Source organism: Corvus moneduloides, chromosome 4, assembly GCF_009650955.1.
Source record: "Corvus moneduloides isolate bCorMon1 chromosome 4, bCorMon1.pri, whole genome shotgun sequence".
In the NCBI taxonomy this organism is placed as follows: Eukaryota; Metazoa; Chordata; class Aves; order Passeriformes; family Corvidae; genus Corvus; species Corvus moneduloides.
In genome coordinates this window covers 2,756,376-3,209,575 of record NC_045479.1, presented here as the reverse complement: position 1 = coordinate 3,209,575, position 453,200 = coordinate 2,756,376, and the positions used below count along the sequence as shown (strand labels likewise).

The 453,200-nt window shown below is 39.1% G+C and overlaps 5 protein-coding genes across 9 annotated transcripts; 2 read left to right on the top strand and 3 right to left on the bottom strand.

Moving 5' to 3' along the window:
- Positions 1-105,770: 105,770 nt before the first annotated feature.
- RERGL (RERG like) lies at positions 105,771-114,466 on the bottom strand. 2 transcript variants are annotated; one of them, XM_032107409.1, is made up of 5 exons: positions 114,121-114,464; positions 113,977-114,033; positions 111,645-111,718; positions 109,007-109,155; positions 105,771-107,924 (listed from the first exon to the last, which is right to left on the bottom strand). In XM_032107409.1, exons 1-5 carry the CDS (start codon positions 114,257-114,259, stop codon positions 107,642-107,644), a joined length of 702 nt encoding a protein of 233 aa, XP_031963300.1. In that variant the 5' UTR covers positions 114,260-114,464; the 3' UTR covers positions 105,771-107,641. The 2 variants fall into 2 exon arrangements, with proteins under 2 accessions (XP_031963300.1, XP_031963301.1); XM_032107410.1 differs by lacking the exon at positions 113,977-114,033 and having other exon boundaries at positions 114,121-114,466.
- Positions 114,467-186,557: 72,091 nt separating this feature from the next.
- Positions 186,558-374,858, top strand: PIK3C2G (phosphatidylinositol-4-phosphate 3-kinase catalytic subunit type 2 gamma). Of its 4 annotated transcripts, none has more exons than XM_032107350.1 (34): positions 186,558-186,657; positions 189,960-190,147; positions 192,762-193,489; positions 198,186-198,268; positions 202,087-202,244; positions 204,110-204,221; positions 210,550-210,652; positions 215,896-215,966; positions 219,456-219,519; positions 224,232-224,348; positions 229,657-229,690; positions 236,493-236,688; positions 239,718-239,840; positions 244,881-245,012; positions 252,672-252,786; positions 254,105-254,235; positions 260,195-260,383; positions 271,685-271,778; positions 272,857-272,951; positions 297,822-298,002; positions 299,577-299,684; positions 301,909-302,001; positions 304,172-304,301; positions 306,278-306,414; positions 308,457-308,626; positions 321,930-322,086; positions 325,793-325,902; positions 333,564-333,756; positions 334,332-334,453; positions 338,683-338,791; positions 346,847-346,922; positions 354,052-354,200; positions 369,035-369,160; positions 374,030-374,858. In XM_032107350.1, exons 3-34 carry the CDS (start codon positions 192,845-192,847, stop codon positions 374,180-374,182), a joined length of 4,476 nt encoding a protein of 1,491 aa, XP_031963241.1. In that variant the 5' UTR covers positions 186,558-186,657; positions 189,960-190,147; positions 192,762-192,844; the 3' UTR covers positions 374,183-374,858. The 4 variants fall into 4 exon arrangements, with proteins under 4 accessions (XP_031963241.1, XP_031963242.1, XP_031963240.1 ...); XM_032107349.1 differs by lacking the exon at positions 186,558-186,657 and adding an exon at positions 187,970-188,247; XM_032107352.1 differs by lacking the exon at positions 186,558-186,657 and adding an exon at positions 187,972-188,247 and having other exon boundaries at positions 354,106-354,200.
- LOC116443281 (E3 ubiquitin-protein ligase Topors-like) lies at positions 213,973-214,902 on the bottom strand. The gene is made up of 2 exons (XM_032107353.1): positions 214,684-214,902; positions 213,973-214,603 (listed from the first exon to the last, which is right to left on the bottom strand). The coding sequence occupies exon 2, from the start codon at positions 214,598-214,600 to the stop codon at positions 214,019-214,021; it is 582 nt and encodes a 193-aa protein (XP_031963244.1). The 5' UTR covers positions 214,601-214,603; positions 214,684-214,902; the 3' UTR covers positions 213,973-214,018.
- Positions 374,859-377,741: 2,883 nt separating the features above from the next.
- On the bottom strand, positions 377,742-423,225 carry PLCZ1 (phospholipase C zeta 1). The gene is made up of 13 exons (XM_032105635.1): positions 423,172-423,225; positions 422,659-422,826; positions 418,599-418,833; positions 411,814-412,015; positions 410,107-410,251; positions 408,130-408,285; positions 399,114-399,341; positions 396,812-396,968; positions 395,037-395,153; positions 385,936-386,108; positions 382,957-383,089; positions 381,250-381,399; positions 377,742-377,824 (listed from the first exon to the last, which is right to left on the bottom strand). The coding sequence occupies exons 1-13, from the start codon at positions 423,223-423,225 to the stop codon at positions 377,742-377,744; spliced, it is 2,001 nt and encodes a 666-aa protein (XP_031961526.1).
- A 145-nt stretch (positions 423,226-423,370) lies between these two features.
- Positions 423,371-424,537, top strand: CAPZA3 (capping actin protein of muscle Z-line subunit alpha 3). The gene is given in 6 exon segments (XM_032105634.1): positions 423,371-423,502; positions 423,697-424,036; positions 424,039-424,213; positions 424,215-424,333; positions 424,336-424,362; positions 424,365-424,537. Coding segments are annotated over 6 exon segments (966 nt in total).
- Positions 424,538-453,200: the final 28,663 nt, after the last annotated feature.

Sequence of the window (453,200 nt, the reverse complement as noted above, 5' to 3'; positions counted from 1 at the left end):
TCCTTTCCCTCCTGTTCCTTAACCTCTCCTTCTCTGCTCATCAGGCTGAAAAAGCAAAAGCCCTACCATGTCACCAGGTTTACCCCAACAATTTTACATGCCTTCTTCCTTTGTTCATAAATTATACTAAAAATTGCAATATACACACGAGTGTACAGAAATGATCAATGAAGTGTGTATAAATTGCGCCCACCAAATAGAGAGGGGAACCTTGCCTATTCGATGTTTCTGTATCAGGTTAAATTCACTTTTGCATAGGGATCAATAAATGAGAAAGTGAAAAAACAAATGTAAAATATTTATTGTAATAGGTTGGGAACCACATGGCACAGAACTATAATTACTGTTTTTTCAGTTCAATGAAAAAGTTTAAGGTAGTTTTTTCCCAAGATTTTAATAATTTTACAGGTGTTGAAAGGTGTTTTTGAAATAGCTTTCAAGCTATTTCATCTTCCTGCTAATTTGATTTTTCAATTGCTCATTATGCAATTTAATATGTATATATATATATTTATATAGGTGTGTGCCCATACATTGTAGGAAAAATATTAAACTAAACCTCATGTCTTTGGTTACATTGTTGGAATATGTTTTGGATCTGATTCTGCCCAGTAAAATCCCCTATTAGTTCCCTTATTAGCTCCTGGATTACATAAACGATGATAAAGATGATGTTGAATTCCCAAGGTGTTTTTTCTCTATTCTTCACTAAAAAGAAAAAACAGTCCAGTTCTCCACCACAAAGAAATGAGATTCATATAAGCAAAGAATAAATTAGAGATTAATTTGAAAAATATGGACTTTTTCTGTTATTTCTGGATGTGCTGAAATAATCTAGAGTGGCTGAATTGGAAAATGAGAGAATGATTGGAAATCTAGAATGCAGGAAATGGGGGAATGTAGTATCTGATATTTAAACAGGGGAGAATTGCAGATAAAGAAATTCTAGGCCAAATAGATAAGAAGCAATACTCAACTCACCTGTAAGCAAAGGATGTAAAAGTGATAAGTAACAACTGACAGATACATCAGACTAAGCTGTCAAACCAATCACTTTTCCTTCAATGGCAGGGTAACAGGATTCATGGAATGAAGTGGTTGTGAGTCACCATCTGATTCTGACATGATTTGGAAGATGTTACCATAAATAAACCGAGAAAATGCAAAATGGGCAAATGTAAGCACACCAAGTTAGAAAACAGAACTAAAAGAAAAAGAAAAAACTAGTTCTAAATGGGTTTCTGTTACACTGGGGCAATGCAGAAAAGGAGGAGTCACACTTTGACCTCTCCTGGGTTTGGTATTATTCCCCATTTTTAGTAATGAAGGGTGGAATTGAGCATGTTTATCAATTTTTGTGGATTATATCCAATCGGGACAAGTCTCAAGCACCCTGAAGATTAGAATTCAAAACAGTCTTAGCAAATCAGAATCATAGTCTGGAAAAATAAGAAGTGGTTAAATGATGCACAGGCCAAGCAGCTATGCCTAACTGTATTCTTTCTTACCAAACATGTGTCTTCTGCACAAATATAAGATGAGGGAGGGCACAGCAGATTTGCCAGAAATTATTTTGGGATTATAAAGGAAAATAATCTGTACATAAATTAATCATTTTAACCACTTGTGCCACCCTGTACAAAAAGAAGCGTCACATATAAATCACAGCAAGTAATATTTTCAATTTTCTGGTAAAACCCTCAGCTCTGATCTCCTCTTCAAGTTACTACATATTAAGAGAGATATGAAGAAAGCAGGAGCAGTCCACAGGAAAATGACAAGTATGATCAAAGTCCTATAGAAAAATGTCTTACAAGCAAATTTGAGAGGACTGGGCTTGTTTAGTCTGAAGATCAGAAAACTGAGGGGAGATGTAATAGTTTTCAAATTAGTTGATTCCTGGGAAGTGAATGGCAGTAAGTGAACTTCTATTTTCAGTGAAAATAGAAGGGGGAGGTTGCTGTGGGGTGTTATATGAAATAGGAGGGTCCCTTTCTGTCTGATTTTCCATCTCAGAAGAAGGAAAGAATTTCCTCTGCCTTTCTACCTCTGTCTTTCTAAATTAAAATTATTCCATAGATTTAAGTCCTGGAGCTTAAATCGGTATTTAGGCAAATGTTAAATGTAAGGCTTTTTTTTAAAAAAAAGGCAGTCTGGTCTCTGTTCATTAGAGATTTAAGCATATGGCTAAGTTTAAGCCATTCAAATACTTTAACTATGCAAGTGATTGAAGCTGGATGCTGTTTGTTCCACAGATCTGAAATTAATCTGAATTTAGACTAATATATGTGTACTTTGCCAACTTAGTTCCTCTATTACTTAGAAATTTATTCAAATTCAAATGGAAATTTGGTGCTGATGAGCCCAGGGCTCAAATTCCTGAACACATACGTTATAGACCTTCGTTTCTTCCCCTCTTTCCCTTGCTGGCTGGGGGTCTATACATCAAGAATTTGTGTTCTGACCTTATAGTTTGAAAGATATTGAGTGCTTTAGCCTCCAGTATCGAAATCATTGGATGTCTGCTGCTGACTCAGATGGAAACAAGGTTAAGCCTGTAAATAGTAACATTATTGAAAATCACTTTTTTAACTGCAATTTCCTAACACCCAGCCTCGTTTTATCCAACCTCTCCCCTAAAATCCTGCGTGAGGGCTTGTACACCTGCACAACTATTAACACGGGATTGGAAAAGCAGCGAGCTTTGCTTGCCCACATTTGGGGAGGACACTCCTGAACATGTAGCTATTAAAATAGTAATTTCTCTATTACTCTGCAGTTCAGGGAGGGACTGCAGACCTTCATTTGCACTGCACACCCGCGGGTTGTCACAGCGACTGGGTTTTCTGTGAAAAACCCCGCAGTTGTTAATTCAATCAACAGAAAGGGTGTTGATCTAAAACCCCGCTGTTGTTAATTCAATCCTCCATCAATGAGAAGGTGGTGTAAAAGGATCTCTGCATTCCAAGCATTAGGAAATGTGTGGAATATCTGGTCCTATAGAACCAGAGACAGGCTGATGGCCAAAAGGTGGCATCCGACCATGGACCATGAGGAGCTGAACTGTGTGAGTTTGGTGCATGAAGTTGTAGTTAGCCCCATAAATCCCTTTTGCTAATCAATCCCAAAGAGAACTGAGTAGAAATTTCTTGGAAGCCCCTTATAGTTAACACTTCTAATGGATAATTTTCTAATCTTTAGCTTTGTAAAACTTAATGCTAAATGACTACATATCCTAAATTCCAACACTGGGCTAAAATCTCATTCTCTACGTTAAGGTAAAAGATCATTCCTCCATTTAAAATAAAAATCTGTAAAAAAACCATAATATTGCCTTCTTATTTTTTTTTTATTTAATTTTTATTTAAATGTCTTTCTAATGATAATTCAAAATATTTTTGTTCTTTTCCCAGCTGAGGACTGTTTTTTAAGCACAAGCACACTGCGATGCTGTCAAACCAACAAAACATGAAACCTGTCCATGGTATAAAAGCACAGTATGTATTAATCAGCTAGTAGAAATTGTTGCTCTTTGCCATTTAAGCAAAATCAACTTTGCTGATGCAAACAAATATGGTGATGAATCCTGATTTGATCTGACTCAGCTTTGCTTCAGTTATTTCAAAAGAGTTACTGCAGTTTTCACCTTCGGAAGTCAGTAGCACATTGTCAGTAACAACTATGGGAAGCTACTTTTAAGAAGTCTGCGCTGCTCAATGTAATGTTATACAAAGACTCATGTTACATACATAAAACCACCTGAAATATACCCAACAAATAGGGAAAAAAAAAATCTCTCCCAGACTCTGTAGCTGTCAGAGCAAGTTGTGCAGTGTAAGGCTCAGGTGAAAACCTGGCTCTTGGGTTCCACCTGCCTGCAGTTGCCCAGCCCAAACTACTGCCCTGAGGTGTTACCTGCAACCACCTTTGGCTCTGGTTCTGCAGGGAACATTTTGGTGAAGTGTTGTGGAGGATGAAAGGTTGAAAGGAACACCTCAGTATGATGTCTGAGGATCTACCGTGAGTGTACCAGTCCTTCCTCTGCTCACCACTGTCTCTCATAGCCATGCACTTCACAGGCTCAGCTTACACATTCCTTTTCACACAGAATAGTATCAAAGAAGAATCATAATAAGGCATGCATGAGCATAATCTATTTGCAGACAGAACTATCCTCCTTTTCTTTTGGTCTTCTCTTTATTGTGCTGAATTTTCTCACTGGAGCAGGTGGTTCTGTTGGAAAAGAACATGAGTTTTATTTTTGCTTTTGTTTTCATTCCTTCTCTTTAAAAAAGTTCCTGTTAATCGGACTTTTTTTCCCCTTATCTAATCTGGTAAAACAGCTAAAGTCTGGAACTGAACATCAGGAAATCCAAACATAGTTATGAATAACTGGTGGTAGCATTGCACAGTGGTGGTTTCCCAAGGTATTCCATAGTAGAAACAAACATGCTCTTGAGTACAATATTAAGACATACAGCATTTCAGCACTTTCTGTGCTTCCAACAATTAAATTACAGTCTACCCTGTGCTGAGCTTCAGGAGGAGGAGCACAATTCTGTTCCCATATGACTCTGTAGAGTATTAAACCTAGTTATTTTATTAACTAAAGGCTCTCTTGGGAAAGCCAACTAAAATTATCATATCCTCTCACACACATAATGTAATTAAGGCCCCTATACAAAAAGGTACTTAAGCACATGCTTTACTTTAAGCACAAAGGTAGACGTCTTGATTCAATCAGGATTACTGCTGGGTTTAAAATTAAGTGCATGCGTAAGTGCTTTGTACTGAGGTTCCTATCATCAGAATAGCTAGAGAGCTATCAGGAGATAAGTTTTGCCTTGTTATCCAGAATTAAAATGGATGAGCTACAATAATTTTTCCCCTCAAGTTACTCTTGATGCCTACTCAGAACTTTTTTTGCACATCAAAACCTGCAGGAACTCTGAGGTCTCATCTCAATTAAAACAAAGCAAAACAAACAAACAAAAAGATATGTTTGGTTTTCTATGGACACCACATCCTTATTAACTTGTTTTAGGCCTTTGGTTGGAATGTCACTGGTCGCAAAGTCATGTAAATGATACTGTATGTTGTCACTGATTTTCTTAAATGACTGTCCTAAATGAGCAGTCATGGGAAGCTGTGGGAATAATTGCTTTGAGAGTGAGCTTCTCATTACTTTTTTTATTTTTTTTCATGAACATTGTATGGTCATCACTGAGCTGTGAGACTGGGAGTGGTACTGTCTCCCAGTAAAATTCTGTGTCTACATGCAGTGGTGTAGTGTTTCTACTCCAAACTTCAGCCACGTCCTAGAAATAAGAGACAAAACATCAAATCAAGACTAAAGAAGGTAAAAGGAATGGAGTAACTTCTCTAAGTTACCTGCTCCAGATTTGAACTGTCCTATTGCAAGGATAGTATTACCTATACTGGCATCGTCAGCCATGCTTTTATCGTCCTTGCAGCAGTGTAAAGAATGCACACCCACGCTCTCCTACAGCACACAGACCCAGATGCTCTAAACTTGTGAAGTGCTTGTGGTTGTGGCAGGGCTGGCATTCCTCTGATATGGTTACTTTTGACAAATTCAGGAAAATTAACTAACACATGATGTTAAGATCCTTAGCAAGTTTCTTTTATTTTTACTTTTTTTTAAAAGTTCATGGTGCACCTGCTGAGATAAGAGAGGAGAGGGCAGAAAGGCCAGCATATTGTGCCGGCCCTATGCTGCAAAGGAAAATTCTGGAGATTGAGTTAACATTAGCTAGGTATTGTTTTTTATATTTTATATAGATATAAATATGTTTATATTTGCTGTTTATATTTGCTATTTTTATTTGCTGTCAAATGCCATTAAATGCCTGTAATGCAGGCAACACTCCCTCCCTGAACACACCTATGAGTGTCCGAGGTGTATTGGTGTCTTGCCATTTCTGGTCATTCTCTGCTGGGTACCAGAAATTTGTATCCACTCAAATTTCTATCCACTCAAATCTCCTGATGGTGGTGAGCCAGGGATGCTGCTGCTCATGTTTCACTCTCCCTTGAGGCAAATCTTGGTTTGTTTGGGCTGTCAGAATCCTATCATTCCTGAGCACTAATTTCACATAGAATACATTGAACAACCAACCACGTTATCTTTTGTGCCTTTCCATCCACCTGCTTCTTCCCCCTTTACTCTTCCTTTCAGTCCTAAATGCATCTTTTCCTCTCCTGGCTGTCAAACATATCTTATACTTCAACTGAAGGAGAAAATCCCTTAAGCCACGATGCCACATGTTCAATGCAATCAAAAGGAGTTTGGCTTGTGCTAATCTAGGTGTGCTATATCGTATGCACCTGGGAGGAGCGTGTGGATGTGCCATATTGAGAGACCATACATTACTTATCTCTGAGCTGTAGCACAGAGAGATAAACAGCCATATGGCAAATGAACTTTGTTTTTTATTACTTTGTTCTATTTGTTTCGAAATAGCGCAGCCACAAAACCAGAATATTAACAATGCTCCATCTGGAATGCAGAAGCTTTTGCTGCTTTGCCATCCCAGTGTTTTAGCTCTCTTGAAAAACTTCAGTTGCTCTCCCTGCCTTGCACCTCAGGGATTTGCCGCAGCCAGAGAGGTCAGTGAGAACAGAGCATCTTTCTTTTGTCTTGGCTGGGCTCATTAAAGACTCAGATGCACAATGCAATATTTCTGATATGAAATAAAGGGAATCAATTAAACCTATAGTTTGATGATGTCCTTACTCCATGATTTCTCTTCCTCTTAAAAGAGAATGGAGTAATTTCTGGTTCTGTCACCCTTTGGCTGAAAGAACTGTTAGACAAAGACAGTGACCAGATCTATGTCTTTGTTATTCCAGTATAAAATTGAGGTAATTCCTACCACTGTAAATAAAAAGTAATTATTATTATTATGGTATGCAACTATCATTTGCCATTCAATATAGGAATTTCAATTCCTATATTGAAATGCATATATATAGCTATATAACCAGACCTTCAAGGAGCCCCTATGTATAATTTAACAACTTCTGGGCTACCATTCACTTTCCTGCTGCTTCTTTCCATATCAGAATAACTATTTGCCATCTAAATCACTTAAAATAAACTACTCTTAGCCTAGATTTGTAACATTATAGTTATATGTATTTACACGTGCCCATATTTTCAGGGTCTTTAGCTCTTTGCACCCTCTTCATTCCTCAAGCAACCAGAGGTGTGAGTGAGTATATTAAAAACCTCTACAATCATGAACAATGCAGTTCCAATTATAGGGAAATGCCATACTGTAGTCAATCTCTCAGCAGTTCTAATTATAAGACATCATCAGGTTAAATTAATAAATAATGAAAGTTAATTTAGAAGAACTTCTGCAAAAATGTAAATGACATTTTTACATACAAGTAGAATTTGTAGTTAAACTGAAAAACGTCATACAATAACTTCACAGTTGCACACACAAGTCTGTGAATTCTTTAGCTTTGATCTTTTCCCTCAGATGTACTGGAGGATCATGTAGGCTGTCAAATGGACATGCTAATTATGCATTTACAAAATTTTCTGTGCTCAGTAACAGATATAAACTCAAGTCAAACCATACTGCAATCTTTGAGACATGGACCGAAATGCTTTGTGCTTTACCTGTGTGCTTATTCTTCCTGGTCACCTCTTGACCACTTCAATTTTCTCTATTTTAAGACCGGTGTACCTTAATCATACAAAAGAGACTTAAAGTCTTCTCATAGTGAAGGCAGACCATTACAATATGAAAATTATCATGCATTTTCTCCAGCTCCCATGAAAGCTTAGACGGTTTTCTCTATTCGACTCATACTCTCCCAAAAATCAACATGTATTGTTTTATTTTATGTCTTTGTAATGCTTTTATAAAAGACAAAACACCTAATAGACAAGTAATAGATGTGTGATTAATTTTGTGATTTCATTTTCTTTTTATGGACTTTGCCTCCTACTAGACAGATTCCTGAATCCAGCTCCTAGAAGGGAAACATAAGATGTTCAAAAGTGACTAATGATCTAGGGAGTCTCTAATATTGCCTGTCAAACTTTATTTTGCAAAGTTCCTGTATTTATTTGATGTCTCTCAAACCAAGTATTCACGTCTCAAGTTTTTGGTCAAATGGGCAAAATATATCCCTATTTGTAGATCAGTGTTGAACAGGAGCCTTGCCTTTGATTTCATACAAGCAGGCATAAAAAAAACCATTTCACTTATAAAGGACACAAGACTTCAAGCTGCAAAAATTCCTCACTTCAATTTACTGCAGCTTTTCCTGGGATCCATACTGATACTATTACAGCTGTCAGCAGCACAGGATATGAGCTTGGAGTTGATCGCAGCCCCAGAAGTGTCCAATGGTTTAATATCAAAGCATTAAATGATAGGAATTTGTTCCTTATTTTTCTCCTTAAAAGTGATGAGAGGAATAATGGCGAAACAATTGGCAAAAAATAATTAAAGCACACCCTTGTCTTACTTGCTTAGCACTGGACAGTCTTGAAAAATAGGTGTCTGTTGAACGACTTTTTCTGAATATGGTGCTTTTTGTGCCTGAGAATTCCCGTGCTAATGACAGTGAAATGGAATAGCCATAAGGAAATAAGCACATTTATCTTCATCTCAACTTTATCTCCTCTTGTGTATCCCTAAAGCTCAGCATCTCAAATCATGACAGATAGACTCCGCAACTGTTTGCTGCTGTTGTCAACTCCATCACTACGGTGAGATCAAAGCGGTCTTTTAGTTCCATATAAACACTTACTGTTCTAACATATTTTACAGAGAGAGAAAAGAGACTCCACCACCAGCCTTACTTGGCTCTGCCAGGGCCTTCCCTCTCAAAGTCCTAACTGGTGTTTCCTGGAGGAATTTTTTTCAGCAAGCACCTTTTTGATTCCCACAGCTACCATGTCACACTTCTCCTTTCATTCTTACCACATGGTCCAACTCCTTCCAGAACATGACATTCAATTTAAGAACTTGGTGACCTCACTGGAAAATCTTTTGTCCCAGTTTTGAAAATAGGGGGTCTCAAATAGCAGCAGCTGAAAAAGAAAAGCTGAAGAACAATTTTTTACTACATTATGACTATGTTTTCCTAAACAATTCCACGATTTCCATGGGACCTAATTTATAGTTCCTCAATATTTTGAACTGACTGTAGTAAACAGCCAGCAATAAAAAATTCATTAATCACATACACTGGTAATTTGCATTAAAGGTGAAGGATGCCTCACTGACTCATTGTAAATTAACTGCAAGAGTATCAAAAAATTTGCTGGGTCTAAATTAATGCATAAACCAGGGTGGGGATGAGATGGAAGAGGAAACAGAGGATGGCAATTTTTTTTTTCCTTGAATAATTACCTATTATTATTGTTATTATTATTATTATTACTACTACTACATACTTTCACACTGAGATTTTCAAGACTTCAGCCTAGTCACTACCATTATATCTCTTCTGTAGATATAGACACCTATGTAAACATTTTCATGTGTCCATAGAGTTGTTAAGTGTTTTTAGAACTGGGGCCTTCATGAAAGATTTGAGTTCTACCTGTTCAGATACAATTTTAATTGAATAGCTTGACTTTCAGAATCATCCTGTAGGATTTCTTGGCGTCAGTTGTAAGTGTAGGTTTCTGAAGGTTAAGGTGGTTAGCTCTGAACTCTTGTCATCAGCTTTACTGAAGCCAAAAATGGACTGAACATTGTGCAACAAAAAGTTTGGTCCTAGCTTGCCAGCAGGCAACAGTTTTAGACCACAATTACCTTTCATGAAATTGTCTGAGATTAAAAAATAGGTTAATTTGATAGAAGACTGAAAAGTTAACAGTAAATTAAAGCAAAATTAAAATTTTGTAATTAAGTTTATTTCTACCTTACCACTTGGAATAATTTTACATTTCTCCTGCCCATACTGAATTCAAATTAATATTAATATCTACTTCTTTGAAAGTTTTACAAAATTACTTTAATACACATTAGGTATCAAGTGCATATATTTTTTTTCTTTTGATCTAATAATCATTGAAGACTAAAGCAGCGACAGCAAATACTAACATAGGTGCTAATTTATTTCTGGAGTGTGTGTGAGGGTATGTACACACATATGAAATGTAGCTTGTAATCTAAACCTGGCAGGGGGAGCTATTACACTTCAGTAACATTTCTAAGCCCAACTTGCTGAGAATTCAAGCCAGATATTTTCCTAGTCCTTTGAAAAACTAAGAGAGATGGTATAATCAAGGCAGACAATACCTAAATATACTTTTCTTACCTCATACATCTTCCCTTCATGCACTTAAAGGAAGGCTGCTCTCTCTGAATGGAAATTCTCATTTAATTTCTAGTCTTGTGGTTCAGCAAAATTAGAAGTGTGCTTTCCAGTGTTGGTTATATTCACACCTAACCTCAGAGCAGCAGGTAAAATCTCCTCTGTAATCTACTCTGTACATTGCCTGGTTTATTTCATTATTTCATTTGGAATAAACAGCTATAAAAAGCATAAGGTATTTGGAATATTTCCTTGTGTGCCAGGATGTAGATGTATATGAAAATTAGAAATTTAAAGGTATTGGTAAATATTATGGTTCTTCCAAACACTGGAAAATTTGGAATTTGAACTTTGGGAGCTAGGACTGCACTGACAGTAGTCCCTTGAACAGGAATATCTTGGAGAAAAGCTTTACAGAGTTTAACACACTTTATTCTTTTGTGCAGGAATTGGTGCTGAACTTACAAAGATGGAAACCCAGCACAATTTCACTGGTGTCACGATTTTGTGAGAATAAGTGAAGGTCACAAATAGCAAAATCAAACAAATATTTCAAATTTGTATCCTTGACTTCTGTTCTCATATTTTAAACCTTTTGTTTTAGAGAGGGATTCAAACAACAGAAACAAGAAGTGTTGGCTGGGTAAGGGGAAGCCCTGTTCTTACAAACTGAATAGGAAAATTCACACTTCTTCACTCTAGATGCTTAACAGTCAATACTATTCTGATTCAGATGGGCCATTCCAGGAAAACTCCATATAAACAAAAAATACATGAAGGTGTTTTCATTCTTCTTCCCACTGGTCATCTCCAGTCTTTGATTTCTGGCTTTTTTTTTTTTTTTTTACTAGCCAATCCTTGCAAAATTAACAATAATAGCAAGTTTGGCACATGTGACTGCTCACAAAGAATATTCTTTTCTTGTTCATAAATCATATTGCTTATAAAGAGCACCTGATCAGAGTGCCTATCAAATGACAGCCCAAAATCTTCTTCTTCCTCTTCCCAGCAACTGCTTAGGTTTAGAAAAGTGACTATTTCAGTCCCACTAGATTTGTGAGTGGATTGAAATTGCAAGACCAAAAACTGAACCATATCCTGTACACTGTTTGTCCAGTCCTCTCAGAGCAGGACAGCACTGGGAAGCTTTCTCACATGCAAGTGTGTTTTCACAACCTCTTAGGCTACAGAAACATCCTGCAATCCCACATACATTTCACCTGGCAAGAAAATCATGATATTGGAGCAAATCTTGGGGAGAACATGGGGTTGAGGCATTTTCATTCAGTTTACCTTTTGTCTGAAGAGGCAAACATGAATTTGCTCTGCCTATTCTTTACACCAGCAGAGCACAAGCAAACAGCTTTCCAAAAATCTTAATAGTAGGCAGCTCGAGCCCATACAGCTCCTCAGGAGTTACTAACAGCACTGTCACTGTGTGCTTTCTGCTTCAGAGCTGCTTTGGGTCTGGCTGCTCTGGAGCACAGGAAGAACTAGTCCATAGCCTGCCATGCACAGGCAATATTTTGAAGCATTTCCTCAAACTTGAAAAAGTTACTTTTATTTTAGAAGAAAGCAGAGATCAACACCTAATCCCTTGACCACAGGTGCCAGGACTTTAAGAAGAACAACAAATATCACAACAGTCCCAAAGAAAACAGTGAGAGCTGGCATTGCTGCTGTTGGCAATTTGAATTTGTGAACAAAGTTCAGGCTAACTGTTGGTTTCAGTCTCATTTTGCATTCACGGCAGTGTTGATTTTTGAGTACTTCTGTGGTGTGACCTAAATCGTTTTTATTCCACTAGTCAGGATGATTATACCTTTGATGCAGGTTGTAGCCTTTGTGCTTCTGTAGTCAGTTCAGTTTGATTCCCTAAGACTCAGGCAAGAGATTGGCATTTTCCAGTTATCAAAATTATCATTTGTGTACAACAAACACAGAATAATCTGCATGGTGCTATGTGATGGCTACAAAAAGCCAAAAATCTGACTACAGATTTGCATTCAGATGAGACACACACATTTTCGACTCGGTGCTGCTCTGTTTTCCAGCAACTTTGATTTAAAATAAAGCTGGGTCTGTATTAATAATGCCATACCAGAGATCAGAATTTGATGTTATTCCCAGTTCCAACATTGGCCCAAGAAGGAAATCTGTAGAAGTTATTTTATTCCTTGGTACCCTCTTCCTAGTCAAATTTTACTAGTTTAAAATGTAAATTGAAGATTATTGCTGACTCTAAGACAAGGATGTGCCTGTGGAGCTAAACCTAATAAACACAGTAACAGTAAATTAAGATGTGGGTGTGCAAGTGAAGCACTTGTACAACTGCCTACCAAATATCTATACACAGATGCCCATTTGAATTTGGGAATTCTGAGCCTAATTGACAGATACATATTTTACTGTAAGTCATTTTGTTTCTTGTAAACAAGAAGAATAGTGGGCTGTTGCTGTTGTTTGGGTAAAGTTTTCTGCATATTGGGGATCCTTTGAATAAAATGCTGGCTTGAAAAACATCAATATTGGTTTCTCTTGAAAATATAGAGGGTTTGGATGTGGGTATTTCTACACAGGATCCCTGTTGTGCAAGTTACCACAAAACACAAAATGTTGACTGGGAAATTATATAAAACAAAGAGCAACACTGCCAATAGAAGAGCTCAACAGTTTCTGTCATTTCACGCAGAGAAGTAACAGCTTCTTAAAAATGCATTTTTTAAGCCTGAATATTTCCTCAACTCCACCCCACTTTCAGGCTAAGCCTTAAATTTGGACCAGGGGGGCAACTGTAGCTTAAATAGTTCCTTAGCAGATGGGCTGTTGGTTCCTGTGCTCTTTTCACTCTTGTGAGTTCTCCATATTTTCTTGTTATTTCAGCTTTTTTATATCTAATGGGGAATATTTTCTCTCATAAGGGAAAAGATATGAAGTCAAATTTTCAAGAACTGTAGTGATTTTGAAGTGCAAGGCCCCTTGAAAGGCATTTCTGGGAGAGGAAAAAAGTTTCCTTTTGTGATGTTCATGTTGGAATGAAAAATTATGGATGAGGTTACATGGGACAGCTGCTAAGACTGAGAGTCAGTTGAAACTAATAATGAGGAAATAATGAGCAAAAAGTGGCATGAGTTCAAAACAGGACAGTTGTTTGTTTGCTGGGGAGGAGGGTGATGGTGTCACATTGAATTAACTCAAGCCAGATTTCTAAGGGAAGAAAATCTGTGCTGCTGAGAGTAGAGTCCCTTCCCAGGGTAGAACATAATTTATGCTCAGTAGCTCCAACACCTCAGGTCTGAAGAGCTGTGATTTAGTAAAACAGTAAAGGAAGCAACTGTGATATTCAAAAGTGGTTAGGATGGCACAGGATTGGAGGAGAGAAAAACTCAAGGGAGGGACAGATACAAACAGCTTTCTGGAGGTACCAATAGGCTTTTACATAGAGAAGCACCAACTTTTTTCTTTCCTTTTTGATTTTGTTGGCAGTTTCTTTGTTAATTTATCTTCTCACTTGAGGCCTCTGTGCTAATGGCATAGAAACCAAAGTTTTTTGGGAAGGAGTGTCAGCAGCTCAATAAGTTTAGCTAATTCTTGTCCTAAGCTGTTATGTGCTGTTGCAGAGTGCCCTATAACATGTACCACAGTCCCCTGAGAGACAATTGCATTGCAGTGATGGCTGCAGTGATGATTATCCACATACCTGGGAGATCTGGGTCATGTGTTTAGATTTTTGTGGAAAACTAAGTCTTCCTACATCTTTAATACTTTGTCAAAAGTACCTCTGAACACTCATGACAAACCTTTAAGTATCCTATTTTTAAATTTTTTTGTTGTTTGTAGATGCTAAAAGGCTGGCAGAGAAAATTTTCTCTGCCAGCCTTTTAACATCTACAGTTGTTGTTTTAGCAAGGCCCCAGATTTAAAATTGATTCCCTTTAATAGGGAACCTTCCTACCTTGCAGGAAGGTTAATGATTAGACTGGGATAACCACGGTGTTTGAGAATCAATAGTAACTAATTTACTATTATTAGCAATAAGGAACTTGCTGTTCCAGAAAAAGAGATGCTCAGCTGCACGTTTTAACATCTCTGCCTCATGCATGGAGGCCCCAAAGTATGGGATGTGAAAGCAAAGCGTGTTTGATTAATGATGACTGGGTCGAGTTCATCTGATGGCTCTCAAAGCTACAATCTCACTATTATCTCCTGATTAATGTCAGGCATCAAATTCACAGTTGCTAAGTATGACTGTTCATGCCAGACTTTATCTGTTCTCTGAGATGTCGGTCCCATTTAGGTTGTATCAGCCTGCAGTGAGAATTATTATACCAGCATGGGATCATTTTAGCAGCTGTTGTGGATATTCTGCGTGGCATGTCTAAAAGTTATGCACCCAAGTTTGAGCCACTCACCTCAGGCTCCCTTAATGCTCCCAGAAATATAATAGATACCTCCAGAGTGTGATTTTCTGACCTATTTTAGACACCCCCATCACAGGATAAGATAAATTGCTCTCTGGAGATACCTGTTTCTCTCTACTGATAATAAAGGGGACTGAGGGTACCTGCCTCAAACCCTGGGCAGATGGTGACTAAATTAGAGCAAATGAATCACACCTTTGCTATCATTCATGATGAGTAAAACAGGATTAGCCTCTTCATTTGTGTGGCAGGAGGGAAGGAAGTGAAGTAAGAACAGGTAATTAACACACCTCCATGTACAATGAAAGAGTTTCAATGCTGTCAGATAAAAAGCTGAGTGGTTTATTTCACTTAAGAGTATGGCTAAGATTTCCAAATCAGCACTAGCCTAATCAGAAGATGAAAAGTAGTAATTTAAGGCAGAAAAGGTAACAAAAGGTAGAATTATGCCCAAACACTTCATTTTCCTCCCAAAGCACTCATCAGTCATGTGTGAAGGGAGCCCCTTAACTTCTCTGATAACCAAAACTGATGATTGTAACTTTTTATACTTATCTGGTGTTCTTTGCACAAAACTTCTAAACCTCTTCAGAAATGGGGGTGAATATTGTTGTCCTCAATATAAAGAGGGTCAAACTAAGGCATGGTGTGGCTATAATGTGTCAGAGATTATATGATTAATCAGTACTGAAGCTGAAATGGCAGTTCAAATATTTGAATCCCTGTCATTAGATCTAAGCACCAACTCACGCTCCTTTTATCTTTCCTCTCTCTATATTGTCAGATGCATAATATGAACTTGCTCCTGTGGGTTTTTAAAGAGTATTTTGGAATGGATTCCAAACTTTTTAGAGGCTTGAGTTTGTTAGGGTTTATTTTTTTGTGAACGCCATGAAATAAATTCAGCTTTAATTGTCATAGGAGCTGCTAGAGAAGACAATGGAAGTATTATCGATTTTATACTGAGAAAGGAGTGTGCAACTGCTCTGAAGTGCAGCTGCATTGTGCACAGGGAGAAAAAGTTACAGAAAAATATATTTGGGTTATTTTATCTGCTGTTTCCTTTAAAAGAATAAATCTAGTGACATTTTATAAATATGACTTCCAAGATGCTTGCTGATATCCTTTTCTGTTTTTATTGCAATCAGGACACCTTAATAAATGTGATTCCGAGAGCTGATGGGAGAGACCACATCAAGACAAGGTACATAACCACCTGACTTTTGTAGCACTTGCACTGTGTTGGGGCTGTAGGAAAGTACTTAGAGGTATAACCACCCATAGCTCAAAATTCAGGGATGAAATGTGTTAGAAACATGAAATCAGGCTAGAAATATTGAATCTTAATTGAAATATAAATGTAATTAGAAGGGCAAGAACTTTTTAAAATTAAATTCAAGAACTGCAAGCACTGCTGTCTCAAACAAAATAATTCCAAACCCTAACTATGAAATTTGGTAGATCTGTCCAAAATTTTGAAGGGAACTCCGTATAAAGTGACACCTGATGACTGTTTCAGGGAAGCAGGATTTTTATGTGATAGTTAGTGCTACAGAAATAAAAATGAGCTAAATAGAATCCACTTCCAGTTCTAGTTTTAAAATGCCATGAAATGTGAGAGACACAGGTCCTGGACAGGGCCTGGGCAGCAATGCTCCACCAAGGGCTATGAAATGACTCTTGCAGAGCACCAGCGACTTTAATTGCTTGTACTGCAGGCTTAGGTGTCTGTCAATCAACAATTACACTGCAACATGGCAAGGCACCAGGACTCTAGGTCATCACAGGACAAGCCTTCATGCTCTGTGGTAATACAGGGATAGTCTGTGGTCTTGCTGCGATGTTTTGAAGGAACAGATGTCAAACCAAAGAGGGTTTTCTTTGAATCAGGGATATTTCCATTTTTTACAGCTCTTGAAGTCCCTGTTGAGTTGCTTTCTAAGCCAATGAACTGATTATCCCCAAATACATTAGTAGAAACAGCATTTTGTGTTCTGATTCCATGAGATCCTGACTTTATTTCCACTCCTGTTGAAATCATTAAATATGTTCAACATTTCCTTAAAAAGGATTAAGCCCTTTATTTTATTATTTTCTATTTTATTTTTAGTAGGCATTATCTTCATAGAGAGAATTCTTAAAAACATCATAGTTTCCCTTGTGATAGTGAGGAAAACTTTTTTAAAGAGTTTGATTTTCATTCTAAATTAAACATCAAAATGAGGAAAAAAGGGATCATGTTTTTATTTTTTTAAATAGACAGATGAAAGATTTTGTTATTAATAATTGACATGAAAGCCTTTCGTCTTGAACACTGGTGTATGTAAACCTCAATAAAATCCTAAAAGTGCTTTTGTAGAACAAGAACAGTCACAAAAATCTGAATAAAGCCACCTTTTCAAAGAACATGATGAGAAAGGGGAAAACTCTTAGATGTGCAGAGCAACACATTTTACATTCATGCCCTAGTTATTAGGAAGCTTTGAAGTATTCACTGTTATTGAATACAGTGTGTACTGTAATTCATTTGGTGCCTTCATGTGGAGCTGAAAAGTTCTAGCCAAAGTGCTTTGGCTATCTTGTGAGCATGAGAATTTGGATGCGGGCAGAAAAAGCTGTGTTCCAGTCTAAATCTCACTGAGTCCTGAAGGTCTGACCTTGGGAATTATCATAGCAAAGCTTACATGAAACTAAAATTATAAATTCTTGAAGAGTGGTGGGTCAGGAAAAGAGATTTTTTTCATCTTTGGATTATGTTCTTAGTTCTTTAATGCAAAGGATAATATGAAAACAGTTTACAGTGTTAAACTAGCTTTCAGAAGATGGTATAGATTGAAGACTGTCTGTCTACAGAATAAACAAAAATGGTCTTCTAATCCAGCAAAATTCCATTGGAACAAAACAAGTTACCTACCCTTGGAGCATTTTTAGGGGTAGATTCCAGACTATACCCAGACCATAAACCAGGACTGCCTTCCACTCAGTAAGACACAAAAGAGGTGGAATCTCTGAACTTCTTGATTAGTTGTTCCCACCTTCTTGGGAAGTGGGGGTGCTGCATTATCATATTTGAGCAAGCAACAGTAAGAAACTCATTACTGACCCAACCCTGTTCTTTTCAGGTTCATCTGTGAAATTATCCACTGGAACCTGGACACCATGGCGTAGCTGTCTATCAGTCGAACATTACTTGGAGTTGGGGTCTACCCTTAGCTGATAGCTTGGTTCCTCAAAACTCTTTCCACACATGATCTGCCTTAGGAACTGACAGCAGTATTTACTGCTCTGCCTCTTTTCATCTCTATCTCTGCAGAAGCCCTCTCCCTGCCTGGTGTTCCAGTGCTTGCCAATACAGGATTGATGTGCTCATGTGTTTGTGTGGATGCACTTTCTGAGATTATTGCATTTATTTTTTTCACTGAGTAAATGTCATGCTGTTGATTCTTGCTTGACTCCAACTGGTGCTCCCAAGTAGAAATGTGTGCAGGCCATAACAAGCCCTGCAGATCTTCTGGTGAGTATGGTGTCTGTTTTACTGAATTTCTTTCCTCCAGATTGCTTATGATTTATTTAATATCAGTGTCTGTGTAATGCTCTGTAAGCAGTGTCTGTGGAAGTGAGCCTACTGGAGCAACCATTCCTCTTTAGAGGACCTGCAAGTAGCAGTAGTTTAACCTGCAATGGGAATAGTTATCCTAAACATAAGATGGCAATTCTGTAGACTTGTGCTGTTTCTAACCTTCCCAAACACAGTCTCCCATTTCCTCTCATTCCTCAGAGAGAGCACGAAAACCCCTTTCTCCCAGATGCTTTGTCTCAAGCAGTGAAGAAAAAAAAGCAGCGTTTTCATTCCTCTAAATCTCTACCCTTGGACAAGACAGGAGGATTGGCTCACTTTTACCAGAATTCACTACAGCCATGTTCGAGCCCCTGTTGTACAAATGGCAACACACTGTTCCTTCACCCTGGGATTGCCCTAATTTTTTCAAAAATAGAGAACAGACAGCTCAGTTTTAGGGTGCAGGGACAGATTATTTCTTTTGGTAATTGGTTTACTACTGGATTCTTGCAGACATAATAAAATAGCTTCTTAGTCATTTCCTAGTTATTTCCCTAGTTATCCATAGCCATTTCTCAAGCAATGCCTTTGATTTGTTGCAAGCCTGGAGGGGAGGAAACTGACCCTTCAGCTTTGGCAATTATTTTTCCTGGGAAACTGGGATATATTTTTTTTCCCCTTCACTGTGGTCTTAAACATATTAAGCAACATGAAGCATGTATTTTTAAAGCTGTTTGAATGATTGTGATAAGTAACTGAAACAACCATATTTCTTTCTAAGAGCTCTGTGATTTCTAAACTGTTGGTTAGACTATAAGCATAGGGAGTAACTGAATGCTCCCACAATATTGTTACAAAGGCATTTTATCAGAAAAGCAAAAAAAGTTTCTTTAGCGTACCTTGCTCTACCTTTGGAAGCTGGAGCTTGCTACAAAGGCCCTTAGTTCTCAGGTGGCACTAAAGTGGGAAGAAATTTAAGAGAAAGAGATTGTTTGTAGAACTTCAGTCCAAATTTTTTATTTAGATGTTGAGCGCACATGGACATAACGCAATGCTTTATCAGTGAACTTATTTTGACCCTTCAATGGGCTGATCCTGCCGTGCTGACACAAGAGCTGGGAACGCCTTTATCCTTCTGATTTTTTTTTTTTTTCTCTTAATGATTTATTTTTATTTTATTTTTAAGGGCTTTTCTTTTTTTAAGGCTCGATCCCTCCACAGCAATATAGCAGGGCCAATTCAAATACCTGTATGTACACATCTGAGCACGTAAGGACTGACAGCACTGGACAACCAAAATTTCAGATGGGGTGGTGTCTGTGCCTTTCCTTACAATGAACTCCCAAACAACCAAATTATTTATTTCAAGTACAAGTAGAACAAACAGCTCTTTCATTTTAATAAAGATAAATCAGCTAGGTGAGATTTTGGCAAAAATATAAGGGTCAATACTCATTTGATCATTGTCAAACACAGTTTTAACTTGTGGGAGAGTGTGCCAAAAGAAGAAAGCTTGAGTGGATAGCTTTTTATATCTAGAAGAGGTAATCAATTCTAATGAGTAGGTGACTACCTTGCATGGTTTTTTTTTTCTTTTGTAGACTATATGTGCCTTCCAGATGGCAAATATTTTTAGTTCCTATTTTTGTCCTTATTTCAAAAGAGATTTGGAGATCTCAGAGGAAGCATGTTCATTTTCCATTATGCCAGTTTAAAGCCTCTAATGAAGTTTGAGAGCAGGATTTGGCCCATAAAACATATTTTTTTTTTATGTTACATATTGCACAACCCCCCAAGGAACTACAATAAATGCACTTATTGAACTACTGTAACACTAAAATATGCTGCCTGGCCCTTTGGTTTTTTCTATACTAGGAGGTTTCTGAGAATTGTTGTTTACATCAGCACTTGTACAAATGGGAAACAAATCATTAATTTATAAAATGGCATCTGGAAGTCTTAATTTCTGATTGATCTAGCTCCCTCTGGATTTTCCGTGTCATCCAGCACCATAGCTTTTGAGCATAATGTAGCTTAAGTAGGTTAATATTCCATGAATCAGAGAGGATTTCAGGGAGGTTTCCACCCTGACAAATTCTTCACTGAAGAATCAAAATGTTTCCTTCTTAAATAGCTTTCAAGCATACCTAAAAAACCAAAAAATTTAGCAGTAAATTTGAGTATTCATAATACTGGCTCTGGATGGATCTCCTTTTGCAGACTGACTCCAGGGACCCCAGATAAACACAAGCTCCTCCTGCCAATGGAGCTCAGAGACAAAGGCAGGGGAGCGGGGCTGGGGAGGCTGCCTATGCCGACCCCTTTTAATTCTGCACCACATTTAGCTGCCTTCCACTTCTTGTCTGCTCAGGCCTTTGATGGGGTAAGGCCACAGCAGCATTTTTTCACTTTGTCACTACATCTATGTTGCATTTTTTATGTTGGGAGGATGAGTGTGTGTTTTAACCCAGACTCTATTCCTGAGCTTTAGTGTGGGCTGTTGGCTACTCCCAGATGCCCAGACTGGGTCTCAGGTAGAAGGCAGCAGGCATCAGCCTCTCCAAACCAGGAAATTTCGCAAGCATCTACCTACTGAGGGGTAGAGGCAGTCCTGGACCCCTCTTCTTAGGGAAAATAATCTGAAAACAGAGTGTTTGCCCTCCTCAGCAGCACTTCAAGCAGACACCAGGAGGATGACCAGCTGTGGAGTGAAGTGAGGGGCAGCCCACTCGCGTGCCATGCTCCTGAGCAGCCCTGGGTGATTTCCCCTGTGTGTGAAGTAGAGCTGCCAAGCTCTGCACATGGGCAGTCAATGGGAAAAGCTGAGCCTCCTGCACCTCTGGCATCTGGCCCAGGAGGCTGGAGCAGCCAGCACTGCACCAGAGCAGTGGCAGTGCCCCTCTCCTCCCTCTTCTAAGAGGGCAAGTACTGGTCCCTGTTGGGCCAGGACTGCTGGGTGCATCCTGCCAGGAACTGAGCTGCTATTCACATTTCATTCCGTCCTGCTCGGAAGAGGCGGCTCAGATTTGCAGTGGGACAGAGAGGCTCTGAAACAGAGGATGTGGCGGCCCAAACATAGGAGATAAATTCAGGCAAGCCTAAGTGCAGGTGTGAGTTACTCTGGGCTGGTCTGCTCTAGTGTTCCCTCTCCTCACAGACACACTTAATGTATTACATTTCTGTTTCAAAATCATCTTCTGATGAAGCAGTAACCTCTTTTTCCCTCTGGCATTTCCAAATATGAAGGGCTTTTTCTTAATCTTAGATGTATGACCTGGAACTGTGTACATTACATATCTTTTCTGTGACTGAGGTCCTCGAGGATACCAGTGCTATACCTGCATCATCAAATAGCACAAGCAGTTCCACCCAGCAAATCTGCTCCTGTCTCACTGTGCTGGGGGCTCCTGTATTCCAAGCTTTTGGACAATGAAAGCAGAGAGGAACTCATTCTAGCCCTAGCCTGGTCCTGAGTAGCAAAGACCCCACCAAAACCAGGACTGACTCTTTCAAATGTTTGCTTACAGGGAGAGTAACTGCTCCAAATGAAAACACTAATGCAGATGTAGCCCTGCAGTGTTTGGATCCTCCTGTATATTGACAATATTTTCTGAAACACGTGATTCTTGGGAAATTTCACCAGGCCTCTTTACTATGTGTCAGGGTACTAAATGAAAATAAAGTTTGTTGCAGGGTCAGCCATTGAGAAAGTGTTTTCAGACATCCCTCTGGCTTGGCACTTAGACCTGCCAGTCCTGCTAACTCTTGTACCTGTGTAGGACTAGCTGTATAGCTACTAACTATGCAATTCTAATCCTCATGCCCTCCCTTTTAACTAGAAATGCCATGTGTAATGTAACACAAAATCCAGTGCTTTTCTCAATACCAAATAGATCTGCTGTGTTGCCCTTGTCTAGAAAATTGTATCAAAGTAGGATGTCAAGTTTGTCAACTCCTACCTTTAGCAAACCTGTGTTGCATTTTATCTTACTCTCTACTTATGTCACTATTTCCTTATTTTGCAATTCTCTTGTCAACACTTTCCATTGCGGATTTCTTTCCTGAAGCTTTCTGCACTAGTCAGGTCAGGTGATGCACTGAGGGAAAAGAGTTGCTCTCTTCTTCCCCAGTCTTTAAATGCAGGTATGACTCTAGAGTTGCAAACGGTGTATCATGCTTCCTTTGAAGCATCAAGAAATAATTTGTGACTTCCTGTCCTGGTTTTTTTTATATAGCACTTGGGCAGACATTAGCTGGTGTTTTAACATGAGTGCATCTAGCTCCTTTGTTTTTCTCCTGCTGCAGGTCTGTATAAGTTTACCACTTTTTTCCATTATTAGCTATCCCACCTTTGACACCAGGTTTGCCAACATGCCTCTTATTGAAAAACAAAGTTTAGCTTATGCAAAGTCACTACAGGTATTTTTTTCAGTTTCTGCTCCTCCTTCTTTACATAGCAGCAGCTTTTCCTTTTGGTTTCATGAGAGTGAAGAATCATTTACTATTTATTTTCATTACTTTGCAGTCTGTTGGACTCTGGTTGTTCTCACTTAATCCCTATTGTCAGCTATGAACATAGCTTTCTTTCCAATAAACACCTTCTTCCTCTCTGTGAAAGCTTTCTGCTTCTTTCTGGTGCTCTTAAAACACTGCTACTAATCCTGTTGTGCTTGGAGCCCTTCTCTGTAATTCTTCCCTTGTGCAAAATACAAATTCTACCCCATTTGTGTGCTTCTGGGGCTACTAGTACAGAAACCTTGGGCTCTCTGTAATTTCTTACCTTTTCACTCCAAATTTTGTTTACTAGTTCAACCTTCTCAATCTTTTGAAACCAGAAATCTTAATTATGGATCAGGGAGGGAGGGGCTTTTGCTTCTTCCATTCAATTTATGTTTAATCAGTTTATTATCACTCAAGACACACTTATTTTCTAAATCCTTTTGTAATTTATAAAAACAAAGTATAAATAGCATCACCTGCTGTTAGTTTTAGGGAATTTCTGGCTATCCAAGGTCTTCTGGAACTTTCTGTAATTAGCCCAACTTATTAAGTTAATCAGCACTATAATTTTGTATCTTTTAAGGAAAACTAGGAGGAGCAGCAGACCCTCAGAACCAACTGTTTTTTCTATCCCCCTGCTCAGTGTTTTTGTGACCTGAAATAATTTGTTGTTACTGGAGCAAATTTGCATAGATACATCCGCAGGAAATAAAAATAAAACTCAAGTTGTTCTGCCATTAGGAACAAATTATGTTTAAAACTTTCATGTGTTTGAGACCTGCAAAGTGGACCTAACAGGGGAAAAATATGTAAACTTGTTGAAATGCTGAAAACCTATTTTCAGTTCAGTTGTCACTTGATAATGAAAACAAAAGCTAGTTGAACTCTTTGATATTTGCAGCAGTCTACACAATAAGATGGAAAAAAGACCTCTGAAAAATTATACATGTACATAATAAACTATATTTCATCAGGTCTATAAGGGGTTCAAGAGATACACTTGTTGAGCAAGATAATTTTTTGTGCTTTAAACAGCATATGTCAAGTAATTATTAAAACCAAAACAGCTAAGTTTCTCAAAGAAGCACAGAAATAAGTGAAATGCAAACCCCAAGCGCCTAAGCCTCCTAGCTGTGTTCTAGAATCAGCTTTAAGAGACATATGTGCTCCCTGGCCTCTGATTTTCATTTGCACCTCAAAGATGCACTAACACTCCTCTGTCTAAGAGAGTGACCATTCAGCTCAGAGTCATACAATCAGAGGTTTTTTATTTTTCTTGAATTGTTTAAGAGGATGTATTTCAAAATCTGATTTTAGCCACGAGTTGTCTACAAAGAAACCAGAAAGGAGTGGTTTGGAAAAATGCAAACAAGCAAAGGTTACAGTTATTTATACTGATTTTTTTTCTATCTCCTTTTTCCTTTTTTTTTATTGCATAAAGACAGAGCAAGTTAAAAATATGGTGGGGAGTTATTGCATTGGCAGTGGTATGTGTATTTTCTAAAACAAACAATTTAAAGGCCCATTAAACAAACATCTCTCACTCTTGACATAAGATCACAGTGGTGCTATCTGCTTTTTAAAGCCTGATTTACAACAGAAGGTGCAGGGTGGAATAAAAATGTGCGAGAAGCTTCTGATTAGGGCAGTTGTAAACATCTCCCCTGCCAAAGAGGTTTTTTATCTAGAGGTAATGGGCAGAGCCATATTGTCTGGATATTCTTTCAGTGGCATTATTCTGTTCTGGCCAGGCTCAAGTTAGAAATCTAGATTTGTTCCATGGTTTTACAGTGATTACTGTGTGAATAAGCCTTGATACAGGTTTGCTCTCACAGGTAATATTGGCAATGATCTTATTTACGATGCAGGACGACAGAAATGGAATATATACACACACTTATGCTCTCTATTTATCTGTGACCCAGCTGATTGGTGATAGCAACACAGTAGTAGCTAAAGAGTGGCAGGCATTTATTTGTGAGTCTGGAATAAACTAATACTCCGTGATCCTGAATTTGTTCCTAGGGAAAAGGAATAAAGGGATAATTAGAACAGGCTTTTATCAACTGCTCTCCTGATAGTCTCTGATAAAAGGTATCACGCACTGAAAGTTTTCACTGGCAGAGTACCAGCAGGACAAGTCCTTGGGGTGTGGGAGCAGATGATTTGAAGGGTATGAAAAATGGGTAGCTACAAACATCCCCCCAATATCTTTCCTTTCACACCTGGGCAGCCACAGTGCCCTCCAGGAAGGGCATCCTCGGAGGGACTTTCTGGCCCAAGGAGAAGCCAAAATGAGCTCAGCACTGCAGAAGTTCAAGGATAAAAAGCAGGCATGGTTTAAGGGTTGCTTGCCTCACCCACCCAAAGGTTAGGCAGCTGTGTTCTCCAGACTCCTCTCTGGCCAAGGGAGGGCATGTTTACACTGAAGGTGAAGCTGAGACATTACTGGGTTTGAGGCCTGAACTTGCTTGACTATTGACTTTGTTAAAACCAGATTTGAGAGCTCCTTTGCTCTGAGATGTTCTGAAAATTGCTGTGCCCTGCAGGGTCAGCACAGTGAGGTGCCTATATGCAATGTAAATATACTTGGAAGGCTAGGCTTAGCCCTGCTCAGCCTGGAGAGCAGGAACCTTGGATCATTACTGCTTTTGAATTTTCCAATCCCCCCCCGTGCTGCTGTGAGAATCCTGGCCCCAACAGGAGCCGGCTCCCACTCCCTCGTTGTCAGATGACTGCTCAAGCACTAGAAAAACACAAAGTCCCTGTAAAGTTTTATTTATCAAGAGCAGGTAGCTATGCAAAGCACAGTAAGACATTAAGACAATTAATTGCCTTTTTAAAAAGATGGGGAAGAGAGACACTGTGGACTGGCCACAGTCACTGGGAGCTGTCATTAGTCATTAACAGAGAAAGGCAGCCCAACAGTGAAATTCCCTCACACTGCTGCAGCCATGCAGCTTCAACAAATTTGTCTTCGTGCTCTTCTGCTTCAGGAAGCCACCCCTGCAGCAGAGCCCTGGCAGAGGTAGGGAGATACCCACATATTAATTCCTAGATATCCATATTGGCTTTGCTACGTGGCATCTAATTGGACGCAGCGATTTGCTGTGTCTCTTTGGGTTGGAAAACGTGTATTGGTTTGTAGGAGCAGGTCCTGGTCAAGGTCACCACTGCAAAAGATGAAGGGGATTTCTGAGGTAATTTGGAGCGTGCCGTTAAGCTCCTGCCACAAGACTTCCCTTTTTTTCCTCTCTTTGCTTACTACAGAGGGGCTGGCAGTAGCCAGCTGATCAGTAAACAATGTCATTTTTAACATTCCTTACCTTGTGGGGTAATGCCAGCATGCAGAGGAGTCCTGACCTGCTCATCACAGTACTGTGTGCTTCATTCCCCACCTCTAAGGTGGAAGTTAAAAAAATTTAACCTCCATCTTCATGCAAGCAAGGGACTTTGTCTTGCCAATGTTGGGCTCTGTGTTGAAACAAATAAACTAACCTATGCTCTTTTTCCTTTAATTCAGAGAACTCCTGTACCAGGAACTATAAATGCACCATACAAGAATAGTTAAAGTTTATATCAGAGGCAGATCCTGTTCATGATGGTCTAAATTCAACCGTTAAGGCAGTCTGGATCAATTGTTAACAAATACTTGGCCTAATGCTTTTTCTTTCCTGATTTTTTTTTCCAGCCACAAATTTCAGTAACACTGTTCTAGTTAGGATCACACAAGATTTTAGGCCAATACTTATTTTCAGTTGCTGCAGGCTTACAGTGTAAGTTATCTAGGTTATGGTACTCTTTCCCTCTTCACCATTCCCCTTGTGCTTTTGGCCAGTCCAGTGCTTTCTCTAGTGTTACAACTTCTGCTCTTTCTTCACTTGTTCTAAATCAATATAATTCAAGGAAAAGAACTTCTTCCCATCTCTCATTCTAAGATGTCTTCCTGTCAGGAGTTTATATCCAATATTTATCTTCAGTGCACTTGTCTTAATGTGATCCCATTACTTACAGAGATAAGCCAAGCAGTCATTTCAATTTATTATTATTAGGAATAGGAGAATTTCAGTGATATTAGTAATTCCAGTCCTAGTTCAGGACTTCACTGTGCTAGAAATTATGCAACCACCCTCAATCCAGTCCTCTAATATTCATGTTACTTAAAAGAGCTTGAGTCTGTATAAAGAAAATGATGTTGTATTTTGCTACTGGGGGAGCAGGGGGATAGCAGAGGGAAAAAAATGATTGTTAAGGTTGTTTATAAGGGATTGATTAAAATGATCACTGTCAAAAAGGATAGCTAAGCAGCCAGGTATGTGTTCAAATCTGTGATTTTTAACTACCTTACTGTGCGATTTTATTATTATTGTTATGTTTTGAGGGAAAGGGTCAGGAGACTGTCTTGGTTTTGCTTTTTGCTCTGAGTAGGACTGCAGTGATAGGCAAGAAAAGGAAGGTACTCTTCGCTACATTTTCTATTAAAGTAAAAGCAACATTCAAGGTACATGTGGTTTGGGGGGTTTGGTTTTGTTTTTCCGGAGAAGGTTAAATTGTAGCACTTGAGATTTGCATTGACTGAGCTGAGTGGATGGGAAATGAGCAGATAGGGCTTGCTGTGGTCAGTCCAGAAGTGAGACTATCTCTTATGAAACCCTTCAATTTGTACATTTTTTTTCCCCAGCATGTAAAGTCAAACTTGTACTGATTTAAGTGTTCAGGCTTACTTTGCAGTGTACCACCACAGCTTTTTTTCTGGAAAAGTGCACAGGGAAATGGGGTAATGATCATTTCTTGTAATCTCAAAGAAAAGGAAAACTTGAGAGGGGTATACTTTTTGTTTTGTTTTGCAGCTTTTCCCCCATTTTACAAAGAATTTCCTAAATCTGAAGAGAAGAAGTAATTCTTCACTTCAAGGTGAAGACACCCATGGCAGTACAGCACAACATACAAGATCTAGGTTCTCCATGCTGATGGATTTACTTCCTTCCTAGCACTGTATCCCCACAGGCTCTGAACAACCAAGGTCCCTGTTTCTGAAGTGTTCATGGTTGTGGGGATATGGGTTCTCTTCATCAAGCAAATGGAAAAATCCAAGTGGAAAGGCACAGCAGGGTTTGCTCATAGCCGTTGTGATTCATTATTTTTTAAAGCATCTTTAATTTTTTTTATTTGTTTGAATGGAAAATTTTGCAGCTGTATCAGAGACCCTTGGCCAGCCCCTGGATTTCAGTTCTTAATTTGGTGAAATTGCCCAAAGGTCACACCTCTAATGAGGCTGCAGTGACTTTGAAACAGTCATGCCACTCACAAGGACAGCAGTAAGGAATGTCTTGAAAAGTGATTTAAACACACATTCACTTCTGATTTAAAAACCACGTCTGTCCTTTGAAGAACTGTGACTGGTGTGTCATGTTATAACACAGTGTCAACCCTTTATTCAAAGTAAGCATTACACAAGAGTGCTGTGTGATGACTTTCAGACAGCCAAATACATTTTTTGCTTTTTACTGAGTTGGTTCAAATTTCCAGAGCTATTAACAAAGCAAAGAGAATGGTTATATTTTTATATTGGAGCATAATTATGCTACCAGCTAGCTGTCTAACTTATCTTGCTGTCCCTGCTAGGTGACTATAAGAATGATTCTTATCATTGGGAATATATTTGATTTAAACCCAGAATATATGAAAACTTCACTTAAGTTTTCTTCCTCTGTGCAGTGTTAATAGAAGCAGTGTGCTTCCAGATTTTTAATGATTATTCATCTGAACATTACACCTTTTTGAGTCACTAGATATTCCAATGTGTTTATTTAAACATTCTTTTTAATGAAAAGTTGGAGGAAAAATCTTACCTTATGAAAGTTAAGTGCTGAACTTTGGTCTTTGTATATATTTTAACATAATTAATACATATAATATGAACGTAACAGTGATGTAATTCACCTAAACAGACTTTACCCATGATCTCTATCACAGCAAAAGGTGATCATCTTCTGTGCCTATGTATCTGTATCCTGAGCTTTACCTTTAGAACACAGTGATGAGTTTGAGGGTTTTGAGAGTTGAGTGCCTCTGAAGAGTTTGTCCTTCTGCTGTCTTTCTGACAATCTCATTTTAAATATGCTACATGTTAAGGCAAATAAATTGAATCATCTGTAAAAAGTTTCTTTAATCACTGATGCTTCACCACATGAAGAACAGAATAAATAGTAAGACATGAAAATGGAAAAGAATACAAGTTATTACATTTTTTTACTTATGTGTCTGAATTTTCTCTATCTGACTACAGGATCAGACCTTTACCTTCCCACACATCACAGTCCAGCTGGATCTCATTGTCAGGGAAGTTTCTTGTGAAGTTGAAGTGGAAGATGCTGGGGTTGGGGGGGAGGTAGAATTATACTTGTCCATAACATGTTTCTAACTACACACTGAAATACTTAGAGCAAAACTCCATGTGATGTTTTACAAAGATTTCTAGACATTTTTTTGTGATCCAGTAGTTTGAAATTCTTCACAAGGATAACCAATTGGCCTTCTGTTAAGCAGGGGCTGCACTGGACTACAAGTGTGTAGTCCATCATTTTCTAGGGCCTGTGCTGACTTCATTTCCACAGATGTGCATCTCAGTGGCATGTTTTGAAACTCAGGCCTTTTCTAGCAGGTGAATGTCAATCTCCTTGCTCTCATCACGCACAACATTGCTGTGAAAATGTCAAATCTGATCCTCTTGTGCCATGGTCTTTGTAGCCCTGCATCTGCAAGCACAGTCCCTGAAGAAGCTGAGCAAGGCTTTGAGTGTATTTTAGGCATACATCTGAGTATCTCAAGGTGTGTTGTCACTCAAGATTACCTCAATATCCATCAAAAAATGGGGTGGATATCAGGATAACCATGGTTGACAATGTAGCTGTTGTTCTGTGTGAGAACACTGGACATCTCACAATCCAAGCCTTTCTGTCCTGTGGTGTATTCATCACTCAACAAATATTCAACGAAGCAAGCTTGGCTCACAAATGAAAATGTTGCCTGTACATTGTTGGAAGACCCAACTTTCTGGCAAGCACTGTGAATCTGGAATTTGAGAGAGAATAATGTCTGAAACAACCCAAACACCTCCTTACTTGTCTTGTGCCACTCTCCTTTCTCATTTGCTATGAATGCAGATCCTTCCATTGCTGTAACAGCAGATGTCAAGCTGGCTAGGACAGGGCAGCTTGGTCTCCAATTCTTTGTCAGCTTCTGAAAACTTTTGGATACAAACAAGGCCCACTCCTTGCTCCTGGCCTCCTTGCTGTGTGACCTCAGGTAATTGAAAGCTGACCACTTTGCTTTTATGCACTATGTGTGAGGAAATGTCTTTCTAAATTCCTTTCAGCTGATGGTGAGGCTATTATGTTTGGCAGCATCCGTGTGGACATCAGAAGTTTAAAATCCAGTTTTTGTCTCCTAGTTTGAAGATCTGATTTCTGCTAAAAAAATAAGTCCCCCTGTTATGCTGAGTCTATAGACAATTACACTCAGTGTGGAACTGCTGCTATGTGTTCCTCCTCCCTCTGGGCATGGCTGTAAATTCTCCACTACAGCTGGAGGACCTAAAATTTCTGAGTTAGCCCTTTGCAGCCTACCCTGTTGAAACAGCGGGGATAGAAGTCCTGCCAAACCGCAGCAGTACCTTGATATTGTTGCTTCCTGAAGTGACTGAGCAAACCATGGGGTGAGGCAGTTCCCATTAACATGCAGTTGTCAGGCCATACCACGCTTCAGGGTGCATGCAGCTATTTATGTGACCTGATATCTGCGCATGGGAGGCCAACGTTCAGTGGCAGCACTTCTTCAGAGGTCCAGGTGATCGTGTGAGACTGGGACCAAAAACTGATTAAATTATGCATCTCTTTGGTCTCTGGTTCAGTTTCTATGCCATGGTCTACTCTATAGTTTGCCTTCTCACTGCTTATCTGGTTTTCTCTTTCCAGGCTGTATCTTTCACCAGCACCCAGCTCCTGCCCATCCCCAGATGGAAGGTGATTGCTCTGATATTTCTCAGTCAGTTCAAGGGCAGGGGGTTTGACAAGTTAACTTATGGTCCTGGGATGAAGAGCTAAGGCAGACGGTGGCCTGCAGCAAGAGACAGGCTGTTCTGAATATCTTCACTGCAGGTCTCTCTTGAAATATCTCTGTGAATGTAAATTGAGGAACCTCTTTCCTCTTCATCCTTCAAGGTACTGAAATCTATCAAGTAAGGACAGATTCTAATGGGCATCATGCACATTTTCCCAAAACATTTCTGGAGTGCCTTTTACCTGAAGGACAATATTTGCCTTCCTTGGTACTGCACCAGATTTATTTCAATTACTTTATTTATTTCAATTTCTTTAGTTCTCATACCAAAATCTACCAAAACCAATAAGTGCAAAGCCATGATCCCAAAATTCTCCCTCAATGAGGAGGAGAGCACAAGTTATCTTGTGGGACCAGGTGACAGGGGGTATATGTCCCCTTCAGCCTTGCCTGAAGTGTTCATGCACTTTCCCATTGATCTGCTCAAATGGCAGGAGGAAATCTTAGGGACTCCTTGGCAGAATGAAGAAGGGCCAGAGGCTTAACATAAATTCTTGTTGGCCACATTGCCTTTGACACAGGCTTTCTGAAAGTGTTTAGGACCCTTAGAAGGAAAATTAGGAGAATGGGAGGGAACCGTTTGATCTCTTCTGCATCCCAGAGTGCAGACTTCTCATTTAGTGGACTACTGCGTTTTATTTCTTGTCCTCATTGTGGAGGGTAAGAGGGTCTGAAGGAGAAAGGCTTGGCTGGTTGGTTTCTACTGCCCCTCAGCTGGCTTTGTAATCTATCACACACAAAATAAGAGAGGATCTTGTTATAGAGAAAGCCCAGGGAGGGGAAAAAAAAGCCACCACAGTATTTTCTTTGTTTGAAAACTGTAGCAGATGTCTGTGGCAATAAAAAGGCAATTATACTCGTATTATCATGAGAATTTCCAGCAGGAAATCTTGACAAACTCGAAGTTTACTTAACTGAGATAAATACAGTAGATAAATAGCAAACTGAATTTAGTTTACTCTTGTACACAGGTGTACTACACATTTCCTCAAGCCATGATTCACAGCCATAACCTTTCCTAATCACAGGCACAGCGAGATATGTCAGGAGTAGGAATGGGCTCATGTTATAAAATACAGCTATAGATCTGAACTTTCTTCAAAGTTTCGGTATATTTGGAGCTGATAAACAGGCTTGGATTCATATCTGTATCTCTAAAGGGGAGGAACCAGAGGGCCCAATTTGTTTTTTTACCCTAGACATTTAGTGCTGCTATGAGGATGCAACTTTTTTGATTGAAAATGTCTATGGGGTGTCCACCGCTGGCACAGAGCCAATGGCACAGCTAAGAATTGATTTCTTTCCCCTCTTATAGCAGCCTGGAAAGCAATTGCTCTCTGAGGCTGCTCTGATTTACACTGGGAGCAAGGTAGACCCTGGCAGCACTTAGAATCTGGGAGGCCCATAGATAGCACGCAGCGCAGTAATATAGATAAGGGGTAACATTCTGGGAATTTGGAGAGTTCTGATCTTGGAGTGAGGATGCCAAACAGTACTTCAAGTAAAATACTCTGTTTGCTATTGTTTCTGGGCAGGCAAACAAAAAACCCATGTAAAAGCCAGCTGTTCTCTGTTTTACGAGTCACTTTGACTAGAAAATCACTAGATATATCTGACAACACACCGCTTTCTTCTTTGTTGAATTAGTTCTTTTCACCCCAGTGAGATCCATTTGTATATCAAGGGTAGCCTTAGCTGGCAAAATCAAATTTGAAGGAGTCTACGAAGGGTTTCTGATTTTTTTTTAATTATTATTTTTTTTTAAATCAAACAGAAGCTCAGAAATGTGTGTGCTGTTTGTCTGGTTATGCTGCTTACCTGCATATCAGATTTAGCTTCTGCCTACACTAACAGCTGAAAATCCATTGGTCTTTGTGACCGCTGCTAAATTACTGTATAGTAGTTTTATTGTTATAATAACAAGCTTATTACAGTGGTAATTAAAAATTAACAGTAGATGGATGTCCAATCTTTTTGGCTATCTTCTGATAGATGAGGAGGTATTCAAAAAGCAAGAAAATTTCTGCTTACAAGGTTAAAATTCCCCAATACTTTATGATATCTTAAAAGCCATAGCACTTTAACTATTGGAAGATTTGTTTTGTCAACAACTTCATCTTGTTTGAAATATAGCACACTGTATCACTTCAAAAGACTACAAATGGATTGTTACTGTCACAATATATCACATTAGAAAGGAATATTAAGACTGTCATTCAACTTTCTTTTGTTGCTGTAGAGTATGTGTATCTGCAGCTCTTTTCCTAAGATCCTCAGACCTGCTGAACTGAACAACGATTTTAAGTCCCCTCAGTCTCTGCCCTCTTTTCAAGGGAGTTGGTTTGGTTGTTGAAAAAAGCAAAAATCAGAGCAATTTTTTCTGATGACTGCTGCTGTCTGCACGCTGTCCCTGTAATCAGGGGGTGCTGACCGTGCAGGCCTTCCTTCCCTACCCCATTTGGCATTTCTGCCTGTCCTGTACCACCACTAAGATGATATACCAGAGTGTCTTTTCATCACATTACACTTTCACTGCATGAGGAGATGCTCTAAAGGTCCATCTAAGGTAGCTTTTTGCTAACAGAGAAAATAGGCCTGGAAGCAACCTTGAAGTCTGATCAATATCCTAACCTGAGATGGAACCAACTGAGTATTGCCTGCTTGCCACAGCCTGGCAAGAAGGGATGGTATAACCAAACTCCTGAGACTGGATCACCTTGTTGAACACCAACCTTAATATTTAGTTCCTTTTCTTTGTTAGATATTGGTCTTTTCTCAGATTGTGGCCATCTTTAAACTGCTGTTCACTATGGATCCTGTAAAACTTCTCTCAAGGTACTCCGTAATAGGCAGGATACAACAATGAAGGGCTGAAATAAAAAAGGAAATTTCAAATTGAGCCTTGAGAGTATTTAATGCATTCAGTCCTGCAGAGCTCTACACTGAAGAGGTTGTAATAACATCTTGTGCTTACCAGCTTGGAGGAAAAATAGGTTATTTGTGTAACTGCCATATATGCAAGGAAACACAGATAGCCAGAGCAGTACAAGTAGTAATGTATACACCACAATTTTTATTAAAACACAACAATAGATTGAAAAGTGAATGTTAAACAAGCTCATGCAACAGACATTGTTTAGAAAATTGACATTTATTTATTGATGCGCTGTGTGTAATAAGGAAAGTATGTTTAACTCGTTATAGACACTCATGGAGGGAGATCTGCAAAAACAAAGAGCCACAAAACCCAAGCAGACCTTAACAAGTGTTGCTCCCTCTCAACTTGTATATGCTTGCTCCCACTGTTTTTCTTGGTGTCACAGCAGACTGGGTAACAAGTGTCAGTCCTGGGACTCGTGGTCAAAGCTCGCTTGGTTTCCACAAAACGGGTAAGAATTTGTTGAACTCACTATAAACTATGTGGAAAGGAGAGAGAGCAGAGAGACACATAGATGATGGTTTATGCTTTCCAAAGGAATGAGCAAGAGGCAAGCACTAGCCAGAAAAACAACCAAAAATACTAAAAAAAAAAAAAAAAAAAAATAAAAAATTGTGGTAAAGGCCACCATTTGGTTACCGAAGCAGGAAAGATCAAGGTCATTATCAATATTTTAATGGATAACAGTAGGCTCTGTCTCAGGCTAAAAAATGCAAACAAAACCTAATAGTAATAATAATAAAAAAACATTGAAAAACACCAGAACAACCTTTCTACAGCACCTACTATTATGATCTGAGAAGTAAAATTCCCTCTCCAGTCTTCAATTAGTGCAATGTGATATAGGAATGGTACTTACAAGCCAGGCACCTGAGAACTCCCTCAAGGGACATGGATGTCCCCTGTAATCCCTCCTCCTGCTGTAGCAACAGGACTTCAGCTGTGTCCCCATCCATTCATGGGGTCTGCTAGTGGGTGTGACAGCAGCCAAAGGAGTGATAAAACTACATCTGTTGTGCACAGCTTTATAAGGACGATGCTGGGAACATTGGATCAACTCCTTACCTACAGCACAGGGAGACACAGAGTTTAAGTTTTTTCTCCTGCTCTCTGAGTTTGAGTCCCTGGCAGTTCCCCAAGTCCCCAGTCTAGCCCAGAACAGCCTTAAAGCTGCTCCAGAGTAGTTTGGCTGCCTGTGAGATGCTACCACTGTGCAGCCTGCAGAACAGCATGGTTCTGGCATCCCTGCGCCGGGCTTAGGAAGCGGCTGCCGCGGGTTCGGCTTTATGAGGTAACCACTGAGGACTGGATTTATGGGATCTGTACTCCACACAAACATGGCATGGACCAAAGTGTGCTGCAGAATTTGCACCTGAATTCAGCCAGTGTTACAACAATGAAGCATCTCCTCCCTGCCTTCCCAGCTCTGGAGCCCAGCGGTGCTCATAAGATGGGTGCACAGGTGTATTGCCTAAAGATCAAAACATGGCCCCATATTTTTGTTAGTGTGAGGCAAAACAGAAGGAAAGGCAGGAAAATTGTCAGGGAACAGATTGTAAAAGCATGTTTAATTTTGTTTGCTAGAGAAATAATCGGTACTAGCTAAAACCCTGTGAGTTGTAATTTCTAGTACATTACTGCTAATTAGTCAATGTATTACGGCCTAATTTGATCTCTCAGAGAAGGCACTTTTTAGGAAGATGATATTTCTATGAAGTGATCAAGTAGGGAGGATGCCATTGTCAGGTTGGGGTTTTTTTTCTTCTTTTTGCTGCTGAAGAGCAATACTCATATTTTACATCTGTTACTTCCCTTTTTCTTAGACCTTTCCAGTTTCTGTACTCTTTCAGGAAAAGTTCTCTGCTCTTCATCTGCTGGTCCTACCACTGTGAAAATAGCACATGCTATCTATCAGAGAGTGCAATGGACGCTACACCAGGGAGAGAAGGAACTCTGAGCCACGGTGGAAGTGCATATTCCCAGTTTTATTGCACTGTACCAGCCATTAATTTTCCCACATGGTTTGTAGGACTTTGCTGAATGGTGACCAAGTTGGTGTTTGTACTTGTCTTCTTCCCATACTGGTTTTCCGCTACAGCTGCCTCAGGGAGGTCACTCTCCACACAAGTCATACACTTGTGTATCTTAATTTATAGCCCCACAAAATTCGTGCTTCACAATCCAGTGCTGTTAATGTGGTCTCACTGAGTGACTTCTCTACCTCAAAGTTTTGCAAGCCTCTTTTGTCCCGAATTGTGTAAGTAAAAGGGTTCTAAGGGAGAGAGATTTCTTTGGTGTTTTAGAAATGATGTTTTTGATCAGGCAGCTGTTAAAGATGTTTTCCAGAGGCTCCATTTTTAGTGCTGCCTTTTGGTGGAGACAAACCCCTATCAATAAGTGCTTTTTATGCTTTGGAAAGCATGTTTTTCCTTGTTTCTCCCTTGAGTGATTCTATCTGCACTTAAAACATACAAATGCATGCATGTTGGGACACAGACAGCCCCAAGAAAAGCAAGAACCAAGACCAGTACAGAAACTATTTATTACTGCATCTATATTTCATTAGGAGAAGGTATTGGATAACCTCTTATTTGTGGTTCAAATATTTTTATTTCAACTGGGTTACTCACAAATGTGATGGAAGCTTTTGTGGGTTTGGATCTCTAGATCTGCTTTAATTCAGTTTTTCCTGTGTAGAATACTACTTAATATTTTAAAGTATGCTGCAAACTAATATATCATAAAAAATAATTCTGCCTAATAGCATCATTCTTAATTAGTCTCTTTTTTTTTGTTGTTTGTGTTTTTTAGTGCTATTGATTTATCTGCTAAAAGACTTCCTCTGATTTTAGAAACAACTGAAATCAAATCCCTCAGGCTTTAACTGTGAAGCTGGAGAAGCTTATTAGGATTTTTAACATTCCAAGTTACTTTCTGAACAGATTGCACCAGCTAGTTGATGAAACTTGAGCTAATTACTCTAATGTTGACAAATGCACTAACACAAAAAAAGTCACATTTGAAAAAAATTAAAAATTGCACCTCTTCAGGAAATGCTAAGTAGATTCAGTGATTTGTGGGTGTAAGAGAGAGATGTTTGCAGAGGCTTCTTTAGGAAGAGAAGAAAGAAAAGAAAAAGAAACAACAAAAATACTATATATAAACAATGAAAAATGCTTTTGCTTTTAGAAAGTTGAAATTAATCAGTTTGACAGTTGGTAGGGTGAGAAACTGCTTTCACAGTCTTGCTGTGTTAGGGGTACAGAGAATTCCTACAGAACCTTTTCATCTATAGCATCACACCCAGCAGAATTGGGTCACAGTTGCTGAGGGTAGCCAGTATCACCACAGGACTTTCCTCTGAGCCGAGTTAAAGCCAGACTAAAAAAAACTCTATTAAAATCTAGAGGGGTCCACAACCCTGAAATAAGAATACATTTGGTTTGTACTCATCTTTTTTTTTTTTTTTTTTTTTTTTGTAATTTGTTCTTTTCTACGTAGAAGCAGACACGAATTAAGGGAAAGAAATTAATAAGACTATCATACTATGATCATGAATATTATCATAGAGAGGCTTGGGTTGAAAGAGACCTTAAAGGTCATCCCATTCCAACCCCCTGTCATGGGCAGGGACACCTTCCACTATCCCAGGTTGCTCAGAGCCTCATGCAACCTGGCTTTGACCACTTCCAGGGATGGGGCAGCCACAGCTTCTCTGGGCAGCCTGTGCCAGGGCCTCACCACCCTCAGTAAATAATTTAATTGAAACATCCAATCTAAATCTCTCCTCTTTCAGTTTAACAATGTTCCTCCTTGTCTTATCACTATCTGTCCATGTAAATATGCATTCAAGGAAATCCAAACAAGCTTAACCCTGCTCAAATTTTCCTTGTCAAAGAACATGCAAAAATACTTAACTAAGTGCTGATATTTCAGTTCAATACTCTTTAAGCTTAAATGGAAGCAGTGTGACTATGACATGAAGGTTTCCTGCCATGTAAACTTACTATGCCTCAGAGAGAAATATACTGTCTTGTCTTTTTTTTTTTTTTACTATTTACTTAATAGTTTTGACCTTTCAGCCAATTGTCCTTATCCGTCATTACAGTGTATGATCAATCATTTCATGCCTTGTCATCTATAAAATACCAGCAGGAGGGAAATGTTTTATGTTATATTGCTTTTCTTCAGGGTTGTTTTTTTTTTTTTTTTTTTATATCATAGTGTCTTCCTGTTTGTTGCAAAGAAAGAAAAAAAAAGCTTCAAGTCTCACTGGTTTAATCAACTTCATGGATTTCATGGGTGTAAATAAGTAGATGGAGGGAGGGTAGTGAGGTACAGGATGCCCAGAGAAGCTGCGGATGCCCAATCCCTGGCAGTGTTCAAGGCCAGGCTCTGAGCAATCTGGTGTAGTGGAAGGCGTCCCTACCCATGGCAGAGAGTTGGAACAAGGTGAGCTTTAAGGTCCCTTCCAACCCAAACCATTCTATGATTCTAAAACTCACTGCAAGCTTATTATTTTAATTTTGGTATTTAATAATGGTCAGTACTTTAAAATGCACCAAACAAGCCATTCCTTTTTGTCTCTAACTTCCTTCTGAATTTTTGAGCTATAAGCAGGGGCAGAAGTAGCCAGTGACATTAAATACCTGTGCAAAGCTCCACATGTGCACACTTAGGTATGAACATGGTCTATCTGAGGATGGTCCTTCAGTTAGGACAGGGTTTCAGGTTACTGGAGATTCAGGTACCCTTCATTGCAAAAAAACTTGTACAAAGGTAAAATTTTCAGCAATACTCCCATTGCTGGAGCCTAAATGACATTTACAAACTAAGAGCATCACTTAACAGGGCTTACCTGAAGCAGAAAGCCAGAGAGGTGCAAGGATCATGAGCTACCAGGAAAGCTGTGACACTGTGCAAACATTTCAAATTGAGTCCTGAAAACAGTCTGCTGTTCTCAAAAAGGTCTCTCTGGTTTAGGTGTAATGACAAGTAAACATGTCTAATGATTCCTTCTCCAAAAGCAGCATGTAGGCTGCTCCCAGAGGGGCACTGTGCCATGCTCCAGGGAGCAGCACAGAAAAGGCTGCTGGCTTAGCCACACTCCTCCCGGAGCACAGCACAATATTGCTCGTAATGAGGGTTAAGTGACTTAGGATCTGAAGTACTTTTGGAAACCACGCTTTTTGCTTCTCTTGTCTTCATTTTCCTAATTATAAACCAGAGATAATAGCACTTCTTGTCTTCCCGTGGGGTATTAGGAAGATGAGTACATGAAAGATTGAGAAAGCTGTAGCTACTACATGGTGACCCAGTAATGGGGGCACCTAAAGTGCCTTTGGGTAAACAACTTCAGCACAAACATCCAGTTGCATTGCTAAACTCAAAAATGTCAAGTGCATGTTTAAAAACTTCTCAAGTGGTTGGCATGATGTTGTTTCTTTTAGGGTGGGGAGTCCTTTTGTGTCATTATTTCAGGGAGGCAGAGTAGTCATGCAAATGATTTGGAGAGAATTAGAAAACTTGGGGGAATACAGATCAGACAGAGTAAAAAGGAAGGAGACCAAGCATGTGACAAACTTCAAGCATGTATTATTTGTGCAATTATTTGGCATTCCTTCTTAGCTGAAAGAAGTTAGTCTCCCCTGCGCCTGTGAGACACCAAGGACATCATTTATTATCTGAACCTTTAAAGTATCTTGGTTTTATTTGGGATAATTGGAGTTGTTCTATCAACAGATTTTCTGTGATCCTAACACAGAGCATGAAAAGGATAATATAAAGAAAGGTGAAGATACAAACACACTACTAAGGTTTGGGGCTTGTAAGGCAAGTTTTGCACAGCTCCAGCTGTAATTCTTTAAAATATACATATGTCCCTTTGATGTTGTATGGAATTAGAAGTCAGATATAATACTCCCAACCTAGTTGCTCTTCACTGCTGAAGCCAATGAGCAGTAGAGAAACAGGGGAGTGTGCTTTGAAGTGCTTGGCATTACACAAAAAATAAGCACTTCAATGAGAATGTGCCATATACAAGAGGCTGCCACTGAGATGCACTTTAAAGTCAAAATAAGGAGAGAATCCAGAAAGGTCAACTTCAGGTTATTATCTGAACCTTGTTGTGGGGATATTTATACCCTCAACCAATGCAACAAATAGAAAGGAGCAAAACTTGAAGTTGAGGTCCCAATCAAAACTTTCATGGATGATGGGTCTGTGTTTGCAGCTCCAGTCTCGTTTTGATCTCTAATACCTTGGCTTGTCAGTGGCTTTTCAGCAGTACAGTTCAAAGGGCTCTGTGAAAACAGAGGAGAGAGCAGTATAATTAACTGGATTTTGCAGAGCAGGATCTGAGGCAGAAAGCAACATCCCAGAAGGGCTGCTTGTGCATGGTCCTGCATCTCTGTAGTGGCACAGGTAGGACTGCATCCCTCCTGTTCTACCCAGAGTATTGCTAAAGCCATTGTTTCTTGGTGGGGTTAGTTCTCTTCATAGGCTATAGAGTTCATAGGATTTATCTTAAAGAACCAAAAGTATGTACTGAGCACAGCAAAGAATTACTGTAATGAATGCACAGTGTCCATTGCCCAGTGACCCAAAAATCAAACACATTTTTATTTTCTTAATATTGGATTCTTCCTCCTTCAAAGAGGGTCAGCCTTTGTAGCACTGTTCTAGTCTTTGATTAATATTTCTGAACTCAATTGTCTGATTCTCTTTATTGTATTGTATTTTCTACTGTTTTAATTACCTAATAAGTACATCTTTCAAAAAATGGTACAAGAGGCTTTTGTGGGGTTTTCACATGGCATTTCCTACAACTTTGTGCTGAGGAAGGTCTGAAAAACTTGATGTCCCTCTGTTTGGGAGTGAGGGAGTCCATTAAAGAGTCTCTGTGTTATTAAACAAACATGGCTCTTGAAGATGCTTTCTCACTTTCCACTTCCCCCCAGCCACAAGCAGTATGACTTCATAGCATCTGGGAGCTGGACACAAACTTGCTAACTTGTGCCTGTTTTCTTACAATCCACATATGTGACACCAGGAACTGTACATGAGTGTTTGGGAATCTCATTATTAGTGAAAAATGGAGGCTCCCTCTGGCCCTTGCTGTTGTGTCCCCCATTTTGCCCTCCCAGCTGATTTCAGTCTTTGGGAGCCTGAGATTGTGCAGCTTTCATTTAATAACCCCAAGTGACAGTGACCAAAAAAAAAAAAAAAAATTAGAAAGGTTACATAAATCAAGGTAAGGTGAAGAGGGGAAAAGAGCCAAACAAACCACAACCCAAAGTCTTTGCCTTCTCTCTGCCACTCTTCCTTTATGAAGAATCCCCTTGAATTGAACCTATGCAACTTTAGCTATGCCTTATTGCCCTCCTGTCCTGACTTTTTTAAAATTCTGTTATACAGTATCATGACAATATTTTCTGGTTTGCTTACTGTTCCTCTACTACTCATTCCTTAACATTGTCTGCTTGTTTGATCACTTTAGCATATTTACAGAACTAGCTAAAATAGCTCCAAGATCCTGTTCCTTAATGATAATAACTAGTATATAATCACACTGTCAGCTGAGGGGAGGGCTTATTTTCACTGTGTGCACTGAACTTAATTTATTTTATTATATTTATATGCTACTATTATGAAATTCTTCCACAAATGTTTACAATTAATTTTGGTTTTGCTACCTCCCTATTCATCAAAAACATGACTTGCTGGCAGTACCGAACACTCTTTGCCACGCCAGTTTACCCCCACATTCAATTCTCTCATGCACATGGCAAACAGCCAGACCTGCATCGTCTGTGGTGAGCCCCCTACTCATCCTGTCTGTCTGCAGCTGAACTGAAACTGTGGCACAGGGTGAAAAATCCTAAAAATACAATTTAGTTGAACTCTGAATCACAGAAACTTGAAACAAATGAGTTTATGCCGCTGTGTTTCAATGGAACTGATTGAAAAGGGAGAAGAATAACCTGGCCATGAGGAGCTCGTTCCACCATCGTGCTGTGCAATTAATCTTTTGTCATACTAGAATGTTCTGAAACAATATACCTGTGCAGAACCACAGCAGGGCTTTTGCTTTGTCTCTATTCCCTTAAAGACCTTTTGAACCTCTATCCTTAGTCTGAAACTTTCAGTAATAGGAGTTTTCCTGGAGTGGTGGTGTTTGGGGGTGGATGGTTATTTTTGTTGTTGGCTAGTGGGTTCATTGGTTGTTTTCTTTTTGGAGTTTGGTTTTTTTGAAGGGAGTTCAAAATTACTTCAGCTGCCTGAAAACCTAACTCTTCATTGGGACTTAATTTTAGTGTAAAGCTGTTGATACAGTGCAGAGATGAGCCTGAGTGGAAAAAGGAAAATAATCTGGTCATGCAGATGAGCAATTTGTAAGAGGGAAAAATAAATTAAAAAATCTGTGACAGAAAGATTTGAATGGCACACCTGAATTATGCCTTCTTGGCACAGGTGAAGGAGTTGAAAATAATTCCTTTCCCTGATTAGCAATAGCACAGTTCGCTGTTACAAGGAGGAAAACTTTAACTCCTTAGAGGTACAAACTGTGCACTTTGGGTTCCTTCTGAGTTTTCCTACCCACTGAGCTAGAATTTGAACCACGAAACAACTTTCACGAAATGTGGCCCAGCTGTTGGATACAATCACAGACTTTCTGGCCTTTGCTGGTTCCTGTTTTCATTGGGAACACCTATTCCTGCTCACTCACTCTGAATAGTCATAACAGAGTTAACTTACATTTTAGCACAAATGAAAGGATGGACATTTCTAATAGGAGAGTGGGAAACAATAAAGATTTAATTTTTCTGATCAATTACTACTTGTGCTTAGAAAGCAAAATACACATCTCTAGTTAGGAAGGATTAGTTCTTTCTTTCCTTGCTAAGTTGTTTTGTTTTCATGCACCAGCAAAATGCTGTAGTGTTTGGTTTGCAAAACCTTATGGAGAAATGTATTTCCGAATATATCCAGTGCAGGCAGTTCTTTTGAGGAAGGAAAAAAAATAATAATAAAGGCAAGCAGCAGATCTTGGGTTTGAAAGGGTTTCTTGTGGGACTGATTTACAATTCTATTTCTTAATCTGTTTAAGTAATACACACAGATGGTGGGAAAACTGTACAAAGATAAACTATCAAGGGGGGCTGTTTTAAAAGAAAAGCCAACCTTACCATTTCTATCTAATCGATATTGAAGTTATAAGTCAGCTAAGCCTTATGTCCCTAACCAAATGACTGAGCATAAGTGTATTTTTAGATGGCTCTTTAATGTTAAGTGACAAGGAAAGGCAGCCACTTAAAAGTATTTGACATTCATAAGCATCCAAAAGACTTTCTGTCACCTTCTATTTATTCATTCACTAGACTAGACAAAGCTATATTGCTTTGTTTTTCCCCTTCCTTTCAGGGCAGCAGTCAATGCATCTGTGTCAAACCTTAGCTCTTCTCATCTATGCTCCATGGTGTCCATATCCCTGGCTTCTCTTTCTCTTTGCTGTCACTGAACAGCTTTTGAGTGCCCATTAACAGCGAGGAGTGCTGCATCTGGAATTCCTGACTCCAGCCTGAAAGGATTAAAGCGACACCAAGTGTACCCCTGCTGCTCCCGAAGTCAGCAGCCTCTTCCAGCAGCAGCAGTATTGGTCTGAGTGCTAACTGAGAACTGTCTGGAAAAAAATGCCCAACTCATTTTAAGTGACTTCCTTTTAAGAGTATTTTGGGTGCATTTCTCACAGAACACAGAGAGCTTTTAGTCCAAAAAATATTGGCAGTGTTCTTTCACACCTTGTATTTTAGCTGGTGTGCACTTACCTTGTATATTCAGCTTCTCATGTAGAATATTCACTCATTAAGAGTATAGAATGCTTCTTTTTAAATAAAGGAAAAGGTCCTCTTTCTTAAAAATGTTTCATGTAATCACTTCTGATGTTTAATTAAATTTGTCCAAGGGTTTTTAGGCCACTAAATTCCTAAGATAATTGCATTGGGAAGATTGGAAGATCTTGCCACGAGGAAATAAATATATATTTTGAAAAATAGATCTTAAAAAATGCTTTCAGAGAAAACTCCAGAAAACTTTCTGAGGTGTTCTAAGCAGCATAACAGGCAAACTAAACAAAAAACCCAAATACAGATGCTTCTGACAGTTGATATATCTTGACCCTGTTTAAGTTGACCTTCTGAAAAACTTGAGCTTTTGAATTCCCATTTGTCTGTCTGACCCTGTTAACAACAATTGAATACATTGCCTAATTTTAACCATGTTGCAAAGGAACAGTTTTATGAGCACTTTTTATCCTACAAATTTCAAGAAAGTAGACAGAGCCCCACAAGTGTCCCTCCCATGAGAAGCCCACAGTGGGGACTTGAGGTTTATTAGTCCCTAGAGAATTAATACCTAAAAGTGTTGGAGGAATGAGCCAACCACAGGAGAAAGACTAAAACTTCTTTGTGCCTTACTGGAGGAGCAAACCCAAACATAGCACACAAAACCACAGAAGATGGAGCTCTGCAAGGTCTGCCTTGTGCTGCTGCATTTGTGAGGGGTGTTTTAGGATTTGGGGAATATATATCAGCAATTTGCTAGCTGGCACTAGAGAAAGCAAGGTCAAATGTCATGTGTTCTCTAGTGAGGGATTTTTCTCTTTTCTGTCAGAAGAAGAGAAAATTGAAGTTCTGTGGGATGCAAGATTCCTTAGTCTGTGTCTGTGGAAAACTGTGATGCTGTCCCACTTTTCTTGGTGTTCCTTACAAGGTATCATAACAGGAATCTCCTGTTTTTCTTGGGGAAAAAAAGAGAAGGCACAGTGAGGGCTGTTGAATTGCAGGTTTGCACAAGCAGGCAAATACAGGTGATGCTGATCAGGGATGCAGGGTGCAGGGATATTCAGGAAATCTGTGTGTATCTCCTGTCACAGCAACAGTTTCAGGGTCTTGGGAATTGCTGTGAAATAATCTCTGAGTGCCTCTCTCACGAGATGGACAGCAGCTGACGCTTTGAGAGAAAGAAAAGGGAAAACCAATAGATGATCTTCCTAAAAAGAAGGAAAGAGAAGTGGGAAAAATTCCTAAGTATAATGATGCTTCCTTGGGAATGACTCAGATTAATGTTTCAACTTTGAGGTTGAGTTGATATTACAACCTACGAGCAGCCAGAGTCACACTTTCTTACCAACCTCTTCATTCCAGTGTTTTCTGTGTGTGACACCCCCATTTGTAGCACACAAAGCACAATTTAGCAACCTGCAGCAGCTTAGTTAAGACCCACCTAACAAAATGGTGTGAGCAGACACAGTTTGTTTATCTGGCAAACACTGTGCATGCTTGCAGCTACATTCTGCCTTGTAGATTTAATTTTAGCCTCAGTCTAAACACACTGCTTTGGACCTCGCAAAAACAGGAGCTTAACAATGGAAGTGCTACTGATGACACTGCTGCAAGTTGCAAATGATGCCATTTTAGTACTTAGCTGGTATTCAGGAGCTTTCAGTCTTGGGTTGAAGAGATCTGATTGAAAATCAGACACAGGCATATATGGAGAATTCCAGGTTCCCTAGTTGCCTTGAAGTTAAGTGGAGTGGGCACTTGATTATTATGAAGGCTAGGATTGGATTGAAGAATCATACTTAATGGTGTAATAGAGCTCAGAAAGTGTCAGACCTTGGAAGTACCTAGCCCTTGATTGTAGCAGCTGGAAGTGATTTAACAAGTACTTGAGGTGACAGAATCAAATGCTTTATGTGATGAATGGGCTGTTTCAATATAGCAAATGATTTTGCTCTTTAAAAATCAGAATTAAACAGTTTGTTTTTTGTGAGGTGTGAGATCGTGGAGCAATGAAGTATATGTGTGCACGTGCCCAGAGATATAGAATAGCTTGTTAATCTTGTCTTTATTATAATGTGTTCATTTATTTTGGAATTTACTGCTGTGCACTGGCCCTTCTGGGGGAGGGGAGGAGTCAGTGTGTATTTTATGCATGAGGGTGTCCTAAGAAGCTGAAATAGCATGACCAAAGTAGAACCAGTTCTTCACCTTAGTGACTTATAAGGTGAAAAATATATTCACTAAATAATGTTATCAGTCAAATTCAAGAGGAAAATAACTTTAAATTTCTGTCACATTTGTCATATTTGGCAGCTGGGCATTCAGGTATGCATATATACAGGGCTGGCTGCAGAGCTGGGAGGAGATTCCTCAGATTCATAAAGTGGTGGTTTTGTCCAAGTAGTGTCTTAGATCTTAGATTCAGTGGTATGGCCTGCTTAACACTTATTATTCAGGTGTCCTGTCTTGAAGTTTCCCCCCACCTGACACACTTACAACATGATAGAAATATTTTTTTAAATTTTTTTTCCCCTTTCACTGTGGCCAAGACTTCAGTTCTTGTCTTCTTTATTACTGAGAAAAATAAAATCCCCCACAACCAAGCCACCCTTAAAAATTAAGTCAAACTTTAACCTGATCCTATAGCTCTTCAGTGAGCAGAATAGTTAATTATATTAAGTTCTCTTGCCTTTTTGTAGAGAAAAGGAAAAGCACAGAAATGAAATGTAATGTTGACTTTTTTTCATATTTGCACTAATCAGAATTGCTTGGGCTGCTCCTGAGGTTCAATTTTGAATGTGCTGAGCAATGAACACAGCCAGTCTCAAGTGACAAACAGAATAGAAATTTTATTTTAAGGATCAATGCTTTAACATAACTCCAGGAACACCTTTGGATGCCAAGGTGTGTTGAAATGGAACCATAGGTGCATGATTTGTTCACTGGCCCTTATGATTTGTGATATGATGTGGGATCTAAGGGGGTTGCAGAACGGGGGGTTCCCAGAGGGCAAATTAGTATGATTGCTTTAGTGAAAACAAGTTGGAAGTAAAGTATCTTAAGGCCTCCTTTTGCTTCTCCTCGCTAACGAGATAGACCCTGACCTCTGAGCTCCAGAATTTGGATGGATCCAGCCTGGGCTCACAAAGGCTTGATGTTGTCCCTCTCACTTGCATCTCTTGCATTGTGTAGTGACTGCTGACCTGAGCATCACAACGCAGAGACAGCAAATCTTTGCAGATTCAAGGTTTTCAGAGTTGGAACTGAAATGCTTCTGACTTGACTAGCTCTCAAACCAAGTGTGTGGAGACACAATATTTGTCTTTAAATCATGCAATACCTCTTGGTCTCATGTGTGCCATGCCCAGAACCCTCCAGTGCTTTCTTCTCTTGCACATGACTCAGAACCACATCTGTGCACAGAGCAGGAGGAGTCTGGTACATCAGACCTTCCTCTTTCTCCAAAAGAACCTCTGCTTCTCTTTTTTGTTTGACTTCACATCTCTAACATGCCTGGCACCTGCAGAAAGACAGGTAAAGACACGTAAAGACATGTCAATGTAAAGACATTTATAAGCAGAAAGCCAATACAGCTCCCCAAACTGAAGATTCAAACACAGCAGAGTATCTCCTAAGCCATGAGCTATCACAGAACAACCATGGATAGAAGGAATTTCAGCAGATTCAACCCCACCCTGGGAGAGAGTGAACTCCTGCATTAGGCCAAAGTCATATTCAGGTACAAAAAAAGATGGGGCCACGCTGCTGCGAGGAAGCTGTTCAGTTTAAGCTAATGACATGTTGTTAGTGGTGGAACCACCTCTCAGCATCTGAAAAACATATGCTGTTACACTTCCCCCAGAACTAAAAAACAGATTTGAAAAGAACCTTTTTATTTTTTCTTCACAGATATTTGCATAATTACACAGAGTGTGAGTGTTAATGAAGAGCTAGTAATAAAACTGGATGAATTAGCATGACTGAGTGACTTAACGCAATCCTGTTGATCATACAGTTAGGGCTGGCTTGCATTTTGCCAGACTTTTTTTTTTTTTAAGCTATCTCTTGCAATTGCACATTTGAATATGAACTTTCATTAATTATAGCTTTATTTCATGAACACGAAATTTCATTGACTTAAGTGTTTACATCAGTAGAACACACCTATTCTGAAATATGTGCACCTGACAAAATTCTTAATGAACAGCTCGCCAGCACCCCCAACACTGAGTACATTTTTGAGTCATTCCAGGGAAGGATTTGTTCTTTTTTAAAATATTAGGATGCTTTTACATTGCAGGCTAAATTCCTGGGGTTTTTTCTTTCAAAGTTAGAAATAACACAGTGTGTATTGGCATGAAGATAAAAACAGATGTAGAAGCAGGATATTCCTTCAATAACATCATGATCCCTCTTAACATTATGCCTCTTCCATCTCCTTGTTTCCTTGCCCTGTTTGCGGCTGGTGTGCAGTTGAGTTGGTCATCTCACCTCTGATACATCGAGGAAGGTGAGGTGCACAAGGACATGTAAGAACATCTGCGAAAGATAAATCGTAGCTAAAGCAAATCACTTTGCACAGAAGAGGAGCAGTTGTGGGGTTTGTGCTTCTGTCTCTGTTGGGAGAGGTAATCACTAGAAGGCAGTAGATTCCAGATTTAGGGAGAAGTGATGTATTAATCTCAACAGGAGTATAGCTTTGAAATCATTTGGTTGTTACATACACTTCAGCCCCGTTGTTGCCAGTGAAGCTTGACCACAGGGCCCATAAAGTCACCAAAAGTCAATGTTGTGTCCCTTTGCCTGCTTAAACATCCCTGAAAATATAACAAAGCATCAGCATGTGCAGTTAAGTGACAGAAAAACTGAGGTTTCCCTTCCTCCCCTTTGGGCACTCTCAAAAAATTTACCCTTAAGCTAACAATGGCAACTGAAACCAGGAAAAAAGGTCCTGTTATATGTTTGAAATTTCTGCTGTCATCATCTTTTTTTTTGGCAGGGAATTGTTAAAAGCTTCAATATCAAGTTTGCATCAGGGACATCTTTGCTCAGAAACTTTGCACATGTTATTTCAGCCAGAAATGGGAGGTTTGGATAAATTGTCTCACTCTACATTGAGATTCCTCATATTGTCCCACTTACAGGACTGTAGTACTGAGATCATCAGTCCCTGAAGCTAACTGCTAAATATTGTAGCACAAAGAAAAATGCTGAAATTCACCAGTGAAAGCACTCCTTCCCTCTTCCAGTTCTGCCTCCAAAGGTGAAACAGGCAGGGAGTTATAAATGAGCTTTGGCTTTCATTAAATTGTCAGTGATAGTTAAAGCCTGGATATACTTATAAAATATATAATATTCTATGATACGAAGTAACTATATACAAATATATACTTAATTATTTAGTGGAACAAAAGATGGAGATTTTAGTAAACAATATGGCCCAGCACAAGATTTCAATATAAGATAAGCTTATAGCTCATGGTTCATCCAAAGTGAAAATCATCACAGGTGTATAGGAAGAAAGTTAGAATTGCATTCAGGAGTCGAACAACCAGAAATATGGGTATTACAGTACATACAGCCTGTGAGGTTAATACTGTCAGAAAGTCACATGCAAGGGTGAAGCAAGTTTAAAGTCAAGTTGAAATAAAGTTGGCAGGTCATTTTTTTTTTAACAGAAAAAATAAATAAAACATTTTGTATGGTTAATGCGCTGTAAAAAAGCTGAGCCCATACTGAACACCAGGAATGAAGAGATTCCCTTCTACCTAGTCAAAGGTGTCTGAGCACTCATGAAGTGTTATTTGTAGAAACAGATGAGCCAAGTTGGTTTAGGAACACTCTGGTCTCTAAGAAAACAGCTGAAGTGCATCCCAGTTCAAAGCAGGGCATCTTCACTTACAGCTCTGCTAATCAACCACACAGGCAGAATTCTGCCCTGAAGAAGACACGGTGCTCTCTACATTAAACCCCAGGATTTTTCCAGTGTTTTCTTCTGGGTTTTTGAGCCAAACTGCACGTCTTTGCTCATGAGTTTTACATATACGCCAATAAATTAACAAAATATTGCAATTCTTGAAGATGCGTGTGTCAAATATGGAAAGAAGAGCTTTCTTCTTTCCATATTTGACAGAACAGAGAGAGAAGAGAGAAAGAAACATGGGATTTCAGTTTAGGAATTTATCCAGGGAGCATATGTCTGTACTAGTGTCTCCAAGGTTTACCATTTCTCTTTTCCCCTTGTAAATCTGTGCCTATCTTGAGTTTATAACTTATTTCTCCAAAATAATTTTTGATAGTTGACACTTAGATATAGCCACCTGAGACCAGGTCAGCTTGTAAAGCATTGTTGATATATCTGGGAAAAAAACTACAAAAATACTGAAAAAGAGGTCTTTTGGTATGGGAATATGATAGCCCATAATTGGCAACAATTGAAAATGGTAAATTTTAGAGGATGAACAGGCCTTGTGCACTGAACAGATTTGGCAGAGAGGTTCACATATGAATTTCATCACAGCTTCATGAAATTCAGGCTGAGAGTTTCAGTTCAGACACATCTATGGAGAAGTGCTCATCTGAAAGCAATACATTGCAGGTCCCCTCATTTCTTCTGTGCATAGAAAAACTCCTTTGCTACTTAGAGCTTTGGCATAAAAGCATCTCAATCGCTTAACCTTTGAATCCAGTCTTTCCAATTGTCTTCCACAGGCCAAGCTCTGGCCTTTCTGCTGGAAAGGATGCTATAGAGCAGTCAGCTGTCTCCTGCAGGTAGGTGTATGCAGTGTGGCAGTAGCACAGAGGGAAATGGATCTCTGAAGCCTGGTGCCCCCAGGGATGTTGAGAGAGGTGGGTTAAGAGCTGCTGTGATTATCTGTGCAAAAATGGTGTGCTCTTATCTCTCACACTTGCAGCTTTGATCTTGCTTATTGGCCTGCGAACGAAGCACACTAAGCTCCTCCAATGCTCCTCTCTCCTGTTGTGTTCCCTGATATTTGCCTTGAAGTAGTTGCCTCGTGCTGATTTGAAAATTCCCTGTCTCTCTTTGACATATCCAGGGACAGCCCTGTTTTATGGCATCCCGACTTCTGCTTTTCCATTTGAGAATTTGGCAGCCGTCACCTTTGGTTTTCCCCCTCTGAAAAAACCAACATTGATCTTGCAGATCATGCACGCTGCACTTTCAGACAAGACAGATAATGACTTGAACTGCAGCAAATGGGACTATATGACATCACACTTTTGTGAGCAGACAAATCTGTAATCTTATTTAGCTTGACAGGTATAAAGGGCATTTCAAAAACTGATTATATCTGCTGTGATTTTAAGAAGGTCTGGGATATGGCTGGAAAATCTTCACCCAAAATACTCCCCAGGGAACAAACTCCTCAAAAGAATAATGCAATGCTACTTATTTGGGGCATTAAAACATACTTTAATCATTTTTTCTACCTTGTGGAAAATACATAATATCACCCCTGTGAAGACTCCAAGGGTGCAAGCAAGGTGCTGCTGCTGAATCTCCATCAAGTCTGGAGAGTTGGGTCTGCAATCAAGCTTTGCAGATTAATGTGAAAGAAAAAGCTGAACGTGAAGAACATCTGAATTGTTTAATGAAAATGTGGATCTGTGCTGATTTTGCAGATCCATTTCCTATTGTGAAAGCCCCACCACCAGCTGGGGATAAGATTCATAAGCATTTCTTGAAGTTTCCATTTATAGTTCTGTTAAAACCACCTATGACAGACTTGTGGTGCAGCATCAGTCAAGATCCATATGTGTAACAGAACCTGCTTGTTGGGTCCCACCTTTAGGAATGGGATGTACAGACCTCTCTTAGGTGGATTCTTATCTTGTAGTGGAAGGTTTTTGGTTGCACCTGGATTGACATGACTGCTCAGTTGCACCAGGGGAAAGGCTGGTGAAAGGAAACACTGAAATCCTAATTTATTCTCCTGAAACTTGGATGCCTCTGTAGAACCCACGGTTAGCAGCTGTGGGGCTGGGATTCTCAAAGCCAGTTCTGAAATTAGATGTGGAAACAGCCTCTTCATGTGTGGATATCACATTCATTTTTAATTCTTTTAAAATATAGCTGGCATAGGTGCCCATCACTGACACAGGGACCACTGCCCTTATCCCACAAAGTGCCCTGATTAACCGGCCTTGGGCACCTCTCCTCCTCTCTCTGGAGCTGTGCCACTGACAAGGAGACTGAAGTAAAGGTAGGCAAGTAGAAGGAATGGTTCTGGAGGAACTTTTCTTTTGGAGAGATGTGCAAAGGATGAGGGACGCATAGGGACTGTCCTCAGACACTCAGAAGTTTTACAGTTTGGGCAGGAATTGAGGCTGATCTCAATCCTGCTCCTTAATCCTGTCGCTGAGGCACCAAAGCAGGTTTCTTTTTGCCCAGCCCAAAGGTGCTAGGAGAAGGTCCTCTGTACAAAAATGAAAGTCTTATTTCTCCATAAGCATCATAACATATTTTTCTGAAGAGCAAAACTGAGACAAACTCTTGATGACCTAAGTGTGGCTTTACATGTTTCACCCTAGCTCTGTGAGACTTTGGTCATGGGTAAGTGATTTACTCTGCACATCATCTCTGATGCCAAAGGAGAGTATTTCTGCATAATCCAAAGAAAATGCATTAAAAAATGTTTTTACTAAGTCATAGACCATTAGAAACTCTCGCAAACCTGATAATTTTCCATTTGTGTCTCTGTGGCTGAAATTAAAATCTTTTAATCTGTGGTTTCCAGTCTAATCTTTACAAAGGCAATTCTGTGGTAAATATTTCTGTCAATTCTTCCCTCCTGGAATTTGGTACTAGCTATGTGCCCAGTTCTGCTTTCACTAAGGCTGATGGAAGTATTTTATGGATGATCTCGGTGAGGACAGACCTGTGGGGGGATCTGGTTTCCTCTTACGTCCTGTTGGGCACAATTCTGTCTAGTGTGAATATTAGTAAAATGATAAACTACCTGTAGAAGAGATACTTCTTGTCTATATAATAAATACACCTTGAAGCAGTCATGCAGGTTGAAATTAGGTTTGGTTTCACAGCAATTTGGGTTGTGTTCCACAGGGCTCTTCCTTCTACTTCTCCTCTTGGTTTGTGCAGCAGGGAGGTCCCTTAGGTGGGTCAGGCCCATATCTTTAAACATATTGCACTGAAAATCACTGTCACTTAGCAGCCACTCCTCATCTGAACAGCCTGGAAGCAAAGCAAAAGTAGAGTGAGTGTCACCTCTCTGCTGAAAAAGAACAGTCCTGAGTGCTGATGCAAGATGTCTCCAACAGAAGGGGGAGATTCAGCCGCTGACAGCAACAATCTTGACAAACAAGCTCTTAAGTCTGCCTGGATGTATGACAGGGATTGAAATATCAGTTCTCAAAGAGATGGGCACATATTTCACTGGCCCACTGCTCATTGGTGCATGTTAAAATTGCTTTTAGCTGAGGAGAAGGTATAAAAAAACCCAACCAAACAAAATCCACCAAAAAAACCCCCACAAAATACCATGAAGATTATGTATCTTCAAGAAACCTCTACTGTGGAAAAAACCCCTCTTTATTACTGAAAGCCATTACCTGCAGCTTCACTCTTATCCTCATTATTTTGTAAGCTCAGAACAAGGGGCAGCTTTGAATGCAAAATCATAACACACTTGCTAGATATCTTGAGATATTCTCCATCACTTGGTAGTTTTCAGAGGACAAAGAACAGATTGGAAGTAGAAAATCCCATTTCACTACTACCAGGAACCTTTAGTGACTGCATTCATTCTGGATATAAAAGATATTATACAGGTGAAAAATAAGAATCTCTTTTCTTTCCTCTAAGAAAACAAAAATCTCAAATTAAAAAAAAAAAAAAAAGAAAAGAAAATGCAACATTGTGTGTTGTTCCAAAAGAGAATCTTTAAAATGGCCACGGAAAATCAAATCACAAAATAATCTTGAACATTTCTAGTGTCCCTTTTTGTGGGGAAAATAACCTATTGTGTGAATACTACCAATTAATAATCAGGTTAACATCCATATTAATTCACATTCTTATTCCCCTTATTCTGGCAAAAGCCTCTTGATTACAATAAAAAATTTTATTTGAAAAGCAATTTAAGCACAATCAACTATTTTATATTATCATTTCATAGGTATCACAGATAGGCAGAAGAAGAGAGAAAAAATTGCCTTGTGTCTGGGTGTGAATGAAACTCAATAATGTTTTCTAGCACTCATGCATTATGTGCAATTTATTTCAGACAGTGAAATAAAGACATTTGAACCAGACAGTACAAGTTCTTTAAAACTTAATCTTTAAATTCCACAATAAGATTTCTAAATAATTTCTTCATTTCTTTTTAAATTAACAAAGGCCTAAATAATTCCTCTTCTTTCCTTTTTTGTTCTCCCATGGGGTTTTTGTTATTAATTGTTATTATTTTTAAGCAAATCTGATCTACTACATAAAATTTCAAGTCAAAATATTCTGGTTTTTACTTAGATATCCAGTGGCTTCCCAGCCAAAGTTCATGGCCAGTGGCTAAATCCTGATCAGCAGCCACAATATTAGTCTTTGTAGATAAGAGGTTAATGTATTAACTGATTATTTATGCTGCAGCAGGGTAGTCCTTGTGCCGTACAAGTGTGTAACTGATGGGCTCAGCTTCTAAAAGAACTTTCTGACCCGTGTTTGGGGTGGGGTTTTTTGGTTGTTTTTTTCTTTTGTTTTGTCTTTTAAGAAAAATACCAACCCAAACATTATGTGTAACGCATGCCTTGGGCAACCTCTCAGCCCAGCCTATTTTACCTTTTAGCAAAATTACCTTGGTTTTCCAGAGCATTCCTGGAAGGGACTGAAATGCTATCGAGGACTGTTAAATTCCCTCACAGCCTGTCAAGTGACACACAGTGTGACAACAGTACTTTTTGCTTCTGTGCCTCTTCTTTCCAAGTGTTAATGAAATACTCCCCCTGAGAAAGTCTTAGTTAACAGGCTCACAATGAGAAGATTTTAACATAAGTCTGTAGTCAAGCATGAATTTTTTTAAGTGTACAAACATTTTGATCTAAAATAAGACAAACAACTGCCTTACTTGTCTCATTTTCCCCATCATTTCCTTCGTTCAGAAAATGTAAAGTAATTGCTTTTCAGATTTACAAATTGTTTTGCACGACAACAGGCCTAGCAACTGCCTAATTCTACAGAAGAGGGGCTGTTTCTGGTTCTAGGGAGGGATTAACACAGTAAAAGTGTGCAGATCTGTAATATAATGGGTTTAAACTCTTTCCTCTGAAGCCCTTAATGCAAAACCATGGCCAGCTTCTGATTTTCCCTCTCTGAATGATACCAGACCCTTGCAATAATTCTCCATCTTTGAATAGAAAGCCACATGGCAATCGACCAACATGTGCTTAATCTTGCACCATGTACAGAGTTATGGCAATCATTTGCCCAAACCTGCACAAAAATTGGGCCACGAAAGGAAAGATTCCTTAAAAAATTAAGGATGAGGGAAGAAAAGCAGAATGCTAGAGAAAGAAAAGAAAAAGGTTTGAGTTAAACTCCCTAGAAGCTTGGTCTGATATTCCTTACTTGGTCGAAAAGAAAGGAAAACAAAAGTTCTGTCTTTCATTGAAGGTGATGAGGACAGTGAAAGTTACTTCACAGAGCACTTTCCAACTTGTCTTCTGCACAAGTCTTTTCAAGTCTCTTTGGAGCACCTGTCTGTTGTGAAAATAATTCATTTTGTCATGCCCAGTAGCACACTGGTAGTCGTTTTATGAAAGCTTGTGTAGCAGTTTCACCTCTAGCTTTACCCTCTGTTATACTACATCACAAACTCATTTAAATAGTAATATTAATGTTTTTAGAGATCACTACAAATGGTTGGCAGCATCATTGCAGTTAATGTCTCATGGGAGCTGTACAAGGGAATTTTATCAGCTTGAGGCTGAGGTATTTGATGAAGTAATAACAAACTAGCTTTGAATTGTCTTTCATTACCCTTTATCTCTCCTAGAGAGAATATAATCTTATTCAAATTATAATGGCCTCTGTTATCAATGTGGTTTACTATTTATTTACCTGCACATGGGCATGCAAATGTACATGCATTCTCCTCTTTTTACCGTACCTGTAATGAAATTCCTTCAGTATCAGAATCATGCATGATCACAAATTACAAACTAGTTACTTGGAAGTGTAATTTCCTTAACATTAAAGGCATTAAAAAGAAAATTAAAATCCAACTTTTTTTTAGGAAAAATAAAAGTACCTTGATAAGGAGTAAAATCCAATCATTAGACTTTAAATACACCTTCATTTATCTTTAAGAAAAACATGATATTCTACCTCAGGAATAGGTAGGCTGCCTCCTGCCTGCGCAGAGAAAGAGATGGGAAGAAATGTTTAAGTAGTTCTGTAGGGGGAGGAAATTCCTGGGGCTGAAGCAAAGAAAGAGATCCAAATGGCAGAACTTTGGATCTCCCTGATAAAATCACGTCAACATTTCTGAGGCCAGGCTTTTGTCAGTCTAACAGAAATGTGAGAGGTGCATAACATCTGTTCTGTTATTTCTTATTAATTACATGGTGGTTGTCAAAGACTCATTAGAGAAAAGGAATGTATAAGTGCAGAGGTAGGGCATGGCTGTGGAGACAGATACAAGAAAAATATATATTTGTTAAATGACCAGGCAGCAAAACAATTGACTATGTGCTGCCACATATCTGCTCTGTTTAGCTGATCATACTGGAAAACCCCAAATCCTACAAGTTTGCTCCAGTGGCTCTACAGCTGCAAATCGGACAGTTGATAGCAAAATATTTTACTTGTTCTTCTTCTGAAAGGCTTCTAAGAGAGAAACAGGAGGGTGGAGTGTTATAATTGCCTTTTTCTCTGTTATCAGTTTGGCTCATTGCCATGCTGAATCAGGGCCTTTTCCCCTTTTTTTGAGTGTTACAGGACCCAAATTGCTCCCTTGCAGACCCAGGCCTCACTCTTTGGGCTGATCTAGATCGAGCCTGGATTTTAATCTGCCATTAGTTAGCCATAAGGCCATTGATTCTGATCAATTTCTAGTCAGTGTTTGCTTACTGTCACTTTAACTAAAACCAGGCAAGGGGAAGTGATTATTTAAGCCTGCCTTATCAGAGCAGCGCTCACACTGAGGACAAACACTCTTCTGCAAATGACAGATATTTTTTACCATGTAGTCTTCAGGCTTATGTCATGGGCAAGTGTTAAATATGATTTCTACTCATTCTTTTCAACAGAACTAGATAGAAACCAGGCATGTAACTATAAACAACACCCAATAATATTTATAGTAGTATCTATTTTAAGGGTTTTTTTATAACATGAATAATTCGTTGCTGCAATGTATCTGAAACAACCAGGTATACATAAACACTGCATAGACAAGGGGGATATTCAATCCTGAACAGATAAAAGGCTAACAGAGCTAAGTGGAACCAGAATTTAAGAGCAATACACATACATTTAAGTAGATTTAAAATAAGAAATGCAGTTTGAAGTTTGCTGAATGACAGAAAAGCAAAGATGATCAGCAAAATGTATAGAAACATCAAATGTATAAAAGCTGGTCAAACGATTTTTTTACTTAAAACTCAAACTGGTACAAAAACAACTCAAAGTGTTCCCTTTTAGTATATTAAACAAAAACCTGATGTCTCTCCTTTTGCTTCTGCTTTATAAATTTTCCTTAATATTTTCAGAATAAGGATTTTAGCATTTCCAAAGCAATGCTATGTAATTCTGTTTAATCACCACTCTGCTCTAAGTTAGATCTGACATCACAATTTCTGTCCTGTTCTAAGTTGTTGGGAACTGTTTCTGTGTGTGCTAAAGTACCCTCAGTATTACACTTGCCACTGAAATTATAAGTCCTGTGCAAAGACTATAAAACAGCTTAGTAAATTTGTTAAACACTATCCTCAAAAAGCATTTTGGAATTACTTTCTCTCTTGAGTTACTTAAAGTTTGGATCCCAAGCCAAAGTGTTTTGGCTTGAGTCTTTCCTGTAACCATCCAAAGTTTGTAAGTACCGCTCACATTGTGGATATAAAGAACTTAAACTCTTACTTAACAGGAATAATATTCCTAATTTGATATTCATGTTTGTAGTTTCAGCATTTTCAAACTGCAGGCAGCGGGCAAGAAGAAGACAAACCTACTCCCTGGAACTTATATTCCCTTCAGGCAGAAAAAAATCCGAGTCTGTTGACCTTTCAAGATTACATAGAGGCTTAGGAATATACTCAGGACTTTTGATGGTTAAAGAATATAGGATTTTGTCTTTTAGCATCTCCTGGCATTTGTGAATTCTGAATATTGAGTGTACTCTTTTACAAAATGCTTACCTACTTACACATTTAACTAGAAATGTCTCCCATAAATCAAGAGAGGGAGCAAATAAATTCTTAAGAATATGTAGGGACAACAAGGGGATTGGAGTCATGGTTTGTCATCTGCCCTGCCAAAAGGCATTAATGAACAGTCTCTACCTAGGTGGATGGCCACCCTTAACCTGGTAAAGGAGCACGTATAATTTTACATATGCTCAGTAAATAGCCATAGCATGAATGAATTCCAGGCCTTATGTCCCTAAGACCAGTGTTTTTCCAAAAAAAAAAATAAAGTCTCCTAGTTCATCCTTCTAAGTCATCAAAGGTATTTTTATATTTGTTTCTAAATGTCATTTTTTGTTCTCCAAGGGAAAAGGAGGACTTTTTTCCCTGGCTATAACAAATTTGAAGGATGGTTCATAATATACACCCAGTCTTTAACTGGAGTGCTCTCTCCAGTGGGAGTTACCAGCCCTCTCTTAGCTCTGTCAGTACACCTCTCAATGACAGATAGATTTCACAGATACTACAAATGTTCCTAATCATTGTGACAATGTTGGTATTGTCAAATAATTTGATGCAGAAATGCATCTGGATGTAGATCAAGTGTAGGCTTAACATATAAAGGTCAAAAATTAATTCAAATATGAAATTTTCTGGAGCGTGTAGGATATAAAAGCAAGAATTTAGGTTGGATTTTAGCAGAGATAACATCCAGTCAGAAAGTTTTCTGTTTATAAGGACATAAAACGTCCAGGTTTTGTGATGGACAATAAGAAAGGATTTTATCTGGCATAGGTGCATAGTCTGTTTCCAGTGAGGAGGTACTGACCACTTCTTCCCCAACAAATTAGAGAGAACTCCTTAGCTAGTTAGGGACTGGCAAAAATCTCTTGTTTCAACAGGCACTATGTTGTGAACAATGAAAAATAACTGATCAATAACTGATCATGTTGAGAATTGGCTAAAGTTTCAGTCCTTTTCTTCCAGACATAATTGCCTCCCAAAACCCCTCCTTGTGGACTTTTATCTTTAAAAATTTTTTTTAAAAAATCTGTCCCTATGTGTGTAACGTGGTCAGTGAGCTCTTGCTCAAAACAACACACAGGGCACTGGGGTTCAGTGCTGAACTTCAGTGAAGGGTCTCAGCAAAAGTAGGTCAGAATTGTTTCATTTTCTCCTGCATCTGCTCATCTGATAACACTGGACCTCCTCTGCTCCCCAGTTTTTAGATCTTTGGAAAACCTAGCCTGTGACAGCTCAGCGATGTTATCTCCTGAAAAAGCAATTCAGTTCTAGCTCATCTTATGAAGAATGCAAGGAAAATCGGTTTGGCCTCAGCTAATCTGGAATCTTCATGGCCAATGTGCATGCTCTGCTTCCCCTTCATGTGAAGCTGGTTCTCTGTGACCAACCTCGTTAGGTGAAGGTTATGGGAACTCCACTTTTTCCACCTATCTGGGCCAAAACCTTTCCACAAGTCCCAGTGTACGCAAAGACTGTAACCCTTCTCACCAGGTTGTCTTCTCCATTCCAGCCCCTTAACTGAGGTCTTTGGAAGGAGGAAACAACCCTCTGGGGATGGCTGCTGTCCTCATATTTCCTCTGGTGTCATTAAAATCCCCCACCTGAACGGTAGGTGCAGCTTTCACTTTGAGCCTTCCAACAATAGCACCTCACAGTACCAGATATTTTTTGAAGCGGGTTATTGTACGTGACATTACAGAATTCAGCAGTGATGCAGCATGAGCCAGATACCTTGTGGCAGATGCTTCATATCAAAGCCAGAATATTCTGGCATTTTCTGTGCCCACCTAATTCCAGTCAGTCAGTCCTGCGGGATATTTGCTAAGAAAGGTGTGATGTCTGTGCAGCGTCTGCAGGAGTAACTTGTGAAACTTCCCACGTTAACAATGTGGTTTAATTGTGTGACAAAGGCAGGCACCACATCTCTGCTCAAGCTGTTAAGAACAGGAATTACTATTATGTTTAAATTCTTCCAATGTCTGAGCCCAGTTTCTGCTGTAAGATGGACTTTTTCCTTCTTTTTTTTGCTCAAAAGGAAGAGAGTTGGGAGCATGTGTCTGTTTGGCCATCCAGCTCACCCCATTTCTAGGGAAAGGGACACTTCAGAGTACTTCAGTGAAGTGCCTTGAAGGGTCAGTGAAGCAATTATACTTGAATTTGTAATCTAACACTGCAAATTTTCTAGTCATCCCCACTAGAGTTTCTGGGATATTTGAATGTGTCCTGGAATACATCAGAATTGAACCAATAGGATCAAAAATCAATAGCTTCCATTTTAGACCTCACAGATGAGAAAAAAAAACAACCTGAGGTTTTATGTGGATTGGGACAATATAACAGTCTGATCCTAAAGTGAGTAAAGAGCCATTTGGTTCTATTGTGAGCAAAATTGAATCACTTCCAAAAGACCCTTTTCTTTCCAACTCTTTTAAAAAAGCCTGAAAGTTGCCCATACAATTCTAAGCAACAAAAAACCCCACTCTACAAAGCTGATCTATATTTCAGCTTTGTAAAGAAACCACAAACATAAAACACAGCTCTTCCTCTTTGTGTCTGGGGACACTCTTGCTTATTTTAATGACATTAAAAAATGTTTAATGCTATTGTCCCATCAGAATCTATTTACCTAGGGAGAGAGCATGAGGTAGCATTGTTTCTTTTTCCTCTTTGTCAACAGAAAATTGATTATTAATTTTCAATCAATTGTCACCTGGAAAACTGGTCTGGTTATGGTATTATATTTAAAAAATTGATACACAAAATATTATTTTGTCAGCAGAAATTTTACTATTTGTGTTGCTAGTTGTGACTATTAATATTTAGGAATAGTGAGCCCTAATATTTAAGAATTTACTTTATATATTAAGTAGGACCTTTTATGTACTCCAGACAAACTGCTTCTTTAAAGGACAAGTGTACATGCTAAACACAAAGTTATTCTACACTGACCTCAGTTGTGATTTGGCAAACTCTATTTCCAGTGATGTTTTTTATAGACAGTATTTATAACGTGCCCCATTTCAAAACAGGAGGGTCATTGTATGATCCAACCTAACCACCAGCACAGCACAGGTACCAAGCCTCCATCAGGAATTCCTGCATCAAACCCATAATTGCTGGGTGTCAACAGAAAGTCAGTATTTCTCACATTTGGGGGGAACACTGCAGTGAAATACAAAAAGTTTGAGAAATATTTTACAGTACGGTTCAATGAATATTGCATGGTGACAAATCAAGTGCTCAGTGACAGCAGATAGGGCTTGTGTTACTGAGCAGTTTAGTGTTCAAAGCCCTAAAAAAACCCACTTTTTTCTTCTCAACAAGAACAAGAACAGAATGCAGTCTCCTGGGTGCCCAAAGTCAACAGGATTTCACTTGTGATGCTAAATGAGACAGGCCCCTTCTTGCCCTTGACCAGCATTAGTAAATTTATCCCTACTGCCACTGCAAAAAGGTACTGGAAACAGTGATTATCACTGGGAAATCTGATGTTTAAAAAACCTAAAAAAACAGCATTAGTAGAGTGTGAAATACCCTGAATCTGTCAGTTATTAAAAAAGACATCTATTCAGCTCCTTACTTATTTTAATACTTGCTTCAATACACACTTCACTGGAATCCTTGGCTTTCCAGTGCTCCTGGAGAGTGCCAATGTATGACAGAGTTTAGTTTTGAACTCTTTAGGATCCTCGGGCCTTAAAGCGTGAATGTGTTCAGACTATTCTGTGTTTCCTCAACCAGGATCCCACTGAAACACCAAAGCAAGAATTCCTGAGTGCAGAGCTGTCTTCAGGATCGAGGCTTTTCCCGTTAATCTTTCCAAAGGTCTGGAGAATACTTGTAAGACAAGGGTGGAGTGCTGGAAGAAGAATTGTTTGCTGTTGTTACTGATATTATTTGATAAAATACAACCAGACACAGTCTTTATTGATCACCCCCCCATCCTGTAGCGAGCTATCAGCCCAGCAATCAGATAATGGAGATGGTCTTGCATGCAAATGAGAATCATTTAATGACACAGAGAAAAACAATGAGAGCCATTGTTTCCAGATAATTTATACAGCTATTGAAGCATTCTTTTTCTTTTTTTATGAATTGAATTCACAGGAGATTTGTGAAAGTTGCCTGTTAGGTCAAAGGCTAGTGCTTTATCCACTTAATCATTCATCCTTGCTTGATTAATAGACTTTTTAAACAGAATCATATATTAATAATGTAGGCTTTAACTGGGCATCTCGATCAAAGAGCAGATTTTAGAAGTTGATTGGTTTGTATCCTCTAGGCCTGTGATAAATGTCTAGAGATTTCTAGTAGCCGTTTTTTCTTGTCATTTTTTCATTCTGATATTCATTTCTCTCTTCAACGTTGTCACATGAATATTTAAAACAAGAAATATAATCAGCTCAGTGCTTTTTCTCCAGTGCTGAGATCATAAAGAGAAAAACTGTCATTCAGTACAAAATCTCTTTATTACAATATTTAAGCATTGTCTGTTTTACCTTGCTTGGTGGGAAGCATGATCTGAAAATCTTATATACATCAATCAGATTATGAATGGAAAGTTATTCTTCAGATTTGGGGTTAAATGGGATTAAGGATAAGAAAAAAGAAAACTCCTCAAAGATAAAAAGACTGTGGAGTTAATAATTAGAGGGGGTTAGAAAAATTTCATCAAAACAGTTAGTTGGAAAATGCTGTCTCATCCTCTGGTGAGACTGAAATGTTTTGTGGGAATAGGAGATGTTTAGGAAATTCAGATATATTCAGTTAAATTAAACAAAACCTCAGTCTTCTTTGTTTTGAGATTCCTTTCTATTTCCAAACCTTATTTTCTTCAAAAATTGTAATTTGAGGTGGGATGACCACAGCTGGAGGGAAATAGTGTTACTGAGATAAATCATAGAATCGTGTGCTGACTTGGGTTGGAAGGGACCTTAAAGGTCATCTAATTTTCATCACAGGGACACCTTCCACTGGACCAGGTTGCTCCAGGGCCTGTCCAACCTGGCCTTGAACACTTCCAGGGATGGGGCATCCACAGCCCCTCTAGGCAACTGTTCCAGTGTTTTACCACCTTCACAGTAAAGAATTTCTTCTGTGTATCTAACCTAGATTTCCCCTCTTTCAGTTTGTACCCATTACTCCTTTCCCTGTTGCTACAGTTCCTGGTGAAGAGCCCCTCTCCAGCTGCCCCGTAGGCCTCCTTCAGATACTGGAATGATACTATGAGGTCTCCTCCAGGCTGAACCCCCTCCTTTTTCAGCCTATTTTTGAAAATGTTTTATGAACATTTTCATTCCTTTTAATTTTTGTTACAGCTTGGAACAAAATCAGGTCTCGGAGTGAAAGAGTAATCCCTGTTTCAAGCTCCCTGTAACATTCCTCTTAGCAACAGTAACACTCTCACTTAGGATGTGAAAATCCACACCTTAAGAAAGGCCTAAACAGAAGAGGTCACTTTCCTGAGGCCCTTATGTTCAAAGATCAGGGAAAGCTTCCACTGTGGAGCAAAGAGCTGGTTCACCTGATATTAGACCCATGTGAATGATCTCCTCTCATTTCTAATTTGTACTGTGTGTCTCTGCCACCAGTTCTGTGCTTGTGTACCGGTTTGGCCAAATTTAGAAATATATCCTCTGAGAGAAGGCTCAACCACCCCTCCCCCACCAGGTTCAGGGAAAATAAGTTTTCCTCAAAGGAAAGTGAAAGAGATAAAAGCTATTTATTTAACAAACACAAAGGAAAATAATGCTAAATAAGAAAATCTCTTTCTGTGGAAAAAAACCTGGGAAAGTGCTAGAGTCCCTTTGGTCTCCTCGGAGCTGGGGCTTGGCCCAGGGCCAGGCCCTCTGTGCCTGGTGGAAAGTCCTCCCGATGTGCTCTGATATTGAAGCAGTCCAGTGGAAAAGGGAGAAAATTCAAAATTCCAGGGAAGGGAAAAAAGTTCAACTCTCAGTCTCTCTCTGGAGAAAAAGAAGCTGAACAACTGGCCAAAAACTGACTGGGAAGCAGCAAGCCGGGTGCTTCCTCCCTCCGCTGCTGCAGATGAAAAAAAAACTCCCTATCTCTATGTGACCTTGAACAAGCTGCAAACTGCTTTGAGAAAGTTTTGCTCAGTTTTTTCCTTCCCCCTCTCAGGCTCAGTTTAGAGGCATAGAAAGGCACAAGAATTAATTTCTGGGCATAGGCAGGGATATGGGATACACATCACAAAGTCACCCCAAGACAACTTGTCACACCCATAAATGTTCCAATGATTCCAGAAACATTTCCAAGCAATTTTCTCCCACACAGACATGGATTTAGAGAGCTCACTATACCTTGCTTTGCACATTGTTTTTTCCAGTCCAGCCATGCATCCATGTGCACCAGGTGCTGCTGATGGCCCAGATGTCCAGCTTCAGCCTCCTGGATAAAATGGGATCTTGCTTCTGACTGTTCCACAATGTGAGAGACATATGATGCAGAAAGGATCCTCAAATTTAGCTTAGTGAAACTGGGAGGTTTTGATGCACATACAAAATACTGTCCCAGGTATCATAGTGTCACTGCTCTCAGCAGGGGAGAGATGTTGGAATCAGCCTGAACATCCTCTTTTCCTCATTCACTCTTTGCTGGCTGGCCAGTGCAGGTTCTGAGGTGTGTGGGTCCCTGAAGGGCCATGGTATCTGAGGCTTTTGGTGTAAAAGTGTACTGCTCTAAGGCCTGTAAAAAAGTTCTGCACAGCTGAGAAGCAGGAGAGTCCCTCTCAGGAGCGCAGCACTCTGCAGAGTGGGTTAAGAGCCCTCAACTGTGACACATTACAGATGGGAATAAGGTACTCCAGGCTAAAACAGCATCATGGATTGCACCCTGGAAGTGCTAAAAGCCTCATCTAAATATTGTCAGTCTCTATTCCTGCAGTATGGTGCTTCTCTCCTGTGCAGAAATGGGAGAAAGAGAACAGTCCTGTTCTTCAAAGCATTCATGTGGTGATGGTAAATAAGGGCTGCTGATAGCTGATCCAAACCTCCTGCAGATAAGCTGTGCCATCTGAATTGTTCCGGTCTTGTCATACTGGATTCTGCTGTTCACGTGGTATTGGTGGGGAGATCAGATGAAAAACTGATCCTTAGTGTCATTGACTCAAGTGGGCAAATTTTAAGACCTCTGTGATTTTCTGTTTTGGAAGCCCTCTTCACAGGCTGGAAATGCTCAGAGTATATGGGTATAGATATATAAAAATATTATATAGTGATGTTGAGATTTGCAGCTCTTCAGGAAGGGTAGGCCCAAGTTTACTGTGGCTTAATTTGGGCCTGGATATCTACACATTGATATTAATGACAGCTTCCTTATACTATCAAAGTGTAACCACCATGAATATGGATTGACTACATTCCTTCCTGGCTTCTTTTTCAACTTTAATTCATCAAACATAGTGTTGCAGGGTTGCAGTTGTTCCACTTAATATCAGTAACTTGTAAACATCATTATGTCCACAAAGTTATCCGTTCCTTTTCTGTGTACCCCCACAGATTTCTGGTATGATCCTTCATCTGAATGCTGCAGGGTTCTGTTTGTTTAACTGCTTCTGAGGGTTCAGTTATTTTAATGACTTGGTTTGTACTTAATGAAAATTAATTTGTGGGATTAAACAAAGAGCTCTTTTCCTTATTTAACAGTCATAATGACAATAATAAGGTAATATATTTTACAATTCCGTTATTTTTGTGATTAACAGGTTTCCAAATAGAGAAGTAATTTTCAGTTGTCCTTCAGGTTTTCTTTTCTCCTCTTCTTCTTTTCCCTTCCTTTTGGCTGCCGGAAAATAGATTTTTCACCTCTCCTTACACAAATAAATGTTTTTCCTTTTCACCTTCAATGTTTTCTCCAGTCTTATGCCACATCAAGGACTGCCCTTTCTGTCCCATGCTGAGAAGATCTTGGGGAGCACTGCACTGCCTGTCTGTTTCATGAGATCTTTTATGTCCCATTAAAATTATCTTCCCCTAAGTTAGCTCTGGTTGGCAACTGCGCTGTGAGAAACACATAAGCCATTAAGATGGATGGTATTGACATCTTCTGCTTTCTTTGGGGATTGCAGCAAACCTACCTTTCAATGATCCATACCCAGCTTTGGTTTGTCTCCTAATGCAATCCTGTGTGGCTGAGAGTGCCACAGGCACAGACAGTGGAGAGCTGAGTTTTGAAAGCCAAGGGGGCCAAAACAGAGCTTATCCCTGCTACAGTGTGTGCTTCTGCCAGAGGAAAAACTGAGGAAAATACTAACTGGAGTCCCATGAGTCCTATCAAGTCCACAAAGTGTACAGTAATAGTGAGAAGGGAGCCTGGGGCGAGGTGTGAGACAGCACACAAAACACTGGCCACTGCCCATTTGGGCTTATTGGCTACCAGTGCTGCTGAAGTTGCTGCTGATGTGGCAGCATCAGAATTTCTTTCAGATTCTGCTGGAAGCAAGAGAGTTGACTTGTTAACTTTCTCAGTGGAACAGCACTGGCTGCCAAACCACAGTTTCTGCTGGAGCTGTGGATGGTGGGTAACCTGCTGTACTCGAAACTTTGACAAACAATATCCAAGGTGATATCACAGCTAAAATATCTTTTAGCTTCATTTTTTGTCACATTAAAAAACCCTCACATGACTGTGTGAGTGGGTGCATATACGTGTGAGAGATAGAAAGACTTGTTTTCAATTTTGCTTCTGGTCTGACTAGATCAGAAAGAGCAGACTTAATGTGACTCTATCAAACCATTTGGGATTCCCCACGCACCAAAAGTCAGAACAGAGTGTGAGAATGTTCTCTTTCACAGGGAGCCTTTTGGTTGAAATCACCTTTGAGGGTTTTTTGCAGATGATGTAATGGCAGAATGAGCAGATGATGTGGGTGTCAGAAAAGCTTCCAATTCCCTGACTATTAGTCATATGTGGTCCAGAGAACTGCAAAACTGTTGTAGTCCTGGGTCTTAAAGTTAAACCCATAAAAAAATCCATGTAGAACTCCTAAGGACCATTTTTGTATCAGGAAAATGTTTTTCAAGCCTGAGAAATTAAAAAAAAAACCCAAATAAATTAAAGGATTAAGGATTCAAAAGGCAGTTTTTCAACTAGTGTGCCTTTCAAAAAGGACACCTTTACCTACAAAAGATTTCAGGAATGTCTCCCCATGCAATGCCGAGCAGATTTCCACCTGGTTTTTTTTTCAGTGGTACCACAAAAATTGCAGCTATTCTGTAGGCAACTTATATACGTCACCTAAATCTACCCTTTCATATTCTAAATTATGAAGATAATAATCTTCAAGTTCCTTCCATGACTTTATCCATACTGTAGCCCCCATGAGGCAGCTTCTTGACCCAAGACAGAACATACAGCGGGAAGAAAGTAGTACCTTTGCCTTCCTGCTTCACTTCAGATTTGTTACCTTTATTTTCTCTTCTAGGTCACTAAGAGTATTGGATTATCTTCCTTTTTTAAATACACTTAAAAGCCAAAACAAGGTTTGGTGGCCTATGCATTCAAGAGCAGGAAACTAATCTGGGTTTATCCAAAGTGTTATTAAACCTCCCCTGCATTTGTTATTGTCATGGTAGCCTTACATTCATTTGGGCATTGGGGTGTATACGTGGTGCCAATTTACTTTGTAGCATACAAAAATAAGGGAGAACATTATTTATAGGAAAAGCTGGTTGCATAAACAAGTTTAAAAAAATTAGGTGGCTAAAAATTCAGTTAGAAGGATTTTGAGACTTGTCAGAGCTCCTTTAATGGCAGTCATTGCTATTTAGATGGAAAGGTATAGCATGAGTTTAGTTATTAGGCGTATTCCAGGGCTTTGGAGTAGAAAGCAAAAGCTGTAATAAGAAAGTTGTCAGAGATGAAGGTGCTGCTAATAAAATTCTCTGTATTAAGAAAAATAAGATTTAAGAGCTGTGAATAGTCCTCAGAAAAAATTGCCTGGTCCCACAGAGAGGGTTGACAGACTTCTGCTTTTCCCTGGAATTAAGAAAGGTCAGGTTCAGACAGTGTTAGGCCATGCAAAGTCTCTGAAATACTGTATTCCTGTACTGCCACTGTTCATAGGAAGGCCAAATTTTCAAGATTTTGTCAAGAAGAGAGGAATTCTATACACTCTGTGAAACAATGCAGCTACAGAATTTCTCAGCTAAAACAAGTGTCTTTAATATTGCAAACAAAATGAGGAATGCAGTAGTGTTTTCAGAGAGCCGAGCAGATATAAAAGAGCAAGGGGTCTGTCCTCTCCCAGCTGAGCTGGGATCACCCGCAGACACCGTGTTGCAGGTGGCAGCAGAGCACCCACGCTGGTGGCAGGACTGTCGGCTGCTGCTCTGGAGCTCTGGGATGGAGAGGGTTTTTAGAGGCCAAATGAGAGCTGGTGCCTCACCCACAGTGGAGTCAGTAGGATGGCTCCCGTGCTCATAAAAGATCAGTCTGTTGATGCGTTGGAGAAGCACACTGCTGGGTTTTTTTGCTAAAAACTGGCAGAACACCAATACTTGAATATCCTAACATACAATTTTTGCATGGTCTTTGCAGAGGTGTTTGTTTTTCTCATTGTTACCATAGCTTTCCTAAGTAACAAACAGTGAGGATGTCGCCAAGTGAGGAAGATTTGCTTTGGATCTCTTTTTCATTAAATTTCATCATGATTACGTTTTTGCGATTAGATTGATTCATGTCTTTTGAGAGTCAGTTTATATGTCTTTAGAAGTCACAAAAGCACTCTTTCAAGGCTATTTTACATAATATATGTTTCTTATCAAAACCAATATGTCCATCTATAAAATCGTAGTTACTGAGTATAATTCTGCAAGGACACGTAAAAATGTGGTATGTTCCATATTTTTATTACCAACCTGTGTGCTGGTTATTTTTACTGTTTGTTTTGGGGTGGTTTTTTTTGGAGGGATTTGTGGTTTTGTTTGGTTTTGGTTTGGGTTTGGTTTTTTTTTTTTTTTTTTTTCTTTATCAGAGAATGGTTTGAGTTAGAAGGGACCCTAAAGATCATCCAGTTCCAACCTCCTGCCATGGGCAGGGACAGCTTCCACTATCCCAGGTTTCTCAGAGCCCCATCCAACCTAACTTTGAACAATCCCAGGGATAGGGTATCCACACCTTCTCTGTGCAAAGTGTTCCAGCGCCTCACAACCCACACAGCAAAGACTTTTTCCCTAATATCTAAACTAAACCACACAGAAAGAATTTCAATTTTGAAATTTGTTGGTAATGCTCAGAATTGCAATAATATATTTAAAATTTAAAAGAATGAAGGATTAAACTTACCCCTTACAGGAGGGAGGAGCTATTTCCTTTAGCTTATCTACAAACAGATAATTTATATGTACACATTACTTGGTGTGTACACTTATGATCTTTTTCTTCCTATTTCAGTCTATACATCAATATATCAACCAAACACTTTTTCTACCATGTCTTCATTTGGAGAGTGACCTCACCCCTCAGAATCAGGTTGTTTGTTTCTGCTCTGCTTTGTGTCTTTCACTGATAAAGAGTGATTCAAGGTCATCAGACTCCAGGAATTCATCAAATATCTGTGCATAATTTTGTTGATTTTGCAGTATTTTTACATAGGTATGTCACGAAAAATAAGTTTATTTGAGTATTCAAAGTTGTCTCAATTCAGTGCATCAATGATGTGGAAGAAATTTGCAACCAGTATTAATGAGAGAACAATATTTTGAAAAATGATAATTAGTCACTGTGCTCACAGTGTTAGAACTGTAAAATCTGATGTCTTCTCAGCTGCTGCAGAGTATCAGAAAAGTCCCCTCATTTCCCTCAGAAGTTACCCAGAGCTCTTTGCTTCCACAATTTGACCTTTAAGGGGTCTGTTGAGCTCCTCTCTTTAACCAAATGCCTTTTTTCAACTATTGCCCCAAGTTTCACTTTAGAATCCGTTTTACATGGCTGATAACAGGGAGGAGAATAAAATATGACATTTCAGCTATCAAAAGGGCATCAACCTACAAATTTAGGTGTGAATTACAGGGGATGTTGGATATGAGGCCTCATATTTGTGGACATGAGCATAAGCTAAGAACAGTGTCTAATAATAACACAGATCAAGCAGTTGCACCACTGATAGATGCTTTCACCTAAGTAACAGAGAACTTTTCAATAAAAAAAGGAAAATTTAATAAATTTTTATAAGCACATGAGTAGTTTTGCATCACCAGAGACAAAAAAATGGTGGTTTATCAGGAGACTAGTGTGAGTGGGCAGCAAACTTTCACCTTGGAACAGCCCGCCAGAATGGAGGCAGAAAACAGTGATGCAAAATTCCGGAAGCTGAGCAAATCATAAGGTAGGTTACTGGAGTTTTAGCTTGCTGAAATGAGAAGAGCCTGGGTAGACATCTTTCTAGCCCAAAAATTGCTTGAAAATTCTCTTTAGGATGACACTTAGAAGTGGCATCATATAAACTAAAAATAGCAGCGATAAAAACTTTGCTCACTGAAGACCATGACCAAGCATATTATCTTATCAGTGTCCTGGTTAATTTAAAATTAACACATATTAGGTGGCAGGAGAACTTAATATGGAATATGAGTGAGATTACAGACAATTAAGGTGAAATGGCTGTTGGAAACTCCCATCTGATTTTAAATGAATGGGTTTTGTTCATATTGTGAAAAGAGAACATTTTTTCAGGAAGAGTTAATGAAAAATTTGTAAAAGTTAAATATATTTTCATTACATTTCTGCCCTCTGTTGTTTGGGGTTTTTTTCTTAAGGCACGGTAATTTAAGTATATGTGGTGAGTTTCTAGGCTTGATTAATTTTGTATTTTGATTGCTCCACTGCAGTATTTTTTTTTTTTTTTTTTGCATAGAAAATCTGCACAAAGAAAATCAAACTGTAATCCAAAGATAAGAGTTCATAGCCAGCCATCAAGATATTTGGTTGTTTTGTTTCTTTCTTAAAGCCCATGCTCCTTGACTCCTGTGATTACTGGCAAATGCAGATAAACCCTCCATTAAGCCTTTCTTATAAAAAAACCTGGATACCAGTCAGGCTGAAGTATTTAACTAACTCCTGAATATTGAATACTTGGCAAATGATGTAGGTCAGCTTCTGAAAATAAGGTGCTGCTGTTTGGCATTGGGAACAAAAGGAGGAGATTAAATCTACTACAGTAGCATTTTGTTTGCTTGTTTGTTTACCACTGGAAATTCAGGAGCTAGGAAAAAATAGATGGCTGTTGCCTTTACCATGACCTTGAAACATCCAGACATGTGCAAAACTGAGTGGCACAGGCGTTTTCTGGTGCTTCCTCTTGAAAAAGGTAAATCACTGGTGTTTCAGCCCTGGAGAGGAATGCACAGGTTGAACTAAAGCCACCTCCATGGTGTAAATGAGCCAAGTTGCCCTAAAATCAGTGGAGTCCAGACATTTCTCTCCCCTTGCAAATCTAAAGCCACATGGAAGGATTTAGCTCCTGGGCTTTTTTAAGTCCTTGCATGAAGGGTCAAGTTGATATTTTAACTATCTTTTTTTCTTGAGACACAAGGGTTTTTTGCCATAACGAAAATGCTTTAATTAAGAAAAGTATGCGGCATTTTTGAATGTTGGGATTTTAAGTGAAGTAGTAATACTGTTGAGTAGGTATTTACTAGGCAATTGTACGATCTTAATTTACAGAGGACCAGATTTTTACTGCAAACCCCAGAAAAACCAGTAACTGTAAGTAGAAATCAGGTTTGGGCTATGACAGGAGTGCTAAGGTTTTTCAATAAAAGGCTTTGTAGATGTCAATTACTATTAGGATATTTTTTTACTGTTTGAAGTGTTGCTCTATAAAACATGGAGAAAAATTTTGAAAAATGGCAGCTGCTGTTATAAATCTTGGGTATTTCTGTAAGAGATGCTACCATAAAAAAATAAGAAGCTCACCTTACAAAGTCATTTCATCAAGGAAAAAAAAGATCAAAGTCAGTTCTTTGTGACATTCAATCACTGTTTCTGTTTCATATGCCAGAACAAGAAGCAGAGATGACTGATAATTTCTATAATCATTCTTAATAATTCCGAAAGGCAGAAGAACAGATAATAATATAAGTGTTCTTGTGCTAAGCTGCTCTTCCTCCCTTGCTTTTTAGATTTGGCCATTGTGCTCTGTCTATTGCAGATAATCTGTCAGGTCAACAATATCAATAGTTTTTATTACAGAAAGCAGATGTTATCGACATCCTACCTGTCCATTTAATTAGAAATGTGGTACTGCTGTTAAGCTTCAGAACAATTTGAGGAAGGAAAAAGAAAAAAAAAAAAACAAAAACAAAAAACAACCCACCACGTTTCAGAGTCCTTAAAGAGGCCCAGCATCTCCAAAAGCAGAAAGGTGGTGATTTCTTTAGGAAGTCATACACAAGCTAAGCATGTAGCTTATGGCAAACTATAACAAAAGCTTATACTCTAACATGAGTTAGACTCTAACATGAGGTGACTGCAAATTGGGGTAGCTCCATTTACTTGCTGGGGGAGCAAGGTGGGAGTCTGTTTCTTCTCTGAGACAATAGGTGACAGGATAAGAGAAAGTGGCCTCAAGTTCAGCCAGAGAAGATTTAGTTGGACATTAGGAAAAATTTCTTCATGAAAAGCAGGCAAACAGGCTCCCCAGGAAAGTGTTTGCATCACCTGCCCTGAAGGGATTTAGAGGACACGTAGATGTGGCACCTGGGGACATGGTTTAGTGGTGGGCTTGGCAGTGCCAGGACTCAAAGCTAGGACCCAGTGCTAGCTCAAATATAAAAATTTTGAATCAATTCACCTGAAAGTAAGGGGAATGAAGCTGTAGGTGAAACTTCAGCTGGATGGGAGGCAGAAAAACCCTACAATAAACACTACAATAAACAAGTTAAACCATTTCTAGCTCTCAACAAGCCACCAGGTACAGTTATTAACTGTATGTTCTCAGCATTAGTTTGTCTCTTAGAGGCAAGAATTTCCTTTCATTTATGACCCCAGGGAAGGATTAAACCACTTTTAGAGAGAAGTCTTTGGGGAGGAAAAGAAAAAGGATGGCCTAGGTATTGCTTCACAAATAATCTTCCTGGAACCCTGAAGTGGGATTTAAGTGGAACTCAAGCATGCTACCAGATGATGGCAGTCTACATTAAAGAGCAGATCTGTCTATACCTCACCTACATAGGTGTTTACATCCTGAAAGTCCCATCACCCCCACATGGTTTTCTGGCATGTATTCTCAAGTACAATGCTCATTATGTACCTTCTGCCAACATCAAATGCTCCAAAAGTGTCAGAAGAAATTCTACATTGTCTAGAGAAGCCAGGAGGCAGTATTTTCATCAATTCTGGGTTTTTTTAAAAAGAAAAATAATAATACTTGAGAAGCAAGAAGAAAAAACACCTCATCTGGGGAAAAAAGCTGGTTGTTTAAAAGGAAAATGCAAAACCCAGGAAAGTCTCAAATATTTCTTCAAAAATTTCCCTCTGTAGTTTTCCTTAAAAAAAAAGAAAGCTGCCACAATGTTTGACTGAACAGGGAGCTCTGCTGCCATAGATTTGTTCTGTTATGGTAGATATTTGTTCTCGTCTTTTCCCAGCTTTTAATAGCTTTTAATAGTCAAAATAACGTGTACATTCTCCATGACTTCCACATGTGCACCTGTCTCAAACTGCATGCACACACTGTTCTCTTAAGGGTCTGCCTGAAGACTGAAAAAGCAAAGAAAATTCAGTTCAGTAAAATTGTCACTCAATCCATAACTCATCTTTTTACACTGAGCTATGGGCAGAGTTTTCAGAGCACTGTGTGACCCTACATGCCATGCGAACTGTATCGATGCCTTTTCTTGGTCTTAAAATCCAGAGTCAAACACGGTTAGAAGGGGAAAAGGGATTTTACCTTGGTATTTATTTTAAGGATCCTTAGGTGCACACGGTCAGGTCATATGCACCTCAATGCACACCACAATGCCCACCCCAAAAGATCTGGTATAACGTTATAGGTGTTACTAATTAGCAGATCTATCAAAGATTCCCCAATGAGAGGCTCAAGTGAGCCCCCCTCCCCAGGGAGCCTTCTCCTGGATGGTTCTATCTTGGTTTACAGAATGTGTTCTGGAGAGGACCTTGGGGTCTGGGGCACACTGATCCCTAGCTACAAAGCTTCTAAAATGTTTAATCTCTCAGCTTGACAAACAAGTCCAAGAATGTTGGCAAAAAGCACTGAGAATACAGAAGTTGTAAAAAGGTATAACAAGGGTATAAAAGAAATGGCAAAAAATCTTCATGGCATCAGTATGAGATTTTTTTTTTTACAGCTGATGAAGAAAAGAAACGTAAAGCAAAGCAGGCAGTCAGATTCTGTGTTTAATTTAGAAAAAAATATATTACAGAAACCAAATTATTTGTTGCTTGACATTTCCATGGACAGATAACACTGCTCTGGTTTTTGTTCATAGTCTTGTGGCTCTGATTCCAGCTGCCCACTGGAAACAGAAAGCCAAAGACCATCAGCCTTTCATTTCAGTGGCTCAGAATTAACGTACTTTTTAAGTGAACATAGTAATTTTAAATGCATCTTGATCAAAATACTGCTATTAATTTACAGTCTCCAAAGTGAGCCTGAACTCATTTGGCATGTCTTTGAAGGAGGTAAACAGGGGGAAAAAAGCCAGTGTTTTCAGTGCTAACAACAGAAATGAGGCTAATTAGTGAAATAATGACAGTAGTTCTATTGTGGTGCTAAAATCTACTTCAGATTTAGTATCACAGAACAAGGGCAGAAAAACTCAAACTACACACCTTGGCAAAATAGTTTGGGATACTCGAGCGTCTGTGTGTATATATGTGTGTATATATATGTGTGTGTGTGTGTGTATGTGTGTATGTGTATTTTTACTTCTTCATTTAAATGTCCTCTTCAATATGTCTCACATTGCTATGTTCCATCTGATGTTTATCAGAATGAATTCTAGCTACAAAATATTGGAACTGTAACCAACTTGGTCTTCAAGGGCACTTCAAGGGGCACTTCGCGCTCCTTGTGCAGAGGCAGGGTTCTGGTAAGAGTCAGGCAGGTGTCTATGCCCTTTTCTGACCCTACAATCACCCTCCTCTGGCATCAGCTCTCCACCAGGCATGGAAGCAGACAGACTGCAGGCTGCTCAGGTCTGCCCTAGCAGCTAGTGACCATAAGGGACTCTCCTGGTAGCAAACATACAAGGACTGCTTTATTACACTTCCCATACGCTTCCCAACAGCTAGAAGAGCTAGAAGAACTCCACAATGATAACTACAAGCTATTAATTGATGGGGGGTTTGGTTCAGTTGGTTTTTGGAACGTCGCCTTTCAATCAGTTTATTTTATATATAAATAAATTCCTTCTTGTGAGGGACTCATCAAAGGCTCTGTGAAAGCAAAATTGATTATTTCAGTGCATTAATTCACTGCCATGGTGATGATAGATTCATTTGGAAATATTTGAGGGACATGACTTTCTTCTACAAGCTTGTACAGAATACCAGTAGTCAATCTTAATGTCTTTTCCAAGGGTTTTACTTTGCAACTCTCTCTCATTGTTGCATCCAGTTTGGCTAATGCTAAAAGTAGTGACTGACTATTTATTGTTATTAAATTCTCACTTAAACCAACCTTATGTACTGCAAATGAAAATACTGAATTCCCAAGTCTAAGAAGATTATTGGAAATACTTGTGAAGCTGTTGAAAATAAAAGATGCAGAGGTAGTAAGGTAGATGAAATATGGCTGAATCAACTATTTTTATTTTCTGTTCTGAGCTTGTCATCTTGATAACATCATGTGTTTTCAATGCTGTTGGGACTTTATAATGTAGTTCTGTAAAACTTAGGAAATTATAGTGTTTCTCTTTCTGAAACATTTTTTGCACTTCTTCCATGAAAATGGCTGTATAATTGCGAATTCATGTTTGCATTAGTGTCTTCCAATAAATACATGCATCAAAATTTTGCTGACTGAATATGATTTCCGAGAATATTTAACATTGGAAAAGATGTTGATATCTAACTACCAAATAAAAAGGACGCAGACAGTCCTTAGCTTAAATACACCTTTGTAGTAGAAGAAAAAAGGGGTCAGATACAGATGACTTTTTGTGAATGAGGTTTAGACAAGGCAAATGTAAGCCAACATTAGTGCCCAGACAGGGAACTCTGTGGTTCTGGAGCCAGGGTCCAAACAAATCACACATGTGACCACTGACTTGGCACCAGGGAAATGGCCCCTCCTGTCAACGGAGTGTGTTGGTTTCTTTGCCATCACACTTTGCAAATAGCCAGGAAGCACTTGGAGCATCCAAGATACTCTCAGGAATGCAAAGGAAAAGTCCTTGTATCAAACTGCAGCTTGGATTTCACTCTCTGATTCATTCTCCTTCTCATGCAAAATTCAGTCACTTTAGCTTCATGCAGTTTAAATTCATTTCCTTCCATCAGTATAAATAATGTCAATGAGATATTACACCATACGTCTGTGTCTTTACAGCCTGGGGATGTTGTAGGGTAGCAGTTCTCACAGCATCTGAATGTATTCTGCAACGGACTTCTTTATATGGTTATCCCAAATTGTCCTTCAAGGCACTTCCAGGATCAACTTCAGATGAACCAGGACTGGGCTGAATAGTCAGTGTGGGTGGATAGACAGAGGAAGAGAGAGATAAAGGAAATATTGGGATAAATCTGCCAAAGAGTAAAGGTCCAAATTGCCCTGCCACCAAGCAGTTGTAAAAGCTTGTAGAGCTCCTCTGTTTTAAAGCACAATGGCATTTCTACTCTTTCATTCCTTGCTTTAATTCACACCAAAAGCTACTGCAACACTTTTTTGAGAGGCACTGAGTTGACAGGGCTAGTCATCTTAAGATATTTCACATTACAAGCGCAGGACATAAAAGTATTTATTGGCAGAATTACTCTTTTATGGATCTGCTGTTCTGAAGTTAAACCCACTAACTTGCAGTCCATGGATACAATTTTAAGAATCCCCATGCTTTGGATTAGTCTTTCTTATTACTCATTCCTTTACAATTTTTAATTATCACGCACAAATTTTGATCCTACTTCAAGATCCATGCTCAAAATATTATTTTGTATACTGATGGAATATTTTTATTAACTTCATTTAATTCCGTTTTCATCACTTATAAAATAACTTATTGTTTGCTATCACAAGTCTTAAGCATAGCATGCTCTGACAGTTCTCAGATAAATAAATACTTAGAGACATAGATTGTCTGATGCACAGGGCCTAATTTTCTGATGTCACAAACTATTTCCCATTTTCATCTTGTAAAGTGCAGTTCTAATTGGGATTGGGATGGGGAGGGGGAGAGTATGGGTGAGTGACTTTCATGAACCGTGGGCAGTTTGGTAGCCACAGCTGAACCTAACTTCCCCAAAGCTCATGTGCTTTAGGTTTGAATTCTGTATTAGCAAAGCAAATCTACGTCTGAAATTCTGAACATTGCAAATGTTCTCTTTCACTCTGCTGTCTGGGTTTGCATTAAAACTTATGTCTAGAATAAATAAGAACTGAAGAAAAGTCAACAAATACCAGAGGATATAAAGACTTGAAATATGATTAGACTAAGGTCTGGATATTGTCTCAGCCTCTTGGAATCAGGTGGCATAAGGGGTCCAGATCAGAACCTAAGTCTACTTTGGGTTTGTGAGTTTTTTAAATCATTACTTGAAGCCATCAACTCTCTTTGAACTCAACACAGTCAGGAATTCATCTCAATTTGTCTTATTACTCTTGGGAGTTGTGGAGAAATTCTGAACGTGTCCTGAGGATAACCAATACAGTCTTGTCAATCTGAGTCTTCTCACACAATAGTGATAGGCATTATAAAGGAGTGGTAACTTTATGACTGAGAAATCCAAGCAACGTTAATCCCACCAGTGCTTCCAGCTGTGGCAACAGAAGTATCACAGCCAGGACTGGGGTAGGACCATGGCATAAAGGTGACACCTATGTCATTATGTGCCTTTTGATTGCTTTCATCCACTTTCTGATGAAACAGAAATGTTTCTCAAGAAATTAATAGAGTTGGACCAAGATGACTTTGCTCTGAAACATTTAAAAGAAGTACTTGTGTCCTGAGTACTATAGTGTGTATCTTAACCAGCCATGCACTGAATTTAGAGAAGGCAGTGCACGGCCCCATCCAACAAGGTGTTGGAAGGTACAGAGCTCTTAGGTCTTCTTTATGGTACCATTCAGGGCCCTTGTTACTGTAGCCACAAGATATTTGTCATAAATTAGAATACCAATTACATTCATGTGCTCTTCATATCTGAGAAAATAGATTGGTTTCAATATATTCATTATTCTATATATACTGTACTAGAACATAACAATTCTCTGCTGTACTTCCAGAGTGCTTGCTCACCAGACATTGAGCTGTAGAGGTTACTGAAAACATTGTTGAAACATAAATCAGACATGAGTAGAGAGGTTTTTGATGGCCTTGGGACAAAACGTTTAGAGGAAAAATAATATTTTCATAGGTGGGGCCCTTTGATGTTCTCTGCATTGCAGGATGAAAGAATTGGAATTTGTTCTCAGGTTCAATTTCTCACTCCATAAGTTTTCCAGATGAGTATGTGCAATGTCCCCCTCTAGATAAGATAAATAACATAAGGATTTAAAAAAAGAGATTTGGATTCACGATGCAAAAGAAGTTGGATGGTTTTGGTCTAAACCAATTAGCTAGTTACAAAGTAGTTAGGGATTTCTGTGTGTATTCTTTGTGTAGGGATTTATTTGATGGAAATATGACTGAAAGGCACCAAAGACATTTTTGGCAATTCCTTATCTGTTGCATATCAGTGCACATTATACCTTAATGTGGCATCAGATAAAAGTTGCAATACCCTCTTAGGTGAATGGAAAAGGGAAATGAATGCATGTATTCCCTTAGATCACATTGCTGTATATATCCATTAAATCCATCTAGACAGTTTTCAAAAGGCATGATGATTCCATGGTTACATCTCCAGTTATTCACTCATGGTTACGGTCAGATCAATTAATTTTAATAGTTTTGTACTGTTGCATAGTAAAGTTCCGCTTTTCCTAAATCAAGTTGCAGCTAAGCCTCATGAATAAAGAGCATGAAATATGAAACGCCAAGTCTCGTGGCAGGGAAGTAAAGCTTCCTTTGAAATTTTTAAAAGCAGGCAGGTGGCAAAGGATCTTTGAGTATATTTACACCACACTATCAACATATATATAAAAAATTAGAAATTCCAAGGTAGCTCAGAATGGTCTGCTTGTATGAGGAAATGTGTTACTGCACAAAGATCAGGTCCTGAAAGGACAATCAAGAGTGATCTTACCAGGGGATGAACTAAGAGGGTTGTACTTTCCTTGACCCTTATCACCATCTGATGGTATACTCTTTGTGAGATACTGTGGTGATGATGATGATGATGATTTTATTTCTAACTATTTTCCCTCAAATCAGAATTTCTGGATAAGTCAGTGATGAGTCCTACCCTCTTTCTTCTTGACACTTTATTCAAGAAGGTTTCCTTCTCTTTTTTTCTTGTTTTGTTTCCCCTAACAATCCTCCACATCCACATAATCACATAATTAGCTCCGGTTTACCTTAAAGGTAAACATGTGTGTGGTACTTCCTTGAGTAATTTCTCCAAGGATCTGATCTTCCACCACTTTGTACTTACTGTATAATATTTCATATTTATGCCATTGTCCTGGTTAAAATACCAGGAGGGTGGTCTCTTTAGCGTCCAGGGGAAACTTAACATTCTCAAAAGGTGACGTGCCAGATTTAAAAGGGAAGAAGGAGATGAAGGTCTGGGAAACCCCATCCCCTCCTCCTCCTCCTCTAAAAAACTGGGTGAAATTACTGATAAACCCCCAAAACAGGCTACTGAAACTAGGACAGAGACTAGGACGGATAAACAACAAATCATGCACATTTTCAACAACTCCCAGCACCTCTTTTAACTTCTTTGAAATCGTTCTCACCTAGCACAGCAAAATAGAAATCCGGATTCGTGCCCCTACTCTGTAAAAGTTATGTACCAGGGACAAAATCAGTGCTATCTGTGGGTAGGCAAACAGGCCTAGAGACCAGAAAGAGGTTAGTACCTCAAACCAGAGAGACATTATAAACTCAAACAACATGGTGACTACTGACTGTTTTACCCCAATGCAAAGTAATTAAAACCAAATTGTAACTATCACAGTTTTTTTCACGTTCTTGAGCCCCACATTGGCACCAAAATTTATTTGTCCCTGTTTGAGACAAATTGTAGGAAAACATCCGAAATTAACGTATCCTCTAACAGAAGGCAGATTTCAGCAGCCCATTCCCCACCAGGTTCAGAAAGAAATTCCTCAGAGGAAAGTGAAAAAATTATTTATTTAAGAATGAGGGTGCACACAAGCACCAAAAAAAAGGATGAATAATGTCAAATAATAAAACCTCTCGCTGTGGAGAAGACCTGGGTAGATTCACAGCTCTTTGTAGGCGTGGCTCTGCCCTCTCTGGGGCTGGGGTTTGGTGGGGACCCATCCAGGCAGCAGTGAAGGGCCTCCCAGTGATGTTCTGGTGTTGCTGAACAGTCCAGAAGAAAAGAAGAAGCCAAAGTCCCAGGGAAAAAAACTTCTTTCCTCATCTATCCAGCTAGCTAAAAAGCAAAGAAGTTTAGCTCTCTGTCTCTCTCCCGAGCAACAGAGCTGAAAGCTGGGGAAAAGCAGGAGGTGCTCTGCAGCAGTGAGAACGTGGGGGAGTCTCTGAGTCCTTGAACACAAAACCGCGCTGAAGGATTTGCTTGGCTTTTCCCCCCCCCTTTCTCTCGGACCCAGCTTAAAGACACAGGATTCATGTCTGGGCATAGAGCAGGTGAGAAGGGATACAGCATCATAAAGTCACCCCAAGACAGCTATTCTGTATGGAGTAGAGCTATGAAAGGAGCAAGGGTTTTGTGTTCATTTTTGGAATGATTGAGATTTCTGATAATATGAAAAATGCTGTGTCAGTCTAACAGATCTTAATGAATTTGGACAAGTTACAGGAAAATACAAAAGTTTTCTTTTAGCTCTTGACCACCTAGGGGGCAGGATAGCTGGAATCCTAGCTACTAGTTCCTGGGAAAGTCAGAGAAAGCTGAGAGAAGTTTAGGCTGAAGTTGACAAAGTAAGTCTATGGAGTTTGATTTGAAATCCCACAATCACAGACTCTCTTGAGAGCTGAAAAGATTTTTGTAGATAATGAGAGAAAGCAACTTCAATACATTTGTTTTTTGAACTATGTTGAAAAATAGAGACAACGTTTCAAATATGAGGGGTTTTTTTTAATACTTCTTATTTTTACTCCATCAGTATAATTCCCTTACAATTTGTTTCTTCTTGCATTCTTTCATCCACAATTGTAATATTTAAATAAAATAAAAGAGTGCAGAAAGACAGGTCTGAGCCCAGCTTGGTTTCAGCATTTAAAAAGATCTACATTGCCCAACTATTATCAGGCTTCATGACAGACAAGCCATATCATCATACTTGACGTATTTGGGAACGTGGGGAAGCCTGGATTTATGGGTTGTAAGCTTGTGTTGACATGGACAACCTGCATATGACATTCTTCTTCTGCCTATTCCATCCATTGTATAAAACATCAAACAATATCTTTAAAACCCCTTTCCACTGAGCTCTGTTTTTGATTTCCTCTGCAAATTCATGAAGGAGAGTCGAGTGAAAACCCTTGCAATGTCTGAAAATAATGGTTCACCCAAAGTACAAATATTTATAGGATATTCTATACTTCACAAATTAATTAATCTGGGAACTGTATCTGAAATAAAAACCCTGCATAGCTCAGACAAATGTTGTGCTGTTGCAAGACTTCTTGTGAGTTCTTTGCAGCCATATGAATCATACAGCAAAATCTAAGTGCAAAGCAGTCAGTATAACTTTAGAAACAAAAAAATTTGAAGTGTAGTAAAACTTTATTGAATTCAGTTATTTGGAGGCAGAAATGAGCGGTCTGTGTGTGTCCAAAGGACAGCCATCACTATTAGCAATCTCAGCATATCTCCATGGAAAATATCAGGGAAAGCTCAGTGAGCAAGCTGCTCTCACTTTGGACAAGAAATAGCCTTCGTCTGCAAAGACTCCCGGGCACATTTCAGAGGAGCAAAATTGTGTGTTGTGGGTCCCATCCCTATTCCTACTTCAGTCAGTGCACTCTAATGCCTTGGATCCAGGAACAATTCATCCCCTCTCCCATGCTTACTAAATGTGTTTTATTACATTGCTGTGTTTTCAAGGCTGCTTTACCCCACTTTCATTCACCCAGCTGAAATTATTCTGGTTTTGCAAGTGGATTTATAAAGTTTTCCAAATGTAGTGGGTCCATAGCATAAAAGACGTTTCATTAATGGAACAATAAAGATTAACAAAGAAATATTGTTAGAGTGGCTGTACAAGTTAATAGTTTTAGCAGCTTTACTGACTGGGACTTAAGTGCTCCGAGTTGAGCACTGAGGTTTCTTCTCCATGCTCATCAGCCCCAGGAACAGAGACTTGCAGCGTTTATTTTCAGCTTGTGTGTGGTGGTTAACTGGAGTGCCAAGTTCTGCAGGTCCTCCTGTGATAGCAGGAGCTAATGAAGCTGCTCTATTTTAAAGAGCTTCTTAATCTATGTTAATACAGTGAAGATTATTATAGAAGCAATAATAATCATAGAGAAATTGATAATGACTAGAAATCAATGTCTGGCTTGTTAATTATAAAGCTTTTACTATAAAAAGAAATCATTTAACAACTCCAATTAACCAGTTAGGAAGAATTTTTATTAGAAACTCCATTTAATGGGTCTTGTGGTTTTTAATGTACTGGCTGAATCATTGCTATTTTTACTCTAAATCCCTTCTCTATTTTGATAGAGGTCGGGATTGCAAAACCAGGTGAAGATTAAAATGTCTGTGTTTTTATCTTAACAGAACAAAATTTCTTTGCTTTCATGTGCAGCCATTCACCAAGGCACATGGGTTGCACCCTTTCTGCTTTGCAAGGGTAAACCCACGGAGCTCACATACAACAGCTGAGCTTTTCCTTCCTGAGCAGGGAGGGTCTCATGCCACAGAAGCTGAGAGTTGGGGCAGTTCAACCTGGAGAAGGCTTTGGGGAGACCTTAGAGCCCCTTCCAGTATCTAAAGGATACTACAAGAGAGCTGAAGAGGGACTGTTTAGGGCAAGGGAGAATGGCTTCAAAACTGAAAGGAGGTAGGTTTAGACTAGATGTTAGGAAAAAATTCTTTACTGTGAGGGTGGTGAGACACTGGAACAGGTTGCCCAGAGAAGCTGTGCATGTCCCAGCCCTGGAAGTGTTCAAGGCCAGGTTGGATTTGAGCAACCTGGTCTAGTGGAAGATGTTCTTACCCATGGCAGGCAGTGTGGAATTATGTGATCTTTAACCTTTCCACCCAAACCATTTGGTGAAGACTCAATAGAATGTGTTCAAGGAGCAGCCAAGGTCTCAAGGCTCCCTGAAAATAACACAAGTAAAGGAAACGGAGGTTGTTGCAGGACTAGTTTATGTAAAGGGATTTGAAAGAATGTCCGAAATTATTTTTTCCTCCTTTTTTGGTAAAGCAAGAATAGGCTGTTATGTCTCAGTTCCAAATAGGGCCAACTGCCCAAAAGTTGATCTAGTATTTCCACCTATGCTATTTGCTCTAATAAAATATATTATTTGTGTTTAAGTTTTCGTAAGTTTTGTGTGTATAGTTCTGCTATAAGCACAAAACTCAGGTCAGATTTACTTGATTTCTATAATAGCACATATTGTTTTAATCGTATCTAAGTTCCTTTTCCAAACTTCTTTGAGTCTGCTCATATTTTTTTATCCTGGAAATCCTCTCTTTTGACATGGCCTTTACACAAAACGATGATGAAACACAGAACTGTTGCTTTTGTTTTGGTTCTCCAGGTTTATTAAAATATCCAAGCTAACAAAACTGGACTGGTGGTAGCCTTGTTGTGTTAAAAATGTCTAGATGGGTGTCAAGGAAACTCTCTGGTTCTGGCATTTGTTACATCACTTTGAATTATGACTGTGCTTTCTCCCCCAACCATACATCTTGGGTTAGTTGGGAGCTGGATCCAAGCTTTCATAAAGTTTTAATTGGTTCCAGAATAATCTGTGAGAAGTTTATGGGGACTGGAGCTCCACTTGGAATGACTGACATGCAAAGGCTTGGAAGCCCAGTCTCTCTAACCAACAGAGGCTCAGCGTATTGTACCGCAAACATTGCAGAACTGGACACCATCCTTGACAGACAGAATGCTCCCAAAACACTCAGATTTTATTAGAGCTGCACAGTTTTAGACTTCAAAGGCTTCACTTGAACTTCTGACTGCATTTCCTTCATGGTGGCAATAAAGGAAGGTTCTGCTCTGCTCCTGCAGGTTTGCAGTGGGGTACAACCTGTTTTGTGCTCCAGCTGAAACAATTTGTGCACCACTGTTGTCTCTATAACTAAAGAGTCCATGTGACTGTGCATCTCTGGGTTGTTCTTGGTTTGTAGCCTACTTCCCTACCTACCTTCAAGGTTTAGAAATACCCTGGCTGTGCTTTTATTAAGTACTGGGTTTCTATTGCGTCCCTCCTGGGGGTAGAAATTCCATGTAAGAGTATGAAAGACCCATTGCAGCACCTAAAAATAAAGACAATGCACAACACTGAGCAAAGCTCTATTCATAAAAGCCCCTGTATTTTATCTAAAATATCCACGTGCTTCTTGACTCATTTATCTTTAATTTTATTTTCTGGAACACCTAGTCAGTTTTATTTATCCAGGGGGCTCATGCAAGGTATTGGTGTAAGAGTCAAAACTTAGTTTACTTATAGAGAAAGAGATGAGAGAATATATAAGATTTCTGCAGAAAACCAAATTGCAACATGCATGTAGGAGTCTGATTAAGAACACCAATGCTAAAGGGGTTTTTACTTATCTGCTGGGGCTAGGAGAAATGTTCATGATTAAATAAGAAGCTACATGAAACCTTTCTGAGTTTTCTTTTTTGTCTGTAGCATGAAAATCACATCAAGCCTGACAAAAGGTTCATGAATCACTCAAGAAAATCTGGTGTCCAGTGGCCTGGGATTTTTTTATTACTGACACTTATTTAAGGAAAATAAATCTGTAAGAAAGACATCTATATAAGTGTAACAAATATTGTTTTAGACTCTTAGCCTTTGATGTCTTGTTGTTTCATTTTTTTAAAAAATAAGGATTCGTTATGAAGGTATTTTCCTTGGATTATATACACCATATAATCCATACCATTATGGATTATATATACCATATAATCCATACCATACACACCATACCATTAATACTTATGGTGTAATACTTATGGTGTATAAGCCTATTTCAATTGTCTTCCTCAAGCTACAGCATATTTCTAAGTACAAATATTTTTTCCTACCTGAATTAGATATTTAGAATAAGTAGCTGAATTAAATATAGGTAACATCAATGAGGTAAGTGTTCATACACTTGTTCTGGAAAAAGATATTTTACTTTCAGAAAATGGGCATCTGACGTACTCCTATCTACTGAAAAATATTAGAAAGTACTGAGCCAACAGCTTTAGTTGCTTATAGCAACTCCAAGCTGAATTTTAATTCTGTGTCAGATTTATGCTTCAGGTGGTGATAATCTGCTATTCAACCCTTCTCAATTTTATTCCAAATGTCTTTAACTTTGAAAAGGGAACCAACACAGAACCAAATCTTGTCATCATGAGTGATGATAACGACAACATTCCTAACTTACTCTTTTGAGTTACAGAAAAGCTTAAAGTCTGTGTCTTTTTTTCCTCAGACACTGCTTCAAAGAAAGCATTCAGAAAGCCTTGTGTTTCTGATTAATTTGGAGCTGTAATTGTTTATATGATCTATATGATGGTGTGCTTAATCCGATGCTTGCTAGCAAAATATTTTGCAGGACCCTGCCTGGGAAAATTGGTGGGAAATGATTAAAATTGTTTCAAATCAGACATCTTTCAGAAAACCCAAAATCTTCTCTGTCTTGGTCCTAAAATTTTAATAAATAATTTTTAGCAGTTTTCAGGGAGGATAATGATACAAATATGGATTCAAAAGCAAAATAAGTGCAAATTCATCTAGGTTGGAATAAGATAATATCATGTTAGAGGGACTAGATAATCTCTGTCCCAAAATTGTCCAGGAAATGGTGCATGACCAAGCAGGTCCAGTGGAAAACAGTGTTAATAAACCATTTGAGCCAGCAGTGGTACCATCTGACTGGAAAACACCAAATGTAATATTCATACTGGGAAGGATTATGAAGAGCTAATGCCAGCAGTATTAGCTTTGAAGATTTTCCCTATCTCTGGCCAAAACCTAAATCTGGTTTGGACCAGAGTAGGAGAATATCTGCCAGCAAAGATTGGTAGACCCTAACAGGACTAAACAGACCATCCTTCAAAAGAGGAGGAGTTGTCCAGGACCTGGGTCCTCTTCAGGGTGTAGGAATCTGTAGATGTTAGGGCCATCAGTCATCAAGATATGACAGTGCTTGGTAAGCTAGGCATTTTGGAATACTTTTTTTTTTGCTCTAAGTAATTTTTCCCACTATCAAGTTATTTTTTTGTCTGAAAAAAATCCCAAATACCCGCCCTTCAAATTTTGGAGGACGACTTGGCCACTGTATATGGGTATGTGACTACACTGAGGAATTTTCTAATATCCTTAACACTGATATAATCCTCTCTGTGGATATCCTTATTCTGCTGAAGTGGACTCCACCTGGAACCTTACCTGCCAATAAAACCCCTAGACAAGAACAGAGTCTGTAATGTGCCCCAGTTACCCATCTATGAAATGAAAATTATGGCACCTCCATCCCTCACAGAGATGTCATTAGGATTAAATGCATTATGGACTGTGAGGCACTCAGGTATTGTAATGTAGTCCTGGAAGTACGATAAGGGACAGGGAAGGAAAAATGTGTGCCTCTGTAAATCATGGCTCCAGCACGGCACGTCAAACTCACGGGATGCAACTGACTGAGCTCAGATTGAGTCTTGGTTGTTTCTGGCCCAGTTTTCATGAGATTTTTCCCAGCTTTGAATCCTTCTCCAGAGTTTGGAGAGTGGGGCAGAAAGAAAGTTGGGATTGGCTTCCACTTGTATCTGATGCTTTGATTTTAATTCTTAAAGAGGGTGAGGGGGAGAGTGGAATTCCTGATTGACGTATGAGCCGGATGAACTATGAGGAAGTGTAAAAAGCAGAGGGGATATTGTAAGGACAAATGTAAGTCTTAGCCACTGAAACGTTCTCCAGCCCTTTGGATACTGCAGTGAAAAGTTTCCCACAGGAACTCCAGTAATTCAAGATGCATAAATTCAGAAGAGATACAGAGACCACAGAGATAACAGTGTGTACCCCTGGGGGCCTTGGCTGAGCAAGCCACTAACAAACAGATTCAAAAGATACGGAATGCCACCATTCTGATAGTAACAACATTGAAAGGAGGGGGAAAGATTTCCTCTTCTTTTGATGAGGTGAGACAGCAGCCCAGGATCTCAGGAGGTGAGGGGCCAGACAAAGAATGGAGGGAAAATTGGAAGGCAGAAGAAATTTGACTTTGGAATAGACAGAGTGGCTCAGATGATTAACCTTTTTATAGTGCTAACTAAAAGAAAAAGAGGATTTGTTGCTACATGCAAATCCCCCACTATGACATACAACTCATTTGCCCCCAGTTTTCTCCCCCTGCAGAGATCTGACTTGATAACTCAGTCAGATGAGGGTGTTGGCTGCTGGCACTTCTCTTTGGGAAGCTGCTCTACTCTGCCTTGGTGCTGCAGAATAAAGCACTGTGTGTCAGATGCATAACTGGGGTTATAAGAGGCAGATGAGAAAGCTGAAGCCCATAAACTCTAATGTAGCTTATTCTTCTTCTGACTGGTGTCACTCCATGCGACTTCATCTAGATTTGGGACTTCCCCTAGTTTTAAGGCTTTGGAGTGGCTAAGGATTTGCCGGTTGAATTTGGTTTGAAATATTTTAAAATTAATGAGCAACAACTATTACAGAAAGGAAAAATCTGTGAGACACTGATGAAACTGGAGAGTGTAAATAAGATGTCCTTTGCACCATTCAGTGGTCTTAGTGGAGCAAAAGATGCATGAGATGTAAACTCCTACTGCAGAGGAGGTCTAACCCTTTACAACCCTTCTTGTCTGTCCTTATTTTCTTCTTATTTCCCTATATTCTTAATAATAAGCTGCCTATTCTTATTTAGATAACTTCACATCTAGATCTGATCTGTGCAGATAAAATTTCAGTCTCTGCCTTCTCTTTATTGTTTGAATCAAAATGGAAAGTCTGCTTAAGTACACTGCTATTCGGGCTCTCACCCTCTGCTGGGGCAGCTGAATGCTGGGGCTCAGCTCTCCTGCCTGTCTCCAGCTCTGAGGATAATCCTTTTAAGAGGAGGTTTGAAGAGGCAGACTTACCTCTAGAGTGTTTGTAAGGGAGGGAGGGGGAAAGAATTTCAAGTCACAAACAAAGACACCTGCTTGTTGTGAACAGCAGAAGGGTTTGGTGTTGCTCTCCATCCCCCTGCAGCAGCAGCGTAAAGCCTGGCAACTTTCATTCTGTTTTATCACAGAATTGTGGAAGGGTTTGGGCTGGAAGGGACATTAAAGATCATCTGGTTCCAACCCCCCTGCCATGGGCATCTCTCGCTGGATCGAGCTGCTCAAAGATTTTGGCCAAAAAATTTTTCCCAGATGGGAAATTCAAGCACAAAGATTCAGTTTGAATAATTTCAGGGGAGAATAGTTCCCATACTGGCACTTTGGGAAGACTTTGTGAGTGGGCAGTGAGAGCCCACCAAGACCCTTTGCAGCGCAGGTGGCCAGAGCATGTGCCCTCTCTTACTGCTCCTAAGCTTGTGTGGAAATGGGAACTGACACTTCAAGCAGTTTTTTTCTGCATGTCAGGAATGGTTTCACTGCATTGTATTGTGAAAAGATTTCAATAGTTACACCAATACTCTTGAGTTGAAAGCCATGTGTTTTTCTATGCATATTATAAATGCAAGGTAGGAGAACAATTAAGAGGCTGTTCAGAAAGATGTTCACCTCTGTGTGTGTGTGCTTGCTTGGGTGCCTGGACACCACTGTGCTGTGTGCTGAAAACAAATATAATAAAACACAAGATGTTTTAGCCTCTGCAGTTTTGATGCAATAGTTTTAAGCTTCCCTTATAGGGCTCTGTTTACAAATAAACTGAAAAATGAATTTTCAGCCTGAGAAAACATACTCTTTGCAACTCTAAATTAGAAAAGCAGACTGACTAACAAAGGAGATGTGTACAGCTCACTTCCACCTGAAGCACTTGCTGAGGTTCCTCAACAGCATCACAAAACACTTCCCCTGGGCAGAGTTTGACACCACTAGGCCTTTCACCAGTGATTTTTACATCTTGCTTCTCCAAATGTTCAGGGTGCAATTTTGTTGGTGTCCGTGGGGCTGTTCCAGCGCACAGTGAGGTGTGAGAGACAAATCAGCCCTCTGGACTTGTGAATTGTTTGTTTATGTTCAGAATTCACCACAGTTAAACAATTCAAAGTAGTAGTGAGCATTTGCAAGTGTGAAAAGTGTTAGGTAAGATGTGTCAGCGTGCATCAGATATTCTCATTTTATTTATGTCATAGAGTCACTGAAAATGTCATTGATGTGATGTGCATAATGTGGGTAGTCAGGACATTTGGGAATAACATCTTTTATTAAAGATGTGCATTTTTTCAGTTAATCAACCAGCAAGATGTGGATATACCTCATTTTTATTAGCTCCTCTTCTCTTTAATACCTTTTTTTTCTGTTACAATACAGGACAGCTTCAATATATTTTTGCCTTATATGTAGGCAAATGTACATACAGCAGAGAGAGTATATAAAAGTTATCAATTCTTATGTGCTTATATTTAAGAAGAAGGAAGAATTTCCTCATCAGTTTTACCAATGACATCCCCTCTCTTAAAACGAAAAATACAAATTAAGAGGTTTCCAAAGCACCCTGCTAATGTTCACACACAGCTCCTGGAGGGTAATTCCTCCTGAAAGTTCAGGGATACTTCCAACTGCTGATCTTGCTTTCACTTCTGAAGTTTGTAAACCAAATCATGTGTCTTGCCTAGTACTTTTGTGTGCTTGGAGTGAGCCACACCAAGTGTTTGTGTGTTGTTGGCTTTTTATTCTCTGTGGTTTGGCCCAAAGTTTCACTGAATCGGGAACATGTGGCTCCATTCAGCTGCTGTTTCTGAAGGACTTGGTGATCTGGTTTGGAGGTTTTGAAAATAAGAGTCTGAAAGACACTCTTTTTGTGTTTTGTTGATTTTAAGTCATAAACTGTGTGTAGTCATGACAAATTTGAAGAATAACCATGCTTTTTCTTTACAATGAGGAAGTGCAGATCTTGGAATTATTTTTAAAAATGCAATAAGTTACTAAAAAGACTGAAAGGTGAAATATTAGAGAGTATAAATATACAAAAGATATTTACCCAAGTATTTTTATTGGTGTTCTAAGAACCTGATAACTCCCATGAACCGCACCAAGAATACAAATTGTGTAACTAGCATATTCCAACCTCCAAATGCCTTTCATGTCAATATGAGAGATACCATCAGGCACTTTGAAAGCACCGACCTATTTATAAAGATACCATCAAAAGCCTGCCTGATGCAGCTGACTTATGAATCAATTATCTGGACTTCACCAATGATATATCTGTTCTGAATTTTAGAGCCATATGTTTAGAGCAACACCGTACACAGGTAGGCTATTCAACATCCCAACAGGGTTCTTATCTTCATGTATAGGCCTGTCAAAAAAGAGAGAGAAAAATATCCTAACTGTAGGACCTGTTTCCCAAACACACTTTGTTAAATAGGAAAAAAAAATTGTGGATATCAAGTTATACACAACCAGAGGCAGAAGAAAAAGATTGATCAGTAGTGTGCATAGGGTTGTTGCTGACAGCAGACAATAAATTTAATTTATTTGAAAACTATTGAAGATGGTCAGTCAGGTTTGTATTTAAAAACAAGTTTGTCTGAAGTGGTCGAATGATTTAACAGAGAGACAAGGTTTTTTAGCACAGAATTTAAGCTAGTGTGGGAAAGTATAAACAATCCAGCTTGGACACTGAAGTGAATAATTCTGCAGATATTTCTGTGGGCATTTAGGCCCAATGAAGAATTTCACCATCTCAACAACCATCTCAACTGATATGTCTTGGCTCTTTACAGTTCAAGCACCTTAATTTCCTTGGTCCCAAGTCCTCTTTCCCTTTCTAGATACACTTGTAAATTTGGTGCCTTTATATTGCTGTGCTTGTGCTCTGTTAGAGATTTGTTGATAAAGTTGTATTGAAATTGTAGAGAAAGGGTGTTAATCAAACTCTTTATGTGCTGGACCTTACATCACTTGTTACTCCTTGCACTGTCCTTACAGCCAAAGGCCGCAAGTTCCATCTGAAAGCTCCGAGTTAATCCTGCACAGAGCTGAGCACCCGGCCCTGGGCTGCCAGAAAAAGAACAGGCAAAGCAGCTGAGATTGAGTACAAAGTGGCACAGGTTGCTGAAGAGACTTATCCAAGGTCACTCTGTCTGTGTTTCAGTTTAATTTGTTTACTTCTCTGAGGAGATTACGGTGTTGAGCTGTTGGACTGAGTATTAACATTTTCTGAGTTCTCCTGGGAAGTCTGAGTTGTTGCACACCAACAACTAGAAGTGACAAAGCTGGCACATCGTACCAGCCCACAGGAGTCTGCTCATCTCCCCTCCTGTAAGAGTCATGTCTGCCCTTTATCAGTCAGGAAAATATCCTGCCGTGCTACCCAACACAACTTGTGGTGTTCGCTGGCGAAGGGAATAACTCAGAAGGAAATTCAGGATTGTGGATAGCTGGCAAGTGAATGTATGAAAACATGACAAGTTTTAGATTGGACTTTCACACATGACACTGAGCTGTGTATTTCTCAAGTTACTGGGGACAATGATTATGCAGTCTGAGACACATTTTCAGAGCACAGGTGTTTGGTACTTTGGCAAATCAAGCCTCTTGAAAAGTGTAGCAAATTGTATACCAGCTTACTTCCCCCCCAAAAAAAGTAGACACATGGAAGTTGTATCACCAGGTCTTTCCAAGATCTGAGTTACTACCTAGGCATGACAGGTGACTCTTTGTGTATTTTTACTATTGATAACTGTATTTGGGATGGGAGAAGAAAACTACCAGAAAAAAACCCTGTAAATCTGAATTTCTTTTGCTAATATAACAGATTATAAAAGGGACATGGCCTCATACTTGTAAATATGTATGTACTGATAATTTGAGGCAATTGATATTTGGGTATGAACTGGAAAATGTGGGTTGAGAAAAACTTGATCTTTTTTATCAAACTAAGTGATCTTAGTTTCCTGGGAGTTTTATTAATTCAGTATTAATACTTCCTAGCCCCACAAAACATCCTAAAAGGCAAGATGTCACATAATCCTATCCAGACAACACAGTCACAGTTTCTATTTGAATAGCACATAACTTTCTACAGGTGGGAATTGTAAAGATAATCTCTCGTTAAAAAAATCAAAAACAAACAAATAAAAGAACCCTACCAAGTATAGATGTTCTCATCTAGTGACATTATCAATATATATGCAATCCATAATTTATTTTGAAGATTCCTCCCTGTGCATAGAGATTGTCCACCACAGAATCTATTGTGACTATAAGTAAACCCCCTAAAGAGATCAGGAATGGTCCCCAAGTCATGCCTTCCGCCCTTCTACATAGATATTGTGAAAGAGAATAATTATTATTAAATATTATAATATATATTATAATAATATTTATTCTGTATTATAAATGATTTTGAGTTTATAAAGGCGTGCCTGTTGTATGAGACAACAATGAATCCTTTTGCTGGGTGCTCTGTACCTGAGCTCCATCCAAAGTCAGCAGGAAGCTGCAAGGGCTTTAGAGCACCTCTGCATTCTGGCCACTTAAGCATTAATGGATTTGAGGAATTAAACAGCATCAAGCATAGCAAATATTGACCTCTCCTCAGAAAATATTTACCATCTCATTTATTGTTGTATGTCCCCTGCACTAGGATGATACGTTAACATTAGCAGCTATGATTTGCTAGGTGAACTAATGTTCTAAATTGACAAACTCAGCTATTTGTTCAAAGGCCCCTCAGATTGATTTCTAGATGCTTTGCTCATCGCCGAGGCATCTGTTCCATGCTAAAATGTCACTTTTGTTTTAGGTACTTCTGGATTTATAGAATAATTCCGAGCCTCATTTATTTTATATGAACAACTTGCCAATTTTGTGAGTAATAATATGGCAAGTGTTTGTATATATGAGGTATGTTGTGAGCTGAATATTTCCAAGCCATGTTTAAAGAAACATTTTAATTAGCAGACAAATTTTGCAGACTGGGAAACAGAGGCATAAATTTGTAAGGGATTCACTGTAACAGGTTATCACAGCAGCTAATCCCCCTTTTCATAAAGGACTTTGTCACTTTCAAAGTGGGTGTTGGGCTTCCATGTAGTCAGGATTTCTGAAGCACTGCTTTTCTCTATGGAATATGTGTTTCCTGATTTCCAGAACCTGGACATGCAGTCTAATTAATGTATATTTCCCTCCTCTCTTTCCCTGCACGTTGCTGGAGCTCCTACATAATTCTTCTGTAAGTAGTCAGAAAGTAGAATAAAAATCTTCCTGTTGTAACTTTTTGTTCTGCAAGAGGTGTTCTGAGTTTGAAATTGGGATAAGCACCCAGTTCATATTTAACATTCTTATGTTGTATTTTGGCTCACCTTTACCTACCCATCTGTGAGACTTAGAGGAAGCTGGAAGAAAGAATTAGGAAGCAGAGAAGAGGTCAATTGGATCAGATGGAACCTGATCAGGCCAGTTCCTTTGCTGTGATTTGAAATGAAATGTAGCCCAAATGCCACAATCATCTTGCATTCTCAGGCTATCAAGCTTTGAAAGCCTGACGTAAGAACTGGTCAAGATATCTTTCATAAAATGATTTATGCTTTGTGTCATAAAACTTGTCTGATAAAGAAAAATAACACATCAAGGCTTAACACAAATATTTACAAGGAGAAAAATATTTAGACTTCTGTTTCTGTCCCAAAGTCCTGAAAAGAAAAAGGGTTCTTCCCTTCAACCTCTCCCAATCTGCATGGAAAACATGTTTTCTTCTCTAAGGAAGAGCTTTGAAAAGAGTGTTGAAGTGATTCACAGAGACAGAATCAAGAGCAAGTTGGTACACAGTGCAATTATGGAGAGCACATGCTTAATGGTGGTAGGCTATTAGGTTTTATGATCTGAAATCAGTGACATTTGCAATAATTATTATTAATAACCCAGTTTCTTACTAGTCATATTTAAATGGAGCTTTATGGTTTAACTATCTAGAGTAATCAACTTCCAATTGTGTTTTACATTAGCCTAAATCACAGAACAGTTGGGTGATAAGATGTGCATTCAGTAGCTCTCTCTAAATATGCATTATTATGCTGTAAATAAGGAAAAAATAATTCTGAACGTGGTTTACTCTAAATTACTCAGTGGTCACTAATGGAAAGCCCCTCTGAAACCCAGATGCAGTTTTCCATAATGTTGAAGGAAGGGCTGTGGCTGTCTGTGAACCTTCATTGAACCAGAGTTGTGCAAGCCAAAGCACAGCACCTTTATGCCAGTTAACAGATTTTCAGTCATTCCAGCACCTTGGGATTGAGTCTCTCACCCCCCCAACTTCTCATAACACCTTCTCTAGATGATATGCCACCAATAATTCCTTTAGTGCTGACATCTTTGCTGGAAATGTTGCTTTTAGTCATCTGAGAGGGGAAAAAATGAGATTCAAAGCAACAAGAATAATGCAGGTGAGCAGAGGCTTATGAAAAATGAGTACAGCAAGGGACAATTTGGTAGACTCCTCTCAGAAACAAGTGGTGGGCGGAAGTGCCTGTCTGTGTCCTTGTCACGTATGCTGGGGACTTGAGAACTTCGTGTCATTTTAAATTGTCTGGGGACCCTACAAAAGCTCTTTTGATGCAGCAGGGGATGATATGCTTTAAGAAGTCACTGGGAATGGTTCTTCTGAATAGAAATGTGACATTTTAAGAGCCCTTTTTTCTTTTTAAACTGTAATCGTGCTTTTATCAAAGGCTTTCCTTAGAAACTGTTTTATTTCTTAATACACAGACAGCATTAACTGGTTCTTTTAAATAGTTTAAATGTTAATTTCAAAGTAAAAAGTTTTCTGTTCTTTGGCAGGTTTTTTGTTGTTGATGTTTGGGGCTTTTTAAGGACATACAACATCCAGAACAATTTACACAAGATATATCTGGATTTGACGCAAGCAGAGAATATCATTGAAAGAGACAGATCAGACCCTTTTGTAACAATAAGTGAAATAATTCTTAAGACGTAAGGAACTAATTGACTCTTCAAAGCCACTTTTCTCAATGGAGTTAACATCCACAGGATGCATGAAAAGAGCTTTTTTTTTCTTCACCTTTAGTAACCTGGCATCTCTTTCATTGTAACTTGCCTGTGTGTTTTACACCTATTTTAAGTGAATTAAAGAGGAGCAATTCACAGAAGTCATGCATTTTCTGTCAGGCCATTAGCGCTTGTTTTCTCAGCATGTTCTGCAGATCCATCTAAAGATGTCATTACAGAAATCAATTGGTGTTCAAGGTGGTCAGCATTTAGTGACAATGGAGAGAAATACAGTAAATACAGGGTTTAAAGGAGGCACTGAAATTATGTCTTTGCACTATATTTGGGTCTGTTAGATGGTGCTTTGTGTTATAGGTAGGCGAATGTCAAGATTTGCTTTCATTCTAGACATTTCATGCTACAGTGTCTGTTAACAGCTGTGTGCTTGGCACTTCTGTCAATTTGTGTCTTGAACTCTGGGTCTGCTGCAAAAAATACGCTGTATGCCAAATGTAAGTGGGGTGGGACAAGACTGTACTTGGATGACAAATGTCAGAGCTGAAGTGAAGAGAGTTATCCTACCATAATGGGTTTTGAATATCATGCAAAAATAGGTAGCTATTATTTTGTTCTGTTGAAGAAATACTCATTTAGATAATTTTCATCTGGTCACCTTAGCTTCCATTAAGAGCACAGCTGAAATTCTTTAGAAATATCCTTGCAACACGATACTGCAAGGAAGAGGAAGAAATCTGTAGCTGTCATATGGCCAGACACATCTCCATGACTATTCCTAAGGACTTGGCAATTTTTGTCAGTAGTGTCCAACCAAGTGGTGCACAGAAAGTGTCCTTCTATCATTGGCTTTCTTTTAGACAGGCAGAAACTTCCCAGCAGCTTGGAGCTTGGAAGCTGTGCTATCCCCACGGCAGCTCTGAGAGGTAAGTAAAGAAAGAGGATGCAGGGAACAGAATCATACAGGACAGGAGAGGACAGGTTGGACAGGAGAGATGGAAGTCATCTAGTGCAATCCCTGCTCCAAATGAGGCTAATTTGGAATCATAGAACAGCCTAGGCTGGAGATCATGCTGTTCCAAACCCCTCCTGCCATGGGCAGGGACACCTTCCACTGGACCAGGTTGCTCAGAGTTAGATCAAGTTGCTCAGAGCCTTTTACAGCCAAGTTTTGAACACTTCCAAGAACAGAGGTTCCAACCTTTCTGGAAAACTTGTTTCAGTGCTTAAACCGCTCTCAACTTATTTCCATACCTCCAGCTGGCATTTTCCTTACTGTGACTTGTATTTGTTGGCCCGTATCTTTTCACTGTGCATCTCAGAATATGCTCATTCTCTATAGCCCCCTTGCTGGTAGCTGAAATGGGCAATTAAATCCCTTATCCTTCTCTTATCCTCTTTTCTTCAGGCTAAATATTTCTGTCAGCCTCTACTCACATGTCACGTGCCTTTATTAATCATCTTCATAGCCCTGTGTTGAACTAACTCCAGCCTGTTTCTCTGGAGGGACACAAAGTGCACAAAGTCTTCCAGAAGCAGCCACACAAGTGACATGCAGAGGGCAACCTGCCCTCTCTTTAGTCTGCTGCCTGTGTTCTCACTATCACAGCCCAAGATGCTCTTGGTTCTCTGTGCTGGTTTAGCCAAATCTAGAAATATATCCTCTGAGAGAAGGCAGGTCACAACCACCCTCCCCCACCAGGGTTGGGAAAAAAAAAAAAATTTCCTCGAAGGAAAGTGAAAGAGATAGATAAAAACTATTTATTTAACAAACACACAGGAAAAGGATAATGATGCTAAATAATAAAACCTCTTGCTCTGCTGAGAGAAACCTGGGAAAATTTCAGAGTCCTTCCATAGATCTCTCTCTCCCCCTCCTTGGAGCTGGGACGGGGTGGTGGGCCCACCTCCGGGGCCAAGGTCTCAGTGGAAATTCCTCCCAATGTAGTCTGATGTTGAAACAGTCCAGCACAGGGAAAAAAAGGGAAAAAACAAAGTCCCAGGGAAACAAAAGTTCAACTCTCCATCTGTCTCTGGAGAAAGAAAAAGGAGCTGAAAAACTGGCCGAAAGCAAGTTGGGTGCTTTCCCCACTCTCACTCTGCTGCTGCAGCTGAAAAAAAAGTCTCTATCTCTGTGTGACCTTGAACAAGCTGCAAACTGCTTTGAAGAAGTTTTGCTCAGGTTTTCCTCCCCCCTCTCAGGCTCAGTTTAAAGGCACAGAAAGGCACAAAATTAATTTCTGGGCATGGGGCAGCGCTAGGGGATACACATCACAAAGTGACCCCGTGACACCCTCACAGTGATAAGAGCACATTATGACTCAGTTTCAACTTGCCCAGTACGACCACCAACTTCTTTCCTGCAGAGGTGCCCTCTCACCTTCATAGGGACTGAGGTGAAGTGGCCACCTCAGACAGGGGTTTACAGCTTTTCCTGGCAACACCTGGGAGTTGGAGGAAGGTTGGAATCTTGAAATGGAGTATTACAACTCTCATGACCAGTGACAGGACTTGAGGAAATGGCATGAAGCTGAGTCAGGGGAGGTTTAGGTTGGATATCAGGAAAAGGTTCTTCACCCACAGGGAGGTTGACCACTTGGACAAGCTGGATTCAAGTGTGCAGTGTCATCAGCCTTGAAGGAAATAGTCAAGGCATACATTAGATACAAAGTCAACTTTAGACTGCCATTTAAAATGAAATATTCTCCATGCTTACAGGTCATCCGATTTCTTTGTTCATCTCTTTTCAAGTGCCTAGGACAAAAATGAGAAATCTTGAGCATCAAGAATTGCAGGTTCCACTTCTAACTTGGCTTTCTTTGCTCAGAGAAATATCTGTATAAAATGAAGATCCTTTTGTGACAGTGAAATGGGGACAAGTTGAAAAGTTTAATATTGAATAGTTAGAAAAATTGCCATCAACATCTAGTTATTTCAATAGAACATTTTTTTTTCATTATTAAAAGTATTATTGATTTCTGTTAGGTTTTTTCCTCCCTTTGGAAAGTGCAAAGACCTTAAATAATTTCAGTTTTCACTTATTCCTCAGAATTGTGGCATATGACTGATAACTGCCTTTAGAACTTCTAATAGCTAAATTACAATTATTATGCAAAGGCCTACAATAGACAGTTATATGGATTGTTAAATGACTTTGCCTTTTTTGCAAACCATAATCATTTTCCTTTATTAGCTGAAGGATTTCATAATTTAAGGGAGATGAGAACCTATAAGTCACACTTTCAAATAAGGAACATGGATATTGCAAACATTAAATTCTCCCATAAAAATGTTAAGGCATCATTAAACTAGGATCAGATTAATACAATTCAGTCAACTCTAGATAGATATCTCCTGTAATAGGCTGAAACAATACCTAGTGATATAGGACGTATAATATTTTACTACAATCAATTTATAAACCTATAAAACATACAGGTATCACTCAAAGCCACCATTAATTTTGCATGCCCTGTATTAAATCAAGTGAATTTGGTAAGGAAAAATATTCCCCACCCTTACTGTAACTCCCTTTCTACCGTTAGCTGCTATCACAGCATCTAACTTCCACTGTAAGTCAGATGAGAGATGCCTTCTGGTAGAGGTTGACCTGAGAATCTGTGCTTGATTTATCCATCTGTTTAAGTGTCTGAAAGCTTTTTAAATGAATTTTCAGGGCATAATTTAATTCTCAGTTGTAGCACTGTAAACCTGGAGTCACTATTTGTTCCGGAATAACGGCAAGCAGGATTCGACCCCGAGTTTAATCAAATTTTAAAAAAAGACTTGCACCTCTTCTAATCAGCTGGGTAAAGGGAGGGAGTCAGCTGGGGAAAAAAGGTTTGGACTAAAGGCTCTGTGCATGTTGCTTCCAAAGGTACAAGGTAGCTCTGTGGGTCTGGAGAAATGGCAATTTCAGAAAAGCAGGTCAGAGCCAACGAGACAAAACGGGACACACAGAAGTTCCCAAGTATGGTCTGTGTCATCTCTGCACCCTGTGAGTTGAGCCTCACGAGTGCCAGTACACACACATAAAGTGTTGTACCTATTGCCCTAACTGAACCCCTGTGTGGGTATATCTGTATTGGAATATTTTAGCACAGATTTCCAAATACACAACAGATTTATCCCATGTGCATAGGGAAAGAGAAGAGAGACGGAAAGGTTTTTCCTGTGCCACCCCACTGCCCCAGACAGTATCAGTGCATTTTGTCCAGCATGGATCAGGATATGATCATAAACTGTACTATATCTGTTTCACATATTAATAATCAGAGTCTGCTACTAAGTTCTTTGCAATAAGATCCAGAGGTTGAAGCAGGACTGAGAGGAAACAACAGGTTGCTAAGCTGAGCAGAGCTGGTGTGGCTCCTAGGACATTTACAGCAGAATACAGACAGAATCTCTTTGAAGGCACAGCTTAAAAGGTGATATGGGGGAAAAAATATTGTTTAACTTGGTTTGTGAAGCCAGACTGGACCATTCAGGACAGATCAACTTGAATATTGGCCACCTTTTTAACATAGGCCTACCTTCATGCACCCTGTATGCTTAGAAAGAGAAAAAGCTCCATGCACAATAGTATTGGTTTGTAAATCTGTATTAATGACCCAAAATGTAAACAAACAGAAGGAGATGTTAAATGCAGTAAAAGATGAGTATAGATTAGTTTCTTTGTAAAGCCTTCCCATTTGCATTTAAGATACATTATGTGATTTAGTTCAGTATTTGCAGTATTCCCTAAGGTCTGTATAGGACATACCCCAGACTGCCTCAGTCATCCAGTGAATCATCTAATGCAATTGAATTCTGAGTGACAGCCAAAATTATATGTAGTTAGTAAAAAATGTTGTTGTATTTAATCATATAATTGTGCATCCATTTAGATCAGCCCAGCAATCACAGGAACTCTTATCCACAAGTACCTCTACCTATGTGACTTGTGGTTAATAAGTAGGAAAGCTCACTCACAGGGCATTCACAGGCAGAGAATTTGAAGAATAAGGCCTATCTATATGCCAGCAAGAGACATTAATAATTATCCATTGTTGTAGAGAAAGATTGTTTGTAAATTGGGGTTTTTTTGTATGCAGACACCTCATTGCAAAGTAAAAGACGCTATCCTGGTGATATTTCATGTGAAAGAAACTATGAAGCAATTTCTCTTATAGTTTACCAATTTAAATATATAGGGGTTGAAAAAGCAGAAAATAATATTTCAGCCTAGATACCCATTGAACATTTTCTGAACTGCCCTGTCAGCACATTCTCCTCAACAACTTCAGAACCTGTGAGTCAAATTTGAAAGAGGAAGTAAAGTTCCAAAGTGCACTGTCTTTCTCCAAGATTACTGGAAAAAGGTCTCAGAATATAAGGCAGAAACCCTGACTGGAACTTTTAGCAAGGGAGCTGGCAGCATGCATCTGCTGGGCTTCTCACTCTGCTGTTTGGGTGCTGCAGTGCTGTAACAGCTGGGGATGTGTTCAGAAACTGGTGTGACTCTGGCCTCGCCTCAGTGGCCTAAAGGAAACAACTCACTGAACAATTTTGTTGTAGAGTAAAACTTCTTGTTTAATGAAATAATGTGAATTAGAGCCATTTGGTGCAAAATGCTCCAGTTGCAAAGAGAAGGATGTACAACAGCAAATGAAGGCATAAGGGGTGCAGAGATTTTATGCTGTCTGTTTGCAAGTAATGAGCTTGGTTCATTCCATATGGCTGGTAACTGCAATCAGAATAAGTCACAAAGAGAGCTAATGGCTTTGCTCACACACCAATTGTGGAAACATATTTTCCAAGTCAGAAAACAACCGATTAGTTGAATCATGAGCCCGGAAGTCAGGAGACCTGATTCAACTTTCTGCTCCACCTTAGGTTTTTGGAGTTACCATAGCCAAGCATTTAAAATATGGCTTTGCTGCAGACGGCAGTGAAGCATCAAGGTCTGCTAGTTAGTTTTTTAATGAGCTAGCTTGGAAGCAGTCTGTGGCAGTACTCAGTTAACTTATCCTCAGCTACATTTCCAGTTCATCCATTAATTTAACTTGTGACAGTTGGATTTCAGGGTGTTTCGTGAAGTTCAGCAGGGATCAAATATAATCCAGCACTCTGATCAATCATATGAAATAAATTTAGCATTTAATGACCCAGTGGTCATCTCAAGTTAGATGTTAATTGTCTAACCATAGGGACTCAATTGACTTTGTAAAGTAGGACAGATGGGCTCTGTAGTGCTGAAGATGAAGGACAAAATAACTAGCAAAGGGCCCCAAGAGGCCATATGTGGAACATGATTCATCTCACCTAACTTTAGAGATCCCCAACCCTAATTACCTTTAGAGTTGGTGGAGACTTTAATGCCTTTTGGAGAGTGATTCATCTCTGTTATTTGAGGCATCACCTTGATGAAGTAAATCATTTGGTAGAAAGGCATATGGATCAGGGGGGAACCTAGAAGCAGATCTCTCTACTGGGCTGGGCAAACCCAACCTGGGGGTCTTTTCAGGAAGTGACCTTGCTTATTTAAAGGTCGATGTAGTGTATCTGTGCTACAGCTTGCAGATAAAAGAAGAAACACTCTTGCCTAAGTCTAGCTTTTCTCCCTGCCATGTGTCCCTGTCATGCTCTGGGGATAATACTTTCAGGAAGCTGTACAAAGACAAGGTGGAAGTCAAACCTCCTATCAGACCCTTAGGTGTGTCTGGAAACAGGATAGAAGCTTTGGAGCCCGTTTTGAGGATATTAATATGCATGGAGGGTATGTCAACAGGAAACCTTTCAGCGCCTTTCACTGAACTTAATTTCAGTGAAACAGCTGAACTCAGAAGTGTCAGTCATGAAAAAACCCTACCAACATCTGCAGTTTAATTAATAAGGATCCTGTCCAATGAAGCCTATGAGGTGATACCTTTTAAAACATCGGAAAAAACCCATGGCAAAATTTTATGGTATTGGAAGGCAGGAGGGGTCTCAGCTGGTCTTTGTGGTTCGCGCTCTGGGGTTTATTAATAGGGATGCTCCAACCGAGGAGGGAAGAAGTGCGAGGAAAACGCCACGAGAGGGCGGCGTTGGAAGCAGGAAAGCTGTCGGCGCTCTCAGCCCTATGCAGCGCGTTACCTTTAAAAGGCACGCCACAAAAGCTTGGGAAACTTCCAGGGAGCTCACGGCATCTTTGAAATAAAGTTTATTCTGAGAGGGAATTAGTCTGTAAAGCTAGAAATCGCTTTCAGAAAAAACAAACAAACAAAACACACCGTAACCAAAAACCTGTGTGAAGCCTATTTAAAAAGTCGTGTTTACTAAAAATGGATTCTTCACCAGACACCACAATGCCTGCTGTTCCAAGGTCAGATGTTTTAATTTCCGCTTCTTTTATATTTATTTCAAGTGGTAAAATGCATTATATAATATAGATATGATAGCATTTTACTGCTGAATATGAGCAGAGGAGTGTACAAGGAGACAGACCTGCTTAGAGAGATCACTCTTCTCCAATTATCTTATTTGTGGCACATATTTCTCACTACTGTTAAGACACCTCCCTGAAAAAACTTTGGATATTTCCAGAGTTGAGCAGTAATTAAATGCATATCGGAACTCCTAGCCAGGCTTAAAAAATGAATGTAGCAGTAAATGGCTCAAGTCATGTCAAATATATAGGCCTAAATGTGGATATTAATTATATAACCAGAGGGACTCAATTTACTTTGTAAAGCAATTAAAAGAAGACAGAAATTTACAGTCTGTTTCTGGAAAAGAGTAATGCCTGTTTAAAAATAACTTTCTACCCAGAATAGTCTGCCTGTCTCACATAATATCAGTTATGGGGGGGGGGAACCCAAACCAACACAACAGAAGACTTTGGCATTTAAAACACTGCTTCTTTATGGAAATACCAAACCCAAGTTTTAAAACAATAGAAGGTGACAGTTAGGTGCCCAGGTGCACTTTTGGGCATGTAAACAAAGGCTTTGCTTTTCAAACTGGCTCAAGAGCACATCAAAACTTGGCTTCCCCTTGTTTTCATTCTCCATGGGCATGTTAAGGATATGAAGAAGCCTGTGTTCCTGTGGACAGGAGGTAGAGGGTTCATGTTTTTTTAAGATACAATTTAGTATTGCTCTAGATTATTCTAGTAGTCTGGTAGTAGTCTGTCTCTCTCTCATTTTTTTTGGTTGTATTTCTTGCCTCAGAGTGGGTAGGCAAGGACTCCTTTCCAGCACATGAATCAGAACTGGAGTTTGTTCCTCTATCCATAAGCAATGTATGAAACTTCACTAACCCAAAGCACCTGCTCCAACAGGCAGCCTGATGGAAAATTAACATGTTCTTGGATACCTACTGCACTTTAGTTCTGCTTTGACTGGTTTTCATATTCCTCTTCTTTTTAGTGTACCCTCTGAAAATACCACCGAGTGATTTGGGCCTGACTGTTGGTGAAAGGATCACAACTGTTCCGGCCAATGGCCACAGCATCTGCTGCTCTCTCTCTGCCTCAGGAGTGGACAGGATGCCAGGATCAGACATCTTCAAATATCACCTTCAAAGCAGCGTATTCTGATAGAAAGAAAAGCAACAGCACTCCCCACACGACTCAATGTTCTCCTGTCCATCACTTCAGAAATTGGCTTCTAACAATGGGCTAAAAAAACCTATGGTAGTTACTTTTGTCTTTAGAGTACAGCATGTTTGGTTGGCCTACTCAATACTTAATTATTCCTTTTTTCCAGGAGTATCACGCTCTAAGTTTTCCTGTGACGTTTTCCTCTCTGCCCTTTTGTGAACATCACCACAGTGGAATTTTCTAAAAGAGTTTAATGCATAAAGACATGACAGTGGGAAAAGGAGCTGAGGTGGTGTTAGTCTGAATTGTTTATTTCAAAGCTGTAGTGAGAAAGAGCTTCAAAAAGCCCTGAGAGTGCTCTGAGAGACAGCATTTGGGAGCCAGGGGCTATTACTTTTATACTTCAGTAGAATCTCTTTGCTTTTATGTCACTATTTCTAAAGTAAAAATGAGTTGAAGACAGGGAGAAAGAACATCAATTCTGAGTGTCTTTCTCAGGCAAAATTTTACTGCAACTAGAAAGTTTGTATAAGCAAGGACTTCCAGGCATGACAGCAAGAAACTTTTAATTCTTGTAGAGCAATTTCAAAATCTTTTGGTGAGAAAGGATGGAGTTGTATGCTGAAGCAATATGTGACAACACAAATAGCTCCATTTCCACACTCCTCAATGAGTTTGATATGCTCTAGGTGATGTCACTCTCAAGGGTGAGCATCAGACACCATTTACATCATTTACTGTGTTATACAAGCAGGGTTCTTGCTAATTTCTTGTTTGCAATATGCCTGTGCCAGTTAACATATTACCTTCCCTGTTAGAGCTCCAAGAACACTTAGCAAAACATATATATGTGTGTATCTGTCTCAGTCTTTTAAGTAATTTTAAAGGCCTTCATTTTTAAAAGACATTAAAATATGTATATATTTTGAATGGGAGGAAGTGCATCTGCTTTAAAATTATGCACCCTTGTTCTTCTGCAGTTAGCAGCAATAAAAGACAAGTGAAATCCTGATGCTGAGAACATCGAATTATGTCTGTGCTGGGTGCTTTAGTGTGCTTAAATCTAAATGCATCCTGTAGCTGTTCCAGCTGGCTTTCAGGTGAGCACAGCCCAGGACATGGCCCAGATATGTTCCAACATTTACTCCATACACACCAAAAGACCATGGGGTATACTGCAGGTTCCATCTATCTGAGAGCCCACATTCCCAGGAATATGAACAAAACTTAATTGGCCTCTCTGTAGCTGTTTTTGACTAATTTTTACAGGATAAAGCATTTTTAAAAAAGGCTCTCTTCAGTGCTTAAAATTACATGAGGGCTTCTTCATTGTGCTCAGGAAACACAGCCAGAGGTTCTCTTTAGTGCAAGTGGCTGATTCCCAGATTTACTTTCTCCGGTTGGAATTTCAGATCTGCATGGTGCTTCACTTTTATAATGGAAAAAACAAAAGTCTGTAGCTTTATACCAGAGTAAAGGGAAAAAAAAAAAAAAGTGCATTAATACATCAAACTTATATCCAGTTTATTTAATACCAGAGCAGTAAATACAAATAAGAGTTCTGGAATCTGGCAGTGCTAGAGCAAGATACAGCTACAAGTCTCTTAGTAGTTCTGGGATCCTGTGTGGGCTGGAAAGTTGAAGGGTGTACATGAGTAATCTGCACGTTCAGTCTCATAGATATTGACCATACTGTTAAAATATAATGCTCCTGATATGGCAGAGCAGCATCTGCAGAAAAACAAAGCAACCCTGTGCCTGTCAGCTGAGAACTATGTTCCAATATCTGTAGTCTTATAACAAGTGAAATAAACAGTCTCTTTCATTTAAAAAAAATATGTGATCTTTGGTCAACACAATAAAATGTGCTTTAGTACTGTTTTACAACCTTACTGCTAAGATTATGTGTAACTTTTTAATGTTGTCTTACGGGTGAACACTCAAAAACTGAAAGTAACATTTCTAGTTTCAATGCAGGTAAAAATTCAGAGCAGAGGTAGGCTTCAACTCAGCCTTGTACAAAGACTGAATCCCAGCTGTTCCCCGGAATGGGTAGGAGGCAGCAATTCACCTTCAGATCACTTCCCTTTCATAATTTCTGTACAATCACAGCACTTTCAAACACTTTTAAGGGCTTAAGCCCTTATTTAGTTGCCTAGAGTAAGAGCTCTGAATGTCAACTGGCAACGTATTTACTCCTGTCTGATGTTTAATATCCACTTCTGAAAAGTGTAGCTAGCATTACTTAGTGCTCTCTCCTGTGGCATTTCAATACCACAGCGATGACTAGTTGTAAGGACATTGGTTATTAGGAAAAACACTCTCTGTGAGCACGGGTCTTACCAGCAGGCTGACCTTTAAATCCAGGCAGACATTCTAGAGAACTTGTGCACTTTACCAGCCCATGTGCTTTCCAAGCTTCTGCTCCCATCTAAGATTTAACAGTCACATCCACCTCAGAGGTAATGAAACTTTTGTTAAAGCTTACAAAAACTCTTCTGTGAAAGGGATAAACCCAGGCTTTATGCTGACCCTTGCTATAAAATTATTTCACTCAACGACAGCCCTGCCGAAACAGTCCAGTGCTCACTAACATTTCACCAACATTTCAGCTCCCACACTCCTCAACCCTCTCTACTTTCTTTCATCACTCATGGGAAAGAAAAAAAAAAAAAGAAAAGATACTGAAACAGAAGACAATACTGCTTTATACATCTTCTTCCCTACTTCTGGTGCCTCTGCAAGGCAGCTTTGCAGGTAAATACCTTTTGTAGATTTGGTGTCTAAGCATTTAATTCATATGAATTTCAGCAAGTGTAAGGCACACAAGGATCTGAGTTAAATACAAATATATTATCACATGAAGCCACAGTATTTTGCTTTTCTTTAGTGCAAATGTTCTTGCACACACACACAAAAAAAAAAAACATACTCAGAATTCTGAAGCAAGATTTTGATCAGCACAGCTGAGTTTACTGAAAATTATGTGGTGGACTTGGTAGTGTTTGGTTAATGGCTGGATTTGATGATCTTAAGGGTCTTTTCCAATGTAAGTGATTCTGTGAAATAACTGTTTGTATTTCAGTTGCACCTAGAAGCTCTATCTAAGACCCTGTTGGTGTCGAATAAATACAGACTACACTTCTCCTCTGGAGCAGCTTAGAGTTTAAGTGGCACAGCCCTAAACAGTAAATCTGTAGCAGTTTGAAATAGAAGGTCAGGTCTTCTAGGTCTAGACCATCCACTTGACCATACCTTTCGTTTCTACTGTCTTACTGCTCCAGATATTGACCTTTGGAGGAAATTCACTGAATCCCAAGAGCTGCCTCTGCTCCATTGCTTCAGCTTGTTCCAACTTCAAGACTAACCAGCCCTTACACAGATTTCCTTCTCTTCCCAAACACGTTGTTGATTAACTTGGCCATTGACTTGGATCCGCTTGGTCGTCTCTTCTCCTTCAGTTTGAAACTGGAAGTGATATTCCTCAGGACTTTGGTGAACATTGCCACAACTTCCTGATAATGCTCTGCTGCAGACAGTTCACAGAATTGGCACTTGTTATCTACGGCCAGCTTCTGTCCTTCATCCCAGCCAACTTCCCTCATGTGGCATAAATCCTGTTTATTGCCAACCAAAAATATTGATGACTCAACCATTCTGAAATGAAAAAGGTTCCAGTGAGAGAAAAGATATGTACAATTCTGTGTCATATGCTGTGCTATATTCAGTGTGTATGAGAAATATGTATGTCCAGGACAACAGACATTGCAAAAAAACCCAAAATGAACTAACCAGCCCCCTCACCTTGCCAAGAAGAATTCTGGTTTTCCGTTTGGCAAAGGATTGTCCAGACAAGCGATTCTCTACCAGTAGATTTTCATTTTTTCTCTACTCAAAGAATTAATGTATTTTTCTATGATGCTGAGTAAATTGTCAGCAGCTGGACTTCATGAAGAAGCAACCTGATCATTATCTCCATTTATAGGTAACAGAACAGAGTCCAAGAGATACATCAGTGTCAGTGGCATAACTCAGAAGGAAACACAGGAAATCTAATTCCAAGCTTCTGCTAAAATTATTCTCTCCAGGTATTAACCTTATTTAAGAAAGTTCAGCAGTAAAACAGACAGAAAAGTGGGGTTTTTACTCCACTTCTGATATAAGTAAAGGATTTCACTCTTTTATTTAGAAAGGACCTCAGCTGACTGATGCAGGAATACACACCACCATCCCCTCTCACATCTGCAGTTCTGGTGGTTCTCTTGGAAATTACTTTCTTTCTCACCATATGGTCACCCATGTGCACAAATGGTGTTGGGATCACCACTAAAGGCAGTTTAGGAGACATTTGTGGTATCACTTTCCTTTATTGTGGGAAATGCTTTCTTCAACCCCTGTATTGGTGCATCTCCATCGGTAATTGAGTGGGAGAGTAAAAGCACAGGCTGACTGCACCAGGCTTTTTAACCCGTGTAAATCACAGCAGAAATATTTATGGCAATCACTGAAATATTAGTTCTGTAAGAACTAAGAAGAAAAATCCTGATGTACTTGGGTTTGGATACAGTAAAATAGATTGTAATTTGCCACACACTTTGCCTTCACCTTGTTGTTGTCATTGTGTTATGTCACTTCAATGCTGCTGGATTTTAATTGCTACTAGGATGGCCTGCAAGCTCACAGAAGTGTTCTCAACTTTTCTCTATGTTTGCTGGGGGGAAAAAAAGAATGCCACTTACTTTTTACAAACTCTTATGTGAGACTCTCGGATCCTGTACAGCAGTGCTTTTGCAAATGCAAATGATGCTCTGTTGCTGATATCGTAAACAATGATAAATCCATCAGCCCAGTGGAGCTCATCTGTGAGGGAGAGCTTCCCCCGATGTGGCTGAAAGAAGTTCAGAACAGAAAAAGAATGTCACTCTTGTCACTTCAGAGCATTCTCTCTGTCAAGGTGAATGTGAGAACATTCATTGCAAAAGATGTTTATTAGGTCTAGGTGCTGGCACTGAATTCAGGTGAGTACTGCTCCAAAAGCCTAATAAATAACCAACATTAAAGATGGCACTTTGGATCACTGACAAGTTCATTATGAAACATTTACACTTTGTTTAAGCAGTGAAATTCCACAACCTGTACAGCCATTGCTTATGTTGAATATTCTGCAGGGTTACATGAAACATACAGGAGCCATCAACATTTGTGTGTTTTCTGGTTATAGCTCTGGTTTGCTTGTTCCTGATATTCTGACAACAGCAAGCTTAATGATTTTCATTTGTTTTGTTTCCTCATTGAATTGTCCAAGTTTCAAACACTAATTACCCATATGTTAAATTTCTGAAGAGCTAGAAAAAAAATCTTTCCATCTGTAGCTTAGTTTAATAAAACTAGTGACAAAAGTCACTCGAATGATAAAGGGTTATACTAATCCTTGTCTCCCTTCACACCAAGGAACTGTCACACTTCTGATTTCCAGAAAGCAACAGCTGTAAACTGTCCCATTAAGCAAAGGAATATAATTTCAAAACTATTTAAAATTAGCTTATCTCTGCACATGATTTGGCAGCAGCTAGCAAGACCATGAGACCTAAAATAGATAAAATACTGGAAGCTGATCAGGAAAAAAATAAATTTAAAAAATTTACTTTGGCTCTGTGGAAAACCCATTTTGAATAGTAAACTGAAGACTGCTTAAGTTGGTCCCTTACTAGTTTAGCACTTTGCTACTGCAATGTATGATCTCCACTGCCATCCCACCCTGGCTGCCTTGATTAGCTCAGCATTAGGGCACCACTGTAGCACCATGAACATCTGGATTGTGATTGACCACGAGGGATGGTCACTGAACGCTGGCAGTGAAAGGGGATGCATGAGAAAAAAATGACTCAAGTTCCCAGAACTGTCTAAAGACTTCAGCATTTTCAGTGGAAGATTTTTAATGCTGTGGAGACTGTGCAGCAGGTTTAGGGGCAGGAAAGGTGACTCAGGAAAGGTGTGTCACAGCTGTTTCCCAGGTGAATGAAGGGACAGTGAGCTTTGCACAACAGGAATCCAGCTACTAATGGGAAGCCTCAGGGAGCAGGAAGATTTTGGGAAGCAGAAACAAAAATGACAACTTTTCCTTCCACAGTCTGGTCCTGTTTTCTTCTCCAGTTCCCATGGGATACAGGATCCCCAAAACCCATCCAAGTCCTGTCAGACAAAAGGCAATACCACCTCTACCTGTTCCTGTGCAGGAACTAAGAAGAGGTTGGGAAGAAAGAAGAAAACAGCCAAAGTTAGGCCTTATTCCTAAGGAAAAACTAGTACAAGACAGCTCAGAGTGTACTAGCACAAACCTGTGCCCATACTGCAGCAACCAAAGTCTCTCCTCATAATTTAGGCCTAATCTGTTTAACCCTATCCAGCTGCCACTCCCAATGTTTCAATAGCTTAACAAAGAGTTGCCCCCATGCCACAGGATTTAATATGACAGCAAGTGGAAGCTGTAGGCAAGCTGAGGAAAGGGCTCTCAGACAGGTGGAAGCAAGCCCACAAAGGCAGCCTCTGAGAGGAATATGACAAGGGAAGACTCCATCGTGTTACATGACACAGCGCCTGTTTTGGGATCCTCAGTGCCCTGGGACAAGCAATGCTGTTCGTCTTTACACTGGTTAAGTTTTTAAGTCCTTGAATTTAAGCATGGGTCAGGCTTTCAGTGATTTGGCTTTCATATTAGCATTCCTTACCCCAGTTGGTAAGAGGCAAGATAGCTGCCAAAAGGGAACCTGGAGAGCCAGTGTGATCAGATGGACCTAGGTCTGCATGTGTTACACAGACCCTAAGTGTCTCTATTCCTGTAAATTAAGTAAATTAATCCAAAATGTTATGTCAGAGTGGTTTACTGTGATTAAATTTTAATTGTCAAAGTGTACAAGCGGCATTATGGCTTTCCTTGGAAAAGGAAATTGTTCTGGGAATGCAAGCCTTACTTCCAGGCCTGTCTACTTTGACTGTTTCTGCAGCCATTTAATAAACTGTTTGCTTTATAAGCTAAATGTCATTCCTTTAGAGTATTTGAGAAAGCGGCATGTAATGCAATAACTTATCTCTGTATTTACCCATGTAAATAAAAGTGATGTTATTTCTTTTAGTATTATTCCAAAATGCAAAAGCATTTCCAGAAAATTTCAGCAATGAAGGGTTTCTTTGATGAAATGGGAAAGTACTCAGTAGATCTGAGCCCCAGCAACTATAAAATTTCAGTGTTTAAAAAAAAAACAACCAAAAGGGCAAGCACAAATTCCAACAACCAAAAGTAACCCCTTGACCCTTTTTAGCATACACACAGGTAATGAAGAACAGCTTTTCTTTACCGTCCTCCTGCTAAATTCTTACCTGTGAACAAGGGTCATAAATTTCCAGGTGTATCTGCCTCCCATCCAGGCACAAGTGTTTAGTGTAGATGCATTCTAAAAGACAGAAATTATCCAAAGAAAATCAGTGTTACTGACTGGGGATGACAGTGAAAAGAAAAAGCAACAGCGAAATTTGATAATACTGAGGATTCCTTGAGTACTGGTTGGTTGTTTTTTTCAACACATTTTTGTCTCTGATCTAGTTTTTTTGCAGGTGAGGAGGGTTGTTAGGGAGGGGGGTTTTTTGTATGTTTGTTTTGCGGTTTTGTTGTTGCTGACTGGTTGTTTGCTTCCTTTTTTTGAACACACACTGGAAACAAACCTATTTAATTCTGTACCAATCAACCCCTTAGGCAGACCAACACCATTTCACTGTGGTGTTCCCACTGAAGTCTTGGTGAATGAATACTTTCAGACCCCACTTTTCCTCTTCCAGAACGGAGGAGAGGGGAATACACAATCCTCACAAGCAGCTAAGTGTTGATGATCACTCAGCTTGATACCAGGGCTCAGGATTATAAAAGCAGTCAGCCCGGCTATGTGCAGTTCTGATTCTGCACAAAAGTTGTTATTTAGCAATAATGTTTATTTACCATGGCATCTGGTGCTTTAAGAGTTCTCATACTAGGCAGCATTAGACCAAGAGTATTTACAGGATCATGCCCTTAGGATCTAGTCCAAAAATATTTCTGTAGCGTCAGTTCTCAGATTTGGGACCCTCCGCCAGCACTGGCAACATTGGGAACTCTACTGCAGACACATCATCACTGTTATTTTAGGCAGCAGGATGTTCTAAGCAAGTGTAACCAGTCTGTGGTTGCCAGCAGGCTTTCTACACTATAATTTGTCATTTTCTGAACTACAGGGACAAGAATTGCTGTTGACACTACAGAAAACACACTTGAAACTGTGTAATGAGGGATAGCTCTGTGATCTCTGGAATTCAGCATCTTCAGCATTCTTCATGCTCATCTTAAGAGTTCATCTGACATTAAACTATCAGTCCCAAGCATCACAGGATATAAATTCTACAGCCACTTGCTCGTTCCCTTAATTTAAAAAAAAAAAAAAAATTATGATTATTTTGACTCCACTAACAGTGTTATGATCTTTATTTTACCATCCCTATTCCTGCTTTCTTCATCTCTAGAAATAGTGCTAAACTTATCTTCCAACAAACTTTCGTTAACAAATAACAATGTTCTGGGGGTTTGACATGCCTTTTCCAGAACTTGCAGTACTGGAGGCTCAGAACAGAACCTGGTTTTGGTTGTAGGTGGCTGGAACACACATAGAGCCCAGGGAGCACTACATAATTTCCATGTGACAGCTTAGACCTCGAGCATCCAGCTGGGACACAAACTGTCTGCTCAGTCTGTGTTGGTATAATAACAAGTAATGGCAGAGCACACGTGTACAATTGTAGCTCTTCCTTCAGAATAAGTTAATTTGGATATATTCAGTAAAATTCAGCTTAGTACTTCTTTTTGCTTTGTTATTTATGGATCACTAGAAGCTACTCTGATTCCTGTGGTGGAAAAAAAAAGTGTGGATAGAGTCTTTCACTTTAGCAGGGAGAGAGAGAATGCAACCTCGTTAAGTTTAGGGGCTTCTGCCATATCAGCTGGGGTGGCAGCACACTTCCAAAGTTATTTGTCTATCAGCTGAACTGTATTTCCACCCGGGATGTAAAAGCCCAAGTCCTGCTTTGCCACCTTCCAAGACTACGAAGTGTCTGAAGGATCTGCATCTTCATTCTGCCAAGAACGTGGCGTGTTATCCTGTGTACAGCGAAGCTTTCCTCAAGCCACCAAACCAGCACACTCCTGCTTCACTGGGGGCCTCGCGTCATGCTTTGAGTGCCAGATAAACAATCTGCTTCCCCTCTCCCCCGGAGCCGAGGAGGGGGTGTTCAGTAGAACAGGTGCTGGGGTTTTTTCCAGTCTATTCCTTTACTCTCTCCATCTCCTCTCCGATCGAGCTGCCCATAACCCACCCTCGCTCCGCACTCGCAGCCCGGTTCTTTCCCGTCCCCAGCTGCTGTGCGAGGAGCGCCCCGCCAGCCCCGTGCCCGAGGCTCTGCGCTTCGGGGCGATCTCTCCCCCGCCGCCCGGCTCGCCCTTTCCCCTCCCCAGGGCTTACACTCCACCAGGACCTCTCGCCCATGACCCAGCGGAAACTCAAACCTTCCCAAAAAGTTCTGCGACACCGCGGGTTTACCCCGTTTCTCCATCAAATAAGCGCTTGAAGCGTCGCCCGTCGCGCTCCCCGGGGCCCCCTCCCGTCCGTCCCCGCGGAGCCGCGGCGCTCACCGGCGCTGGACGCGTACTCTCCGATGAACCTCCGCGTCAGGAACCGCACCGCCAGCGCTGCGGGAGGGAAGCAGAGCCACGTTTAGCGGGGCCGCGCCTCCCCCCTCCACCGACCCCGAGGCATTCCCTGCCTTTCCCCCTTACCCGACTTGCCGGCTCCGCTGCCGCCCAGCACGGCCACCTTCACCTCGGCCATTCCGCCGCCACGCCGCCCCCGCCGCCTTCGAGCCTTTAAAGCGCCTCGGGCGACACCGCCCCGCATCCCGCATCCCTCATCCCTCATCCCGCCTCCTCCCGGCTCCCCGCCCGCCGGCGCCGAGGGACGTGCAGCTCCCCGCGGCGGGGCCCGGCCTTTTCAGCTTCTGAGAGGCGCCTTCCTCCTCATCCTCCTCCCCACAAGTGCCCAAGTGCCGTCCCCCGTGGCGCAAACTTTCTGCAGGTCGCCTTCCTGCCGCCGCCCCGGGCGGGCTGGCGGGTCCCTCGCCTCCTCCTCCTGCCTTCCGTGCGCTCAGGAGCCAGGGGAAAAGGAAAACAAGAAATAGAAAAGAAACAAGGAAAAAACCCCGTGTTTGTGTGTGTGTGTGTGCGTGCGTGTGGTGTTTGGTTTTGCTCCAAGTTTGTTTTGCAGGCTTGCAGTCACTTTATACCAGGAATATGAAAGTGAAGAAACTAAAGTGATTATTTTCTTTTTTTTAAGTGTTTCTGAGGGTGACTTGCTATTAAAAAAAAAAAAAAAAAAAAGGTGGTTTGGCTTGTCTGGTGTTCTGTGTCCCAGGTTTCAAAACTCTCATCTAACTCTCATTAAAACTCTAATCTTGTAAAAAACTTCTGTGGGCCTGCCTTTTTATGCCTGAAAATGTTTTTTATAGAATCTAAATTTGAAGTTATGTGGCGCATGGTGTTTGGCTGAGGCTAACAGTACACCTGTCAAAAGGGAAAATGTGAAATTGCAAAATACTACAGATGTGAAAGGTGAGGTAGAAGGGGCTTACCCCACCAAAAAGACACCCTGTGTCTGCTGTACCTCTTTGTCATGAGGTTCTCCCAGTGCTCTCTAATGGTTATTTGGTTCTGAAAGGGCACAAAATACATCTGTGCAAAGGTTTACTTAGTCCACTGCTAAATAAGAGATTGCTTTAATATCCAGGCTGGTTGCACTTTTATACTTGTTCTGTTCACGTTTATTTTATTTGGTTTATACAACTTTAGTATACTTATTCTGATATTTCTACTCTCTTCTGATGGGACTGTTGTGCATCATATAAATCATTCAATAAAGCACTGCTGCAGTGTGCTTGCTAGGGTGTATTACAGGTACAAGAGATTTACATGAGCTCAAGAAAACAGGCAGGCAAGGTGTTTGAATTTTTGTTTGTTACAGCTGATGGAGATGCTTAGTGTAGGAAAATGTATTTAAAAATAAACAGGCAGGTGCAACTTGGCTCCAAAGTCCCTGCTTAAAAGTTGCTAAAGCTAGAGGTGTGATCAGAGGATACATCTATTTTGCTTTATGGAGGTATTTTCACAGAATCATAGAATGGCCGGGGTTGGAAGGGACCTTAAAGATCGTCCAGTTTCAACCCCCCTGCCATGGGCAGAGACACCTTCCACTATCCCAGGTTGCTCCAAGCCCTATCCAACCTGGCCTTGAACACTTCCAGGGATGGGCCATCCATAACTTCTCTGTGCAGCCTGTGCCAGGGTCTCACCACCCTGACAGTAAATAATTTTTTCCTAATATCTAACTACCTTTCAGTTTGAAACCCTTCCCCCTTGTCCTGTTCTGCTGCTGCTTGCTCACAAGACAAAAGTTATCAAAGTGTCTAAAAGAACTTTAGTCTGACTTTTTTTGCTATTTTAACATTTGCTTTTGGAATAGCAGGATGCTGAGGTCACTAGGCTTGAGTCAATATTAGTGTAACAGGCACAACTTGATATTTTGCTGTTTCATGTACATTGAAACCACTGCAACAGCCCAGAGAGACTTTACAGGAAGCTTAGCATCAATATTGAGGCAGCTTGCTAAACATCAAATGCTGTGGTACTAAACATTGTACTTGAGATGTGAATTGTCCAAACTCCTATTTTATACCCTCTGCAAAGGGAAGAACAGAATCCAAGTCTCCTGTGCTGGTTATTTGAACTTAACTATATAAACACATCCCTCGCCTAAACAGCAGATATGATGACCAAATTAGGGTGTTGCACATGTTAAAGAATGTACTGCCTGGGACTTTTATTTCTTTTAGTAAAACAATAAAGTGTATTAAGGAGACTGAGATGATTTGTTGGGTGTATTTGGTAGGCATATAACTTAAAGCATTAGAGAAACTAAGTTTAATTGAAGATTAAACAACATGAATATTTCTTTTCTGAAAGACTGTATTTCTCCAGCCCTTCCTAAAATGAAGTGGAATTGAGAAAATTTATAATGGAAGGAACTCCTGAATATCCACTTTTCTGTCCATTTTCTATTATTACTGCTGCATTTTCCTTTTACAAGGGTATACACAGAGATATTTTTTAATTTCTTCACACATGGAGGACAAATCTCAAATTTCTTCTACATCAACACCCACACAAAACTTGTGAGCAAAAGTTGCTCACCCATCTAAGCAACACCATTTTTGACACTTCAAGCTGCAATAACACTTCTGTTGATCAGCTTGTTGAAAAGCTTTGATTAACATGAAGCTTGAGGGAAAGTATCACTTGCTAGAAGAAATGCTGCAAACTGAACATATATTTTTATTAATTATTTGCCTAGATTTGGCCTTTTATATAGAAGTTTGTGGTAGATGTTGCAGTAATGCCTCTTTAAATTGCCTTAGCTGCTTGCTTTCTTTGAGTGTTGACTGTCCTTACCTGCAGCTTGTACAGTTGTCACTTTCTGTTCCTTCCATTTCCAAATCTGTCTGTTCTGGAATGGTTTTACCTTCATTACCCATGGGTGTAAATATCTGTGTAAGGTTAGAGGTGTACAGAAAATAGTTCATCTCTCTAATGAGCAGAAGATTGCATGTGAGTTTCGCATGTGAGTTTCACATGTGAGCTGGTCAAAAATGAGTTAAATCTGTGCTGCTCAAGTGACCAGTGAGTAAACTTTGTCTACATGTGTAAAGCTCTGCTATGAAAATAGTAGGCTTCTAATAGATATAATAAAAAAAAAATATTAACCAAATAAATTACTTTTTTTCAGTGAACATGGTAGAGGATTGATTTTGAATCGTTTAGCCTAAAATTTTTCAGAATTCTGCAGGTCACTGCTCAAATGAGGTCATTTTACACTTCATCCCCAGTTTTGTAAATTGGGATGTCTGTGGCTTGATGCCAAGACCTCTGAGAATCAAAACTGCTTGTGGGGAAAATTAATATCAGGAAAACACTTACTTTCCATTTTAGCCTTTTTCATGCAGCCTGGCTGGTGGAAAGAAGGTGGAATTGGGAGTATATAGCTAACTGTACTCTGTGAACAAGAAAAATGCCTCAATCCAAAAAGCTTAGTTAGAAACCACTGGCTGAAGCAGGTGCCTGCTGTTTGCTGTGTATGGCAGAGAATTTCCATAACTTGGTCTATGTCCCTGCAGAATTAGTCCCCTTTTGGCTTATGGAGTAATGTCTTCCAGGTAAGATCTTTTAAAGCCCACTTTCCACTAAATCTTCAGGTGGAGTGGTTTAAATTTTACATCTGCTGCTCTGACATGAGCACACGAACTGGCCAGCTAGATGTCTAAAACCACAGCAAAACTAACAAAACTAGAAGAACAGGATTTTCAGCTGAATTTGATGTTTTCATCACCTATAGGTTTGGATACATTCCTCAGGGGAATGCACAGAGGTATTTATTCACGACAGCAAGAAGGTGTGATAGAGCATAATCCCAGTTACTTCTCTTTGTGTGGTGCCATGGAATAGATGAAAACTGCCATTTTCCTCCTGAATTGCTGAACTGCTCTTAGAGGTAGGTTGTTTTATTAAGGGATTGAAATTTTATCTCTCTGGCCATGGGAAAGTTCTTGGTTTGGGGTTTTTGTAGCAGAAATTACACATTTGCTCAATGATAAAGTACTGTTAGTGCACGAGGTAAAGTGTCAAGTTGATTTTCAGTGTCTTACATTAAGTACATACCTGAACCATTTGTTTGACATCTGTTCTATGCAAACTTTAGGACACAGATTATCTTTTGAATGTATAACCATGAAGGGACTAGCACACGATAAAAACCTCTACATTTCACTGCAATGCAAATATTACAGCATTAAAATAATCTCATCATATGGCTTGGACTGCCCTATAAAAGCTTTAAAAAAATCCTTCTTGAATAATTAAGGTGTTAATGACAAGAGGCAAGGAAATTTAAATGGTATATATCTTCCTTATATATAATTATTGTACATTCTAATTTTGGACAGAATTCTGCTTTGCTTGAGTCTCATGTAAGACATTTTTTCCCCAGGAAACAGAAATCATTAAACACTTAACCTCATCCAAGTTCAGAAAAATGTGAGTTGCAAGGCCAAACACTCTCAGAGGGTGCTTATACCCAAATCCCGACATAAAGAAGACACTTTTTATTTTTAGTGCCTAGGGAAATGTTATTTAAAGTTTCAGAGCTCTAGTTGTAACAGAACACAATTTATTTTATTCTTTAATTATGTTCTGTTCAAAAATTTATTTTTCATAATTTATATTAAAAGTGAAACTCAGTATACAGAGGAAGTTGTTGATAATCTCGCTAGAAACGAAAAAAAAAAAGAGAGATCTGTTTCTGTAATGGAATTTGTCAGACAGGAATATTGCTCATTGAGTTAATTTTAAGTGTTGGAAATTCTTTTCCCCTCTTTTGGCATTGGAAGAAAAATAGTTGCTTTCCAGATATGCTTTGCAAAAGTTTAAAAATAAGACAGGGAATATCATCCTAAAGTAATTAAACAGTCTTGTGATAGAGAAATATTTATTTTAGGTTTAAAAAACCCAGGCTGAAGTCCGTGACTTGAATCAAACAACAATTTCAAATTCTCTTTCTTACATCCCAGGTGACTGCAAAACTCTTAAGGGATGAAACCAGTTTTTGTTCTCTGTCACGGATGTTATTTATACAAGAAATTAAAAACAAACAAACAAAACCCCCCAAAAGAACCCCCACAAACCAAAAACAGCTGTGGTAAAAAGTGCTACAAGAAGCCATGATGTTTCAGAGAAGATTAACCTTTGCCACCAGGTTATTTAGTACACTGATTTTTTTTTCCCCTGTGCCTAAATTTCCATCTCTGATTTGATGAACATTATGACCAAAGACCATTTCTGGTGGTTTGCCCATTTGGATGTTCACATGTGAAAAAGGGAAATTAAAACAAAAAAAAGAAGGGCGAAAACTACTGAGCTGTCAGAAAACTGACACTCACAAAAACACATAATGAAAAAACTTATATGATTTCTGGCAACTGGAGAAAAAACCTGTGAACTTGCATTCTACAAGCAATTAAGACGACTTCTTTTAGGAAAGAACAAAGAGATAGTGCTTAATTTAACTAATGTCTCTTTTATTTTTTTAATTTATTAGGAAAAAAATATGGGGGGTTGTGATATGAAGAGGATTTAGTATTTTAGAAAATGAATACAAACAGTATTTATATGTTTTCTCCTACAATCTATGTGTCCCACATACAAAAATTGTGGGAACTACAACTGATGGCTTTCCCCTAAAATATATGAAAGGAATAGGGGCCTGGAAACAGATGATACGAGCAAAGCATTAGATTAGAAGTTTTCCCTGACTGTGAAGTAGGAAAAACAGACCACAATGAACTTTGAAACGGATTGAAGAGCCAGTCACTGTTAAAGTTCAGGGCTGGATAAGACACCCAACTTATTTCTCCTGTGATGCCAAATGCTTTTTAGTGATCATTGATGTTTGTTGAGTCTGCATCATGATGAAAGTCCTGCTGAAAGCTCTTAAATGAGTTACAGGGAGATAAAACCAGGGTTTGAATTTGCAGCATTTTAACCATTCTGCAACAAAATGCTGGCACTTATGTTCTTATCTCACGTGAACATGTGAGATAACGCTGATCTGCCAGGGAAGTCAGGTCTTTCTGCACGGTGCTTTAGCTGGGAGTGTTGAGCTATAGTGTCTTGCCCTCTGCTTGGGGCCCTTCAAGTTTAATGCCAGCTCTTTCAACAGTTAGGATAGGCTTGAGGTTGCTTCCATCAGTCTAGAGATGAAGGGAGACTCCAGCTGAGCATGCTCCTTGTCACTGCCAGTTCTCCCCACTCTCAAAATCAGATCTTGTGCATTTTGTGATTGTAGATATATTCTGAAAGATCTGTGTCTTTGAACAGTGTATATGAAGCAGAGGATGAGGTTTTTTCCCAGCAAGGCTTACCTTGCTATAAATCCATTACTTTAATCATCATGGGTTGTGAGAAGGAGGGACACAGTTTCTTCTTAAAGATTTTATGTTTTCTTACTATATTTAGTGTATTTATTACTATGCTATTACTATATTTGGTGTAGATTTAATATATTTTTCAATGTTTGCCTGTGTTGTGTGTTAAAATGTTTGTCTGTGAGTTATATGGCATCTCATGCCAGTGTATTTTAAATTAGGCTTTTAGTAGATCACAGCATAAATAAGCAATTACTAAACTCTTAATTTCTGCTAGATTAGTGAAGCTCAGAGTGCAGAAGTTGTGTTATGGTCAATACATATTAGAAGAATAAAGTAGAAAATGAGAATAGTCAACATTTATTCATAACTTGTTGCTCTGTGGGAGATGTTCACTCTCCAAATGCAAAATGCTAAATGTATCAGAATATAAACATTGCAGGGAAATACAAAGCTGTTTCTAGCTCTGTGGTTGCCATGGTTTAGGTCCAGGAAAACACTCAAGAAAAGATTTAGTGTTCATCTTAAGCTGATAAAAAGTTGTTTATATCCAACTCTACCCTCTGTTTCTTCCTGTGGATCCTTGTGATTTCTGTAGAATTCAATCTTATGGTCTTGTAGTCCCTTGACTGAACAGATCAGTTTGCTGATATGATATAAAAATAAACTTTAAAAAAAAAGTTTTTGCACTAGGTTTTATCTTGAACCACTTAACTGAATGGACCCGACACTGTATCACAAATAGTGGGATAGAGAAGGATGTGGGAAATGTAACCATGAGCAGGATGAAGGACACAGCTGCAACTTTCCAAAGTAGCCTGCAGTTGCAACAGCTTTAGAATAGTTGGGCAAATTTTTTAGCTAAACAAGTCCCTGGGACCAGCTTTTCTGTATCCCAGGTTTCTGAAAGTGTTTTCTGTCTTTGAAAGATCATGGAGATTGGGATGACTATGATGATTGGGAAAAGATGTTTTTTAGACCCATCCTCAGGAAAAGCACAGAAGGGACAGTAACTTATGGGAAGGGATCATCTCCTCTGCTCAGAGTTCATTAGACCATGCCTGGAAAACTACTTTTGGTTTTGCCACCCCTCTCCCCTGGAAGAATGCTGTGTGACTGGAGGAAGTGCAGCAGAGAGTGCCAAGAAGAAAAGGGGCCTGGAGCACTTGCCATGTGAGGAGAGGACTGGAGCCCTCCAGCACATATGAGGAGCTTACTGAGAAGTTGAAACCAGACTCTTGACAGTGGTGCACAGTGGGAGGACAAGAAATAGCAGGCTCAGACTAAAAAGGGAGAGTTTCAGACTGGGTATAAGGGAAACCGTACCTGCCATGAGGACAATCAGGCAGCCCATCCTCATAGACTGGCTAGGGAAATGGCCAGTGACTTGAACTGAAAACTGGACGCTTGGAAGGGTTGCGATCAGTGTCACAAAGTTCAGAAGAGGTTCAGTCACTGGTGTACCCCAGTCATCAATAATGAGGCCAGCGTTGCCTAATATCCTCAATCAGAAACTTGATAATAGGACAGAGTATCTTGCTGTATTTGATGGTATCTTGCATCATATTTGATGGTAAACTAAGCTGAATGTCCTTTTAAGTCCATACCCACTTCATTTATGATGGGCCACAAAAAACATCTTTAAAAGCTCTTGGAAATTCTTTAAGGTGCAGCTATTGCAAGATGTAATCCATGTGAAAAGGTGCTGAGCACTCCAAAATCCATCAGCCGGAACAGGCAATTCATAATATGTGATTTTGCTTACATTCTATCATGGGCTTGTACTCTTTTAAAACAGTCCTAGAGAATTTGCAAGTAGAGGATAATTAGAGTTATTTATTAGTGTACTGTAGTGTATCATTCTAGTGAGAACACTCCAGTGGCTCTGAGTAGAACTGCCCTTGGAAAACTGGCACTTACAGCCCTGAGGTTTTTAATAAGCCTCTGACACTAAAGCTATCATTTGCCTTAAAATTTTACGGTCAGTTTTTCTAATTAAATGCATCATATTTTCATTTAATGCTACTTAATGTTTTACTAAGTGCAGTTTCACCAGAATAAGGTGCTTATAGTCCAAGTGTTCAGACATAGAGTTCTACTGCAGATAAAAATGGTAACAAGTAGATATTTTGGTTATGTTTTGTATATAGATAAAAACTGAGGTTCTGAAGTGATTTTTATAATCCAGATTCCTACTAATAATTATATTGTTTATGTACTTTCTGAACTTTTCTCTGTTTGGGCAATGGAAATTTTTACAGTTGAGTATGGCCAGTGTTATTTTCAGGTTCTCAGTAAGGGTTTTATTTTGCTTGGTGCAGTAGGTAGTGCAAACAGTTCAGGGGTAGAATTACTAAGTTAGAGGCTTTGCCATTAGAAGTAAAACAAAAGGCATGGAATATTTTTCTTGGTCTGAACTCTAGTAGGAGCTGGTCAAACTCAACTTTGTCTTCATAGTACCTCACTAAAAGTGTACCTGGAAAGGACCTGTTTAGAGCATAGGAGACCTTGAACCTCTCTGGCTTATAAACAAAAAGAAAAACACAGCATGTTCACAGAAAGCTTTTGGGTTTGGGTTGTATTTAGTTGGTTTTGTTTAGGGTTTTTTGTTTTGGTTTGGTTTTTTTTCTTTTTCTTGAGGGCAATGTGTAAATTAATTACTGACATTCTTTGGACTTTCTTTGACTGTGAGGAGTTCCTGCAGACAGGGTCTTATGAGAAATTTATAAATTATTTTATTTTCATGCACATAGTGAGGATAATAGTAGTAAAAGGAAAAAAATAATCAAAGATAGCTGTAGGATTCTGGAATTCAGGAATAGAAACAAACCCCAGGTATATAACACTACAGAGCATATTGTAGAGGCACTAGTGGGGATTATTTATTCAAGGTAAAAATACCTCAGGGTTTAACATCTGAATCTTGAATTGTTTTAGATGCTTTGTGTGCCCACAGCTGTTGACTGCTGCTGAAAGAAGCAGGAGGGAAAAGAAGAATAGAAACACATTCATCAGCAGGTATTTTCATGTAAATACCCAGTTGCAGACAGTTTATTTCAGAATTAGTTTGTTGGATTTTTAATTAGCTGAGGTTTTATACGAAGCTTTAATTAGTGTATAGAAAACTGTAACTGCTCAGAACACACTTACATGGTGATGACAGCTCAGTCTGTGGGGTGGGAAGAATCTCTGTTTCCAGTAGAGCTAAAAAATTTGAAAAAGATGCCCTGAAAGCCAGGAACCAAGCAGACTGTTACTGAATGGATTTGCAAAAGCAGACAAACCAAACAGAGGAAAAGACATCCATTTTAGCATGTTCTGCTGGGGACAACTCTTTATGGTAAAAATGCTGCAGTGAAGGTAATGAATTTTGGATTTGAAACTCACATACAGCTGGATTATGTCTTTGCTCGTCTTTTTGTTCTCTTTCCCTTTGGAGGCCTGCTGGTGTCTCAGAATCAATTGTTGCCCAGAGGGCAATGAAATAGGAGAATTTTAATGGTCCTGCAACTTGATGATTTGCATTACAATGTTGCTGCTCCATTTAAAGGACTCAAATATTTTCAGTGTAAAAGTCTTGAGTTTGATAAGCCAAGAGTGTTGTGAGTGTGGGCCTACCACAATTTATAAAATGAAGCCTTAGTCAGGGGGCTGTGCTCACCTCCTGAATAGGTTAAGAGGCAGAGATTTTCTACTCTATTGTGAAACTGATCTGCAGATTCCATCAGAGATAGAGTAGGATTTGTTTTCTATCATATCCTTGGCTTGATTTATTAAAAAAAAATCATAAATCCTTCTGTTTGTTGAACTAAAACCAAATGGATGTAGGTCTCTAGTGATCTGAGCTGGGTCAATGGGGATATTTTCTGCCTGTCTAAATCATAGTGAGATTTTTTATGTTCACTTTGTGTGTCATAAGACTATAATTTATAAGATAAGAGCCTCATCCTGTTCCTGCTGAAGTCAACGGGTGTTGCTGCGACTGCTTTTCAACAGGGGTAGGATTGATGAATAGAACTGAGCAGCTGCTGAAAGGTTAGTTTTAAAGCAGAATTGTGGTCAGAAAAGCAAAGTGACCCTGTCAAGCTGACATGCTGAGAGCACTACATTTATTTTTTTTCAGTGACATCCAGACCAAATCTGCTCAGTTTACAAGTGTCATGGGTTAGCAAAGCATAGTCCCGGAAGTGATGTTCTCGCAAAGGGGTGCTTACAGCTTCCCCCATGACCTGACAGAACCTATCAGCTGGCCAGTTTGAATATGGACAGTTCTTTAAGCCACTTAAAATTGTGACCGCCTCTGTGATACACACTTAAGAATAGACAAACTCCGGGCAGAGCTCTCTCTCGTTTCCGGCACTGGGACAGGTGGCTGCGGGCCCTGTGTGAGGGTCAGTGGGCCCAGCCCAGGCCCTGCTTGGGCATCCTGGAGCTGATGGGCCCTGTTCCACTCACGGAACCCCCCCACAGCCCTGCTGTGGGCAGATGCGGGGCTCCCCCTCTCCAGTGTGGCCAAGATTCAGCTGAAGCTGCCCAGCTGTCCGGCAAAGATCATGTGGCCAACAGCGATAAGTGAAATTCCAGCTGCAAGGTCTGGGTGAGATTAACCCTTTTAGTGCTGTGAAGAGCTGAAAACCTGAGGGAAGAGAAAGAGGAGATGCTTAAAGCTGAAATTCTGTTGTAAAGCTATGATGTATCAGAGTACCCATTGTAATTTCATGAAGGCATGGGGGGTGGAGTGTTCAACTTGTACTTGTGAGCAAAAGCACCTGCGCTGAGATAGGCAGATGCTGACGCAGCTGTAATTTCATGAGAAGTTTGAACAGGGAGAGATGGAAGTGATGAGGACTTTTGCTCCAAATGGGAAAGGAGAAGACCTCAGTTTCTAGAGATGTTCCCAGAGATAGTCCTAGAGATGAAGATGAGGAGGACCCTTTACTCCCAGGGAAGGGCCTCTGTTGTTAGAGATGAAATGCTCCCAGAGATGGATGAAGAGAACTTTTGTTTCTGAACGGCTCAACCTTAAAATTGTACCCCAGTAACTCAAGATTGGACCCTCGAAAGCAGTTGTGGGAAAAGCTGCAAGTTGTGGGAAGGGACACTCACATGATGCGAGCAGAGAACCAACCCGGGCAGCTGTCTCGTTTTGATAATTTCTCCATAGCATGGGCAAGAGAGACTCCTCTTCCTAAATGGACTGAACAAGGTTATTATGGAAGTGGTAAACAGACTGAACAAGACAACAAGGGTTGTCTTTTTACTTTGTCAGTGGGAGAAGGGAGAAAGGTGGGGGGAGGAGGAGAGTTCTGAAGGTATGGTATAATTTTTTTTCCCCTCTTTTAGGTCTGTTAATAAACTTCTTTATATTCTGTCAAGTTTGGTGCCTGCTTTGTTTTTCTCCTAATTCTTATCTCACAGAAGATAAACAGTAATGAGTGTTTTGGACCAAACCACTACACTAAATTGGTGTTTCTGCCCAGTTAAAAACCGAACCTGCTACAACAAGTCAAACATTTTTTATTGACTTCCAGAACTGCAAAGTCAGCCTTGGTCTGGAAAATCAAAACTGTTACTTCTGCTTCAGTCTGCAGAAGATTCAGCGTTTAGAACTTGGTTGCCATGCCACTGATGCATGGCTGAATCCAGCCTGCCTTCCTATGCCTGTTCCAGCTCTGAAGGGTGAAAGCTGCAACAGGAAAAATTTATTTGTTAGGACAGCGAGCAGACATGACCTGCAGGGATAAGGAGATACACGGGGGAAGTAAGGGCCATTTTTATATCTTCCTTCTAGTTGCACCTACACTTTAATCCTTAACTTCTGCCATGATAAGGATTTAATGTTTTCACATTGTTTTAGTCTAGGGCTACAGCCTAAACTGTCTTCATTGTGCTTACTTTTTTATGATAAAAGTAAGGATTTCAAGGTCAGTTTCAGACTTCAGAAGACAGATCTGAAAGAGGTGTCTCATTCCAGATCATGCAATTCCTTTTTTACTCTCAAGGGTCCACCAAGATCAGGAATATGGATTGGAGAGGTAATTCAGTTTATTATTTAAGAGGTCTTAATGTTATATAATTCCAGGTGAGGCTTCAGCACATGCTGGCTTGTCATATCTGTGCCTTAATCTGACCTTGACCTCAGAATCTTGAAGTGGCTTGTTGAATTCTGCCATGCTTTATACCACACATACTGTGTTGGATAATGTTTGATGGAAGTGTGCTGTCTGAAACCACAGCTATTCTTAAGGGCAGCCAAGTATTAATGACTCTTCTATAAGTGTGAGCATACTCTACGCTCCTTGAACTCAGCTGAACTTTTTGGATGCTACAAAAGCTCCTCAGATTTTTACTGCGGGAGATTTTTCTCATGCTGTCTCTAGGTTTGGGGTTTTTTATTCCTCAAATTCAATTAAAGGTCACAAAAATATTGCTGTTTGCTTTCATCTCCAGAGTTCTTCCTTTCTTCTGTTGGTTGCAGAACTGTTTAGTGAGTTTGTTGACCTCCTTCAGGTGAGACTTTTTTTTTTAAAGGAGAGTCTGGCTAGATAGGGGAGGAGCTGCTTGTTGATCTCTTTCTTCATCCCTGGTCACTGATAAACCTTTGAAGGGCAGGGGAATATTGCTCCTCCCCAGAGAATGACGGAGCATGCACAGGTAAGAGACATTTTTGTGAGGTGCTGGATAGGACAAAGAATGACATAGAGGAAGTGAGAGGCAGATAGAAGGCTGGAGAGTTAGAAGATGAAGAGGAGTAGGAAACTTCTCTGAAAAGGAGCTGCTGCACTGTCATGGAGATGGTAGAAATTGTGAAGACCTGGAGGTTTGTTCCAGCCAGCATTTCGGCATGAGAAATGATTATGGAAAAGTTTCAGCCTTCAAGAACACCACTCTTGGGGTGTAGGTTGCTTTCAAACCTTTCTGTTCAGTGCCTTGAACAGCAAATCCAAAATTACTCTTTTTGAGGCTTTTATTTTTGCTTTGTGGGGTTTTTTAATTTACTTTTTTTTTTTTTGTATCTTCAAGTGCCAGTGTCAGGAATTGGAAATATTTGCTCTCACTTTTCAAATTATGTAAGACGTGATCATTGTTCACATGGATCCAGCTCTCTTTTCGTGTTGAGTTGCATAGGTTCTTCTGGAACTGTGATCTCTTTCCAGTTAGGTAAAAATGCCTGAGTGGAAAAATAAAGTAAAACTGAACTGTGTATACATAGAGATCAATTAATTAAAGCCAAAAAAAAAATTCTATTTTGCTGCATGTGCAGAGCTCAGATTTCTAGTACAAGCAATTCAACTTCTTTTCTGGAAATGTCCAAGTCTTTAAAAAAAAAACCAAAAACCAAAGCCCAGCAGCAAAAACAAAATCCTCTCCCATCCCCCATTGGGGAAGACAAACAAACCAACCCACTGAAATGTATGGAAGTACTCAAGTTAATGACATATGAATCTTAGCCCTATCTCTATGCCCCTGCAGTACTAGAAAATCCAAGGGTTACTCTTTTCACCAAAAAACTCCCTAATCCTTCAGGAAACAGCTCATGATCTAGGGACAGCCCCAAAGCAGAAGGTGCTTATTGGCTCAGACTTTATCAAAGAAAGATAACATGTCATTAGTCGTAAGCAAAGACATCAGCTGTGAGATGTGTTGTGCAAAATTTATGTGTGCCCTGTACGCTCTGACAGAAGTGCACAAGCCATGAGACACTCTTTTACATAATCAGAACACTTTATGTTTGAAGTTATTCTGCAAAAGGCCTTGTTTTAGCAGTTCATAATGACTCATCCCCTTATGTCTGCTGGTTATCCAACTGTGTTTGCCTCTAAGTTCTTCTGAATAGGTACAGTGAGGACAATATGGTCTCATGAGCTTCCTGCTAAAATCATTTGTTTATCAGCAGGGGCATGACATCAGTAAAGCTGAAGTATCATCGTAGTTTAGGAGTGAAGACAGACACTCTCAAGTTTCTTCTAAGGAAGAGAATTAAACCTAAGAAGTCAGTCCTATTTTGCTTTTCCATGAATGTCATATCACTTCCTTTCTTGTAAAGCATATAGGCATAGAGCTTGGATTTCTGATTGTGGTGCTGCTCACGTTAGGCAGAAATGCACATAAATGGTGCTTATTTATTTCCAATTTGTGCATTGTAACAGTAATATGCTCTTTTGATACTGTAAACAAATGAGTTTACCCAATTTGTATTTTACACCTTCTTTTGTGTCTTTACCTTCCAAACTTCCAAATACCATTCATATACTAGAATTTCAGAAGATGTGTATGAAAATAACTCTACAGACAAACACTTGTTATAGAAACAAACATTTTATAAATCAGTAGGAAGTGTCCCACTTTCTTACTAGAAAAATGTATAAAACACAACTTGCCCAAAGTCAATTGATATCTTTCATCTTATTCTGTGGTGTTGAAGTGGCCTCCATTTCTGTCAAACTCAACTGGATTTGCAGTTGTTCAGTATCAGTTCTGCGAGAGCTTTCATAATTGTGGGGCATTCAAAACCAGAAAGGGTCCTTTGTTTTGCACAGTCTCATCTATATCTATCTATATCTATCTATATCTATCTATATCCATATACTGTGCCATAGTCCTCTCAAATTGACACTGCTTACCTGCCCCAGTAGTTCCCCTGCCTCCTGTTAACCTCAGCCTAGGCAAACAAAGCTCTTCCTGTCTCCCAAAAAAGCTTTCTGCCTTGGTTTGGAGATGGCCAGAAACGGAGCTCTGGAGAATTTATGTGATTAGCTGGCTCAAATAAACAAATCACCCTTAGAGTTAAATAGCAACAATTATGCATTCACTCCACTCTGAACCTGACTGACTTCCGCTCCCAGTGGTCGATTCCTGGGAGCATTTTGGGACCATCCGCATTAGCATGTCAGTGCTGAACCCAAGTGCGTGTTGGAGCAGGTTTGGTGATCCTTTTTCACCCTCCCCAAGCCCCCATATTCCCCCCACCTCGGAGAGGGTCCTGGAGCCGGCAGATTCCTTCGCATCCAGCTGTGGGAGCGGGACTAATGCGCTCCAGCTGCGGAGACACAGCTGGGGCTGGCAAGAGGGACACGGCTGGGATGAAATATCCCTTCCCTCACCTCCTCCCCTCCCGCAGCCCTCTCATGGGAGGGCATCAGGCACCCTGCAAAGCCTTTCCTAATGGGGCCGTGCTGCCTGCTGTTCTTGTAAACAAAGCCTTTGTTAAAGGTGAGCTTAGTCCACGGTAACTTCTGTCTGTGAAAGTGTTTGCACGGTGTGTTGCAGCATGATGAGGATCTAAAAAGACTTCGAGTCTTTTAGTAAAAGAGGGGTTTTTTTTCCATTTGTTTTTCTTCTGAGCACAATCTAGCTATTCAAAGTTCTTCTACAAAGTTTCTATGTCTTTAAAATAGCTTTAAAAATATTTTTATTTAAGAATACTATTCTTTTTAAAGAGTATTGATCAGAATAACCTGAGGTACAAATTCAAATGTAATATGGAAGTAAAGAATATTCCGTTTAAATGATAGAATTGGTTGGGTTGAAAGGGACTGTTAAAGATCCTCTAGTCCAGCCCCCCTGCAATGAGCAGGGGCACCTTTTACTAGATTAGAGTGTTCAGAACCTTCTCCAATCTGACCTTGAATATTTCCAGAGATGGGTCATCTACAGCCTCTCTGGACAACCTGTTCCAATGTTTCTGCACCCTCATTGTAAAAAATTTCTTCCTTGTATTCAATCTAAATCTACCCCCTTTTAGTTTAGAACCGCCGCTTGTCCTACTGAAAAAAAATCTGTCCCCATCTTTCTTATAAGTCCCATTTAAGTACTGGAAGGTTGCAATGAGGCATAAATTGTATTATATTTGGATACAGGTTAGGCCAGAAAAATAATCTGCAAATGTATTTCAAGTATTCTCTGTGAGTTATCCAAGAATATTAATATTGTGTTTATTCTTTGTAGGTGTTGTTTAACATATTCCTTAGTTACTAATGGACTACAAAGTATTTTATTGTCTTGTTGTGATGCTAAGCCACCATCCTGCTTCTCTCCAAGCATACCAGAAAAATCTTTTGCCTTCTCTACTTCATTAAAAATATTTTCATGTAGGAATTTCCATATAGCTAGGAACTCCTCTAGTTTCTCATAAATTCTATATTTGCCAGCCAAGTTATAGCAACACAAACTTAGATATTAAGAGGTCTGCAATCTCTGGCTCCTGCTCAGTTTAGTCTGAGGCAATTAATTTAGAGTCAAGGTGCTTCATATCTGGGGTTTATATATTTGTATGGATTTTTGTTTGCTTTAAGTTCTTGCAGTCTTGTTTAAAGAATAATTCTTCTGCCATTCTCATTAAATACAGACAACAGAATATTGTTATGAAAGAAAAAGAAACCCAGCCTAAACCATTACTGAGACACTGTCACAGACAGCTTTGGTAAGAAATGGTTTTATTTACAAATGCCTGCTTAAGAAATGAAACTTGAATTTGGTGTTACTAAAAGTAAAAGAACAACTGTCCAAAACTAGCTGAGTTGCTGGACTGAGCAGGCTCCCTTGTTTATCTGCCCATATTGCATTGAGATGTACATTTTGTATTCATGTCACTGCTTCTCAGAAGTGCATTTTATGTTAAGTTAATGATTCCCTTAGATGTACACTTCACAGTCTTGGGAGAATCCTGTGGATGACAGAACTCAAAATACACACCAGAGATCTAATTTGGATTAAAAAAACCTTATCATCAAGAAGTATTTTAAAACACCTGGCCAGCAAGCACCCTATCCTCTCTTAAACTTTGGCAAAAATTTTTGCCCTTCAGTCTGTTTGGTTCCTGGTTTTGAAGAAATGCTACAAACTGAGAGCCTATTCTGTTTACAGCTGGCATTTTTTCCTGCAATTAACAAAATTGCTCCTGCCTCCTTTTAAATACAACTTGGCCACCTCTTCTGTATTGTTCTTTCATGAAGAGTATTCTTGACTTCATTGACATTCAATAATGTTGAGGTATGTCGCTAATTATTCCCAGCATGGATGCGTGCTTATAATTGCAATTTATCATGAATGTGTGAGATTGGTTAATGATTTTTTAAAATATTTTATTTTTTTCCTCTCAAGTCTTGAGGGTTTTATTGTTTCTAAAGCTGCTGAATAACCTGCTGGCTTGAAAATAATAGTTAATGCATACCACCTACTGGTAATAATTACATCAAAGCTTTTTGCCCCTTCTAGTGTGCTAATGCTGCAGAGCTTTATGAATTCTTTCCAGCCAAAGAGCTGAACTTTTCTTGAGTGCATCAAAGTCACAAGGAGACTTCTAGCAGAAGATGACTGACTTTTCTGTGTACCAAACAGCTGTGTGTATTCCACCTGCCCCCCTGGGAAATTCTTAGACCTGGTAAGGGCATTCTGTGGTGATATGGTTCATACATAACAAACTTCTTAACGTGGTCTAGGCAATAAAGAGCCCTGAAACAGTTTTGCTGAAGCCAGAGCAAAAAGGAGGTGGAAAAGCTGACTTCTCTAAACCTAATAGTGGCAATTTACTCACATGGTAGATAAATGCCTGGCTGTGGGCTTTCTCACAGCTCAGAACAGGCCTCTGCTAGATGTGGTTTGGTTTGAGTTAATTCCTGGAGCAGTTACCTAAACCTGGCTTCTCTCACACTGTAGCTCACCAATTCTCCTGGGATTGACCCCAGTTTGGTGGGTGGCTCTGTAGTTTTGTGCCTGGAACTGACTGCTTTTAAGTTTGGGAGTCATAATTTCTGGCTTGGAACACTTTCTGGCTTTTGTATAGTGCCAGAGTACTGAATTTTATTCCTCCCTGTTCCCCATGCTTCTGCATAGAGAATGTGTCCTGAATGGAAGTGGCAACAAATACAAGTAATTTATATTCTGTTAATAATATTAGCTTTGTGTATTTCAAACTGTAGACACTGAAACAAAATTCCCTGGCTGTTCATGATACTTGTTACAACGCTCATGGACTTTGAAGTGAAGTAGATGTTTCAAAGATTAACAAAAAGTGTCATTCTGGACATTATAACAAAAAGCAGTCTCACTTCTGGAGGAGGAGAAAACTGAAAAAGAAGGTATTTGGGTAGGACTTGATTCATCACTAAACCCCCAAGTAATCCTATTATGTTTTTTGGACTTGCTGCTAATTACTGGATTCTTGATACTGCTAACTGAATTTGTGGCATAGGCTTTAAAAGAGCTTTAATTCCCATTATATTGTCTGTACTTGACATTGTGTGTGAAGATTCACTGAAATGTGCAAAGCAGCAAGGCATATAAAAAAGGGAAATGATGGCATGAACTCAGGGTGACCAGACAGATTCAGAAAACAATTATGAAAAGGAAAGTGATGTTGTTTCTGCTCTGTAACTTCTTATCTGGACTGTGACCTTGAAAGTGGCACTTGTACTGTCTGCCTGTGAACAGCAGCTGCTTTTCCCCCCTGTGTTTCTCCATGCATTGATTAGAAAAAGAAGGGGTGGGATTTGCAGAGCAACCTCTATGGAGTTTAAGCACATGTCTCTGAATACTTTAGCGTGGAGATTTTCTCATCTTTTTTACACCACGTTAAAGTATTTATTCTTGGATTATGTGTTCCGTTGGTGGAGAGGGGTTTTTGGAGGGTGGACCTGTGCGAGTCGCAAAAATATTTAGTATCTGAAGCTGTGTAAAATGCTGAGAAGTAATTCCTGCCTAAAAACCAGCAGCTATCTTGTTAAGTGCCAATTTGAATCAGTTAAAATAGGTGGAACGACAAATTTTTTTCTGAAGTGAAACAATCTTGAGATTGCCAGTGGCGTAAGTTGTGGATCTTTATTTTTTCTGGGTTTTTTTTACAGCTTGGAAGCATAGAATAGAAGAAATTTCTTCCAGAGGGTAGTTGCCTGATGCAATTCTAAGTAAAGCAGGATAAAATCTCGGTGTCTGCCTTGCTTCCAGAGCTGGGTATGACAGTGTGTGGGCACAGGGAAGGAAGTGGTGTCAGGAGGACAAGGAACTGATGTGCTGAGCATGGTGGACCCTTCCTGTGAACTGAAGTTCCAAGCCAGCACAGAGCTAATCCTGTCCACTTTATGGACCAAATGTGTTCCTGAATGACCCTGACACAAAAGTCATGCCAAAATTGCTTTTCTTTTTCTCTTTTCCTTTCTATGCCAGCTGCAATTAGATGGATGAAGAAAAATGACACACCAAGTGATTTACTTAGGGGCACAAACAGCCAAAATTTTTGAGCAGATTTATTATCATCTTAGAAAAAACAAAACATTGCAACCCACACTATTTTTAGACAGGTCTCTCTACTATTTTAATCTGATTCTGTTTTTTTTTTTTTTTAAGGAAAGAGGGCCTGTGTTTTCTCAGAAATCACATTTATGTCGATATATGTCTGGTATCTGTAGAGGCCAAATGCAGACAAATAAAGCAGCTACTACTGGCTGTGTTCATGTAAATCCTATAGCAGTTTAGCAAGGAATAATGCTTAGCTAAAAATGAAGTTAAAAATTAAGCATCTTGTACTCAGTGTTTTAAGGGTCCAAAGTAATTCCCATTTTTCTGTTGCAATAAAAGATTCAGTGGAATGTCACATTACTGAAGCCCAGCTTGACTAGGAAAAATGCTTAGTAATTTAAAAACAAACAAAGCCAAAACTGAACAAAAAAACTATTGTGCATTCCTCTTGCCACTTCAAGTTATTAGTGTCATGGAAAGATTGGTCTGTGGTTCAGCTACACATTCCTGGGATAGACAAGAGCTTGTTGCTGTGGCTTGCATGAGATGGAGAGAGGAGGTCCCTTTGTCATCATCTGCTCTTCCCACCAATCCTACAGGGCATGGGAAGCGTTGCTGGTTTATCTCCAGCAGGAATTCTCGTGTGCCAGGGAGGTGTTTTAGAGCTCTGATACAATCCTTGAGCTCTCTTAATTCGGGATCAGCTTCAAAACGGAACATTTCTGGCATATGTGTGTGGTTTATCCCCTGGTTATAGAGAGGACAAGGGGAAGGAGTTTTGCCTGGTCAGGACACAGAACCCAGGAACTCTGCTGGGTGCTGTGGAGAGCTTTTAACCTCCAACCCCAGCCTGAGGAAGCAAGGGTCTAACCAAACTTCCTAATCCTGTCACAGGTTCAGACTGCTGATCCTGGATGCCCTGCACAGCTCCACAGGGAAGGCTGAGGTGAAGTGGAGCTGACGGCTTTTATTCCTTGGTCTGCCCGTATAGGTATCCCATTCAGAAGCTTTTTCTTTTGTTTGGAAACATCCATTGTACCTGGTCTAATTTCATCAAACTTTATTTTTCGTATTTTTTCTTTTAAAAAAGTGCACTATCTTTTTTTCATCAAAAATGCACTCAAGCAAAAGAAAAAGCCTTTTGCTGCTTCTGATGTCCTGCTGTTACTCCCCAGTGTTAATGTCTGACTTAAAGATTAATTAAAATAAATATCAAGTGCTACTGAAATAATTAATAAATTATACAATTTACATTCGATTGTAAGTGGAAGAATGTCTTTCACTTCCCTTTAAAAAGTCAGCATGGTTCCAGAAAGGAAGGAAGCATGTTAATTACAATGCTTCCATGAGATTTTACAATCCATGGATGAGAGCTGATCAGAAGATGCAAAGGAGGCAAAGAAAGTATTTCAATGTTTGATACTTCAGTGCTTCTAATCCCAAAGGTTGCTATCAAAATACATAAGAAAATCTGTTGTGCATTTCCAGCAGTTTGATATTTCCTCAGCTTTTCTCTTCAGAGGAGTTAGAGACATTTAGAATTGGATGCTGGTTCCATGCAACTTTTGGCATTGAAGTAACGATGGAGTTTCTCCTAATTTACAGTAGAGCATGTGAAATCAGAATTCACTTCTTTAGCTTTTTAGAAAATATCCAAATGTCTCATAGCTTTTTTTTTTGGAACATATATGTCATGACCAGCATTTATACACATTTTCCTGGCACACAGTAATAAGAGCAAAAGATTGAAGCAGCAAATGTAACATGTCTAAGGCACAGCCACAATGGCTGGTGTAGTTTATAAAATGATTTGAAGATGTTAATGCATCTCTGAATGTATTTGTTAACTGGAAAGTAATAGCATCTCTTGATAGAACTGTGTTGAGAGGAAGAGGAGTAGACAAGTGCCTTCTACAGGGCTGGCTATCAACTTATCTGCTGCTATGAATTATAAAATCTTGGATATACAATCACAAAACCACTGTGCAGGGTCAGATTCAACATATTTTGGAAGAGGGGGGAGCTATAATTCAGATCTGTAGGAATTTGAATGGGAGAAAAACTCTTTCTGAAGTGGAGAAAAACTCTTTCTGAAGCGGAGGTCTTCACTGTTTCCAACCAAACTTTAATCTCTCTTTGATACTTTGATAGCACGGCAGCTTCACAGCCCCCATTAAAATGTTTTCACTTCCTGGTTGGGGGGGGGGGGCGTGGTTTTGGTTAGTTCGGTTTGGGTGGGGGTTTTTTGTTGTTCTTTTGGAGTTTTTGTTTGTTTGTTTTGTCTTGTTTGTTTGTTTTTCCCCTTTCTCATCTTATTATTTGAAACTGTGAAGAAGGCACTTAAAAAAACCAAAAAGGCAAGTACCTGGAAAACATGAACCAAAATGGATAGTCTGGAAAAGTTTTATAAACACTGAAGACAGGATTTTGTAACTGGGGATACTCAGTAGAAGTAGTGCTGCCTCTTCTGCCTTTTAGAGGAGCCTAAGCAGAGGATTTCAGACTTTCACCTCCAGGACCAGCTTGAAGTGTGAGGTGTGACCCCGTGCTAGTAGCTAACTTGCCTAATCCAGTCTGGGTTACAAATTCATGGTGCTAACACAGTCACATCTGACAGGATTCATTCTAGGATTACTGCCCTTGTAGCTCCATAGAAAGCTTTTCCTGGGAGATGTTTCCTTGTAACTGTGAACTGAACAGGGAAATTCACAGCTGCCTAGGACTCCCAGGCCTTTTTATGAAATCTTGTGCTGTCCCATTCCCTGCAGTATAATTTAATGCTGCTGAGCAGTGGGAGACAACTGAAAATAGTTGTGTTTGTGATGCAGGCACTTATGAAACTATTTCAGCAGATCTGAACAATTACCTAAATTCAGTGAAGGATGTGTCTGTTAATTGTGATGGTCATTAGTACACTCACTGCCTGGAATCCTGAACTCTTGTAGCTATTGTTCAGCTACTTAATTTCAGGCTTATAAGAACTCAATTTATTTTCTGTGCATGTTTTAATCACATCTATTCCATTACAAGCACTATCTTTTCATTTTAGGTGCAAAGCTCTTTTTTGAGTCAGGAAAGATTGTGTCTTTCATAAGTGTATAACAAACTAACATCTTGAGTATAATTTGGAAAAATCAATCAGAAATGTATCTGACAAAAAGGCCTGTGATTTTTATAAAGAGGACTGTTCAGTGTGGACATGGTATTCAGGCTTAGGAAGAGCTCTTGGGAAAAGATATTTTGTTGTTTTGTTTTGCTTGTTTCCAATTTGGATTAACAACATCTTTTTTTTTTTTTTTTTTTCCCTGGGGGAAGAAGTGGGGAGCACAACAAAAAGAATAGCTGTTTAATTTGATAATGCTGATTACTATTGGGTTTTGACCTAAAGGCTCATTAACCTTTGTTCCAAAAAGCTTATCTAAATAATTCAGCATTTATATTGGGACTGGGAGAGCAGAGGATGTGGATTTTTGAACTCTTTTGGAACATCGCTGGCTCTGCATTTAGAACAGACTTGACCTTTCTCAGGCTCAGGTCCTGGGCTCAGTGTTAACCAGACTTTCTCAATGACTTTTTGTTCTTAAGGAAGGGGGACATCAACACTTGTCTGGCTTGAGAATGTTTTTAATGCAGGTTTTAGTTTGCAAAATTAATACCTTCAGAGCACAGGATGTTTGAGGTGAACGTTATGGAAAGAGAATATTCTGCTTCATAGACAATTTTGGGGCCTATGTGCTGTTTCTTGCATTGCATGGGGAAGATAGATGATGTTGGTGCTTATGAGACTTCTTGGAAATTATTCAAATATATTTCACTGCACTCTTGCACTCTGAAGAAAGAATAACAAGATCAAATGAGCGGAAATATTTCTCTTCTGTCAATTTATAGTACTGTATGTCTGCCTCTGCAGGTGCAGCAGCATGGCTGAGCATTTTTATTCCATTTCCTGAAGAGTGAACATATCCATAGTGACTTCCATAAGTTAAATCTACATATGTGTGATACCTGCAACAGGCAGCTAAGTGGTTTTATTATAGAATTTAATACTTAAACTTTATATTCTGTAGATACAGATGCTTTAAATGAGGTAGCAGACATTAGTTAGCTAAAGGGTATTTGTGCATATTAATTTCTCTGATGAAAACTTACAAGGAATTTTGAGAAATTGAGATCATTGCAAGTTTGAAAAAGGAAGTTTGTGTCAGGAACAAATACCAACTCTCTTCAAATCCTCTAAACATTGACTAAACAAAAGTCAAGAATCAGTTATGCAAGGAAGAGGTTCTTTTCTAGAGTCTGATTTCAGTTCTTTGCACAGTCTTAGGGGAAGTTTAGGAACTGTGAAAGTATCAAAAGCATAAATTCTTAGTTCATCTCTATAAATATCATATAAATGATTGCAAGACCTGTATGGAAGAAAATGAGAGAGCATGAAACTGATCATCTAAAGAAATAAATTAGGGAAAATTAGCCTTCATTGCATTCAATGTTGGACAAATTCAAACTTCCAAAACAAGTTGTAAGAAGTTTTTCTAGGAAATAAAAATGTTTAAAAAATAAATATTTAAAAAATATGGGTGGTGCAATTTGTTTCAAGATTTTCTAGACTGGGTCTTGGGAGCATCTTCTCTGATGTTAATTGGACATACAATAACTTTAAATTTTAAATTCCTTCTGACCACTTGCAGTTGCAAAGAAGTGCTGAATCAAGCTCTAACTACAAGTGAGCGTCAAGCTGACTAAAGCACAGTTAAAAATGAGTGAAATAACCAATCTACCAGAGTAACCTGAACTTCAAGAGGGAAAAGTCTGTTCCGTGCCTAAATCAGGAAGGGTCCACTGTATATTTCACTCTAAAGCTAAACCAACACTTTTCAAAAATATCAGTTGATTACATCTTTTTAAGTGCTTCATTTTGTGGTAATTTCTAGACTGAAATGCTCTAAGGCCTTTATAAAACTTGAATATTTCAACTGGATGTGTGTGAACTGGAAGAAAAAAATCCTGTGCAAGTGTTATTGGGAGATTCATCTTGCCTGAATTAGCATTCTGGTTTGTGTTTTCCTGTAGTGGAGGCAGAGGTTGGATTCTCTCTGTGCTCAATGAACACAAGGCAGTGTTTACATTTGCATGCCAGGATTCCAATCCTAAACTGTCTGTTTCTTTCACTTGACTGAAGGAAGTCTAGACAACCAGATCAGACCAGGATGTAGTTGTCTGAAGCTGGCTCAGCAGAGCTCTTTTTTTATGCCTAACTTGAGATATCTGAAAGTAAGGTCTCCAAAATAGCGATTTTCTTTTAAATGTTTCCTTAAAATAGTTTTGCATGCTTTTCATAAGGATTCATTCAAGGTAGAACAATAGAAGTGAGAACAAACTACTTTCCTTGACTAAACCAACACCTCAAAGATTTGTATTCACTTTAAGAATGCTCACCAATTTTTTGCTTGTTTGGTTTGGTTTTGTTTTTCAAATCTCTTCAAAGTTAAAGCTGCGAAATTTCACCAAAAAAAAGGACCACTGTCCTTGCCCTTGATATTTTTTTCCAAGCAGAGGAGCTAAGCAGACAACCCCAGTGTTGTGACTGTGAATGGGTTCATTAAATAAGCAGATTGAGTAGCTGTTTGTAGTGTGAGGCTTTGGGAGCTGAGCTTACAGCAAGAAATACGAAGCTCAGAAGAGCCTGTTCTCGTAGGAAGGGACTGTGCTGAGCTTCCTGCCGCTGAAGGATGCTTAGGAGGAGCTCTCGCTGGAATTACTCTGAAGAAATGGGAAAACTGAGGAATGGTCCTCTTTTGGCTGGATGTTTCTGCCTGGTCTTTACCCAGAAGCTGGTTTTCAGTGTAGGATTGGCTTGGAGCATTTGTGCAGGCTGTAAATAGTGTTGTTTCCATTACAGAAGAAAAGGGGTGTGATTGCAGATCTAAAAGCACGAAGCTGGGGTGTTGAAAGGCCAAGCAACTCTAACTCCTTATGCAACCCTAGGGGCCCAGAGAAGCCGACTTTAATTGCAACCCTAATTCTTACTAACGATGTTCTGAAATCCACAGATGAAAGAGACTTATAGCTATGTAAATTAAATATTATTTTGATTTGACAGTTCTGAGAAGATGGGCACCACTCAAAACTTCACTGAGAAGGCAGATCAAAGGAGTATGTTTTTTTTCTTTTCCCTTGCAGTACACCTTTCTGTCTTTTGTTGCACTGATGTGAATTTTTGCTGGGCACAAAGATACATATTTAGACCAACAGTCTCTCTTATTGCTTGGAATTTTTAAAAAAATCAACAACAGCTTAGTTTTCTAGTTTAATTCCAAGAGAAATAGTTCACACATAAAGTTCACATGAATTAAAATCATCTAATCCATGAAAATATAACTGGAAATCCTAATAATTTCAGCAGAAGAAGAGCTTCCCACGGGCAACAATGATTTTTGATTTTTGATGAGAGTTATTTTAAACCACACAGTGAATACTCTTCTCCAGTAGAGCAAACTGACAATGGTACAACTTCACTAACTTCAGTCTCCTTTCTCTGTTACAAGAAACCTGTTGCTATAGACAGATTACAGTCTAATGTACACAGTTCTAATGTGATTTCCTGAAGGAGATTTAAATTTAGGTGTTAGTCCTTCAAAATACAGCACTTTAACAGACTAATCAAAAATGTGTGAATGGGGTTCAACCAGAAAACAGAGCAAATGGCACTAACTTCACTTCTTGAAGCTGTGACAAAGGATCTGCTTACACTCTGTGCTGCATGGGAGTGTGCTGAGCATCTTGCAGAAGCCAGTTGAGACAATCTGTGTGATGACAGGTCGTGTTCAAGCCGCATTAGAAGAGTTTCTTCTTGAAATTTGTCAGGCAGGGTCCCTGGTGGCTAACTTGATGACTGCTGTGGGTAGTTGTAACCAGGTTCTTGATGGTGACTCTTTCTGTACCATGAAATTCACACTGCTCCAAGTCTTTAACCTCGCCTGCATGTTAATTTACATCTCTAAGAGCGTTGAATACTACTCATTATATTCTTTTATAACACCCAGCCTTCCTTTGCTGTAGGTTAGAGAAAGAGAAGAATGAACTTGTTACATTAAGTGAGGTCTTTGTATTTCTAGCTTTGCATTAAATGGAACATGATCCAACATGCATAGGCAGTGTCAAATCCCTAAACACTACTCATGGCTGGACATTTCAATGTCTACATGGAGATTAGTCATGGAGATTAGTGGGTTTGCTCATCTTGATAGACAAATTATTAATTCTTAGCTCAGGTCACTTAAAGTACAAGGACCAAGGCTGCTTTCAACCTGAACTCCTCAGCTTATTTCAAAATGGGTGCCACAAATTTTTCAGTGTTAATGTTTTGAAAAAGAATTGTCACCTCTCTCCTGTGAGACTGAAGGTTGGCCTCGTGAGTAGATAATACTGAAGACCTCTGTAATTTCTAACTCCTCCAGAATCCCACCGGAATTCTAGTCTGATGGACATGTGGTACTCATGCTTCCCACAGGGAGAAGAATAGAGAGATTTATAATGGCATTCTCAGCCAGGAGGCTGAGCATGAGATTGTTTCAGGCTGCCAGAAGAAAATACCAAGCTTGATGATTTCAGGTAAATCCTCATTTCAGGTACCTGTATGATCAACTCCAGGCTGATGAAATCTCTCACTATAGTGCAAAGCCCTAAACCTTTAAAGGTAAGAAAGAGATAAACACATGTTCTTCCAAAAACTGCAAAATATTTGGGTTTGTATTTTTTTTTCTTTTTTTTCCTTCTGGAGAACAGCTGGAGATGGAGATCATATTCATCCCCTTCAATGTCATACGGCACAGTCCCTGCTAAGTCCCTTCCTTTCCCAGGAGATGCAAACTCATATGTATTCCTTCTCAGAAAAATGCTCCACCTTGTAGTCTAACACTGTGGGAGGACTTAAAAAGGCACAGTGAGCAATTGCTGCATTAAATACCTAAACCACTCCTTGCAAAAGAAGGAAAGAAATCCTCCATTGAGAGAAGTACCTTAACCAGCAGGATAGATTTTTACTTTTCTGATCCCGTGACTTTTTAATTATTCCATGCAAAGCAGCCCAGCTTGAGCAGTAGGCTGGAGGCTAGGTCCTTTAGTATATAATAAAATCTTGGTATTTATTAAAAACTTACAGGCGATTTTCTTCTCACAGGTCAAAAAAGAAAGTTGGTTGGAGTTTTCCATGTCACAGTGTGTTCTTTATTGACTGCTGTGCACGTGCTGTAGCACACCCTATTTCCCCAATCTCACTTAAAGAAATGTGGAGGATTTGTTGGTCCTTGTCAAGGTTTGATTGCCTGTGTGTCCAGTGAATGTGCTGTGTGTGCAGGACGTTAATCTCTCAGAAGAGCTGGGAAGAAAAAGTGCCAAGTTCAAATACACCTACAGCTCTCGGGAAGGAGCAGATGTGAAGGTGAACAGTACTGAGGTAGTTCTGAGGCATTTGCAGGTAAATTTTGGGCCTGATAATGATCAGGATATCTGCTTGACAGTTAGCAGGAAGTAATTAAAATATTTTGAAAGTTATTCTGTCTCCACATGTATGATTGAAATGGCTTTGCTTGTGTGGTGGGTTGACCCTACTGTCCTGCAGTACCTGAAGGTAAAGGGACCTCTCAGGTCCCTGCTGTCCTCATCAATTTTAACTGCATCTTCAGCACCCTCTCTGATCTGCCCTTATCACCTGCTTTTCCTGATGGATCAGTCTTCTTCCAAAACACCCAGAAATCTTTTAACCATCCTTTTACATTCTGTGGTGTTTCTCTGATTAAACCATCCTATGGGTTTCTGTTTCTGAGCTTGGATTTTTTTTGGTGGTTTCTCTGTGTGTAGGTGGGTTTTGTTTGCTTGGGTTTTGCTGGGTTTTTTTGGTTTTTCTTTAAATAATACATTCGTTGCAATTTTATGGTATGTTTGTGCCTATTGTACCAATACCTTGATAAAATTGTGACATACATTTCCTCATTTGCTCTTTCCATAAAGAGAAGATCCACCTCTGGAGTGCATCAGGCTTCTGTGATCAGCCATAAATCTGTAGAAGGCTGCAAGCGCCAAGTTAACCACAGCTTTCAAAAGTGTGTAGGGAAAGGCAGGGAATGATTATGTGTCTTTCTCTGTTTACCTTCTCCCCAACCCTTGTGTAGAATTCAGAGATGAGTTTTTCAGTGTTTTCTTTTCCTTAAGGCATGCTTTCCTTGAAGTTCCTTTTCCTGTGCAGTTTTGCCCTAGTTTTTCTATGTCTTTTTTAAAAAGGAAACCATCATTAGGAATGAAAATATATGAAGTGAGCCCAGTGTGGCAGTCTCTCTCTTCACAGGAAACTGGCTTTTAATGACTTTCTTAAAAGAGAGGGAGAAATTAATTGAATAACACCAAAAGAGAAATGAAAGGCCTTAAATCTTTCTCCTTTTTTGTTCATTCCAGGGTTTTAAATGAAAAGTAGCTTCTGTAAATGTGTGTTTATAAAATCCATTTGGTTAACACATACACACAGAGAAGGGAACAACTACAAAAATTGTATGAGATAATTGGTCCACTGCTAGTCCAAACAATGGATTATATTATCTTCTGGACTTCCAGAATTTCTTATGATATTTTTTTAGTACAGAATGATACATTTTTAAACACAGAAATAAATCTTAAGTTGGGGCACATCAACTGGTACTGAAAAAAATCCCCTTAAGTCTTAAGCGGAGCTTGGTCTTAGTTGTATCTTCTCAGTGTTGGATGATGAAAAATGAGTAAATTTATCAGGGTAAATGTTTGCAGGAAATTAAAATTTATATTTTCATATAGAGCTCTTCCAGAAATGAAAGTTTGGTTTTCCTGCATATTCTGTGTACTGGCAACACATAAACAGAGTAAAAAATTGGTAGCCTGGTAATTTTTTCTGACAAATAAACATTAAAACACATCTTGCATTTTAGTTGTCAAATGAACATAATAACTTATTTGTAAATTATCCACAAATAAAAACTATAAAAGAGAGAGCAATTCTTATTAATGAAATCTGAAAAGAAAAATTTATTTAATGATCAGGAGGAAGCTACATTATCAGACAAAAATGGTTAATTCTGCTATTCAGTTTGCAATCTGGTCTGTGAGAGCTCTTATTTTATTTTGGAAAGCTAATTTCCACTGACTAGTGAGGACCAGCAAAAAATGGTGACAAATTGGGTCTAAAGAATGATGGAAAGGGAGTAAGCAAGGCTGATCAAAAACACTAATGGGAGGAGGAGCTTGTAGATTGTCTCAAACCTAGAAAAGTGCTTTTCACTTGAAATAGTCATGCTAATTTGTTAGCAGGGTGTATCTAACCAGCTGTGAATCTGTGGTGTTCAGAATTGTTTCCATCCCCTGCTTTCCATGAGTGCTATCCAGTGCCACTCACGTTGGCAGAACTGAGTTCATAAAGATGGCAGCTGGCAAAAGCTGAACCCTCAGTGTACACAGCCCCTGATTTATGGCTGTGAAGTTTGTTTGCAAGATGTGAACTCCTCACACCTCCTTACTAATGCTTTATGCCGCTGGGTATGCGAATCTCCTGTCTACAGAGGCTACCCATGCTGCAGCACTGCATGCTGTGGGCAGTAGCAGCAAATAGCCAGGCAGTTTTCCTTTCTAACTACCCCAGTGATACAGAAGATTTCCTTACATTTGGGTTACTTTCAACATGCAGCAATTTTTAATTTTTTTTTTTTTTTTTTTTACTTTTCTAATTCACATTTTTGTCCAGTTTATGTACTGGACATAGTACGTCAATGTCTAGAGAATTAAGTCAAATGTTTTGCACCCAGTTCCTGCAGAATCTTACAAAACCAAAGCATAAAACTTCGTTTTTGTTCGATAATGATTGGAAAGGCAGCAGGCTGCATTCAATATCCAAGTCTTGTCAAATGGATCAGTGTTGTAAAAAATTTGACTCTTGGAAAAACTTCTTAATGATGAAGCTGCCTGCAGCATTTTTATTTTAAGCCAAACTGAACAACAACCAGATCTCAGGTATCATGTTCCCTTGAGTTTGGTGGGGATTTTTAATTTGTTTTGTTTTGAAGAATGTCAGAATCGCTGTTTTGAATTGGGTAACTTTTGTGCAGTTCTGAGTTTTCCAGTTTGCAAGGTGTCTTGTGTTGTGGACTGTCTTCCCAAGATGTGTGAGACAGTGCTACAGATAGAAGTTCGCACCATTACATCCTTGAATTCAGCAGTTCTACCTGTGACAATGATGGATTTAGAACTTGGTTTGTTTGTTTTGCAACAAAAAAAAAGTTAATTACAGTCTCTTACCATGTTACAGGGAATTGGACAAATTGTTACCTAGTGTTTTGGAGAAACTTCCCATCTTTGGCAACAGCTTCACAGCTACCATTTGGGCATGGCTGAAGTTCACCATCACTGTTTTCTCTCAAAGCTGGCACAGCAGTGTTTTAATTAAATGAAGGCAACTTCTAGGGCTCTAAATCAAGCTGACACTTTTATTACTTATTTAGCCTCAGTAATTTTGATGTAGGTTTCTCAAAATAAATCTTTTGTTTACATTGTTCTGGTACATAAGATGGCAGCATCTGATACAGCCTTTACATTGTGGGTAGAATTCTGTAATTTGACAGCATAAATGAAAAAACCCAAACTAATCTGACTCAGCAGCATGCTGGAGTTGATATTTATTGTGTTCATATGGTCCTCCATGAGGAAAACTAGTGGCTTTAAACCAAAGCAGGAATGCTGCTGATCTGTAGCTCAGCCTAGTGTCAGATACTCTGCATAAACAAGCCTGCACCTGATTATGTGGTTATTTGTGTTCAGCCAGTGTATTTTATGAGATGGCCTAGCATTTCCCTGGGTTGCTTGCCCAATGTCCAACGCTGCAGTGGAAGTCATAGATAAGAGATAGAGACCTATTGCCTTTCAGTGTCCACAGCTGTCCTCCTACATCAGCAGATTGCCATAGTTTGGCTGTCAGGATTGCAGGACAAGAGAAAAACAATGGAAAACTTCATCCTGAACAGAACAAAGGGATTAAAAAACCATAAATGCATGCAAAATCATCACTATGTTTACCTCTGTGTCTATAATCCTCAGATTGCTGTGAAAAAAACCTGTCTTTCAACTGCTTTCTAATACTTGAAGGCTGTAGTTGGCAAGCGGGAAACAGATGCCACTGGCTTTGATAGTTTTTTGACACATATTTGCAGCATCTTTGAGAGCAATAAATCAGCCAGAATGTGGGTTGTCAGTCGTAGATTTTCTGTTTTGGGTGTGGGATCTGTACTACGACCTGAAAAGACAAGCAGAAGCAGCACAAACATTTCTGGACAGCATCAGATTCTGGAAGCCCTCCATGTGTGATTCTTAATACTTTATGGCTTAATAGATGAGTGCTGGTAGGTCTGCCAAGGTCGCTGACTCGTGGAGGCCTTGAAGCTGTATCTCCAGTGGTCTCTGGGCTGGTTGCCATCCAAAACATCCTGGACAGCTCTGTATTCTAGATCCAGTGTGCATGGAGGCTATAGATGGGCATGCAGTCACAAACACTGCATGCAAATTAGGGTCTTTCCCCCAGCAGTAGGTCAGAGACACCAGAGCTTTGTGGGATGGATGTGTTCTGGGGCACCAGTGCCTGCCTCCCACATCCCCTCCTGCTCCTTTGCAGCCACAGGCACAGCCAAGCATCAAGATGATTAACGTGTGTGCCTCAAAAGTTTATCCCCCTCACCCCCCACCTTTTTCTTCGTGTGTTCCAGAGTCTGTCTGCATCAGCTCTGGCACAGAAGTTCTCTGTCAGCTTTCCAACATAGCAGAGGTTTGTGTTTGTTGATGATCAATGGCAGCAATCACTATCCAGTTAAAAAGGCCTGAAAACTTGGTCTCCTGCAGATGCAGGCTGCCTCTCACCTCGACCTAACTAACCCGTGGAAACACATCATCCAACAATGTACCTGCATGTCCTGGCTTAGTGCTCTGTGCCCAAGAGCCAGAGCTCCTAGGAGCGCATCCCATTCCAAAGTTCCCCACTCTGTTGTAAGTGCAGGTGCAGAAAAACACTATAGCTTTAGTAGAAGGAAATTTGCTGGAAAGACTTCATGCTCCAGGACTAGCTCCACTGGCACACTTAATCCAGCGGGGAGGGCACACATTTTGATACTCTATGTAGAAAATTTGCCTCTTTTCATTGCCTCTTTCACCTTTTTAGTCTGTTGAAGCCATTGGAAGTCTTTTTAGGAGTCATTTGGATCTAAAACTCTGCCTCTGTTGGCTTTTGTCTGCTTCTATGATACAGTTTATACAGAGAGTGACAGAATATAAGCACAAGCCCTTAAGGTAGAAGGAAAAACAAGAAGGTATTTGGCAGGGCTGTTACATGTCCTTATGTCTGTAGTAAACACCGAGTGAAAGTCATCAAGTATTTTTGCTCTTCTAAACCACGAGTCAGAGCTGTTGGCTCTCTGCATTTTTACAAAGGAAGGTATCCATCGAAAAAAGTACACTGCTTCTAGTATAAAGTACAGAGGGGGAAAGAAAAATGTGAGGAGGGCAGTGGAAATGAAAAACCAAACCAACAAGCTGGATTTCTGTATGGCCCTGAGTTGTTTCATAAACTCCTCTGGCTGTGCTGCCAGGTCAGAGGCATTACCCCGCAGGGATTGCTGGTTTGGATGTCCTTTTGACCTATGCCCTACATGCAGGATGCTGTGTGAGAGATCCTGGGAAACTCCTCGATGATCCAGCGAGTGGCATCTCTTGACGCCTTCAGCTGAAGTAAACAGGCACCACAAGATGCTCTCTTTTGTCTTGAGGAAGGAGCTGGTTCCAAACAGACCATGCCCTCTCCTGGGTAGTAGATCTGGTTCTCCTCCCTCTCTGATCTTTGGTAGCATTCTTAGGATTTTTTTTTTTTTTTAATAGTCTGTCTTTGGCAGCCAAGAAGCAGTTGTATATGGAAACTTGAGCTATTTTCTCAAAAATAAATTTGTCTGCAGTGGGAAAACTGATCTGAGAGAGTTCTTGGAAAACTGGCTTTGCTGCTCTACCATGGGTGAGAAGGGCTTGCTCTCCAAGAGCTCAGAGGTTAGAATACTTTATTAGGACTAATCCCAGATTTTTTAAAGACCTACTAAAACAACTGCCATGGGAAGAAGTCAGGCCAGCAGTATTTCCCTTACTTGTTAGGTAGAAAATTTACTCTGGGTATGGAAGGGGCAAAGAAAGATAAGAAAATAAGGTATTAAAAGGAGAATAAGAAGTAAAGGAAGGGGAGTTTAAATAATAATAAATACTCGAGATACAGTTGTGGACTGTGAAAAACATTAACCTTTTAAGCTTTTTAATATCTGTGTTTTAAAAGAAATTACATGTAAGTGTGGTGTTTTGTTTGAACATTTTACTTTGAGTCCTTTCTGGGCTTTTAAAATGTATTAAATGAAAAGGTTTTCCAAACCAGAAATGTGTAAGTTTGGCTCCCCTTAGCAAGAATTTAGCAAGTTGTAGGAGCAAATTAGGGACACAATACTGGTATATCAGGACTAATATGTGTTTTTCAGAATTTTGAAACCAAGACAATTGCTGATGTTTCTGCCACCTAATGATCTTTTGTTCCTGTGCAGTCTCTGTAAATACAGTAAGTTTACTCAGATGTAACTACTGGTGGAGCATTGCCAAGCTTGTGGATTTTTTTTACCTTAAAGTTACAAGAAAGTGAAAGTTGGGGACAAGGAGAAAATTTTTTTGAAGTTGTTTATTTTTTCCCCCCCACAACCAGACCAGTAGAATGATTCTAGAAAGCTGAAATTCTTAAAAAGGTGTGTCTGTGTGTAGATGAGTGCACATCTACTTGTACTTTAGTCTCAGATGTGGAACCCTCGCTCCTCGCTCCCTCAGTATAAAAAAACCCTGGCGTTTTTTTTTTTATAATGAACTACCAAACGCTTGCCATTGCCTGTAAGCAGGACATATTGAAATGATCTAATGGTATGTAAGGAGTGGTAGTGGATGAGAAAGCACAACAGAATGTAGAAAGGTACCACAGATGAAAAAAGTGTTGAGAGGGGCATGAAATATTTGTGCATGTGTTTTCCAAGTCTACATCCAGCTGTGCTTCTGTCAGACTGAATTGAAACTCCTGGTTTTTTTCTTCCCACTTGTAGCTATTCTGGACTAGGCTGTGCCTGCACTGGCTGTTATTGCAGCCTTCAGATCTCTGCTGTGCATCTTTAGCACCTGAAATTAAAAAGAAATTGAGGTGCCGAAATGAAGTTTTAGTTGTGTTCAAGTTGGGCCGAAAAAAAATACAACGCTGTTGAAGAGGATAGTTGGAAATGCAGAGTGTTGGAGTAGCTCCTGACTTTCCAAATGTTAAAGTTTTATTGCTTGGTACTGACAAGCCAACTATAAATAGCAGTGATAACAATAGTTTTATTTATTGGGCACCTTTCTGTTGTTAATATCCTGCTGGATGGCTCACAAAAGGTGTAATCTGCTGTTAACGTCCTGCTAGGAGCCTCGTAAAAGAAATAAAATAGAAAGGCAATTTAATGCTTAATGGCTTATGCTTTTTCTTTCATGTTGATGTAGAAGATTACAGTAAAAAGGCCAATTTTGCATCTTCATTGAAATTAATGGAGTTTCAACAACTTATTTTGGATCTGAAACTGGTCCAAAATATGTTAATACTTGTTCTTTAGATTCAGTCAGCTGATGCCCGAACACTCGTGATTGATTTGCAAGGTACCCCAACTGGATTAATTAGAGGAGAAAAATACAGTTTCCCCCTCTAAATTCTGCTTACTGCAAACCCCACCTGCTATAAAATGTCATGTTCTGGAGGCTCCTTTTCCCCATCTTCTGACTAAATTGCCGTTTCTCGTGCTCATTCTATTCATCTTTTATGTTGTTCATTAAAAATGTTACATTTTATGCCCAGTATTGTTCACAGTCTACAAGGTTTTTATCACTTAGATAAAAGCAATCTACTTGATGCACAGCTGGTCTCCAGAGTGATCTGATTGCTTTTGTGATAGGCCTCAGACACCTGACGCTGTGCAGAGCACTTCTACACTGTTTGTAAATAACTAAATTAAATCACTTGCAGGTGAACTTGGTTTATATCAACATATTTAAAGGAGATTTTCAGATTTATGGACAGTCTGTCGTGCTTTCTAACATTTAGTGGCACTATGGTCTTTGAGTGGTCTCACTGATTTCTTAAGGAATGAGGTACAACTCAGCTTGAACATGACTTCCTCTATCTCTCTCCTCTGGTGGAGTGGGAGCAGGGGGAAAAGCATCTTGCTCCTGGAGAGGAAATACATGTTTTTCTATTCGTGTGGGCTTTGATGCCTAATTACTTACAAGGTCCAAAAGTTTGTGTGGGGCCTCTGCACTGGCTGTGGTCTACCTGGCCCACATACTTATGTAAATCCTGTCGTGAGTTCCTTGACATTCTCCATGTCTCTGAGACACTGGGCACTGATCCTGGCTCAGAGACATGTGGGTAGCAGGGTACCTCACTATTTAGGCACTGGAGCATGAGGCCTGTATTTTCCTTGCTGATTTAGCCCTAAAACGAGACTGGTGGCATCCAGCTTCTCTCCATCGTTCCATTCAACCAATCTGCTGGTTCTGAAACAGACAAGAACCTCTTACTGTAAAAAGTTACTGCTTTTGCCCCAGCTCCCAACATATTTTCATATTGAGTCAGCTCATAATTAAGTGAACAGGAGGTTTTTAAACAAAACTTTTGTACTGTTTAGTGCACATACTGAGACCAGCTTTTCTTACTTAACAGTTTTTCTTCCTTTTATTGAAGATTAGGGTTTTTTATTATTTTTTTAAAGCTGTCAACCTGCTCCCAGATGGTGTCATACATAGGTGGTGACAGTCAGCTGGTACCAAATACACTCACACTTCCCTAGGAATATATTACTTAGCTGGCTTTGGGCCCCAGACAAACAGTTGCAAATCCTGGGTTATTAGGCTTCATCAAATTCTAGTTAAGGTTAGCCCTGATCACCATGTAACCAAGCCAAAGTCATTAGACTTTTCGCTCATGGCAAATATAAATCCCATTTAGATTTCATTAATTTTTCAGAGTTTTAAACCTATTTGCTCTAACAAGAAAAGTGCCATCCTCTGTGGGCTTGAAACTGTTTTACAAAGACTTTTCTGTGGCTTCTTAAGCACTGTCTGGCTTTGTCCACACTTCATTAAAGGCATGTAGTGGCTCAAGAGGATTAGGATAACTCAAACCCAGCCTTTCTACTCCCAGTGGAAATTAATCTCTTGCAAAGAAAGCTGTGCAGGTTTTGTTCTTGCTTTATTTCTTAAACTGCCTGTAGTTCTGTCATCATTTCAGACAGTGTTTAAAGACCCCAAGCGAGGCCCAGTATATTAAAATATTTGATTGTGGCTCTCCCTGATAAAGCCTTATATCAGCCTAATTACTGTATATTTGGGCTTCTAAAATATTTTCTTCAGTAGCAATGCCTACTGCTCTAGATATTGCTACAGATGTATCAAAACTAAAAAGGCTATGAGACCTTTCATGGCTATGCATGACACAAGGTGAGCTGTATTTCCCAGCTCTGTTGGCTACCACAGTAATTCACATCTTTCAGGGCCTGTTTGGATGGGGCTTGGAGCAACCCAGTCTGGTGGGAGGTGTCCCTGCCCATGGCTGAGGGCTGAAAGCAGATGATCTTTAAGGCCCCTTCCACACCAAACCATTTGAGAATTCTCAGTGGTGGTGAAAGATGTGACAACAAATATTTGCACTCTGCTTCCAGCTGCTGTTGTAGTTCCCTTTTCTACTTCTTTCTCTCTCCTCTAGCAAGAAATGCTTTTAAAAGCCCAGGAGTTCTTTAATTACTTGCAATTTTCATAAGTAGAACTGGTACACCTACAAAGTGACTCTTCATGCCTTAGCATGGCCTGTTGTAAGAAGAGCCATTGCACTGCATCTTAAGTGGCCACAGACAGAGATCCGAAAGGGAGACTGGAAATAAGGAGGAAGTATCAGATTCAAGTTTTGCCACATTCCTGAAAGTAAATATGTCCAGAAAAGGGAAGAGTTATGGTCTATGAGCCAGCAGCAGGCAGTCCTCATGTCTGCAGTGTTATCAGGGTGAGTCACAGCTGAGCCCAGCAGAGCAGTGCCCTGGCCCAGCAGAGTGGTCACTGTGGCCTGGACCAACACGTGTTGGCTCACACTTGAGTGGCCTGTGCTCACATGGAGGGAGCAATTGCTGAGACTTGATAGCTCATTATCTGTTTGTATGCCTTGCAGAATTCTCTATTTCTAACGTTCATGAAGCTGAAATAAGACTCTTTTCATCTTATCTTTCTAATCAAAAGAAGTTGCCTGACAATTCCCTTTGTAATCATACTGTAAACAGCTGCGGGTAATTGTTCTTTATTTTCTTTTGTTCCGTACTTCATTTCAGTCTTCTCCACTGATCTGTGTTATACATCATTATACAAAGTAATAATCAAAGAAATGGAGATACATTCAACATTTGCACTTCGTTTTGTTTTACAAATAAGAAATAATTTCAGACTGTACTTTGGCTGTGGCAGTTCATATTAATTTTATTCCTGAGACTCTCCTTAACTGAAAGTTAACAGATTTCTGGGTTGGAATACTGGAGCATCTGGGAACAGGAACCTTAATTGAGTTCTGTAATGACACATTTTTACAAGCTTACAGAGAAAACATAAAAGCTGAGCTTGATAAATATTGAGGCTAGACTTGAGACTCAGCTGACAAGATAGTAAAGCTGTGCAAACTTTTCTTGTGAAATTTCACCATGCACTGGGAAGGATCATATCTGAATGTGAAAGTAAATATCTCATAGTTTTGATATCAAACAAACCTTACCTTTTATGTAGAATTTTTTTTTTATTCCCCAGATGTAAAACATTAGAGCTATTATTCCTCATGAGGCAGGACCTAGAGTAAGATGCTTGCATTTACCTTAAATTTTCTGGGTTTTTTATGTGAGTCCTTCAACGTTGATAAACCTGTTCCTTGCACTTTTCTTATCACATGTGTATACACATACATATCTTCCTTATCTCAGAAGAGGTCTTCAGGTCAACATGATCTTTTTCAAATGTCTTTATAGAAACTGCTTTTCACTACTGCCCCAGACACCATCATTCAGGAAAAGCTTCATAATTCATTCACAATGTATGTGAAATTTATTGCAGTTTCTTATGCTGCTTTGTTTTGTTGGTATTTTTTCTTTTAAAGAAATATCTTTTGGCAGAGGGAAGGGTGATGTGCAGGTTCATTCTGCCTCTCATGACCCCCATTTAAAAAAAACCCAAAGCACCTTCTTGTAAAAAAAAAAAAAACAAAACAAAACCAAACAAAAGCCCAAAGACAGCAACAACAAAACCTAAAAATGCTTGCACTCAGTAGCACTTTCATTAAGGATGGTTAACAGGTCTATAACTGCTCAGCTGTTGCCAATAGCATTTTCATATTGCACCTTCTGGGGGTTACTAGCTTGCTATTTAAAAATAAATAGACTGATATATAGGCAGACACACCAAAAAGAGGTAGTATCACTGACAACTCCACTATAACTTTCAGCCCGTTAACATAAAACTCCACCACTAAATCTCTCAGGGTAAACTATGCAGAGATAGAAAAGCCCCAAGGTATTAAGAGTGATTTTGATATAAATTCCAATTTTATTTTATGACTATTTTACAGCTGCTTCTAGATATCTTCTCTCATAAACTACAAGGTACAAGGCAAATGTTACGTCTTTTTTTTTTCTTCTGCAGGGTTTCAGACAGTTGGTTTATTGTGACATGTTAGCAGCCTTTTCTCTGCACTGCACATTCAGAAGAATGAATTTTAATGAGACTAAGCTACCAGAAGACCCATAAAGAAGATGCAATTATGTTTTAAGTATTCATAAAAAAAGTTACATTAAATTTACACATTTTGATTTTGTCTGTGACAGTCAAAAGAATTAGACTGAGAGCATATTGCAGAATCACAAACTGGCTGGGCTTGGAAGGGACCTCTGGAGATACTCTAATCCACCCTCTGTGCTAAAGTAGGGTCACACACAGCAGAATCCACAGGACCGTGTCCAGGAAGGTGTTGAATATATCCAGAGATGGAGATATTTTCTCCACAGCCTCTCTGGGCAGCTGTTTCAGCACTTTGTCACCCTCAAAAGGAGTTTCTCCTTCTGCTCGGATGGAACTCTGTGCTTCTGTTTTGCCTGTTGCCCCTTGTCCTGTCGCTGAAGAGAGTCTGGCCCCATCTTCTGGTCAGCCCCTTTCAGATAAGTGGATACACTGATAAGATCCCTGCTCAGCCATCTCTTCTCCAGGCTGACCAGGCCTGGCTCTCCCAGCCTTTCCTCAGTGAAATGTTCCAGTCCCCTCATCATCTTTGAGGGCTCCACTGGACCTGCTCCAGGAGCTCCATGTCCCGAGGAGCCCAGAACTGGACCTGGCACTCCAGATGTGCCCCCCTAAGGCTGGGCAGAGGGGCAGGATCACGCCCTGACCTGCTGGCACTGCTCTTCCCGATGCACCCCAGGACACCATTGGCCTTCTTGGCCCCCAGGGCACTGCTGGCTCATGCACAACCTGTAATTTGCACATGTTTTTACAGCAGCTTTGACTGCCTTACTTGCTGCACGTCAAAATATGGAAAAATACTATTGTATAAAGCAAATAATAAATAAAAATTTCCACAACTTACAAGGGGAAGAAAGTGTTCTTGTTCTACGAGAAATATTCTCACTTTTGCTGTGAGGATAATAATGCCACAGTGGTTTTGATAACCATGATATAGTTCTGCTAAGCACCAGAAGGTAACTTTTCATCTTCAGATAAAGACATAATTAATTGACCTCTTCATCACTCTAGCAGGTTAGCAAACATTAAAAATGATTAAATAAGTGTTGTGTACAAGCTATGTGAAAAAGTTAACAGCATATATCTGGTTGTTCTTGGATTCCAGACATGCCCAGAACCCTTGATGTGCAGGGGGAAAGCAATTTTAATTGTATTAATATAAGTCTGTGACGCATACAGGATGTTTTCTCCTGTCCTAGCTGATACCATGCCCTACCAGTATGTTTTAAAACTGAGCTCAAATATTTTCTTCTTCTTTGCTGGTGTCATGTGGGAGCCTGTCCTTTATTAAACCTAAATAGCTGTCTCCTGGGGAAATGTGTATTTCCTGTTTCTCCTTGCTAGAGGTCTTTAAAATACCCCAAAAGGTCTTTTTTTTTTTTTTTCCCCTCCTCCAGTGAAGTGTGTATTTGTTCATAGACTGAACATGTGAAGAACAAATAGTTTTGTTTCCAAGCCTGTGAAATCGTCTCTCTTGAGCCCTGTTAATGATTTCTAATTTTTAGTATGAGATTAATTTTTCATAAATACAGATTAGCTCAGCATAAATATAGTAAGCAATGTTACATTATGAAAAGTTCCAGCTGGTTTTAATCTCAAAGAATGGAGAGAATTTAGAAATGGAATTTTTCATGGCCTGGTATAAAACCTCAGTTTCACTTTGTACTGAAATTTAGTTGTTCCTTTCTAATCTGAGTCTACATGCATAATTATTTCAAAGATAAGCATTTACAAAATTGGATCTTGTATTTTGAACACAACTCTGTTTTAGATTAAGGAAATTCTTGATGATGCAGTCTTTTCACAACTTATGGGGTTGTCCCATTTCAGACAGCTTTAAAAAATACATTTCGTATAAAGTTGATAATTCTAGACAGAAGATAACACATTACAAACACAGTGTTACAGAGGCAATGATAGAATAGAGTTTTCCACAGTAAGTAGTCAAAGTATACACAGGTTACATCTTGAATATCCAAATATTTTGGAAAAACTGCTTATGTTGTATTGCATTCCTGCCTTTCAGAAAAGAAAAAGATAATCTATGTAGTGCACCGAATCATAGTAAACGATTATTGATGTGTTGGTCATTAGTTTTTCAGTGACTGTCAAACAAGAAAAGCGATCGAGCAATATTCATCATTGCAATAAGCCAAATTAAACAAGATGTTTCCTAATGTGCTTTATCCTGAATAACAGGAGCCTGTGAAATGACTCCACACAGGAAGGGAATGTTCAGTGCTTTTGCCCCAGGCTGAGGTGCCACTGATACCATCTAAATAAATTGATGTTGTTAAAGAGCACAAGCTCCTGGGGGGATGCTTACTTGGTTTTAGAGAGTAGTTTGTTTTGGTTACAGCTTTTGCTGTTTATAGCCAGCTTAAGGGGAGCTGAATTCTATTATTTGCAAACTGGGAGAAGATTGTCCATAGCAGAATCTATTTCCATTGGTTTAACCAAACAAGGTTCTAATCTCAGCTGAGTATTCAGCTACAGCATGTATAGATAACAAGGCAGATAAATATTCTAAGCTTATGGTATATTTGGATTTGGCTGGCTTCCTCATCTAGGTTTTTAAGATCCTCAGTAAATAAGTAGCAGTTTTCTTCCTGTTTCTCTCTGATCATCGCTACCATTGTTGATTGAATAGGTGCTGTAATTCAGAACAGAGTTTGAGGAAAGCACTTCCATATTTCCCTATTGTGTAATCCAAAATAGCTCCTGGGCAACAGGCTGCAGTTGACTGTAATTTGTTTTTTTACATTTTGATTTTTTTACAGAGAAGATGAGCAGACAAGCAGAGAACTGTCTGATCTCCTTCTTGATATGTTTGAGCTTACATGTGTTGTTCACTCAGGTCCTTCTATCTCGGGTTCAGTGCTGTACTGGGTTTAGGGGTATCTGTCCTGAGGGATTGAACAAATCTATCCTTTATTTAAAGACAAAGAAGCAAAATCTCAATTTGAATTACACAGAGAGCAGATGTTGGCCTCTGTGAAAGTTGTGGATGTATCAGTGATTTGCTGTATGCAGCTGAAGTCCAGTTTATGCTACTTTTGTCATTTTGTTAATATATAGCTTTGTAGTTTCCAGGTACTGCTTTAATTTGAGCCTCCTGTGTGAGATGCATACTCTGCTTACTCAACAGCTCATCTTATGGAACTGTAAAGTGGGGTTTTCCTGTTTGGTTTCCCCCTCCTTCTTTGTCTTCTGCTATTCTTACCACCTACATCTCACTTACCTGTGGCTGAAAAAAAACAGAACAAAAAATAAACCAATGTCTTCATAGATTAATGAAAAATCATTGCTGGAATAAACAACCCAACTCATTTTAAAAAAAGAAAACTGATGTGAAGATGTAACTGCATTCATGGTCACACTGGATCTGTGGCAGTAAATTTGACATTTCACCTTACCCAGTGCCTTACGCTGCCTTCAGCTCCTGAGCTTTGGTTTCAAGTGCAGTAAATCTTGCAAATACCCAAAGCATTCAAATATCAATCCTCTTTTCCTTGGCAAGGTAAAATCTTCAGTGTAGAATCTGATCTAACTGGTCAGGTTAGAATGGACCACCGTGGTCATCCAGCCCAACCTCCCTGCTCAAGCAGGGCCAGCCTGGAGCACACAGCACAGGATTGTGTCCAGGTGCTCTGGAATATCCTGGTAAAGGGAGACTCCACACCCTCTTTGGGCAATCTCTTCCAGTGCTCAGTCACTGCATAGGAAAGTTCTTCCTCATGTTCAGTTGGAGCTTCCTGGGCATCAGTTTCTGCCCGTCCAGATTTTGTAGAAGCAATTATAAGTTCATTTAGGCTATCACGTTTCTGACTGTTTGTTTGTTTGTTTCTCTGTTTGGGGTTTTTTTTAGTAATGAAAAAAAACTTCAAGAAAGGAAACAAAGTCTTGAACATAGATGCACAAGTTTGTGCTGTAGATTGCAAGGAAAAATTTTTTGTTTTTCCACAGGAATGTGGAACGTGAAAAAAAGGCAGTGAAATTATGGTAAAAGAAAAGCCTATAAAGACTACAGCATTTCTGCAATAAATAATTTTAGTATCACAATTCTAGGTTTCTCTTATTACTGCTCTCCATGAAAAAATGGCTATCAGAAATATTGTTACCCATTTCTTTCCTAATACGTCTTTTATTTTGTTTGTCCATCAGACCCACTGCAATCTCAACCTGCTAACTTCTGCTTTGGAGTAAATTGAAATGTGGATTTGATAAAAGCTGTCAAGTATTTTACTTGAACAATAGATCAATCAAGTGACAAGGACTTTTTAATGGAAATTTTTTTGTTTTGGGGAAGAAAGGCCTCTTTGTCAGAGACAAAGCAGAAAGCTAACTGAGAAAAAAAATCATGGATAGTGTAGTAATATCCAGAAATAGACAATAGGTAATGATGATTTATTCAAAGATGTGAAGACTAATGTCAAAAGCATTTTATACCATAAAGTAAAAATATAAGGTAAAACTTTGTCACTCTATCTAAATGCATTATTCTTAATTTATTTTCATAGTTTTGGGCACAATACTTCCTTGCTAATGCAGAGATACGGTGTCATCGTGTGGGTCACCCTTCATATCCCTGCTGCTCATATTATCCCACAGAATTATCTGTGTGCCTATTTGCATGTAAGCAAGTTTTTATAAAAGGATGGATGTTTCTGGTGCTCTTATTAAATGCATCATCATGGTAATTATGACCTTATTTTTTAAATTCTGTACCTTTACTGCTTTCCAGTCCAGCTACAGGGGAGAAATTTTGATAGACCTCACACTGTGTTAGAGTGAATGAAACTCATTTCTCTCCAGTGATAGAAATGAGTGGCATCTGTGTGTTGAGGTTTTGTGGGTTTTTTGGGTTGGTTGGGGTTTTTTTTAATTTTGTTTTGGTTTGGCTCTTTTTTTTTTTTTTTTTCTTTGTTGTTGTTGTTTTTTAATTTAATGATCAGTCTAGACTGCTAATTTGGGAGTGGATGGGGAAAAGCTTGCAGTACATGGTAGCATGAATTATAAATATTATGAAATTGATAGATGTAATAGAGATAATACACAGATTATCTTTAATGATGCTGAGTCCAAACATCTATATGGGTTTTTTGTGAATGTTAATTTATGGATTGTCCATGGATCTTTGTATTTCCTAGTATGTGCATACACTGTATAAGATACTAATTCTGGATTGTCCCTAAAATAAACCTTTTGAGATAGTTCTAAGCAGGCTAATGGAAATCTATCTTGGTTTTGATCCTAGGCAGATTTATAACCTGTCTCTCCATTTGTTTTCAGTAGTTTTGCTTTCAATAATCTGTAGAAATATAATTAACTTTCTTTTAAGAAGGAAAAAAAACATCTGAAAAAAGCAATATGCAGTGGGCAGTGATCCTGTTATTGTAAGGTTGATAAGAGGCAATCTTCGGTTTTAATTGTTTTATTCTGGTTTTACCCTTGCATCCTCCTCAGTTTCATTTTAGAGTCCCATCCTAATACTGATGCTCTATTTCAGTTAGTCAAAGGACAAATAATTGAAGAATTACACCCCATGTCAGCAGGAAACAGAAGAACAACACTTAATACTGGTTACATTTATAGATAGCAACCAAATCACGGAAGAACAAATAGATGTATAGATTTTAATACCAGGAAAGAACACAATTGCTTTATGGGATGGCTGATAGTATAAATAACATCAAGAAGTATTTCTAAACTTAGCCTGTAAATTTCCTTTGCTAGGTATAAGTTGAATTAGGATTTTCACTATTTATTTCAGGGTGACGTTGAGACATTCGGTGAGGCAAAGTGAAGTACCTTGAACTGCTGTGTACTGAACTGCTGTTGACTATCCTGCACTGTTTTATGAAGTATTTATTCAAGTTGGTGACTTCTGCTGATAATTGAAAATCAAATAACTACTCCTCTTTCTTCTTAGTACTCCATGGAAAAACACAGGTATGAAAATGATCCCAAAGTACTTTGTTAAAACAGAAAGCAGTAGAGATATGAAGGAATCCCTCAAGGTTGTTTTTGTTATTTCTTTATTTTTCAAAAAGGAATTCGTTTTATAAATAATAAATAAACATTTATTTTACTTTGGGCTTCTTGTGCAAACTACTTTCACACCTACTAGATTCTGTATTTACCATACTCTGACTTTCAGGAGAATTTGCAGGTGTTTTCTCAGAAAGGGAAAATGGGTGGCGTGGTCCAGTTGTCCCATTGCTTCTCAATTTCTTTACAATCATTAAGATGGTTGGCTATTTTATCTTTGAAGCTTCTGAGGCCTAGGGGATGGTGTAGCAAATAATGGAATGTAAAAAGTGGGGTGTTCTTTGAGTCTGTAAATCATGCTTAGTAGAAACTGTTGTTTCTGAGTGAAGAGAAAGAGAACAGTAGAGATAAAAGAAAAGAAGGAAAAAAAAAAAGAGATTGGTATCTTGTCAAGGAAAGATCCCTTGTTCAGGTTAGAAAATTATGAGCCCTATTTTTAATCCCCAGTTCACAGTAGCAGAACACCAGGTAGTTATTTCTAGCATCTGTTTGACATAAAGTAAGGTATACCCTAAAGAGACACTCTTCATAAACACTGAGCACCAGAAATACTGTTCGTATTAAATTGGACCACATGAATAATACAGGAGTCATGAATTTAAATTATTACTGGCATTCAGAGAAAATGGCAGTATTTCAGCCATTAAATAACAACTTTGCTTTATTTCTGGAAACAGAAAGTTATTAAGTTTTAAATCATTTTGATGCCGTGGCTCAGATACATTTTTGGTTCTCAAACCATCCAGACATATCTTGACAGTGCTGTGTTGCACTAGAATGGTTTTCTCAGAGGTCTTCAGCCCACTGCTGTGAGATAGAGTTGAGCTGTAGCTGTACTAAAATGGCATTTTTGTACTAGGTAGAGGTGCCTCTATTTGTGGAGTTTTTGAGGTGGATTGTCCCACTCATGTTGGGTTTGCTTCTAGAGTCCTCAAAAGGGAGTATCAGAGCAGCTATTTAAAGCTCAGCACACTAAGTAGCATTGTCACAGGAACTTCTCTGCCTGTTCTTTGGATTTTGCCTGTTTATGTAACCTTGACACAGCAGGACCAAATAAAATTGGTAAATATATATCTTTGTAGTCTGCAGTGCTCATGGCTTCCCTCCCCTACTCCTGCTCTTCCTGCACCCCTCACCACGCTTTCCAGATAGTGAAATTAAGTTCAGGTGAGTTGGAAAAATAAGTGTAGAAATAAGTGCCTGCTTGTTGATGTGGTCATTAAGGGGCTTATGTCACAATGCAAAGGAATAGAATAAGTTTGATTGAGATGATTTCAGCACAGGAAGCCAAAAGCCTCCCTTTGCTTTAAGAAAGATATCCTGAAGGATCTTGAGAGAAATCACTGAGTGTTTCCTTGACTTTGCTTTGTAAAGTAAAGCTTACTTAACTTCAAAGAAAAAAGATGATGTATTTCCACAAGTGCCAAAAAATAAATACAAGAACTGTAAACTCTTTCAGTTTGAGAGAAGTCTCTCTGGTTCATATTGGTTGGTAAAAATAAACTGGGTATGGTGACCATAAGAAAAGAAGAGATTTCTTTGGACTTTCAGGTCTCTTGTTATTTCAGTTTTTACTTCAAAAGCAGGAACCCAGGAGAACATAAAAAGGACTGGTTAGAGAAGTGACCTGACATGAAAAGCTCAGAGCCTTGAATATGTAGGAGTTTCACACTTCTCTTCATCAGAGTCACAAAAGACATCAGAAACGAGAATACTAAGCAGGGGATAACACAGCTATAGAAGAGCTGCAAATCCAGCATAACCAAAATAAGCTCCAAGAGGAAAACACCTTTGGAGATTGAAAGAAGCACTGAGCATCACAGGAAGATGCATGCTGGAGCTCAGGCTGTCTACAGGTAAGATTTGATAAAAGCCAGGCTGACTTAGACTTTGTGAAAGAAGTCAAGGCAAATGGGTAAAGTTATTTTCAGGTAGATACACAAAAAAAAGAGACTAAGGAAAGAAGGTTGTAAATTGGAATAAGATAAAGAGGCAAAATGGCAAAATAAATACTGTGACTCACAATTTGTAAGGATGATTAGGCTGAGTGTTGGGCTCTCAGACAGGAAAAGACAGGAAAGAAAAAGGGAGGGAGTGAATGAAAGCTGAGATGCAGTATGTTTTATTTCTATTTATTTACCTTCAAGTAATAAAAAGAAATTGAGGTTCAGCAGTACAAACTCTATGTCATTTTATTCTTTTTTACGGACTGAAAGCATCCATTTCTGTTCTCATGTGCAGACTGCTACTTTAGAAGAAAGCTGAGCTGAAAAACATGGGTGGAGCAGGCACTCACAGAGACCTTCTGAGCCACCACTGCTGTGGTGTGTCTGTGGGACAAGAACATACAAAATGAAAGTGAAATGGAGACAATTCTTTCCACAGAGGCAGGGCAGTTGCTGCCCTCACACGAGGCACGTTGCAGAAGACACCTGTAATCGAGCCTACAGCTCTGATCACTGTTCCTGCAGCAGAATAAACCCAAGCTGGGGTAGGAGAAGTGCTGCAAAGAGGATGAAAGGAGATGGCTTTTAGAGAACCTACCCAAAAAGGGGGAACTGGAACAGCTCTGATTTTTTTCCGTCTAGGAGAACTAAATCTGAGGAAGTTTGTTCTGGTAATGGAGCATTAAAATAAGAAACACCACTGATACAGAAATTACTGCACAGGGTGAAACTCTGGCATCACTGAAGTGGTTTTGGTTTGGGGTGGGGGAGAAAGGGAGGCTGATTCTATCCAGTCACTAGCAAACAAGCTGTCCATTTTGCTTAGAGTCACAGGGGCTTTTTTTCTTTTCTCCTCACACAAATATTCATATATTATTCACATGCAAATCTATTAAGGCCACCAGTGCATCACAAATTGTGTTACTCTTTTTCTGCTATGAGGAGTGCTTGTATTTAAGAAACCCGAGTAATCCCACATTCCTAAAATAGCTTGTACGTTACCCCCTTCCTCCTTCACACATTCCTGAAATTCTCCTGACTTTTGAAAGATAAGACTTGAAAATTAACTTTTTGAAAAAATCGTAATATTCTTCATTTCATCAAACACATTCATATGATCCACATGAAGACAACAATAAGATTTGGTTTTTTCTTCTGTAAAGGGCAAGATAAAATGGAAATAATGGTTTTTTAGGCTAATTAAGTCAAAGCAATAGCAAGGCAGCCACAGTCTAGATTAAGACACTTTTCAGGAAATCAAATTAAGAATAGGTTAAGGCCCTCTTTTTCTGTCCCATGTAAAATATTGTTCAAGCCCTACTCCTTATCCTCAGCTTTCTTGTGCCATTTCTCAATTAATTTTCTCCTCACAGAAATAAACATTTTAATCAGCATGTACAATAGCACCAATCACTGATGGTAATTACTCTACGTAAAATAGCTTTTTTTATTGTAGCAAATATAAAATGACAATTTTAATTATGTAACATCTCTAATGCCATAATGATTTTAGCCCATTTTCCATGTTTGTACATGAAAGCTGGCTCCATATTTTTACTGTTACCAAAGTTGCACAGAGATATTATTGGGCTTTAAATGTTTATTGTCATCTTAGCAAAGTGGCTTTTATTTTTTGTTTATGTTCTAAAAGCTTGGCAGAGTAATGGCAATCCACAGACTAATGGCTAATCTGGGTTTGTGCCAAAGGAACAGTAATAGCTACAAGCACAGAAAAACCATCAGAAGAGTAAATGCCAAATTAATCCCTGATGTAACTCTTTTGCCTTAGTGCAGTTGTGCTGGAGAATGCAACTTTCACAGTGTGCATCCCACTAGAATCCATTATTTTCCAGGGGAGATTGCATACATCAGGATAGCTGAGCACACAGGGTTCAGCCCCTGCCTTTTTGTCTGAAAGACAAACCACGCTTCAGCTGTGGCCTGTGTGCCCTGATACTCAAAATATCTAAACATGCTCAATCTCCCACTGAGAAGCCTCCATGAGTTACACCTTCACAAGTGAAGTTAGCATGTTTTAAGTCTGAAATGCCAGAAAAAACTCCCAAGTGATAAGTCCTGCCAAAGACAAAAGAGTTGTATGTTTTAATGGTAACACTGTGATTTCTTTTACTGAATGCTGCCATTTTGATACTTGCAGCATTTAAATTTTTTTTAACCTATTAGTACACTTATTTATTCCCACAAAATAGGAGAATTTTCTTGTAGACCGAGTTCATAAGGTTATTGTCACTTGCTAAATTCTGTAGAGAACAGCAGTGGTCCTTTGCTGCTGTTGCACTCGCTCAAATTCATCATGCTCTCCACGATGGAAAAGGAGGAAAGAGAAGGAGGGTTCAACCTCCATACAGGGAGGTTTTGGAAAAATTTGAAAAATGTTATTTTATAATGAAGATGTACTGAAAAAGAAAGTTGCTAGAGGCTGAGCCACTCACCTCTGTACTCTGTCATTATTTTGATTTAGTCAAACAGAGGGACACAATGCCTCACTGACTTAAAATGGATGACAGCAGAAAGTATGTTGGACTTCTGCCCCCTCCCTGGTATTTTTTCTGCATTCAGGAGTGTATTTCTCCAAGCCTTCTCTACTCAGCTGTATAGTCAGACTGTAGTATGAGGAACTCTTGGTTCTTTATCCACATGGGCTGATAATTGAACAGCTCTGTATGGTTCTCTGATCACTGCTTGTGGACATGGTGCTTCCCTGCTAGGTGAATTCTGTTAGATCTCTAGCAAGCTCTTCTTTTTTCTTCTATCTTCCTAGTCTGCTTTTGATAAGTTTTGTCAGTAGGACTATCATGGTTATCATATCTAAACAGGGGCACCTGTGCCTGTAGTGACTGGCCAAATGGAATACATTCACTGTTTCTGTTTTCTGTCTCTGTTACCAATTACAGCAGGAGCTTTATACATTATTTCTCAAAAGTTTTATCCAGTCATAGCCTAGTCTTAATCCATCAAAATCCTGGCCACATTCTTGTCTGGGTTTGCAGTCATCCCTGTTTGATTTGGTTTTTATTGGAGCATTCCTGCTATTACTTACAGAATTTTTGAGATCTCCTCATCAGTCATTGGAGATCATGGTATCATGCATGCCTTGAGCTGCATATTTTTGGTGGGTTGATGAGTATTTCAGCTGATGGATGTTGTTGTTTTCCCTGTGTAAGTGAATGACAATTGTTCTCAATTCAGAGCCTTCATAGTGTGACAAAGATTTTCTTTGGAGATATCTGCCACTACCACCAGGTTCAAATGCCATTGTGAACTCAGTTTTCTATAGCTGCTCTAATAATTCATCAGGTCTACACCTGTACTTCTTGGAGAATGAGATCACATTTATTCTCTGTAAATCTGTACATAACCTAGCCACCCACCTAGTCTGGAAATCTTCATCACATATTTTTCCCAATGTCTGTGTCACACTATTATCCCTTGTTTAAACAATTCTTATATTTTTTTAAGCTTAATTCATCTTTTCCAGGTTAAGCTGGTTTATCTGCAAGGCACTCAGATATGGACAATATAGTCATTGAATGCAACTAATGTTTTCCATTAGGCCCCAGCAAAAAATCCTGAATTATTTCCAGCTGCATCCTCTCGTGTGGGAATGTTTGTGCTTTACCTGCCCCTTTGCTAGCAGTTACGTTCTTGATTTCTTATATTTCAAAATTTCTGTTCACCTTTTACTGTTTAAACGTGTTAACATGTCAGATGCAGGGAGTTTAGAGTTCTACATTCTGGTTGGTGATTGCAGTCTAATCTACTAAGCCTGGCAGACTCACTGCTAACAGCAAGGTGTTGACTGGAAAATATTGGATACAAACAGGAAGATGGCAGAAATGGTAAACAGCTCTTTGTTTTTATGGTCTGTATTCTGTGTGTCCTACTAAATTGTTGCTTTAACCCATCTGGCCTGTGCCATCCAGAAAACATTTGGTCATTTACTCAGTAATTGCCCCACGTGCCCCAGGTTTTCATGTTTTGTGTGACTGTCTCTTGCTATCTTGTTTTTAATGTAGTGTTTGTCTTCCTTCTTAATCCACCTTCCCTCAGTGCTTACCATATTGGATTATTTCCTCTGTGACCTTGTGCATATCTAATAATCAACCCAAAATCCTTCCTTCCTTCCTGCGGGGATGGAAGAAGCCGTGAGAGCAAGCAGCTCTTTCAGATCTGCTCTGGTTCCTTGCTTTGGAAAAGGAGATTAAAAAAAAACCCTTCTGTCATTCTGAACAGAGAACTAGAATATGGTTCACATTGCCATTTGGAAGGGTGAGAATGTTTTAACCATTTGAAAAATCATATGCAGGATTATTGTAAAGAGGTTTCTATAAAGCCAGAAAAATGGAAAAGTGAAACTCCTCAGATCATCTTGCTAAAGATAAGAATGAGAGTGGCAGCTTGTTGGTAATCTAAAGGGGACAATAAGTGAGAATACTGTGTTGTCAGAATGAAATTCAAGATGTTCTTTATACTTTGTAGAAATCATCAGGAGAAATTACCTGTGCCAGAAGATAAGAACTAGTTTGAAGTGGCGTGCTTTGAAAATAAAGAACATGGGTGAGAAGGGGGGTCATGTGGCATTTTTGGCCATGCCACAGCACAATCTGGATGTTGTAGATTCCAAATTGCACCGATCAATGTTAACCTGTTAAGGGGAAGAAAAAAAAAAAGCCTAAATATTATTTGGGATTTATAAGCACCAGTTGTGTATAAGACCCTGGAGGTAATTGCTGCCCTTCAGTCCCAAATGGCCGTGAGGAAGCAGCAGTACTAACACCGTATTATTTTGGATATTTTTTTTTTAAAAAAAGAACAAATTCTGGAGGAGGATGCCCAAGGCAAGCAACACCAGAATTAGGTAGTATCAGTTAAAGCACTCTGAATACAAACATGAGCATACACAGATCTGTGTGGTGAAATCTTGCTCCAGTACTTGGAGTCAAGATAATAATAGTATTCGAGAAGCAAGTTGGTGAACCTGCACCTGTTTCTTTTGCTTTATGACTAAAAAAATGTCACATCACATCAGAGATCCAAGAGAAGTTGTTAGCTTGCTGAGGAGGTTACTAGAAGAGTCTGTGTACCCTTTGCAGAAGAGCCTAGGCTTTACTGCACAGTTGGGAAAGTCTGGCAGTGTCCAATCTGCTTTCCACCCTTGGAAAAATAGCTCCAGAATTTGTACATTTGTTAGCCCCAAAACCAGGTTGGGGAATTGTTTGTTTCCTCTTGGAGAACAACTTCCTTGAGCTGAAAAATCTTCTCTGTACATGGTGTTTTTATGTAACACTTTCCATCAGCAGTAACATTAATGGTTTGAGACTCACATAGAGCTGAACACCAAAGAAAGTCAAATAGTGGCAATCCTCCTAGTTTCAGTGAGCTGTGGGGAAGGCACAAAAAGGGTAAGATGTTGTTCCGTGTTACAACCAAACAAAACGAAAGCAAACAAAGCCTGGCCGTGATTGTTCCAATACTAGTCCTGTTTGTTGGCTGTTCCTCCCTCATGTCTACAGCAGATTGTTTTGAGTCAGTAGCCAGCAATGCTCCAGTCTCTCACACAAGGTAAGTGTGCATGTAGTGTGTGTTTGCAGGTTGCATCACCACACCCTGACAGCATGTGATGAAATAGGATCAGCACTAAAAGGAAGACATTTTTTAGGGTGGCTTTTCTGTCATGTTAAATACTGCATGTTCTTTCTTTGAGCATTTTGCCCTCAACCATCTACAATAAGCTCTCAGCTGTGTTATAACTCACAGGTCTGTCTAGAAGAGTTTACTTGTTAATGCTTCATAGTTCTGAAGTCAAAACCTCAGACATTTTTTAGCACCGTTCATAATTACATAGATTATTTTTTTTAAGTGTTATTTATTTATTTTCCTAAATTCTTTCTGTACCTCAGTAGGCAAATCAGGTCTCCAGCACTGTAGGTCTGTCATGTAACATCAGTGATCTCTCACACTGTGTTCTCAAAAATGAGCTGTATTTGCTGTAGGCCTGATATCAGCTCCTGAAATTTTCCCTATTAGTGCCAATTGCTTTTGCAAATGTATTTCTATCACTGTCTATGATCCCTGCTTTCTTATTCTCTTTGCTGCTTTTTCAGTTGAGATGAATATATCACACCTGCTATTCAGGTTAGTTGTCCTCTCTTCTAACACTGTGCAAAGACTGACACATGTCTATTAAGTTCCTCAACAATTCCTCTGTGTATTGGCTCTAAAAAGCAAATGTTGGACCTAAAAAGGAAATGTTTGACCTAAAAAGGAAATGCTTCTTTCCACTCCATCTTCTGCCAGCACTTGCAGTTTACTGCTCTCTTGTGAGAGAACATAGGTGACTGACCATCTTTGATCTGGCTGACTGCTAAGCTGAGTGGTCCTGTTGATGGATAAACCTGTGTAGCTTTTGGGAAGCAGTTTTGGGAATGTCTTGTCTTTGCTGGTGAGACGAAGATGAGAACTAGTTTGTGAGCAGTTTCATGGCTGTGTTGCACGTCTCAGTGTTACCTACTGAAACAAGTCCAGTATCTGCAGTTATTTTGTAGATGTTCTTTTGCTTGAATTCTGAACCATCACTGTATCAAAGAATTTTAGCCCGTCGTCTTTCAGTCTTCTAGAAGAAAAGCTCTTTTTAGCTGCTTGAAACACATGGAATTGAAAAACCCAAACATTTCCTTTGCCTTCAAATACAGTTGGTACTACATCCATGCATTAACACTTACTTGCTATGTTAGCCTTGGATGATTCTGAGATGTTGTGAGGGCACTCAGAGTAAAAGAATAGTTGGGCTCTTCATTCATCATTATTTCTGTTCTCCTGGAACCGTAGTCCATGGATTTAGGATGGGTTTTTTCTTAGTTAAATGTAGAACAACTTTGTTTACCAATTCAGGAAATGTAGAACAAATGAGAGTAGGCTGCTGTGAAATGTTTGTGTTTCAGACAGAGTTAAACTGAGAACACACAGTTCCAGCTTATGTCCCTGCCAGGGCAGAGCAGGGCAGTTGGAACTAGGTGATCTTTAAGGTCCCTTCCAACCCAAAGTATTCTGTGATTCTATTCCCAAAGCCACAGACAGTTGATGGGATGCTCAGAATAAGGCTGCTGAAATGAACTGGAGTGGTTCAGCTCACAGGCCATTTGTACCATTGAAGTACACCCAAAGCATTGCTGACTGTCAAGTTTTTCACAAAGTAGTTTCTGATTTCTCCCATCTTGCTGTAAAATATCTGTGAGCCTAACTGACATGAGAAAGCATTGCTACTGCTCTGAAAGAAGAAAACAGAGCTAAGCTGAAAAGTAGAGTTGCATTTCCTCATAATGATTTCTTCATTGGCACGAAATTTGCCAGAAAGTATTCCTGGAAGTCTTCGATAAGTTTTTCTTTAATCAGAGATCACAACATAGGGAATGAGGAGGGGGAAAGCACTGTGGCTTCTCTGACAATTTGATTGTATTTTAAGCTGAGCTACTAAATCTTACGAAAGCAGCAAGAGTTCTGGGGAGCTTTACTGTTAGAGGCTTGTGCACTTTAGCACAGAAAGAAAAGCAAACCAGAAAATGAATTATGATAGGATTTTTCTTTTATCACTTTAATAAACTTCTCTGGGGTACATCAGTAATCCACTCCACAACTTCCCCCACCCCCTCATCCCTTCAAATCCATGTATTCCACACTGACTAGTATAACGTGTGAAGAATGATACCTCAAAGAGACTCAGAAATATGTAAAGATCCCTGTGCCTTCCCTGAATATGTTAAAATAGTCAACAAAAACATGGTAATTTCAACTCCAGTTCATTTGATCTAATATTAAATTAGCTCCTCTTGGGATATCCTCTTTTTAATCAGTCAGAACACTTTTGTATGCTCACATTTTTCTGTGGGGTTCATTAAGAGTTAAGGAATTGAACAGAACTGCTGCAAGTAGAGATGAGAGACTTCTCCATGTTTCCCAGATCATTCTGACCTTGTGATATTTGGGGCATCAAAAGGATGAAACTTTACTGTTTAGAACCAGGGATATCAATGATGTCAGGTCTAAAACACGGGGATGAAAACTCCATTATTCCTCAAAAATGCACATATGAGATCCAGAATCAATTCAAGGTTTTGGCTTGGAAAAGTTAGATGTGAAGGTCTTGGAAAAAGGCAAAGATAAGGTGAAGTTTTTCCTGAGAACAAGTCCATATGAGTGAGGTGGTGGGAGGAACAAAGGAACAGCAAAGCATATGGAATTGGGAGATTTTTTTTTTTTTGCTTGTTTTATTTCTTTATTTCTTTACTTAACAATTTTATGTAACAATTTCTCTGGGAAAGGTATGGTAAATATCCTTGGATTTGCATGTAATCACGATAGAAGCAAAGACACTCTGAAAAAGGATTTATTACCATGGGCCATCTTGCAAGACCAGAACCTTTATGGCAGTGGAGGTTGCTGGCCATGCTGCTACGGGCTTGTAGTCGTTTTGTTTTAGGGTTTTTTGTGTGAGGGCTAGAAAAGAGAAAATATATTACAGACCTCTTTATGCAAAAAACCCAAACTACCCACAGCAAAAAACAACCCTGCACATACACTGGAGTTTTTAAAAAAAAAAAAGCCCCTTGAGTCCATTAACTTCATTGGATGCATTTCTAAAAGAAACAGCTTTGGATTAGCTGGCAATTGAAAATCCCACAGGAATGGGTTAGCTCGTATACATGCTACCCAAGAGAAAACAAAATTGTCACATATTTTGCTTAAGGTGTGGGAGGAAAAAATCAAATCAAATAGCATTTTACAAGTGCATGTAATAACTGGAATTTAAAACAAGATATGTATTATTCAAGTAATTCTAAGCATGGTATGGTAAATTTTTCATGAAGGTTAAGAAAAAAATGACAGAAATATCATTTAAACTGAGTGTTTTTGATGCTGAACTTGAAAGTGGGAGATTTAATAGAACTTTTTTTAATATGACGAGTCTCAGATAACATCATATTTGGCAAAGTGCTTTATTGGTTTTTGGATTAGAGTTTTTTTGTAAATTTTTCTTTTCGAACTAATAAAATTGATGTAGCTGTCAGTTTGGATTTGATCCCTATTTTGTTTTGCCTCAACAGCGTAATCTCAATCAGTCTAACTTATTTTTATGCTGCATTTACAAGGTATAAAGATGACAAATCACTCATGTCTCAGTGCTGGTATTTTATCAAAAGTTTGAATGAATATCAGGGCTGAGGACAACAGAGAAAGATGAGGTTCAGAACAAGAGCTGTGTAACAACACAGGCTGGGCAGGTTCTTCCACCTTCACCCCACTGCTCAATAGTGCATTTACAGTCCCACATAAATGAGCTTTGCACTGGCCAACATCAACCTTATTTGTCTTGAGCAAAAGCAGCAGAATCCATGGGGAAGATGGACAATGGGCTATTTTTTATGGCCCTGCTGAGGTCCTTGTTTTAACCTCCACCTTGCTCCTGAATCGTGTCTGTGGTGCAACCATTGAACCTTCTTTTATTGTCGGCTTCCTTCCTGACTTGTGACTCCTGGTAAAAGGGGTGGTCTCGAGAGACATCTGAAATTACCTCAACTCTCCTGCAGAAATAAGCAGGTCTAAGAGCAGGAATGTGATATACAAATGCCTCTACTTTGAGAACTTTTTATTTCATTGGTTTAATACAGATTTTAAACACATAAGGGAAAGGACTGGTTTTCACCATGTTTTCATGCAGCACATGTCAGAATGAGGCCTGAATCTCAGGTGAGACATGGAGGTGCCATTGAAGAATGCAATAATAATAAGAATTAAACTATGATAGCTTGAGAAATGTGAGTTTGCTTTCCTAGGAATTTATATGTTTGTTCTTTCTTCTCTTTTTTAAATTAGGCTTTACCTGAACTTTTTGAATCAATAATATTTTATCTCTGGCGTGTAAGATGATGTTGAGAAGACAGAAATCCCCTGAGCATCATTTGTTGATCAGGTGAAATGTTTCAGGGGGAGAAGTTGCAGAGAAGCATTTTTCAACTACAGTTTCTTAGTCCCTAACTTGTGATGACTCACAAGCCAGCAGGAATATTAGCAGTGAATTTATCCTCTGAGGTTCCATCTCACGGGGCATTCGAGATGATTAGAGAATTAGGAGGTGGGATTAATGTGAAATATCAGGCACAGGAACATCTTGTAAAGTTGAAGGATCAAATATCAACCTTTGGAAAGGAATTGCAAGCTCTGAATCAGAATTACAACAGTCTAAATGAGAGGCTGAAAGGGCTAGGCATTTATCTGTAGCATCAGAAAGAATACTCTGGGAAAATGGAAGTGATAGAAAATTAAATTAAAATTAAGAACTTGAGCTTGCTTGGCATGAAAATGAAGAACCGGATACAACTGAAAGTAGGCACATGATATAGGACTCGCTTGAACTTTGCCTTTTAGCTGCCATTGATGAGGCATAGTGATATACTGTGCTCCTCAACTTCTTTCAGCTGTTAACGTATTTTCACAGGGGTGACGTCTTTAATGGAACTCTTTCTTATTTGTTCAGTACTGATGCAAATGAAAAGCACAGGACAAGAAAATCACTATTATTGCATAAGGAATATATCACATGAAAAAATATATACTATCCTCATCTGGGAAAGTACAATCTGCATCTCAAGAGCAAAACAGTTTCTCACCAATACAGAAGAGTTCTTGGGTTTTGACTGTTAAATTGTCTACTTTCACTTTCAGCTTCTGCCTTGTGTACACCTGGGAGTATCAAAAAAGAAATCACAAAGCTCTTTCTTTGCATGTTTGCTTGGAGGAAGATGGTTAGAGCCTTCTCTAGGGATAAACAAATGGAGGAATTCAAGCACAGGGAAAGTGACTCAAGCTGAGCCCTGATCTCTTGAGGCTCTGTCTGATGCTCTTGGGTGCCAGTCTTGGATGACAACGCTTAGGTGGTTTTTAGGATTTCACCCCTTTTCCCTCATGTGGTTTGCCTTTCTCTGAAGGGCAGTAAAGGAATATACCACTTTGTTGCCAGGAGGCCTAAGTAAAAGGAGTCAGTAGTCTTAGTCCTTTCCATGGGGTCTGTTGAAGTCTGGTAGTTTTAGGGGTGTGTTGGAAATGGCATCTCAGTAGAGAGATGACAAAGACTGGAAGGATAGAAATAACTCTCATGCCTCAAAAAAGAGATTCTCCTCAGCACTGGCATGAGTTCCTTTTATCAATATTAAGGGTGTGTTGATAGATGGCCAATAATATGGGCATATTGTCCATACCATGCCTGCTCAGTGGATTGAAAACCCTTCAGCTCTTGGCCTGCTAACGTGGCTCTTTTTTTATAAATGCTGAAGGTCTGCTAAGTAAGAAACATTTTAAAGGATTTTTATACCATCTTTTCATTATTTAGCACGAAAAGGAATTTACTTGAAAGAATCTTCCCAAATTATACTTTATTTTCTTCTGAGAGCAAGGCCAATTTGTACTCTCATGAGCTGTGAAAACCCTGAAATCCTTTTCCAGCTTTACTGAAAGTAACAAAGAAATAGAAATCCCTGATATTTGATATTTTTTCAGAAAGTTGCTATCTCTATATAATGAATTAGACACAATTAATTAGCTAGGCACCACAACTGTGAAGATTCCTGTTAAGTGAACTTCAAAGCTTTCATGCTGACTGTTTGCAGGAGAGTCTTCATGCTACAATCATCACTGTGCTTGTCTGCTGCTTTTAATTGTGTCAGCAGTAACAAGAGGTGTACACTGATTTCCTCTCCAGAAGCTGGAGGTGTGTGGGCATCTGTAGGAACTCAGAGTGCCGAGAATATTTCTCTGCCTGTTTTTAAGGGTTCCTACCCCCCTGAACAACACTGTTTTAGCTTCAAACCTTGGAAAAAATTACCAACAGTCAGACAAGAACTAGAAAATACAGTGGTGGGAATTAGGTGATAGACTACTATGTAAGTTTGTCACAGGGTGAAAAATTTAGAGGTTTTAGGCTTCTCTTTATAGTAAATAGATAAGAGTAAAAAATATCAAAATGGAGGGTTGTTCTTGTTCTATAGACCTTCTTCTCCTTCTTCTACTACTCCATATTCTGCAATAAAAGTAGTTTGGAATGACTGGATAGAGAATTCCGCAGTTCCTAGTTGTGTCACTGAATAATTGGTAAGACAGTGAAAATAATGTATGTTTTTAGTAACTATTGGTTAAAATATCTTTAAAAGGCTGTGTAAATCTTGATAATTGCTCTCACTCCTACTTTTCCTCCTTCTATGCTGTAACTGGGTCATGCTAGTGGCTCAGTTCCTCTGATGAGACTTAATAAACAACTATCTAGAAGCATTGAAACTACAGAAGACGTCCCGCTTTATCTTTGAAACTCCTTGCAAGGACTTTCAGCAAATTCTCTCCCATCAGGAGAGACTCGGTTTATGGCACGGTAAAGTGTCAGGCATCCTCATGGTTGTAACAGATTTTCAAAACCTGCCTGAAGCATGCACAGAACTGAACTGACACATGGGTACGGTCACATTTCATTGAGAAACTCCAGTTATGAAAGCTGGGTCTAAAGGTATGTTCTGAGTCAGACCCACAGGACAGATGTTTTCGTTTCTCACAACTGCTCCCCTGGTAATACAGACTTTTCCTTCACAGGAGATTTAATAAGGTACAACTGTAAGAAGAAGGTATGGTTTCTGTTTTAGTGGAAACAGTCACTTGTAATCGTCTATCAGCCTGTATTCCTCTCACAAATGGGAATTTCTAGGTGATTTCAGCATGTGCAAAGGACTCTTTAATTCCCACACTAAATGTGTGCGTGTCCTTGTAAAACAGGTAAAAACAGGCTGAGTCTCCTGAAAATAGCTAGGGCTTTTTCCCAGTAAACACTTGATTTCATGCTTATATATCGAAGACAGAGTATTATTTTCAAGTTGCAAACTTTTTCTTTGCCCATTTGATTAATTTCATTTCGTTCTTCCATACTCCAAATTTTCCTTAGGGGTATTTGCAACATTTTCCAATGAAGTGTTTGTTGCAAGTTTAATTAACTTGTTGCTTATTTTCCTTTCTGCTATTCAACTTGAATTTTAATATATTTAGCATTAATAATGGTCTCTGCCTTAAGGAATTTACAGTGAAAAAAATAGGGATACGTAAAATATGTGACAGAGAATGTCTTATTTACAACTATAAACTCGCCTCTTGCAGCTCTTGTGAAAGCACTCTGTTGTAGAATGGGGCTTGAGTGAAAGGCAGTGAATAGCTTGGCTTTAGCACAGCTTCTTCCTCATGCCAGTCAGCACCTTCAGAAAAATGTTATTGACAATGACAATAACTACTTGACATTCTCACAAAATTTCTGAAACATAAATAACATTTAAGGAGGATTATTCCCCCCCCTTTCATTTTTCCTTATAACCTTTGTTTTTTCCTTCACTCAAATCGGTGCTCTGATGAATGAATAGATGTACACAGAGCACTGATCCTTATCTTATTAGCCTCCTGGATCTGGTTTTATCTCACTTAGACAGAATTTGGCTGCTGCTCAACACTTGCTGCTGTCACACATGTTGCTGGGCATACTAAGAGCCACTTTGCCACCGTAATGGATTGCTGGATGGGGGACCAGCTCATCCCTATTCAGCAGAAGAGCTGAGGAATATTCATACTTTTAGGAAAGTGTCCAAGCTGTTGACCTCAGCATTCACTGCAGGGATGGAGTGCCCTGATGTGCTTTGCTGAACTTGTACCCTCTTTGTTTGTTAAGCACTGATGATAATTTTGCAGCAGAAAGCCTGTTTCTGGCATCTGTTTCATGCTGGAGAACTGGGCTGTGGCCACTTTGCTTCCTCTTGCAGCTCTCATGGAAACTTTTTAAAAAGTTTAAACTATTACTGAATTGACAGTGGATGCCAAAGGGGTTCTTTTTACCAGGAGTTTAAAAATCTATGCCAGATCTAACTTACATGCATTTTCAGAGTGTGTGAACACCGTTGTTAGACATCAGTGAGACTTTTGTGCAGAAAAGAATTGCAGTCACACAGCAGCTTTTACTTTGCAGAGCACACATCTTAGTATGTGGTTTGCATGTTTGTCCGGGCTTGGGAAGTGGTAATTTTGAAAAGTGGGTGTGCAAGCAGAAACTTGCTCACAATCAGATGAACCTGGCAGAGAAGGGAGAACCTTGCCTGGTGCTCAGCTGCCTGGATGTCCATTGCTTCTCCTGATAAACACTGAGAGCAGTTTACAGGAAGTTCGATTTACAGAGCATATACTGAGGAGAGGTCCTTTCAACTGTATGTAGAAATCATGGGCTACAGAGATGTGGCAGTTAGCTCTTAATGTCCTATGAACTATCTTTTTTACTTGAATTTAAAATCTGTAATCCTTGAGGTTTAAAGCAACCCTTGCTCCTCTGCTCTAAGTTAAGCGATGTTTTTAGCAATAATTGGTTTTCATGCTTAGCAGTTCCCCTTGTCCATTGCTTTGATGGCTCACTGGAATGTTTTAACTGGAAAACTGTAATATTTCCAGAGCTTACAGTGTAATAAGTTTTCAACTCAGGGGCCACGTGTGGGTCAGCTGGGCAACTCCAGCAGCACAGAGAGAAATGAGTGTGAGTTGATGTTGCATTCCCATCTTCTTTGTGGGAAACACTGGTCACTGCATCATCCCTGTCAGGCAATTTGAAAAGCTCTGGTTGCACAGCTGGACTCTCTTCTTGGACTTGGAGCAGTGAGGCTTACTTTTTGTCGGCTGTCAGAATATTTTATGGATCATGCTTGTAATTTTTCACTTGCCTGAGTTGTCTCCTGTTTAATTCTCAGTTCAGTGATCAGTCCTTTTCTGGTTTCCTTTTCAGGAAATGCTTGATTTGTGTGAAGACATTCAAAAGTATATTTCTACATGTTTTTGTTTCCTTGTTTGCTTTTTTTAAAGTCCCCTAGAATAAAATAGTGCATTGTACATTCACACTCTGGCTCAGTGTAGTCACCACCTGGGGTGCTTATTTTTTTTTGTTCCCCTTAGGTTGGTTTTCGTGGCTTTTGTTTGTTTGTTACATTTTTGGTTGGTTGGTTGGTTTGATTTTTTGACAAGGAAAGCCATCACAGAACTTAGAAACTTTTGTGGTGGAATAAGTAGTCCAGCAAGTTCTATATTCTCACAAAAGGTTTTGGGTTTGAAAGATTAAGAATGTAACCAGAGAACAGAGATTGAGCTGAAAAGTGCATAGTTATCTCCATCCAGGAATGTTCACCATGAGGATGGTGCAAGTTCAGCTATGCTCATAACCAAGCTGATCCTGCCTGTGCGTCCAGAACTCTGCCCAGTGAGTGAGACAGACTTTATCCTATTTACAGAGCTGCCTTCACATGGGGAGACATCAATTTTAGCTGTACCAGTGCATAACAGAAGTCACTGAAACAGGGAGCATTACCCATGTTGGGCAGAGCCACCCCAATCAGGGTTTTATTCAAGGAGGAAAGAAAATCTCAATTAGTTCCCCTCCTGCCCCTTAAATCCACCTGTTATGGACTAAATACAGTGTGAAAGTTAAAGCTACATTAGTACAGTGCATCAATTGATAGAGCATTGCTCAACCCAAAATCCCAAACCAAGTGTCGTGATCTTGTCCCTGTTTTTAGGAGGATGGCTGCTAAATAGGAGCTCTAATAAATGACATTTAACAGCATTGCATTCACAGCCCACCACACCATGAATTCTGGAATTGCTTCATTAGTACTCCAGCTATGGTTTGCTCTCCTTTCTTTACAGCAAAGAACAGACCAGGAAGAGTTCTTGCTAAGGACCAGCGTTGCAGAAGCAGCCTGCTGAACTTCCTTCAAAATACTGAATTGCACTGACCTTTTTTGGCTTCTTTTTTTCCTCTTCATGTATTTTCCTTCCATTAGAATTGTTCTGTAGTTTTTGTGGATATGCTGTCATCTTTCATTCAGCTGCTGCTGGTTAGGAGCAAGCACTCATTATAGTTGTCCTTTTAAATCGAAGTGCAAAATAGCAAGCAAAAAAGAGGTGCAAAGAGAGAAACATGCAGGAGACAGCTAAGGAGGTAAAGTGAGGTTGGCAAAAACGTTGGAGAAAAAGAAGAGAGAAGAAGAGAGCAATCCTGCTAGCCCAGAGAAAGGTGAAGAGCATTGAAGGGCAGCTCGTAATGCTGTGCCTCAGGACCTGCGGTAGTCTGTGGGACTGGGGAGGTGTGGTGGTTTTTTCCTTAATTCCCTCAGAATTTAGTCCACTAAGTGTAGGCCCCAAGTCACCTCCTGTCTGCAATCAAATGTATTGCCAGAGGTGAAGTGGTGTCTTTCTGTTCTCTTTCCCTCCTTCAGCTCCTTTGCTTCCCTTATTCTTGTCTGCATGCCATTTTCATAATTTATCTGTTTGCTCTCCACAATTTTGTGATTTCTGTGGTGTCTCTCTGCTGTTTCAATATTTTTTTGCCTCCATTGCCCTTCTGCTTTAGATAATGCCTTCCTTCCTCTGTTTATTTCTTTTTCCATCCTCTACTGCCCTCTTTGATGACTTTCTCTTTTTCTCCCATCCTCGTTTGCTGTTCTTTGCTTCGGATTTTTTGATGCATTGCCACACAGCTTTGCCTGGTTTATTTGTTGCCCTTTTTCTTTCTTAATTTCCCTTCTTCCCTACATCTGGCAGTATTAAGACAGACTATATCTTAATATGCTAATCATACCACTGAGATCAAGGTAAAATATTCAGAAAAATGAAAATATATGTGAGTTGAAATTAAACACAAAATTCTTCTACATTTCTCCTCATTTTCTTCTTTGAGGATAAGAGAAAGGATCAAAAACTTCTTGTATGTCAAAAGTGTTTTTATAGTGGTCAAAAGAGTAGCAGTTGATAAGTCCACACTGACTAGTATTTTTAGAGACAAAAGTTAACTAAAATCTTTTCCATCTGCAAGCAGGGAGGAAGGTGAGCCGACAGGAGGACCAGAGATGGAAGTGGATCTACAACAAATCTCACAGAACCCCAGGCCATGGCAGAGCAAAGGAAGACTGCTGAGGTCTGCAGTCTCCAGCCCCATGTGGCTTCTTTTCTGTTTGGCTCTGGAAGGCTGCAGTGAGGAGGATTCACCACTACATCGGATGAAACTGGTTTTTCTCTGCTGTGGTCCTGTGCCTCTGCTGAGGCAGACACATGTTTAGGATGTGAAAGATGAGACTGTGGAGGATTAGGACTATTTTGGAAAAGCCACAGTTTGTTCAGAAGTCTCATTTATCCTCTCCACAATAGCTTTGAGTGGAGAATGTAGCTTTAGGGCTAACCTCTTCTAAGAATTAACAGCCTTAATATAGCAATTTTTAGAAATAGCCTTGATTTCTTTCAATCTTGCAGTGGAACATTCATAATACCACGCTGTTGTCTAGTGCTTTTGAAGAGTTTTCAGGGACAGTCAGTATCATAATTTGAATTTTACTACCAAACTCAGCCTTACAAAATAAGTGTTTAAATTCTGTACACCATTTTTCTGCTCTGCCCCCTGAAGCAGGGGTGAAATCCTGGCCTACCTGAAGACAGTGGCAGAAAGCCCCATTAAACTCCTCTGGAGATGGAATTCCAGCTTCAGTGCCTGTCATTTGTTTTACTTTCTCAGATTTTAATACCCTGAAAAATTGAATTCACTGAAGCAACAGCCTCTTCGGGCCAGGCCCCAGGGAATTCTATCTGCAGTTCAGCCCTCAGAGTTGTAGATGGATCATAAGATTTTGCCTTTTGGCAAATAAAAGAACAAGGGGGCCCTGAAACCGCGCTGTTCTTCCTGCAAATTTTCTTAAAAGAAATTTTTAAAAGTGCCGTTCACAGAGAGAAGAAAACAATCTACAACAAAGAGTGTTTCTATAAGGGATCCTTGTTTTGAGTATTCCAGTGATCTTTCAACAAGCTGTGCCTAACTGCAAGAGGGTATCTCTTGACTTGCCCAAATGTTCCAGTGGTGCAACAAAAGGGTTCAACAGTCTGGGACAGAGAAAGATAGTGACTGAACCTCAGCAGTTCATGGAGCTTATCAGTTCAGATGTGAGGGAAAGAGTAATGTGGAAAGAACACAGAAATGCTTCAATCAAAAAAATGCAATGGAACATTGGTTGGTTGGTTGCTTGCTTTTTTTGGTGCCTCTACAGGCTTATCAGCATCAGGGTAGCTTAAGCTTCTCTCTTGTTATCTAAAAGGGGCACCATGCTTTATTCCATGTTTCTTCCTTTGATATATTTGTCCAAATAGATGCTTATCCAGTGCTTGGCTGTAGTCTACTCAGTTGCAGTCTCCTGCCTGGAAAAGGCAAAGTGGTGCTCTGTACAATGAAATCTCAGGCTTGTGGTTAATCCTGCACATCTTAGCATTTTAGTCACCCAATCTTCTAAAAGACAGGGCAAGTTGGGTACTCAGAAAATCAGAATTTCTTAATCCTTTCTTGTCATAAATTTAGGTCTCATGGCCCTTTGACAATTTCATCTGCTTACAGCTTTTCCTTGGGTGCAAAAGCAGTGACCATAATAGCTCTTAGGAAAATTTGGAACTCAGGAGGGATGGGTTTGTTTCACAGTCACAATTGTTTCTACTCAGTTGATGGTCTGCTATGTGCACTTCTTATGTGCAGGAATTTGAGGTGGTACACATCAGCATGTGGCTCCAGGGACCACAAAATTATCTCATGGCTATCCTAAATGCTGTAAAGTAGTTAGTGAATTCTAAACTTCTCTTTCACTATTTTCTTAGCCTTCTTAATCTAACCTGTCAATCAAATCCTGCTGAATCATTATTTTGTGTTTAATAGCTGCCCAGAGATTTGTTTCTGAATGGCTTTTTTTTTCTTTTTTTTTTCCCAGTTTAAAGCAGAGCTAGCCTAACCCAGAGAAATGTGATCTGAGTTTGGAATTTTGGGAGTGCAGAAGTTGACTACTTATGTAACAGCACAGCAAAGCCAGTGCAGGTTTCCTTATCCAGAATTCCCTCTGCTTTCTCCTTTCCAGTTTACTTCAACACTCAGCTTGAACCAAAGTCACAGAGGGTGCATTCTAAGAGCTGTCCAGAGAATTTGGGCAGATAACTGTGCTTCCATACCCATTTGGATCGTTCATCTAATAACAGGTAAGGTGCTTGTCTCTTGGATTTTAGGACCAAAGAGTTAAATCTTTGATTACAGCTTGTAAATATGTGACCATTTTGAGCCCCTTTGAGTTTGAGAAAATTTATGTGTATTGCCTGGTGCCTTGATTGGAAGTGCCAGTCACATTCAAAGCAGAAAGAAATGTGTTATCCAAAAAGTGAATCGGGGTACTGCACCTAACCTCGGCCTCACTGTGTGTGCTCACACTTGGAATGCTCTGCAAGATTTTGGTGGTTAAGTTAGAGAGGCAATGGGGAGGTTTGGTGCAAGGGAAACTAGGTGGAGGGGAAAGAAAAGCTGGTATGGGAGGGCTGAAAGAAGAGCCCTTCTGTGCCTACTGTCTCTCAGTATCAAACTCTGAGGTGTCACTCCCATCCTAAGGGTTCAAAGGGTTAATAGAAAGAGGGATTTTCCTTGCATTGGGCACAGTACCTATGATAGCCCTGGTTTAAACTTTAAAGGATAGGTGAAAAGAGAGAGAGGGAGCTGAATGCTTGCCTTATATATCGGAGAAATTGTTCATTCATGTGAAATGCTGACCTCTGTCATCCTGCCAAGATGACTGGGCCCTAGGGTGAGAGGCTGCTTGAGCGCTGGTTGCAAAAGTTAAAGCTGCCTGGGGAGTGCTTTAAAAGGACAATGTCAAGGTTGGTCTACCCAAAATCTGACCTATCTTTGTTTTTTTCTTTTCTCTCTCTTACATCTATTTGTAAAGTTCATGTCTTTTTTTTTTTTTTTTATGCTTTTAAAAATCTTTTAATCTAAACCAAAATGCTTCAATTGCATTTAGAGGGTAGTGATTAAGAGAAGCTGTGAGTGTTCGGTGTGGCAATGCAGATATTGTGAAGGAGGAAAGATCCTGAAATAAAACACAGGTATGAGGACTTTGAATTAGGTGATCATTAATAAATGAGAATTCAGGCTGAAATGTGGAAGGAATAAATGAAAATGAGCAAGGATAATTTTTACAAATTGAAAATACCAGTGCAGTTCCAAACTTAAGTTCACAACAAGTTAATTAAAAACCTCTATTTATTTTTATTCTAATAGGGTTTTTTTCTGTTTTGTTTTGATTTTTTTTATTCTGCTGATTCTCAGTAACATTAGATTGTTACACCTAATTCCTGTCACAACTGAAAAATACCCTTCCATCTTTTCTCTGCTTGATGACCTAATTAAAACCATGGTATATCAGTTATTTTTTTCTACATGATATAATATCCCAAGATCCTTTTAACTCTCACACAAGTATTTCACCTGCTCGAATAATTTCTAGCCTAATTGGAAAATAGATGAGCTAACTATCTGTGCAAGTCATAAAAGGAAAAGGAACAAGACGAAGTAGGAAAATCAAAATAAAATCTCTTTTCTGCACAAAATTATGATGCTTCCCAGAAAATGCAGGAGGGAATAATCCCACACAACCTCCCCGCCACGAAACAAGTCAAACCCGGAGCCCTGAGGATCGCAGTTCACCACTTGTTTTACCTGAAGAAATCTCGGAGCACTCCGATGAAATGATCTTGCAATCTACTCCGTGATCACAAGAGGGCGGCCGGATCAGGCAGACGCGTTCACTTTCAAGTTGACCTTTCAAAGCTTTCAAGAGTTTTTTCCTGTTTTGAAAAAGTTTTCCGGTGAGCTGCGAGGCTCGCTTCTGATGTCCTTCTCAGTTCTGAAAGAAAACGCAGCTTCTAAGAAACCCTGGTGTGTCATAATCGCTTTCCTAGCTCCAAAATGTGATCCTTCCCTTGCTTCATGTCGCACTGGCTTTTCTAAATCCTGGAGGAATAGATGACCTTGCTCTGCGCTGTGGAACAGGGCACCTGTGGGGAATAGAAAGAGACTGGAGTACAGGAGCAGGACAGCAGGAAGAGCCCACAAGATAATCAGTTCCTCCATCCCTTCCCAGCCCAAAAGATCACAAATCATCCTGTGCCTTGGGAAACATCACTTTTGCAAAGCCTTTGAGTGCTTATACCAAATTCTAGTACTTGCTAACAAAGACAACGATAGGGAAAAAAACCCCAAACAAATCCACAGCACCTTTTTGAAAAACAAACCTCTACAATTTTAATTTCTAAATTCTCTTCCTCTTTGTAACTAAGGTTTCCCATACTCTCTAAAGCAGAGTAACAACCCAGGCAGCAATAAAGAAGCTGTCTTGGTTAAATGACACTCTGCCTCCTGCCAACAAGGCTATTTAGTGTTTATCTCTATTACATCCATCTGTAGCTAATTGCATAGTTATGGTAATAGTGCCCTCCAGAGGAATTTTGAAGGAATTATAATACTCGGAGCTAATACAAAAGATGTTCTAAAAATGAGTGCAACAGGAAAATGGAATATTATTAAAATGATATAATACTTGAACCTCAGGGGGAAAAAAATCTCAGTATCAAAGCTCTTTCTATTTTGCATGTACATTTACATCTAAGAAAAGCATTACCTCGTTACAATAGGCTTCTTTATAGCCTGATAGCAAATGTGAAGTTTGCATAACTCCATTTGAATCAGGGATATAAAACTAGATCAACCAAGTGAAGAATGAGAGAGCTATTCCTAGTCTGCAGCAGACACGAGCAATGTATTACAAGTGTGTTATCTATTATGAGTGGGCTCCAGCCTCAGCCTAGGATGTCTGGATTTTTCCTGGACTTGGTGCTATAATGTAGACATGGCACAGTTAATTGAGGCACTCGGAAGGAAGTGCAGACGCTCAAGGAGCCCTTTGGATGAGGCTTGTTTTAAGAGCAAGATAAATCATGCTTAGAGTCTCAAATTTCAGTGACTGTAACCTGCTGTGACACTACACCTCAAAGGAAGGGCATGTTGCTGTGGAACAGCAGGTATCTTATTTTAGACCATGTCCTGGAGGCCTGAGCACAGCCTTCTGAGATCACACCTCAGCACCTGAATGTCCGGTGCATTTAAGTTTCTTCATGTTTCTTTCGTTTTAGTTTGTTTTTTGTTTTATGTCTTCAATTCCCAACCTACAGGGTCAAATGGCTTGTTTTACATTCTGAAATTTCTGTCCCCTCCTCCTCAAAAAACCCAGCCAGCCCTTAATGAAAGCTGAAATGGCAGTGAGTTCTGTGTTCATTTGCTGTTAGGCATAGCCCGGGGTCATGTTTGACCTGAGTGCTGCAGTTTTCAGTCAGGGTCCGGGCCATCAGGACAGCTCCTGTGGTGCCACTGCCAGAACTGGAAGGAGCAGGGTAGTGTTGGTGTTCTTGGGACTGGGTGGATCTGGTAAGGTCAGCACTTGCTTGGGAAAGAAGGGAGATAGTTGTGCTGCTTGTGATGTAGTTCTTTATAACAGAGTCACCACCAGTCTAAAGCTTCTTCTAAACTGAGGTTCCTTATTTTGCATGAGCCACAAAGGAGAGTGAAATGAGCTATGCACAGACTGGTAGGGCAGGGGTGATGAGACATTACTACTGAATGTAGGGAATGCACCCAGAGCTTCCTGGTTTTTTTCACTTGCCCCAGTAACTGAGGTGAAGAGTGTGTCTCTTCCTGTCTGTGTTCATGCACTTAGTGCAGGTGATTTTGGCCATCTTGTAGGCCATGGTGATGGATGTTAATATTTGTTTCTCTAATACTAGTTACCCCCACCCAAAAGTACCAGAAATGACTGCCTGTGCAGAGACTATTGAGCTTTTGAATGAGGGGGGTTTTTTTGTGGGCTGTTGAATGGGTGCAGATGAGTAGAGCTCTCTTGCTTTTCTCTCTTCTTTTCCTAAGCCAATGCTTGCCAGATGATCTGACCTCACTGTGAGCTGGGAACCTATCCCTGGAAGACACCGGCCACCTGTAGAAACCACCATGCATGGATATGAACTCCTCCTCCTTTATCTTCCCCATGGTATCTGCTTCAGCAGGATTTTGTCCTGCCCTTCCCCCAGGACCTTGCTGTTCTCCCCAGGGGTACAGGTGTAGCAGCTCACCTCTGATGTGAAGCACCGTGCTGCTGCTTCCCTTCCTGCACTGACCCACTCCTGCTCTTGAGAGGCACACAGAGCAAGATGGGGAGGCCAAAAGAGTGGGAGCAGTAAGGGTTGCCCAGGCTGCCCAAAGTAGTGCAAGACAGAGAACAAATCCAAGTCATGGCTGCTGCAGTGGGATGAGTGCCTTTGGTATCAAGCAGGGTGTATGCTTGCTGCTGCACAAGTGCCACAGTGGGAGTGTCTTGTCCAGCCCTAGGGAAGGCACCTCACCTGTTTAATTCTAGACAGGGAATGAAGAGTCTTCCTTATGCCCTCCTGATTCATACATACAAAAACATCATTAGTAAAACCACCAGCAGCCTAAGCACAGGGCCTGACACAGCAGAGAGCAGCTGGTATTTAAGAATAATGTGTGTGTGTGTGTGTGAGTCCCATTGATGGGGAAGGTACTTTGGGCTGATAGATGAAGCTGTGTTCTCAGCTCTGCAAGTATCTCTTTGCCAGCCACTCATTCATGGGCCGGTCCAATTGTGGCAGAGAGCTGCTGTGAGCTTAATTTCCACACAGGAGTTTGCAGAAATATGTTTTATTGCAGGTAAGCCATCCCTTTGCATTATTTATGTGAAAACTTAAGTAAATTATTGTTGGCTTTCATGCTGTAGGTAAAGTTGTAATGAAAACAGTAATGAATGCTTTGCTGACATGCATAGGCAACCTAAGTATGCAGCCAAATTAGCTATCTAAGCAGATGCTTTATGTCCTGAATTGCGTATAAGGAATGCTGTTCAGTTGGTTTAAAAAATTACATATACACCCACAAACTCTTTTTTTTTTTTTAATAAAAGCCATATGGTTGGTTTTTTTGTTTGCTTTTTTTTTTTTTAAGCAACAGCTTCAATTTTACTGTGAGCAATTATGACAGTAAAATTAAACTTGGAGGAAAGATATAAGAAGCTGACCACATGCAAGAAGTTCAGGGAAAATTCAGAAATATTGTAGTCATTAAGCTGTTGTAATACTGCAATATGTGCAATATTGCAAATAGAAGAAAGGTTTATATTGTCTAAGTAAGCTATTCCTTGGCTTTAGAGGGCTCTATCATAGAATGGTTCGGTTTCAAATGGACCTAAAGATTTTCTTGTTCCAACCTCCCTGCCATGGACTTTCCACTATCCCAGGGTGCTTGGAGCCCCATGCAAGGGGATTGAACACTTCTAGGGATGGGGTATCCACATTCTCTGAGCAACCTGTTCCAGAGCCTCACCACCCTCATAGTAAAGAATTTCTTCTTGCTATCCAATCTAAACCTACTCTCAGTTTGAGGACATCCCCCTTTATCTTGTCACTATCTGCTCTTGCAAGAAGTTTCTCCTCATCCTTCCTGTAGGCTTCCTTCAGGTACTGAAAGGCTGCAACAAGGTCACCCCAGCCTTCTCTTCTCCAGGATGAATTTTTCCAGCCTTTCCTCATAGCAGAGGTACTCCATCCCTCTGACCTTCTGGACTCACTCCAATAGCTCCATGTCCTTCTGTGCTGGGACCCCAGAGTTGGATGCAGACCTGCGAGTGAGTTCTCACCAGGGCAGGGCAGAGGGAGAGTCAGCTCCTTTGACCTTTATTTTTATGCTTAAAGAGTTATTAATTGGTTTTCTTTGGTAAAGACAGGAGAGCCCTGGTCTGCCAGAGTCAGTGGTTGAGCTCTGTCCTTTGGGGGACTCTTTGCTCTCCTTCTCCTCTGGCGGCCTTGCAGAAGGCCCAAGCACCACGAGCTGCAGTGGAAGGGGGTCTTGGGAACAGTGATGAGCCAGCTCACTAAATTTTCTATAGGGAAAGCCTGCTGTCATGGCTAGGAGCTTACCTTACCAGTGTGCCAGTATCACAAGGCTGTTTTTCTATTTGTACAGTCTGTGGTATGAACAGTTTCTAGAAGGTCAACAAACTCTATTGAATACACTGGAGTGACGGAGTGAGTTTCCCAGAAAGCCACTGGGCAGACACATTGGACTGGGAAGACAGAAAGAACAGCAAAAGACAGCAGTGGAAAAATCAGAGAAGGTAAGAGAAATGGAAGAAAACTAAGTGAAATTTATGAAGCCTTATGAGCAAAAGCTTTGACTTTAAGCGCTCCTCAGCTTCAGGGTTTTTGACTTTCAGCTGAAACTTGTGGTTTGATTTCTTTTCTGAATCATTTAAGCTCTCTTCTTGGGTCACTTAGCATTCAATAGACGTTTGTATGTATGCACATATTTTAGGCTTTTATAGAGAGATCTCTGTATGTGTACACGTATATACACTTGCATGCATATACATGTGTGTTTAGATACACATACATAAGCCTTCATACACGAGTGTGGGTGTATCTGTATGTATACACATAAAAATTGCCTGCTTGTCTAATTTTAACTGTATATTTTAGTGTACAGTAAGACTGTTCTCCATTTCAGCACCTCATTTTTTCAGCGATTTGATTTTTTTAAAAGCTGGAGTAATTGTTTCTGCCAGGAACAACTCTGTTGAAGGGCGCTGTTCCTTTCAGAGGATCAAAGTACAAAAGATGTTCAAATAAAAGGAGAGATTAAATTCTGTAGGCTACATTTAGTCCTAGCTAGCTTTGCAGTCAGTGTGTGCAGGCTGGGAGGTTGATCTTTCACAACAGCCTATTTCAAACCTCAGGAGGGTGTTGGTAACTTAGTAACTTTGTATATTACGTGTAGGTGTCATCAGAGCCTGTGAAAATGTTTTCTATGTTAAACAATTTTTTTTTTCAATTTGTTTTTCTCATAAAAGTGGAACTTTTCTTCCCGCCCCCTCTTTCCTCTCCGTCCTTTCCCTTACTTGTTCTGTGTGAGTAAACAGAGGGTGAGGAGTGTTTTCAGAATTGAAAGTCCTTCTTGCCCTTTACAACAAATGTCTCCTTTACCGATGAATCATTGTAGTGACTCAACCGCTGTACTGTGTCTGTTGCAACTTTTATTTTCTTTGCCCGGCAGCATCTACTCTGCTGGGTTTTACTTAACAGCTAGGAAGGCATAACCCCTGCTTGATGAAACTTGTGAGAAAGAAATAAGGGCCTGTAATACAAAACAAAATCTTTTTAATTTTTTTTTTTTTTTAACCAGTATTCTCGTTCAGCTGCTGCTTAAACACAACATCTTGGCATTTGTTCTTGCCAGCACATGGAAAAACCCTGATGTATCTATGAAGTTTTGTTGATACACTGCTCCAGGAGAAATATCACACCCTCTTCAAGCAGGACCTCAGCAATCATGAATCTTTCCCAAAAAGAACAGCTTTCTGAGAGGGACCATGTTTGTCAGCGATGGTGATAGATAAGACGGTGTTCCCTGTAGCCAGACATAAAGCTTAGCTGCCACCGAGCTCGACACAATGATCTCTATTCCCTGCCTCACAGTTTTGGGGAAATAACAGTAGGTGGCACTGGAGAATAGTAGCACAGAAGGACGCAGCTTTTATGAAATGGAGCAGTTTCCTCACTGCCTCTCTGTTTAGCCAGTTTCCATCCCCACGGATTGCCAAAACACTTTGCTGCATTCCCTTTGCAAGCCTATTATTACTCGAAGCCTGGAGGCTTCAGACGCAAGAGTGCTGTTTCAGAAAGCTCCAAACTGCCCGTGAAGCACCACTGTGAGTAAAAGCCTGCTGAAGATAGTGTGTTCCATTCTGGGGGGGGTGCGGTGATTATTTTGCCAGCTCTTTCCCTGCAGCTCCGTATCAGACCTGGCTCCAAAGTGCACAGCTAAATCAAATCCACGATTCTTCCTTAATCTGAGCGAGCTGCCGCTCCTGCCGGGTGGTGGAGCAGCGAGAGTATCTAACAGGAGTAGAGGAGACATCCCAGGGACTGTCTAGTTCTTTTTGTCTCTGGAGATTTTGTCCCACATGCCAGCGAAAGAGGAGGAGACAACTCTTGGTAGTTCTAGGAGGAATTAGGGTAGAAAGTGACTCAGCAGTTCCCTGTCTGCTCCTTTAATGGGAAGCACGAAACAGAAAAATAGCCACCCTAAGAGCCTGAGAAAATTCTGAAAATGTTCAGTGTTTCCCCAAAAAAACCTTCATAGCCTTCTCCTAGAAATCACCGTGGGGAGAGAGGCAGAGGGGTCCCAGCTCGGTTTGTGTTATGTGTGTAGCCTTCTGTGTGTGCTTGGGAATTGGCGCTCTTCCCATGCGCGTTTCCTGTTTTCTCAGTCCTCCTCCTTTAGCTGTGCCCAATCGCCGTGAGGTGAAGCAACACCCCACTGCCACAAACTCTGAAATGGCAGCTCCTAAAATTGGTGTGTTCCTCTCTCTCAGGATCACTTCACAGTAATCACTGGAAATGAGTACAGTACAGCACAAATGCCACCAAATAGCTTGTGGAGCAAGTTGACATTTTGAGAATATATGGAGAATATATGAATATATGACAAAAAAGGCATCACCTTTCACCAACTGAAATAAGTTTTGTCCTTGTCTAACTGCATTTAAATCACAGTGACATTGTTGACAGTTTTTATGCTTTAAAGGCTAGGGCTTTTTTCCTGTACTGCTTTATCAAATTATTACTTCAGTTTTTCAGATATAAGATATCTGATATTAATTATTAACTTTATATGCTTTATCCTAATCTGTTCCGTCTTATTGCATGGCTTTTTCTAGCCAAAATACAGTTTTGTTGACACTTATTCCCTCGTTGTTTCTGAGGGTATTTCCGTGCATGTTACAACCTTGGGATTTGTTTGAATTCTGAATAGCCACTTCAGTGGAGCAATTTATAACTTTTTAAGGAATGGTATGAAGTGTGAAGGCAAATGGTCCCTGAGGGAACTCCCTCTGTGTTGTGTCTGGAGTGGCCTCTGCTGCTCCCTTTTATGGAGGGTCCTGGGCTCTTTGAGGTCTCGGAAGATGGACGTGGCCAGTGCTGTGTTTATTCCAGCTCTTCAGGCCCTTTGCAGAGAGCCAAGTCCCCACTGGTCCCTGGGAAACATCCCAACATAAGGGAGGTTCTTCCACCATTATACTACCCCAGCTCTGCACAGTGAGGAGCCAAAGCCAGAGGGCCACTCTGCCATCAGAGTTTTGTATTGTCCCCCTCCCCTGTGGTTGGAGCTGGGAGCTCCTTTCGGAGCATGTAGGTGGAAGCTGTGTGGAGTAGAGTAAAATCCTGTCTTGTGCAGAAGTGTTCCTAAGAGGCAATTCTTTCCCTTCAATGAAGTTGTTATTTTAAGCATGTTGGAAACTAGCACTGAAAGTGTGAGATAATCTACCACTATATTTAAAAAAAAAAAAAAAAAGTATGGTTGGGTTTCCAAATCAAGAAAGAGAATAGATAAGGTGTTACCTTTTTATTGTTACTGCAGCTGGAATTTTCCCTGAGGGATGACTTGGGAAAAGAATCATCACCGCCATGAACCGGTTAAACAGGAAGGAAAGCTCCTGAGGGAAGAGTTACGCCTCCTTGATAGTGAAAGCACATAGGGCAGCTGAAAGTGTCTGTGAGCAGCAAGGCACAGGAGGCTGTACATCCTTCTAACAAGTTGTGTTTCAGGTAAGGAGTTTCAGCAGATACTCTTACTGCTTAGCAAGTGATCCAATCATCTCCTCCTGGGATGTGGTAAAAGGGAAAATCGAGCCTGCAGTGTGCCAAGTTTTTTACAAGGATTCATGTGCATGTCCAAGTGTGGAAGTATTTTCGTGTGCTTACAATGCCGTGAGACCCTCAAGTCCCTTGGTTTGTAGTGGATATTTTACAGTATTGGTTGGGATTCTCCCTTAAAACCCCTGATCCCAGAACCACATGATTATGTGAAAATACAGCTGTCATTCAAAAGGACAAGGAGGACTTCAGAGCTGTAAGAGAAAAAAGCCAAGCCCTCCAAAATTCAATGCGAATTGAGAAACCACAATGCAAAAAAAAACCCTAAACTAAAAACTTAAGTGTTTTATAAAAAAAATCATATAAATTTTGCCTCTTTAGTGATTTTTGAAAATTGTTTTATCACTGTGCTTGACAAGACTCGGTGAAATAGTGGCTGGCAAAGAGCCAGATCCTTCCCTGAACCTTGTATGCTGCTTTGAAAAGGCCCAAATACAGAGCCTGGTGGTTCTGACCAAACTAGCACAACTTACACCACCGATACTTGCACCACAGCATGCTGAGCTTCCACTCTCCGGGGTCAGTTTTAAACACAAGCCTATGTGAAAGAGGCACCATGCTACAAACCAGGCTGTCCCACTGTCTGCTCCCTGCCAGACCCTCCCTGTGCCCTGATCCAGGTGGGCTCCCAGCCCAGCGAGGAGAGCAGGGGCAGGATGCACAGAGCAGCCTTTGGCACTGCAGCTAAACTCTGTGTGTTTCCAGCAGGAAAGCAATACTTCTCCTGGACAGCAAGGAGACAAGCACTGATATACAGACAGATGGAGCTGGGCTCTGTGTGTGAATATTTGTCTGTGCAGAGGTTACAGAAAGCCACAGTGGTGAATGAGCAAGGTTTTATGTTAGACATTTATGTGTCATCGTAAACAGAATTTGTTTGAAATTCAAGGAAAGTATTTTAGAAACAGTTGAAAGGGTGTAAAAGGTATTGTATTTTCTGGGCCTTACAGTCTTCCAGACAGCCAAGCTTTTTTAAGGAAGATGGGACTGGAGGGAGATTTCATTATTTTATCTTCTATATTTTCCTGAAACATTCCAATTTTTAAGATGAATTAAAAAACCAGTAAAAGACCTTATACTTCTTGATTTAATGGCTATATAATTTTATTTCTTATTTTCTTTATTTTATTTACCTGCTGTAGAAATGAAAAACGGAGAAAGCTGTAAATGGGAACAATTTCATACAAGAAACTCCTGTTACGATTTTTTTTTTTTTTTTTAAATGGTGTCATCTTTATCTAAAAGCATAGTGGACTTCAGGATTCATTCTGAGAGAAAGCTGCAAAACCATAATTGCAGTTTATATCACCATTCAGAGTGGTATGCATCATTTTGGTTGTGTGGCCTGGTGTAGTTTCATAAATGTGGGGTTTTTTTCAACCCTGCTAAAGCAAACCAAAGCACGCAACACATGGAATTACTAAGTGGAGTGTTTGAAAGAGTAGCCCAGCCTCTGAGTTGCAGGTTTTATTTCAGCCTGTTTAAGTTTTCATTTCGCTTCTCATTCCACACTCTGGGTGACAGAAGCTTGTGTCACCTAGAGTTTGACTTAAAATGAAACAAAAATAAATAAAATTGGGATGAATACCTTCTGTTGTAACACAGATTTTCATTGCAAGATGCTATTATCTAAACTAATACAGTATCTTGGAGACTTAATGGAAAATCTATTTGTGGAGCTAAGCTTTAGCAATTTCTGAGCACACTTTTTATCTCAATAGCTTTTTCCATTCCTGCTTGGGAATACATTTTTTTATTGACTTATTAAATCAGATGGTTTTGTTTCTTTTAGGTGATAATGTACTCCAGCACAACTGTGTGCAGTGTGTAGTATTGCTGTTCTGTGTCATTTGTGGGTTTTAGGCTACATCTGTGTCAGTAAATGAAACAGGCCAAGGCCTTGAGGGCAAATGGCCCAGAATAGACTTTGGTTGTAGAACTAAACTCCTAGCTTTTGGGGTGTAGTGTTTTGAATATTAATTGGAGGTCCATGTCTTCTGTATTCTTTGACTTAACTTTCTTCACCTGATTGCACTAAGATAAAAAGTGGTAGAATATGAAGGAATTGGAAGCACAAAAAAGAGGAAAATGTGAGTGAAATTGACAACCATTAAGACAAAGCCTTCCTAACTGCTGGATTTATATTCCTGAATTGTGTGCTTTGCAAGTGTATAAATTATGGGGAAAAGCATGGAGATTTTCTTTTATATTTGTCAGAATTAGTATTTAATATTTAGATCAGTTGTTGCAGGCATCTTGTTGCTATTATTTAGGAGTTGAGGATAATAATAATAGTAGTAATTTGTTATTGGCATTATTATTACAACTATAGTAATAATAATATGTCTGGAAATAAGGATCAGACAAAAGAATAATCTAACTTCACCTTAAGAAAATATTTCCACTCTCTGGAGAAAGCTCTAAAGCAAAAAAGACCAAAGCACTGTAGTGCTTTCATTACATTATATATTTTGGGGTTTAACTTCCATTCTGTGCTTCATTTCAGGTAGCTCCAGGTCCAAACATTGCTCTCTTGACCTTGGAACTCTGAGACTTTCCTGAGGACCAAAAGGACTGAAGTGATCAGCCATGGCACACTTTGGGAGGGTGCCCTTCTCACACAGTGAGTTCTGTGAAGGACAGCCTGGGGACCAGGCATCTTCCCCAATGTACCATTTTGGTTCTGATGGAGACATCCCTCTAGGATTCGATCGAATTGTTGATGAAGTCAGCAATGAATTTTTTTTTTATGGCTCATCTCATCCACATCACCACAAAGAAATGTTTTTCCCGTCAGACCTTTTCAATCGCACTGTGCCTGACCAGCATCTTCATGGTCAGCCTCTCGTTGCTTATGGAGAACTTTACCCTGGAAATCCAGTTTCTCACTGGCAGCAAGGCACCGTGCCACCCATGGTTGGCTTCAGATCTTCTTTGCTACCTGATTGCAGAAACTTCTCTGTGGTGGATTCCCACCCCTACAATCTCGAGAGAGAACTCCATGGAAGGAATAGTGTAAATTCAGTTTCAAATATAGAAACAGGCAACATAAATCTGGGGTTTCAGATAGGCTTTGACAATCTGGATGCTCCAAGTCCTGTTTTCTTAGACAATTATCCATTTGGACAAAAAGTGAGAGAAGAAGGTGGAAATGGGGAAGCTTTTTTAACCAGCACCTCCAGAAGATGCAGCATAGGACCTGCCCAGCCCCAGGGCTCTGGACATGACAGAGAGGTATTTACATTTTCTTATGTTAACAGTACTTAAAGTTTTTTGTTCTTGTTTGTGTCCTTGTACTTTGTGTATTCACTCACAGTGTTGCAACATGGATTAGAAGCACTTAATTTAAAGACCTTATGAAAAATAAAACATTTATGCCTCAGGGGAAGCAAAAGCATTTTATACCAGAAGAGAATCTAGATTATGGTCTAGAATGCTCCAGTAGGCTCATTTTATGGCTCACTGAACCATAAAACTACCACAGAAGGATAAGTACAGAAATGTAGAGTAAGTTGTGTTTGAAAGGTAAGATGACTAATCTTTATGGTCTGATATGAAACCTGAGATTCAAAATAACAATACATTATGTTGAATCTGTTTTGTTGTTGTTTTTTTTTTTGTTGAGCCAGATTATTTTCTCTGTGTCTAGTCTGTCTGACATATCCTGATCCTGAGAGATGAAACATAGCCCATCCTGCCTTCACCATGTTCTGCATGTACTTCCATGTGCATAATTATTTTCTAAAAATAGACACATCTACTCTAACTGTGGAAGCTGGATCCTATGACACACACTCTGTCTTTTAGCTGTCGGTCTGAAACAAATCCTTTATCTTTTTTTCTTCCTTCATCAGGTGTTCATAGCTCTATTTGTGCTTTTGCCATTTTTAATAACTGTGTCTTATGGGACTCCCATGATTCTCTGTGATGTTATATCTGTCCTCATTTTCTTTCTTTCAAAATCCTGATATGGAGAAGGGAAAAGAAAATGATAAATCCTCCCTTTCCTCCAGTCCTTGTTAGCATTCTGAATCATTATAGGAATCCTAAAATAGCCTACAGGATACCTCTGCACCATGAATATTAAAAGACAGTTTAGGTTCACCTGCTGCTTTTAAATCCCAGTGACCACAGTATCATAAAGCAAAGGAGAAGAGACATTTGATTGACTTGTTTCTGTGTCTCTGAATAAGGAGAACTATAAAAGTAAACATATGCAGGCCCAGACAGATGGGAAGGCAGCAGGGGGAAATATATCTGAGGACAAGAACTCTTAAGACTAATCCTGTGCACCTCATTTTAGAATTTCCGTGATGAATACAGAAGAGGAGGGGAAGAATAGGTGGAGAGACAAAAGGCTGTTGTTGCTTTTTACTCATTATAGGAAAACTAAAGCATGCTGACATGATGATGAAAAGAACAAGCCTTCTCAGGAGAAAAGCAGAAAATAGTGGGATACAAATGAGCAGGAGGAGATTAAATCCTGGGATGGGAAGAAGAGGTGCTAGAGGAAGCAAGCATTTAAGAACAGGCAGAAACGCTTCTGTGACGGTGGAGGAGAGAATTATAGGGGAGGGAAGAGAAGAGCTCAGTGAGTCAAGGGCGACTACAATCGAGTGTGTGGGAGGATTTGATTAAGTCAGGGAAGTATTTGAGCTGTTTAGCTCAAAGAGGAAGAAATGGGAGAGAGGAGTGAATTGAATTGTAGCATAAAATCAGTGTGGTCACAGGAATTCCTTCAGGGAGAAAAAGCCATGTCAGGATAGAAAGAGAGCCAAGGCAAGGGGCTGGCAGCTGAACCTTGAGATGATAAGGGAAAATAAGAGTGAGAGAAACTCGAGAAAGGGAAGTGCAAAAAAAGGCTGTAAAGCAGTTACTCACTGCTGCTGGGCTGGGAGTTTTGGAAAAGACCGAAAGTGCTGCGGGGTGACAGACCTGATGCCGAGTGAGACAATCAGAAAGGTTGGAAAAGTGGAACACCGCAGCAAAAGAATGAGCACAAGTTGGATTTGTGAGGTCCAGAACAAGTAAATAATGCATCCAAGTAGTAGGAGACGAGAACCAAGACTTCAGAGTGAAATACAAAGGATGCTGAGACATGAAGATTAGAGCTGAGGTGGGCCATAGGTGGGCAAGATGAAATATTCACACTGCTGCAATCACACTGGTATTCTGATCCTTAGCTCTTGGATGCAGTTGTATGGCCCTAAGCTTTATTTAATGTGTGCTAACCAAAATATGCCCAGTGTAATAAAGAAAACATTAATTTTTTCTGGCCTTGTCATTAAAGGTCAGATGTTCAAAAATAGAAATAGTAAAGGAAACTCTCTTCATAACATCCCAGTGAAAGGAGATGTTATTTTTTTCCTTATTAGAAAGAAAACTGAAAATAAACTGAAAATAAAACCTAGAAAGTGTCTAATACATTTAACTACTCCATCTATGATATTTAGAATCTACTTTTGAATTCTGATGTTTTCAGAGTAACTAACAAGACTCATCTCTTCAACCAAGTCCCATCATCAGACCAAACATCATGATTTTGTTTTGGGTGCTCCAAAAATGAGAAATACACTATTAGTGTTCATATTTGGAAGGATAGGTTAGGTGACTTGATTAGCATAATGTGAGAACTCTGTGGATGAAAAAAGATTCCAGTCATCAAGGGATGCATTCAGTTGCTTCATCCCTGTTGTCATTGCTTCTCTCCATATGCAGTTCTGTCTCATTTACTGCTCTCTTTAAGATGTTTGCAATGCATGGAGCCTCAAGTACTACTGAAAAATAATGTGATCATGTAATTAACATCTTACCTTTATATGCAAGAAGAAGAAAGTAAAGTTTCTGGACATGTGAAAAGAGGACATGGCCAAACTAAAGCTCTCATCCCTATGACTCAGCAATGGAGCTGGAGCTGTTTATCTACCTTATATACCTCTGCCACCAGAATGAATTTGAGTGACTTAGCAATGGTATATTCCAGATGTGCAGACTATTACCAGGCTGCACAGGATTCCTGTTTGCCATTAGGAATCACTCAGAGATGCTGCCAGCAAAGATGCAAAAAAGCAGAGAGCTCCCATGTTACTCCTGTGTCCTGCAGGGGAGGATCCAGGTTGCAGCTTTGGGCTGTCAGGCTCCTCTTTTCCTTTAGTAATTATTTAATCATATTCTTCTTCAAGGTGTGAGGATTTGAGGATTCATACACACGTCCTTGTGGCAAATCATGCATTCCAAGACTTGTCCCTTTTTTCTTGCGCAATTCCTCTCCGTTTTGCCTTCCTTAGTTTGCAGTTGTGGTTTTGCTCTTGTAACACCTTCAGTCCCATTTAATGCTGTATTCCAGCCTCATCTTTTCTTACCCGTGGATTAATTTTCTCAGCTTTTCATTTATTGGCTACTGCTCTTTTTCCATGTACTTTTTCCAGGGCACTGTTCCTGCTCTGCAAGGACAGAGCTGGAGGTGGAAAAGGAGCCTTTGGTTGGTTTTGTGGGGTTTTTGTAATGAGTAGGTAATTTTGGGAGGCTGTTGCTGTTACCAAATCACTCATAATTTCTGAATAGTGAACGTCCTCCAGAGGTTCTTATTACTGTCTGATGAGGGGAATTGTAAGGTAGGTGCCTAACCAAAATGGAAACAAGGAACCAGTGGAGGTGTTCTATTTTCCCTGGATTTTGAAGGATCTTTTTCAGCAGTTCTTAGAACCAGGGAATGATGGACCACTGATTTTGATTGCTAAATTTAATTTTACTCTCTTATTTACACCCTCAGGTTTATCCACTGTTTTTCCTACCAGACAATTTCAATTTTCCCCTCTACTGATGATTCCCCCTTAGCATCTTTAAATTTCATAAACACTCTCCTAATGCTTTGTGTGGTGTTGTGGGTAATGAGAATACTATATACCATCAGTTTTGGGTCTCATTGTACTGACGTAAGGTTTCTGACTTTTGAGCTTTCAGTTCTGCCATTGTGATTTCCCCACCAGCCAGCTCCCAGCAGATCTATCATCTTTTATAATCATCCCATCTTCTAAACTATAACTAAAATTTCCCACCCTGCATCTTTTAATGCATATTGCACTTTCTTGTCCAGCCAAAAAGAACCTTTTCTGCTTATTAGTTATTTTTTATAAGTTTCCATACTTTTATATAAATTATTATTCAAATTATAAAATAAACCTTTTGCCACATCTCAGTTTCCTCTTCTGTGACATGTCACTTCTCTTGCTGAAGGGGTTTAAAAGCTTTTATAGAGTTAAGCCTTGTAATGTCTCCACCTACAAGAGTAGAAAGGGCTTGCAGGTGTAAGAGTATTAAGTTCTTTTCTGGAGGTAATGTTCTGCCTGAAGAGTACTTAAGGCAAACAGACAAAGGGATGCTTGACCCAAAGTAGTGGCTCAGACCTCTGCTCCCCAAGTTCACGGGAAGTATGTGGGGATTTTTCATGTTCAGTAGCGTCCACTGGCTCCCTCTTATCTGCATTAGGGACTTACCTGACAGGTTTATGGAGGTTGAGGGGATGCTGAGCTTCCTGCCAGGGCAGAAAAAGAGAAAATAAGGATTAAAACACACTGAAGCATAAAGCTTCAGTTTATCCTTCTCCCTTTTGTAAACTAAGTATCTGCCTTTGCAGTTATCTGTGCCTTGATACCCAGTGAATTGTGAAAGCTTTTCCTGAAATTCCTGATGTTCTGCATGGAGGGGAAAAACAATTGTTACCCAGGGTAGCTGATGCTTTGTGATTTCTGAAAGCATTGAGGGTGCAGTCTAAATGGGGCCATTTGTGTTTATTTGAAGCTCCATCAAGTCAGGGAAGGAATGATAAGCTCTCATGGAACAAAATTCAAGGTTAGTCTTATGGTCCTTGTGCTCCTGGTATCTAAATAACTCAGCCCTGTTTCTTCTGGGGTCTTCTTGGTATTTTTAGGCTGCACGTTGGTCTATCCAGCTGATTGAAGCAAATCAAGGAAGTAATGAGAACACAGTTGGTTTTTGCAACGCTGTGGAGAAGTAAGTAATGAAAAAGTTGTTTTCAGCCACCTATCACATTTCACTTACTTACATTAATTGGATTGGTTATCCCTGTGTATTGAGGCTGACTGGGATGGAGTTAATTATCCCCTCATAGGGCTGGGCTGTGTATTGGCGGCTTGAAAGGTGTGGATAATGCACCAGGTGGCTACTGCTGAGCAGTATTCATTATGACATTTGTCTGAAGCCCTTCTTCCTGGAAAGAGGCTGGACACTGCCTGCTGGTTGGAAGTCGAGAATATTTTGTCTTCCCTTAATTGCATGTGCGGCCATTGCTTTTGCTTTTGTTCAACTGCCTTTATCTTGACCCAGTAGGGTTTTTTCCTATCTTTTCTCCCCCTTCCCTTGTACTGATGCAGAAGGGAGTGGTGGAGCAGCTTGGTGGGCACCTGGCATCCACCTGAGGTCATACAGCCACACTCTGCAGTCCTGAACAATGCTGTAATTCCAGTATCCACTTAAGTAAGGAAACACTTCTAATTATTAAAACACTTCTAAATATTAAAAGCCACGAAGGAACATTAATTAAAAAAATACTTTCTTTTAACTCTCTGCTTTATTAATGATAAGTACATTTAACTCTTCGCTGTTGATGGCTTATAGTGCACAAAACTTTCCGTCCTTTTTCTGTCGTTGTCTTGGACAATATTAGTGCCTGTGTAACTCTGAGCAGGAAAATAAGGGTTGGAGGAACTGACTGAAGAACAGACTTGCCACATACTGTCATGATGAAAAGTGAGACTTAGCAAGTGAAAAAACCCACTTTAATTATATTTCACCATTACACTTAATAGCCTGACTTAATGGGATAGAACATTTTTTACTTTCTTAATCTTCTGCCGAAAAATAAATTGTGTAGAAATCCAAGAACACTAAAAAATTACAAGTATTTAGACCATCTGTGCAGATTGATTTTTTTCTTTTGTAGACATGCACTGATCACACTGTCAGGTTGTTAGCACAAATGCATGTTTTTCCCCCCAGAAAAGTAGTTGGAAAATGGAATCCTGATTTTGTTATTAGACTTTAATGAATTGATTTTATTCAAGGTCAGCCAAGGCTGCTTCTCTTAAAATAAAAAAAAAGAAACAAACCAACCAACCAAAAAATCCAGATTGATGTTGCACTGAAAGTAAGAGTGAGTATATTATATATTTAAATGGGGTGGATGGTCAGCTTCAAAACATACTCAGTCACATGTCTCAGTTTCCTTTTCCACAGTTCATCAGGCTGAACCCCAACCCAACTCTTCTACCATGAGATGCATGAAGGCACATTCCACATGACTGCTTTCCTCCCAGCTATTCAGATTTTTTTAATGTCTAAACATTCTAATTATAGGAAAAGCTTTATACTGATTTTTGAATAGATGAGTTTATTTACAGGGCTAAAAAGATAAATACTAATAAGCCTTTCTTGTTTTACAGGAACTTGTCATGAGCAAATACTCTTAAAACCAAAATAAGAACAGCTTTTGCTTTTCTTCTATTAAATAAGTAGAGAAACATTTTTAGGACAAAATGTCACAGCAACCAAAAGACCAAAAACTGTCATCAATTTTCACATTACTTACATATTCAGTCTTGCCAAATGAGCATCCTCCCAGTCCCCAATGAATCCCAGTTGCTGGCAGTTTCATATGTCAGAGGCAGGATATATAATTCAGACTCTGCATCATGCATTCTTGCAGCTCCGGCTCGTAGCTCAACTAGAAACCCATCGTGTTTTTCTCTAGGTAATACTTGCACAGGTAGCAGTCTATAATTGAAACATTTGGTTGTGCATGACTGTAAATCAGTCTCCAAAAGCCCTTTCTCAGGTTACTTCTACAGTTCTGAACAGAGCTGTAGTGAACAGTCATCCCTGGGTGTCTTCAGAGCACATCCTAAAGCGAGTTTCAGACCAGAAGATGGCAAGCTGACAGTCTTAGGGTTCAGTGCTGCAAAATGCAGAGTTCCTCCACCTCACACTGTCTTCAAGGATGTGCTTTGCACTGCAGAGAAACGCATCATGTTGTCAAATGCTGTGAAATAGCAAATCCCTCTAAATGTCAGTACTTTCCGAACATGCTGAGTTGTTGCAGCACAGAAAGAAGGTAGCGCAAGGTTTTCTTTGTGCAATGTTTGTATAGTACTTCAGTTATGCTTTGGAAGACCCAGACTTTCAAAGTTTTGCAATGTTTTGCCCACCTGCTCAGGCCAGAAGCCCTTTAATCACATGAAAATAGTAGATAGCCATAAATGATCAACACTTTTGGAAACTGAATGGGTTTTTTATCTGAAAAGCATGAAAAGCAAATTTGTGTCCCCATATTTTGCTAAAATATAAGCAGTGTGTGGGTAGGGAAGGAGATGAGGTTTGCTTAGTTTTGAAATGACTGCCAGCAAGTTGAGGAGGTGATTCATGCCCTGTGTGTGTACATAGCCGGGTAATTTGATGCTGGTAACGAAGTTTCCAGTTTTATTCAGCCCTTGGCTTTCTTGCAGAAACATGTTACAGGGGGAAAGCTGTACCTTGTGCACAAAGAAATAGACTGACACCAGCTACATAGGTCACCCAAACAGCCTCTGTCGTACAAAGGTTTCTCACCATGAGTATAAATCTACCTTGTACTGGAGGTACTCTTGTCAAGCCTCATTTCCTCCCACCCCACTGAAACACCGGACCCCCTGGCTTTTCATGGTAAGGAATGGGCTGCTTCACTGGATTATTAATTTAGCAAGCCTAGGCTTTTTTCTTTCCTTATCTTGCTGCAGAAATGCATGGCACAAAAGAGTAGCTCACATGGTAGTTTAAGAGACTTGGGCAGCAGCTCTGAGGCAGGAGGTAACACGGAAGTGAAGACTTTTATGTGAATGAGCTGGGGTTCAAAATACACTTACAAGAGACATTAGAAAACACTCCCAACCAAGGACCTACAAAATGCTGTGTGAACTAACAAACAAAAGAGAAGGCAGGATGCTTAGAACGGGATGTTTGGGTTTAGCTGCTAAATATTCAGGTCTATTAGTGAAATGTAAAGCTTCATCTGGTTGGTACACTATGTACCCTTACCTGCAGCTGCAGAGTGTATTTGCTTAAAAAGCGGGTTTAGTCCCAGATGACAGACCATAATGACCAGTGTTCATTAGAAAATGGGACCTCAGGAGGAGTTAGTTTCTGCAAGTCTATGGTAATTGGAAGGAGGAAGGGCAATATATTTTATAGTTAACAGTATATCAGAGGGACTCAATGACCGTAACTGTTACTTCACTCTACAGACTTTTACATAAATACCCAGGGTTTTAGTAATGAGGAATTCAGATTGGATTTGAGAGAGTTGTGGAAATAGACACTCCTTAAGATTTCACATAAGAAGCATGTTCCTGTATTCATTTTGACCAGATGTACTAGCTGCAGCTGTGTGTGCGTGTGCTCTTGGTTAGTTCTGCATTAAAACTCTGCTATTTAAGTACATATTTGAGCACTATTTCTACTGAACTCAGTGTACACCAAAGGCTCTGTTTAAACTCCTTTTGGTTTCACTGAGGTCAAGCTCAGCAGGGATTCTGTCAAGTTCATGAAGATTTTGCTGATGGTTTCCCTAGAAGTAAAAGATGTAATTATGTATGCTGATGTGTACCTCACTAATGTATGAAAACAGAGTTTGAGTTGCTACCATTTCTCTCCACAGAACTTTATTCCTAACAGCTCTCTGTGTATTATCGTATGTATCTTGTGGAATTTTTGTCTTGCTCTCAGAAGAGGCCAAAAATGCACACCTATTTAGACATTGTTTCTCCACGTGTTCTTTTCAGAATCAGGAATGCCTATCCCGCTTTTGATTTGAAGACTAATACTGGCAAAATCTGGAGTATCGCAACAAGGTTCCCAGAGCATATCCTTGGTGGAACAAAATTCAGGATCAGCGTTTGGACAGATTTTTCACCACATCCTCTGCTTCTTTCTCAGCATGGTAAGTGACTGAGGTTATATACTAGTCTGGGGAAGCACACAAGTCATCAAATGAAAGTAGAAATTCCAAATAATAAAGGAGAATAACTAAAAACTGGAAAAGTTTGCCCATGAAGTTTGTGTAGTCTCCAGGCTTGGAGATTTTTAAGTTCTTACAAGACAAAACCCTGAACAAGGAGGTCTGAATTCAGTGTGCACCCAGCTTTGCAGGGAAAGAGGTTCTTCCCAGCCTAAATTATTCCATCATTAAAGACTGTGAGAAGCTGCCACTGCTCCTGTGCATCCTGTATCTGTGATTAAAGGGCGAATCTTTAATTCCAGCCCTAATAATTTTTATTTCTGCAACATATGCAAAAATAAAATAAATCTTATTTCCCCCTCTCTTCCTGTGCTGCTTCACTAAGTGATAGTCTCTTTTTGTCTTTTTCTCTTTTTTTATGAATAATTTCTTCAGTTTTCAAGGAATGATTTGACTGTAACAGGCTGAGTATTATTTATCCCAAACTTGATTAGACCAGGCAAGCAGCAAGGTTAAAGTAGAAGAAGGGAGTACTCTTTTTTGCCCCATCTGATAAAAAGTATTGTTCAGTTAGACAAGAACAATTGTCAGAGTAAGGAAGGGAGAATGGGTCTACAGAGTGCAAGTGAGTGATACTAGCAAGTTTTGGATTTTTTCCAATGAGTGACCTGAAGAAAGTGTGTGTTACAATTTTAATTCAAGATTCTGTGCCATTCTTCATTTTCTGGACTGGATAAATTTAACGAACAAGCACCAGAGGTTACATGTCAAACCTGAGTTGCTTAAAATGGCGAGTTCTCAGAAGGTTAAATGTTTAAAACTGGTAAAAGCAGTAGAAAAAAGTGTAATTGAAGTGTCTTTTTGAGAAAAAAAAACCAAAAAACCAAACAGTTTTGCAGAGAAAATGAGCATTTTCAGGAGGAGGTTTTGAATCCATTCATGCGTTTGTTTTTCCCTGGGAAAAACCAAACCAAAGCAAGAAACAAGCTATGGTAACCTTCTCTTGTATTTCAGCTTTGTTTCTGTCATAACCCCCTCCCCTAGAAATGCCAGCTGTTCTCTGAAGCCTTCCCATCCCCTTAAACGTAAGACCAAATTTATCAGATGTGCTTCTAGATCATGCAACTATTCTTTTCCATTTTTGATCAATTCTTCTAAAATGGACAGAGAGGAAACGCATTGGCAAGTGTTGGAAAATGGCTTAAAGAGCTGAACTGGACCTGGAGAAAATTCTCAAAATGCTAAAGTGTTTCTGAACAGCAGGTTGTGAAAACTGACATAGAACTTCCTAATGGAAAGGGATTATGTATGTTTTTGTATTATTATGTGGCTACACAGGTATTAAATAATATAATATATTGCATATATAAAAAACATTAGCATATTAATTTACTTCTTTGTTGTGGCTAAAAGGGTGTATACAGCAGAAACAATATCAAGTAATATTCTGGAGCCTTTTCATGTCATAAGTGGCTACAGAGTCAACTTTTGCATCCTTGGAAATGTACCAAAATGTTCATCAGGAAAATGTAAAAGAAAAAAAATTGCCATTTGTCTGTTCCTTTCCTCCTGGGAATATTGCTCATCTCTTCTTCATTCCAGCTGCCCAACAAATTGCTCATTTCCTCTAAATGGACATAGATTCCATGTCATGTAGGATATTTGAAGCAAAATTTAAAAAAAAAAGTAAAATCAAGTGTGTATTGACCTAATTCCTCTTGATGGAGCTAGTCTGCAGCAGTTGTTAGGAATTACAGGAAAAAAACCCTTATTTTCTTTGCCCGAGTATGTAGCCTGGAATTCTCTAGCAAGCTACTATTAATTTTCCTTGCTATCTTTATTTACAGCTGGCTGTATCACTCACGACTTAATTGTGGAGATCCTCCGCCACACAAATCAATACCCAGCCCAGGAGGAATTCCTTCTGAGTGTTTATGGGTCTGATGAATTCTTACAAAAGTAAGTACCTCGCTAAGCCACGAGCCGTGTCAACAGAGCCACAGGGAGAGGCAGGGTATCAGGTTCCAAACACTTCATGTGTAGCTTCTGAAACTCCTAAAACACGTGGTGCTCGTGTTCTGGGGAGAGGACGGTGTGCTCCAGTGCAAGGATTCAAGTGCTGGCTCTTTTATGGAAGCTTTGTGCAGCCTTTAATTGTTTGTTTGACTCTGTTGTCGTTCTGGTCTTTCTCACCTGTAATGCAAGGCTGCTGCTACCTCCACTATCTCATAGGGGTGTTATAAGCAAATCCTCAAAGAGGGAAATCACCAAAGAGAGGAGAAACAGTACTATGCAGCTGCACAACAGGTGATTTTTCTTCATATCCAGTTGCAGTAGTAGCAAAGCAAATGAAGTCAGCACTGGGGTGCTGAGTGCAAGTTAAAGAAAAACACGTTATGCATACAAGCAGGTCTTTCTAAATGCATGTAGTTTACAAGTAGGGAAGTAAATGCTCTGATTCACATTAATCCAGGTAAAGTCTTGTGGTGGTTGAAAGCACTACTGGACTCAGCTGGTTGCTTTTTGCCCTCTGGCAGCTTAAATTCAGGTGTCAGCAGAAGTGAGCAGATTCCGTGCTGAAGCAGCTGAAGTGCAGGCACTTGACAGCCGGGCTGTGTGGACACTGGCTTTCAGCAGAAGGGGGGCAGTTGGCAGTGTTCTGTGGCACCACATTAGGCTGTCACTGTGGGAATCACAGCTCATCTCTTAGAAGTGCAAAAAGTGTTAGATAAAATAGTATATGACTATAATTGAAAGGGAAGATTTTAGAAGCAGTCGTATTTACAGTAGAGTGTAAAAATTACCTGAAGTAGCCTAGAGAAAGCCAGTTGGGTTAATGAAAGTAACGTAGCTGTGAGAGGAAGTGTCACACTGTGTAAAGTAGCTTTGTTCTGCATCCACCTTGAGCACTTCTACCCTTACACAGGCACACAGGTCAAGTGTTCAGATGTTTATGGTGAATTACATTTGGCAATGAAAGATGCCAAGATTGCCTCTTCAACATTTCTAAGCCCACTCTTCTCTGCTTCCAATCTTGGTAAAGCAGGAGCTGGAACAGCAGAGTGCTGTGTTAATCATTAGAACACCAGAAGCACCAAGCAGAGAGCCAGGTCTGTTAGTTATGCAAGAAGGACAGGGATTTTTTTAATGATTTTTTTTTTCAAGATGCTCTTCTGATTTCAAAGGAATTGCTAAAAAAAAGGAGATAATGAGCCATTGTATTGGGGGTGAGTTCAGTGCAGTATGCACTAAAGAGTTGTGTTTTCATTGGTGGGGAGAATTCATCAATAGCAGACTCTTTAAATTCCTGCACTGGCAGAATCTCTGCAGGTCTCATTAGCAGTGAAACAAGGTCAATAATGTTCTCAGCTTTCTTACTTTGCTCCTTCACTGTCATACATAAAGCACTGAGCTGCACTTCTAACTTCAGCAGCTTGTAATTCTATATTGTGCTGTTAAAGTCAGCTCCCCTTCTTCTGCCTCTTCAACAGAGCCCTTAAATTTGAAACCCCAGACCCTTAGGGTTCCTTGGGTAGTTTAACATGGCCTGAGGAGTTGCCTCAGGGTGAAATTTTTCCTATGTGTGGGCTATCTTTAAGTGCAAATTGGTTTCCTCCCAATCTTGCTAACGCAGTGATTTGATGCACTTGTGCACAGTTCTTCCCCAGAAAAGTTTTTGGAGTTTGTTCACGGATGAATTCCAGTAGAAGTTCCCCAAGTTCTGAGACAGCAAAGGGAATAAATACTCTACTGCTCCTGCTGTACTGAAATCCAGAAAAAAGCTAAAGTGAAGCCCAAATGGTGATTTGATGAGTTGTCCTCAGACCAGAGTGGTTTAGTGAAGCAGACAGCTTTGTCAAGATTTGTCAAAAGCTTTCATTTACTGTTATATTGGATTGTATTAATGAGCATTTCACCCCACCTCCTGCAGAAGCACCTGAAAGACTTGATGATTTCTAGAATCCATTTGGCTTTGAATGAGACAGGAAAAAAAATACCTCTGTGGTAATGACCATTACACTCAGCAGCAGCAGATTTCCTCATCCATTATTCCCTGCCTCCACAGAGATCCTTGGGCTCACATCCTGCCTGACCCATAAGTAGAATATCAGATTTCAAATACCCAAATTTTAAAAATATCAGAAGATAGCATATAGACTGCAGGTCAGCCTGGAATTAATAGAGCCATCTGTGGAATTCTGATTTGGAGTCTCATTCGGTTTCTGGTCTTTAAGTTCACTGTGTGTACCATGGGAAACCTGGCCTTGCTGCAACCTGCAGGCTTTCTTTTCCATCCCATCAAACAAACCTTCTAGATCCACCTTTAAATCTTGCTCTTTCCTATCTTTCCTTAGATTTAAAATGGATACCCCTAAATATGATTTTATGATGCCTTTCATGAAAAACGTTACATAAAAGTAAATTAAATTGTGCTTAAACAGCTTGGGTCAAAGAACTCCTGGCTCTTAATGCCAGCAGCCAGCCAAAACCAGCCCTTCGCATGTGTCAGCAATGAATCAATCCTCCATTGCCACAATCTCAGGCCACAATCTCAGGGCATCTTGAAATGCCTAATAAAACAAAACACATAAGTGTATATAAGAAATGGACTTTTAAAAAAAATTTCTTTATTATTTTATTGGTGTGTGTGCTAGCAATAGGTTGCAGTAATGTAGCTCAGCAAAACCATGTAGTACAAGAATACTTATAAGCTTTATTTCTAAACTATTTTCTATTTTATTCTAAGGCATCTGAGTATTTAAAGTTCCATCCATGCTCTTACATGGTATAATTTAGACAGCTTCCCTATTGCTTTGCAGTTCAGCCACCACAGTGAGCAGGGGGATGGAATTGAAAAATCTAAATGCTTATCTTTTCTTCTAACATGCTTGCCTGTGACCTTATTGATGACATTTTTTTTGCCTTACTAATTCTGTTCTCTGGGAATTGAAACCTAAATAAAAATTGGTTTTCACGCAAAGTGAAGTTTAAGCTATTAATTATAGACTGACAGAGACATAATCGTGCAGATTGAAATCGTAAGAAGCAAGCACCTTTGGATGAATATGTTCTTTGTGAAAAATAAACTTAATTTTCTCTTGTCACTGCAGATTAAGTTTCTCATTCAGAGATGCTGCTTAGCTGAGTTACTTAAAAAAATAGTCTGATTGAACTGCATTAGGATTTGGAGCTTATACCATATCAGAAAACCTTGCTGTGGGGAAGCAAGCAGTGAGGGAGTCTCAAGAGACAGGGATTTTCCCTTTCTTATATTTAGATATTTTGTGAGACCACAGGCAAGTCACTTGGACCAGTCATTACCATGTCTCCTAAAGACAAAGACTGCATTTCTCTTCATGGCATTCTCATCAGAGCTGCAGTCTCCATATCATTTAAGCAAAAAAAAAAAGGAGAAAACTGTTGAGTTAACAAGGCTGGGACACTTTCATTTTTGTTCCCTTTACAGGGCTCAGAGTCCTATAAACGAGTTACTAATAATCATGTTATTCTCCAAAGGGCATATATTACTTTTGTCTTAGTAGTCCTGGTATGGTAGCAAATCTGCCTGGGGTACAGTTTGTCAATCTGTGGCAAAGCTACACTTCTATTTCTTGTAGCTCACTTTTCATCTAGACCAGGTTTCCACATTATTTTGTTGAGGCATTAATCCATTTTGTCTAGTCTCTTGTGTAACAATAGCTGTCAAAACTCTTCTCTTCGTATTTGTGCAAATTAAATCCATTCATGAAGGCACGGCCACTTGTGCTTGCAATATTTCAGGCAGCATTGCTATGTCAATAAAGGCTTTGCTGATGGATAGTATCTGCTTGGCACAGCAGAAGTTAACACAAACCACTAATGTAAAAGCAGTTATAGTAACAAAATTAAGTTTCTCTTGGTGTAGCTTGTTTTGCCTGGAAGCGTGGTGACGTGGAAAAACTACACTTGGAAAAAGTTTTTGTGTATCTGTGGCCCAAGATTGTTACTTCATAGGAGGGTATAGCTTCTCTGTACTGGTCCAGCTGTACCAATTCCTGTCACTGGCATTGAAGTAGGAATCTGTATCCTGGAGGAATCAGGAAAAGGTGACTCAGGACTCGCGGATGTGTCTCTGTAATATTCTTGTTACCATGCCTGTCCATAGGCTGAAGGTGAGGCAGAATGAAAAGAGCAGGAAACATGGTGAGGCATAAAATAAAAAACAGATGTTGAGGCAGTTCTAAAATGTTAAGGAAACTTCCCAGTCTGACCAGTTAGGGGGCTCTCTGACAGCCACACTCCCTTTGCTGTGGAAAGAGTCTGTGCCAGTTCATGGCCTCTTGCCTGGACTGCTGCCCTTTCCCTCCACCCGGAGCACCATCTGCGGCTTGCACTACACTAAATGTATTCCTCAGCCAAAGGATATAAAGATCATGGTGCAGTTCATTATTACAGTCATGAGGCAGACATGGTTAAGTGACATGAGGAGAGGAAGAACTTTCAGGAAAGCCATGGGCAGGCAGAACACAGAGATGAGCTGAGGAGCAACAGAAGAGTTGCGTTGGTACAGTCCCAGGAACTGGGAATTGGTCATTTGGGCTTTTGCTTTGAAAAGGGATTTGAGAAGGGTTTAGCTATAACAGTGATATGCTTTTCACCAGTACAGGTATTTCACTGTGTTGGTGTTCACTTCTGCCATTCCTACATCTGTACTTTATGCTCTTGAAATCAAGAAATTTTGCAAATTTATGGAGGTGCAATCAGAGGTGATCCTTGCTTTAGGTATTTTTGTCAGATGGAAATGTGTTTGTCCCTTGTGATGTTTAATATGTTTATTTAAAAAAAAAGAATCCTAGATATACATTTACAGCTTTTGTAACCTCAATGGAAAATCTGTGTTTTACTTAGTTGCAACATAGTGTGGGTGCAGGACATTTACAAGATGTATAAATTCCCTGTAATTGTGCTGAATGGCAGTTACATTTAAGATTATCCATACATTTATGCTGAAGACTTCTGCTGCCATGTGAGATGAGTCTCATCTAAGTCACGCTTTCCATGATTTATTCAGAGGTGAGCATTTTGGCTTTGTTTTGGTTTGTTTGTTGGGTTTTTTCAACTAAATCCATCCATTTTTGTTCAGACATTCCATCAAAAACCATTTTAGGTAGAAATACAGTTTACATTTAAATTCTGAGTTTTTCCATGACCCTTGACGAACCAAAAAAAAACCCCATCTTTCCTTCATGGCCCAGGGAGTTCTGAAAGAACTTGGCCATGCTGTAAAACTGTATAAATATGGAATATCCCTTTTTGTGCTTCTGTGGCTGAAGGCTCCACAAAGCCTCCTGAATCTAATTGAACACAGACCAAAGTTGTAACTGATGATGCATACTAACTTGTTTTGGTGATGAATTTACCTTTGTAAAAATCGTTGTTTTTCCTATCCATTAATCCCAAAGGAATTTTTCAAATGTAAAAAGATGTTTGCCTCAACTCTGAAATAATTTTTGAATTATTTCACCTGTTTAAAACAAGATGTGAAGGGGGGAAAAATGAAATTATTTTTGCTCCAAGTAATGTCAAGAGTGACAAACCAAGGCTGTGTTATAATTTAGACAAAGTTGCCTAGAGTGGTAAATGGAAAAAGGCAAATAAAATTAAGGAATTCCCCTGCCGTGGGCTGTTGGATCATCCTTGACCAGCAGCCTAGTTTGTAGGAACCACTCCAGCTGAGTGAGTCTGATCTTAGCTGGCATAATATTTGAGAAAGAAAAAGATGAACTCTGCTTTTACCACCTCTGTGTGAGCTGCACAGGGTGAGAACCTTGACTTCTTTGAGAATCAAGGGTCACCTGTCTTGATGTATGTGATTTTCAAACCTACAGCTAATATTTGATTTTTGAGTTGGGTATCAGACACTACAAGTCATTCTGCAGTGGTGCATTCATAGCCAGGATACAGCACTAGCTTGGGTTTGAAGAATATGCATAAATAATCTCAAGGTTTGGGAGCCACGTGCAGTTGGTTAAGGGTATTCTTTCTCTGTGTCCTCGTTGTTCTGTCACAACTTAATGGTCAATGATACAACTGAGCAATTGAGATTTGTTTTACTGGGAAACATGCCAGAAACAACCCCATCAATTTCCACAGAAGTAGGTGCCAAGAGCTGGTTTTGTATTATTCAGTCTTTTTCTTTGCACTTAGAATTGAGTCTACTGGTGCTTTTAGGAGAGGCAGCAAGGAGAAAAGAAGGAATTGGCAAGCAGAGATAACCATTTATTTGGTTTTTCCCCCCAAACTGCAGCAATTGTACTTTGGGAAGCCATGAGAGTCTTCGCAAGGCAACCACCTGCATTCAGCTTCGACTACACCACGCTGGGAATTTGAAGCCAGGTTTGGCTCGAACAGTAAGTAGTCTTTTGTTCTTCCTCTTTCCTGCAGCATCCCTGAAGGAAAGAAATTCCATCAATCCGTTTACGTAGCAACCTGCAGTAATAATCAAAGAGAGATTATTTGCTTTCCTGAGGATGCATACATTATTGCTGTGCTGCAGCTGGAATGTCCTGGGGAGCATTTGTGCTTTGCTCCTGCACTTGCATCTAGTAAGTAACTGTAGAGAACAAACTACTGAAAAAGACCAAGGGTTACTCCTCCAGAAAAAAATCGGTTTTGTCAGAATTTAATCCTGTTTTATTTCAAGTCATCAGAGAATCCGTACTTTTGATTTGCTTCCAGCCCAAAGTTTGCAGTCCAGCAGAAGCTCTGTTCTGGGCAGTGTTCACTGGCAGTGTATTGTCTGTTCACAGACAGTACCAAATACCTGCTTTCTGATAATAGCCTGAGTCTGCCAGTGTATGGGTCAGATGACAGATGTCTAGCAAAAAAGGGTAGGGGCTTTCTTTCCGTATCTGTTTTGTCTGAAGGAAAACACAAATGAAACATCAAGTTCTCTACACCATCTTACCTGGACCATTAAAAAAGGACGACAATGAGGTCGTATAAACAAACAAACAAATAAATAAATATCAAATATTTAGATACAGATAGATGTAGCTATTTAACATTTTAACCAGTTTATCGATTTAAAAAGTCATTTACCTTCTCTAGGTCAGCATCTACTACTACAGATCTTCAAAACTGTGATATGTTTAGGAGTCTCTTAGGAACCTTCAAAGGTTGTTTCTGTGCCAAGGAAGCCCAACTCTACACCAAAGGCATCTGGAGGCTGCCTTCATGACTTTTGCTTACCATACATAACACTGCTGAATTCAGGTTTCATAGTTAAAAATATCTGGTTGTACATGCAAGTTTATGTTTAATAACCAATATAAGTGGATATTTATAAGTAATGAGCAACTCTTACTTTTTTTTTCTACCAGACAGCTTTTGAACTTTGGCTAATAACTAAATGTTCACAATTCCTTTGTAAAAGAAAAAAAAATTAAGGTGAATACTTGCTTTCTTTCCTTTTGTGGGAAGCTGGAATTCTGTTATGAAGTATTCAGAGCAGGAAATTTTCTTCAGCTGAGCAGTTACAAGCAAGAAATTTGGCCAGGGGCTTTACATGGAATCACAGTTCTTTCAGCTAGTGGGTGACCTTTAATTAGATTTTGGTTTTTTGAGACATGAGATTTATCAGCCTTAGCAGTCCTTGAAATTTCAGGGAATGCTCTGCCTATCCAAGAAATCCATTTTTTTCAGAGTTTCAGGTGTCCCCACATTCTGATCATCTCAGGAAAGCATTAATCTTTGTAGTGGAGAGGCAGCAAATATTTACAGGCTTGTAACAAGAGCCTCACTGGCTTCCAGAAAAGAACTTTTGAGCTAAAGAAGTGATATTTCCTGAGAGTTCAGAAACTTTTTTTATTTTCATATATATTAGTGTTAATGTTTTGCCAGACATAATGAGTTATAACATTGTGAGCATAATCACAGACGAGAGAAGTCAGTGGCCCATCATGATGAGAAGGTGGAGACTTTGCCATTATTTAAATATTTGTGACTTTCTAGAGGGATTGTGTAGTTCTCCAAATAGAAGGGAGCCTTTTCCTGTATTTAAGTCCTCGAAATTTTGCTACTGTAAAATGCTGTATTTCTATTAATATGTTCAAAGTCTCCTTCAACTCTGTTGCAGTTTGACCTGTTTAAACAAGGTTTAACATCCTCCAGTGCACTGTGGAGGTCAGGAGCAGACACAGATCATCCCTCATGCTTCAGGTTTTGGAAATGGTTATAATTACCAACTAGCACAATTACAATAAACAATAATGACTTCCAGGCAGGTAACTAACAAGTTTGGAAGACAAATTAGCAGTGTTTAGGCCATTAGAAAACATTCAGCATCTCAAAGAATTTGTGGATCCTACAATAGGGTTTAAGCAGGAAGGGTGACATTTTAAAGTCTCCTCAAGTGAATTATTGATCACCCCTTTACAGTGACAGACACGGCTCTGAAAGCTTCAGGCCATGAAGTTACTTCATGTTACTAATAATAGCAAAGAGCACGAGCAGCCCTTGAGGTGGAATAAGTCACAGACACAGAGTTTTCCCCCAGCTCCAGGGCAGGGCACTGGTACAGGATGGAGAGGTCCTGCTCACAGGCAGGAGTCTATCAGGAGCAGAAAAAACCTAATGGAGAAGACAGATGCAGTGCCTTGAAAGCTGCAGTGCTTCTTCCGCTCTGGACCTGGTTCTATACATTTCTTTAGGTGTACTGAAACCTGCTCGAGTCACTCGATTCAAGGATCTGATGTAGTCTACACTGAGCTCACAGTTAATTTTGTTGGTGCTGTTACCTAAAACATGTGGCATTGGAACAATGCATTGGAAAGTCACAGACTTAGAGTTATGGAAAAAAAAATTTCCTTCCCTCAGAATTTGTATAAAAAGCTGCAAAAGTTACGCTTTTAAAAACCAAAATAGGCAGAAACTTTGGGATTTTTAAGATTCTTCAGCTATCTCAGACACTTATGCACATATACAGCTACTGTTTATTTTTGTGAAATAATGTGCTCTTGGAGAGAATTTCACCTCTGATCTAAATGATCCTTTGAAATTTTGAAATGTGGGTTATGTTTCATTATAGAAGTCTCTACTGAGTTTTTAGTTTAAATAATGTAATAGAAACATGAATATCTTGACAGGTCTTGTATATAATAATCAACCATATGTAATCAAGATACTAAATGATTCACGTACACCCACCTGTTGCTGTAGTCCATCAAATCCCCTTTGGATCCTATCAATCACACATATGTGATTCTTTACAGGCTGGGTGGTCAAACACCAGAAATGTGTTCCCAGAAAGGTGGCTGATGCCTCATGTCTATCAGTCCCTTAGGAAGAGGCATTTGAACACTGTCCTTCATAATGGGCTTTTCATTCCTGGTCAGCCCTCAAGACATGAGGTAGTTGGACTACATGAAAATTGTAGGTCCCCACCAGCTAAACTAAACTCTCTCCCCTCTGTTGCATCCCATTCCATTGCATCCCATTTCATTGCGTCCCGTTCCATTTTCTTGTGCCCTTCCTGTAAATTGGGATGACATTGACTAGCTTCCAGTCAGCTGGGACCTCCTCAGACTGCCAAGGCCTTTGGTAGAGGACTGAGGGGATCCAGCCGTAAGATCTGCTAGCTCCTTTAGTGCTCTGGAATGAATCCCACTGAGGCCTTGTGGACTTTAGGAACATTCTTTAGTCATGAAACACACATCCTGGAAAGAACCATGCAGTTTATTGGGTGCAGTAGAAGGGAGGATGCTGAGAAGCCGAAGTCATTCAGTGCCATTTTGTGGTTCCAGAGGAGCAGCAGGGCCAGCCGGGCGCTCACCTTCTCTCAGTGGGGTCATCTCATGTGGGGCCGCGGGACCCTGCTGGGAAAGGGCGGTGGAGGGCCCTGGAGCCGCTTCCTGCGTCTGGGCATTCTCAGTGTCCATGGGCCTGCTCCTGCCAGCCAAGTGCCGGTGGTCACGCACTGCCTGCATCATCCGTAGCATCGCTGCGCTGACTGGCTGCAAGCCCCTCTCCGTGGCCACCCTCCTCTGCCGGCGGGCGGACGGGCCCATGGCGCACTCCTTGTAGTCGCTGTCCCCTCGCACGGAGTGCAGCAGCCGCTCCATGGGCTGCCTGCACACGGGGCAGCTGTGCCTGGCCCTGGCCCACTGCAGGATGCACCTGAGGCAGAACTTGTGCATGCAGTAGGTCACGTAGGCCGGCCTCTTCATGGGTGCCAGGCAGATGGGGCACTGGGAGTCGTCTGCTGCCTCCGGCAGTCCTGCCTGGGGGGGCTGGCTCCGGCTGCCATCACTTGCAGCAGAGCTGCTCTGCCCCGTGTCTTCTTTGGCAGTGGATGCCATGCCCTGCCAAGAGAGATGGGCAAAGTGCTGGAGCTTGTCTGGCAGGAGAGGCTTGCTCAGGATGTTGAGCCCCTCCCTCTCACCAGCGCTGCAGCACCAGCTGTCACACAGGCAAAGCAACAGAGGCTGCCCTGGGGGTGAGTGGCAGAAATGCCCAGGTCCTCCAAGAAAGAAAGCCTCCCAGCTGCCCAGGGGGAAGTTTCCCCTTCCAGTCCCCCTCTGTTGCTGAGAGTGCACCTCCTGGGTGCTCACACTGTCTAGATATGCTAGGGCTGGGAAAAATCCTGGGCTGATCCAGCTGGCACAGAATCCTGGGTCATCTGTGACATTATAACCCATTGCTAGGTGAATCCATCACCAGATTGGATCCATAATTGGTGATGTCATAATCCAGCAGTTGCACTAGATGACTGCTCTAGATCCCTGGCAAATGAACTGTGTTCTTTTCTCTTCTTCCCTTCTTCCCTTCTACTTTCCCTTCCTTTAGTGCTCTGGGATGAATCCCACCAAGGCTCTGTGGACTTAAGAACTTTCAGCTGCTGCAGCTGATCCCTTACAATTCCAGTGTCCACAAAGGGAAGGTTGCTGTTGCTGTAGCTGTGCTCCTCCAGCTCAGAGGAATGGAGAGCCCAAAATTTATTAAAGACTGAGGAGAAACAAGCACTGAATGCCTCTTGTTTTTCTTCATGCCTGTTTTCCAGGGGCCCCTCTTCATCAAGTACAGATCCGATGTTTTCCTTGGACACCCAGTTGCTACTGCCATAATAAATTACCTCGTTTTCTGGCACAACAAAAGCTGGTGAAAGAAATACCCAGGTCCCTCAAGAGGCAAAGCCTTTCAGCTGTCCAGGGTGATGTTTTCCCTCACAGCTCACCTCTAAATCAGCATCATCTCTCCCTCTGGCCCACCTCAGTGTGAAACCAAAGCAGAATTGATGTATGCTCTAGGCCATGTTGTCTGCCTTCTTCATGTCTCCCATGATGACAGGGCACTGGAATATGCTGCTGCCTCCACTCTCCTTGTCTGGATCCAAGCACATCTTCTTCCCCCACTGAATCTAATTTAAAGTTCTGCTTCTACGTCCAGCTAGCTTGTTTTCCTGAACACGCTTGCCCCCACTGGTACCTATATAATACCACCCAGTGTAACTCAAAATATTCACCAAATAAAATTTCAGATCAAAACATCCTGGACGTGATTGAGAACATGCTGACTTTGGAAAATACCATGTAAATCTCTCCAATACACATTCTTATCAGAATAATGTATGTCACTATACACCTCTCCCCCACAGTGTGAGGATGACCAAAGAAGGTTCTGTGTGAACGAGCTGTTAGAAGACAGTTGTGCCTGGAGACTGACTCGGTAAGCTGGTATTTAGCAGTATTTATGTTTGTAATTGTTTATATTTGTAGGGAGCCTCCTTGCTACAAATGAAAGTTCTGGGAACAGGAATGATACCAAACAGAAAGACAATTGGTTCGATATTTCAGGCTTTTTATTTTCAGACCGTAGTTATTGCTTTGCAAAAATCAATGGGTTTTGGATCTGTGTAATTTTTCCCAATTCTTTCTTTTTCATATCACTGAAGTTTTTATTAGAGGTTTCATATTTCCCAAAGAGTCCCGTGATTGAAGGTGTCGTAATTTTCATGTGTACGTTGCTGTTAGAGAATTTCTGAGATTAGGTACTGTAAAAATAATAGGTTTACTCTTCATAACGACTATATTTTCACAGTTCAGTGATTTTTAAACCTTTTTTATTTCTTCTTTTTTTTTGTTGTTGTTGTTTTTTAATGGAAGCTAACCATGATGAGCTTTTAACTTGGCAGTCAAAGTGAAGCTGATTGTAAAGCCAGCCTGCGATGGACAAACACTAAATGGGATAGATTCTTCATTCACCTTTCATTATATTCCATTTAGATAAATTCCAGCTTTAGATAAAGAAGCTGTTGACACTTTTTGTGATGTTTTTCATGACTGTGTTATAAAGTACTTTGCCAGCAATAGTAAATTTAAATGACACACCTGTCATTTAGCAGATGGAGGAAAACACAGAGGTAGTGGCTCATTTGAGGTGGGTATCTGGTGCTTACTGAGGACCCATCTGGTTTCCTAGGAGCATGGCCCAAATTTCCATTCTGATCCTCGTTATAAAGAGATCACTAGAAGATGGGTATTTTATAGATGACAAGTGTATGAAATTTAGGAGCACAGAGAATGTTTGCAGAACAGGATCACTTTCTGTAGGTCCCTTTTCTCCAGGCTAAACAATTCCATTTCCATCAGTCTCACTTCACTGGAATTGTGCTCCACACCCTTCCCCAGCTCTGCTCCCTTCTCTGGACACACTCCAGCACCTCAATGCCTTTCTTGTAGTGAGGGGCCCAATTCTGAGGCCTGAGGACAGTCACGTGGGACCAGCTCCCAACAATTCCATTCACCACCACTCTCTGGGCCCAGGTATGCATTTGGGCACTGCTTAGTGAGGCAGAATGGTGATAAACAGCATTTTAGAAGGGGAATCTAGCATTTCTCCATAGTGGGTGCTGCTGCCAGGAGACTGAAAAGTGAAAGCTGTAAGTACATGCTATGTGCTTGTCATCCTCCTCCCATATAGACCAGCAAAGCCTGACTCTCTTAAGTTCTTTGTGCTTTTCTTATTTCCTTTTCAAAACTCTTGTACCATATTGACTTGCTAAAAGCTAAAAAAATGTCCTTAACATCAAAGAAGTACTAAGTCTTCGTGGGTTGGTTAGGCTTGCCATATTTATACACAGCTATAAAGATGCACAAGGGTGAGGTATGTCTGTGTGATAAGATATGGGTTTTATTAGTTATCTAGCAGACAAAGACTCAGGATAGCATTAGTAGAGGTATTTCAATCATTGTTACAACTTGCTGGATTTGTTTCCTATTAATTATGGAAAATTATGGCTACTTTATACTGAAATTCTCCACGGTACAATAAACTGATGGGAAATATGCTAATTTTTTGAACTAGCATTGTAATTTAGGAAATTATTCTGGAACCTGCATTTAGACCAACCATGCTAAATAAGCTTGCTCGCCTGTATGGAAAAAGACAACAAGGCAAGCTCATATGTTCAGAAATATTTTCGAGCTGGGTAAGGCTATGAAAAAGTTCTGCCTGAAGACGTGGTCAAAGCAGAGCGACAACTTGTATTAGCTGTGATTTAACAGCATTACAGGAGGAATTTCCAGGCAGCTGCTCCACATACAAACTGCCTGGCTAGATAAAGCTAGCACAGATTGGAAATAAAAAGCTGTAAAGGCAAAACTACCTTTAGGAGAAGTGAATAATTGGCATCTCCAGGGAAATGCACTGTGGTATTACCACAGGGAAGGTCACCTAACATTTCTCTATTCTGTGTGTTATTTCAGTGCAATGACTCTCTCTCCTTTTCTTGCTGTGTAATATAGATAATGAAAGTCTAATCATGTACCATGAAACCTGTACTTTGGGCCGTAGTTGCAATTCTAATTCTGATTGCTTAGTTAGCCCAACTGAGATACATGAGGATGCACACCCAGTTTCTCTGTAAATAGTTCATTTGCTTTGAAGCTCTGAAAAAATCAGAATACTTTTGGGACTTTCAGCTACCAGACTGCAATGGGGATGGAAGAGTGGGAAGGAATTCCTTCTAAGCCTCCTCAAGAGGGAGAATCTTAAAGATTGGTGGGGCATTTAAGAGGAGGAAAAAAAGTCAAGGATAAAGTGATAGAGTAAAATGAACAATGAATAAAGAATGTAAATTGCAATTTCCACTTTTTCATATAAGCATGTGCAAACCCCAACTACCTCTGATGGCAATTGAGGTAATAATGTGTCCCTTTTACTAATCAGTGGGCTAGGCAAGGTGTAAAACTAGGAATTAGGGTTTCTATATCCTTTCCTGATGATTTGACCCTGAACAGGCTGACACAGGAATATACCTTAGCAGTGGTCTCACAGGAGCCTTTTTTGTTTTGTTCCAGCTGACAAATAAACAACAGCAAGGATTTTGCAGTGCTTGAAACACAGAAAATTACACAAATGCTTCTTAAAAGCAAAAATCTGATTCTGGTTATCTGTTGGGGATAGTACTTGGAGCCTGTGGTTCCAAAAGTGTGAGATGTACAGCTGAAGCATCAGTTGAGGAGTTCAGTGTAGAGAGGTGTATGCTCCTCTTCGTAGTCCTAATTAATTTAGTGAAGCTTTGGTAAGACTCAGCAATCTGCCTGTACAAATTTTGTGGCAACTTCTGCAGCATGATACAGGCATGGAACCACAGAGTGGTGTATTTTCCAGGAGATTTTCCAGATCTTTTACAAATGTTTTATCCACTTCTAGGCAACTTAAGCCTGTGAAGTGATTGAGAAAGAAGGCATTGAATCATAAAATCATATGATTGGAATCTTGAAAAAGACCTTTAAGATCCTCAAGTCTAGTGTAAGAATGTAGCATGTACTTGAGTCCATCCTTCTTGAAAGTAATATTTAAGCACTTGCTTAACTGTAAAGAGTAAAATAAATGGGAAGTGAATTTCAATACAGCAAATCACTTATTGGAGTTCTTGAACTTGGGAAACTTGTATCCCCATGTATAAATAGATTGTTGCATCTATTCTTTGTGGCAAATGACTACCAACAAAACAGGGACATCCAGGCTCAATTGCATGATGTCTACATACACACTTATCTTTATTTTATACTAACATAGAATCACTGTCAAATAATTTCAAATGTCTAGAATGTGAAAAAAAAAACAAAACCCAACCAAGAAACCCAAACCTGTTCTCTTTATCTAATTCTTATTAACTTGACGTTGTTTCCTTTTTTTTCTGATTTCCAGGCAGAACCTTGTCTCTGTTATTATGAACTACAGAGGTCAAGTGGAATATCTGCTGCAAAATGAGGTATTTGTTCTCAGTTTGTTATACCAGAAAAGCATTAACTTCTACATGAAAGGTATCTAATTATAAATCTCTTAGATGCAATTAAGGAAGGCTTTTAATTACGACTGCTTAATCTGTCTTTGAAAGGATATAAATTCTCTTAATAAAACTTGGTTTGAGGTTAGGAAGAAAGTGCTACAAATTTAAAATATCAAAGGTGACTGTTTCTAAGTGTCAAGGAACTTGAAAAGAAAAGCAGGCTTGTTTGGGTTGGCAATATAATGCTTGGAATTGGTAGAGGTGCAATGAATATATGTATCTACAAAATTTGTCCCTGATTTTGCAAACCCCCCAGGCCTAGTGTTTACATATTTAGGATATATATGCAAGGATGTAGTAGTTTGAAGGATTAGGTTTAGGCAGCAAAACTCCCAAGAGCTCTATTTTAAAGTATTGTGGGCTACCAATTGAATGCTACATACTTGAAGGAAAAATCTTTTAGGAAATCTTCTCTGCTATCCAATGTTTTAAGGACAAATGTCTAAAGGACAAATTAAGTCATACCTTGGAAGAAACCACATGTTTATTTGATCTGACTTCCAACTTGGCATGATAACTGATTTTCTAGTGTTTGAAACTGGAAAGAAAACAAAAGATTTAGTAAAATCAAAGAATACTGATGTAGCATGCAGATATTCCAGTGCATCCCTTCCAGAGTTACAACTCATTATGCAAAATTATGGATTTCTTTGAAATATATGTTACAACATAAAATGATTCTTTTGCTTCAGAACTCTGCCACCTACATTTAAGTTCAGATTTTAATCCCTCTGGATATTCTTGATCCATTAGTATTTCTACTTTGAATAGCCAGAAAACATACATTTACACACAAATGTTTGCACATATACGCACATATATAGAAATTCACATAAACATACAGACACGTACATGAATACATAAATATATATCAATAATATATAATATATATAACTATATAAACCAGTATAGATATATTCAAACATTTTACATTTTGTGTAAGCCTTTGATGCTTTTTCAAAATGCAAACCACAAATTTGGAAGGTGTTGAACTGCGTCTGGCTACAAAGTAAAGCTCTGGGTCTGATACACTGCAGGTATTCGCTGCATTTTCCTTTGTAAGCAACATCTCAAAGGGAAGTGTTTAGTGTATAAAATGTGATGCAGTCATAACCATTTGGAAAATTTGGGTCCCCAAGCTCAAATGCACATGTATATTTCTTTACTGAAGTAGACCCACCAGGGTAGTTATTTACATTCACTTGAAATTTTAGGGCCTGAAGTAAGAAGATTCTAAATTCACAAAAAGCCATAACCTCAACATTAATGAGACTTTGCAATCCACCCTCTGCAACTGACACTGTGCAGATATTCCTCAGACCTATAATGAAGCATTCCTAAATTTGTTTTTGCTAAAGATTTTTCCATTGAGTAAGCAATTTCTTGAAATCATTAACTTTTTATAAAGGGAAGGAGGTACATTTTTCAAATATTCATAACATCCAACAAATATGTGTGCGTCTAGAGCTAAATTTCTCTGTAGTTTATTTTTTTTAATAAGGTCTTTTCTACTCAGGGACACTCAATAAAGTTCATATGAATTGCTTAAAAGAGCAGGATTGCAAGTTAATGGTGTAGGTCGTATCATGGATGTTTTCATTCAGTCTATGGAGCTTTTCCAACCTAGAATAATGAAGTGTGATTTGCTTCAATTAGTGGCCCAAAAAATTATGGAACTCTAATGTAGTAAGTTATAGTCATAAATATGCAGTAAAGAAAGTAAAAAATGAGAACCCTTTATTTGGTCTTTGAATCCTTGTTTACTTATTTTCTCTTACTTTTGATTAGATTGCTTGAAGAAGGTCTAAAGTTGGGGTCATTATAACTGCCCCTTATCCCAAGTCTGCACAGGAGTAATTATGTCAATTGTCCAAGCTATTCCCATTCACATTACTGGGATTTTTGTTACTCTTCTCTGATTCACCACAATCCACCTTCAGCACACTCTGGAGTTTAAGACACTGGGAGCTACTCGCATAATGTAAATTAATTGCACACTCAGTTCAGTACTCAGCTGGAAGTTCCTTAAGCATTCAGTTTTAACCAGACACACCTTGAGATTCTCAGTTAAAAAAAAACAACAAAAAAATATTAATATTTTGCACATTTTTCTACCTGTTTCCAAATGTATTCATTCATAGACATGGGGATACCAGTACTTTTGACTTATGGGACAAGTCCACTATCATTATTAATCTAATTAGTAATAATGGTAAATAAATGGAAAATTAATTTTGAGCTGGATAATGACTCTATAAAACAAAAATTTAAAAAAAAAATTCAGATGTCTGGCACAAAGGCAGAATTGGGGCTGTTAGGGTTGAAATGTAAGTTTTGAAATGTAATTCTCAGACCATATGTGCAGTTAAATAAGCAGCCAATTTTGATTGCCCTGATAACCACTTTATATGCACTTCATTTTGAAATCTGTTCAAAATGTGCTGTTACTGTAGAGAGGACTTTGTAAATTTTTTATACAGTGTGTAAAAGTTCTAGAATGAAATAACATTTTTTTATTGGATAAATTGTTGAAACACCAAAATTTCCTTCTAAGGTTCTGCTGTATTTAAATATGTAGAGGGGGAAAAAAATTGGAAGTTGTTGACTGTAGTTCTTTTGGAATTTCAGAAAATGTAAAATTTCTGTAGGAAATTAATCTCTGTCTTCCCTTCTTTGGGACAAAAATCAATGTCATACATCTACACATGAAAAAAGAAAACTTCACATGAAAATATCCCAGCAGAGAAATAGTGTGGAAGAAGTCATCATGCATAGTATTCAGTATCACATCATTTAATGTTCTTACTCTTCATCTGCAATATGCTCCTTAGAAGTAGCTACCATAAAACCAAAGTGTATGGTAAAGTAGCTTCTATAAATATTTAGTACTTTGATAGTTTATCTAGAAATAGAATAGCATATTAAACAGAAATTGATCCATTCCTCAAGATACCAATTCTCTTTATGGAATAGCATTTATATGTATGCACAAAAATATAGAAACTGTTGGTGGGTTTGGGTTTTTGGTTTTGGTTTTTTTTTCTCCATCCAGAGAGCTGTTTCTCTTCTCAGGGGTTACTTTTGTGTATGTCTATTGCTTGTGCACTGCTCAGAAATTACCCTGCATAACTGTATTTATAGGCACAAAATTCCTTCTTCCAATAATACCTCTCCACTTGTGAAGAAGAAAGATGCTAAATTAAACTTTATTTAAAACAAATGCAAAATTGGAATGATATTTAGTATTAAGTACAAACTGTATATATATATATACATATATATATACACACACACACACACAGAGTAAAGCAGCATTTATAATGCTTCAGCTTTGTCAGTGTTACACATAAACCATACCATTGAGCAGTCAACCAGCTTCAGCTCAAAGGAGGATCTACAATTCTCAAGAGATCACAGTCAGCCTTTTCCTCCCTAGGACCTGTAGTATGAAAAGGTGTTGCTGTCCTCAATTATTAAAAAATACCCCAACAACTTACATTTAAAAGAATCTGAACCACCAAATATTTGGGGATATTTCATGTAATTCATTCCTGCTTTAGGTCTGCTCGAGGTAGCTAATGTGGAATTAGTAAGCTCAATACATTTTTATATTTATTTGTAATAATGACAGGTGTTAACAGTCTGGTCATGGATGTTAGACCTGAAAACAGAAAGTTCATCTTGGTACAATTTTTATTTTTCAGGCATGAAATGCATGAGTTAGAGAAATGGTTTTATGGGTACATAGACATGCTATAGTGCACTAAAAGGAGCATTTATTGGTAGAGAAACATGGAGAATATTTATAGGAGAGCTTCTGCTTGTTCAGAGAATGTATTTTAAGGTTTAATGAAGTGATATAACTATGCAGAAAGCCCATGAATTTTTATTTATTTATTTATTTTCCTGAACATAGAGTACTTGATATTTAAAGATTGTTTTCCTTCCTTCTGGGACACTTTTTTTTTTTTTTCCCATTTTTTTAATTCCCCAAAGTATTTCTGAGCTTATTCATCTAGAAACTCTTTTTTTTTTTATATGGCAATATTAAAGATCTAAATTTACCATCAATAAGATTCCGTAGTTTTCACTAAATATATAATTTTGCAGAAAACTAGTTGCAGAAGTACTCAGTCCACAGGTGTCAGATTATGCAGCCTCCCACACAGTCTCTATTTTTAGGAGGAGCATGGCTGTTTTCCAACTCTCACAGAGATGGGTAGGAGACAATAGTGAGGATAAATTCACAGAAGCACAAAACCTCAGAACGCTCATGAATCACTTGGCTTCACGTTCCCTCAGAAGTTTCTTTACAGTGCTTCTACACTCCTGGAGTTCAGAAAAACCAATGTTTTGCCTTAAAATCAGTCTTTGATACCAAATTTGTTGCAGTTTTGAACAGGGTGCATTTTGTGGAAGATAACTGGACTTCAATAGAAATGATGCTATCTTTAGGAAACGATTGTCCTGTGGTGATTTCAGTGTAGCCAGACTAAAGCCTGGTGTTTGAGTTTTGCGTGGGTGCGTAGGGTTTTCTACACCCTCACTGGCAAGAACTTTATGGTAAGGTATTTCTGGTAAATGCTCTGTGTCTACTGCTTCCTTTTCTTTCCTCCTTTCTTTCTTATCAACAGAATAAAGTTGGTGACGTGATTGAAGCAGCTAAAGCCATCTGCAGTGTCCTCTGCTTTGTGGAAACCAGAGACATTACTGATGCCGTCAGGAAACTCCGTGCATTGGTGAAAGCACAGGTAAAAGATGCATGCTCATGTCCTATTCTTCTCTTCAAAACTGGAACTCGAATGGGTATCACTGGTTTTTTGATTGATCAAGTCCATTTTACTGTCTGGCTGCATATTTTCCCTTTGACAAGTGTTGGGTAGAGGCACTGTAGAAAAAGAATGTTGACCATGTGTGATGTGACAGAGGAGCAACAGAAGAGTTGTCAGGTGTTTAACTGGAACTCATATTCTCCTCCAGTTCTTTCTTGTTCCTACTCAGTGTCCAAATCTCTGCTTTGCCACATCACCCATTTACCAAATCACGTGATTTCAAAGTATTAGATTTTCAGATATTCAGTATAGGTTGACAATGATTTTAAAAAATTTTCCATAAATGTCATTTAAATCATGATTTTTTCAGATTGAAATGCCCGTGGTATTTATGCAAAAAAGTATCAGCATCATACAATCCTGATTTTAGCTGAAATACTCTTAGAACACTGAAATGGGTTTTCCAGGGATTTCTGTTTAATTGTAAACTGGGACTTTGGAGGGCAGTATCCGTTCTCAGTTTGGTCATCAGCTGCTTTGGTATGACCTTAGACAAGTCAGTCTGACCTGATTTGTAGAAGTCCTGAGCACCCAAAGATTCTTCTGAAGTCAGCATCTTGGAGATACAGGTGCTCAGCAAATTTGAAAATCAAGCCATTAATCACTTGGACTTAGTCTGGTGTAAGTCTTGATAATTTTTTCTCACCCTAAGGAAATTCCCTTCTCGTACTTTTTTTAAAAAAATATGTTACTAAGGAATTCTCTTCTTTCCTTGCATGGTCTCTTGTCATTCTTTCTCACAGCAAATACTGTTTAGAAAAACATGCCAAACAGTATGGGATGCTTGCGTTCAGACCATCACCTGCTTGCAAGACTTTTACCCTTTCTCTTTATTGTTGGTTTTGACTTTGTTTTTCCCATGGCTTGTAATATGCGTAAGAAAACTGTGGACTGGAAGAACCAAGGCAGCTCTAGGGTTTTTGGTTTGTTGCTCAGACCTGACCAGCTGACTCACTTAAGTGGCTTCTCTTGCTTCCCTCCTAGTTCATGATGCACTGCAAATCTTGCTTCTATATTATCCTAAATCTTTTAATGTCTGCTTTGGCATCAATTATTAGAAGTCACTACTGGGGGTAAATTCCTGCATAAATGAGTCTGTGGTGGCTCAGATTTTATCTGGCACGATGTGGGATCATATGGAAATAAAAATATCTCCCCTTAAGTAAAGTTATTCTTGGATATTATAGGGCAAATACCATAGAAAAAGAGATGAAGGAAGAAACAAGAGATGAATGTGATTTGCCTTTCAGTTAAACGCCACACTCTTTTAGTGGTGCCAGGATAATCAATGTCTTGTCCTTCAGAAAAGTGTTTTGTCAATCCAGAATCTTTCTTAAGAGGTAGACAAAGAGCTGGGTCCATGTAAAAGATAGAGAGGACAGTAACAGAACTTTGCTTTAGAAAGGAATTAGAGCAGAAGAAATGTATAGGGACTAATTTTTTAAAAGATTTTTTTTTGAGGGAAAAAAAATTTAGTGTATTTTTTTCTTTCAGTGTTCAGGTCAGCCCTGTGAATCCAATGTGTAAACTGCCTCCTGTAACCAGCATATATATCCTGAGTAACCCTTGGTCCATTTGCAGCCCCATCCTCTCTGAAGTTGAGCAGAGAAATAGGTGCAGTGGTCAAAGAGACAAATGAGTTCCTATTAGTGTGGCTCATCCTAAGTCAGAAAACCCCACATGCCGTGCAGAGTTACATAATGGGATAAAAACAAAAGAGTACAGGCCATCTTTTCCAAGTCTTAGGTTTTTTGTTGATGTTCATGTTTGCTTCTGCTTGTCTTCAGAGTCACTGTCATGCAAATACTGATTTTATTTTCAAGATTAAGTGGCTATTAATGGGCAAATAATTAAATTATGAGCTGATCTATCTTGCTGTAGAAAGAAACAAACAAAAAACCACTGCTCCAAATGTTCCATGTTTGCCATCGTTCATTCTCCGCCATGTCAAATTTCCAACTCCACTGTATAGACTGTCTCCAATATATACAGGTTCTCCTAAAACAACTTCCACGTTCTCCCTCACATGGAGGGAGTAATACACCTCCCTTTTTCCCTTGTACCTATTTAGATTATAAGCCCTTCAGAGCAGGGAACGCCTCTCCTTATCTGTGTGTACAGTCTCCAGCACAGCAGAGTGCTGGTCCTGGCTGTGATCTCCAGAGGCTGCAAATGATAAGTGGGGATGATAATGATACCGTTTGCTCGTCTGTAATGAGCAAAATCACACTGTTCCCTGAGTAGCCTCTTCTGAATGTTAAAAAATTGTGTCTTGATTGAAAAGCCTTAAATATTTTTCTGTCCTCGTGTTCAGTAAGAAGCTGCTTCACATATCTCTTGAAAACTACTGACTAGATTGTCACTCACGTTTTAAAGTTTTTAAGTTATTGAGGTTTTGTTCTCTTAACGCTGCCTTTCAGGCTTGGTTAGCTGAGCTGGTTGTCTGTCCCTTGAAGCCTTCCTGTAAAAGCTGCCTGTGACCTTGACTCCCTCTGTGCTGAAGCAGACCTGACTAACAACTGACTTCAAACAAGTGGAGGAAAAAAAAGAAGGAAAAAGCCCAACTATTCCTGCACCAGCAATTGCTGTTGCTGGCTTTTTACTCCTTTGAGAAATAGCTGGTAGGACAGTCAATAGACCTCAGCAATCTAGAAAAGGTTTGGCTTTGATTCCATAAAAAACCTCGTCTTTCTCAGCAGATGAACTATAAATGTCATAAAAGCAGTAAAATATATTCCTGTATGTTTTGTAACTTGAGCACTGTCCCATTTTACGAAAATAGCCATTAGACATTATATGCAACTACCTCACACAGAGAATAGTATATAAATATAACAAATCAGATTGTCTCTATCAATATTTATGCAATTCACCAGCTTTCCTGTCTGTAGCAACAGATGTATTTAAAATTAGTACTCAGCAGCCAGTTGTTTGATGGAGTACCAACTCCTCCAAACCTCTTTTTGATTTGAACTCATACTGAATTGTAGGATCATTTTTAATGTGAATTTTGGGTACTGAAAAAATTATTAAATGCTGCAATATTTTTTTGCCATATTGCTTGAATTACTTCTGTTATGTTCATCAGTGTAGCACCAAAATATTTTGTTAGGTGGAAGCGAGCATTTTTTCAGTTAAGCAGGTAAACTGCCCCACAAATTAAGAGACATTTTTGAGGCTACCTGTTACATCTCAGGTGCTGCAGCATTACATATTGGGTAAGGAAGAAGTGCCAGAAAAAAGTTCTAACTACTTTTTCACATGGTTTCCTGATGCTTTAGTGTAATATATGGTGTGGGTTTGTGTGGAGTGTTTTTGTAACACGTCCACGTGGCACATGTGCACATAAAGCTGTAACTTACACAGGTTGCCAGTATATGTTTGTTTATACCTATCTGTACACGTGTGCTCACCCACTTGGAGAAAAAAAACCTGAATGTGCTTCTATTTAATTCTGGTTTAAAAAAAAAAAAAAAAGCACAGAAACTTACTTGCTTTCAATCTTCTGCCTTTAATTAAATTGTACTTATTACCTCCCTACTGCTTCACTGCCAGTATTATGCATTCCTGTAACGTGGTTAGGAGATTATGAAAGCAACTGGCACCAATGCTAGTTTCTTCTTAACTGATTGCCTCTCTTTGTAAATGTGATTATTTCAGTCTCTAACCAACCTAACCCTGTGATTTTAAAATCCATTCAGGGGAAGCTCTGGGCCTGACGCACAATTAATGTTTTTCACCTCTCCTTTTTTTTTTTTCACCACTCTTTTCTTATAGCAGCTCACAAAAAGTCCTAGGAGATCAAATCCTGCCAGAACAGGCACTAATCCACTATATATTAAGCATGCTATACTATGTTGAAATTATAAATACTGTTCCAAAAGGTTTTTTACTTTCCAAAATTTGAGAGAACTGAACAAAGGTCTCTGTTCCCATTTGTCTCACTGCATTATGAAGATTGTGAAAACATAATTCTCAGCCTGGATGTTGCTTTTCTCCCCTCAAGTAAGCATTTGACTACTTCTGTTCATCTTCACCAGACAAATGCTGGCAGCTCCAAGCTGGGTGCCAGAGGGAGAATGTACATCCAGCATTGTATTTCTTCTGCCACCTCTGCATGCATTGTAATTCTTAAGAAGCATCATGCTGAATACTTATGTACTAACATGAAGCATTCTCAGCCCACTCTAAAGGGATTAATGACTGTAAAGGGCAGAAAACCTTTCAGGGACGTGGGTGCAAGCAATGCAAGCCACAGGCAATACTGAAATGCAGAATTAACTTTCAAGTCTCTCTGGCCAAGAGTTGCTACTTATTTTTGTGTCACTTTGGTAGATGCAAGTCTGATCATAGATTCATAGAATATGCTGAGCTGGAAGAGATCCACAAGGATCATCAAAGTCCAACATCTGGCCCTGCACAGGACACTCCAAGAATCACACCATGTGCCTGAAAGTGTCATCCAAATGCTTCCAGAACTCTGTCAGGCTTGGGGCTGTGACCATTTCCCTGGAGAGCCTGCTCCAGTGCCCAACCACCCTCTGGGTGAAAAAGCTTTTCTGGATATCCAACCTAAACCTCCCCATACTCAGCTTCATGTCATTCTCCTGGGTCCTGTCACTGATCTCCAGAGAGAAGACATCAGTGCCTGTCACCTCCCCTTATGAGGAAGCTGGAGAGCACTTTGAGGTCTCCCCTCAATATTTCCTGTTGGCCACCTCTGATCAGCTGCCTGCTTGCAGGCCCTCGAAGAGCACAGCTATTTTCACTGACTTGGCTCAGGAACACAGGTGAAATGAAGGGTACTTGAGTGGAGACTTGCTGCTCCTCACCTTTGAAAGGATGCTGAGACTGCCCTTGTGGGCTTCACATCTGATTGTGTAAGGCTTGCAAAGGGATGGAGAGGGAATTCTTATCTCTGTTGTGCCGCTGCGGAAGCTGAGAAGGTGTGTGCACCTCTAATGTTGATAAGTGCTTCTTTGCATCTTGACATGCCCAAATACTGTCAGAAATCAGGTCTTAAGCAGCTTGTCTGAGGTGGTAGAGGAAGCAGGTCCTGGTGCTCTGAATCCCAGTCATGTCTTGTGAAATCGTAATGTTAAGATAAATCCTTCCCCCTTTTCACGGTATTTTTCATGAGTGCTACTCTTGAAACCATTATAACTGCTACCTGGTCTTTTCTGAAGTGACTGATTACTTTTTTTCCTGTCTGGTTTTGTCTTTATAGAATTCTCTTCAAAGTGTGGAAACACCAGGCAAAGGTAGAGTGTTATTTTTAAACTATTTTAATTCAAGATGTATCATCAGAAAACACATGTTTTTATATTTGTTTTACTAAACTGTTAGAGTGGGCATGTTGCAGATGTTTACATGTTTAGGTGTATTATAAGGTAATTATGATAAACTAAAATTGAAGTGATCTAAAAGTGTAAATAAAACAGCATTTCCACAAAATAATCTGGAGACTCAAATATGGAGAATGAATAGTAGAGTGAAAGACCTGAGTACGGGTGGTGGTGGTCATAGTAGTTTTCTTTAATCACAGCTTTCCATGTGGAGAAAAGGGAAAATAATGATCTTCATGGAAGCCTGAAAAATTATTTTTATGTGTGACTTTTCCACCTGACTCCGATAACTTCCATTCCTCCCTCCGTAAGCTTTAGTTCTTTGTGGTCTTTTGTTGTATACACAGTGTCTTGTCTGATGATAGACTGTCATAAGAAGAGTAGGTTAATTAACAGTAGTGGACAAAATTACAGACCCTGCCTTTTTAAACTCTCTCTGGCTCAGAGATGCCCAGCACGGTCAGCATGACTGTGAAGCACCGCTCAGACCGAGGCATGCGCAGGAGTCTGCTCTGCCGTGGGTTGGATTCCAGGAGGGAACAGCCACATCAGGGCTCCTGCCACATCAGGTGCTGCTCCAGCCCTCTGGCTGCCCAAAATGCAGCTGGGGATGCTGCACGGATACCATCAAAGGGCCCTCCAGCTGAGCTCTGGCGTGGGCTGTGGAAGGGTTGTCTCTCTCCATTTTGTTTGAGGAAAAAATTGGCCTCTGAGATGCTCTTCTCCTCTCTTTTCTCTGTTTGCTTTTCTCGATTGCAGTGTGCTCAGAGAGGCAAAAAAGGTGAATCAACTGCAATGATTTCAGCAGCCTTTCAAACACACAGGTGGTGCAAATGCAGGTTTCCAAATGCCAGGCTTGTTTCAGCATTATTCAACTTCATGAACAGCAGAGAAGGGAAACAGCAATTAAATTTGTAAGCTGCCAGGAAAAGTTAAGCAGCTGTAGGGCCAGGAGAGTGGGGGGAGAACAGGCAGGTGCAAAAGGGAGAAGGTGGTAAATGCAGCTTACCTTTTTCCTTGGATATAGTCCCTTATCCCCTGCATTTTTTTAACACCCTTAATGGCAGCTAATTGCTCATGTTAAAAACAATCAATAGTTACTAATAAACATCTATCTTAGCAATATCTTCCTCCACACACTGTTCAGAAAATGTAATTGGAATGGATTTAAAACACTCCTCTGCTTACAGATGTTTCCAAATTTGAACTTCATTGAATCAGCAGATCTCTCAAGGAAAATCTCATTTACTGAGTAACAGTGATGGCATCAGTGTTTACTCCCTACTTCTCTGTACCTATTTATTTATGCCAGGAAATCTTCAACTGTGCAGATTTCTCTGTTTGTTTTTGGCACGCCCTAATTTCATAACAGTTGCAGAATCCTTTTAGTAGTGTAATATTAGAAACTGCAATTTACTGATTGCAAGTCAGAACTTGACAGGCCATTAGTCATTCTGTGGAGAAGCCTACATTCAAATTTGCCCAAGATAACCAAATTTCCAATTGCCCTTTTCCAAGCAGTGATACACATTTCATGTATGTGCTAACATGCTACATGCCTTACATCTGCACCTACTAAATAAACTAAATAGATTAAAAGTCAGAAAAATAATTAAAGTTAGGCCAATGAGCTAGCATGTCAAAGCTGGTGTTAAGAACATGTCTGAGAAAAACCAGCTGTGAATGCAATGACCAAAACTGATCTGCAGGAACCTAGGTCTGAACTCCCAGAAGTGGGGAAAGCCGTACTACATCTTCTCTTTTGGGCATCACAAGTTTTCCTTAGTCCCTGTCTGCTCAGTGCTCGCCTTCATGATAATGCCATGGCCCCTCCCATCCACTGATCTAGGGACACTAACCTTGAGAGGAATCTAGATGATATTTTCAGCTGCTGAAGCTAGAAGTAAAAGACAAAAATGTGGTGGCTTGTAAGTTCCTGCCAAATTCACCTTTGTGTTTCCTTTTCCACCTCATTTGCTTCCCACCCTTTTTTTGCTTCGTTATGCTTAGCTGTCTAGGATTGCAGGCATGCAAAAATCTGCAAGCCTGTGACCAAAATTAAAGGAAAATCATAGCCTTAGCTCAGTGCTGTTAAATCTTTCCAGATCTCTGGGAAGCTAAAATCCGTGTGCTGGGCTTCCTCAAGCAGCACATTTGCAGACAAAGTCAGAATTGACAGCCGAGGAAGAGACAGACTGGATTTCCCATTTGTACTGTTCCTTTCTGTCCCTTGTATGTATTCATGTTTATCTTGAAGAAAACAGGATCAGATTTTAACAGCAAGAGCAGCAATCTGTTACTCCAATTAATAATTTCTGTTTCCTTTCCCCTTTTTTCCCCAAGAGATGATTATTACTCTGAGTATCGTAAGAGTTTTCTTTTTTCCATTATATCTTCTCTCTACCACAAAAGAGAAAAAGATAAAGGATACTATTAAAATTAAAGCCTTACTTAAAAATTTGTTTAGAAACTGTGCTTTAACCTTGCTCTTTAATAACAGATTTTCAGAGGTTTATTATTAGTCATTCACCATGGACCAAGCAAGTCAAAGACTATATTCAAAATATCTAGCCTTGATTTAGTCTTGCAATAACTGCCTCTATTAACAGTGTTATCTCTGGAGAACAATTTATGCCACTGCTGTGAATAAAGCAGTACTTATCCATGTTATGCCTAGGTCTGGATCATGTTCTTTTTCCTCTCTATGAAGTCCTTAGAAGATTATACTAAAGTTTTAGTGCTCAAAATTTTTTCTTTATTTCTTGTTAAACGGGAGGAGCTGTAGGCATTTCTAGACATTGGTACCTTTCTGCAGCATCGAGTGTTCATAGAAAATAAAGATTATTACGTTAATAGAGATTTAGCATTGGAGTTTGCTGCAATCCAGAGTATGAAAAGGCTGCAGGCTGGTACAGAACTGAGCCTGTGTGTGGTTCTCAAAAGCTGATAAATGAGTGTTTATTCCGTGTCTACAGTGTTGCTACTTCGGGCAGGGATTTCACCAGATCAGACATAATAAGCACCTTTCTGAATTTGATCAGTAGTTCTCTGGGACCCATCCAGAAAGTCTGGTATGCACCAGGAACTGATGATGTTGAATCACCAGTCTTTTCCAACTGAATTGCTGGAGTTGTTATCTTTTCGAGTGAATGCAGAAATGTAATGCTTATAGTACATGTAATGTAGTCATCATTACATTTAAGAGAGTAAAGGTTCTCTAACTGTGCTTGGGATTTGGTAGTTGCTTCTCGACCTGTTAATAAAAGCATTCCCAACAGAAGGGCTTTCTTTAAAAAAAAGGGAGGAAAGGGGAAAAATGAAATGGTTTTTGCTAGGGTTTCCTTTGGAGCTGGAAGATTCACTTTCTTCTTTTCCTAGAACAAACTCTTTTTGTTTCACAGTACGGAAAAAAGGGATTTTTATTGATTTCATTTCATTTCATCTCTCTGTGTGTCTCCTGCATTGTTTCCAAACCAGAGCATGGCTCTTCAGCTCTGTTGCTGTGTTGCATTCTGATCTGTCAGCCCTACAGCCAGAGGCTTTTTAATCAAGAACAATTTTTAAATAGCTGCAACCCCCCAGTTCTTCACAAAAAGTAGCCAAAGACATTATAAATCATATAGGAGCAGAGATATTTTTGATACCAGGACAGCAGGAGATTTTTAAGTTGCTTTCAAGGCATAATCCACAGAATTCTTCAACTATTAGGATGAAACAATCCAGTAAATATTGGTGCTTGGAAACTGCATCTGATCATTATATGCATTACAGCCTTTTCATGTTTTTCCTCTTTCTTATTGCAATAGTGATCTAATTAATGCTGCTTAGCACTTTACCTAAAGGTCAAGTCGGTTTTTTTCTGTAGTTTTGGTTTTGGGGTTTTGTGTGCGTGTGTCCCAAACTGTATTCAGGATCTTGCCCTTCTTTTTTTTCTCTGAAGTTGGAAAGAAAGAATCAACTCAATTTTTCAAAATTATTTTTAAGCTGTCAAAAGGGCCATAAGCCTTCATTCCAAATTCTGTTCAACCAGATTTTTGTCATGTTTTACCCAGAGAAAATGTGTACAGGTCAGAGAGAGTGTTTAACATGTATTGAACTGACATCATCTGCTGGTGCAGTAACAGCAAAGTCCCTGCTCTGTTGGAAGATCTGGCACTAAAATAATATGTGAGTTGTAATACTGGACTGAGAAGAAAAACATAAGTGGGTTTCTGTGAGGAATAAGCTATTACATTCCTTACTAAATCTTGAAGGCACCTGCAGGTGTATTCATTAACACTTTCAGGATTGTGACCATAGTTCTGTTGCTCACTGAGGGTAGAATTTATTCCTTCAGAGTTTCTGTACATGGAACGGGAATGTGTCAGAAATAAGCATATCTGGCAGCTGCGGTTAAAGTTCACTTCCCTTGTTCTCATCTCATTTCTGCAGTCGGATTTTTCCTCACCTTCAGTGAGAAGCTGATGGCAAATAATTTCACACCAGAAATAAATCACGAGGTTTGAGTTGTGAGATTATTAATCTTGGTCACAGTTCACTTTGCAACGTGGTCCATTCATGGTCTCTTACATACTGGGTATGCCTGGGACACCTTTCTAGAAAATAGGTTTTGACATAACTGAATGTATGAATCTGCTGGAGGAAGTCCATGGCCTGTGCTATGTAAGTCAGTGAAATAATACAGTCCTTTCTCAGCTGAGATTTATTAATCATAAAAGGCATAAAAAGCAGTAAACTTCATGAATGGTTGATATAATTTCAGCCTACCATATCCTATTCAGCAGTTCATTAAAATACAGTGAAAAAATGCTGATCAAGTTTTGTGAGTAATGGATGTTTACAGACTACCCAAGATGTTTCCCTCTAATTCAGTTAGTTGCTACTGGTCCTAATGACTGAAGAATGGGGGTTGGAAAAGGGTTGATTCTGGCACAGAAAATGCAGACTGTTTTACAACTGAGAGCTAGCAAAAGTAAGAAAATGAATGTTGAAAAAAATCCTGGACCTGCAGACCAGGTCATACTTGGACATTTGCTTAAACCTGAGGAACTCTGTTCCTGAAAATATCTTCATTCTGTATGTCCTAATAATTAGATAAATTATGCTGAAGGTGAAGGGTGGTAAATGGTGAAAATACTAAAGAGGATAAATAAAAAGGCAATTAAAACCAAGTGGTAGACAGAGAGCGTAGAAGGACCAAGTTTTTTTAACCTCTTGATCTCTAAAATGATTCGGTTTTCATATGCAGAAGATGATTACAACATTACCAGGTGTAGTACTCTAGCCAGTCCTTCATACATGCCATAATTTCCTTTCAGTATTTTCAGAAGCAAACCTCATTATATACCAAACTATTTCAATTTTATGTGTATTTCTATTGTTAATAGAATAATTAACATTTGTCTGTTATAAAATGAAGATAAATATTTTCTTTGCACTGTTTGCAATGTATTTTGTGACTCAGTAGTTCTGGGTATTTGCTGGTTTAAAGGCAAAAGGTATCAAAGAAGGAGAATGAAATTCCTGAGTGAGAATAGGGGTTTTTTGGACACATTTCTGTCAGGAAACTGAGATAGCTCAGTCCAGTGAATGGTGGTATCTGTATCTGTTGCTGGCCAGTAGTCCTGCACCTATCCCAAGTACAAAAAGCTAACAGGAGTCTCAGGCTTCCTATTCCTGGGTTGTTTCTTCTTTTTCTTCTCTTTTTTTCTTTCAATACACGCTATTAGCTGATAGATGGCTGCTGACTTCAGTGGCCAGACAAGTCCAGGGAGTACGTCAAGAACTGTAACGGGTGGTGAGACTATGTTCTTGATCATGTAGGAAAATGTGAGTTAGAAGGGTAAAAAAATGAGAATTTTGGGTCCTCCTCTTGGAAGAAAAATCAGCCTGATCGTGGAACAATGCAATATACTCTGACACTTTCTCTCTCAACCTAGCCCATGCTTGAGAAATGAGTGCTCTTAACAGCTCTCTTCACTTGATGGAGGCTGCCAGGACTGGGGATTTTAATTTACACTGGCAATCAGGCAATCCGAAACTGCTCCAAAAATAGAGAGGAGAGATGGGTAAAAGCCAGTAATTGAAAAAAAAAAAAAAAAAAAAAAAGCACTGGTATAAGTTAGGGTACAGCCTGCATTTCATATATGTTTGTATAGATACGTATTTCAGTGTCCATTTTTGTGTAATATTATCACCAACCCATGGCCACCTGAATGCTGACTTTTTTCTGATTGTGGCTGCTGTTTTATATGTTTTATTAATTGTTTACCTACAGTTGCAACAGCTTTATAGTCTTAAAATTTAACCAGTGCCTTTTCTCCCTTCTACTGCTGCCTTGCCAGTTCCCTTGAATAAGTAGCTACTTAGCTGCTGAAATGACAAAATACCTACTTAATAAAAATCCTTCCAGCACAAAAATTCAGACTAAAATGGCATATCTGAGGTACATAGCAGCTTGCATTGGTTGAAAATGCTTACTTTGAAAATGCCTTAATTTGAAAGCACTGTAATGAAGGTCTGTTAATGATACACCAGAAATGAGCTGAGGACGGTTTCAGAAGCACAGATGGCTAATTGGCTTCAGTTGTAGGTTATGTCATTTTAATTAAATTTTATTAGGAAGCATTTCAAAGCCATAAATGATGGTTTAAGATAAATATAGTTCTTCATAAATGACCTATTGCTAACCTTTATTTATTCCTCTCTCTCCTCTCAGTGTTAATAGAGGCTGCTGTGACTGAGCTCTCCGTGGCCATCTCTCATCTCATCCATGTCTACAGCAGCAGCTTTGATGCAAATTTCCAGCTTGCCAGCATACCTAAAAGCCCTTTATGTGCAGACATCAGCCTAAATTCCCAGCTGAGCTTCACTGTTTATGCTGCCCATAACATCCCAGAAGCCTGGGTGACCAGGTAGGAGGAGGTCCAGCAAGTGTTCATAAGAAGACGTGTTGTCTCTTTGACAACAGTAATTTTTCACAGATACCAGCTCACCTCTGCTCCTTTGGTGACGGTCCTAAACTAATGTTAGAGACTGAGTGAGTGGGTGTATCTCTACTGTTTTTTCTAGCATAAAGTGTATTTTCTTAAGCTTGACTGACTAGGAGACTTCCAAGCCTCACAGATAGATGGAAAATCAAGGAGGGAAGCCTAACTGCTTGTCTGGTGTGGAAGGATGGTAGGTCATAGAAGGGACATCAGATCACTGGCCTTGATGGGTATGTGTACAAATGTTCCCATGGCTGGCTTGCTCAGGAGGATGCAGGAAAAGGCATCCTGTGCTGCACACAGAGGACGTTTGGACTGGGACTTGGTGTGGTCTCTGCAGGACAAGCAACTCGAAGGGTTGGAGGCCAGCTTGCCAAGTTAAACAGAGGGGTGCTTGTGCTTGAACCCAATCTCAGTGAGGTTTCTCAGCAATTTCTGCTCTTGGTGTGTTCAAACCATGTCATGTGGCTAAGCACCTGAATTGGTGATGCTCTTTAGAGATGGGATTAAAATAAGTTTATGGATCTAAGTATACCAAGTGTTAGCATAGCACAGGCAAAAAAAGGAGAAAACTTAAATAAAAAAAAAGGAGACAACTTTAATAGAAAAAAAAGAGACAACTTTAATAAAAAGCTAATAGAAGTATTCTCTTCTGCATTGCTCAGATTTGGTAAAACTAGTTGTCTCTTCAAGTGGCTGCCTTTTGTACTCTGAGCAAAACTGGTGTTCTTCTCTTACCACTCCAATGTGATGAAAGGGGGACAGGTGACCACAGTCGGGTAGCATTATTTTTATGAGTCAAAAAATTGTTCTCAAAGTTTTTGCTAATTTTCCCTTTGCTCCCTCTTTACCTTCAATCCCAAATGACTGTGGGATCATTTGAATTAGACTGTGAGCAAGAGACTGCACTATACAGCATTGCCTGTAATTAGCAGCTTAATAAAAATCTGAGAGACTTTGCATTAGTTAAGGTAATAAGTACAGAACTATAATCACTATCCTGATTTCAGATGGTTATATCCTTCCCACTGCATTTTATGTTTTACCAGGAAAATGTGATATTACACACAGCCTAAAGGCCACTTATGACTTCAATGCTATGTTCAAGCACATAAAAATGAGAATCTTTCTTCCTCCTTAATCTCCCTTTCCTGTCTTTCCAATATTCATGGCTAGCACGGCATGGACTTCTTAACATGAACTGCTGCTCTAACACTTGGTTTCCTCAAGTACTTTTATTAACATCATTCACATGCATGTTCCCCATCCTTATTTTTCTGCACTGCCTGAATTCATGCTGGAAGTGTCATGGATGTCATGTTGCTTTTCCAAGGGTCATGTTATGACCTTGCAGCTGTTTTAACACTTCTTTTAATACGTCGTTATTCCTGAATACATATAAGGTATAAAATGTATTATATAAGAAAGTATACATATTATAATATATATTGTATTATGTATCAGTACTGCTGTTTAAACAGCAAAACTTTATCATTTGATTTTATTAAAACCTATTATTTTCTGAACTATCCTGCAACTGTTTGTAAAGTTTAGACTCTAGGGGAAGTATTTCCTAATCCTACAGGTAAATTTTTTCCTTCTCTGCACTGACACCTGATAGGTACTGCAGACTATTGATCATTTTATTTAAAAAAAAAAAAAAAAGAGAAAAAATAAAAAGCAATAATTGTAAAAGATGTTATAATGTTCTGGAAGAGATAAACCATCATTCTTATAAATATGGCAAAGTCAGGCACCTTCAAACTACAACTGCCTCAGATTTCCTGTTCACATATGACTGTTTCCCATGTTCATCATTCTTGTCCAGAATGACATCTAAAGCTGAGCCTGGCAGGAAGATCTGGAAGTTACGAGACTAATTAGTAACATTAGTTATTTATAATCTATTTTGACTAATATTTTAAAAGATTTCAGTAAGAGGAATGTGAAACAAGAGATATTCCCAGGCCTGAATTTCACTCTGAAGCTGCTTGGTTCACTGTCTGAAGGCCAGCACAGAGGGCTTTAATACTTCTGCTGTAAAAAAATTTATAGATTCCCTTGAGTACTAATCTGTTTTTTACAGATTGGGAAAAGAAGATAAAAATTGAATCATAGAATACCCTGGGTTGAAAGGAACCTTAAAGATCACCTCATTCCATCCCCCTGCCATGGGCAGGGACACCTTCCACTATCCCAGGTTGCTCAGAGCCTCATCCAACCTGACTTTGAACACTTCCAGGGATGGGGCATCCACAGCTTCTCTGGGTAACCTGTGCCAGAGCCTCACCACCCTCACAGTAAACAATTTCTTCCTAATATCCAATCTAAACCTAACTTCCTTCAGTTTAAAGCCCTTCCTTGTCCTATCAGTACATTCCCTTGTAAAACGTCCCTCCCCAGCTCTCTTGTGGGCCCCCTTTAGCTGCTGCAAGGTGCTCTAATGTCTCCCTGGAGCCTTTTCTTCTCCAGGCTGAACACCCCCTGTTCTCTCAGCCTTCACAGGAGAGATGCTCCAGCCCTCTGAGCATCTTTGTGTCCCCCTCTGGACCTGCTCTGACAGTTCCATGTCCTTTATATATTGGGGGCCCCAGAGGTGGATGCAGTTCTCCAGGTGGGAGATTTCTTGTTGACTGTATGATGAGCAAGTAGCAACACTTCACATCTTATGTCCAAATTTTCATTCACTGCAATAATGAAAAAAAAAGGTTAATCTTAATGATGAAAACGTGGAACAGAACCCAGGTGTCTTTAGGACTTCTCTTGAACTCTGAACTTTAAGGAAAAAAACCAACAAACTTAAACACCCCTCCACACACATTAATATGAGATTAATTATTGTAATTCCTTTTCTCGTGTAAGGATGGTTCTTCCTAAATTTGAGGGGTTAACTCCAAATATGCTGTTCTGGACATGGTATATTACAATTTTTTTTTTTTTTCTCTCCTTTGTAGCTACAAAGTTTTCTCTTTTTCCTGTTCACTAACTTATGCTGGGAAGACAATTTGTCAAGTGAAGATTTGCAAAAATACTCCAGTTAAAAGATCCTTCTTTTTCCTGGCTGACTGGAATGAGAAGTAAGTTTTGGTCTGTGTTTGATATATGGTTGTCTGATAGATATTACACATCAAATATTAATTTAAAAAAACCCAAACACACATCTTTTTTATGGATGTTCTTCTGAGCAAATTAAACTACACAGAAGTCACAGAAACTTAGGGAGATCAGAATGCAAAACAAATGGGATAGCCAGAGGAAGGGAAATAGGACTAAGGTAAGCCTGGTCTGACAATAAACTAAACAAAGCTGATCTGTGAATAGCTTTTGTTCACTGGAGGAATCCAGGAGTACTGGAACTGAAAGGAAATGCAACCAAAGGCTGTATTTCTGTTCTTTTGAGCAATTCCACCTCTTGGAACTACCTCTAGTACCTCTGCAATCCAGCTTGAGAACCTACTGTAACATTTCTTCAAGGTACTTTTTTTTACAAAACAGCAAGGCTGTTGGGGGTTTTGGGGTTGTGGTTTTATTTCTTTGTTTGCTTGTTTAATTTTTGGAGGTTTTTGCTTTTTTGGTTGGTTTGTTGTTTTATTTCCAATAAGAAGGATCTGCAGTTTTAAAATGAGGACCTTAATGTGAGACTGGAATTTTAGGGTAAAGGCTGCCTGTTACCTGTCTGTCTCACTCAAACAACATTCATTTAAGGCAATGGCATGACAAAAAGCATATTTGCAATAGGTGAGAGAGAAATACGCTTTCTTTTAATGATTTGGTGGTGATATGGAATTCTTTCAGCTTCTTGAGCATGACATATCTATATCTTTGAAAGTTTTGGTATTTTACATCACTGTTTACTGTATTCTAAATATGAAAGCGGCTTGATTATATTAGCATTGAACAAAGGCTACAAGTCTGAAAAGGTTTTTTTTTTTAATTACAATTGAATACAGAGTGTAATTCATAACATCTGTTTGCCTTTTTCTGGGACACAACAGTTTCAAACTGGTCAAATGGAAGAAGAGCTTTTTATGTCAAACACACTTATCTTAGTGGAGGGATATGGGAGGATTAGTATGTCTACCCTATGATTAAGAAACAAAATGGGTGCACTTCTGCTAAGCATCCAAATAAGTTATTTTAGGTCTTAACATCTGCTTTGGTGCCTCAGTTGTGTCTATAGCATTTGAGTACATAACCCTCAGTCTTTTAAATGATTGGAAAGTAGCTGCTGTGCTTGTGTTTAAAAAATCAGATCATTCCTTTTTCCTCTGTAGGAATTTTCACTTTGTCCCAGTTTTGGTCAAGTAGTTTCTTAGGGTACATATAGGCAGATAAGACTGCAGGGTATGAGCAGGATTATGTTTCTTATGAGCAGTTTTGGCTTCTAAAATTGGCTAATGCCTTTCTGGAATGCATCTTACAAACATTTTCTAAAGCAAAGGATAGAATAGAAATAAATTTGTAGCATAACTGAAGCAGAAATCTGCTCTTCTCCCATTTCATGAAGATATAAAGCAATCAGACTGAAGCTTCAGGCTTTCCATTAAAACCTCTCCCTTGAAAAATCATTGTTGAATGTGCACAATTCCATCCAAAAGCTTCTTGGAAAAAGAAGAAATTAAATATACAGACCAAATCCTTTCATAGGTCATAGATGCTTGTAAGAAGCTCTTAATATCAGATCTAGAAGTGTGTGGAACATAATAGCATCAGTTTGTAAGAGCACCTTTTTACTTTTTATTGTTGCTTGAGTTTCAAAAAAGTTTTTCAAAATCCATTTCAAATAGATTCAAAATTAAAAACTTGAAAATTTATATCTGTCTGGCAGGATTTTGAATCTTTTCCTCAAACATTAAAGGTATTCACATATTTTCTACCTCAAACTGATTGACCTAGATTTGTTTAAGTCTCGATACATGAGGGGAGTTTTCTTGAACCCAGTGTCGTGAGGTCCAGGCTGAGAATCTGGGGAACCAGGTATGCCATTATTTTTGTATGTTTAACTTGTATCCAAAATTGGGTTTTGTGAATGAATGCTTTATTTGAGTCAAAATAGAGATACCAGGTGAGCATTTTAGATCAGCTAACAGCTTAAATGGAGAGTGGGTTTAGATTAGATGTTAGTGAGAAATCCTTTACTTTGAGGGTGGGGAGGCCCTGGCATATGTGGCCCAGAAAAGCTGACCACAGATGTTGAAAATGCATGTGGTAAAAGGTCACCAGGAAGAGCATCTATTACATTAGGAAGTCAGATATTCTCTATATAGCTATGGATCAGTCAGGCCATAAAATAAACCTGGCTAATTCAAAATGAGTTCTGATCTTACATTAGGATTGATTTGAACAGAGTAATGTTCTGGTGATTAGGAATCTAGGTAGAGAGCTTCTACCAAAGACAAGGCTTGCTTTGTTTGCTGATTTTCATTAATTTAGTTTCTATTTTCAAGTGCTTTAACCAGTGAGTGTCTGAACTTTAACTTGATGCGTTCTTATGTATAAATATGAGCTTCTGTTAAAGTCTGTTATCATATTTAGTCTTTCCCAGAATGTTCTCAGAAACAATAGGAATAATTTGATGCCTAAGGAGGTGGCCTTGTGTAGTGTTTCTTCTGTTTGTTCTTTTTTGAGAGTACAGTTTTGCTTTAGAACTTGTATATTACCTTTGGAAAGTGTGATCCCCTTATTTTCTCATCAGTGTCATTTTTCAGTGGCTGAGATCTCTTAATTATTTTCTTTGGTCTTAGCTGGTTGCTCTTAATGTATTTATTTCACCATCTCCTCTTTTTCCATCCTTCATAATTCACGTTAAACCTACAGTCATGAAGTATGGAATTAACATTAAGCCTACCATTCATCACCTCAGATACCTTCTTGGCACTGGGTTTCCCTCTTCTCTGTATTTTGTTTGGCTTGTCTGTTTTGTTTCCTCTCTCTCAGGGCACAGCTCTTCTGTGTTGAGTGCTTTTAGGAAACAAGTTGTATAACTTTATCTGATATTTGTGAATGGCACCTTCTCAGTGAGCAGCTTCTTTGTTTTTCTCAACTGCTGTTGAAATTGTTCACCCATGGGATGCCTTATTCCTGGCCAGAGTTCCATCCCCTTCTTAGTCATCCATTTGACTCAGCCTCCTACAGTCACAAAGGGTGAGACCAGCTGGGTAAGTTCAGATGGGGATTAATTATAGTTCTTGAAAGCAGTACAGATATTCCCCTCCTTTGTGTATCACATGTCACTGGAAGGGAAATTTTAGTCCTCTTTGGCCCATACTTTAACTCTTGGGATGTGTAGCCTGTCAGAGTTTCCAGGTTCTTTTCCTGCTGGTAAAAGTGCTATATAATGTGTCCTAGGGAAATTCTGGCAAGTATTTGCTTTCTGCAGTCATGATACTGAGAGGTTTTTTTCACTGCTCCAGGCTCACAGGGAGTGTTAACAATTGTCTGTATCAGAAAATGCATGTCTCGATTTTTTATTTTTGTCTCTTGAAAGCATTAATGGTTCTTTAAAGTTAGGTGTAACTCTGTCAAACATTTTTAGGTAACAAGGGCAGTGTTGTTGGCCTCTCAGCAAAAAAGACAGAACAAGTTATTTTTAGGAGGTAAACGAGTTCAGTTTCCCAATAACTGTTTCTAACTAATTATGAGTAAGGAAGAGTACATGAGACAGGGAAAGCAAACTTGAAAGCTATAAATAGGGACACGTGGGAAGACAGTTGAGAATTCCTTCTCAATTCTGTTCATGGTAATCAGAAAGAGTGGGAAATGGCTGTCTTGCTTTGTTATTCAAAGAGGGAGGTATGCAAATGTGCATAATTTCCAAATGTTGAAAGACTGATGATCTGAAATTTTGACATTATTGCTAATTTGGAGAACTTCAGATTTTTTAGCTGAAAGCCATCTACTTTCTTTCAGTGGCTCCTCAGCACATTCAAGGAAACTTTCTCAAATTCAATAGAAATTCGATAGATTTGGAACTGGGAGCAAAATCTTATGCTGATTTTTCCTTATCCTATTACCATGTCTTACTTCTAGCACCCGTAATTCTTATGTTTTACAGGCTACTATACTTTTTAAATGCAGTTTCTACCTTTGCTTGCTGTTTAAGTATGAGCATATCTTTTTTAAAATGCTGAGTTGCATTCTTCTGTCACTCTATTATTCAAATTTATCTTTTAGTCTGTTTTCCTAATCTCCAGTTTATGCAGATCTTTTGTTTTCTTAATGATTGTATTATCAATGTGGAATAATCCTTTAAGCCCCTAGATCCTTATATTGATTTTGTTTATACAGAAAAAATGTAATTAATTTTACTCTCCACTTGAGAAATTTGAGCTTCCACAATATACATGGAAAAAGCTAGAAAATTTTCTCTCCAGGGAAAAGAAAATGCAAACTTGCACATGTCTGGGTAATTACATGTGTGATCTTTCCATAGAGCATGAAACTATCTGGTTTATTAGAATAATTCTAAGTTATGATTTTAGATCAATTTTCATAAACTGTATAAATGAACTGAATGACCAAGCAAGCTAATGATCAATACAAAGCTGAGATGACTATTGATGAAAACTGAATTTTCTCACTAAAAAATTGCGAATCTGTCATTGCTGTTAAGACAACATCTGCCTTTAAATTGTGGCTGAGAAATATCACACCACCAAAGCACACCTGAACAAGAGAATGATTATCACACTCAGAAGCACCTCTTGGTTTCTTAAGCAGTGGTTCCCTCTGAAGGCACAAGACAGCAAATAACTACTGCTTTACAATTCACCCTTAATGGGTTGTTTATTCTGAAATTGCCTTTTGTTGATAAGGTAATTCTAAAGGAAAGTTTAATTAAGCTTTTTCTGCCTTTGCCAGCTCTAGTAGTTGCCACTGAAGGGAATGTTTTTATCTGCCTCTTCTCAAATACTATGACTCAAGTTAATGGTTGCCAATACTCATCAGTGTATTGAAGGATCTCTCAGTTGCATTTTCCTTCAGAGTGCAACTTCTGTAATTTATAGCTCAATCTAGGTGTTAGGGCATCTAGAAAAATGGAGAAAGAACTCACTTGTTGTAAAAATGCTCAGATTTTTTTTTAACTTTCATTTTTCTCTTTTCTGATTTTCTTTTAGGGTCAACTTCCCTCTGCGAATAAAGGCTCTTCCGAGGGAAACTATGCTGACAATAAAACTACTGGGAGTAAACAGCACCTCTAAAAATACAGAAGTGCTTGCTTGGACATGCTCCCCATTGTATGAAAAAGAGTAAGTTTGGTTTTGCATGACAGCTTAAGAAAAGACCATTCTTGGATAGCGTTGCACTCAGCCTGGGAGAAATATAAATAGACAAAATTACTCATTTCAGGAACTCCTCTAATAAGACTGAGAGGGTCACTTACAGCAAACTGCTTTTGATGTGCCAGTAAGAGCCCCATCCCTTTTCCTTTTCCTTTTCCTTTTCCTTTTCCTTTTCCTTTTCCTTTTCCTTTTCCTTTTCCTTTTCCTTTTCCTTTTCCTTTTCCTTCCTTCCCTTTCTCTCACTTGCTTGCTTGCTTTTCTTGGTTTAGGTGACTGTTTAAGGTTCCCTAGGCCTGTTGAAAGGCCCATTCCTGTAGCTTTGCCAAATCTTTTTCTTTCTTGTTCACAGTGGTTGGTTTTGTTTTCTTTTTTCTGTTCTCACACACATTCATTCTGCTCAAATTGGGACAGTTAGTGGTGACCACAATGACAGCTCTTCACTCTCCACAGCACTTTAGAAGCTTTCTTCTCTTTTCTAACCACTTCTTTCTACACAGTACACAACATAACAGTTGCTTGTAGTTGGAATGTCTCCGCAGTGATGTATAAACAGAGATCCAAGGTAAATTTTCCACAGTGTTCTAAATATGTTTCAGTAGCACTGGGACATCTTAATTTAGATTGAATCTTTGCAGTGATACAAATTTTTTATTTAGCCCTGCAATACCCTCTGTGCAATGGGAGGGATATGTTCAAGCCCCCCAAGTTTCTGCATTAGCATCCACCTCTAAGCTACAGGTCTTTCTTCGCCTTGAGACATCTTGATCTACTTCTCTATATGGTAGCAATCACCATTTAAAACAAAATAAACAAAAAAATCTGATTGCTTGTATTAATTTGCTATATTTGAAAGACCTTGTGTTTCTTTGAACTTTTAATCTGAGAGGTGTAGGAAATCCTTTGGACGGGGCTAGATGCTTTTTCCATCTTTCCAGAGAAAATTCAAGGTTACTGTGTTCTTTTGTACCCTAGTGTTTAGAGCACTTAGCTTGAAGGAAGGAAAAAAGTATGAATCAAATCTCTGCTCCAGGGATTGCTTGGGCAATTTATTCAATGACTTTTCTTTCATAGCTAGTCTTAAGAAGTGCACTTCACTCTTCCATTGTGTGTGTATTTTTAAAGAAAGTATGAAATATGTTTGAGGCATGAGAACTTAATGAGGGAACACTTATCCTATTTGCCTCCAAAGGTGCCTATATGAGAACTCTTCTCTTGAGGACCTGGCTTTCTCTGGAGCATCCAAGTCCAAAAGGAAATACTTTTGGAAGGCCCGAAAGTCCTCATCTCCCTGTGAGGTATATTTTTTCGTGTATGCCATCAGAGCAAGAACATTGGTTTTCATTCGGTAGATCCCCATGCCAACCTGACATTTTCAAAAATTTGACTGAAAAATGGCTCCATTCTTTCCTGGAACACACAATCAGCACAGTGAAGGGGATAGAGGGCTACTTCCCTTTCATTTGCTGTGTAATTGTAGAGATCACTGCTGAAATGACCCTTCAAAGCAGAAATCAAGGTTGAGTTGTTGCAGGAATGATTTAGGAATAGCATGCTCAACATCCCCATATCTGATAGCTGTGTCATTTACAATTACAGTAATTACCACCACAAAGAAGCCTAAATGCCTTTTTCTCCTTTGGCCAACCACAGCTCCATAGGATTATTCATTCCCTGTCATTTCAATTGATAGACAGACTGGTTTGAAAAAAAGAATTGCTCTGAAACTCCCCTTGCTGCTGGAATGCAACTAAACTTCCACACTTATTTCGATAGAGTACTTCTGAACTTGAAAGTATGTACCAAGAAAAGATTTGTACCTCTAGTGTCACGCTAATATGTCAAGAGCACCTTGTATTACTGCAAAGATTATGGTATTAGGGTTTTTAAATAACAAACTCTGTGAATGTGTATAAAGTGATTAAAGAAATCTGACCAGAAAATCTTAACAAAACATTTCTAGCTTGGAAAATAACACTTTCTCAAAATAAAACTTTTCTCAGGGGTGAATTTGAGTTCTAAAAAAGTCTTAGGATTCTTATGTCTAGAATTTAATTTATTGGGGAAAGGACAGAAATAAGCTCTTGGAAGAAGCCAGCTGCCCTGAGGTATTTGCCTGGGTCATCAAACATCCTAGTTCAAATCCTTGTCCCAGTTGGTCTCTTCTCAGGGTCAGTGAAGATAAGGACAGAGTGTGGCTCCTCTTTTTCTATTCAGATGCTTGCTTAAAAAAAAAAAAAAGATTGCTTTGTTAAACACTGGAAAAAGAAAATAAATGTCAAACATTTTTTTAAAATACTGTTCCTCATTTCTGTCCCATTATATCACCTTCTGATTAAAACCACAGAAATTCTATTCAAACTTCTTTGGCTTATGTTAAAGATACAAGGAAAAAAACCCCCCAAAACAACAGTTTGGGGGTATTCCCTGGTATTATTTAGGAATTTTGATCTGTTAGGGCAAAAGAACACTAATTTAAAAGTCTCTGAATTTACTCTCCTTGGTAAATTTTATATATAATTTCTCTTCCCAAATAATTATTTTCATCATATGGTGACATCTCTTCTTTGTATTTTGATTCTTTATGTTTAATTCAACCTGGAGGTTAAAAAAACATGAACTTATTTTAACATGTATACAAATTCTTTTCATCTGTTTCAAGAGGTGAGAAGTTTCTCGTGCTTTTGGGCATGACCATGTTAAAGTCTCTTGCCAGATCAAAGGGCTGTAGTTATTTTCTGAGAATTTAACACTCCAGTTCTCCTCTAAAAAATACTAGTAAGATTGTATGAGAAGTATATATATATATATATATATTTATAAAGAAACAAATCTAGCTCTTTATTTAAAGCATATTATTTATTATTTTATATTGCAATCTCTTCTTCGTACCTGGCCTGTTTTGAAACCACATAATACCTAAAAACATCCTCAAGAATTTGGCTAGCTTTAGGATTTTTGTTGTTGCTAAAGACTTGTCAGTGAACAGATGTTTAGCAAATTTCAAATTTGCATAATTTACATTATTTCCTGAATTCTAGTGTTATCTTTCACTCTTCTGACAGTTTTCTTGCAGTGTGCAGATTTATAGCATGATTAGCTGCTGGATATACACTGTAGTCTTTGCCAAACATGTGTTGGGATTCCTGCTTATCAAACTGGCTTCCTGAAAGTATTCTCCAAGAGTTGCCTAAATGTAGTTGTTTACTCTAAAGTCATTGCTCGTAAACTAATTTTGTGACTTTATATTTCTGGAATAAAAAAGATGAAGTAATCAGAAACATAACTGCAAGATTTTTTTCCAAAGTCTGGAATAACCTGTTAATTTTGTACTCAATGTAATTATCACTTACAAATTTAAGGAAGTTTAACTAGAAACCGTGGGGATGGAGGTTGTGGTCCTTATAAATGTTTGCAGTACGTTTAGCATTACTTTGCAGTTGAAAATTGTCTCTATTTTGAATTTTCTAGAACTCTGTAGTATTTGTAATTACAATAAAGGAGTTATTTCACAGTATGATTCTAATACAGAATTAAGACTCCTTGGGTCATAAGATAAGGGGAGGGTTTTTCTATATATCTTAGCAGCTTTGCATTTCCTTTAAATTTAACCTCAACTCTGTACTTCTGAGACTTATGATGTCAGGTTTGGGGACACTTACATTATTTTTACACAGTACTTTGTCCTAATTTTCCCAGTTTATTCAGCCTAAGCAGTAACCCTACTCTAATGCTATATACATTTGTGAATGAAGGCGGTGGTAATGAGTGTAGCTGCCTACTTGCCCAGTAGGTGAGCCAGCATATCTGCTCTTCTCAGCCTTGTCAGATAGTTGACTTTATACAGTAGCCCTAAATCAGTGCCAGTAGAGCCTTTGATGGTACATCTGTAGCAAGAAGTCTTACTAGACGCTAGAGGCAATCCAAAAAGTGTTTAGAAGCCTGTGTGCCAGCCCTCCATTCCTTCACATCAGAGACTGCGTTTGTCTCTTGGGCTGAACAGTTCTGTGGTTCAGAGCTAATTAACGAGTCAGAAATCCATCATTTTGGGGCAGTTTGGGAGTTGCAATGTCCCCCACAGTTCCCATTGCTCTGGCTGCACTGATTCTAGCACCACAATTTATTTTGGTATTTCCAAATCAGACAGAGCAAGCAGCAAAACTTTCCTCTAGTGGGTGTCGTGAGGGAAGTCTGCCATGTGACTTCAGGACACAACTGACTTTGTTAAGTTAGGATAACTTAAGCTGCCTTTAAATAGCAATGTCATTTTCTGTAACAAGATGGGAAGTTTATTTTAGCTCCAGTAATAAAAAAGAGAAGGGAATCTGTAGAATTCCCAAATAAATAAATGGCAGTAGGCACAGAGCAGCATATTCACTTTCTGATCTGCTTGATGCTGAAGTTGTTACATGAAAGCCATTTTCTGTGGCTGTGATCATTATACAGTTGTTAAAAGGTCATTACCCTCACCTCACAGATGGAAAAACTGGAATGGTAGGCGGAATAGGGAGTGACCTTCCTGAGCTCATCAGCAGAACCAAGTAGCAGAGAGAAGAATCTGTTTATTCACTAAAGGATATGGTTATCATGCTCATGATGCTAATTCCTTCATTTTCTGAATGGGTCCTGCACTCTCACCTGCTTCTTTTTCTAAAAATAATGATGCATGTTTTCCCTCTTTCATTCACCCACTTGGCCCCTGTTATTGTTCCATTTCTGTGTCCAAAAGCTGACTGTTCTGAGGAATATTTACTGTGTATGTAGTGCCCCAAAGTTTGCTGTGTGTGCTGATTTGGGCTGGGGTAGAATTAATTTTCTCCCCAGTGGCTGGTATGGAGTTGTGTTTTGGATTTATGCTGAACACAGGGTTGATAATATAGAGATGTTTTTGTTACTATTGAGCAGGGCTCACACAGAGCCAAGGCCTTTTCTTCTTTTCATGCTACCACACTGGCAAGGAAGCTGGGGGTGCCTGGGAGGTTGGGAGGCGACACAGCCAGTACAGGTGACCCAAACTGACCAGAGGGATATTCCAGGCCATGTGGCATCATTCTCAGTGTGTAAACGGCGGGGTGATAAAGGAGAAAGAGCAGAGACATTTGGAGTGGCAGCGTTTCTCTTCCCAAGTCACCGTTCCCTGTGATGGGCCCCTGCTCTTCTGGAGATGGCTGACCACCGGCCTGCCCATGGGAAGAAGTGAATTAATTCCTTGTTTTTGCTGTGCTTGTGTGCACGACTTTTGCTTTCCCTATTAAATTCTCTTTATCCCAACCCATGAGTTTTCCAGCTTTTACCCTTCCCATTCTCTCCCTGACACAGCTGGCGAGGAAGTAAGTGGCTGTGTGGGGCTTGGCTGGGGTTAAACCTTGCCACTGAGGAAAGCTGTGCCTCAAAAACATACTCTGTATGACACAGTTGTCAGTGCCCCTTCACATGTTGTGAAAAATGCCTCCTGTGTTTGCAGTCCAAAGAGTGACTTACTCACGGAAGATAAATGAGTTGCTCACTTATTTGTTAAGGTATAAATTAGGCCACTCAGTATACAAGGCATAAATATGTCTAGTTTTTAAGACAAGTTCATTTCTAATTAGGAAATGTTATCTCCACACTGTTGGAGTGTCCTAATAGCTTTGTTTTTCCTCACAGTTCTGTCTGCTTTAACATGTAAACTCATGTAGGCACGTTGCTTTACTTGCTATTTCTTCAGTTGAGGACTCTTGAGAAGCCCATCTGCAGATTCTTCCTTGTTGTCCTGGACAGTCTTAGCCACATCTGTTCTAGGTGTAAATGAGTTGAAATAATGAGCTCTGGAAATGTCTCAAACACGTCTACAATACCTCTGAGTTCTGTGCTACTTCTTGTATTTGTCTACGCAGGTTTCCCAGGAAAAAAATCCACTGTATGTATTCTTTTTTAAAGGCCCCCATAGAGCACAATATGAGAGTGATTAGCATTAATGAGAGCTCAAAAGGGTAATTTAGTCTTCATGTTCATTTATTCTCAGCTGCTCCTCTCCCTTCTAACAAAAGTGCCAATTAGTTCAAATTATGATGTAAATCTTTGTCAACAAAGGATTGGTTGAAGAGATGCGACTCGTTTATTAAAGGTCATCTGAGTACACATCACAGGAAAACCACTTTGAATCACCATTGATCACTTCCTTGTTCATATCAATTACCTAAATGAGAGAGACTTCATATCACACAATTGCTTTCCTCCAAGTGCTATCTAGTTCATATCACAGCTCTTTTTCTGCCTCCATTCCCCTGCAAATGCACCTACGGCTGCAAAAGAAACTTCAGAAAATAGCTGTCTTTAATCCTCCTGAGCTGTGCTCTCACAATAAAATAAAATTAAATGTCTGTGCTAACAACACAAACAGCTTGAGAAGTGAAAAAGAAAAATTAGTCCTGAATTAGGTTTATACTCATTTGTGTTGACTATAACAGTAACTTTGTGGCAGTTTCTTAAATCTTCTTCAGATGACTTTAAGCAATTTATTTCAATTTGCAATTCAAAAGGTACTTTCTTTACAGCAACCTGCAAACTCATGCTGGGATCAAATAACCCATCTGGTGTCGCTTGTACCTCTAACATCTTCCTCTCAGGTGAAAGGCAGGCATTCAGACCTCATTTACCTTGGCTGTCTCTGCTGCAGTGGGCAGAAGAGTGCATTCTCTCGGTTGTTTTGACTGAGTAGTGTTTAAAAAATCTTAATAAAAAGTATTTGTCAGTAAAAGAACACTGCTTAACATTATCAAATTTCTGACCCCACTAATCATTAAGATATGGAGAAATTAAGGGCTAAGACCAGCCTATTACATCTTTCTTTACTCAGGTGCTGCATTCTTAATTTGAGTCGATTTGTTATGCTTAGAATTTACACCCAAATTTTCTGATTTTATTCAGGTTCTCTAGACTGAATTGTGCTGACCTGCCCAATCATGCTGGGCTTCTTATCTGCTGGCCACATGCATGCCTGTTTTTCTGATAACACCTGCTGGTAGGTGTAGTGCTCAGACTGTTACTTCAGACCATAACCTTTCATCTGTCCAAAAACTGTATGTGGCACATGCGGTACAAACTATCCCACTCAAACTTCTTTCAGCTCTTTGGAGGCTCTCATATCATACTCCCCTCTCCCTGCCACCTACACATAAAATCAGCAAGGATCCCTTATGGTTGCAGCAGATAGCCATGAGTTTCTTCTTTTCGTGGAATAAATATGCTGCCCTCCACCTTGCAGTGTGTTGATGCTTCACAGTCTTGACCATGTTTGTCCTAAAAATTAAATCTTGAGACAGAAATAATTCATTATCCTTATTTTACACCTGGCCTAAAGGGCAGCCCCTGTTACACAAGAAGCCAGTGGTAAAGTGCAGAGTTGACTCAGAATGCCTTGGCAGAGCGATTTTTTCATGAACCCTGCAAATGAGGAGATACTGCTGTGGCAGTGAAGCCATCAGGATGCAACCTCTACTTGTTGAGGCCAGATTTGTACTAGTCACATAAAGATAAAAGGTTTGCTCCCCTTTTGCTTGTCTTTTAAGCTCTGCAGCTCCATGTTCTTTGATGGGATTTCAGTGAAGCCTGTTACCAGTGCAGTGTTTCTCTCTGTGCTTCTTGCAGGAGGCTGGCCCACGGAACTGTGCTGCTCAGCATGGCACTGTACAGCACGCTCCCCACAACAATGATCACCCCAGGCATCTGCAGCACTGAGATACCAACCTCAGTCACCCTGCAGGTGAGAAAGCGAGAAGGCAAAGCAAAGGCTTGTTTTCTAACAAAGTGCAAGAAAAAGGGATGTTCCCAGAGCTCACCGAGACCACCCAAACTCAAAATCGTATTTCCATTATAGCCACTCAAATAAATACCTCAGGTCTGCACGGTGGTTTTGTCACCTTTCCATGTCAAGTTAGCAACTGGGTATTTCAAGGACAAAGCCAATTGTTTTCTCTGTTAAAGATCTGAATGATTGCTAGCAAATGAAATGTAAAAGCAGGTAATACAGATAAATGAGCCTGGCCTAAAAATAGCCTTGTTTTAACAGACAAGCAAATGGGGATTTTCCAGGCTGAGGAGTTCAGTCAAAGACCATGCCTTAAAATAGCATCTCCTATTAATAATACAGGGAGGTTGAGACAGTAAATGGCTATTAATTTGTAATATCTACTGAAAGAAATGAAACAGGATTTCTCATTCTCCCCCCTCATTTTCAGTTATTCCCAGCCACAGAGCAGTATCACAATTTGTTATAAATTGTTATAAATATATATTTTCATATATATTTATATGTTATAGGTTATAAATATATATTTTTATAGAAAATCTAGGCTTGGATTTGAAGAGATCTTAAAGACCATCTAGTTTTGTGATGTGCCTGAGTGTTTCATAGGGAATAACTTTGTTAACCTTTAGGAGAGTGATGCATATCAAATACTTATATTAAAAAGTAGATATAGATAAGGCATTTTGGTGTGCATTAATAGACCAAAGCTGAATGCAAATTGGGCTGAATTTTGAAGAACAATCTGAATTTTCAGATAAGTCTACTCAGATTATCAAGTACCTCACGTGTTGTAGTTTTGGTTGAGTCTTTACTTTCTCTGTATCTTGAAAAACATTATCTTAAATTTCTGACAGGCATGTTTAAGAATGGAAAATTGGTAGATACTGTACTATATATATATATATATATAACATCCAGAAGTGAAATCAGGAATCTGATTTCCATCTCTTGTGGTGACAAACTACACATCAGAAATAGCCTTACTTTTCACGAAACAAAGCAAATCTACATTAATGAAAGTTTTCCATTTGAGAACCATCTCATTAAAAAAAAAAAAAGAAAGGAGGCAAAAAGTAAGAACTTGCGTCAGATTTTAATTCATGGAGTTCTAATAAAATTGTAATATGGTGGATTAAATTCTCCCAGGAAAGTTAGGTCCCACTGATTTCTGTGGATGGAATTTATCACCAAAACATTTAAGTAACATATTATATAGAGTGAGCATCCTCAAATAATTATCCCCTCTTCTTTTGTTTTTTTTTTTTAAATAAAGATCGACTTCCCAGAAACTGATTTGGAGTTCATTAAACCTGAACCTGAAGAAAGAAGAGGTGATCTTGTAGAGCCAACCCAGGAGTGCCTGAAGCACATTGCAAGACTTTCACAGATACGTTCTCTCTTGCTGTAAGTTGTCCCCACCTAACCCTGCTGATTCTTGCTGTGCTGTATTTATCCTACTGATCATAATTAAATGTATCAAATTTGTTAAAAAGAAAATTTTCCTATGAAGGAGCCTAACTTGACTGATTTGAGAAGTAGCACCTCTAAATGAAAGAACAGATCACAGCAAGGCCTAATAAGGCCCCGGAGGTGGCAGTGTATTTTACCAGTTTAGCAAAGGACTGTTTTTCCCTTTCTATTACTACATCTTTTCATGTCTTTGAGGCAAGAAACTGATTTTTCATTCAAAACATAAGATTTTCAGGTAAGGCAGTACATCTGTATCAGTATTAGCAAGAACACCGTTAGGTTCTATGGAAATCGGCCTCCTTTAGTTATTAAACACTCAGACTTCAGATAGAGCTGTTAAATGGTTTTTGAAAAATCTGTTTCAAGTTATAAGCAAGGAAAGAAGTGTGAAAAGTTCAGCTTTCACAGAAGGTGGATAAAGACAAAGTGAAACAAAACAAACACACTCTGAACTGAAGCAGATTAGTATGCTCAGCTGTATGAATGTTGTACTACCAATTAGGATTATGTACTGCATGAAATAATTTTGGGTATAATCAGCGTGGAATTTGGAGCACAGGTGCTTACAGAGAGCCATTATACTAATGTCAGTTAATTGTGTGAATTAATCCTCCATCAAATGTCAAAAGATGCATTAGTTGTGCAATAACTAAATAACATAATTCAGCACTCTCAGTGGGATATGATGTATCTGTTAAGAAGACTTTTCTGTGCTGATTTCTATGTTGGTGGTTTGAGGGGTTTTTAAAATTAATTTATTAAAAAAAAAAGCAAGAGAATTTTGCTGTTGTATTTGATGTTTAACACAGCTTTTACAAAGACAGATGAAATGTAAAATTATTTTTATTATACACGGGGTCTATGATTTAAGCTTTTGTAATTTTATTTTAAAATGTGAATGGGATGTCAGTATTTTATTGTGAACAGCCACAGTGCCAGTAAAATTTCCATCTGCAAAATATGCTTCAGAACGATTTAGGGTACTTCAAAACAAATGCCTGTGACCTTTGTTACCATGGTAAAATGGTGGTTTCAGTAAGAAGGAATAAGATCATTAAGAAATTAGCTAAGTACAAAGTAATTTGTCAAAGAAGACAGTGTGTGCCATTTCTCTGCTGCTTAAAACCTTGATGTCCATTTTATTGAAAACACCACACAGTTCTTGTCTTCAAGACTCAGGAAGGACACAGTAGATGTGGGTAGTGTGCAGAGAGGGGCAAAAAATATCATGAAAGAGGTTAAGCAGCTCTTTGACCAGGATAAGCTAAAAAGGCTGAGACTCTACAGTTTGGAGAGAAGACTGGAGCATGTCTGTGTATGTACAATTAATTTGTGTAAAATCATGGTGGTGTTAGACAAGGTAAATGCCTCATCAAATCCTACAATATTTGAACTTAGGGATGTTCAATGAAACAAGTAGGAAATCAGTTATCAATAAATGGAATAAAGTACTTCTTTAGACAGTCAGTGGTGAGCTTTTAAAATCTGCTGCCACAAAGCTGTGAAGGCAGAAAACATCACCACATTCATGAAGGCTAAACACAAATTCATGGATAACAGGTTCATCAATAGGTTTTACAAAGGACCAGGCAAGGGTAGATCCTATAACATCCATAATACAACAATTTTGGGTTCTGTGGGAATATGAAGGGAAGAGACCACTGAAAGTCACCAGTTTGGAGTTAAGGCTGTGCTAAGTTCAGTTACAGGTCCTTGGAAGAAAGACAGTGGTACTCCCACATTTTCCCATAGTTTGCTGTTTTCTGTCCTCCTGTCTTACAGGCAATGCTGGTCTAACAAATGGGTCATCAAGGTGAAGGGTAAAGTAGCTGGGGTTAATGAAGCAATTCCATTCTCTAGTACATTGTAATCCAGAGGAATCTGTCAGCATGTAATTTTATTGTATCTGTATCAGAGGATTTTTTTTTTTTTACCTTCCTCATTCATGAGATACTTTCTCTTAAAAAATTGTAGCACATTTGTATCCAAACACATTATTGCTGTGATACCCAAAGATTTCTTCTCTTCTTTTTTTCCATATGTCAAGAAAAAGAGAGGAATCTAGGCAGCTTTTTTGTGGCAATATCACTCAGTGATGATGCTTCAGGCTTACAAGCCTCAAATATAACTTTGAAATAAGTGGGTGTCTGTGGTCAGAAGACACAAGAAACCTTTCTCAGGCTGTCAGAATCCTTCTGTTCACTCTACTGAAAGCAGAGGGAATATGTGAATGGACAGAAAATTCTTAAACCAATGGTAGAAAAGGAAGATGCAGTGGTTAAAACCAGACAGCTGCATGGTCGTCTTTCTTACAGGTTGTTGAATCCAGTAATGTTTTGAGTGCAACACTAACACAAAACTGACAGCACAGACAGCCTGATTCTGTTCCTCCTCTCTGCAGGATCAGGATCCAAGTCTGCTGGTGGAATAGATGCACATACATATATATTTTTGTATATAGTATCAAAAAATTGATTTCCCCAGTAGTTGTGCTCAGTCTATCCAGTTAGCTGGACCCAGATCTCCCTGCTTTCCCCAGCTGCTGACACCCAGACATAAAAACCCTCAGGGTCCACAACTACATGATTTGGTTGCTGGTGCTTGGGCCTGTTCCTGTTACATGGATGTGTATCTGCCCCAGATATATGGCCTTCCCAGGGGCTCGGACTCTTGTCCTTCTGGTAGGTGGCTCAGATCACTGGTCCCCATGGCCAGCATGTCTTGGGTGTTGATTAACGAAGATGTTATTCAGTGGGACTGAAGGAAATGAACTTCGCCACATGGATCTTGTGCTCCTCACAGCCCTACACTCTGATCTTTGGCATCATCACCAAACCAGACAAGAGAGAGCCAAGAGGAGAACTCATTAGGTACTGCCAGCTGCTTTGGCTGACTTCTGAAAACATTTCAGATGCGAGCCTCTGATTCCTTTTAGGATTACTGTGTTTGAAATACAAGCCCCAGAAAACGCAGCATCTGAGATAAAGGAGGCTCTTTGAACCTGATACAGCCTCCTTGCATCCCAGTGAAAGGATGGGAGACCAGTTTGAAGCCAGGAACATGACAATCTGGTTTCTGCCACCTTTATTTCCTTCATTCATTGTTTTCCTTCCACCTTATTTTCCCTCTCTTCCAGCTTCCCTTTTCCTTTTTGCCACTTAGCTGGGAAGAATCTAGTTTGCCTGCCAGTGGTCACAAGAGTCCTGTTGTGATGAGGCGGGATTAGAAAGTCTACTTCCAGTTGGGTCAATAGCAGAAGAGGTCTTTTCTGGTCCGTCCATGGAAGAGAAACTTTAAAGTGAAAATCAGTGCTGGGGAAGAGAAATTTGCATTTTCTATCTTTGCTACTCTCTCCTCTTTTTGCCTTTTGTCTTATTCTCCTTTAGTACTGAACATGAAGAACAAAAACAGCTCAGAAACATTTAAACTCATTTTTTGCTGTTTCCCCCTCCCACCAAAAAAGTAACAATTAACAGCTGACAAAACCTTCAGAGAAGCTGTTTTCTTCGTTTAGCTAAAGGGATTAATCAAAACCTGAACAGAAAACTGCTGAATTATTTAGGTTATAAGGTATTTTGGTTTTATTTGTGTTAAACAGAATGCCAAATATTTTAATAGACATCTCACATGGAGGGAAATTTAGACGCAGCTTTATCTAAAAAAACATAAACTTAATTTTTATCAAAAAAAGGAGGTTTAATTAGCATCTTAACCCTACTGAGACAAAGAAATGCCCTTATTTTCATAATAATCTTCAGATCCTATATGTATGCAAAATATTTTTACCATCTTAAATGTCTTATTACAGGTTTATATAAACTTTTGCTACAACTAAGAAACTTAAAATCAAAACCTAAAATACTCCTACCCCACCCACCCTTTCGTTTCATCTCTGATCTTTAAAGCATGGAAAGAGAAAATGGCATTGCCTCTGAGTGAAGTCAGAGGGAGAAATCTGTTATTTAGAAAACATGATACAAGGATTGATTTCTTATCTTCCTTTGCAAGCTCAGTAGAAGCTTTAGCTGCTTTAATCTGAGCAACAGATTGTCTAGTTTGGAGGATGCTGTTTGAAAGCTGAAATTTCTGCTTAAAGTTAACATATAAAAGAGGTCCTTTAGCTGAACTGTCCTGCAGAATGTCATCCAAATGCATGAGATAACCAGACAGGCAACGAAGCTTTAGGCCGACTTTTATCTCTTTTTCTGTGCGTGATTTTTCACACGCTCTCAAAGGCATCTATCTATTGTCACAGAAGACATGCTATGAATTCTGAAGTTGTTTCTTAAGTCATTACCAAAATGATGCTTTTCCTGAAATGATTACTGAAAGTCAGGATGGGTATCACAGTTAAGTTCATCTTCTGCATACATTTATGAGCTTATTCTCCTAAAGGGAAGAAATTAACATTCACTCAGGAAAAAAACATGCCCATCTTTGTGCTGCTGCTTTCTGTTCCTAAACACTTGGCAATTCAAAATTGTAAGGGAGGAAAGTTCTCTAGTGCCTACAGAGCCAGAGGAACTCATTTCTATGAGCTGTGAATGACACAATCTTGACAGAGCGGGGCTAAGATTTTTTTTTTGGCTAAGAATGCCCCAAAACATTGCAAACAGAAGGAAGACAACCTCAGAAAGAATGTAAACACTTAGATTTTAAGCCCGTTTACACGTCTGGATAATTAAATGCCTGTCTGGAAGCAAACTATTTACTTACTGCCTTCTACTAGATTCCTCACACCTCATTCTGAAATATTTAGGTTTGTTTAAAGTCACAACTGTGTTATGCTCTTAAATAGATGCATCACCGACCTGGTCAAATATGACCAAGAAAACAATGTTCTTCCTGTTTTCAGTAATTATGTGTATGAACTGGTGATCAGTTGGCTCTTCCAGAGTTTTCTTTTGAAGGCTCTGATATCAAATTAAGGCAATTGTCTGAGCTTGTCTCTCCAGGGAAATTTATTTTCCTGTTTTCCAATGTGTCAGAATCTGAGATTTAATATGCATGAGGCAAAGACATCAGAATTGTTGACAAATCAGATGATATAAGGCAGGAATTATTCTGAGGCATTTCTCACTGTGGTGAAATATGGTGTGATGACTGACCATTTTATCAATATGACATTTAGATATCTAATGTCTCTGTGAGGAGTCTGGTATATTGCATCCTTTTTTTTTTTTTTTTGTGTGAGTACAGTAAAGCATGGCAAGCTAGACTTTTCAAACAAATATAGAAGTTGTTGGGAGCTTTTCTTCCCTTTTCCAATCTCATATCACTTCTAGGGGTAATCACACTCTGCATGTGCGTGCCTGTGCTCATGTTTTTGTGCACGTGCATAGACGTGCCTAAACACTATTTTAAAAGCAAATATAAATGTTAAAAATAGACACATCTGCATTAAAGAGTCAAAGCAAGGGCAGGAATGAAAGCTATGACTTGCAGCGTTGTGTGTCTAGTTACGAAAATTAGTTGGAGATGATCTGTAGCAGATGGATGCAACAATAATTTACCCAGTGACAACTGCACCTTCTTTGCCAAAAAAAACCCAATCAGTAAAAACAAACAAACAACACCAACAATAGAGACAGCAGAGAAGAAAATTGAGAGTGCTTGGAATGTGAAATAATCATATAAATATATATATGTTTGTGTGTGTGTCTTTTGGCACTTCATTTTTATATGACCTAAGGCTGACAGATCCAGAGTATAAGTATCACTTTTCTTATGAAGGCTGGTCTGCAGAAAATGATGTCCTACCCCAAGGAAAACATGCACTTAGCTGAAAAGCAGTGCACTGTGTGACTTGGCCTCTCTGTACAATAAACTTTGTTGCTACACAAAGCTTCAGGTGGTTTTAATTTCAAACTGAATTTCTAATCTTCTTTTCCAGACTCTCAGAGCAACAGAGAAGAATTTTATGGTTTTATCGCTACTCCTGCAATAATCAAAACTGCTCCCTTCCTCTGGTGCTGGGCAGTGCACCCAGCTGGGATCGAACCACAGTGTCAGAAATGTATGCCTTGCTCAGGAGCTGGAAATTTTCTAACCCTCTAGAGGCACTTGGGCTGCTGACTTTCAGGTAAGGGACAATTACCCAAGTAGGAAAGTAACGATAAACAGAATGATCACATGCTGGCTAATGCAGTGCTTCAGGTTGCTCAGCACAGTATCTGGCACAGCACTGGCTGTGCTTTTGTTTCTCTCTGTGTCAAAGTGAAAATGCAGTTGCAACTCTTGTGGTGACCTTGAGTTGAGTGTGCCAACCATGTCTTCTTGGCTGAGAAGGTTTTCTGTTTCTCAGGATAATGAAAAGAGTATTTCATTCTCTAGGACAGATTCAGGCAGTTTCTGGTAACTGGTGATCAGTCAAATACGTAGCACTTACACAGCACTCCATAACTTCAAACTACTGTACTGACATGAGGTGACTAATGGGAGATAAGGAGGACTGAAATATGTCTCTAGGTAACACAATAATCTATGTAAATACACACAGTCCCACGTGTAACCTATCTTTCTGAAGGAGATGGGATGAAACTTGGAAGTCAGTTAAATAAATTCTGTTGCTGTGCCTTGTGTTCCACCCCCAGTTCTTACACTGGGAGCTGATTGTTTGCCAGGACAGTTTCTTGATGCTGGAGATAGCCCTACCCATGACATAACAGAGATGTCAGGGGACAGAATGTGTGTCAGCAGCTACATTCCTTCCAAAAACTTGGGAGGTATTTTGCATTAAGTGACCTGTAAAAGCATTACACATGCAGATGGAAATGCTTGAGCAAATCTGTTTTATCAAGCCATTGCTTGTCTCAGGGAAGCACAAGCTGCACCAGTTTTGCAATCTCGGTTTCATGCTGTACCTTTAGAAAAACAATAAACCTCCTGTAAAGCTTTACTTGAGAAATAGACTGTGACTTGATACACTTTCATATTATTAAAACCAGATATTTAATAATCTAAAACTGATTATTTTCTGTTATTTCCCTCTAGATGCAATTTCCTATGAATACTTTTATCCCAGGTTTCTATCTGAACTATTAGCAGTTTCACATGTTTGCATACATGTCTTTTTTATGTGTAGTGAGAATGGTGGAAGCAAACATCCTGACGGATCAGACTCTGAAGCATAATATTGCTATTTATCATTATTAAATTATTAGGATCCAATTCTAATTTTAAAAAGATCCATGTAGAAAAGAGTATATGGGCAGTGTGTTGTCTTCCAGACTTCAGAGTAGAAAGAGAATTTGATAGGGTTTGTCCGAGCATGCCAGGCTTTTAGATCAGACCTTTTGCCTGATTTTGTTTCTGTATCTGGGTGGCATTTCTGCAAGTGAAGAGCTTTATTGTTCTTTGAAGATTCAGCTCTGCACAAGGGTGTGGTGCAGAATATCAGTCCTTTCAGGTGCTTCAGAGAGTATTTACTATGACTCAGTCTGTCCCTGAGTGTGCAGGGATGTTCTCAGGGTGCATTAGGTGCAGTGTACCCACTGTTCTTTCTGGCTACCACAAAGATTGCTGGCATGGAAAGAGGGGAAAATACCATCACTTTGTCTCTCTTATGCCACCATTGGGAGTGGCTGGCACCTGCAGTTGTGCCAAAGAACAGGAACTTCTCTCCTGATCAGGATCTTAGATGGCTTGTCCCTATAGTTTCTTTCTCACAGAAGATAATATCAAGCCAGGTTTTTTTTGCTTCATGGTAATACTGCAGAAAGAAGTTCTGGATCACAAAACAAATCCTCTTAAGAAAAAAAATCTGTCCTTCTCATATCTACAATATTTTGTAGGTGCATGAACAACTCGGAAGCTAACCTTCAGAAACAGAGAGATTACATTTCCCTAAAGATGCCTAGTTTCAAAAATGCCTGGGTCACTGATTTAACTGCTGAGACACATGGATATGCAAAGTGAGAGAGTGGGTTGAAGGAGAGGAGTACTTTCCATACAAATGGATTTCTGAGGTTTCTTCTCTTAGTTCTCTATTTCTCAGATTTTTATCATTTTGAAAAAAATACAGTAGCACTGGAGAGGGTCCAACCTTATTTCCTCCTTACCTTCACTGACTTTGGATCACAGGCTCTTTAACTGAGCTGGTTTTGAACGTTCATTCAACACTGTCCTATTTTATGTTTGTCATTGACAACACATGAACTCAGTTCCTCACTTCTATCATCCACAAAACAGCTCTCTGATTTCTTGTGATTGCTGAGACACGGCTGAAAGATCCAAGTTCATGTAAAACATGAGCAGAATATAAAATAAATGCTCCTCATATATCCATGCCTATTTTAAGGACTTGTGTTACCATCACTATCAAACTGTGGGTAAGGAAAATGAATTAGAGCTGATCTTTGTCTACATGTATTGCTGACAGGAGCAACTGCACTAAATCAGCCCAAAAGTCGGCCTAGTGCATCCTTTTTCCAGTGGTGACCAACAACAGCTACCCAGGGAAGACTATGAAAATGGGCCAAACATAATGACACTGCTACTCTCCCAAATTTCAGTAATCTGCAGCTCAGAGGCTTCCTAAAACAGGTTTTGGTTTGGTTTTGGTTTTTTTTTTAAAAGCCCTCTCGCATTTTTATTCTATAATTTTTTCCAAATTAAAATTGATTCTGCATAAATATTCAACTTACAGTACAACCTAAAGCAAGGAGATCTGCAGCTTAGCTCTATGCTGTATTATTTCTGTGCAACACCATTTATCAGTACCATAAAAGAAACCAAGAGTTTCCAGTCACTCCACATTCTGGACACTTTCTTTGGTGGAACTTCAGTTTGCAGTGTCTTAAAGAGAACCTGAATCTGTGCTGGAGGCATGTGCTCACTCTTTAGAAAGGGTTCTCAAAATCACTAGTCACTTCTGCATGCCTTGGGCTGGGAACTCTAAATTATCCTTCTTCTCAGAGCAAAAAAAGCAGTGTCTGCCTGATGATTAAACTCAAACACACATTTGTGAGGGTAAAGAAATGAAAAAGCATTGGAGGTGCTTCCTCATGGCCTGGGTTAGAAGGCAACGTCACAGATCTTGGCGAGAGGTATCACAGGCCATCAGATCAAACCCCATTATCTGGAATCTGAACTGGAAAGCTCTTTGCAACTCTCCGAAACTTCTAAGTTGTTTTGTTCACCTCACAGTTAAACACACCCTTTAATAGATGTTTCTTGTTCTTTGAGCGTGCCTCTCTTGCTTCTGCTCTTTCACTTTGCAGGCAACTCTCAAGGCAGCCAAATGATAACATGCTCATTTATGCAGTGGAAAGGAAGAACTTTCATAAATGGAAAACACGATCACGGTAAATTTCACAGATAAATTCAGTTGCAACCTTGAATCCAGTAGTTGGAGCAAATGCATTGATTGTTAGAGCCCTAGGAGCCGATGCTTACAAAAAGGAATTTAAAAAACCATTAATGTTTCTTTAATCAATAGAGATGCGATGGAGACGATGGGAGGGGGAAGTGTGGAAAAAGATTTTACACTCTCACCTCTAATTTCAGGGAAGGATGGTTATAAGCTGTTCCCTGAAGTATAAAATTATCCCTAAGGCAGAAGTTATAGACATGGTCCCTCCTACTCAGAACAGCTTCTTGGTGCCCTGTGCATTTTGCCGTGCTGTCGTTTATTGAGTTTGGTAAAAAGCCAAGCTTTAGTGAGTTAGAGCTTTCTAAAACTGGACCTACATTGCGTGTCACGCTACCCAGGGAAATAACACCAGTACACTCATTTACTCAGAGCATTTTCTTGATGACAGAAAGAAACCAAAGGCAGGGTTAGCAATGCCACCATTTATGATGCGTTGCTAGCAGGCCAATGTTTTGTGTATGTTTAGAACAACCATGCTTGGAATTTTTAGTCAGGTTATCTTGCTATTCAAATTACTGCAAAGGAAAGTCCAAGCATATTTGTTAATCAAAATAGAAAATGTCTTCTTCAGCTTTTTTTTAAATTTTTTTTCTGGCAGCCCTTTGAGGCGTCATGGCTAGGAATCAAGATACTGAGCTAGAATCAGAGAACAGCCACGGAAGGTGTGTCTTTTTCCAGCATAGTTCATGGCTCCAACCATTTTGATGAAAGAACTTTTTGAAATAGATGGGGGAGCTGAAGATGTAGCCTCCCTGTTAGGCTTAAAAATTTTCCTAGAAACTTCCTGCTGAATTCTAATTCCCTCAGGGCAACTGCACAGGAAAGAAGAATCCTTTAAAACCATGTGGTGTCAGACACAGTTTTGGTTATAGTATCCCTCAGCCTGTGACTGTCACAGTATTATTCTTGATTTTCGCCTTATGTAGCAAAGTGGCTATTTCATTTCAGAGGTTCAGATATCTAACCAATAATTATAATAAAAGGTGATACCTCAGAGACAGATTTTGCTCTTATACCTTTGGAAGCCAAATTGATTTAGAATTGTTGAATCGGATTGTCATTGTTTCAATAAAAGGAGAATTTAAAGTGTTCCCTTCGAGCTCACATGAGAATAAACCATATAGAAGTAGAGCATATCTTGCCCGTTTGCATCTTGTTACTTGGCTGTAGTTATGCATCAATATGGAGAGCAAACACAGGTGTATGCAAAGAAATAAGATAAGAACAAAGCAACACTCCACAATTAATTTCATACTTTGATGTACAGAACACGTTACTGACGAAGCTTTAAAACTGCTTATGCTTAATATACATGAAATTTAGTGATAACTTAGATGGTGATATATGCATTGCTAGGGATAGACAAGTCTTTAAGCAGTGGAACGTGATGAATTCTTTTTTTTTTTTTTTTCACTGGTTTTAACCATTTTTAGTTTACTTGGCAATAATATGAAGGTACCACAGCAGAATGCTTTAGTAGGACAAATAGCAAAAGACAACTATGTAGGATATTACATGCTTTTTGTGCATAAATGTGCTCTCTGGTCAGGAAGCTTAATCTAAATAATCATGTTTTCCATGGTTTAATCTTCAGGTTTAATGTAACAGAGGAGTTTGTCTCTGGGGTGGGAAGAACCTTCTAGATCATACAGGTTTCAAATGGAAACTGCTTTTTGGTAATTTCTTCCTACTCTTGTCCTAGGATATGGTTCACCATATGGTCTCCATGACATCTTAAACTTACTTTTAGTTGTTGCAGTCAGAATTTGTTGTAGAAAATCTATGTGAGCATGACTGAAAGTATATTTTCTGTGAGCAAATTCAACAGATTTATCTGCCAATCAATCAGCCAAAGCAAAAGCTAGTGAAGACGACCATAACTTCTGTGATGTGTGAGGTTGGGAAGAGTTCATGTGACTTCTCACAATGAAGAGTGAATTTCTCTTTTTCAACAAAAAAAGTATGAAAAGGCAGTGTCCTTTTTACTGATGGTATTTGTTATCTTTCTGTACTTTCCTTCAATCCTTACCATTTTCTACCCTCCATACACTCACAGTGGTTTATTTTCAGAAGCCCTCAAAGGAGTGAAAAAAATCACCAACAGAAAACCCAGCTTATGCTATCTGTAAGCTAAAATGATACACCTCTAGCAGTGCAGGTGGCTCCAGCTCTTCTGCCTCCTGAGGAGAACTCAGACCTCCCCCTGTGGTGGTCAGCAACCCAAGTTTAGTATATAACTTGTGAGAACCCATGATTCCTTTGTTCTGCTGTTTGCATGTTTTCCCCTGATTGCTTAATGTTATTCCCTCCTTGCTTTATGTATGAGGTTGTGTATATTCATTTCCCAAGTTTAATATGTATCAGTTCTAGAAAGTTCTTTGTTCCTCGATGCCCCATTGGTTCCTTCCCTAAATCCCTCCATTGGTTCTCTTGCACTCAACCCCGCCTCCTGTCAAGTATCCCATTTGCTGTATCCCTTAGCCCCGCCTTTCCTATCCCCACTATAAAATCCCTGGTCCCTTATCAGATTTTCGGCTCTCCATCTCCTGCTCCTTTTGCTTCACCTCAATAAACCTTCTGTGTACAAGTTATATGGGAGAGTACCCTCTCTCTCCCTTCTTTGCCTCTCCCTGTTTGCCTTCACCCCCTATTTAGGGACGGCCCCTCGGGTGAGGAGCACACCCCCGTCTGCCTGTGCTTTTGTGTTTGTCTGTGCCTGCTGCAGTGCAGTCAGGTTGTGGCTACACCTCCAGGCTCTCTTCGAGCTAGCATGCAGAAGTCTGACATACACCTTAATCATTATTCTAGTAGTTTCTTCCCTCTTTCTGTCTAATTGCTTTTAAAATACTTAAACTGCCTCACAAAACTTCCCTGTCTACTCTTCTAAACATTTCTTCCATACTTTCTCTCCTGGCCCAGTTGCATCCATCAATGACATGATATACTTTACTACTTAAAGGGTTTTTTGTTTTCAGTTGGTATCCTCATTCCAGTAGGTTTGCTAGTTCAGCTTTCCTTGGTTTTGCCAGACTTAATACCATGCACTTCGCAGAGTGAAGTTTTTCTTTTTTGACAATGCAACAGAATTTAAAATGTGAAGGGAAATGCAGAAATAAGTGGCATGATATAAACCTCTACTTTAAAAGAAGGCCTGTGAAAGGCTACATTGTTCTCATCAGAGATCATCACGTGCCAGAAAATGTAGAGAAGTGAGCAGTTTCACTTACCTGACAAATATATTCTGGCACAGGGCTATCTGAGACAGCACAATAAAATTAGAATAATAAAACTGTTAAAAATAAAATGCACATCTATTTCTCTTTTACAGTCAGCTCACCACTGGCAGATGCTGAAATCTCAAGAGGATTTCACAGATCCACAGGACACCTCAGCAGTGCTTAGTTTTCTGTTTGAATCTGATTTAGCTAAAAGGTACAGCTAGACACATAGCTCCTGACTGGCTATCAGTATGAAAAAAATCAAAGACTGCAAGTTGTCCTTATTTCTAAACCAAGTTGCAATCTGTGCTCATCCAGCTCAAAATTCAACTTTTACAAAACACACCTTAAAGTCTCAAGGGAGACCTAGTAATCTACTTAAAAGATAAAAAATGGGTGGCTGTCAATCACTGGCATCATGCAGAGAGGGAAGAACAAAACTGCAAAAAGGGTGTTGAGTTTAAATAGGTGAGTGTTTAATTAGAGGAAAACGGTTTCATAGCTTACAGAGAATCCAAATTGTGAGACAAGCTGTGAAGGGGACATTTGAAGTCCTGCATAGTGTGACCTATTACTGAGGACTAAACTCAACAACTTTACATATTGTTTATTTTTCATAGAGTCTGTGATGTTTCTGATGTGTGTGAACCTGGAACAAATATGTAAGAAGTCATGATCTCTGTTGTGGAGTACTCATTGCCTTAAGGGAGAACAATTAAATTGGCCAAAAGAAGAAAGCTGAAAGATATTACAATGCAGCCAAGCAAATGAATGGGGAATACTTTGGCTCTAGTCACAGTGAATAGAACCACAACACAATGGTTCTATTCACTGAAGTATTTTTTGACCAATAGGTGGTTTGTTGAGGGGGAAAAAAGGAACTATAAGTAAGTGGAAACCTAAACCTGCATGACAATTATATATTTGAAACTATGTAAGAAAAAGAATCTTACGAGCATTGTTAAAAGCTTTTGTTTTAAGCTGGGTTTTTTTTAGCTAAATTCTCAGTTTTTTTGGTGATAACCATAAAGCAGCTAGGAAGAGGAGTCCTTGAAGGTCCTGCCTCTCTGAAGCCATAGTCAGAGGCCGCATGTCAGTTCTGACAATCTCTTCTTCAAAGCCCTCAAAAAATGGATCTGATGTAGACAGGCTGTGCTACAGATGAGCTCTTCTTTCTTAGGAGCATACTCTTAAAGACTGGAATATTGAATTTGTTGTGATAGAGTTGTCTCACTTCCCTGCTTTCAGAGTTTTCAGCATGTGTAAATAAATAATTGCATATTCATTGCAGCAAGCCCTGGAAATCAGCTCTCCTCTAATATCCAAACTGTAAAGCTCTTTTTCTTGGGCCTGAAGTGCTTTCTCTTGCATTGAGTTAGAGTCAAAAAATCAATTAATTTTGTCCTCTAATCAAGACTAATTTATGGATTACTAAAATCAGATTTGATGCAACTCAAACATTTGCAAGATTATTCACTGGAAAAAAACCTTCCAGCACTAATTAAGTACCAGACTACAAGATGGCATCGTTTCCAGGCATGTGAAGGGATTTTTAACTCAGATCTGCTTCTAAGCCATACCCTTTTATTGGCTTTTAGCAAATAAACTGGTGTGTGCAAGCATGAATAGCATAAGCATCATGTAATACTGGTGGAGTTCCTAAGAGTTTGCTGTAACTCCAGTGTTTCTGAGGATGTTAAATGTTTGCTCAAATACAAATGTAAGGGAGAAAACAAATAGAATTAAATATTGTGCCTGTGTACAATATTTAAATACAAATTCAATATTGTACTTGTACTTGTGGCCCTGAACAACACTGAAATTCAAAAAAAGTGAGGGCTCTTACATCTAGGGGTTAACAAATTGTCGGGTAGTTTAAAAAATGTACTAGTTGCCCATTCTGTTCAAAAGACTGAACTAAGCCTCAAGCTGACCTCAAGATTTACAAGCTGAAGGAAACTATTTAGTCACCAAGACCAACAAATTACCAAAATGTCATTCAAAAAGAATAACAAGAGCCATGTTTCCTGAAGCACACTGCCCTGCAGGTATCTCACCACAGTGCCTGTCATTGCCCTAATCACATCTCCTGGCACTGCTTCTGGTGGCTTAGATATAGCCCCAGTTTTGACTTACATCAAATCAATTCTAAATAAATCAAATGTTAGCTGCTGGATTTTCTGGAAAGTCTGGGATTCAAATAATTTTCTCATTCTTTGCCTAGCTGGAAAAAAATACAGGAATTTCTCTCCTCATAGCATTGTGTGTATTCAGATCTTGGCTGCTAGTAAGGACAAGATGTAACTAAGTAATAACATTTTTCTGTTTGGCCTTGTGCCTGTGTAGAGCATATTTCACTGCTCAGTAGCCTGTTGAACTAGGCAAGAAGGGGAAGGGAAAGACTCATTTCCATATTATCTGCACATGCTTGGCACACAATCCTTTGGAGCAATTGCATAATTAGAAAATAGGATGATATGGAAGGGATTATTTTTTTAATATGTAGTCCTCTTTCAAATAAGTTTTGTTCTAAATTGCCATGTGAATATTAAAGTAACAACTTCTCATTCCTAATAGGTTGCCTAGAATAAATAAGTAAAAAAAAATAAGCCTTGCAAAATATGCTAATTTGGGCCTAGGATGATAATTTATTTATAATGTATTCCTCCTCTCCCCATCAAAGCCCTCTCAGCATTATACAAAGAATTATAAACCATATTAGAAACATCACTAAATATGGACCATAAGAAACAAACAAAATAGTAAAACTGGACCTGAGCCACGTGGGAAAGGGGGGTGGGAAGTGTTACAGGTTGCAGCCCTGAAACCAGTTAATTCAAGTAAGTCCAACTGTCCACCTTTTTTTTTTTAATCAGAATATCCCTATTTTGATTAGATGGCCTCTAGTTAATTTGCTGATCGAAGTGTGCATACTGTTCTGCTTCAGCTGGTTTTATTGAACTTAGAAACTCAGGATTCCAGCAGCAGGTGCTGTTATAGTGCTGAGCGCTTAGCTTTACAATTTCTTCTCTTTTTATCTTGATAGCAACAAGCAGTCGCTGCTGCAAGTATGGTTCTGCCTCCTCTGTTTCACTTCTGATTTTTATTTCTATATTATTGGCAAAAGGTGCTAGGTGAGAAGAGAGCAGTCTGGTTTTGTGCTGAGCTCTTGAAGCAGTGACGCTGTTGGCCTGTGACATCTGCTGCCATGCATGAAGGTTCTGATTTCAAAGGACTTTCCTCAGGGTGAATTGACAGGATAACCTGTGTCCCTTAGTCATCATCTTTTTGTGTGACTAGACTGCCAAATCAGAGGCTTCTCCCAAGAGCCTAACAGCCATAGCAGTTCAGAGGGTAGGGATTCACTGCTTTTTGTGGGGCAGGTGCTCGCCCTCAGGGAACTGGATCAAAGCCCACCAGCTCTTCTGACTGTTTGAAGACATTTCTGCCCCTTAGGCAGAGATGACCCTTCTTGCACCTCTGGTAACTGAAAGGTCTCCACGAACATTTCCAGTTTGCTTCAGGAGAAGACAGAAAATATTCTTGGGATGGCAATGGACGACACACAAGGATTGATTACACAGCTAAGGGTGACACCTCGTAGCAGATGTACACAGAGGAGCACATCTGTTCCTTTCCTTGTGAAAGCAGAACAGCAGCAAATCAGCTAAATTTGAACCATTCTAGGCAAATTCTGTGTTTGGGAAATTCTCTGTGTATAAAATCATAGAATCATTGAGATCGGAAAAGACCTCTGAGATCATCAAGTCCAAGCTTTAATGATTTCACAATTGCAAAACATGAAAAGGTAGAAATTATTTTTAGATTTTCAAAAGAAGTGGTTAAAAGGTTATCTTTTGGCTTTCAAATGTTAAAAGTGACACTGTATATTTTCTGTATATTTTCTCCGAGGAGAGAAAATATTCTTTTAAGAGTCAGTTTTGATCAACCAGGTTACATCAAAATTTCATTCTCTTCCAAAGGAAAATGTTTCTACCATCTATATTATCCAGCCTTCTCTTTCTGTATTATTGCTGCTGCCACACCGTGTTTTCCTCTTTTCTCATGTTTATGATGAGAAACATCACAAAATCTATACCAGGCTACAGCCACCCTGGTTTCAGCCAGAATTAGTTGAGAATATAGCTTGTGCTGAGTTCTCAAATGTTTTCTCAGCAGAAATGTCTATTTCACTGACTTGGAGCCTTTCTGGAGAAGGTGCTAATTTTTTACCAAATTTCACAGAATAAAATCCTAAAACTACCCAATCCGTGTTTTCAATTACAAAATCGCTTTTGTTTAAAAAGTATGTTTGATTGTGTTATGACAGAAAACAGAAGAGCTGATTTGAGAATAAATTATCTGAAATGAACCCTTTTTGTATGGGAAATGTCAAGCTTTTGTGTTGTTTCTCAGATCAAGCAAAGTCTTCAAGTGACTGTTAAAAGTTCATAAGTCTCAGGAATTTCCCATTTCAGGTAACAAAGAGCAGCAAGAGATCTGTAATTTGCTTCATATTTCAGAAAATTACAATATGTGGTAGTTCAAATTAAAAAAGGTATTTGAAGATCAGGTTGGGGTTTTTTCCCCAGTGCGGCACTGTAACAGTCAATCCAATTAAGACACCTGTGGTGTGTTTCTTGTTACAATAAAGCAAATTAATTGATTTTTTTTTCCCCCCCGGTTCCATTTTGAGAGAAAATCAGTTTTTCTAACATCTTGTATCAGTGAGAACTCAGGAGAGTTGCAGTGGTCTGGTAGCTCTTAATGATACCTATTTGTTTTGCTCTAGTTTTCCAGATCAAGATATTCGCAGGGCAGCAGTCCAACAAATAGAAAATGTGTCAAATGATGAATTGTTAGAATACCTCCCACAGCTGGTTCAGGTAAGGAGGAAATTGATAGCCAAGGGAATCTCCTGTCCAGATCAATAACTGCATTAAATACTTTTGATGCTTTTAGGTTGGTTGATACATTGTAAGAGGAACAAATAAGTCTGGTCAACTGATGCAATGAGTGGATTAAAAACAGGGCTGAGGGAGAGACTGTTTCCAACTTAGGAGGATGGAATTGTTTTGGCATGCTGATTGAGCTTTCACATATAGCACATGAAGGTATTTTGCAGTAACAAAGAAAAGAAAAAAGTGTATCTGACCAAGAGAAATTCTGCTCAGGTAGCAGGGCTTCACTGCAGTCAAGGAAGGAAGTGCTCTTGCCACACAAATCACTGGGTTTTTAATTCCACATACACTGAGAAAAACAGTCAACACAAAGTGGACATTTGGGTGTAGAATTGTCTCTGTAGAGATGTACACTACTTTTTCTGGAAATTAATGTTTTGCAAGTTATGGCATCACTGCTTCCAAAGCACTTGGTGATTGAATAGATCCTGTGTTGGGGTTGAGCAGGAACTTTGGAAAGCTTTATCCCCTTACTTCATAGCACTGTGCATATGGATAACTCCCTATCCACACTGCAGAGTTTCTCAGTTTCTTTCTGTGCTTGTGATATATGCTTATCTAGATAGATATCTGTGTGCATTTATGAATATATTCATGTAATCCACTACTGTGAGCCAGTGGAACCTTCACAGCTTTCCAGCATTCACAAACTGCTGTGACCTTTCACCTTCCACAGCTTCTGTCCTAAAATAAGTTTATTTTCCTAACCAGATAATCAGATAAAAAATTAAATATAACATTGATAGGTTTAAGTGGGGGAAGAGAAGCTGCATATTTACGTGCATGTTAGCACAGAATCGGGATGGTATCTGTCTGTCTTCCAGGTGGTGGCAGACCCTTGTGAACAGAAGTTTCTCTGCTCATTGCATTGCCAGAGCAAACTCCATGTGTCTGATTGCTTTGTTCAAACTAAGCTCTGGGTCCCTTCTGATTAGCTTAGTTATAAAGGAAAGACACCAAGGCCAGCATAAAATTGATTTTTATTATGAATTTTTCTGTTAAGGTGCTCAAGTTTGAGTGGAGTCTCGAAAGCCCTCTGGTGAAACTCCTGCTGAATCGTTCTCTTCAGAGCATCCAAGTCGCCCATCAGCTTTACTGGTAAGATATTTGCCACTGCTGCCATAGTCATTTTCTGCCACAGTGAAATTTATCTATTATTCCATTGGTGAAAAACCCTCTTTTGGTTTAAAAGCAACAGAAAAACGAGGTTTTGCTCCTTCCCTTTCAGCACTGGGTTTGTGTAACTTGTATAAAAGACCCACTTATCTCTGCCTTCATCCTGCCCCTAGGCAGGAGGAAGAGGGGGAAGTTCTGTTCCCTAAGATGCTATTTGTTTTTATCAGCATTTTTTGATTTGAGCCAAAAATAATCTGCCCCAAAATTTACAAGCATTGGTTTACTTTTAAAAGGTGCTGCTTTAGTGGTTTCCCTGACCTCTCTTGAAGTTGTCAGAATTCTCATGTGTGTCAATATGTGTCTTACCCCTTTTTATATCAGTCTGACTCCTGATGGTAGAGTTTAAAACAGTCCTGTTTGATGATTATGGAGATGTACCAGGCCTGGCAGGAACTGCCATTCACCACCCACCTCTGCAATACAAGGGGTCCTCTTACTGTATTATTGCATGAGGTGATTATTGTGTTTGCTGTGCTGTTACCTCAAGGCTGTCTGAGAAAGAATGTGGCTTTCTGATGTCTCAACTTCTGCCCTGTGATCTGAAAATCAAACTCTGGTGTGTTTTCTTTTTTTTTTTCCTCCATCTTTAGTAATGATGGATGAACTGAGCTTTCATTTACAGTTCAACTGGTTCAGATCCCTTGAACCAAAGCTTTCCTCCCTGCAAAGGAAAGAAAACAATTTGAATTGTAGTCATTTGATTGATGAAGTGTGGAGTTGTGAAGAGCATAAATAATACTTTCATACCTGCATGGTCTCTGGAAGTATTTGTGGGGATAAAACAGAATTATTAATGTGTTTGTTTTACTGAAATGAGTAGGATAATGTGCCTAATGAGCATATCTTTCAAATAAAGAGAAGCCACACTTAGCAAGCCATTTTTCAACAGTGCCTGAAATATGCCTGAGACAATTTCTACTAATATTAAACTTAGTCATACTGGACAAAAAATATCCAGTCTGGAGTTCCAAAATATGCCCTAAGAGTTGGTAGTGTTCCTGTACAATTAGAAATCATATCTAGGGTTCAGTGGGCAGGGGATCATCATTAGTTTGCCTGTGTTTCCTTTAACTCCTCTCTTCTTCTCAGAAGAAAAATTACTGTCTGCAGCCTTCTTCCTCTTTACTTTGCAGTGCAAATCCCTGTTTTCCCCCAAATTTTGCTCAAGCTGTCTAATATCATAACCTTGGGTAATATAGGGCAGGTATTCCGTCCTGAGTAATATATATGGTTATCTGACACAGTGCAATGTAAAGTGGCAAAATGAATTTATTTGATATATAGCTTAATGCATGGGGTGACTACATCCACATCAAGTAGGTTTTTTGTAAAGGTTCACTGTGTTCTCTGGCTTTCAGCTGGCAGTAGCCCTGTTCATGCTGGGTACCTCTTTTATTTAAGTGTTTAGTTCAAATGTTTCAATCTAAACTGAGAACATAAATGTGGCAAACATCTCTTTGAACTTTGCTGCTTGTATTCATCATATACACTTAGGGGTTTTTTTGGTTACTCTGCTCCACCATGTTCTTCAGTAGTAAACTGTTTTCTACCTAACAGTCCAACTTATGTAATTACTCATATTCCTGTTTCCATATTTTAAAAGGCAGTTTCCCAAGCCATAAATTCTACTCACAAAGTTTACCAGTAATTTAGTGACTTTTATTAATAATATCTTAAATAATTAATAAAAGCTTTCCCTCACAAATTGAATTTCAGTTGTTATAAAAGTAAGGGGAAACAGAGGTTCTCTTCCACTTATTTCTAAAAAGACTTTTAAAAGAAGTTCAATGATTTAATACTGTGGGGAGCACATGTGTGCATGTACACTCACATAACTTCTTTTAAGAAATGTGATTAGGTTATGTTTTATTCTCACGTGTCACATTCTGTTTCATTACCAAATTAGCTATCAAGAAGAAAGGACTGGTAAAAAAACTTTAGTAACAAGCTTATATTTATTTTTAATTGTAATAAATGACATTAGCTTTCTACTCTTAAATAATACAACAATGTGCACACTTTACCTGCCCAAAAGAAAACTTGGAAAAGAAGGCTAATGTGATACAGAAAACTGATGAAGTGGTTTCAGAGCCACAGTGGAAAATTCAACTGATTTTAACTTCCATGTTTTACAATTATATTGTAAATCTAGAAATTAATTACTAGAAAAGATGGTGACTGTCAACACCAACTTATTCTAATAACAAATACTATTTATAATAAGATGTCAATTCTTTCAAATTGACTTGATTTCCCTGCAGGTCAAAGATAAGCAGCTACCCAACAGTGGTGTACCATCTCATCACCTTTTTAATATTCATGTTGGATAGTAAATTGTTAATTTCTTTTCATCAAGCAGTGATAAGTTTGTCTGAAGATTTTATTTAAAAATTATGAGGCAGTAGCTGGTGAAGGTGGACAGAACAGAGAGAATATTCATTCCTGGGATATATCTTCAGCTGTTGTAAATCAGGATAGTTTCAGTCTGTTCTTTGCTTGTATCTGTTGCAGATTTGTTCCATTAATTCTGCTATTGAGAATGAGAAGGATCTTACACCCTGTTGGAATGTTTGGGGTTTTTCTTATCATTTCTGTCTTTTCCCTTCTCTAAATTCTTGAGGAATCTGGGCCATCTGCATCCATCAGTGTTTTAGCTCCTCGTTGGTCCTTCTGAATGCCCTCCCCTTCCCAAGGAGACTAAAATTTGCCCGTGCACACTGTGCCAGCACAGGACTCGTGTATCACTTAAATCCCATTTTAGTTTTATTGCAGGACTTCCCAATGTCCATGAGACATGGAGAATTATCCTGCTACCTTCTAGACTTTCTCTCTGATGCTAGTCCCACCAGGGAAGCGAAAAGGCTGGAGCAAGTTTCCCCATTCCCTGGGGCTATGGTGACAAGTTACTAAACTGATTCTAGCGAAGCACAAAAGTTTGCTTGAGGGGAAAGAAACCTGCTGAGCCCTTTTGGGCCCTTCTGCTCACAGAAAGCTGCTGTTTATCTCCTTGCTACTTGATGTTTCACACACAGGTGGGTTTTTGTCAGCTTTTGTGCTGGAGTTTTAATCCACCTGGCATCCTGCCAGTCAGTCTCCCTCCTGCTTGAGTGTTTTTGGCTTTTAGCTGCTGTCACAGGTGGCAGCTGCAGGGCGGAATCGGAACAGCTGGCTGGGGCAGCAGGTGGCCAGGAGAGTGTTTCACAGATGGTTGCCTTCCACAGGAGGATTGAATAACGTGGAAAAATAGTGTCCTCCAGGATCTGTGGCAGCTGCTTGAAGGTGGTGCTAAGGAACAGATTCCATCGTCATGGAAGAGTGGGAGTGTTTGTAAATTTTGCTGGAGCGTGAGAATCTGGTTTGTTTAGCTCAATAAAAGAAAAAGTCAGGTGCAAACCTTGCTGAAGTCAAAATGTCCTTTTGTAGTTTGTCTTCTAAGTCACTAAAACTTCGTAGAACTTTCCTAGATTTTGGCATTTCTAAACTACACGTTGACTGACAAGAGAAAAGGGAGTAGTCTTCTTTTTCCAAGTCCACATCTTGTAGAAAAGTAAGAATGAGTTTAAAAAGGAACTTGGTGGAATGCAGCACACTGGAAACAATGTGAATCAGACTATTGATTTCATGGCTAGAACATAATATTTTATTTCTTTTTCTATATATACAGAAAAAGGACTATGAGAAGTAAAAAGAACACAAGCAATGTATAAAAGTTTAAAAAGACCCCAGTTACACTTTTTTGATATTGGGAGGTTTCTACTTCAATACTTTCTTCTCCAAAATCATTGCCAGTGTTTCATTCAGCACTCTGGCATTGGAATAATTGCTTCATATTATTTGAAAGAAAATACATTTTTAACTGTCAAAACCTGTCTACATTAACCATAACTTGCTTAAAGAGTTCAAGAGAAGGAATAAATTGAGCAGATACTCATTTGTCCACCACTCTTAATTATCTGAACATTAAACAGATGACCATCCTCCAGATCTTTTTCTTCCTGCATTATCATATCTTTCTCTGACAGTCAGAAGTTATCAAGTCTGCTAATTGGTAAATGAACTTCCTAAATAGCTGTGCAGAGCAGGCTGAAAACCCCAGCCCATTAAAATGACATGAATGTAAATACAAGAGATGCCTGTTCTTGTTTTCGTGTTAATTTGGTCCTCCTTACTGAGCAGAATCAAAACACATTTAATCATGTGTGTAACTTTAAACCTGTGTTGCAATAGCCAGTCCAAGTAAGTGTTCATTTCAACTGAGTGGTGCTTGTGAATTTCACTGGAAGTCGGAGTACTTGATGTGATCGTTATGTTCTGGACTGCAGAGAACCTCAACCATAGATCACACCTGGGCATTTTAGTTCTGAAATCATAATTCTTGTTTATGTAATGCCAATAATTTGTTTTTTCTGTAGTTACTTATGGGTATAGTAAATAACACCATTAGAGCATTATTTGTGTGAGATAATGATTCAGACAACTTCTGTGCTAAGTGCTTCATTATTAGCTGTGTGGGCCTTGGGTTATTGCCTTGTGGAACAGACAGATAATTATTTTGTTTCCTAATATACAGACTTTCCATTTTCTCGGACTCCAGTGTTAGAAAAAGGTGATGTCAAATGAAACAAAGAGATTGTTGTGAAGAAGCAACAACTGTTGAGTTTGACCTCTAGTAGTTACAGACTTAATGAGAAAACAGTATATTTAAATCAACAAAACCATATCTTACATTTAATTAAACACATTTTAGATCTCAAGAAACAACTTAGTATTTTAGAGTCACTTTTTGCCATCCCTGAAGACAGAGGAGTGAACTGGCTTTGACCTCAGCTGGAATTGATAAAAGGATGTATTAGCTGGAGGACTAGAGGACTGTGGGGCAAGACCACATTTTTAAACTTTCAAAATTGTAATAAAAAGGAAAATGAAAATAAATTCCAAAGAATTAAAAAATCAAATTGGAAACACGATTGGGAAAGGTTAACAAAGTATCTAAGCATGGCATTTTAACATTTAAACTATAAAAAGGGAGTTAGTTTTCCCACACTGTTAAAAACGACAGCTTTTTAAGAAAGAAATCTGTTTAAAAATTATTAAAGCACAAAGCTATGCTTTCTTGTAATTTAGTGAATATGAGAGAATCCGGTGAGTCACTGGCAGAGGACATAAATAACATAGCTGTGCGTGTGTCTGTTTTTAATTATTTTAATGATTCTTAGTAGAGTGAACATGTTCCTGAATGTCTAGAAATCTGGGAATGCTGGGTGTTTTTCCACATCCTGTGCAAGCACGAAAGGGAAGAGGTGAGGTATCCTGGTGATCATGTATCAGTGTGAGCATGGAGTGAAGCATCATTAATTTTATTGGGTCAGGCAAATATTCAGCTGCACTGAGTAAGTTACTGAACATAGAGATAACTCTGTGTGTGTCCCATCTTTGGAGCAGAGGGACTTCCATGCCAAAAGTCATATTCAAGAAGGATTAATGTTATCAAGTGAAGCATAAAAAGCCTGTAAATGCCAGTTATTAGTGCGTGTTACTGTAGTGAAAAAACACACCACAGTGTATGTGCACAAGTGAACCTACTTAGAACTGCAAAGATAAACTGGAAAAGGTGACTGCATTCTGAAAAGCTTTGATCCTTTTAGCTGCTCCATGATTTATAAGGTAGCACTAAGGAAAAAGTTTTTCAGTACATTGTTTTTCCAAACACTGCTTCTCTGATTTATTTTGCATTTGGCTCCTTTTACAGTTAAAAATCCTGGAGCTGACAAATTTGGTTTTTCAGCTATGCCAGAAAACTCCCTACAAGCTTCAAGTTATATCTGTCCTAACCCCTCCAGTAATGCAGCTGAGTGTGAAAGATGGGTTTGCCTTTTGGATCTGCTCTGTAGGAAGGATTGCACAGAGCATTGTGGTGGTCTCTTACAGTGTCTCCGATGCTGGGATGTGATGCTGACCAGTTTTGAGGAAGCAGAGAGGGCATCACCAAGGAAGGGATTCCAAGCAGGGTTCTGTGCAGGTGTCACACACAGCTTTCATCTGTGCCTTTCTTCTTTTTTTGTTTTTCTTTCTTCTTTTTTCCTATTAAAATTATTTTGTTGTTGCTTCTTTCAAAAACAAAACAGGGAGCCAAAACCTTTCCTCAGGGATACCTCATGCAGTCTTTGCTTGTCCCAGATGGACATTTGGGGATGTAAACCAGAGTGGTAATAAGTCAGGAAAATTTTTGAGGAAACATTCATCTAGCTCTGTCACTTCACATTGATGATTTTCAGCCATGAATTTGAAGGATGGGGAATTATTTTGATTTTTCATACTGTGCAAAGCTACTGGAAAAAGATGCCTGAATCTAACCCTAGAAGTAGTTTCTTGACACTGAAATTTTCTTTAGGCTAGGCCAATACTGAGTGGCCAATATTGAGTGGCCAACTTCAATAATGTGAAATGTCCAAATCATAAATAACAGTAGCTGCAATTTAAGGATGATGCAAATTTCCCAAATCAGGTTGCAATGATTTTGGAGAGATGAAGCCTCAGCTGGAAAGCAAACAGCATGGAGAGAACCTCCTGTGATTCTCAGCTGAGCAGCTGCTCTTGTGTTTCACTGGTGAAATGCTGCCTCTGCAGCCCAGAGCAATCCTGCAGTTGAGAGGGGTCCTCCAGTGGGCTGCTTCTGTGCTGCAGTGATTCTGAGTGCTCAGGTGAAATACTGGGAGAGGATGCTTCACTGCAAATTCTTCAGAAGTATCTAAAAAAATTTTTAATTTTACTTTCAGGTTTTACATTTTGTGAATATTTGGGGAAAAAAAATGTATTTCCTTTGTATGAAACTTTTGTTCTGCTAGAAATGGCAATTACTGTACTCAAAATGAGTCTGCAGATGTTTCAAAATTGCATCACATTATGTAAAACATTTTATAAGTCTTTCTCTGTTATAGGTCTTTTTCTCTTTCCACCTTAGCAAGCTTTTGGGTTTTAACAATAGCTGTTTGAACCAATTTTTGACAAAATTTGACTTGAGCTACCCCAGAGAGTTGTTTTCAGTCCATTTTTCTCGGAACACAAAGTTTTTGCCTCATGACTAGAATAAATGCAGTTCAGGACCTGATTTTCCTGGACTGATAGGTTTGGAATACTCATTTCTAGTTAGGCTGTTGATCACAGCCTGGTCTGACAGGCTGGAGTTTTGTAAATCATTCCTATTTCTGAGCACTGTCAGTGAGAACTTCAAGGAAAAGTATGGATAAACAGAAAGAGGCTTCAAGTGGATACACGACATCCAGTGTAATGAGTTATTGGTTGGCTTAATGTTGCCGTCAGTTGTGTGTTTTCTGTGGTTAATATTTCTAGGTTTAATCATCACTCTCCACCAGAATGAAAACTGGGCCTTGGACCTTTGCCTAAGTAACTGAAACATTCAAAAAAATAGAATAATGAATTAGACATTGTTGAATATGTTCCATCAGTGCATGATTTAGCAGAAAATTACTTTGTAATATTCCTTCAATTTTGCATAATTTTTCTTAGAAAAGAATTCCCTAATGGAACCCCAAATGTAATTATGAACACATTTTAAAAGAAATAAATAAATAAACTAGAATAAAAGACAGTAGTTCTAGGCAGGAGAGGGGAAGGATTGATAAAAGGTCCTGTCAGGATAACAGTGCAGAAGTCCTATAATTCAGTATGTTTAGGTGTTTGCAGACGATGACTATTTCAGGATTAAACTCATAAAGCCCTTACTGTTTGAAAATATTTCCCTAAATATTAATTGCTTTCAGAATGCTCACCCATACTCAATGGTATATTAGTCTGTAATCAGAATGATGGCATTTGGATGGCAACCAAATTAAAAATCATGTGGGAGAGGAGAGAAAGAGCTGTCAGATGAGTTGCCTTTGAGTGGCTCTTTTGCTTGAACAACATTGCTGTGATGTTGTAGTAACCTCCTTTTAAACAAGAGAATTATTCAAGGGACCACTGTGTCAAGTTGTCTCCTTCAGTGTTTTCTTGGTAAAGAGCCCACTTGGTTGCAACTGGTGTATATTGGGCCCTTGAATTAAACAACAGAAAGTGACCAGTGAATCTAAAAGAATTAAAATTCCTTCCAAATCTAAAACCGGTAAAATTCTACCCAATGGGTCATACAAGCCACAGGCATCTCTGCCAAATGACAGACAGCTGAATTGTCCTTTAGCTTTCTCTGTGGTGTCTGTCAAATACACAGGATACTGTTTGGTAAAGTTCAGCACATTATTTTTTGTTGCAGAAAGAAAATCAGGCTGCAAGAACTGAATTTTTCTCCGAAAGGCCTTTATTCCTATATAAAGGCATTCAAAGTTATCCCAGTATTTTATCAATGGTGGGTGGCTCACAGGGTCATGTAAAGTAGCAAGGAATTTTTCACTGACTTTTTTTTAAATGTCCATCAAAATAAAATCTTTTTACAGAAGCATGGAGCTTAGGTGTAAACATTCAGACAGCGTGTCAAAAAGTCCCAATTCCTCTGCTTGTCACTGGAGATGTAAATCATCCCATCCATTCTAAAGCAAGTCACCAGCATGCTTCCAACTCAACTTAGAGATACAATGCATGTTTTCAGACAATCCCTAATGCAAAGTTTGTTATTTCAGGTACATGTCCCTCTCGTGGTGTTCATCCGAGTTGCTCAACCCTACTCCATTAACAGGTCTTATTTCTTAGCTTGAAAACACACTGTCTTTTAGGCATAGTAATTTTTGAAATGCCTTGGGTACCTCACCTCTGCAGTGTGTTGCCTGGCTGCTGTTCACTGCTGGCTCTGACTTCAGGGAAAACCTTACGTTAAGGAAAAAAATTTAAAAAGTTGTTTAAAAAAAGTGTTATGGAGTGCAGGTTTTAAGTGGGATAAACTGCAGGCAGCATATATATGGGAAATTATTTCTCTGTCAATTTGATCAAAGCCTCAGTGCTGGAGTAGCTATTGTTTTTCATTTGTCTATCTTTCAAAGAGCTAGCACAAATTACCTCCACTGAAAATTTTAAATGGTGAATACAAATTTGTTCATATTAATTCTTTTTTTTTCTACTCAGGATTTTTTCTAGTTCAGGATTTAGTGGACAGTAGAAAAATAATGCACTGGCTGAGTGCTTTCTGGCTCAAAAGTGGCTGCAAGCTGTGCAAGCAAAGCACAGTGGAGCAGCTCTAGAGTGGTGAAGGTTTTGTTGTGTGAATAAACTGATGAGGAAATAAAGCCAATATCTTTTGTCAGCATTAGAGGTAGTATAGGTAATATAATAACATAACATAGTAACAAAAGTTATTGAGTGTTTACTTGAATAGTGGCACATACACAGGTGGACGATCCTTTCAAATCAGCACCCTCCCTCTTTCACAAAAAGAGATTTCCTTTCTTATCTAATAAGTGGTTTGTAGAGCTCAAATCCTTGGATATAAAGGGTGACCCTTAAGTATTTCAGTGTAAACAGCAAAGCCACCTTCAACATATCTCTCAATAAAATCCTGTTTTATGCTTCTTATGCTTGATTTTTCTAGCTTGTGTAGCAAGGCTTATATCCAAGTAGATTAAAAAAAAGAATTTTTTTTCCCTTACGTAAGTGCTCAGTTTTCATGTTCAGCCTCCCCCAGCAATTGTTCACAGTCTGTCATCCAGTGAAATTAAAATAACTTCCCCCAAGGCCTCCTTCCACTTCATTCCCAAGATTCTTCTAGATTCACTTGGAAGTGGGTAGAGGATGCAATGTGCAAAGTAGCATGATTCTGGCAGTGGAAAGGGTTGAAACTGGGAATTCCCTCCACCTGGCTCTGCAAACACTTCTGTCTATTCTGCTTCAAGATCCCAACTCTTCTCCCAGAAACAGAAGTCTGAGCGGTGTTCACTGGTTTGGGAAAGGCGGAAATCACCACCATGTTCCCAGTGTTTGCACAGAACTGTGGATCTGATTGAAGTGACACAAAATATGCTTTAGGCAGGCAAAGGAGCAAAGAGTGATCACTGAGGGACTAAAGGACAGCAAGCAAAATATTTTTGTAGGAGGAAGGATGCAGAAAAGCAAGAGTAAAGCAGACATTAGTACTGTAAGTAACACGGTTCTGCTGTGTTCTAATAATCCTTTTTACCAGCAGTTAAATTTAGATTCAGGTGACTTCCCAAGAGAACTGGGAGATTTAGAACCAGTTCCATAAAAAAGCATTATTCCCAAGTATAACCTGTGCCACTACTCTACCCTTCCTGTATAGTGTAATTTGGATTCCTACATTGCTGTATGTTCCCCTGAAGACCCTTGTGCCTAGAAATGTAACCTCTCTGTGCTTCTGTTTCAGTCTAAGTTACAGATTCTAGAAAACAAACAGACATCAACTCTCCTTTTGGAAAAGCCCCTGGAGACTCATATTTGATCACTTCCCACAAATCCTGAGGCTGACTGAACTGTCCTCCTTTGCCTGACATAACTTCTCTGAGAACCTGAAGGACTTGGGGCCAAAGAGCGGTAAATAGGCAGCTGTTCATTCAGAGAATGAAGCCCTTGCATTTTGTGCACTGCAAACACACGAGAGGATTTTGCCCAGGCAGTGCCATAGGCAAAACCCCAATCTCTGTTACTTTACACACAAGGGTAGTTCTGACAGACTCAGTTTAGACAGTGTAATGTGCAGTCTTTGTTCCTAGCCTAAAATTAATCTGTATCACAGGAATTTTGAAATATTCGCTGTTCTGTGACAGCTGGGCTCTGGCTTGAAGGGCTTGCCAGAAATTGCCCTCCAGTTTCAGTGCGATTCATGGGGCTGAAGACAGACCAGAGTGACACTCACAGCTTAGAAAAGCAGCCCTTGGCACACTTATTCATGTTCCTGGCTGAGTGACAGGCCTGCCTGTCACTCAGTCATATCTTTTGAAACTCCTCTTGTTCTGGGCACCCACAATGTTCTGGTCAAGTCGCACCGCTGTTCCTTCCGCTGTCCTGGGAGCTCTCCCAACCCGCAGCCGAGGGCAGGCCCTCTGAGCAGCCTGATCCAAGAGCAGAGGTAGCTCTGATTAGAGCAGGGGCCAGAGCAGGGGACCTTCAGAGGTCCCTCCTGACATCATTGACCTGTTCCTGTACATTGCAAATGAATTCTGCAAGTGTCTTTGCTTCTTTACTGGTTCTGTTTCCACAGTCCTTCAATTCTCGAGCCACCAGGACAGTCCTTAGATAAGGGCACAAAGGGTGCTCTCACCTTTGGAAGGATTGAGAAAGTTATGAGTGTTTTCCAAATAACCAGTTTTGTAGTAGGTGCTGTCTCTTGGATGGAGTCTTTCACCAATAACTTTCTGTAGTGTTCCACACAGGTGATGTTCAGCTGAAAGACTGTCATGGTGAAACCCACGGGATAGACATTTTTAACATCATAATAAGAGCAAATGGCACAAAAATAGAGATGTGCTCTTTCTTCTGTAGCATCTGAAGAAACCAAGCCTGAAGGCAAGCTGAACAAACCCAAAATTATTTAGAAGGGGAAAAAAAAATAGCTAGAGGGGCTGAGTTCAACACTGCTTAAATGAAGAGTTTTTTCGTTTGTTCATTTGTTTCAATCAGTCCTTTCACAGACATATAATGGAAAATATGAAGGAAAGTTGTTAAAATAAATATCTTTAAGAGAAATTACCTGATTATTCCATTCTTCCCACATCACCAGTCACATGCTTGCATATAAAGGTTCTGCAACTAGGCAGAAAACATAAAATTCCATGATGATATTATTTGAAAAATAGCTTTATAAAAAGCCGTAAGTTATAAGTGACAGCAAATGCTTTTTAGAATAAGAAACCAGTAGTTTTCAATTAGTGTTAAATGAGAAATTATGTTATGTCAGCTGATATTAAATCAGTATAAATGTCTGGATTAATACAAAATTAATGTCTGGAAAAAAAATTTAATTTACTGAATTGATATTAATCAGGCTCGTTAGCTTTGGTGTGGCAGCTGCCATCTTGGCTAATGAAGAGGGGACTGAACAGGGATTTCCACAGTCAAATTCTTTGGCTTGGACTAACTGAAAGAGCAGTCCCTCATCATGAGTATTGTAACACATTATACATTTTTAACTGAAGGAAGACCTCGTTTGTACATCAGCAAGGGAGGTGGGGTTCTCTCTGGGAAAAAAGCCTCTACCATTTGCAATAATTATCCTGTGAGCATTGGATATGGAGAAGGTCAAACAGTAAACAAGATTTTGACGTTTCTGTAGCATTTCCTTTGTTGAGTCTGGTATTAAAAGTCAGTATTTATTCTTCTATTTAACCTGCTCCACAATGTCATTCAGTGGGTGTGAGGATTTCTATCAGGAGAAGCACTTTAATTTAATTAAACTTTTCCGATAGGCGCTGCTTAGGCAGCTTTTGAGTGCCTCAGATCTCATGTATGTGCTTTTGTGGATAGGGCAGTTTGTCAAAGGGGTTTGAAGCAGCCACGGTGGCAAACATTCCTGAACTGCCAGTGCTTTGTTGTGGGTGTCACTCAGAAGGACATTGCTTGGTCATGGGATGAAAATGGAGCCTCGTTCAAAGGATGCCCTATTTTAAACCTTTTTTGCATCAATTCAAAGCTGACACGTGCTGTCTTCAGCTGTTGCTTAGCTTTGGTATTAGGAGTTTTTAAACCAGCAATTTAAAGGTGATTTAAACAATAATGTGCCTGGCTCACCCATGGCTGCCAGCCCATGAGTATTGCTGGTAGAAAAAACCTGGCACTTACCCATATTAATTTTTGGCACACACAGATTTTTGGTCTGTCAGCAGAGTACACATCTAGGAAGAAATGTGGCTGATTCAGGGGTATTCACCAAGCACATATATGATAGGAGAGGAGAGGAAAGATGGAATTTCTGCATCTCAGTCCTCCATCCAGCTGCAGCCTCACAGGGACTGAGCACAAGGACAGCACTCTGAGGGCAAGAAAGATGCTGACAGCAGAGCCAGGGAGCTTCAAAGTCCCAGGAGCATTCTGTGTCAGATGGCTGATCTATATTTATTCTGCCAATGCAGTGACTGTCCCTGGAGAGCTTGCTCCACTCTTTACCTGACTCAGGACATACTGAAATATGACATCTGCTTGCTGCAATAATACTTCCACAAATGTGATTGTGAATCTTGGAACCAGACCTGGACTTTTTATCACAACAACTGAATCTTAATTTTGTTTTCTTATGAGCAAAAAAAATGCCTGGGGCTGTTATTGTCTCCCATATGATTGAAAGATGCTGGCTAGATGGGTTCCCACATGGGAAGGAGGTAGCAATGTTATTAAAAAGACCTATTTACAATGGCATTTACCTCTGGCATAAGAGCAGTTTAGAAACAAACACAGCATTCTGTGGAAAACCTATGAGAAATAATTCTCTCCACTTCTGAAAAGCAAAACAGAAGCACAGAGAAATAAAATAATTTTGCCAAGATTACCTCTCAAGTAAAGTTCAGGATGGATTTTCATTCTCATATCTGCTTGGAATTCTTCTGACATTAAAATCTATGGATTTTAACACCAAGGTTAAAATTCAGTTTGATCTGAAGAGAGTGATGCAAGATTTCTTTGGTAAAAGCTTAAGAAGTAACACCATCTTGGTTAGGGGTTCATTAAAAGGGATTTTACTTTATTCAAAGTTTGTTCAGACCTGGTGCCACAGCTGAACATGTCTCAGCAGAGCCGAGATGGACTTTTAAACCTAGATGAAACTCTATGTCTATTCCCAGCAATGAAAGAGCAACAAGGTGCCTGAAGTGAGAGATTAATTTCACCAAGCCTCTGCAAATTAAGCCAACCCAATTTCATGTAGGTCTCTGCCTCATTTTCCTACTGTGCCTGCCCTCCAGCTCTTCTGTTTTCCATGGTAACTAGGCCAGCTGTCGACTAGGAAAATACCCTTGGGCCGTCTTAAAAAGAAAGGTTTTCTCTTACTAATATATTATAGCAAGCTTTCCCTGGTACATGGGCTTAACTTCAAATTCCCACTTCTCTATTTACAAAGCCAATATTTGGTGGCAATAAGGCAGTGAAATGGAAGGCAAAATCAGAACCAGACCAGTATTTTAAAAAGGAGAAGTCTAAAGTTATTTCCATCTCTGCTCTGCTCTCCTACCTTTGCAAGAGATACTATTGCTATGTATAATGTGGAGCAAAAAATTAATAGAGGCCAAGAGAAGAGGAAGGAAAATAAAACCAGAGAGAAAGAAATAAAACCGGCCTAGAAAAGTCATGAAGACAGAAATATTCTTCCTTGCCATGTAAACGCTTGTTCTTCTTTCCTGCCACCATCTTTCATGGTCTCCTCTATTTTGATTAAATTAAAACATGGTAGCTATCATCTCATTTGAAGAAGATTCCAGAGTAGCATTATGCAAAAAGAGAGCTGTAGTCCAAAGAGATTTTTCCCTTAAAAGAGTCAGAATCATGAAAAGATGAAAAAGTGTGATTTGGACTCTAAAGACTCCCCCATTGAAAAGTCCGATTTTCTCTCTTCTATTCCCTGAAAACAAATGAGTTATTTTTGAAGTGTAAGGGACCGTATGTCTTCATGATGCCACATTGTGTGAGCTCTGAAAGTTCTCTCCAGTCATTCTATTGACACAGTCAGCCAGGTACAGGCACAGAACTAACACGGCGCTGTGATCCCACGATCTGATCCGTGCATCCCTCCTTCTTGTGCAGCACTGAGCTGCCACACAGCAAACTGACACAAAAAAGAGGCTTGACATCTTACAGAAAGCACACTCTGTCACATATGAGAGGTCTCCTGCAAACAGCATTTTGCCATCTTGTAATTACACTGAGGTAGCAGGATTGCTGAAACACTTACAGTACCTGGGGAGGCTCATTTTTCCTCCCTGTTCCTGTTAGGCAGTGATCTGAATAAAGTTCCCTTTGATAGATATTGGGAAAATAAGATAAGCTGGGCTGCCAGCTAGAACAGTGATGAAAGTAAAGATCCAGAAGACTGACATGTCAGGAAATAATGTGGAATCAGTTCTTGTTGTATCTGTACTGCCTGTGCTTAAAACACAATGGATCTACAGACAGGTCCCTCCAGAGAGGCAGAAGGGATGCTGCCTTAAAAGAAACATTAATTCCCCATGTATTTGAAACGTATCAAATCTCATACATCCTTCCTCTGCTGTTGACATCTGAGCACCTTGTCTGTAAAAATCTGAGACTCTACTTGAAAGATAACAGCTTTGAATGTAGACATTGTTACACAAAGCAAGTTCTTGTAACTGAGTGCAGAACAAATAGGAAAATTAACAGCTCTGCAGAACAAATTCTTTTGAGTTTCATAATATTTGAAAAACAAAGTTGTCTTATTCTGTTTCCCCACCCCCCCTAACCAAACCCTTCCTTTCCCATGCCCAGAGTCATAAAAAAAAAGTAATCTGAAAACTCTAGGATTATAAAGTACAGATCTGGCTCAGAATGTATGAATAAAATCTGGAACTGCTTCTGTTATGAGCAGCCAAGGGCCTTAATGACCTTGTAGAAAGACAATTTCAGTTTTCTCCCTGAAGCTGTTTCTGTGTTAGTATATTAATGTCGTGGTTTAACCCCAGATGGCAACCAAGCCCCACACAGCCACTGACTCATTGTCCCCTGCAGCAGGATGGGGCAGAGAATTAGAAAAGCGAGAAAATTCGTGGACTGAGATAAAGACAGTTGAAGAGGCGAAGCAAAAGCTGTGCACATGAGCAACATGGAACAAGGAATCCATCCATCACATCCCATGGGCAGGCAGGTGTTCAGTCACCTCCAGGAGAGCAGGGCCCCATCAACGCTTCGGTGACTTGGGAAGACAAACACCATCATACTAAGTTTTCCCCCTTCCTCCTTCTTCCCCAGCTTTATTTGCTGAACATGATCCATATGGTCTGGGACATCCCTTTGGTCAGTTGGGGTCAGCTGGCCCATCTGTGTCCCTTTCCAACTTCTTGTGCACCCCCAGCCCACTCACTTGTGGGTCGGGGTGAGGAGCAGAAAAGGCCTTCAAACACTGCTCTTCAGTGCCTTCAGTGAGGAGCAGAAAAGGCCTTCAAACCTTTGACTCTTCGAACACTGCTCAGCAATAACAGAAACATCTGAAACATCAACCATTTCCAGCACAAATCCAAAACACATCCCCATACCAGCTACTGGGAAGAAAATCAGCTCCACCCCAGGTAAAACCGGCGCAACTAAACAAAAAAATTTAAAAAAACCCAACAATTAACCAACAAACAATGTAAAGTTACCAAAGTACTGCGGTGTATCTCGTTTAATTCTGCAATTTTGTGTGCATTTGGATTGCCCAGTGCATGCAGAACCATACAGAATTAGTTCTGTGTCTTACATTGTGTTTTATAGTGTCATGAGGGATTTTTTTGTTCAGCTGTGAAGCTAGTGGGAACCACAGATGCTATCCAAAGCCATTTTGGTAGACATAAACTACCCAAACAATAGGCAGTTGAAGAAAAACATTTTCAGTTTCTCCTCAGTGTATTGCTGTGATAACTGTGGCCTAAATTCAGAAACAGTACAAAGCTTTGCAAGTCCATTGGCTCTCATGGACTGCTTCAATCTGAATTAATTTTGCATTTTATTTATATAGTTTGAAAGTAGAGTAGCTTAGTCACCTCCTGTATTCAATTAATTGCTGGCATATTGGACAGCATCCCAATAAAGCCATTGGGTCTGCTTATTTTAGTGGTGATTATCCCATCTAATCCCATTCATTGCTAGCTCCCAGTGCAGTTACCCACTGAGAAGAACACAACAATTTCTGTTATGCCTGGAATGAATGGTGCATTTCAGTTCCTGTGCATGAATTTACTCTAAACTCTCACAGAGACAGATTGTTGGACGCTTTCAGGCTTGCTGATGCTGGTGTAAGATACTGCATGGAATTCTGACAACAATACGTCATTTGTTCTGGGGAGAAAATCTGCAGTTTTGGGAAAAGCGCAGACGGGGACGTACTCAGTCACGTAAAGAAGGCACTGGCAAAGATGGAACCAGACTTTTCACAATTAATGCCAGACTTGAATGCCAAGTTTCTCACTGAATGGAAAATAATGCTGTCCAATTGATAATGTTCATGCAGATATTAAATGCAATACCTTTGTTAAACAATTGGGGGTTTTTTTATTTCCAAATGCAGTTTTTGGAGAGGACATTTAATCACTCTCTTTAAAGAGGCAGTGGTGGTACTTTTTCTATGAATAGTCGAAACCAGTCAGACCTACAGTTGCAAGTCTGAGCTTAAGTCACCCTCAGTATTTAATGACACTTCAGGGTGAAGGCTTTCCATTCCTGTAGCTTTGGATCCATGCTTTATTAGGGTGGGATCTTTGCTGGGCCATGAACCCCCACTCAAGACTCTGAAGTTATCTAAGGTCAGCACTGTTGTGCACAGGTGCTTTTTGAAACCACCACTAAATTTTGTTGGGTTGGTGTTCTGCCAGAGGTATGTTTTGTGTTTGTGACAGTGTGTTAATAAATTTCTGCTTTCAGATCCTGCCCAATGAAGAGGAGCAGACTAGAAAAAGACCCACTTTGCTAACAATTTTTTAATTTTTTTTTACAAACTGGAGCAGAAAGAGACAGACACTGTTAGCACTGCTTTTTAGTAGATGATTCTTGCAGCACTTATATCGATGTTATCATATCCATTCAACAAATTGGAGATGACCTTATGAGGATGATTGTTGCTTGCTTAGACCTTAGACCAAGCAGCATCTATCTCTGGTAGTGATACTGGTACCCATGCACCATTATACATTCAAATTCATTCTTGATACAGTTCAAGGTTCATTTCACTTCTGTTTCAAGCTCTTTCTCCTCCAGACAACATCAGTTTTATCTGGGATTCATTTTCCTAATGCAAAGTGTGTGCAGCTAACTATATTACATATCAAATAAAACAATTTTTCTGCTAGGCAACCTCAGCAGGGTTTGGCACCTTCCTTGCATAGCCTTTGTTCTCACTGATCTGCTAATTTTTTTGTGAGTCAGCAGGACATTCATTCCACAGTTCAGGCATTCAGTGGGAGTGGGAGGAGCTGCCTTGATTGAATCTACTGAATCAAGTGATTTGTCTGAATGCAAATTGTACTGTGTTGTTCATAAAGATCTTTGAGAGATTAGAAAATAATGGCAATGTTGTGTTTCTCAAGCCTAACCCCCATACTTTATATGTCTACAACAATATTTTGTTGTCAAAGGGAGATCAATGGGGTAGACTTCTGTTCTATGTTATAAAAGAATCAGAAAAACAAAAGCAAATTAATCACATGATATGTTAAAACAAAATCTCACTTTAAGCAGAGTTATTTTCTGTTCTTGGGTAACACTTTGAAAAATGAGTCTATAAAAACAGCTCTCTTTTATGAAAAGCAGCATGTGAAACTGGCTGTAGGCTTCTCATGTGAGAAGAGTGAAGAGCCAAAAGTGGACAGGTGCTTCAAGCAACTGAACAGCTGCTGTTTCTTCATCTTGGAGACTTATTGGTTACAAGGATTCAGAGAAAATGTACCACACTTTGCTCAGTCTACTCAAGAAACATGAACTTTCATTCTCTTCTTGTTCTAGAATACAAATAAAGATGAAAGATCAGCAGATGAAGCAGAGTTTTCCCAGCCCTCTTGTGCCTCTCCCTTTCTCCTGGCTTTGTACTTGGTCAAAGAAAGGGAGAGCAAAAGGAAGTTCAGTTTTCATCCTTCTAGTCAAGTTGATGTCCTTGCTCTGTGCTTCTGTAAATCTATGGAAAATGCTCAGTACTCCAGTCACTTGGGAGAATTGCAATGTCTCTTCCATCTCATCCACAGTAACTTCTGCCCAATTGACTTCACTCCCCTTTCTCCCCTGCAGAAACTGCATTGTTCTCAGCATGCCGGGCATTTCATGCTCCTCACCTGTTAGTTTGTTTTCATGTCTGTCATTTTGTTGACTGCAATTCCCCAGTAGGTCTACCCACAACGGTGCTGTGGTATCCATGTTTCTGTGTTCCCCTTTCTTTGATTTGTAGTACATAAATCACACCTTTCTAGAGTTTGGGATTGGTTTAAAAACAGACATGTTATCCTGTATCTGTTTTGTAAAGGAAGTTGACAGAGGAAGCCTGTATATTTCTCTTGGATAACAAAGGGCTTCAAGAGTGGAGCCACTGTAAGGTTTTCAGCAAGCTTAATTTAATTAAATTTTTCTGTCCAGAAATGGACAATGCCTCACTGAGGCTGTGGCAGAGGCTGGGAATGGAGATTACATTGCAACAAGTGCAAGTGATCCTTTCTGTTTCCTGAAGCAGTAGCTGCCATCCTACAGACACTTTCCTGGGAGCTTCAGCAAGTTCAGTCATCCATCCTAGGCACTGGCAAAGAGGTAAGAAAAGCCAGTCATATTTGCCAGCTTGGTGCCCTGCTGCCTGAGAGTTTGGCTGTGTCTAAAGAGGCTGAGCAGACCAGCCAGCAGGTGATAAAGACTTGAAAAATCATGTCCTGCCTGCTTGGCTGTACTCTGCAGAGGAGTGAGGGCATTGCTGGTGTAGGGCATGGAGGGCGACAGGTATTTGTTAGAACCTGGGAGTCGTAGGAGTTCAGTGTTTGTGCAGTACTCATTGTGATGATATCTCTGTCAAAGGGATTATTCCCATTTTCTCTGGCAGGGAAGTAAAAACCTTGTCCAGTGTACTAGTGGGGAGATAAAAGTGAAAAAACAAAGAGAGGTTTTACTTGCAACTGAGTGACTAATTACTAGCAGCAGTTGCCCGCTCATCCTCATGACCTGTCACAGGGTAGATGGTGTTCTTCATCTTCAGCTGCACATTTTTGTTATCTCTGCCATCCATGTATCTCTGGGGAACTTGCACTGAGACCTATGGAGCTGCAAAGCCTAAATGAAGTCCTACAGGCAAACCAGCCCTGTTACTCATTCTTCTCTTTAAGAATGCAAACAGTAAAATGTTTTCTTCGAGGAGTGGGAAATTAAATCAGTTTAAAGCTTCAGGCATGTGCCACAGCTCCATGGCACAATAAAGCACAAAGGACAGATTAGGAGTTTTGCAGGATAATCAAGACAGATGGCAACCTCAGACACAGAAGCTGTACAGTGGTAGAGAAGTGTTTTTGTGTGCTTATCTTTGATAAGAAGGGCTGTGGAGAATAATTTTAAAGCAATTATTGCCATAATGAGAAGCAGTCTTGTACCACTGTTTTCTTCTTCTGTGACTTGTCCTGCCTTCAACTTAGCAAAACAGAGAACAAACATGAAATACACCTTCAGAACAAAGCATATGGACTTCCTTGGTCAGGTTTACCAAAGATTGACCAACAGGAGGTACTTCAGCACTCACCTTATAACCCTAAGGCATCTTATTTTCATGGTGTGTCTCTGAGTTCAAAACACCTTTTGCAGAGTGTACAGAGTGTGTGCTGGTAGGCACAACTTTTGTGTAATAAATACCAGAAAAGCACATGGAAACAAATTAACCATGGTCACTCTCCTGACATCATGTCTAAATCACCCAGTCAAACTGCCTTGTTCCTTCATAACAGGTAGGTCCTAAACCTGCAGTAAGATACTGGAAATCCTGGCCTTTTCTTCTTGGGGTTGGGTTTGGTTTTTTTGGTACAACATGGTTTTACAGGCTACCTGTGAGCTAATGTGTCCTGTCAGGCATCGCTCTCCGGTTCACCCTGCTCCCCTTTCTCAAGGAGACAAGGAACAGATGTTCAAGCAGCAGAGTTGTCTGAGCCACCTCACTCTTTCATTTGTCTGCCAAATCCTACTCAGAGAGCAGACTGCGTCAGCTTCCCTGTTTTCCAGCACCACAGAGGGAGAATGAGGCCAGCTCACCTGTTTTTCTACCAAGACCCTATCCAATCTCATTTCTTTTTTTTCTCCTTTTTTTTTTTTTTTTTTCCTTAATTATCCTTTTCTCTATAGCTGCCAGGAGAAGCAGCTCTGTTTCACCTTCTCTGACACAGCAGCCAAGTCAGCCTGACTCAGTTCCACCTTCCTTTCTTCCCTGGGGCAAAAGCCTCTCAGCCTGCTTGCATTTCTACACCCAGAAAACTCACACACATCTGCAGCTGTGGGTGCCAGGAAATGGGGCTGGAGCCACCTTGCAGGCATGGAGCAGGTGCATGCAGAAAGGAGGAGAAGCAGCTCTTGCAGAAAGCCGAGGCATCTTTCAGGGCACCCCTGTACCTGACTTACTCCATTTCTCGATTTCAGGTCAACTTCCTTCTGTACTGTTTCACAAAAGTGACCTGGGGACAGTGTCTGAGTTCACCAGCCTTGCTGAGAACAAGGGTGTTTGTCCCAAATCTGAGAACCTGAAGAGTAAGGAAGTCTCTCTGTTGTTGGGAGCAAGATGCTCCACCTAGGCCTGGCATAAAGCCAGGCTTTTATACTGAGTTCTGTCTTGCAGAGTCCTGTGAAAATTATCAGGAAAAAACAACTTCACATGCTTCTTGACTGACAGCCTTGGGTTTTAAATCATTCCAATTTTGTCTTCCTCTGTCACAGCTAGGCATCATGTTCAAACTTGAAAATTTCGTTAGTGTCTTGAGCATTTCTCCACCCTGCAACTTCAGAAGCTGCAGATTTTCCTATCTCCACTGAGTTCTCACCGTGGCAGGGTGAAGATGTGTGTACCAGGAAGCTGTGAAGACAGAATTGCACCAGCGTCTTTGTTCATTTGTTGAATAAACATTTCAGCGAAGCCTACAACGAGTAGTCACACTAAAAGCTGTCCTTCGTATCCTCTTTGGGACCACTTTTATAGAATGAATATAAAAGTCAGACCCAGTGCATACAAATAATTTTGCGAATGTAGGTCTGCAGGCTTTTAGGAGCACACCTGCCCCTGTGGGCAGGCAGAGGAAGCCGTGCTGCCGTAGCAGTCGCTTGACACGTTTTGAGTGTAGAGCCCCAAGTCCCTTGTGGGAGCTGCTGGGGAAGCACATGGACTGTCAAAAGCTGCCTTGTGTGTTCAGACTGAGCGTGTGCTGGCAGGGAAATGGATTTTATCAGTGACATCATGATGACGGCCTCAGCTTTCCCCATGGACTGGGCTCAAGAACCACACGTGAGAGGACTCAGGCTCCATATACCCTGTGTCCTCATGTACACCTTATGCATAAGCTCTCTGAATCTGGCCCATAATCCTTTCTCAGGCTGAAAAGAAATCATTATATCGTATGTGTATATAAGCTTATTTCCTGTGAACACTCAGCCACAAGGATAATCAAAAAATGGATCTTCTAAGTTGATCTGTTTTATGCAGGAAGTAGCTCTGTTTAAAATAGTAAACCATTTTGGTTTTGCTATTTTGCTTTCTATATGTGAAATCCTAAGCCTTTCATTTTAGGGAAATAAAAGCTGGTTTAATGTTCTCTATATCTGAGAGGATTAAAGGGAGATCTCAAGCATGAAGAGGTAGCCTTTATGGATTCCCTAAATGTGTACTATTAAAAATGGAGTAGGTGAATGAATATGATTTAGATACTCAGGAGCTGATTCCAATGCAAGCCTCAGTGCAGGCAAGGCTCTGCACCAGCATTAGATGTCCAGTTCAAGATAGATATCACAGTGGTAGCTGCCTTTTCTTAGGTGCGCTTGTATTTGCAGGACAAAAGTGAACAAGTTCATCCTGACTGTGTGTCAAGGAAAATGCAAACTGTTTGGCTGGACTGAGGGTGAGCTGGGCTTTTCTTTGATAGACTAAATTCCTGCCCATACCAATTTGGACAGTGATGCTTTTATTTAGAAGATAATCACCAAGCCTCTTCCTGACTTGCTGTTGAAGTGGACTGAGTATGTTTTTATTTTAGATGGCCTTGTTTGCCTACAGCTGAGATAAAAGGCCACTGCAGAGTGTGATGCAGTGCCCTAGACACAGGCCATTTTAGGCAGCACAGGGAATCTGAGAGATCTGCATGGGAGTGGCACACATGACATGTTGCCTCTAGTGGACCCATGCCCTTCCAAGGCAGCAGCTGGAGGAAGTGGATCTCCTAAGATATCTAGAATGGCATGAGGTATTGACATTTAAGCAGATGAATCCCATCCTGTGGACTCTTGGACTTACTCTGATCAAAATATGAAAGAATTTGTTTGTCCACTGCCGTGTATGCATGCGCTCTCAGCCTTCCTCCATTTGTGAAAGGCTCAGGATAAGAACACAGCAGCCTCTGTGTGCTGAGCTTTGCCTTCCACCAGACATTGCAATGACAACTTGTATTTCCTTCAGATCCAAAAAGTAATTATTTGTTTTTACTAGTCCACAGGGGAAAAAAGTTATTTCAGACTCCTCCAGAGAGTGTTGATGATAAACTTCTCATATCGCTTCCCTTTCATGTCGAGGCATTTCTGATAGAAACACCACTCGTTCTTTAAAGATTTTCAAATCCTCAGATGTTCCAAGGTTTTGTGTAACTGGAAAGGCTTTTCAGAAAGCAGTAGGTGATATTGTTCTGCTTGAATTACATAGGAAAAGAGGACCTAGAAGAATCATTGTCTTATAAAAGATGTCAAGAATCCCTCATCACCAAAAGAGGCATGTGCTGCAGTAGCAATGCTGCAATGCCTTATATATGATTTGAAGGAGTTGAAGTGTCTATAAGAATTACAGTTTTTCACCTTTAAGTATCAGTACTTCAAATAATTTCTTGTTCTTGTTTTTTGTTATGTGACATATTCATATGTGACTGATTCATTCACATGGTGAGCCTTGAACGTCAAGAGCTTCTCTGATTTCTGTCCTGAAAAGTAGCATTATTTGTTAGGCTGGGGAAACTGCATTAAGATTCAGACTTTTATAAGGAATTTAAGGTTTGAGATGTTCTTAAGAATGAAGTTGTGAGGGGAAAGTTCATACAAAAGCAAAGAGCAGTTCCATCAGTCTTTCAGGCAAAGGGATATCCCAGGTGATGGGCAGGATGTTAACAACAACATAGAGCTGGTGATTCCGTCTACACTTAAAAAAATAAATCAAGCGGTGTACAAAACCTCTGGCACACATAAGGAAAAAATTTCCCAATGATCAATTTGATTAACTAAAAAAACCCCTCTACACTCCCCAGCTTTCCTGACCCAAATAAATGTGAAATTAGAGAAGACTGCATGGTGATTATTATTAAAAAGAGTATGGGTTTGGTTTTATTTCTGATTTTTATGTTGGCAGTAACTCCAGTTCCAAAGCTTTTGCAGGCTTCAGAAGAACTAAAAGCTGAGTTTTGCTTTAGAGCAACACTTACCAATAAAGAAAGAAATAAAATGGGCTCACTTCTCTCTTTTTAGTGGTATAGCCAATTTCAGAAATGTCTCCTCAGCTTAAAATAGTGAAAATTTCTAGAATTGAAGATACATCTGAGACTAAAACAGTCTTTAAATGCACCTCCTAGCTGAAAGATTTGCTTGCTTGTATAAATGTACTGACAGGAGAAAAAAAATATTTAGGGATATATATTTAACACTGGACTTCAAAAATGCAACTTCTTTTCACTTTGTAAACTCTCTTGCAGAAATAAGGAGCAATACAGGCATTGCACTACATATGACAATAAGAAATGACAGTGTTCTGTTTATTCAACATGTTTGGAATCTCATTTGTTATCAAATGGGGCTTGAGTCTGATTGCCTACTAGCAATAACATTTTTTTTTCATTCTCTGCTGCCCAAAGTGACCAAACGTAGATTAGCCTGGAGTCCATTTATTATTCCTGCTATAACTGATATAAAATAAAATTCAGTTTTAGATACACTGATGTTTTTTTCCCCTCCTTCCTTCAGGCTGTTGAAGAATGCACAGAATGAAGTTCATTTCAGAATGTGGTATAAGAAACTACTGGCTGCTCTCCAATTCTGTGCTGGACAAGCCCTGAACAATGAGTTTTCTAAGGAAGAAAAGCTCGTCAGAATTCTGGAAGACATTGCCACAAAAGTGAAAGCTGCCAGTGATCCAAAAAGAAAGGTTTGTTAAAAAATACTGCCCCTTCCATCTAAGTTTCTTAGGGTATTTTATTTTTTCTAAGGTAACACCTCTTTCCCTTAATACCCTTTCCATAAATAAACCAAAGATTTAACTAAACTTTATAAACATTCTTCTGCTCTGAGAACAGGTAACACACAGATGTTTAATGGGACGACTCTCATCACTATTACTCATGAGGTCTGCAGAGCTTTTAAGCCATTTAAATTCCTTCATCAGTGGTTTCTCAAGTGGACTTGGAGGAGGCCAGAAGTAATGGCAACAAAGCTGATTATGATTTCACTGAGAGAAATGCTCACATTCAGCAGCTCATCCCAAAATATTTGACTCCTGTAGAGCTGCAGTATTTCTTGAAAGCTTTACTAAGAGTTGTTCTTGGCAGGCTGGACACATCCTCATTTCTTAACAAAGACAACCAGAGTGGAATGTAGTTAATATCTCAAATATAGGACTCAGCAATGAACATTGAACACATATCTGAAGAGATTCCTCCCTGGCAGTAGAAATTTGCAGTTGTCTTCTCCAGTAGGTACAGCTTTTATACTGCACAGGTAACTTTCTATTTCAGAACTGTTAATTTTCCAGGACAGCTGCTGTTACTTACCTGATGTGTAAAACTGCTTCTTGTTGAAATCTCAGCAAGGCAGAGCAGAAAGCCAACTAAAAATATATTTGCACTGCTGGTTATCACGAACAATATCATGAATCTTTCTGCCTTGTTAAGGATTCGAAGATTTTCAAAGGGTTTCTCAGAAAACTCTCAGTGCTGATACTGAGAGCAGCAAAGCAAACATGGGAGTAAAAAGACAAAAATATTTGCAAAAGGAAAATCCATGTAAAGAAAAAGAAATAGTAGTAATACATTATACATTACTGATGCATAATTCAGATTTTAGAGATTAATCTCAAGGCTGCAGTTACTATGATACTGAGAAGCTCCCAAACCTTGCAGCTAACACAGTTAGGCAAGGGAAATCACAGTGTTGAGGCAATAAGCAACAAATTGGGAAGTTGTCAGGCAAGGCAAAAAACCCCATGAGATACAGCAGAGCAATACAAGGCTAATCAACCCCTAATGAAGGGTATTGAATCGTAGAATCAGAGAACGGTTTGGGTTGGAATGGACCTTAAAAATCATCTAGTTCCACCTCCATGCCATGAGCAGGGACACCTTCCAATAGATCAGGTTGCCCCATCAAGTCTGGTTTCACAGGTAGAGGTTTTTTCTAACATCCAATCTAAACCTACCCTCCCTCAGTCTGAAGCCATCCCCCCCTGTCCTGTCACTCCATGCCCTTGGAAACAGTCACTTTCCATCTGAACCCACAGGGCATATGAGCTGGTAGCACATCTAGGCAGGAAAAGCATCACTGTGGAGTGATTAGTGACTGTACAGTTCTTAATTTAGTACCTCAGTGTGACCTCACTAGCTGTTTCAAGGTCACACGGATGCTACCGGCTCCGGAAATTGCATTGCTTGTTTAAAGTACAGAAAGACAATAAAAAAAGCTGATTTTGTGTTCTTTCATGCTGCCATGATGATTCACGTGCTGCAGGAGGTGTTAAACGTGGAGCTCAGCAGCCTCCAGCAGTTCTTCCAGGAGGTGAAGGTCTGCCATCTCCCCCTGAACCCCACGCTTGTTGTCCAAGGCATAGAGGCAGATGTAAGTGAACAGTTACATTTTTAGTTTTGGGTTTGGTTTTTAGTATAAAGAGGAGATGGAGTGGATACCTTCATTGACCGGGAAATGATCGTAGTGATATCGAGCATAATTCATCTGGTCAGCTTACACCCAGAATAATCCCCTTTAAAGCTTTGTTTGAGGCAGAAGTGACAGGGTGGGTGGGGTGGGTGCTGCATGTAAATCACACCAACCAGAGGTTTCAAACTCTGAGCAGCCCATTCCCAGCTCGGCTGCCCTGCCATGGTGGTGGGATTGGCAAGGGCACCTGGAAGCTGAGACCTGGCTCCCACCAGGTAGCCCTTGGTGACAGGATTTTTACCCATCCTCTCTCTCCCATGTCAGGTATGGCAGCAGCTGAAAGTCTAGAGCCAGCTGTCTGTTTGCTGAGCTGAGACTCGGGGTGTGACTGAGAATTGCTAAAATACCAAATATTCACACTAGCTTACCTGTATCTACGACGCCTGTTAAAAATGACTTAAGGATAAAGGGAACAGCAATGCTCTTCACTGTTACTTGCCTTGACTTTGACCACAATACTAAGGTTCACTTATTCATTGTTCAAAAATGTTTTCATAAACAACATAATGCCAGGAATGAGCTGTTTCATCTCTGGAGAAGGAAAATCTATCCATCATGAAGGAAAAACCGAACATGAACAGCTATATATATTACCAGTTATAGCTGCCTAATTACAGCAATTTGTGCTCTGTTTTTGTTCTCTGGCTCATTATCCATAGTGGACCTGATTCTAAGAGGTGCTGATCCCTTCAATTGCCTCTGACCTGTGTTTCTCCTAGTAATTGCTATTCTGCCTTGATCTGGCTGAGAACAGAGGTCTTCCAGCACCCCACAGAGTTGGGAAAATTGTGTGTGATACAAGTCAGAAGGATTTGAAGCCTACTGCTTCTCCCTGCTTTCAGGCTTTTGGCAATAATGACTAATGGAAAGGTATCTCACTGTAAAGTCGTGCTATTTATACTGCACCAGCTTGGCTGGACAGACACAAAAATGTTTAAATGTAATATCTGAAGAGGGACTTTTTTCATTTTTCTTAGATCATCATAGGACATTATCTTTCTATAAATACATGTAGTTTCTTGATTGAGCTGTACGTCAGTATAATCATGCAAATTAGAACTTTGAAGTGCTTATAATTACCTAAATTTAATTCATTTTGGTGTCATCTATTGATTTTACCAATAGCAAGCCCTGCTTTCAGCTCTATCAGAGTCGCATTATCTCACAGGAGTCTTTCAAGCACTCACTGAGACATTTCAATTGGCAGAATTCCATGGGGGGTCGGCATCTCGTCGCTGATAATGGCCCTGGCCCATCTCAGAGGTCTGGGGTGGCTGAGACAATATTTGCACGCTTGTGCCATGCTTTGAGGTGTTAAGATGAAAAGCAGCAGACAGCTGTGTCTGGTGGTGGTGGAGCTCAAATTAGCCTCCCTTACACTCTGCCCTGTAAGGCCAGCAGCAGCTCTTGTGGGGTGCTCATTATTTCCAGAAACCAAACCTTTAATTTACCGTTGTCTTTTGCTGGTGCTGAGGGGTTTCCCCGCCACCCTCCTTGGATGTTTTTAATGAGGATAATAATACCACCCAAAACTCTCACAGGATTTGCAGTGCTTGGCTCATTAATGCTCTTTGAACCCCTTTGAGATCTTCAGGTGGAAGAAGCTGTAGAGCATGAAAGTCAGAGTTTGTGTTTAATTAAGATAAATTCTACATAAAATAGAGCATGATTTTCAAAATTTCCTGTATCCTCAGCCAGAGTGAGGTCATCAAAGAGATTGGCAGGTTCCTGACTGGGCATGGCTGGTTTTTTTCCAGAAAATAATAGGACCAAAAGCTTTTCAATGCTTTAAGACTCATTAGATCAGTCTTATATAATTCATCCACTCGCTTCCAGCCAAAGCTTATCGTTGATAGGCCTGGGTGAAAATGAAAAACAATTAGCATCTAAAATATTATCTGTTCCTATGGTCTGATATTTCAGTGAAGCAGATTGTCTGGAGAAAAGAATTTCTTATTTTTCAGACCCAGTGAAACAGTCAATAATATCAAGAATAATTTATTTTTGTTGCCACTGCCACTGAGCAGTGTTTAAAGCTGGAATCCTTTTCAGAGGTATTGTACTGGCCTGGTGTTTTGTATATGTGACATGTTGTTCTTCTGTCTCATTCTTCTTTCCCCTGCAGTCATGTTCTTATTTTACATCCAATGCTTTTCCATTAAAAATCTCCTTCATCAATGTGAATGCTCCAAGTGGAAACATCAATGTTATTTTTAAGGTATGTTCTTCCTCTGATCCTCAGGGCTTTTGGTATGGAAAATGATGATTTAAAGTTCACCTAATTTATGTTTTAAACCTCGAGTCTGAGAATAGTTGATTTGGCTCTGCTGCTTGTTTACCCCTATTATTTTTGACACTAGAACTTTTAATGAATTATATTGAGACAATACACTGAAGTGTCACCTTTTTGATCAACAGAGAATCAAACAACTTATGGCAGGTTTTTTTTTCCTTAGTGAAGACAACCAAACTGGAATATAAAGTTCGTATTTTAAACCTAGTTTATTAACGACATTGAAGTCAGAGGGCAAGTCACAGAGAAGAGATAGTTCAGAATGACTGAACCCTTCAGCTTTATCCATAAAAATCAAAATACTGGAGTGCTAGAGGCTCCATTTGCCACACAGACCTAATGCTGCCCCTATCAGCCAGCATGGGGGAATGGGCTGGAGGAAGCATGCATGGAGGAAGATGGAGGTGGAGGAGGGAGCAGAGGAGCTCTGTCTCTTTGGAGGAGCTGACTCAAAATAAACTCTGCTTTATTTTGCAGTTGTCACCTAGAAAAGCTTCAGAGTTCAGAACAATCCATCCACAAAAGACAATACATGCATTTTAAAGTTAGTTCTCTTTCAAAAGAGCAAAAGTCTTCCCTAAAAGTGGATATTGGTTTTAGAGAAGAACACAAGTTTATAAAATGGCTGATGGATGCAAAATAGTTGGTTGGCAATGGCATTCTTAGATCTTTTGCAGAATCATTTTCCAAATGAGAAATCTAAAAAATTGATGTAAATAAATTTAAAAAAAAAAATAGATTCTGTGCTGTCTTAAATTAAATTGCCCTTTAGAGCAGCTGTGACTCTCAGAAATAGAAGTATGCTTTCCAGGCCTGCTAAGGAGAGAAATTAGCAATTTTTTCTGAACATTTAGAAACCTGGTTCATATGCTGTTTCACCTGAGAATCAGTGCTAAATAGTAGGTTCCTACCTACTTCAGCAAATACCTGCTCATGTGGCTTTTAAACAATTGTGTTGTTTCTACTCAGACAATATTTTTCCTACCTAGCAATGTTCAGCAATCAACTCATCGTCCAGTTGCTGTAGAGTTATTATAGCTGCTGTCACCTTCTCCTGTCAGCAAAACATTGTGTTAAAATACCTTTTATTTGTACTAGAGTTGTATTGCTTATTCATGACAGATAACTCATACATTAGTGATAAGCACAATAAATGATAAGGGTATCTTACTAAATTTCTTCTGACTGTATATGTGACGGAAGGTAAGTAGAGAGAATAAGATTTTTTTGCAATTTTAGGTACTAAGAAGAATTAATTGGAGTCAAGATTACCTTTCGATGAGAGAAAAATAGATTCAGATATTTTGTCTATTTAAGATGAGTTTATGTCTCCTCAAGTACTCATTTCCTGGCAGTAAGTGCCTGTAGATTGGAATGCTTGTATAAAAAGAATGTGATGAAAGAATAAAGCACTTAAAATACATGTAAAAGTTATATATTTTACATGGAGTGGGATGGGGGGAAACAAAAAATCAGGGCTGTTGTTTTCACAGGCCATTTACTCAGCCATGGTTGAAAATAATCTCTTCATTAATTCTTGTGGCTACAATTAAAGCCCCATTTCACTGAGATTATTGTTTGACTAACTCCATGGGGAGAGGGTCATCACTGCATCACTGCTTGGAACTGAAGATGAATCATGTTATGGATAAAATGTAAATTTTTGATAAAATTCCCTTGCAAATACTGAGTTGTGAGGCTTAAGGTTGGACAAACACCGTCATTTGTGAAAAGGGATCTAGCATTAGGTAGACTTTAAAATGTAAATTTAAAATGTAAAATTAGGATCCTATCTCCGGATTAAATTTTCAAACTCTAATAATTACATAGGAATAATAAGCAGAAGGGCTGCAGTTAAGCAGGGATCATTTGTTACCATCTCAGTGGCTGCCCAAATTGTTCCTGTCTGTGTGTGCCATCTACTCTGTCCTCTTCTGACACAGAAAGGTAAGTAGGAACTTTGAAGGCAAACAAGACATAGTTACTGTGAAATGAATGTAGCTGTTTTGGTGGGCAAAAAAGTCCCGGTTAAATAGGATATTATTTCTGTCTGGTATTGAAGGAGAAAGCTGAATTTCATGTGCAATTTTCACAGATAGGTGATGATCTACGTCAAGATATGTTGGTTCTGCAAATTATTCGAGTGATGGACAGCATTTGGCTCCAAGAAGGACTGGATATGCAAATGATCATTTATAGGTGTTTATCTACAGGGAAAGGACAAGGTTAGTCTCAAATTATGAAAGGAACTTGTATCACATTATTCATATTTCATGTAAACAGTGGTATATAAAATTTATTTATTCTGCCTCCCTAGAACTCATTGGATTTTGTAGCAACTTAGGCTAGAATTTTCCAAAAGCCTCAACACTGGCAGCTTGCAAAACATTCATAAATTCACTTATCAAAAAGAGGGCTTTGGAGAAAATTGGCCATAGCTACTGAAGTTTTAATCCAGTGTAGTCCTGCATAGATGCTTAAATGAGCCTAGATGCATGTGACTACAGAAAGTACCTGCAGACAAGTGATGACAGCTTTGTGCTGTTGATTTTGAAATATTATTCTTGTGATTTATGTTGCTTAGGGCAGGCCTGACTCATCTGAAAGCTCCATTTCTCTCTTTTATGGTTGTTACAGCAGAGCTGTAGCAGGGATACCAATTGCTTGCTATAGAAATCTGCTGACAGCAGTAAGCTGGCTATATTTCCCTGACCGAATCTTCTACTGGAAATAATCCTAGCTCAAATAGAAGGCTGATGTATCCAGATTACCTGCTGTACAAAAGCTATTAAAATACAAAAATAAAAAGAAAATCATTGCTTTCTGAGCCACAAAGTGAACATGAGAGAGGAGGAATGATCTAAAGGAACTAAGAGAAAGTATAGATGAGCTCAGGCACAAGGCATGTGGTTGTGGTGACCTGGAAAAAACTCCTCCCTTCCTTGTAGGGATGGAAGTCAAAGCTTGAAAGCTTCTGCTTCAAAGGCAGATAACACAAGATTACTATTTCTGGATGTGACATTATATATAGACCCTTTTATATACTAACGCTTAATTTGGTGTTTGCCAAGAGAGATACAGGGATCATCTGCAAATAATATTCTCTCCCTGACAGTCTCCTCCTTTCAGCATCATAGCAGCAAAAGCCTCTCAGTGGTTCACAGTTTTTCCAGATGTCTTTCCTTATGATCACTGTTAATATAATTAATTTACAGTTAATAATTCAGGATAAAGGACCAAGTGACATGCCTTTGGTCACATAGGACACATGCTTAGGGAGCTTTGGGTACACAGGCTTTCCAAGTCCTAGGCCACACTTTCCACACAAGGGGGGTAGGAGATGGTAATTTCATGGCCATGCAAACACAGAAATCACTTTTCACAGAAATTCAGTGAAAACTGAATAAAGCACTGGTAGAATTCCTCTTTCCAGGGATGGTGAAGTAGAGGAGCCTGTCACCAAGTAAAAGTCTTAGAGAAAGTCCTCCCTGTAATGCAGAGTAGCAGGGTGACGTGCCAGGGGACCACACATGGGGACAGGCACAGAAGGCTGGAAAGCCAGGTCTCAGTACCAAAAAAAAGAATTAAGTGCATGCAGTAGAGACAGAGGATTCAAGTGAAGCATTGCAGAGTGCTTGGCTTCTCTCTGCACTTCAGAGTCTCAGTGCACGACATGCTAGATCAGACTAATTCCTGCTATCCAGTACCCTTTCTCCAAGCTCTGATCAGCAGCACATACTGCAGAATAATTTCTGCACCTTTCTAGGCAATAAATACATATGAAACAACTTTATATATAATAGTAAATATCTGATCCTACTTTTTCATTTTTTTAGTTTTGTACATATTGTACCCACTTTGAATCTTGTTAAATTGTTCACCTTGTTGGTACTTTGAGGCAGTTATATCCACAATATTGTTATTGATGATTTTATTTCTCCTTCACAGAACTGCCCCTTTCCACTCAGTACTCTTTAATTTCCACAGAGCAAGAGTAAAACAATACTGATTTATGTTTTCTGTTGCATTCATTATGTATAATATATAATAATATATTTATAATATATATAATTATAAGCTTTTAGCTATGTATTTTTTTTTTCTGCATGGAATGATCAAACAACAGGCAATATGCATTGATTGTCTCACTATGTTTTTAAAGTTGAGGATTTCTCATACAAACTCTTTTCCATCTGATTAGGACTGGTGCAGATGGTGCCAGATGCTACCACACTAGCGAAGATCCACAGGGAGTCTGGACTGATAGGACCACTGAAAGAAAACACAATTAAGAAATGGTTTCACCACCACCATCCTCTTGAATCAAGTTACCAAGAGGTAACATCATAATGAAGCTTATTACACATTTCATGCTATGCCATGGGGAAATAAAAGAACCAAATTACAGTAGGCAGCAAAAACGAGTGGCTCAGACATGAGACAAACAAGTCACATGCAGAGAAACCAGGGAATCCACTTAAACTCCACTCTCTTTCTAAGGAAATGCTGCTTTTTATCAGGTGCACAGTATTACGTTTTCTATAAAAATGTGTCATAGACATGTTTCGAAATTTAGTAGTAAAGTGCAGAGAAATTGAAATAGAAATTGTCTTGAACTCAGAAAAAAAATTATTTTTTAGGTCAGCTCTTTAAATTCTTTATTTTATATGAACCATATAAAGTCTTGGCAGATGTCCTGTGTTTGGGGATGAAATGCCAATACCCACCGTTTCAGAAAGCTGTTTTATCAGAAATAAATGCAGAAGATCTTGCTTTTCATACCACATGTTCTCATGGGATCCCATGCAAGGCATCTAATTTTATGAAACTAGATGTTATGCATGAGCCAAATAATTGGAAATTTTATTTATGGAAGGTTTTCCAAGGAAATCTTTCTATCAGTTCCATGTTGGGTGAGCTTGTTTTGAGGCCCCTGAAAAATTTTTCAATTTTTGTGTTTCTGGGACAATTTTTATAATCCTTTTTCCATGCAAATGATAAATTAGTGGCCAAAATTTTAAAATTAAAGGAGTGCTTTGAGTGTTTACCACTCTGAGAATGAAATGCTTTTATAGCAGTTTGTTGGTAGATGTGTAGTATAACTATGTTTGGTAAACTTTAGTAATTTTGTCATTATTCCACAGGCATTTTTTCATCCACATTTTGAGTAAGAATACTTGAATTCCTCATATATCATTTGGTTCAATTAAACAGGACCAATCTGTGTAGAATGGTTCTTTTAAAAGTTTGTGTGTTCGCAGTTCTATGGTAGAAGGGTAGACAACGTTTCAATGCAAAAGTGAGGTACTGCTAATTATTGATTGAAAACTCAATTTCTTGCTGCTGCTGCTGTTTGTAAAAAGTACCATTAATGTGGAACAATTTAAAACCAATTCCTAACCAATTTCTTCCAATTTTTTAAGTATATAAAATGCAGTCAGATCTGATTGCATAGGGTATGCATACAATTACTCCTATGCATTTCCTTTGTGCTTGCTAGTGAATGAACCTTTCTCTTTTTTCACTCCTTCATAATTTTTTACTCATACAGTACTGGATCTAAGGTGCTTAGAAAACTGGTTCAGAACAAGCTTTAACATCCTCATTTTACAGTTGGGTGAACAAAATCACTGCAAGCTTAAGTGTTTTACCCAAGGTTATCAAAGTGAGTGAGTAGCACAGTTAGACATAAAATTCAGCCAACTCTTGTGCTGTGGCCTAAGTCTGCACAGTGCTGCCATGCCATTGCAGGTGGCATCCTGCATCTGCAGGGAATTCCTGAAAGCCTAAATAATCATTTGCCTTGGCTAATGTAGGTTTTGGCCAAAAACATTAGGATCCAGATTCGGTTTGGGTTTCTGTGTTACATTGTACACATTGTGATTTAGATTCATGGGGCATGGACTGAGTTCTGGAGAAAAAAAATCGGTGTAGGTACAGAACGGTGCAGTGAATGTAAAACCACCTACATCCTTTACAAGGCAAAGGGTTAAATTTGTGGATTTTCAAATAATTTCCTAGCAGTTGTTTGTGAAATATACATGCAGAACATTGAACAGAAAATGCCAACTTCCTGCCTGTTTTTCTTAGGCTCATTTCACCTTAAAGTTTTCTGTTGACTTCCAGGTATCTTTGGAACTCAAGCTCAAAACCTCATGCATAAAATTGCTCTCGCACTGTAACTTTGAAAAGTTTGAGTGCCATTCTTATACCATTCCTAGTCAGACCTGTCTCATGAATCTCTTTTCAATATTACCTGTTAAAATTTTGCCAACAAGCACAGCATTTGTAGAGCTACTTTTCACTATGATTATTTTTATTAGCATCACAAACAAATACATCTGGATATTTCATGTAAGTGCTTTTGTTTTACTCACTAGGCAGTAAGGAATTTCTTTTACTCCTGTGCTGGCTGGTGTGTTGTTACCTTCATCCTGGGAGTCTGTGATCGACACAGTGACAACATAATGCTGACAAAAGCTGGACACATGTTCCACATAGATTTTGGAAAATTTTTGGGTCATGCACAGATGTTTGGAAGCATAAGAAGGTTGGTATCTTTAGTAAAACACACAGTAGACTTCAAAGCAGTGTTCTGAAATTTCACAGCCTTATCAACTCCCATAAAAAAAAATACAAATGAGATTATGCTTTTTTTCTTCCTGTATTTTCCAAAACTTATTTTTGTTGTTTCTAGAAACTTCTAAAAAATGTAGGAAGGACTGGAAAAGGAATTAAAAGATGAGGAATTAAAAGTTGGAGATCCCTTTTCAGTGTAAAAGAAAAATGTAAATCCTTGTTTGGTCAGGAATTTGAATGATGCAGTTCAGTAGTGACCAGAATAGAAGACTGGCCTATGCCAGAAGAATTCTGATGTCCATTGCCTTTTTTTTCCTAGCAGAGGAGGCTTCCTAAAATGGATCCAAATCCATATATCTATCTGACAACTTTTTTTCCATATTCAGAGAAGGAACCAAATTTTCCAAATAGACATGGAGAATAATTAAATTATGCCTCTGTGGGTAAATTTGCAAACTTTTTCATTATCTTTTGAAGTTCCACATCAACCTACACTGAGCTAGGCGTTGTTTTGCAAATATCTGATTTACCTTTGCATGTGTGATGCAACTATGCCATGATAAGAATAAATAAAAGAGAGTGGTCATGTACCCAAGTTCCTAATGTGAACATACCCTGAAGGAATGAATTGAAATGGAATAAGGATAGGATAATGCCAGTATGTCCAAAACACAAAGGAGCTGTTAGAGTAAAGAATGGATGAATGATCCCTTTTAGTGACAAGATGAGTAGTGTATGTCTTTCCTCTATGTTTCCTAATAATTTCCAGAACAAGCATCAGAATTAAGTTTGAGCTAATTTTCTTCTTTTTTTTCTATTTTTTTTGGTGGGGTTTTTTTTTTGTTTGTTTTTTGTTTTGTTTTGGTTTGGTTTTTTTTTAAGCTGGCCTTTGCCTGCTCTAGACTACCTCAGTGTGTTAGACAGACATAACAGCATGGGAGCATTGACACGAGGGAAGCTGATGAGGATAATAAGTACTTCTAAGTCAGGCAGTCAAAAGATTTAGTTGCAGCACTTAGAATTATCATCCATCATTCAAGATATGCACCCTTAATCCTACTTATTTGCTGTGGAAAGAATAAAGCAGAACAGAGTAATAAAAACATACTCATGCACGCTCTTGTCAAGTGCTGCATCCTTCTCTACAGCAAAGCTCCTATTGGAACCTAGCAGGAACTTCCTTGAGTAGCAATTTTACATAAGCAAAGAATTAGCTAGTTGAGTGAACAACTGGATGAAGCAAATATAAGAGGGGACACAGCAAACAAATTTAAGTAATGTAGTGGCAGTAATAGATATTAATGTTACTGTTTTACAGCTCGGTTATACTACACCTTCTTATTAAGTCCATGAAAACTTAAAATATAGTCACTTCCAAAACCAGCAGCCTCTTCTCCTGTTTCTCAATGCAGCATTTTGCTTTTAAACTACAGACTAAAATCACACATTTAGGACCTCCATTCATGGGCTGCCCTCATGATTCCTTAGGAAAATTGGGTCTCCCACCTCAGAGCAGGTTGCAAACACCGTGGGGTAATCATTGTTTTCCTCAAGCTCCATGCAGCTGAGCAGACACAGCATTAATGAACTAGTGATACTGTATTAATGACTATTGTTCTTATGAGCTGTGTGCACCTTCATGAAATGTAACACTATTTGGAACACAGGGATATCACATCTTTACACGTCACAAATTTCTGGTTCTCTCAAAATTTGAAGCTCTTGGTGCTGTTTGTGTCTACTCATTCCCACAGGGCAAGTCCTGAAACAGGTTTTGCCTCTGGTTTCTTTAACAGGTCTTATATTGTACTTGTATTTGAGTTCTTATTAGATTTTTACTTGAGTTTTTTGCACTCCCAGAATATCATACTCTAAAATAATGTTGAAAAAACAGCAGCATAATGCTACCAAACCTAAGAATTATTAAGTGATGACCCTTGGGGAGGTTGTACAGTAGTTATTCTACATACATCTCTGAGGTTCTACAGGAGCTTTAAAGAATGCAGAGCATGATGCAAATCCCTATACTTGGGATTGACACACATACAAACGTTTTTGTGTGAGTATAAAATGAAATCTGTGCAGATCAATGAAGGCTTACACGAAGGGAGTAAGTGTTTAAAGCAATCATTCCTTACAGAACTTCGCAAGCTGAGTGCCACAGTTGTCCATTTCCTGTTCTCAGGGAGTGCTTTTTGCCATCACAAAAACCTAATTCCTCATAAAACTTCCTGAGGATAGGTCCTCTGCAGTATCCTGCATGTGGAGTCCTTCTTCTGATGGAAGTGCAGTGCAAGGAGTGCTTTGGCAGCTCAGGGACTCACACACGTGGGCTGCAGCTCTTTCTGTCACATCCAATATGAGTCTTCGGAGAACCTTTCAAAGCTGACATGATTCATCCAGTCATGCTCACTTTTGCATTCCTGATTGGATAAGACCTTAAAAGGGGATTAGTAAACTTTTCTGATTCCTGCCCTCATCTTTAAATGATATCCAATAAATCTGCTCGGTTTTGATTCCAAGTCAAAAATCAGGTCTTCTTGATTTGAGGGAAGAGGAATCAGGAACTTTCTCTCTACATGTGCCTTCACAGTGAAGTAAATACTTTAAATAGTACTAATAACTTGTCTTTCCTTGGATCTAGAGCTAATATTTCAGAACTGTTGGAGGGAGACTTATGATATATCTAACCAATAGCATAATAAAAGAGCTTAGCAGAAGAATTGTTCCCAAAGTCCCATAGGGAACTTTCCTACTGAACCATGAGATTCCATTATCTCTTCTTTCTGTTGTTTTGTTTTTTTTTTTTAAATATCACACTGAATGATATGTTTTATTAGCAGTAATAAAATGCTCCTTTCATTCTCTAACCCAGCCTCTACTTTTGACCCTGCATTCCCTAAAACAGGCAAGTCTGCAGGTACGCTTCAAACTGTATGAAGAAATATTTCTTGCTTAATTTCTTCATATGACTGTCTTATTCTTCATCTATTGAGTGTCCTGTGGTAATCATCTTAGACCCACTCCAACTTAAATAGGTGTAATGTTATCCAGATAATCATCCAGGACTAAATCAGTCACGCAGTGGTTTGGAAGAAGGAGTCTGGCTCATGGTTGTACCTGCCATGCTTCCCTTGCCTTTGTTTCCTTCCTTTCGGTTCTGACCAGCTCCTTTTGAACATTCCTTCCCCGGTGAATTAAGCAGTAAGAGATTTATTTAAATCCTGTGCTAACTCAACTAATCCAAAATTCAGCAGTCACATCCTCCCCACTTCCAGCACTGTCATCTATAATTTTTCAGTCAGTGTTGTGGAGTGTGAGACTTGGTGGCAAGACATGAAGTAGTGCAGCTCATGGCACACTCTAAATCCACCTTTTGATGACATCAGTGTCCATTCTTTTCTTTAAATATCCAGTCATCCTGATTACATCCAGCACTCACTGGCCTTTTCTCTTCCCTGATCTGAATCACAGAGACCCTCTTGTCTCTTTGCCAAACTAATCCTGGGTCTTGGCATGGTTTTCCCAGAATTTAAATCTGCTAAGCTGGTTTTCTTCTACAAAGTTAATTACTAGAGGCAGCCTAAGTATTCCATTGGGAAATTCCAGTTATTAGGGAAGTTTCAAAAATATGGGAAAATTATGTTTCCCACATTTTCTTCCTAGGTTGGTGTTTTATTATACTGAGAAGTATTTCAGAACATCTGAGTATATAGAAACGTAGAAGTGCCTCTTTTTATTTTTAAAGTTACACATTTCATTTTGAGTGTTAATAACCTAAAATATGTGTTACTGTCTCACTAGAAGTGTTTATTAAAAAAAAAAAGCTTTCATTTCAAGTATTTCTAAAACAAAAATGTTGGCATATGGACATGGAAAAATAAGTTGTATCTGCATTTTTTTACTGTATTGTACCTACATTTGTTCTCTTTTTTCTAAAAAGAAGAAAAAAGAGGAAGAAAGAAGAATTTGAGAATTACACATTTTACTTTTTTTCTTTTTACCCTTTAAAAATTTTATTTATATTACTCATATAGAGTCTAAAACTTGAAAGTAAAACTTAAAAGTATAATCACTTGAAAGTAAGAACTTAAAAGTATAATCACTTTTTGTGTTCTAAATTTGTGCATGAAAACTTGAATCAACCTGAATTAGATGTTGAAAGATTTCATTAGGAATTTTCAGTATATCTCATTATGAATTCATACTCTGCAGTTTGTAGTTATTTTTCTGACATGATGGATCTGGGTTTATTCGTTTCTTTGAAATGGTAACTCCTAATTCTTTGTCACTATTCACTTTCAGCACTTCCTGCATGCCACCCTCCAAAAATCTCTGACTGAAACCCTGGGAAGATTTAATTTCATTATTTAAAGCACCTTAGTAGCCCAAATGATCTTAATAAGATTACACGGATGTTTAAAGACTGTCATACACGTAAAGAATAAAAGGGGAAATGCTCATAAAGACCTGTAGGTGAAAGATTGTCATCTCCAAGGTGACAAGGCCTAAAAGGGCTTGAATTTATCAGGGAAGAAGTCCATCACTTTTGGAAGTCAGATGCCTCTAGTTGCCCCAAATTGAGCAGCAAAAGCACAAGCTGAGTCTGAGAACACATGAAGAGCACAAACTGCAGTCAGGGGGTTCAGATGCACTTCTGTTGTCTTTACCCTGAGGAGCAGGGGTTTATTCTTGCTGGCCTGGTGCTTTCTCTAATTATTGAACCTGGATCATAGTTTTCCCTTTTTCATTGTTTTTTGGTTTTTTTGTTTGTTTGGTTTTGGTTTTTTTGCACTAATAACCTCTTGTGGAGGGAAATCAGCTAAACCTTCTTGAAATCAGAGTAAATTATGTTCACTGTCCACTTTGTACCTGCAGGCTTTTAGTTATCCTTTTCCAAATACTCAGTTAAGGGAGGCACTGGTTTTCCCATGGAGTGTCTGCGTGGATTTGACCGTGTCCAGTTCTGTTCATGCGAGAGCCTTGTTCTGCTGCACTGAGTTTCCTGGAACCCAGCTCTTGTCTGCTGCAACTCTCAGTATCCTTCTTGGCTTTTCCTTCACTCCTAGGGTGGCATAAAATGCTTTTCTGACTTCACTTTCTTGAAGGAGTTATCATGTATTCCTGTTAACAATCATGTGGGCCGGAGAAGTTGCCTGATGCTTCCAGAGCCATCAGCAGAATTCCCTCTGCTTTGGGAGATTGGCTACACATGAGGTATTTAAGTGACTTCCTATCAAGTTCCTCTCCTCTCTCCTTTTCCCTCCTTCTCATTCCATTAGCCACCCTGTGTTTTTTTGTAGGATATGGCTCTAGAGATCGGAAGTTTAACAATAAAACAGAAATAAAAGGGGGAAAAGACATCATGGTCACTGTCCATTTTGATTATGGTTTTATTTGTTATCCTTTTCAAAGTGTAACTGTTTATAGAGATGTGTATTTTCTCTTCCCTGCTCCCATCAGAAACATTGCATTTTATCATGCCTTTCTCTGAAAGCTTTCTGTACACACGTTTTTATGTTCGAGGGAGCTGTTCTCACACGCATTCAGATGTACATTTATATTCAGGGGAAGCTGTTCTCATACACAGTCAAGTATACATCAAGCACTTTTAAATTAATCTCTGTTTCTTGGTCTTCTATTTTTTTTTTTTTTTTTTGCTTGTTCTGCACACTACGCCTTTGTCCTTCATCCTTAACTGGAAAGCATACTGATATATTTAATTCATGTAGAATTTCATCCCCTGCCCCAAGGAATTTATTTGCAATTCAATTTCTTCATCACTGGTTTATTTCTCTATTTTGCCTGGTGATATACAAATGCCCTGCAGCCATCTATTACTGTGTTTTCTAAATATCCATCTCATACTGAAAAGACCTGTTAGTTGAATATTCCATGGGTAGGGCATATAACCCTACTTGTTCTGTTTCTTTTAAGGCACATTTTAGGTCTCAGTTTTAGAATCTTTTCAACTGCTGAGGGTCAGTCAGGACACAAAAAGCAATTGTCCAACAATCTCTGTTAACAAGAGGAATTGCTCCAATCTCCTTGTAAATTAACTCCCAAGTGGTTTATCAATAGGGCTAGTAATAAACTCTAACAAACACAGAAAATCTGATAGTCTTACAAAATGGTGTAAGGCATCAGGAATGCTGCACTGAGCACTGTCAGATATGGATATTGAACGTGAAGTGTAGAAAGGATTTAACTCCACCTCGATGTTGTTTTGCAGTCTGTCTGCTGGTGACTGAGTGCAGGCTGCTTTGTGTGTGGCTGTTGGAATAGAGAAGCCCAGCTCAGCTCAGGAGGGGCCTTAGCTGGACACAGGGGTGCTTCCTAACCACTCAGTGGTTGCAACAGGACAATGTCTGAAACCATTCAAGACAAGCGTGTTCCTAAAGCAGAGCAGATCTTCTTTCAGGGAGGATCTTCTTAGGAATCTTCCAAAGTACACCATCAGCTAACTGCACGGAGTGGTTGAAGTGCTGTGACATAAGTGAATAAATTCTGTGCTCGGGCTGCGGCAGAACTAGAGCTCACAGCAGAGGCTGGGCACTGCAGCCAGAGTGAAATCCATCCACAGATCCCTCCAGCTAGTTTCTGTGTTCCCATTATGAGTCTTGCCAAGTTCCTTGTTCCATAGGAGGGTTCCAGATGGGTCCCGGTGGCAGCACACTGCAAACGCTGGATCTATCCTAGGAACTGTAACCGTGCCTTAGCTCAGCTTAGACAGTCCTGTTACCTGCACTGTCAGCACAGTAATCCTAGCGGACCAGGTGTGATCAAACCTCCATGATTTACCCACACACGAGCTTCAATTGGCCCACAATGAAAGAGATTTTTGTTAAGTGACATTCCCTTGCACTTTGTGCAGGCAAAGGGGCACAAATGAGTAGCTACTCTGACTCAGTTTACAGGGGAAAACTCGATGTTAACAAAATGGTGAATCAGAGCCCTTACCTTAGGAGAGGATTACAGCTTGTTTTCCACTACATCCATTAAACATGATTAAATCTCGATGCAACCAATTCAGTTACTGACAGGAACACAAAAATCTTTCAGAATAGGACAAGACAGTGTGTGAAATGCTTCTTTTATGGCTGATCAAAATAGTTAGTATGTTCAACACAGTGATTTTACTGATGAGCTAACACTGAGGCTGTGATAGTAAAAAAGAATATTAGCAAACTTGATATACATAAAAGAAGAACTAACTTAATGAATAAATAAGACTGTAATAGTTTAAGAACTATCCTCATCTACCTAAGGAATTCAGGAGATTCTTTCTAGCTTAATGTTTCTGCCTCTGAAGGTAGATGTTAATGTAAGAAATACCGTGGGTAAAAATGCAATCAGAAATGAGACTTCAGATGTGTTGTTTGAAGTCTTTTCTTGCAGTAGATATCTCAAGCAGCAGCAGAAATGGCACAATATAGAGTGAAAACCATGTTACCTGGTATAGGCCTGGTCATTTAGTTAAATAATGTAGGTAAAAATTATTAGATGCAATGTTTGAATGTCCAGGACGTAGTTTACTCAAGCCAAGGATGCTCAGGACATTCAGAAATCTTTCTCTGTTATGGAAATGAGGTCAGAACTAAATTCAGACCAGTTTATCCAAGGCTGTGTCCAGCTAAATCTTAAAACCTCCCAGGATAATCTTCCAAGGCAACCTGTTTCAATATTTACTTTTCCTCATAGTGAAGGGGTTTTGTTTTAGTTCTTTTTTTCTTATGGCAAGTCAGAACTTCAGCTGTTTCAGTTTTCTCTCTTATTCATGTCTGGATCCATCTGTGTTAGAGCCTCTTGCAGAGAAAAGAAAATCCCCTTTGGCCTCTTGAAAACCTTTCATCTCCTGGGTAAACAAGCCCACGTTCCTAAGCCTCTCCTCACAGGCAAGTGCCACCAACATCATGGTGGCACTGCTGACTTACTCCAGTTCTGTGACTTCTTTCAAGTTTTGGCAGGGTGTGAGCTAATGAATACTAAGTGGAACATCTTTATATATGGCATCTTTCAGTATTTTCACTAGTAACCAGCATGATGGGATAGAGAATGTGTTTGTTCGTTTTTTGGTAGAGGCCCTTTGTACAAGGTTTTGGTTGTGGTGAAAGTTTGGATGAGCAGTTTTTTAGAAAGGGATCTGGGAGTTTTACCACAGCCAAATATGAGTTGATGATAAGATATTGGTTAGAAAAGCTTGAAATTTGAAGTAATCCTTTTGTTTCACTTTGCACTGGGAAAAGTTCACCTGGAATATTTTTAACATTTTACATTCAGAAAGATGGAGATAAGGAGCCCAGAGACATTAAAGGAGTCCAGAAAAAGGCAATTAAAATCATCGGACATCCAAAATACAAGACTTGTGAGAAAAAGTGGAAGTAGTTGTCTACAGAAGATTGAGGAAAGACAGAGTAATAGTCTGCAAATGCTTTAGGGGCTGCTGTAAAGAAGATGGGATCTTCAAGTTCTGTTAGGAAAGAGCAAGAATTAATAAGATGAAAGCACAGCAAGATTTAGATGAGGCATTAGGGAAAAAAATGCTGTGAGGGGACATCCTAGAACAGAAATTTGATAGGGAGGTTGGAGAAGAACTCTATCATAAAAATCTTTGAGAATAGGCGAAATAAGAATGCCAGAAGCATCTTTATGGTCTTGTCCTGATAAGAAGAAAAATGGAGTATGTCTTGTGGTCCAGGCATATTTCATGTTTGCTGGAGATAAATTGTGTTGTGCGGTTTTTCCCTGTTTCATTATTTAATATATAAAAGGAGTGCCATTGCTTATGGGTTTTTACTGTCTACAAATGTATATGATTACTGTGATTAAATATTTTCACTTGGCTTTAGAGAAATAAGCACTCATGTTCATTTATTTCGTGTTCTTCAATAAGGTTTTGGCTTTTGCTGCAAAGGATGTCAGCAGTCAAGTACTCCCTAAAAGCTTTTCCTATTTTATTGGATACATCTAAATTCCCCATAGTCATGCTGAATATTATCAGTCACTCTCGACTCAGCCAAAATGGTTTTAAAGCAGTCAGGGAATGTAAGAGGGTTTTTGCTGTTGAGCAGCTGATTTTTAAATTGCAAAGAGTTCTATGTGGTTTCTCACACACTGTCCATGTGAAAACTTGGACTACAACGGGTTTGATCTCACTGCATTAATGTGTGTGACTTGCACTTTCACCTAAGTGCACTATTGAGAAGTTTAGATTGGATCAGAGCAAAGGTCATTTGTTGCTGGTTATCTCATATGCTTTTCCTACTTAATATAAAAAGAAGTCTGTGTATCATTCCTAAATGTTCTGTACCGTGAGATTCAGAGTAGGAAAAACTGAAACCATTGTTGACCTTACAAGCTTTGTTAATCAGCTTACATTTAGTGTTTCATAACAAATCCTGACACTCTTACTGGTTTTCTAGGAATTCAGCATAATTCTAGCCCACAGTGAAGTCCCAGTAGATGTTCCCATCACCCCAGACCAAGTTTATTATTGCATGATAAGCTCTTCATTTGCTTGAGGTTTCCTTTCTTTCTTCCCTCTCATGATTTATCATCCAAACATTTGTAATCTCCAGAGGAACTGCAAAACACGTTCCCATGAAAATCTTAAATCTCTAAAAGCAAAAAACAAAAAAAAGAATAAAACCCTCATAAAGTAGCCTTGTTTCTCACTGAATGGCTTGTGTAAACTCTTTTGTCACAGCCACAGTAAAGTATAGGTCTTTAAAGTCCAGGACTGCAATCAGACTCTGTCATAAACAAGAGTATTGCCTTTTTGACCGATTTCTACTATAAAACCAAAGAGTTCATTAATCTCATCTAGGGCTTTAGTGGGGGAAAAAGAAAAAAGGAAAGAAAAGAGTAGGCAAGCTGTGGAAAGGGAGCTTTAATGATTTTGGGAGGTTTATTGGCTGTACATCTTTGGTCAATCTCAAGCCACACTAGTTCTCTCAGGGAGGCTTTTCTTTTCTAAAAATAATGGTACCAGACATCATAATTACACAATCGAGGTCATTCAACAATGCTTCAATTCCATATTTCTTTAGCACACCAGAAATAAAAAAAAAAAGGCTTTTGTTCTACAGAGATACGGTAAAAGGCTTTTACTTGGAGGTACTTCATCATGCCAGTTTTTCTAAACAGATACCAGGCATTTCTTCAATTTGATGGAGGCAGCAAGTTGTATCAATACAGATTTTGGGCCAGGGGGCTCTTCCCATTGGCTGTGACACAGTCATTGGTCACCAAATATCTTATGCATATAAAGTGTTACAGGCCTTGGCTGATCTTGAGGGTGTTCTGGGGTAAGAAGTATTTGATGTTTGGAACTTTAAGATAAGTTCATGTGAGCAAGCTGTGTGATAGTTGTAGGTCCAAATGAAAGCTGTTCTTACCAGGCCTTTGGATGCATTGCCTGCCTTCTGAATAAGTGCCAGCATGGAATGGGATCGTGGCTATCTGCCCTGGAGAAGGCTGCCAGTCGGAGATGTCCTGGTTTAAATTCAGAAACGCAGCCTGTGCCCCAGGGTGAGGTTCATTAGCACGGGGCATGGTACATGCAACAACAGGGCACGCATTGCTTTTCTCCTTCTGGAGGCTAAAACAGCCTCTGTTGTTTGCTGATGTAAATTTTACCACCATGATGGACGGTGACTGGACTTGGCTGTTTGTCATTCTGCTGGACAATTTTCCCGTCTACATTCTTATTTTCCAAAGGAGTTTGTGAAAGCAGCAAGGAACATTTTGCGTCTATGCACAGACATTCACCCTGTCAATTGGTTTTTCAGAATCCTTTGTGTTCTGTTTAGTGAGTAAGCGTCTCCTCCCACTGAAACTTTATTTTATAATGCTATTGTGAGAAATGGCTGTGTTGTTCCTTCTAGTGGGTCTTGTTTCTCATATTCTAAATTGGCTTTATGTGAGGGTTTTTTTAATTTTTTTTAATTTACATTGCCAAGTGTTCCCTTTGTGAACAGCCAGCTTACTTACTGGAGCCTCAGCATCCAGGGGTTGCAGGGTTTCCCTCGTGGGAGAGGCTCTAATAACAAAAGACCTTACACAGAACAGGAGAAGTCAAATTCCTACACCATATTTTGCAGGTTGACAAGGGAGGACTGGCCTAACACCCTAAAACATACTCACAAAAGATACCAAGAAATTTAAGAACCTTGTAAAACTGCTTTCAGTTGTCTTACCAGTCAAATTAATCTATAAATAATGTAAATACTAAAATATCCGTTTTGTGTTCACATAGATCCTTTAGTGACAACAGTAAGAGAATTGATTAATGTTGCAGTCTTTACATTATGGAAAAGTTGGCCCATGGCCCAACCCAGCAGTGTTAAATACCATATTTCTTCCAGTAAAGTAATTTCTGATTGCAGGATCTATTTTCAGCTCCAGTAGCTCAATGTGGGAGACTTGGACTAGCTCAGAAAGGGCTGTGTTTTCATAGTGAAATTGTGTCTCTTGATGCAGTTGGACATCAGAAATCAAATATGAACTCTGAACAAAATGCCTCATATTTATAGCAGTAGTTTTGACTCCGAATATTTTAGCCCAAGAATAAATTTGGAGTTAAGACATTCTTGACATGCTAAACTGCTTTCAGATCAGGATTTAGATTGGCCTTCTGCCCACATATACATCAAGATGTTAACGTTGCTAATTTTCTCTGTCTCTCTCTTTTCTATGGGCTTCAACCAATTGAATTGCGTTATTCTAGTTGTATCAATTTATTTAATACTTAATGTCTATTTTAAATACCACTGATGAAAAATAAGCTAGAAGATAAATGAATGAATGAGTGAAAGAAGGTTCTGGGAAAACCTGGGCTCTCAGACATCAGTAGTAGACGCAGGTTTGTAAATCTTGGAAATCTACAGCACAAAACTATACAATAACTGTGTAACAGTCACACTTTAATATAACCCTCACTCTGTTAACTCCCATCTTCGTCACACAGAAAACTGTGGAGGGAAAGAATTTCTATTGAGGACCTTCATCATGCCTAGTACTACCTTGCTGAAATTCAGTAATATGTTTTTTTAAAACCCCACCCTAATGGCCTGGACTGTTTGGAGGTGAATGACAACCATGGGAGGTCTGGATTCAAAGTTAGCTGCCATTTCCAAACATAAAAGTGGGACGGCCACCTGAGCAATTTTTGTGACTAAAACTTCCAGCTGTGCCTATAATCTCATGACAACTTGTTTTTCTTTCTGCAGTAACATAAGGCAGGCACTTTTATGGGAAGATGAGGAAAACTCCCAAGAGAGCTCATCTTTCTCATTTATGAATGCATCAGGAAGCAATGGGTTGATTCAGCCCATGTTTGAGGTTTTAGCAAGAAATAGACTTCCTAAAATTTGTTTCTGCATTTGAACTTACCAAGAACATTGAGTTTATTTAAATTTATTTTGAATTAGGGGTTAACACACAGTGTATATTGCCTTGGAATAGAGCCCTCTAATCTGTTTACATGGCTCTGTGTACACAGTTGTGATGAGTAAATCACTGCAGTAGGTTTTTCTGTGTGAGGATGCAGTTTATCAGGCCTTTCTCAAACTATTGAATGATAGGATTGTTAGGAGAAGCCTGGCTAATCTGTTTTCTTCTGCAATAGCATGCCATAGCCACAAACTCTGCTAGTGATGAGAAAAAAAGGCAAGCCATGTTGTCAGATTCTGCACCTCATTTACCCAAGGGTGAACACAGAGCAACTGTAGAAAAAACAAGACAATGTATTTATATTCTGTTTTAACTTAAGTCAGAAACAACTCTTCAGGATGGTGTATATTTAATGGTAGCATCATAGCTTGGGGGTTTGTAGTTGTTGTTGGATTGTGGAGGTGTAGGGTTTTTTCTTAAATTCCCTTCTTGCCTAGTAGAGAGTTGATATTTATAACCCACCCTCTTTGAGAACAACTTTTAAATATTTCAATACCAAGGGAGAACTTGTTTCCAGATTCACTTTCAGGCTGGAGTCAAGAAATTAAAGCAATGAGGGTTTAAAAAGAAAAGCAAAGAAGAGCCAGAAGAAAACACTTGTTCAGTTGTTGGATTTCTCACTAGGAAACTTTCTGTAAAGTCTCACTCTGCCCCGATTAGTCAGAGCAATAGAGATTTTCACACTGAGAAAGGGAGAGATGGAATAATGAGGAAGGTAATATTGAAAAACACAAATGTGAATAATGAGTTACAAATATTAACTGTCCTGCATGATTAGCTATTTTCAGTGAAATTTCTCATGTAATTGCTCTCTTTTGCAGGGACCGAGCTCCCTTCATATTCACATCAGAGATGGAGTATTTCATAACAGAAGGTGGAAAAAACCCACAGCGTTTTCACGAGTTTGTGGAGCTTTGTTGTCGAGCTTATAATATTGTCAGGAAACACAGCCAGCTACTCCTGAACCTGATAGAGATGGTAAGAAGCTTGAGGATGAAACCAAAAATCATTTTGCTCTGGGATTCTTTTCCCTTTTACCACTTCTCTGCTGTACTGCTCTCCAGTAGCACCCTGATTTGAAGATTGTCAGGTGCACAGTTGATAACGTTAGTGCTGCACTTCCTGTGCAAGAAAACTGCCCACTTTCAGTACTGATTTCTGAGAAAAGGAAAACTAAGCTGCTTGGTGTTTTTCCATTTCATAATGCATTATTTTTTACAAAAGAGCAGAAAACTGCAAAAGAAGCTGGGTAAAAGTTGTACATTCAGGAATTTCACTCAGCCCTTTTCCTAGGTCTTCATTTACCATTCCTGTTTGTGTTTACAAGACAAAGTAAGGTAAATATTTCACAGGGTGGGTGATCTGACAGTACTTAGCAGCAGTGCACTACAACAATGCCTTTAGAATGGGGGGGTTGCACATTTCCACAGTCCCTTCTCAGGCTGGCAAGCATAGGAACGAGAGAGAACTGCCCATATTGACACAGGTTTAAAAATTCTTTTGTATAGAGTTTTAAAAGCTCTAGGAGCTTTTATCTTTAAGTACTCCGACTAATTCATGTGCTATGGCAAATTCCATATCTGATTTATGCCTCTATTTACTTGTGTGCGAGAGGTTAATGATTTTCCCCTTCATGGGTACAAGGAGAATGTTACATTAAGTAATACTTGCTAAGATGCTTGGCTAAGATACCAATCCAAAATTTATATGCAGGGCCCCCGTGACCTAGGGGAGTGGTCTGTGCCTGAAAAAGTCTTCGTGGCCTTATAAACAGAGCTCCTGCTGAGATTGGGGTACAGCCAAAATGTTGCTCAGTTAACACTACTTTATCACCTCCAACTTATGCAGTGGAGAAGGGCGAGAGAAATGGAAGGAATCTCTCATCTTGCCTCTTCCATCTTGTCCATGGATTCTCATGCAGTGATTCAGTGAGAGATTCCCTAATATGGAACAGGAAGGATTGCTCCAGATCCCTTGAGCTTGCTGCTAGGTAGTCACAAAGGTGCAACAAAACTACATTCCCATCATAAAGCACAGTTTCACCCTGGAAGCAGTGCAGAGTGCGGTTGTAGGAGATCCTGTCCAAGTTAGAGAGCCTCTAGAAAGCTCAGCACCACCCCACTTCTCCCATCCACAGCAGTAATCCCTACATTTCTGAACAGGTTGCCTAAAACTGTGTGGTGCAAATAAAGCCCCATCTCCTGCCCATCTCCTTGTCCCCAGGGCAGTCCCTCTTTCTGCAAGCAGCAGAGATAATGATGTTAGATTACTCTGGGATAATAGAGCATGTTAGGAAAATGCTCCTAGCAAGAGCTCTGAAATAATGATCTCTGCCTGGCCGCAGCTCAGGTTTGTCTGCATTCAGGACATGCTGCATCTTTTGTTTCTGCTGATCTTGTAGCAGAGGTAATAGAGCTGAGCTAAAAGTCAGCATCCAGTTTTGTCTTAATATTTGTCCATGGGCAGCAGCTCAGTCAGTTGTGTTGCACTTCATAATTGAAAAATGACTGGCAGCACACTCACACCCCGTCAACGAGCTCTTCATAGCAAAAGGAATTAAACAAACAAGACCAGTTTGGGAACACCTTGATTTTGCCAGTAATGTTTGGAAAGGTGAGTCTGTTTCTGCACTTGAAGTGGGATGTTGGTCAGAAACTGTAAACATCAAAATACTTCAGTTCCATGGGCCATTTCTGGAAAAAATAAGTAGACTGTGAACTTCTACTTTGAATTCATTTCCATACAGAATTTCAGATGTCATCATGGAGGGATAAGATTAACTAACCACTGCTTATTTGTACCAGTGACAGTCTAAGATTTCTCTCACTGTTTGGAAATCTGTATCATTAATCTTTAATTCTACTCCCGTGTTCTGTTTTCTCGGATGCTTAACAGTAAGACTGTTTCTAAAAAAGGTAATACCTCTCAGAATAGTAAACTGTACCCTTGGTGACCAGTGACAATTGGTGGTTTCCAGCAAACATGATTATGAACAAATTGAGGGATTTTTGGCCCAGTTTGGGAATTAATATTATTTCTTGGTGGTGAGCAGCATGTTTCTAAAGCTGTACTGACATTTGCTACTGGGAGTAAGAAATAATCCATGAAGTTTCCATCACTTTCAAAAACAGAAACATCTGTGGGAGACCCAAGAGTCTGCTGGCTGAGTTCAGCTGTGTAAATGCCTGTAGTTCATCACCTTTTCTCTCATTAAAGATTTGATGTGAACTATTATAAAGGGGGTGATGGCAGGACACAAACACCTTCTGACTAGTTTAAAGAAATGCAAACTCCATTATGTTATAAAGATTTTTTCATATAGAAAATTATTAAAAGGATCTTAGGGATGATGCTAGAGAACAAGTAATTAATCCACTTGCCTCCACTGTGATCAGAAATTTCAAGGGGGCAGGAGTTGTTATCATCTTTTATAAATGGGATGAAGGTATATTGATAAACAGCACTGAGCGTCCTTCAGTGCTGGATATTGTTATTGTCCCTGCTGTCAACTCACTTTAATTCACTTCATTGAGCTTTCTGCCTCTCTGTTCCTTGCCAGCCAAAACTCTGTGTAGACAGCAATCTGACTGTCCAGTGGTATCTTAGAACAGGGCTGAGCAAGATGTCAAAAAGAAAATGTAGAAATATTGAGAATTTTTGAAGAAATAACCTTAAAATAAAATCAGTGCTTCCTTTTTTCTTTGCTGTTACTTGAAAAACTCAATGGGTCTTTCTGAGCTAGACATAAACATCAATGAAGAATACACAGCAGTGACTGCAAATTCAGATACATTTCCTTCTGAGCAATGTGAAGGAGTAATGTTTTTCTGCATTACACACAATAAAAAGCATCACTCCCAACTTGCTGTGATTGTTGAGGAAAAATCAGTAAGTTTTGAAGTGAGGAAATGTTGTTGTTGTTGTTGACATTTGAAAATGCCTGGAGAGAGCTGTGTGGGCAATTGGACACAGTCAGCTGTCTAATCTCCTCAGGTTTTTACTTTGCAGTGGGAATATTGGCACTATTTGTTTTTCTAATCCAATCTGGCCAACTAACTAGAACAGTTGTGCTCCTCATCGACGGACAGCGATACCTCCTCCAGAGGGCAGTTCTCTCTGCCCACCTCAGGGCTCCTGCCATGAATCAGTGTCTGAAGAACCTTTTCTCCTCCTCTGACTGTAAAGGGAGTGAATCTGTGATCCCTTTGCAGGAGGAGTCCAGGGTAGTGATGGTGGAACCGGGAGTTACAAATGAGAGGGTGACGTTGCACTAAATTGAATTAGGGCTAATACAACACTGTGAGCACAACAGAAATGTGGTTACTACTGTTCAGGTGGCTGAATTTGGTCACCTTCCCTTTATCACCATTAGAAGGCTCTGAAGGAGGCTTAGCAATGCACACCTTGAAGGTATGGTATCTGAAGAGAAAATGAATAACTAAAATGGATCGTTGATTCTGACCCATGGCCCTTTCAGGTGCCTCGGTGTGAAGGTTTACAATGCAATATATTCACTTTATTATTCCAGGCATTGCTCTAGCATCAGAACCACTTTTCAGATCAGCAAAGCTGTTTTACAAGATGTTTTGGTGTAAAACCTTTCTTTTCTCACTTAGGCCCATTTCATTTAAATTTCTTTTCAGTAGAACAGTGGACTAATGACCTAACATTTCTTTACTTTTAGATGCTGCATGCAGGATTGCCTGAGCTAAACAGCATCCAGGATCTGAAATATGTGTACGATAACCTCCGTCCTCAGGACTCAGATCTCCAGGCTACAAGCTACTTTACAAGGTAAAACCAAAATATAATCCAGAAGCCTTGTCTTCTTCAGGCATGATGCAATTTTTCTCTTGTGTTAAGAAGGTGTAATCAGGGAAATGACACAAAAGAATAATTTGTCTTCACAGGTTTACTTTTAAAAAGTCATTCCTTATGCATGTTATAACGAATTTCCTCTAATTTCTGGAAGAAACAGTTGTGCATTTGTGGTACACTTGAGTCACTTACTCAGGACCTGGAGATTTCTTAGGCTTTCATGGCAAAACCATCCTGATTTGTATCTAGTTGGGTTTTCTCTCTGGTTTTAAATGCAGCAGCTACATGTAAATGGATTTGGGCTGCTTAAAGAGGTTCAGCTTGTCAATGGTCTGAATGAGAGCCTTCAATTTCTGCACTTTATTCCTTTTTCTCTTCCCCTTTTGACCTTCTGTGTTGCCTCAGAGAAGTTACTTTCCCTTTGCTAGTTGTAGTGTCTCCATCTGCAAAACAGTGCTGATTCTTGCTTTTAAACAGCTAACAGATCAATCACAGAAAAGCCTTGTGAGTGAATATTCATTTAAACATTTAAAGCTTCATTTCTGTTAGGATGATGAAACATTTCACCTGTTTGTGATAATGACTGGGGATTAGTGATGAGGAGCTGCAGCTGATGTGCATAAAGTCAGTCTAAAGCCCTCAGTCGTGATCTTTCAGGTCAAGCCCCGGCATTACCTATAATTCCAGCTGTTGATGTGATGATGCTGTAGATGGAATGAGTGGAGACTTACCTGGGACTGGAAACCTACTTTGTAATTCTAGGCACAGCATGAGACCAAATCTCCCTGTCAGAGTCTGCCCTGAGCAGCACCATCATTTCCCAAGGACTATGAATTTGTGCGCCCTGGGCACCCTCTATCCATGCAAAGCGACCCAGACTCTTCTGGCCTTGTGAAAGTTTTGGGAAATTAACATTTTGCTGTTTACGTGTCTAACTTTTGCTAGTTATGTGTACTAGAATCTGCTACAATCTGAGGAAACAAAGTTTGGAGAAGGCTGGGACAGAGAGAGACTTTAAGGATGACCTTTCTTTGAAAAAAAAAAGGGACGAACTTGTCAAACAAAACTATTGTTCCATGACTTTACACACAGCATAGCACTGAGTTCCTTCTCCTGCAACACTTGTTTTTTTCATATTCTTTCACTATTGCCTCTTAGCAAGACTGTTATATTTTAAAATTTAATTACAGCTTCACATTTACCATCAACTCCTACCTTATCCTTTTCTTTAAAATTTCACATATTCCCAAATTACAGACTTATATTTCCACTTCAAATAGGAAACATGCAGTTTCTAATTAAAGTCTTGATTCTGTCAAATAGTTTGGGTGGTTGTGTCTGTCTCTCATGGGTAAAATACCCAGGTCGTTTAGTTAGTGGAAAAGGGCTGGGATATACAAAACAAGCAGGGGAATCTGAGTCTTTAGAGTGAAAATTGCATCAGTATCATGCAAGGCTCAGAGCTGGTACCCCTCTGGAGGTGGAAAGGATCAGTTTTCAGCTGGGTCAGTTATGGTTAGGGTTGCAGCCTTGCTTAGCTGGAAGGATGAAGACTTGGTTCAGGACAGAGCCGTATCTCCACGCTCTTTCTTTTGAGGGCTAGGAACTTCAGAGTGGGAATTCACCTGCAGTCTTCCTCAGCCAAAGCATGTGGAATAAGGCCAACACTGTTTTGGAAGAAGAGCTGGTGTGCTTTGTTGCCTGGTAGAGGTTTGTGTTAGGCTTAGGAAATCCTGTTCAGCTCACAGAGACTATAGGTAGGACTCAGAGACCAGCATGTCCTTCTTCCCCTTAGATTTCTTCTTAGAGATGGTGTAAAGGAAATGAAGGCTGTCAGAGTGGAAGTTCCACTCAGTTCTTGCACACCAACAAAGCAGTTGTGCTGTGGGCTCTGTTATTTGAAACTGCATTTTCTCTTAAAATGCGTTCTGCGAACTCAGAGCTGTTGTTCCAATTTCCTTCAAAATGCTGAAGGTTTGTCATTGTCCATGGAGATCATTACATCACGTAGAAGGGACAGATATTGCTAGAGTGCATATTTTATTCATTAATATTCTTAGGATGTGTTTTTATTATATATGCTCATTTGCAAGAAGAAAATCCCTTTACATTAGTTCATGAATTTCCATGGATCTAATTTCTTTTGGAGCTTTTTTTCTCCTTTATTCTAATTTCTATTCATTTGAACATTATTTGTGGTGATTAAAAAAATTTATTAGCATTTCAACATATTTGAACATGGGGAGAATATCAAGCCTCATATCTAGTAGGATTTTACTTTGGAAATTGTATCCAGGAACTTTTCAAAATGAAGACTTTGGCATGGCCTGATACTCGGATCTATGCAGAGACTGTGCCTCTGCAAAAACACTTTCCAACCTGGCTTTGGGAATGTTAATATATTGAGATTTTTGTGAGCTTTGTGCTATCTACATCATCTTTATTCCTTATGTCCTTGTTATACAAAATATTGATATGAGAAAAAAATCCAGTTACATACTTTTCATGGTCAATCTCCAGCTTGTTCCTGTATCTATTTTTCAAGCTGCCCTTAGAAAGACAAGGAAATTGGAAGTTCTGATTATTAGCACAACTTCTGGTAGTTCTCAAATCCCTCATAATTTGTAGCTCCCTTTTCTCCATAATTGCTTCCAAAAACACTTCACTGATTTTTAAAAGTTCTTTTCTAGACTAAGACTGCAGTCATCAGAATGTTAAATGTTGCCAACAGAAAGTTGTTTCTTGTTCTAAGTACAAGGTAGTTATTGTAATCTTTCAGATTCAATCATACAATATATCTACTGAAAATCCCAATCTGCTGCTAGTGGAAATAGGAGAACAGTATTTCCCTGTGTTTCTGTAGAAATGGGTTGCTTTTAGCAATTTTCTGAGTTTGGTTTAGCCATAACACTGACATTGGCCCTACTGTTGTTTAAAACCAACATGAAATGATGAATGATGTCACAAATACTCCTGGCAGAACAATGTTAATTTGTTCTTTGCCGTCACCTCTTTGGCCAGCAGAACAATTGTGTCGGAGTTTGGACTGTAAAGTACTGACCCCTTTCAGGCTCATAAAACATTCTGTGTTTTACTGAATTCCTTTGGTCTCATTCTTGATTTAAGTCATGTGCAGCAGTCTGTGGTCTCATTTGTGTGCAGCTCTTCTGACATGGGGTCAGTTCCCTGTTACAAGCTGATGAGCAGCAGCGTTGAGTCTCACAGCTTCCAGCCCTCTGGAAGGTCCCACCCTCACATCGTGGATAAACAATGCACCAGTTGAGAGTTAAACAAGAGTTTCTGTGTTTCCTTGTCAGTCCTGTGCACCTACTGCCAAATGAAACATCGTTGTCTCTCCAGCATCTGCCCTGAACTCAGTTTGATCCCTGAAACTCAATTTGATCCTTACCCCTCCCTCCTCTCCTCTTCCCCTGACAACACAGTTTTGTCAGAAACCCATCTTACCTCTGGATATAAATTTTCTTTATGGTTTTCTGCAGATGTCTTCAAATGTCAGCATGATGTGGCAGACTGCCTGATATTTTTAACGTGCCTGCACAGGGATGTATATTTAAAATTGGTTTAAAGAGCATAAAGTTAGCCTAATGCAATGAATGGAGTTGATTTCAATTGATTGCGTTGTGCAATCTAACCCACTCATAGAAACCCATGAATAAGAGATGCAGGATGGATCTGACAATTACCAGGGGAGCACATTGCATATCTTCAGCAGCCTGATGGAGGGGGGTGCTGCTTGGGTCAGCTGCTGTCTTTATTTATTAATGGACTCATTTTTTAGATACCTGTTGTTGCTCACGTCGAACATATCCACTCCAAACCACAAATGCCAGCAGTTTTCAAGCTGGACAATCCACAGTAACTCCTTTCAAAACATGACACTGATCTCAAACTGATCAGCCAATCTCTGTTTCTCAGGTGGCTGCAAATACTTCAGCAAGAAATTTCCCAAACAGGTGAAACATGGTGAAAGTTGGTGGCATCTGAAAGGGAATGGAGCAAACTATGGTGCTAAACTTTATTTCAGTGGTGTTGAAGTAGTTTGTCAAGATTGTGGTGTATGTGCTCCAAAGGAGCAGAAGGCAGACTTCCTCCTTGAATTAATGATTTTTGAGGAATTCAGTCTGTTGATGAAAGCAGTAATATTCTGCAAAAGTCTATTAAGAGTATGGGGACGTACTACCCAACTTGTTTTAAAATGGAGCTTTATAAATTCATGGATGGAAATGTGGAATATAAATGAAACAATGTTCACTAACATCTGAGAATCCCATGAAAATAGATTTTATTATACTCTAAATGATTTTCTGGCCTAGATGGAAATGAGAAGCAGCATACCATCATGAATGATAAAGAAATATCCACCAAGACTAAGATCTTAATAACTAGTCAGTAATAATGATTTTATCTGCTGTGTATAAAGGCTGGTGTGTCCAGAAAAATCTAAGAATCAGCCCTCTTATGGGATATACCTGCCCCATAAGAAATGTCTGCTTCCTAAAACTCGAGTCTCCAGCTACCACTAGTCACTCTTGAAAATATTAGCCAAACTTTCCATCCATCTCCTTTTACACAAGCAGCCAGCCAGTCTGTTCATGTTTTACCTGATACTGTAATTTGACAGCTCTGTAGAAAGACTGAAGCCAAATCTGAAATTCAAAGTCAATTCAGCAGGTGGAAAGCAGAAAGCCATTTCTTTCCAATAATCCCAGATATTTAACTTTCTTTTCTGAGAAGTAGGTCAGACACCAATCTGCATGGTAAACAGTTATTGTCATGTGGAAAACAGAATTTTTCTCTCTGAAAACTGTGTTGGCAATATTTGGATTCACTGCTAATATTACTCTAGTTAATGACAGTTTCCTGTTTTCTTCTGATTAACCTGTCCTTTTAATGCCCTTTGTATTGTTCACTTAGTTTAGCTATCTCTAGACCATCAGGCACTAATTTTCTATGCAGCTTGGGCTAGTAGAGCTCTGAAATAAATAATAAACTTTTTGTCATCTTTGTGAAGGCAGAGCCAGCTTTGGTCACAGGCAAAGGTGGTAATGGCCAGGGAGCAAGAGGAGGATTTTTACAAAGAATACCCATGACCTTACTTCTTTCAACTACTGCTAAGCTTAATGTGGCTGTAGAGATAAAAAGGTGTATGGGGATCTGGGAGAGTTCAAGGAGAAGCTTCCACCACTGGTCCTCAGGATGAACTTTTAAAATGCTAGCAGAAGGGGGAATCAGGTACCACAATGTGATAAACTGGGTCACTGAACTAATCCAGGCCAGAAATAAACTGCAAGATCTCAAAAAGATAAGACACATGGGTTTGATGTACCCCATTGCTCTGTGCATAGTTAGGAACCAGCTTTAGGGAAAGAGGGTTCCCTTAAGCCAATTTGTCCTTAAAAGAAAGTGCAGAGAGCCACAAGCAGAGTTGTTCCACCTTGCTCTGAGATGGCATCAGAATAGCAAAGAGGCCTTGAATTCTTTGTCCATTGCCTGTAATAAGGTTTGCTTAATGTTTTCTATTCTAGCAAAGAGGACTGCATACAGACAAAAGAGGGTATCGAGAGGGGAGAAAACAACTCATACTTCTGTTCTTATTTGACTTTAAATATAATCATTTCAAATAACTCACAGGGAAAATCTGCAACAATGACAACACAAGGCTGTGTTTAAAGTATGTGATTAGCAATCTGGGTTTTAAAAGTATTTTGGAAGCCTAATGGATCCATGGAAGGAATAGTGGTAGTCTGATATCAGTTCTGTGTAATGATGATGTCTGAATTAGTACTAATTTACAAGCTGAGGCCTGTTTTATGTAAGTTAAAATGCAGAGTGTTTAGCTGCAAAGTTCACGTGCCTCTTACAGTAAAGTGGCAAATTCCCTAGCTGCTCTGCTATAATATGGCCAGTTACAGATTCTATAACCTAATGTCTCAGTGATTTAGGAAGTGTTTAAACTATGCATTAAATTAAATACATAGGAGTTAAAAAGGAAAAGTTCACCTCTGATGCAGCCTAGTTAATCATAACTGAATTGATTTTGTACTAGTATTTTGAAATGAGATTTGTTTTCTTGTTTTACATCAGAGTGTTAATTTCTTTATTTATTAAATATTTTGTATGTATCTGTTTCTGAAGAATTTAATTAATAATTAAGATAATCAACCAAATCAATTCAGAGGTACCTTTCCTTGCATTACATTAAGGGGAACATATACCTCTCTCCTCAGTTTACTATGCCTAATTAGTGTAGGATAAATTCACACATTATTTTGAATAAAATCTGAATTTCAGGGGGGTGAGCTGGGGAGCTGTCTGTAGGTAGAATATTCGTTATTCTTTCTGGATTGGTTTCATCTGTGAAGCTACAGACTTTAGCTGGAGCACCTGAGATCATGGAAATTAGGCTAATGCGATGAATGGAGTTGATTTCAAATGATTGCACTACACATTCCAACCCACTCACAGAAACCCATGAATAAGATTCTAATTTGAAATGACAGGTGAAGCATTTGTTCAGCTTTGAACAAGGCATGATGAAGGTGGTTAAGGGTGTTGCCAGCCCTTGTAACATAGTTAGATATAATCCAACACTGGGAGAGAAAAAAAAAAAAGAAAAAGAAAACACAGCAAAACCCTGACAATTTGGTAGTGGTTTGCTGCCATACAACTTGAAACTGATGTGTTGTTGTTCTATAACATCAGAACAGATCTAGGATATCTTCAGAGAGCTTAGAAATAAGCAGAGAAACAAAAAAAAATTACCATCAGAAGTTAATAGGTCTTCAAAATTCAATTAGCAACTGAATTCAAAAGAGCAAGTGTTTTCTAAAGAGTAGTGCATCTCACTCTTCAAAGATCTGTTATTTTCTTGCAGTGTTATTTCTCAAGTTGAGTTCACTTTCACATTTGCAGTACATATATATCTCCATGTTCATCTAGGGGTTTTTTTATCTATTGTGTCTTTTTTGATGAAAGATCTCAAAACTCTAGGAAGTCAAAACAGTGTTCTGGCTCCCCTTGCACAGGGATGAGATGGAGGGAGATACCAGGAGAAAAATTCTCTCTCTTTTTTAGTTCATCTTAAGCAGTTCCACAGGGATAGAGCTTTTAAGAACTGGGTAGAGGATTTAGCAGCACATCACGCACAGCTAAATCACAAATTGAATCCAAGAGCCTTGTGCAAACACGTGTAAGCTCATGTGAGGTTAGTGCAACCAAAAATAAATGTAATCATAACCAGTGCCTTCTCTCCTGCTTGGCAAAATGAACACCTGCTCTTCAGCCCTGGAACTCCTCAAAACACACATGGAACTGTTCCACTTGTCCCTGATGTCTGAAAGGAGGCTGGTATCCAGCTCGTGACGAAGAGCTGCTCCAAGCTAAGCCCTGAGGCAGGCTGTGGCAAGAGCACTCCTCTGAGCACTGGAGCTCAGGGGCTGGAGGGGCTGCAGTGCAAATAGCAGCGACTGGTGTGTGTGTGTGTGTGTGTCTGTGGGTATGGGAGGTAGGCTTTAGAATCTGGGATTTTTTGGTCTTGTATCCATAAAAAGAGGGGTCAAGGAGTGGAAACAAAACAGATGCATAAATAGCACCTCCTCTGTTTGTTCACTCTTCAGGAAAATAAAGGAAAGTTTGGAGTGCTTTCCTGTTAAACTCAATAACTTGATCCACACGCTTGTACAGATGTCAGTGGGGAGCTCTGCAAAGCCTTCAGCTCCAGAGACTGTCCCTCAGGAATGGATGATGCTGGACACAGAGAGGTCAATCGCAAGGGCCACCATTTTGGGATTCTGCAAAAAGCCTGACTCTGTATGTATTATGTTCTTTGCTCACCCTCATTTGCCTGGATTTTTAATGACTCTTTCAAGAACTTATACACTCTCCCTCTTCCTTTATAGAAGATGTGCTTGTGCCACATTAAAAGCATCATTGGATGAATAGTGGTGCCATAAGCAGTGAGCTACCAGAGAGCAAAAACACCAGGCAGACAGATATTTGCAGGGAGCCATTAAGGAGAACAGTTCATTCCCCATAGTGAAAAATAAATCAAGAGCTAATTAAAGCATCCAGAAGGAAAGCATGGCACAAAATTAGGAAGCCTAATAGAAATTGGAGGCTGTTATACGATGCCTTAATGGTGCACTATTAGTTTTCACACACTGCAGTGATCTTTCAGTGTTTGAGTTGTATGCTACCCAGACAAGTTTCTCTTTCCGTGCAGCAAAGACTGTGAATTACAAACTGAATTCTCTGGCACTTGGCACTACATTAAAGGAAGGTTTTTCTTTGTTAAAATCACCCTATATATTCTCTTGTACTTTTTTTTTTTTAATTTGCCTCTCTGATAATTTCTCTTCTCTGCCTCTCCCTTTCCCCCCACACAGCTCTATCTCATCCAGGTGGTGCAAACCTGCAATGTGGTTACCTTCGTGGAAAAATCATTCGAACAGTTCTCCAAACTTCACAGCCATCTCCAGAAGCAATTCCCATCTCATGCCCTCCCAGAGTAAGGCAGTGTATTAGTGAATGTTATTGTGCTGTTAAGTGGTTCTCTCTCCTGTGCTCACACAAATCCGTGAGAATATTCACGGCAGAGGTATTTTTAGAAACACAAAGGCAGAGCAAGATATTCTATCAAGCCTTCTATTCAGCCCCAGAAGAAACTGAATCAGAAACCATTGTGACAGTCTAAGTTTTATATTTTATTTTTCCTTTTTTAATGGGGGGGGAAAAGGGGAACAGCTTGGGCCTGACAAAACTGTTCCTGAAATTAAAGGGTAAGTGGTGTTGACTTCATTTAAGGTGCCTTTAATAGTTTTTATTTTCTGCATTATGTTTATCAAAACTCATGGCAAGGTCCATATGTTAAAGCAATGTAGGAGTGCTCACAGTGGGTCAGAACAGAAATCTCTGACTCTAGCACCATGATGAACATTTTTAGAACATGATGCACATACTCCCAGCTGAGAAATACACAATAATCTTATGTTCTGTCCTTCCCCAAACCCAATATTTTGTGCCTCACATCATTCAGTTTTATATCTTTTGAAAAATATGCCGTCATTAGTTGCAATAATTCTGAATGTTACTTTTTATCCATATGCGTGTCCATTCCTGCTTTTCATTTTCTGAATGTTATTTCTTTACAGTTTCCTGGGGCAGTGGGTCCCATGGTTTATTTCTGCCTTATTTAAATCATCTTTGCCTTATGTAACGACTGTCCATGGCTTTATTAACACAAGGGGAGTTATTTTTCCTATATATATATATATATCATATACGTTATACTGCATACACCACTGAGTACAAAGTAGTCCTCTCTTAGACAGTCCTTCTGACTTACCTGGTACAAGCCCTTATTCAGGCTCAGTCTGCAAAAAACCATAAAGCTGGCCTAAAATACAGCATCTTACTTGAACCAGCTGAGATTCAAGTGATACGCTTGAGAAAGGTCTTCGGGTTTGACCTGAAGTAAATAGCCACAAACAACACGGTTTGACTTAAAGCCCACGAATTTCAGATCCAAAGTTGGTATTCCCCCGAGCTTGTGAGAAGTATTCTGAAAAATGGCTAAGGTTAGTTTATTCTAGAGAATCTGTCTCCTGCCTGAGGGGATTTCATTGACTCCAATTTGATTCATTATGGCTTTCTCACATGAACTGGTTTGCAGCAGCTGGTGAGAATTGAAATTTCACTAAACAAATACTGAAAGTGCTTTAATCATGGTTTTGATTTGGGGATACTTTCAGGCTAACTATTAGGTTGTAAAATAAAATATTTAACAAGTACCTTTTTATGAATTTTTCCTGTGGTGAGCAGAACCCTTTGAAAGAAAATACATTTTTCTTCAGAAACTTATAAACCTCAGAAACCCTGTAGTGAATTTCAAAAATAGTACTAGCCATTTTTCAGATAAATCTACCTCTAATAAAATCCTTCACAACATTTTCACTGCTAAAGAGCACTTCAGAACTCACAGAGGGTTAATCTGCGTATACTGAGGCTGTCTCTAGGAGCTCCAGTGCTTTATTGCCATAATTCAGTCCCAGCAGTATCCTGTCACTGCAAGATCTTTCCCTAAAATTGTGTTAAAACAATCCATTTTATGATGTTTCTTGATAGGCATGGTTTTTTAATGTTAAAGTTTTGGGTTGTTTTCTAACAGAACTTCATTAATTTGAGGTTTTTCATGTATCCCAGATTTTATTCTAATAATAAAAACCTAATTATTTCTTTATAGGAAGTTATTACTGAAACTGCCATGCCATATCAGACCATTAGTCTGCCTGTGTGTTACAAAGCTCCAGCTCTGGCTGATGCCAGATGCTTCAAAGGGAGGAAAAAGCCTTGTTCCACAATGTAACCACAAAATCAGTTTAAATATGTCTGATTTAAAAAGTTAAATGTTTAATATTACTAGAATAATTGGAACTGCTAACAGAAAGGATTTGGTTTCTGCTTGGTATTGATTCTGTGAAATTGTACATATTCGTGTCTCATTAGGAGAAAACAATGAAATATGAGAGTGCTTCTTCATACAAGTGCTAAATACTGAGTGCATTGTCAGAAATGAATGGCAAAAGCTCAGACTTCTCAAAATCTTGAAATTTTGCTATTGACATGTGTTCATTCAGCCCCTATTTAAAAGTTAGGAACACAGCTGCCCTAAGCAAGCCCTTGCACTCCAGCACCATCCTTCTCATTTGGTTTCTCAGAGGGTGTTAATTGTGTTTAATTATTGTTTTGTAAAGTGCCAAAAACCTTTTCGCCCAACAAAGCACGTAAGTGACACAATTTGTAGCCAGAACAATGTTCAGACAAATAGGAAATGGAATGTGCTCTGTAGGACATCTGCACAGGGTGCAAGTTTATATTTTCTGATCCGTTTCAAGTAGATGCAAAGATGAGTGTCAGGTTGGAACGTTCACCTTTTCTAACACAAGTGCCCCGACACGGGCAAGGCCGCTTTCAGCCACAGACACGATTCAGCAAAAGCACAAAGGCTTTTACAAGAAGGGTTCAGTGCTGCCACAAGGTTCGTGTTGTCCCTCACTCCAGCTGTTATTGGTGCTATCAATCAGCAGTTTCTCTGTCCTCTGTTTGGCCACTGTGCTTCGGATGCATCTTCTGAGGGCCTGCATTTTCCAGCCAGAGCCCTCTCTTTGTGTTACACAGACTAATTCACTTTAAGCTGCTTCCAAACAGTTCTTCTCTCCCATCCCTTGAAAGAAGTCCTTTTGTGCCCCAGAACATTCACAGGCTATCTCTGTGTGCCAAATGACCTGGGCTCTATTTTTAGCTGTGCTGTTCACATATGTCATGGTCCTGGGTCATGTCACTCTTCCCTCCCCATTATGTGTCCTGCCACTGTGATTTGGTGAGGGAAGAGTCCAGTGCCACGGGCAGGAATCATCAAAAGTTCATACATATATGCAGCATGCTGATGTCATCCTGGTCCCTCGCTGGTTTCGTTGCAAACTACGTTACATCAGCCCTGAGTTTTTCCCTACAGGATTTTCCAGCTGCCTTTCTGCAGGCTGGCTGAGTGTGCCTTTCCAGTGTATCACAAACTAGACAGCTCCTTCGTCTGAGCCCGTCAGATACCTGTTGAGATCTAGTGGATAAAAAAGCTCATAGCAGAAAAAAAAGAGGTTTGTAAACAAGACACACTTGACTATTTACAGTGGTGGCAGGGGGAGTTGAAATACAACCAGATGAAAACTTCTACTTTTCTCTGTCTCATGCGTTAGAGGACATAAAGCATAATGTTAATTATGCATCCTGCTATTAGCAATCCGTATCACAAAACCCATTACGTGCAATTTAGCACAGATAGCTTTTCTAATGCTCCTTCAGCCTGAGAGATAAATAACCTTTGTCAGGGCAAGGTTAATATAAATTGATCATGTGTGTTGTTAAAACTCTAACCTTTTGACTGATCTAATATGCATGGTCTCTAAAATGCAAAGATGATTCAAGTAAAGAAATGGGAGGTTTTGACATTTTCAACCACCAAAGTATTTGAAGATTGACATAAGGCCATTCTATGCATGTGTGATTTATTTACTAACCCAAAACTAAATTCATCTTAATAAAAATTCAGCAAGAGCATTACTTGTGCTATTTTTATTGTTACCGCTTTTGTTGGGATTGATTTTGTTACTATGATGATAGTTTGTTTTCATTTATTATTTTTAATATGCTAGTCCCTGAAATTAGATATGAGATCAGGGATTGACTCTGGAAACCTTATCTACACTCTAAATAGCTGAGGTAAAAATGCAAGCAATGATATATTCATCAAATGTCACATTGTTGCTGTAAGGCTTTGGTGCTCAATGTTCTGTGGTAAGGATATGTCAACTCTGGGCTGCAATCAGAGGTCTGTTGTGCAAAAAGGCAGTGTTTTCTTGGGATCATAAAGGGACAATTATTTAGATATATTTAGAAACCATAAAATGCAAAGGAGTGTCTTTTAAGATTTTTTTATTTATTTACATAATTTTAAATTAATTATTTAGAGAGAAAAAGTGCTTCAGTATGAGACAATTTACTAGCAAATTATTAGAAGAAACTGAGTCAGGGGCTAAAAAATCCTCTGGACCCTGCACACATCCGTTCCCTTACCTGCAAAACCTCTCAGGAAGTCTTGTCTTTGTTCCGTTAAGTAGAGCTGGAAATATTTTCAGCAGATACAGTCCAAGAGTTATGCTTACGAATATTCTTCTTTTGCAGGTTTCCCCATTCATGGCATTTACCTTTTATGGATCTTGAACACAAAAGAGTGAAGGATTTGAATCTCTATCTGAAGCAGCTATTAAGTGGCTCCAGGAAACTGGCTAATGTGAGCATTTCCAGTATTTCTTTTATTTGCACATGACTTCTAGCAGCATTTTACCAAAAGATTCAGGAAATTTTCCATTGCCTGTTTTAGGAAAAAAAAAAAAAAATACATAAGTGGCATATCTTGTAATGATGCATTTTGGGATGGAGCCATTGCAGCATTCATCAAAACTTAAGACAAGGACAAGTATGACTGAGAAATAGTTCATCAGACCTAGCAGGGCATTTTTCAGAAAAACTTTTCTTCTTTTGCTGCCATCGAAAAATAGTGATTCACTGAATTTTTGACAGTAAGGAGTAGGTTCTGAGGAATGTAATGTCTAAAAAAAGAAGTAAGCTTTGAAATATTGAAAAGTCTGATTTTGACAGTTGTTAAATGAAAAGTTCCATCCTTTCAGCCCAGAAATACCCATTTCAAAATGCACCTAACAGGTAGAAGAAACAGTTTTGCAAACATAAGACCTAACCCAGAATGTTTCAATAATATCAGAATGGTACATTTGTGTCCATTAAAATTGGTGTTTTCACATTTGTTTTATTCATTATTTTTTTCTGAGGTTTGAGGTTCTCCTCCTGTTTAAAAATGGAAAGCCAAAATGGTAACAAACATGGACTTTTCATTGTCTGGGGCAGGACAAAGCTTTGTGCACCTCAGCAGCAAAAAAGCCGGAGCTGAGAGCAGCAAAGGGGCCATGGGCACCCTGGGAAGATGTTAAATCATGATGCTGTAGAAGCTGAATGGTCAATTACTGACAGTGACACCAGGGTCTGAGAGAAAGGAGCATCCTCCAGCGAGCAGCCTTTGTCAGGAAAGCTGTCAGGCAGAGAAAAAATGGTGTTTTACATTAGACCCCAGGCTTACACAGAGGCTTAGTAAATTCAAGTGAGTCAAGGCACGAGCTCGTGCTTGACCCTGCTGTTTCACTGTTGGCACATTCTGCAGCAGAGCTTGGGCCTCTGCCACGTGAGCCATGTCCTGTCCCATGGCCTCAGGGCCACAGCACAAACTGGGGATGCTTTGGTTTAATGGTATGGACAGCCAAAAGAGGGTATGAGAGGATGTTTGTTCTCCAAAATCTCAAACAACTTGCAGGAGGAAAATAAAAAAAGTTTGCTGCCTAACTATATAACTTTCCCAGCTGTGACTTTGTAATGGAGATTAAAGAGGAAATTGTCCATATGCAAGACAAACAGGAGTTATCTTATTAATATGAATATAAATTCTGAGCCCTGAGTTGAAATTGAAAAGATTTCCAAATAGGATAAAAATCTTTTTGTCTCACAGAGTTACAGTTAATTTGGTGTGAACAGCTGACTTGGGTACTTGGTTCCCTTGACTCACACTGGGAAATAATCTGCTCAAGTTTTGGTTGATTGTTGTGCAATTAAAACACAAGAAGTTTCACCTCAACTTGAGGAAGAACCTTTTTACACTGAGGGTGGCAGAGCACTGAACAGCTGCCCAGGGAGGTCGTGGAGTCTCCCTCTGTGGAGGCATTCCGAGCCCACCTGGACATGTTCCTGTGTCACCTGCTGCCAGTGACCCTGCTGTGGCAGTGGGATTGGACTGGGTGATCTCCAGAGGTCCATTCCAACCCTAAGGGTTCTGTGATTCCTTCCTGACCTCACGTTAGGGCCATGGGTATATTTTACATTAGCGCCTTTTGGTCACAGCTGAGGAAAAGCTGATCTAAGCCCATGACCTAGAAATGAAGAGCTCAGTATCTTCTGCTGTGCTCTGGGCTGCTGGAAGGTACACGGATTTTCAAGTTGGGCCAAACACTGCTGTGCAGAAGCCTGATCTACAGCTGAAAAATTAGACTGCTTAAAGCCCTGGGATAGTCATAAAAACATTTCCCGGTCGTGCACAGGAGCTCTGCTGTGCCTCCCGCTCCGTGGGTTAGTGCCCAGCCAGAGCAGGCTGCCTGGCAATGGGCTTCCCAGTGCCCTTGCTCCTCCCTTCATGAGCCTGCAGCACACACCCCTGGAGCTGGGGACATCCTCCCAGCACTGGAACACAACCATGACTGAGGTGTTCGCAGGTAACTCTGGACAGATGTGCTCGGGGACAGACACTGCTGTGGCTCTGAGTCAGCCCAGGGGGGCAATTTTCCAGGCTGGAGAGCTGAACCATGAGGAGAAGAAATCAATTTTGTACCTGTGGGGGCTGTGCTGCTACTGGTGTGCTGGACTTGGAGGGCAAGGGGTAACAAACGGAGTAATGAGCAGATTGTTTCCATCTGTAAAGTGCTGCTGCATGTGGGAAATCATCTTGCTTACCCCCATGCAGCTAACCTGCAGTTCTGTATGATAACCTTTAAAGTTATTGATACTCCACAAACATTGAATCATTATTTTTACTTCAATATGCTTCTCCGGCTGGGAGATGGGAGAAATTTAGAAAATACTGACATGTTCTGACCCACTTAGAACAAGGAGACCAGTTGGTGGGTAATTTCCTTTGTATTCCCTTCTTTTTTACTTTTCACTTTGGTATGAGTCTTTTAAAATATCACGGTGTCATCTTGGCTGTAGTCTGAGCAGAAAGCCAAGCTAGGAGGCTTTCTTGATAAAAATAAATACAATTATTTTGTCCCTTCTTGTGCTTATGACAACTTTGCAGTCAAATTTGTCCTTTTTCTTAAATTGTTAGAGAGCCTGGCTGAAACCATTTAGTGAGTTGTCAGTTCTCAAGCACTGTCAAACTGTCATTCCTATGAAATAGTAAAACTATGTAGGAATAAATAATTAATTCAATTAATTCATAAATTTGTGAAGAAATCTAGAAAGAACAGATTCCTGGAGAACAGAATTACTTTTACTTTCTCGCTACAGTCATTTCTTTATGCTGAATTCTAATAGCTGTAATGTATTGTAGCTGCAGAGTAGGCTGGAGTATTGTCTGGGATAGAGAGAAGAGCTTTTATTTCATTATAAAATACCATTGTAACACTTGTAATCACTGTAAACACATTACCCTAAGTGACTAGGCGCCATTTTCTGCTCTGAAGAATTTAGTCCAGTCCACACAGGACTGACTACATGCTTGGTTCTACCAATCAAGTAATTATAAATCCTAGAAATGAAGAAAGAATCAGATTACATCCAAATTCCTTCCTCAGTCGTGCCTTAGGTGTAAGCTTTTTAGTCCAGACTGAGTTCTGATTATGAAAATTTTATTATAATTTAGAGTAGGTCAGAATGTCACTGACCTTTTCTGCTAAATGGTTGGAACAAAGGAGGAGAGGTGGAAAACAGCTGCCTTCTTATTTGCACTGGAGCTCAAATGGAATTAAATGTTTCTTCAAACCCTTCTTTAATGAGCAGAAACTTCTTCTTTCTCTATCTCTGAATTTTAGTGCCAGATCCAATAAATGCAGAAACATCAGTTGATGGAGATATTTGTTCTTGGACCAGTTTAAATGCTTAAACTTGCTCATGCCCATCCCTGTTCAAGGCATTTTTTTTAAGTCTGTGGTTTACTTTAAGCACAAACCTCGCTTAGTTACTTTCATTGAAGAATTGCCTGGAATGGGAGTCCTTTCTGAAATTCAGGTTAGCACTGTTATAAATAACTCCTCCACCAGACTGTGTTCATGAACAACAAGCTGCATTCATTACATCAATCACTGACATGCAGAAGTTGATGCACCTTCATTGTCATACTGAATCAAGTAGAACAGGATGAAAAATGGGTTTCAGTGCCGTTTTCTAAAAAATTTCATTCTACTTGTCCCAAACCAGTGTCAATATTTCTGATCACAGCGAAGGAACATTTAGGTTTGAGCCAGCTGCACCATTGCTGACTGACTCATCATCTGCATACACTGAAATACCTGAGTTTTCTAGATCTGCAGGGTAAAATTCTCAGCACTCTTCAGAAACTTTGAGTTTTGCTCCATTAAATGGCAAAACAACCAAGTGATGTCACCAATAAGAGGTGAAGCACCAAGGAACAATGAACTGAAGGTGGGTGACATGGAAGATGACAAAAACATATGTTCTCAAAGCATAAAGAATCTGTGACAAAAGACAGCTGCTGCTGACCCATGTCATATTTTTCTGTGTTTCACTCAACTCCAACTGAGCAATGGGCTGAATGGAGACTGCAGCCCAAATCTCATCATACAAATTAGGGCTGCCCTAGTGGCTCGTGATTTTATGGCTGTGTTGTAGGAGGGTTGTACACTGCCTGGGGACACAAAAGCAAGGTAAGGCTCCATTAATTAAGTCTGTGACAAATACAAAAGTAAGTTCAGGTGCACAGTAGGCTGATCATTAAAAAAAAATATAGTGTCTTTTGGGATTTGAGTCTGTAAAGATTTTCAAAGTATCCAAATTAACTGAGGACTTTGGGGGTGAGGATAAACCTTGTGCACACAGGTAAGCAAACAGTGATGGTGTTTCAGCTGTGGATAGGTTCTATAAACAGCTTTATGGTGATTTACAGGCTTTGTAAAAGGACTTTAAAGAGGATGTAAATGGAAATGATTGTAAATTATGTTCACTCATTTTCAAGCACACAGTAAAAACCAGGACCACAGCATTGTTCTAGGGTGACTAATGTTTCACACTGTAAAAATAATCAAGTTTGATAAGAGCTTCCCATATTTCATTTCTACTTTATTCACTGGTGCTCCTTGGGACTTGCAGAGATGAGAAAAAAGCCCCACATGCCTGTATGGGGTACATACCATGAGGGTACAAAGTGCTCCCAGGGTACGTGGGTCCCTTGAACTCCCACCACTCCCATATTCCTGTGGTGAGGCATCCAGCAGAGCCAAAATGGGGAGAGTTCAAAGTCCTCTCTTTTCCTCTGTCCTTTCCTGAAGTCGCAGCAGCTGCACCAAGGTCAGCTTTTTCTGGTTTCTTTCTTTCCTGCTGATTCTCCATCCTGTTAAAGTGTAACAGGCGCATGGGTGTTCTCTGACCCCAAATCTACTCTAGCACAGCTGAAAAGAAAGCTGAAAGCGGAGGGGAGGCTGCTTTTCTTTCTATCGAAATTAAATCTGGCTTGAAATCTGGCTGTGTTTCACAAACTGCAGAGTGCTTTTCTAGTTAGTCACTGAAGGAGAGCAGTAGACAAATTCTACCATGCTGCAGTGATGCAGGGCTGTGCCAGCCCCCCAAGGCCACTGAAATATTTTATTTCGGTTGTATCCTAGTGCAAGTAAAGGTGGAATTTGTCCCTTTTGAATTTAATGGCTGAAAAATATCTCTGAGTTCTAGCCAGACTGACCGTACATACCTGTTTGCTCCTGATCAGGCTAATATGTTGAGTGACCTGCAAAAATATCAGAATTACCTATTGAAGATTATTGTCTTATTAGGTAAGAACAGATAAAACGATAGGAGGATTTCCTAAGAATCCCTAAGTGTGCAGTATTTTAGGGAATTTTTGCGTGCCGATTTAAAGGTAAGAATTCCAGGAGGAAAAGGGTGAGTGAGCACTTGTGGTCATCCTCAGTGCCTTCCTTTCTGCCAAGACCATCACAGGGTCTCTGAGATTCCCACCCAGAGTCTCTTCTGTGTAACAAAAATTGCTGGGTTAGAAATGGACTCTCTCCACCTTAAAACAGCTCAAACATGTGTTCAAAGCTCTGCTAGACCTGTTTCTATTTAGCAGTGTACCTAGGTGCAGGCTTAATTCTGTGCCTCAGTCGCATGAACTGGGCTCCAACTGATGGAGGTCTCATAGATTTAGGAATCACCTAAAAGTTCAGTGTGTTTTTTTGGAGGTCTGCTGACAAAGGGGGAACTTAATAAGGTACTTACACATTTTCTGGTGGAAATCTAAGTGGTGGGGTCCTGCAGCAGGCAGATTAGCACAGGTCAGGGGGAAATTGCTGTCCTTTAAATAACAGTGAGCGAAATGCTTATCTCCACAAACACCCAAGAGACACCCCCCCATTGCTTTTGAAGCACTTTGCCCTGGACAACTTGCTGCATCTGCTCCTGCCACATGATCTGTTCCATCAGGTTTTTGCATTCCTTCTGCCAGGATCAGCCTTGCTGCTTCCCCACAGGCTTCGGTACCCATTGAGCATGATGGGCACACAGGCCAGCAAAGCTTTGCCATCAGCTGTGGCACCAGCAGGGTTCATGCCTGTCCTGTTCATGCCTGCTCTAAGTTCTGCATGGCTCCACTTCTGTACTTAAACCAAAAGTCATTTTTTTCAGTGTTCGCTCCTTTAGAATGAGATTTTGGAATTATTGCCTGAAACATCTTCGCACCTCGTGTTTACAAACCTCTTGGTTCCTGCATTTCCATTTGTTGCAGAAAGAGTAGGTGGAGAGGAAGCAGAAAGAACACCAAGCTGCTCAGTGTGGAATTTTTTCTCTTTCAAGTCAGTTTGTGTATCTTTATTTCCACCTCCTGCCTACTTCTCTCAAGATCTTTGAACTCATAGGGCTACTTAAGTTTCTCTGCTTATTGTCATGCTGTCAAATAAAGGCCGGGCTGCCAAAAATATACTCTCAGCCCTGGAGATTTCCTGCACTTGGGACTTGTGCTGAAAGAGCAAGTGAAGGTTCCTTAGGGAATAACTCAGCTGTTTAAAGCTACTGGAAGCTGTGGCAGGTGTATGGGCTTTCCCCTGTAAGCTGTCTTCATCAGATGAGAGAATAATTACTCCTGCTCAGTACAGACAGGTGTATTGGCAGTCCACTGCTAGTAACTTAAGGATCCATCACTCAATTCAAGGAAAACAATTATGTTGGTTTCTCTTTCTTCTCTTTTTTTTTTTTTCTCCCCTGATTTTTCTTTTAAAGAAAATATCAGTATGGGAGGAAAAACTTCAAACAGTAGAGTGAAAAATGAAAGGCAACTGTTAAAATAAATCCAGATTGCTAAATCTTATCTCTCCACTGAACATACACATCTGTTCCTCTGTCTGCTGTATGCTGTAAGCACGTGTTAACTCCTCTTTAGCTGTTTTTGTCACTATCCTCTTCCTTTTCTTTTTTCCTTGCACAAATTATGCTACAACTTGTCAAATTGAAACAACACAAATACTACATGAAGTACATCTTGCTGATAAGAGACGCGTTATTTTCCTCTGGCTGGAAAAAAACAGTGGTGATATTTTAATGCTGGAATCTGAAAAGTCTCTTGTTCTATCCATTCATTACAGTGTCAGTCCAAGTAACATCAGCACGAATGTAATAATCCTAACCATCTTAAAGAGTGGCCATTCTGAAATATGGCTTTATGAAAAGCTAATAAAATGCAATTACTGTCCAGCTTTGATTCAGGCTCATAAGAGTCCATTTAAGAATTCACGTTTTTATTACCTTGCAAAATACTGAAATCTGGGGATTTGGTTTATTGTTTTAATTCTCTCCAGCTGAATGTAACTACCTGTTATATATGTTCACTAGAGCAGCACAGGTCAGTACATAAAAATAAAAGTTATAGCAGTACATAAGGCGGATTACTCTTTTAAACAGGATGGTGAAATACGATCATGCCTTTCTCTCCCTGTGGGTTTCTGGTAGGATTTAACTTTGTATGGAGCTTTTCAGTGTGAGTGTCCATTAAGCTGCCGTGGGAGGGAGGTTTGCACAATATCTGAGCCTCGGGGAGGCACACACAAGGTCAGGTACTTGGGGTCAGTCCCGTGCCAAGGGCAAGTTTCCTGCTGACTACACAGCTCAAAGTAAAGACGGGCTCCTGCTTTTGTTTCACAGATGGGCTGCTCTGTCAAAGTACTTGCAGCTGCTAATGCAAATATTGAGCTACTGGAGATCAAGCAAGAGCACAAATCTCTGGCCCCCACAGCTTGCTGCTGTCTGGAAGTGTGTTGACAGAAAGGGGCCAGGTAGGCACCAATGCAGCATCCCTGAGACAGTGCTAAAGGGCACCATCATCCTCCCAGTGCCTGAGCAGAAGCCATTCCCCAGATTCCTTGCCCATGATCATAGGGGAAAAGCTCCCTTTCATTGCTAACTCTAATATATGCAATAAAAAATTACCAGCAAGCTTCTTGGAGGGGAATGATACAAGGAACAAAGCACAACGAATGATATTACCTACAGTATTTGTATTCTCTTTCAGAATGAGCTAGTACTCAGCTTCTTCCTCAATTGGTCCAAAAATACCTTGACAGAAGATTCATCATCTCTGACCTTAGGTATGTGTATTACCAATCTTATTTCTTTTCTGAGAAATTATAATCCTTGATAATATTATGCAATAAAGTGTTTAGATGGTTTGGATGTTTTTAGGATATAAGGATACCAACAAATAATTCCTGATTTCTCAAGGTCTCTGAAAATGTGTTACTAATGTCACCTGTAGATTTCTTTCTCTTTGACATATTCCCTTCAGCCTTGCTTCATTTCTTTTTGAATAAACATGCTCATATGCAAAGCAAAAGTTTATTTACACAAACTGTGGCAGATTTCTTGTTTTACAAAACAAAATATTCAAAGATTTTGGAGGAAAGGATGTGAGTCATGACAAAGCACAATGTGTGCTCGCACAAGCAAAGAAAATCAGGGGTGACTTCTAAAGTAATTTTCACAATGAGGGGAGCGGGTAAATAACAGAACATTATGTTAATGCTTAGGCATACATTATTAATGACTGTGGTAATTCACTTCTTGCTAAATGAGATGCTGCACTGTTCCCTTAGCCTATCTAAATACTTAACCCATTTTCCCCTTCTGTCCAGCACCTAATTTAATCTAATTTCTGACATTACAGAGTCAAAAGCATAAACCATAAAAGGTAAACTCTGAATGTTTATTGTCTTCCACTCCCTTAGTTCTGCACTGATAATAATCTTATGTACTCAGTTTTTAGGCAAAATAAAACCTTATGAAAGTGTCTGCAGCTGCACTCTGCATCACAACAATTCAGCTGGTTGTTATGCGCTCCAAGTGATAGGACAGTTTCCAAGATCATCAGTTTTCCACATTTCAGAAAGGATTGTATCTCTGCATATTTAATTTGAGTGTCCATTAAGTTAATTTAATCTCTCTGCAGACAGAGGTTTCATTATCTCTTTTGCTGGGACCATTTCTTTTAATCCATCAGACAAAATAAATCCCATTCTGGCTTCTCTGCCTTTGGAAGTGTCTCCCTGTGCAGAGTTTATTTGATTAGGCATGCCATTATCATATTAAACCCATTATGACTATTGAAAATTACTAATGGTTGCTCTAACTTTTACAAAGGATCAAGGAGATAATGCAAAGATGTCCTAAGTGTTAGGCATGTGCAGTATGGGTCCATGGTCTGCCTCTCTGTAGGTGCCTTTAAGCAAAGATACAGATGTGAGAGTGAGCTGAGGCACAAGGCAGTTAAAGTCCCAGAATAATTTTTATATGTCACTAATATTCAGGTGCCTAATTATTACAGAGAATCTGGGTGTAAAAGTTTTATACAAAATCATAAAATGAATCTATAATAAAATTGAGAAAGAACTTGCAACATCATAATTCCTGCAGTGGTGTCCTGAGCCAGTATAGTCTGAAGGATGAGCCATCTATTTTTGTTGTCAGTGGCAGCAAAATCAAGGAAGAGAATGAAGAAACAGAAGCAAAAATGTGGTTAGTGGGTGTTTGATGAAAGCTGTGTGACAGGTAACCCAATCTGCTCCTCACTATGTAGTTAGTGGTGGTGAGGGTCACAACATGGTCAGGGAAGATTAATGTGTCTCTGGCCTTGAGCAGTGAGGTTACAGGGGGATTCATTTTTTCCTTTTCAAGAACTCCTCCTTTTAAAGTTTGGGTCCTTCACTTCTAGACTTAAGGCAAAACCTTTGTTTAACACAGGGGAGAATAACAACCGAAACCCAAACCACAAACAAAAGCAGCTCTCTTTAGCCTAGAAAATTGATCACTATCATTTAACTGCTAAACTAGCAGTAGCACAAAAGGTCCAAACAGTGAGTTCAGACCTGGTACAAACAGAGAACAAGAATCCTGGGCTGAGTTGCTCTGGATACCGCACCACTCAGGGTGAGCTGTGGAAGCAGGTGAGCTCAGCTCTCAGGAGATCTGCCATGCATGTGCTAATTGCCCACTTGAGAAACACATTGAAACATACGTATTGCAGAGATGTTTTTCGACTCTTCACCTCGTCTTTGGAGTTAGGCTGCTGCCATGCCCCAGTGAGCTCGCTGAAGTCTTTGTTCCATGGCATTCTGCACACTGCTGGCATCCAGGGGAGACACCAGTCCAGCTAAGGCAGGAGGTGTCCGGTCATGCCAAGGTGCCAGGTAGTAAACCAGGAGTGGCCCTGGAGGTTCTTGCTGGCTGAGGGTGCCCAGAAACACTCTTGGTTTGAAGGTAAACTCTGCAGTAATGCCATAGTCAGTCTGGGGAGGAGTTAAGTTCACTGAGCCTGCTGGAAAGAGGTGGTTGCCATGAAAAAAAAGTACATTTTCCCCCCACAAATTTCATTGCTTTCTGAGGTTGTAGGGGTCTTAATATTTGTCTGGTTTGAGAAATAACTCAAGTTTATGGCCTGTAGCTTTCCATGGATCTGGTAAATTCTCTCTCAAGCAAAAAAATCATCTGTCTCTTTGTTAGGATCAATACAAAATAAGGTTAATGCCCAATAGGATCAGGTTATGAATTTTGATCAAACCAGGATCTTTCTCTTACACTGCTTTAATTTATAAATGTTGTAGGTAATTACACTTACTAAAGTAAAATAAGTATTAAAATTTATGAATTTGTACTCTGCTCCCAGCAATAGAAAGATTAGAAATCAGTGTTAAATTTACTTGACATGAATACTGAATCAGTACTCCCAGTGAGGTGAATTCTGAATTATCCTGAATATTGTCAGCATTTCATTATACCAAGCTCGCTACAAGGCAGTGAGAGCAGATACCAGGAATGATTTCACAATCAGACTTTTATAAAGGCTCTTTAAAAAAGGAAGGAAGAAAGAAAAATCATCAAAAATATTTTTATATCTAGCTTGTTTATTTTCCTTCTCTCGAGTTTATATCTCCTGAAAGTATTAATAATTCTGACTGTTTGGGTTCTGCTATGGACTAGAACACTGTACAGCCCAGCCCCAGTTCTGGCATGTTTAATTAGTGCTCCATGTGTTTATATGAGCCTCTGTCCTTGAGGTGCAGTAGGGGAACAGGTTCTGTGTCCTTCTGAAGGGAGATCCAGGTTTCCAGGAAGATTGTATTATGGTATTCCCCTCCGTGCAGAACCACAAGTAGTCCCTGGGGAGAATAAGGCTCTCTTGCTCACGTCCCATAATGTTTTGATCTTCTGAAGCTGCTCACTCTTGATGTGAAGCTTTTGCCACAAGTTGCCTTCCTGATTTAGTCACATTTACCCATAAGCAGCTCTGGTTGGCTTGGAGGACTAAGGCACTGAGACAGTCGGTGTATTTAGAGCTGACTGTACGAAGTCAGATACTTTAGAGGCTGTAACTAAAGCAGGCAGATGGTTGGCTTGGGGCATTCAACACCAGCCCTGGAACACCAAACAGGTTGCAGTGCTCTTTGATGCCAGATGTCAAAACAGGCTGTCACCAAGAAGAAAGGTCTAAGAAAAACCTGAGAGTGCAGAATACAGAATAATACTGAGCTCCCTGATGGCAGTGGGCTGACGCTTAGTTAATTAGTTTCCTCACATTGCTTTGCAGTCCGCGTGTGAAATGCAATGCGTTATTAAATTACAGTTTCCCTATTGATTTTGTCAGTAGCATCTTCCTCACCATTGGTATTTCTCAAATGTTGTGCACAGTGCAAATGTTGTGCAGAGCTTGTTTTAAGATGCTGCTAAGGGAGAAGTTGTACAAATGGTAGAACATGGAGGTGGTAGTTCTCCAGCATGCCAGAAAAGACCATCTAGATGAAGCAAAGAACTGCATACTTGACTACTGTGACGAGCATTCCACCTTCAGTAGAAATCCGAATGCTAATTGCCTTCATTTCTTGGTTTGAAAAGACAAAAGGACCCACCGTTTTCTCATGTTTATGTTCCTTGACAAGAGATTATGAACTGGCACTGTGTTTGGGGTTTTCTGTAGTAGCATTGGTGGCTGACTTTCACGCCTGGGATACATGACACAAATCAGATAGGAAAAACCTTCAAGTGCTCCAGGGTCCTCATTTGGTATTTGACAGCTTTTGCATCGACACCAGTGAGTGAAGAAGCCATCCCTGGGGGGAACTCTTGCTTCAGCTGTAGCCAGAGCAAGTTTGTCTTGTACCTGCAACAGAACAGCACTTGGTCCTTGTCTAAAATGAGCTGCAAGTAGAGCATGACACTTTGCAAAAATGCAGAGCCTGAGCTCAAGTCCATCTGCCCAAGCTAGATAGATTGGAAGTAATTATTGGACGTGTATTCTATTATCATTTGAAGCTAAAATCACCTGGACTTCAAAGAGGGTATGATCTAGCACAGAGTGTGGGAAAACCAAAAATGTACCAGCTGAGTGTAGCTAGCAGTAACTGGGTTTTATTGTGAAATATAAGCAATAGAGGTCTCTTCCATGTTTATCAGATTTCCCACGCTCTGTTACTTTTTATTTCCCTTCCTTTTATTTTTTTTCCATTAGTACTTAATTTATCGCTTAGTAAGAGCTAATATTTTAGTAATATTCATTCATTATTTAGTAACATTGATAATATTCATATTTTAGTAATATTCATGTGTGTGTTTCAGACCTCATTTTGCATATTGAATTAGAAATGCATTTTCCCTTCCTTCCTTTCCTTTTTTTTTTTTTTTTTTTTTTGTTAGAAACTTATTTACATTTCTTACTTTCAAGGGAAAAAAAAACAAAAACAACTCCCACAGAGAAATTCCTTCACTGGATGTAAGCACCACACTTTAAAAATTAATGAAAAAAAAGGCACAGGTAGCGCTGGTAGGAAAGGGAAGGCACGGTGAGCAGCTGGATTCTGATGACGTAATTTAACCTCTGAAATCTGTTGCTCTTGCTAAACCACTCATGATGACTCACTGCAATTCACCAAATTAACAGAGCCCCACAAGTGAATTGTGCCCTTATGTTAAAACAGAGCTGCCCTTGTGTTACATGGTGTGTAATAGTCTAGAATTCTACATTTCCTGTTGCAAATTCAAGGCAAAAGGACTCACAGCTTTAAAAAACGAAAGGTAAAGTGGTTTTGCATGAAAAAAAATAGAGGAATTGAATTTTATGGGCTTCTTCTTACCCTGGAAAAAACTCAGCATTGTCTGGTTCACAGAGTTTTCATCCCCTGTCCCTCCCTGTTCCTATTTGCATACCACAAGAAATGAAATAAGGTACAGTCTTGCCAAGTGATTTGTCAAAGTTCATAAGGGAGAATAACAAATGAAGAACTGCTACTCAGTCTTCCAAGTCCCAGCTTAGTGATTTCTTCCTGAGATTTCAATTCTTCAAGAGTGTTTCAGGCCCTTCTCTAATTAGGATGTGATTAAAAATGTATTTTTGTAGTCTCTAAAGGGGAGAAATTAGAGATGGATTCATATTCTGAAATTCCATTCCAAACATCATAAACTCAGTGGTGTTGGTATCCAAGCTGCCTGGAAAAATTATATTACGGCAGTTGCGTGTAAACACAGTGTTATTTCTAATTCATTTGAGTTCCCTTCCTTAGGATAAATGGCAATTACACTGGCTCTCTGGCTGTCAGCAGTACATGACAGCACTGTCGTGTCTGCTTGGCAGTTATTTTAGTGTCTTCACTCCAGAGGTTACACATTTGGTTTCTTCAGAAAAATACACCCAACGTGGCTTATTCATTATAGCATCCCCTGTGCTGCCTCCTCTGCTGAGCAACAGAGGAAAGCCTGAGCAGAGGGAGTTGGATTTCTTCCTCCTACAACCCTGCCTGTAAGAGCTCTGGGGCACGTGTGGCGAGGAGAGGGCAAGAGTGAGACAGGGAGTGCCCAGGTGTCTTCTGAGGCTGAAAGGGACACATGGGAACCCTTCTGCTACCAAGAACAGTTGTGATACTGCCTAAAACCTCCTGTAGTAGCGCATAACCCTGCTGTGTGATGGCTGTTTTGTCATTCTCATCCTTGCCCATTGCTCCTGCTTCTCAGAAGATGTGTTTCTATTTAAAGAATTAATTACCACTCTATTGTCTTGTCTTGTGTTGTTATGTCACCCTGCCATGGGTTTAGGGCTGGTGTGTCAGTGGCAGATCCCAGGGTGCAGGAAGGAGAGCAGGACTTCTCTGTCCGAGATCTCAAGCTCAGCTTCCTCTCTAATGGGAGGCGAGAGGGCAGAGCCCAGCTCATGACACATCCTTGTTTTGTTGTAAGCTTAGGTCAGGACTGAGTCCTTACTTTTTCATGTATCTTAGTGGTTGTAATACATCTTTGGTCTAATTAAATGAAGCCCTGTTTGCCTGAGTAAAACCAGGCAACTTTCACGCAGGCAGTGTCTGGGCTGTCTTTGATGGTGAGCAGGTGATGCAAAATGGCTCAAGTCCAGCTCCTGACCCACTGCTCAGGTGAAACACTGCAAAATAAGGATGTCAGATAGATAGTGAGGAGAGTTTGTGCTCACCATCACCTGGTTTACTGTGGTAAAAGGCATCTTTTCTCTGTGTGTTTCTTTGCTGTCTCTGCAGGGGCAGGTAAACCACATTACTTACCCAGCTTAAAGGACACACCCTTTTGGCAGTGAGAACAGCGGGCTCAGTGCCCCCAGCAGAGAGATGGAACAGGATTTGCTTAGTCATTTCTTCCACATTATGAGACTGATTCTTCTTGCCCGGAAAATGAAAAATGTTTTTTTCAGTGGGAATTGAATCAGACACTTTAAGTGCATCTTAGTAGAAAAATCTATGAAAGCAATGGGTTGCATGAAAACCAGCCTGGAACAGAAAAATACAGAATGAGGAAGGGAAAATTTATATATGGGGTTGTTTCTCTTATTTGTTTTGGAACTGGTCAGGAAACTTGTTCTTTTTTCCTTCTTTCCTTTTTGTTCTTTCTCTTGGGAACTGAGAAAAAAAAATCCAGTGTTTTAACCAGGCAGGAGAACTGCAACAATAGTGAATAGTGTCATCAGTGACTGCCAAAAAAAACACCCCAATTATTTGTCTCTCAAGCATAAATTTCCCACTGAATTTCAGATTGATGGCAATTAGTAAATAGAAAATCTCACTGGCAGTTAACAAACAGGAAAGAAAAGGAGCACTGCATGTCAGACCACTTTCTTCCATCACACTCCTTATCCATGTTTTCTAATTTCGTCCCTGGTTTAAGCACACAGCAGGTTTTTATATGTTAGTTAATGTGTACTTCTATATTTTACAGATCTACTTCCTCTAAGCTGTTACCTAAAAAATCAAACTGTGTGGCCTTTTTTAGGTCCTCAGTCAACTGGCCACATGCCTGGAGTACAATTGGTCATATCCTACGAGAACACCCGTCTGACAATAATGCTGAAACACATGAGGAACATCGTGAGTATTTTTATCAGAATGTAAAACTCGTAAGTCCTTGCATTTGCAGAGCACTGTGAAAACATTAATCTTCAAACAGCCTTTCTGGGATAACTAATTTCAGCTCAAAGTAATGACAGTGCTGTTCAGTCATGATTTAACAATTGCTTTTTTCCTTTGAGCTCACTCAATATGGTTACAGGTGTGAGACAGATACAGAAGCTGGATTTCCTTAATGGCTGCTAATGGCCTTTTCCAAGAAAACCGGTTTTGATACTGTTTTGGCCCTCTCAGCTGACGCATTTTGATTGCAGTCAGGCATAAGGCATCATGCAGTAGCATGACTTTTTGCAGCATGTCAGCCTGGCACTATGGATTGATTATCCAGACATTTCTGTCTAGTCCAGCATGACTGTCTATGAAGAGGGAAGAGCTCAGCAGAGGGAGCAGTGGTATATTTTAAGGAGCAGTGTCGTTTGGAGGCGTGCTGCTCAGCTTTGTAACACACTGTCAGGAGGCTGAGAGGTAAATGTTGAGCGTTCCTGGAGCCAGGCTATGGGAGGGGAAGCTGGCAGTGCTCCTGCAGCACAAGGCCGGTGGAATTGGCTGCTGAGGGTGACTCCAGAGATGGAGTTGGGGCTCTGTGCGATCTGTCACTGCAGGAGCGTGTGGGCTGCTGCATAATGAATTCCATGCCTAGATGTGCTCCTGAATTTCCATGGCTCATGTCTCAAGTTATGGCTGTGGCAAGAGAGCCTTTATTTGTTTAGCTAGGGGATTAGAGCACTTATTAACAATTGTGAGTTCTCAGTGCATACTCCATGCCACTTCCATCCCAAACTGGATTGCAATCCCTTTTCCTAAAAGGGGCCAAACTGAGGGGCTTATGTGAGCACCAGCCAGTAATAAAATGAGGCTGATTAATTAATTATGAGGCACATGAGGCTTACATAGCTCTGACTGTTCTCTGCTGGCCACTCCAGCTTCTCATTTGCAATTCAAGCATCTCCATTCTGGTCTATGGCACTCAATACATCTCTGTCCTGAGACTTGCTTTCTGTGTCCTGTGTGCCACTTTGACAGGTGAGATCAGCCTCTGCTGACAGGTCCAATTTATACAAACTTTACCTTCAGGATGTAACGCAAGACCCTCTTTATATTTTCTGTTGAGCTTTTTAAATCTAAGTGACTTTGATAAACTTCTGAGAAAGTTCTAATTGGTGGGAGAGGCATATTTAAGTGATTGCCATGCTGATGATGTCATTAAGAGTTCAAGCAGGTGGTGTGGAGATGCACATAAACGATTTGCAGGTATTGGAATTAGTCTTTTTTTCTCCTTCTTTCCATCATTTGAAGTGTGTAGTCTCCTAACTGTGTTCTTAGGAAGTTCCAGCCATCTAATTAAATGAAAGTAAATTACAGCATAGATAGCTGTGTAGTGCAAACATAAAATCCAGGGTTTGGTTTACTTCATTACGGACAGTACAACTTGAAATTACTGTGTTTCTTTTGAAAGTAGGTAACTTAAATCCATCTTAGTCAGTTTGCAGAGAAATGGTAGAAGCCCCATTCAGCAAGACTAACAATGATTCACAACTTGAAAATAAGGTCATTGTTTTGGCAGCCTAACTTAAGCAATCATATTTTGAAATCCTGGGCTTCCAATTCCTTCCTTCCACCTGGCCATCCATCCGTTGTCACCTGACCTGAAATATGAAATAGTAGTGCTTCAGGGTATTGTGATACTGGACCGCCTTCAGACCAGTAACCTATATAAGGAAGGTTCTTTACCCCATTATTAATCTTCTCAGCTTCCCAGTATATAAATCAATCTTTCTGATATGCTCTCTTTTCTTTTCCCCTTCCTTTCCTCTTCTTTTTTTTTTGGTTGAGCTGAACAGCAATTTTAAAAGTATGCCAAGATCATATCTTATTCAAGACATGTTAAAGCTATTTCAGGTATACTCAGTCTTTTGCAGAGTCTCACTAATTATATTTTAGTGGTTCATCTGTGCAGAGATTACTTTGCTATCTTGTTTTATTTCATAATTTATAGTAAATAATTTTTGTTCTGCTCTTCCCTATTTAATTTATCTCTATAAAGAGATTTTATGATGTGTTCAGATGTGAAAATAATTGTAGTAGGCCAAATTAATCCCAAATGTAGCTTCACAGAACTGACAGGAATTGTGATAGAGACTTTTGATCCACGTAAATAAATATGATTTAGTATTTGTGTGGGTTTACTTCTAGGAGTTTTAATAGGAGATCTAGAGCCTGCTGTGCAAATCCTATATTGATATACAATGCACAAGAGACTCCCTAAGGAGCTGGTATTTTTTATAGCCACTCACAGGTGTCACACTGGTTCTTTAAAGGAGGAAGCCAAAAGACTGCAGTGCTACAACTTTGCAGGAATTTTTCCTGAAGGAGATTTCCCCATTCCTGCGGGGTGTCATAGAGAAAAAATGCTGCAGCAGTGGAGAGAGCACTGGTGAGGTGCAGACTTAGCAGAGGACTGTCTAACGTGGGTGCATGCGTGGACTCCACAGCGCAGGCCCTTTGGATCTGATGCATCCACACGTGCCTGATTTGCTGCAGATGCACAGATCTCATCCCTAGATCAGCTTCAGTGTCCTCTCCCTCACCACTGCAACATTTCAGTTGTGTTAAAAATGCCAGTCCTGCTTGAAGAAAACTCTATCAAAAATTCAGCAAAGACAAACAACAAAGAACAGCCTTATGGATTTTGTGGCTGGAAAGGACCATTAATCTAATCTAACCTTCTGTAAAGAAAAAGCTGTATTCTTTCACTAAGGAAATACTTGCAGCCAAGGAAACTGTTTGAACACAGAGATGTTAAGCCTGGTTGTTAATGTTTGCCTACAGTTTAAGGCTGTGGGTGCACAATGAAGACAAGTTCTTTTAAACAGATACTTATAAGATACTAAAAATGTTTCAGTCTCAAGATTTCCCTCAGCAATTCATAGTTTCACTTGAATCCTGGGATTCTGTAAGTCAGGTGGCTCACTGCTTCTGCTTATGATTTGAATGGCATTACCATGATTGCTGAGGAAAATGACTTTAAATTCAGTTTTCAAATATACAAAAGCCATGATGCCAATAAAATGCAATTTTCCAATCGTGTATATTACATAACTTGAAGTCAGCCTGTTGGGGCATTGCTCCCTCCTCTCAAATGAAGACAGTGCAACACTGGGCACTTTATGCAGAGGGACTACAGGCAATATTGCCTTAATAAGGTGAGGCTGGGGTAGAAGAAAGCATTTTGTAGGGGTGAAAACCTTAGAGGCCTGGAGAGTTTGCCTCTGGAGGATATGGCAGATGGAGAGGTGAGACAGGGCAGGCTTATTCTATAAAGACAATCGTGCAGTACCTGGCAAAGTGCACTAAGTGGTCTTAGGAGGAATATAAAGGAGCCCCAGGGGAGACTTACTTTGGCCTCTGAAAGGATTTGTTACCTTAGAACAAGAATAGGCCAATTGTGGCAGCACAATACCCAGAAAAGCAGCAGTAGGCAGGAACAGGAGCACAGGGAGAATGCTGCTCTGCCTTAAAAATGCACCTTGCACAGGTGTGAAGGTGGATTTGTGAAAATTGAAACGCTTGTAGGTTTTGAACTTGAAATGTTCAAGTCCAGCTCTGTTCACCTATGTTAGCTAACACAGAGGGCAGGGGATATCGAGAGTCCAGCAGGTCTCACACAGAGCTGCCTATGGTCTGGTTTAGTTCCACACAGCCAGAAACAGCCAGGCTACCTACTCATGCACTGCTGGGCTTGCTCACTCCTCAAAAAAATACCAGAAGCAACAGGAATAGCCATTGCTGACATCCAGAAAAGGGTTTCTAACATATTTCCTTGCCTGCTTCATGGAGAAGCAAAGGGAACAGTGGTTCAGCACTGGCTCAGGAGGGAGGCTGCTTTTCCACTGACTTCATTGCCATGACTTCAGGCATGCCCTGTTTTCCTAGATAAGCAGCTAAACTTTCAATCCTGACCGCTAAACATTTTTGCCCATTACTTCTTGTGGACAGAGTAACTCCTCAGGGGTAGAGGGGAGGAGAAACAAAGCCAAGTTATCCTGAACCTCATGCCAATAAATGTAAGATGTTACTAGAATTCAGGAAAGCGTGCGTGGGCGATGAATTCAGAACCGATTTTACAGGGGGAAAATTTGCTGGAAGAAAAATAAACTCCTACAGTTCTTTGCAAAAGTACTTCCAGCTTTCCTTTTATAAAAGCTCTGAAGCTGTCATGTACCACTCCTGGTGATTAATGATTCTGGGATAGCTGATATGTGGGTGACGAATCAGTAATCAGCTTTAGGCTTGCACAGACATCCAGCCTCTTTCCATTCCGTGTCCTACACCATGTGAGTACAAATTGCTTCCAAAAATGTTTGTGAGATGAGATGGTTTAAATGTGCTGGGAAGAAAGGTGGGAGCCAATGTTTCCCAAATCCAAAGGGATGAAATCTAAGCCTGCAGCACACGGCTATAGGGATGTTCCCACCTACAGGAGAGGTAGATGCTCTGCTTCCTTTGCTGGGTTTTGTCTCAGCTTGAGCTGGGAAAGGGTTGGGGGTCTTTGTTCAGTCTTAGTTGGTTCCCATCATTCCTCTCATGGGCTCACTAACTTTTACACTTTATGACTATCATTATATAGATTTAAATGGAAAATATATACTACCTGCCAACAAGGCAGTGCCTGCCAGTGAAATAAAAAGCCACATTATCCTTTCAGAATATTATGAATGTGTGCTGCTTTCCTTACTACAGCCCATGGATCAGCCAACAGGGATTGGAATGGAGGTGCACAGGTAGGCAAGGCAGGGATGGAAAACAAGTGGAAAAAAAATGACTTTGAGTTGAACAAAGTTGTCCAGAGAGTATCAGAGACAGAACTAAATCACTAGCTTGGCTGATGCAGGGAGGTAACACATTCAGATGAAGTTCTCCTTAGACTGGCACAAAAAAAAAACAAAATAAAAAGCCATGGGAAGAAAGCTTTTGTACTAACTCTAGCTTATAAAGAATTTGGATTTAGTTTTATATTCATAGAAAATTCTTTTACTTTTAAAGTGAAAGGAAATTAGCTCAGATAAACTATGTTCTCCTTTAGACTGAAAATTAGCTGAACACCTCTAAACAAAGGGTACTACAACTCAACAGTAGTTTAAATTGGAAAGAGATGAGGTCTGTTCTTGTGGCACAGGGATTACTGTTGGATTCAAACATATTTGTTATGAAAGGTGTTTGACAAATATGTTGTACAGAAAGTTGTGTTATTACTTCTTGTTAAACCCTTTAATTTGTCACAACCACAGTACTGGCTCAGCTCTAAATTCTAACTGCTCATTTTTAAATAAGTAATTCCCTACATAGTTGATATGTGTTGAATAAGGAAAAAAAAAAAAACAAAACAAAACAACCACAAACAGTGAGCTCTGTTTAATAATATGAGTGATCTGGGAGATGAAGGGGAACAAAAATGAAATTTGCCACTGGTTGCAAATGAAGAAAACATTAAAAATAATAGTTCAGGCAGAACAAGATCAAGAGAATGAAAGTAATTTCCAGAACCCTACAACCAGGTTGGAAAAATGAACAATATTTCCTCGGGGAGGGAGAGATCTATATCCCACAGTAATGAGAAGATAAAACAAGCACATGGTAAGACATGAGGTTGCTACAAGAGATGCCAATGAGAAAGGCCAGATGCTGGTGCTATGGGACAGAAATGAAGTAGTTCATCTTTATAAGGCTCTCGTAGTAAACTATTTCTCTCAGGATGTTTTTTTAACTAGAGTACAAGTTCAAAGAACAATTCTCAGTAGGGTTGCTGGGGAGTGATTGATTCTTCAGGAGTGATTTATTGTTACTAAAACTTAGTTAAGAACAGACTAACAAGGACACGAGTCAGTTGTGCAAATATTTAAGGGAGAAGACAGGAAGGTTCAAGAGGAATTATTTAGAACGTTGAGCAAGAGCATTAAGTAGAAGTAATGAGAGCTAATTAAGGAGCAGAAATTTCACACCTCATATAATGAAGTGCTTTCATACACAGGGAGATGGCATGATGCAGAATAATTGAAAGAAAAGTGAAGGGAGATTGTACGGTTGGAGAACTTAAAAATAGACATATACAGACTTTTGTAGCTAATTAAGAAATTGAGAAGAAAAATAGTGCAGAAAGAAGATGCAGATCACAGTCTCATTGTTTCTTTACACATTTTTATATTCACTTACTGTCTCAGCCCAGGCAAGGAGAGATAAGAATTTATATGTGACAAAAAGGTAGAAACAGAGCAAAAGCTTTTGCTTGTGTTTCTTTTCTCAAAGTCTAATTTTCTTTCATGCCCTCTAACAGGCAGCAATGCTCTTAATCCTGAGTGATTTCAAAAGGAAAGTGAAATGGGGATTTGTCTAAAGTATTTGTTCTCCTTTGTACTTTATTCAAAAGAAGAAATTCTGTTATCTATGTTTCTAAGAGTCAAAACAAGATCATTCTTATCTCAGCCAGTGTCATAGACTCTGTGACTAAATATCCATCTGAAAATGAAGTATTCCAAGCACAATAATACAGGGTTGAAAGCAATGGAATTTAGTTTCTTTATGGGCTTGGTGGTAATTCTGAAAAGCTTCAGAGACTTGTTCATGAAATCTACCCTCTGTGTTCTACACCCTGCACCAGCATTGCTTATCCACAGGATAATACAGTTTTAAAGCACGACTGAACCTTGATTTCTCTCATCTATGCAGAAAAATCCCTAGGGGAGTTAATTAACTTAAAGATAGTAATGCAGCAAGTGGTTCAGAAATCTAAACATGTTACCTTTTCTTTCAGAAAAAAAAACTTCTATGTGATTCTTGCTCAAATCTTTTACTGGGAGTTGTACATTAATTCAATACATTCCCACTACCACTTTATATTATTTTTTCAGCCTTGGTAACTTTTTTATGCCCACATGGTGCAGTATGGAGCACACAGTAATCGAGTCCTGAGCATTGGTGAGGGGTCAGAGGTTTGTCAGAGCTCGGGAGCTGGAGCTAAGCGCTGAGTGGGCTGGGTACAGACACAACCCATCCTATGATGTCTTTTTCTTTGTTGCTTGCTCAGAAACAGCAATAAACACACACAAAGTTGTGTCATTGCTTGATGGAGCTAAATTCTAGCCCTCCTTGCCTGCTGCTGATGGTCTGTAAAAGGCAGGAGCCTGTTTTACATGACAGTTACAGACTGTGGTTGTATGGACTCTTCCCCATTCCATTTGGGATTGTGTCTGTCCTTATCTCCTGTGCATTTCTTCAACTTTCTGGTTTCAGAGCACTGTAGAAATAAAGGCTTGGGAGAGAAACCCTTGTGACCTCCTGGGTATCCTAGCTTTCATTTTATTTACTTCATTTAAGCAGAGATAGATGGGCTTTCCTCTTAATGACTGGAGCAGGTGAGAAGCATTTTGCATAATTCTTAAAAAGCCCTGAGTCTTTTGGGAACCAGTCTGTTTTCCAGAACTTTCTCCTTAGGAAAAAAAAGAAATCACAAATTTGGTTTTTTTAAATATTTAACAAATAATTCCTGTTTCTTTTGAAAGTCCCACTGTCTCTGTGCCTTGGTATCAGTTTGAAACCAAGATTCTTACATATGTGATACGCTGGAATCACAATTCCATCGCATTGTCATGGATCAACTGCCTGATCATGGATATTTTGAATACCATGAATTATCTTGCCTGACCTCCAGTGACCACTCCAGAACAGACCATTTTCCCATAAAGTCCTATTTCCAGCTCCATACACACCTTTTTTCACTGGTGGTGGCACGAAGCATCAGGATCTGTCTCAGCTGGGGCCAGGCACCAACGTGGGGGCAATTTAACCAAGCCCAGCCAGGAGATGTCCACAATATGACAGAGTGAATCTCTTGCTGGTCTCCCTCCTTGATAGGGTTATTTTTTTCCCATTTGACAGTCAAGACACCTTGGAAATTGTTGGCTGTTGGTTCACTCTTTAGAAATTTTGTGTCTCAGGACAGTTCTTACCCTATTTTGCCAGCACAGTTGTCCCCCTCAGGAATGCTGCATAACCAGCTGTTACAGCCAGGCTGCTCCAGTCCTGGCTACTCTGCTGCAGGCAGGTTGATGAGGATGCTGAAGGTATTGGACATAAGCTATATTTGGATATTCACATCAATAATGTGGATAGAGCATCTTTGCATTTTTAGCATGGTAAATGACAAAGCCATCTGGAGGCTCTCTCCACGGACACTGCCAGATTTCTGAAAGGTAGAAAATGCCTGCTCAAAAAAATGCTTTCCAGAATTTCCCTGACAGCAAAATACTTTTATTTCCCTGCATTAACTTGAGATAAATGCAATTTCTTCTTTGGTTGCTTTGCCACTGACCTCCACAGCAGTGATCTCTGTCAGTGCATCTTTTGTCTTTATGTATGTAACCAGATGACCCAAAACAACTGGGATCAGAAAATATAATATAATAAAACTGCTGTTGAGGAGAAGCAGTTAAATATCTTCAAGTTTTAGGTGAAAAAAGACGTTGTTTGGGGGAAAAAAATACCATGTTTGTGCTATCACTTTTGGCCAGTTGCTTTCCTGTTTTGTCTTGCCAGTAGCAGACAATGCAGGGTGCACTGTAGTGATAGAGTGGATTATCTTCTTTTGTAGTTATTATTTAATTACTGCAAATGGGATTTTATTTTTAATTTTCTTTGAAGCAATTTGGAGATATTTTGTGAGAGGAAAATGAAAAGCTCAGTGGCAGTGTAGAATGGAGGTGTTCATGCTTTGGGATGTGCAGAGCTCAAAGGAAGAACTCGGAAGGGTCTTGAATGCTGCATTTGGATTTAGGAAGCAACAACACAACCACCCATTCACACAGCAATCCCATTTTTCCTGAAGTTTATATATCATTAATCTGCTTTTGAAGGAACCCCTTGCTTTGTAATACTAATTTCTCAGCTACTCTTAGAAGTAGCCCAGAGGATGTTCTCTTTTTCTTAAGGCAGAGGCTGTGTTTGCTAATTAAGCTGCAGCTTTGAAAGACAGGGTTTAGCCTTCCTCTGCTAAGTTACACAGGGACTCGGAGGAAGTGAGAAACAGCAGCAGTGATGGCTCTTCCACATTCCTTACTAGTTTTAATTTAGTCTAGAGGCAGCCAGTAATTTACAAAGGTTACAGCAGTGCAAGGATGATTTCTTCTGTGGATTTTTTTCTAATCCTCCTTTATTGGATAATAACCAAATCCATGTAATGTCTACACATAATACATAGACGTTTTGTTTTGTTGAAGGTTTTTCCTAACCACTTAGTACAGTGGTTTGCTTTTGAAAGGTGTATGGATATCTCAATATCAAAAATTAAGGAATATTTTGTAGTCCTTTCTTCACTACGTAGATAAATTCTCACAGCAGTATATGTAAGAGAAGAACATAAGGATAGTAAAGCATAGGAAGACTAAGAGAAGTACTGGAGAAAGTGAACTATTTTTATTTGGGGGCAGTAGCTGAAATGGGAGTCTTTCTAAAACCTGGATATCTTTTTTTTATTATTATTGGAGAAAAGGAAGAGAGAAACTGCAATTTAAAAATGTAGAGGAAATTAATTTTGGAGGGAAGAAAAGTACTTACTTATAGAGGAGGAAAGATGTCATTAGTTAATATAAGTTAGTTGATCATTAGTTTTTACTGTCAAAATTGTTGAAAATGAAAAATGGGAAAAAGAGAACAGCAGCTGGAACTATCAAATGTTCAGGAGCCATCAATCTGTCCCACTCTAGGACAAAAAGTGATCTGCATGTCTAACACTAACAAAAACTGATGACATGATTTAAATTTGAGGCAAAAGTCACCTAAAAAGAAAATTTTATGTTGCTTAGGAAGACATGAGTTTTAAAAAGTTTTACAATAAATTATCCTTAAAATACATATTTTAAAAATCATAAAGCTTTCCTTAAAATTCTTATGAGTATGACCCAATATTAATATTGGATGCTAGATCACTAAATAGTTGAATATATGGCAGATCTTACAGTACTTATGCCTATAGTAATGATAACAAAGAGTCCTTGTGTTAGGAGAGTTGTGGATCATTAGTAATGATCGGGGAGAAAAGTCATTAGGATAACATATTTCTTGTGGAAAAATTAATTTAATTCATCCATTATTTCCCAGCTATAGCTACTATATTTTAAATTAAGTTACACAGGAGGTAACCTATCTGTGTGGGTTTCTGTAAACAAATACCAACTTTTCTTAGTTTTGGAAAATAAAACTGGAATGGAAATGGAACACAGTCATAACAGATACAGTCTGTGTATTTTAGGGTTTCGGTATTGAATTAGAGATGTGGAAGGAAGTAAATCCAGAATATTATTTTCTCTCCCTCATTCCCCCTCGTTCTTAAATATTTTCATCACCTTCTGCCTGACTTTAGAAGAAAGTAACATTTCCAAGGTAAATTCTGTTTTTAACATAAATACAGGCGGTTGTAAATGAGTTCCTTAAAAACATCCGTCATTATCAAGGTCAAGTAGGCTGGTCATTCTCTGAGAAAATAGTTCAGTCATCACTTGGTTGTATTTGAAGAAAGCAAATAGAGTCAGTTTCTAAATTCAATTTGAGTCAGTTTCTAAATTCAAATTTTTTTATTGGCAGATCAAAATCACTGGGGGATTTTATGGGTTTTTTGTCCCTAAGTATATCAAGGGAACCTATGGCATTTCTGTTGGGAGCTTGGTTTTATACCTTTACGGCCTTACAGATTTTTATAGCTTGGATTTATTTGCAAGCAAACACAATAAAAGATTTAAGACAGTAATTTAAATTGGGAATAACTTCTTCTGAAGGAAGTAAAAATCCTTTATTTTTGGGTTAAGGAAATGACTACAGAATTAAACACAAATAGAATTCAATCTAAAACTTTAGGCTTTTTCTGTTTTCTTGATCACAAGTGCATTCAAGCTATAAAGGTTTTGCAGAGTAGAGTGCAAAATGGCATTCCCAAGGTACCCTTTGATTTTCCCTCTGGCCTGGACTATGGACAGAAATCAGTGATTTTTTTATCCTTTAATGACACCAAATAGGGGGTTTGCTGGATTTCAGAACTACTCATAAGCCTGCTAGAAATTTTGCTCTGTTTTTATAATAAACTCACCAGAACAGACACTCTTTGGTGCAAAAAGAGAAATTCCACCTGAATATGAGGAAGAATTTCTTTACTGTGTGGGTGACCACACACTGAACAGATTGCCCAGAGAGGCTGTGGAGTCTCCCTCACTGGAGATATTCCAGAACCATCTGGATGCAATGCTGTGCCATGTGCTCTGGGATGACCCTACTGGAGCAGGGAGGAGGGACCAGATGACCACCATGGTCCCTTCCAGCCTGACCCCCTCTGGGATTCTGTGGTTTTGGTCAGGTATTCCTCATGTTTACCTAAATTTATAAATAAGCCAGTGCAGTCTGACTTAGAAGTGAAAGGACAATCATGGGGGGTTTCTTACTAAATGTTATACTGTAATCTGACAGAAGTCATAATCTTTAGTAAGAAAAATATTTCTGTTTCCTCCATTTTTCCTTTATTCTCCATTCTCCTTTGTTTCAGTGCTCAACTCAGATATGAAACACTGGGAAAGGACTAGTTTACCCAAAACTTGGGGGGTTTTTTGCCTGCTATGTCAGTTGTCTTAATAAAACAGTTTACTTCAAATTCCACCTACTTATGATTTAAAAAGATATTTTTGCCATGTTAATCCCACTCTTGGTTTTGGACTATTATAGTCAAACTGCCATGATCACTCCTTGTTCCTGCTAGGAAGCATCTAGCAAAGTACAGCTCTTTCCATTGCAAGAAATCCTATGGTGAAGCAGGCTCTTCATAAGAAAAAAAATTCAGCTCTTGTGCCAATCAAAAGAAAAACCAGCATAAACTCATCATATGAGCTCCCCATACTCTGTTCTTGTAAGGCTGGGGCTGGTTTATACCTGCTCTTAATTTGTAGTTTTGAATTATTAGTGCGTGGCAGGGCAGAGTCTTTTTCACAGTTGAAGTCCTTCATTAGATGGATTGTGTTATGTCAGGAGTCAGGGGAGGGCAGCTGGAACGTGATCCGGCTGGAAGAGTGCTCAGCTGAAGCTTTTCTGATTGTTTGATGGCATAACAGTGCCACTGCAGATGGAGAACTGGGACAATAGTGGCATTTGGAGTGGCCTGTTTGCCTTTCCTCGGGAAGGGAGAATGAAGGGGGAAAATGTCACCTGTAAAGTGGGGGAGAAAAAACCAACAATCAGAACTACAATGTCTACTTGGAATTCAGGTGGCTGCACATCAAATTACCTCTAACAGTCTGACTGCTGATTGCTACTATTCATGAAAAGTGGCTTCATTTTAGTTCTGAAATATCCCAAAGTAAATGCTCTGTCCTTGAGTTTTCCCATCTGAATCACTAAAATATTCTCTTTTTTAATTTTCTCTCTTGACCCTCTCCTCCCACTCACCTCTTTCAACATGTATTTAGCTACATTCAGAGGGATAGTGAGGAAGTAGTTTTCAGTCCATCTCATATAGCCAAAACACTGCTGCAAAGTGCCTTGCTTGAATTTTGGGTGGAATCAGCTGACAGAGGAAGGTTAGTTGGCCGAAGGCAAGGTAACATGACAAAGAGCAGCTCAAAGGCATAGTGACAATTTCGCCTGACTTCTTTTCAATTAATCACATCTGCTTCTGGACACCCTGTCCTGTTGAACAATCACACAGCAACCAGCTTGGATTCTTCCCCTGGCAGTTAAATGTCAGGCTGAGCCTGTTTCCAGTTCAGATAACGCTCCATGATCTGTGCCTTTGCTGCTTGAGGTGCTCAGTGAGGCGCAGCAGTTGTGACAATGCCTGGTCCTGCCTGGGCAGCTCAGAGGGGCAGCAGGACGGGACAGGTGCAGCCACATTACCTTTGGAGCCTGTCAACTCCCCCTGGTTCCTTTCTTTGTCTGAAACAACTAAAATCAGTTGACCTTCAAGTTACAGTGATGTTTACCTATTCATTGAGAAGGGAAGAGCTTGATTACACTTAGGATCCTGGTTGCTTGGACTGGAACTCAAGGCTGCATTTCATTCTCTCTCCTGATTTTTAAGAGCTGTTCAATTTACTGTTACTTGTAATCCTCAATTGAAGTTTTAGTACAGTCCTAGATCAGCAGAGATGGGCTTTCAAATGGACAGTGTAACTTATAAATCCTGCATTAACAATGTGGCACCCTGACCTAGGAAAATACCCATTAGCTCCATTGCCCTTTAATGGCTCTCTTATGTTGACCATTGAATCCCATCTATCTAAATCCCATGGGTATTTTAAATCAGATGTACTTTGGGGAGCTTAGCAATAGAAATATTAATCACTCCCGTAGTGCTGACAATATGTAATGGTTTGAGTGGGGCATCCTTTGATGCTGTATGGTGTTAATGATAGCAGTAATGAGCTTTGCAGTTGACCGCATCATTTCCCTTGAAGGATCATTTCAGATAACAAAAACCAGAGGTTTGCAGTGCAAGAACTGGTTGTTGTTCACACAAGCACTGTTTTCCTGCCCAATAGAGAAGTTATTTATTGCTAAGAGACAGCAATTTCTTCTATCCCAGGGATATGTTGTTGATAATGCTGTAGAAAGCCCCATATTTCCAGGCACATACTGTGAATAATCAAAATCCGAAAAATTACTTCATTCTGAGCCAGGTGTAAAATTAAAAATGGGAGATATAAATGCAAGTGCCTGTATAATCCTTTGGATTCATTGGTTCCAAATGTTTTAAGATCTCTTCTTTTTGCCTGTATTCTTATTTGCATCCTGTCACTGGATTTCCTGGGAGATGGCAGGTAAACTTCCTATCTAAAATGTTGATTATATGATTAAAATTACTGATATTTTGATACGCCCCATTTTGTGATTTCTGATTGTATACTGTGTAACCACCACAAGGGTTTGTGCTTAATTATAAGCCAAGCATTAAGTGATATGTGCTGGCAGTATGCCTGCTCCATAGTTTTTCATTATTATGTTTCTTGTGTATTCTTTTGAAGCCTCAAGTAATACAATGTGTTTTCTGAGTAATTGTAATGCTGCTTTAGGAATTACTTTGCAGCTCCTCAGAAGTTATCAAAAAATTCTCCACCCACCAGCACTGGCTGATGACTGAGCCTGGTTAATAGATTTTCTCTGATCTCGAGTGGCTACCATATAAGATGGAATATCTGGAATATCGTTCAGTAACCTGAACTGGAAAATTAAAGAGAGATTGCAGCTGTGTGATGGGTGAGATTGGAAAGGCTGCTATAAGAATCCTGTTCTGCCCATATTGCTGCAGGAAATGCTCCTGGCTCTTTTATGGTAATATGCTTTATGAAACACCCTTAGAAACAGTTCTCCCCAATATCAGCACCGATATTTAGGGGTTAAAATCAATAGGAGCTTACTGTCTAAAATCCAGTTTCTATGCATTGGTCTGGAGAGTGGAAGGGCTGGACTTTGTATCAGATTAAGATGAGTAAGGGTAGATTGAGGCTTAAGGGTTTTTCCATCAGAATGAAAAATATTAAAGATAGACAATTTTACCTTTTCTTTGTATTAATTTTTATTTTCCTGATTCCATTTTAAGCTGAATTCTAATAATTCTTGTTATTCCGCAAGCACTCCAATTTAGCCCAGAGAATACTGAGAATGTGACATGTTTCTGTGTCTGCTAAAAGCCCAGATTTCATTTGGTACTTTTTATTTGTTTTCTTTGCTAGAACATGGACATTCATATTTATGACCTTCTTGTATTCCAGCGCCTCCCAGATGGCTCTGCCCCAAGTGCACACGCTGAATTTTATCTTCTGCCAGATCCTTATGAGGTCAGTCGAAGGAAAACAAGAACAGCTCCAAAAGGCTCTGACCCTACTTACAATGAACTTGTGAGTACCGTTCACTTTCTTCCACCATTTCTTGTTTCATGGAATTACAGAATGGGTCAGGCTGGAAGGGCCCACCGTGGTCATCTGGTCCCACCTCCCTGCTCCAGCAGGGCCATCCCAGAGCACAAGGCACAGGATTGTGTCCAGATGGTTCTGGGATATCACCAGTGAGGGAGACTCCACAGCCTCTCTGGACAATTTGTTCAGTGCTCAGTCACTGCACAGGAAAGTTCTTCCTCATGTTCAGGTGAAACTTCCTGGGCATCAGTTTCTCCTGTTGGCTCTTGTCCTGTTGCTGGACCCCACAGAGCAGAGCCTGGTACATCCCGTGGACCCCTTCCTGCAGACACTGACAGACATGGATGAGGTCCCCTCTCAGCTATCTCTTTTCCAGGATGAACAGGCCCAGCTCACTCAGCTTTTCCTCATGAGAGAGATGCTCCAGTCCCCTCATGACCTCCATAGCCCTTCACTGGACTCACTCCAGTGGTTCCCTGGTTTTCCTGATCAGTTGAGCCCAGAACTGGACACAGCACTCCAGATGTGCCTCACTAGCTGAGTAGAGAGGCAGGATCACCTCCCTCAACCTGCTGTCAGTGCTTTTCCTAATGCACCCCAGGATCCTTTCTTGGCCACAAGGACATACTGCTGGCTCATGGACACCCTGTAGTCCACCAGGACCCCCAGGTCCCTCTCCACAGAGCTGCTTCCCAGCAGGTCACCCACAACCCACGCAGGTGAAAATTGTTTGATTTGCTTTGCCCACTCTTGGAATAAAGTAACAATACAGCGTTTTTAGAGCTCTTGCAATGAGAATGATGAAAAAGCAGGAATGTATCATAAGCTGAACCACAAATGGGGACACGTGTCTGCTTTGCATCTATCTCAGAAGTGAAACAGTGTCTTTTATGTTCCTCTCTCAGGAAAGCAGTTGAATTTGTCACAGTGCTCTGTCTTAACCCATAACCACAGTTACACATTAGCCAAATGAGACCAAGCATCATTGCACCATAACCCAGGCAGTTCTCAAGGCAGAAATGCACAATACCATGAAAAGTATTAATTGAATGGATGCTGTTATTCAAATTAACATTTGAAAATTGGTTGTCACTGTCCTAAATGATAACACAAGAATAAATAGCCAGGTTCTACTCATGTTAAAATGCCATCAGTTCACAGCTATATATGATTATTTCACACACCACTGAAGTGCTCATGCCTCTGGGGTGAAAGGAAACATTTGTATGGAGAAACATTTACGGCGGAATGGGAAGTGGTATAAACTGTGTTCGTTTGTAAGGGCAGATGAGATTGAAACAGTAGGTGGGATTGGAGATTATAATTATTGCATGTAACAAATCTCCTAAAGATCTCAAAGCAATTTACAAATGCTCTTTCAGCAGGCTATAAAGTAGAAGGCATGGAAAATATTACCACTCCACCCTGTTTCATAGATAAGATATGATGAAGCTTAGGTTAGTCAGCAGAGTCTGAGTGCTTATCTCCTAGTTTCTCAGTCCTGGAGTTGTAATATTTCTCTTTTTCCACATCTGTTAATTACAAAAGTTGCCTGCTTACACTGATGACTTCCAGTGTTCTGTGAGAAGGCTCCCTGAGTAATATTGCTGCTCACAGCTGAGACAAATTTCCCTCTCTACAGTACTGCAATGGAATAACACGGAACTAGGCTTTATTTTTTTTGTTCTTTCCTCCTTTTTTTGCAGAGTGAATCTAATTAATCTGTCTAAAGAAATTCCCTTACATTTGAAAGATATTTAAAACAAAGGAACATAATATGATTATACCATAACATTCATTGTAAGGTTTCCAAAATGGACAACAGATAAGAACCAGCCAGCAACACTGGAAGACAACGATCTTTCGAATCCTTCTTAGATCCATTTAAATGCCAGGAAATCCAAATCCGGTCTGCAGTCAGTCAGTAGTCACTGGGAGGAGATTTAATTGTGGTTAACGAGTATTCCACTGTCATTGAAAGAAATTCTGTGAAAACTTTAATGTCCTTAATCAAAACTGAGAGCCTTCTTCCCAGATGCTCAATCTTTTTCACTGGGAAGTGCTAATCACAGTGGGGACATATGGTTCCATTGAACTTGGCCATTTCCAACCCGATGCCTGTGCTTTAGCAGCTCTGCTCCTCCATATGTGATGTTATTCTGGATGCATTTTTTGTCCAAGCCTGGTAGACTGAGGCAGAAGCCGCCCCAGGGAAGAAAAACTACTAAAAATATAAGTCAGCTGTCTCTTAAGTTAGTTGCTGTCCAAAACACTGTGTACAGAAATGTAGTAGCCTTTTTTATGAGTTCATAAGTTTTTATTAAAGCCAAATGGCTGGAAGGAAGCTGTATATTAATTTCTTTCTTTGTTCCAGACTGAGAAAAATCTGAAATGTGCTTCTCTTGGGTATTTTTGATTTTAGTTTTGTACTTCTATTGCTTATGGCTGCCTACAGCAAATTATCAGCCTTGCAAAAGTGCTTTTTATGTTTGATTTTTACTCATGTGTGTGAGAGTGAAGATGTGAAAGTCCAGGAGGGCTGACAACAAAATGAGTTACAGAAAATATTTTGGAGTTGCTTTTAGCAAACAAGTCCTTCTTTTCTTTTGTGCCTGTATTTGGATTTTGGAATTTGTGGCATTCACAGTAGTTAATGTTATATTGCATTAAGAAATGGTGGTCGAGAAGAGGAACACAGAAAAATGGAACACAGTGTAAAGAGAAAATGAAGGCAGAGCAGCCCCAGCCCATCTGATGGGAGGGGAGGGGGGGAACTGCACCAGGAGCCATGGCCGCTCCCTCCAGCACCATGCATCAACGCTACCTTGAATTAATTACCAAATCTAGGAACTGTGCCATGGCTACCTAAGGAGAGGCAACTGTCCCTCATTTGTGATTAAAATGTCATTAGACTCCTGTAGGTCAACAGTGTTTCTCTTTTTGGAGCCAAGAATAGTTGAATTCCAGCCCTAACTGTCCCACTGATTTGCTCCACGGCCGCATATAACTCATCTCCATCTGATCTGTCTCTGTAAAAGTCAAGCAACTATTCTAACTGCACAATCATTTCAGGATTTAACTGCTCCCAAATTCTGGCAGGTGGCATTTTTTTTATCCACATCCTAATTCAGCCTTCTCCAGAACTTTCTTCTGTCCATACATCCTGATGATAATGTATACCTACCTCCAGCTGAATTTGCTATACCATTTTAGAAACAGTTTACTAGGATCATTTGAAAACCACCCACCCTGCACTGCAAAGGTCTGTCATTGCTCAAAGATTAAAGCCTCATTTTGGCCAAAGATTGAAAGTTGTTCATTACCCCAGTCCATTTTCTTAGCATTTACAGCTTTTATGTGTAGTTTTTGGTGATTTAAAGCAACAGCTGGTACCTTTAATGTATTGGCAAAGAAACAAGGCAGCTTTCTTTGGTAACATTAGCATTGCTTCAGTATCAGATCACAGGTTTACTCTAAGTTATATTATGCTTCCTGTACCTGTCCTTGCTTTTCAGAATTTCTTCATCATTTCACTTTTGTTTCGGTGGGGGAAAGAGAAGCTGTGGAATTTGTAATACACAAACAATTTGGCAAAATAGGCATCGTAAACATCAAAACCAAAAAGCACCACATGCAACTTTCATGACAGCCATTCCAAACTACTATTTCCAAAGGCTTCAAAATAGAATAGGAAATGTAGGATAAGACTTTTCTCAGTGTCCTGTCTGTTGGTGCCTTCTGTGAGGGTCGCCTGGCGTCCTGGCCATTCCATGGTCCCTGTGAAATTCCTGCAGTAGCAAGGGGAAGTACAGAGAGGGCTCATCAGTTCAGCCCACAGATCCAAGCTAGAGGGGTTCAGTCTGCCTCTTCTGTTCCTCAGCAGGGCCCTAGGCACAGCCTGAATTCAGATTCTTGGAAAATCCAAGCAGGCAAATGCCTTTTAGGCAGTTTCAGTTTCCTATTCTCCTGTAGTGAGGGAGTGTCACCACGTTTGCTTTTTAAATAGCATAGAGAGATTAAAATTTAAAGCATTTTTCCACTGCAACTAAAATAGCAAAAACTATTCCAGCCATACAAATTTTAGATGAAATGTACTTCTCTTAAGAGAGCTTACCTTTCAGGCCTGCACTATCTGAGAGCATTCCTTCACATTTTATCAGCCCACATGCAGTTCACTCAGCAGTTTTTGATTAATGCAGACACTGAAGCATGGGAGTATGTTCTGAGTGCAGCTTATTCTTGTTAGGCTGTTGCTTCAGATTGTTTGGGATCTTTTTTTAGTTCAGAAAATACACCGTTATCATTTCATACTAAATCCCTGTGAGTTCTCACAGTAATAAGGTAATTTAAAGGCTATTTTAAATTATAGGCCTTAGTAATTTTTAAAGACATGCTAAACTACTGTCTCATTTATTTTGAGAAGTATCAACAGCACTTCTGGAGTATCAGAAACATCTAAATTTAGTAAGTTCCACTTTCTAAACTGGATCCAATCTTTTCCACTTTTCACAGGGAAAATTATGAGTACTGATTTTTTTTCTCTCAAGCATTGTGCAAGACAGGTTTCAAATTTATTTACAAATGGTAATCAGATCTCACAAGCCTAAGCCCATGATTCTAAGGTAGAATCTCTTTATATAAACTAGATGAGGTCAAACGTATTTCTGAGGTAAATTCACTAAGTTAGGTGAATTTGGCTCATGGTTAATAGCTTGCTATTCTGAATGGAAGTTTAAAGCAATTATCACAAAGTTGGATTAATCATCATCCTGAATGCTGCGTTGAAGTGCTTTGCTTGTCAAACAGATTAACAAATTTGTATGCTTTTTCTGTTTCACTATATATTTTCAGATTGTATATGACAAAGTCACAGAGCTCCAAGGCCGTGTACTGAAGCTTGTTGTGAAAAGCAAAGGAACATTTGTGGGAGCTGTTAACATTCAACTGAGCAGTGTCCGGTTAAATGAAGAAAAGTGGTACCCACTGGGAAACAGTATAATTTAAATGTTCTCCAAGATGATTCAATTATTTGCCCACTAATGTTTCTTTACCCCATTTCCCACGCTACATTTTGTCTCAGTTGCCCTTGAGAATAGGCAGTCATCTGCTGAGCACATATCTTCACATCTCTAACCATAAGGCTATTGTCTTAAAAGTGCTACCGTCTTCCTGCCACAGATTCCTGACAGTGAGTGTCTAAGGAATCACATGCCAAAGACTTGCAGCAACATGCAGAAAGTTCTTATGACAGCAATGAAGGGCTTGGTTTTGTTAATATTAAATAGTACTGTAAAAATACTGAATTCTGTACACATCAGTGTGTGGGGCCTCATTCTTTGCCCATTAATTCCCCTGACTGTGTTGAAACAATGCTGATAATGGTGTAATTTATCATCACTGCATGTGATGAGTTCACCAGAAAACCATGGGATGGTTCCCTGCCGATATATTTCAGATGTCCAGCAAATTTCACATTGAATCTTACCCAATCAATACTTCTTTTTTTTTAATCACTTTAAAAGTTTTGATACTATGTAACATTTAATCCAAGATATTGGTTTGTCAATAAGATATGTCATTGTTTCTTTTATTCTGACATCCAAGAGCCAGATATAGCTGGTCATTTGTGTGCAGAGAGGAGGGAAAAGCTAATGTTCATGAATAAAGAGAACATACTGAATGTAGGCTTTCAGTGGGGGATTTATTTAAGGTCATGATACCACAGATATTTGTTCAGAAGTCTTCCCACATTGCAGTCCTATGCTGCATAAGGGTTTCAAGTCAATGCATGCATTGAATAGACCTCAGGGCTATAAAGTATGTGTTTATATATTAAATAATGAGTGGTTCCTTTGAGTTCAAAGATGCTAATTATGGACTCTGTTTTTCTCTAATTTGAGGAAGCACTTAAGCACGTCTTTAAACATTTGGCATGTGAGCAGCCACAATGAACTGTCCATTATTGCCAGACTCTTGCACACACCCATTGACCATGTATATAAACCTTCCCAGGACCAGGGGCACATTTTTCAGGCACAGGAGATGTGTTGATTTGAGTGTGATCTGATCTGCTGCAAATTTTAAGTTACCATACAGTGGGCAGATCTGACATTTATCCTACCAGGTGGAAAAATCATCAACAGAGGGATAATAATCCCAGAAGTGAAGATAATTGCCTTCTTCTCCCAAAGGACCCTCACAAATCAGTCTTCAGAATATAAAGGTATATAAAGCTCCTGAAGTGGGACTAGGAGTGTTAGTTAGGAAATTAAATAAGCTGGAGTTTTTCTCAACATCAAACCAATGGCCTTGATCAGGTTTCATCTGAGAATATTTTCCCCAGTCAAACTGGTGTATTAAGCTCCTCCCCAGTAAGGGGATGTGAGGGGAACTCTGTTTGAATATTAATATTATTAGTCCATCCAGAGCTGTAAGAAACTGCAAAATATTTACCCCATGCAAGGGATATTGTCTGGCACACAGAATATTATCACTACAAAGATCAGGACGCCGAACATTTTATACTACAGGCTCTCCTGGGAAAGGAATCAAGTGCCTTGTCATTCAAGCACAGAAAACACATTGAGACCAGCTTACAAAGTTATCAAATTACCTGACCTTGCAGCTCAATAATGATTTTAGATTCTTCTTAGTCTGCTGTCTCAGTTTCCTTATTAAAACAATAATGCAATTTTTTAATAGTGTTATTTCTGTGACATTTTCTAACCCTTATTTACCACATGTCCGGATTTTCCATCTTAGAGCAACATGAAATGAAACAGCATTTGAATAGCAATAAATAAAAAGAGCATTATAATATCTTATCAGAATGGTCTGCAAACTTAAGCAATATTGTTTGATATTAAAGAAGGAAAGTTGTCAATATAACATCCTTTAAAAAAAAAAATCATATTTGAGTAACAAATCTGCCATGAGTTGTGTAGCTGTAGTCCTGTGGAAGGTCAACAAAACCTCAGGTCTGTAAGGAAGGTAGGAAAATTGTGTCTTATGGGCAAGATCTACTCTGATAGCTCTGTTAGGCAAGGAGTTGTCTTCATAGATCTTCAAACACATAATTAACCCTTGCCTTTTCTAAAATTCTCTAGTTCTCCTCAAAGTACAGTGTTTCCTACTTCCTGAGCTCCAGTAAGATGTATCCTGAGCTCCCTGCTCCTGAGAGGAACATGGTTCTTTACAAAGCAATCCATGAATATTTTATCTTGCTTCAGCAGCTGGAGGTTCAAGCCAAAGTGAAGGAAAAGTACCAGTACTAGCATATGACTTTTTGTGATTTAACAGCTACTTTTTGTTCTCAAAACTATTTTTTCAGGTAAAAAAATTATGGTGGGCCCTAAAGAGGAGCAGCCCAGTCAGAGCCTGCTTTTTCCACAAATTTAAAGGGAACATTGTTTGTATAATTTTTCCTGTTCCCTTGAAAAGATACATTGGTAAAAAATTTTGTTCAATACAAATAAAAACATCAATGTAACAATGCTCACATTATAAAAATTAGCATGATCTCTTGTATGTATTGGACTATTATTCTCACGCAGTAATTAATAATTAATTTGAAATTATCTGCAAGTGACATTAACTGAATTTTAAAAATATCCAAAAAAGTTCAGGATTTATGAACAGTTTCTAAATAATCATAGAATAATAGAACTACAGAATGGCTTGAGTTGGAAGGGATCTTAAAGGTAATGTCATTTCAACCCCCTGCCATGGAGAGAGATGCTTTGCAAGTTGCTCAGAGCCCCAATCAACTGGCCTTGAGCACTTCCAGGGATATCGAGTCCACAACTTCTCTGGAAACCTGTGCCAGGGCCTCACCACCCTCACAGTAAAGAATTTCTTCCTAATACCTAATTGAACTTACTTTCTTTCAGTTTAAAGCCATCCACCCTTGTCCCATCACTACATGCTCTTCTACTGGAAGGTTTTATGAGGTCTCCCTGGAGCCTTTTCTTGTCTAGGCTGAACAACCCCAATTCTCTCAGCCTTTCCTCACAGCAGAGGTGCTCCACACCTCTGATCATTTTCGTGACCTTCCTCTGGACTCACTCCAAAAGATCAAAGTCTTTCTTTTGTCGGGTGTCCCTGAGCTGGATGCAACATTCTAGGTGGGATCTCCTGAGAGCAGAGTAGAAGGATAAAATCACCTCCCCTGATGCTGCTTTTGATAGCAAATGTGGGCTGTGTTTCCCCTTTTTCAATCAGTGGGAACTTCACTGGCCTGCCATGACTTCTCAAATATGATGGACAGTGCTTAGTCCAGTTCCCTCAGGACCTGTGGATGTATCTCATCAGGTCCCATGCACTTGTGCACGTTGAGGTTCCTTAGGTTTTCTCAAACCCATTCTCCTGCAGAAAAACAGCAGTAGGGCCAAGGTCAATAGCCCTTATTCAGGATACCCCTTACATAAAAGTCCAGCTGGCTTCATAAAATCATTGAGAATGTGCCACCCTGGGAATCAGGCCACTGGGCTGTTGCAAAGCCACTAATGCTACTTTATTGAAGAGGGGGGCAATCCCCCAGAACAATTTCTTCTGCAGAACATCATTAATAGTACCAGATGTGAGCAAACAGCGATGCAGATTCCAACTTGATGCCTTCTTTGGACAGCAGTGGAATGTTACGGTAACCTGTCAATATAATGACATCTTATTAGTGTATTAACCACAAGCACAAATATTATGATGAGGTGGTTTTATGATCATCTATGCAAACAAGGCATAATTTATGATTCTGTAAATAACTCATTAAAATAAAATGAAATTATACAGGACCCAAACACCATTTGTACTGTTTTTTCTCCTCTCTGTATATATAGTGTTTCAATTCTGGTATTTTTGGTCACAGAGTGAAAAGCTCCAGTGTTTTTCAGGATGTGGTATTTTTTTTAAAATGGAAGACTTTTAGCCCAGTGATATTTAAACATGGGCAAATCTTACATTGTAACATCCAAGGTTATGTGCTGCACACATTGCTCTGATAGCAAATGTAATAACTTGTGAATCAGCAGTGATAATGCCTACAGAATGGTGTTGCAGCAGCAGTGCACTGTCCAGCTGAGGCAGAAAAAAGTGAAGTGTAAGACCTTCTACGATGACATCTTAAAAAGTTGATTTCATATGAGTAATTCACTTTATCAGAGATAAGTCATGCCGTCAGAAACTATGTGTTCATCTGGTCATTGAAGCATTTGGATGAGCCGTAGTTCTCACTTTAAACATAGTTCACTTACCCGCTTAGAAAACAAAACAATCTCCTCTTCAAAACACCAACCTGTATTGCTTTATATGACTAAATGTCCATTATTTCATAATAATAAACAATGTCATTTTTGATTTAAAAATGTTCTGTACTTTGTCAAGGTATGTGTAACTCTAGTTATTTAAGTAAGTCTCTGTTTTGTATAAGTATCTATGTTCTGAACTGCAGTTTTCAAAATCCCTCTTAGGTGTGTCTGGATGCCTTTGGAGTCTTTCAGACCCACATTTACCTGGGTTTGGAATTTCTTGCTTTGTTTTTTGCAGAATCATAGAATCTTTTTAATTGGAAAAGACCTCTAAGACCACTGAGTCCAGCCTTTGACTGATCACTTTGTGAAGCAGATCGTGGCACTAAGTGCCACATCCAGTTGTTTCTTGAACACCTTCAGGGACGGTGATTCCACCTCCTCTCTCAGCAGCCCTTTCTAATGCAGGACAACTCTCCCAGTAACAAAATTCTCCCTGCTGTCCAGCTGAACCTTCCCTGGCAAAGCTTGAGGCCATTTCCCCCTGTTCTGTCGTATTACACAAAAGTTCCCGTGCTATTTAAGGTTCAGATTCTGGGCAGCAGATATTAAAGCTGGTTTCACGCAATTTACATTTGAGATCAGTTTTTAAGGCAAGCACAAAGTATGTGGAAGGCTTGGTTGATTTCCTATACAAAGATACACTTCAAGGTCTAAGATTAATTTCTAAAGACTTATGTTCTATCCCCTACCTACAGAATATTCTACAGAGTGTCCTGAGAGAAGTTAAACTTCCTTTCTTTATTGAAATTGCTCCAATTTGCATTAAATAATTAACTATTCATGGATCCCGTGATAAAAGAGGTAATAACTGATTTTCCATCCCGTGTTGCTATTCTCCATGGCAGATTCATTGGCACAGGGGCTGTAACAGAGGACCCCCATCTGCTTCGCCTTTTAACCACCCAGGTAGAGAATTTTTCTCAATTTCTGCCCCTCTGAGTATAGCTACATAATCACTACATGGAAAATCAAATTCTGCTACAGCTGGACAGCAAGCATCCCTCCCCAGTGGAGTCTACAAGTAGTTGGGAGGCTGGTGCTGGGGAAAGCAAGGCAGTGTGGATATAGATTTGAATCCTTTCAAAAGAAAATGCAGAGGGAGGAAATGGCACAACTTTGTCCCACTGCCTGTCAAAGAAAATAAAAAGATGCAAGCACTGCTCAGCTTTTGGGAGCAGCTTGCCCTCAGGGACACCTCGGGGCTATGAATCCTAGGGGCTAAGGGACTCTCCTGTAGTACAGATTAAAGCAACTGGAGCTCTGAAGACTAAGACTGAAATCCTAGCTCACCCTTCAGCATTTTAGGCAGTTCTTCCCTTGTCTTCTTCTTGTGACTCCCTCTGGAAGAACATTATTTTCCCATTTCACTGCTTAGAGAGCTTGGGTACCTAAAGCAAAACCATCATTCTAGACCTAGTTTTAGAGGTCTCAATGTTAAGCATTGCAATAAATGCTTGCAGTAAATTTTGAAATTATTTATCACTTCACCTCTTAGAAGCATTTTATTTATGCATCTAGGAATCCTGATGGCTAATTACCTTTTTTTATGTTGTGTTAAGTGGGGATTGGGCCAATATGTTTGGCACTGTTTATAGTTTTTGTACCTAGACTCATTCCCTAGCATTTTTAATTACTCCACTGAAAATATTTCCTGGAAAATCTACTGCTCTTACTTTTCCAAAACATGAATCCCTCATTTGTGACCAAAATTAATTCTATAGAGACATTAAGCCACACTGAAAATTTGTGTATAAAAAAAGCCTCCACCAATAATTTTACAAGCCCATGTAAGCAGCAGTGCCTGATATTTAAATTTGTCTCAGACACTGTGAGTTGGTGGGTTGAGTTTTCTTTCATTATCCAAAAGTATACAAATAAAAAGGAAAGTAAAATGTTATCAGTGTAAAAATTTATGTTGTAGAAAAACAACTGAGCTCTAAGAGTAATGTCTTTGTTCTTGTATAACTCCTCAACCTCAACTAAGAATCACAAGCAGCTTTATGACTTTCAAACATGGGGGAGAAAAGCCATTTAAAATCCTGTTAAGCTTAATAAAAAAGGCACAGTGCCTGTTGCCAGCTCCAATGTTTTGCCTTCCCATCTTTATTCACTAATAAAAGCTGTTTGTTTTGTCAGAAATAGCTTTGGAAGGCCAGTGTAGTAAACAGCCATTTTACATAAGCCTTTCTCCTTGGCCTGTTGACTTCTGTGTTTGCCCTTTATGTGCAGCCTATTCATTACAAAGGTTCCAGGAACTCTACTGGCATAACAAAAGGAACTCTGGCAAGAAAAATGCCATAAATATTTTGCCTAATTTATAGCCTTTGTTCTCCACTCTGAAAAGTTGAAGATAGGTTACCTGAGGGATTTTTGGTGGTTTGTTTTGTTTTAATTTGGCTTGTATTGGGTTTTGAACCTATGTGAGTAGAAAGCGCACAAAACTGTTGCCTTCATAGCAACAGTCCTGACTAGTTTCACTTGCAATGAATTAAAGTACCATCTGAGCAGTTTCCATCTAGAATGGAATACCTCAGTGGGAATAATCAACTGCCGTTAATATTATTTTGATTTCAACATCATGGATTTGCATTCAGAGAATACAATTATTTCAAAAAACAGAGAGTGCCATTTATTCATATAGTTACTCAATCATCCTTTAGAAAATAGGCATGACGCTGTACTCTCTCAATGCTACAGTAATAATAAAAGCCTGGAATGTTGCAGATTTTTTTAAGCTGTTATAGGTGGTTCACATAAGAGTATTACCTGTATTCAGGCTCATCACAGGTAAAGTGAATTGGCCAAGGAATTCATTGTTAACCAGAGAGACCTCATCCTCCACACAGAAGCGTATCATCGCCAGTTCTGGAACTTGGATGTTAAAAGAGAAAGTTTCGTTCCATTTAGGGCTCAAAGCTAATGGAAAGAGAAAAGAAACAGGATTAAAATATGATTTCTTTTGTTCTACTCAATAACTGAATTATTGTACCTGCTATCACTAGGCTGACTGGTAAAGAATTCATTCTTTTTCCCTAAATTTCTGGGCCCATTTAAATAAATAATGAGACTACCACTGACTATAGTGGTACAAAAGCCTAAGACAGTTGGTGTCATGCCTTAAAAGAGAGCAAAATGGGACAGGGATAGCCAGGCTAAGAACCTCTGATCAACCTAAATTTTTCTATAGCCATACCAGTTTCATGCTTTTACCAAAGTTTCTCCTTTCACAATGTTGGAAATAAATAAATTCAGGTAGTAAAACCTGCACTTGACTAGAAACACAAAAAAGAGAATGTGGAACAGGAAGGGGTTGCTTCGTCTTCAGCAATGTTCATACAGAGGAAAGAAATTCAGGGGCTGATTAAAAACAGCAGCCATCTATAAAATAGAAAATGAAAGAATAGAAGACAGAGGTACAGATAAAGGGAGATCACAGGGAACTTGTAGTCTGAGACATCAAGAAGATCTATATGATAAAGATAAGGGAGTGCTCAAAGACAGCTACAACGAGTACACACTTCACCTGTCAAGCAATTAAGGGATTACTCCTACTAGAAACTTCAAAGGAGACAAGTGATGAGCTTACAGCAATTTCTTAAGAAAAAAAGTCTAAATTTACCGATTTGTGTACTGGTTTAAGCTGGGATAGGGTTAGTTTTCTTCATATCAACCCCTGTGGTGCTGCATTTTGGATTCTTGACCCAAACAGTGCTGATAACACACCAATGTTTGAGCTGTTGCTGAACAGGGCTTACACAGTGTCGAGATGTCTGTCTTTCTCACTCTGCAAAGCACCCTTCCCATCCCAATGAGGGGGCTGGGGGTACACAGGAAGCTGGGAGGAGACACAGGTGGGACAGCTGAGCCTAGCTGACCAAAGTGATTTTCCATAGCACATGGTGTCATGCTCACAGCTGGGGGAAAGGAGGAAGGGAGGGCATTCAGAGTCACAGCATTGGTCTTCCCAAGTAACTGCAACGCTCAATAACAAAGCCTTGTTTTTCTGGGAATGGCTCTACACCTGTCTGCCCAGTGGTGAATGAATTCCTTATTTTGCTTTGCTTGTGTGTGCAGCTTTTGCTTTACCTATTAAACTGCCTTCCTCTCAACCCAAGGGCTTTCTCATTTTGGCCCTTCCAGCACTCTCCCCATCAAACCAGGGGAAGAGCAGGCAAGCAGCTCTGTGGGGATAGCTGCTGTCCAGGATGAGCCCACAGCAGTGTGCAAAAAACTTCCATCTTCCTTTAGAAAGGGAGAGTGCTCCCAGCTAGGAGTTTGTGCTTCCTTAATCTACTAGCCTAGAAAAATGGCACACAGCATGAACTTCAGCTACAGATTTTGTGCCAGAAGATCCTAGTCTAGAGAGAAATAATTGCATTTTCTATGACAACTCCTTGGGATGCAAAGTTGGTGATTCCTTATAAAATGTTGTAGTGCTTTGTTCACAGTCAAGCGAATCAGAGTGGTGCTCACCATTGCTTTTTACAACACTAGATTTCTTTCTTGCTTGATCCTCTGGTACACCAAAGATTTCTATCTGCACCTTAGGGTCAGCTTTGTTGGTCTTCGACAGGCTGCTGGGTGGTAACTGATGGCCACTGATCAGCTGGAAAATTAAAGTTGTACTGAAATAACTGTAAGAATGAGCTATTCACCAGAGCTGTATTGTAGCCATAATAGAAATAACTTTCAGAAGAAATTACTGTAAGTATATACCAGCCATAAACTGGAATACATATTAGACACCATGGAATCAAGAGTATGGTGCTTCCCATCTAATTTAATTTTTTGATAATTTTGCCCAGTCCAAACTGCCCTTGAATGGTTACAGGGATGGGACACATATGACCTGTCTGGCCTGCCTCTGCCAGTGTTTCACCACCCTCTTTATAAATATATATATATACTGATATCATGCTTTAAACAATAATTTTCAGAGGTTTAATTCAATAGCTACACATAAAAAATATATTTTATTACCATGCAAAGAAACAATGTTGGAGGAATCGGTCTCCAGTGATTTTTGCTCTTTCTGCTGTCAAGCTCATGAATTCCAATCTGTGTGGAGTGGGTCAGCGTCAAGACCCACAGTGGCATCAGCACTGTGCTACAGGGTATGTAGCAGACTGCCTCACCTGTGCTCCTTCTCTCGCACAGTTACACAAAAGCTCTTCATTTAGTAAGCTCCCTGATGTTTTCCTCCTTAATTTAGTTTGCTACCTGGAAATTTTGGCTCAGACTGCCCTGTAATCTGGCACCCAGCCTAGGAAAGGATTTATGAAAGTCACAACTTTGTCTGCTTTCTACCTATATTTCAGGACACCTAGGAAAGAGTAAACATCTGTACAGTAATCAGCTTTTTAGAAATCAGTGTATGGAATGTATTGAGAGAGATATGCAAGCCTGAAAGTGTAGGTGAAAGATATGACTCCTGATCCTGGTTTTAGGACTAAGCATCATAAGAGATTCTTATTCCCCTGTCAACCACCCAAAAACTCAAACCACACAAATTCCACTTTTTGCTTAGGTGTTTTCTGTAACAGCTTGCTCCAAGGGAAGTTCTAGCCTGAAATATTGAAGAGGAGTGGCTTGGTGAACACTGATGTCCTTTCTTCCTAGGAAATAGCTACTACCTTCACCAGAAAGCTTTGCAGTTACTGATGGGCTGCCCACTAAGAACCTGGGAGATTCCTTGTCATGCCTTGAATGCCATGACAAAAATGCAGCCCTGCTGGCCAAGGCCTGCATGACCCATTGCTAGACCCAGTCTAAGTCTCCTCTGGGGTGGGAAAAAAGTGAGCTCTTTTAAGCACACTGACCCAAATCCATAAATCCAACCAATTTTTGAGACCCGAGGTGAAGCAGACATACAGAGAGTTGTAAAAATTGTTAGGCTGAGAAAACTCTTCGTGAAGCACCCTGAATATCTCTATTTCTGCTTCAAAGGCTCTATGCCTCTTGTTGATGGGAATTGTGGCACATCAGGTTAAGGATAATGAATTCAGTAATATCAGGCCCTATGTGATTTTTCTGTTCTTCATTCATTCATTCATTCATTCATTCAAAGAGACTTGACCCCTAGATGTTTTATATCTTTGCTCTTTGTTAAGCAATTTCTCCATTCATCAGGTTAGTAGTATTTTCAGCAGAAGCTGTTTTTCCTTTGACTTCTGCTCCCGATTCCTTTTGTCTTCAGCCACCGTTTCCTGGTTTTTGCTGCTGACTATGAGTCCCTCAGTCCTCAGCCCTCAGCCAGTGGGATGCCATTGCTTCTCTGCAGCCTGCACTACCCGGCCTGTAGTCTCAGTCTAAAGTCCTCAATCTAAAACACTGCCTCTCTCTTCTCCAGCTTCTTCCAAACTCAGACACTTCCTTCACATTGACAATGATTTTGTCTGTCTCCTGCATTACAGTTTGGGGTTTCTCCTCATCCTAATTCCAGCTTCATACAAATTAGGGCTAAAATAACTGATGTATTTGAGTGGCTGCTTGAAATCATTCAGCAATGTCTATTCACAATTGGTATGCTTACTGTCAGGACACTAAAATGTTCTTGATTAGGTGCGTGCATTATGTAAGTATTTTATAATTGTCACTAACTATTGTTTTATCTCCACTATTTATTACTCTGAAAGAAACAAAATAGCAATTACACGCTAATTATATGCTAATTGAATAGCATTTATACAAGTGGTATTCTGTGTAATCAGAATTATTACTTTTTCATTGGAAAAAGGTAGTTTTCTAATTAGTGAACAATTATAATAAATCTACTTGACCTCAAAAAAAGGGCTTTTCTAACCATTTGTAAATGATACGTATTTCTAGTATTTTTAGGAAGTAAATCACATTATAATTTGGGAGAAGCAGAAATAATTCAAAGACTTATTTGAATTTCACACTTATAAATATCATTTTAGGATTATAAATAGTCTTTTATACATGCACAGGAAGATAATGAGACTTAAAAGAAGCATAAAGCTCCCTATCTTACCTTTAAACATTTCCATTTGTCAATTAACATTACAATAGTGCTCGTGATATTATTGATATTGAAAGAAATAACACCTGAAGTTCACATTTGACTTCTGTGTTTTCAGAGTTCAGTTTCCACAAGCACAATTGACCAGTAGCTTGGTCAGCTTCATTATTTATATTTCTCCATACAGCATCATGAAAAATCATGTATTTTTGCAGACTCTTAGAGGCTCTGAACCCCTACATATTTTTAGCAAACATAAGTTAACTACAGATGAGAAAGTACCCAAGCAGCAGTTGACACCATATGAAAGTTTTACCATCTTGTTGAAAATATAATTAAAGTTCCCAACAACCAAGAATGGGAACAAAATGAAAAAGAAACAAAAAACCAATAGATAACAATTACATCTGAACTACATAGCATTTGTTTTCCCATTTTTATGGAACAAAGCAACACCTCAGTAATCTTACCCTTATTGACAGAGACATTGGTTTACTGTATCGTCCCACATTTTGGGGTGTAAATGTTGTATTGCGATCCCTCAAGAAATCAGGTTTCAGCACATAGCCACAGCCACCATTGTCCAGGAATTTTCCATCTTGCAATTCCATTTGTGTTCCTGGTGTTTGAAAGTTTAAGGCCACTGTAAAATTATATCAATATTGATTTTAGTGAATTAGGTTTGATAACATTTTATAAAACAAATAAAAAAAAAAAAAGCAAATGAGCTTAAGGTATGTCTATCTCTCAATTCATAGGTAAGATCCTGTTATTTCTCTTAAATTAAGTGATATTCAATAATGAATTATTCGTGCACAAAAGCAGTGCACTATTTAGAACTGCGCCACATTTTAAGAATTACCCTATAGATCATTTTTACATTGCTGTATGTATTTACCCTTGTCTTTCTAAATTAGATCTTGGAGAATATGAAATGCGACATCCTTTTTCTCCGTAAGAACTAAATTCACGTCCCAGTTTCTCTACCGAGCAAAACCCTGCACCCCAAATCCGCTAACAAAGTTCTGGTGCAGAGTCAAAACCACAGGATTGTATCTAACCTTAGTTATGGTGCAGAATTCATCACAAAAACATCCCACCCAGAAGATCAAGAAGCATTATTTTAATGTTAGAATATTCAGTACAAATATAAGCTTATAGAGGTAGAAGCAATTTTAAAAGTGTTCTTAAATTTATGTGAGCACATACTCTCTTGGAGATTAATCCTCCAGTACTGGTGATTATTGTAAGAATACACCTGATAGATTTTCCTTTCCTTGGCGGTTCACAACATTTTTGGTTTGCTGCAGCACCAATAATAAAATATCACACTTCTCATCAACAGGTTATTGTAATTCATGAGATAAAGCCAACACTGAAATAGACCCATTTAATGAAATTTTCCCCTATTCCAGTACATTGGAGCTTCCTGTCACATTCAAAATAGAAAATGCAGAAGTCAAATCAGCAATGAATTATGACCTTGTGAACCTATGACATGTGTTAAACAGAGAATGATAAAAAGTCATTTACTTAAAATGATGGTTCGGTAGGAATGAAAAAAGAAGACTTTCAGCAGTTCAAGTGAGTCCTCATAATAATTCATGAAGACGACCTTATTACATGTTCCTGTGAGATAATATGAATGTATTGAATGAACATTTGACACAATTCAAAAATCCTAATCTCAAGTGGAAAACACACAAAATTGTTCTCACTGCAAAAATTATTTGTTCCTTCACTGTTTTGATGATCCTTTTAATACATTCTTTAGCAAACGACACAAACAGGAATGAAGCAGCTGGTACAATGGACCTGGTATTTGCACTACACATGTTTTCAGTGGGGTTACTTCTGAAGAGCTCAAGCCTGGTTCCGTAGTCTCAAAACCAATTAATGGCTGGAATACATGAAGTGCTCCCAGAGTGCATCATCTATTTAATCTGAAAGGAATCCCATCTGTGCTAGCTGAGATTGCTCTGCATCATGAACCAACATGCGGTAAGTAGGAACGATTAGAAACCTTGTCTAGAAAATCCCCAAACAAACAAAAAACCCCCAAAACAACGAAACACAACATGCACTCTTGCTTTGAACTAAATACTAATGTAGATGCAGACATGATTTTATATTAATATATGAAGGAAATTCGTTTTACCTTTAACAACAGAAATCAAACTTCAGGGCATCCATATTGCCCATTGCACACCGTTGCCTTTTTTAAACAGGGTAAGTATTCTCTTGGTATGGTTTTGGCAGTGGTTCACAATTTGTTTTTTATGACTCAACACATCATCCAGAAACAGTCCCAAATTTGGTGTTAAATGATGCTAGTCATATTTTAATACACTGAATCAAGCTGTGCAGCGGATGCTACAAGAGCTGCAATGCTGAGGCCCCTGGAAGTCTGATCTACAGATAAGCCAGGATCTCTCAGTCCACAGGTGATTCCTAGGCCACGCTTTCAGAATGCGTGGGTTTAAAAGTGCAACTGGAATTAGGCACATCGAACAGTCAGCTTCAAATAGCTGCTTCCACATGATGAACCAAATTACATGATTGCACATAATGAGACTATTGCTAAATTTACCAAGCTTTATAGGCGACCGAGCAGGAAAATCTGGTGTAACAACAGCAACAAGCAAACGAGAATACTTTATATTTTATCATATTAGGAAAATTACTTTTGCAACACAAGTGAAGGGCACTGCTATTATGGGTTCATATCTTCAAACATCAGCACTGTTTTCACTTAATTTAATTTGACCTTAGAACAAGTTAAAAACACATGGAACAGTAGTTTTAATTTACCTACTGGTTTCTTGGTATTGCAAGTTTGAACACGATTAAGCAAATGTGAGATTTTGTGTCATATTCTCTGAGATGCAAACCTGTACTAAAACTGTTTGCAAGGTTCATAGCTGCTTGGGGCCTCCCAGGACAATGCTTTATGGTGTATTGATGCACAGTTTTTCTTTTTAATCAGGTGCAGTTATGGCCCTAACACTTCTTGAGAAATGGCAAGGATCATAAACTAAAAGCTATGCCTAGCAGCATGGGCTTAGCAACATCTTCCTGCAAACAACACTGAATTTCTACCCAGCATTTCATTTTAGCTTTGCTGAGTTCAAGAGCAGAACTGTCAATAACATCCTTTGTAATGTTGTTTTATGAAACAGTATAAATTTAATGCATGTATGAAGAGAGATTTAAACTGACAGTTTCTTTTGGAAAGAAGCCCAAAAGTGCTTGCAATGAAACCATCTGAGCAGCACATTAACTTAATGTATGGTTTTCATGAGGAAGTAAAGGCATCTGAAGTTTAGCACTGTGTACATTAAACTTTCTCCTCAGTCCTTTCATTAAGCACCAAAAGCCTTTTAATATTGACATCAAAATCAAAACAGCACAGCAAAATGTGGGCTTGGGGGACAATCTGAGCAAAGGAATTCCTCGGTGTGATTCTGGCACTTGAAATAAATTTAAGTCTTCCTAGAACCATCAGGCTAAATCCCCTTCAGACCAGACTGTTTAATACTCAAATCATCTTGCAAAGTACCCAAGCTGCCATGGCTGTCCCAGTAAGCCCCAGATGTAAATAACTTCATACAGCAAATGGAAGTTAAGAAATAGCCTAGCTCCAAAAAATGAACCAATCCATAGTACACAGAGGAATTCTATTTTTGACCCCAAATCTCTGAATGGCAAGCAGTTAAATGAAGTCAGTCCCACAACTAATTGCAGAACTAAAGACATTCTATATATTCAAATTCAGCACCTCCCATAAGCACCACCATTCAAGACATAATTGATTTATAGACTAAAAGCAAAAGTTTTTAAAACCAAAATGAGCACTGCGACTATGATTTGAAGGCAGTTGAGGAAAACTGCACATCTTTTGTCTGTGATCTTGTCTCTCAGTTAATATTCCTAGTGGGACTTTTAAATTGCCTTTTTTTTTTTTATTCCTTGCTTCCTGGTTCTATTAGCTATATTACAACCATAAGGTTTAATGTATTTTCTCCATTTAAATGGGAAGATTTTAAAATGGATAAGGACACATTTGTCACCAATTTTTCTTAAAATGAGTTACTTAATTGCATTTTATGCCATTTAAAAATGCATCTCAAAATATATGAATTTTATTCCATTTCAAAAAATATCCTATGCAAAAGGCGCTCAGTGCCAATGTTCCTATCTCCATGATTTACCTCACTCATTTGAATCTAAAGAGATATAATAGATCACACTTTTATCAGCCTTGGTGCCATCCTCTCAGCTCTTTCCAATTGTCTATGTTCTTAAAGTGGGCCATTCACGATGAATGCAACAAAAATCTATGCCTTAGATATTCAAAATCGGAGCTGAATTCCACACAGCCTGGGAAATACTATTGAAAACAGGACCATATCCTAATGCTCTGGTATGTTGCCATTGGTTATGAGATGATCAATGTGATTGGATTTGAGGACACTGCTTTCATTCCACATCAGCACTCCAAGCTGGGCATGGGCTGTCTAGCTTTTCTTCTCACATGCAGGTCACAGCTGCACTCAATCCGTCCCTGCCCAAATTTACAGAAATATTTCTGAAGTCCAAGAAAGACAGAGAGAGACCATTTACAAGGGCATGAGAGGACAAGGGGGAAGGGTTTCAAACTGAAAGAGAGTAAACCTGTGAATAGGTGAGATCCAACCCAAACTTTATGAACAAGGACCTTGGTCTACTAGAAAAAAAAATAAAGTATACAATGATTGATTCCACTAAAATACAGAGCAAGCCTATATGGACAGTATAATTTTTGCATACAAACTCTCACCTCCTTTCCTGGCAAAAAAAAAAATTGGTCAAACTGTACGTATTTCTTTCCTCCCCTTACGTACTCCAAATTTTATTAAGCTTAATGATAATTTCTGGCTTTATTTTTCACCTACACATTTGAAATGGTTGTTTTTATTCTACAGAAAATTTATGAATGACTTACAACATGAGGGACTCTGCCCTAGGAAGAAGGACTGCTCCTCTGAGAACTGGGTAAATGCATAACTCTCTGTCATAACATGCTTAGACTGTGCAGTCAGTCTTTTTGTATTGTCTTTGGGCCAACTTAATACTGTTGCTCTAAAGACACTGCCATTAGAAATGTGAAGAATTCAGTCATACAGTTCATAATTTCTGACATTGTTCCTACTTAATTACAAGTAGTTCTACTGGAAAAAAGATGTCAGGTGATTAAGTCATCCATTGTCCAAGTATACCTGCAAGGGGTTTCAAGTAGGGATCCTCTCTCGTTCTCATGGGAAAAGTACCTAAAGCATTTCTGATAAATTATCAGATCTAAAAATCTAAACTGATTTTTGCCATCTACTTAATGTGTCAGTCTAAAAGTTACACTCCACTGTAAGTCTGAGTGTCTTTTGGTTGTCATTTGACCAATTTTACACCTGAAAGTTTTCCAAAATAGTTTTTAAAATTTTCTTGACTTGTGATTCTTGGCAGAACAGTGAATACTATCAGCTTCTCTTTCCTGTTTTAGTCTGAGTCATGGACAGGTTGTAGAACAAGATCAGCAAGGACTTCAGAAACAATGTGTTCCTGCAATTTTTTTTCCATCCTCCTTTAAAATTTATTAGACTTGACATAAATTATTTACTATTCTATTGGTTGTCTGCAGTGAAGACAACTGGAAAAACTGATAAAATGGAATTTCAATGTTTCTTTGCTTTTAAGTGAAAGTCCAGTATCTATTACACGCACCAAAAACTTCCTAAAAAGAAGCAGGTTACAGAGTAGCCCAAGGGCTTTGTCACAAACCTGGCAGCAGACACATTTCTGCAGAAGAAACATGAAACCTTCATTCAAAACAGCTCCCAGCCTTTGGAGCCATTCCAAAGGAAAGCTGAGTGCATTTGGGGAGCTTCATATATTGAATCTTATTGTCCTGCCTATCTTGTAGATGCCTACACATGAATTAACTGTACCACCTCACTGTTTGTGAAGAGCAAATCAATGAAGTTCAAGGGACAACATAGCAAAAAAATTACTCCTCCAGTTTTCACTTCCTAAGGAGGCATTTTTTGACTATTAAAGCCAGTAGAAGACAGCAATAATACAGCTATTGACCCAGAGCCCAAGCATGGTCAGATTTGAGTCATTTTGATTTGCACAGGTGAGGCAGACCAAGATTGAAATTAGTTGGTTCCTTTTCCCTTGGGTGCGTCAGAGGTTAAAATCAGAACTAGTCAGATAGCTCTTAATCACTCTTTTAATGCATTATTTTTTACCATATTTTGTCATATTATTGCACACAAGATTGAGCCACAAAACAGATGTGACAAAATTGCCACGCTGCATTTCAGTGTCACAGGCCAAAACAAAACCTACAGTAAGAAGAGATCTGTCATACAAGTAGAAATTTCACAGTAGCATATAAATTTTTATGCATACTCCAAAAAGCACATATGGGATCTTCTGGAATAAAATTCTGTACCTGCCACACTGTGGCTTTCTCCTGTAACTTATGACATGTTTTGGTCATTCCTGTAGCATGCTTTGATACATGGATAACACTTCCTACTGCATGGAAATGCTGTATTCAGAAGGATATTCAAGTCTTTCTATTTTTATTCTCACCAAGGCTTTCTTTTGTTTCATATTTTTTTCTGTTTTTCTCAGTCAATATAAAACAACTGATATCAATTTATTTAAATAACTGTCCTGAATTTTCTTTCCCTGCATAAATCTTTACATTTCATTTTACTTAGTAAATAAAAAGGAGATATGGATACACCAAACCAGTTCTTTCCAGTGCCTCACTGCAGTTGTATGCAGAAGGCATACTAATTTTCACAGACTATAGAAAGTGGGAGTTTTTCCTCCATAAGACCTCTTTTTCCACAAAACCTCCTGTTCTTATGAGTCTCGATTTTCAGAGAATGGACAGGGAGTGCACAGGGATATCCAAAAGCTATTTTGTGGAAACTCTGTACTTTTTACTGAGGTTTTTAACTTGCCTTCCTCTGGAAATTAGGTTTACACAATTACATGTCTCGTCCTCGGCCCCAACAAATCTTGAGCCTGTTGGACCGTTTCATCCTGCTTTAGCTGAGTGCCAGGCTGCTCCAAGTTAATACGTTCCAAGCAATTTAGAGAAAATTGCTGGCAAGGTACAGAAGACAGCACTGTTTTGGGTCAATCACTGAGGGAAGTGAAGGAATAACTCAGTTCTCATAATTACATGATGCAGAGGCCTGGCAGGCAGTATGATATGTAGGTTTGGACAAAACCTGATATATTTTCTTTGCCCAGCCAGAAAAGTTATGGGTGTTAAAGGAACTTAAAGGTAAGCTTGCAGGTCTGGGGAGGAGAAGGGAGTTAAGAAGGGGAATAGGTGACATAAGAGAAACCTGAGAGTCCTTTGAAGAGTTTTAGGGAAGTGGTAGAAGGGACCTGGAGGGATTACTTCTGTGCATGGGGTGTAAAGTGCAATGGCAGGGAGACAGGAAGGGTGTGTGGATTATACAGACATGGGACAGATATAAAAATTAAAAAATCTGTGGTAGACCAGTGGAAGGACATCAGCAGAAGATTCACTGAGATTCACTCACTTTGGGAGCTGCCTTGTGAAGAGCAGCTATATTTCTGCCAAACAGTTATCTAAAGCAGATTAGGGAATTAAGGATAGATCTAACATGGCTTGGAAATAATACATGTGGAGAATTGTTTTTAATTAGCCTATTCCCATGTGAAAAATGGAGGGGTTTTTAAGTGAGGATGCAAATGAAGTGACCAAGAGGGCAGATTTAACCACTTCCTGCATATTTTTAATTCTTCCAGGAAGGGACCCAAATCCCCTATGCACTAAAAGTCATATGTTTTGCATACTAATGTTTAGAATGACTTCTCATTAAAGTATACTCTGAGTAAACAGTCAGTGCAGTAATTTTGAAGGACTTTGGTCCTGTCTGTGATCTAACAAATGGATATTCTTTGCAGAGATAAGTGTGGAGATTTACAGGCTAGAAAGAAAACTAGTAAATTGCAGCATGATAAGACTGGGAGATTAACTCAATTTTAAATTAAGGACCTCTGGCGAGTGCTTCCTCTAAGCATGAAACAAACTTACTAGTTTTTAATGGTAATATATAGTATAGATTGCAATGATAGCATGCAGAGAGGGCAGCACCCCAGGTAAGTAATACAGACATCACACTTAGTGTGGATGAACCACAAGGACAGAATATAATCAAACCAATTTCACACAGTGTACTAATGAGGAGATACTTGGATAGCCCAGACCAAGTCCGAATCTGCACTGCAAGTAAGCATTTATAAGGACACAGAAACAAGTAAAATTTATACTAACTAGTAATTTTTGTGCTCCTTGTGTAGTTATGTAAATCTCTACCCCGGTATAAGTCAGGATGGAGAAAGTAACTTGTCACAGAAGATATATGGGGAGCTAAGAAAGGAAACAAGTGGAAAAGGAAGCCTGGAACAAGGGCGACGTAAACTTTAGGGCCCTACAGGCAGAGTGAAATCTGTGCCTGTCCTTGGATGAGTGTGTATTTTAACATAACAAGGTGAGTCCATACCTTTCACCTCTCAAAACTGGGAGCCTATGGCAAAGTGCCCTGCTCACCCCACAGTCTCCCTCAGGTGGCCTTGGCAAAGACTCAGAATAAAAGACAGAATATATATGTGGATACAAAAAATATTCTGCTCGACTTTACCTAGGGCTGAAGAAGATGTAGCAGGCAGACATAGAAAAATAGTCTGTAACTGAGAATCTTTTAAACTGAAGAACAAACAGATGAAGGCAAAATTGTCTCTAAAGCCATTAAAAAGGACAGAATGCTTACAGGTGAGAGGTTTTTCAAAGTCTGCTGGGTACAGAAGTCATGCTTATTTTTAACAAATTCAAATTCAAGCTTTAAATAAAGAGAAGCAGAAATTATTGTTATTTCATTGCCCATGAAACTGATATGTTTTGTTCCAGAAATTAAGATGCTAAACGCATGTTGCATCTGTATAAACCCTGGAGGCTCCCAGAAGCTCCCAGCTGTACCTGGGTTTTGTGCTGACCAGGAATGTTTGAGTGCTTCATTGCACAGCATATCCTGTTTTGGGAATTCTTGGCACCACTATCAATAGTTGTGCTCACATCTCCTGCACTTGTGCCACTCAAGTCACAGAGAGCCATTGAAAACCCACAAATCCTTCAGGAGAAACTTCCATTGCTGTGTAATGGAAGCTTAAAAATGCTGAATTGTTATTAGTGTTTTTCTTAACATCCAATTCTAAAAGGTAGTTTAAAGAAATTAATAAAATATAGTAAATGGGATATTTGGGATAAGAGACAGCTATTTAATGCAAAGTGATATTTGCAATTACTAGGGATAAAAAACTGACAGGATATGTGGGCTGAAGGAAATGTTTATATAACAAAATAATTAAAATAATGCCACTGGGGGGAAATATGTAACCTACGTAACACCAAAACACTATAGGAAGCAAAAACCTCTTGTATCTGTAAAGGCTAGAATGCAATAGTCTCTGCAAACATACATACCCATTTGACACCCCACGTTCCAGAACTCTTGAGGATTATAATTTGAAGAGCTCATTCTTGTTCCCTTGGGGTAAATTCTTGTAATAAATCTTGTAGTATGTGAAATAAAATCTTTAGCTGATAAACAGAAGGATAAAATCTTCATAAGAAAACATTTATTGTTCAAGAGCTCCTATTTGAATAAATAATAAAAATACAAAAATTTGATCCAGCAATTTTTTTACACAATTATGTCAATGTATTCTATTTTAACATCAATATATGGACCACTCTGCAGTATTCCTAAAATCCTATTTAGAAACCTTAAAATTTTTGTGTGTTTGAATCTGATAGTATTTCTGTATATAGTGCAGACTTTTGTAAGTGCATTAATGAAAAATCATTCCTTCACTGAAATATTTTGTTTCTTCACCTTTTTGCAGGGTAAACATACGATTTCTACACTAAAGCCCACTGTGTTCTCACGGGAAACTAAGACACAGAACAGGAAACTGCACAAAAACCCCCTCATTCTATAATAGCTCAAAATGAAAAAAAAAAAAATATATCCCTAGATGATCTTGTCTTGAAGTTTAAATAAAATGACTAAATAATATTAAGGCCAGGGAAAAGCACATTTTCAAAAGCCACTTAAATTGTTCCTTTATAAGCCTCAGAAGATGTTAACTGTTCATGTACGTTGTTTTTCCTTCTGCTGGCAGTGTTCCCTCCTCTCTCATATGTAGACATAAATGATACAGATGTGGGAAACTTCAGATGACTTCTATCTACATGATTCCTTTTTAGCAATTAACCAAGAATCTACATTTCCAGGGTCATCTCTCTGATCTATTCCGTTCTCCTCTCATTTTTTGTTTGGCTAGGGTTTTTGTTTCATTGATTTTGGTTTGCTTTGTTGTTTGGAGGTGGGGCTTTTTTTTTGGGGGGGGGGGGGGGGGGGGTGGTGAGGAGGGGTTATAGAACTACTTTTATCTTGCCTAGATTGCTAGAGGAACCAGAGAGGACTGTCTTGAATGGCTGGCAAGTTCCTATTTGTTTTGATGCCGTTCAGCATCATTTGCCTCACCAGCCACCGAATCACCTCCACAAAGCAGTGGGTGGCAGCTGGGCTGGCCCCGAGTGAATGGGCATGTGGCAGACTCCATTGCCATTGTCATGGTCAGTGATCTCTGCTCTTTACACTCCCTCAGGGCTCTCAGCAGGCAGCTGGAGCTACAACAGCAGAGGCTGCACTGCACTGGCTGCACCAAATGGAGATGCTCCAACACAGAATGAGTTTTGAATAATCCAGCTTGGCTGGGATGAAAGGTCTGGTCCAGTGGAGCAAACTGCCTGCTCTAGGGTTTATCCACGCCATTAATGAGGACTCTCTTATCTGCAGTTGTCACCAAAGCTAGGCGACTGCCAAGCCAACTCCACTGAGTTCTCAGCCCAGATATGGTGGGGGGCTGAAATTTATTCCACACGTTTTCGACTACTGACGGTAACTTCTAAATTATTTGATGCAGAAAACAATGAATCAAAAGGCAGACATACATTTTGGAGACTGTGTTAATATTTGTTCTTATAAAAATACACAGAATTAAAACAAAGTTGAATTTCAATTTTCCTTACAAAACCAACAGAAATAAAAAAATGCTATGCAAAAGACATTTCTAAAGCAGTGTTATATGAAGAACCAAATAAAATCAGACAAAATTTTAACTCTTCCAATGCCTAAGCAGTGAACCATAGCAACAATGCAACTTTTAACTGATTAACTCAAAAGAAATTACCTGAATGTCTTACAAGTTTTCGTGCTTGAGCCTCTCCAATTGAATTATTTTCATAGCACTGCTGATTCATCAGGGAATGCTCAAAGCTCACAAACTTCTGAGATTTGGTATAAACCACAAGGTCTGATAATGCAAGGGCAATCTTTCCCCTCTTCACCTAATAATCATCAGATGAATAATGGAATAAAAAAGTCATAATAATGCATATTTCATTATTATTAATATTAATAATTCAGAGAAACAATCATTTTGGATGCATAAAGCCTGAGAAAATATGTTACAGTTAATGAATTTAATAAATATGACCTTTAATATTAAGATTTGATCCACTGAAAGAAACATAAGTTTTTTGTGTCCATGTTTATCATGGCAATCGTGGGGTGAGTGGAGAGATGCTATCGGTGCTTCCTAGCAGAATGTTCTTCTGGATAGCTTCACAGTTTTCCTGCTTCTAAGACTTGTTTGTAAAATAACATAATTTTTCATGGTTTTTAATATTACTCATTAAAAATATACCTCCAACTTTCTATTCATAAAGACATAAAGTATTAGAAAAGATCAGCAGCATAAACTCAACTATAAAATGTAGAATAACAGGAGAGTATTATACTATGCCAAACAAATTAGTCAATATTCCTCTAAGCATTGCTCTGAAGTTAGGAAAACTCTTTTCTTCTTGATTAAGGCAAAAATTTCTCTCACCAAAATCTTAATTTAGTCTTGTTCCATTACCAAAACAAGCAAAAGTGACTGAAGTTTTACCAGGGTCTTCTCTCTTACAGTGAGGCACTACATGACCATTTTTCATAGCATAACTTGTGAGCTAACCAGGGGCAGTAGCCAGCAGAGAGCTGATGATGCTAATCATGTTTACATTCCATTAAAGCTTTCGAAGGCAAATTCTCATCTGACAAAATAATAGAGATTGCCTGCTCGTGGATCTTAAACTATGCAAAGTTCAAGTGCATTAATTATTCTGGGGCTATGTCCCATGAGGAGCAACAGGAGTCCACTGCCATGGAAATCCTGAAAAATACAACTCTCTGGAGGCAGGCACTGACACAGGCAAAGCCAGCAGCATCACTGGGGTGTCTTGGCTGTGGATTCTCATGTTCTTCCTGCCTTCCATAAACCTGTATAGTTGGACATCAAGAAAAATACTCCAGCAGAGCGGGACCCTGGAAACCACTTTCTCTTCTGCCTGTGAAACATGAGCAGATACTTTTTGTTGCTGCTGTTAAGAGTATGTGGAATACATTCTGGTCTGTAACATGATCCTACAAATATACTTGAAACCTATTATCTAGAAAGTTGGCCTTTCCTCTTCAAAGAAAACTCCTTCCTTCCTCAGAATTTTTCCTTACTATCTCTCCATGTCAGATGGAAAGAGAAAGAAGCAAAGACCTTGACCATCAAATCATACAAAGAAAAGAGACACTGCCTCTCAGCAACAACTCTGGGCTCTGAGGAGCATTGCCAGTTTAGCCATGTTCAGGTAATCAGAGCATGATGTGCAACAGTGAATGGATACATCTTAAAAAACTTGAACAAAGCTGTTTGAACCCTGATGAAGCAACAGATTTTCCATGGTAGAGAATTATACTTGGTTAAAAAAAGGTGTAAGTTTAATTTGAATTCTAAAAAAGGAGATTACACCCAATTTTTACACTCTCAGAAATAATATTTAATGTTAAGTGTCTTCATGATAAGTGTAAAAATACCTTTTCGATTCTAGGTGCTGAAAAATGTTTCAGCACAACCAGGAATGTGCGCCTAATTTAATGCAAAAAATCCAGAACAGAAGAAAATAGGGGAATCTATCTATCTATCTACCTATCTATCTATCTCAAAAACAGACTGGTGGACTTGGGGAAGAAATAGTTTACTGTGTTTGTTGTCATCAGGAGCTGCTATAAGTGTTCTCTATACATAATTCCAGGAGGGCCATGGGACAAACAAAACACTTAGGTAACTTCTTCTTAAATCTGCTGTTGTGCTGAGCACTTGGGACAAGCACAAGCCTTGAAAGAGGAAAATGCAGTTGAAGTTCAAGATGAGAGCACAGGGAGGGGTTGCTTTTTAGTTGGATACTAAAATGTGGTCCAGTCTGGCTTTTCTTATAACAATAGGAAAACTCTGAAACCTTGAGCTGAAACATGTAATTTCCAAATGCACTGAATGTACTAATTTTAAAGTTTATCTTTTAAATTTAGTCTCTATTTTAAGAACATATAGCCTTTTTTTTTTTTTTAATATCTATATTAACGGATAATTCTCTATATTCAATTGAGGCAAAAGTTACCTTTGGTTTTTTTTGAGGTGGGGCTGAAGATCTACCATCTGCTCTTCTTTTGGTGGAACTCTTTGATCGGTGAAGAGGTAACGTGTCATCTGTGTCTTCGTCCTCAGACAGAAATTCAGAGTCAGACAGTTCCTCTGTCTCACCAGTATCGTCATCGTACATCCTGAGCATGCTTTCCTCAATTGTTCCAGCTTTTTTGTTTTTTATCAGAACTTTGAATTTTAATGCCTATAGGAAAGAGGTTAAACAATAGTAACTAGAATTATGTAGGTTTTCATGTCTTGGTGTTATTTAACCCATGTCCAAAGTTGTTTATTAAGTATAATAAAGTGAGCTAAAAAAATGAAGCAAAGATAGATACAAGTAAGGCAGAAGCCAAAGCCAAATAAACCAAAGAGAATCTGGGGATCAAAGTACACAACAGAACGTGACTATCTAACCCCATGACAGGAAAAAAGGCTCTCCACCACAGATACGCAGATGCTGAAACTATGAAAAGATAAAAGTAGGAAGAGTCAAAGGTGATAGCCAAGCAAAACATAAAAGGTATATATTTTTACTATGCCTAAATGTACTTAAATATACATATACACAATTGAAGACTTGTGTCTGATATTAATTTGCAATGTTTTGATCTATCACTGAGGCTGCAGGACATTTGTTATTAGATTAGTGCCTATGTGCACATCTGTCATGTGTGCCAGATTAAAACTTTTGTTTATAGCTTGCGTTATTTTACAGTAGATCCTTATGCTGATCTTACCTGGCCAGGGAAACAACAGTCAGGTGATTTTGCCTAAGCAGTTTCCCTATTTTTAAATGGGCATGTATCAACTGCCCTACTACATAATGTAGTGGGGAAAAAACATCATTGAATTATATCAATTCTAATAACATGGCTTTCATCTATGCAACAGAATCCTATGAGTACATATTTCACTTAGATTTATGAAATAATATTAATAGGGGTGCTGCTATTATGTAGCAGACATTCAACTTTACATCTGTACACAGGAGCTGCCAGTGAGTAACAGGACTTACTATCGCTCTTGAATAAAGTGATCCACAAAAATATTCCTTAAATTTCCTATGCCCTAGTGAAAAGGAAGATTACACTACTGGGAGTGTGGCAGGAACTGGGAGCAACTAAGTTCACAATAAATGAAATGTAACTGAAATGCTGTATTTTAAGGTATCCATTAAGTAAATATGAAACATATGGATGATGGAAACGTATAAACCCAAAATTTTGTAATGGAAACTACAGCCATCGGCAAGGATAGAGACATTCCATTTATTTCCATTGCTCATAATCCCCTCATTGCTTCAGATCTCATATTGGTAGCTTGCCAGGGTGCCAGTGGGATGAGGCATCCTATGCCCAATATCTATCACTGCCATGTTGGTGGAAGGTTTGATTAGTCTCTCTTCACTGGAACTCAGAATAAGGATGCCCTTTAACATTTCCTTCATCTCTTATTGATGCACTCGTTTTTTTATTCCTGTGATATTTTTAGAAGAGTTTTAATATGATTAATGTTACTCCTATTTTTTAAGAGTTCTGAATTAGCCTTTAAGTGTTCACATTTCCCAATATTTAAAATCAATTCCACCCACTTTTGATCTTGTATTTTGTTATTCACAGAAAGACTTATTTTACAAATGGAAAAAAAAAACCCCAGACCTGATATACAAGGGAAGGAAAAACTTTCTAAGGTTACATTACTGCCTCCTATATGCAAACTTCTGTAAGTAAGAAAAGACCATATGTCATGGGTTAGCAAGCATAGTCCCGGAAGTGATGTTCTCGCAAAGGGGTGCTTACAGCTTCCCCCATGACCTGACAGAACCTATCAGCTGGCCAGTTTGAATATGGACAGTTCTTTAAGCCACTTAAAATTGTGACCGCCTCTGTGATCCACACTTAAGAATAGACAACACCCCCCCCACAGGTCTGTCTCGTTTCCGTGCTAGGACAGGTGGTGGCGGGCCCCGTGTGGGGGTCAGTGGGCTCAGCCCAGGCCCTGCTTGGGCCAGGCTGGGCTGGGCCACGGCCATCCTGGAGCCGATGGACCTGTTCCACCCACGGAACGCCCCCACAGCCCTGCTGTGTGCAGCTGTAGCGGCTCGGCTTCCCCCCCGCCCCCCCCCCGCTGCCATAAGCCACATTCCAGCTGCAAGGCCTAGGTGAGATTAACCCTTTTAGTGCTGTGAAGAGCTGAAAACCTGAGGGAAGAGAAAGAGGAGATGCTTAAAGCTGAAATTCTGTTGTGAAGCTATGGTATATCAGAGTATCCCGTTGTAATTCCATGAAGATATGGGGGGTGGAGTGTTCAACTCGTGAGCAGAAGCACCTGCACTGAGATAGGCTGACGCAGCTGTAATTTCATGAGAAGTTTGAACAGGGAGAGATGGAAGCGATGAGGACTTTTGCTCCAAATGGGAAAGGAGAAAACCTCAGTTCCTAGAGATGCTCCCAGAGATAGTCCTAAAGATGAAGATGAGGAAGACCCTTTGCTCCCAGGGAAGGAGAAGGGCCTCTGTTCTTGTTTCTGAATGGCTCAACCTTAAAATTGTACCCCAAAAAACTTCAAGAGTGGACCCTCGAAAGCAGTTGTGGGAAAAGCTGCAAGTCGGGGGAAGGGACTCACATGCGAGCAGAGAGATTCCTCTTCCTAAATGGACTGAACAAAGTTATTTGGAAGTGGGCGGCTGGCTCGCTGTGATAATGTTTTCATAGCATGAGCAAGAGACTCCTCTTCCTAAATGGACTGAACAAGGTTATTATGGCAGTGGTAAACAGACTGAACATCTCAAGGGCTGTCTTTTTACATTGTCAGTGGGAGAAGGGAGGAAGGTGGGGGGAGGAGGAGAGTTCTGAAGGTGGTATAATTTTTTTTTTTCTTCTTTTAGGTCTGTTAATAAACTTCTTTATATTCTTTCAAGGTTGGTGCCTGCTTTGCGTTTCTCCTAATTCTTATCTCACAGAAGATAAACAGTAATGAGTATTTTGGACCAAACCACTACACTAAATTGGTGTTTCTGCCCGGTTACAAACTGAACCCAGTACACCATAGTGTGTGTGTGTGATGATATAAAAATGGGTCATGATCTTTTAAGTCCATTTCTAAAATTCTGTTTACGAGCTGTTAGCAAAAACGTAAACACCTGGAGGTAGGAGAAATTTTTTAGTGTTGGGGTTTTTTTTAAAGATTTTTTTAAGATTTTAAAATCATGTCTTTTTTTAGAAACAGTTACAGGAAATACTCCAGCAATATGAAAATTTGCTATTTTTTGGCCAGAAGCAAATTCCAATAATAGTTACCCCAAATCATTGAAAGCGAAACATGGACTGAAAAAATAGCACACCAAGGATTTTGTCTGAACTTCAAACACCTTCAAAAAAACTTATAACAAAGGCATGGTTACAAAATCAGTGACTCTGTGAAATCTGAGTTCTTCAGTTGGTCATCAGCACTACTGAACATGTGACAACTTTTTCTCTAAACATCCAAGTCTTCTAAGAGACCTGAAAAGTCTTTTAATGAGCTGAAGGTCTGAGCATTCACTATAACTTCTCCTTTCTGGTTTTATTATGGGAGGCAAAATATGTTAAAAATACATTTGCTGTTTACTTTATATAAACTGTAAGCATACTAAAAAATTTAAATATGTAAAACATAATAGATCTTCCCTAGAGCATGGTGGGACTTCAAGGCTGGCATAAGCAAAAGCCTCCAAGTACAATCAACTGGAACAAATATTAACATAATTAAATGAACAAAAATTTTTTTCTGGTACATTCTGGTTAATGTGATGTAAAACACAAAGCAGCTGAAGTAATGCCAAGTTTCCAAGACAAAAATCACAAGCACTTTGGATCAGGCAAACCCACCTATTGACCGCTGCAATTAATGTAAAAATTCAGTCCCGAGAAATGTAGGGAATAAACCCTGGATTTGAGACATAAGATTTTAAAAAAAAATAGCTTCTCCTATTTAAATTTAGCTTGTTGTTCTCCCTTCTTCTCTCCTGATCAGCTGTAGGTGCTTAGTTAGGGGAATATCAAATCCTGAAAATCATGCTAAGTAACAAGGTTAAAATCTCTTCTGAGTTTTACATAATATTCTATTTCAAGAATTATACTGCTGTCTTAAGTACTGATATAGGGTGAAGATACAACACCTCCTGTGAAGTCTAACACAGGAACAGGTTTTGAGACAATGACAAGATTTGTTAAGTACAACTGCTAAAAAAACTCAACACCAGATTTCTTTAACAATTCAAGAGAATCACACTTAGTAAATTGTGAATGGATGTCTTTGTGGCAGCCTTATAAGTCACAGTTATCAAGATACTTTAAATCAATACTACCAGCAATATCTGAGCTCTAAGTAAACAGGTATTAGTTATATCAGGAGCACCATTTTAGCTACCTCATAACAAGTTTTCATACAACACATGTACCCAGTGAGAAGCACCCTACCCTGAAAATTCCACTTCTGTATTGTGCTCTGTAGTAGACTTAAGGTAAGTCTGGTCCAAGGATAAACAGCTGTGCTGTATCTGAGATGATATTCTACACAGGCAACTAAACCTCTGGATGGATTGGAAAGGAATCGAAAGGATGATTACAGAGAAAATGGTTACAAGTTGGCCAGAATATTAATACAGCATGCTCAGAGTCCTCATGCACAGATTCCTTACCACAGTTCAATGTTCCAAGAAGACACCTTGCCAAATGAAGGATCTGATTTTTATACACCAAATAAACCAATGACCCAAGACCTACCTGGGTGATGATATACAATATGGCAATGTCTTGGTTTTAGTTAGCTTCTGAAGTTGCTTTACACTGCAAGGAAGTTATTAACAACAGATAAAGACTGTCACATGTTTATTACATTTCTGGGAAAACCATGTTCCCTCAAGAAGAGCACAATGCCTAAAAATAGTGTAGGAATCAGATGAGTCTTCTGTAAGTACTCACTACAGCCTAGAGAATCCAGAAATTTTATGAGAAACAATACTGATTTTTTTATTTTTGAGGGTCATCACCAAGACATGCCACATTCTCGCATCTTTCTTCTTATTTTGGTAAAGAATAGATGCCATAGATTGATTGAAAGGCAAAAGAGTGACTAGAAAAGTTTTGACTTGCTAAGAAGCAAAGCTATTTCTGATGCAAAGACTTGGTCAAGAGATTTGCATATGTAACTTGTAGGTCAAAACAAATAGGAATTAATCTCATAACTGAAGCAACAGAATTAGATATGCTAAAGCAGGCTTGATCTTGAATTTCTCTGTGAAAACACTCACTGTGTAGAGAAAGCTTGTTTGTATACTGAGTAGATAAAGGTGAAGAAAAGTGTGAAGAAAGAGTCCTGGCTTATGGGGTTAGCTGGTTTTCCCCATAATAGAAGGATTTAAAATGTCCATAACCCATAAAGTTGTACTGAAGACCTTCTATTAATCTTTCTCAAGGAGATAATTAAACAGGTTCTTTTCTTTGGACACCACAGGTTTAACAACCACGGGGAAGCCTTGGCAATCCTGGCCAGAAATACTTCTAAACCATCACAATACAATAATTGATCTTGCAGCTGTGTGGTAAGCATTAAAGACAACTTGTAAAATCACAGTAGTTGCCACTTCACTTTCAGTTAATCACACATCATCCAAATTTGTGACAGGAAACCTGCAAACAATAAAAAATTCCTAACTATCTGATATGTATATCCTGTCAGCAGTGTAAGGCAGTTCAATGCACTGCAATGCAAAATAATTGAGGAACAAACTTTCATCAAAGCATCGATGTGTGTACATTCTTTTCTGTGTTACATTGGATGCTTACATGCTTCTTTCAATAGCTATTAAACTTCTTAGAGAGGAAGGACACAGCAGGGTAAGTAAAACCTTATCTCTTCTAGCATCCTAATATTTTCTAAGTTCATCCACAAATTGCTGCATAAGACACTTCATTCCATCACTTTCTATCAGCATATCGCCAGGAGTGCTGGTGCAACCAGCAGGGATGTCTGGCGCCAGCCAGAGATGTCAAATCTCATTTAATGTGGGAACTGACTCAAAGGACCTGATATTCCAGTGCATATTAGAGCAAGTTCATGAAGTCTCTTTAGAAGCACTATGATGGCCAAGACTGGGAGGAAAGAACTGTACCAAGTCTGCTGCTTTGGTGGCAAAACATCTGCTTGGGAAGGAGGTAGAATAGATTGGTGAACCTTAAGGGCAGCCTCAGTTTCTCATGGGATAAGGTGTGTATGAAAGAAAGAAACAGACCAAAAGTCTTCTCTTTCCTTTCCTCCACATGTAGAGGAAGAATTGTGTGTTGAGATGTTACAGAATACAGGAATTGCAGGGAATTAACAATATCAATACAGTCAGCTGGAAGTGTGAATATATGACTGAGGGAAAAAAATAAAAAACCAGTTTTTCCTGACATTTTCTGGGGTTTGTTTTTCAGGCCAAGCAAGTGTTAGGAAAAAGCAGAGAGAAGAAATGTTCAGTGATCCTCCACTTTTCTCTTCTGGTCCTCTGTGTGATTTTCACTTAGAATTACAATGGCAGGAGACATCATTGCAAGGTGCTCCAAGGAACCACCGAAGAATGGGTTTGTTCCTCATTTTAACCTCCTTCCAGACACACAGTCATGTCAGCTGACCAAGGTATGGCTCAAAACCTTCTAAAAGAAGGAAGGAGGAGAGGAGAGGAGAGGAGAGGAGAGGAGAGGAGAGGAGAGGAGAGGAGAGGAGAGGAGAGGAGAGGAGAGGAGAGGAGAGGAGAGGAGAGGAGAGGAGAGGAGAGGAGAGGAGAGGAGAGGAGAGGAGAGGAGAGGAGAGGAGAGGAGAGGAGAGGAGAGGAGAGGAGAGGAGAGGAGAGGAGAGGAGAGGAGAGGAGAGGAGAGGAGAGGAGAGGAGAGGAGAGGAGAGGAGAGGAGAGGAGAGGAGAGGAGAGGAGAGGAGAGGAGAGGAGAGGGAATTTCCATGGAAGCCTCTAAAACCTAAAAGGAACCTGTAATTGGCAAATGTCAATCTGAAGTGTTTGGAGAAACTATGGGGTATTGCACTTCATGTACACACAAGAGAACTATTTAATTCTGATCTTGAAGAACACTGAGCTGGCTTTTTTGCTATTCTTGCTAGTGCTCCATCTTGAAAAGGTTGGAGCAGTAAATTATTTAGGTGACAGCTTTTTTTCCCCACACTAACTGAGGATCCTTCCCACAAAAAGGATTTTAAATTCATCATTTATGGTTCAGTAACATCTCTTTTGCACAGGTTAAGTAAAGAAGTCTGAATACTAAATTCAGAATTTGGCTTTCTCAAATGATAATGAATTTATCTAGGCCTTGAAAATGCACAAGTCCCAAGCTTTAAAGACGTGATGTCACTAAACTCCTTTTGAACATGGACCAAAAGTGGTTCTTGAAAAAGATGCCAGCCAAAAGTCAAGCTTACTACTGAATTTACAAATTCAGTCATAGCAATGTATTTCCATTGCTAAGTAAAATCCTACTGATTTTTCTTACATGCTTGATCAGAACATCTAGGAGAAATGGAGATGATCCTAATTTATGTTCATTCTCAGGATAATAATTTATTAAATTCAGACTTTTGTAACCATCTGAGGACAGTGGTGTTATTTAGGTAACTCTTATACCTTGCACAGATGGGGAATACATCTCACATTACTTTAATGTGTTGAAGACTCAGGAGAATGAGCTCACCTGATAGCATTTCCATACTTATAGACCCAGCAATGCATTTTCAGGCAAAACTCTACAGAGCTGACTCATGAAATCTCTAAGCTAGAGAAATACAAAGTATGAATTCCCTATATCATAGTCACCATATGTTAAGGGATGTATGCCACAGAAAGTAATATTTTTAAGTATGTGATTCAGTGACTCCATGTTCACTGATATTTTTGTGCTTGCTTCAGAGGATATATGATCCTTAGACATCTACTACACTGAATCCAGCCATGCTTTGAGAAGCTTTAAAACAAGCCCTCCTGTCCAACATAGTTTATAATTTTTTCTAATCAAAAAAAACCAGTTTTCAAGGTTTCAAAATTATGTTGGACACTGTGTTGTAAAAAAATAAAATGCTACAATATTAAAAAAAAAATTGGCAGAGAAATGTGCATGCTAAATATATTTATTGTTATTGTTATATTTCCATTACAACATTGTTATGGAAATATAACAATATGGCAATACTTCAGCACATCTTCTGGACATATCACTTCAAAAATATTTTTCCTTGACAAATCCTTTAAAAATTACAAATTGTTGTGTGTTGTTTTTCCTTATTACAGTGCTTCCTCCCCACATTTCTTTTGCATTTTTTTAGCTACTGGAAAAAAAAAAAAATGTGTAAAATATAGCTATCACTGGCAACAGTGACAAGCCTAAATAAGTATTTTTTATGTAGGCATGTATTTGTGCTAGAAGAGATTTGAAAAAAAAAATTTGTTGTTGAAAGAAAATTATGTACCAAGCCTGGAACAATGGAAATTTACTTGTTTTAGTCTTCAATAAAATTTTCAACACCCATCTAATTTCCTTTTCTAACTTCATATCCCAGGGGTCTCAGGCCACCAGCTGAGAAACACTGTCATAGGGAAAAACACACTGAGGAAGAGAATGGCTTTGGAGCAGCAGAATGCAAAGAAAAAGTTTCATCATCGCTGTTACTGACAAAAAATGTAGATTCCAATTTCCATTTCAATAACATGCTTAAATTTCAGGAATTTCCTTCAATTTAAGCAACAAAAAATAAATCAGCAGATAACAGATACACCAGCATGTGACATCTTTCCATGTGGCTTTTTTATGCTGTTTAAATATTTTTTGTTACTACCTGAATTGTATTTCAGACACCAGATGTGACCCCTAAATTCAGTTTCAGAAGATTTTTTAAAATAAATAAATAAATCAAGAACTCCACAATTTTTTCCATGTCTTTCATAGAGAAAAATGAAAACTTATTACCTCAGGAGAAGGCAGTCTAGTCATGTCTACTTCACCACCAATTGGTGAAGAAAGAAGTTTGTCACCTAGAATACTTTTCAAATAGTGTGCCATTACTTCCTGTTGTTTAGGGCTGCAGTGGTTCTCCAAAGACAGTACAAGTGGATAGGCAGATGACTGGAAATATAATTTTAAGATTTTATTATTAATAAATAAGAATATGAATAATTGCTTTTCTGAAACATCTTACAAAAGTCCCCTTGGCAATCTGTATTTACCTTCATTTTCAAAACATTCAAAATATAGATCAGTTGTTTTAGGTTAGTAATGCAGTAAAAATCTCTCAGTATTTGTGGAAAGGAGCACAGTTGAAGAAAAAAGTGCACCTTTGGAAAGTTAAAGCAGAGCTAGACACGTGCAGAGGTGTGAAAAGAGCTGTTTTGTTGTTTTGGTTTTAAAACGTAAAATCAGATTCAAAAATTAAGATTGACAATGTAAAGCAGGATTAAATGTCTTTTTCTTTAGTTTGTGATGGATTTTAATTGACTACATTTCAAGTTGATAGTCTCCCCAAAGCTTGTTCAGAAATGATTGCCTTTACATGAACAAGCCATGCATATTTTTTATTTTTCATAATATCACAAACTTTTCTAGGGACTCTCTACACTTTTCTCATTACAATGCTCAAGTAAGGGAAATTGAGTAAAAATTAAAGGTGAAAGGTGAAAAAGGGAAATTGAGTAAAAATTAGAGAATAACTCAAAAAAACCTCATCCATTTAGACATATAAGTAAATCTCATAAATTGCCAGTAATACTGGTGGCTACCAAAAATAGTCTGAATGAAATTGTTGCTCAGGCAGGACCTAAATTGTCAGTAAGAGAAGTACCATTTAATGTTTTCCCTGTCTTTACACTTGTCCCCTGAGTATTTGCTACTGACTGTTAATAGAAGCACAGCTCAGCCTGGATGGACAGCTGGTACCAACCATCACCTATTGGGATTTTATCATCTCATTGGCACTTGGGCACGTGAAATGAAGTTTGCATTAGAGTTAAGTACAATATGTTGTGTATTAGCAAGAATAGAAGTTATATCTAATAGGTTTTGAAAAACAGTGAAATAAAATCATGTTTTTAATTTCACTTTTTAAATGGGAGACTAATTAAATTTTATATAGACACAGCTTTGATTAACACTGAGAAGGCTATAAACACATCTGTATAAAAATCCATGTAAATTTATGATCACAGATGTATATATTCACACACATAATGCTGGCCTGAATCTGAGCGTAATCTTAATAGTCGTTCAGGACTTCCTTCAAGCAGGAGTTTTGCCAGAAACCTAGACAAAAGCCTGAGACAGTGCCAAAAACTCTCCACATTTCAGTGCTTTTTCAGAGGTAGGCAGAAGGGACATTGCCCTGATGAGTCACCTGGCAAAAAGACATCAGTAGCTGCTAACAGTTATTTATCAGGTTCATCGTTCAAAATAGAGAGAGGAAATGGAAAACAAGGTCTCAAACTCATTACCTAATATTTTTGTCTACTTCAAAAATACATGTAGAATATAAGACAGACTGATATCAACAAAAGAATAGGTGAAGTAAAAACATTTAAAAGAGATAAAGAAGGAGAAAAACATCAGACCAATTCTGAACTAGTTCTTCACTTTATGATCAGTCCTTTCTTAAATGATCTCAGGTGAGAATTCCACCTAACAAGCTGAGTAAGATCACCTGAATCGTTTGCACCAAGTCTCGTTTATATTCATTATCAGGAAAATATGTTTATGATTCTTTTAAAAAGTTTTAAAAATACATGAAGAACAAATAGCAGAATTGTTCTGTAATTAATTTCAACAATGCCCATTGCCACAGTCTCTGTTTCATATGTTTTTACCCTGGGGAATCTATAAGAGCCATGTCCCTGGCTTTGTTAAAGCCGCCATCACATTCTAACCAACTTATGTATACATCCATTTATCTATACATACCATAAATGCATACTTGTCAATCACATGAATTACAGAACGAAATGGAATTTTGCTTGTTAAAGTGTGACCATGATACACAATAGGTTCATTGTTGGTTCCATCCCAGCAGTCAATTTCCAGGCAACGACATCCTTTTAAAAGAGCACTTCAGAAGAACAAGAGAAACAATTTTACAGCCAAAAGATACCACACTTTTTTATACAAGTTGCTGTATTCTGATTACAAGTACATTGATTAATTACAGAAAAACCACCTCATTTTCATCATAAATAAAAAGAAATTCTACAGAATTATACATATATGAGAGAGACATGTCTTCTCTTGTTTATTCTAGATGTGTTAGGTAATAAACTTAATTAGACCACTAAAGAATATGGGATTACCTGAATTATCTTCCTTAAAAGAATAAAAACAAGGGTCAAAGATTTCAACAAAGGAATTTTGGAATAAAGGCAAATTGTCATTTAAAATAAAGCAATAAATATTTAAAATGGTGTTTTCTATTACTGTTCCAAACTTGCTTGTAAGTTTGAGAATCACTGTATTTAAAAATCCATTGCACTTAGAGAACCAGTTTGCACTTGGTCTTTACGTAAGTCATCGTTCTTCCTGGCCCTTATTTCTAAGAGGGAGTGCTAAAGTTTCTCAGGTGCCTTAACTTTACTGCTTTAAGTTTTAATGTGTTAGTGGCATCCCTTAAATTCATAGGTTTCTAATATATGACTTGCAACTAACTGAAACATTTCTTATAAACTACATTACTTAATTACCAATCTGTCTTTCACATGCTGCCTTTCACACATTAACAATATGTCAAATATGCCTCTAGCTGCATTTAGCATTTTCCTCACACCAATAGTACATAAAGAGGAAGAGAGAGTGGGTTACACCCTCTTCACAATTACTTTCAGCAATGCAGCATTAACATCATGGAATTTTAAATACCAGTAGAAATTCAGTGTTTCTGATGGTTGCATGTTACTGTCAAAAACTAAGAGAGCAACTGAAAAAAAGAGTTCAGACAGATGATGCTTCCAACTCCTTTCTTCTTACTAGAGTAGTGCAAATAATAGGAATTCTGGACACCTCTCTTCCTAATTCTTAATACTTCCTGCCCTCTCAGTGTTGCCTTCATTACACAATCCATTTCATTCTTCCCTGCCTTGGCAAAAAGGCATCCTGATCATCATCCTCTTGGAGGCACACACTGCAGAGAGCTTCCTCTCTCTGCTGGCTACTTGGGTGCCCATTTTGTTGTTGTTGTTTCTAAACTGCCCACATTGCAACATGCATCGAACACAGATGTCCTTGACACAGACATACTCCAACATACATCCTGTATATTGATCAGATTAGGGCTTGTCTGGGAATTTTTCATTTCTTTCAGGGAGTTAGTTATTTTTGCATGGCGTGTTGAGATTAAAAACTGATTTAATCATGTACTGTACACCATACTATGGATTTCATTTGCTGCAAGGTTGATTTTCTGAGATGTAAGTGAAAAAATAGATTGTTTCCAGACTATGAACAGATGGTTTGGCAAATATATTGAAAAGTGTACACACAATATAAAATACCACTCTCATTTTCAACTTCTATCTGTGATGGCTTTGTCCCTTATTGCCAAGTAGGATGGTATGTGACTTAGTATTCATTAAAAAAAAAGCCAAAGAATGTTTAAAATATTAAAAACCAATATCTAAATACCTGGTATATCCCCATAAATGACTGGGTCCCATTAGCTGGTCAGCTATCAAATAGGTGTTGTGAGAAGATGAAATAAAATAGTCACATAATGGCTGGTTCATATCTTGATAGATGGTCCTGTGCTGGATTTTAAATATTGAACATTCATCTGACCGCATGTACCTTATAAATCCTTCAAATGACATCTGCCTTTTCTTCCTCACTGAACAAAAACAAAAGTAAAAATATCTCTGTCATGAAGCCAAACTGACAGTTATATCTATGTACTTTCTGAAATTTTTAATAGCCAGTTCTGAACACTGCTAAAGGTTGTACAGCACAACACTTCCCTGCAATTTTAAAATTCATGACAGAAGTATAAACAACACAAACATCAGATACATGTGACTCTGGAGCTCAATTGCTGTGGTTCAAACTTCTGAGAGGAAATTAATGTACTTTGACACTTTTATTCTTCTGTGGACATGAGTAAGAAGAGTTTGCAGTAGTTATAATTAAATATAAAGTAAAATATTTGTTACTTTGGAAAGTAACATGCCAGACAATGCATTAAGAGAATCTTCTTTTCTCTTTTAAAAGAACAAGGATTGTTCTCTAAAATGTCAGTCAGAGATTTTCAATATAATCTTACAAAATAAATGATTCCTAGCACCAAATGTCTTCCCTAGGGGTGGAAAATTCCAAATAAGTATTGATCAAATCATGTTTTAAAATATTTGAAATAAAAATAGTATCTTAACAAAAGAAATAACTGCCCACACAGATGAATTGCAAATCACGCTTATTAAACTACTGCATTTATAACAAAATGAGCTAATTGCATCCATACCAGTGATAGTCATCCCATTTGTTTTGGGTTTGACTGATTTAATGACAAACAGAGCCATTACACTGCCAGCTACTGCTCCCAGTGTCATGTTTCAAATGCAGTCATTTTGCAAATGATATCATCTCAAACGTCAGCTTTGCTTCAAAACATAGTTTGAATTAGTGTGGGATTTTGCCCAGTCCTTACTCTAAAATAACCTTATTGTCACCATAGCAGGCTAGTAGTAAATAAGCAGTAAAATTTATCCTAACAATAACTTAGAAGTCAATGCATACAAACTTGGGGGCTGGAAATACCTGCAGAAAACCCCCTTTTCTGATGTGTTAATGCCTACTACAGCTCTAAGAATCAGAATTTACAAGTTAGAATTGCAATTATCGATCTTTGGGGTGTGACAGACTGAAAGTTGTACACCTGAATGAGAATTTATAGAAAATTATTATTTCTCAGTTACACAGGTCTTTGAACTAGAAAAACTTGCAATGTTTTAAAATTATAAAGAAAAATAGAATGCCATCCAGACATCAAATATACCTTCACCCAAAAAATGTTATCCCTACCAGAGGTCTATCTTAAGCTATTCTTCCAGATTTCCATTGATGAAGAATCCACAGACAACCCAGTAAAACCATTTCAACAGCTAAGTAACCTTATTGTTAGGAAGTTTTCCATAACTAGGAAACAGAAGTTTACCCTGAAACTTCCTTGCTGTCCAAAATATTTGCTGTATGGTATTATTCCTGTCCTCTCTTTCACATATGAAAACCGCTCTTGCACTTCCCTCATTCCAGTGCTTTCCACAAAAACAAATCTAATCCAGGGCATCTTTCTGTTTCAGATTTCTGATAATTTTCGTTTTTCTTCTATCCACCAGTGCTGTTAATCTTTCGTAGGAAAAAACAGGATACTATTTCTTTATGGAATGTCCTGACAAACTGCTACTCCTCCTTACAATCTTAGAGGAGTTTAGATATCTATTATTTGCTCCATTTTTTTCTGTTAACTGAGTGTCTAGTTCCTTGGATGGTCCCTTTCTAAAATAAATATTATATTTGATCTTTTCCAGTCTTTCAATTTATCATGCGTTTTCCCCCTATTTTCAAAAGTAACCTTTGACTTGTGTATAAAAAGTCAAGCTTGTTATAGTCAGTTTTCTAAGAACTTGGATTTGTCAACCTGTCTTCACTGACCTGATTACATCATTAAAGAAGGTCCTAACCTGTTTTAGCCATATTTTGGCCGAGATCTGACTTAAATTAATACTATTAATAATATTAAGGGGCAGACTGTACTTATTGCATCAGGATTTTCTTTGGTCTTCTTTTAACTAGCAGATTTGCCGGATGACTTATTGCTACCCTGATGATCTTGAAAATTGTATCTTATTTAGTATCTTGACTTAGATTTATCCACTTGGATTTATGCACGTGTTATATTGTTCTATACTTGTAACAATTGGATTAAGTTCCTACTTTCTGGATCTTTAAAAAGCATTTTGGATTTTTTTACATTATTCAGAATACATTCATCCTGTATTCTTTGCCTATAATGAATTACATTAACTGTCTGGATTTCATTTCTGGTTAATTTATTTTTCATGGTTTATATAGTTCTTTGAGCAATTACAAGTAGAGCTAGTAACTATGTGTGTGTGTGTGCATGTGTGTGTGTGTATTTTTTATTTTCTAACAAGTCTTACCGTCTTCTGCATTTATTTATTACATTAGTGAAAAATACTGGCTTTTCAAAGTCTTGCTTATTTTCTGAATTATTTATGATGCCTTCCTGGCTGTTTGTGTCATTGACAAAAGTTAACTGCAATATTCTCAAGAGAAATGAATGTTTAGGGAAATATGCTGATGACAATAATCCCCCAAAAATGGAAATATAGCATTGCTTTGTTAGTCAATGTGTAAACTCTTGGACTTCAGTAAAGCTGAAGCTCATGTCCCCAGTCAACAGACTAAAAATCTTTTTATTTTTGTAGGGCTTATTACAGTCCCTTACATTTCTGAGGAATAGCCCAGTCATACTATTTTCTGACCACTTACAGACATTTTTCACTTCTACATTAAAGGAAATGGGAATTCATCTCCATAACTACTCCACAGTGAAAAGACTTTCATCAAGGCCTTACATTTCTCCCCTGGAGGAACCTGTCTTTTTCTCCATTAGGACCTTTTAGCAGGAGTTAGCGTGCACACACATCCATTTGTCATAGAAAGGGAAGGCAAGAAAAGATTTCTTTCTTCTCATTGCCTCTTTTTGTTCACAAAAGTTCAATTATTTTTTTCTTGCCCTCCTCTTTTGGATATTGTGGGATTCACTTTATTAACAACATTCTTTTATATTGGGTTTTTGTTTTTCAAATCTGATTTAAGAAAAAATTATTTTTCTCATTTCTCCTGTTAAGGTAAACCCCAGCTCTGCCATATATATAAATACTGTCATATCAGAGTGGTATTATGGATATAATCTGAGTATTTGAAAGAGTCAGATTACATTTTACATTATTTTTAGAGTTTATTACATTCTGCTTTCTTATTTATCTTGTAACTTCTTTGAAAGTATTTTTCTTGCTCTTTGGAAAGAAAAAATTGAAAACTTTTGTAAGATGTTTGCTGCCCTGAAGGCATGTAGAGTACCCACACTGAAGCAGACAAAACAAGTCAGAAATCACTATGCACTGCCCAGAGCCTCCTGCAAGACCTGTTTCCTCACTGAAGGGACTGAGTACAACCTGCAGCCCTGACAATACAGGGGGAGAGGTGCCTGGACCGAAGTAGAGACTGGGGTGTGGGGAGGAGAAGAGCCTGAACTGAATTTGAGACTAGGAAATGGGGAGGAAGGTGTTTCCCGTGTTTTTAAATCTATGTATGTGTTTCTTGTTTCCTAAGAACTAAAGTAATAATTAAATGCATATGTAACTTGACCCCCAGAGACAGAGAAATGGGTACAAATATGTTTGCAGGGAATTTTTGGGGTGAAAACTCATGACAAATACTGGCAATCAAAGATTAAGTTGTTTCTCTGCCATATTGGAAGAAGGAAGCTTTCATTCATCGTTAAAACTCAGGAGAAGCATCATCAGAAGGAATTTCATACTATGAAACTTGACTAGTTTACATCAGGCTAAAACATCAGGCTAAAACATTCATCCTCTAAGGGAACAGTAAACAGAGAAATATTTCCTTCATTAAAGTAAGAATACAGTTATTCCCTTTCTACTCCGAGTTTATATTCTAGGGAGTCTTTTTTCTACCTTACCCACACTTATGACTGGTGCCTACTGGAATAAAGTATCTGTCTGAACAGCAGTTCAGTTTCTAAGGGCTTATATCTCATAGTCATCTTCTGTTGAAAATTTTCCCTGACACTGGATATTTACACACCCTTTCATACATTTTGTCTCACAAATCCAGTGACAGCCATTGTCTTAGTTGAGATCTTTAAGTCATCTTTCTTACTTCACAAGATTTTTTATGAAATCTGTAGGAATTTGGTGGAGCTGTCTACTTTGTTAAGTCTGGTTTATATTGGTCAATGGGATCAAATGTTCTCTCCTGAAAATTTATGCTCTCCATCCTGCTCTGTCTCTCACACACATGCACAAAAAAAACCCTCAAAAAACCCTTAAGACTGTATATCCTAGGAATAAACTGAAAATGTTTTTTGATTCACAAATACATTCTGGATTACTCAAAGTCTTTATTTGACACATGCACCAGGCTTATATTGTTATTTACAAAGCAAGCTAGTTGTTTAAGAGAGGATTGCATTTTTGCCCTGTTTTTCTATTACCTAGCAGGAAAATAAGCAGGAGTAGAATCTTTGAAAGGCACTACAAGGTAAATAATAATGGGATGCACCTCCTTATCCTCCTGTCCCTCTAATCCTATCCATGCAAATACTGAATAATGAGCAATATTTTTTTTTTAAAGACGTATATACCAAGCTTAAAATAAAATGCATTTAGTTGGCATGTTTTCTTTAATCTCATTTAATGAGTCGAGGTTTCTATTCAAAGCTAATAGTAAAATGGGCAGATAATGGAAAGTTTGTGAAGAAAAAAACTGACATTTGGATGTTAGCAAGACACAACTGTCAGGTGTGACTCACATACTCATATTTTGTGGTCAATTCCATAGAAATGGTTCTTTCTGCCAAAAATGCAAGCTTTTAGCACACACATGAAAAAAATGTTAGTGTAGCATTTTGACATTAGACATTTGAATTATATAATAAAAATGAAAGAGTAATTCATTCCATACTGGCCTGAACTAGCTACGGTACCCACAGAGAGTAAATTCAGAGTTATCTGGCTCAATAGCTTTGAAAACCTCTCTGCACAAATGGTAGGGATGCACTAAATGCTATAGATGGATTTATCAGTTATATGTAAAGTCTAGTCACTGTTTTCATCCTAATCTTGACATACCCATGCTATCACATTTATCAGAGAATGTTCATTACTATTAGCAAACCTGTCAATCAAACCTGCCCTCTTCCCTTTCTGTAATACACAGGGCAAGGGTGGCAGGTGATTCCAACAGATCATCCTGATGAATAACATTCTGTAGCAAATTCAGAACGACATTTGCACAAAATGGTCTCTCACAATACCATATGAACCACCTATCATGTCAATCATAACTGGAACTTTTCAATAAATATGTTTGTGTGGGAGTTTGAATTCACTCAAAGGGGCAGGAGCAATACAGAGATTATTATTTCCAATTGCGAGGCAAACAATTTTATCACAGATGAAGAAACAAACAAGAATTTGGCTCAGCATCCGAAATTTAAACCAGACACTAAATTAAACCTATAGAAACTCCAGTTGGTTTGCAAAGGTGCTTTCTAATGAACTGAAGATTTTTCATTGTTAACTGTGTTATAGCTTTTAACTTTCCCATCAAAACAGGTAACACGAAATAAAAGGAACCTTTTAAACTGGTAACTTGTACAATTAGTAAACATATTAGTTCCTCAGAAAGAGTAGAATATGTTCAATGAAATACAGCCAAATTTGAGAGGCAACCTCAAAGAGTAAAGGCATAAGGAGTCATGTGCTTTGCAGCTATTACTGGACAGTAAGTGCCTCTTAATGAAACACCAAATGTCTTCTGTTTCTCATTGAAAAAGTGGCATTTTCCATTTTCTTCTTCCACCACAGGGCAACATAGATAATCCCGGATTATTATCCCAGAAGAAATATTTTCTCCTTGGGTTTGTTTTTCTTAACCAGTTATCAATTCCACCCATTTTCAAAGACTGGGAACCAAGGAAACTAAAGAATTCAACATATTCCACTGAATAAAGTAACAGCTTGCATCAAAATGCAGTTATATCCTTTGCATACCTTAGCTGTAAATTTTGCCTCAAGCTGAATTCAGTGAAACTCAGCAGAAGTATTACACCACAACTTGAGGCACCTTTCAATAGGTGAAGAGCATGTTACAGATTTATGAACCTCTCCTCGCCTCAGAGCTCTCATGATTCAGAAAGGGTGACCAGGCACCTATGAAAATCTTACACAGTGCTTCTGCAAGCCAGTCAGAGGGACATAAAAGTCTTGCCTGACACCTTGCATTATCACCAAATGACTCAAGGGAGAGAAGACAGTGTAATGAGCAGACAAGCAAAATGGCAGATAAGAACCCTACAAAAACCAAATTAAAAATGGTTTATAGTGAGCTGAAAACAGAATATATAGAAGGACTAGAAAAAAAAGATAAATGAAGGACTAAAAAAGAAGACAGATAAATGTCAGAAAAAAGAAGAGATCAGAGAAAGGAGGGCAGCATGAAAATAAATTAAAACCCAGGGAGAAAAGAATAATATTTAGATAAAAAGATTTTTTTTTAAAGAAATGAAGATATGAGGTTTTGCAAAACACAGTCATTGACAGAAGCACAATAAAGAGCTAGATATCAAATACATAAACTGTGCATACCTTCATCAATGGGTTCATACTTCATAATAATTTCTAAGGCAGTTGTTTCATCAACTTCAGTTTGAAATTGTTCTTTTACAAGAAATTTGATGAGCTGGGTGTCAGTTAGAATTACGCCATCTGACGAGTAAGCCCTGAATAGTTCTTCATATTCAGGTCTGTGTACAAGAGCTCGATAAATTGCTCTGAAGTCGTCCATGCTAATTACGTCTCCTAAGTGTTTGTCAAGAGTCCTCTGGGGGGAAAAAAGCAAGCAAAATAATTAAAAAAAATAATTCAATAAAACAACATGCAATGATACAAAGTTGCCCACCAAACACTCTTATAACTGACCATAAGAGCGAGAATCACAGAAGAACCCTCAGGCAACACTGACTACAATGCATTATCAGATTATACTCATCAACTTTTAGATTACACTTTGTGTGCTACAAATATTTTATATAAAGTAAAATGGACCATATGACATAATCAGCATCTAAATAAGTACAATAAATTTAGATTTAATGCATTTTTAATATTAAAATACATTGCAGAAAATCTCTAAAATGCTATGCATTAAAGTAAATTTGCAACATAAAACTTATCAAGTGGAAAATATATTTAGTATAATACCTCTGCAACAGCTATTTGCACCATATTTTAAATACTGTCAGTTAAATTTGCATACAAAATACAGAAACCAATAATCTTAAAAATGAAATAAGGATGACCAAATTATCAAGAGATATAAGTCTTTCAACGCTTCAAATAAGAAACACTGTTAAAGTTTGAAGACAGGATATTTTATAATAACCTATGACATCATGTTCTATTCTTAACAAGCCAGAATGTTTGACTTAGATTAATTATTCACACTTTCAGAATTCTTGAATTGTAAGCTTGTTTTCATAGAGTTTACAAAATGTTAGCATAGTAATTAATTTCAGTGTTTTAGTATAAAAGCCCCTAGAAAAGTTAAAAGGGCAAGACAATTTGCATAGAATAATGGTTTTTTACCATTTCTGCCTTTTACATCTTTCTCAGGTTTACAATTCTATTTTTCCTTTAAAATTTTCTACTCAAAATAAATAACTGCATACTAAATATCAATGTTTCTAACATTTTAGCCTGAATTATTCTTGAAAGTTGCCAAATAAAGAGAAATCTGCTGACAGAATTGCTCACAAAAATCACACATAAATAGCAATCTATTGCCTCCGTGATTATCACTGTAAGTTGACCAAAATTCCTATTTTTTGGCTCCTTAAACTGAGGCTGCCAAGTAGGCTAAGTTCCAGCATCCAAAACATGGCACTTACTATGGCTGGTTGGGTTTCCACAAAAGTGTCTATAAACAGGAAATTGCTTACTTCAGCTCTGATTGCTCTTTGATCAAGACTTTTGATTACTGCTAAATTAGATTGGTTTTGAAGCCATACCATAAAACCTAAAATTTTAATGATCCATTGCCAGTTTCTTCCTATGCAATACAGTTCCTACTGCACTTCTGAATAAGTACAACAGTAGGAGTAAAACATATTAGATAACCGAAACAAGTACAAAATTAAATTTCATGAGAAGTTCTAGTGAAAAGTCTTACCAATCAGTACTTCAGTATTTGCTTTGAGTTTGTGGAAGAGAATAATAATGATCATTTTTAACAGAAATCGCTAGCAAGAAAATATTTCAGTACAAATGAGAATTATACGTTTCATTGCTGCTGAAAAAATTCCCCATCTAAGGTTGATATCCCCAACCAAATTTTTAATATTCTTAACAATACTGCAAATTTGCTCATAACCATTAACTAGGAAAAGAAAATACCAACTTATTTTGGAAATAAACAGTCTATCAGGACTTGGAAGATGTTCACTTAGTTACTGGCACAAAATAAAGCTGCGCAAAAAAATTAAAGTTTCTATTTCAGTTGCCCCTTGATGAAATACAGGCAATAATACTACACAGGAGAACTCTTCAAATTAAAGTGATAAAAGTCATGTCACTATAAAAAGACATTCTCATAATTTTTTTGGTAGATTTTATCATTCTTATTTTTATTAACGCACATCAAATATTTGCTGTTCGGAAAAGAGGAAACAAAAAGTCTTGAGAGAAATTATATGAAAATTTATTGTTCCTTAAAACCTTAATGGTCATAATTCTGATATTGTTCCAAAGAATATTACAGTAAAGGAACTCAAAGAGAACAGACAAGAAAAAAAGGAGATTTTTCTTTTCAATTATGTTTTCTATTAAGTGTATTTTGCGATGTATAACCATTAGATTAACTACTGATGTGTAGTTACTGACGATGTCAGTAAGATTCCCTTCCAGAATGCTTTGAATTTTTACATGTTATTACACTGATTAAATATTTGAGCCCCCAAACTACTGAACACAGGTAAATCTTTCTCAAATAGCAAAGATCACCTAAGAGTACTGCTACAAATAACTAGATCAGGCTGTTGGGTATAATATGTTGTTAAATACAACTAGATCAGACTTGTTCTTTGCGGGTCACTTCCCTCAAATAATCCCTCTCTTCTCTACCCACAGCTGACCATTTCTCTCAAATTCCTGTCAGATACCAAAGTAGGTGGAAGACAGAGGAAACAATGAGGAGTATTTTTAAGTTCTCAAGAGATTCTCAAGGTTGGCAATTGTGTCAATGCAGTGCAAGTTCAAAAACCACAGGAATCCTCTTTAGCCAGGGTTGAGCTCATGCTGCTGGTTTTACCTTGGCTTGACAAGGCAGACAACGAGAGAGGAAGAAGAAAGGGTGAGGAAAACTTAGTGCCTTTCTTCTCACGACCTAAAAGTTTCTGACTTGCCATAGTTCATTCTTCTCTGCCAAATCAGAACAAAATCAGCCAGATCAGCCAGCTGGTTGCAACATTCTCAAAAGAGTCATACACATATATATATATATATATGAATACACTTGGTTTCATTCCCTTAGGGAAACAGCATTACCAGACAGCTATTTTGGGGGAAAACAAATGAGGTAAAAGGGAGGACCTTACATTTTTTGAGTCATTACTAGAAGGGACCTGAAGAACATGTAAACCCAGTATGTGCCAAGGCACTCAATTTTGTAGTATTTGCTCACTGAGACAAGATCCACTTGGCAGTAGTTTGCTTACCTACACTAAATTATTAAGTCCAATTTCTAGCTGTATCATGTAACTTTCACAGAAATCTCTTAAACACTGCCATGTCTCAAGGCCAAATCCTTTCCCTGGGGGTTAGACTGCAATTCTCATCCATTCAGGCACACCTCTTAAATACTACAGGAGAGGTATAGTAGAGAACTGAATGAATGCGGGCTAAACCTAAAGCCTGAACAGCTCAGACGAGTCTGTGCTGTCTTCCTGGCAAGAGGATTTTTAGGAAGTTGCTCTAGTGGCTCTGTCCAGCATCAGACAGGCACATCTGGACTCCTTAGCTGGATCACAGGAGAAGATGGATGGGATGAAACCAGAATGCTTCAACTTTTCTCAAGTGCAGCCATGTTACATTAAGAAATAGGAATCAAAATCTACATATTTTCCATCTTACGCTAATTCATTGTGGTGAAAAGACAGTGTTATGTGGATGTCAGTCTCCTCTCCTAAGTAACAAGCAATAGGACAAGAGGAAGTGGCCTCAAGTTGTGCCAGGGATGGTTTAGATTTATCTGTTAGGAAAAATTTCTTCACTGAAGGGGTTGTCAAGCATTGGAACAGGCTGTCCAGGGAAGTGTGTGAGTCACTGTTCCTTGCAGGTGTTTAAAAGATGTGTAGATGTGGTGCTTAGGGACAAGGTTTAGTGGTGGATTTTTCAATATTGTATTAATGGTTGGACTCAGTGATCTTAGAGGTATTTTCCAATCTAAATTATTCTGATTCTAATGCAAGCCCTTGGCTATCTATTTTACACAGATACAAAAGACCTGGAGGAGGCAAATTCTTTGCTGATTTTGCACACCATACTAGCACGAGATACACTTCCAAAAAATTAATTTTAAAAAATCAGCAAATGTAGGACATGTGGAACTGAACTTTTAAGCTGTTAATTGCTTAATGTACATCCACCTTACCCTGAAAATATGTTTTAGATGGTCTTCATCAAAAGGTATTTGCATTTTTTCAAGCAGCCTCATGCAACCCTCTAAATCAGTATTCCCAGTCTTGAAATCATTCTGAATGAGATTCCAAAACCACGTATGAGAGGTGAGGTTAAGGAAGATTCTGGCCCATGAAATTGCCTTTTAACAGGGGAAGCAGGGGGAGAAGTTTAATTTTGTTAAACCTAAGAAGCTTGTGCTTTCCTTTCCTCATACTCTAGAACATCCTGGCCTCTGAGAATGCAGCAGGCCCTGAGGTGTGCAGGAGGAGATTTTTGCTCTGTCCTCAGAGACTCTGAGGGCAGTGATTAGAAGGGCCAAAAGGAGGGTGTGAAGGAGATCAAGGAGTGATCAGGGTGCAGAAAGGGATGCAGTGAGAGGAGAAAAATGTGGGGAGGCCAAAGGGATTCAGCAGTGGCAGGGAACAGTGGGGCGTGCCAAGAAACATCAAGGAGTGAGTGCTCCCATCACTGTGACCACCCAAACATTATCAGCCAGCCCTGGCTGACTGGACAGGCTGCCCCAGGTCCTTCCTGACATCCTGGGGGTCCCTCGTGTGCCCAGACCAGGTCCAGGCCTGAGGGGAAAGAGATGTGGGGGGGGGTCCCAATGGCAGCTGTCACAGGGCAGGGAGGGGAGACAAGGAGGAGAAAGTAGCAGAGGAAAAGGATATCTGTTCTCATCCATGGTGGCTGTGCATCGCCAGCAGTGGCGTTTGCCAGCACCTCGCTTGGGCTCACAGCGGGCTCCTCATGCCACTGTGCCCTGTTCTAATGGCATGGAATGTTTGCTCCCCCATCCTTCCAGTGCCGCTCTGGTGATGTCACAAACTGCAGGCCCCCAGCATGGGCCCCTTCCTGCCACTGCTCCGCCACCCTGCCACCATCTCGTGGCTCTTTCTTCCAGCTCGAAGCGGCCCCCAGGCGCTGCCCTGAGCCGCCCCCTCGCACCCTTAGGATATCCCACCCCCCTGGCATGTGCAGCAGGCAGGAGCTGCGTGAGGCAGAGTAGGCCTTTGGCAGCCACCTGTGCCGATGTCCTCCTGGGGAGTTTGGCCAGCTTGGCCGAGGTCTCTCTGCTCTGCTCTGAGGGGGCAAGCTGGTGAGGCACGAGGCTGTCACCATAACAGCATCTTCCCCTGCAAATAACCAGGAGCACCCTGCTACCAACCCCCTGCAGCGACGTGGGGGAAAACCCCTTCTTGGGGCCTTGGGGGAAGCAGGCAGCTCCATGGCACGGTGTGATGGTGGATGTTGGGGAACGGCGAGAGGCCACTCCAAAAGGCTGGGAGGCCACCCGAGCTCCCACTTCCCTACAGGGAACTGCTGTGTGCTCAAAACCAGCCTGGGCAAGAGCAGCTGTCTGTGTCCTGCTTTGAGGCACACCAGCATCAGCCTTCAAATCACTGGGACAGCCTCTGGAAATCAGGCTGGACTTTCGCCCTGACTCCATTTCCCACTCATTTTACAGGGATTCTTCTCCAGGCAAACTCCTTCAAAGTTGCCAGCTTCCATGTAACTGTCAGCAAGCCTGAGCGAGACTCTAAATGTGACAGACCAAAGGCAGTTTGCCACAGATTTTATGAAACTTGTGAAAGCTGAGGACACCAAGTTTTGAATTGACATTCTGGAAAACATTCAGGTTTTGTCAGGGATATATGGGGGGAAAATCTGTCAAGGAATTCCCTGTTACTCACACTTTCATGAACTGGAATAAACTATGGAATGATCAGCTTCTGAGCACTGAGGTCTGCAATGCAGGAGTGCCTCAAAGCTTACTGAAATACAGTCTTTGGTATTATGACCTAAATAATAAAGGGGAAAAAAAAGACAAAATGGAGTTGTTTAATTGATTTATTTCTGGATCACTCAGGAGAGTACAGAGACTTCCATGAGTCAATCATCCGCTTTAAAAATAAAATAATTCAAGTCTGTAGTGACTGGAAGTAATTTGCCCTTTTTTTTTCTTTTTTTTTTTTTACTTTCTTCATGTATTTTTCAAGTATTTTACTAGTAATGGTCAAAATGTCAAAGCCAGCACAGTGCTACAGGTGAGTAAACAAATTCTTACTTTCCTTTGTATTTTTAACCAAAATTATATTCACTTGTGTAACTTCACACCAAATGAACATTGATTATAAAGAAGTTCATAAGGTAGATTGGCAAAGATATTGGGACATTATATCGAGATTTTTTTCATTGCTACTGAAACCCTGTAAATTCAGCTTTCAGGCTTTTCTTGGGATATATCTCTGAATCCCTAATGCAGGCACATGAACAAAAGGAAGATCAGCACACAGGAGGAATAAATTTCTTATAGCTAGTGAAGAGGATATTTCAGGACTGATCAGGGATGTATGCTGGGTGTTGCAGCATTAAAGAATAAAGTAATGCTACTTCCCCTCTCCCAGTGTTTATTACAAAGGCCAAAGGAATGTATGTGATTTTGGTTCACTTTCAAACTGTGATAGTGATTATTTCCTAACATTTATCACAAATTATAACAAACACTTACCATCCTTGGTGTTTTCTGTAAACAAAACTTTCAAGCAGAAACAAAGTTTAATTTCAAGCACTATTGTAAACACTGCACTTTCAAAGAAAGTTGGTGTGAACATTTAAGCATTATTCTTACAAATATTAGGGGTTTTTAATGAAAGCATAAGATTTTGCTGTTGTTCATCATGGCTGGTGGGAACTGCAGTGCCACAGAGGTTGAACACGCCCTTTTCTAAATACACGCCCTTTTCTAAATACTCATCTGTGACTTTATAGCTTCACTGCTGGCCATGATTGGTTTCATTGTCTTGTTTTTAAAATATAGTAAAGAGCTACACATTGCTATGGTTTTGGGGAGAAAAAACATCGTGCAAAATGGACATCTTCAGATTACTTTTTTGATGAAAAATGAAGATTTTGCATATATACTGTCCCCTGATTTGGGAGGTTCCTTTCTCTATGTATCTGGATATGATAATTAATTTCCCAGAGAAACCAAGGCAGCTGAATAGGGAGAAGGATGGAGCATGGAGAGCATTTCCTGTGCTCCCTCAGTTCTTCACAGAGCTGCATTACCTCTGGGTCATTCTCTTTTCACCCCACAGCTGCTACTGAGATCCATCCAACACCAATCCAGCCCTTTAGTGCCTATGCTGCTGCTGGAGACCATTCAATGAGCAAGCAGCTGTCTTTGCACGGAATTTGGTTGACTATGTGATTATTTCTTCGTTGAAAGTAAAAGTAATTTTATTAAAAATGTTATACAACCCAGGGCGGTGATAATGAAGATGGGCTGTTCTGAGTGTAGTTCATGTCTGCAGTACCAAAAGATAGATGAAATGTTGGACATAGATTTAAGTGCTAACAGAAACAGATATAGCACTAAAAATCCTGGATTGGGAAAAAAAGCACTTTTTTCCAACACAAATATTGAACATGAACAAACAATAGGGAACAGTAGAGAACAATGAAAAAGACTAAACAGTTAAATAATGTTCATTTTCAACATTTATTCCAACGAGATTAATCCCTTGTGAGATGCAAAATATATGGCATTTTGCAATATACTCTTTGGTTCTGTAGAATTAAATTCTCTCTTCTTTAAAAATCTGTTTCTATATGGCAAAACTTTAGCAAGGAGTGCAATAATAAAAAAAAACATTTAATATTTTAGGATTATGAAGTTTTCCTATCTTCCCAGTCAGTCTACCTTTATGAACTTTCCATTTTCTTTCAATTTCCTTTCTGTATAAAAGAGATAATCTGTGAAAGCAGAATCTGCAACAAAAGCTGCTCAGAAGGATGGAATTTTGGCAGAGTAAATGTTCTGATCTGACTGAAAATGATCACCATTTTTTGCAAGGCTTTGAAATTAATCTGGAAAAGGTAATTACAAAAGAGGCTTTGTCAATTTTCCCTCTACATTCTCCAGGATGGTCTTGGATTTTTTTTTTAATTTCTTTTGGAAACTTGGGGGAAGAATAAACATTATGAGGAGAAGCTGAAGGTGTACAACTCCATGGAAAAATTCGCTGAACTTTTATTTATACACTTTTGTGACTCTGAATTTGAGATTTAAATGCAACTGCTTGCTTTTTTGCCTATAAGAGATTTTTTGTTGTGGCATAGGGAATACATGCCAACTCTCACTATCTTTATTCCTAAAATAGCCTCCTTTTCTCTCTAATTCTTTGAAAAGCATCCACATTCGTATAGCTTCTTGCAAATCCATCTCTTTTTGTTTTCAGTTCCCTGTATTTTAACAAAAGAAATGAAGGATTGGCATATATACCATATATATATATTTACACATTCATAACAAAAATGAAAATTCAAGTTGTCCAGCTGTATCAAGCAGCAGGTTTCCACTGCAGCCAGTACAGCACACCTGGAATTGAAGCTCTGTCCTATTTACAATCATAACTATCTGCTTTTAAAGACTTGCTTTATGCCTGCAAAAATACATAATCGGGCATCTTTTGGTTCTTCTTATCTTGGGTTGTTACTGAGTGGCCATGGTTCTTTGTCACAAGGAGAAGATCACCTACTCCATAGGCTCAGAACAGTTTTACATGGAGATGTAATTTTCTTTCAAAATAAAATGGGAATTTTGTTGAAACTCCACTCCTCCATTTGCAGATTTGCAGACCCATTGGAATCACCAAGCTGGTACACATATACCTGAGCCAAATTGGCTCAATTTTTTTATTTCTGACAATAATTTTGAATCTATCATTAATTGTTGCTGTAAAGAAAATTATCATTTTTACTATGCCAGTAATATTAGAGTTTAGCTTGGACTTCATTGTCAGCTTACAGCTGCATTAAAATGAGACAACACTTAGTATTTGGACTGAATATTTAATGTTCACAGTATAAAGTTTTCTTCATGTTTTGCTGGTACTGCAGCAGGTGGAAAACCTATCGAAATGAAAACACTTAGTGAAACAAGCTTAATGATTTCATTTTCAAATATATGTGTGGAATTAAAAGCTAATTTATTTTTTTGTTTCAGAATAGATAGACAACTCTGTAACAGGCAATAAAGACTCCAGTTATCTGTTGGCAGAAAGCAAAGTCTATCAATGTTCCTCGTCATTTGAAGGAATTAATGTTTTCCTCTTTAAATTTTCCAAAAATTCTTTCTTTGCTTCATTCATGGAATGGAAAAGACCATTTTTGTAAAACAAAACACCCGGCTTGTATTTCTTCCAGCCTGTAGTCTGTGCTGAAATCTCCACTGTATTCCTTACTCCCCATTCCTTTCCAAATTGTGGGAAAGAAAAGAAAATATGATTTTGAAACAGAGCAAATAAAAATGAAGGACATCCAAAGAACCTTCTCTCAAGTGTCTCTCACTGAGCTCAAACAGTCAACACATTAATGCTGCAGCTATAGTAAGACTACATTCAAGGATTATTTTCCCTTCTGCAATAAGAATGGTTTAAAATGCTCCAATAAATCTGAAAAAGCAGATGTATTACAAGTCGAGTGCAAGAAAATTTCTAAGTCTGTATGTCAGGATGCCATTCCTGCCCAAATAGTGTATTCTATAGTCCTTTCTAATGAAAGCTTCAGAGCTATAAAAAATGTGGAATGGTTTCAAAAAGTCACTATTTCAAAAAATAACTATTTTGAGCTAGTCAAAGCATAGTACCCTGGGATTCTCCAAAGTTACAAGACATGTTTATTATAGAAAGATATAGGAACTGCCACCATAAGGAGCTGCCACCATAAGAAACTGAGGGAATGAGAGACATAATAATAATATTTATAACAGATGACCCATGCCATATTAGATCATTAATGTACTCAATTATCTTTGAATGGAAAAAGGAACTACTACACATCCTTAAAACAATACCCAGAAAATATCCTGAGGTTATGGGATCCTAACAAAGTCTGCTGATAGTGACAGAGATTGCAGATTAGACCTGTCTAGGGGCTGTCCCTACGTATGTCCCCAAAACTTCATATGAAACACATTTTTAGGGGAATGGAAGGCCAGAGCCTAGATTAGATTAGATTAGATTAGATTAGAGAGAAAAGTAGTTGGCTCTTAATAACTGAGGTAGGGATTAATATAATTATATGTGACACATGTGCGACGTAGCCATGATCCCAAGTGAAATTCTCGGACAGCTAATGCAAGCTTCTTTCACAAAATAAAAAAGCATTAAGAAACAAGAAATTTTCTATCCTGGTTGAAATTTAGTATTACAAACCTACATCCTCAAGCACACTGCTGTGTTCTCAGGTATGACAGTTTTCTTTTCTGTAAAGATTCAAGATCTACCTACACAGATCACAAGTCAGTGCACCAGCCCCTGGCAAGCCTACAGCTGTTTAAGTGTGCTCATTTTCACTGGCAGAAAGCAAAGGATCAAAAGTCTTTGCTTATTCACTTATTCATTGCTTTTTCTTAAACACATTTTGTTTATTCTTAAATACAAGAAGTTTAGAAGCCTGAGGAAGACAAGACATCGAGTACAGTGCTGCTCATGTAATTTTACTGTTATCTGCCTTCTGAGACACAGCCTGCCCACCAAGGAGTTAGACTTTAACCCAAATACATAGATCAGGCCATATGACATCCTGCACATTCAAATAAGATGAAAATATGAGTTTGTGCTCACAGTTGTTCATGTTCATGGCCAGAGATCCTCACAGTGGCCTGTTCTGGCATTAATCTTCCAGTCATGCTGCCTGGGCACATGGTGAGCTGCCCATTTCATATGGCTCACTTTTTGCCCACCTATTCACATTCTTTCCCTTGGAAGGGAATGTTTAATTTGGGGTTCAGCTGGGACAGGAGGTTGGGACAGCATATTGGGGAATGTATCCCACTGTGGGAATTCAATGGCTGAAAGAGTCCAAGTTCTTCTAAAGGTTAAAAAAAAATATATACCCTACAAGCCACTTCTCTCTGAGTGGGGAATTGACAGCTAAACCTCCTAGAGACTGGTTTCAGTGGAAAAAAAAAAAAAAAAAAAAATAGGTTTCAATAAATGTCTTTGGTTTCAGATAGAAATGCTTTGTTTCTGAAACAAGATAATCAAAGGGAAGATGAACAAATTATTGGCAGGGGGAGGGGAGCAGTGTCTGTAGAGTTTTGGGGTTTTTTACCCTGCATTGACGATACTGTTAATAGGATCTTCTCTGAGAAGCTCACCACTCAGAAATCAGGCTCACACAGAATTAAAACTCCTGTACATGCCTTGAACAGCTGTGTTGTCCTTTATGTACCATTGCCTCCCTTGATCTTGAAGCGCCATAGATAACTTACCTTTAGAAGCAGGCATGTTCCAAGCCATCAGGTTTCCTTATGCTGTCATTCTTGCTTTACAGCATTCAACAGATGAGAAAAAGTGGGTTTTGTTTCCAATGCTTACAAGTTCATTAATAAATATCTTTTACAAATTCCTGTGATTGTTTTTGAGAAAAAAAGAATTGCCAGTTCACTGAAGATACTAATTTTATTTAAGAACTATATTTCACACAAGACTTCCCATTTTCAACTTACTTTAATTACATAGTCATTAGAGACAGATATGAGAAGCACAGCTTATTTGAAGTATTTATTATTCATTCTTGTATTGTTAATGAATTAGTGCCTGCACTAAGAAGTCACCTTCTTGTTCATCAGTTTTTCAAGTCCATAAAATAAATGTGATTGCTTCAGGTACTGTATTACATAGATTCAGTACCATTGCTTTCCATATATAACATCTACATGCAAATTTATTCTGTTGTTCTTTCTTCAATAATTAACATTATCTGCTAATGTAGTCTTGCTCAGACCAGTTCCTTTAGTAATTATCATCGAGTGTGCTATATGTATTCACTGAGCAGCTATAGTTTATTCTTTCTCTTTCCATCAAAAGGTTATTTTAAAGACACATCAACAACATGCTTTCTGTGATCTGTAACCCCTGCAAGAACCAAGCTGTTGCTTCACTCTCTGGGCTGTAGTTCCATATGCCTAAATCCATTAAAAAGTATGGATTTATCTGAAGCCAATGAAAAGCATAATTAACGCTTTGGTATTTGGTGTGCAATGATTTATTTTCTGTTATCGGTTACATAGGCTGCCAAATGTGTGATACAGATTATGGGACAAACTGTACTTAAAATGCAGGTTCTTTCAGAACAACCTCTTATTTCCTGTGAAGTATTCATGGGGAGAAAGAGAAGATTAAAATGCATAGGCTCTGTTTTGCCTTCAGCTCTTTTCTGGCTTCTCTGTTTAAATCCCAGTTCAACAAAGTACTTACTTGTTTGATTAATTACAATCATTGCACTGTTTCCACTGGGAGGACTAGTATGATACTGGTACCATGATGCTCCAGTTGGTTATATTTGATCAAACAAAATGAAGGACCTGAGAAAGAAGGTACAGAGAACAACAGAAATGTTCCCTTATTTTGACTGTGAACTTTAGACTTGCCTGGAGAAAGTTGCTACAGACCAATTTCCAGTCCCTCGTTCAAATCTATTTCATGACTTAATCCACATGGTCCTGATGCATTTTTTTTTTCTTGAATATGATACATGTTGATCCTAAACAATTAATTTTCTTTAAATTAATACTATTAGATCCAGAAATGTTCTTCTAAGTTTAGAAGCTTCAGTAAATTAAATGCTAAGCATTTATTCTTGCTCTAGTCAAAACCACAACAGTCAAATGAAGCATCTTGGCCATTTAAGCTCTGAGCAAGAGTGTTCAATGTCTTCTGAATTTAAGGAACTGTGTGTCTCATTCTTCCAGTGGAGTTCCCTTACAGAAAATGTGTTTATGTGTTCTACAGAATGAGCAATGTGTGGGCATAAAAGGAGCAAAGTTAGCATCATTCCTGACGTAGCTGGAAGGTAGCTGGAGAACTGCATTCTGGCCACTTCTTCTGCACCAGGAAGATATAAAAGCAATTTTTTAAAAACTTTCCATACTGCCTTTGTGGATTCAGTAGAGTGAAATTCTGTTTAATTTTGTGAGGTGATTGACCATTAGGTATTGGGAAAATAAAGACATGAAGCACTGTGAGCTGATGAGATCCTACAACAGTGGGGGCTACTTAAGTGTTTTCAGATAACAGGGGAGAGATAAGAAATTAGATGCAGAATGAAGGTGAAAAAAACCTTGGATTTTTGCTCTCCATAGAACAGAATCTTTAGTTTAGAATTTTAGGTTGTCCAGCACTTTTTTTTTTAAAGCAAGATTTATTACAAGAATTTCCTGTATAAAGGGAATTTCTATCAATTCTATGAACACACAGACTAGAAGAGGTGAAAGCATTTGCAAATTCACCCCTGCAACAGAGTAGTAATTCCAATGTCCAAATCCTACTGATATTGGCACAATATTTTTATAAGCAAAAAGTTGAAGTAGAAACAAAAAGAACTCAATATATTTATCATAAAATTCTGCTGTCAAAAGTGACTTTGAGGCTTCTGCTCCTGCTTCATTAAGCTCCTCATAGGCAGCATAATCCTGATAATTTCAATTCCCTAGAAGAATATTCTCTATTTCATTTGTTTCTAAAGGACCAAATTATTAAACATGTCATATTGTAAAATTGCCATCTAAAGACTTCATGATGCGCTAAGTAGAAAGGAAATAGCCAGGGGCTGTAAGATCTGGGTCAAAGGACAGTTGTTTGTAGCTCATTAGTATGATGTGGTGAAATCTGAAATTATATTAAATGTTTGTTTAAGATGTAATTAGAGAAGAATTTATGCATTTTCAAGTATTCTATGCAGATCTGTAGTCTCATATCAACAGCGGCAGAAATGCTTTCTTGGGTGTATTATTTGCCTCATCCAGAAGCAGGAAAACAATTCAAAAGCCAAAATATATTGCTCAGCATGTTTGCTTTTTTTTCCTTTTTGCTAATTCTCTCTTTACTCAGCTGCGCAACCCTGACTGCCAAAATATGATTTTACGGGGGGGCTCAATTCAGTCTGTCCTGTTCCCATTCTACCTTTTGATGCCTGAAGAAAATTCAAATACAACCTGAATTACCCTCATGACTTTGGGCCATGTAGGCCAGGAGTCACCTTCCAGGCTGGTGTGGCACAAGTACTGAGTACCTCAGAGGCTCTTTCTCAGGTGCACAAGTAAGAGGCTGGATGATCTCTTTGCTCAGACTGGTAAGAAGGAGAATAAAGACTTCACACAAAAGACTGCAGCTGGACTCCTAGTTTTGATGTCAGGGAATGTGGCATGAAACAGGAGATTGCACTTTTCCTTTGTGAAGTTGGTCTTAATGCCCATCTCTCCCCAAGCATGCACATGTCACCTGAGCTGCATGCTCAGTTTAGTGGTTCATCCACCAGCAAAGCTCTGAGCAACCCCTACTTCCTTCCTTTAAAACAAACTCTGGGTCCAGACCTTCACACCAAACAGTAGAACTGTCCTCCAGCGTGTCAGGTGGAAAGGATTAAGATCCTGTTTTCCACCAACACACCGAAAGGAAAGAGAGCTTGGCAAGCAGCCCAGTGAATGTGAGTACCCACATCAGAAAAAAAAAGAAATGGAAGGAGACAGAAAAAAATCTAAGTGTGCTAGGGGGAAAACAGAGTTTGTTCTTAGAGAACAGTAGTGCCTGACCTGTTTCTGAAAAAAGACACAGAATACAATAAATGCAGGGCTGATATATTTCTATCAGACTGTTGAAATAAGGATTTTGGATAACCAAGTAGAATCTCCATTTGTTTGGTATTAAATCCTTCTAAAATCTTTGCACAATTGATCTTGTTACTGGGATATCCAAACGCTGATCAGCCTGGTTCTTGGGCCAGATTCATTCCTGCTCTGCCCAAAGAGCTAAAACCCAGGCTAACGAGATTCCATGCACTGTGGAGCTACTGCAGCTCAGCTGATTTTGGAATTCATGCTGGAGGAAATCCCCAGCTGTGCCGTGCAGTATAACTGTGCTGGCACCGACGTCGCTACCTCAGGGGTCACTGCAAATGCATTGTGGCCGTGAAGTGCCCTATATAGGACAGGACAGACCTGCCAAATATATTTTAGGGGAAGAAAAAATCCTATAGATACACCTAAAATATAAAGTGTATGTGTGTGCACGTATATGTGTATATATATATGAAAACCATAAAGAATATGTGTGTGCATATATATACACTTTGAGACAAAATAAAGCCAATAAAATTAGGAGACCTAAAAATCATAAAAGGGCTAAGCTCTAATTCACATACAGGATTCAAGTTGCAGTCACTTATTCAATGTTTAATGCTGTATCATTGAAGATTCAATCTATGTAGATTCCAGATAATCCTCACAAGAAACAAGGTTGTAGTGAAAGTCATATTTGAGGAATTATTGAAAAATAAAAATATCTAAGCAAGATGGACGTTGGTGCGCTGGGTACATCTGTATCACGCTAGATATTTCAGGATAATAAAAGTTTTCCTTAGAAAGAAAATAATATAATAATTGGTCGACAGCTAAACTTTTTCCCTGGTTGCCAAATAGATTTGCAAATATGCAGTTTAAAATAGTGACTTAGCTACGGTATCTAATATAATTATGGAACATTGAAGCTTTATAAGCAGCATTCATTGGTATCTGCTTACTTTCTAAAAAAACAGCAAATACTGTGTTTTTCAGAATACCAGCCTTGGAAAATGCTATCTGATCACTTAAAAAATTGAATGCAAAACAACTTTGACCACAGATTACTATAAATATCTCTAAAAGCAGAGTTACTGCATATAAACTTACTATTGCTCATGATAAAAATCTATCCCACGTTAAATCTATCCCACTCTCATATTCAATCTGTTTATAAAAAGACAGTATTTATACAAATGCGGATAGCTTTAAAAATAATATTTGATTTAAATTTTGTTATTTATATTAAAAGAATATTTAAATGCTTCGATTATGTCAAGTCAGCTGAAATATCACTGACAGTGCATATCTGTTGCTAAAAGCTTTCAGATGGAGTAAAGGCTTGGGTATTAAATGAGTTTTGTAACTATGACAATGGCCATGTAGAAACCTAGACAAAAGGAATATGAATATTTATTAAAGACATGTTTCTCCTGCTTAAAATAGTATTGCATACCGTCAAAAATTCCTGAGAAGAAACTGCACTTGTACCACTAAATTCCTGTAGCCTGCATCCATCCTATGGGAGGCCACAACCCTGCAACGACACAGAAACACTTGCAACTAAATACACAGAGCAACCAATACAATTTGGCTTCTTGAGTAAGGGCAAACAGCATCAGAAGAATCAGTTTCCACTCTTGAGGGGAATAAAATTATGCCAGGTCGTAATTCAGTCTTAGGTGGGAGAGGAACGAAGCCTGCCCAGATGGACGAGGTGGAGTAAATAGTAGAGCTTAATGGTAACAGTGCTAGAGGCACAGTCCCACAAGTTCTGGACAGAGGGGAGGTCTTCAGACAGCCCATAAATACTGAGCAGATTGTTTCCAGGTTTAGGAAGAACCTCCCTTGAAATTGCATCTACATGACACTGAACAGGCAGAAAATCTTTCCTTTGTTTTTAGTACTCCTTTGCTAGCAAGCTACACAGCCTAGAGAAGCAGGAATTAAGTGTATTACAATGCACAGGGGTAAAAAGCTTGTGAAGGATAAAGGAGGGATGACTAGGGGCCAGAAGTTAAAAAAAGGAGAGTTGGAAAAGGACTGGAGGCAAATGGATTTTGTAGCAGCAGACTTGCCCATAGTTCCTGAATAGTGCCCTGTGTTTTGCTATGGTTCAGCTTTGAATTTATTCTGCTGATTCTGTATAATGCTGAAATTCAATTCCTGATAACCTCCTATTCACTATAACCTCCTATCTTATGGCTATCTCCATATGTCAATACTATCTCTATATGTCAATTTGCTATGATTTTTCCTTGGTTTATCGAAGTGACAGACATTGCACTCTGCCTCTAAATGATCCACTCTTATGCATAAAGAAATATTGATACTGTTGGAGGTTTCAGAATTCTAATTTTGATCCATTTGCTCTTTAAAAATTGCGTCTAAATTTTCTATTCAAAGAAAAATATGTTGGGAGCAAAGCAGTGAGATATTTACCTTCATGTATTTCTACTTTCTGATACATTCTTTAACTGTTCAATCACACATTAGTTATTTTCTGCTTGCTTGGCTGGTGTGTTGGTTAGCTTGGTTGGCATTCATTACCTAGTTTCATTCCCTTGGGTAAATTTGGGATATAGTTTATATTTTCTCCTTTTTTTTGACATGTTAAGAAAAAGAAGAAATAACTTTATTTTGAGGTGGGCCATTTTCAACATAGCTTAAAGAGAATGCTATTGCTGTGTAACACAACAGAATAGCACAACTTAGTAGCCCTGGCTTCACCAGCAGACTATCAGCCCCAATTCACTGTATGTGGCTGTTTACGTTATGTCTTTGTGTACTTGAATGGTCCCTGCAAATTTTCGTTTCTGTCATCAATTAAACGGAATATTGTGAAGGGAAAAGAAATGCAGTTAAACCACTAGACTTCCAGCAGCATACACTCTCAGCTTTTAAGTTACTGGATGTTGGTCTCCAGACTCAAGAAGATGGAATATGTTTCAGGAAATCGATTCTCCTCTCATTTAAGCCGAAGGACCTTGCTTTTGCTGCGTATCCTGCTCTTTATTCAAAAAGATTTATAACAAAATATGTAGAAAATCTGATGAGTTTCCCTGAAAATCTAGATTCCTTGGAGGCAAACTCTGTAGTGTATAACCTTGCTGTTGCACTAGTGTCTTATCACAGAAATCCCTTAATGTTGCTGCAAATCTCCACTGTATTACTGGGGTCTATATTAGGGCACACAGGATTGTGGCCTAACCACACCGAGGAATCTTCTGCTGTACTGACTGCTGCTTTGGCTAAACTAGGAAAATCTATATTCCCTCAGGAGATTAAAATCTAAAACCTGTAAAGACTGAAACATCTAATCTATACAGTGTTAAAAACTACACATAAACTTCACACATTTTTAGGTCACGTGCTAGAGCAGAGGAGCAATAAGTTACCTCTTCTCTTTTAAACAGGTGAGCTAAGTAAAAGAAATTTTATCACCACTATGTGCCTTGCTATGCTTCCAAATATATCCACTTAGGGACACGGAGGGAAGGAACTAGAGATGAAGTTTCACTCTTTACACAGTATAACACTGGGGACAAAAGTTATCGCAAATAAACCTGGGGTACAGCCAGTGGCCCCAGGCCATGCTCTACATTACTGTGAAACTCGCTCTGAACTGATCAGCAAGCTGGACATGTACACCCTGGCATACCTCTCCTGCTTTGCCAGCTCCTAGAGGGGGAAGAAAATGCGTGAACTCCAACCTCACCATCTCTTTCTGCTGCTGTTTCTCTGCCCAGAAAGCAAATAAGGAATAGTGAGTGCTCACAGAACCTGTCGAGGTGATTTGATGTACAGGATGTACTGGATGTACAGCTGAAAAGTCTCCACTAGTGTTTGGGGCAAGGCCAGCAGTAATCCAGGCTCACAACTTTTATGGCAGGAATATATTAAAAGCAATTACTCTAATTGTTGGTTGCCTTCACAAACTGGAAACCCGTGGCCTTTATTTCATTGCTCATGTACAATTAAGGATTGCTTCTGCTTTTGTTTGTGCAAGCAGAAACCAGCTTCCCCTAAAATATCAAACAAGTGCTTCTAAGAAGTTGGCTACCTGAATAATTTATTCTTATTCTTCTGTGGGGTTAGGATATTGCAATTTGACTTACTTTGACCTTGTGAGCCAGAAGGCTCACCCGGGGAGGGGTGAGGAAATCCTGAGATACCCAGAAAATCATCTCGATTTTTTCTGCTTGCTGATACCTAGGAGACAGGAATTTTCATCTTTAACAGGACATGAATAATTAAATCATTATTTTAAACTAAAGGCTTAAAAGTTCCTAAATGTGTTTGTTTTTAGGGAGGAAGAAATGTAATCATTTCAAGAGATGATATGCCAGAAGTCAATCCTTTGTCACTGAATTTCAGCCAGTAATCAAATCTTTGAACTATAGCCATCAAAATGTTGTATCCTCACTTAATATGAACAGTCACATATCAAATAATAACAAGAATAATGTATTTCCTGTCCTTAAGGTTACCAAAGGCCATATAAAATATATGAATGTCTTTCATCAGCTTTTCAATTTCTCAGTTCCCAAGGGTTCCCATACAGAGTATTTTTTCTAGCACTGCTGTCAAAGTGGTGAATGGTTTTCCACTACTCATAAGGCAGGTGACATTATGCTGTTCTGAACACTGAATAGGAGGTTGAAGCAGCACCTTAATCTTGTTTTTGTCTTCCCTGCCGCTTTTACAGCACCTCTGGGCTGTGAATCAAAGCCGTTTCTGTTTGTGGATCTTTGCTCACCAATAATAATTCAAAATAATTCAAAATTTCAAGAACTAAATACTGAGGAAATCCAAAATAAAGTTAATTGAAACCAAAATTAGTTATATGAATAAACATTTTTGAGATTAAATTATATTTACAAACCAGCAATGGTTTGCTCACATTTGGTTTTCTTAAAAACTTTGCTTTTACTCCTGTCTTTTTTGAGGCATCCCCAGAGGTGTCGTAGTGTAGTGATATATTTACCTATTTGAAGTCTTGTTTGTTGTGATTAGTCATCAAGAACTCACTTGTTGATAAACATACTCAGTTTCCCTTATGTCCCTGCCTAGATGATCGTAATTCATATGATCAGAAGGATCATTTCTGCTTGAGAGAAGCTATCTCCATTTTATTCTAATGTAAATCATGTTTATGTCAAACTCAGACATCTCAAAAGCATTCTAGTTCTCTTCCTCATGCCTTTCTGACTCACTCCAACTGTATCCTGGTAAATTTATTGTCTTCTCTAATTTCTTTATGGCATCTCATATTTATTTAATATGAGAATCTCTCAGTTTTCCAAGGAAATATGGCAGATTCTCTCATATCATCAGCCTTTGTCCCATAATATATTACACTGTACAAGATGCAATCACTGTACTGCATTCACCCTTCACTCTTGCACCCCCCTAATTAATAGGTCATTATCCTAAACTTTATAATGAGCCATGTTTTTCAGTCAGTTTTACATCAGGAATTGTCTGTCTGCTCCCTTTTGCCACGAGCAGAAGTGCCCTGGAATTCTAGAACAGAGAGTAGAGGAATGCACTGCTGGCTGATTACCCCAAGCAGGAAGAATAACATGTCTAACCCAAAATATTCTCAGACATCATTTGCATTTAGACAAACATTAATCAAAAAAACCACAAACAGTCCAACATCCAAGAGCTGATTTGCTGTAACCCTTCTGACAGGGCCTCCCACATCCCAATAGCTCTTCTCCAATTCTACTACATCCACCGTTCCAAATGAAGCAACTTCCTTTATTCAATTGATTTTTTTTAAATAAGTTCTGCTGTCCTTGACAGAAAATGTCAAGATTGCCAATGATCAGAGTGATACAAAACTCTTCTGCGGGTTTGAGCTTCTATTCCTAAAACCATCCCAAGAATTGGCTGTAGACGGGAATGTTTTGGCAGAAAGTTGAATAGCTGTATGACAGGGTATTAAGGGTAACGCACAATTTAATATTTCCTATTTCAAGCTATTTTGTTATATTTTTTGAAAATTTTACATGAATGAAGATGTATCTGCTCTCACAAACTCAGTATAACACTGAGGAATGAAAAGCTATTCTGTTTTTCCTTGTTACTTCAGCAGCTTTATACAGAAATACTTTACACTTTTTTAAAGAGCTACTGTAAGAACAACTATTTTCCTGGAACTAAACCTACAGTGATAACCTTCTGAGATACAAAGAAAATTAATGTAAGCTGATGGATAAGATGGGATGTGGAACATTATGTATTTTGCCTGATGGCTACTGTCTGTAGGGCTGCTAGTGATACTTCACTGATGAAATTACTATAAATATACTGAAAATTGTCTTTGGATAGACAGCACTATCTCAGGAACAGTGAAACAAAAGTTATGGGTTTTGTAATAGGTATAACTGGGTCTGACTTGGGATTGAAGAGTGCTGACAAGCCAATTTGCAAACACAGATGTGTGGGCAGACACATTATATGTATCCGGAACAATTCTGCTATGCCACTCTGTACAGAATTATTCTGGGTATAAGTAATTGATAGAGCAGCAAAGCACAGTGAAATTGATGCCTAAAATTAGATAATCTGATTCTTTTTTGAAGGTGGCTGGCAAAAAAAGATGGTGTGCTGAATAATTTGCCTCAAATTTGTTAGAAACTGCTTGGCAGTAGTTACCTGCATAACGCATATGTTCACTGAAATATTCTATTCCCCTGCCAATATAGTTGAGGTTTTTTTTTAAAGACAGTATTTTTTGTGTATTTTGGAAGGCCCTCAGAGTTATTTTACAATGCTGTTTATTCTTCCAATCAAAGTAACCACAAATTCTGCCTCTAAAACCATCCTCATTCAGCTGACATTCCTGCACAATCCTCATTGTTTGTCATAATTCATGTAGGCCTGTCCTCATATGCTACAAAAAGTAAGAAATAACAAATACAGTTTATATTCACCAAAAGTTTCTAATCAATTTTTTAGATATGAAAGTTTTAACAACAGTAGCTGTTGTTGATTTGAGGTTGAGCTGTAAGGGTGAAAGGACAGATTGTGCAACTGTTTAACAAACAGATCAAATTAACTGCAATGATCTCACCAGCATGAAAAAGAAGAAAATACAGTCTTTTGTCTAACACACTATTTTAAACATAAATCTACTATATTATATAAAGAAATGGGAGCTTTTGTATCAGGGAAAAAAGCTCCCCACTTTTCAGGTTGTTTTGTGTATGAGCTTATGTAGGTATAAATCCACAATGACTATCAAAAGGTGTCATAAAACTTTGCTAGCAATTGGTATACATGGTGTTTCACCTTGGTTTGTTTATAGGTTGGTGTATCTACATTCGGCTTTGGAGTCCTAATGCTTTTCATAGGTGGGAGAAGCTTCAGCCTTATAACAGTGAATGAAATAAATAAAAAAAGAGCTTCTTAAATTTCAGCTATGACACAAGTCATTCCTTTTCAGAAGGGCTGAGTGTCAAGGTTATGGTAACAGCTATCAATTCAATTTTTTCTGAAAGGTACTCATGGAGAATGATTTAAATCTTGATTTTAAATCACATGTTGTCCTTTAATATTTGTGTGGTGGGGAACTTACATGACTTGTCTGCAGAATATTGCATCCTGTCAATCCTTCAATTTGATTCGTGATGAACATAGTTTGCTCTGAAATACTCGTATAAAATCCCACTGTCTTCCAAATTTGACACAGGATGCACTGACATTTTTTAAAAAATTAGTCTCCTATTATTTTCATATCAGTGCATTAAGCACACAAGTTTGTACTTTAAAGTGGACTCCATGGACAACACAATAAATGAAAGATATGGATTTACAAACATTTCCTAAATTTTTTGCCCATTTCTTTTTGGTGTGTTCTTCTCCCAAGTTTGATACTTATGTGGTTTGCAAAAAATCATGAATCGATATTAAATTAGAAATTCATGCCTTTCTGTAAGGCATTAATATGAGTTACTATTTAAAATAGTTTAATATTCAGGGTGCTCCAAAAAATACAGATAAATCTGGTGCAAACAAACAGTATTTTCCCTTTTCTTCCACTCTGCACTCCTGTGGAATAATGAGCTCAAAAATTTGGGTCGGTGGAATTTCAGGGCAGAAAAATAAAAGGTAGAGCAGGAGCAACCAACAATTTGTTTGTAAAAAAAAAAGTTTAATTCTTTATATGAAGATTAAGTTCAGCTAAAACATATTGATGTTGTATTGAATGCTGCATAAAACATTACTATAAACATTATTTATGTTTTGAAAAGCATTAAAAAATTCTCATTTAATCAACATGATCACAATGTATAAAACTATTCAGCACAAGGATACATTACAGATCTTGCACACTGGATCTGCACACCATCTTATAAACACTGTCATTCTGAACAGATATTTGGGGAGAGTTTATCAAGTGTAAATAGAGAGGGGTTTTTTTTAAGTTTTCTCTCTTCTCTGGTTTTCCTACCTCATGCCTAGTTGTTTTTTACATCTCGTCTTTTATTGCTCTGGGCTGTGTTTCTGAAGACTGTGCCAAATCTGAGGCCTATTTAAGTTGTTTCCATTTAAATGCATAAAAGTAAATAATTTCCAGTTATGTAATTATTGTCACTCCAAATAGCTGTGTCTTTGTGATTTGCTTTATAGCTACTGTCACTTTGCAGTGGCTACCAGGCATTCAAATGCTGTAGTCTAGCTGAGAGCTATCATTAGCAAATCAAAGCAGATGTATTTGTATGTGTATTTTTATTTCTCAGTCCTCAGAGTGCTCTACTGCACTGCTGCTACTTTAACTTTTGACTCCTGCCAAACCATTAGTCTGCCCAGCAGAAGATATTATTTTGTCTTAATACTGAGATGTTTTTAGCAAGCACTGTCCTAATATTAGAGACAGAGGAATGGTGCCTACAATGATTTGACGTAGCCTTCAAGAAAGCACAGTGTCATAGCTATGATTGAGTTGTATTTGTCTGAGTCATGTTCTGGAGACACTGCCCTCATTCCTGTTCCCTGGATTTCTCCCTGTGCCAAGGAGCCTTCCTTTCCCAGGTGCTGTCTCATCCTCAAATGTGGTATTACAGCAGATTTGCCCTCAGCAAATACTGCTGTTTCCCATCAGAATATAATTGCTGGTAATTAGATTTCCTTGACCATTACACAAAATTTCCTTGCAAAACTATTTTTATCTCATTTAGCAGGAGCCCTCAAGAAAGGAACCCTTGTGATTAAGAGTTCTTGAAGTGAGATATATGAGATGTGATTCCATAACTGCTTCACCAGAGACTTGAGAAAATGACCCACACATTTTGGGCCACAGCTCTCTGTCTGTTGAATGAGGATGAAATAGTCTCTTCCTTTTAACCTTTTGTCATCTGTTCAGATTGGGATGTAGGTGGTGCTTTGCAAATTACAGGCCCTCCTTTCAGCTGGAGAAACTTTAGGACTGAATTCATTACAGGGGTCATGGAGGAGTAGGGACAGATATTAAGCTGATTAAACACTGCAGAAGCATCGGTCACTGAAAGGGCGAAAGATTTCTAATAGGCAATTTTCCCTGAAAAAAACTGGAAGAGCATGTTCCTGTGCAATCATACCTACTCATTAACTCAGTAATAATCATATCTTTGCCTAGTGAGCTCCTTGCATTTCAGACCTGGACTTTATTTCACTGAGAATACAGCCATTATAAAGACTCACTCCTCTCTCCTCAACTGATTCTTTAGGCTCACTGCAGTGATAAACCTAAAATAGGTTCACTTTTGCATCCTTCTGCAGCCTTCATGCACTAAGGTCATCAAATTTGTGTCACTACTTTATTTCTACTGTGATGCTGTCACTGGAGTGGTTAGATCACCAGCGTGTTGTTGAGGAATACATTTAGTGCAGTGGGATCTACAGGTTGAGTTCCGGGTGGTGGGAATTGTGGCAGCACCAGGCAAGAAGCCATGAACAGGCACAGATCCTTTGCATAACAAAAAAAACCCAAAAAACAAAAAAAGTCCAGCAAACTCATCCTGATGTTTTAGGAAGATGTATTAACAAAACAAGCCCAGTTTAGGCATGATTTACTTTAATAGAAGATAAAAAAGATAAAAATAAAATTCAAGGTTTGATTTTTGCTTAATTTTTTTTCTCTGCTCTGTTGTCCCCAGCTGCCCTCAAAAAGTAGTGTCTAGAAATTAAAGTGTCTTATTCTGGAACAAGGAATAAATTTCTTTGTAGAGAGGCAGAATGGAAGACTGGCACTTTTTTTAACTGAGATAGTACTTTTTTTTAAGGCTAAATAAAATAATCTCTGTGTGTATTTTGGGAGAGGAAAGGAAAAGAAGTTGCTAAGCAGGCAAAGAAAAAAATTGTGTGGTAGGAAGAAAGGTGAGGAAAACAAGAAGTATGAAAAAAGCCAAAGTCAGAAAGAGAATAAGTGATTCTGTGGAATGACAGCTTTAAATGTGATTAATTGTTGTTTTGGTTACTTGAAGTCCCAGTTTTACACAGTGTTTTGTGCGTTGTATCCTGCCTTGCAAATGCAAGTAGAAAAGGTAGCTCTGCTGTATTCAAAAGCATTCAAATTCAAAATGGCTGTGATGAGTAAAACTAAAAAGTGATCTTAAAAACTATCTCTTGACCACAAGTCTGCTTTCTAAAATTTGTTTTTGTAGGGCAGCCAAAAGTTACAAACATAAATAGTATTCAGCATTTACTGACTTTTTCCAGAAATGAAAATAATACATCTATGATATTTCAGAAGACTTTTTATGGAAAGCTAATGCATTATATATGTTTGAGTCCTTTAGCCATTAAATGTGCCATTTGATAACATGAATGCTTTGCTTCTGAGACCCACAAAAATGTCTTTTCAAAAGGAGAATAAAGCTGTAGATTAAACGTTTTTATTAGAGATTAGAGTATTGTAAAATTAAGTGCTGTAACTGCATTGGCAACTGAAGGAGTTTAAAAAGCACAGTAAAACATTCAGCCTGCACTAATTGCGGCCCTGTTTTTTCTCCTATTCTACCCTAGCTTATCTTCTAAGGACATAAATTAAAGGAATTAGCAATTGTACTGTGCTGGCAGAGTACAGTATTTTTTTGAGCAGAGTACAAAAGAATACAAAAATAACAGTGTGCAACACTTGGTATCTAAGAAATGCTGTGTAAATAATAATTCTTGTGAACTCTTGGGGTGGAGATTTAAATCTCTGTTTTTCTCTCTATACAAGCAGGAGACAAAGCTCAAAGCCAGTGGTTTAAGACTTCAGGCTTTGAGGAAATTCAAGGCAAGATTTAATGCAAGGGTTCAGTAGACAGAGCTGTGTTCCTCTGGCTGTATTAGGAGCATCCCTGCCTTGAGGAATCCTTGAATTAGTGTCAAGGCCTCTCGGCTACCACACACAAGGCTTGCTGTTGTTGTTTTAGTGGTGGCAAAATTGAAACACTAAAGCCGTAATCCTAAACTATCCAGGGTGTCCATTAGCTTAAGCCAAGAACCCAGGAGAGGTCTGTCTTTCAACTAAATCTCGATTTCTTTTTTTCCCAAGGCACACATTTTGTCCTTGACTACAACTGCTTTGATCTTAGAGAGGTTAAAGGAGGTGATTGCTGTTGTTTTGTTAAGGAAAAAATCCCAAAACAACAAACAAAACCCAACCAGTCACAGAATAGTCACACAGAAATGATCTTTTTGATATCTCTTGATTGGTGTTTGGCTTACTTAGTAAAGTCTCCAGAAAAAAAAAGTCTCATGGTGCCATGTACTGTGTATCAATGCTGCAGATATAACGCTGGACAAAAATGTAGGCATGTGAGTAAGGGACCAATATTTTTAAAAAGATACATTCCTTTCTCTGCAGTGCAGGGGAGTCTGTAGCCACTTTGTACTTAACCACTGAAATCTGAGTGCTCAGGACAGCATAACACATCCCTAAGGGGTGTGCTGAGCTTAACATTGGAACTGAGCTCTCACAGCACTGGAGCAGATTTACACAAAACCAGCCCCTTGCTTTCAACATGAATGTGGTTGCAGTAGCCACATATTGCACAGTAGAAACAGCTGAGCAACTGTGAGGGTTGTGAGAATCCTGTTCTCTGTTCATGGCACTTGTAACTCAATTGAACCATTTTTATATTTTGATAGGTGAATATGATAGAAAGATTAACCATGAAATTAAGAATTAAGCAGGTAGAGGCATCAAACGCTGTCATTTTTTATGACATAAAAGAAGTACACAGAAGAGACCATGCTCAGCAGAAAGAGCAATTATATGATGTTGGGTCTTTATTCTCTCAGTTTAATAGTGATAGGACATCCTCCAGCTGTCCTGAAAAATAGGAATAGAGGTTATTATGGAGAGTGTATAATGGTGAATGTGTCATTCACACTGCCATTTGTTTCCTCTGCTCAGAGAACACTACAATGTGCTTCTGGAGTGACTAACAATACCAATAACTTGCTCTCTGTTTCCTACTACAAGTAGTGGCTGCTGTGTATTCTTCACACAGATTTTATGCTCTGACAGAGCCTGTGTTATCTCTTTTTTTTTGTAACGAATGAACGCTGATAGCCACAATGAATGTGCCTAATAACTTCAATGCATATTTTCAGAATAGCACCCAAGAGTGCCCTATTCACTGCCTGATATGGGGAAGCAGGAAGATTCCCAACTCTTATCTAGTATAAAATTGAGGCTCTGTTGTTTCATATGCAGTTCCCTTCAAGGACAAGCAAGAAAAATGCTTACTTGACACAAATACGGTACATCCTACCTAAGTTACCTCCATTATTATTCACTTTATTAATAAAAAGTCATTTTTGCAGTTACTTCAGTATTTTCCAGTGAATATTATGCAATTATTACCGTTTGCCTCTGAGAACAGACTATATGATGATTAAGTAGGCTCAGTGGATAGGAAATGAAGGTGTCTGATAGCAAATACTGGGGATTTGTTAGTTATCTCAGAGTAAAGTAAAAGCAGAAAAATAATCATTACATACATCAGAAAGGTTATTAAGTTAAAAACGAGGAAAAAGAGAAATTATAGCAACAGTTTTTGTTGGAAATGGGTGTGGCTGAGCAGAAAATTAATGGGAAATTAATAAACAAATGTTCCTAAGAAAAAAGAAGTCCAATTTTGCCCTGGGCAACTCCATTTTCTCTTTATAAATAACACCCAAATTATGTGGGTCATATATAATAGTTTAGTTAAGATATATCTAAACCCAGGCATCTAAAATTTGGTCACATCAGAGTCTGAATTAAGATTAATTTTGAGGATTTCAGTGAGTCCACTAGATCTAGGGTAGTAAGGAACAATCAGACAGCAGTTCTCCAGAGCCAAATTTACTTGGGTGTGAATAATAGACCTGGACCTTTTTTGGTGGTTGGCCATTCTTTACCTTAAATATGCCCATTGAATAGAAATTCCAAAATTAGGTCTCCAGCAGGGAAGGAGAACTGATGGGGAAGGGAACTGTACATTCTGATTTACTGTCATAAATTGTGAAGAAGGGAGGCCACAGCCTGGTATTAGAAATGATCTCAAGCTGTTTCTTTGAGTCATCAGTAGAATAAAATACCAAATAAATTAAATTTATTTCACTTGGGGAAAAAAATGCTCTCTGCTATGTCCTCCCAGGTATCTCAACAAGTAATTTTATTATGGTCTTTCTGTGAGCTATGGAGCAGCAGTCCAAAAACAACTTCTGTGAAGTTCAAAGGACCAATTAGGTCTTTTTGTCCATCAGACTTTGTTTTCTTTCAGAGATTATTTTTCAAGAGATAAACAAAGTCACCATACTGTAAATTACTGCTGCCAGTTCCTCCTCTCCCCCTCCCCAGCCCCAAAATGCTTAATTAGATTTCTAGATAACGAAGCTCAGTAAATTCTCTCAGTACCCTCAGCATTGATTTAAGGGAATGTTCACCACGTCACATCAGTCGTGGTCTTTATTTTGGAGCAGTACTAATGATGGAAATCAAGCTGCTAGCAAGCAGCTTAAGAACACAAAAAATGTCTTGTAGAAGAGATGACAAACTTCCATCCACTTTCAGACGATCAGTGAGCTCTCCCTAAAGGCAGAACGGCAAGGGAAGTGTCCCCAGATGGCCTCTGCATGAGCAATGGCAGAAGAAATCAACCTCTCCAGGCTGTCAGATGAATGCCCTACAGTTTCCCATTTAAAGGACTGAGCTGTATTAGTGGCAGACAATATAATCCCGGGGCGAGGTGACAGGTAAAAACAGTGTCTGACAGTGGTTTTGGAAGACTATGTGCCTTGAATAACAGAGCACAGGTTTTATATTGTTTTACAACAATGAGAGCTTGTCACAGAATTTTTTGTAGCACAATATCTTTCCATTACGCCACACTCTGGCATGCAATATTTTCTGTAGAGTGGGCTATCCTGAAATTGTCAGTGTGAGGAGTAAGTTACCCTGTGATCATTCTGACACTGCTCTACCAATTTGTCCTCTGCTGGCCTAGCACCACAATTCTCAGTGGGCTCTTAGACATTCTCTTAAAGCCATCAACAAAAGCCAGTGGATGGACAGAAAGGCTGGTTTGAAAGCAAGTGAAGCATCTGTCAGATCAGGTATGTGCTACAGAACTGATGTTATGATGATTTAGTTATAGATTTCCAGTAAGATGATAAACCTCAGATTCCAGCTAACAAGAAAGAGGAATGTTTCTCCAATTTCGTGTCCTGCTTGATACTTTTTTGTTGCCTGATAATTAATCATGTTTTGCCTGTACAAAACTAAAAGAGAATTATCAGAAATATTTTGCATATAGAATAATAAACTCCACAGACAGTTCTGTTCTCTTCAGCTTTCTCTAACTGTTTTCCTGAAGTGATGATCAGTATTCTAAGTCAGACCAACCATTAATTCTCTCACAGAAAATATGGATCAGGCCTTTCAAGGAGCAGATGAAACAAGCTGATTGTTGCCAGCCTTGATAAATTTTGCTTAATTGGACCTGGCAAACGCACAACAGACACTGTGCTGTGGACTTAATATAGCACCTACTCTTCTAAAACTTTGTAGAGCAGTTGGCATGGCATACAAAAAGTTCTGCTCTCTACATTTAAACTGCTGCAGTAATTTATTCGAGAGATTCACAAAGAAATTCAGTGTTGGGGGTTTTTTGGGGGGAAAAAGGAAAAAAAAAAAACAGAATGGAACCAAAACCTAAAATTCCAACTAAGTTTCTTTTTACCCCCTTCAGTCTGTTAACAGAGGCTGTGGGAACAATCTGTTCTGGAGGAATGACCCTGCCTATAACCTCAATTAACCATTAGAAACCAGAAGAGCCTTTTGGGCCTGCAGTTTTATAAGAACTCTAACACTTAGAAAGATGTGGATTCTTTTATTTGTTTATTTGAGTGAGGTCTCAGCTGAGCAAGAGCAGGTTCCTATTCTACTGATCTGCATCCACCCAGCAGAATACAACCTCTGCCTTATAATTAATCATTTCAAAAAGACAAAATGTCATGACTGTTAGATTATGTGCGTCCCAGAAGCATTTGACCTGATGCCAAATCAGGAATTAGTGTTCAAATTTCTTCAGTGCTTAGAGCACTGTGCTCACCCAGAGACCACCCACTGTTTGCAGCACAGCAGAGTAGAGAGCACTGACAGCACCACAGGACAGTACTGGTGGCCAACACCTTTTATATCATGTTAATTCATGGTGGGCAGAAGCATTCCCAAAGCTGGATCCCTGCTACTCCCTGCTCTTGGGAGAACAGATCCTTCTGTCCATGAGCTGGTTTCATCGCTATCTGGGCACTAGTGGATGTGTAAGGTGCTGCTGAGGATGGCTAATGGCTGGCTACTTTTGCTCTTGCTCCTTGTATCCTGAGGCGGGATGGTCTCGCATGCCTTGGGTTATTTGGTTTTCCAAGTTTTGTTCTTACCCAGTTTCCCTTTCTTCCCTGCTTCCCAATAATGTTCTGCTTCTGTAAATCACTTTAACCCAGTGCTTGCAAATGGAGCTTCACAAGCACTCCTTACCAAGAATCCAAACAATATAATTCATATCCATGAAGGGTTGAAATGTGGGTTTATGTTTCCTTTCATATTATTTTCAGTAGTTTTCCAGTGAACCTGGCCATTGTTCTTGCCAGCCAGTGCTTGTCAGAAAGGTTACAGCAGTGTGCAAAAATCTGGCTACCACTTCACTTCACTGGGTGTAGATAGCTGGATTAGCAAATGTGGGATCTGCAGTACAATAAGCACCTTTGTTTGGGGCTTTTGCAAAGTCTGGAAGCGCTGGCCCTGTGCCTAGTTCAATGTAGCTATTAGAGTCTTTTCACTGACTTTAATTGGAGCTGGATTAGGGCCTAATCATTAAAAAAAATCATCACCCTGCAGCGAGCAATGGTCACATCTGACCTCAAAATTTCAAGAAAAGGCATTGGTAAGGGAAAACTAGAATATAAAAGATAGAAAAATAATACTTTCCTGTCAAACAACGAATGATAGATAACTATATGTACTACAGTGACCATATGCCTCAAATTTGTCTTGAACTCCCCAAATTTTTTTCCACATAAGTCTATCTAATTTTGCTTTTTGGCAGCTGCCAGAACACAGTGGAAGAGAAGGCTGTTTGTCTGTCTTTAGCTGGTGTGGGATTTGCTGTTGGCAAGCACAGATGACAAACACTTCAGTTCTGTGACCAAATGTCTTTGCCATTGTTTTTATTAGACTGTGGGATGTTTTGCCTGATCTGTGGCAAGATATTTTGACAACTCATTGCAGTGTAATAAACGAATAAAATATCAGAGAATAGTATATTTTATGTGCATGTGTACTTATCTATATTTGAATGTATAAAAGCAACATAAATTAGTAAGTGGGGGTTTTTTAGAAAAGATTTTACAGTTCACAAAGCCAATGCTGTATCACTGCTATAGATTTACAGTGATTGTCCATCTGTGCCTCTTGCTCTTTTTCTTCAATGTCTTTTTATTTTCCATGCACTCCAGATGAGAGGTGCCATGCTTCATGCCCAGTGAAAGTCCAAATGGAGTATTTGAGGTGCAATGGAAGAGCAGCCAAACTGAGCCAGAAAGATTAGTAATGCAGGAAACCCTAGCTGCTGTAATAATATTAATTCTTCTATAATTAATTTCTGTATCTTAAGATTGTTTTTGTTTTTAGGAGATTAATTTTTTGACAATCCTATTAGGGAGTTGTGTTTTGGTTTGGGTTTTGTAAAGTGTAACGTGAGTTATTACTTCTTGTTGCCTTCAAAACATCTGCTCTTAGGGAGGCATGAGAAGAATAATCTGTGTTAGTTTTGTCATATCGACCAATATGAGATAAGAGGTCGATGAGATATGGTGAAAAAATTCATGTTAATTTATCGATGTCACAGATGTGGAAGGTTGGAAGGGACCCATAGTGGGTGACCTGCTCCACCCTTCCTGCTCATGTGGTTAGGTGTTCTGTGAAATGAGCCTTTTTTCCACTCTGAAAAACCTAAATAATATTCTGGTAACATTTTCATTACAGGAAGAAGTTTCTTTAGCACCCGTTTATCACGTTTCTTCTCAAGAAATGAAGATCTTTATTCCTGGCATACAAAATGCCAGTTGGGTTTTTTCCTGCTCTTTTTCATCATGAGAGCATTAATACTTACCTGCAGTCAAACGTGGCAGACAGAGAAACTTCAGCATGGGAATAATATTGGTAAGCCTGGCAAATCCTGTGTAGAACATTTTGTTCAGTGCTATGATAGCAAGAAATGGAATTTGCTCCAAAGAAAATTTTTATTTTTCCTTTTTTTTTTCCTTTTGTTTTATGTTTTTCTTCACTCCAAGGCAAATTTTCTCAAGCTAATCTGCTTGATTCACATACTGATGGACAAATGTGTCAAAACTGCTGGAAGCAAGGGCTGTAGGGCATATGTTTTAAGAGACTCTTGATTCATTTATGTGCTTATAAGCTTTCTAGTTTTATTCATGGTTAGCATACTTCACCAGCCCTGTCACACCAGCTCAGAGGCTGAACTGAACTCTTCCCTTTTAATGGTTCTCTCTTCTCAAATATCTGTAAAGTGTATTAGTTAGTTCTTTTTTATAATCCCTGCTGGATGCATAACTACACATCCAGTTTAATTCACTGTGACTACAGCACATCTTTGCCATCCTAAAATTGTCTCCTCCTGTTTATACCAGTTAAAACTCCTTTGCTAGTTGAATAATAGAGACAATTTTTTTTCATCTCTGCTCCTCTACTTTCTTCAGTTTTGTTGGGTTTTATATTTTTTTGTGTTTTAGGAGCATTTAAAAAGGTTCAAAACATGCTCTTAGGGTTTTCATGCTCTTGTCTCATGTGGGTTCTTCTAAATCATGTGCAATGAGACTACCTGGACGAGAAATACTTTGCAATTCAGGACATGATTTTGGTTTTTAATCAGAAGTTAATGACCATATTCCTTGTACTTATGGGGGAAAGAAAGGTGACCTAATTGCCCTATTTCTCTGAAGAATATACAGGAATATACAGGGGTTATTGCAAGATTTTACTTCTGTTTGAGGTGACAGAAATTCCTGCTGGTTTCAAGGAAAGTTGGTCAATACTCTTGCAATTAATCCTAAGCATTTAAGGCTAGGAGAAAGTGAGGGCGAAGAAGAGACATTTTGGGGAAACAAAATCACAAATACAATTCTGGAAATGGGGGAGAAGGGTTGTTTGAAGGAGAGTTAAATCACAGAAAAAAAGATTGTGGGACAAGATAATTCGATAAACTCACAGCCATTTCTCTTCTTAGAGCCTAGATGTTTCTCCTAGCTACCAAAATAGCCTTGGAGAAGGAATTAAACAGTTGGGAAAATATTGTACAGTGAAGTTTCAAGCCCTGCTCAGAGCTGGGCTTTTTACAGAGCTCTCAAAGCCAAGAGTAGAAAATTTAGAAAGGAAATGCCAGGAACCATCAAGCTGTGGAAGACAAGGCTGGAAAGCACAGCTGTACAGAAAATGACTTTTCAGGGCATGGGGAACTTGGAAGCTACAGAAGGTGGGAAAAAAAGGAAGTGCAAGCCCGCAAAAAGCATTAGGAAAAGAGAGGAAGAGAAGATCACTGCCAAGAAGGGTTATGATGCAAGGAATTTGATTTACAAAAGTAAAAATTAATTATGCCAGAAGAGAACATTGTTTTAACTGTTTTTAGCAGAAGACAAGCAGGGTATCTGCAGGACTTGAAGTACTTTGAGACTCTTTCCATAAAAGTCTTAGTAATTCAGAACTAGCATTCAATCAAAGGGAGAAGCCCGTCACACCCCTCTGTCACCTGCCTCTTGTTTTGGGCCTACCTCAATGTTTACAGTTTCTGCTGTTTCTCTGTCCCCTTATTTCTTGGTAACATGTTTGCCATGCAGACACTGAGGATGGCAAAGTGCTTCCTAGGATTAATGGGGCTCAAGAGCAGTGCAATAAATGCCAGCAGGAAGCATCCCTCCTGTTTGATGCACAGCTTTGACTTTCAGTTATGGATGTGGAGGACCATACATTCTGATATAAGTGCAGTTTCTTTAGGGATCATTTAGTGCTATGTTCATAAAGTCATTGCTAGACTTTTAACTTTCAAAGTTATGGAATACAAGGAAATATAATAAATCTGCCAAGTATGGTTATAGGTATCATCTTTCCCCATAGTTATACAGCTTTCTCCAAACATAAATTTTAGCCACTTGTGCACCTATCAGGACATGGATCAAGTTGGTCTCTCCAAGCCCATATAATGATCATCATAGAATCAACTCCTCTGTTCCATTCACCTTTCAAGACAAAATTTTGGTTTCTGGATGTAATTATTTCATGTCACAGCAGAAACTTCTTGCTTTGTTTGTTAACCAGAGTATACTAAACCTACTTTTTTCAT

Bases quoted from the DNA above. Each gene is read 5' to 3' on its own strand.
- RERGL (XM_032107409.1), bottom strand. From the start codon at position 114,259: ATGAGGGATGAGGGATGCGGGATGCGGGGCGGTGTCGCCCGAGGCGCT. The intron at 114,034-114,120 runs GTAAGGGGGAAA...TCCCTCCCGCAG, and splicing joins CAGCGGAGCCGGCAAGTCGG to CGCTGGCGGTGCGGTTCCTG. The intron at 109,156-111,644 runs GTAAGAATTTAG...AACTTCTTTCAG, and splicing joins TTTATGACCCTTGTTCACAG to CCACATCGGGGGAAGCTCTC.
- PIK3C2G (XM_032107350.1), top strand. From the start codon at position 192,845: ATGGCACACTTTGGGAGGGTGCCCTTCTCACACAGTGAGTTCTGTGAA. The intron at 254,236-260,194 runs GTAAGTTGTCCC...CTTCTTTTCCAG, and splicing joins CAGATACGTTCTCTCTTGCT to ACTCTCAGAGCAACAGAGAA. The intron at 354,201-369,034 runs GTGAGTATTTTT...CTTGTATTCCAG, and splicing joins TGAAACACATGAGGAACATC to CGCCTCCCAGATGGCTCTGC.
- LOC116443281 (XM_032107353.1), bottom strand. From the start codon at position 214,600: ATGGCATCCACTGCCAAAGAAGACACGGGGCAGAGCAGCTCTGCTGCA.
- PLCZ1 (XM_032105635.1), bottom strand. From the start codon at position 423,225: ATGTCAGGAAGGACCTGGGGCAGCCTGTCCAGTCAGCCAGGGCTGGCT. The intron at 408,286-410,106 runs GTATGTATAGAT...TTATATTTCCAG, and splicing joins TTGACAAGTATGCATTTATG to TCATCTGCCTATCCACTTGT. The intron at 395,154-396,811 runs GTAATTTCTTTT...TCTGTTTATCAG, and splicing joins AAAACTTGTAAGACATTCAG to CTAAAGATTTTATTTCACAT.